Source organism: Homo sapiens, chromosome 4 (genome assembly GCF_000001405.40).
Source record: "Homo sapiens chromosome 4, GRCh38.p14 Primary Assembly".
Taxonomy (NCBI): Eukaryota; Metazoa; Chordata; class Mammalia; order Primates; family Hominidae; genus Homo; species Homo sapiens.
In genome coordinates this window covers 184575202-184990758 of record NC_000004.12, presented here as the reverse complement: position 1 = coordinate 184990758, position 415557 = coordinate 184575202, and the positions used below count along the sequence as shown (strand labels likewise).

Here is a 415557-nt window from a genome sequence, read left to right as displayed (position 1 = left end):
ACTTGTCATTTATGACATCATTATCACTTCCATATAGCCTGCCCTGACACTGCATAATCTAACCCCTAACACTTCACTGTCAAATCTGAGGCGCAGGTAGTGATTTTGAGAGGTGACAGCGTGCTGGCAGTCCTCACAGCCCTCGCTCGCTCTCGGCGCCTCCTCTGCCTGGGCTCCCACTTTGGTGGCACTTGAGGAGCCCTTCAGCCCACCACTGCACCGTGGGAGCCCCCTTCTGGGCTGGCCAAGGCGGGAGCCCGCTCCCTCAGCTTGCAGGGAGGTGTGGAGGGAGAGGCGCGAGCGGGAACCGGGGCTGCGTGCGGCGCTTGCGGGCCAGCTGGAGTTCCGGGTGGGCGTGGGCTTGGCGGGCCCCGCACTCGGAGCAGCCGGCCGGCCCTGCTGGCCCCGGGCAATAAGGGACTTAGCACCCGGGCCAAGGGCTGCGGAGGGTGTACTGGGTCCCCCAGCAGTGCCGGCCCACCGGCGCTGCGCTTGATTTCTCGCCGGGCCTTAGCTGCCTTCCCGGGGGGGCAGGGCTCAGGACCCGCAGCCCGCCATGCCTGAGCCTTCCACCCCCTCCACGGGCTCTTGTGCGGCCCGAGCCTCTCTGATGAGCGCCGCCCCCTGCTCCACGGTGCCCAGTCCCATCAACCACCCAAGGGCTGAGGAATGCGAGCGCACAGCACGGGACTGGCAGGCAGCTCCACCTGCAGCCCTGGTGCAGGATCCACTAGGTGAAGCCAGCTGGGCTCCTGAGTCTGGTGGGGCCTTGGAGAGCCTTTATGTCTAGCTCAGGGATTGTAAATACACCAATCAGCACTCTGTATCTAGCTCAAGGTTTGTAAACACACCAATCAGCACCCTGTGTTTAGCTCAAGGTTTGTGAGTGCACCAATCGACACTCTGTATCTAACTAATCTGATGGGGACTTGGAGAACCTTTGTGTCTAGCTCAGGGATTGTAAACGCACCAATCAGCGCCCTGACAAAACAGACCACTCGGCTTTACCAATCAGCAGGACGTGGGTGGGGCCAGATAAGAGAATAAAAGCAGGCTGCCCGAGCCAGCATTGGTAACCCGCTGGGGTCCCCTTCCACACTGTGGAAGCTTTGTTCTTTCCCTCTTTGCAATAAATTTTGTTACTGCTCACTCTTTGGCTCCACACTGCTTTTATGAGCTGTAACACTCACTGCGAAGGTCTGCAGCTTCACTCCTGAAGCCAGTGAGACCACGAGCCCACCGGGAGGAACGAACAACTCCAGGCGCTCTGCCTTGAGAGCTGTAACACTCACCGTGAAGGTCTGCAGCTGCATTCCTGAGCGAGTGAGACCACGAACTCAGCAGAAGGAAGAAACTCCAAACATACCTGAACATCAGAAGGAACAAACTCCAGACGCGCCACCTTAGGAGCTGTAACACTCACCGCGAGGGTCCGCGGCTTCATTCTTGAAGTCAGTGAGACCAAGAACCCACCAATTCTGGACACAATTACATGTGAAAGTGTTAAAGCACCTCTCAAGTCAGAATGAATTCCTTACAGGCCAAGGCAGCTGAAGATGATGTCTCTGGCTTCGTTGCTCTTTTGTTGGTTGAAGACAGGGTATGGGTGACATTTGATTCAGATTGGGTCAGAATTCGGCGCTGTGATGTCGTGCGCAGCTCCGGTCTCCTGTGACTTCCCAACGCAGGGGCTGGAGAGGAGGGCATAGCCTCCAAGCAGCCCTCAGCAAACCAAAGACCCAAGGCAGCCAGACAGGCAAACAATGCTAATTAAAGTGGTTTCCAAGCGTTCCAGAGTATGTGGGAGAAACTATACCCTTGGAAATGTTGAAATGTTTTCTAAGCAAGCACATCCAGTTCCCGGGCAGCTCCAACTTGCTTGGCTCTCATTTGCCCGACGGCTCAGCTGCAATGCTGCCTAGGAAAACAATCATTGAAAGTCACACAGGTAAGGCGTGGTGTCACAAATCAGTCACTCCCTGCTGCTTGCCACAGGGACAAACTGATGACGTTGCAGGAGACACAGATGTCTTTACCTCTGAGTGGGAGACTGATGTGGCCCCACTCTCTCCATAGGAAGCTGTGACCGAGGACAATGCTCGGAGCAAACCTCTGGGTGGTTCCCAGAATGTGGGGTGACCCAGCTGCATACATGAGCCTGTCACACCACCCCGGGCTCCCTGTCACCAGCACTCATCTGGGCGGCACAACCTTCTCAGAGTGGACTGGGAATGTTCTCATCATACTGCATGTATTCATTTTCTATTGCTTCTGTAGCAAATTACACAAACTTGGTAGCTTCAAATGACACAAATTTATTCAGAAGTCCAAAATCGGTTTCATGGAGCTAAAGTAGAAGTGTTGGCAGGACTGGCCTCCTCTGAAGCCTCCAGGGCAGAATCGCTTTGCCCTTTCAGCTTCTAGCAGTCACCCTGATTCCTGCACTTGTGGCCCCTTCTTCTGCCTTCAAACTGTCCCTCCAGTCTCTGCTACCATCATCACAGTCCCTACTCCTGTTCTGTGATCAGATCTCCCCCACCTCCCCACAAGGACTTTTGTGATGACACTGGGCCCACCTGGATAATCAGGAGCATCTCTGCATCTCAAAACCCTCAACTTCATCACATCTGCGAAGTCTCTTTTGCCATATAAGGTGACATGTACAGGTTCTGGGGATGAGGACATGCGTATCTTTAGGGGCTGTACTCAGCCTTCCACACTGGGCCAGGGTGTGCACTCACCATTGATGAAAGCTCAGTTTATCACCCACCATTCCCGGAAACAGGTAAAGCCAGGGGAGGGCTGGGGGAGATCCTCCTTCACCAGAGCTTGCAGGGACCATACAACCATCTTGAGTGGGAATAGGTCTTTCAGTGCTGTTGCTGCTACTCCTGCAAAACACAAACACATGCACACACGCACGCACACTCACATGCACACTCACACAGGCATGCACACACTCACGGGCACACACGTGCACACTCCACACACTCAAATGCACACACGCATACTCACACTATCACACATGCACACTCACGCTCACACACATGCACACACTCACGGGCACACTCACACACGTGCACACTCCACACATGCACACACTCACGCACACTCACACTATCACACACGCACACTCACGCTCACACACTCACATGCACACTCATGCACACTCACATCCACAATCACACACATGCACACTCACACTCACATGCACACTCACACATCCACACTCACACGCACACTCACACTCACACACACTCACATGCACACTTTCTTATCACTAGTAAGCCATCTCGCTGGTTACATTTCATGCCAGTTTATTTTCTCCAGTGAAAACCCCAGACTCTGTCACTAGAGCTGGTCTGATTTGAAGGCCTTCACCAACCTCAGTGCCATGTAGAAGGGAGAGCACTGGGAATCACACCAGGCAGTGGATTGCGGCCCTGGTTCTGCCATTCATTGTTTAACCTTGGCTAAGCCACTTCATTTCTCCAGGTTCAGCTTTTATGCCCCAATCTGAGTTTGTCTAGAGCTGGATTTCCATAGAATGTGGTGTATAGCATAACAGCTGCTCCTTGTAAAGAAAGGGTATCTTGACCGAATACACTGGGAAACTGTTTCAGCGTGCATATACCTCCATCCCTCTTGGAGAGTCATAATGTACATAAACTTGGCAAAGTCTCTGAGAAGTCCTGCATAAATGCAGTTGGGTAACTCTTTAACCTAGTATTTTGTAAACCATTTAAAAATCACAGAACACCCTCGCTTGTTTTTTTCTTTTTAAATACTGAAGAGCGGACTTTGAGAAATGCTCATCATGGTAGTCTCTAAGGAAATCAGGATTCCTGCTCCATTACCTTGAGGGTGACTTTTGAAATTGAGATGTTTTGCCAACAAGCTGCCCCCTGAGAAAGGTGGAAAATGTCTCATGTTGCCTTACCTGGCCTCTTGGAGGCCTTGTTCATCTTCATCATTAATCTTAAGGGGTGCCAGGCCTGCAAGCTAGAATCCATGAGCCAGCCCTGATAGTGAGATGCCCACCTTATAGAGGCCCTTCTTCCTGCCATCCTCCCTTTAAAACTCATTTTCATTCCCCAAGGATTTCTTCATTGTCTTCTAGGAGCTTAGGCCTGGGGATGGGGACAACAGAGAGACCTTGAGAAACTTAACATTTCTGTTGAGCAAATGACCATCTCCGCACAAGCCAGAGAAAGGAAAAGGAACAGCCAGGCACTGAGCCTTGGCCAGGAGAGGGCTGTGCTTCCTTCATTTTAATTGAGCCTTGTGAACATCTTCTGAGGTAGATGTTACTCTTCCCTTGAGAAGGCAGAAGCCCAAGGCCGAGAGAAGTTAAGTCACTTGTCCAAGGCCACATGCTTAAGTTGTGGCAGAATCAGGATTCAGCGTTGCTCAGATGAGGTGTAAGAAGGCGTGGCACATACAGGTAGACAGGGCCAGACCTGGGGGAAGAAGGAAGGTGCACACCAGGCTGGAGGAATCCGGGACTGTGGGGAGAGCCGTGGCTGGGAGGCAACATAACATCCAAGTTCAAGTCCTGGGTCTGTGCCGTTAGCCTTTTTGGTTTTCTCAAGTGAGGACACTGGAAACGATGCTCTTTTAGCTGTGAAGTTAATGAATCCACTTCTAGTTAGGGGGTGAGACTTGAGCAAGTCTGGGAAAGAGATTAGAAGGCAGAGGCAAGCAGGAACAAAAACCAGAAAGTGAAGAAAAGCTTGTGTGCACTCAGAAAAATATCCAGCGCTATCTGGCAGACACCATGCTGGGACCTGTGCGCATCACAGGGAACAAAACAGAGCCAAGCCCTGATCTTCATGAAGGTTACACACTTGAAGGGAGACACACAAAACTGAAAATATTAGAAGGTGATGAGTGTCAAGGAAAAAAAAATGCAAAGGAAAAGGAACCAGGAGTGGGGTTGTATCCTAGATAGGATGGTCAGGGAAGGCCTCCAGTGAAGATGATATTTGAGCAGAAACTTGAAGATGACCGAGAAGTGGATGGGGTAGATTCTGGAGTATCCTGAGCAGAGGAGCAGCCTGCGTGTAGGTGCTGAGGTGCGGAGACGCTGTGGTTGCCATCTTCAGGGAGGGACAAGGAGGCTACCAGCAAGTGGAAGGTGAGGGAGGAGGAGAGTGAAGAGATGAGGCTAGTAATGTTGACCTCTTTCATTATGCAAAAACTTGGGGAGAAAAGTTCAGTGGTATAGGCATTCTATTTGTTGGATACAAATATTAGAAATTTTAAAATAAAAAGTTTTGTGACTTAGTCCAAAATTCTAGAGGACACGGGCCTCGGTCCTTGGTTAGACTCTGTGTCCAAGAAACAAATAGCATCCCAAGAATTGCCTCTCCCTCTCCCTGGGGACCTAGGTACCATGTCTCTCTTCTGCTCTCTCAAGGATATCCAAGGCTCTGCGCATGACTGAAGCATGCACAGACAATGGTTGGTAACATTTGTCACATTTTTACGTTGCTTTACATGACTTTTGTCAACATTGATGTGGAAACCAGACTGTCTAGCATCACATGAGTTGGTTGTAAAAGCCATGGGTTTCTTGTTATTTAGAATGGCTTTTCCTAGCACTGGACTCCTCTGACTTTACCACTAATGGTGTGCTCTTGATCCAATCACTTAAATCACTCTGAGTGTTGCTTTATTTGTCTATTAGGTGGGTGGGTGTAGACTAGATGATTAGTAAAGTTCCTTTATTAAACAGATCTGAAAACCCCCTGTTCTACCCTTTCTAGCAAACAACATTCCTTTCACCCAGTGTCTCTCTTCTCAGAGGTCAAACTGGTAATTATCCATCCCTTTTGCCTGTGTGTACGACATGCATAATTCATAGGTAGCCTTGCAAAATGGAAACGGGTGTCCATTCCCTGGTCCCCACATGACTAGTGCTCATGCACCAGAAAGGTTACCAAGGACAAATTCTGTTTTTCTTCCACCTCCAGCCCCTCTCATTTCTACCAGCCCCCAAGACGTCTATATAATAATCAATTGCAAGACTATTTATCACCCATTTATACAATGTTAGATCCTGTAGTTCCATAGCCTCATGTGACAGCTAAGGACACTGAGGCTCAGAGAGATGGCTGACTTTCCCAAAGCCACAGAGACATGCCATGGGGCCGGAATGAAACTGCAGTTTCTGAACACGAGCTGAGATTCCTTCCCCAACTTCTTGTTGCCTCTATTTTGCCAAGTACTAACCGTGCCCTGCAAATTATAAGATGTCTAAAAATACGTTTTAAGGATGATGATGGAGAATTCTGAAAAGAAGCTTTTTTGTTTTGTTTTTAAATACGCCCTCATAGATCCAATGCAGTTGAAACGGCGATCAAAGCCAATTTCCCTAGAAACACCAGATCGAAAACACGTGGTGAGGCTCTGATCTGTAGTGCTTCATCCTAAACAATACATTTTACAAACCCTGAAAAATAAAGAAAAAGGAAAGACTCAAAAGAACATTCTGGGCCTGTCACGGTTGCTTTTCATCCCTTTTATCACTAGGTGTCCCCTTGGTTTGCAAAGCCCATCTGGAGGGCTGCGTCCCTGCACATCCTTCCCGGAGTGCAGGTGCGGGGAAGAGTCAGCCACAGTGGGAAGCTTCCTGCCCGGTGGGCCGTGGAGGGGCGGGGCTTCCTGAAGGGGCGGGGCTTGTGTGCTGGCAGAGCCACTCGTCTGACACAGAGGAAGAGCCATCCTTGAGCTAAGAGGATTGGCTGTAATTAACATGGAGAGATTAAATGGGAAAGGAACACTGTCAAAAACCAATTTCCACCACAGGAAATGAGCGTGGCCTAGAATAGATGCAGAGCGTGATTGAACTGCAGGACGGTCTCGGGAGGGTGGGTGAGCGGGCACACATCTCCCGGGAGCCGCCCCAGACCTGTGCTTGGGACCACTGCTGAGTCAGATCCATGGAGACGGTTCTTTGAGGATGATGCGGAGAAACAGGATGCTAGGCGTCTTTCGGGGTAGGCTCCTAACTGTAACGATCCAAAGCCATTTTTATTACTTAATGTCTAGTTTCTAGGGTCCCATGGGAGCCACAGCTCTGGGCACCCCCACTACTAGCCCACACTTAATCATCAGCCTGTTGTCTGGATTCCTGCCCTTTAGGAACTCAGGGTCTAGTGGGAGGCACTCACACTCGTGGAGAAATGAAAAATTGTGCAAGGGCTTTAAGAGATGTGGCTGCTGGGGGAAAGAGATGTGGCTGTGCTGGGGAAACTTTCCTGGAGGGCCTCAAAGGATGAGTGAGCTTGCCAGAAAGGGAGGCACGCTAGCATCAGGCACAGAGTGTGAAGGGTGCAGCAGGCACACCTTGGAGAGTGGCTGGAGGGCTTGCAGCTGGGAGGCTGGTGGGAGAAGAACTGCACAGTTGGCCTGCAGGTCAGACACTGAGGGCTGCAGGGTTTGAATGGATCCTTTGATGGCCTTAAACAGATTGGTCTCAGGAAGGCAACCCTGCGGCAGAGTGGAGGGCAGGAGAGGTGGAGGCTGGAGGCTGGAGGCAAGGAAGTCTGTTGGTGGAGGGCTGCAATAAGCCCAGGGAGTAGGTGGAAGCCTCAGAGACAGTCAGGCAGGATGCCCAAATCTTATTTCTGACCCAGTGTCTATGGGTTTGGGGACCAGCTGGCTGGGGATGGAGGAAGACAGGGAGGAGGGATGACTCTCAGCTTGCCAGTTTGGGAGATTGCACGGGTGCTTCTGAGGGAGCTGAGAGTTCTGTGTTGAGGCTTGTGGGCTGGAGGCACATGTGGAAAATTTAGTAGGGATGTCCAGGTTGCTGGAAATGGAGGAGTGGAGCTCAGTCCAACTTGGCGAGAGATTTGGGGATTTTTGGAGGCTGGGGAGTAGCTGAAGCTCTCGAGACAGGTGAAGGCAGGCAGATCACTCGGAGCTTTTAAAGGCTGTGTGAGCTATTTGAAGTCAGAGTTGCCACCAGATCCTCACATCTCTTTGCAAGTGTAATAAGTGACAGTGGCAAGGGTTGAGGTGCAGCTTTTTTTACCCACCATAAAGATCCTGCTTCCAATGCTGATTGAACCATCCACGCTCCCACAGAGGCAAGTCCTGGCAGCAAAGAATGTGGAAACCCATACAGGCAGGAGGCAGACAGCCCGAGAGGGCCAGAGGCGGATGCCAGGTGCATCCAGATGTTACCTGGAGCACTGGCATCAAACCTGCAAAGGGGTCTAAGGTCAGGATTCCCGTTCCGGGGAAGGGTGTAGGGAGCAGGGCAGGAGCTCTGGAGCAGGGGCAGGGAACTGAGGCAGATACTCCAGCATGAGGAGCAAAACAGGACTCTGTTTCCTGGTACTGGGGTATAAGGCAGAAGGCCCAGTGTTCACAGCAAGGTTAGAGAGAGTCAGAGTGGGCCCTATAGCTGGCTCACTGGATGCTGGCTGCCAAGCTACTTATTGGTCCTTCCATTTCTCCTGCAAGTCTAGAGTTGTAGACTTGCACTGTCCAGTATGGTAGCCACTAGCTTCATCTGGCTATTTATTTATTTATTCATTTTTTAGAGGCAGGGTCTCGCTCTGTTGCCCAGGCTGGAGTGCAGTGGTGTGGCCATAGCTCACTGCTCTCTCAACATCCCATGCTCAAGTGATCCTCCTGCCTCAGCCTCCTAAGTAGCTCGGGCTACAGGCATGCACTACCACACCCAGCTAATTTTTAAATTATTTTTTAGAAATGGGAATCTTGTTATGTTGCCCAGGTTGGTCTCACATTCTTAGCCTCAAGCAATCCTCTTGCCTTAGCCTTTTAAAGTGCTGGGATTACAGGCTATGAACCACTGTGCCCTGTCTTATGTGGCTATTTAAATTTATTTATTTATTTATTTATTTATTTATTTATTTAGCGACAGAGTCTTACTCTGTCACCCAGGCTGGAGTGCAGTGGTGCAATCTCAGCTCACTGCAAGCCTCCCAGGTTCAAGCGATTCTCCTGTCTTAACCTCCTGAGTACCTGGGATTGCAGGTGTATGCCACCACGCCTGGCTAATTTTTTGTATTTTTACTAGAGATGGGGTTTCACCATGTTGGCCAGGCTGGTCTCGAACTCCTGACCTCAAGTGATCTCCCCACCTCAGCTTCCCAAAGTGCTGGGATTACAGGCATAAGCCACTGCGCTTGGCCTTAAATTTAATTTTTAATTAACAAAACTTGAAAAAAATAAATTCAGGTTCTCATTTGTACTAACTACATTTCCAGTACTCAGTAGTGACTTGTGGCTAGTGTATGTGACAGCACAGATGCAGAACAGTTCCCGCCATGGCAGGAAGTTCAATTGTACCACGCTGGGCAGTGCTGAGCTCTGGCCTTTGGGGTGGAGTGATGGGAGTCAATGAGGCAGCTTATTCCTGACACTTCAGAGGTCAGGAAGCAGAGAGGTCCTATAGTCGCCTATGTTTTGTGGTGGGATGTAAGAGGCAGCAACAGGACTGCCCTCCCTCACTTCTGCAAAACACTCGTGGTTGCTCCCTTCCATGTGCCAGGATTCCTGAAAGCCCCGTGGACACTCCTTTAAAGCACTGCCTCCAAAGAAGGCCTTGTAAAAATACACGTGTGATTTTAAAATGTTCATGCACTTGGATCCGATGATTCTACTTCTGGAAATATATCCAAAGGATATACTCATAGATATTCAAATAGAGATCCATAAAAGGAATATTCTACATTACATTATTATTTTTCTCGGGTCAGATTTAGGTGGGGTATACTTTACATACAATAAAATTGATCCTTATAAGGTAGACAGCTGGATAAGTTTTGCCAAACGTATACAGTCATGTAACCACCCCCATAATAAAAAAGCTTCCCATCATTCCAAAAAGTTCACCCATGCTACCCTTTGTGGTCAATCCCCTGCCGCAATCCCTAGCCCCTGGCAGCGCTGATCTGCTTTGCAGCTTGTAGTTTTGCCTTTTGTGAACGTCACACAAATGGAATTACAGGTGTGGCCATCTGCACCTGGCTTCTGTCATTTAGCAAATGTTTTTCGATGCATCCATGGTATTGCATTCATGGGTTGTTTGCTCCTTTTATTGGTGAGTAGTATTCCATTGTGTTGTCCTATAGTTTGTTGACCCATTTTCCTATCGGTGGGCATTTGGGTTGTTTCTGGTGTCTGGCAATCAGGAATAAAGCAGCTAAAACATTCATGTGCAGGTCTGTGTGGACCACAGGGCGCAGACATGCAAATGAATGTTGGTCTTCACATGAATGATTCCAGAAGTTGAATCATTTATTTACAGAGCGAGCTTCCAAGAAAAACCAGAATGTCTAACATCTAACATCTGATACCCTAAAGAATGGAGCAACCAAATGTAACCACTGACATTGCATTTTGAAAGGCTACTTGTGGCGTGGAAATATTTCACTTGTTTAGTGTTAAAAAGCAGAACACAGAACAATACGCTTTCAGGAGGAAACAATGGTCATCTCTGGCTCGTGGAGGACTTTTACTTTGTTCTTTCTTGACCATTTCTCTGTTGGGGTCTCTGAGCTGTCAGGAACCAGAAAACCATCCAGGTCTCTTACATGATGAGGTTGACCGTAAGAGGCTGCGGGACAACAAGGAAGGCAGGAAGGAATCTTGTCTGCAGAGGAGGCTGGAAGGGGCCATGTGGATGATGGCAACAGCAGCCCCTCAGAGATCTGCAGGAGCAGCAGGCTGCAGGCCCGGGGGGGCTTCCAGACACCCTGCCTGCTCTGTGCTCTCTCTTCCGTCTGTCCATCAGTCCACAAACTCTGAAGGAGTGACTTCCATCTGCCAGGCACGGCTTATCTCCCGGCATGTGGACGTGAACAAGGCACACTTGGCCGCTTCCCTCATGAAGCTGGGAGTCTAGTGTTGTCTCTCTCTCTCTCTCTCTCTTTCTCTCTCCTTCTGCTCCCACCAGCTAAACCCTCCCCTTCCCTTTTTTCTCTTCTGTGGCTTCTGCTTCGTTCCTTCCCTCTGCGGGTCGTAGGCAAATGCTCTCCTGCACCCCTCAGTCCTGCGAGACGGTCCTGCGTGTCTCGTCGCTCAGCTCCCGACAAGAGGGCCTGAGTGCAGTGCAGTCAGGGCAGAGCCTTACAGGAGCCCACGCTGCAGCCACGCCAGCCGGGGTTGCTGCCTTTGAGACAGGCACTCTGCCCTGGGGCTGACAGGATGCTGGCACCCAAGCTACTTCTGGATCCTTCTATCTAACTGTGTATTAATCAACAAGAGTGTATACATTTTCTGAATTATTTTGGGGACCAATCTGTTGAGTTCCAGGGCCTGCTCCATTCACAGCCATGCGGACGGGCTTCTCACCCACAGTTTGCCATGAAACAAGAAATAGACATAGAAGAAATCTGACCCAAGAAAAGTAATAATGTCACACAGAAAGTCCCTTTTACAGGTCTCTATTTGAATATCTATGAGTATATCCTTTGGATACATTTCCAGAAGTAGAATCATGGGATCCAAGTGCATGAACATTTTAAAATCACACGTGTATTTTTAGAAGGCCTTCTTTGGAGGCAGTGCTTTAAAAGAGTGTCCATGAGGCTTTTGGGAATCCTGGCACGCAGAAGGTAGCAGCCACGAGTGTTTTGCAGAAGTGAGTGAGGGCAGTACTGTTGCTGCCTCTTGCATCCCACCACAAAGCATGAGTGACTGTGGGACCGCCCTGGTCAATCCAGCGGGCAAGGGCAGGGGCAGAGTCAACAGACACACAGCTCAGTAGACTGTGGGTAAGAAACCCCCTTGGGACAGCTGTGAATGGGGCAGGCCCCAGAACACAACAGACGGGTCCCCAATATAATACAGAAAATGTATAAACTCTCATTGATCAATGGGTACAAATATGCAGTCAGATAGAAGAAATGAGACCTAGTGTTCGATAGATCAGTAGAGTGACCATATTTGACAATAATCTACTGCACAACTCAAAATAGCTAGAAGAGAATGATTGAAATGTTCCCAGCATAAAGGAAAGATAAATATTTAAGGTGAGGGATAACCCAATTCCCCGACTTGACCTTTACACAATATAGCAATGTGTCAAAATATCACATATGCCCTGAAGATTTGTACAGCTCTTATGTAACACTAAAAAAGATTAAAATAATATTACAACATTTTTTAAACTGGAAGCTTTTTATAATGAGCACCTGCTACTTTTCAAATTGGAGATGGGGGCAGTAGAAAATAATATTGCACAAGAAAAAAACCTATTTCCTGAGAAGGATAAGAACATTCTAGTGAGTCCTGGCTAAAGATATAAGCAGACGTGACTCCATCCATGTTGGCTGTCTCCCAGGAGCAGAGGGCGAGGCTAAGAGAAGGGTTCAGGGAACTCGGTCTGTGGAAGGTTAGAGACAGAAAGAGGACGGAACACTGGGACCTCGGGGAGGGCGGAGCTGGGGGAGGGCTGAGAGCATGAACTCACTTCTTATGTTCTTTCTTGTTGTTTTTTGCACTATAAATATATTTTGTTATCCATGAATAAAGCACTTGACATTTACTAAATATTTATAATTCTTCTCATTTTTACTTTTCGAGGCAATTTTAATTGAAAAAAATGTTTCCAGCTTTACTGAGGTATGATTAACAAATACAAATCATATATATTTGGTGTATACAATGTGATCTTTTGATACATATATATATATACACTTTGTGAATATATACACGATCAAACTAATTAACATATCCATCACCTCCCATAGTTACCTTGTGTGTGTGTGTGTGTGTGTGTGTGCTGAGAACACTTCAGCTGGTGACTGTAGCTAATAATCACGGATTGTGTACTTGAAATTTGCCAAGACAGCAGATCAAAAGCGTTCCTCTGTTGCCCAGGACAGCCCTGAAGGAGGTTTGAAAGCATGGCCATGCTGTTCCTAACAGAGCCCACATCCATTAGATTTGCTATTTTGAAACTTTTTTTTCTGTAGAGATTTACACTTCACACCTTCCCTAAACACAAATAATTCTTTCAGTTGAAAACTTGAACGATTTACCTATCTCTACTGTTTTCATTCTTATCATTGTATAAACATAATTTTCCCCAGTTGTAATCAACGAATATGTGTCTTTGTTCTTTTTATTCATACATACTTTTCCACATATTGACAGAGTCCATATATGTATTATTTTATTTTATTTATTTTAATTTGTTTTGGAGACGGAGTCTTAATGTCCCCCAGCCTGGAGTGCAGTGGTGCGATCTCAGCTCACTGCAACCTCCACCTCCCAGGCTTAGGTGATCCTCCTGCCTCAGCCTCCCTCCCAAGTAACTGGGACCACAGGTATGTGCCACCATGCTTGGCTAATTTTTTGTATTTTTGGTGAGATAGGGTTTCTTCGTGTTGGCCAGGCTGGTCTCAAACTCCTGAGCTCAAGTGATCTTCCTGCCTCGGCGTCTCCCAAAATACTGGGATTACAAGAGTAAGCCACCATACCTGGCCTACATATTATTTTAATGGCTTTGAATATATTTTTTCAAATGAATATATTCTTTCAAATGAATATATTCTTTCAAATGAATGGCTGGGCATTTGAATTGCTTACAGATGTTTTTGCTATTATGAAAAGCATAACTTCAAACTATGCATCTAACAAAGGTGCATATATATATATATATATATATATATATATATATATATATATATATAAGCATCTATAAGGAACTTAAATTTACAAAAGAAAAAACAACCCCATTAAAAAGTGGGCAAAGGATATGAACAGACACTTCTCAAAAGAAGACATACATGCAGCCCACAAGCATATGAAAGAAAGGTCAACATCACTGGCCATTAGAGAAATGCAAATCAGAACCACGGTTAGATACCATCTCACACCAATCAGGATGGCTATGATTAAAAAGTCAAAAAATAACAGATGCCGACGATGTTGGGGAGAAAAGGGAACACTTACACACTGTTGGTGGGAGTGTAAATTAGTTCAATCATTGTGGAAAGCAGTATGGCGATTCCTCGAAGAGCTGAAAGCAGAACTACCATTCCACTCAGCAATCCCATTACTGGGTATACACCCAGAGGAATAGAAATCACTCTACTTGCATAAAACACATGCATGCAAATGTTCACTGCAGCACTATTCACAATAGCAAAGACATGGAATCAACCTAAATGCTCACCAATGACAGACTGGATAAAGAAAATGTGGTACATACCCACTGTGGAATATTATGCAGCCATAAAAAAGAATGAGATCATGTCTTTTGCGGGAGCATGGAAGGAGCTGGAGGCCATTATCCTTAGCAAACTAACGCAGGAACAGAATATGAAATACCACATGTTCTCACTTATGAGTGAGAGCTAAATGATGAGAACTTATGAACACACAGAAGGAAACAATAGACACTGAGGTCTACTTGAAGGGGGAGGGTAGGAAGAGGGAGAGGAGAAGAAAAGACCACTACTGGGTACTGGGCTTAATACCTGGGTGATGAAATAATCTGTACAATAAACCCCCGTGACATGTGTTTCCCTGTGTAACAAACCTTCACATGCACCCCCAAACCTAAAATAAAAATTAAAGAAAAAAGAAAAGCATAACTTGAAATAATTTAAAAATTGGGCTTGTTTTCATTTTGATCAGTAATAACTATACTCTTTTAAAAACCACTTTAATATGTTTTGTTTCCTATTACAAAATTAAAATATGTTTATTGTAGACGTTTTAGAAAATATAAGCTACTTGGCATGTTTACTTACAGTCTACTTGGGGCACAATTGCAGACTCATTTTTTATTTTTTGGTTAACAGTTTGAGACTTGGCTCATCGCAGTTGGGGTCTCCTTTCCCCTCAATTGCATGATAATCCCAGGGCTCCGGAAGGGTGGGTTCTTATTCCAAACACAAGACACAGAGGATGCTGGGGAGCCTAAGCAGCCCTCCGGGGCCTGGCTGACCTGCTATCCTGCCCTCTTATTAGCTGTAGTGTCGTTGTAGAAAATTGGTATGGATTGGCCAGGCGCAGTGGCTCACACCTGTAATCCCCGCACTTTGGGAGGCCGAGGCGGGTGGATTACGAGGTCAGGAGTTTGAGACCAGCCTGGTTAACACGGTGAAACCCCATCTCTACTAAAAATGTAAAAAATTAGCCAGGTGTGGTGGCAGGCACCTGTAGTCCCAGCTGCTTGGGAGGCTGAGGCAAGAGAATCATTTGAACCTGGGAGGAGGAGGTTGCAGTGAGCTGAGATCACGGCACTGCACTCCAGCCTGGGCAACAGAACAAGACTCCATCTCAAAAAAAAAGGAAAAAAAGAAAATTGGTGTGGATCCTAGCGCAGAAGCTTCCCACACAAGTCACGGTGATGCCTGCAATCAGGCTTCCAAAGCTACTAGTGTCTTGTTTTTAAGCCTACACTCATAACTTAGCCACTGCTTCCAAAAGAGGGTGCCAAGTCTAGCAGAGAGCCCTGGCTGAGCCATGCCCTGTGGAGCTACTGGATCCATTTGCTGAGCCCACATCACCTGTCTTGACTTCTTCCCCAACGAATAGGAACCATCCCAATTCATCTAGAATGTTTTAGTAATGTTGACCTTTGAAAGGGAGCCTCGGTGATTCCCTATACAGATTTTCCTTTTCTTCTACCCACATCCCAGGGCTTTATACACCCTACAACTCACTACTTCCCAGTTATTCAGCTACAGTTGGATAAGAGACCCAATTCTAACCCATGAGACATCAGATAAAGTTTTCTGTGATTTCTGGGGAAGTTTTTCTTTCTTGATAAAGAGACAGAAGATGCCATCATTCTTTCTTTTCCCCTTTTCCTCTTTAAAGGTAGACATGGTGTCTGGAGCTATGGTAGCCATTATGTGCTGATGAGGTGACAGGCATGAGCCAACAGGGAGAGATTTTCACAGAGCCACTGGACAAATATCAATGACCACCTACACCTGAACTATGTGTTATGTTGAAGCCACTCTGAGTTGGGGTTTCTGTTAATTGCTGCTGAACCCATTCCTAATATTTTGATTATTAGAAACTAATATGCAATAAAAAACTTGCAGTTAAATCTCTGTGCATAGTTTTATAGAATAAATTCACATAAGAAAAAGTAGGGGATGTTCTGGGCTGAACTGTGTTCCTCCCCACACACAAATTTCTATGTGGAAGTCCCAACCCCCGGTACTTCAGAATGTAGCCATATTTGGAGATAAATTCTTCAAAGAGTTCATTTAGCTAAGTTAAAATGAGGCCTTTAGGGCGGCCCTAATCTAATATGGCTGGTGTCCTTTTAAGAAGAGGAAATTTAAACACAAATGTGCACGCACACACAGAGGAAAGACTATGTAAAGACACAGGGAGAAGGTGGGCCAGGCGCAGTGGCTCACGCCTGTAATCCCAGCACTTTGGGAGGCCAAGTTGGGTGGATCATTTGAGGTCAGAAGTTCAAGACCAGCCTAGCCAACATGGTGAAACCCTGCCTCTACTAAAAATACAGAAATTAGCCAGGTGCAGTGGCACATGCCTGTAATCCCAGCTACTCGGGAGGCTGAGGCAGGAGAATCACTTGAACCCGGGAGGCGGAGGTTGTGGTGAGCCGAGATTATGCCATTGTACTCCAGCCTGGGTGACAGAGGGCGACTCTGTCTCAAAAAAAAAAAAGAAGAAGGTGGCCATCCACAAGCCAAGGAAAAGGGTCTTAGAGGAAATCAACATCACAGATGCCTTTTTTTGTTTCTTTTTTAAGAGACAGGTTCTGCCATCATACCTGGCTGCAGCCTTGAACTCCTGGGCTCAAGTGATCCTCCCACCTCAGCCTCCATACTTGGCTAATTTATTTGTTTTTATTTTCAAGATGGGGGTCTCACTATGTTGCCCAAGCTGGTCTCAAACTCCTGGCCTCAAGTGATCCTCCTGCCTCAGCCTCCCAAAATACTGGGATTACAGACGTGATCCATCATGCCTGCCTGCTGATACCTTGATCTCAGACTTCTTGCCTCCAGAACTGTGAGAAAATATCTGTTTTTTAAGCCACCCAACCTGTGGTACTGTGCATGTGTGTGTGTGTGGCAGCCCTAGCAAACTAATACAGGGGACCAAAAATATTTTTCTTATCTGTAAAATAAGAATAATCATATTATAAAGTACTTAGGTGGATTAAATGAATTAATGCATTAAAACATACAGATTGATATGTGATATGCAGTAAACATTTAGTAAATGATGGCTGTTACTACTAGGAAACCTGAAGACAAAATTTTCTGGACAGCTCTTTCCTGTCAACTTTTCCAAAAATTAACTGAGGACTTTGCTGGCCTCAAAAAGGACGACTGAGCTCAAGAGAGCGGTGATGTTATTGTAGCAGAGTCGGTGCTATGTGGTAATTAGACCATTTTCTTCTCCTGTGGAGGTGCAGGAAGGATGCCTTTCCCAGGTTCTCCCTCACGCCTCTCGATGGTACCACGCAGGTCGCTCTTGCCATGGAAGGTGAGCAGGAGTGCCATGCCATTTCCGGTTTGTGGCTGTGTAGATCAAGCGCCTTCTCTGTCTTCTCTCTCTTTTCTACTCACATGCCTAGAAGGAAGGAACTCCAAGATGGTGAAATACCAAGAAGGAAGGAGACCCTGAATGACTTTTGGAGGAGGGCCAGGCAGGAAAGCCGCCTGACCTACAAGAGCAAGACAGAATCCTAGGTTGAGTGAAGCCATTGAGATTTCAGGATTTATCCTTAGGGCAGTTGCCTTTGCTTTATCTGACTAATACAATCAATGTTCTCTTCTATGAACTCCTGACAATACAACACTACTACCAGTGAGTGAGGTGTTCAGAGTGAGGGGACTTTGCAAATTCATGGCTAGGTTTCAATCAATCTGCTATAAATTGATATGGTTTGGGGCAAATGGGAAGAAGAGGATATTCAGTTGTTGTTACTTATATTGTCGTGTGTAGGATGCTGTATTTCCTTGATCCTCTCTTCTTTGGGGCAAAGAGCAGACTCATACTCAGAGGATAAGTGAGAGTGGATAGGAAATGAATTCCACAATCATCTTTATATATGGGTCTCTTTTTGGGCCCAGCCCAGTGAGATTGGATCTGATTATTTGTTGATGTTATTTATGTCTGCAATAGATGTCTGAGAATACAGCATAAAGGTGCCCAGGTGCTCGGCCCTGAACTGAGGTGGAGAGAGGGCTGAAGGCTCACCTTTTTTGCATTGCCATGGACCACGCAGCCATGGAGCAGGGAGGGGTTGACAACGCCAGGAGTTCAGCCTGACACCTTCCACTCATGCCTCCTTGGACCCTTCCTGTGCTAATTATGGTCCTCTTTGGAAATGAAAAACCAAACATATGACAGCAGATACAGACAATGAAATCCTATCCAGCCTTAAGGAAGAGTATTCTGACACATGCTACAACGCGGATAAGCCTTGAGGACATCATGCTGAGTGAAATCAGCCAGTCACAAAGGACAAACACTGTGGGATTCCACTCATATGAGGTTCCTAGAAGAGCTGAATTCATAAGTACCAAAAACAGAAAGGTGGTTGCCAGGGGCTGGAGGGAGGGAGAGAGGAATGGGGTCAGCTTCCGTTGGGAAGATGAGAAAGCTCTGGAGATGGATGGTGCTGATGGTAGCACAACAATGTGAACATACTTAATGCCACCAAACTGCTCACTTAATAATGGTTAAAATGGTAAAATTTGTGTTAAGTATTGTTTACCATGATAAAACTTTAAAAAAAAAAACACCCTGAAACCATTTGCACAGCCTCTCTTACATGGAGGAAGGTAACCTGGAGGGGTAGAGAAACGTGGTTAGTGTCATGGGAACACAAAGGAAGGTGACAATCCTGTCCTTGAGGGGCTTGCAGGTTGGTGGGGGAGAGATGGATTTGACAACAATAACTGGGAAAATGCAGATGCAGAAGGAAGGAAAGAGGGAGGAAGAATCAGAACTCAGAGGAGGGAGCTATTGGCGCCTGAGGGCTCAGGGCAGGAATTCTGGAAGAAAAGATGCTTGCCTGGGGCTCCCATGGTGTATTAGTCTGTTTTCAAACTGCTGATAAAGACATACCTGAAGCTGGGCAATTTACAAAAGGAAGAGGTTTATTGGACATACAGTTCCATGTGGCTAGGGAGGCCTCACAATCATGGTGGAAGGTGAAAGGCACATCTCACATGGTGGCAGACAAGAGAAGGGAACTTGTGCAGGGAAACTCTCCTTTTAAAAATCATCACATCCTGTGAGACTTATTCACTATCATGAGAACAGCACAGGAAAGACCAGCCCCTATGATTCAATTACCTCCCGCTGGGTGCCTCCCACAACACATGTGAATTCACAATGAGATTTTGGTGGGGACACAGCCAAACCATATCACATGGTCTGGTGGGATCTTACATTTTTACGAGTGGGAGTGAGGCTGAGCTCAGCGAGGTGGGGACCAGAGCAAAACACCTGCTGGGAGCTGGTGCTGAGGCCCTAGAGGAGCAACCTAGGCAGAAGAGTGGGTTCCTAATGAGAGCAGAGGGAGGTGGCCGTGGCTACAGACTATGGGAGTCCTGACTTTTTTTTTTAAAGCGAACTTTCTAATTTTGGAATAAATTTAGAATTTCCAAAAAGTTGCAAAGATAATACAGAGAGGTCCCATATACCCCTCAGCCAGTTTCCCCTAGGGCTAAGATCTTACATTACTGTGGTACATTTGCACAACTAATGAGCCAATATTGATATATTCTTAACTGAAGTCCTCACGTTATGAAGATTTCATTAGTTTTCCCTACTGTCCTTTTGCAGGATTCCATCCAGAATACCCAATTTGCACCCATCCAAAGTTGCAAAGCTATTCCAGTACACTCCACAATCAGTTTCCCTTATTATTATGAATATCTCATATTAGGGTGGTACATTTGTTACAATTAATGAACCAGTATTGATACATTATCATTAACTAAAGTCCATGCTGGATTTGGATCTCATGAATTTGTACCTAATGCCCCTTTTCTGTTCCAGGACCCCACACTGGATTTAGTTGTCACGTCTCCCTCAACTCCCCTTGATGTGACAGCTTCTCAGACTTCCCTTGATTTTGATGACCCAGACAATTTGAGGAGTCCTGGTCAGGGATTTTGTAGCACAATCCTTAATTTGGGTTGATTTGATATTTTCCTTATGATATTTTCTCATTCAGCTCTCACAGGGGTTCTCAGTTTTTGGAGAAGCATGGAGGTCCAGTACCCCGCTCCTCACACCATACATCAGTTTGCCTTCTGGTTTCTATGTTATCTTCATCACCCGGCCAGAGGACTGGTTCTCCACTGTAAAGTTATTTTTTTCATTTCCTGCACTCTAGTCTTTGGAGGTAGGCATTGGACAGTTTTAAGTGAAGAACATGACTTGATGAAAGTGGCATTTTGGGATGAAAAGTCCCTCCACGTCTGATGTGCTGGGCGGGAATATCTCAACCTTCAATAGCTTTCATGCTGGACTACATGCTACATGCCACAGACTTCACACATATGGCGGCATTTGATCCTCATGTTGACGCCCAGTAGAAAGATGAGGAAACGGAGGCACTGGGAGGTTAAATAATCTGTTAAAGGTCATGCAACCAGCGAGTGATCACCCCGGGATCTGAACCTGAGGAGTGTGGCTCCAAATCCACGTTCTCACCAAATCCCCTGGTGATGGATTAGCACAATGAATTCAGACTGTGCTGAGCATTGGGATTTACACTCGAAGTCAGATTTTCCAGTCCCACCTCCAAGATTTGGTGTCAGCAGGTGTGTGGCAAGACCCAGCACTTTGTAACTTAGCCAGTTCCCAGGAGACTCAGGAGGCCCAGTCTGTACCCAGTAGATTCAAGAATGAGGCTGGAGGCTGAGAGACCTTTTGGGACCTGCTAGTGACCATTTGGGTCATCACCCAGTGAGGCCTGGCCCGAGGGACAGTGTGAAAGGTGAAGACAACTGGAGAGGTGCTGCAGAGGGAGGCTGCATGGCCTGGTCATGACTGGCTGTGGGGACGAGCGAGGGGCAGGCGACACTCAGCCTGGCCATGGAGGGATCCCAGTATCCAAAATAGAAATGCGGGATCCTGAAGGACAGCCATGGAGGACAGGTGATAAATGAGGCTTTGAACTTGATGCTGGGCAGCTGTAGGAGGCATGGGAGGAAATACTCAGCCAGATGAGGGCGGCGCCCACAGGGTCTCCAAGGACCTGGGGATGCCAACAATGTCCCAAGTATATGAGCTTTCTATGTGACAACACCACTATAAAGGGTGGAACATTGGAAAATGCCCCCTATTTAGACAAGAGGGCAAGAAAAGGGGTGTTGCAGGAATGTGGGGCTCAGTTTGCCTCTCCCTCAAAACAACAAACCCAATTGAACCCCTGACCCTTTATCTTATAGGCAGAACCCCACTGTCAGTGAAAGACGAGATGGGAGCATCAGTCTTGAACGGTGCTGACAGGAACAAGGGGAATTTCTGGAGTCCCATAAAGGATGTCCCTCCATGGGGGTGACACCTAGTGCCTTGAAGGGCCTTGAACCCAGGAGGCTCCACTGTGTCTTGAGTCACTGATGCAGAGAAGCAATGCAGGTAGTTAAGTAGAAGGCAGCCTTGACACCTGCGGTCTGAAGCCACTTCGCAGCCCTGGACTCTGGCATGGGCTTTGCAGCAACCCTGGAAGAGAAGGCCAGGCTCCCAGGTATGGAGTCAGCTCAGCCGTGGGGTCCTCATGACCCAGAGTCCAAAGTGGCTTTGCTCTAGGGATCATCTCCCTCAGCCTGCACATACCCTGCACTTGCCAGGCCAAGCCGGTGCCAGGACTGGTTTCTCAGCTGCCTCCTCACCGCCCTGGAATAACCTTTCCCCTGTTCCCAGGGCCTGCCCTGCCCAGGGGTGTGGCCACTCCTTGCTTAGGAGGGAGGCACCTCCTCCAGCCTGTGGTTCTGAAAGAAGGACTCACCTCATTTGGGTGAGTCCAGGCAGCCTTTGCTTCTGGCAAACTTTGTCATTGAAGAAGAGAAAGAAAACCCAACCCATATATTTTATCTTCTTTTGCTGTAACCGATTTAGGCCAGTTGTAGAACTACTAAGAGTTTGACAACCTAGTAAAGGGATTCTAGAAAAAGCTCGAATAGATTGTCAGTTGATTTCCTCTAATATTCAATTTCCACACTGTTAATATCAGCTGCTGTTTTTGGTGGGGAGACGGGTCATTCTTTCCTTTTACTATCAAGTATCTCAAAAATGCAGAAAATTATGGAGTAATATGGAGAACAGCACTCATGATAAGCAAGTGAGTTAAAACTGCTCATTCTGACATATTTGATTCAGATGTTTGAGAAAAGAAATATTACAGGTACCCATTTGTGCCTCTGTGTTTCTTTCATTCTTCCCCAAAGCCAACTGGTATTTGGAATTCTATTACATCATTTCTGAAGTAATTCCTGAGCTTTTAAAAAATACTATTATCTCATATTAATGTTCCACCACAACTGTTAACAAGGCCAATATAGAAAATGAATTCCTCTTTCCTTTCTTCCCTCCTTTCTTCCTTCCTTCCTTCCTTCCTTCCTCCTTCCTTCCTTCCTTCCCTTCCTTCCCTTCCTTTCTTCCTTTTTTCTTTTCCTCTTTCCTTCTTTTGTTTGTTTTAGAGTGGGAATATTTAAAATCTACTCTCTTAGCAAATTTCAGGTATACAATACAGTATCATTACCTCTAGTCACCATACCATACATTCGACTCCCAGAACTCATTCATCTTAGAACGAGTAGTATCAACACTGTGTTTCAACTTTAGTGTAAATTTGAAGCCATTAGATTCGAAGGCAGAGAGCAGCAGAAAATGGGTTCTTGTGAACAAACAAGTACGTTTGAGAATGTGCCCTGAAGCAGAAACGAGCGCCCTAGCACTCATCCCAGCACTCCATCCCGGCACTCATCCCGGCACTCATCCCGGCACTCATCCTGGCACTCATCCTCACTCATCCCGGCACTCCATCCCGGCACTCATCCCGGCACTCCATCCCGGCACTCCATCCCGGCACTCCATCCCGGCACTCATCCCGGCACTCATCCTGGCACTCATCCTCACTCATCCCGGCACTCCATCCCGGCACTCATCCCGGCACTCCATCCCGGCACTCATCCCGGCACTCCATCCCGACACTCCATCCCGGCACTCATCCCGGCACTCCATCCCGGCACTCATCCCGGCACTCCATCCCGACACTCCATCCCGGCACTCATCCCGGCACTCCATCCCGGCACTCCATCCCGGCACTCATCCCGGCACTCATCCCGGCACTCCATCCCGGCACTCCATCCCGGCACTCATCCCGGCACTCATCCTGGCACTCATCCTCACTCATCCCGGCACTCCATCCCGGCACTCATCCCGGCACTCCATCCCGGCACTCCATCCCGGCACTCATCCCGGCACTCATCCCGGCACTCATCCTCACTCATCCCGGCACTCCATCCCGGCACTCATCCCGGCACTCCATCCCGGCACTCATCCCGGCACTCCATCCCGACACTCCATCCCGGCACTCATCCCGGCACTCCATCCCGGCACTCATCCCGGCACTCCATCCCGACACTCCATCCCGGCACTCATCCCGGCACTCCATCCCGGCACTCCATCCCGGCACTCATCCCGGCACTCATCCCGGCACTCCATCCCGGCACTCCATCCCGGCACTCATCCCGGCACTCATCCTGGCACTCATCCTCACTCATCCCGGCACTCCATCCCGGCACTCATCCCGGCACTCCATCCCGGCACTCCATCCCGGCACTCATCCCGGCACTCATCCCGGCACTCATCCTCACTCATCCCGGCACTCCATCCCGGCACTCATCCCGGCACTCCATCCCGGCACTCCATCCCGGCACTCCATCCCGGCACTCATCCCGGCACTCATCCCGGCACTCATCCTCACTCATCCCGGCACTCCATCCCGACACTCCATCCCGGCACTCCATCCCGACACTCCATCCCGGCACTCATCCCGGCACTCCATCCCGGCACTCCATCCCGGCACTCATCCCGGCACTCCATCCCGGCACTCATCCCGGCACTCATCCTGGCACTCATCCTCACTCATCCCGGCACTCCATCCCGACACTCCATCCCGGCACTCATCCCGGCACTCCATCCCGGCACTCCATCCCGGCACTCATCCTGGCACTCCATCCCGGCACTCATCCCGGCACTCATCCTGGCACTCATCCTCACTCATCCCGGCACTCATCCCGGCACTCCATCCCGGCACTCATCCCGGCACTCCATCCCGGCTCTCATCCCGGCACTCCATCCCGGGACTCATCCTGCCACTCCATCCCGGCACTCATCCCGGCACTCCATCCCGACACTCCATCCCGGCACTCCATCCCGACACTCCATCCCGGCACTCCATCCCGACACTCCATCCCGGCACTCCATCCCGGCACTCCATCCCGGCACTCATCCCGGCACTCATCCCGGCACTCATCCTCACTCATCCCGGCACTCCATCCCGGCACTCATCCCGGCACTCATCCCGGCACTCATCCTGACACTCCATCCCGGCACGCATCCCGGCACTCATCCCGACACTCCATCCTGGCACTCCATCCCGGCACTCATCCCGGCACTCCATCCCGGCACTCATCCCGGCACTCATCCTGGCACTCCATCCCGGCACTCATCCCGGCACTCATCCTGGCACTCATCCTCACTCATCCCGGCACTCCATCCCGGCACTCATCCCAGCACTCATCCCGGCACTCATCCCGACACTCCATCCTGGCACTCATCCCGGCACTCATCCCGACACTCCATCCCGGGACTCATCCTGCCACTCCATCCCGGCACTCCATCCCGGCACTCATCCCGGCACTCATCCTGGCACTCATCCTCACTCATCCCGGCACTCCATCCCGGCACTCATCCCAGCACTCATCCCGGCACTCATCCCGACACTCCATCCCGGCACTCATCCCGGCACTCATCCCGACACTCCATCCAGGCACTCCATCCCGGAACTCACCCGGCACTCATCCCGGCACTCATCCCGACACTCCATCCCGGCACTCATCCCGGCACTCATCCTGGCACTCCATCCCGGCACTCATCCTGGCACTCATCCTGGCACTCATCCTCACTCATCCCGGCACTCCATCCCGGCACTCATCCCGGCACTCCATCCCGGCACCCCATCCCGGCACTCCATCCCGGCACTCATCCCGGCACTCCATCCCGGCACTCATCCCGGCACTCATCCCGGCACTCCATCCCGGCACTCATCCCGGCACTCATCCTCACTCATCCCGGCACTCCATCCCAGCACTCATCCCGGCACTCCATCCTGGCACTCCATCCCGGCACTCCATCCCGGCGCTCCATCCCGGCACTCCATCCTGGCGCTCCATCCCGGCACTCATCCTGGCACTCCATCCTGGCACTCCATCCCGGGACTCATCCTGCCACTCCATCCTGGCACTCCATCCCGGCGCTCCATCCCGGCACTCATCCCGGCGCTCCATCCCGGCACTCCATCCTGGCGCTCCATCCCGGCTCTCATCCCGGCACTCCATCCCGGCACTCCATCCCGGCACTCCGTCCCGGCACTCCCTCCTGGCCATCACACACTGGCTGCACACCTGCGGTGTGCTGGACATACAAAGTCAACAACAGAGGCCTTATCTCGGATCTCTTAGTGCTTTGTACCCAGATGATGGCTGTTACTCAAATACATACATCAATGCATGTATTTATATTCCATTACAGATTGAGACAGGGCACAGCTGTATGAAAACAAAGCCCTAGCTTAGACTAGAGGCAAAAAAAGAGTTTGGATTTCTTACCCTTTGGGTGGGACCCAGGACACATGGCAAAAACAGAAAACTCAACAGCAGGGCACTTTTAGAATTCGTGAAGCTCCATATTGTAAAGATACTTAACTTTAAAATATCAACATCAATTCAGGTTCATGCCATTTCTCTATCTCCAGATAGCATAGGACCTCACATGGGGAATGGAAACAAATCCTATTTAAGCAACTCACAAACACAGACTTTGAAATAACCCACTGTTCTCCAAGCACAGATTCATCCTCCATTTAGGGCACTGCAACATGAAGTCACCCCTTACTATTTCTGAAAAGGAAGCAGGTGACACGTGCCCTGTGGACCAAGAGTTAGTGATTGACAGTGGGAGTGCTGACCGCTATCCAGGTAAAAGGTTACAGCGACGTCCTCTCCTCAAAGTTTTCTGAAAAAATGTAGGTCGTTAGTTGCCATCACAGTTCACTGTTCACAGTGGCTGAAAGAGAGTATGCCGTTTTTCGGTGTTTTTTTGTTTGTTTGAGACGGAGTCTCGCTCCGTCGCCCAGGCTGGAGTGCAGTGGCGCGATCTCGGCTCACTGCAAGCTCCGCCTCTCGGGTTCACGCCATTCTCCTGCCTCAGCCTCCTGTATAGCTGGGACTACAGGCGCCCGCCACCACGCCCGGCTAATTTTTGTATTTTTAGTAGAGACGGGGTTTCGCCATGTTGGTCAGGCTGGTCTACAACTCCTGACCTCGTGATCCGCCAGCCTCGGCCTCCCAAAATGCTGGGATTACAGGCGTGAGCCACCACGCCCGGCCACCTTTTTTACTGTCATCCATTCATGGCACATAGCAGACAGCAATCCCTTCAGTTCCACCAGTGCTAACATGTATTTTCATTGCCTGAGTATTAGACTTAGTATTTCATGTTAAATTAAAATCTGACTCTCAACTATTTCGCTACACTCCAGGTACTTCTACTCAGCTAAATCCATAGACACAAGTAGAAGGGAATTTAGACGTTAATCTAGTAGTTACCAGAGTTTTAGATCTCACAGGCTGATAAAATTTTATAAAGACGATTTGGGGCCTGCTGTGGTGGTTGACGCCTGTAATCCCAGCATTTTGGGAGGCCAAGGTGGGAGGATCACCCGAGGTCAGGAGTTGAAGACCAGCCTGGCCAACATGGTTAAACCCTGTCTCTACAAAAATACAAAAATTAGCTGGGCATGATGGCGGATTCCTGTAATCCCAGCTATGCAGGAGGCTGAGGCAGGAGAATCACTTGAACCCAGGAAGCGGAGGTTGCAGTGAGCTGAGATTGCGCCACTGCACTCCAGCCTGGGTGACAGAGCAAGATTTTGTCTCAAAAAAAAAAAAAAAAGATTTGGAAGAACTGTATTGAGTTGCTAACTTTTTATTCACTCAGATGAAGTAATTAGAATACATATCATCCACCTCACCACTGTGATAGAATTCACATGCAAAGTGAATTGTAACAAAACAGAACTTCTCAGCATTTTAATAGAAATAAATTAGCTTCAGGACAAAATTATTACTTTTTTTGTTATTGTGGTTTTCTCTTTTCTCCATCAACCTGTGAAAATGAATACTTTTTCACAGTCTAGCACCAGTTCTTGCACTAGAATTTGAGAACCCCTGACTTAAATCAGTGATTTAAATCCCTCCTGCCCTTATTTACAAAGGAGGAGGCTGGCCCTGAGGGACCGCATGGGCTGCCCCATCAAAGTTTCCAGCTCACAGCCGGGGAATAGCCCTGGTTCAGGCCGGGGCTTCTGAACCCACGTTCAATGCACCTGCCCTCTGCCTTATTGCCACAAGTTTCTGCAGGGCCCAGCAAGGGTCCCCAACTCTCCGATTATGTGATTGGCACCATATTGTCCAGGGAAAACTGAAGGAGGATGGCTGAGGGACACAGAAGGAGAAGCAGGAGGCCTGTCCCTCTCTCTGCAGCCCTCTGCAGTCCACATGCCCTGGGCTGTATTCTGAGACCGGCTCTTCCTCCTGCCGGCAAGCCTTGATCTTCAGGTATCCTTTAGTTGGGCCCATTGATTCTTTCAGACCATTGGGAAATATTTTGCTCACTACTAATGCCTATAGTGTCCATTCCTCTGCCTCCCTCTCCTCCATAAAGACGGGGCTCCAGGAGTTGTGGACTTCACTGCCTGTGCTTTCAAAGAATTAAATATGACTTCAAAAGTATCCCAGGATGTTCAAGGTTTTATTGCCAAGTCAGGGTTTAACCTAAAACAAAATAGAGTCACTCAGGAACAGAAAATCAAATACCACATGTTCTCACTTATAAATGGGAGCTAAGCTATGGGTACGGAAAGGCATACAGAGTGGGTACGATGGACATTGGGGACTTGCAACAGGGGAGGGAGGGATGAAAAATCACATGTCGGGTACAGTGTACACTATTCCAAGGACGAGTACAATGTGCACTATTCCAGGGACCGGTACAATGTGCACTATTCCAGGGACGGGTACAGTGTGCACTCTACCAGGGACGGGTACAGTGTACACTATTCCAGGGACGGGTACAATGTACACTATTCCAGGGACGGGTACAGTGTACACTATTCCAGGGATGGGTACAATGTGCACTATCCAGGGACGGGTACAATGTACATTCCAGGGACTGGTACAATGTACACTATTCCAGGGACGGGTGCACTAAAAGCCCAGACTTCACCACTACACAATTCATCCATGTAACCAAAAACCACTGGTACCCTTAAAGCCCTTGAAAAATAAATTTTTTAAAATAAAAGAAAATGAGAGATTCTCTGGCATACAGTGCTAGTGGCATACCGCATTTGGGAATTTTAGATTTAAGCAATAGAAAAAGACTCTGGTTCATTCAAGTGGAAAGGGACTGTATTGGAAAGGGTATCGGGTGTCCTGTTGGAATCACTGGAGAATGAGGCCACTTAGGAGCACCACCCAGCCATAGCCCAGAACCTCCGTGGCTGCTGCTGGGACCAGCAGCTGTTTACAGTGCGGTCCCCAGAGCTTCCAGAACCTCTGCAGCGGCCACACCCATCCTCAGGGCGGAGCCGGCCTCACCCCTGCTACCTCCCATCAGCCACTTCCAGTCCACAGCCTGGGCTAGGGCTGGGGAGCAGGCAGAGCCTGGGCCACCGCTCACTGTGGGAGTCCGGGCAGGTGCTCTCCAGCACTTTTATCCTGTACTATACAAGGCAGGCTTTTCCTCCACAGGGCAGGGGGTTCCTGAAATGGACAAGCTGAGATGCTGAGCAGCCAAAAAGAACAGCAGATGTAGGGTTTTCTTTTAAATTAACTTCTCCGAAAGTTGGGGAGGTGGAAAATCTCTTTCAGAGTAGTCAACACAATCCGTGGACTTGGGCCCAGATTTGATCGTTGTTCGAATATTTTTTTCTTGCTTTAGAGAATCCTCTCCTAACAGAGGCTCAGTGCCTATGCATGCCCACCTTAGGGTCACCCGCAGTGACTTGCTGGACTCCCTTTTCTTGGTGACTGTGTGAACCCCAGAGCTCCACTGGGGCTGCTGAGATCTGACAGGGGGTCTGGCGTGCCCAGGAGGGTCTGTTGAGGGCTTGTGAACCATCTCAGAGAATTCTCTTGGTGGGATTTCACTGTGGCACATGAAGCTGTTCTTTTTCTTTTCTTGCATTTCAGCTCCCTTCAGGCTCATTGTAGTCAAAGTCCTTACAAGTGGAGAATGCTAAGCTGTTCAACAGGGTGGGCTACTCAGGTGTCTGGGCGGGGCCTCTAGCAAGGAAGACTTCAACCTGGGCCTTTCCCAAGGCAGGCAACTCCAGAGAGAGTTGACCCCGGCTCAGACTTCCCAAACTTTCCACTCAACTGCTCCTGAAGGCTGAAGGCGAGAGAGCAAAGAACCCCAAAGGGCAGGGATGTCTAGCCAGAAGGGAGACAACATTTCTTTGAAGGCAAGTTCCATCTTGCAAATCTGTGCAGATTTTGAGAGTGCCGCAATGTCTGTGTGTAAGCGCGGCATGCAGAGCCTGGAGATTTTCTTTGTGGCTGGAGGGCTGCCATTTCAAAGTCGCCAGCAGTTTCTGCACTGGAGGTCGAAGCTCTTAATGCCCTAGAAAGGCTTCTTTTGTTTTGAGAAAATGAACCAGGCGGGGTCTTTGGGAGCCATGAACTCGAGGCATGTTCATTATTCTCCTGGGGCCCCCTGCACGCCCTGAGTGCATTTGAGAGTGCCCGCTGAACTGCACCCTGCAGAGTTCGGAGAAATATTTTGTTCTTCTCCCCACATGCAGACTTGGCCTGAGCAGGAAACTGTTGTTGCTCTTGGGAAATGTTTGTGTGCCTTTTGGTCTAAGCTTGCTCACAGGAGGCCTGCAGCCAATGCTGGACTCTGCCCCCAGATCTGGCCTCTATCTCGCCTCACACTGGAGAGAGATGGTGACAAGAACAGTCCAGATGCAGCATGGTGCAACCTGGACTGATTTGCTAAAATTGTGATAAAATGTGCATAAGATAAAAGTCCCCATTGTATTCATTTTTAAGTGTGCAGTTCTGTGGCCTGATACACACTCACATTTTTGTACAGCCATCACCGTGCCCTAGCTCCAAAACTTTTTCATCCAACCAACTGAAGCTTCCTCTGTACCTGCTAAACCCTAATTCCCCCTCCCCTTCCCGCCAGGCCCTGACAACCACCAATCTATGTCTTGTCTCTATGAATGTGACTACTCCATGTACCTCCTAGAATTGGAGCTGACAGCGTTTGTCCTCCTGGACGGATTCCTTTTTCTTTTTGTAGAAACAGGGTCTTCCTACGTTGCCCAGGCGGGTCTCGAATTACTGGCTCCAATGATCCTCCCGCCTTGGCCTACCAAAGTGCTGGGATGACAGGCGCGAGCCACTGCACCTGGCCTGGACGGATTCTTATTGGCATCTGAGACGGAATGGACTGGGCTTTGTGAAATTCATCATCAGTTACTCTATTGACTGGCACCGGCCGGCAGAGACCAGAACCTGTGGGTCGGAGTGGCTGTTTCCTTCTGAACAAATAGATGCTTCCACTGTTAGTCATCCTGAAAAGAGTTTAATCCCAGAGTACAAAAAGAAGTGGACTGAGACTGGGGAAAGTAAGGCTTTCCTCTCTGCAGCTTGCTTGGCCTTCATTCCAAGGTGTGGAGCTACCTGGGGATTCTTCCTGGTGGGGTGTGGGTGGTGGCGCCTGTGTCCATGGAGGGAAGCCTGCTGCGGGCAGTACAGCAATTGTGAGGGCAGCCAAGCCCTTTTAGTGCAGGCATCTCTTACGCTCTGTGTGGTCCTCCAGCTAGCCCCAAGGCTCAGCACCACGTGCTTACATCAGCTCATCATCTCAGCCAAGCTGCAGGGATGGGAGAGGTGGATGTCCTGGCCACCAGGCTGCAGGTGGGAGGCAGTGGGGGGCATCAGCTGGGCCCCACCGGGCAGACCTGTCATGAAGGTACAGAGGCCGGAGACAACACAGATAAAAAAGTGAAGCCAAGCGAGATGTCCCAGAGTACCGTGGGCAGCGTGCTGGAGCATTCACGGAAGTTCCAGCAAGCAGCCTGGTGTGAGCTCACGACATCATCACTTCCATCTGAAAAGAGAAGGATAATTTACTTTTTAGACACAGGCTTGTGTCTAAAGAGGCCAGAGACACTGAGTTAAACACATCTGACTTAATATCATAATCTTTCAAATTATTTTCCATGAACTAAAGTGATGCTCAAGGAAGACCATCCCTGCAACCCGCCTCTACTCACCGCTGCCCCAGCACCCTGGCTGGAGACACAGAGCCCTGGGTTCATTCCAAAATGCAATGACAATTTGCTTTCACACTCAAAATATGGGAAAGACTTTAGAGTGTGCGGTAGTTCCCGTTTCTGTGTAGCTTACATCAGGGCGGGTATCTCCGGGGCCCTATTCAACGTCGTGCTCAAGCAACCCCAAGCAGTATTCAGGAGCCACTTGGAAGGAGCTGCAAGGTTTAAGCAGTTAATGAACATTCAAATCATATAGTAGAAAATAAAACCTCGAACACGGGGTTTTAGTATCTATGGAATCTGATGGGTTTGAAGATAAAGTGCCCACAGAGAAGCCACAGCTTCAAGATTCTTCGTGGTATAGTTATTCAGGGAGCTTGCCAATTGTGAGCTGCAAAATCATAACATTAATACTTAATAATAGGCTTATTCCTGTTACTCTTTATTATCCCAATCATGTTCCCAGCTATTATCTCCTTTCTCCCCTTATACCATCCCTGGGGAGAGGCTGACATAAATTATTATCCCTCCTTTAAGGGGGAAGGCATTAAAGCACAGAGAGATTAAATGACATGCCTGAGGCTCTAAAATTAGTGTGCAGCACAGGCGAGGTGAGAGCTTGTGTGTCTGTTTCCCCCAGTGTTCCTCTGCTTCTCTGGCTAGCTCTGGGTATCCAACCTCTCTAGGTCCAAACATCTCAGCCACCCTCATAAATAGCCATGAAGTCTTGGGAAAGCCTGCTGCTCTGCACCCGGGCCTGTTTCCACCTCACATTAACATGCCTTTAGAGCAATGTCTAGGAGCCACCTCTTCTCAGAGGCTTCCCTACCCACCTCCTGCTGAGATGGTCGCCACCTCTGGCAACCTTCAGCCACACCTGGAATTAGCCCCACACCAACAGCGCGGGGCATGTAATTACACGCTTTCTAGAATTATGTGCTCATGGCTTGCCAACTAAAGGGTGAGCTTTCTGAGGGTTGGCCTCCAGCTGCATCCCATGCGTCTTCTTTGGTGTCCTTCAAGGCCTCTGGAAGCAAGTTGGGCAGCACGGGGGCCTAATAAACTTGCTCAGTGATGTGTTGGGTGCTGTAGGACATGAGTGATGGGCAAGATGGATTCTCTGTGAAAGCTCTGCTGCTTGTTCCAGTCCCTCTCCGTCCTCCGCTCCATTTCATTCCGCACACATAGCTATCACTACCACTGTGCTATGCATCTGTCTGTCTGCACATTTACGGCTGTCTCTCCCACTGCAGTGTCAGCTCCAGGGGAGCAAGGCCCTTCTTGCTTCTCCAGATCCTCACACACATAGCAGCCGCTTGTTCCATCGGGATGTGTATCCCTCCAAGTCTCATGATGTGATCCCCAGTGTTGGAGGTGGGGCCTAGTGGGAGGTGTTTGCGTCATAGGGGCTGATCTCTCTTGAATGGCTTGGTGCTATCCTGGCAAGAGCGAGTGAATTCGTGTGAGATCTAGTTGTTTAAAGAGTGCGGCACCTCCAGCTTCTCTCTCACTCTGCTTTCACCATAGGATGCACCTGCTCCCCCTTCCCCTTCTCCCTCAATTGCTTGTAAGCTTCCTCAGGCCCTCAAGTGGCACAGATGTCGGTGCCATGCTTCCTGTATGGCCTGTAGAATCGTGAGCCAATTCAAACTTTTTTCTTTACAAATTGCCTAGCCGCAGGTGTTCCTTTATAGCAGGGGTCTCCAACACCCAGAACCAGGAGGTTAGGAACCAGGCTGCAGAGCAGGAGGTGAGCAGCAGGCAAGCGAGTGAAGCCTCCTCTGTATTCACAGCCACTCCCCATCACTCACATACCGCTTGAGCTCTGCCTTCTGTCAGATCAGCGGCAGCATTAGATTCTCAAAGAAGAGTGAACCCTTTTGTGAACTGCGCATGCAAGGGATCTAGGTTATGTGCTCCTTAAGAGAATCTAGTGCCTGATGATCTGTCACGGTCTCCCGTCACCCCCAGATGGGACCATCTAGTTGCAGGAAAGCAAGCTCAGGGTTCCCACTGATTCTATACTATCATGAGTTGTATAATTATTTAATTATATATTACAATGTAATAATTATAGAAATAAAATGCACAATAAATGAATCATCCTGAAACCACCTCCCACTTCCATGGCCTGTGGCAAATTCGCCTTCCATGAAACCAGTCCTTGGTGCCAAAGAAGTTGGGGGACTGGTGTTTTTTTTTTTTTTTTTTGAGACAGAGTTTTTGCTCTTGTTGCCCAGGCTGGAGTGCAATGGCGCAATCTCGGCTCACTGCCACCTCCACCTCCCAGGTTCAAGTGATTCTCCTGCCTCAGCCTCCCGAGTAGCTGGGATTACAGGCGTGCACCACCATGCCCAGCTGGTTTTTTGTATTTAGTAGAGACGGGGTTTCACCATGTTGGTCGGTCTGGCCTTGAACTCCTTACCTCAGGTGATCCACCTGCCTTGGGCTCCCAAAGTGCTGGGATTACAGGCATGAGCCACCATGCCTGACCAGGGACTGCTGTTTTATAGTAACAACCAGACTAACACAGTGCTCAAACACTTCTTTTTTTTTTTTTTTTTTTTTTTGAGACGGAGTCTCGCTCTGTCCCCCAGGCTGGAGTGCAGTGGCACGATCTTGGCTCACTGCAAGCTCCGCCTCCTGGGTTCACGCCATTCTCCTGCCTCAGCCTCCCAAGCAGCTGGAACTACAGGCGCCCGCCACCATGCCCGGCTAATTTTTTGTATTTTTAGTAGAGATGGGGTTTCACCGTGTTCGCCAAGATGGTCTCGATCTCCTGACCTCGTGATCTGCCCGCCTTGGCCTCCCAAAGTGTTGAGATTACAGGCGTGAGCCACCGTGCCCAGCCTCAAACACTTCTTGAATGAATGAATGAAGGTCCAGACCAGTACTCCACTTGGCATGCTCACCAGCCCATTTGCATCCAAATCACCTAAGATGCTTGTTTAAAATGCAGGTTCTTGGGCCTCATCTCACAACCTCCAAATTAGAATTTCTGGAGGTGGGACCCAGTGTGTAGCCATCATTTTGATATATGTTAAAGCTGAGACGTGGTGCCCATTTTATAGATGAGAAGGGTGAATCTCAGAAAGAGGCTTGCTCAAGGTCGCCAGACAGGTTACGGCCAAGTTGTTATCAGAACCCAGATTTCAAACTCTCCATCTGGAGCTCTATTCCTCTAGGCTGCCTCATCTTTGTGATGGTAACATTTTCAGAAGGATCGAGTCCATAGTTTGTGTGAGGTCATTTGATGTTCAGAACAACCCAGTGTGGTAGATACTATCATGACCTGAAGCGTAAAGACCAGAACTGAGAGCAGTGGCTGGCACTGAGGCGTGACCACCCAGCCTCCCGTGGGGTGGGGCGGCTGCCTGACTCTTGCAAATACAAGGCCCTTGCTTGCTCCGGACACAGCACTGCTTTCAGTGATGGCATTTTTTTTTTTTTTTTTTCAGATAAAGACAACTAAAAATCGCTTGGGTAGGTAAGCTGTAGATAATGTTCATATTCTGTATACGCAAAGGAATGGATGTCTTCAGTTGGGTGCATCCATACAAGAAAAATATATATAATTAAAAAGATTTAGACTCCGGGATATTCTTCTCCAGTTGTCTACCAGTGATTCCAGGGGAACCCCTCCCTTAAGTTGGAAAAAAAATCAGGATACAAAGGATAAGACTTCTTCTTCCTGCCAGGAAGTGTGTGTTCTTCAAGCTCAGAGGGCAGGAGGGCTCAACACATGCCCGGGGCCAAGGCTGAGTTCCCCAGAATTCCTCAGGAGGTCTGGGACCAGTGAACCTGCCCGACTGCCCTTCTCCCTGCCCTCCTCCCTCCACACACACATGTGCTCTGTCCACTTGTGCATTTGAGCATCTGTGGGAAGACTTCTGAGTACATTCAAAGAGGAAGCCAGAGGGCATGCTCCAAACCCATGCCCTGGGTTGGCCCTTCCCACTCAAGGCTCTTTCCCAGGCAGGAATTCTTCCTCGCCTGCTGGTCTGAGGGTCACGAAAAGAAGGACTCTTCCATGTACTCACCGGTCTCTGCTGACACAAGCCGCCTCTGTGCATCTGGCAACAAGAGCCGGGAGAAAGGAACCCATGGGTGTGGGTGGCTCTATTTCTGGGCACACAGGTGGCTTCTTGGCTTCCCAGGCAGGATGCAGAGCACCCTGGGGACCAGTCCCGGCTTTGAGAGGAGCGATGGTGTCCCTAAGCGCCTGCCTGCACTCCCAGGATGTAGCCTCTTCTCCAGAAGAGGAGGAGGAGCTCACCAACCTTGGATATTTCTATGGGCTGAATCGTGTCCCCCGAAATTCCTGTGTTGAAGCTCTAAACCCCAATACCCCAGATTGGGACTGCATTTGGAGACAGGCCTTTTAAGAGGTGATGGTTAGGATGATGCCGTCAGGGCAGGCCCTAATCCAGTGTGACTGGTGATCTTCTAAGAGGAAATGTGCATGCACAGAGACAGCAGAAACGTGCGCACGCAGAGGAAAGGCCCTGTGAGGACACCGGGGAGACGGCGATTCCTGGCAAGCCAAGGAGGGGCCTCTGGAGAAGGTGGCCCCACTGACACCCTGACCTGGGACTTGGAGCCTCCAGGACTCTGAGAAGTCACTTTCTGTCACGTAAGCCACCCCACCTGTGTTTTCTCGTTAAGGCCGCTCTAGCAAATGAATACAAATACAGGACAAAGAAGTCCTGATGGTTGTGAATCTGTTTTGTCTTTTCACATGTGTGGGATGTCTTACGTCTTCTCTGGGCTGAGGTCTGCTGGTGGATGGATTCACACTGCAGGCATTCCTCCTGGGAGCTTTCCTGGGTCTTCTCTCTTGAGTCCCAACCTCAACCATCCCTCCATGCTGACAATGCCCAAATTCCCAGCTCTGACTTCTCCAGCCTGTATTTCAGCTTACTCCTCCCATTGTCACACACAAGTCCGAACAGGAATTTATTATCCGAACTTCCAAACCCACTCGTCCTTCCAGTGAATGGCATCAGCATTCTGCCCTGCAGGCTTGAAAAGGCAAGTATCGTGGGGTGCCTTGAGAGTGGCGCCTGGAGCCACTGTCTTTCCGGAAGTTACTGAACTATTTTCAAACTGTGCATTGAATATCCGTTTGTAGCACAGCGATTTCTACTGTGTGACACTGAAGTTGAGTCGCTGTCCCCAGTTCAGGGGATTGCATCCAAAACATAATCATCAAGCCCTCCCATCTCAAGGGCAACTTGTCTGGAATCACAGTCCCTGTCTTGGTTTCTGGTACCTCTTCCTTGTTTCAGTTCTTCATCTCCATGTTACCAGACTGTTGAAAGGCTTTCCAAGAGGCTGGGTGTCCCTGGTTTCAACTCTAGATATTTATGCCCCTGCCAGAATAATCTTCTGGATTTACTTTGAAGGCTTTTGATTATGTGCAGGATAAAATCTAAATCCCTTTCAATGGCATTCAAGGTTCTCCAGCTCTGATCCTAACCGGCCCTCCCAAGGCTGTTTCCCATTCTTCCTCTTCTCACGCTGCATCCTCTCACTCAACAGACGCAGCCAGGCTTAAAGCCGGACAGCCTGGGTTCAAATCCTGGCTTCGCCACTTACTTGCTGTGTGACCTGGCGGCGGTTTCTTAAGCACTGGGTATTAATATCAATATCTAACTCTAACCCAGCACTTAGCTTGTATCAGGCCCCACGACAAGGATCTCATGGATTATTTTGCTTAATTCTCCTGCCAGCCTGATTCTGTAGGGAACCCTAGGTCTTACTATTATCTCCCTTCTATGTAGAAGCCATTTAGGTGACTTGCCCAAGGCTTGAAGCCTCAGTTTTTGCATCTGTAAAATGAAAATAATCATTGTTTCTCCCCGTGTTAGTCAGGACTTTACGCAGTTGCAAGTGACAGAAACCAACTCTAAGGAGCTTAAGCAAAACAAAAGAGGCGCTCCTTCCGGGGCCAAGGGATGTCCTCGGTCCGCTCCAGCTCTGCCCTCGCCTGATCCAGCCTCCCACGGATGGATGTTCTTAGGATGCAGAAATCCAGCCTCACATGATCCCTGATGCCTGTGATCTCAGAAGGCAGGATACCCTCTCTCCCAGGGCCCAGAATCACCCCTGAGAAGGACCCTGATAACCCAGGTCAAGGCGCCAGCCCTGCATGCGGGAAGGGAGCCCGTGTTTAGAGGTTCCACTGGGCAGTTCCCCAAAGGAAAAGATTCTGGGGCTGCTCAAAACTAACAAGTGTTTGCTAACTTGGTAAATTTATTCAGCTGAATAGTTTTGGAGTGCCTGCCATGTGCTGGTGTGGGGAACCAGTATGGAGCCCACGTGGAGGGAACTCCATGAAGGCACCACTCCTGGTGGCTCCTCCAGGAGACATGCCATACATTGAACAGGGGTCAGCTCAGATTTCTCCTGCCAACACCAGGAAACACCTCCATCCCTGGGCCTGTGGTTTACAATGCGGTGCCCACGTCACCCCTCCCCTCCTCCTCTGTGACAGAGGACGGGTGTGTGTGTGTCTCAGCGCACATGGCAGGACCTGTGCTCTGCATCCCTAAGCAGTCTCAGATAAGGGCTATGCTTACTAGATGCACTGATGAAAGGATGGAGAGGCGCACTGGGCTTTTTTTGCCTCAAAACTGGCATGGAAAATTCAGGTTGTATCGCAGTTCAAATGCAGAAACATGAAGCTGCTTTGTATCAATATGCTTTTCTTTGATTTTGCTTCATCCACTTTATGGAACATCAGAGTGTCTCAGTGCAGAGGTCCCTGTGGGTCAGCGTGTCCCCAGAACCTGCATCTGTACAACACTCCTCTCCCAGGTTCTACTGCATGCGTCCCCAACCCCATGCACACCAGGCGCCAACACGCACGGCCACGCGTCCCCCACCCCATACACACCAGGCGCCAACACGCATGGCCACGCGTCTCCCCACCCCATACACATCAGGCACCAACACGCATGGGCACATGTCCCCCCCATCCCCATACATACCAGGCGCCAACACGCATGGCCATGCGTCCCCCACCCCATACACACCAGGCACCAACACGCATGGGCACATGTCCCCCCCATCCCCATACATACCAGGCGCCAACACGCATGGCCACGCGTCCCCCACCCCATACACATCAGGCACCAACACGCATGGGCACATGTCCCCCCATCCCCATACATACCAGGAGCCAACACGCATGGCCATGCGTCCCCCACCCCATACACACCAGGCACGAACACGCATGGCCACGCGTCCCCCCACCCCATACACACCAGGCGCCAACATGCATGGCCACGCGTCGCCCCATCTCATACACACCAGGCACCAACACGCACGGGCACACTGCGCCCCGTTCAGTGGTGTCATTCAAGGCCCTTTGGTGGCTATTTATTTTTTAGATACAATTCACACACCATAACATGGGCCTTTGAAAGGTACAGTTCAGTGGTTTTTAATCCTCACAACATTGTGCAACCATCACAGGACCCAATTCCAGCACGTTCTCTCCATCCTGAAAGGAAACCCACATCTGCTGAGACAGCCGCACTCCACTCCCTGTCCTCCCCGTCCCCTTCACTAATCTGCTTTCTGTCTCTATGCATTTGCCCGTTCTGGACATTTCACAAAAAGGGAATGGTTCGTTCAATACACGGCATGAGTGACGGGCTTTTTCACTCGGCATCGTGTTTCAAGGCCCTTCCGTGTTTCGTGTGAGTCCGCACCTCATGCCTTTTCACGTCTGAATAATAGTTCGCTGTCTGGATAGACCACATCTTGCCTCACCATGGACGTTTGGGCTGCGTCTATGTTTTGGCTCTTGTGAATAATGCTGCCACCAACATTTGGGTACAGGTTCTTGCGTGGACATGTGCTCTGAGTTTCCTTGAGTGTATGTCTCGGAGTGGAGTGGCTGGGCCATATGGTGACTCGATGTTTGACTCCTGGAGGAAGCACATGTCACATTCCCACCAACAATGCCTGAGGCTCCTATTTTCCCACATCCCCACCAACACTTGTTAGTGCGCACTTTTGGTGGTAGCCATTCTAGCAGGTGCGCCCACGGGTCTGGCTTCCTCACACAGTGGTGAACGGCTCCTCATGCACCGTGCCAGTCCTGCCTCTCCCCAGCATTTTAGGCCGGCTTCAGCTTCGTCTCCTCCGGGAGGCTCTCCGTCACCACTCTGGCCCTCTGGATCTTGTTTGTGACTTTTTCCAAAAGGACTTGAAAGGGCACGCCACCTGTCTGTCTTGAGACTTCGATTTTATTCTGCCTGAAGTTCCTGTTCTGGCTTTTTGGAAGAATCTCTCCTCCTGCCCTGCCACTTTTCTGACCAAATATTGCTTCTCCTTTGAGATCTAGCTTCTCCTCTGCCTCAGATCCTGGAATCTTCGTCCCAGGCTGGGTGCTCACTCTTTCCTGTGAGCCACCACTCTGCTCCACAATAGTAACCAGCATTTTATTTATTTATTTTCTGAGACAGGGTGTCACTCTGTCACCCAGGCTGGAGTACAGTGGTGCAATCATGGCTCACTGTAGCCTTGACCTTCCAGGTTCAAACAATCCTCCCACCTCAGCTTCCTGAGTAGCTGGGACTACAGTCGCATGCCACCACGCCTGGCTAATTTTTGTATCTTTTATAGAGACGACATTTTGCCAAGTTGCCCAGGCTGGTCTCAAACTCCTGGGTTCAAGCAATTCACTCATCTTGGTTTCCCAAAGTGCTGGGATTACAGGCATGAGCCACTGTGCCCGGCCTGCAGGGACAAGATCCTGATCATTGTGCTATCCAGGGCCTCCATGGAGTTTGGTAAGTGCCCCGTGCTTGGAAACCCTGTCACTCACAGCAGCTGTGAACTTATCCCCCAGTTCCACAGTCCTGAAGATCTCAGCAGTGAGCCTTCACCCCCTGCAGGGGATCGTGACCTATAACCTGCCCAATCCAACGCTCTTCCCAGGAACAGCCTTGCCCATGGGTGGACCAGGCAGCTGCCCATCTGGTCTTCTCTGGGGGTCTCAGGCAAAATATTCCCCCCCCCCACTCCGCAGCCTGCCAGGAATGCCTGCTTTGCCAGCAGGATTTTGCTTCTTTGAGTTAAGGATGAAGGAGCAAGAATCACAGCACCTTGAGGTGGTCTTAATTTGCACTACAGCCTCACACTTACTACCTCTCGTGTCTACCCCTGCCTCCATGGAGAGATTTTCCCTCAATTCTCTTTCTTCTTCATTCTGTGATGCATTCCCTCACTCCTGGACTTTGAATAGAGAAAATAGATATTAGCTGCTATGTAGCATTATATGATTTGGGAATCATGATATAATCCAAAATCTCACCAAATATGTGAAAACTGCCTCCAGAAAATAGCAACGATCCTTCTGCGTCTGCTCTTACATCACAGAAGATGGAAAGGGCACCCATTTAGTGGTCTCTATTAACCGCAAGTAGCCCTGGGAGGGTAACACATTAAAATGCTGTCATTCAAGTATAAACATGTTCATGGGGACCTTTGCAGAAGACCTTTGGCCAAGAGCATGGGTTCAGAACGAGTTAGGGAAAAGAGACACAGTGGGAAAGCTAATGTTTCGGGAAAGCCTAAATTTATGCACAATTCTGCATGATTTTGACAGAGTAATTAACTCTGAGTCTGACCCTGTAGGGACTGTGGAAAACCACAGAGGAAGAATAGAAGCTTGGCAGAGGGTGGGATGGGGCAGTTGGAAGGATAGGGATGATGTGGAGATGGAGGCAAACTACTCAGTGCCAAAACCGTGGCCAGGTGCAAGGTGGGACACTGTACAGAGTGCCACCAGAGTCTGCTGCTCTCCTCTTTCTACCCATCATCCCGTCATCATTTCTGCAAGAGCAAGAATAGATGGGTAGGAAGAGAGGAAGGAAATCCTCAAGGCCAGCAACACCCACAGGAGCAAAACAAGCTTTAACTTACAAGTAACCTACATGTGGCCTGAGGGGTGTTCCCAGGCAGATGCCATTCATTGCAGAGCTGTTGACAGCCAACCATGTTCAAATACATCTGGAGCACATCTCTCTGCTGTGTACACTCTGGGCAGTATTTGGGGAAATCTTAGTGCAGCCTGTGCCTGAAGTTAAAAATCGATGCCAGTGGAATGGAATTGAACAGATGCAAGGGCTTTGCTCAAGCAGCGACTCAAACGGCCTGCCTACCTCTTTTCTTTCCTTTCTCTCTTCCTTCCTTCCCCCTTTCCTTTTCCTTCTTTTCTTACTTTCTCTCTTTTTTACTTTTCATTTTGAAATAACTTTAAACTCATCAAAAAGTTGTACAAAGAACTCCTGTATGCCCTTTATTCACTAACATTTATCATTGTGCTACATCTGTCTTACCATTTTCTCTCTTTACAGCTATTTTTTTCTGAGCCATGTAAGAGTAGTAGGCAATACATATATCATCCCTTAATTCTTCTGTGTATTTTCTAAAGGAAAAAGGACAATTTTAAACATAACCATAGTACCATTATCACATTCAGGACATTTAACATTGACATTGACACAATACATTTATCTAATCTAGAGCCCATTGTCTCCTTCATCAACTATCCCAATAATGTAATTTCTTACAATTTTTTTCTTCTGAAACAGGATCCAACACAGGGTCATATTACATTCAGCTGTTTTCTCTTTATAGTTTCCTTTAATTTGAATCAATTCCTTGGTCTAAACAAATCCTGATAATATAATGTACACGACATTAAATAACTGAAGGATACAGGCTAGTTACTTCATAGAATGGTCTTCAATTTAGGTTTGTCTGAATTTCATCATGACTAAATTCAGATTTTTCATTTTGACTTGAATACTACAGAGCATCACATCCAGACGCCCATTATGTCCATTTGTTCCTCACTGCTGTTATACCTCCCTTTCTTTTATCCTTAAATTAACTGTTTTGGAATACCTGTATGTGTGTAATAGAAGAAAATTAAAAGCTTCTTCCCATTTCAAAAATGTTACTTTTCTTTATCAAAATAATCTCTTCCTTCTGGATTCTCTATCCATAGGAGAATATTTGATTGTCTATTATCTCAGAAAAAATTGACTTATCTATACTAAAATTTATAATTATAGATGGAGTTTTCAATATCCTTCTTACTTCAATTGATAGGACTAAGGAGACAAGGAGACAATTGGTGAAGCTATACAAAATTTGGGCAACACTGTTGTATTAGCCCGTTTTCACACTGCTATAAAGATACTAGGTAATTTACAAACAAAAAAAGGTTTAATTGACTCACAGTTCCACATGGCTGAGGAGGCCTCAGGAAACTTACAATCACAGCAGAAGGCAAAGGGGAGGCAAGGCACGTCTTCACAAGGCGACAGGAGAGAGAGAGAGAGAGAGGAACAGTAACAGGGAAACCGCCCCCATGATCCAGTCACCTCCCACCAGATCTCTCCCTTGACATGTGGGGATTACAATTTGAGATGAGATTTGAGTAGGGACACAGAGCCAAACCATATCAATTATCAACCAACTTAACTTAAGTGACATTTATAGAACCTTCCACCCAACAATAGCAGAACACACTTTCTTGAGAGCACATGGAATATTTACCAAAGCAAACCATATTGTGGGCTATAAAACATATTTCACACCTCAATAAACTTAAAAGGATTAAAGTCAGACAAAGTATGTTCTCTGGTCACATAGTATTAAATAATAAATCAATTACCAAAAAACCCTCTTTAAAAATCCTCAAATATTTGGAAGCTAAATAGCACACAACTAATTAACTCTTGGATCAAAGAAGAAATCAAAAGATAAATCAGAAAGTAGTCTGAAGTGAAAGAAAATGAAAACATAACATATCAAAATTTGTGGAATGTGCCATTAAAGCAGTACCTAGAGAGAAACTTAGAGCAATAAACACATTAGAAAGGAAGAACTGTTTTCAATCAATGACCTCAGCTTCTAATTAGGAAATTAGAAAAAGGAGAGCAAATTAAACACCACATAAGTGGAAGAAAGTCCATTAAAGCTAGTACCATTAAAGATCAGAGCAGAAATCAATGAAATAAAAAAAGATATAGAAAAATCAATGAAACCAAAATTGGTTCTTTGAGATCAATACAATTTATAAATCTCTAGACAGATTGATCAAGAAAAAAAAGAGAGAAGTTACAAATGACCAATATCAGGATCGACAGATATGCCATCACTATAGATTCTGCAGAGATTAAAACAATGGCTTTCAACTGGGGGCTATTTCCCCCACAGAAGATATTTGGCAGTGTCCGGAAACTGGGAAGCTGAGGAGAGGGCATCACTATGACATCCATCCAGTGGGTGGAGATCAGAAATGTCATTAAACATCTTACAACGTGTAGGATATGCTGCCTCAGTAAAAAATTATCCAGTCCAAAATGTCAGTCATTCCCTGTTGAGAAACCCTGCTTTAAAAGGATTTAAGGGAAGCCGGGCATGGTGGCTCACGCCTGTAATCCCAGCACTTTGAGAGGCTGAGGCAGGCAGGCAGGCAGATCACATGAGGTCAGGAGTTAGAGACCAGCCTGGCCAACATGGTGAAACCCCGTTCTGAAAAAAAAAACAACCAACCACCACCACCACCACAACAACAACAAAACAAGCAAACAACAACAGAAAGATTTAAGGGAATATTATATGTAACTTTATGCTACTAAATTCAACAACTTAGTTGAAATGGACAAATTCCTTGAAAGACACAAACTATTAATCTCATACAAAAAGAAATAGATAGCCCAATATTTATGAATGAAATTGAACTTGTAGTTTAAAAGTTTCCCACAAAGAAAACTCCAAGCACAGATACCTTCATTGATGAATTCTATGAAACATTTAAGGAAGAAATAATACCAATTCTATATAAACTTTTTCAGAAGATGGAGGCTGGCATTGCCCTGATACCAAAATCAGACAAAGACAATAAAAGAAAAAGAAAACTACAGATCAGTCAAATCCAACTACAGATGTGGGTGTGTATATGATAATACATTATGTGTATGTATGTGTATACATATAGATAATATATTATGACCAAGTAGGGTTTATTCTAGGAGTTCAAGGTTAATGTTTGAAAAATTAATGAATATCATTCGTTAAGTTAGTAGAAAAAGAAAAACCATATGATCATCTCAATATATGTGAGGAAAGGATTTGACAAAAATCCATCATCCTTTCCTGATAAAATCTCTAAGCACACTAAAAGTAGATGGAAACTTTCTCAACCTGATAAACGACATCTATGAAAATCCTATAGCTAATGTCATACTTAATAATCATAAAAGACTGAATGCTTTTCTTCTGAACTCATGAACAAGTCAAGTATATCTGCTCTCACCATTTCTACTCATCATTGTACTAGAGGTTTTTAGTTCAATAGGCAAGAAAAAATAAAAGGCATCCAGATCAAAAAGGAAAGATGTCTTTATTCACAGACATGATCATCCATGTAGAAAACCTGATGGAATCTACAAAGAAGCTAGTAGAACTAATAAATGAGCTTCGCAGGACATATGATCAACATACCAAAGTTAGTTGTATTCTATATATTAGCAATAAACAATTAGAAATTTAAATAAAAGTACATTTGCAATAGCATTAAAAATATGAAATATTTAGGAATAAATCTGACAAAAGTTGTGAAAGACCTGTACACTGAAAACTAAGAATCACTGCTGAGAGAAATTAGAGAAAACCTACATAAGTAAAATGATAGGCTGTGTTCATGGGTTCAAAGATTCATATTAAAATAGCAACTCCCCAAATCTATAGATTCAACACAATTCTAATAAAAAATCTCATAGCAAACTTTTTTGTAGAAATTGAAAAATGGATTCTAAAAATCATGACAATGCAAAGGACCTGGTATGGCCACAATAATTTTGAAAAAGAACAAAGTTGGAGGACTAATACTACCTGATTTTAAGACTTATTATAAAGCTAAATTAATCAAGATGATATGGTATTGGCATAAAGATAAACAAATAGATCAATAGAACAGAACAGAAAGACCAGAAATAGACCAACACATATATGGACAACTGACTTTTTGGCAAAGGTACAAAGGAAATTCAATGAAGAAAGGATAGTTTTTTCAACAAATGGTGCTGGGATAATGATATCTACATGGGATGAGATGAATTTGAACTCCTACATTATAAATATACAACAATATATTCAAAATGGATGATAGCTGTAAATGTAAAACCTAAAACTGTAAAACTTCTAGACATGGCCAGGTGCGGTGGCTCATGCCTGTAATCCCAACACTTTGGGAGGCCAAGGCAGGTGGATCACCTGAAGCCAGGAGTTCCAGACCAAACTGGCCAACATGGCAAAACTCCATCTCTATGAAGAATACAAAAATTAGATGGGCATGGTGGCAGGTACCTGTAATCCCAGCTACTCAGGAGGCTGAGGCAGGAGAATCACTTGAACCCGGGAAGCAGAGGTTGCAATGAGCCAAAATCGGACCACTGCACTCCAGCCTGGGCGACAGAGCGAGATTGTCTTTAAAAAAAAAAAAAGAAAAAAAAACTTCTAGATGAAAATATAGGATAAAACCTTTGTGAGCTTGGTTTAAGAAAGGATTTCCTAGATTTTGTACCAAAAATACAATCCATAAAAGACAAGTTGATAAATCGGACTTCATCAAAATTAAAAATTTCTGCTCCACTAAGAGAATGAAAAGATAAGCTGTCTGAGGTTTGCCCCAGCACTTGTCTTGGCTCTGCATGGTGCTCTCTGTCTGTGCCATTCTGTGCTGAACATCGTGTCAGCACACAGAGCATTGGCAGGTCACCCCCATCTTTGGTGAAGAGGGAGGTTGGTTATTTTTGTAGGTACAAATCTTTGTTATAGTAGACTCTTGACAGTTGAGTATTTAAGGTTTGTGTTTCTCACTGCTGAAGAACAACATTCATTTTATGAATGCAGTGACTCAACTGACAAACTTGAATTGGGGGCATTATGGGATCAACGTAGGGGAGTGAGTTCCATCACCCCAGCGAGGTTAAACCGCCGCCCAGCTCCCACATCTCAACATGGCTTGGTCTGGACCTTTACGTTTCACAGGGAAAACTGTGTTCATGCTGGTGTTTGCAACTTGGGGAATACTGAAAATTCTCGGGCTCTGTTTCAAGGAAACGTGACTCCTACTGTGTGTATCATTTCTGTGGGAGGTACCCCTTTCAATATGTACGCAACATGTCCAAAGCCGGGCCTCTTGTTCTAATGTAAAAGCTCTCTCCCACGCTTGTGTTCTTTTCTCTGTGCTGGGCTGCTCGAGAAAGGGGTTGATTCACATTCCTTTTCCCTGGAAGAGCAAGAGCTCCTGGAACCTTCCTGTGTGTGCCCTTTGAGCATCTCCTGGACCTCAGCTACTGGGGGTAGGCCGTGTTCCTGAGTCATTTTCTGCCAACAGGGCTGACCCCGCAGAGTGGCCCACACAAAAGGCTTCGCTCTCTTGCTCTTGTGAACTCTGCCACCTCCTGCTTCAGCCAGATGTTGATGAGAATTTCCTTCTGTACAGGCTTCTGCTGGCCTTGAAAGCATTTAGGTGCCCTGGTCCCGTGCATGGAGGAAGCAGCGGTAACTCGAACTACAGCGTATCTTCCCTCCACCAGCAATGGCTGAGTCTGATTTCCTTCTGAATCCGTCTAAGGGGAAACACGCTTTATCCACAGATGCAAGAACTTTCTTCCAAATATCAACATTCTAGTCTTAGGCAAAGAATTCGCATTCTTTCTATTATTTTGACTCTGCTTCTTGCAAAATAAAACTCCTGGCATCATGGCGCTGACGGAGCAGTCACCTCCTTCCTGGGCTATTTTACTGCAAATGGTTCCTGCATTGGCGGAGAATGCCTCTGTGATGTGGTTTGGATATTTGTCCCCCAAAATCTCATGTTGAAATGTGACCCCCCAATGTTGGAGGTAGAGCCTAGCGGGAGGTGTTGGGTGATGGGGCCGGATCCCTCGTGAATGGCCGGGTGCCCTCTCCATGGTAATGAGTTCTTGCTCTTATTAATTCAAGCAAGATCTGGTTGTTCAAAAGAGTATGGCATCCTTCCCCACCCTTGCTCCCTCTCTCGCCATATGACATGCCGGCTCCCCTGCCCCTTCCATCATGTTTGGAAGCTTCCTGAGGCCCTCACCAGAAGCAGACCCTGGGGCCTGCTTCTTGTACAGCCTGCAGAACCATAAGCCAAATAATCCTCTTAGCCTTGGTACTCCTTTATAGCAATGCAAATAGACTAACACTCTCTGCCTGAGCTGTCCAGTTTGGGTAGGTGCTGGAGGAAACCACAGCTCATTCCAGCTATCCTGTAAGACCTGATGCTCTTTGTGTCTGAGAAATCCTTGACTGCTGAATGTAACAGGCCCTAGAGCAAAGGGAACTAAGAAGGTGGCAGGTAAGGGCTCTGGTCTAAGTTTAGGAGGCGATATCTTCAGTGCTCTGCTTCTGTGTGCCCAGCCCACATCTGGAAAAGCAGATGTGGTTTAGAAGGAGCCACCAGTGAGCGGAGGAGAGGGATGACTTAACATCGAGAAGGATTATAAGGCAGAAACTCCACATCTGGGAACTCTCTAGCAAATATGATAAGGGTCATAAACTACACACCAAGATGCTTCATACTTTATTTTTATTACTATCTTGGATTTGCTCTTCAGGTGCAAAAAAAGTTTCATTGGTTCAAGGTCAGAAAGTTTTTTTTTTTTTTAAACAGCAGTTTTTAAAGTTTTTAATAGGATTCCGCTTACATTCCAATGTAAACACAGCATTTCTTTCCTACATCAGGACTCTGTATTATTTTGTTATTTCTGTGTTAGTTTTTTTTCTTAAGCAATTCACATTAGTTGCACAGCTGCAGGCAAAGCCTGCAACCTCTCTGCATCTCGGTCATCTCCTCTGTACAGTGGAGGCAGTGGGAGCGGGTGTGATGGGAAGGACACAGATGTGACGCTGTCATCTAATTCTGTCATTAATTTTGCTGTGTGGTTTTGCGTTGTGAATACTTATAGAGCAAAATAAATTGTCTTTGGGTCCCTCCTGGGAATACACTTCCAGCATGTCATGACCCTGCTCTGGTCTTCATTTCTTAATTGTAATATCAGGGGTCACAAATAGACAGTGTTGAAGGTTTTCTCAGCTGTTTCATCATCTCATGCACGACTTTCCCTTACTTCCTTTAAGCAAGCATTGCTCGCATAAACACACATGCACAGGCAAGCACACAGAGACACACTCACACCCTCACTGCCCCCCAAGCAAGGGAAGGCAAGCAGGTACCTAGAGAAGCAGGGTCCCATGTCCCACGTGGAGAGCTTTCAGACCCTACCTGCGGGTGTCCTGGTAGTCTTCGGTGCGTTAGAGAAACAGCTCTGACCTCGATGGGTAGCACTTTCTGTGAAGGCCAGGAGGGCTTTATATAGATTCCAGGTCACACGCACCATCAAAAGTACATGGTGACTTCCAGATAAGGATAGCAGGTTGAACATACCTCTCTCCTGATATCTCTCTAAAACTATGGTAAAGGAGATTTCTAATGGCATGGGAGAATGTGAGAGGAGAAAACGACAATAAATTTTGGAATCCAGAAAGCATACACATGACTGTTAACTGACTTAGCAGACATAAAGAAGCTGAATCTTAAATCAGCAGTGAGGAAAGCTAATTTGTACCAGAGTCTCTAAACAGCTGTGAATTGGTAGCACTGAGGGTCCCGGCCTAAATGAATTGTTGAAAGTTTTTAGGAAGTAATTTGGGCCAGGCACCATGGCTCATGTCTGTAATCCCAATGTTTTGGGAGGCTGAGGCAGGAGGATCACTTGAGGCTAGGAGTTTGAGACCAGCCTGGGCAACATAGCAAGACCACCATCTCTACAAAAACATTTGTTTTTAAGTTAGTTGGGCATAGTGGCACATGCCTGTAGTCACAGCTACTCAGGAAGCTGAAGCAGGAGGATGGCTTGAGCCCTGGAGGTCGTGGCTGCAGTGAGCTGTGATCAAGCCCCTACTCCAGCCTGGGAGACAGAGAGAGACCCTGTCTCAAAAACAAGAGGCAATTTCACCTCCACATCACCTCATCCAATTTGTGCAGTCAGACAGTTGCCCCTCCCCCTACTCACAGACTATTAGATATTTATTCTCTGTAGAGAAAATACAGGTCTTCTGACTAGGGGACAGTAGGCATAGGTGGAAGTGGGTGCTATCCCAGAAATAGGGAGACTAGGTAAGTAGATTCTCACTGGATTCTGAGACCTGCAGTCCTCTCCGTCTTCCTTAGCTCAGAATGCTGTCAACCTAGCCAGGCAATTATCCTCCAGGCAAGAGACTAAAAAAAGTCCTGTGGGGATCTGACCAGCCCAAGAAGATCTTACAGATACTGATTATGAGTTTCCCGTGAAACAGTTCGGCCAGCTCAGCCCAGGGTGAAGTTCACTGTTAACGACCCACATACTCAGTTTCCTCTTGCTCTTATGAGCACGTGATCATGGATTCGAGCCACGTGAGGAAAATTCTAAGTGAAAGATCCAGACCAAGACAAACCAATGTAAAAAACAATGTGGACAAAACAGAGCAGCTCTTTTAAAAACTTACCAGTACTAGCTCAAGAGACACGAAGAGATATTTCACCCTTGGAACAGCAATAGAATGACACAAAAATGAGACTTTTGAAGAACGAGGAGCTTTAAACATTTAGAACCATTCTAGAAAATGTTTAAAGCTTACTTAATAAATTGAAAGATAAAATTGAAGAACTCTCCCAAAAAGTAGAGCAAAAAAAAAAAAAAAAAAAGAACAAATTAAAAAATTAGAAGACTAGTCCAGGAGGTCCAATATCTAAATAATAGGAGATTCAGAAAAAGAGAACAGAAAAAAATGGAAAGGAAAAAATCATTCGTTAATATTTTGGTAAGTAATTTGAACAGTTTCCCAGACAAGAATGATGTAAGCTTTTAGACTGACGCATGGTAGATAAAAACAGACATAAATCAAGGCATGTCACTGGGAAACTTTAGAACTGCTGGGATAAAGAAAGGATCTGAGAAGATTAAAGGATACAAAGGATCAAATCAGAATGTCATCAGGCTTCTCAACAGTAATGGCAGAGGCTAGAAGACAAGACAGCAAGGCCTTCAAACATTTGAAGAAAAATAACTACTATCTTAGAATTCTTTTTTTTTGTTGTTTGTTTGTTTGTTGAGACAGAGTCTCGCTCTGTTGCCCAGGCTGGAGTGCAGTGGTGAGATCTCGGCTCACTGCAAGCTCCGCCTCCTGGGTTCACGCCATTCTCTTGCCTCAGCCTCCCAAGTAGTTGGGCCACAGGCGCCTGCCACCACGCCCGGCTAATTTTTTGTATTTTTAGTAGAGACGGGGTTTCACCGAGTTAGCCAGGATGGTCTCGATCTCCTGACCTCGTGATCTGCCCACCTCGGCCTCCCAAAGTGCTGGGATTACAGGTGTGAGCCACCCCACCCAGCCAGAATTCTATACATAGTCAAAATATCAATTAAGGGCTGGGTGTGTTAGCTTACACCTGTAATCCTAGCACTTTGGGAGGCCAATGTGGGCGGATCACCTGACGTCAGGAGTTCGAGACCAGCCTGACCAACATGGTGAAACCCTGTCTCTACTAAAAATACAAACAAATTAGCCGGGCTTGGTGGCGGGCGCCTGTAGTACCAGCTACTTGGGAGGCTGAGGCACAAGAATCACTTGAACCTGGGCGGCGGAGGTTGTAGTAAGCCAAGATCACGCCATTGCACTCCAGCCTGGGCGACACGGCGAGACTCTATCTCAAAAAAAAAAAAAAAAAAAATCAATTGAGTATGAGGATTGAATAAAGACATCTTAGAAAGGCAATGTTCCAGATATTGTATTTCCTATGCACCTTTATTCCTTCATAGTAGGAAGTTGCTAAAAGATATGCTTCACCAAGATAAAGGAGTAAATCAGGAAAGAAGACGTACAGGAAACAGGAGATCCAACATGAGAGAAGTGAAGGGAATTCCCAGGAAGATGGAGAAGTCCCAGGTTGACAGTTTGGCCCCAGTTGTTGAGAACGGTCTAGACTAGGGGTCCCCAACTCCTGGGCTGTGGACTGGTACTGGTCGGTGGCCTGTTAGGAACCGGGCCACACAGCAGGAGATAGATGACAGGTGAGTGAGCATTACTGCCCGAGCTCAGCCTCCTGTCGAATCACTGGTGGCATTAGATTCTCACAGGGGCATGAACCCTACTCTGAACTGCACATGCGAGTGGTCTAGGTTGCATGCTCCTATGAGAATCTAATGCCTGATGATCTAGGGTGGACCAGTTTCATTCCAAAACCATCCCCCATTGTCTGTGGAAAAATTGTCTTCCATGAAACCGGTCCCTGGTGCCAAAAAGGTTGGGGACTGCCGATCTAGACTGAAGTATGTTGGAGAATCTGGGAGAGATTTTGTGAAGATTGGATTGATAAGATATGTGATGCTCTGACTGTCTTAAGAGGATGTTTGTATAATTAAGTGAGTTTGTGTTTGAATTAGTGATAAGCATCAATAATAATAATAAAATTTTAATCCAGGGAAGCAAAGAGTGGCTAGGATAGGAAAAGTCATTATAGTTTGATGCATGGCTTAGTTTAGTATTTTCATGGTTGTAATCATATAAATGCTCAACAAAGAGCTAACAAAAATTATGATATAACCAGATTAGAAAGATAAGCAGATGAGAAGGGTGTGTGTGTTTTTCCTGAGAATAAGAGAAGGAAGGACAGCCAAATTCTTCATTTGCAAAGGGATAAGCCAATAGATGAATGCATAAAGCTGAAAAATCAAGGAAAGCAATATAAGCATTTTATTTAGAGATGTAGAGGTTACTGACAATAGCATTAGCTAAGATAATTGAAAGTGGTGTTTCTGGAGAAGAGGCAAGGAGCAACTACTATTTGTGTTAATGAACATTGTAGAATTGTTTGGCTCTATAAAATTCATGCTTGTATTACTTTAATAAAAGTTAAAGTAAAAATATAAATAAACAGCAAAAAGCTTGCATAGCACGCCACTCTAAACTAATAAATGAAACTAAGTGATGAACATTTTATAGCATCTGATTTCAATCAGCATCATTTGAAGCGCTTTGAGTGCAGAGTCAGCTCAGCATCTATCCCGGAAGAAAAGCTCGGCCCTGGTGCTGACAGACACAGAGAGGAAATGGAAAGCAGCACCCCGCGGAGTGGCAGAGGGCATGGCTGGATAGGAGCATCTGTCTGCGTTCATCATTAGACGCCAGATGTAACCTGGAGTTTCAGCATTAAATGTTTATATGAAATGATGCCGAGGTGGAAATTTTGCCTTATAAAGTAGCTTATCTTGGGAACAGAGAGTACTATAAAAAGATGAATAAACGATTAAATCAAGGTCCAGACATGAGCTGATTTTTCTTAAAAGCAGTATCTTTACAACTTCAGAGTTTGAACTCTCTGATGTGGAACCAAGCCAAAAATAGCACAAAGAAAATATTGACCATGAGAGTGGTGACCTGGCAAGCTCAACACTGTCCACCTGTTAATCACTTGTCCCTGTTGATTTCAGCTTATGACTGCATACTTTCTAGCCTAATCCTACTGTTGGTATACTCAGGTGCAATAGAAGTTAAAGAGTGAATAAATCAACCTACTAAAAGAGATTCATGGGCACGGGGTGGGTGGAGAACAAACATATTACATTCCAAAATTCCTATGGCTCAAAGGATCAACTACTAAACAAAGCATGTACACCTGAGCCACTGTGGGAGCCAGCATGAAACACTTCCAAGGAATGAATTCAAGGAATGCAATTAATTCCCAAGCTCTTTTTCCCCAAAACTCTATTTTTGTTTCAAGCTAGCATTCCCATACTCTGTTCAGACTTTAATTCCATACTGTAATCTGTCCAGCTTTGGTAACCACCCAGCTGTAATTTGAACTGGCTGGTCAACAAACCAAACACCATCAAAGATTCTCATTTGTCTTGCTAAAGTCAAAAACACTGAAGATATTTAAATGTAAATATAATCTTTTACTGATCACACAATCTCAGGGAACTTTTCCCCCTTTGCATAGTGTCACAATTGGGGTTCAAATTGTGAAGACCAAATGTGTAACTTATACAAAAGTAATCACAATAGTTTGTTGCAATAGAAATGAGCTGTTCTGTGCATTGCTGACAAGCCACTTTTTAAAGTTTACTTTTAAATGTATGTATAGTAAAATTCACTCTTTTTGGTGCACAGTTCTTCAAGTTTTAACACATACATAGATTCAAGTAATTACCACCACAGAGAGGATACAGGACAGCTCTATCATCCTATACACCCTCGTGCTGCCCCACCTGGAATCCCTGGGAACCACTGATCCATCCTCTGTCCCTAGTCCGACCTTTTCCAGAGTGTCATATAAATGAAGTAATTTGGGATGTAGCCTCTTGTGCCTAGCTTCTTTCACTTAGCATAATATATTTGAGATTCACCCATATTATCGTATCATATTGATACAGCTCTGATGAATGGAGGAATACCAGGTTCTTCCTCTCGAGTTGAATTGGAAAAAACGACACGGACACACCTGGTGTGATTTTAAGGAGCAGAGAGTTTAATAGGCAAGAAAGATGGGAGAAGTCAGAAGGAAGAAGCTCCTCCATACAGAGACAGAGGGAGGGGGGCTCCAAAGCTGAAAGAGGAGACCCCACATGCCAGGATACCAGCCAGCTATATGAAGAGGCTGGAGGAGATGGTGTTTGATTTGCACAGGGCTCAGGGGATTGGTTTGACCAGGTAAGTCATTCATGTAGCCCTCGAAAAAAACTGACCCTCCCACCCTAGTCTTTTAATATGCAAATGCAGGGTGCCATGATGTTCTACATACTTGGGGATATGTGGGGGCAGCCATGTTGCCAGGAACGTGTGGGGCAAGGGCAAGAGGACAATGATGGGAATCGCCATGTTGGGTGGATCCAGTTTCTAATGGCTGGCGTTTGCATACTAAAGGTTGCCAGCTCAGCTCTAAGAGCCGGAGCTTTTCTGCTAGACAAGAAACGTTTTTGGAGGTGCTTTAAAAGAAATGAAAACTTCCCAAGGACCCCTTCTCCTCTCTATCTGCCTAAAATAATTTCTTAGTAACTCCTACAACAATATGTTTATGAATGCATGTGTGTATATACATGCATGTTTGTGTGTGCTTATATGTATATGTAACATATACATGATATATAACTTTATTATCATATATATAAGCTTTTAATTTTGAGGTAATTATAGAGTCAGAGGAAGCTGCAAAGACAATACCAAGTGGTCCCTTGTACCCTTCAGCCAGTTTCCTCCAATGGCTACATCTTATACAATTACAGCATGCCATCAGGAGCAGGACATTGATGCTGACATTGTAGGAGTGGAGGGAAAACTGCCGCTTTGCCCTCTGAATGTTTGCTGAAAATCAACTGACAGAAGGCAGATTAATAGGAGAAAAGGGATTATGGTGGCTCACACTTGTAATCCCAGCACTTTGGGAAGCTGAGGCGGGTGGATCGCTTGAGCCCAGGAGTTTGAGACCAGCCTGGCCAACTATGGTGGAATCCCGTCTCTACGAAAAATACAAAAATTAGCCAGGCGTGGTGGCGCGTATCTGTAATCCCAGCTACTGGAGAGGCTGAGGCAGGAGAATTGCTTGAGCCTGGGAGGCGGAGGTTGCAGTGAGCCAAGACGGGACCACTGCACTCCAGCCTGAGCAACAGAGTGGGACTCCGTCTCAAAAAAAAAAAAAAAAAGGAGGAAAGGCATGCACATTTATTTAATCAGAGTTTTATGTGACATAAGAGCTCAAAGATACAGGGGAAACCATCCATTTTTATGCTTAGGTATGGGCAGCCGTGTAGAGATACTATTGGACAAAAAGGGTAACATCTAATGCTGAGAGACTGAGTAGGGAAACCCGGCGAGGCCTGTCTGTCCGGATTCTTCTTGGCCTCTCTGGGCAGCATTCTTTCTTTCTGGGTGTGGGGCAGGGCCCTCTCTGGAATGGGGTTCTCATGACCTAAAGTCAAACAAGGTGGGTCAGATAATTTCCTTATGTCCAGTTTTTACACAGAAAGGCCACTTGGGTAGGAGGGATTCTAGTTTCCATGACTAGCTTCAGGGGAGAATCAGGGGCCAGTGACAGGAAGACCGGAGAAGGTGAGAGAGAGCTGCTTCTGAGGTCTCCCTTTGGGGTGCCGTTTTCTGAGCCCCAACAATATCATGTTTGCCATTTTATCACATGTGCACGTTCCCATAACCCCACCTCAACCAGTATCAGAACCGCCTCCACCACCACTGACATCTACCCCGTGCGTCGCCTCTGTAGTCTCTCTACTCCTTCCTTCCCCGCCACTTATAGTCCCTGGAAATCACTAATCTGTTCTCCAATTCAAAAATGTTACCTAAGTGGAATCACACAATATGCAACCTTTGAGATTTGTTGATTTCACTTAGTGTAACACCCTTGAGAAGTTGCTGTATGTATTCCTAGTTCATCCCTCTTTATTACTGGGTATATCTCATTGTATGTATTTTCCAGTTCGATTTCACATTCACCTGTTAATGGACAGTTGGATTGCTTCCAGTGTTTGGCAATTATGAATAAAGCTGCTATAAATATTTGCATACAGATTTTTATGGAAACATACATTTTCATTTCTCTTGGGTGATACCTAGGAGAGGAATGGCTGAGTCATATGAAAAGTGAATGTTTATCTTTAAAAGAAACCACTAAGCTGTTTTCCAAACTGGTTGCACTATTTGCACTCCCCAGCAATGTGTGAGGGTTTTACTTAGCTGCTTCCCATCTGTACCAGCACTTGGTAATGTCAGGGGTTTTGTTTTTGTTTTTAGACATTCCGCTAGGTGTAAAGAGGTATCTCCTTGTTTTAATTTGCATTTATCAGGATAAATTTGAAATAAGAAAAAAGAAACCTCACTTTGAAGGGATATTACCTTGATTTCCCTACTTCATGTTTGTATTATTACTTAGCAGAGAATCTAATAAAGATTCTGAGGAGTTGCCTCTCCCCGCAACCGCCCCCACCCCAGCCTCAGAAACCTGAAAATGGAAGTCATCAAGACAGTTGTCTGCTGTTTTCAACAACGGATAATCACTGCTGTCAACTAGTTTGTAGGCTGAGTGAGAAAAAAAAAAAAAAGCTGATCTAGTTCATTATAATTTACTTTAAATAAAAAAGCAATTTTTCTTCTAACTTCACACAAAATGTGTATTCTAGAGGCACTGTGTGAATATAATTTATATTCCTTGAATTTCATTCCAAGAGCACTGGAAATGCTTGATGTTTTGAGGACTTTACAGAGGAATTCATCTGTTATAAAAGGAAACTGCCAGGTGTGATGGCATGCACCTGTGTTCCCAGCTACTCAGGAGGCTGAGGTGGGAGGACTGCTTGAGCCTGGGAGATCCAGTGAGATGTGATCTCACCACTGCACTCCAGCCTGAGCAGCATAGCAAAACCCTGTCTCTAAAAAACACAAAACAGAGAATCAGCAGGGGTTCTTCTGAATCTGGGTCCAGGGGGCTGCTGGCCTTTCCCTGCCCTTATTCCCATCTGAGAACTGCTCCACGTGGTACCACTTCCAGGCTGGTCCCTGAGGAGACTGGTAGAGCTCACAGCATCACCAAGGAGAAACCTCAGTTGGGATAGAGCTAAGAGGTACCAGAACCCAGAGAGAATCTGAAGTCAGGCAGCCACACATCCTGCAGACAGGACAGATCAGGGCCTGCATCAAGAACTCAAAACTATGGCCAGGTGCCTTGGCTCACACCTGTAATCCCAGCACTTTGGGAGGCCGAGGTGGGCAGATCACAAGGTCAGGAGTTCAAGACCAGCCTGACCAATATGGTGAAACTCCGTCTCTACTAAAAATACAAAAATTAGCTGGGTGTGGTGGCCCGCACCTGTAGTCCCAGATACTCAGGAGGCTGAGGCAGGAGAATTGCTTGAACCCGGGAGGCGGAGGCTGCAGTGAGCCAAGATCATGCCACTACACTCCAACCTGGGCGACAAAGCCAGACTCTGTCGGGAGAAAAAACAAAACAAAACAAAAAAAACCCTCAAAACTAAGGGGCCTGGGGGCTGTGCTGGATACCGGACACAAACAGAAAATTCTGTGGGGTGAGATAAACAGAGACAATTTGCCCTCACTTCTCATTTCCTCATGGGGATAAATGATTTAGGGTGGGGGCTATCTCTCCATATGGCTCAGACAGAAGTATTCTCCAATAATTGGAGGGAGAGGAGTGTCTTTTGAAATAAAAATGGGCAGAGTAGGTAAAAATCACCTTTCTCATGGGACACTAAACAATTTGGTTTTTGGAAGGTAGTATTCGTGGTAATGAGGTGAGGGTAAGTTATTCTTAGGTAAATTCCAGAGGCTACCAGCAGCTGGTTGTAAGTGGGGAGATGGTGTGGAGATAAAGCCTCCACAGGCTCGCTCTCTCCCCTCTTCTCTTACAGAACCTGGGCTCCTCCCAGCCCTCTCAAAGCCAGCAGAAGCCAGACAGCCAAAGCACAGCAATAGGACGGCAAAGCCCCAGCTGCAGTCAGCAGACTCCAGGGGAAGGCATAAGAGACAGGGCATTAGAGAATTCTTTGGCATTAGAGAAGGGGCCGGATTTCCCTAGGGAAGGCTCTGCGGCTGGGCTGGATGGGCTGCAGCTGTGCGGCACGGGGCAGGGTGGCACTGCGGGTAGAGATTTCTTTAGGTGAAGCCACAGTTCCTTACAATTGCTGATATTGAACACTATGGTGGTTTCCTCTGGGGGCAAGTGACCTTTCCTGGGGGAGGGAGACCCCTTCTCCCAAGGCAGCAGAGGCTACAACAGTCCCATCCCACCCTTGTCATAGAAGGTGAAGGGGTGCACTGGAGTGATCACATGGGGACCCTCGTTTTCCTGCCCTAATTCTAGTTGACTTCATGTATCAGTATTTTTGTCTGAGGTAAAAAGCAACTAGCAATTCAACAGCTTATTTAAACATAGTTGTCTGTGTGAATAGACAACTATGGGAATAGTCCCTCATGGGTCTCTTCTACTTTCCTGCCCCACAGTGCTTGGTGTCTCATTCTGTGAAGGTGGTTAACTCTATTATTTAATACACATTAAGTCCCAGCTTATAACAAAATAACTTTCCTTGAATCGCTGAACCCGGGAGGCAGAGGTTGCAGTGAGTGGAGATCGCACCACTGCACTCTAGCCTGGGCGACAGAGCAAGACTCCATCTCAAAAGAAAAAAAAAAAAGAGATGGATTAAAGACTTAAATGTAAGACCTGAAACTATTAAAATACTAGGAGAAAACCTAGGGAAAACTCGTTTGGACATTGATCTAGGCAAAGAATTCATAACTAAGACCTCAAAAGCACAAGCAACAACAACAACAACAAAATAGACAAATGGGACTTAACTGAAAACCTTCTGCACAGCAAATAATAGTAATAATAATAATAAACAACAGACTGAACAGACAGCCTGCAGAATGGGACAAAATACCTGCAAACTATACATCCAACCAAGAACCACTATCTGGAATTTACAAGGAACTCAAAAACAAATAATCCCATTAAAAAGTGGGCAAAGGGCATAAATTAACATTTTTCAAAAGAAGACATGCAAAAATGGCCAACAAGCATATGAAAACGTGCACAAGTTCGCTAATCATCAGAGAAGTGCAAATTAAAACCATCATGAAATATCATCTTACACCAGTCAGTAGGGGTGTTAAAAAGTCAAAAAATAACAGACGTTGGTAAGGATGGGGAGAAAGGGAATGCTTATACATTTGCTGGGAATATAAATTAGTACAACTTTTATGAAAAACAGTACAGAGATATCTCAAAAGACTAAAAATAGATCTACCATTCCATCCAGCAATCTCACTACTGGGTATCAACTCAAAGACAAATAAATTATTATATAAAAAAGACACTTGTACATTTATGAATTGCAGCACTATTCACAGTAACAAAGATATGGAACCTACCTTAGTGTCCATCATTGCAAGACTGGATAAAGAAAATGTAGTCTGTATATATGCAATGGAATACCATTCAGTCATAGAAAAGAATAAAATCAGCCAGGCGCGGTGGCTCACACCTCCTGTAATCCCAGCACTTTGGGAGGCCGAGGTGGGTGGATCACCTGAGGCCAGGAGTTCGAGACCATCCTGGCCAACACGGAGAAACCCTGTTTCTACAAAAACACAAAAATCAGCTGGACAAGATGGCGCATGCCTGTAATCCCAGCTACTCAGGAGGCTGAGGCAGGAGAATCGCTTGAACCTGGGAGGCAGAGGTTGCAGTGAGCTGAGATTGCGCCATTGCACTCTAGCCTGAGTAACAGAGTGAGACTCCATCTCAAATAAATAAATAAATAAATAAATAAATAAAATAAAATTCCATCCTTTTGTAGCAACATGGATGGAACTGGAGGCCATTATCTAAAGTGAAACAACTCAGAAACAGAAAGTCAAAAACTGTATATTCTCACCTGTAAGTGGGAGCTAAATAACGTGCACACATGGAAGAGAGTGTGGAATGATAGACACTGAAGACTTGGGTAGGGGCACAAGCAGGGAGGTTGATGAGAAATTACTTAATGGGTGCAATGTACATTATTCCCATGATGGATACACTAAAAACCAAGACTTCACCACTATACAATATATACATGCAACAAAATTGCACTGTAATTCCAGTACTTTGGGAGGCCTAAGTGTGAGGATTGCTTGAGCCCAGGAGTTCAAGACCAGCCTGGGCAACATAAGTCTAGATGTTGCTTGGCTCACAGGCAGTTCCTTTATATAGAGTCCTTCCAGGTCCAAGGAGTACCCAGGGAGGCCAGCCCCAACCTGAGTCATCCTGAGAGCCACACCAACTTCCTAGGGAAGCCCTCCAACCAGGGCCTGCTTGACCACTATGGGCTTATTCAGGAGGGGGTCCCACAGCCACCCCTGCCCTAGTAATCACAGATTCTAGCATCTTGGAAAAGTGCCTGCTGAGCCCCCAGCTCATGCACTGTAAAGTGAAGCCAGTGTTCCAAGAAGCCCAGTCTGCAAGAATGATGAAAGCTGATGCTATTTTAGGGAACTGAGATGTGTCTTTCTGTCAAAAGAATACGATACAAATGACCCTTCTGTGGCAAGATCACTAAGAATAAGCAGTTACGGAGAAATTTTCAACTCTTGAAAGACTAATGGATGTAGAAGTGAAAAAATAGACTAAGGCCTCCCATCTGCCCACTGGTGATGTGTGTGGGCAGACACGGTTACTTCTCGCCACCTCTACAAAGTGCCACTGAGGTGTGAAATAGCAGCATTTCGAGATTAGCTTTTTGTCGGGCATGGTGCCGTATGCCTGTAATCCTAGCCCTTTGGGAGGCTGAGGCAGGAGGATCGCTTGAGCACAGGAGTTCAAGAGATTAACTTCTCCCCCAGAGTGAGGTTGTTGCATCTTTGTATGGTACTGAGGGTCCGGCTCCCCCACCCGGATCTAGGTGTGTTTCAGTCTTTGGATTCAGTGGCTGGATTTTTGTGTGAGCAGCAAGGGGTCACTGAATTCTCTCTTCAGCATGCCCCTCTACATCAAGAGTCAACAAATTCTGTAAAGAACCAGTTAGTAGGCCGGGCGCAGTGGCTCACACCTGTCATCTCAGCACTGTGGGAGGCCAAGGCAGGTGGATCGCCTGAGCCCAGGAGTTTGAGACCAGCCTGGGCAACATGGTGGAACCCTGTCTCTACAAAAAAAAAAAAAAAAAAAAAAAAAAAAAAAATTAACCAGGCATGCTGGCGCACACGATGTCCCAGCTACTTAGGAGGCTGAGGCGGTAGGATCACTTGAGCCCAGGAGGTCAAGGCTGCAGTGAGCCAAGATGACACCACTGCATTCCAGCTTGGGTGATAGAGTGAGACCCTGTTTCAAATTTAAAAAGAGAAAAAAAAGTTGGGGAGGAAGGGGTAGCTATCTATATTTTGGCCTGCAGGCTATAGTTTGCTCACCTCTTCTCCAGAGTCAAAGAGATGAAAAAATTTACCCCTTTTCACTATTTTTGGGTGATGTCTGGTCATTTTCATTCAACAAGTACTTATTGAGCAGTCTACTATTATGCCAGGCTCCATTATGTGAGTTTGGGATACAACAGAGAAGAAGATATACAAAGATCTCTGCCTCATGGAATTAGCAAGGCAAGACGTGTTCAAGGAACAGCAAGGAAACCAGTGTGACTAGACGGAAGGATTTGAGGGTCAGGGAAGAATTGTCAAAAATATGTCCTTTAGTAGATGAGAAAGATAGAATTTGGCACACAGAAGGAGGTTTTAGCGTTAGGTAGCTTTAGATAGTTGCTTAGAGGAGGGCCATTTCTGGACTTGCTCTCTTGCTATAAACAATTAGAAAATTAGGAAAGAATGTAATGCCTGAGAGAAGAGAAATAAATGAGTGAACCCTGCAGTCATCCAGAGATTCTGCCTGGAGGCATATTCCCTTGTGCAAGACAAGGAGGGAGAACTCAGGTAGAGCAAGGCAGACTTATTGAGTAGAGATAAACCAGAGTCAGAAGAGGCCGAGGCATCTGGAATTTGCAGGATGGAGTGCCAGCGAGGGGGATACTATAAAGATAAAGTCTTCATAAATCTGTTGGGTGGGGGTCCTCCTGAATCTGAATAGTAAACTGTGGATGCCCAGAGTCGACCTCCACAATGTTGGATGAGGAACGATCGCGAGCTATGAACTGAACAATTCTCAGGACTCACACGCGGGTGGGAGAGGTTTGAGTTATGATCAGTTAGGGTGGAAAGACTTCATTGCGCTCTCATAGCATTCAACAGAGACCTCAGAAGGGTTACACCTTAGTAGTAAAGGTTAACTATTAATCCTCAGTTATTCACTAAAGTAAAGGCTACTCTAGAATTGCCCTAGCAAATCTTTTTTTTTTTTTTTTTTTTTTTTTTTTTGAGGCAGAGTCTCCCTCTGTCGCCCAGGCTGGAGTGCAGCGGCGCGATCTCGGCTCACTGCAAGCTCCGCCTCCCGGGTTCACGCCATTCTCCTGCCTCAGCCTCCCGAGTAGCTGGGACTACAGGCGCCCGCCACCACCTCTGGCTAATTTTTTGTATTTTTAGTAGAGACGGGGTTTCACTGTGTTAGCCAGGATGGTCTCCATCTCCTGACCTTGTGATCTGCCCGCCTCGGCCTCCCAAAGTGCTGGGATTACAGGCGTGAGCCACCGTGCCCGGCCCCTGGCAAATCTTAAATGCATGATGCAAAAGGATCAAGAAAGTAACTTTACCTATCAAAATAAACTTTAACACTCTTCAAAGAAAAACAATAAAATCTAGGCTTTCAACAAAACCAACATTTAATAAAAAGCTACTAGACATGTGAGGAAGCAGGAAAACATAGCCAATACCAGGAGAAAAAATAGTCAATATAATCATACCCAGAAATGACGGAAGTGATGGTGTTTGCCAACCAAGACATTAAAAGAACTCTTATAACAGCTCAAACATCAAAGAAAAACATGACTATAATGAGGAGAGAAATAGAAGACATAAAAAAGAATCAAACATAACTTCTAGAATTAAAAAATATGATACTGTAAATAAAAAATTTACTAGATGGGCTTTATAGCAGATTAAACTGTATATTTAAAACAGATCAGTTAACATGAAGACATAGTAATGGAAGCTATCCAAACAGGAGCACAGAGAGAGAAATACATGTTGCGGGGAGAAAACTAACTTAGCTTTAGTGACCTTATGACAATATAAAACAGTCTAATGTATTTACAATTACAGTCTCAGAGAGGAAGGGAGGTAAAAAATATTTGAAGAAATGGTGGCAGAAATGTTTCCATATTTAATATAAACTCTAAACCCACATATTTAAGGAGTTCCACTAACCTCAGGCAGGATAAATTTTTAAAAATCAGGCTAAGGCACATCATAATCAAATGTTGAAAACATAAGGAGAAAAAGTATTAAAATAGCCAAATTAAAAGATGTCAGATTTCTCATCAGAAACAATGCAAGTCAGAAGACAATGGAATGGAATCCCTAAGATGCTGAAAGAAAAAATCTGTCACCTCTGAATTCTATATTCCAAGAAAATATCATTAAAAAGGAAGCAAAATACTTTCAGACAAGCAAAAGCTGAGAGAATTTGTTGACAGAAGAGTTGTAATGCAAGAAATATTAAAAGATTCTTTTTTAGGCTAAAAAAGAAAGGATGCCAGATGATAACTTGGATCCATAGGAAAGAAAAAAGAGTGCCAGAAATAGTAAACATATAGGTAATCATAAAAAGTTTTTTCTAGTTTTCAAAATTTTATTAAAATATATTTGCTTAAAAAAAATAATAACCGTGTATTGTTAGTTTTATAACATATATAGAAATAAAATGCATAACAGTAATAATCCAAAGGACAAGAAGGAGAAAATGAAAGTATATTATTGTAAGTTTCTTATCTTTTATGGGAAGTGTTATAATATTATGATAAACCCTAGAACAACCACTAAAAAACCTCAAAGAGATATAAGTAATAACCAATGGATAATGTATTAAAAATATATTAATCCAGAAGATGGAAAAAAGAAACACAAAGAATGGATAGAACAAATATTAAGATGGTGGACCTAAACTCAACCATACTGACAGTGGCATTAGGTGTAAAGGGCCTTGGCTCTCCAATAAAATGACAAAGACCAAAAAGCAATATCCAGATATATGCTGTTTATAAGAAATGGAGTTTAAAAATAAAGATATTTGAGGTGATAGATATGCTGATTAGCCTGGTCTGATTATTTCATAATGTATGCACGTATCAAAATATCACATTGTACCCCATAAATATGTACAACTATTATTTGCCAATTAAAAATTAAACTATAAAAATAAATTCATACCTATAAAGATATAGATGGGTTAAAAGTAAAAGGATGAAAAAGGACATACCAAGCAAATGCTAATCATATAAAATCTGAAGTGACCACATTAACTGATGCAAAGTAGACTTCAGGATAAGGAATCTTTCCAGGGATAAAGAGAAATATCTCATAATGATAAATAAGTCAATTCTTCAAAAAGACAATAAATAGCCCTAACTGTGCAGACATCTAATAACAGAGTTTCAAGATAGATGAGGCAAAAATGGGTGGAACTGACAGGATGAATAAGCAAGTCCTCAGTTACAGCCAGAGACTTCAACACTCCTCTTGATAACCTTAGATCAAGTAGACAGAAAATCAGTATGGCCATAGGAGACTCAAACAACTCTATCAACCAACCACCTTGTCTCATGTGTTTTTTTTTGTTTTGTTTTTGTTTTTGTTTTTGAGACAGAGTCTCGCTGTGTCACCCAGGCTGGAGTTTAGTGGCCCAAACTCGGCTCACTCCAATCTCCACCTCCCAGGTTCAAGCAATTCTTCTGCCTGAGCCTCTCGAGTAGCTGGGACTACAGGTGCGTGCCACCACACCTAGCTAATTTTTTATATTTTTAGTACAGATGGGGTTTCACCATACTGGCTAGGCTGGTCTCGAATTCCTGACCTTGTGATCCACCCACCTCAGCCTCCCAAAGTGCTGGGATTACAGGTGTGAGCCACTGCGCCCAGCCCCAGCCACCTTGTCTTAATTGACATTTATAGAACGCCCCACCTAATGACAGCAGAAAATATATTCTTTTTGAATGTACATTGAATATTCACTAAGTAGAGCACATACTGGGCCATAAAATAAGTCTCAATAAATTTAAAATAACCAAAATTATACAAAATATATTCTCTGACCAAATATCTGAATTTAAATTAGAAATTAACATTTAGGAGATATATGGGAAATCCCTCAATATTTAGAAATCAAACAACTCACTCCTAAATAACCCAAGGGCCAAAGAAGGAATCACCAGGAAAGTTTTTAAAATACTTTGAACTGAATGATCATAAAAGCATCATATATTAAAATCTGTAAGAAGCAGCTAAGTAGTGCATAGAAGAAACATATATTGCTTTAGTGCCAAAGTAGAAAAGAAGAATGATCTAAAAATTATTTAAGCTTCCACCTTAAGAAGCTGGACAAAGAAGAACAAATAAATCCAAGTTACAGATTTAAAGCAGTAATCAAAATAGAAAACTGAAAAACAATGGGGAAAAAACCCCCAGTGAAACTAGAAACTGGTTCTAGATAAACATGTCCAGATAACAGAGTATGTGGGTTCAGATGCTGGGGTGGCTGGAGTGGGTGCATCTGTGGAAGCTCTTTTCTGACTGCCTCAGTAGTCTCAGTGAAATTGGAAGCAAGGGCAGCCACAAGGTAAAGAAAGGAGAGGAGGTGCTGGAGCTTTGAGGGGAAAGGGGAAGTTGCAAAACAGGCCTCTGAAGAGTGTGGAATGGTGATCATAAAAGGTCTCTTGTATGATGGCCTGGTAGCAACTAGGCTCCCGTGACATCCAGTGCACCTTCACACCAGTATTTAATTATATTTAATAACACCTTGTAAAATACAAGTAGGGTAGGTAAGATTGCCCCATTGTATGGACGAAGAAACTGAAATACCAATAGACTGCCTGGCTGGGCCCAAGTCATGAAATCTGTTACTGGTAAATGAAGGTCTAGAATCCAGGCTCTGGGCTCAGCCCTTGGCCAGCCCCTTGCAAGCATCTCTGCAGAATGAGAAGTCAGAGAATTGGCAGAATCATCATTTGCATTTGGGCAGTTGGTAATTCATCCTCCTATATTTGATAGTTGCTTTTTTAAAGTTTGTTTTTAAATAGGCTTTTAAAATAAAACTCCAATCTCCACTTCAAATTTTTAAGACTTCCTTCTGGAGTAAACAGTGTCAGTTCTGTAGGCTTGAGAGATGGTGAGGTCAGTTGGCTAGAAACGTGATATGCAGAGACAGGTATCGTTGGGCTGTATTACTGCATAACTCACTCTGACCTTTATAATTACATTGCTGTTGACAAATGTCAAACAGCACATCTCACCTGTCTCTTGGGGAATTTTTTTTTAAACTTAAGGTCCTTGATAAAAACAGATATTAAAACACCATCTTTAAATTTCACCTTAGCTTCAGACATAATTACTTCCAAAAATTTTAGTAAGCAGTTTAAAATTTGTTTTATTATATTTCCTTAGAGTCTAATTCATATAAAAGGGAAAAAAACACTGGATCAGGTGTCACAGATGTGGGGGTTTCTAATCTCAGGCCTTCCCCTGCTGAATGCAAGACCTCAGCAGGATCTTGTCCCCTGGTGTTTGGGTTTCTTGTCTAAAGGAGGCTGGAGTCCAAGGGCTCGAAGGCCTCTTTCATCTCTTCCATCCCACCATTCTTAACAGCAGCCACACATATGAAACACAAATTCTACCCAATTTACTTGTAGAAGCAATATTTTATCAGTTGCTGAAATCTAATTCATGATGATTCATAAGAATGGATAGATACTTAAAAGTAAGAAAAGGCAATTACATTCTTTGGAAGGAAATGACAAAGTAGGAAATGAATATTACTGCTGATTAATTCAACATATATTTATTATGTGTCTCCTATGTGCTAGGTATGGCTCTGGGCACTAAAGACATAGCAGCAAATAACACAAATAGACATTCTTTCACTGATCGCCTTTTAGTGGGAGCAGGTAGTTGATAAGGGAATAAGTAAAATGTGGATGATAAGTGCTAAAAGGAAAAACAAAACGTGGAAAGGAAATAGGGAATAATTCTGGTGTAAGGCCTAAAATTAAGGCTCAATATTAAGTGCTGCCTTGACATCTGGTGGAACTGAGAGGACCTTGAATGACTGTTAGAAATGCTTGTTCCCCGGTGCCATAAAGAAATAGCACATTTAATTTCCTCAGCAAGGCCATTTTTACTTTCTGCAGAAAGGGTACACTCACCAGGAATTTTGCCACGTGAGTACACCGAACAAAGGAGATAGGGTCATTTATAATCTGACATGTCCACCCTACTGCTATGTCCGGTTTCCGTTGGCTAGAACGGGACCTCACATTCTGTATTTGTCCTGACTGGCTAGCAACTTAGAACTTTTTAAAAGAGGCAAAGGCAGAGGAGAACAAAGGAAGGAGAAAGTAACTTGTGGAATGCCGAGAAAGGTAAAAACACCTTCAAATAAGGAAGAGGAACAGGCTATGACCTAATGCTTGCTTGGACCAGTATAAATAAGCATGCTAGGGCAAATATTTAGGCTAAATTGTGGGGGCTAAGAACATGAAGTACATTTATTTCCTTATTACGCCTAGCAGATATTTAAGAACATTAGCACAAGTCTTTGAATCAATTTTGCTTCTGAGAGAAGTTACTATTTATTCCTAATTAGATGGGGAGGAAAGTCTTTGAAGAAGAACCTCTACTTTACTTTTTACGATGACCTAACTTCAAGGTCCCCTCCCCACTCTGCTTCCCTGGGTAAGGCCTCTTACCCAAAGAACCCTCCTTATCAAGGGGTCAGGTTCAGCTCCTGCTCATCCCTGAGTAGGGGGCTTCAGTTCCCCACCAGCCCATGGAATTATTCAAACAAGCCAATCACACCTTCCTTTGGGAACAGGGGTCACTCACCACCTTGATACTACAAAACCTGCCTCCCCCAGCCCCTCAATCTTCCCTCTGTTACAGAGTGCAGTCCCGTGTGTGTGTGGCATCCTTTTCCTCCAGGCTGTGACTACATGTGACTAATGAATTGCTGCTGATCTCACCTTTCCAGTGTCAAGTGTCAAGTGCTTGGCCATCCGGTAACCCCAGGGTGGGAACCCCTCCCTCACCAATAGGGTGAGTAACAGGCCGTGGACATGGCCGTGAAGTGGGGTTCCAATTTGGGATGATGAACACGTGGCCAGTTAGCTGGTCTCAGCAAACTCACCTTGAAATGGTCCTGGACATATGTTAAAGGTAGAACTGACAGAATTTGAAAGCAAATTGGATATCTTGTAGGATGGAAATGGATAGAGACGATACAATGTTTGAGTGTACTTAGTGTCAAAACTTGTGTACTTAGTGTCAAAACTTGTGCACTTAGAAATGGTTAAAATGGTCAATTCTATATTACATATATTTTTCCACAATAAAAATATTATTAAAAAGACAATGATGAAGGGAAAGAGTAACATTTTCAATAGGATGATAAGGAAAGACCTTCCAGAGGAGTTGACATTTGGACAAAGATCAGAAGAGGGAGCAAGCCATCTGCGTATCTGTGGGGCAAGTAAGAGCAGGTGCAAACCTGAAGCCAAGCGCGTAACTGGACGTTCAAGGAATAAGCAGGACCCATGAGGAGCAAGCAAGAGGAGAGGATGAAATGAGCTCAAAGATGTGCCTGGGAATGGAATGGGGTCACCACAATGCCTAGCAGGCCTTTGTAAGAACCTTGGCTTCACTTGGCTGAGGCGTAAGCACAGATGTAGCATAACCTGACTCAAATGCTACAGGATCACTCTGACTGCTCTGTTGGGTATAGACTGTAGAGGCAAGGGTAGAAGTAAGACCAGTTAGTTGCTGTTCCAAAATCCAGCTGAGAGTGGAGGCTGGCTGGGACTAGGGTGGTGGCACAGGCGATGATGATAAATGGTTCTGGATATATTTTAAAGATAGAACTGACAAGATTTGAAGGCAAATTGGATATCGTGTATGAGAGACAGCAGGAAGAGGATGAGTTGCCCTTAATAGAAATGGGGACAACAACAGGGCGAGCAATTAGCAGAGGAGGAGAACAGGACCTCTGCTGCATTCTAATAGCTAGCAATGAGTCACTAAGTCCAGCCCGCAATTGTGGGGTGGAGGGAATTAAGCTCTGCCTCTTAAAGAAAGGGTCATTAAACCACCACAACATAGGAGGTAAGATAATACAAGGCACATCAGCATGTTTTTGCAATAAACTTGAAGAATGAGCCAGGCATGGTGGCTCACACCTGTAATCCCAGCACGTTGGGAGGCTGAGATGAGAGGATCGCTTGAGCCTGGGAGGATGAAGCTGCAGTGAGCTGTGATCATGCCACTGCACTCTAGCCTTGGCAACAGAGCAAGACCCTGTCTCAAAAAAACCCAAAAAACAAAAAACAACTTGAATAATAGATACCTCGAATGAGTTTGCTGAGACCATCTGACTGACCACAGGTGGAGCAAACCATTGTCTGCATGGGACACCTCTGGGCTCATCACTGTGGACACAGTTTTTCCTCCAACAGGGAATATGGCAAGACACACATAAAAGGAGAGCCTGTAAAAACTGACCTGAAAACGTGTGAGTTCCTGGAAAACACACTTCATGGTGAGAAGCCATTTTAAAACCACACACATTCAGAGCTCGCTAGCACATTAAATAACAGAATAATCTCTGGCTCCGCAAGAGGAAAAATAAAGTACTGTGAGAGGAAGCCTACTTACTGTTTGTTAATCAAGTTCAGCATGGATTGGAAGTTGGATTTCTAGTTTTTTCTTTTCCTTTTTTTTTTTTTTTTTTTTTTTTTTGAGACAGAGTCTCATGCTGTTGCCCAGGCTAGAGTGCAGTGGTGTGATCATGGCTCACTGCAGCCTCAACCTTTCCGGGCTCAGGTGATCCTCTCAACTCAGCCCCTTGGGTACCTGGGACTACAGGTGTGCTTCACCATACCTTGCTTGGAGGGATGTCATGCTACTGTTAGATCAAACCCTGGCCTTTAATGAAAAGAATGCAGCTTTAGCTGCAGCCCGAGAGTTCGGAGATACCTGGTATCTTAGTCAAGTAAGCGATAGAAATGACAGCCAAAGAAAGGGACAAATTCCCTACTGGTCAGCAAGCTGGATGGCGCACTGCCCCAGAGTGCAATGGTTCTCTGTGCCAGAAGCCCCCGACCAGATGATCCAACAACAGGACTGAGGGTGCCCAGGGCAAGCACCAGCACATGTCATCACTCTCACGGGAGCCCCAGCTATGCATAACCATTGAGGGCCAGGAAATTGACTTCCTCCTGGACACTGGTGCCGCCTTCTCAGTGTTAATCTCCTGTCCTGGACAGCTGTCCTCAAGGTCTGTTACCATCCGAGGAATCCTGGGACAGCCTGTAACCAGATATTTCTCCCACCTCCTCAGTTGTAATTGGGAGACTTTGCTCTTTTCACATGCCTTTCTTGTTATGCCTGAAAGTCCCACACCCTTATTAGGAAGGGATATTTTGGCCAAAGCTGGAGCTATTATCTACATGAATATAGGGAACAAGTTACCCATTTGCTGTCTCCTACTTGAGGAGGGAATCAACCCTGAAGTCTGGGCATTGGAAGGAACAAACTCAAGCTCCAGCCTTAAGCCTTCCCACAGAATGAAACTTTTCTTTATACGTCACAGAGAGAGCAGGGATAGCTCTAGGAGTCCTTACTCAGACTCATGGGACAATCCCACAACCAGTGGCACACCTAAGTAAGGAAACTGATGTAGTAGCAAAAAGCTGGCCTCACTGTTTATGGGTGGTTGCAGTGGTGGCTGTCTTAGTGTCAGAGGCTATCAAAATAATACAAGGAAAGGATCTCACTGTCTGGACTACTCATGATGTAAATTCATACTAGGTGCCAAAGGAAGTTTATGGCTATCAGACAACCGCCTACTTAGATACCAGGCGCTACTCCTTGAGGGACCGGTGCTTCAAATACACAAATGCGTGGCCCTCAACCCTGCCACTTTTCTCCCAGAGGATGGGGAACCAATCGAGCATGACTGCCAACAAATTATAGTCCAGACTTATGTTGTCCAAGATGATCTTTTAGAAGTCCCCTTAGCTAGTCCTGACCTTAACCTATATGCCGATGGAAGTTCATTTGTGGAGAATGGGATATGAAGGGCAGGTTATGCCATAGTTAGTAATGTAACTGTACATTACTGTACATTGAAATTAAGCCTGTTTCCCCAGGTACCAGTGCCCAGTTAGCAGAACTAGTGGCACTAACCCAAGCCTTAGAACTGGGAAAGGGAAAAAGAATAAATGTGTATACAGATAGCAAGTATGCTTATCTAATCCTACATGCCCATGCTGCAACATGGAAAGAAAGGGAGTTCCTAATCTCTGGGGGAACCCCCATTAAATACCACAAGGAAATTATGGAGTTATTGCATGCAACGCAAAAACCCAAGGAGGTGGCAGTCTTGCACTGCCAAAGCCATCAGAAAGGTGAAGGAGAAAAGGCAGAAGGAAACTGTCAGGCAGATGCTAGGCCAAATTGCTGCCAGGCGGAACCTCCCATTAGAAATACCTACGGAAGGACCCTTGGTATGGAACAACCCCCTCCAAGAGATTAAGCCAGTATTCCCTGACTGAAACAGAATGGGGACTTTCACGGAGGCATAGTTTTCTCCCCTCGGGGTGGTTAATGACAGAAGGAGGAAAGGTACTTCTACCTGAAGACAGCCAGTGGAAAATACTTAAAATCCTCCACCAAACTTTTCATATGGGTATTGAAAACACTCATCAAATGGCCAAATCCCTATTTACAGGGCCAAATCTCCTCCAGACCATCTGACAGGTAGTCAAAGCCTGTGAGGTGTGCCAAAGGAATAATCCCTTGGTCCATCATAAGGCCCCTTTCGGGGAACAAAGAATAGGTCCCTATCCTGGAAAGGACTGGCAGTTAGACTTCACCCATATGCCTAAGTCAAAGGGATTTCAATACTTGTTGGTCTGTGTTGATACCTTTACAAATTGGATAGAAGCTTTCCCCTGCAAGACAGAGAAGGCTCAGGAAGTCATTAAAGTCCTAACACGTGAAATAATTCCTACATTTGGGCTTCCCCAAAGCTTACAGAGTGACAATGGTCCGGCTTTTAAAGCCACGATAACTCAGGGAATTTCCAGGGTACTAGGGATACAATATCACGTTCACTGCGCCTGGAGGCCACGATCCTCAGGGAAGGTCAAGAAGGCAAATGAAACACTCAAGAGGCACTTAAGGAAACTAACACAAGAAACTCACCTCCCATGGCCTACTCTTTTGCCCATGGTCTTTTTGAGAATCCAAAATTCTCCTCACAAAATGGGGCTGAGTCCATATGAAATGCTGTATGGGCGACCTTTTCTCATAAATGACCTCCTACTTGATCAGGAAATGGCCAACTTGGTCAAAGATATAACTTCTTTGGCAAAATATCAACAAAACCTTAAAAACCTACCTGAAGGATGTCTCAGAGAAAAGGGAACAGAGTTGTTTCAACCAGGGGATCTAGGGTTGGTCAAATCTCTCCCCTCTACCTCCCCATCCATGGGCTCTTTGTAGGAAGGACCATACTCGGTAATCCTCTCTACCCCCACTGCAGTTAAAGTGGCAGGAGTGGAATCTTGGATTCACCACACCCAAGTTAAACTTTGGACATCCCCTGAGGAACCTGCGGGATCATCAGCTCAGGAGTCCCAAGATCAGCCAGACCAGCCTCCATACACCTGTGAACCGTTGGAGACTTGCATCTCCTATTTTGGAAGGAAACATCCCAGACTAAAAAGGCTCCTACCACTGATCCTGAAGAAAAATCCCTTCCTCCTTAAAAAAGATAAGTGAAAATCTACATAATCTTTATCTGTAACACCTCTCTCTACCCCTTTAATGGAATCCTTTTACTATTTCATCATATTATTAAACAGCATATTAACCATACTCTTTGCGATAGGTCTATATACTGTAGCTCCTGCTGGGACAAAAATCCTAATCACATCAACCTCCTTTCTATCTTTCTTCCTTCTGACAGCAATTTACTCCTACCTTTAACTCAGCCTGGATAAAATGATCTCGTCTTCCAGAGCACCCTCTTTACCTCCCTATTTACTCTTTGCCTGTCTATCCCTCCTGCTTCCTTGGATACCTCATACAATCACCCCTCCCCTTCCACTAGCTCCTAATTACCTCTACAAGACTGTCAACTTAACCCACTGTCTGTTAAACCAGTCCAATCCTTCCCTGGCAAATGACTGTTGGCTTTGTATCTCTCTATCAACCTCTGCTTACGTTGCCACTCCCATTCCCGCAAAAAACGGTCTTTACCAACTTAACCTACCACCCTCATTATGAAGGAAAAGACCCTTTCCAACTTCTAAATATGAAATCATTAGCCAACTTCCCCATCTCTGATAGGACCAAGAATACCCTAACAGGACGTGCAATCCAACTTTTACGTTCTTATATTTCCAACCTCACCTATTACACAAGCAATGTAAAGCCCATACATGGCCCTGTTACTATGAATACCATCTTAACTTTCCAAGCCCCTTTATGTATCCAATGCAACCTGTTACCAGGCCTGCCCCTGGGGCACCTACTACCCCATCAGTGTAATTACACCCCACAACTTCAAGCCCCAACTGATCATAGTAACTTCCGAGTCACCCAGACAGCTCCATTCAGACGGCTTGTCCGCTTCTCAGGGCCCCCAAAAATCGTCAACTCCTCCCTACTTAACAAACAGCCAGGTTTTGTAATGGCAAACATACTCCCTGCATGACCATTCACCCCTGGACTCCCTGCAGCAGCGCCCCCATCACTAGTGAATGCCTTCTCATCCCCTTTCAATCACTCTCTTGAATGGTTCCTAGTAGATACGAAATGATTTTTTCTCCAAAGGGAAAATAGAACACAGGGAGCCACTCAGTTTGCTCCCAACATCCCTTTCCAGCCACTCACTGGAGCTACCTTGGCAAGTAATCTAGCAGTATGGGAAAATGAAAACAACAAACTCACACACCTTTTTAACATACACAACCAGTTCTGTCTACCCAGCCAAGGTATATTCTTCTTATGTGGAATGTCGACCTATATCTGCCTCCCCACTAACTGGACAGGCACCTGCACCTTAGTCTTTCTAAGTCCCAACATTAACATTGCCCCAGGAAATCAGACTCTATCAGTACCCCTCAAAGCTCAAGTCCATCAGCACAAAGCCATGCAACTGATACCCCTACTTATAGGGTTAGGAATGGCTACTGCTACAAGAACTGGAATAGCCAGTTTATCTACTTCATTATCCTACTACCACACACTCTCAAAGGATTTCTCAGACAGTTTGCAAGAAATGAAGACATCCATCCTTACTCTACAATCCCAAATAGACTCTTTGGCAGCAGAGACTCTCCAAAACTGCTGAGGCCTAGACCTCCTCACTGCTGAGAAAGGAGGACTCTGCACCTTCTTAGGGGAAGAGTGTTGTTTTTACACTAACCAGTCACGGATAGTATGAGATGCCACCTGGTGTTTACAGGAAAAGGCTTCTGAAATCAGACAACAACTTTCAAACTCTTATACCAACCTCTGGAGTTGGGCAATGTGGCTTCTCCCCTTTCTAGGTCCCGTGGCAGCCATCTTGCTATTACTCACCTTCGGGCTCTGTATTTTTAACCTCCTTGTCAAATTTGTTTCCTCTAGGATTGAGGCCATAAAGCTACAGATGGTCTTACAAATGGAACCCCAAATGAGCTCAACTAACAACTTCTACTGAGGACCCCTGGACCAACCCGCTGGCCCTTTCACTGGCCTAGAGAGTTCCCCTCTGGAGGACACTACAACTGCAGAGTCCCTTCTTTGCCCCTATCCAGCAGGAAGTAGCTACAGCGGTCATTGCCCAATTCCCAACAGCAGTTGGGGTGTCCTGTTTAGAGGGGAGATTGAGAGGTGAAGCCAACTGGGCTTCTGGGTCGGGTGGGGACTTGGAGAACTTTTCTGTCTAGCTAAAGGATTGTAAATGCACCAATGAGCACTCTGTGTCTAGCTAAAGGTTTGTAAACGCACCAATCAGCACTCTGTAAAAATGCACAAATCAGCACTCTGTGTCTAGCTAAAGGTTTGTAAATGCACCAATCAGCACTCTGTAAAAATGCACCAATCAGCATGCTATAAAATGGACCAATCAGCACTCTGTAAAATGGACCAATCAGCAGGATGTGAGCGGGGCCAAATAAGGGAATAAAAGCCGGCCACCAGAGCCAGCATTGGCAACCTGATTGAGTCCCCTTCCACGCTGTGGAAGCTTTGCTCTTTTGCTCTTCACAATAAATCTTGGTGCTGCTCGCTCTTTGGGTGTGCACTACCTTTATGAGCTGTAACACCCACTGCGGAGGTCTGCAGCTTCACTCATGAAGTCAGCGAGACCACAAACCCACCAGGAGGAAAAAACAACTCCAGATGTGCCACCTTTAAGAGCTGTAACACTCACTGCGAAGGTCTGTGGCTTCACTCCTGAAGTCAGCGAGACCATGAATCCACAAGGAGGAAGAAACTCCAGACACATCTGAACATCTGAAGGAACAAACTTCGGACACACCATCTTTAAGAACTGTAACACTCACTGCCAGGATCCACAGCTTCATTCTCAAGTCAGCGAGACCAAGAACCCACAAGAAGGAACCAATTCCAGACACACTAGTACCTGAATGATGAAATAATCTGTACAATAAACTCCTGTGATATTTTAAAAATATCTCTTGTAAAATTAAAATGCAGCTTTCTCTTACTGCAAACTTTCTCTGTCACTGCCTTGCTAAGCAGAAAATGAAATGCTATCCGTTTCAGACAAATTTTGATTTTAAAAGACAATAGTTTACATTGTTGAGTGCTTTACAATTTGCAAAGGACATTTCAAGCATATTATCTCTTGTAATCTTCACAAAATCCTCTGGCGGGTGGGAGACACTAAATTAACATTTCAATCTCTGTGTCTAAATGCCAGGAGAGCCCTATGATAAGAACATCCATTGCCCAGGGCTGGCTTCCTGGGCAGGGGACAATTGGGGGCCCACCTGGGAGGGGAGCTTGGTGCCTACACTCACTGGATCCTACCTCCCACCTCCCTGGGCTGGGTTCTTGGCTGTGCTCTCCTGTTCTCTGGGTATGAGGAGCATGCTGGGGTCTTCACTTGCCCACCCTATGATGAATCTATCTGTGCCTAAGGGAGTTTGTCACAAAATACCCAGACAGGTGGAGACAGTGAACATTGGAGGAGGAGAAAGCTTTTTTCCTGCTTTTTGAACAAGGGGCCCTGAATTTTTATATTGCACTGGGCTGGACAAAATATGTAGTCAGCTCTGAACTTAATAAATGCCATCTCATTTAACCACTTCACAATTAAAGCTATTTTATAGGCATCAGAGCATATAAAGCTCTAAAAAGTTAAATCATTTGCCAAAGTACACACACCTGATCACTGCTGGAACTAAAACTTGAACTCAAGTCTAAGTTCAAATGAACTTTTCACCTCACCTTACCTGCCAGGAAAAATATATGTTAAGAACATTGTGTAATAAGTGAATTTAATTTTAAACTTTTTAAAAATTTAATCTTTCATTTTATATTCAAGGAAAGAGATGATCCTTCTAACTTAAGAAAGCATTTGTATTTCTTAAGTGGATTCAAGTAGGCTGGTTTTATTTATATTATTATGCAGTTTTTTTAAATTAAAAAATAATTTGTTTAATATCTTTTAACCCATGTCAAAGATTCACCTGACTCAAAATAAACTGACTTACCAGATTGTTTGTCCAGTTTGCTTGGCACATATTCTATGTCTCTGCTTGTGCTTTCTGTCCAATTCTCAAGGCAGCTTTGTGTACTTATTGCAGGATAACATCTGAGCCAGCTCCCGGGTTGCTATACATAATACATAAATCTCAGCTACTGCTAATTCTGGCCAGGCATGGTAGCTCATCCCTATAATCCCAGCAGTTTGGGAGACTGAGGCAAGAGGATTGCTTAAGTCCAGGAGTTCAAGACCAGGCTGGGCAATACTATGAGAACTCTACAAAAAATTGAAAAATGAGCTGGGTGTAGTGACTTGTGGAGGCCGAGGTGGGAGGATCTCTTGAGCCTGGGAAGCAGAGGTTGCAGTGAGCTAGATTGTGCCACTGCACTCCAACCTGGGTGACCTAGTGAGATCTTGCCTCAAAAAAAAAAAATCCTTATGAATTGGCCTCTGTACTTAAGATTTTTAGAGAGAAACATGCTGAATCTGATATTCAGAGGTTGGTAGGTGTTGGGAAAAAGCTGAGTGTTGGGAGGGAAACTGAGGCAGGGCTTGCATAATGTCCTCCAGAGTGTGTCTAGACTAACTGGCTCCTTGCTTCTAGCCCTCCTAGGCTTCCAGATTGATTGCATTCCCATTATCTCAAGTAGCAGAACATGTTCCTTATAAATGCTAAACCATCACAGCTGTAGCTCATGTGCCTGCCCTTTTGACCTCCACATTGTCACCACCTGTTTCTTTGTTGGATTACCAATAAATAGCATGGGCTCCCAGAGTCAGGGATTTCGCAGCCTCCACACACTAGCGATGGCCCCCTGGTGCCACCTTTCTCTCTCAAACTGTCTTTTTTCTCAATCCTTTGACTCCCCCGGACTTTGTCACCCCCACGACCTGGTGTTGGGTCTGATCACCCCAACATTTCTGGCGCCCAATGTGGGGCAACAAAGATCCTGGTGAAGGAATACCAGAGCATGTGAAAGCAAAGGACGCCTCATCAAAGGACACCTGAGGATGTCGAAAAGAAGCTTGGCTGGAAAGCTGAGCACTCACAAGAACCAGGGTAACAAAGGGACAAAGTGAAAGCAGACATTCTGCTTGTTTAAATTTCCTAAGGCATTATTACAAAGAGGGGGAATGAAAGTTAGTGCTCAGAATTTATCACTCACTCTTTAGCGCAGTAAGGCAGTTTTGCTCATGGTTCCCAGAACAAGGGACTATGGAGCTGGATGAATGGGAGAGAATTGGCAGAGATTTTTAAAAAGTGTATAAAGATGGAGCAAAAATTCTAGTCTCAGTTTGGTCAATGTGGGCACTAACAGAAGCAGCTCTTGAGCCATTTCAAACGGATGATGAGGCAGATTCAGATGAAGAAGAGGAGGACGAGTGTAAAAACAAACTTCAGATTCTGAATGTGAGGAACAGGAAATGGAGGAAATTAAAGAAAACAAAGGGAATCTGAAAAAAGTATTTTTTAGTAGCCCGTGGGCTCCACCTGCTGAATTAAGTGAATGGCCACCTCCTCTCTCTCCCCTTAATGGGCAAGTAAATGAATTAGCTGCAAAACTTACCTTTCCTATAGTTGCAACATTAAAACCTGGAGCAATTGGTAGTATGAAGACCCAGTGGAATCTGAGGCTTGTTTATTTAGAGAGCATCTCAATAAACCGAGGCATATCTGGCACAGCCAGGGCCCTTACAAACGGCAACAATTGTTTCCCGCTGCAGCGGGCATTGCTGCTGTGAACCTTTGCAGCACAGTTCCCCGTTTCCCTGCTTCCTGGGGAGCCACCAGAGAGGGTCCCCACAGGAGCTGGGGAACTCTTGTCCTCAGGAAGTCGGTCTACTACTTGAAAGAGCTAGAGGTGTCACTCTGCATACGGGAATGATTGGTTCTGATTATACCAGAGAAATTCAATTAGTTATTAGTTCCTCAACTCTGTGGTCTGCTTCCCTAGGAGAAAGAATTGCTCAGTTGTTGACATAAAGCTGGGAAGCAGCTTGGTGAAAAGAACAGGAGGCTTTGGTAGTACTAATCCAACAGGAGAGGCTGTATGTTGGGTTAATCAAGTGTCTGACAAAAGACCTACATGTACAGTAGACCTGCTGTTGCATGCTTACAGATTGACACACAGGCCTGGTTGGCAGTAGTCCCGGAAAAAATAAATCACAGGCTGCTTTGCGTAGGGCAAGTAAAGTCATCTTGAAGCTTCAGTTTCATGGTTAACCTGCCTCTGCTAGAGAAAAACAGATTTAACGAGCACACAGGCATGATATGGGCTGAATGTGTTCATTGTGCTGTTTGTGGTCTTTATGATGGGAATGTTCAACCTCTTCTCCTACATTGGTGCAAGACAAAATGAAGCCTTCACAACAGAGTTTTAAGACACTGTTCTGGGCTATATGTGGACTTTCTGAAGTGAAATCAGTGGTTACAATGATAACCACAAATTCATTGAAAACATTGGTTATGTTCTTTATGGAGTCTATAATGTTACAATGGTCATTGTTTTGCTAAATATCTTAATTGCCATGATCAACAATTCATTCCAGGAAATTGAGGATGACGCTGATGTGGAGTGGAAATCTGCAAGGGCCAAACTCTGGTTTTCCTGCTTTGGGGAGGGGAGAGCACTTCCTGTTCCTTTCAATCTGGTACCAGGTCCAGGGTCCCTGTTTTGTCTCTTGCTGAAGCTTAAAGGGTAGATTTCTGAGCTCTACTCAGGGTCATAAAAAAGGTTTCCAGGAAAGATGTAGAGCTAAGTAAGTAGAACTAAGCAAGTAGAGATAAGGGAGATAAATATAGAGATAGAGATAGAGATAAATAGGTAGAGATAAGTAGAGACAGAGTTAAGTAGAGAGATGGAGATAAATAGAGAGATAGATGAAGACTAGCAATATAAGGTCAGTGCCCTAAAGAGGTACTGATCAGTGCCCTAAAGAAGTACAAAAGCAAAGACTAGCAATATAAGGTCAGTGCCCTAGAGAGGTACAAAACTAGAGACTAGCAAAGACTAGCAGAGATTTACAGGAACAGACAAGAACATTCTGAATTATGGAAATTAGCTATGGCTCAAAATCCAATCAAAATCTGAGAGGGCAAATATAAAAGGAATAGAGGGGATGGAGGTAAGGATAAAAATGCTCTTTCTTTTCTCTCCTACAGGACCTTTTGGTCCTTTAACTAAACTTAATCAAAGGGTGGATGCACTGGTGTCTGCAGTCTCTGCTGATGCACAAGCATTCCATTCTTTAACTCATCTTAATGCCGCAGGCCTTAGAAAAAGATATGGTCACAAACAAAGAGCTGGGAAAAAGGAAAGATAATTATATGGCAAAGAGGATTTGCTTGTGTATCTCCAGGTGACAATCAGGTGCCTGTGTGGGTGCCCACCAAACATCTGAAGATCTATCATGAGCCATAGCATCTAGTGGACCCACCTGTACAATGCTAATTGAAGTTTTGAAAAGCCTTGATTTGCTTTCCCTGTGCCTTCTGTTAGAAGGGGCCTATTTCTCATTATCAGTGGTCTCCCAGCTACAGCCACGAAAGTTTTTGCTTCTGTTTCAGTAGATTTACTAACGTGGGGGTGAGGTTATGCTTGTGTTTTTGCAGGAGATGAATGAACTGTGTGGATGCCCTCAAGATGTGTATGACCATGGAATGGGAGACTGGAGGGACCCATAGATCCCAACCTTGGACCGGGTCCCCCCAGTACAAGCCATGAGCCAGTTGAATCTGAATGCAAAGAAGGAATGAGGACCGACCAGAATCACGATGTTTAATAGACCAATGCTTTGTGACTCAGCTCCCCTCTACCCTGAATACAAGAGACCCTAATAGTTGGGCAGGAATATCATCACCCCTATTCAGCATGAAGAAGTTACAGAAGACGGACCTTCATCCTTCTGCAACCCCTAGGATTAAGGGTCCTCTTGTGAAAGGGAAAGGGGAGATATGTGGGAAGTATTCAAACCAGAGCGACTCCAGTTTCAATAAGAGCTAAGAAAAATAAAGCTGGATCACCAACTGGCAATTAAGGGCTGCACAGCCTGCAATCGTCTTGCTCAATTAAAAGAGGCCACCTTTTATGCTAGTAATAAGGATAGTAATAACGATACCTTCTCGTTTTCAAAAAAGAGAAATGGGGCATGTTGGGAAAAGGCTGAGTGTTGGGAAAAAGACTGAGGCAGGGCTTGCATGACTGACATAATGTCCTCTGAAATGTGTCTAGACTTGCTGGCTCCTTGCTGCTAGCCCTCCTAGGCTCGTATTCCCATTATCTCAAGTAGCAGAACATGTTCCTTATACATGCTAAACCATCACAGCTGTAGATCATGCACCTGCCCTTTTGACTTCCACGTTCTCACCACCTGTTTCTTTGTTGGATTACCAATAAATAGTATGGACTCCCACAGCTCGGGGACTTCGCAGCCTCCATACACTAGTGATGGCCCCCTGGTCCCACCTTTCTCTCTCAAACTGTCTTTTTCTCAATCCTTTGACTCTGCCGGACTTTGTCACCCCCACGACCTGGTGTTGGGTCTGATCACCCCAACAGGTAGGCCTATGAGAATCACAACTATCCTGTTCTTTGGAAGGTTTAAATTGTAAAAACAACTTTTGGGGGTTTTGTCTTGTTTTTTTCCTTAGAAAACTTTGCTAATACTTTCCTTAAGATGAACAGTCCTATAGATTTAAATAAAACTTGTAGAATGCACCAAAGATTACAAAGGACTTTAAAAGCAACCGTGTGAAGTCAGTGTTATGATTGCCATTTCACTGATGTGTGTTCACATCAATTTTCATTGTACATTCAGATGGACACACATTTCATTGATGTGTCTTCACATCAACTTTCTTTCTTTTTTTTTTGTTTGTTTTTTCTTTGAAAAAGAATTTCACTCTCGTTGCCCAGGCTGGAGTGCAATGACACGGTCTCAGCACACTGCAACCTCTGCCTCCTAGGTTCAAGCGTTTCTCCTGCCTCAGCCCCCTGAGTAGCTGGGATTACAGGCACACGCCACCACACCCGGCTAATTTTTGTATTTTTAGTAGAGATGGGGTTTCACCATGTTGGCCAGGCTGGTCTCAACCTCCTAACTTCAGGTGATCCACCCATCTCGGCTTCCCAAAGTGCTGGGATTACAGGCATGAGCCACTGCGCCCGGCCTTCCACATCAATTTTTATTGTGTGTTCAGATGAACACATATGTCATTGTGTGTTTGGATGAACTGTTGTGGAGTAAGGCCAGGCAGGACTCTATTCTTACCCCAGTGCCCTTATTACAGCAATACATCTTTTTCTAGAGGTACCACAACAGGCCAAGGGCTCAGGCTAACATGCTGGCTAGATGGCCTTCTTAGAAAAGGGCATCCCTTGACACTGCCAGTTGTTTGTTTTCTGGGACTCCTATTTCATTTAGGGATAATACCCAGAACATTGGTTGGACCACTCTATCACCTTTAAGAGACAGGAAGGGATAAGGATCCTAGTTGGTGTGGTTGAAGACATAGTCAAATTAAACAGTTCTCTTGGAGAGGTGGATCTCCAAGACTTCAGAGGACATAATGTCCTCTGAAGGTGTGAGGTAGTCTGGGCTCTCTTGAAAAGCACAGGGATGACAAGTACTTTTAGGGTGGGGCAGGAAGTGTGGGTTTACCATCCCTGTACACTCTGCCCATTGGTCTGTCTTCTGGGGTATCACTTAGTTTGGGAGGTAGAAATTAGCCTCTTCAACCTGAGCACTGCTAAAATTCTATGGGCTAATGTAAAAAGTTGGATCACACAGCACAGACAGAAATTGTGTTTCCACAGGAAAGATTAGGAACGTTTCACAGAGGACTGCTGGTTGCCTTAGTAACACGACAGCCCTCTAGGACAGAGCTCCAAATAGACAGGAAGTGAGGACACCAGGGCCAATGTCGGCAGAACAGGCATTCTTACCTAAAACACAAGAGTCCCGAGGCCGTGTTCGGGAAGTCTGTGCAACCCTTAGCATGAGAACAAATCACAGATCTGGTGTGATTTGCTTGAGTGAAAGAACACGCAGTCCATGTTTCCCATTACCCAGCTCCATTTGGATAAATCCAGAAGAAAACACACAGAATCACATCCTTCTTGTCCAGTTAACTTGCTGCCTCCCTGAAGAGTATGATTTACATAATCATGAGAGATGCTGTTTTTAACAAACACACCAGAACTTACCTATCCACAAGATGGCCACCTTTCACAGACATGGGCTGGGGTAGGGTGAAGGCACAGTTATTGCTGAAGATATAAATGTTGCTTTAAGGTAGTACTTTGGAAAATCTAGTATTTGATCACTAGACATACAAGACAATCTGATTAGTTTCTGAAATCACCCTTCAAGTTTGTTTGTTTTTAACTAAAAATTGAGCCCTAGATTGATGCACCTCTCCCTAGTGCCCAGCACATACTGGTATTCCACTAAGTGATTCATGAATGTCCAGAGATCCATCTCCCTCCATCACTCGAGTTCCCCCAAGTCAGCTCTACCTTCAAAGGTGAAGACTTACCATCAGCAGCAAGTCCAAAGGATATTCGGCAGAGTCTAGTTGGCTTTCCAAAAAGGCATCCCAACAGGGCCACTTCAAGGGGACAATATTCACTAAATGTTATGGTTTTAAATTACAGCCACAAATTCATTAATGCTTTCTTCATGAGAGGTGGGGCTTACGTTCCCTCCCTTTGAAAATGGGCAGGCATGTGTATCTTTGACTAATAGAGTGAAAATGATGTCATGTGACTGCCGAGGCTAGATCATGAAAAATCAAGCTATTTCTGCCTTGTTCACTCGAATCCTCATTTTTGGAGCCATGAGCTGCCAAGTAAGAAGTATGAGTACCCTAATTGCACTATGCTGTGTGGAAGCTCAGTATTATGTGGAAAGGTCAGTTGTGGGTTTATGATCAACAGTCCAAGCTGGGCCAGGCTTTGAGGCATGCTAACACAGGCATGAGACATATGAGTAAAGACACTTTCAGGTGGTTCCAGTACCAGCTGTTCCAGTTCCAGTTGCTTCTAGCTATTTGAGTTTCCCTAGCTGGGATTCAGGTCACTGTGGAAAAGAGATAAGGAATCCTCACTGTTTCTGGCCTAAATTTCTGATTTAAAGCATTGGTGAGCATAACAAAATAGTTGCTGTTCTATGGCAATTTTAGGGTACTTTGATATAAAACAATACGTAACTGGACCACTTGGTTTGACAAAACTGGATATCTAGTAAAAGTAAGTTATGTTATTTTAAAGACATATGATACCTATCTGCCAGAAACCGTGCTGAACATGGATTGTCGAAAATGGTGAATTCATTTTACCAAGATTCAACCAAATGGTGAACCCACATTTTAGATGCTGTGGCCTTGGTGCCTTCTTTTAGGGCTGCCACTGGCGAGAGGTTTGGTGTTTTTGGGCCATCGTTCCCTTCTCTACAACATGAGAAGCTGTGCTACGTAGCCTCTAAGGAGGTCATGATTCTAAGCTTTCAAGCAGGAACTGGGTGCAAAAAGTATTATTCCCACACCAACGTTCGTCGCAGCATTATTCACAATAGCCAAAAGGGAAGCAACACAAGTGTCCATCCACAGATGAATAGATAAGCAAAATGTGGTCTACTCATGCAATGGAACATTGTTCAGCCTTAAAAAGCAATGAAGTACAAGTACCTGCTCCAACTTGGATGAACCTTGAAAACATTATCCTAAATTAAAGAAGCCAGATGCAAAAAGACAAATATTTTATGTTTCCACTCATATGATGCACCTAGAATAGGTAAATTCACAGAGATAGAAATGGTTACCAGTGGCTAGGGCAAAGTGGACACTGGGAGTTGTTTAATGGGTACAGAGTTTCTGTTTGAGATGATGCAAAAGTTCTGGAGATGGATGGTGATGCTGGTGCAACGTTGTGAATGGACATAACACCACTGAAATGTACACTTGAAATGGGTTAAAATGGTAAATTTTTAAAATTTATATTTTTGGTACAGTAAAAATATTTTACAGTCTTCTTCCAGTAGGCTTTAACTCTGGAGTCTGTGCCTCATATCGCCATGTGGAATAAGGATGAGGATGGGTGCCCTCGCCCACCTTCATGCAATCACCCAGGCATCTGGAAATGTCTCTCAACCTTCTCAGTGGCCCCAGGACACAACCCAGATTACTCATCTCATCAGTAGGGATTTCTGGATACACTCAAAGGATAGCTGTAAAAAGCTTCCATGAATATGTGGTACAACACCATGGCTTTGCATATGAGGAAAGAGGGAATATAACTCAAAGAACCATCTTCCATGGAGAGAAAAGCAATCCAGCTAGATTTAAAGCTTAACTTAAACCAAGTCTGGCATTTTCTCTTCTAGGATAGTGGTCCACTTTTCTCTAGAAATCTCATTTTGAACTCAGTTGGCGTTTTTGTGTTCATCTCTGAGCCAAGGAGTTTATAGAACCCAGAATGAGGGTCTAGGTTCTATTAAACCTCTAATTTGATTCTTCTTCTCAACATATTAATCTAGACAGTCACTACCAATTCATTAGAGTCGGCATAAAAGATGAAATCTATTTGCTATTCCCATTACAATTTCATTCTTTTTTTTTTTTTTTTTTTTTGAGACGGAGTTTTGCTCTTTTTGCCCAGGCTGGAGTCAATGGCACTATCTCGGCTCATCGCAACCTCCGCCTCCCGGGTTCAAACAATTCTCCTGGCTCAGCCTCCCGAGTAGCTGTCATTACAGGCATGTGCCACCACACCTAGCTCATTTTGTATTTTTTGCAGAGATGGGGGTTTCTCCATGTTGGTCAGGCTGGTCTCGAACTCCCGACCTCAGGTGATCTGCCCACCTCGGCCTTCCAAAGAGCTGGGATTATAGGCGCGAGCCACCATACCTGGCCTACAATGTGTTTTATCGTAATATGGTGGAGGGGGCACTGAACTTGAAGCCCAATGGCCTGAATTTAAATCTAGACTCTGCCGTGACCTAGGGCAAGTCATTAAATTTTTCTGTTCTTCATCTTTAAATAAAGCAATTGGAGGAGATAAACCTTAAAATGCCTCCCAGCTTGTATGATTCCATTATTCTCTGATTATGCACTATTTTTGTTTGTGCTTTGAAAGTAAGGAAATGACCTTAATACTTGAAAGTTATCATGCATCAGTCGATTCTACTATTCTTCCATGCGTGTGTGAAATGGTGTGTGGACTGGTGTGTAGATTGTCTCACTGTAGTGACAGCTAGGTTGCATTGCCCAGTTTTTCATTTCTGAATGAAGGACTTATTCCCCCAGCTGCCAGGCATGATGCCTGCAAACAGCCCTCAAGTCTCAGTCCCCCTGAGGAGTTGCTCTGGGCTGGAGGAAGCCACTTTGCCTGAGACTTACTGCCTTCCCAGAGGCAGCTTGTACCCAAAGACATTGTATCCACATGGGAATTTAAAGATAGGGTCCCCTCATCCAAACTCAGGATAACTCTGAAAGGTTCTACAAGCTCAGAGCTTCTCATGGGGTTAGCTGAGGCCTTTGATGAGACTAAATTGCAACCCAGTTTCTCCCTCTGTCCAAATTTGCTTCTTTGCCTTCCCCCACAAGGAGTAGATCCCAAAAGCACCCCCCAGTAAAAATCTTGCAGACTAATTTCCATTCAGTCTGTTTCCCAGGTAACCTACTTGTACATCATATAACCTCCTAATGGTATTATAACATAGATGAATGTATTTGGAAGCCGGAGGAAAGTATGTTTCCATGGTCATCCAACTAGAAGATGATAAATCCAGGGTTTAAACCCATGCCCTGGCATCCCTACTCCAAACTACTATAATATTCTGCCTCCTTGACGTTTTATTCATTTCTCAGATTTTATACAAGTTTCCCAAGTGTACATTTAAAAATTGTTGCTTAAGTGTATGCATATTTTCCAAATATTATATATGTTTTCAAGCTAGTCTGCAAAGGTGAATGCAAGTATTGGGAATAGCCCCAATAAAGTGACTTTCAAAATAAGTCACCCCAAAGTTAGGAACCTAAGAAACAACCCAGCAGTCCTAAATCCAGCCACTTCCAAATTCTTTTTAAAATTTTTTTGTTTTGCCATTTTGTGTTTATAAGCTATAGCTCCTTCCAAATTCTGATGAAAATAGCGATGAAGACAAAAAGAGAATGCTGTCTGACAAGTTGCAGGTGAGAAAAACTGAGTGCAGCAAAGTCCCCAGCGGAGCCGCTGAGGGATTGTGCAGACAAGAGATGCTGTTCTTCACACTCCTGGATTGGTATCCACGGTCCTGCCTCTGCTGGGGCCGTGAGCAAGCGTGGGACGGTGAGCATTGCCAGGAGCATCTGCGGTGCTTTCTGCAACTTCTCTCCCACCTTGCCTCCTTGCGCTGAGGCTCTCTGGCACTTTCAGAGACCAGCAGCTGCTGAAATGTCCTGTTCTAAGAGGACCTGTTCACAAGTGGCTGTGTAGGCCGATGCCAGAGGTGGTGATAGTTGACAAAGTTCTAGACTCAGCCCTGCCACTACCACTCAGTGATTTTAGGGAACTGCAGGCCTTGCCATGCCTCCGTTTTCTCAACAGCCAAATGAGGATAACAATACCTGTTCTTCCTTCGTATGAAACAACTATGAAAGACAAATGTGACAATGGCAACGGCATCACTTGATGGTTACAAGTGTTGCCTATTTTCCAAAACCCATTATTACATCCTCTGGTAACAGAAGTGGAGAATTATGAATAGCGATTTATTCATTGTAAGTTAAAAAATGTCTCATACTCTTTTCTTTCTTCTAACAGATGATTCATACCTCACCTCTATCACTACCTATCTTCATGTTTCTCTTTCTGGTATGAGGTCTTGTGCATTAGCCTAATAGTTATCTAATTCCTGGGCCAAAGATCTAAGGTTGGAGGTCAGTGGAACAAATTCAGCTTGCCAACAAAATTGGTTTCAACTCACATGGTGTGGCTGTTATGTTTCAAAACTTGAACTAGCAGAAAACAAAAATTCAGATTTCCAGCTTCGTTCAAAATTTCAAAAATCTGGTTCCACTCCTATATGGCAAGAGTTAGCTGGTGTAGAATGGCAGCTACCCCCTTTAGGTAGGGCACATGAGCTTGAGTTTTCCGCAGTCACCATCATTCCCTATTGCAGCCCTCTCACTGATGCCAAGTGTTCATTGTAGTTTCTCATCTATACTTGCAAATCCATTCTGTTCTTTTAAATTGCCTGACCTCCCCCTGCCCCAGAGTCTTTTAAATCTGTCATCTCCTATTTTTAAAAGTGTCAGATTCATGTACTGGCCAGTGAACCCAAAAGCCTATGTTCTTAGGTGGCACTAAGAACGGGTGGTACCCCAGTGCTCTTTACTGTTTGAGTTGGCTCAGGAACTAGGATTTGTAGGCCCGAAGGACTAATCGGTCTTTAAGACTCAGCTCTGAGATCTCCTCAGATATCCTGGTTGTATAACACAATATACATGTTGGTTGTGTCTATGAGTTGACAGGGCTCTAAAGCATTCATCACACGAATGTCTTTGAGGCCAATGCTGTCCTAGGAGTTTCTCGAATCTTGCTTGGTTTCCTTGTCTGTATCACCACTGATCATAATGAATGCCCTCGTCTTACCCCTGGAAAATTGCATCAGTGGTTTTGGTCTTTTTGTCTCATCTCTTTCTTCTCCAGTCCACTACTTTACTGGAACCAAAGTTAATCTTCCTGGGTTCCAGTAAAATATAATCTGCTCTCTCCTTCATTTATAAACCCCAAATCATTCCTAAAGAATGAAGTCCAAGGTCCCTATGAAAGACCGTCCTCCATCTAACCCTAAACCACTGCTCTGTCCCATCTTCCTCATACCCTGGCTTCCTCCCAGTTCTCCACATGCACCATGGCCTGCCCAGCGGGGCAGCCTGCACCATCCAGCACCTTAGTTTAGAGTGTGCTACGGTAGCCCTCAGACCTCTGCATTTCAAAGGTCAGTACCTTTTTTAAAAAATGTGGGAAACGTGATGTTTTTATTAGGCTAAGTAAGAGAGAATGTAAATGATAACATAGATGGTATCATCTATATTCAGCTTGATTTCATAAGAGAAAGAAAAACAGCAACCCTCCAAAAGTAGAAAGTACATCATCCGAAACCTAAGTTCCTTTCAATTGGATAAATTTAGCTTTTTGAAAAGCTTCCTACCTGGTCTTTATTTTTCTCATGTCCTTTCAGACCAGTGAAAACGTAACCACTGGCATCTGTCCTGGGCTTGCTTTTGAGACACACGAACCTATCCATCTTTTTCATTCTAGAAAATTCTCACCCATCCTTCAAGATCAGTTCTTGAGTGAAGTATTTGCTGACTCCTGAGGCAGAGGTAGTCGCTATCCCTTTGTGTATCTCCTTGTTACGACAAAACATATATCGATTTTTGATGGTGATTTCTTGGTCACATGGAACATGGAATCACTAAAGCCCCTTCAAAATCCTCTTAAGCTGGCCGGGCAGAGGGGTTCACACCTGGAATCCCAGCACTTTGGGAGGCCGAGGCCATGGATCACTGGAGGTTAGGAGTTCAAGACCAGCCTGACCAACATGGTGAAACCCCCGTCTCTACTAAAAATACAAAAATTAGTTGGGCATGATGGCAGTTGCCTGTAATCCCAGCTACTTGGGAGGCTGAGGCAGGAGAATCGCTTGACCCCAGGAGGTGGAGGTTGCAGAAAGCTGAGATTGCACCACTGCACTCCAGCCTGGGTGACAGAGCCAGACTCTGTCTCAAAAAAAAAAAAAAAAAAAAAATCCTCGGGCGGTGGGCAGTGGCTCGTGCCTGTAATCCCAGCACTTTGGAAGGCCGAGGAGGGCAGATCACCTGAGGTCAGGAGTTCGAGACCAGCCTGACCAACATGGTGAAACCCCATCTCTACTAAAAATACAAAAATTAGCCAGGCATGGTGGCACGTGCCTGTAATCCCAGCCACTCAGGAGGCTGAGGCAGGAAAATGGCTTGAACCTGGGAGGCAGAGGTTGCAGTGAGCCGAGATTGCACCACTGCACTCCAGCCTGGGCGACAGAGTGAAACCCCATCTCAAAAAATAAAAAAATCCTCTTAAATAGCCTCTCTTCTCCCACATTTCCATTCCCTATGGCAGCTGCTCTTCCCTCTATTTCTCTTTAAAAAACATCTTTGGGCCAGGCACAGTGGCTCATGCCTGTAATTCCAGCACTTTGGGAGGCTGAAGTAGGTGAATCACTTGACCCCAGTAGGAGGAGTTTGTAGTGAGCCGAGATTGCACCACTACACTCTAGCCTGGGCAACAGAGCAAGATCCGTCTCAAAACAAAAACAAAAACAAAAAAAGCAAAACGTCTTCAGCCCTTCTGGGCACACTTCTACGTCCCCGCTACCCAAAACTGCACTGGTGCACTGGAAGAGAGTTCAGTGAAAGCTACATCTGTCCTCAGCCCAAACGATAAGCCACGGTGCCTGAGCCATGCCCTCATCCAGCATGACAGTGAGCTTTCTAGCCGAAGTCTGTGGTCCCAAGTCAACGATGAGGGACTCATAGCAGAAAGATCTGAGGCCTTGCACATACGCACGTTTTAAAAACAATGAAACAATGAATAAAAGTTCTGTAGTGACGGCCAGTAGTGACAGTCCATGAGGGGACATCCTGGTACTTTCCCCTGTTTCATACTTTTCCTGTTACTATAACCATAGTCTCTACCTTCTCTAGAAAGATGACTAAAACATGTTTAGGACACCTGGGCAGCTGTACTGAGATACCAGCATGTGGCAATCCAGCCATTATGGGAGCTGCACTACTAAAGCACAGGTGCGTCCTGCCCATTCTTAAGCCCAATTAGGAGGCAGGGGTCTTTGATGGTGGAACAGAGTGGACCCTGCTGTGCATGATGTACCCAGGCTGTGTCAACTGCATTTGTGGCTTGTCCCATGACCCTTTGGCCCATGCTGCTGTGAGGGTGGCTGTTGGTCAGGGTTGAGAGGCCAGAGAGGAGTGGGCAGGCAGCTTCAGGCCCCACGTTGGTGTTGGCCTGGGCACCTGTTGGATCAACACAATAACTGTACCCTGGAGTTCCTGGAAGCTGCCTTCTGCTCAGCCAGGCCTGCTTGTGGGCGGAGCCCATGCCAGCTACATGTGTCAAGGAAGCCACAGCTTGGCTAGTGAGCAATGCAATTCTGGGAATGTTCAGGCTCTCTCTGTTCTTTCCTCTCTTGCAAACCATGGGCACCCTTGGGTCCCTTGGGGTCACTATGTTACACCTGCTTTTTATCTGTCTGGGCAAGAGCTGCTCAAGCCACACCTTGTGACACTGAGGTAAGAGCAGAACGTTGCAGAGTGTGCAGGCTGGAGTGTGTGCTAAGGCTCTGTGTGCTGATTACTCCTTGTGTGTCTCATTGCTTACAGGATTTTTTTTTTTGAGACAGGGTCTCACTGTGTCACCCAGGCTGGAGTGCAGTGGTGTGAACATAGCTCACTGCAGCCTCGGACTCCTGACCTCAAGCAATCCTCCCGCCTTAGCCTTCCAGGTGCTTGAGATGAGAAACAGACTTTTTTTCCTTTGAGAATTCATTATTTCTCCCCTTGGGCTGTTTGTTCAAACCCACACAGGAGCAGGAACATTGCTTTCGATTGCCAAAGAAATGACATAATGATGCCAATGATTAAAATGTCAAGAACACAGTGTCTTGGGCTGAGATGGTAAAGGCAGCATTCAGGCAGTGATGATCTGGGGTGATAGGAGTGGCTGTGGGGAGACGGAGGCCTCCCTTCTTGTAGGATGGGACTCGGTCTTTCCTCTGCCTCATTGCTATTATTGTCTTGTTTTATTTTTGCTTTTGTTTGTTTGGGTAGGTGAAAAGGCAGGTCGGGTGAAGAAGAGCAGGATGTTTCATTTTTATCAAGCATCACCTGATTCAAAATGTAGCCACTGAAAAGAAGCCATCGTTTTTGGCCTGCGTCTCTGAGGATAAGATAGTGCGTGGGTGATGGATGCAGCCCAGGTGGGAGCTGTCTGCAAATAACCCAGCTGCTTCCTGTGGCCCTGGTCATCCTGCTGCCCTCAGCTTCTCCCACGGAGGCCACCTGCCCCCCTAACACTGAGCTGCTCACCTAGTCCAGCCACCAGCGACGGCCCCTGGCCTTTGACGTGTCTGTTCTCTCCTCTCTCACTCCACCACCACTAGCTTCCAGGGATCTCCAGCCTGTATAGAAACTTCTCACTACGCTCTGCTCTCGCCCTTTTAGCAGTCTCCTTATGCTGCTGACTCCACCTCCCAGGCAAATCATTCTAATTTAATTCTTTACAAGTATTCTCCCTCCTGGAGTGCTGGGCTCCACCACGGGGGCAATCAAGGCACATCACCCACAGCTTTCCAGACACCCACAGCCTTCCTGTCCTGCTGTGAGCGTGGCTCCTTCAGCCTTCTTCCTTCTTCGCCTGTGGGGAGTCAGACATTCGCCAACCTCGTGCTCAATCCCTGCCTCTGTCCAGGCCTGCTAAGCCCATAAGACATATCTGCATGTGTCAGAATATGTGCAAGCTTTCGACAGGATCCCCGTTTCTCCCCATGGAGCTTTTGGCAAATGAAGGGTGTGGTTCAGCAGCTGGTCTGATGTCCCTTAAGCTCCCCCACACCAGCACACCAGGACTGTCTCTGTCTCCACATTCCAGCATATCTGGGTCTCAGCTTTGACACAATCAGACACTGTTGCTGAAGTTTTTATGTTTATATGACAGAAGAAACTGTCACCCCTCCCCTGCCCCCCGCCCCCACCCACCTGTTATAAGAAAGAGCTCCAAGGTCTTGAGACCACACGCAGGGGATGGGAAAGCTGACATTAAAGGGGAATGAGGTCTTTCTGTGATTCCAGCAGCCTCAGGAGGACAACGTCAGAAACCAAAAGCTCCTCTGCCCAGGGATGGGGACCCGCCGACTTCAAGGGCAGAACAGGTGCCTGGCTAGTGGGGGAGTTCCCCAATGTGGATTTAAACTGTAGTGTCTTCAGAGAACATAACCAACATTTGTCTTTAGGAGATGTGTTTGTTTGAGTAGATCAGCTATGAAAATACCCAGCCGGCCTGCAGCCCTCCCGGCAGATGCTGAAAAGGAAACCCGACTGGGAGATGCCGCCCACCCTTATCCCCAGAGAGCTGCGTTGTTTCCTCTTGCCTTGGCCTTTGGATCCGGCCATAGCAAGCATCCCTGGGCACCTGGCTGAAGCTGGAAACTCGGGATAAGAATGGAAGCCCTGGAAGGGAAGAAGAACCGAGGAGTGAGCTTGCCCTGTGAGGAGGGGTGGAGCTCTTCAGAGGTTGGGGGTGAACTTACGAGACACCTGAGGAAATGGAGGCTGTGCTGGAATAGGGGAGCCTGGATGAAAATCAGAGAATGAGAAGGCTGGGTTCAGAAGGGTGGGAAAGTCCCCGGGCGTCCCCCTCGAGGGGGATGAGGTCATCCAAGGCCACGAGGAGGACCAAGCCTTTAGGCAGAACCTTAGTATTTACCCTCCTGTGTTGTAATTCTGCCTCATTGTGGCTTTCTAAAATTGCGGAAAGATGTACATAAGAGTTACCATTTTAGCCATTTTCAAGTATACAATTCAGTGGCAGTAAGCACATTCACGATGTTGTGCAACCATTACCCCACTGATTTCCAGAACATTTCATCATTCCAAACACAAACTCCGTACCCATTAAGCAATATTCCCCTTTCCCCCAACCCCTGCAGCCCCTGGCGACCTCTGCTCTACTTTTTCTCTTTGAATTTGACTACTCTAGGTATCTCAGATACTCAGGTAAAGGGAATCATATAATGTTTTTCCTTTTGTATTTGGCTTATTTCACTTAGCATGTTTTCAAGGTTCATTCACGGTGTAGAATATATCCAAATGGCATTCCTTTTAAAGGCTGAATAGTATTCCATTTTATGTAGATGCTACCTGACAGTCAATGAATGGGCTCGCTGCCATATGTGCATAGAAACCCATACTGTGGCTTTTTTTTTTTTTTTTTTTTGGAGTCAGTGTCTTGCTCTGTCGCTCAGGCTGGAGTGCAGTGGCATGATCTCGGCTCATTGCAACCTCCACCTCACAGGGTTTAAGCGATTCTCATGCCTCAGCCTCTCAAGTAGCTGGGACTACAGAGGCACACCATCATGCCTGGGTAATTTTTATATTTTTAGTAGAGACGGGGTTTCGCCATGTTGGCCAGGCTGGTCTCACACTCTGACCTCAGGTGATCCACCCACCTCAGCCTCCCAAAGTGCTGGGATTACAGGCCTGAGCCACCACACCTGGCCTGATTTACAGTATTTGAAATCAAATCCGTCCTCAGCGTTTCTCCAAGGGGATCAGAGCAGGGCACTCAGCAACATGCTTCCTTTAGGTGTGTTGCAGAAGCTTAGCTACTGACATGACGCTCTCTCCTGTTGCATTTAAAACTGGAAACAACTGAAATGGTCAGCAACATGAGACGGCTGGGGAAATCATGGTCCATTTCTATCAGCCTTCACCAATAATGTCCTTCAAGATTTTTCAGTGAGATGGTCAAAGATCTCATGATATAAAATTGAATACAAAAAAAGCAGATGACAAAAGACATATACAATGTTATACATTTGTAATACATCTTAATACATCTCTTTCCTACACACACACACACACACACACACACACACACACACACACATATATATATATATATATACATGCAGGAAATGATAGTGCATTGTGGTGAGATATATGTATATATATAAAAGCAGGAAAGAGATGTGTGAAGTATAGTTTGTCTCTGGAAGATGGGGTGAGGAATAGTTTTTATCTTTTCTACATTTTTCATAATTTTTTTACAGTAAGCATACATTATTTGCATAATCAGAAAAAAAGCACTATACATGTGGAAATGGCAGGTATGCATGCATACATCCAGCACTATTCCATCTGGCCAGAGAATCCTGTGTCATCTCCTCACATTCATCTCTGGGTGGTCACCCATGTCAGGACCGTGACTGGCCCATGAAAGAGCCAAAAAGAATCCTCAGAAAATATCTACTCACTAAATTCTCTGCATGACCTAGTCTCAGGAAGGAAAGGGTGGAATCTTGTTACCATATTAGCAAGAGTGGCTGTGCACATGCTTTCAGGGAAGAACTTCCCTATTATGACACTATTTTTAAAAACAGGCTTTCCCGTGCTTAATCTGTTTTGTAAATGATCCTCTCTCTGCCCCTCCCCATCCTACAAAAAAGAAGACATTCGTTTTTACGTGTGTGTTAATGGTAATTCTGTTGGTAAGGTTAGGTCCTATTGCCTGGCCTCAAAGGGGAACCCATTTAAGACCTCTGTCCCTTGTGGTTCCATGGTCTAGGAAGGCAGCCACCACACAGTCCAGGAAGAGAGCCTGACATTCCAACTCAGCTACTGGTTCACTTGGGTTAAAAAACGTCATGGGCAGACAGGCTGGCCAAGTTCTCTTTGGATTCAATAGCGATGTCGTTTATTTTTATATATTTACCTATGCATATTGTATTTCATTAGAACAGGCTTCAAGATGGTATGCTAGCATTTGTTTGCTTTTATTTATTACATTTATAAGTATTGGTTTATAAAATTTTATGCTGTAATAAGATGTTAAAAACAAATCAGAAGAAAAGTAGAAGAAAAGGAGGCCGGGGAAATTAGTGTGCAGAACACTTGCTGTAAGGCCTTGCAGAGCTACCAAGGTTGGATGGGAAACTCAGCTGAGAGCTTCCTAGTGGTTAAGGAGGATCCCAAACAGAGGGTCACCTTAGAGCTGATTCAGCGAGGAGAGGACCATGAAGCAAGCACTCTTGTTGATGGACTGTAACCTTCTTAAAACACTGTCAACCAATAATTGAAAACTCACCCAGAGTCCAACAACAGCCATGTGCAGACACAATCTCCTGGGGTAGGCAGAGAGGACGGAGACACGTTCCAGCTGCCAGATTCATTGCTGCTATCTTCTGAGAAGCTGGCAGTCAATACTACGAACTGAGCAGCGCCCAGAGAGGAGCAAACTAGGGCTGGGTCTTAAAAAGCCCTTGCCCAGCTTTATAAAGTCTAAACGAGTTTTGGTTTGATCCTAAAATGTTGGTAAAATTCCTTAGCCTGGTATTCAAGGCCACCACAAGCCAACACCAACAAATATATATATAGCCTTGGGCCTATTTCTCCACATCACCTGCCATTCCAGTTGAACACTGGCCTCAGGCTCGCCGTGCCTGCTATTTGACATCCCTTCCTCTTCTTTGCGCAACTCTTTCCTTTAACCTAGAATGATCTCCAGAACGATTTCCTTTCGCCTACAATGATCTCCAGATGGGGTCCTCTGGGGCCCAAGGGAAGCCCCACCTAGAAGAGAATGTTAGAGCATTCACAAGGATCTCTTTTACTGATAAGAACACCAAAGCCCCTTGTAGGGTAACTAATGAGTTTCTCTTCTATTTCCGTTTTCTCTTCTAGGAGGACAGCACATTGCACTCTCACCTCCTTTGCAGTTAAGTGTGAAATAGTGCCAATAGAGTGTAAAAGAAAAGAAAGAAGATGATTCACCTCCCAAAGATTCCCCACTGCTGTGTCCCTTCTATCAACTTGATACAAAAAAACACAATGGCCCCGGGAACCACGTGTTGAAGATGAGAGAGCTAAAAGATGGAAAGAGACTGGAGCCCTGAGTCACCACCTGGAGGAAAACTACCCACCCATCAGGAATTTCTACTACACATTTGGGAGTTTTTGGGGTTACAGCAGCTAATTTAACGAAAACACCCAGAGACAAGAGCTATTACTGCACAAATTGGTTAAGTTACCTTTTTGTATGTTTGGGTCCTCTCTATTCGATGAGACTGCGCGTTCCTTTGAAGCAAATCTGTTTAAAATTCTTATATCCCCAGAGGGCCTAGCAGAGAGTATGCACAGAGTGAGCCTTCAGTAAATGCTGAGTAAATAAGCTCCTAATGGATGAAACTGTGTCTTCGAAGTTTGTTCTGACCAGTACTTAGTATAGGATTTTGTGCTGTTGGTCACTTTTCATAAAGGTTCTTGCTATTAAGGAACTTGACATCCAATGTACTCATAGAAAGTAGAAATTCAGGGGAAACAAATAGAAGAGATATGTCCAAAAATCCATTTAAAATTTCATTGACAGATATTTATCTCTTTAATCCTGGAAGTTGTTTCATGTAAGGGAAGGTTCAGTAGAATGAAAACAGGACTGTAAGCTGGGAGGAGATTTGGGGTCTCTTGGCCAACTCTGCCACAAATTGTGTTACCTTCAACTTCCCTGCCTGTAAAATGAAGTCAGTGGTCCCTAAAATGAAATTGGACTAATGGCAAATTAGCTAGCATTTGATTATACATCGATAGTTTCCCCATGTGATTTTAACGCACAAATCAGATTTTGGAACCATTAGGTAGGTGATCTTATCTTATGAGTTTATCTTTTTCAACATGGAAAAATAAATTTGTTTTGCTGACCGAAGGCTGTGTAACTTAGAACTGGAAAGAGACATGTAATTGAATAACCCATCTCTATGGGGCAAAAAAATGAAACACCTTTAGTTTGTTCAAAGATGAAATGGAAAAATAAACATGTTTTAAGATGACTTGGTAGAGAAAATATTTTCTTTGCCAGGATATTAGAGAATTTGTCAAAAGTTATTACACAGGAAAGTCAAAGGTTTCATTGCAGGAACTTAATAAATATTTGTTTATTAGCTGATTAATGTGCTGATCCAAGCAGAGAAGGAATCCTGTCTTTGTTTTAAAGTCAGGATTTCTAATTTCCCTTTCAGGATAAAAATGTGCTCTGTGTTCAGCTAAGCAACCTAAACTGTCTATTCCATTATTCAAACAAACACCAAAAAGGATTGAATGTATCCTCTGGCAACCAAAGATAATACTCCCAGGTCAAGCTTCTTTCAGGCAGATATTAATGGTTACTTTTAGTTATTGAAAAATATTGCATAATTCATGCGCTGTGCTTGACGAAGCAGATCCCACTCTGGGGCCCTCAGGAATTTGAGGCAGAATTCCCTACTCTTTGAGGGTGTCTTCATTCCCCACCCTGGGTGTTTATCATGCCTCTGAGTGAAACCCATAGGATGACAATGGCATAGCTTTTCAAAAAAGAAATCATCCAAAGTCCTTTCTAAAGTGCAGAAGTCAGAACTATTGATTCTGAAATTGAGCCATTTCCAGTGGTACCAAAGAAGTGGTATATTATAGAATTAGAATATGTCTTCTATTCAGCACATTCCAAATCACTCTCTATTCAAACATACTCAAAATGTATTTTTATTCAACATATTCAAAATGTTCATCCTTCAAAAAGTGCTTCCCCCATTAGCCAGCCCCCTGCAAGTCAGTTGTTCCCACCTTTATTCCACTGATATGGAGGTCATTTGAATGCTGTTTGCTCTGTTAAGATGCTGTCATTTGAACAATACACTCACATTTCAGGCAAATTTGAATCATGCAAATTTTAAATAATGCTATGTAAAATAGCAATAAAATACTACTGGAGATTGCTCAATTTCAGAATGGGCAACATTTGAAATAGTCCAAATTCCTCCAAATTTGCATGATTTATCCAGAATGGCATAACAAATCCAGAGCACAGCCAGTGAAACTTACGCTGTGTTTGGACCCTGGTCTGGTGGCTGTGCCACAGTTGCGGTAAACAGAAACCTCCACAGGGAAACCTCCACAGGCCTTGGTCAGTGTGATGGGGAGTAGTACAATGAATCAAAGCAGATGTTTTCCTGAGTGATTTTTGTGGCTATAGTGCTGGGGTTTTTTTGTTTTTTTTTTTTTTTCATTGTGTTAATAATTTAATATCTTTTCTATCCTATGAAAGTATCATGTAAGCTTTTATAATATAGTGGCACTGAAAACGTGCTGTAAATTATGATCCATTCAGTATGACAGGGGAATGGTTCCAGGACCCCCGGCACCTTCCACCCCAGGATACCAACATCTGTGATGCTCAACTAACTGATAGAAAATGGCCTAGGATTTGCATAGAACCTACTTACGTCTTCCTGTATACATTTTTTTTTTTTTGAGACGGAGTCTAGCTCTGTCTCCCAGGCTGGAGTGCAATGGCACGATCTCAGTTCACTGCAGCCTCCACCTTCCAGGTTCAAGCAATTCTCCTGTCTCAGCCTCCCAAGTAGCTGGGATTACAGGCACATGCCACCACACCCAGCTATTTTTTTTCTATTTTTAGTAGAGACTGGTTTCACCATGTTGGCCAGACTTATCTCGAACTCCTGACCTCAAGTGACCCACCCATCTCGGCCTCCCAAAGTGCTGGAGTTACAGGCATGAGCTACCATGCCCAGCCCCTTCCCATATACTTTAAATCAACTCTAAATTACTTATAATATCTAATGCAATATAAATCCTATGTATATAGTTGTTATACTGTTTGGCGTAGGGAATAATGGCAAGAAAAAGCCTGTACATGTTCAGTACAGACACAACCATCTTTTTTTGTTTGCTTCCTGAATACTTTCCATCCATGGTTAGTTGAATCTGAGAATGTTGAACCCCTGGATTCCGAGGGCCAACTGTGGTATGAAGTGACATTAGATGTGATAGACGAAGAAGGCCTGTCACTGGCCGTGATCCATTGGGCCATTAATTTGGGAGAAAGACTCTGCAACATAAAAGAGATTCTGCTAGGAAGTGTTTTGAAGCATCTTTAAAGCAAGGATACCATGAATCTAGATGTAGGCACTCTGAGAACATACTCCCTTCCTGTCTTATGATTATCTATAGGAAAATTAGACTTAGATTAGGCACATCTTGGATGATGCCTTTCTTCCGGAACGTGGCTACCTTTAAATATTTTCATGTGAATATAGTGCACGTGCTTCCTAGATTGTAATCTCCTCGGAAGGAAGCAGAAACCATCTGTTGTTTTTATATCCCACACTCCAGCTAGCTAACGACAATAATGGTGACATTGTGACAGCAGTTTACTGTTTACAAAGTGCTTCTGTCTCAGTTCACCCTTGTGATGACACTGCAAGGTGAGTTTTCTTGGTTTCTAAGTTTGACAGGCCAGGACCCAGAAGTGTAGAGAGAGTCATTGATTTGTCTGGGTCACTCGGCAACAAGTGGTGGGTAAGAAACTGGAGAATGGGAAGCTGCAGGCATGGGATGGGAAGCTACAGGCATGGGATGGGAAGCTGCAGGCATGAGATGGGAAGCTGCAGGAATGGGATGGGAAGCTACAGGCATCCGAATGGGAAGCTGCAGGCATGGGATGGGAAGCTGCAGGCATCCGAATGGGAAGCTGCAGGCATGGAATGGAAGCTACAGGCATCTGAATGGACTTCTTGCATCTGTCTCCCTTTGAAACCCTGCATCTGATTCCGTCTTCCGGGTACAGGCATGTCTGGCAACACGGAGGATGAACACCTCTCACCCTGCCTCCCTGCTGCATGATCTTTGACTGTGGTCCCTCACTCGTTCCTCAGAGCATCAGTTCATCAGGGGGACTCATCTGGGGCTGGCTGGTGAGGAAGAAGGGTCCCTGGTGTGCACTGATGTTCACTGCGTGGAAATGTGTCCCTTGGGATGGAGAAAAGTGGAGGGGCACACTCCATATCAAAGCAGAACTGTCATAGCTGCCAGTCCCGGAGAAAGCAGCAGAAAAAGCCAGGGGACCGGCCACGTTCTATTTCCAGCCATAATGAGTCATGAGATCGTGGAAAGGCCCTTTAACCTCTCCAGCCTTAATTTCCTCATTTGTAAAATAAGAACAACACTTGTCTAAGCCACCTCACAAGACAGTTGTGAATGATGGGAATGGTTTCTTTCTAACGTATGTCACGCTTGGGCAGGGCTGCCCTGGGACCTCCGGTGAGCCTGCTGCAGGAGAGAAGCCTCCCCCCACCATGTGAACACACCCTCCCCACCCAGCCCCCACACTCCCTGGCTGGCACACACGGGACTTCATTATTATTGTTGTTTTAAAAAATGAATTTGGCATTTTGCATTTGAAGAATAAATAACAAATATTCTAGCTAGTCAAATAAACTGAAATACATATTTATAAGCCAACCTATTTTGTTAGTTTTTACAAATATAAAATTATGCCCCCTTTTGGTCTATAAACTAAAATCTATACAATTATCTGAGTGTGAGGAGTGGAATCAGTTTTAAGAAATTTACTTTGGAGGCCAGGCACAGTGGCTTACTCTTGTAATCCCAGCACTTTGGGAGGCTGAGGCAGGTGGATCATTCGAGGTCAGGAGTTCGAGACCAGCCTGGCCAACATGGCGAAACCCCGTCTCTACTAAAAATACAAAAATTAGCTGGGTGTGGTGGCGCCCACCTGTAATCCCAGCCACTTGGGAGGCTGAGTGGGGAGAATCAATTGAGCCTGGGAGGTGGAGTTTGTGGTGAGTCAAGATCATGCCACTGCACTCCAGCCTGGGCGACAGAGTGAGACTCTGTCTCAAAAAAAAAAAAAAAAAAAAAAAGGAAGAAAGAAATTTACTTTGGAAATGCCCAGAACAGGCAATTTAGATGAATTTATGAGGAATCTCTTTTCCTTGACCCAAAGGTACCTAGGGTATAGCTTTACCAAACGAAGGAGATTTGGCAGGGAATGTGTCCTTGTCCTCCAGAAAACAAGGAGTGGCTCTGAAAGCAACACAGGGGAGAAGGAGGCTCACTCCTACACACACATGTACAACCCCAGGAAGGGGGCAGGTGGGAAGCAGGAACACCCCCTTCTCCTCTTCTCAAGCCTCCACCAGTACCCCTTGTCCTTTGGTACCAGCCCTGCCCCTTCCTGGCTGCCTCTGGGGTGCATCTAATTTTGCCTGAGTTAATATCTCTGTCAATGGTTCTACGCAGTGGGCTTTGCTCTGGGGAAAGACAGCAATAAGTTTTGTGTTGTGGTCTTTTGATTCTGGTTGCTGGGAGTGCCATGTTGAAGGTGAGTCTCAGGCGAGCCATGGCTCAGGGAGAGTAGTGAGCACCCATTCCACAGAGCTGCTTTCCCTTCTCCTGGGCCTGAAGTTCCCCTGGGAGGGTCTTGGCTGACAGCCTGTGGCAACCAAGCTTCTTTGTTCACTGTTAGACACACCAGAATTTGACACAAGTCAAGAGTGTGCAAGTGTATGTTTAGAGAAAGAGGGCTTTCCCTCTTACCCGTTGCATAAATGACTTTAAAAGAATCTTCAAACTGCAGATGTTCTAGTATGTTTCTAGGTCCATCCACCACCCCCACTTACCCCCTTTGGTATAGAGACCTGTTCTGAGGTTGGGTAAGGAGGCTTCAGGAGGCCCTGTGACTTGTCCTAGGCCACTCAGACAATTGGTAGAAGAGCCAGGCCTAGAACCAGTTCTCTGTACCCTCCCATCTTGGGACATGGCTAGCATGCCCTGGTTCCCTGGTTATCCCTCGGGAGGGTCAGACTATGTAGGTCAGAACTCAGATAAGGCACCTGGGGAACACATGGAGAGGCCTTTGCCAAGAGCAGTGCAGCCTGAGAAACAGAATGAAATCTTTGAATGTTGTGGCTGCAGAAGGAGGCAATGTAATCGACTGCTGGTGAAACCCAGGAAAGGAAGCTGGGAGCAGGCGACGTCGGAGATTGAGGTGTTTAGTATCCAGGCCGCAGGCACTGGGCCCCATTTTTGGGAACAGGCCTCTTACCCCTGGGAGGGTATCCAGCACTAAAAAAGTCAGAAGCTCAGTCCCATGGGGACTGAAGTTGTTGGCAAGAGGCATAAATGGATATTCAGGTTTAAGAAATAGGGCTGGAACCTCATGATTACATCAAAGATGGGGCTTATGAAGGGAGAGGGGGCAAAGAAACACCACAGCGTCCAGAAAAAGGTGTCTGAGTGTTGGGCCAACCCCGCTAGGCCCATAGATAGGGGTGGTCCCAGAGGTGAGAAGGGGGTTGAGCCTGCAGATTTGGGATAGTTAAGGGGATTGGTGCAGGGACAAAGATGAAGGCTGCTGACCAGGCAGAACTTTGCACTGACTTTTAGCCCAGTGCTCTTTTCTATTAAATATTTATCTATTAGAAGTTCTGCAAGGCTAAGACTTTTCACCCTTGTACCCTATAAAAAAGGAAGGGTAGAGATGTGAGGTTCTGACTCGCTCCTGCCAGTTTGGGGAAAGCAGTCGTATTTACCCAGATTTGGCAATCCCATATTGGATAACTCAAGCAGAGGAAAGTCTTAGCCCATGGCCAAGCTCCCAGTTCTTCATAAATACCAGGAAAAAATGGGCTTTTAAAAGGTGTTACATAAGTCATCCTATTGAAAAGTCAGGTAGGGAGTACAATGTGCAATTCAGTCAGTAAGGCAGTTGCCACTAGACTCGTGGAGGGAAGAGGGAGATTGAGACTTGTATGGGAGGCAAGATAGAGAGGGGAGGAATACTAGTCTTGCAGTCAGAAAACCTGGTTGACTCTGCTATCCCACTGCTCTGGGCAATGTCCTCATCTATAACATGGGGAATACACATCCCAGAGAGGAATAAGAAGTAAATGAAATTGTATCTTTGCAAGTGCATTGAAAGAATTGCAGAGAATTATTCTCCTATAATTTACATCCACCACCCCTTTCCTCTTTCTTGGCTATTCAGATATTCTTGGCTGAGTCGAGGAATGAATACCCAGCTTGATTAGGCAGGTGTGGACTGAGGCTGGTGACCAACCCCACTGTCCCTCAGGAGCTTGGTGGCTGGTTCTTCTAGCAATAGCTCACCTGTGTCTAATCCCACATTTACTCTCTTAGAGCAAGAGAGAGAGGCTAGCATTCTGCTGACTGTCCAGGCACTGAAATGATCATGGTCAAGTCATATTCAACTAACTCCTTTTTTTCTGTAGAAAATACTATATTATAGAGTTGCACATGATCTTGTTGTAGGAGGGAGGTGAAAAACTAATTAAGAACATAGCTTGCTGAATGAGTATTTCCTCAGAGTTGATTAATATCAGTGTGCTAGCCAGAGCGAGATCATTAGGTCTCTGTTTTTGGCCATGGTCAAACTGACAACTTAATGAGTAATGCACAGAAAGCATGCTGATCAGATCTGCAAATGCGGGAAAAATACTTACAACCAAATAGCAAATGCTAACTAAATAGATGATAAACAAAACCAAATAAATGCCCGTAAGATTCTGTTAATGATTTTCGCCCCTGGATGTGCACTAGAATCAACAGGGAAACATATTTTAAAAATATTCATGCCTTCTAATTTAGTTTAATTTCCCCGGGAATTTAAAAAAAAATTAAAGAAAAAAGAAAAATCACATGACTAGGATCCTTTCCCAGAGATTCTGACTGAGTGTGGGGCCAATCTATGTGAAAATCATTTTAGAAGGTAGTAAAGGCAAAACAAAACCAAGATGCGAAGTGGCATACACTTTAGGATACTAAGTATATGAAAATACATACGCAGAAAAAGATGGTAGGAAAATATAAGAAACTGTTAACTGTGATTAACTCAGGATTAGCAAACAGATTGATAATAAGTGACCTTACTTTCACTGTATTTTCCACGAAGCCTTCAATAGTCACAATGTATTGCTTTTTAATCAAGGGAGAAAAGTTGATTTTTTAAAAAGATGTTGGAGTTGACTGATTACTTTTGTGTGCCAACTGTATAATGTTGGTTACTAAAAAAACTATCAGAATCATAGGCTGCCTGTCCATGAACATGGTAGCTACTTAAGATCACGAATGACACCATGGGCTTTGTGCTGGGCAGAACTCACTGGAGTTGTGTTTGCCTCTGAGGACCATATATGGATAGGGATATCATCCGCCAGGAAATGAAGGGCTGCAACACATCATGAGTCAAGAGCAAGATCCTGGTTTGGAAAAGAGGAGACGGGGCTACGGCAACTGTCTCTCTATATCTGAAGTGCTTTACTAGAGAAGAAGGAGCAGGTGTCCTCAAAAGCCATTCATCAGCAAGAACATGCTGGCCCAACCTAAGAAAGAGCCTGAAAGAATAAAAAGGTGCAGCAGCAGGGTTGGCTGCTTCCAAATGTATGAGGTACCCCATTATGCAAAGTGTCAGTGCACGCTCTGAAACTTTATGTATTTGGTAGGAAAAACTTCTGTGTCCTATTTATTCACAAATGTACTGAGATGTTCATTTATTCAATAAATATTTATTGAGAAGATTGTGTGTTGCAAGAAAGTTGGAGTAAGTACCTTTCAAAAGTTCTTTCTGATCAAATCATGCTTCTGCTTAGTTCAAAGGAAGTGTTGGGGCTCTGGTATTATGTTGACTGAAGAAAAGAAAATCGAGCTTTTAAAGAATTAAAGTTAGTTTTATTCAGAAGTCTGACTCAGGACTACGGACTGAGAACTACAGCCTGGGAGGAGTCTTTCAGAGAGGTCAGACTCCTCCAAAGCAGTGTTTTAGTTCATAGTTTATGCAAAATCACATCAAACTTGTTCAGAAGTTACAGTAAAGCAGAAATACATCAAGGTTAGGATGTAAGAGTACATCTGATTATAGGTCACAGAGGCATAATCATTAACCACACCAGATGTTGTCTTACGTCTAGGAAAGGGCAAAGACCAGGGTCACTTACCTTTTCTGGAATACAGCGACCCAGGCAAGAGATGTGGGAGCCGTGTGCTCTACCCTGCCATGTCTTCAAAGCATCCCTCCGGAGAGCTACACTTGCCACAGTGTCAGGGGCTTTGTGAAATTATGCTGGCCAGCAAATTGAGAAAATGCACCTTCTTACATTTGCTACTCTGTCTCACAACTATATTTGTTCAAGAAAGTTTTATTAGGTGCTAATTACCCAAGGAATAATTATTAGTATGTACCATGAATAGGTACAAGATTAAGGTTAAGATGCTGGATTCCAAACCTGCAAGGTTAAGGCCTTTGGTAGCAGTTACAGGAAACTCTGAGCAGTGCTGAGAATCCAGGCCCAATTCCAGATGGAGTCATTTCTGCTTGACTGATCAGGCCAGGGGGCGAGACGGACCCAAGCGGGAGGTGAGCAGCCTTGAGAGAGCCAATGAGAGGGGCTAAGGCCAGGAGACGGGGGCAAGGGCACTGAGAAAACTAACTGGACAAGGCCAGAAGAGAGCTGGACTCTTAAATTGGAGTGAGTGGAAACAGAGACAATGAAAAGGCTGGGAAAACGGTCAGATTTTCTCACAGAGCACCCCTCCCCATCCCCGCCTCCCCACCCTCCCCATATCCGGCCTGCACTGCAGCCCCAACCCCCACACCTCCATTCCTCCACTGCAAGGACCTGATCAGCAGTGAACTTTCTGGCATGTCTTGCATTGCTCAAGGGTCAGTACAGAAAAGGCATCTTTATCTTTTTCACTAACATTTCCCCAAGCTCTTATTTCTTGATTGAAACACACACACACACACACACACACACACACACACACAGCTTTTTTGAAGCTCAAGATCCAAGAAAAGAGGTTCTCACTGTTGATCAGCCCGTTAGACCAAGGCCAAGAGTCTAGAATGAGGTTCCACATGGAATTCCCATAGCTCCTTTGTGACTCCCCCATATAAACTCTCTCATCCCTAATTGGCCCTGGGACGTATCAGTTACCCCCCACTGTGGGGCAGGTATCTCAAGCTGGACATGATCCTCTGGAATTGGCCAAAGCCTGGAGCCAAGGGACTGGCCATGCTCAAATGACCATGGTCCAGCACAGGAACCAGAGAAGGTCCCAGTGGACCTTTTCCGGGAAGGTGGCATTTTTTCCCTGGCATGGTTGCTATGCCTGGCACTGTGCTATCTGTTTTATATACATATGTATTAATTCTTACAAAATCCTTGAAGAATATGCCATTCTAGAGATCAGTAAGATGAGACTGATAGAGTGAAATGAGTTACTTTATATTGCCAGGTAGTGGAGTCAGCATTCAAGCCCAAATCGGCTCGAGTGCAAAGCTCATGCTGCTTATACGATACCACACAACCTTCCTCAGAGCAATGCTATACATCAGCTGCATCTGGAGGACAGGGCCATGAGCCAGAGCAGAAGAACCAAAGGCCCACAGCCCATTAGATCAAGGCCAAGAGTCCAGTACTGACAACTTACACCCTTTCTTCCCTCCTTTCCCTCCCCTCCTCCCTCCTGTTCCTTTACCAGTGCAGGAGAGATGAGACCCCTGGGGAGGTGAGAGAAGCTTGGGCTGGGTCTGGAGGTGCACCTGGAAAGCAAGGTTCTGTAGATCAAACAAGCAAACCAGAGCTGCGTCTTCAGCCCCACAAGGAGCCACTGAACATGGACCAAGTGCTCAATGCAGACAGCTTACATCTTCATTAGACAATTGCGGAGTTGCCCCAAATTGTTAAGTAACACTCAGAGCTGTGTGCAGCCAAGTCCTGAAGGAGACTCCAACAGCCAGAATTCAGTCAGGGCCAAGGTCAGAGGAGAGCAGTGTGGCTAAAGACAGCTGAGAAAGGCGCCGAGGGGCCCACAGTCCCCCACTGGACTTCTGCCTCTGCAGTGTCTGGATCAGAGTAAGTGTTTGTCGAATGAAAAATAGAAAATCAGGGGTAGTTTGAATTCAGATAGAAAGAAACGAGTTGAGATGACATTCTTAGAAAGAGGGAAAATACCAGATAAGTCATAGGGGCACAAATAAGTGGGGAGAGGGAGGAAAACTGCCACGGTTCATAGTGGGAAGAAGTGGGGGAATCACCCTGGGTAACTGGGTGGGACTGATGAATGCAGGGCCATGAGGGCCTAACAAGCAGCTGTTTTGTCCTATAGGCACAATCTACTCACAGGCACTCTGGTATCTCCATATGGGTGTCTAATAAGCATCCTGAACTTCACTGGTTCTAAACTGAGCTCCAAATCCCAGGTTTTTACATCTTGGGATGCACTGATGGCCACTGCATCCTCCCACTCGCCAGGCCAAAAATCTTGGAGTCAGTCTTGTCCCCTCCCTTTCTTTCATAAACTGAGTTTAATCTATGACGAAAAAAGATGAGCTCTACCTTCCCAGTGTGCCTAGATTCTAGAATGCAACCGCTTTTCCCCACGCCCACTCTCCACCAAGGTCCAGTCTCCGCTCCTCCTGCCCAGCTCATCACTGCGGCTCTTGGGCTGACTGCCCGGCCTCCACCCTTGTGCCCTGGACTCTGCTCTCAGCGCAGCTGCCAAAGGCGTTATTTTAAAAATGCAAGTCAGATCATATCACTCTGTCTTAGTCCATTTTGTGTTGCTACAAAGAAATACCTGAGATTGGGTAATTTATAAAGAAAAGACGTTTATTTGGCTAACGGTTCTGCAGGCTGCACAGGAAGCAAGTCACTGACATCTGCTTCTGGGGAGGGTCTCAGGAAGCTTCCACTCATGGCGGGAGGAGAAGAGGGGCCAGCATGTCACATGGTGAGACAGCAGAAATAGAAGAGGTGCCACGCTCTTTTTAACGACCAGCTCTTGCATGAACTAACAGAGTGAGAATTCACTTACTACTTTGAGAACAGCACCAAGATATTCACGAGCGACCCACCCACCAGGAGCCAAACACCTCCCACCAGGCCGCACCTCCAACACTGGGGATCACATTTTAACATGAGACTTGGTGGGGCCAAGCAAACCATATCCAAACCATGGTATGCTCCCTCACTCAAAGCCCATCCTCACTGCCATTTCTCTCAGAGTGAAAGGCCAACATCCTTCCAATGTCCTGCAAGGCCCATGGTCTGTGCACCTACCTCCATGCTGCGCCTCCCCAGTCTTCCCTCCTGCTGCCCTTGCCCCACTTGCTCCCTCTGCTCCAGCAATACTGGCCTCCTTGCTGGTCCTCAGCTGCTCTGGGCATGCGCCAACCTTAGGGCCTTCATGATTGCTGTTCCTCTGCTGGGAATGCACTCCCCAGGTACCCCCAACGGCTTCCTCATCTGTCCTCCAGGTCTTTACTCCAATGCCATGTCTTCGGTCAGCTCTTCTCTCACCCCCTGGCCTAAAACTGAGTTACTCTCCTCCCTTGGCACTCTTCCCCTTCCTTCCTTGCTTTTTCTTCATAGTATTTATTACAATCTGACTTAAGTACATATTTAATGTACGTCAATCTTCCACAACTAGGATGTAGCTCCATGAGGATCAGATCTTTTGTCTGCTTTGCTTGCTGATGTATCTGGCTCCTAGAATAGTGCCTAACATATAGTAAACATGCAATCAATCTGCAGTGAATTAATTAGTGAACGAGAGAGAACTTGATTAAGGAGAATGTTGAAAGTAAATAACAAGAACAACAATAATAACAATCATACTACTTTTAAATATAAGTTACTGTCTGCTCAGGGTTTTGCTTGTTTGTTTGTTTGTTTGTTTGTTTGTTTTTGAGACGGAGTTTTTTGCTCTTGTTGCCCAGGCTGGAGTGCAATGGCAGGATCTCGGCTCACTGCAACTTCTGCCTCCCAGGTTCAAGCAATTCTCCTGCCTCAGCCTTTCGAGTAGCTGGAATTACAGGCATGCACCTCCACACCTGGCTAATTTTTGTATTTTTAGTAGAGATGGGGTTTCTCAATGTTAGTCAGGCTGGTCTCGAACTCCAGACCTCAGGCAATCCACCCGCCTCGGCTTCCGAAAGTGCTGGGATTACAGGCGTGAGCCACCATGCCCAGCCCCTATCTGCTCAGTTCTTTAAACTCCACCTTGCTTTAAGAAGCCTCCCCTTGGCTGCATTTCATTATCGATCTTCTCCCTGTCAGGTGGGGGTTTTGCGGATCGGTTGACAGAGAAAGGGTTTCAGATGATATTATGGGTTACATTATGTTCACCCCAAAAGATATGAAGTCCTAGCCCCCAGTACCTCAGAATGTGACCTTATTTGGAAATGGGCTCTTTACAGAGGCCATCAAGTTAAAATGAGGTCATTAGGGTGAGCCCTAATCCAATGTGACTGGTGTCCTTATGAAAAGAGGCAACATGGACACAGGCAGACATGCACAGAGGGAAGCTGAGGTGAAGACACACACAGGGATGAGGTGACTGGGGAAGATGCAGGCGGAGGCTGGAGCTCTGTGACTGCAGCCATGGAATTCCTGGGGCCACTAGAAGCTGCAAGCAGCATGGAGCAGGCTCTCCCTCATAGACCTGGGGAAGAATCAACGCATCCTGCCCACACCTGAACTATCCTGGACTTCCAGCCTCCAGGAATGAGAGACAAAAACTTCTGTTGTTCAAGCTTCCAGTTCATGGTTCTCGGTTACAGTGGCCCTAGGAAAGTAACACAGATGGGAAACTTCCTCTTCACCAGGTAGTCAGCCTGACTTGGGTAGAAAAGAGAAACCCAGACCTCACGTTGCACTGATGCCGACGGATGGGATGTGGAGGTGAACTGGGGTACATATGGCAGGACATGGGCCCGCTGGGGAAGGGTGGAGCAGCTAAGGATGGCTAGCAGGGCGGGCAAGGTTTTCTGGCTCCCACCTTGGCCATGGCCGTGCCCTGTTGTGTTGGCAAATCACTCCACCATTGGGATCTCTCTGCCATCACTTGCAAAGTGAGTTTTTGGAGTGGGTGTTTTTTCATGGTTCTATGGCATGCTAAGAGGCCTGGACATCTGCAGAAGGCAAGAGGAGACAATACCTGATGAACAGTGACCATGAAAACATTTTCCAAATTATGATTAATTTGCAGAGCCCAATTCTGCAATTTACAAATTTTTCGTATTCCCCTTGACTGGTGTTTCCTCATTTATTTCTAGCCTGGGTGGATGTCATTGATAAAGTGAGTGGAAGATGAAGTCAGTGCTTCAGGAGGGTGACAGGCCCTGAGTGGCAACGACAAAATTAAGCTAGCTGCAGCCTGTTACGTCCAATTCAAAAGCCGAAGTGGAAAAAAAAATCACAAAAAGGAAGAGGCCCAAAGAAAGACATTTTTGATCTCTTAGAGAATAGATCTATGCAGACGGGCCCCAAATCATACACAATTGGCGAGCTTCTTGTCAACTCTGCCACTTCAGTCCTGGTGGAATTATATGTCAGTTGCATAAACTGCTATAATTATTGGTTTGGCAAAAATTATATCCAGAGAGAAACTCTAGTGTCCTGTGGGAGCTACATCTCTGAAATACTCACATTTGGAAACAATTAACTGCCTCCAATATCTGTCCCCACAATCTGCAATCACCTAAGCGTTGCAGCAGCCCAAATGTGAGTGCTCCCCTCCTGGCAAAGTAGGGGTGATTGGATTCGAGGAGATGGTGCCAGCTTAATCTGGGCAAGATACAGCTATGGTTTAAGCTGGAAGCAGGGACCTTTGAGGTTATCTATGCAACCTTCCAATCCATTCAGGAAATTAGAATATGAGCAAATGGAAGGATTTTTCATTGATTCATTCAACAAATCATTATGGGAACTTACTATTTTCCAGGTGCTAGACACTGGACATTTGCTTCATTAAACTTGCTTACTAAGTTTATAATTTCAGATGAAAAGCTGGAAAATACAATAAGAACTCTGAATGAAACAGAAAATAACAAGGGCACTGAACTCTGATAGAGCGACCAGCTTTGATAGAGACTTCTGTGAAAGGCGAGGCTGAGACCTGCAAGGTGAGGAGGAGCTGGCTGCGGGAAGATGGAGAGCAAGGCCAGGCCACGTGGAGGGAATGGCACGCGCCACGGCCCTGAGATGGGAAATTAAATGTCTGCTTCCAAAGGAGAGGGAGATACTGGGAAAAAAAAATCCACAAGTAGAACAAAGAATTAGGCATCTAAGAGGAGCCACAGACAACAACTTGCCAAACACCATTAGTTTATATTTTCTAAAGTATAGGCCGGGCACGGTGGCTCACGCCTGTAATCCCAGCACTTTGGGAGGCTGAGGCAGGAGGATCACTTGAGCCCAGGAGTTCAAGACCAACCTGGGCAACATAGCAAGACCCTGTCTCTACAAAAAAATTTAAAAATTAGCCAGGAGTGGTGGTGCATGCCTGTAATCCCAGGTTCTTGGAAGACTGAGGTGGGAGGATCGCTTGAGCCTGGGAGGTCAAGGCTGCAGTAATTCATGATTGCACCACTCAACTCCAACCTGGGTGACAGAGCAAGACCCCAACTCAAAAATTAAAAAAAAAAAAGTTTAGAGAGGCTCATTTCCATCCCTAAAGTCTCACAGTAAGCCAGTGGAAGAGTGGGACTGGAACGCAGAGCTCTGGACTATTTTATATCATTACCTCCTTACCCCCTCTTTCTTCTTACTGTATTCATCATGTTGTACAATAGACCTCCTGAATTATTCTTCCTGTATAACTGAAATTTTATATCATCAAAGTATTTTCCTAAATGGTACTTCTGTTCTTAATAGGACTTCTGCTATTGGATTAATTTTTTCCCCTGCTGGCCAGGGGCGGTGGCTCACCACTGCCTGTGATCCCAGCACTTTGGGAGGCCGAGGCAGATGGATCACTTAGGATCAGGAGTTTGAGTCCAGCCTGGCCAACATGCTGAAGCTCTGTCTCTACTAAAAATGCAAAAATTAACTGGGTGTAGCGGCATGCACCTGTAGTCCTAGCTACTCGGGAGGCTGAGGCAGAAGAATCGCTTGAACCCGGCTGGCGGAGGTTGCAGTGAGCTGAGATCTCGCCACTGCACTCCAGCCCGGGCGACAGAGAGAGACTCAGTCTGAAAAAAAAAAAAAAAATCCCCCTGCCTTATAAACTGTGAAGACTTTTTCAAAAGAAATAAGCTGATTTTTTTTCTATTAGGCCCCATCTCTCTTCATGATGCCATGCCTGCCTCACACCTACACCTTCTCCTAGAGAAAATGTGCTTCACATATGCAAAATGGTGAACCAAGCCCTCTCTGCAACCAAGCAGAACAATTTGAGTTTAATCCTATTCTTGTTTCTCCAAAATATTGGAAACCCTGTATGTTACACAAGTGAATTGCAGATTTGGAAGGAATGTAAGCAGTCATTTTATTTCATTGCATTCATTCATTCATTTGCTCACTCATTCAACTGGCCAGTGATCCCCTGAGGGAAACTCAGTGCCCAGAGAACGGCTACTACTTCCCTGGTGACTTCACTTTTCCACTCTGTTCTGACATCTGTGTACTTGTCTGTACCCTCCATGAGACCAAGAGCTCCATGGGGAGGCACTGATGTATCCTGAGCACCAGAGAGTCCCCGTGCTTAGCGTAGTGCCCCATTAATATTTGCTGAAAGTCAAATGAATGGCTGAATGGATGGATGAATAAGTAAAGGTTGAATATCCTCAGCTCTTAATTAGAAAATTCACCTGTGAGAAGGTAGATGCGTAGTGATGCATGCTCCAGTTTTGTCTTCAAGCACTGTCAATAGGGAATTCAGATACCATTAAATGCTCATCCACCGTGAGGGACCATTAAAGTCCAGCAACAAATTTTACATTGACCATGGTCCTCCCAACATTTTCTAAATTTCCTATTGTTCCCAATAGGTAATACATGTGCATTATTCCAAAGTCAAAGCAATACAACAAGATGCACTTTGGGAATTCCCCAGCTACTCTAGTCCCCAAGCCCTATGCCTTACCCCCTCTACATAGAGTGACCATGGGGACTGGTTTATCTAGAACAGTTCCAAGCTACATCTATTGTCTTGGTATTAAATATTAATAATTTGGCTGGGCACGGTGGCTCACACTTGTCATCCCAGCACTTTGGGAGGCTGAGGCAGGTGGGTTACCTGAGGTCGGGAGTTCAAGACCAGCCTGGCCAACATGGTGAAATGTCGTCTCTACTAAAAATACAAAAAATTAGCCAGGCATGGTGGTGGGCACCTGTAATCCCAGCTACTTGGGAGGCTGAGACAGGAGAATCACTTGAACCCAGGAGGCAGAGGTTGCAGTGAGCCGAGACCACGCCATTGCACTCCAGCCTGGGCGACAGAGCAAGACTCTGTCTAAAAAAAAAAAAAAATTAATACTGACGCTCTCACTCTCAAAACTATTCCATTTAGGCAAAAATAATATGTTTATCCTATCTATAGTTAACCACTTTCACTAGTTCCTTCAAGCTTTTCTTGATGCAGAATTAAGCAAAGAGGAATATAGATTTTTATTTTTCCATCTTATGTATTCTTTTCAGCACCTGGCTTTTCTTCCTAACAACGGGAACCCTTTTTGTAGAGATGATCCTCATCTTTTCTTTCTTTTTTCTTTTCTTTTTCTCTTGCAGCTGCATGGCACCCATTGTGTAGATGACTATGGCTTTTTGACCAGTCTCCTATTGATAGACAATTTGGTTATTTCCAATTGTTTGTTATTACAATTACTGCATCAGTGCTGTTCCTTTACATGTGTGGAGTTGTATCTATAGAAAAATACTCAGAAGTAGGATTGCTGGGTCAAATACAAGTATGTCTGTAATTTTGAAAGATATTGCCAAATCTCTCTTCACTGAAATTGTGAGGTTCTGCAGTCCTAAAACAAGATATGAGACATCATGTTTTCCTATAACTTTGCTCTTTTTTTTTTCTTTTGAGACGAAGTCTCACTCTGTCAACCAGGCTGGAGTACAGTGGCACTATCTTCGCTCACTGCAACCTCCGCCTCCCGAGTTCAAGCGATTCTCCTGCCTCAGCCTCCCGAGTAACTGGGACTACAGGTTACTCGCCCACCACCACACCCGTCTAATTTTTGTTTTTTGTTTTAGTAGAGACGGGGTTTCACCATGTTGGCCAGGCTGGTCTTTAACTCCTGACCTCAGGTGATCCGCCTGCCTCGGCCTCCCATAACTTTGCTCTTAAATGTCTCACAGACTGCATGACTTCTTCCAAAATACGAAACTATATCCCAGAGGGGAACACCGTTGGCTTGTTCCTTTCCCTGAACTAGACTTGGCTCCCTAGACCTGGCAAAGACATGGTAGTACATTGTTTACTCCAATAGTGATATAATTTGATGATTTTTTGAACAATGTTCTTTATATCAGACATTTTCATCAACACTAAGAACGTTCAGTATTTTCCTATCTTTTTTTTTTTTTGAATGATTAACAGTTTTTCTATTCAACCACCTAACAACCTGGTTGCTAACTGGTGGTGTTTCTTTAGTCTGATGCATAAAAAGGATCATTAGGAGCTATGGAAGACTGTCTTGTCAATAGATCTGCAGTAATTCGGCAGGTAGCATTTGGTAAGTACTTACCTGTTATACTTTTCAAACTCTTCAGGCTGACGAGGTAAGTTGGGTGAATTGCCCACATACTGCTGTGCTAAAAATGAAGCTACATCATTTAACTCATTATTGAAGCATTTCTCGAACTGTGGTCCATATGCCACCTGTATCTAAGTCATCTGAAGTGCTTGTTACAAGGGTAGGTTCCTGGACTGCACTTCCTATCTACCCAGTTTCTCTCTGCCAGTGTCTTCACATGTTATTGTTCTGATCATTGCCTCTGTTAATCACAGTACCGAAAGTCATGTACAGGACACCAGACCAATGATCTGTAGGGCATTCCTAGCTCTTCTCACTGATTTTTAGAGAGCATCGTTTTCTCTTTCTCTTCCTTCCTTCCTTCTGTCCTTTCTCTTTCTTTCTTTCTTCCTTTTTTTTCTGTCTCACAGTTTGTAAAGAATGTTTTATGGGCTGGGTATAGTGGCTCACACCTGTACTACTGGTGCTTTGAGAGGCCAAGGCAGGAGGATAACTTGAGGCCAGGGGTTCAAGACCAGCCTGGTCAACATAACCAGACCCCATCTCTACAGAAAAATGTAAAAATTAGCTGGGTGTGGTGGTGCATGCCTGTAGTCCCAGCTACTTGGGAGGATTGCTTGTGCCCAAGAATTTGAGGCTGCAGTGAGCTATGATCACATTCCACTGCATTCCAGCCTGGGTGACAGAGCAAGACCCTGCTCTTAAAAAAATTTTTTTTAATGTTTTATTACAAAAATGTTCAAACATATGTGAAAGTAGAAAGAATAATATAATAACCTCCATGTATCCAATATCAACCTTTTTTTTTTTTTTCTCTGTCACCCGGGCTGGAGTGCAGTGGTGCGATCTTGGCTCACCGCAACCTCCGCCTCCTGGGTTCAAGCAATTCTTCACCTTAGCCTCTCGAGTAGCTGGGACTATGAACCTGCAACACCAAACCCAGCTAATTTTTTTTTTTTTTTGTATTTTTAATAAAGACGGGGCTTCACCATATTGGCCAGGCTGGTCTTGAACTCCTGACCTCATGATCCGCCCTCCTCGGCCTCCCAAAGTGCTGGGATTATAGGCGTGAGCCACCGCGCCTGGCTCCATTATCATCTTTAATAATTATCAACTCATGACTAATTTTGTTTCATCTATATCTCCACCAATGTCCCCCAACTGCCTGGAAATCCCAGACACCATATTTTCCATCTGGAAATATATTGTAGTCTGTATCTAGAATTCTTCCTGCTCCCAGAGAGGAGCAGCTGAGAGGGGAATGAGGCCCCCCGGGCTGGTGGAGGAAGGATGGCCCAGCTGGGTGTCGGGTGCATGTCCTGTGGGCTATGTTATTCTGCTATGAGGGGCTGTGCCAGGCATATTCTAAGGTCCTTCCTGCCTCTAAAATGCAGGTCCTGTCCTGTCCCCTGAAGGGACTGTCCCTGCTTGGTTGTTATGGCTTGAATACTTGCCAGACTTTCCCCACAATTTAATAGGTTTAGCTTCTGAATTTCACCAGCATTTCGCCCTCATTCCCTATATAAGCACTTAAATTCCAAAAAGCACCCTCAGAATGACACAGTCCTACAGTCCCCCTCAAAATCCTGTCTGAATTGGAAGTAGATATTTTCTTCCCTTTTTAAAGGAACACATGGCCATATGCAATATAATTTATGTTTTTATAGAGAAAACCCAAGCACATTATTAACTGTGATACCAAATATTATTTTTGATTTTACAGCCGTGATAAACTCCCATCTGTAATTCTCTAAAAACCTGAAAAGCTTTCTGACCTAGCTGAGCCATGGGGCAGAATACAGACTGTGGTAAAACTGAAAAGTTTGAAAGTACTGAAAGTACTTTGAAAAGATGCTCACATATTTCACATCGATAAAAGAGATAATAAGGAGATAGCAAGAATAGAGCACACCAAAACTGCAGGCACTACCAAAGAACTCTTTTAATCATTTCGGAGTTACATTTTATACCAAATTGTCAGAGGGGATGTTGGAAGATTAAGCTCTTGACTGCTCTTTGGCCCATATATCAAATGGCTTCTTGCTTTTGGAACTGCTTTTCATGAAATTGGCAACCTCACATTCTGATTTCTACAGATTCTTTTTACTCCAACAAATTTCCATTAGCCAAGATCTTTCATCACAAGGTGAACTCTGCTTAAAGGAGATCTATTTCCTCAGGCTTGAGACACCACTGATGTCTTGTGAAAGACCATGGTTTCAGAGCAAGAGGCAGAGTTGGACACAAAGCTCAGGTTTCTCAGCCTGGACAGTGCCTTGCTGTGTGACCACCCAGGCTCTTGGCTTTAAGACCACTTGGTGGAGGCCAGTTGAACACAATCAATCACTGTTATCAGGCACCCTGGAAAAAAGAGGAGGCACCGGATTCCGTTTTGTTGTTGTGTTAACTTTCTTGATCAGCCTAGAGTTCAAAACCATCTACAAAAGATGTGTATAGCATGAGAAAATTAAATGTCCAAGAATGTAGTTTGGATTGGGTTGTTTTAAAGTTATAAAATAGAAACCTCTGAAGTCATAAAAAATCACAAGTTAGAGCTACATTTATTGGCATAAAAACATTCCATAGTACATTTTATTTTCTTTTGTGTGTATTTTATTTTAGATACTAGGATTCTGAGAATGTGAGTGTTCCTGTTAACAGTTTCAGTAAAACAGTACAAGGGAAACTGATGGCTCCTTTAGTGACATCAAACTCAGAGGTCATCGTGGAGATCAAATCTCCCTTAGGGAAAAGGTAGCTGGCCTGTGCAGTTGCAAATCTGACCCTTGGATAGTCATTGTCATCTTTGGAGGAGTCCATGGAGGGGATATTTCCTTATTTTCACAAAACAGTCTTGATGGAAAAGTGAAATCAGTGCAGCTGGAAAGTTAGAAAGAAGATGATAAAATGCCAATTAAGTATTGAGGCAAGTGAAAAGGAAGGGTGTTCCTTACTGTTTAAAGGCCTTTGAATATGAGGGCATGTTTCCAGGCATTACGCACAAAGGGAGCAAAATGTAAAGCAAACATCCAAGGGAGGTCACGATGGCACATCTCTACAATTAGAAGTTTTATCTTAATTCTCCTCTGACAGTGGAAAGTTTATAAATGTATAAGTTTGTTCCTGAAATAAACATTTATCAAGCACCTATTGTACGGCAGCTTGGAGATATAAACATAAACAAATACAATCTCTCGGCTTCAACACGATTGCAGTCAATTCAGAGTCTGCAAAAGCTGTTCCGCGACATAGATGGGGTGATGTGGGAACTGAAAAGGGGAGGTGGCCTCTGGCTGCACGGACGCAATTCTGAAGGACAGTGACGAATGCCACGGTGGAGAGGGGTAAAGAGGGTGGCCTGTTTGAAAACAGCGAGCCGCTTGTCTTAGCTGGAGGCCAGGAGAAGGCCAGGGAAGGAGAGAATGGCCAAGAAGACCAGAGGGTAAGGCGATGACTGGTTTATCAGGCCTCTTATTAGACCAAGGAGTTTAGACTTTATCTTACAGGCAATAGCCATAGAGTTATTTTCAAGTAGGGTTTATTATTATTCTACATAACAATATAATTTCTGTCAGTAACATCAACCTTGGGACCAAGGCATTATCCTGCCTATACCCAGAGTTAGAAGCTTTTCAGAGGGAGTAAGACATACCTTCATTTATTTCTTTCTGTGAGTAGGGGCTGAGAACAGGATGCAGCCATCGCAAGAAGTCACCAATTTGACCAATGGCATTGGTAAGAGATCATTAGGACTATACTAAGCCTCAGTAGTATAAGACTAGATTTATGATTCATTCATTTGTTTATCCAAAATAATAACTGTTGACACTCACCATGTATTAGTAACTGTGCAAGGGCTTGGAAATACAACAGGTATGACCCCTACCCTTTCTCAGCCTACAATCTAATGGGAGAAATAGAAGAATAGAACAAACAATAGAAACATAGTGGGATAGCATTGGTCTCTAAGCAGCCCTTCTTCTCAACTCAGCATGAACCTTTCCCTGCAGCTCTGGGTTGAAACTATTCTTTAATGTAGGCCAAGGACCCTGCTATCAAAATACTAACACTGGCTCCTGCTGTCCCAGAATGGTTGTTTTCTTCTCTTGTGTTCCAAAAGGTGTTTGGTCTTTAACAGTTCCCTGATTGGTGTGATAGACACTAAATGGAAGCAAAACTCTTGGTAGGTTATAGTTATATGGCTAAATAGATAATAACTAGTCTTTTTTCCAATATAGATAAAAAATCATTATGATTAATAAAATACAAGTTCATTTGAAAATGTTACCGAATTCATTGCAACTTTTGATTGTTTTTGCTTTTTTTCCCCAATCACTAGGTACGAAAAGTGCAATTACTAACATGTGGGAGAAATCCTCAAGGTTAGTTTCATGTTAAGCAGCAAACTTCATCTAAATGCTGTGAATTACAGACATGAAGAATAAATTCTTAGCGGAGTGGAGAGGTGTATTAGTCAGTTTTCTTCTAAATGAAACATTTCATCCAGAAATGATTGGAGATGATAGATAAAGATAGATAGATAGATAGATAGATAGATAGATAGATAGATAGATAATTGATAGGTAGATAGATGATAGATAGATAGATAGATAGATAGATAGATAGATAGATAGACATAGATAGATAAAAGAGATTTAGTATAAGGGATTCGCTCCTGTGATTATGGGGGCCAAGATTATGATCTGTAGTCGGCCAAGATTACAGATTATGATCTGTAGTCTGCAAGCTCAAAGCCCAGGAAAGCCAGTGGTGTGGTTCTATTTCAGTGATAGAAGTCCCAGTCCAAGTCCACAGGCTTAAGGACAAGCAGTGCTGATGTCCAAGGATAAGAGAAGATGGATGTTCCAGCTTCAGCAGGGAGCAAATTTGCCTTTCCTCCACTTTTGCATTCGATTCGGGCCTGCAGTGGAATGGTGATGCTCACCCACATTGGTGAGGGGGATGTTCTTTACTCAGTCCACTGATTCAAATGCCGATTTCTTCCAGAAACACTGTCACAGACACTCTCAGAGAAATAAATGTTTCGCCAGCTAACTGGGCATCCCTTAGCCCAGTCAAGTGGACACCTAAAATTAACTGTCACAGGAGGAGAAAAGGGAGAGGTGGGGGTGTGTAGGAAAGCAGGATTCCTGGGAAGGAGGAACCAGGCACTGGGGAGACGCCATTCAAAGTGTGTGTATTTAATTCATTCATACCAGACTCCTGGAGTTGCTAGGTGGGCTAGCATGTGTTTTAGTTATGTTCTAGGTGGGCAAGCCCCATTCTACATAGCCTTTGATGACTCATTCAATTAATTTTTTTACTACATTGATTAAACTAATTTGGCTGATCGGCTGCTTTAGTGTCACATAGACGTAACCTGGCCATCAAATGTTAGGGTTCCCTGAGGGCGAAGATCAAGCTGGCCTACCGCCTGTTATAATTCAAGTTTCCTAAATTCAGAATTCTCCTCCAGTAATGCTATTCACTGCACATCCACTTGTCACCTGCCTCTCTTTGTGCTGCCCTATGGGTACCGGGGCTCCAGGAACTGGCGTAAAAAACGTTACTCAGCCTACTGCTTTTGCTGTGAGTAATGAAATCCCGAGTCTCTGACATCTTCACATATGACATATGTCATAGGTTCCACCAGCACCCACGAAACTGTGGCAAGGTAACTTGCAAGTAGGATAAATTCCTAGCGTCTTTACAGTTCTTGACACCATCCACTGTACTTAGCCAAAGACACAGGCCCAGGCATTTAGGTCCTTGACATGGCCCCAATATACCAACGAACCACAATACTCGAGGGAAGGCAGAAAATGTGATTTCAGCGTATGAAGTGTTCACCCATATTGAAAAGAAAGCTGCGCACACGACTGTGGAATTTACCTCTAAGAGTACATCAATTCAGGGCACTTGCTACGTAGTCCTCTTTACCATGAGCTGGAGGCTTCACTAGGATGATTCTGAGCCATCTTCTTCCAATGGCAATAAAAGAACTATTGCTAAGTCTGTGTACTGAGCTTTGCACAATGTAACGCAATCAGAACCTCCTAAAAAGCACAGCCCTTCACTTTTGTTATTAGTGGAATCTGTCTGCTACCAGTGCTCATTTGCCTCTGTTAAAAAAAAAAAAAAAAAAGCTTCATCCTGAATACAGAAATCAGAGTAAATAATACAGTTGTCCCCCTTATTCACAGTTTTGTTTTCCATGGTTTCAGTTACCTATGGTCAACTGCGGTCTAAAAATGTTACAGCATTCTGAGAGAGAGAGAGGAGAGAGAGAGAGAAACCACATTCACATAACTTTAATTACAGCATATTATTATAATTTCTCTATTTTTATTATTGTTATTATAATCTCCTACTGTGCCTAATTTATAAATTAAACTTTATTATAGGTGTGTATATATAAGAAAAAAACAATATATCTAGGACTTGGTACTATCCATGGTTTCAGGCATCCACGGGGGGACTTGGATGGTATCTCCCATGGATAAGGGGGACCTGCTGTACATCTATTCGTGCATCTGCCTTGAGAACAGAGGTCAAAATTCCTACTCTAGCAACCCTTTTGTGGACACATTTGTTCATTACTGCCTTGGAAGATGTCCTTGGACAATGAACTCTGCCTACTAAAAACCATGATGGCAGCCTTGCTTCTATTCCATTGGGGATTTCCTAAATGTTGGATTCAGCTCGACCACCTGAATCACCACACACAGTTACAACTTCATACATTCACTAAATTCCTGGACCTTGCACTAGACTCCAAATCCCAGCCTTCCTGGGCTTTCTGCCTTCATGCCCAGATAAATAACATTCACTCATTTTGTCATTAGCCAGACTCCCAGCTCCAGCTGGTCCAGGCCATCCTGCCTGGCTTCCCACACAAGGCCCATCATCAGTGCCACGGATCTGACATCAGCTCTTCCTGATCACCATGACAACTTTACAACCTGATATGTAAGTGCCCTTTGCTTTAATTTCTAATTTAGTGCATATATTTTAATTTTACATTCTACAAGGTAAAAGGACCATTTTTACAAGTAGGAAAACTACTTTTAAAAAAATTCAATGCTGATCGGGTGCAGTGGCTCATGCCTGTAATCCTAGCACTTTGGGAGGCCAAGGCAGGTGGATCACCTGAGGTCAGGAGTTTGAGACCAGCCTGGCCAACGTGGTGAAACCTCTTCTCTACTAAAAATACAAAAATTAGCCAGGCGTCGTGCTGGGTGCCCATAATCCCAGCTACTCAGGAGGCTGAGGCAGGAGAATCACTTGAACCTGGGAGGCAGAGGTTGCAGTGAGCTGAGATTGCACCGTTTCACTCCAGCCTGGGTGAAAGAGCAAAACTCCGTCTCAAACAAACAAACAAACAAAAATTCAATGCTAAGTATGTCCTTGCAAACTAATGTTAACCTTGAAAAATATAATTGAGACCTGAGAATTCAGATTAAATAAATGAGCAGTACTTGATCTTTTAATAATACAGAATTAGGCCAGGTGCAGTGGCTCATGCCTGAAATTCCAACATTTTGGGAGGCCAAGGTGGGAGGATTGCTTGAGGCCAGGAGTTCCAGATCAGCCTGGGCAATATAGTGAGACCCCATCTGTACAAAAAAAATAAAATAAAATTAGCCCTGCATCATGGCCCACACCTGTAGTCCCAGCTACTTGGGGAGGCTGATGTGGGAGGATCACTTGAGCCTAGAAATTCGAGGCTGCAGTGAGTGATGATGGTGCCACTGCACTCACTGACAGTGCAAGACTTTGTCTCTAAAAAAAATAACATAGAATCAGACATGCAGACTCTATTTGACTCAATTAGGGTCAAGTCAGGAGAAAAAACCAGAGCAGTTAATAGGGAAAATTTGATCTAAAGTATTATTAACTGGGTGAATGGTAGTTCCCTATTGCTGCTGTAACAATTACCACTAATTTAGTGACTTAAGACAACACAAATCTATTACCTTACAGTTCCAGAGGTTAGGTATCTGAAATCGTCTCACTGGGCTAAATCGAGGTGCTGGCAGAACTGTGTTCCTTCTGGAGGCCCTAGGGGACAGTCTATTTCCTTCCCTCTCCCAGCTTCTAGAGGCCACCTGCACTTCCCGTGACACGGACCCCATCGCTCCAGCTGGCTTCCCTTGCCGCGTCTCCTTCTCTGATTCTGGCCCTGTTGCCCTCCTCTCATAAGGACCCTTGTGATTACACTGAGCCCAAGCAGATAATTCTGGGTAATCTTCCCATCTCTCAGTGCTTAACTTGATCACACCTGCAGAGTCCCTCTTGCCATATAACATAACCTATTCCCAGGTTTGGGGGATTAGGATGTAGGCCTCTTTAGAGGACCGTTATTCTAAAAGAGTAACTAACAAGCGAAAACAGAACTCTAAGATATCATAATTTATGGACTGAATCAGCAACTGCAGGAAGCCACAACCTCCCCTAGGGTTGAAGTCATGAAGAGAAGAGGTTGGAATGTTTAAAACTTGGAGCCTTCAAAATGGGGCTCCACAGGGCAGAAACCCAGACTTCTGAGAATGAGATGCCAATGGCTAGTGCTGGTGTCTCTGGAGGGGCCCAGTGAGGCAGGTTCTTTTAAGGTGGGGAGAACCGCAAACTACTGCATCCACAGTAAAGTGCGGCCGTGGGGGCATGGGGTGAGGGCTGGGCAGTGGGGTGGGAAGCAATGCTGGCCAGGCAGGAAACAGACAGGAAGCTAACAAGAAGCTCCAAGAAGGGGCAGATCCCTCTCCCTTCTTCCTGCCTGCTGGTTTTCCTCTAGTGGTCCTCATTGGCAGAGTGCAAAAGGGAGCCAGCAGGCAAAGGATGTGTGCAGTCATCGCAAGCAGAACACAGAAGGGAAGCGTGAAGCTGAGAGACAGGAGCTTTACAGGCGCTATGGGACTCAACTTGATGGAAGGCAAAACGCAAGAATCAACCAATTGTTCTTGAGCAGGATTTCCGGATCAATACAGTGGATGTTGCACCAAATCATTTCACAATAATAAGTGGAAGGAAACCCATAGAGGAGATGTCCTGAGTCACAAAGTCAGATTTTGAAAAATCTATCCCATTTTGAGAGTGAAGTCTATGCGTTTTCACTCATATTTCGGTCTCGTTTTAATGACTTGTGTGTATATAGTTTTTTTAGAGCAAATTTTCCATTTTCATACACCAGAGTGTTTTTTTTTTACAACACTACATTTTTTTAATGTACCCCAAATATCAAACTATTCTTGAATTACAAGAGCAAGATGCAAAGAGCTCAACATTCTTGTGTCTATCTAGCATTTGATGCTCTGTGTTGACTTCTAGAATGCACCTAGCATAAGCACCTGCAGTGCTGTTATTTATGTTCTTTGACTCTCAAGTAGACTAATTACAATGCTCCTGCATCTTAGCCTTGGTTGGCTACTATTGCTTTCACCATCATTCACTAAAGAATGACTCAAGCTAAAATATTTATTCAACTGCTTCTAACACCCCATCCTCACTAATTCTATTTCCTTTCCTCTCTCCTATTTATAAATGCATCTTTTGATAATTTTATAGCATAGTACCAAATTGCTTCACCTCTGAAAGTTTTATTTATTTATTTATTTTTGAGACAGAGTCTTGTACTACCACCCAGTCTGGGGTACAGTGGCATGATCTTGGCTTACTACAACCTCCATCTCCCAGGTTCAAGCAATTCTCCCACCTCAGCCTCCCAAGCAGCTGGGACTACAGGTGCCCATCACCGCACCTGGCTAATGTTTGTATTTTTAGTAGAGATGGGGTTTCACCATGTTGGCCAAGCTGGTCTCAAACTCCTGACCTCAAGTGATCTGGCCTCCTTGGCCTCTCAAAATGCTGGGATTACAGGCGTGAGCTACATACCTGATCTCTAAATTTTTATTTTTATTTCAAATCATTGATTAACCACTTCATTGGAATGCTTTTGTAAGTGGATTTTTTAAATGAAAAAGAATCCAATACAAGGAAAATAAAAATTATATCAGGAATTTATTCCAAAAACATCGTTCAGGATGAATTAGGTCTCTATAAACTCATCCTGTTCCCATACACATTTTATATTTCCATCCATTCAATAAAAAAGATGGTATAAAGTGGTGATCCTAAGGAACTGATTATAAATCTCAAAGCACTCAAAACTGTTGAAATATGTGATATTCAAATGTAATTATTGAGTCAGGAAATAACAGATTACCTTATATACAAAACTGATTTTTCAACAAGAATTTATATTTAAGGGAGTTTTCTGCTTAAGGACCTTACTTTCATTAATTTCTGTTTTATGACTACTTCATCTTCCATTATTTTTGTTGATGATAATGTTTCTTCTAAGATTTCTTTCTTTGTTAAAAAAAACACTGCTGTACTTTTGTTTTGATGGTATTCCCTTACTCTTATTTTGGCTTTTTCCCCCTCTCACAGCAACCATACAGTTACCCAAATTTGCATATTTTAGGTTTTCACTGTTCTCACATCTTTCTATGGAATGATCAGTTTTTGAAGGACAATCTTTTGGTCCCCTAATAATTGACCAATTGCATCTTATTTTCTTGTTTTATTGCCTCAGTAACTGCAGTGCATATAATTTCCTTTTTCTCCTCTAAGTTTCTCACTAATACCTTAACAGTTTGGGTTTATATAACAAATGTCCTTACACTTCCCAGGTAAATGTATAAAAGTAAGGACATTGTTATAGAGGGGTGTGTGTGTGTGTGTAATCAAGGATAAACGAAATATTGTGAGACTATACCCATGTTTCACTTCTGTTCATTTTATGCTCTTTATATAAAACACAAACATGTTAAGTTCATGTACACATGATTTCTAATATTTTCTTTTGTAGGTTGCCTTTTTCTTTACTCTGATTCTTTTCATTTATACCTAATCATCTTCCTTCCTGGGGGTTCAATTTCTAGCAAGTGAAAGGAGGGCAGGAGATGGTCAGAGAAAGAGAGAGATTTTGTTTTCTGAGTCCTGCTTCTGAGGCCTGAAGTTCCACAACATTATTACACGACTACAACAAGAGCTATGGGAGTTATGAGACAGGAGCTGTGGAAAAAAACCTACACATATATGTTTTAATTATGTATGTATTGTATATATTATGTAATATCCCAGCATCTGTCTCAAAAAGTTAGAAAAATATCAAGTTAAACTCAAAGATAGTAAAAGAGAGAAAGTATGAAAAAGGAGAACTAAATGGAATAGAAAACAAATCAAATATATATATATATATAAACCTTCTCTCTTTTCCTCGATCCATCCCACCAGGGACTTATGACTTTGCTCATCTTTTCAAGGAACTAGCTGTCACGCCTGGCCCATGGGTTTTTTTTGTTGTTGTCATTCTTGCAAAACTACAACAGTAATGTCTGAAAAGGTGAATACATTGTGACCAAAGTGGCCTATTTCAAGAGTAAGAATGGTTAAATATTTGAAAACGTAAAATTCATCTCATTGACAGAGAAAAGGAGAAAACATAACACTGCCTTCTAGATAAATGCTGAAAAGGAATTTGATGAAATTCAATATACATTCATAATCATATCTTTTAGCAAATATAGATAGAACTGCTTGAATCTGATAAAATGCACCAACAAAAAACTTACATAAACATTTTGATTAAATGTTAAAAACTTTCCCTCTGAAATTGAGAATAGAGAAGAGTGTCCTGGCCAATCTGATGAGCAAGAGAAAGCAAGCATAAGAATGTGAACACAAGGACCAAACCTGTTCCTATTTACAGGCAACTTAGTGATGTACACAGAGAAATCAAGCAGAAGAATGTGAACCCAAGGACCAAACCTGTGCCTATTTACAGGCAACTTAGTGATGTACACAGAAAATCCACTGGGCATGGTGGCTCATGTCTATAATCCCAGCACTTTGGGAGGCTGAGGCAGGAGGATCTCTTGAGCTTAGGAGTTCAAGACCAGCCTGGGCAACACAGGGAGACCCCTATCTTTACAGAAAATTAGGAAAAAAAAAAACAAAAAAACAGGCTTGGTGGCATGCCTGTAGTTCAGCTACTCGAGAGGCTGAGGCAGGAGGATCACTTGAGGTTGTAGTGAGCCATGATCATGCTACTGTACTCCAGCCTGGGTGACAGAAGGAGACCCTGTCTGAAAAAAAAAAAGAAGAAGAAGAAGAAAAAAAATCCCAAAGAATCTACAGATGAACTACTAAATTTAAGTTTACCAAGGTTGCTGGATATACAGATGCAAAAACCAAGTCTATATTTTTATCCCAACAACAAGCAAAAATATAAAAAATCAATTATACCTTTTATAATAGCATTAAACTTATCATCAACAATGTAAAAATAAACCTAAATAAAGACATGTAAGACATCTTCAGTAAAACTGTAAAAATATTATTAAGAGAAATTTTAAAACATAATAAGTGAAAAGTTATATCATGTTTATGGGTTAGTAGCTTCTATATTGTAATATAGAATATGTCAGTCTCCATGAATTAATCTATAGAGTCAAAAGAAGTTCCAGGTTGGGCACAGCGGCTCACACTTGTAATCCCAGCACTTTGGGAGGCCAAGGCCGGCAGATCACTTGAGGTCAGGAGTTCGAGACCAGCCTGGCCAACATGGTGAAACCCTGTCTTTACTAAAAATACAAAAATTAGCTGAGCGTGTTGGTGGACGCCTGTAATCCCAGCTACTCTGGAGGCTGAAGCAAGAGAATCACTTGAACCCGGGAGGTGGAGGTTGCAGTGAGCCAAGATCACGCCACTGCACTCCAGCCTGGGCGACAGTGCAAGACTCCGTCTCAAAAGAAACAGAAACAAAAACAAAAGAAGTTTCAGGTTTATTTTTTGTGGCAGTTGACCAGGTGACTGTAAAGTTTATGGGAAAATTAAAAGGACCACAAACAGAAGGAGTTATCCCAGAGGAAGGTCAAGTAACCAATCTAAAGCACATTAAATCAACAGAACACCACTTTCCATCAATCAAATTAGCAAAGACATCATAAATGATAACACTCCATGCTGGCGAGAGTGTAATAAACTGATTTTTTTATGCACACCTGGAAGAGTGCACACAGGTACAACCTATCTGGAAAGCCATTTGACAAGCCAATTGGAAAGAAAACATGGAGATGTTTAGAATTTCATATCCTCCATCACGGTGTTTCACCTTCTAGGAATCTATCCTTTGAAAATAATATTGATCACACACTTGGCTAAAGTTTTATGTCTGAGGGTGCTGCAGCCTTATTTGCCGTGGCAAAAGTATGAAATCACCTAAATGTTCACACACACACACACACACACACACCAAAATGATTAGATTACCATGTCCACCTATAGTGAGACTGGCAGTCAATCAGAGGAAATGTTTCCTGAAGGCAATTTAATAAAATGAAGAAATGCTAGTAATTATAAAGTGAAAGAAGGAGATGCAAACTGGATACACTGGAAACAGCCCAAACGCTTACCAGCAGCAGATGGATGAGAAACAACACGTAGCATTGACATACATGCAATGGCATATTCTTTAGCCTTTATTTTTTATTTTATTTTTTTGAGATAGAGTGTCGCTCTTGTCGCCCAGGTTGGAGTGCAGTGGTGCAATCTTGGCTCACTGCAACCTCTGCTTCCTGGGTTCAAGAGATTCTCCCTGACTCAGCCTCCCAAGTAGCTGGGACTACAGGCATGCGCCACCATGCCTGGCTAATTTTTGTATTATTAGCATAGATGGGGTTTCGCCACGTTGGCCAGACTGGTCTCGATCTCCTGACCTCAGATGATCCACCCACCTCAGATGATCCACGCACAAACATGCGTAGAATGTTTGTGGTCCTTTTAATTTTCCCATAAACTTTAGAGTCACCTGGTCAACTCCCAAAGTGCTGGGATTACAGGCATGAGCCACCACGTCCAGCCATTTTTTAGCCTTTAAAAGGAATTAAATGGCACTATATGTGACAACATGAGTAAACCTTGGGAACATTATCTAACTGAAATAGGCCAGACACAAAACGACAAATCCTCTATGATTCCACTTATAGGAGTTACCTAGAATAGGCGAATTATTAGAGACAGCAAGTAGAATAGAGGTTATCAGGGGCTGAGGGGAAGGACCAATGGAGAATTATTCTCTGGTGGGTACAGAGTTTCGGTTTCTTTTTCCAGAAAAAGTTCTGGAACTGGATGTGGTAATGGTTGAACCACATTGTGAAGAAACACTGCCACTGAATTTACACTTGAAAGTGGCTAAAATGGTAACTTTTATGTTAGTATATTTTACCACAATAGAAAATGCGTAGAAAAAAACCGTGTGAGTGATTTTTTTAAAAACACATGCTTTGAGATATAGGACAATGTGTAATGAGATATTAAGATGTAATCTCAGAGTATTCATTGATTCATTGATTCATTGAAAAAAGATAATTCTATTGAGCCCCTACTTGTGCCAGTTACTCTTCTGGTTCTGGGGACAGAGCTTGGTCAACAAGACAAACAGCCCCTTGCTCTAGTGGAGGGTGTAACGCACACTGGGGTTATAAGAAGATTCTTTCTTTTTTGCCCCTTTATATATTTTCCAAATCTTTCCAATGGGCATTGTATTTTTATGTATGGGGAAAATATAAATGGAAGAAGGGAGGCAATTATGAAATCAATGTTGGCCTGAGATGATTGTTAATTTTCCTCTTCCTCCTGGGCTTATGCCGTGAGCACACACCTCATCAATACAGAGAGGACCAGGTCCGATGATGATGAGGGAGGGATGCAGGAGGATCGGAACTTACGGAGCAAGAGAGTGGCGCCTGCTCAGTCCGCCATCCTGCTGTCTCCCGACTATGCTTTGGGCTTTCTGGCTTCCAGAGGCATCCGGACTCTAGTGATCTGTCAGTCCCCCTCACTCCACCCAGTGGGTGTTTACATCGGTGTTCAAAAGATCCAGAGCTTCTCTTTTTTTGGTGCTAGGATTTTTATTCTTTTAACAATAGTCCTGCAATAGCTCTTGGATAATTGTCTTGACCCCTCCTCTGCTTATACCAGGCCATAACCCTCCTAGAGATTCGAAAAGCTGTCTGAAAATATCAGGCAGAGGTTAATAAATGAAAGGGCTGGGCACCTTTCCTCCAAGAAATCGTTGCTAATTTGGGGCTCCTCTTGCAACATAGCAAAACCGAGAATTTCAGGGCTTTGCAATGCAAAAAGTCCCCAGTGGCCTCATTTCTACATTTCCTCTCCATACCCAACTAATTGACCCTGAGTTTTTGTTCATTCTTGTCTGATCTTGGCTGATATTAGGAGAGGCAGTCTAACCCAGATGAATGAAACTCTGCTTCCTTGATCATGGCTGCAAAGGGACACCGCCCCACGCCCCACCTCCTCTGTGCGGAGATAGGAGGAATCCCTCAGACCCCACAGCTCTCTCTCATCTCTGGCAGCCTGCGCCCCAGGAGTATGAGATGAAAGAGATCCACACGATGGTCCCTGGCATCTTTGGCTACTGTTATTCTTCTATATCCCTTGGCCTAGGGATCTATTTTAGGCAGTAACTTCCACTCCCTCTCTGTCAGAAACCTCTCTCATCATTGAGCTAGATTTTGGAAGTGTAGGAACATCTGGTTTTTGGACTGTGAGTCCCCTCAAGGCTGATAGGATGTTTAATTTTAGCTAATGAATGGATGTTTAATTTATGAGTATATGATGAATAAATAAAACCAGCTCTGATGGTTTCATTTTAATCTCATTCCAAGACAAATCTTACTTTCTATATTTTCCCCCACAAAAACGGATTTTTCTTCTCCATTTCAATTCTTTTCATCTCCCTCTCCCCAAAATCTCCAATTATCAGCTCTTCCATGGAAAATTTCTTCTCTACTCTCTGTTCTGACTTGTTCATGATCTAGTAGTTTTCTCTAAGGAAGGCTATGTAGTTTGGAGGTTATAAAGCTCAGGCTTCCTGAGTTCAAGTCCCAATTCCACCATTTGATGGTTGTAACCTCTGTGCGTCTCAGTGTCCCCATTTGTAAACTGGTGCTAGTCATAGACACCAGGTTGTGGGGTTACCGAAGGAGGGGTAATGAAGGTAAAAAAAGAGCATCTATCATAGAACCTGGCAACTGATGAAAGATTCAATAATGTTGACTGTTAGTAACATTTCAGTAACATTTTACTTAAATAGATAGAGGTTATGATATTATCTAGGTAGGTAGCCCTTTCTTAATGGCCTCAGTCTAACCCAACACTTTATCATATGGGGAGAAAATGTATAATGGAACTGTGAGGAAAAATCTGGAAGAATGGGTTGCTGGTGCCAGAGAGGAGGTGACTGGAAAGTGTAACAGCCTCTCTTGCCCTGCCCTGAAGCCACTTCCACGTGCCTCAGAGCCTTTGAGCCTCCAGCAACTCTGCCATCTGCTCCAGGTGTGAACTTTGCACACAGTGAGCTCACTGAGGTCTGGCCTACTGATCAGCTGTCTTATTCCCCCCTTTCAAAAAAAGGAGCTGCACCGTCATGAGTACAAACAACTTGCCTGGGTCTACAACCCCAAGGTGACAATGTGGAGTTGTGATCCCAGGTCTTCAGAGGACCAGCTGGGACCTTTGGGACCCCAAGGTGACGATGTGGAGTTGTGATCCCAGGTCTTCAGAGGACCAGCTGGGACCTTTGGGACCCCGAGGTGACGATGTGGAGTTGTGATCCCAGGTCTTCAGAGGACCAGCTGGGACCTTTGGGACCCCGAGGTGACGATGTGGAGTTGTGATCCCGGGTCTTCAGAGGACCAGCTGGGACCTTTGGGACCCCGAGGTGACGATGTGGAGTTGTGATCCCGGGTCTTCAGAGGACCAGCTGGGACCTTTGGGACCCCGAGGTGACGATGTGGAGTTGTGATCCCGGGTCTTCAGAGGACCAGCTGGGACCTTTGGGACCCCGAGGTGACGATGTGGAGTTGTGATCCCGGGTCTTCAGAGGATCAGCTGGGACCTTTGGGACCCCGAGGTGACGATGTGGAGTTGTGATCCCGGGTCTTCAGAGGACCAGCTGGGACCTTTGGGACCCCGAGGTGACGATGTGGAGTTGTGATCCCGGGTCTTCAGAGGACCAGCTGGGACCTTTGGGACCCCGAGGTGACGATGTGGAGTTGTGATCCCGGGTCTTCAGAGGACCAGCTGGGACCTTTGGGACCCCGAGGTGACGATGTGGAGTTGTGATCCCGGGTCTTCAGAGGACCAGCTGGGACCTTTGGGAGATGCAGAGCTGCTGCGGCGCTCTTCACATGCACTTGATCTGCTGTGTCCACTAAATCTACCCCACTTCTAACACCCCAGTCCTGGACTCCGTGGGTGCAAAACGTGAGTCTCTGCACCCCTCTTCACATCCCTGGGGGGCTTGAGAATAAGCCAGCAGCCCTGAGCTGGGCTCCTTGGCCTGGCCATGACTGCCAATGAGGGGCCTTGAGTCTGTGTCCTCAGCCCCCAGCCTGTCCCCATTTTGGGGACTTGAACAGACCCACAGTGTCAGTTCCTCCCATAAAAAGATTTCAGGGGACAGCAGCACTTCCTCTTGGCCCCCAGGCACTTGAAGGCCGCCTGCACCCCCCATTCCTAGGCCTTGCCAGCCTGAGGGCAAGCTCCTTACATGACCTGCAGCTTCAGAAACTAGGCCCTCCTCCTTACTTCCCATCACCCATTTTGTCAAAGAACCTAGAATATTTTGTTATCCGAGAAGCCTGGCTTTCGACAAACCGTAGGATTGCTAGTATCTCTTTATGGAGTGGACTTGAACTGTTTATTGCAACTGTGACATGTGGCAAATCATTTTACTGTTCTGAGGCTTTACTTCCTTCTAGTTAGAATGAGCATTAGGCCGGGCATGGTGGCTCACGCTTGTAATCCCAGCACTTTGGGAGGCCAAGGCAGGTGAATCACGAGGTCAGGAGTTCAAGACCAGACTGGCCAAGATGGTGAAACCCCGTCTCTACTAAAAATTCAAAAATTAGCTGGATGTGGTGGCGGGCACCTGTAATCCCAGCTACTCGGGAGGCTGAGGCAGAGAATTGCTTGAACCCGGGAGGCAGAGGTTGCAGTGAGACAAGATCGTGCCACTGCACTCCAGCCTGGGTGACAGAGCAAGACTCCATCTCAAAAAAAAAAGAAAAAAAAAAGAGCATTAAATATATGACATCTTTAAAACTGTGTGGATTTAGAACTGAGGTATCTTCTTTGTTACCTGAGGAGGGAAACATGCTTATGGGGCTAATGTCATTTTAATTTTGGGGTAGGTCTGTCTGTCTTCTGTGGGGTGGGGGAGAGTGAAAATTTTCTCTGCTGTAGGTGAAGACCTCTAGGCTTTATTTTCAACTCATATGCCTCATGCTATTGTTCGAGAATCATCTTTTCTATTCATATAAGCTATATCATACTGATCTTTTTTTTAACCTTATTTATTATTTTTTATTTTTGAGATGGAGTCTCCCCCTGTCACCCAGGCTGGAGTATAGTGGTGCAATCTCAGTTCACTGCAACCTCTGCCTCCAGGGTTCAAGTGATTCCCCTGCCTCAGCCTCCAGAGTAGCTGGGATTACAGGCGCGCACCACCACACCTGGATAATTTTTGTATTTTTAGTAGAGACGGGGTTTCACCATGTTGTCCAGGCTGGTCTCGAACTCGTGACCTCGGGTGATCCGCCCGACTCAGCCTCCCAAAGTGCTGGGATTACAGACATGAGCCACTGCACTCAGCCCCCCTTTTTTTTTTTAACTTTAAAATCCACTTGTGACACTTTTGTAAAATACCATCAACCTTGTGTATTAAGCTACTGTTGTGACAGCCATGATAATTTCCCTCTGAAAATGGTTTGGAGACATGAAATAATAAAAATAACCTTTAAAATGCATTATCACTCTGATTCTATTAGGAAAAACGGAAGTCACTGGATTTAAACTATGTCAATGCCCTGTACTTTCTGTCTGTCAGTAGGTGCTGTAACTGTTGGCTAAATGATTATTTTTCATGCTTCCTTTCTCATTTCTGCTTTTTTAGATATTTAAAATGTCCTTGTTTCTTGGTGAGCAGAATTATTTCCTACCTCATGACCATGAGTCATGACCTTATACTCTTCTTTCAGTACAGGAGAAAGCTTCATTAATTTACTAATGCATTCATTCCACAAGTAAACTTCTGCAATCCTCGTTTATTCATATACTTTGACAAAAACAAAGAGACCCACAAGCTTTTTGAGTCTTCACAACCCAAAACATGTATTTGAAACTGAAAATTCAATCATTCCATGTTTATAGGCATATTGCTTGATAGAAACATATAAATCATTACCTGAATTTTTTTTTTTTTTTTTTTTTTTTGAGACGGAGTCTCACTCTGTCACCCAGGCTGGAGTGCAGTGGTGCAGTCTCAGCTCACTACAACCTCTGCCTCCCGGGTTCAAGCTATTCTCCTGCCTCAGTCTCCTGAGTAGCTGGGATTACAGGCGCCCACCACCACACCCGGCTAATTTTTTTTTTTTAATTTTTAATCGAGACGGAGTTTTACCATGTTGGCCACGCTGGTCTCGAACTCCTGACCTCTGGTGATCCACCCGCCTTGGCCTCCCAAAGTGCTGGGATTACAGGCATGAGCCACCGCGCCCAGCCTGGATTTTTTTTAATCCAACCCAGTTCCATATTTTCCTCTAGAGAGACTGACTCACCAAGCCTATCTCCTTTTCCTGGAAACACAATCAAATTAACTTTCCAGTCACCGCTGTGTCTAGGTGTGGCCATATGAGTAGTTCTCACCAGTGGAATGTAGTGAAAACGAGATGCTGTCTCTTAGGGACTAAGGAAGCTATCTTTCCTCTTCCGACATTTGCTGACTGGTCGATGCTAGATGATCTTGAGACCCTGTGCTGAGGACTGGAGAACTACAGGAAAGGAGCAGTATCTCTGAATTATCGTGTGGAAGGTCACTTGTCTAGCCCCTGATGACTGTGAGGTAAGTCGTTAGGGATCTGGGGTTGTCTGATACAGCAGTTAGCAGGTCCTGACTGACATATCCCTCTTATTCTTTAAGTTGAACAAATTAGAGACTGGAGTGTTTTGGGTAGCCTTGCTATATGGCATGGTCGAAGACGGTGCTTCGCAGGTGATTTACAACCCTCCTACCATTTACTCTGTCTTCATTTCAAGCAGTATAACCTATAATTTCCTAATCTTCAGCAGAATAGGAAAAGGGGCTCAAAGCCACAAACACACACGCTTCCTTTCAATGTACCTTTGTTGCTCAGCCACAGTGGCGAGTTCACGCGCCTGGCAAGACCTCTCCCTATTTGGGCATTTTGTGAATACAGAAGAATGGGCGCCCTGGTGTGACCCAACATCAGAATCCAAAACATGGCATCTTTACCTAGCCCTTTTCGCTTCTTTTAGATCATTCAATAAACATAATCTGTTTTCTTTCAAAATAACATGGTTATCTAATTCCCTTCATTAGCAGCTAGCAAAAGAGGCCCTGGGCTTCCCGTGAGCTAATTCACTGGGTCCCTGAGGTCGTTGCGGGCTTTCCCTCTCACTCTTGCAACAGACACAATCTCACTTCTTTAATGTAAAGTATGGTTTTTCTGTCGAAATGTGCTTCCTGTTTTCTTTATCGTAACTTACAGGCATGATTGCCTGGGTCTTCTCTCATTATTCCCAGTCCACTGCCTCTTCATATTTAGTGGTACTTCTGTCTTACTGGTCCCTGGAAATTTATCTCAGATCATTTCCTTTTGGGTCTATCTCTTCTTTAAGAGAAATAATTTTAAAGTCAAAGCTCCATAATACAGAGATCTGTTCTCTTTCCCACCATCTGTTTTCTGAACCTCCCCTCCTGGTTCAAGCCTCTGTAGGATAATTTGAACACAAACCATTGACTGCCAACTGAAATCGAACAAGATAATGTCCAATTTGCCCTTTTTTCTCTCTGATTTGTCCCAATGTTTACATTTCTCCATCAATCAATGAACAAATCACTTTGGTACAGTGTGCCAGTAGCTTTGAGAGGAGCACAGAAGCAATACAAGCAAGCTCACCAGTAACTTATGAGGCTCGCTTACCCAAAGCCATTCAAGAATAAGACAGTAGATAACACCAGCCACCTGGTGTATATAGAAAGTGCATTCAGAGGGCCGGGCACGGTGGCTCACGCCTGTAATCCCAGCACTTTGGGAGGCCGAGGCGGGCAGATCACGAGGTCAGGAGATCGAGACCATCCTGGCTAACACGGTGAAACCCCGTCTCTACTAAAAATGCAAAAAATTAGCTGGGCGTGGTGGTGGGCGCCTGTAGTCCCAGCTACTCGGGAGGCTGAGGCAGGAGAATGGCATGAACCCGGGAGGCGGAGCTTGCAGTGAGCCGAGATCGCGCCACTGCACTCCAGGCTGGGCGACAGAGCGAGACTCTGTCTCAAAAAAAAAAAAAAGAAAAAAGAAAGTGCATTCAGAATTGGGGAGGGGAGAGATCAATGTGTGTTAGAGCCAAGGAAACATTTAGTAAAGATGGAATTTAGCCCTTAAGGACTGTCAGGCCAGAGCAATAGGAAGTACAAACATTTCATATGTAGAGAATAACACGAACAAGGCACAAGAGCAGAAATATGAGTAACAGCCTCAGTGGGTCCTATTCGTTATGCACCTATCATGTCCCTTGCACTATGCCGGGCCCTTTGCACTCATTATATACGATGCTCACAGCAATCCTGAGATTGTGAGGCGGGTATTTTACAAATACAAGAAGTCAGTTTTAGAGAAGTACTAAATGGCAGACTCAGGATTCATGTCTGCACTTCATTCACTGCGTAGGAAGGTGAGGGTGGTTAAGGAGGTGCCACTCTGGGAGCAGAAGGCAGTCACTGGAGCAGATCAGTGGAGCTACGTTACGGAGATCCGGGATGGTCCGTGAGGATGCTGGGCCTCACCTGGTAAGCAACAGGGACTGCTGTAGAAGCTTTAGCACAGAAATAGGATGACAAACTTTAGTCAGACAAAATCTGAGTTCAAGGCCGTGTTCTGTGTTAGCTGTGTGACTGGGAACCACCGTTAAACCTGCTGAGATTGTTTCCTCCTCTATAAAATGTGTTCAACAGCAATATCAATGTATAACATTGAAAGGCTTAAATGAGATTTTACTAAAGCACCTGAGATATAGTTAGCATTTACTATATGATAGAGGTTGTTGCTGTTACTACTGCTACTACCACCACCACTGCTACCACAACAGCACTTAAGGAAGGATGATAATCTGGAGAAAAACAGCTAACAGATATTTCGTGAAGACATGAAATGAGATGGCATAGATAGATAGATAGATAGATAGATAGATAGATAGAGTTATATGCCATTTGGTTATATATACATAATCAAAACTTGACTCTGGGAGTATAGATGAATAAAGGTGAATTAGAATCTAGTATAAAGAGAGAAGATCGGAGAATGAGGATTGACACATCTGGGGCACCCACAGTTGGGGAGCGGGACACGGGAGAGAGTCAGTGACAGACACAAGGAAAATGCAGAGGAAGAGGTAAGATGGTCACGTAGACCACAGCAGTCAGGTAACAGAAGAGGTTCCTCAAAAGGCTAGGGAGGTCTACTGTGCCCAGGGCTGCTGTGGGGAGAAAAGATTGAGGACTAGGAAAAGGCTTGTGCAGTTGGGGCAGTGACAACATGGAACACAGACTGGGAGGAACCAGGTGGGAATAAAAGACACTGGCCACAGCCACAGGCACTGCTCATTCATCTGAGGTGTAAGTATAGAGAGAGAACTCGGCTGTGGCTTGGAAGTAACAGCAAGACAAAGAAGGAGGTTATTTTTAGTTCTTGGAGAGGCCAATACCGCTGGTAATCATGAGCGAGCTTCAGTTCATCTCTACCCCTTACTATGGTGCAACTCCTCATGGACTGGTTCCTGAGCCTGCACCCTCTTAGGGTGCAGGTTAGTCCTGCACTTAGTCTGGCTTCTGTTAACTTGTTTTCTCTTTCAGGTCTCACTGTTGCTAACCCCACTCATCAACTTGATCTGTTTGCCCCCAATCCCACCATTTTGCATGACATTATGGATCCTCTGATCTTTAACAAATCCATCCAAGATTGTCTGTTTCTTCTTCTAAGGTGTCACCAGGAATGAAGATTCTTTCACCTAATTTATTTTTTTCTGGTTTCACACGTGTCTGAAAAAATAATAGCAATTATTATTATTATCATTGTAGGATTCATTTCACTCCTCTCAAACACATTCAAAAAGTCTCTTCATCTCTTCCATCATGGTGATGCTCAACTGTTACCCAACTATCCAACTGTATCTTGGAGTTTTGTAATTCCATCATGAGTTGTACTCAACTGTTATCCAACATATCTTGGAGCATGCACCAGGATGCTCCCTGACACAGCTCACTTTGCAAGTAATTCTTAGACACACACTTTCTCCACCAGGCCTGTCTAGTTGAAGTTCTCTATATCCCTGCCCCCCTCCCCACCCTGGTTAAGCATAGGACTTCCATGGTTACATCCCATTTATTCCTTTCCCAAACATGCTTAATGCATTTCATCTCCAGTTACAAACATCGTCTGCTAATGAACAATGTAGATAGTTACCATGTTGTATAAATAGTTACTTATTTCCCTTCGTTGTTGGTTTTATCCAATAAACTAGCCCGATCAGCTTCATTTTATATCACCTTATCTCATACAGATGAGAAACTGTATGTATTTCAGCCTGTCTAAACTGGAGGTAACGCTAGACTGCAGTATCCCTGCACAGTGTCGTATTAGAAATGGCACCCTATAAATTTTTTATGAGTTAATAATGATTGTGATCCCATTCCTATTTTCTACAAGTTCTTCTGTTATGGTGGCAATTAAATAGCCTCACCTTCCTTTCACTTTCTGCAAACCTGCTGCAAGTCATCATTAACTTTCTTAATTGGTAGCGGCTCTGAATTCCAGTCTTTCAGAGTTCCCGTAAACAGCATCTTTCTTAATACTTATGTCATAATGTTTTTCTCCTTTCCTTGCATTTCATTCTGCCTTTGGGCAGGAACAGCATCATTTCCTGCTCTTCTGGGGTTTCAACACTGACTGCAAAGCACCCTTGCTCATCTCACTGGGAGATTCTGCAGCCAAGCAGAGATTTGCATAAAGCCCATCCACCCTTCACCAGCACAGGATACGCAGACTTAACTGCAGGGACTCTTGGTGACTAGTCTCTGTGGTGCACACTCTCCACCCTACCACCAAAAAGGTCCCCAGTACCCTAAAAGGAACTATGTACTCAAATATCACCTCAAATAAGATGAGGTCTTTCTGAGAGAAAAGAGATGTTGATGCACGTGACGGGGAGGGCATAGGAGAGGGTTGATATAAAATGCAATTACAGCCTCTTATGCTTTCCAAAGTGGGGGATGATTCAATGATTCCTGACTGGTCCACAGCCATATATCAATTGAGGTTATAATACTAATTTGAATTGCAAATCTCTGAAAAGAAGGGGACAAGCTAAGGAGATAAAATTTAACAGGGTGAGTCCTGAATTTAGATTTAAACAAACTCCACAAGTATAAGAAGGCAGAGGCTGGCAACAGTACTTGCTGTCATGTTTAGTCGGCCACTGGTCAGTCTGAGACAGCAGTGGGTGTGATCGTGTAGCAGCTATGGAAAGCTTATGCTGCATTTAATAATAATAGTCATACTTTAAAGCATGTTTCAGTTATGAATTCATTCTGACCAGAAAAGTAACTTGCACTAGCTTAACAGTCAAATAGCAAGAAGCATAGAGAAGTGGCCGCTTGCTGTGCTTCAGCAGCTCAACAGTGTCTCTATTCTCTTAGCCTCTTCCTCCTGCTTGCCACCTCTCAGTCACAAGACGGCTGCTGCGACTCAGGCTCATGTCCCAATTCAAGGCAGCAAGAAGGCCATGGAGCGGCACCTGCCAGGTATGTCCCTTTCCCAGGCATCCCCAGCAGATTTCTCACTGTCTGAAACTGCATCCCACGGCGTTCTTAGGTGCGAGGCTGGTCTGGAGAGTCAATGCTTGGGTTTTCCAATACCTGCATGGGACATGGGCAAGATGGAAGGGAGTTGGGTTTAGGAAACCAGTAGTGCCAGCCCTTTACTCGTATCATATCTGATCCCCACAGCAACCCTGAGGAGTAGCTATTTATCATCCTTATTGAGCAAATGAAGAAAATCAGAACCAGCAACATCAAGAAAAAATGAGGAAAGACATACATTAGTAAATAATAAAGCCAGGGTTCCAATTCAGATCAGGTTGAATCCAAAATTCCTCTCCCTGCCATTATAACGCATCACAGTGTTCAGGTCATGTGGGTCTGGGAAGGATGAATCATATTCAACTATCCCACCACGTTTTTGGCCATTTTTTAAAAACTAAAGTATAACACACATCTTGTTATGTTAACACTGACATCTTGAGAATATTAAATCTTCCAATCCATGAACATAGACTGTTTTTACATTTATTTGGTTTCTTCTTTGATTTATTTCAACAAAGCTTTGTAGTTTTCACAGTATAAGTTTTGTACATCTTTGTTAAATTTACTTCTAAGTATTTTAGAATTTTTATCTTAAGTGAAATTACTTTCTTAATTTCATTTTTGGTTTGCTCATTGCTACTGTATACAATACAATTAATATTTGTACATTGCTCTTAATCCTGTAACCTTGCCGGACCTTATTCATTTTAAGTTTGTTCTTTGAATATGTGAAACATTAAAAAGATTTTAAAAGCCAGAACTATACACAAAGGTATTGTCCTTGTAATTTTATATCTGATTGGAAGAATTCTCCACAGACTAGCTTCTGGCGATGTACTTTTCAAACCTTGTTTTTCTCCACTACCCATATATTTTCATGCGAATTCTGGGTACTAGGAGATACAGTCATACCACAGTATGACCTCTGGTCCTGGACTTTAGTGTCACAATGCTGTTTGAGTTAGTCAGTAAGCCATAGGAGTATTCCTGGAAGTCATTTCTACACTGGGGTGCCCAGTAATAACTTAACCATGTGTTGAAGTTACTGAAAACCACATCATTATAACCTACTCCACCAAAACTAAATATAGCTATAACTCAATTTCCCCTTAGCTGGGTCTCCAAAATGCCCAGTAACACCTGACGCAAGGGGATGTGATGGAAGGGAGGCTGAAGTGAAGGTACAGCAGACTTAACTAGTTGTAGTAAAGATACTTTACCTCTGAACATTTACGAAACATATGACCATGTGAACACAATTCTGGGTCCCCTCTGGGGCCTCGGAAGAAGGTGTCAGTGCTAGTGAGGGGCTCTAAAAGTGAAAACTTCATTAAATTCATTGCAAATCCACCTTTCTACTCCAATTCTCAGTTGTGTTCCTTTATTTGCAAAATACAAATAATATTTGCTTTGCCTATTTGAAAGGTTATTGTGATATATAATGAAATTTGTGTTTTTTTTAAATTTATATTATTATTTAATGCCTGATTAGAGTTTTTGTGTATTTCATGCGTTAAGAGTTTTACATGTATTTTCCAAAATTGGCTACAATAATACCTCCCTTCCCACATTCTCTTCTTATGGTGACTCTGACACTCCTCCACTGAGAGGACACTTTGCTCCCTCTCTTTGAATTTGGATGTCGTCTTGTGACCGCAGCAGAAGTGATACTATGACTCCAAGAGCTACGTCATAAGTGGCAATACAGCTTTCACTTGGCTCTCTTGAAATCAAACTGCTGTGAGGAAATTCAAGCCATAGAGAAGCCCACAAAAGGAACAGACAGCTCCCTCCAACTTCCCAGCCATGTGAGGGAGCCACTTTGAAAGTGGTCTCTCCAGGTCCCATTAAGCTGACAGGGTGGAACACAGACAAGCTGTAGATCCATGAGCAAAAGAAATGACTATTGTTGTTTTAAGCCTTTAGATTTTGGACTGGTGTATTATGCAGCAACTGATAACTGATACACCATCCCAGCTTTCCAGTGAAATCCCTCTCCACTCACGCCAAAATGAGCTTCCCCCTGTTCTGCAGTACACTTTGCAATTCCCCACCACTATGGCTTTCTCATGCCATCTCTTCCAGAATGTTTTCTGCCTACTGAAATACGACTTATCCTTAAAGTCCTCTCTCAAATGCTGCTTCCTCTCTAAAGCTTCTCTCACTGCCCCCGCCGGCTTTCCTATCTCCCTCTTCTGAAATCCTGGAGACCTTTGATTCTATCTTTTATACAGTACTTATTGCCAGGATTGAGATTTAGGATATTTATCAACTGACCCCTTCCTGGATTATCAGCCCTGGGAGCACTCTCTGCCTTGTGGCAAAGTTGGTTCCACACCTTTTCAGCTCCTCTTCTAGCCTAGAAGCACCTTAAGGGCAGGGTGCCTCATATATTTTTCCTCCATGCAAAACATAGGTTTTTGCACATAGTAAACTTCACACATCATCATCATTATTACTATTACTATTTTTGAGTCAAAGTCTCACTCTTGTCCCCCAGGCTGGAGTGCAATGACGCAATCTCTGCTCACTGCAACCTCCGCCTCCTGGGTTCAAGTGATTCTCCTGCCTCAGCCTCCCGAGTAGCTGGGACTACAGGCACATGCCACCACACCCAGCTAATTTTTGTATTTTTAGTAGAGACGGAGTTTCTTCATGTTGGCCAGGCTGGTCTCGAACTCCTGACCTCAGGTGATCCACCCATCTCGGCCTCCCAAAGTGCTGGGATTACAGGTGTGAGCTACCGCGCCCAGCCCATACATTATTTTATAAATAATTTGTTGGGACTTAAAGACGGAGAGATAATACTTAGGGGAGAAAGAAGATTAAACCTTTAAAATTATAAATTACTGAGAAATAAGATCATTTTTCTTAAACTGGGATTCTGAAGTCACAGTGTTTTTGATCTGGCAGCTTAGAGATCATTTAATTGGGTCTCACAATTTTTTTTTTTTTTTTGAGACGGAGTTTTGCTCTTGTTGCCCAGGCTGGAATGCAGTAGCGGGATCTCAGCTCACTGCAACCTCTGCCTCCCAGGTTCAAGCCATTTTTCTGCCTCAGCCTCCCGAGTAGCTAGGATTATGGGCATGGGCCACCATGCCCAGCTGATTTTTATATTTTTAGTAGAGACAGGGTTTCATCATGTTGGCCAGGCTGGTCTCAAACTCCTGACCTCGTGATCCTCTCTCCTCGGACTCCCAAAGTGCTGGGATTACAGGTGCGAGCCACCACGCCCGGTGATTCTTACATGTTTGTGTGCAAAACAATGCCTTGAGGAAGATGCGGGAGGGGCACACAGGTTCTGGAGTCCCCTTCCAGACATTCTGAACAGGCAGATCTGGGTGGGCTCATGCAGTCGCCTCCTTAACAAGCTGCCCACGTGGTGCTGATGTGGGTAGTCTGAGGCCCACGGTGTCAGAAGCCCTGGTTATTCAGGCTCCTGAATGGTGACTGGTTTGTCCCCTCCTGCTGGAGTCATGTGTCCTCTGAACTGGCCATGGAGCAGAAGAGGTTGCATGGCCAGAAGGAAAGGAAAACTGGTGAGGAGAGCCACAGCTTTGGGGCTGGATTTGAAGGAGAAATCACTGCTTTCATCCTTGGGTGGTGGTAAAAGCACCTCTTCCTTCGGGGCTGTCCTCAGGTGGGGTGATCTGCTTCTTCACAGCTGGTCATTGTTAATGGTGTGAATCACTCAATTCTGGTTAGGCCTCCACCCTTGGCTACCTGGTTCCCACTAATCCCACGTCTAATTTCATTTGCTCCCAGCCCCAGGGCCATGCTGAGATTCTAACACTAGATCATCTACTGCCACCCGTTTTTCCTGCATAAAATTTACCTTGCTCTGTAACCTTCATCTATTTAGAAATAAACCCATGAAGTCTTTCTGGTTTATTTTTCCAGCTCCTGTCTCCCCATCCCCTAGAATCGTTGACAAAATGAGTGACACTGCCCTGGGATCTGGGTCTCTGGTTGAGGCCTTGGAGCTACTGCCTCTGCCTGTGAACTCACCCATCATCGCTAACAGGTTGCTCCACAGCCTACAGATCTCAATATTTCGCTAGCACAAAACCCAAGCGGCCAGGCACGGTGGCTCACGCCTGTAATCCCAGCACTTTGGGAGGCCGAGGCGGGTGGATCACTTGAGGTCAGGAGTTCGAGACCAGCCTGACCAACATGGAGAAACCCCGTCTCTACTAAAAATACAAAATTAGCCGGGCGTGGTGACACGTGCCCGTAATCCCAGCTACTTGGGAGGCTGAGGCAGGAGAATTGCTTGAACACCGGGGGTGGAGGTTGTGGTGAGCCGAGATTGCACCACTGCACTCCAGTCTGGGAGACAGAGAGAGACCCCATCTCAAAAGAAAAAAAAAAAAAAAGACCAAGGGACTTCCGGGAACTAAAACATCTCAGCCCTTTCATCGCCAGTGTCTTCATCTTACAAGCAGAAAAGGAAAAAAAGCAGTGGGAAGCAGTAAGAAGCTACCGCTGACTCACTATGAATTACTGCTGACTTTGAATTATTTAGCAGCTGTGGAAAAGCCATCTTTTGTTTAAAAAAAAAATAGGGTTTTCTGAAATGCTTTTTATTTTTTTATTTGTATAAATACCTGCCCAGAACAGTCAAGTCAACTGACATCTGCTAAATGACTGAGACACTGTGGAATTTGTATACTGGCATGGTGTGCAGTTTCGTGCAAGTATAACCACAGAGACAGACAAATCTCTATCATTGCCACAGACTGCTTATAGCAAAATTCCAGAGCTCCTGTCATTGGTCTTTAATAGTTGTGCTTTGTTGCTTTTGTTACCACGTGTGCATTTGTGTCAACATTATACAAAGCACTCTTTCTCACAAGAGCTAGTTTCACTCTACAACCATACTGTAAGACAGGTATTGTTTTAAGATCAAGAAACCAAGGCTCTGAGAGGTTTAGTGACTCACCTAAGATCATGAACTAATAATAAGTGACGGATCAGGGACTTGACCTGGGACATTGATGCCAATTCCAGGGCACCTTCCACCGTGTCATATGGCACTTGCTCTACATATGTGCCAGGCAGCACCCGCATGGCTTTTCCTCATGAAACAACGTGGACCCAGGCCTACACAGCAGTTGTGAGAAAGTGCCTCCAGCTGGGAGCGCATCTGGCCCAGGGCACCAGCTGCCACTCCATGCTCTGAATCCATCCTGGCCTGTGCTGAGACCCCCCCTTTCCATGGGCTGCTCCCCACCCGTGATGGGGCATGGCAGGGGCACTAGGCAGCCCCCTTCCTGAGAGACATGGGGCTCCTCTGCCTAGAATGTTGTCTCAGCACTTCTCTTCTGCCTTGCTGAACTTTCCCTAGAGCCAAGGAGGCCTCCATACAACCTTTCCTCTCCTTCATTTGGAGTCAGACTTGCACTGCAGTCTAATGGTCATCCCACTTTTTTCCAGCTCCCTGATAAAATCTATGGCTTCTGCTTCTTGGAGGACCCAGATTATCACAGCTTATCTCATTCCTTTGCAGCAGATGCCCCTGCAGGCCATCTCTCCAGGCTCAGGAACCTAAAGAAGAATCTACCCAGATGTGGTGGCTCACACCTGTGATCCCACCACTTTGGGAGGCTGAGGCAAGAGGATCACTTGAGCCCAGGAGTTGGAGACCAACGTAGGCAATACAGCAAGACTCCCATCTCTACAAAAAAAAAAAAGAAAGAAAGAAAGAAAGAAAAGAAATTAGCTGGCTGTGGTGCTGCACATTTGTAATACCAGCTACTCTAGAGGCTGAGGCTGGAGGATCACTTGAGCCGAGGAGTGAGCTATGACCACACCATTGCATTTCAGCCTCAGTGACAGAGCAAGGCCCTGCCTCAAAAAAAAAAAAAAAAAAAGAAAAGAATAAGATAAAATAAATAATACAGGAGAACCTAGTGCTCAGGTTCTCTAGTGAAGAGGAAGGCAAAAGATAGAAAGGTCAGACAAACTTAAACATGCATTCCAAGATCGGCCTGGGTCCGCCCGTAGACATGAAGGAATCTTCTGGTGGAAAGTTAGGCAGGGAAACGGACACTGCTATGAGCATGTCTTCCTGGGCAGCTTGCGATGGTCAGGAGGAGGTGGTTGTTCCTCAGCAGCGGTGCTTCCGATGAAGCCCCATGTTGTAGTGGAAGACAAGCCATTCCTGTCTGACCTTCTGTGCCGCGCCTAGGCTTCCAAAAGCTGCTATCGCCAAGATCCATTTCCGTTCACCTTTAAACTGCTTGTTATGGGGAGGAGTCAGCCAGCCATGATGCATACTTGTTACAGAAAGAAACGCCCACGTTGAGCTCTCCTGATAAGAAGAGAGAGCATTCGTCATTGTCTGTATCTGTCATCTGAAGAAGGAACCAATGTCAAAAATCCCACACATTCTCCTCCCGCAAGTCACAGAGTAAGCCTCCCATTCTTGAGCTCGTTCATTCACCAAACACATTCTGATCTCTCCTGTGCCCAGGCGGTGGGATTCAGAGAAGAAGTGCTGCCTAGTAGTCAGCACCCAGTGCCAGGAAAACAGGACAAGGGGAGTTGTCGGGGGAGACACCAGGATTGAAGTTGCTTTTACTAAAAAACATTTTTTTTATCTTGTTAACAAATATATTTACCATGGTACATGGTGGCAATGCTCTCAGTTTTAAAACACAGCAATTATCTTCCAGTGGTCACTAATTAATCCAGGTGTGGCTAGGAACAGCTGGATACTGATCTGTGTGATGATGGCACCTCTATCATCAGGCTGCCATTGCTGGCACTTTGGGCAAGGTGGACTGGGGTTCTGCTCTGGGGCTGTGTGCCCAAGGTTTACACCTCACTATTTTACAGCACACTGGAGCTCCCAACAGTCCCCGAAGGTCTGGAGATCACCAATGGGCAGGAGAGAAGGGAGGGGTTTAGACATCAGGGAGCCAAGTTCTACAGCATCTTCTAGATCCAGGCTATCGAGCACTTGAAATGCGGCTAAGTCTGAATTGAGATGTGCTGTGTGTAAGAGACACAACAGATTTTGAAGACAGTATGAGAAAAAGAACATAAAATATCTCAGTAATTTTATATTGATTACATGTTGAAATGATACTAATTTTTGATATACTGGGTTAAATAAAATAGATTATTAAAATTAACTTCATCTCTTTCTTTTGACCTTTTCAACATGGCCATTAGAAAATTCAGCTTACGTAGTAGGCTCACTTTCTACTGCACAGCCCTGGATGTCAAACTCAATGAGAGCGGTGTCTGTACCTGTATCTGCTCATCCAGTCCATAAAAGTCAGCACAGTACCTAGCACTGAAAGTACTCCATAAATATTTGAGGGATGGACAAAAGTACAAGTGAACAAATAGCATCTGCTCCTCATTTCTGGTAAGTCAAGGAGCAGTTCTACCCTCTCCTTATCTTAAACTAATGCCTGAGAAGGAGGTGGGAGATTTACAAAAATCCATCTCCCAAATTTGAATCTTCAGCCCTGAACTCCCCTGAGATGTATATCTGACTGCCTACTTGCAAACTCCACTTAGATGAGTAATAGACATCTCAAACTTCACATCTCCAAAGCAGAATTTTTTATTTTCCCCGCAAACTGGCTCCTACCTAAGTCTTTTTCATCTTAATAGATGGCGCCATGATCCATCTGTTTTTTTTCAGGGCAAATACCTAGAAGTCATTCTTGAGTCCTCTAGTTTCCTACTCTTCTTCCCCCATGATCACCACCACCCAATCCCATCCATTCAAGAAACAGTCCTATTGCTCATGCCTGTAATCCCAGCACTTTGGGAGGCCGAGGCAGGTGGATCGCTTGAGATCAGGAGTTCGAGACCAGCCTGGTCAACATGGTGAAACCCTGTCTCTACTAAAATACAAAAAAATGAGCTGGGCATGGTGGCATGTGCCTGAAATCCCAGCTACTCGGGAGGCTGAGGCACGAGAATCACTTGAACCCAGGAGGCGGAGGTTGCAGTGAGCCGAGATCATGCTACTGCACTCCAGCCTGGGTGACAGAGTGAGACTCTGTCTTAAAAAAGAAGAAGAAGAAGAAGAAAGAAAAGAAAAGAAAAGAGAAAAGAAAAGAAAAGAAACAGTCCCATTGCAACATCCATTGCTACTACATCCACTTTTTCCACTGTCACTGTTATCACCTAGGGATAAGCCCCCTTCATCTCTCACGTGCATTATTTCTGACTGTCCAGGTGATGCTGCCACCACTATCAGAATTCTGTAAGCCGTTATTACCTTTCTGATAAAGACAAAAGCATGGATGCTATGAACTGCATGGCAAGATGACTTTGATCCGCATGTAACAGATGCACTTCCACAGAGACACCACTGTGGGAGGGAAACAGCTGGAGGCAGTCCTCTAAATATACACCTGCCTTCGGGCAAGTCTTCACTTGGCTGGTCCAGACAGAAATTTACCCTCTTTATAAAGCCCTCCACAGATGTGGGGTCCAGAGACAGGCATGCCCAGGCTTTGACTAGACCATTCATTGGCTGCATAGCCTTCCCCACAGGGTGGGTACAATAGCGGGTACAATAACGACAGCAAGCATCACTTTCCACCCCAGGGCTTTTCCTGCTGCCTTTGGGGACCTCCCCAACAGCATTCTCCAGTTCAGAAGCAAGCAAAGCAGAACCCTCATCCCTACTTAGAACATACAAAACAAAAAATAGCCTTCTGCAGGATCACAGAAAAACGAAGGAGAAATCAAAGATGATGGAACTACCTCACAGACACACTTTCCTGATTTGGTTATTTAATGAGTTTGTATTGCTACAGAATTGCAGAGGAAATTAACTTAGCTTACAAGAAGACGGAGGACTAGGAGCCTGAATGTTTCACGTGAGGCCTTTGCCCACAAGAGCAGACGACTCTGATGCTCCTCTCTGCAATTAGACTAAGGACTCCACACCTTCATGCCCTCCCTCTTCCTGCCCCTAAATGTCACCTTCTCCTATGGCAATCCTCCTGAAACACCCTCCTCTCTTACAACTCAATAGACCCCATAAACACACCGCCATTCTTCCAGTCATCTTTGACTCCTCCTTCTGCCTGACCACTCATCTCCATTGGTGACTCTTATGTGTTCCTTCAACTGTTTCTTAAACCTGAAGGCACCATCTGGAGCAGATCCATATATCCATACTTCATGTGACCTCCCAGGAGGTGGTCCTTTCTTCACTGTCTTCTCTATTCAGTCCAGCTCATCATGATCACTGCTGCCAGGTTAATCTCCCATAAGCACCATTTTCTTTAAGTCATTGTAAATAAGAATCTGCAGTAGCTCCCTATGGCTTATTCATTCATTTTTTAAAAATCCATTCATCCAACACATAGCTATGCCAAGCTATATGCTAGGTGCTGGGGATAATGGTAAACAAGACAACTTAGCACCAACTTCATAAATTCCAACGAACTCCACACTCTTCTGTATGATTTTCAGCCCTTCACCAGCTCTCAATCAGGCCTTTGCTTTCATTATTTCCCCAATGTGAAGTTTTTCCTCCACTTACTTTATCCTCTGAATTTTGCTCATCACGAAAGGACCAATTCAAAGCCTCCCTCCTCAATACTTCTGTGAGTTCATATCACTGACTTCCTATATACCATTCATTTGGTTCTTATCCTCTACTGCCTTTTTAAAAATGCATTTCACAAATGAAATTACTTTTTCATTTCTGAGTCTTATCCCCACAATTATATAATATAAATGCCTTGAGGAGGGTTCTCCTACAGATTTTTAGTTGGTAGAGTGTTTCATACCAATTTTTGATTAATTACTTTATCTACATAGAAATTTACTATTTGGGCTGGGCATGATGGCTCACGCCTGTAATCCTAGCACTTTGTGAGGCCGAGGTGGGTGGATCACTTGAGGTCAGGAGTTCGAGACCAGCCTGGCCAACATGGCCAAATCCCGTCTCCACTAAAAACACAAAAGTTAGCCGGCGTGGTGGCACGTGCCTATGATCCCAGCTGCTCGGGAGGCTGAGGCACGAAAATCACTTGAACCTGGGAGGCAGAGGTTGCAGTGAGCTGAGATCGTGCCACTGCACTCTAGCCTGGGTGACAGAGTAGAACTCTGTCTCAAAAAAAAAAGAAAAAGAAAAAGAAATTTACTGTTGGAGGAATTGACTACATTATGTCAGTGAAAGCCATAAAGGAGAAGATGAGACAATTATTTTACTGTTGTCATCATAGCAAATTGTCCAGTTGAATTTCTACCATTTAGACTGTATATTAAATCTTTGATAAGCCAATATTTAATATCTATCCTATACATTGAAAAATTATTTACAAACTCCATTTGTAAAACAGGAGCCATGCTTAAAGTCAGGATTTGATATTTCACTTTTCGTTATTATTTATTGTGCTCCATATGACATTGAACAAACAGCAGTGCCCGTTAAACAATAATTCACTGTAATATTTCCCTATATTTCAAGTTCATTTTCTTGTCTGACTTTGCCATTGCTTTCTGACTTACTCAAAGGCAAGATTGTATTTTGTCCACTGTGGCATCAGTGGTACCCAGGACAGGCCTGTTACTGACTGGAGGGGAAAAGATCAATGAAGGTGATGGATGGATGGAAGGATGGCTGAATAGACAGATGGACAGATAAATGGGTGAGTGACATAGAGCAGTAGAGACTTCTCGCAGTCTGGGGTATTAGAAACTTCCTCAAGGAACTGGCATTTGAGCTGAATCTTACAGGCTAAGGAAGATTTAGCTGTATGAGGTGATAACAAGGGCAAACCCAGGCAAAGCCAACATCCTTAGCAAAAGCTCAATGGGCCAGAAAAGTGTGACTGCAGGAGAGTTGGCAAGCTATGGAGACATGGAAAGAAAGATTGACGAGAGAAGATACGTTTGACGTCTTTTGGCCAGGCGTGGTGTCTCACACCTGTAATCTCAGCACTTTGGGAGGCCGAGGCGGGCAGATCACAAGGTCAGGAGTTCAAGACCAGGCTGGCCAACATAGTGAAACCCCATCTCTATTAAAAATACAAAAATTAGCCAGGTGTGCTGGTACGTGCCTGTAATCCCAGCTACTTGGGGGGCTGAGGCAGGAGAATTGCTTAAACCCGAGAGGCGGAGGTTGCAGTGAGCTGAGACCACGCCATTGCACCCTAGCCTGGGTAACAGAGCGAGATTCTGTCTTAAAAAAAAAAAAAAAAAAAAAAAAAAAAGACACGTTTGATGTCTTCTGAGCCCCTTGGAAGGGGTTTCAGCTCCTTGAAGGCATGGCCAGTTCATGGTTGCATTCCCAGATCCTAGCACAGTGCCTCTTGCACTGAAAGAATGAAACAATCAACAATCCATGAATGAAGGTTGGTCCCTGGCCACTTCTCTGAAGTCATCTCTCGTCACCCTTTTCTGGCCCCTCCATGACGTCATGTAGATATTCTTGTCTTCTCTTCAACATGACTCGGAGCCTTTGTATTTGCTTTTCCCTCTTCTGTGCTCCGCCCTCACTGACCTGCCTGCTCTTCCCCTCACATGCCTGGAGACCTTCCCACTTGCCATTTCTTTGATCTTTCTGCTTGGAAAATTCTTCCTGCCTATCTTCATTTGATTCCTCCCTTCATTTGAATCTCTGTTTAAAATCTCTTTCACTTCTTTGAGAGGCCGCCCTGCCAGCCTATGAAGAGTTGCCTCTCTCCAGTCACTTCCAAATCCCCCCAACCTGCTTTGTTCTTTATAGCACATACCACCACCTTATATCATTAGACAGTCGTTTCTTTATTGTTGACTGCCCCCCACTCCTCTTGCTAGAATCTAGTTCTCATTCAAAAGACCTCACATAGTGGTAAGGACTTTTCTTATTTACTGCTAATCCTCTGAAGCCTAGAACAGTGTTTGAGACATAAATAATAGTCAGTAAATATTTGTTGAGGCCAGCGCAGTGGCTCATGCCTGTAATCCTAGTGTTTTGAGACATAAATAATAGTCAGTAAATATTTGTTGAGGCCAGCGCAGTGGCTCATGCCTGTAATCCTAGTGCTTTGAGACACCTAAGCGGGAGGATCACTTGAGGCCAGGAGTTGGAGGCCAGCCTGAACAAGAAAGCAAGACCCTTGTCTCTACCCACCCCTACCAAAAAAAATTAACTTGGCAGGATGTGGTGGCATGCGCCTGTCATCCCAACTGCTTGGGAGGTCGAAGTGGGAGGATTGCTCGAACCCAGGAGTTAAATGCGGTAGTGAGTTATGATCACGACACTGTACTCCAGCCTGTGACAGAGTGAGACCCTGTTTCTAAAAATAAAATAAAATAAAAATAAAAATATTTGTTGAATAAGTAAACAAGTAGTTCAAATAATTTATCCTGCAACTTAAGTTTTTTTAATAATCATACTCCAATTTGCCTTTACAGTAACAAAGTCTAAACTTTGAGGGTAGAATGGACCACATTAGAATTGTCTTTTCCAATCAAAGCACTTTAGAAGATGAAAATAATGAGACAGGTTAAGATCAAGTTGGAGACCAGATCACATAGCTAATTGGAGAAAAAGCCAGAATGAGAAAACCTGGTCTCCCCGAGCCTGGCTTACCGCAACCCACACCAGTTCTTGCCATCCACTCTCCGTACAGGGACCAAGGTGAGCTTTCTAAAAGGTAAATGTGACCTGCCTCTGTCTAAAACTGCTCAGTGTGTCTCCGTACCACTGTCCAATGGTCTAAGCTGGCTGAGAAGGGCAGCCAATTCTGCCCTGTCTCCTTTCTTTACTCCTCCAACCTCACCCTCTATGCTGTCTCATATATCTGGGCCTCTGTATACATCCACATTTATGCCTGGGCTTATCATTATCTGCATGGTAATTCTTACCCATTCCTCCTTCAAAATTTTATTTTGAAGGCCTACCATTATTTCTCCAGTAAATAATTAATTCCCACTGGGCGTAGTGGCTCACGCCTGTAATCCCAACACTTTGGGAGGCCGAGGTGGGCAGACCACTTGAGGTCGGGCGTTTGAGACCAACCAGCCTGGCCAACATGGTGAAACCCTGTCTCTACTAAAAATACAAAAATTAGATGGGTATTGTGGCATGCGTCTGTCATCCCAGCTACTCGGGAGGCTGAGGCAGGAGAATCGCTTGAACTGGGGAGGCAGAGGTTGCAGTGAGCTGAGATCGCACCACTGCACTCCAGCCTGGGTAACAGAGCGAGACTCAAAAAAAAAAATTTAATTCCCTTTGTCTAAACTAATTCTAATGCTAGTACTTGTCTTATCATTGAACAAAGAATGTGGTGGAGCTTTGTCATATTTTACTATCCAGTATTTAATAACCTCTTCCTACTTGGAGGGGTCATGTCACCCTCTCTGCAACTACAGACAACAAAGCAAAGGCATCCTTTTCCTCACTCCACACCCAGCAGCCAGGGCACAGGCGCAGGACCAAAGACTGGCAACCAGGAGCTCTTGCCTAGAATTCTGACTCCCGGGTGCGTGCGGCAAAGATAAAAGGAGGGCTGGAACCTCCTTGTGCAGCAGCTGTGGCCTGCAGTGGACCCAGCCTGGTAGCAGTTACTGTGGCTGTGTTGGCCGGCAGGCTTCTGAGCAGCCTGTTCTTGTTAAGAGATGGCTGTGGTTCTTCTTCCTGCTTCTTGGACCACACACCAGCTCAGGTCTTTCAGTCTCTGAAAGTCTCCAATTTCCTTTCAGTGAATTCTATATCTACTCATATTGCTCATGGTGGATTTCTGTTGCTTACAATCGAGAAGGCAGGTGTCTCATACTCACAGCAGTTCCTGGCCCAGAACTGTACAAAATAGTAGGTGCTCAGTAAGTAGGAGTTCATAGTAAAGGTGAAAATACTTGAAAATGAGATACATTGAAGTAGGCCAATTAACCTAAATTGTAAACTAGACCACTGTGCTTCATTTTTTTTTCATTTAACATCCAAATTATGGAACCTGAATGACATGAGCAGCCTCAGTAGGAATGACACCAGAGAGACAGAGCTTTCAAAAAATTACACTTATCAAAGTCTTTAGGAATCTCTCCAGATTATTCTCAAACAGCCAGCTTCTTGGCAAAATGGGAGCTTAGTGCATTCTGGTAGACTGTTTGACTTGAAGAAAAGACTGTGAGAGCAGAGGTATTCAAATGTGTTCAGCAGTGAGCACAAATGCCCACAATGCCATGAGCTGTCTACATTTTCAATTGAGAACTATGCTGAAAAGAACAGCCTGACAAGCATCTTAAAAATGGATTTTTAGCCATGATAAAAAATCATTTCCCCAAAAGTTAATAATCTTTAGCTGTGTAGAGTGCAATATTATAATCAATTTTATTCAGTCAGTGAAAACATTGATATTTACCATAGTGAACTAATTTCAAAAGCTGTACATTCAATATATTCATGCCAAAGACATCTCACTCAATTTTGACTACACAAGAATATCCCTAATGGAGGCTCTTGGCATTGAATTTAATAGACTCGAGGAAGACAATGTATTTTCACAGAGATATACGGGTGTCAAACATAGGCCAGACTTTGATCCCATAGCCGAAACGCTGGAGGTATCAATAATAAGATGTCTTTGTAGTGGGTTAATCAGGTAAAACATTTTGTGCTAAACGTTTTAGGCAAATTGCATTCTGTGGATAGATGGGCACTAGGTCATCATACTACCAGCTCCCTGAGGTCTCATATTATGTTCACCTCTGTATACCTTTCACAGCCAGGTATAAACACACACTTGCATACTCCAGCACCTACCACTGTGGCTAGCACATAATAAATGCTCAGTAAATGGTTTCACGTGATTGCATGAAGACCTGAACTTGGAATGAAACTTCCACCTGTTAGCTCCAGGCTCTTGCAAATGGTAACCAGGTACCTAGGAGGCTTAGACGGGGAAGGCAAAACTGAGGACCTATCACGTAGCAGGCCCCTTACAACCTGCAGTGCTGGCTATACCTCATTTTCAGATGTAGAAATTGAGGCTCAGAGAGATCAGCCACAGAATTAGTGAGAGGTAGAATCAGACCTTGAACTTAGATCTCTGCAAGTACAAATCCAGTGCCCTTTCTATTCCACCAGGGCTCTTAACTGGGGACCCCAGGGAACCCATAGAAAGCATGTGGGAAACGTTTATGAGGAGGGTCTGAATCTTCCATTGCATTCCCAAGGTGGTGCATGGCCTCCAAAAGGCTGAGAAGTGAGCTTGTGGCTGTATGCAGGCTCTGGGCCGGCGTCAGCCTGCTGCAGGAGAGAAGTAGAGGGTGCAAATGGAAGTGGAGGATGGTGGTATGTTGTTCCACTCACAGTTTCAACATCCCTCCGAGCCAATATACCAACTCTATGGGGTCCTGGGGTCCTGCCCCCATAGGGTATCATAGGGTGACAAAAGACCTGATCCAAGTCCCATCCACTGTCCATGGTATTTATAGACACACTCTACTCACATAAAATACTGACGTTTGTGAGCGCGCGTGGTGTGTGTGTTGGGGTGGGGGTGGGGGATCAGAGAGACCACGGAGACATGGATAGGGCCTGCAATGATTCTCTGTGTAGTGGTGATGTCACTGGGTTGTGATCTAAAGAGGAGAGAAAAGTCAGCAGAGTTCATACCCTAGGGATGCAGTAAGAACGAGCTATTGATGGATTAAATACTGAATCTAATTTTACTCCGGATCTCTGGGCCACAGGCCTTCTTGGGTGTAAGACAGAGATTGAAAACTCTGTTTTCTAAATTTAACAGGTGTTGGCCAGGCGCAGTGGCTCATGCCTATAATCCCAGCACTTTGGGAGGCCAAGGTGAGCAGACCACCTGAGGTCAGGAGTTTGAGACCAGCCCAGTCAACGTGGTGAAACACTGTCTCCATTAAAAATACAAAAATTAGCTGGTCCTGGTGGCAGGTGCCTGTAATCCTAACTACTCGGGAGGCTGAGGCACGAGAATCACTTGAACCGGGAGGTGGAGGTTGCAGTGAGCTGAGATTGCACCACTTCACTCCAGCCTGGGTGACAGAGTGAGACTCGGTCTCAAAAATAAATAAATAAATAAATAAATAAATAAATAAATGTAACAGGTATTTATAGAGTATTTGCTGCTACCGCTAGTCATGGTACTGGGGAGCTCTGTGTAATATAAAGAAATAAGGAAAATTCTTTATGTGTGCATGTTACGCAAACAAGTCATCACAGCTCAGTGTCACAAGTCCTACACTAGAAAGATGGTAGGGTGCTGTGGGAGCATCCCCAGAGGAAAGGAAGATGATACCCAGGGGAATGAGAAGAAGTTCTATTGGAAGTAACATGTCACTTCAATTAAATAAACACATATCAAGTGCCAGGCACTGTATTGGGGATGGAAGGTGTCTAGACACAGAATATCTGCTACCAAAAAGCCCAAAGCCAGGCCCACAGAAGCACAAGAATGACAACCTGCTGCAACAAAGGCAATGTGTGTAAAGTACAGGGTGGCACAGCTCTGGGAGCAACAAATTGTGTGTGTGTCCTAGGGAAAGTGATGTCTGAGTTAGGATTGGGAGGATAAACATGAATTTACCAGCTTTCTGGTAGAAAGAAGCACGGACACAAATGTGATAGTAATAGTACGTACAGAACATTGACCAGGGGCCACGCACTGTACTAAGTGATATTACTGACATTATCTCACAGAGCCCTACTACTCAACTCTTTGAGGCAAGCACTACTACTCTTAGTACTTGTGCACTCTTAGTACAAATTTCTTCAGACTTTTTTATGTACACAGTCAGGATGTGGGTAGATTGCAAAATAACCAGCAAAATTCTCCTCCTCGTACCCATGTGCTTCAGTAGCTCTTTCCCATACTGAGTCTTGACTTGGTCATGTGGCTTGCTTTAGCCAACGGGACCCATCCCTGCTCTCATTCCCCTCTCCAGTAAGACGGAACTCTCTGCAGGTTAAGAGTCGAGGGTCTGGAACCAGACTGCCTGGATTCAAGCACGCAAACATGATGCAAGGGGTTTGAAAAGCATTTATGCCCTGAGGCTTGTCCCCTTTGCTGTGCTTGTAGCCGTGACACTACTATTTGAACACGCTTGAGCTAGTTTGCTAGGGTGGCCATGTGAAGAACTGAGGAGCCTCAGCAAATTGTCAGCCAACCATCAGACATGTAAATGAGGCTATCCCAGAGCATCTGGCCCCAGCTGATCCACCAGCTATTGGTGGCTGCAGGACTGAGCCTAAGAGAGACCAGCAGGGGAACCACCCAGCTGAACCTAGCCCAAGTGCCGACCCACAGAATGATGAGCTAATGAATGATTGTGGTGTTAAGCCATTAAGTTTTGGTGTGATTTGTCATACAGCAAAAGCGAATTGATAGAGGGTGCATCTTCCAAAGGACAATGTTTTGCAATTAAAATCAGCAGAAATTCTTTTCTTTATCAGGGCTACATAAATTAATAGTGCATCTTACAATTGATGATTTAGATTTGATGCAATACAGTATTATATTCACTCAGCAGATAAGAAAGACAGGGATTTGACAGTTACTTGCCTTGGGTCTGAACTAGTGAGTAGTGGAATTGGTTCCAACCTGTGTGACTCCAGACTTTTTACTCTTGACTACAGATAGCTGGAGAGGAAAATGATATGAACTTGTTGGCGGGGAAAGCAGGGTCAGGTTATGAAGGGTGCCTTAGAAACCCTTGCAGAGGTTGAATTTTACTAGTTGGGAATAAGTGGCCAGTTGAGTGGGAAAAATGAAGTAATTATCATTTCTTTTTGACATTGACTACATAAGATCTTCATATCACTTCCAAGAACAAAAAAATAGAGTGCTGTGGGGACGCAGGGTGGGGTCTAGACGCCCTGGTTTGTCAGCTCTGTGTTGGGGCAGAACTGCAATGCCAGGAGAAGGCCTGAGCAGTGAGTCTGGGAGAGCTGGAGTCCTCCAACCCAGAAAAGAGAGGGGAAACCCTGGGCAGCTGCGGCCTAAGCAGCTGTGGATTGTTCTCCCACATGGAGTGGATGAAGCCAGTGGATCAAGTGCATGTTAAAACTAAAAGGGGTGTGGAGAAAGGGACTATGACTTCATTAGGGCCACTGAAGACCACAGGATAATTATCAGTAGTGTTAGAACAGTGTCGGCCTGGTGGAAATGCTTCTTCTTCACTACCGCTGAAGCCCAGGAGAGTTGAACTAGCAAGTCCAAGCAGTGGCATCATAACGGTGCAAAAAGCATTGCCAACGGGAGTAGATTCATTGCGAGGCTCACATAGCTTGATTTTTAGGGCTTCTCATTTATAGAAGCCCCTTGTGAGACCTCGGGAGGGGCTCTGGCAACCTAGTCACATGGTTAAATGTTTCCACAAAATTTGCAAAAGTAAGACCACGTAGCTGCAATCAGTTGATACAGCACATAGCACAGTTGGTGCACTCTATGCAAAGTCTCTTCTGTCACCACCTCATCCCATTATGGTGCTGAAGTGACCAAGGTCATCTTTGGAACCCAGCTAACAAGAGCTGGAGCTGAACATACATTTCTTTGGGTCTGGGGAGATGTAGTTACGGAATTCACAGGGACTTGCATGTATAGCTCTAGCTTTCTCCGCACAGGAATGCCTTCAGGTATATTTCTCCACCCTCTCTGTCAACTTATCTAGCATCCTGGCAGGAGGTTCAAGGCCAGAGATCATATTTCCCCTCTCCTAAGGCATCTTAGGAGATGGGCAGGGGAAGAGAAACACGGAGTGAAATGGACATAGCCGGTAGGTTTACCACTGAAAATTTTTCCAATCAGCATTCATTTAAAATGAAAAGCAATGAATTTGGTACCCATCCACATAGTTTTGATTTTGAATCAAAACTAACAATGTAAGAAAAGCCCATCAATCATGGTAGAGAAAAGTCCGAATTTTCTTCCTGTAGAAAATTATATTATAAAAATGTCACATGTGGCCTTCCTCCTAAAAACCTATAACCCCAGTCTAATCGTAAGAAAAACATCAGACAACTCCCAATAGAAGTATGTTTTACAAAACACTCACCAGTATGCCTCAAAACTGTCAAGGTCCTAAAAAACAAGGATAGTCTGAGAAACCGTCACAGCCAAGAGGAACCTAAGGAGGCGTGATGAGTAAATGCAATGTCATATCCTGGTTGGGATCCAATGCAATGCCATAACCTGGTTGGGATCCAATGTAATGCCATAACCTGGTTGGGATCCAACGCAATGCCATATCCTGGTTGGGATCCAGTGCAATGCCATATCCTGGTTGGGATCCAGTGCAATGCCATATCCTGGTTGGGATCCAATGTAACGTCATATCCTGGTTGGGATCCAATGCAATGCCATATCCTGGTTGATATCCTGGGACAGAAAAAGGACGCTGGGTAAAAACGGATGAAATCTGAACAATGGATGGGCTTTGGTTATAATAATGTGTCAATATTGGCTCAGTCATCATCACAAATGTTAATCTAAGATGTTAATCAGTGGAAATTGGGTGGGGGGTTTATGGAACTTGGCAATTTTTCTATACATCAAAAACTGTTTTATAAAGTTTATTTAAAATGTCGCATGAAGAAAACATTCATTAGTACACAGCCCAAAACACAGGAAAAAAACTTATTAGAGTGGTAGGAAAAAAGAATTAATAAAATTTTTAGGTGATTTTTTTCTGGATTTTGTGAAATTTATGATTGCAATTATGTGGGCAACATTTTTTCCCTTCCCTACTGCCGGAGGCCCTAGAAAGCCCAAACTTTTAAAATTTGTAGTTTACTGTGATTTCTGTTCTAATTCTAAAGGAAACATTCACTTTTGTATCCAACTTTGTATTTGTAATTTTCTTATAGAGGTTCCCTAAACTGTGTAAGTTTAAGGCTCCAAACGTGGATCTACCCTTGGTTGACATCGAGTAGTTAGAAAAATGTGTCCAACTCAACAATTGAATACCTACTCTGTGTAAATGAAGAGGACGTGCAGGGGAGTAAGAAAGACTGGGATGGTTCATGAGGATTCACGGGACACACTGCCTCCTTCCAGTCCCTTACAGTTTCATGGGGGCATGGATGTATGCCTAATATAGTTGCAGTCCCAAAATGGATTGAACAAAAAGAACTCAGTTACTGATGCCAATCTTCCTTTAACCAGCCAATTACCGAGGTCTGTAATTAAAAGCTCATCGGCCATTATTAATTGATGTGGCTATACTTCAGATAGCCATGCTCAAAAGCAATAGGTGCAGAAGATTAATAATAATCACAGCTTTGTAGTTCCTAATCACAAGTGGGAACTTTTGAGACAAGGCCACTGTAAACCTGCTAATCAGCTTGACCCAGAAAGACTTCGATTCTTTTTTTCTTTTCTTTCTTTCTTTTTTTTTTTTGATGTGGTCTTGCTCTGTTGCCCATGCCAAAGTGCAATGGTGCAATCACGGTTCACTGCAGTCTCGACCTCCTGGGTTCAAGAGATCCTCCCACCTCAGCCTCCCATGTAGCTGGGACTATAGGCTACAGGTGCACACCACCATGCTGGGCTAAGTTTTGTATTTTTTGTAGAGACAGGATCTCGCCATGTTGCTCACACTGGTCTCAAACTCCTGGGCTGAAGTGATCCGCCGACCTTGGCCTCCCAACATGCTGGGATTACAGGCATGTGCCACTGCACCCGGCCCAGTTCTCTTTAGCTTCTCCAGGAGATTGATCAATCGGTGTTAGGCAGATGTCAATGTGGATTTAGCCAGAATTAGCCACAACATTTTAATCAGGCCAAAATGTAACAAGGGCAGGAGTGACCGAAAAAAGACTCAAATTTCCGCTAGGAAATTTGCACCACTACAATATCCAATTGGCTCTTATTCCCTTGGCTAGAGAGATGCTTGAAAAAAAAGACAGTAGAAAGGAGGGTTAAGACTGGTTTCTTAAAGAAGTAAGTACAAGGAAGTATAAGTTCATGCTGCCTGCTTCTAAAAGAATTCTATTCCTCATAACTACATAACATTATAATGCTACTGATTCATAAGGAGTTTAGATTAATTCTATTGGAGAGGACACCAGGATTATTAGTGTTTATTTTCATCTAGGATCTTTATTCTTTAATGCTGTTGGTCCCACAGACACATTTCAGTATACAAAAACACTGCAGTGTTAATAGCCAAAAGAAAAGCCATTATGATGTGAATAGTGGTCATTGTGATCACTGTGACACAATTTTTAAAAACTTTTTCTTAGAGACGGAGGGTCTCACTATGTTGCTCAGGCTGGTCTTGAATTCCCGGACTCAAGCAATCCTCCTGCATTTGCCTCCCAAAGTGCTGGGATTACAGGTGTGAGCCACCGCACCTGGCCCAATTTTTAAAAACAATCATGTCCTTCATTTAAAAAAAAAAAAAAAAAAAAGGCCGGGCGCGGTGGCTCACGCCTGTAATCCCAGCACTTTGGGAGGCCAAGGCGGGTGGATCACGAAGTCAGGAGATCGAGACCATCCTGGCTAACACAATGAAACCCCATCTCTACTAAAAATACAAAAAACTAGCCGGGTGTGGTGGTGGGTGCCTGTGGTCCCAGCTACTTGGGAGGCTGAGGCAGGAAAATGGCATGAACCCAGGAGGTAGAGATTGCAGTGAGCCGAGATCGCACCACTGCACCCCAGCCTGGGCAACAGAGTGAGACTCCGTCTCAAAAAAAGAGACTGGTTTCTTACCTAAGTCACAAACTCCCAACTATAGAGTCTGGAATCTTCATTTAATGAGAACGCCAAGGGCGTGGCTGTCAATCCTATGACACCTGTCTGAGGTAGGTATTATTCCTGATTTAAGGAGGATGCAATGAGGCTTGATGTGGATTCACCCACCCCAAAGCCTGTGTTCTTAACCACTATGCAATACTGCCTCCCATCAAAGTCTCTATCTCAAGTCCACAAGACAACCCCATACATTGTAAAACTTTTTGGAGTGATTAGATAAAAACTTTTTTGTTTTTTTTTAAGTGTGTGTGCTGAAAGAGACCTAAGAGATTATTTAGCCAAGCCCCCTTATAGCCTGAGGAGAAATCTAGGTTCTAAGGAATGAAGTTGCTTCCCAATGTCACCTAGAAGTTCCTGCCAGAAGGAGTGTGAACTCAGGTCTGATACTGGGTTGTGTGCCTTTCCCAGCCTTGAGTTGGAAATCACCTCATTAAGGGCTAGAGCCCAGGGAGAGGCACCCAGTTTAAAAGAAAAGTGTCTTGAGGAGAAGACGTAAGGTGAGACAGCCAGTGACGACCATCCACATGTTACGGGTTGAATTGTCACCCCCACATTCCCCAAGTTCATATGTTCAGGGGTTTGTTGTTGTTGTTGTTGTTGTTTTGAGACAGAGTCTTGCTCTGTCTCCCAGGCTGGAATGCAGTGGCGTGATCTTGGCTCATTGCAACCTCCACCTCCCTGGGTTCAAACAATTCTTCTGCCTCAGCCTCCCGAGTAGCTGGGACTACAGGTACGCACCACCATGCCCCGCTAATTTTTTTATTTTTAGTAGAGACAGGGTTTCACCATGTTGGCCAGGCTGGTCTTGAACTCCTGACCTCAGTTGATCTGCCTGCCTCGGCCTCCCAAAGTGCTGGGATTACAGGCATGAACCACCGTGCCTGGGCATTCAGGTATCTTAGAATGGGACCTTACTTGGACATTACCTCATGATTACAGAGGTCATCAAGTTAAAATGAGGCAATTCGGGTGGGCCCTAGTCCAGTATGACTGGTGTCCTTATAGAAAGAAGGGATTTGCACACACACACCACAGGGAAGATGGTGTGAGGAGACATAGGGAGAAGATGGGCATCTGCAAGTCAGAGTGGCCGGGCACACATGCTCTTTCATGGGCCTCGGAAGCAGCCAGCCCTCCCACGCCGTGATTTTGTACTTCTAGTCTCCAGAACCAGGACAGACCATACATTTCGGTTGTTGAAGCCACTTAGTGTGTGGTACTTCGTTCCAGCAGCCCTTGAAAACAATAGACCACAGAACTTGGGAGGTGCCTGCAGAGGTTCTGGGGCTGAGGGACCGGTTGGAGAAGAGGAAAAAGGAGAGGCAAAGATGACAAAATCACGGATGGGGAGGCGAGATCTGGACAGAAAAACCAGGGATTAGCCAAGCGGGAACCAGTGAAAACGAACGTGGAGTCCATTTTTTCTAGATCTGGAAGATGGAGATCTAAAAGGACTGAGCTGCTAGAGAGGTTGCTGGTGTGTGCGTTGTCCTCACCCCACTGCACCACTGCGCCCAGCACACTGTGGGAGACACCCAGGGAAAGTCCTTCAGTTATTTGTGGGAGTGAACTGCAGTGTGGCTGAGGCCTGGAGCGAACCACGGTCAGTTTCCCCTGCCTGCAGCCCAGGCATAGCCCTGCGTTGGTTGTGCCCACACTCTGGGGGCAGCCTGAGTGCCAAGTGTGGTACTGCTCTCACTAGCATTTAACCTCTGTGCCCCAGCTTCCTCTTCTGTGAAAGGACAGTAATGACAGTACCTACCTCACTGGGTTATGAAGATTAAATAGAATAATGTGTACGCAGTGTTTGTAGCAATGCCTGGCATCAAGCACTGGGTAAACAGTATCTATTATTATCAAAGGCCTTTACGACAACAATCATTCTTCAAACGGCCCTCCAGCGAACGCTGGGCGCAAACTCCACGGTAACGGGGACCAATGTTGTTAGAGGTTGAGGTTCCTGGTAGGTCCCAGGTGCTAAAAGGAAGAGCAGCCTTTGGGATGTGAGCCCGAAAACCATCGTGTTGGCTTCTGAAGCCCCAAGATGGGCATGGCAGGGACGCGGAAGCCCTCAGAACCGCGGAAGCCCTCAGAACCGCACAGCAGGTGGCCGCCGTGGTGCAGCGCGCAGTCGGCCCTCAGCTCCCCTGCACCGGCGCGAGCTGCGGGCGCTGCCCACGTCAGGCTCTGCAGACACCAGACAGAAAAGGTCTTCCGGCCAGGGAGCGTGGGGGAAACCCTGTGGGGCCGCGCCCGTCAGTGTCAAGGAAAAACGGAGAGGAAGGCCCTTGCCTCCAGGGCCCTCGCAGCAGAATTCTGCCCGGCCTGCCAGGAGGCCAGCGGGGCACGGGCTGAGGGTGCAGGATCCGGAGGGCGCCGCCCGCCCCTCGGGCATCGCGGGGCCCAGGGTCCGCGGGGCCTCTGAGCTGAGGCGGTCCAATGTACCCTTTGTCCTTCCTCAGATTCATTATGAAATCCGAGGCAGTCTGGGCGACTCCAGCGGCGTTCGCCCGCCGCAGCCTCTCGACCGCCGGCCACCCGCCAGCCACGCGCGCCCAGACAGGAGGGCGGCCGGGCGCTCGGCGGGGCGGGGCCTGCCGGGGGCGGGGCCTGCGGGCGGGGCGGGGCCGCGGGAGGGCGGGGCCGGCGCGGCGAGCGCACCAGCAGCATCCTGGCTCAGCCGCGGCGGTGGCGGGGGCGCAACCAGCGGGCCGAGGCGGCGGCGCCAGCGGCGCCTTAAATAGCATCCAGAGCCGGCGCGGGGCAGGGAGTGGGCTGCAGTGACAGCCGGCGGCGGAGCGGCCGGTCCACGGAGGAGGTGAGTGCGCCCGCCGTGCGGAGCCGCGCCTGCTCCCGCGGCGGTGCCCGGGCCCCGGCCGAGGCGCCGGCTGACGTTGCCCTTCAGGGCCGAGCCCGGAGCAGCGGCCGCCGCGGAGGCGCGTGAGCCACCCCAGGCTCGTGGGGCCGCGCCGCCTTTCCGGCCTCCTGCCCGCGGCCCCGCTTCCCTCGGCAGCCGGAGGCCTCCGGGGTGCCCGTGCTGCCGCAGCTTCCTGTGTCTGAGTCGCGGGCGGCGCGGGCGCGGGGCTGGTGCGCGGCCGGGGATGCGCGCGGGACCGACCCTTGTGTGTGCGGCGGCGGGGACCGGCCCGGCGAAGCAGCCGGAGGCCGCGCTTCGGCTGGGAGGAGGTGGCCCAGCTGGGCCGCTGACGTTGCCCTCGTCCGCGGCCCCCGCCTGCCCAGAGGCCGGGCTCGCGGGCGTTCGGACCGCGCGTGGGGCGAGACTGCACTCGCGCCCGCTGAGATGCCGGCCCCACGCAGCGCGGCGGCACGAGGCCCACAGGCAGCTCAGAGGCCGCTGCCAGAGGCAGACATTCTCTCGGTGACTCCAGAGGAGTGCCCGTGGCCCTTGCACTTGGCCGTGGAGTCATTGATCTAAGGAGTGCTGGCATTTTTTGAAATTGAGAAGCAAAGATGATGTCTGTCACCTGGCAGCGTAGACGGAGAGTGGCGGTAGATGACTTGAATGGACACGTGGATTCGAGTCTGGGGACAGGCGTTCCCCCAGTCGGTGCGTTGTGAGAGTGTGGAAACCCCTTCCCCACTCAGTCCAATTTCAAGGTTATGGAGCATAATTAAGAGTGACCATTCTAAAAGCGTTCTCTAGTGCCCTGGCTAAGACTTTTAAGCTTCTTGGTGCAGGAGTGTCTAAAGTCCCGCGACTCTCACTGCCCTGTCTTTTATTTTCTTGACCTTTGATTAGCGTTGAGAGAAACTGGTTAAATCTTGCAGTTTCTGCCACCCATTTCACAACTTAACCTGTGATTGTCCCAAAGAAAACAATTATTGGCTTCTTGCTAGCAAAAAAATCAAAGGCTTCCGGTTGATTGTTTCTTTCTTTTTTTTCTTTTTTCAAGTGGACGTGGAAGGTTAGGCTGGCTAAAACTTAAAGTTTGAGTTGTAGGTCTGTGCTGGGTAGGCTTGAGAAGATGGAGCTTTTTAAGGAACCATTGCTCGCCATCAGATTGGAGCCAGACAGTGCAGTGTGATATAGTGGAAAAGGACCAGGTCTTGGGAGACTTACTTTCTTGTTCTGACTCAACTCGGAAAACACCTCCCTAGTCTGAGGCCCCCCTCCTTATATTTGTGAACAAACTGCATTAGACTAAAATCTTTCACGAGTCCAAATTCTGCGACTAGAAAAATAAACTTGTTAGCCGCACACCTTATACCTCTCCCCTTTAAAACAGACATATTAAAGACTTCTGTTTTCTGAATTTACTGTAAACAGAATACTTAAAAAAAAATTACCCAGACAGGCGTGGTGGCTCACTGTAATCCCAGCACTTTGGGAGACCGAGGCGGGCAGATCATTTGAGGTCAGGAGTTCGAGACCAGCCTGACCAACATGGAGAAACCCTATCTCTACTAAAAATACAAATAATTAGCCAGGCGTGGTGGCATGCATCTCTAGTCCCAGCTACTCGAGAGGCTGAGCCAGGAGAATCGCTTGAACTCAGGAGGCAGAAGTTGTGATGAGCTGAGATCCCGCCACTGCACTCCAGACTGGGCAACAGAGCAGGACTCTGTAAAAAACAAAACAAAACAAAAAATTACCCTTCCCCACAATTATAAGCATTTTGGCATATTTCCTTCCTGTCTCTGTTGTTCCTATTTTGGCAGTATTTTTATTGTTATCGCAGGCAGCCTGACTGAAAAGAAATCTGGGCTTCTAAGTTTTTGGTATTTAGGAGGTAGATACAAGTGACCCATGCATGTAGGGTTAGGTATCTATTTATACCATGCAGGTAGAGTTTTCATAGCCACCTCTACTTTTGGGTGAAGTTTAGGCTAACTGAAAGTGTACCAGCATGCATGGTGTATGCAGAAAAATGAACGTAATTCAGATTATGTGATAGTTTTCTCTTGTTGCCATTATATATAACCCAGGGCTTACCACAAACTGAAATTTCTTATGCATTGACATTTAGCATTTGATGTAAAATGACTATCTCAGAGTTGCTGCCACAAACACTGGTAAAACTGTCCCTACTTTCTAGCATGCTTAATGTCTAGGTCTTGCTACATCTTTTTTGATGTAACTGTTTTGTGGAAAATGGTTGTGTGTTTGGGGAGGCTTTTGAGAAAAGATAAGGTTGTCTTGTCATTATAACTGGGTATTTCTCCTCTCTCCCTTCCAGTTTCACTTGTCTGGAAATAGCAAGACTATAGGAGTAGTAATTTCTAGATATTTATAGTCAGTAACCTTAGAGGAATGTTTAGTTTTTAAGATCAATTGAATTTATTGTGTAAGTTTGCCATTTAAAACAGGTGCCCATTTGTGTTTACTGTCTCTTGTAACCAAACTCTGTTCAATTAGAATCCATTAGTAATGTTTTGTGGAGAGTCTTGTTTGGATGATGCAGTGCATGAGGCTCCTGTACTACAAAATAGAAAAGAAGTTCCTCTAAGGCAGCTCAAAGCTGTTGATATCCTGAAGCCTTTTTAGGCCTCCCTCTCTGACAGGCGGTGATCTGACAGGAGGTAGATAAAGGTGCCGGAGTTTTTAGTGAAGGTTGGCAGTCCAACTTGGTAGTCAGACAAACACATGATGGTCAAAAGTGCCTTTGACACTGGGGCCTGGAGAAGAATTCTCAGTGGCCAGAGCTGATCTGAAGCTGCAGGCAGTTGAGTTTGAGTTTCAACATGTTGGTACTTCAAGGGGCTTCTGAAAAGTTTTAAAGGAGCACAAGCCCTGAAGGAGTAGCTGAACTTAGTGAACTGGAGAAGGCAGGGGCAGTTTTACCAGGGTTTGTGGCAGCGACTCTAAGATTGTCATTTTACATCAAATGCTGAATGTCAATGCATAAGAAATTTCAGTTTGTGGCAAGCCTTGGGTTGTATATAATGGCAAGAAGAGAAAACTATCACATAATCTGAGTTATGTTCATTTTCTACATCATGACATTTTCACTTTCTTTTTTTTTTCTTTTTTCCCAGATAAGGTCTCACTCTGTCGCCCAGGTTGGAGTACAGGCATGATCATGGCTCGTTGCAGCCTCTCCACCTCCCTGGGCTCAGTTGATCCTCCCACTTCAGCCTCTCCAGTAGCTTAGACTACAGGCGCACATCACTATGCCCAGCTAATTTTTGTATTTTTTTCGTAGTGAAGCGGTTTTGCCATATTGCCCAGTTGTCTCGAACTCCTGGGCTCAAGCGATTTGCCCTCCTTGGCCTCCCCAAAGTGCTAGGATTACAGGCGTGAGCCACTGCACCCAGCCCACTTTCATGTTCTTGACTGTGTTAGAAACAACACAGTATTGATTCACTTATGACCTTTGAGGAATCAAGAGGGGCGGGTGAAATATTGGAGACTCCTTGAAGTGTGGCTGGCTTGGAGGGTGTCACCCTTGGACAAAAACTTAAGTGGAGGTGAGTAAGGGCCCTGCTCCCCTGTGCTGCCTGCCTTAGAAGGATGTGATCATCTGGAGGCAAATAGCTTGTTGCTTGAGGCCAGGAGTTCAAGACCAGCCTGGGCAACAGAGCAAGACCCCATCTCTAGAAAAAAAAAAGTAAAAACAATAAAATAAAATCTCAAAACTGGTGGTTCCATATAGGTGCCTGGGCTGATTCTCTTTATGAATTATTTGCTGGTCTTCAAGTTTAAATAAAATTCTGAAAGCTGTCTAATATCTAAAAACCACTTGCCACAGAAAAGCTGTATTTGTTTTTCATATTTTAAGAGTCATACATACTTACTGGAGAAAATTTGGGAAATAGGAAAAATGAAGCTCTTCCAGAGATTAAATACTATTAACATTTTGTTATATTTCCTTCCAGTCTTTTTTCCCTATACAATAAACAAATTTTAAGCATACATTGTTAATTAAAGATTACAATTTTGACAATTTAACTTTATCACCTAAGTTATATTGTGGGCTTTTTTACACGTTGTTACATATTCTTCAAAAAATAAGTTCTGAAGATGACTGCATTATTTGCTGTATGGGCCATAATTTAGTTACTTCTCCCCATTTGTTGGATATTTTTCAGAACAGTTTACCAACCTTTGTTATATGTTTAAATACGTCTTTAAAAAATAAAAAATGTTCTGCTTTAAAACTCTTGAAATTAACAATAATTTGAAAAGTGTTTTTACTAATGAATAGGTTTAATGGACTTTTGGGTTCATGTATTCTAGTCAAAAGCAGTTGAAATAGGGATTTCATGGTTTGGAAAGAGAAATGGAAAGAAGTTAGGGCATCAGAGGAGGAAACGGGGCCTGCCTGTAGACCATTTCCTCATTCTGGAGGGGACTTCTGATAAATGTAGGCTCTATCCATTAGCACAGCTTTGGCTGCTATAGAAATGGGCACTTTCCCCTTAGGTTTGTTGTGGGAGAAATGTCCATATAAGAAGGACTGAAACACTCTGAATACTATTTATTCCTTTATTAAGCAGAGTCATGAGAAAGTGCTTCCGGAGCTAGTTTCTCCTTCAGGGTCCAGGTGTCTGCCACAAAGCAGGGCTGTGGTAGCTGACCGAGGTGGTAGCCACAGCCTGGACACGGCCAGGCTTAGGAACAGAGCAGTGATGAGAGCAGCAGACAGAGCCAGGTGCTGCTAAGCTTCTGATGGGTTAACTCATTAGTACCTTCAGCAACCCTGTAAGGTAGGTCCTGCTGCTATCCTTACTGTACACAAGATAAAGGAACAGGTGCAAAGATTAAGTTCCCCATACCAGAATTTGAACCTAGGCAGTCTGGCTTCAGGGTCTGTGCTCCTAATTGCTGGGCTCTACTGCCCCTCCAGAGCTAGAAGTTCTCACTCCAGGAGGGCCTAGAAAGTTCCAGGTTAGGCCAGGTGCGGTGGCTCACGCCTGTAATCCCAGCATTTTGGGAGGCCGAGGCGGGTGGATCACCCTGACCAATATGGTGAAACCCCGTCTCTACTAAAAATACAAAAATTAACTGGGCGTGGTGGTACGTGCCTGTAGTCTCAGCTGCTCGGGAGGTTGAGGCAGGAGAATCGCATGAACCCAGGAGGCGGAGGCTGCAGTGAGCCAAGATTGCGCCACAGCACTCCAGCCTGGGTGACAGAGTGAGACTCTGTCTCCAAAAGAAAAAAAAAGAAAGTTCCAGGTTATACAGCTGGCAGTAAGACAGGAAGGACAGAGCTGGGTCTCCTTCGGTGTCACTGCTCCTTGATTTTACCCCCATCTCATTTACACTCTGCCTTGAATTATCTCTTTATACCACTAGAGTGCTGAAAGAGACCACAAATTTTGATTCAGCGTGGCTCAGGGAGTGATAAGATCACTTGCTATGTAGCTGTGACTTTCTAGAGAATTAAAAAATAAAAGGCTTTGCCTGCCCTGGACATTGGTCTTGTAAGGCTGGAGAACAATTGAGACGCATGACTGGCCGGGTGCAGTGGCTCACGCCTGTAATCCCAGCACTTTGGGAGGCCGAGGTGGGCGGATCATGAGGTCAGGAGATCAAGACCATCCTGGCTAACACGGTGCAACCCTGTCTCTACTAAAAATACAAAAAATTAGCCAGGCATGGTGGTGGGCACCTGTAGTCCCAGCTACTTGGGAGTCTGCAGGGATCGGAGGGGGGTGACTTGGCCAAGGTAACACAACCTGCCTGACCCTCTGGCCATGCACACGTGTGGAGTTTGTTCCCGGGCCCTGTGCCTGTTCAAAGAATGGCTGGACGTCGGTATTGCCCTTGGTTTCTGCCCTGAAGTCCAGTCAGTCAGCAGTTCTGCTTATTCTGACCCTCTCTGTGCAGTATTACCCAACACACATGCATTTCCTCCTTGCCTTCTCAGTATTGCCATCGTGAACCAGAATTGTCACCTCCAATTTAAACAGTGAAGGCCTTTGTTAGGAAGAGGGGCAGGGTGCAGAGGGGGATGGTTGCTTTTTCTAAATCACAGCTCTGATCAAATCCCTCCTAAGCAGAAGCCTTCCAGGCTCCCCTCCATAAGGCTCCAGGTGTTTACTTACCTTGCCTGTCAGGGGCTTCTGCAGCTTGCTTCCTACCTGCTATCTCCACTCCTCTCCAAACCACCATATCCTGAGGCTTCTAGAAAGCAAACTCTGGCGGCATGGGGTTAATGGGTCTGTGTACCCAAGACACTGTACCTGGGTGCTGTCATCTGCCTGACTGACCTTCCTGTGTCCTGGTCCGATGGTGTCTTTGATCCTATAGCTAAGATCAAGACACTGAAAATCTCTAGACTCAAGTCTGTGCTTTTGCTGGGATAAAGTTTGTGTTGAGTACATCTAGGCTGGGTGTGGTAGCTCACGCCTGTAATCTCAGCACTTTGGGAGGCCAAGGCAGGTGGATCATCTGAGGTCAGGAGTTCGAGACCAGCCTGGACAACATGGTGAAACCCTGTCTCTGCTAAAAATACAAAAATTAGCCAGGTGTGGTGGCAGGCGCCTGTAATCCCAGCTACTCAGGAGGCTGAGGCAGGAGAATCCCTTGAGCCTGGGAGGCAGAGGTTGCAGTGAGCCAAGATCGTGCCATTGCACTCCAGCCTGGGGTATAGAGTGAGGCTCTGTCTCCAAAAAAAAAAAAAAAAAAAGTACATCTAAATGGTACGATGCCCATGTTGGCCTATTTGGAATGCCATTCCTTGTCCCACAGAGCCCTGCTCCTCAGAGGCACTTTTCCTGGAGTGACTCTCCCCTTCCTCACCTACACTCACTGTCATTCAGCTGTAGATGCACCAGCGATCATGCTAGTGGTTAAAATATCGAAATACTCCCATCCTGGCTAGAGAATAGCTGCTACCCAAGTGCCCCCGCCCTTCATATGGAAACTAAAGGGTTAATACATGGGGCAGTAGAGGAACTTTGGAGCCCTGTTTTGGTGCACTGGCCTGTGTCTTTTCTGGCTGGTTGGTGTCTGGCCGTACTGGCTATTAAATATTTTGATGAGCATCCCAGCCTCTGTCCCACGTGCATCTTTTCATGAGTGCATATCTGGCTTCCACAGATTGGCACCCCAGCCACACTCTAAGCTCTGGGCACATGGGAGACCTAGTCATTGTCATCTCTGTGTTTTCAGCAGCGTTTAATACAGGGCCTTACCGCTAGTAAGCATGTAAGATTATCTAATGATGGATTGAGGGTAGGGCAGGTTCCGATGGTCAGATGTCCCATAGAAGGTGGTCCCTAACAAGAATATACATTGTAATGTTCCAGGTTTGTCTATTCTGATACTGTGCAAAACGTAGATCTTATAGCCAAGATCAAGGCATCGAAAGTCTGTGGACCTAAGCCTGTGCTTTCACTGAGTGAAGTTTGTGTTTCGGAGTACATCTGAGGTGTTTCTTTCCGTGTAGTTTCACTTGTGTTGGAGAAGCAGGTGGCTGTGGTCTTTGCAGGGTGTGAGAGGGGAGGAGATTAGTGTTGAGCTCCAGCTAATGTTACATAACTCTACTGTAGTCTTCCTTTACCTGGTATTCTTGTGTTCAAATTGCCCCTTGTTTCTGTGCCACTAGTGAAATGGTCAAATGGCTCATTGTTCCTTCTGTAGGACAGTTACCTACATTGCGCCTCAGGCAAGCTTCTGAGGCATCCCAGGATGGGGAGCTGGCGGGGGACCTTATCTGTCAAGCAGCCCAGCCAGGCACCTCACAGTGGACGGAACTGAGTTCTTGAGGGGGTGGCTGAGCAGCCCAGACTCCCAGGTTAGACTCTGAAGACAGCCAGTCTGTGCTTTTCTCTCCTGATGTGAGTCAGAGGCAAACTCTGCCGATGCCAAGACCTCCCTAGAGTTCAGGCAGGGTGAAGATCCTTGTCCTTGGGGTCAGGGCTGAAGCTTCAGGGTGTCCAGGACAGACCTTCAGAGGAGGCCAGCCCTGGAGCCTGGCGTGGGTCTCGGCCTCAAGCCTCTCTGTCCTGCAGAGAGGCCGGCTCAGTCTCTTCACCCTCTCAGGCAGGCCAGGCGACGGTCACCAGTAGCGTCCTGCTCTCTCTGGCATGCTTCCCTTCATCACTGGGTGATGCTGAGTGTCTTTTCCTCCCTCTTTGATGTGACAGTCCCTTTTTGCAGGCTTTTGCAGGCACTGTCCCTCTGCCTCCCAGGTGTGGCACGCATTTCAGGGTGCCTCCATTAGCAGTTTCATGCATTGTTGCCCATGGTGGGGAACAGATGGAGACACAAGGCAGGCAAGCCACCAAAGAGGCTGCAGGGCTGCTCAGGAGATGGAAGGACTGTCTCCAGAGTGGGGTGTATGCCCCATAGTGGCTGCCTAGACCATCCATTAGATTGTAGAATAGAATAGAAACATTAGAACTTCTATGGATAGTTATTTTTTGGCCATCTTTTAAATTCATATTTGTGTGTTTTCTAATGGTCAGAAAATACTTGTATATGGTTTATAGATAAAAGCATTTAATGTGAGGGGTGCATTTATTTATTGGGGTACATCATCAGAAGTCTAGAGAACCAGAAAGTTAACTCCTTCTCTAGCACCAGTATCATGAGAGACCTCTGAATGCCATTTTTTAAAAAGGAAAGAATTTGTCAATTAAAGGGGAATAGAAACTGCTCTCTGGCTAGGTTGTGATTCATGTCAAATAGGCCTGTGACTTAAGGAGAGTCAGGTTAACTCCAGAGTATGTTTTGTCTCTGGTCCCAAAACTTAGCAGTGTGGAAGCCTCATTGGGATCAGGGTTTTATTTTTTTCTCTTTTGTTTACTATCATATCCCCTGAGGCTGGAGCTGACTTGCATATCCTCAATATTTGCAAATTGAATATATGGGCGTTTTTCTTGCATGATAATTAAGTATTATGCTGAGTTGGATGCTTCAAGTCAATATTCAGGTTGCCTCCTTTTGTTTAAACCTTTGGGCAGTTGGCAAGATGCAGCCTACATGCCAGTCAGTTTTACTGTCCTGCACATGATACCCCCACGCGGTAGAACCATAGAGCCGTGGAGGCCTCAGAAATGTCACCTGAGAGACAGGGTGTTGGGATGTAACTTAAAGTAATTTTTTAAGAAGTGGGTATAATGAAACAGCAAAACGTTGATCATTACTGAAGCTGAAGTTGGAGTCACGGGTACATAAAATATAGTTTTATTATACTTCTGTGTCTACTTTTGAATAGATTTGAATTTTCATAATAAATTTTAAGTGAAACATAAAGGGAATATAGAGACCCCAAACTAGTATCACCCATTCCGAGCAGGTAATGGCCGAACTGCATAGTCTCTTTTTCTTTCTGTCTTTTAAACACTGGTCATTATTCTATAATCTTCTGCAACTTGTTAGGTTTGTTTTGATTTTGGCTTCCCCAGAGCCAGTCACCTCTTTTTATAGTTACCTGAGCTCTTTGTGTAATTTTAGCTCATGTCTCGTGGTTGTCACCAGTACCTCTCTTCTCCTTCCCAATACGATGAGCTAAATCCTGGTTAACCTTTTCCCTATTTCACTTGTTGCTTCCTCCAACACCACTGAGGTCTTCCACATGACAGGCACAATTCAGAGGCCAGAACAGGGTCCCATGTTTTTTGCAGGCTGCGTCCAGTCCTGGGGAACCTCATAGCCTGTGATTATCTTCTAGATTCCATTCATGTCTGCTTTTTTTTTTTTCTTTTGGATGGCGTCTCTGTTGTCCAGGCTGGAGCGCAGTGGTGCCATCTTGGCTCACTGCCGCTGCGCCCCCCACAGGTTCAATCGACTCTCCTGCCTCAGCCTCCGAGTAGCCGGGACTACAGGTGTGTGCCATCACGCCTGGCTAATTTTTGTATTTTTAGTAGAGATGGAGTTTCGCCATGTTGGCCAGGCTGGGCTTGAACTCCTGGCCTCAGATGATCCACCCACCTCTGCCTCCCAAAGTGCTGGGTTTACAGGCATGAACCTGTAAACCTGGCCTCATCTCTGCTTTTTAAAGTAACAGCAGGTACCTGTTGAAATCTGTAAAAACTCAACTCAGAAGTGGATTTCTCCAAACTCGTGAGAGGCTGATCTTCTTCTCCCTGGGCAGAGAGGTCTTTGTGTCCTGTCTTCTCACCCGTGTCCTGCTAAGCCATTTCTGTGGTTATCAGTCTCTGAAACCTTGGTCTATTTTAAGAGGTGTGAGTAACTCTACCCAACCTTTGCCCTTTTTAACCTTCTTATCCAGGTCACTGATATGTGATAGCTGTGACCTCTGCGAGCTGTGGGGTGCTGTGGACTCCTTGAAGACAAGGACTGGGTCTTACTCTTCCCAGTTTCCCCCCCCAGGCCTGGGTCCTGGAGGGGACAGGAGGGCTCTGTGAACTAAACACCCACTGGGTGAGGGCGAGCCTCCTTTAGCCAGCTGTTTCTTACTCAGCCAAGACATTGACAAGAATGCTGTCATGGGAGAGAGAGAGGCAGAGGCTCCTGACGGTTGCCTTACAATGCGGCTGCGAGTCCCCAGCCCACCTGCCGCTCCTTCAGGGCCTCCTCCCTGCCTCTTTGCTCACAGCACTGTCTGGCTGTTGCTGGTGTTTCTCCACCCACTCCTGTCTCTGCCTGTTCAGACTTGGCCTGGTTCCACCCTCAGCTCTCTGGACAGCCCTCCCTCGGATGCCTGGTGCATGCGTACTGTTTTCTCCCTCCCCTAGATTCCTGGAGCACCAGGGCCCTACCTGCCGTGGTTATCAGATCTGTCTTCTGTAGCTCTGTTAACTCTTGCAGGTGTGTTTGTCTTCATTGATATCCTAAACTTGCTGAAGGCAAAGAAAACCTTGTAAGTATTTTATCCTCAGGCTTTCTGATTGTCAGGAACTAAGGAGAGTTGGTTATCCCCCTGGAATGTTCAGAGTGTTGCTTCTTTTTTTGTGGTGTGACTCCTTTTTCAAAGAGGCACGAAAGTGGAAGTGGCTCACATAGCAGGTCAGTGGCTGAGCCGGGTCCAGCGTGGGCAGACGGGGCAAAGCATAGCTACATATTTTCCAGGAGGGGTTTATATCCTATCTGTCATTCTGTTCTGAGGACAGGTCACTACCTAAATCCTTCGTGGAGCAGGTGGGAAATACATAAATACAGGAGGACATTAACTGACCTGACTCACTTATAGCTTCTTTATCTGGAGAAACTTTTAAAAATACAGCTAATAGTTAGGATGGCAAGTTTTATATTAATTTTTCCATAGTAAAAAATTGGGAAAAATACAGCAACATACAAAGAACAACAACATAGTAGTAAAAACACCCATAGACTCGCCACATAGAATTGAAGGTTTTAACATTGACTCTTTTCTTCATATATCACTGTTCCCTGGGGGTTTTGGGTATTAGGTGGAAACTTGATTGTTTAGTCCTGGACGCCAGGATTGTGTGGCCATCTTTTCCCTTCTCTTACATAGTCTTGGAGAAGCTACCATGATGTTCATGATGGAAAGAGGCGTAGCTCTCCTCTGTTCCCACTCTCCTTTTTTTTTTTTTTTTTTTTTTTGAGGCGGAGTCTCGCTCTGTCGCCCAGGCTGGAGAGCAGTGGCACGATCTTGGCTCACTGCAAGCTCCGCCTCCCGGGTTCATGCCATTCTCCTGCCTCAGCCTCCCGAGTAGCTGGGACTACAGGAGCCCACCACCATGCATGGCTAATTTTTTTGTATTTTTAGTAGAGACGGGGTTTCACCGTGTGAGCCAGGATGGTCTTGATCTCCTGACCTCGTGATCCACCCGCCTCGGCCTCTCTAAGTGCTGGGATTACAGGCGTGAGCCACTGTGCCCAGCCTTACATGTTCATATTCTGTTTATTTCCATAGTCACCACGGGAAGATGGGAAGATCCTGACTTTGGGCAGAGCACCTGAGAGGACCCCAGGATCTAGGTACCTTCTCTGCGTGCAGTTTCTCAAACAAGTGGAGCTTCCTCTCCATCCATGGCCCTCGGAGGAGGAAAGTGCCTGCATAGCTTGGGGCCAGCTCTGGCTACTGTGAAAGGACATTTGATCCTCTCTGCTGTTCAGTTGTGCTCTCTTCTCCTGGTGTGGTCTCTTGCTTCAGGGCTTACTTTGTGGTTAGCTGAGTCCAGTAAGGTGAAGAGTCTTCTGGATTATTTCAGTGGCAAAAAGCCTTTTATTTCCTTCTTTAGCTTTCGTAATAACAGGCCGTGCTTGTCTTGCCTAATACCCTTAGAACATGCTGTCATGTTCTTCAACTTGCGGTCATAGAGACACAATTCCGACTCTTCCTGTGCTGAACATCAGCTGAAATAACATGCCGTATTGATCCAGTTCATGAGTGAGAAGTTTAGTCTACACAAGCCTTTTCTGTCTTGCTCTTTGCAGAAGGATTGCGTCAGCCTAAAAAGCGGATCTTTTTGTCTCCATCCGCTGCCACAAAGCTGTTGACGGAGGCTATCTGCCCAAGTTGGCTGCCTTCTCTAGCTCTTATCAGTAAACTTATCTGCCTCATTGTGACATATCTACAACAGTTGCTTAGCCTTATTCAATCAGTATTGGAAGACAAGTGGAATCATCTTTCTTCTCATAGGAAATTTTTTGAATGGAAACTTGCCCTCTTAAATATGTACCGCCAAAATTTAGCCCTGCTGTCCCACGCAAAGGCTGTACATGACCTGGATATCGTCATGGGGCATGTCCTAACTATAATCATCATTTTCTCAAGTGGATGTACATGACAGATCTTTGCAGCTGTGTGTGAAGAGAGAAGGGAGGAGAGCTATATGTTTTGTTTTGTTTTGTTTTGTTTGCTCTGGAGAATGTTGGGCATATCCTGTTGTCAGCATTCCGTACATCTCAGGTGGCCGCCCACTAGCTCTGTGTTTCTGGGAGCATTCTCCTCACTAGAGCCCTCGCGTGGGACTCTGGATCTTGTGCTTGAGTCTTGTCTGTTTCCCTGGTTTGGAAGATTCTCTTTTCTGTCATAGAAAACTCACAGAAGTTGGAGTCCAGCCCTGGTATGGGGCTCTGGGCTCAAGCCTTTCTGATATTTGCTGTTTTACTTAAGAAAAGTACTTATTTGATCTCTTCCCTTCCCCCGGGGCAGCCTTGATTTGTTTTAAATGAATCATCAGTCGTCTGTCCAAATCTCACTGTATCTCAGCGTCTTCTAAAGACAGTAGCCCTTAGAGTTGATGGCAGTCTTGGGCTGACATTCTACATAAGTGAAACAATTTGAGAAATATAAAACATGATCAAAATAAGAGCAAGAGAATATTTTTATGTCCCCTTTACATCAGTGGCTCGCACCCTTTTCTTTTTCCCCCAGTCAGCCAGGAGATGTTCTCTACTCCTTTCTGGTGTGCGGTGTAGGAGTCTGGTGGCGGGTAGAAGGAGACTACTGAAGTTGGAAAATGCTTAATACCCCCTTTCTTTTTGGAGAATCACTGTTCTATGAATATATCCTCAAGGGACTTGCTGCAGAGACACAGTCAGAATCACAGAGGGTCTGACACGGTCAGAATCACAGAGGGTCATTCATGACTCAGTAGATGTTTGTTAAGCACCTGTCCTTGGCTCGGGACTGTGTTAAGAACCAAGGGCATATAAAGACAGATGGGAGGAGACCCTGGCCGGGGAGAGGAAGAAGCATCTACATAGGTACTAAGTACCATTCGCTGTAAGTGTAAGACAGGAGGTGCTAAGTACCACACAGGGGTTACAAATAAAGAAGTCCTGGAGTTCAGAGGAAGGACTGATTGCTTCTCATAGAGGGGATTGTGTAGGATTTCTGGGTAGTTGTGGAACCGCCGCCTCCTCCCACATGAAGGAGGGCCCTGAGGACCCTGGAAGGTTGGGCCGGTTGCTCACAAATCACCCTCCTGTCTCCTCCTCCCAGTGTCTCTTCAGTGTTTTGCCATTCATTCTCAGGCTCAAAATTACTTCTCTTTTGTCCATTTGTATCCACTTAAGCAATTTTTAAAAATAATTAAACTTTTTTTATTGTGGTAAAATATATATAACATAAAATTTGTCATGCTAATCATTTTTAAGTATACAGTTACACAGTGGTTTGAAGTACATTCATAGGGTTGTATAACCATTACCACCATCTAGTTCCAGAATGTTTCGTCATCCCGAATTGAAACTCTGTGCCCGTTCAGCAATAACGCTCATTCCTCCTCCCCCTGCCCAGCCCCCAGTAACCTCTCTGCTGCTTTCTGTCTCTGTGAATTTGCTGATTCTAGGTACCTCCTAGAAGTGAGATCATGTAGTATTTGTCCTTTGCTTCATCCATGTCATGGCATGTATCCAAATTTCCTTCTTTTTAAAGGTTGGATAATGTTCCATTGTATAGACTACATTTTGATCCGTTCATCTGTTGTTGGAAATCTGGGTTTGAATCCTGGGCTCTTAAAGCATTGTGCAGCTGGGCGCGGTGGCTCACACCTGTAATCCCAGCACTTTGGGAGGCCAAGGCGGGCAGATCACAAAGTCGGGAGATCGAGACCATCCTGGCCAACACGGTGAAACCCCGTCTCTACTAAAAATACAAAAAAAAAATTAGCCAGGCGTGGTGGCGGGTGCCTGAAGTTCCAGCTACTCCGGAGGCTGAGGTGGGAGAATGGCGTGAACCCAGAAGGCGGAGCTTGCAGTGAGCCGAGATCACACCACTGCACTCCAGCCTGGGCGACAAAGTGAGACTCTGTCTCAAAAAACAAAACAAAAAAAAAGCATTGTGCATCGTGGCTTGTCATTGTCAGTGTCACCTATGCCCTCTGTTTAGACTTGAACACCCACGCACGACTGGGCTGATGTGCTCAGCTCTTGAGGTCTGTGGGCTTTGGCTTCAGACCCAGGCACTCATCCTGTTCTCATGTGGAACTAGGGCAGGACATTTGACTCCTGTACAGTTTCCTGATCTTTGAGCTGAAGGCAGTAACAACCCCGTGCAGTAAGGACTGTGACGAGGACGCATTTAGCCCTGTGCGCAGTCCCGTAGCACAGCACCTGACACACGGCAAGTGCTTAAGCACAGTGGCTCCTAACAAACTCATAACTAAGCCCATTTCCCCAAACATCTTCCTTCCCCTTTCCTATCCTATCCTATCCTATCCGCTTGAGCCCTATCGTTTGTTCCAGATTAATGTGCGAAAGTGCGAGCCCTGAGGTCAGGAGGCACTTCTAGTAGCCTTGTCTCTGTCCCTGGGGCATGAAGGATAGCTCATTTTCCCAGATGATTCTCATTTGTCAAGGACCAGCTCAGCTGTGCCTTCTCCATGCAACCCTCCCTAAGAGCAAATGCTCCCTGTCAGAATTCATTTTGCACTTACTGCTACTCTGTTATCCACTATTTTGTGTATACATTTATGTTATGTCTTTTAATTCCAAGCCCAATATAAGATTCCTGTCCCAATATAAGATGAAAGTGTCCCAAAATTCTCCTTCAGCCTTCCTAGTTAAGTCTTACCAAGGCTGTCATAGTATGAGGTGCTCTCAGCCCCTGTATTTGGAACAGCCTCGGGGAGAGAGGGCACCTTGTCCTGAAACCGTCTCTACCAGTCCTAGTCATGGGTCCTTGTACAGGTCAACTAGCTGAATTAGACTTTTTCTACAGCAAATGTAATGCTAGCTGGGTAATTATTTCTTAGGGTTTCAGCTTACAAAGGCAAATGTTGGTTGTTACTGTAAAAAGTGCATTTAAAAATCAGTTTAAAAAGCTATAAATAGAGTATGAGGTTTAGTTAGATAAATGTGGACCCATAGGACAAAATTTCTCCTGTTCTAATATCATTCAAATGTGTTCTTGTGACTTGGGAGAATTTTTTCACTAGTAGCACATACATGACTTCAAAAACTGCTTCAATTTCAACAACTTCAGTGGAAGAGGAAAATGTGAATGTATGCCACAGAAAACCATTCGATGCCTCAAAAAGTGGCTGTAGAGATGCCCCAAACCCTGTTTGAAGATGCATATTCAAAGAACTCAAATAACATATTAATGAAATGTGGTTTATTTGTTTATTTTATTTTTATTTTTTTTGAGACAGAGTCTCGCTCTGTCGCCCAGGCTGGAGTGCAGTGGCGCGATCTCAGCTTACTGCAAGCTCCGCTTCCCAGGTTCACACCATTCTCCTGCCTCAGCCTCCCAAGTAGCTGGGACTACAGGCGCCTGCCACCACGCCTGGCTAATTTTTTTTTTGTATTTTTAGTAGAGATGGAGTTTCACCGTGTTAGCCAGGATGGTCTTGATCTCCTGACCTCGTGATCTGCCCGCCTCGGCCTCCCAAAGTGCTGGGATTACAGGTGTGAGCCACCGCGCCCGGCCTAATGAAATGTGAATTTAAAACAGTATTTCTAAAGTAATTTAGTTCTTCATGTGATTTAACTGGAGATGTAGTTTAATGAATACAGAAACTGCTATAAGATATTTGACCCTGCATCCTAAAAATTTATCTGTTCAAATTCGACATATTGTGTTTGAGATCTCTTTATTTTGGGGGGCATATATGATATTTGTGACCAATGTGAATGGTTGAGGTATGGTCCTCATTTTACTGGTTAACAGTTCAAAGCTTTGTGTCTCACTCTTTCTCTGATAACTTTATAAGGGGATGGGCAGGGAGTGGTTTAAGTGTAGAAGTATTCAGCTGGACTTGAATATTTCAATAAGTCAGATTAATAAAATCAGGGCATCTGCTTTGTTTCTTCTTTTTACATCCTTAGGAAATTCAATTGGTGATCTATAAGATCACTTTAATGAAAATTAAGTGGGTTTAAGATTTATTATACTTAATTGGGAAGAAAAAGCCACAAGGCAGTGGGTGGGAATAACTGACTCCCTGTGGAACCACTTGCATGTTTGTTATGGGATCCCAAAGTTACCCCAAATCTTTCTCCTGATGCTCAGAGTGAGGAGATGGGCCCAGAGCAGTGACCACAGTCAGGGAGATCAGTGGGATAGGGTTTGGACAGCAACCTCTGCTTTCCTCTCCAGCTGGGAGACTGGCATCTCTTTTGAGCTGCCGTACCTCCCTCTCTCTAGGGAGAGCCTGACTGCTCTTTTGGTTCAAAAGGGAATGGCTTAAGCAAATCTAACTTTAGGGAATTTGCCAAGCCAGGGTTAAGGAGCACGAATCCAACAGGTTTGGAGTGGTGCTTTGAAAGAGCAGCAAATGGCCTGGCTGCTGCTCTCTTGTTCCTCCCTGAAGCCTGAGCTCTGCCCAGCTAGTGAATGACAAAGGGGGCGCTTTCAGCCTCTGTAAATAGCCTATTGTACAAGGGGAGGAGGCGGGGCACGGAATGGCAGCATCTTGCCAGCTTGGGTTGCTGCGTTAAGGAAAGATGTCAGGCTTTCTTAATTTGCCACTGCAGGGGCAAGGGTGTCATTTATGTGGGTTTGTTTGAGGGCTGCATTCCTAGTGAAGTATTCCATCAAACTGCCATTATTCATCTTGATGAAAGCTTGAGGAACTTTAGAAGGAGAGAAACATCCAGACCACCCGGTTTTTGGTTTCTAAATGACATGAAGAGAATACAATGTTAATGTAAGTAAAAGTTTGCAGAGTTGCAGGGGCAGTGTGTGTGTGTGTGTGTGTATGTTTGTGTATGTGTATCTTCAAGAGAATGATGTCCTTGTGAGTCACCTCTGGCCCTGAGCCACTATTTTCATGGTACAAATAAAATGGTGAAGAGGTGAACCTTTGTGTATAGTGGGCCTTGAACTCACCACGTGTTCAGAGGCCAGGGTGATACAATAAATGCTAACGTTTTTGTAAGACATTGAGCATTTAGGTGGACCTCAGGAGGGAGCTGTCATAATACCTGGGAGTGTGAGTACTGGAAGGACTTTAGAAACCTGACCTCATGGTTCCTAACCTGGGTTGGGCTAAAGGAGACTTGTGATAGTTATGTGTGTTCTCAGGGGAGAGGGTCAGTGGCTTAGCATAGTTAAGAATTATTAGCATAGGTTGGATTTAGAGTCACATTGGTTGGTGTCCCGTTCTTGACTAACATCCTGGGGAAGGCTTATAAGTCTCTGGCCTTGGTTTCTTCCTCATCAGTTTGCTTTTGTGATGTTCAGATAAGACACTGGATATGAAAGCCTTTCCAAAACACTAAGTAAATGCTAATTGCATTTTTAGTTCTATCCAAAGTTTGGGTAGACGGGTACCAGGATTTTGGTTTCTGACAGTCCGTGCAGTTCAGTTTCCATCACCCTGCCTCGCTATGCCTGTCTCTGCCCAGGTCTATTTAAAGGAATCTCCTGTGCTGGATCTTTACACTGGGCTTGTGCCCAGATTTCCTTGGCCATTGTTACCTTCCCCATCCTTCTGTGGTTTTAGACTCCAGGTTTACAGAAAACCCAGCTGAGCAAACCCACTTTCTGTAAGAGTGGGGAGGAGGGTGCACAGGAGTGGCTGTAGAGGAAGGAGAAGCTGGCTGTCAGTAGCCTTATGTGTTCCCAGCTGGGAAATACTGGCTCCTTAAGCCTTTAAGCCAATTGAATTATATTTTTGGCAAACAGCGGCATGATTTACATGCCCAGGCTATAAATTTCCTTAGATGTTTATATGGAAATTTGATTTTGAAAGAATAAAGAAATATTCAAACCAGAACACTACTGGAATAAGAATACAATCTGTCTGAGTTTTACCATTTGTTAGCAAGTGTATGAGTCTTAGTCCTTCTTAGAGACCCCTTAGTCTAATGCTTATGTTCACATACAGCGTTGAAAGACTATTTCTTGTGCCTGATTTTCTTTGGATGTAGGTGTACCTCCATTTTTAAATACCCCAAGTGCCTTTTCCTTAATAGCAGTTAATAGAAGGGAAAAGATTTATAATGCTATCAGTGTCTGTTTAAGAGTTGTTCTTCACACATATCTAAATGAGCTATTGTCTTAGTTCTTTATGCATAGACTATAGTTTTCCTATGTATAGCATTAATCAGTTTGTTCAGTGAAGTTGGCTTGCAGCTTGTTACCTGGCTGCCATTTAAGAGGCATGAATTAAACTGCTATAGTTTGTCATTATCACCCACTAAATATAGGAATTTGGCTGGATTCAAACCCTTAGTATTATAGATTAGTATCTAATGAAATGTTCTTGTACACATGCTACTAAATATATAATTTTCTGAAGTTTTTTTTTTAAAGTGTTCTTTCTTAGATTTAATAAACTTTCTTGGTGTAAAGCAGTCTATAGCATGGCTACTGCTGATGCTTAAAATAGACAAATTAATCCCCTGTGTCTGACTGTATTTGTTTACAGAGGAATTATTTAAGATTCTCACTCAGGGATGTGATCCTGTTGAACAGCACCTGCAAATTCACACAATCTAGGTTTTATGGGAGTTACTCTAGGAGCTTTGGGGAGAGAAGAGAGAAAGGCATGGCAGTGTGTGTCGGGGTGAGTACTTCCTATTCAGGCCTGGAGTGCTGCAGGGTGATGAAGACAACTAGAGGTGGAAGGATTTGAGGGCAAGGCAAGTTTGCACATTATATTCCCAAGGCTGCTTTGAGGTTGTGGAGTTGCAATACTGTTTCTGAAATCTGAACACTCAGTGTCAATAGGACATGGACTTGATTTGTCTGCTTATCCCGCCTGGTGTACATCCCTTCCTCAGAAAGGCCTTCCCCCGTGCCTTGCAGACCTTGCTTGTTTGATTTTTATCTTCCCTGCTAGAAGGTTAGCCCACTGAAAGCCTAGACCAGGTCATCAACACTGTCTTCCCAGCGCCTGGCCAAAGCCTGGCTCACACTAGGTGCTCAGATATGCAGTGACGGGAGTAGCTCAATTCCTATGTATTCGTCTAGAATAAATCTGCTGTCAGCATGCTCTGGGCAATCTGTTTCTTTCTTGGTATGCCTTACCTTGGTTAGACATACCACCCGGCATCCTATCCTTCATTTCAGTGGTTTAAAAAATATATGCCCGTTGTCTCTTATTGGGAAGCTGAGCAGAAAGAAAACAGTGTCTGTTTTCAGAACCGGTCCTGGCAGCAACACTCACTGATGCCTGTCCCTGCCCATGGGTGGAGCAGTGGGGTGACTTTGCTGCTGGCTGCCCATTGGCCTATCCTCCACCCTCTGCTCTCCTGAGAAGTCAAGTGTGGATTTTGTCTGCTAGTTACCTTTAGCCCAGTGGGCAGCAGCGTGGGGCTCGGCATGTGACTTGTGCCCTGAGAGACCTTGGTAGGCTGGGGGAGCGCAGCTGAGCCCTGCTAACCCCCGCCCACTTCCAGGCTCATTGCCCTCTTCTGTGTCTGCAGTGGGGTGTCACCTAGTAGTCAGCTGTTGGTGGCACAGATGGTGAGTGGTTTTGTTAAGTGCTGGTGCCTTCTTTCCAGAACCATGGCCTGAAGAAATCTGCTTATCTGTTCTTTCTTTGCTGTCATGGTAAACCTTGAAATTTCGTGTGTGTGTTTGTGTGTGTGTGTGTGAGTGAGTACACTTACATGGATTCATTGTAGCAGAGATTGAATGAGCAGAGCAAATACATTATGTTGGTTCTGGTAGTATTAATGGCCTGTAAAACAGAGACCATTAAATTTAAAATTAATTTCATTTAAATTTAAATTTTAGCAGAAAATTTCTGTATTTTAACAAAGAAAAAGAGATGCAAATCAAAACCACAATGCATTTCTCTGATGACCAGTGATGATGAGCATTTTTTCACGTGTCTGTTGGTGGCATAAATGTCTTCTTTTGAGAAGTGTCTGTTCATATCCTTTGCCCACTTGTTTGTTGTTTTTCTTGTAAATTTTTGTTTTTTTTCTTGTAAATTTGTTTGGGTTCTTTGTAGATTCTGGATATTAGCCCTTTGTCAGATGGACAGATTGCAAAAATTTTCTCCCATTCTGTAGGTTGCCTGTTCACTCTGATGGTAGTTTCTTTTGCTGTGCAGAAGCTTCTTAATTTTGTCTGAACACTCCTTGTAGGCAGTGTTTTTACCTGCGTGCTTTACTTGTTCTGCACTCAGGATGAATCACAGAGCGTTGGTAGAGGAAATAATCATAAAATCTAATATTTTTGAGCACTTTCTAACGTGTGTGAGATCATTCTTACCTCTTTATGTGAGTCATTTAGCAGTCAGAAAAGCCCTGCGAGATAAGGTGCTATTTCCGTCTCCATTTACAGATGAGGAAACTGAGGCACAGGGAAGGGAGGTCATATGTCCCAAATCATACAGCTCATATGCCAGGGAGGCAGAATTTGGCTCTAGCATCTAGGGTCTTTTTTTTTTTTTTTCTTTTTTGAGACGGGGTCTCACTTTGTTGCCCAGATTGGAGTGCAGTGGCACGATCCCGGCTCACTGCAACCCTCTGCCTCCTGGATTCAGGCGATTCTCCTGCCTCACCCTCCTGAGTAGCTGGGATTACAGGTGTCCACCACCACACCTGGCTAATTTTTGTATTTTTTGAAGAGATGGAGTTTCACCGTGTTAGCCAGGCTGATCTCAAACTCTTGACCTCAGGTGATCCACCCGCCTCGGCTTCCCAAAGTGCTGGGATTACAGGCATGAGCCACCGCGTCCGGCTGCATCTAGGATCTCAAATACTATTCTGTACTTTCTTTCCAACACTGTGCTGTATTCCCTCTTTAGATATCTGGTGGTTGGTTTAAAGTTTATGCACACCAATTTATCTGTTTGTTTCTTTTGGCTATAATGTCTTGGGGAGTGTAAAAGAAACTCATCTTACCAGATAGCCAACTATGGGTTTCCCAGCATTTATATTGCCACTGTTGTCGTGTGAGGAGTACAGAAGGTGAAATTTACATTGGTGTGTTTAACCAGTTTGGGAACTTGTTCTGAGATCTGTTGGAAGAAATAGAAACTGATGGCCCTTAGGTGGTTTGGGCTTGTACTTCCCCTTCACTCATATTCCCATTAGCCTTGACAATGAGAGTCGAGTGTTTTTGATTAGGTGGATGGACGAGAGCAGAGACGTAGTAGCAAAGAAGAAAATAGAAACTTAAATCTACTTATTTGAGTTTTTATGGGAAGAATTCTTCTTGAGTAAAATCTTTTTAATATGGTTAATGAAAGGAAGAGAATGGGGTTTTTTCAATACAAGGTAATGGAGAAATAGAATGAAAATGAAATCCTAAAGTGTTTTTAGAAAAATGACACTTGACAGCCAGGAAAAGCCCCGGATCATTAGATTGTGGGTTTAATGCCTGGACTGGCCGAGCAGCTACCCAATTAGATGGCTGGCCGGTGGAATTTTGGAGTTCTGGAGAGGGGTCCTGCTTCCCTGGAACGAACGTGACATTTTTCTCTCCCAACAGAATTCAGCTTAGAGAACTATCAACACAGGACAATGCAAGCCCATGAGCTGTTCCGGTATTTTCGAATGCCAGAGCTGGTTGACTTCCGACAGTACGTGCGTACTCTTCCGACCAACACGCTTATGGGCTTCGGAGCTTTTGCAGCACTCACCACCTTCTGGTACGCCACGAGACCCAAACCCCTGAAGCCGCCATGCGACCTCTCCATGCAGTCAGTGGAAGTGGCGGTGAGTGGAGGGCCCAGCCTGCCTCGTGCGTTTTCTCCGCATTTCCCCAGATGAGCTGAGCCCTGTTGAATGTGATAGCCATCAAGATCAAATATTTGTTTATAACTGCACTTTGTAAATGGAAATGTGCCAAATTACTGATGGTGGTAAATAGAGGTACAGGGCAAAATATAGGCACAGGGACAGATGAGAGGGTGTCGGTTGGGTGTCTACCTCTCGTCACATGGAAGATCATTCTAGAAATGACATTGAGTTTCTACGCTGTGGTAGGCACTGTGGTCAGCCTGGAGGATTCCATAAGGAAAAATATAGCACAGAACCCCTGTTCTCACAGGGATTAGATTCTGGCAGGAATGAGAGTTTTCAAACAAATGTTACCAAAAGAATGCACTCGTGGTACATCTGACGCTTAGAACATATCCCTAGCCTGTTGGAAGGGACTTTGGGATTTCAAATAGAATAGGGCTGGAGTAAGAACTTGACGGAAGAACACGGCTGCAGAATTCGGGGCAGGACATGAAGAAACAACCCTCAAGAGGCGCGTCTGGCTGGGCTGCTGAGCGCCGTGGTTGTGTGTGACTTGGGCAAACTGGAGGCTGTGCTCTCATGTTAGGAAAATGAAACTGGAATGCGGGCAATTAGGGCTTAATAGGAGGGATGGCGTAAGGAAACCTTAGGATCCTTTCAGGAAGATTCTTAGTGCTCCTGCTCTCCCTGCCTTCCCTAGTGAGAAAGGCAGGGTGTGGAGAAGATGAAGAGGCCGCATGCTCACTGGTGCTTCCACTCCTCACCTGTTCTTTGGTTTTCTCTGTGGTCGCTTGCTTTCCCCTACCCAAGTCAGTCACCCTTCAGTGTTTCCCGCATTCAGCAGATATGCAGAAGAACATTGTGAAACACAAGATCCCCCCATTTACTGCTTCCAGATGTAAGAGATGGAAGGCCTCCCCCACCCCCCCGGGCTGACTGCCGCAGAGGGAGTGTGTGCCCTTCCACATAAAGCCCTGGCTGGAGTCAGCATTTTTGTTATTTATGGGATTCTAGGTCTTTGTTTTATTTTAGACAAGTTCTTGGATTCATTAATGTGAAACTCTTAAAATATATAAAAGATTCTTCAGTCTAATTCATGCCAAAATATAAATATAGAATGACTGAACTACAGCTGAGAAAAGTTAACTTTCTACTTGATTTCTATTTAGAAGGTCAGGGTACCTTAATATTTCACCTCAGCTAATCACATAGGCTGGGGAATGAGTGGAATCTCCCTTTTCCTAAGGGATTCCTGTGAGGTTCTGGCATTCCTTCTCTACTGGCAGAGCACCTGATGTGTCACGGCAGCGCTGCCATCTCCATGAAGAGTTGTTGGCAAGTGCAGTGTTAAGACATGTATAACTTAGCAGTAACTGTAAGAAATGAGTAATTCCTATTATATGAGAAATTGTGGGGGCACTTACGTGTGGTTTTAAAGCTTTAGCTTAGCATAAAGGCATTGTGCCTTGTTAAAATAATTACATATGTTCTCTCTAGAACAGTTTAAAACTTGAGATATGCAGCAAGAAATGAAAATCTATAATTTTACTGCCCAGTATAGAGGCTTCCTGATTTTTCTCTGTTTATAGACATTGATTTAGCTCTGATTTTCAGAATTTGTGGGGCTTAGAAATAGATACTGAGCTTGCTTTGCCTTTTTAAAAAAGAAGTTAAAAGTTTAAATTTAAAAGTAGCTCTGGAATTCTGGTGCTTAATAATTACAGATGCTTTGATATAGCTAGCATCATCCTGTGGACACCTAGGGCAGGGAAAGAGGAACTTGATTCACTTCATAAGGTACCGGTGAAGAGCCTGTGCATCTGGCACTGCTGCGGGGGGCTGGTGGCCGGAGTGGAATATTGTTGCTGTGTTCCTACTTTGAAAACAAGTAAGCAGGGTTTGCCAGTTCCCACCCTCATTCTGCACCCCCATCTCACATGCACAGTTTTTATCACCCTCCTTGTCCAATAAAGTTTACACGGATACTAAAATGAGAAGAATCCGCACTTTTTGGTTTGGCCACTTCTCATCACAACCCACGCTGGCTGTTTCCCAGCTACTGATTTTTAAGGCAGTAGCACAGAGGTTCTTTGTAAATTATACCTTCTGAAATTTCCTTTTAAAAATCAGGATTGTAGAGCTGGGTGCAGTGGCACATGCTGTAATCCCTGCACTTTGGGAGGCCGAGGTGAGAGGATTGCTTGAGGCCAGGAGTTTGAGACCAGCATGGGCAACATAGCAAGGCCTCATCTCTATAAATTTTTTTATTTTAATTAGTTGGGTGTGGTGGCTCATGGCTGTAGTCCCAGCTACTCGGGAGACTGAAGTGGACGAATCATTTGAACCCAGGAGTTGGACACTGCAGTGAGCTATGACTGTGCCACTGCACTCCAGCCTGGGCAACAGAGCGAGACCTTGTCCCTAAGAAAAATAAAAATCAGGGTTGTAAAGAGGAGGTTAACACTCATGCTGGTCACCTCTAATGAAGACCTAAATTAGAGAACAGGACAGACAAGCTGGGTTAGGAACAGAATCCAAAAAGTGTTTCTTAAGTGTTGGAGCCCGGACTGATCAGGGCCCTGTCTGGAGAACCACGTCCTTGTGTCTGTAGTGGCAGCTCACAGTCATAACTGTGATGCCCTGCGTGCCAAGGAAGAGCTTCTATCTTCTGAAGGATTTTGCTGCTGCTGCTCTGTGACTTTGAGCAATGGATAGAAGCAGATTTTGTGGGTTTGCTTTCTTTTTACATCACTGTCACAGATAATGCAAGATTTCTGGTGTTAGCCAGTGTTCCGGTTTAGCCTGGCTACATGTTTTAGCCTCTTCTCTGAGATTGAAGCCCCATGGCCCCCTAGTGAAAACGATCTTCACTGGAGTGACTGGAAACCTTTTCGGATTGGTCGGAGCCCAGACACACGTGGTTGCAGTTAAGCAAAGTACAGGAGCATGTTGGAGCGGAAAGGGACCAGGGAAAAGAGGGATGGGGCAGATGTGGGACTGGACTCCAACTTAGACCAGGCAACCTTGGGCAAGTTCACCAGGATTTTCTGACCTTCAGATTCCTCATATGGAAAACCGAAGTGACAGTACCTTTCCTCCTTCAGTGTTGCTAAGAGGACTGAAGAGTTATGCAATGTCTGCTTGGCCCACAATAAGTATGCAGCAATGTTACTTTTTTCCCTTTGTCTTTTAATCTTCATATTTTATACACAAGAAAACTGAGTCCAAAGAGGTAAAATTATATCATACAGTTAGTAGAAGGTCCAGAACTCTGTTATGCTGCCTTCATTATAGTAGTAGAAAGTTGTATATTATAACTAGGGCTTTGGGGAAGGGGGCAGTAAACCAGGATAGAAAGTTTGGATCTGTCCAGATCAATATGAAGAGTCAGTGGCTTGAGCCTCTAAACCCAGGAGCAGGCTTGTTTGTTTGTTTATTTATTTAGAGACAGGGTCTCGCTCTGTTGCCCAGGCTGGAGTGCAGTGGTGTGGTCATAGCTCACTACAGCCTCAAACTCCTGGGCTCAAGCTGTTCTCTCACCTCTAACTCCAGAGTAGCTAAGACTATAGGCATGCACCACCATGCCTGGCTAATTAAAAAAAATTTTTTTAGAGATGAGGTCTTGCTGTGTTGCCCAGGCTGGTCTCAAACTCCTGGGCTCAAACAATCCTCCCACCTTGGCCTCCCAAAGTGCTGGGATTACAGGTGTGAGCCACAGCACCTGGCCTAGAGCAGGATCTTTTGAAAATGGATATGCAGGCAAATGAGTCTAAAGGTAGTGATGGAAATGGAAGGAGCAAAAGGGACAGGTAAAATAAAAACAGAGTCTAAGTTCTGTTGGGTATAGGATCAGAAATTGTCAAGAATCGGGTAGTGGGCTGGGCACAGTGGCTGACGCCTGTAATCCTAGCACTTTGGGAGGCCAAGGTGGATGGATCACCTGAGGTTAGGAGTTCAAGACCTGCCTGACCAATATAGTGAAACCCCGTCTCTACTAGAAATACAAAAATTAGCCAGGCGTGGTGGCGTGTGCCTGTAATCCCAGCTACTCGGGAGGCTGAGACGGGAATTGCTTGAACCTGGGAGGCGGAGGTTGCAGTGACCCGAGATTGCACCACCGCACTCCAGCGGGGGCAACAGAGCGAGACTCCATCTCAAAAAAAAAAAAAAAAAAAAGAATCAGGTAATGGAGAGGACTGGCATGAAGGGGGCACAGGACTGTGAAAACCTGAGTGACTCTGTCCTTCCCTCATCCTCTATCCCTGAACCAGGTCAGACATAGATGGAATCAGAGCAGGAGTTGGTGTTGATGTGGTTTCAGGTCCACCTATCAGAGTTTGAGAGATTTAGGCCATGAACCATTATGAATATAGATGAGAACCTTTGTAATTGCTGAAGGAGGTAGTAGTGCAGGCAAGTCCTGTGTGCAAGACCTGCTGCTCCCAGTTAGTACGGACCCCTGTGACATTCACAGAAGTTCAGAATGTCTGAGATGCTCTGCAGGCTACCTTATCTCCGTCTGCAGCTACACCTCCAGTGATCACAATCAGTGCTACGCTGGCACAGCCAGCCTGGCCCTGCTCTGGATTGGAGGCATCCTCAAGGGCTGCTTGCTGTGGAAGCAGTTTCGCTGGACCGAGAGGAGCCACTGGAATTTTGGGTACTGGGCCTTAGGGTCACCCGGGAATGGGAATGGCTGCTGTGTGGCCCTGTTTGCCAGAGGGGGCCATTGGTGATGAGCCCCATGCAAGTGGCATCTGCCCTTCACCTGCTCCTTCTAAGCCAGCGGGATGGAGACCCTCCAGAGAGAATATGTGAGTTCCTCTCCTTATGAGAGCCGTGGTATGGGCATTGAGATGACTGACTTGTCAAATTAGTTCGGAAAGATTTTTGACAACTACTACAAGATCATAATGTACTTGAACAAAAACCTGTGATATGTGTTATTTGTTTGTTTTTAGATATTGGAGAAGGGAATAAATTTTAGCAAGTAAAAACTTTTTTATGCCTTCACGTCTTTTCTAAGACTTAATTTTAAGAATATCAGAACCTGGATTAAGGTTTACTTCTGGTGACTAACCCAGTTAGTCTATCACAGATTCACTGTTTAGATTGTTATCAGACCTTGGTTCCAGCATGGGTTCATATCTTACAATACACAGAACCAGTTCCTTGGGTATAACTGATCTCGTTTCCTAGTTGGATGACTAAATTCCACACCAAACGATCTCTTGACCTCCAGGTCACATGCTGGCCGGTGGCCCTTTTGCATGAGAGATTGAAATTTGTACATCCATATGTTAGCATATATATGGTTAGCGACTTGCTTTAGCATTTTAATCCTATGCTTCATAAAGCCTGCCACAGAGGATGTGGCGCTTTGGGTTTCATTCTCCACAAGTCACAGAGAATAGTTATCAGATCTATATTCACTCAGCAAGGACTTGAGTTTTTCTGGCATGATGTGCACAGTACCAGGGCAGAGAAGGCTGCTGCCCTCAGGGAGCTCCAGGCCAGCAGGAAGTACCGCTCGGACCCCTTGTCCTTGGCAGAGGGTGAGAGCCATCTTGAGACTAGAGCAGTCAATGCAAGTGACTTGTTTTCATGCCATAGAACTACAGCTGTGGGTTCATTCTCAGGTAAGGATTTGGAAGAAGCAAACTAAAGGCAACATATCCAGGCTGTGGGAGCCACGCTCAATCAACAGCATGGTTTACAACTCAAAAGTCACACTCCACCAGAGGCCTTCTCAGTGTCATGGCCTGCATGAACAAACCACAGACCTCCAGCTCACATGCACACTGCAACAAGGACTGGCATCCTTCATCCATGTTTAGAGGGTGTATATGGAGCATATTACCAAGTAGGATTTCCCCGTGTGGCTGGTGGAATCCCTCATTTCCACGTAACCATACTTCACACATGTACGCATGTAAAGGCCCACTTGCAAACTAGGAGAAATAATTTTTGCAGGAGAAGAGAGCAGCTCGTTGATTCATAAGTTTTTATGAAGACTCACACCAGACTTGTGGAGGTAAAGCAAGTGTGGGCCTATAGGGATCATGCCAGTGGAAACGCTAAGGGCGGCGAGACACCCTTCTGGACTTGAGTGGCTGGGGCCCGCTGTGAGCGGGAGCTGTTGTTGATCTGGGCAGGATTACACGTGTCTGTGAGGCAGACATTTAGAGACAAGCCTTAGTGGAAACTGCCAGGAGTGGGCAGGAAGGGAGCTGTCCAGGAAGGGCAGCTGGGGTTGAGTTGGATGGTGGTGTCACTCGCCCTCACTGACACCAGCCTGATGGGTCTGAAGAAGGTCTGTCACAGTCAGTTGCAAGGCAGGGCAATAGATGAATGATTTTGAACCAGGTGGGAGGTATCAGGTGAACGCTGAGAGGCAGGGACAAGTATTAGGAACAGTAGTAGCATCTGGTTGTTTCTGCAGTCATTTGTAAATATGACCTAATAAATACTGTTTCTACAGTCATTTGTAAATGTAAACCTAATTCTCATCTCTGGGAAGCTTTGGAACAGAAATCAGTTATCCGATGTGTATTTAACTAGAAGCCTGTGTGAGACTTCAGAAGAATCTCCTGATCCAATGCTCTGGTTACATCCCTATCCTTCATCCTTATGGAAATCTGGGATGTTTTTAGGCATTAACTTCCATTTATTACCATATGTGATTGCAGATTCCGGGTCAGTGTTCCCCATGGCCTGTTATTCCATGGTCTTGATAGCAACATAATTGTGCAAATGGTCAAATGAAGATGGGAGCAAAGATTTCCCCTTTTAATTCTACCCCTAGCAACTTTGCTGACGTTGTGCTCAGAGAATTCCTGAAAAGTATTCCAGCATTTGAGGACATTTGCGGCAAGCGATCCTGGCAGTTGGGGCAGTGGGGTGGTGTATTAGTCAGGGTTCTCTAGAGGGACAGAGCTAATAGGATGGATATATAGGAGTTTATTAAGGAGCATTAACTCACACCATCAAAAGGACCCAAAGTAGGCCATCTGCAAACTGAGGAGCAAGAAAGCCAGTCCGAGTCCCAACGCTGAAGGACTTGGAGTCTGATGTTCGAGGGCAGGAAGCATCCAGCACGGGAGAAAGATGTAGGCTGGGAGGCTAAGCCAGTCTAGTCTTTTCAAATTCCTCTGCCTGCTTTTAATTTTGGCCATGCTGGCAGCTGATTAGATTGTGCCCACCCAGATTAAGGGTGGGTCTGCCTTTCCCAGCCCACTGACTCAAATGTTAATCTCCTTTGGCAACACCCTCAACAGACACATCCAGGATCAATACTTCATATCCTTCGATCTAATCAAGTTGACACTCAGTATTAACCAGCATAGCTGGGATGGAGAGACTATGCTTAGAGGGGGTGTTTTTATTTAGAAATGTTATTCTGGCAGGGTGCAAACATCAGCATTTTCATGCCTTGAGGTAACTTCAGCACCTTTTCTAAAACTTAATGAGCTTCTTAATAACAAGTTATGAAAAACCTTGCTAAATTACATTTTCTTACAAATCTACATTACAGGAAACAATTGAGTTGCTTTCTAAGAGACTGTAAGACCTGTCTGCTGACTTAGGGACGCTTTTAGGTGGCTGAATTAGGTGGGAAAAGTGTTAGAGCTGGTAATGAGCAGTGGTGGTTGGGTGGGGTGGCCTGCAGGGTGAGAACTGAAGGCAGAGTTTCTGATCTTTATGCCAAGACCAGGCCACAGGAGTATTAAGTGCCTGGCTTAGGAATTTAAAGAAAGAAAGAGGTTGATTGTTATATTTAAAAAACTATTTCCGGGCTCTCTTTACCCAGGAAGAAAAAGCTAAAGGTCACTACAGATACGTAGGGAATATGATAAAGCAGGTCTGAAAACACAATTTGATTTTGTACAAATGATGTCGCTTCTCACAGGCTTCATTAAACAGAGAACGTGTTTGATGACAGAAACGCATAAAGGACGGAAATGCGTGCTGTAATATTTACTTATGTTTAAAAATAGCCAGATGGAACCAACTGGTGCCAAATGAAAAATGACCAGCGTAGGCTGTGTTTCTTGACAAAACACCTTCAGCACCCATTGTCCAAAAGCTGACCAAAGGTAGTAGATGGGAATGTGGCTCCCTTTGAACTAGGCAGAAGTGAAGCAGATGCCTTGTATATTCAAATGGTTGGCATGTAAATTTCTACGGGCAGTCCTATTTTCTGGAACAATGTGTATTTGTAGGAATTTGGACATTGTGACTTCAAATTTTCTTCCCTTTCATTGAGGCGGGTTTGTGGTCAGCTGATTTTTTTTCTGGTGATGAGATGTTTTGCGAAGTACCGTGTCAGCCTCCTACCCCTACCCCCGTCCCTCTTCAGCAAATCCTCTGGGATAGTGGGGAGCCGGGAAGTTGGAAACTGGAGATGGACTAGGAATGAAAAGAAAAAAGGTTCTGAGGGTTAGGAGCAAGTGTTGAAAAATCAGAAAACCCAGCCAGGCACAGGTGACCTGGACCCCGCCTCCTCAAGGATGAAGGATGTCTCCACACACAGACGAAGGAGGTGTGGGCATGTTTGGGACCTGCCTGTGAACCGCCAAGCAAACCTTGACGTACCTGGATGTCTCATTGAGCTAGGTTCGAAGCTCTGCTCCACTATGTGGTGGACATGGGACTGAGAAGGGAAGCAGCCCCCCCAAGTCTGAGCTTCCTCATCTGGAGAGGGGCTGGCCTTTAGCAGGCTCCATACACATTCACTCACCTCCCATCTTTCCTGCATGCCAGTGTCAGGATAGTTCTGCCCTTCTGTGCTCAGCTGGGAGGAAAGGATCTTGGGAAGTCAGCTAGTTCAGTAGTGAGTACGAATAGTGAGCGTGAGGCCTCATTGTTACCTTGTGACATTTACAGTTCACTGTATTGGGGGGAATCTGGGAATTTTAAAAATATCTGTCCATTGTCATTTAGAAATTATTGTGGAGGGGGAGTTGCCCAGGGGCTGGCCTTTAAAAGACCTAGTGTAATATATCAAAGATGTAGTCTGCTAGATATGAGAATTGATGGCCAGAGTTCCTCTCTGAAAGGTCACTGGATGGAAAAGTAGTTTTGTGTCTTTACAAAAAGAAGCACATGATGGAGTTCTGAGCAGGCTAAGATGCGTGTAAAATGTAAATGCTGAGAAGGACGCGGTTGGCGCTCTGTATCCGTGGATTAAAAATATTCCATGGAAATAAATGGATGGTATTGTCTATTGAACATTGCCAGACATTTTTTCCTTGTCATTATTCCCTGAACAATACGGTATAACAGCTACTTATTTACATCATATTAGGTATTGTGAGTAATATAGAGACCATTTAGAGTATACAGAAAGATGTGCATAGGTTATATGCAAATACTATGCCATTTTATATCAGGGACTTGAGCATCTGGATTTGGGTATCCTGAAGGGGAACAGCTGTATAGACCACATGTTAGGTATTAGAAGGAACAAAAAGGAATCATTTTTACCCCCGGACTGTGGTTCTACATGCTCCTTTGCACCCTAGAGATGGATCCCGCATTAGAACCCAGCCACGTCTTTGGCAGTCTCTTTAGAAGTTACTTGGCTCTGCCTCTCCCCCTTCTACTCCTTGCCCTCCTCTCTCTCACTCTCCCTTCTCACTTTCGCCCTGCGTCCACCTCCCTATCCCTCTCCTGCATAAACAGTAGCAACACAAGGGGCATTTAACTGCTATGGCTGGCAGATGCCCATTTGGAGATGGAGATGAATGAGTCTATGAGTGGTAAAGCTTGGGCTTCTCTACCCCTAAGAAATCCTCAACGGCATCATTTGCTTTTGCACTTAAATAGGAGAGTGGCACAAAATAACTGGCCATCGCGTTCCTGTTAGTCAAATATTGGTGAGAGTTCTGGCCTCGGAAACCTTTGATATGCAGATGTTCACGGTTTTCCTGCCCTTCCTGCCCCCAAGGGGGACTTGAACTTGTTTCCTAATTCAGCCCTTGTGGGGAGACTGACCTCAGGAGGAACCTGAGCTTGTAGAGATGTTGCGGAATATACTCATGACCACCGATTTCACTGTAGTGGGTTTGACTCACTATCTTTTTTTTTTTTTTTTTTAACTGGGAACACTATGTAACCACATTAAAGAGGTCTATAGCAGGAGGAATAAAAGACTCCTAAAGCCTGCTGACTCACTGGCTCATGACTGATTTCCTACACATTCAGCTGGGGTTGTCTGCTTTGCTTGCCCTGTTTCTTGAGCCCAAGCGACCCACACACACTGCCTGCTGATCAGTAGGTTATGTCAGAAGGCCGTAAGGGCCAAATTTAAGCTATTTTTCATTTAAATAGGCGTCCCTAGAAATAGCTACGTGGACTTACCTAATATAGTATTTAAGTCCCCAGCTTTTGAAGTGATTCTGTCTTGTAAAACCTACAAGCATTTCAGACTCCAATTGTTACAGCTTTGCTTCCCAGCACTCAGCTTGCAACCCCTTGCTTGTGTAGATATAACTAAGGTTGCTAACACCCTTTTTTAAATATAGCATTTCTGTTCAAAAAATAGCAACACTGGGCCAGGCGCAGTGGCTCACACCTGTCATCCCAATACTTTGGGAGGCCTAGGCGGAAGGATCCCTTGAGCCCAGGAGTTTGAGACCAGCCTGGGCAACATAGTGAGACCTTGCCTCTACAAATAATAAACAGATTAGCCAAGCAAGGTGGCACGTGTCTGTGGTTTCAGCTACTCAGGAGGCTAAGTGCGAGGATTGCTTGAGCTCAGTCAGACGGTTGAGACGGCAGTGAGCTCTGATAATGCCACTGAACTCTAGCCTGGGCGACAGAGCCTGCCCCTGTTTCGGGAAAAAAAAATAATTCATTATTAGAATGTGTGGTCTTTTCATAGAGCCACAGATTTTGAAGCACAGATCCTAATGTTTTGTGCCCTTCCCCTTCTTATTCAACCCCCTTTCTTGAAATTACAGTTATGTCTGACAACTGAGTGACAGTGTGACCTTTTATCCCGTATCATCGAGCCTTCAATTAGTGTCTCCTTTTGACAGATGTCTCATTTACTGCTTCATTTTCAAGCTTTTCTCATTATTCTAATTGCTAATTAGGGTAATAATAAATATCTTGCCCCAGGTTACATGTCAAGATGTTGCTTTATTGGGGATATCATTCACTTCTTTAACTTTGATTTAGCTTGTTTGCCTCCATGTTTCTCGGATTCCAGAAGATTATACACCACCAAAAACTTAAACCTAACTAAAAAATTATTTAGCTAAAAGTTTGTTATAAAATGGTCCTCCAGAGCAGTGGTTCTCAAAATAAAATTTGGGACATTGACCAAGGTGGTTGACCTGTCTTGAAGGGATATGGTCTCTGTATGTCCAAAGCTAAACTTCATCTCTTTTCTGAAGCCTACCCCCAGTACCCAGTCTTCTATTTGATTAAAGGGGACAGTTTTTCTTCTCAGCCCTCCTTCTTTCTGCTTACACCCCATTACCTGTTAAATCCTGTTCCTGAGTGCTGCAGCACGCCCAGTGCCTTGGTCCTTCCCGGCTCCCAACTCCCACTGCCCTATCCAGGTCTGTAGGAGTTGGTTTCTCCCCAGTCTCTTCCCTCCCTCCTGTTCCACACACTGCTTACGCTTCTTGTAGATTTCTTTCTAACCCATTAGCCCATCCTCACCACTTCCCTGCTGAAAACTTCCCTGCTGGAAACCTGCTGTCCCTAGGAAGGTGCTTCTCAAACTTTAGCATCCCCTGGAGGGCTTCTTAAAGCACAGATTGCTGGATCGCATCCCCAGAGTTTCGGATTCAGCAGGTCTGGTGTGATTTGCTTTCCTAACCAGTGCCAGGTGTTCCGCAGAGCACACTTTGAGAAGCTTGGCTCTAGAATGAGCCTGTGCACCTGAGATTTCAGGCTTGCTTCTGTCTGTTCATCCTGACTCTCCCTGCACTCTTCTGCTCAGCCAGGGTTCCCTGGAGTCCCTGTGGTCACTTAGAGACAAGACGTGGGCTCCTTCAGAACAAGCTTGTGTCTTGTTCACCTTATCCCCATCTGCCCATTCACAGCTAGGGGAACTCCTCTGCAGAGTGCAGAAAGTGGTGTTGCTTTTGAAGAGAGAGCACTGAAAAAGACCATGAATGCATTTCTGTTGTGTCAAGAGGTATAGAAGGCACCTTTGTAAGCAGAGCATCGTGAGGACCTCCCTGTGGGCGGCCAGGCCACCTGCATGTCTAGGCCATGCTGAGACAACCACACTTCACCATCATACTTGGTACTTTTCTTATCTCTTTTCACACCCACTCATTCTTCCTGTTTTCTCTCATTTTGTCCTTTCCCCCTTTCTCTTCCTACCTTAGCCTTGGTGCCTTCGGTGTGTTTGGTGGCTTCATGGGTTGAAAAGGCTTCTGATATTCACTACAAAGCCACAAAATTGCTTCTGAATTTCAGGCTATTTGTTGGAGTCAAGACTGAGGTGATGGAGGACTTGTACTGTAGTTAGAGCATGTTATCGGGTGCACAAGTAATATTCTACACAATCATATTTTACAGGAAAGTTCCTCTTTAACAAAAAATAACCCTGGAAGTGGACTCATGATGTCTCCATTTTACAGAAAAGAAAACAGACTCAGCGATTAAGTAACAATAATGCGTGACACTAAGCAAAGATATTCTCCCATTCTTATGCACACAGAGAATAACGTTTTTGCTTCATAAAGTAGTGTGCTGTAGTTAGTAAGCATGTTTGGAATCACAGCCATAGGTGTTAGAAAGTTTCTGCCGAGAGAGAAGACATTGTGATGATTAAAAGATATGGTTAGGTCATATTTACTCCAGAAAACTATTAGCAGTTTGGGATCAAGAGTGAAATACACACATGTAGCACACAGTAGATATTGACAGAATGTCTATAAATGTATAAGCATAAAAAAAAGACTGGGAGGAATTTACCAAACTACTAATAGTCATCATTTTTCCTTGATATACTTCTGTATCACTTAAATGTTTTTAAACAGTATATACATTATAACTTAAGGGTGGACAAAAAGCAAAAGAGCTTGTAGGAAGAGAAATGGATAATCCTAATAAAAATAGAAGAGTCCATGGAAACAGATCAGGCAGTCATCCCCTTCTAAAGGGTCTCCCTGTGAGTTCATCCCCTGGCACCCATCCACTTCCTCCTCAGCGCGGCCCTCCTCAGCCTGCCGCCCTACTCTGAGACCTAGCTTTTCCACACTTCTTTTTGGTGTCTCCTGTTTTGTTTCATCACACCTTAAGCCAGAAACGATCTCTTCCACTTTTGGACAGCTCTCTCCTCTTGGTACCAGAGGTTATCATATCACAGTCTAATTTCTCCAAGGGTTTCCAGACTGTTGTAAAAGTGAAGGCCCCTCTCTGAAATTAAAAAAAAAAAAAAAGGTAGGCTCTAACGTCATAGTCACTGAGCTTTTATTTATCAGTCTCTAAAGACTGCTTTTTGGCTTTCTGTGGATGTCTGGATGCCTTACAGTGTCCTTTGGCCCCAGAGGACTCAGCAGCTCACATTGGAGACCTGCTACCTGTAAAGACTACTGCTGCTACTGTGGGAGGCTAGGCCCTGCCGCCTTATCCATCATTAGGAGTTCTTGCACATAGCAAATATACTCAGGAAGCTAACAGATGAAGACGACTTAGAGAAAGGTGCACAGCGATGTCAAATCTGCACACCTATAAATGTTGCACCTAAAACTAATAAAGACCTGTGTCTGCACATGCATATGTTTTGTAGCTGATGATTTTAACTGTTAGAGATGCTATGCAAGAAAGTGAAGTTTCTAACAGATGATATTGCGCTTGGTGAGGAGATAAAATAGTGGAAATAGTCTCAAAAAGAATATAGGTAACATTTTAGAAGTATAACCAAATGGGGTTTCATTTCCACCAGAGCTGAACAGGATCAGTCCTCTGTGCTGTGGATGGCAGTGGCTTGAGAACTGTCAATGTGTGTAGTGGTGGCAGTTTGTGGCTCTTCTCTTGCTCTCTTTGGCCTTATCCGGCAGGACCAGCACTTGTAGGTCTGTAAACCTGTTTTCTCTCTTCAGGCATCTTTCTGACTTAGCCGTGGTTCCCCGAAGCCTGTGTTTACCTCCAGGCGAATGATTGGTTTACATCAGCACATCTTGCACTGCAGTCTTTCAGCACTCACTCACTGGGCAGCTGTTCCGCAGGTGGCCGCCTAGAGGGGTGCGGATACCACAGGGGCATATTAGACTTTATATTTAATTTTTAAGCATTTTATTTTTTAATGGACAAATACAAATTATGTGTATTTATGGTGTATAATAGGAACGAGTTCAGGACATCTATTTTTAATAAAAATGGTGACCATGTTCACTATTAGTTGGTGACTGTAGTTAATAACAATGTACCATATACCTGAAATTACTAAGAGAATAGATTTTAAGTGTTCTCACTACAGATAAGTGACAAGAATGTAAAGGAATGGATATGTTAATTAGCTTGATTTAGCCATTCCACAGTGCATAGATGTTTCACTGCCTTCTAACCTGCCCCCCTTTCTTTTTTGATAGGGTAGTGGTGGTGCACGAAGATCCGCACTACTTGACAGCGACGAGCCCTTGGTGTATTTCTATGATGATGTCACAACATTATACGAAGGTTTCCAGAGGGGAATACAGGTGTCAAGTAAGCATTTTCCTGCATTTGCGTGGCTCCCGCTCGCCGTGTTTCATGAAGAACGAGTGGCCTTTCAGAAATGCACATTTGCTCCTATCTTTCGCCTCCTTAGGATCGCTCAGGCCCCTCTGTGTCCACTGTAACTTTCCCAGAGTCGGTCCCAAAGCTCACTGGACCCTCTAGATGTTCCCTGTGGCCCTGGGGGCTCCATGGTCAAATATGTGAGTGTCACATCCTGTATTTTATGGTGAGTCACATGTTACACCAGTGCACAATAGGCTCTGACGTTTCCTGCAATAAAGAGGTCTGTTGAACTGGGCCCAATCCGGCATTTTTCATGCTTACTTGACCATGAGACCCATATTTTGAGAAAGAAATACTGACATCCCAGGATGGCAGTGTTCTGTTAAAGATACTTGGGAAATGTTGGCTCATGGGATTACCCTTAATTATTAACTGTAGTGTAAGAAACCCTGTGATATCCAGCATACCTCCTTTCCAGCCTCTGTCCCTCCCAGGCCTCCTGTATAGGGCCCTCAGGTCATACTGAACTTCCTGCAGAGCCACGACTACCTCTGCTCTCTCCCAGCCCTGAGGCTTTGTGCAGTTCTATTTTGCTTTTTAGAAATGGGGTCTTGCTATGTTGCCCAGGCTGGACTCAAACTTCTGACCTCAAGTGAGTCTCCTGCCTCAGCCTCCCAAAGCACTGGGACTACAGGTGTGAGCCACCATGCCCAGACTTGTGCACTTTTTTTTTTCTTTGGACGGAGTTTTGCTCTTGTTGCCCAGGCTGGAGTGCAATGGCATGATCTTGGCTCACCGCAGCCTACACCTCCTGGGTTCAAGTGATTCTCCTGCCTCAGCCTCCTGAGTAGCTGGGATTACAGGCATGCACCACCACGCCCAGCTAATTTTGTATTTTTTAATAGAGATGGGGTTTCTCCATGTTGGTCAGGCTGGTCTCAAACTCCTAATCTCAGGTGATCCACCCACCTCGGCCTCCCAAAGTGCTGGAATTACAGGCGCGAGTCACCATGCCCGGCCATGCACTTTTTTTTCTTGATCATAAAGCCTCTTTCTACCCCCAGCCTGGGTGCTTGATGTATTCTTTAATCTTACAAAACTCACTGCATTTCACCTTTTCTCTAAAACCTTCCTAGTCTATCATTTTCATCCCCTACCTCTGAGTGAAGCATTTCTTCCCTTTTCCCTCCCAGCATGTTATATTCCTTCTGCATAACTCCTGATGGCACAGAGGTGTTCACCTGGCATTCTGCCCCCCTAGCCCGAGCTCCTTGAGAACAGGGTGGTTATCAGTCATCTCTTTTCACAGCACTGACAGTGCCTGGCACACAGTGAGCGCCCCACTAATGCATCCTCAGTGAAGGAGGGAGTACCTCTGGTTTCTCCACCCCTCTTTCTATTTTAGCCACTTCATTTTTGCTTATACCAGGTACTTGTCTAAAAATGGTCTTGGAATCTGTGCTTTGTTATTTAAATCCTCTGATGCTTAGCTTTTATTTGGGCCACTGCTAGCTACATTGTAATCTTTTTACGGTCAGGAACCATGTGGTATTGCTGGCTCTATCCCTCATGATAGGTTGCATGTAATATGCACTCAAGAAGTGCCTATTGGCCGGGCATGGTGGCTCACACCTGTAATCCCAGCACTTTGGGAGGCCAAGGCGGGCAGGTCACGAGGTCAGGAGTTCGAGACCAGCCTGACCAACATGGTGAAACTCCGTCTCTACTAAAAATACAAAAGTTAGCTGGGCATGGTGGTGCATGTCTGTAACCCCCGCTACTCAGGAGGCTGAGGCAGGAGAATCGCTTGAACCGGAGAGGTGGAGGTTGCAGTGAGCCAGGATTGCACCATTGTACTCCAGCCTGGGTGACACAGCGAGACTCCGTCTCAAAAAAAAAAAAAAAAAAAGAAAGTGCCTATTGTTTTTTACTTGACACTGGTAACATTGGATGTCTCAGCTTGGCGAGTTTGTCCCAGTGTTCCCATAGCACGTGCATTAAGCCCTATTACAAAGGAAAAGCAAGCTTACTTGTGTATTATTTAATTTATGAACATTCTCAAAGTTGGTGTCAAGGTCAGGGTTTGTCTGTGATAGTAAATATCCATCAGGTGGATCAGCCTAACATATGGCACATGAAACAGTGTGTGTGTGTGTGTGTGTGTGTGTGTGTGTGTGTGTGTGCTTTGCCACCACCACAGAGCACATATACGGTAAGTCCTCAGTTAATGTCTTTGATGGGTTCTTGGAAACTGTAACTTGAAAACCACTATAATGAAACCAGTTTTTCCCATAGGCTAATTGATACGAACAGGAGTTACATTCCCACAGCGTATTTCTAGTCACAAAAACATCACCAAACTTCTAAATAAAGACCACGCTTCTTATGTTAAACATGAAATAAATGTGAGCGATACAGACATTTAGGAACAATTGATAAAAATAAGATATTTACCTGTTTATTCCAGTTAAGGGTCGTGGGCGGCTGGAGCCCATCTGGGCAGCTCAGGATGTCAGGTGGGAACTGCCCTGGCCAGGACACCCTCCCATCGTAGGGAGACTCATACTCACACCCACTCACACTCACACACTCACTCCGCTCACCCACACTCACTAGGACCGTAGAGATGCACCAGTTCACCTCACAGGCACAGCTTTGGGATGTGGGAGGAACCCAGAGTTCCCAGGAAAAACCACATAGATGTGAGGAGAACGTGCAAATGAAATGCCGTTATTTGAGGACCTGCTGTATACATGTAAATGTATATACATTCATCGAGGAGCATGGTGACTTACTTTATGCTTTTGACTCTCCTCTGATCTGAAGACAAGTCACATAACTTTTCTTTGGTCGCTTGCTCCCCCTGGAAAATGAAAGTCCTTTTATGGATGTGTCAGAGAAGGTGAAGGAAAGTATGTCCAGTCTTCTTGATCTGTACTCATTGAAGGGAGCTGCTTTGCAGGTCTCGATTTGCTTCCTTCCCCCCCCCCCCCCCGCCCCCGCCCAGGAGGATCTTTTTATTCTAAGCTTTGATTTTCTTAGGCTACTGTAGAATTAAACTGAAACAAAAGAGCAAGACCCAGCACTTGGATAAGGGGTCAGAAGTTTGTTGAATGATAGAAGCAGCCCGCCTAGAGTTTTTAAACCTAGTACTTTAAAACTGCACCAAGGAAGCCATTTATAAAGATTGAGCTCCCTGCTTCTCAGTGGCTCTCATCTCTAGCTGCACTTTTGTGCCATCGGGGAGCTTCTAAAAAATACTGAGGCCCAGGCCCCATCCCTATTCAACTGAATAAAAAATTCTAGAGCCTGGGTATAGTAGAACCTGGTATAGTATCAAGTTCCCCTGGTGAGCCTGCAGCTTAACGGCTAGTTCTGGAGCTGGAGCTGGCATATGTTTTCTGTAAAAAGCCTGGTAGTAAATATTTTTGGCTTTGGTGCCATATGGTCTTGGTTGCAACTACTCAACTGCAGCCTCACACAGAACAAAAATGAATGAGTGTGGCTGTGTGCCACTATCACTGTGTCTACAAAAACAGCCAGTGGGCCTGATTTGGCCCTTGGCTGCAGTGCGCCCGTCTCTGTTTTTGAGGAATAAAATCGCATCATTTCATATGGCTAATGCAATTTTTTTCCCATCTGGAAGCAACATCTGATTGGACTCATCTTGTATGGTGCTTGTTACAGTCTCTGTAAATGGGAGAGGGTCCGAGAATAGCTCTTCCTGTTTTCATCAGGACTGTTTTTAGGGATGGCAAAGAAGTCAGTGTGTCCAGCCTGTGTCCTCCTCAGCCACGTGGCTGATTCCTGAATCTGCATGTGCAGCACACTGCCGTTGTCTGGGGCATGATCTGTGTGATGGGGCCAGCCCTGCCTTCCATCCTACTTCCTTAGGTCCTCATGTCAAATCAGAGCCTCCTCACGAACACTCAGACCTAATATGCTAAAGCCAGATGCACTATGGTCCCCTTTTGCTTCTTTGAAACCTGAATAGGAATCGGGAAACATCTCGGTATTTCCTAACTTTTGCTTCCCAGATACCGCTTCACGTCACCTCATTTTGCATCTTTTCTTTGTTTTTGTTTTTCTGCAATCATGACTTCACCCATGTAACTAGGATTCCAGGTAATTCTTGATACCTTTGGTCATCAAAATTTGGACACATAAAGAATTATATTTTCCTTTCCGTATTCTGAATTAGAATGCTTTAGACTTCTTGAAAAGTTTTGATGAATACCTCTTCTGAAAAGGTATCTGTTTACCACTACAGCAGGTTCTCTTTACCACTCATCTGCTGACTCCTGGTCTAAACCAGTAGGGTGTTAAAGAGGAATCACAAATTAAGTGCCCTTAAGAGTTGGATATTGCCTTTTCTCCCCTCTGTCCCCCTCTCCTGCCCCACTTAAACAAAACAGAAATAAACAAGCAAAGAAAAAATCAGACCAAAACTGAGGGAGAAAACATTTCCAATCTGAAGCCACCATTTCTTATCTGAGGACTAAAGTAGAGTCTAGCTGATGTTTAGTATTAGAGTGCGGTTGGGATACAAATTAAAATCTAGGAATATTTATGTACGTTCAGCCCATCTGTTGTTTTTTCTCTTTTTTTAGATAATGGCCCTTGTTTAGGCTCTCGGAAACCAGACCAACCCTATGAATGGCTTTCATATAAACAGGTGAGTTTGTATGAGACAGGCTCTGTGGACTCCTCTTGCAAGCAGGGGTGCTTCTGTATGTGCATTCTTGGAGCCGGAAGGTTTCTCCAGAGTGTATGTGCTGGACCAGCTCAGAGCCTTGCCGTAAGCATGGGGCATCCAAGGAGAAACTTGACACAAAGGTTTGGGGAGAACAAGTTAAGGAATTTAACAGGTGGTTCAAAGCATTGTATTTCAAAGCTGATGTGGATACATTGTGAAGTCAAGTATAATTTTTAAGATAAAATTCTAGAAACTCTCCCGGTCCCCCTGGCGGCATAGCATTATTTCTCTCCACTTGAGGGGTACTAGAAAAACTCAGAAGCTGGAACGTGGGAATACATCTTCATTTCACAGATGAGGAGGACCTGTCTCAGGAAAAGAGGTGACTCACCCAAGGTTATAGCTGGTTAGTGGCAGAACCAGGACCAGAAGCAAGGCCTGCAGCCTCTTGTGTAGGCTTTCCTAGTGCATGCTGCTGACCCTCAAAGCTGTCCTTGGCCAACTCACCACCTGTGTGACACTTACCCCCAGGCAGCTGTAGGGAGGAACACAGATGTTCGGGGAAGGCACTTGTGTTACTGTATAAGCACAAAGGAAGCTGGGATCTGAGTATGGTGGCCCTTGTCGGTCTCTAGTCCCCACCCATCAACGGCTACAGCTGTTGAAACAGCGGCTCATGAGTGGCAGTAGCAGTGCAGGAAGACGTTGCTGTTTATTTTTATTTTTATCATGATTACAATGAATGTGGGTGCCACAGCTCTTCCCCAGTCCACACGGCACCCCGGAACAGGCACGTGCTCCAGACAGGCCAGCTCTGCTGCCTGCTGCTTCCACACAGCTGTCCAGGAAAGGCTCCCGTCCCTGGCCCCCCTTCTCCTGCTCTCGGGGCAGGTAATCATGCGGATTCATGAATACAAATGCACTTCCTCCTTCTGGGTTTTGTGTGAAGGGCAGCTTAGGAGCTGGTGTATTTGGGGTGCGTCTGTGGAAGGGATCGTTCTCTGCAGCCTCGGAGCCACACTCCTGCAGTAGTGCTTGTTGGTTCTTCTCAGACTGAAGTGCATGATTTCTCCCCGTCCGTCCTCTGGGGTCGACAGGATGCAGAAGGCTTTGCTTGAGAGGTGTTCATCTGTCTCTCAAGAGAAGGGGAAGCAACTTCTCACACCTCCCCTGTAGAAGGAGCTAGGGGCAGTATCTCACATGATTGGAAGGATTTCCCATTTTTATTCTGTCCTGTCAGAGCCAAATAGTAGTTTCTTGCACAAATAGTAGTTTCCAGGATCCCTCATTTTCACAAGTGTAAGAACAGCCTGTGTGTGTTGAACATGTGTGTGTTGTGTGTGATGGTCCTGAGGCATCATGGAATCCTCTGTGCCTCCTGGGTTACTTCTGTTGTTTAGTGGCTGGAAGAGAGAAGACACGTCCATTGCAGATAGGCGTTTTCAAGGCAGATTGAAAATCACTGGGGTTTCTGAAGGTGTGAATCTATGACTTGCACACTTCATTTGGAAGCAGGTGAAGATACAAAACTGAAGCCAACTTTGGATTTGTACATTCAAATCTTTTTTTTTTTTTCAGTCATCCAATGAATATGACCTTTTGGTGGCTAGGAATGCCTTAAAGGGTTGTTTTTTTTTTTTTAAGAATGTATGACCGATCTAGAAATATAAATGTGCGTGTATTATTCAATCATATTTACCAGCTGTATAGCATCCAATTGCAGGCTTTTCTCAGGCTCTGATTCCTTAAATGCAACCAAGACTTTTGAACTCGTCTGTGAAGGAGAGAGTAGTAATGAGCCTGTTTGTGTCATCCTATTGTCACCTTACCACGATCAGTCTGTTCCCCATAGGCAGGGCCAGGATGGTGCCAAGGCCCAGAACCAGTAGGGTTCCAGGCCAGGAGTAGGTATGGTCTTATTTCCTATGGGTATGGGTGTGCTTTAAGAGTACTCTTGAGAATTTGCGAACTGAGAATAAAGAAAATAACTCCAGGCCAGGCACGGTATGGCTCACGCCTATAATCCCAGCACTTTGGGAGGCCGACGGGGGCAGATCACCTGAGGTCAGGAGTTCAAGACCAGCCTGGCCAACATGGCAAAACCCTGTCTTTACTGAAAAATACAAAAATCAGCTGAGTGTGGTGGCAGGTGCCTGTAATCCCAGCTATTCTGGAGGCTGAGGCAGGGAGAATTTCTTGAACCCGTGAGGAGGAAGTTGCAGTGAGCCAAGACCATGCCCTTGTACTCCAGCTTGGGCAACAGAGTGAGACTATGTCTCAAAAAGAAAAAAAAAGAAAGAAACAAAGAAAAGAAAAAGGAAAAGAAAATAACTGCAAAGTTTAAGATTTTTTAAAAATTTTAGTTTATTTGGGGTAGGAACAGGGAGAGGATAGGATAACCCTGCTGAATTTTGCAAACCTATCAATTTTTACTTAGTTATTATAATATGCATTTTTATATTTACATGTGTTGCTTATCATTGTAATATTGTCCTAAGTTTGATAGTTTTCATAATTATAATATTTACTATGTAGCATTTTCTTAGTGATTTACCATCATTTACTTAATCATCCAGCCATGATTAGGTTTTTTACCCTAGAGATTTTTGATGCAATAATTTTGAAATATTTGCATATTGTTTATATGTAGGCTTTTTTTTTTTTTTTTTTTTTTTTGAGATGGAGTCTCGCCTGTCACCCAGGCTGGAGTGCGGTGGGGTGATCTCAGTGCACTGCAGACTCCGCCTCCTGGGTTCAAGCAATTCTGCCTCAGCCTCCTGAGTAGCTGGGATTACAGTTTCACGCCACCATGCCTGGCTAATTTTTTATTTTCAGTAGAGACGGGGTTTTACCATGTTGGCCAGGCTGGCCTCGAACTCCCTCAAGTGATCTGCCTGCCTCGGCCTCCCAAAGTGCTGGGATTATAGGCGTGAACCACCGTGCCTGGCCTGTATGTAGGCTTTTAAAAACCTCCTCCTGAGTTTGAATTGTTTCCTAAGAATACGTTCTCAAGAATGGAACTGTAGAACTTAAGGATAAGAGCTTGCTCTTATTTTTTATAGGTCTCTCAAAAGTTGCTGTTTCTGTGTTTATACCAAATAAACAAGTTTTGGCTGCTTTATAAATAAAACAAATCCATCTCTCTATCATTTTTAAAATTGTATAAAACTAAAATAGAAAAAAATGTATAAATAGCCCTGCCATATAATTGTCTGTGACCTGCAGCCATTGGGATAAGATTAATTTTCTTTGCAGAAGGAACCCTGCGGTCAGTTCTCTTAATTCTGATTTCTTGTGAATAAAACCTTGTGTTTTACCAAAAAATCTATCAATAAAGGAATACCTGCATGTTCCCTCTCCGTTTCTGTGTGCAGCATTGCTTGCTGGCTGAGATACAAGCCTGCCGTCTGGTCAGCTTTGTTTCTGGAGTTGGGGCCCAATGCTGCTTCTGACTTTTTCCTCTCCATTTTAGGTTGCAGAATTGTCGGAGTGCATAGGCTCAGCACTGATCCAGAAGGGCTTCAAGACTGCCCCAGATCAGTTCATTGGCATCTTTGCTCAAAATAGACCTGAGGTATGAACCAGTAGGTACTTGCTATGCATGATTTTGAGAATTCTCAGATATAAGAGCCTAACTTCTGCTAGAGACCAGATTTTGTAGTCTGATTTCTACTAAAAGTATAGCTTTACGTTACACCTTAGAAAGTTACACATATGAAAACCTCAACCAGGGCCGCTGGGCACAGTGGCTCACGCCTGTAATCCCAGCACTTTGTGAGGCCAAGGCGGGTGGGTCACCAGAGGTCGGGAGTTCCAGACCAGCCTGACCAACATGGAGAAACCCCATCTCTACTAAAAATACAAAATTAGCCAGGCCTGGTGGCACACATCTGTAATCCCAGCTACTCGGGAGGCTGAGGCAGGAGAATCGCTTGAATCCGGGAGGCAGAGGTTGCGGTGAGCCAAGATTGTGCCATTGCACTCCAGCCTGGGCAACAAGAGCGAAACTCCGTCTCAAAAAAAAAAAAAAAGAAAGGAAAACCTGAACCAGGGCCTTTTAATCGCCTTTAAGAGAAAAAAGAAATCACTTTTTTGGGGGGATTATTTTAGTTTTTTTAAACCAGGTTCCCAAATAAAATCCTTAGAACAGATAACTAACAAAGGAGTCTTTTTACTTTAAGAGTCACCTCTGTGGTTAGAAAAATGGCATTAATAAGTTATAGAGAGACTCAGATACATTTTTGTCAATAGCAGGTTCCTTTTTTTCCTTTCTGAAAGGTATGAGGCTTTCCCTCTGGTTGGTTTCTAGAGTTTAAAATACCATGGGTGATGGGGACAGTACTCACTGCTAGCCAGCCTTCCTTTGGGCAGTCTGTCATTGGTGGTCTAAGCCCAGCACGGTTTCTGTAAACCAGTGTGTAAAAGTGTGTTAGTCCATTTTCATGCTGCTGATAAAGACATACCTGAGACTGGGAACAAAAAGAGGTTTAATTGGACTTGCAGTTTCACATGGCTGGGGGGGCCTCAGAATCATGGCAGGAGGTGAAAGGCACTTCTTACATGGTGGCGGCAAGAGAAAATGCGGAAGAAGCAAAAGCAGAAACCCCTGATAAACCCATCAGATCTCATGAAACTTACTATCACAAAAATAGCATGGGAAAGACCAGCCCCCATGATTCAATTACCTCCCCCAGGGTCCCTCCCACAACACGTGGGAATTCTGGGAGATACAATTCAAGTTGAGATTTGGGTGGGGACACAGCCAAAACATATCAGAAACTGAGTTTAAATGAGCAGCTCTTTTGGAAGTATTGCTTATGGTATGACTCAATAGATTAGTAGATCTAGCTGGCTTAGAAAAATGGAAGCATCTGGCTTGAAGAAATCGAATTTATTCTTATACCTGCTTGTGTCCAGAAGACATGCTGACTCAATCCCTGTGCTACTGACTTTTTTTTTTTTATATAAATAAAGATGGCTTCTTAGAGTTTTGTGGTCTTTCAAGGGGAAAACAGCATTCTCCACAGCTGGACTGTGACTGGGCTTGTAGAATTTAGTTTTTTTCATCCCAAATGAACACATCAAAATGTTTGTTTTGATGGAATTTTATCATGAATCTAGAACTGCAAAACAAATAAGAAATAGGTTCCTTCCTGTATTTATGAGTTCATTCAACAAATGTTTGCTGAGCACCCACTATATGTCAGACACTGTGTTGGGGTGCCAAAGCACAGTGACTCGGCCTCTCTTCCTGAGGTACCACGTAAGGCAAGACAGACCTAAACACCGGTGCTTTCTCTGTCAAGTGGTAAGTGTGGGCGCAGGGCAGAAGGATTATGGGAGCTCAGTCAAGGAGGGCTCCCTGGAGGTGGCACCTGAGTAGAATCTTGAAGGAAATAGGGGCGGGGAGGCCAAGGGAATGCCCACGTTCACACCTGTGTCTGGGAGTGGAGCATTTTCATGTGGTGGAGTGGCAGGAAAGACAGCCTTCCTCATGCGTCACATGTGCCTAAGGAGCTGGGACCTGATTTCTATGTTGTTGGCTGAAAATTCCTTCTGGGAAAAAACCGAAACTCAGAAGCCTAGTTCCAGGCCAAGTGGATGTGAGTGGGTTGTGCCCCCTTCCCCCGGCTGTGCCTTTTTCTGTCCTGTGTGTCAGAGTTCTGCAGATGATTTCATTAGAAAGGTGCAGCCGGAGGCAGTGGGGTACCCCTGGGTATGGTAGTGAAAGAGTGATCTTTCACCTTTGTCCAGTAGGTAGGGCAGTGGCTATGTGGCCAGTGCCTTCAGACACATCTTACTGCATCTTGCATGTGGCAGTGTGGCCAGTTATTGTCTCACTTCTTTCCTGCACTTTTCTAGAGGGATTTTATCAAAACAGTTTTGCTGCTAGACAAGGTACTTCTTCCCCTATTCCAGGGCATACAGTGCCCTGCTGCCAGAGGGGTCTTCCTTGAGCCCCACAGCCGCTGTTTTGCTGAGAAACTCTCAGTGGCTGCTCCGTGCTCTCCAGCCAGAACCATCTGTGCCAGTCAGATCGCTCTCACTACCCCTGCTTTTGATCCTGCCATCCCCTCTGTTAGCATCTCCCTGCCTCCCTCTGTCTCTGTCTCTCTCTCTCTCTTTCTTTCTCTTTCCAAAGGCAATCTCAGTTACACCCTCCCAGTAGCATCTGTAGCTACCTTGGCCGATGGTGGGCTTTCTTATCTCTGGGTCAGTCCCTGTCTGATAATTATTGCTAATTATCTTTTAACATATTTGCCTCAATTCTTCAGGCGGATTTTAATTTATCTTTCTTTCTCTCTTTCTCTCCTTTCCTTTCCTTCCTTTTTTCTTTTCTTTCTCAATCTCTCCTCTTTCTCTCTCTGTCCTCTCATCTTTCTTTCTCTCTCTCTCTTTCCTTCCTTCCCTCCCTCCCTCCCTCTCTTTGTACATGCATACATACATACATACAGGATCTCACTCTGTCACCCAGGCTGGAGTGCACTGGTGTGATCACAGCTCACTGCAGCCTCAACCTCCTGGGTTCAAGCAATCCTCCCGCCTCAGCCTCTCAAGTAGCTGCGACATGGTGTGTGCCACCATGTCCAGATAACTTTTGTAGAGGCAGGGTTTTGCCATGTTTCCCAGGCTGGTCTTGAACTCCTGGGCTCAACTGATTCCCCCAACCTTGGCCTCCCAAAGTGCTGGGATCACTGGTGTGAGTCAGTGTGCCTGGCCTTAATTTCTTTTTAAGAAGGGGGCATGTGTTTTGTTCTCATTCTGAATCCCTTATAGCACCTGGCACAGAGTAGTAGCTAACACAGATGTTAATTTTGCTGCGTCAAATGTTTTCACTTTGAATCTCTCTTGAGTATTGTTCTCCTTATTGATTACATGATGACATCCTGTTTTCTCTCCCTGACCTTTACTGTTTGTTTAGTGGGTGATTATTGAACAAGGATGCTTTGCTTATTCGATGGTGATCGTTCCACTTTATGATACCCTTGGAAATGAAGCCATCACGTACATAGTCAACAAAGGTACGTCTGTGATCTTTGCCTGGATTATTGGCATAGTTATTGGTTAGGTTCAGTGACTTTACATTTGCTTACATTTGATTTGACAAAGATTTTACATGTAAATATATATCTACCTTTTTATTCAAAGAATGTAGTACTTCAAGTATCCTTGTGCTGGATATGACAGAGTGAATCTTTTAACATCCCAGAGCTTATTCTTCATTGTATCTCTTCATTTACAGCTGAACTCTCTCTGGTTTTTGTTGACAAGCCAGAGAAGGCCAAACTCTTATTAGAGGGTGTAGAAAATAAGTTAATACCAGGCCTTAAAATCATAGTTGTCATGGATGCCTACGGCAGTGAACTGGTGGAACGAGGCCAGAGGTGTGGGGTGGAAGTCACCAGCATGAAGGCGATGGAGGTGAGTGCCCTGCCTCCTTCCCTTCTCTGAAGGCTTTCCCTGGGGCCGTGTTGGCTCACACGTGCTATCCAGTGCTATCTAGTGCTATGGTGCAGTCCCAGCGCTGGCCGGTTGCCTCCGCAACCCATGAAAGAGAGCAGAAACTTCTGTCTCATTGCTGGAAAAAGGATTCTACATGTGTGCCCAGTGTTAACACCTCACACCTTACCCAAGTGCTTTCAGCACTCCAATATTTATTCCAGAGCACTGACAAGCTGTGCCCGGAAATGCCAGAAATGGGAATTACAGCTTCAGGCAGGTGGAACTTTCAGTTTCTGTGTCTCCTTTGGGCTTTAATGCCTTTTACTTACTAATTTGTCTCTAATGCCAAGCCAAGTATAGAAATCAGCCTCATCGTTCTTTTCCCTGGATGGCTCGTGGAGAGTCTTGGTGAATTTCCAACATGCATGTTTGATTTGGTTTGTTTTCATATTGACTCTTAAGAGTCATACCAATCACAAGTTTAAAGGCAGCCATTCCAGGAGAATGAGCGTGGTGGTCCATGCTCAGCTTGGGTGCTTGATGTCAGATGATATAAGAAGTTGATCCCCGTCAGTTGGACTTGGATTAGAGTTCCATCCAAGGAACATGGCCGGAGGAAGATCTTTTCATATACATATCATAACAAGTCATAGGAAAACAGAGTCAGTCCTTCTCTTTCTGAAGGTGTTAGAAATATTTTTCTGAAACTGTTATAGATAGGATTTTAAATTTTTATGTGTAGTTTTCCTCCTCCTACAAAGAATTTGAGGCTATAAGTAAGGATCTGTAGAACCTTTCCTGAGGAACCCAGTAGGCACAGGGAAGCGCGGGTGTTCTAACAGAACCTTCTCTCTTGTGCATGTGTGCGCCCCTGCCCAACTCTCTCTCTCAGTAGCATCGAACGTGATTCCGCAAGTGCTGACCCGGGTGCTTCCTTGTTGAATTGGGGTTTTATAGCTTCTTACCTAGTGTTTCCCCACTTCTGTTTTTTTACTTTTAACCCTCTTTTACTATAATGTAATCTCTTTTTCCCTTACCTTCCCACAGATGCAAGAATTTTTCTGGTGTTTTTTGACTGCTGTATGATAAAGAAGTAATGTTGAAATTTAAAAATTATTTAGTTGATTGAAGATTATAATATAAAGTTTATATTAAAATATTAATTTATAGAAGACATTGTTTTACACTTACCTGTTTAATATGATCTGTACTTAGTTTTTAAAAATATTCTGAGCAAAAGGTGAAGAGATCGCCCCACTGCACTGCAGCCTGGGTGACAGAGCGAGACTCCATCTCAAAAAATAATAATAATTGCAGTATTTTTCCTAAGTGATACTGTAAGAGAGATGTAAGGCTGTGAAACTTTTGCGGCAACAGTGCACTAATTTGGATAATGTTTGTTCCCAATAAATTAAGAGCCAAATTGTATGTAACTGGTGCTTTATTTTATTTAACATCAGTTTTTGAAGAATTGGGCATCTCCAGAAGTTATGTAAGAATTTTTAATAGACAAATAGAAATCTGGAGCTAATAAAGGTTATTTTGAAAAAAATGTACAGAATTATTGCTTTAGCTTTTGGCTGACCTCTAATTGGATATATTAGTTCCTGTTCTTAATCGGTGGTCTGTCACTACATCATTTAAAATGTAATTAAGATTGAAAACTTAATGTATGCTGGGCAGAAACTCACTAAGCCCTGAGCACACCCATCTAATTTCCACGTGAATTGAACATGTTCAATGGCGTGTTCAATGGCATGTTCATTCCATATCCTCATTCAAGCTGTTCCATTTGAATAGGAAAAGAATATAAATAGTTCATTTGTTAAAATTAATAGATATTAAAGTGGCCACCAAGACTGCCCTAATGCAGTAAACCGAACCCCATCAGTGGTAGTGACTGGAAGCCTGCCGCTGGGAAATGCTGTCCCCGCGCAATGCTTCTGTCATTCTTAACCTTCAAGTCCATTCAGGAAGGAGTCTTAGAGGGTCTGCTGTGGCCTGTTTTATAATTGGGGGCTCCCAAATCCTATCTCCACTCTACGAGGGGAGATATTTGAGCAGATATTTGAGCCTCTCCAAAATGCCTAGCATTTCAATCGAGCAGAGATTGATTTTTCTTCTTCCCAGATTGCAGATGTCAGTTGTGCAGAATGTGGGGGTGAGGTAGTGCTGTGCTCTGATTTGAGGAACCTACGAAGTATCTGCAGTATCTCGTTATGGTTAAGAACAGGGCTTTATTAAAGGCCCTAATAAGAAGTGGAAGTGGGGACCAGAAATGCATGGTAAAGACTTTGGCTGCTGTTTTTTTAATACATCCTATTTCAAAGACCAGTCCTAATACCGTTTATGTAGTTTTATGTAAGAGAAGAGGTAACTGGAAAATGGCTTCTCAGAACAATGAATAAATATTTTGGTTCTGGTTAATTAAAACTGCCATAGTTTCTTTAATTAGAAAATTATGCTGTTTTCGAGCCAGGTGTGAATGAACCCCACAGTAAAGCCAGCTTTAAGTGACTCGATGTGACCTTATCCTTTACAGTTAGAAAACGTTTCCATTTAAGACTTTTTTTCTCTTCTAATTAAGGACCTGGGAAGAGCCAACAGACGGAAGCCCAAGGTAAGCACACCGTGTCAGACCCTGCTCTGTCCTCTTTGTAGTTTTCAATATCTAGCCTGGTACCTTGTGGCTTATAGTTCTCTTTTCTGTTCTGATTTATACCAGCTTTTTTTTTTTTTAATCTTTAGCCTCCAGCACCTGAAGATCTTGCAGTAATTTGTTTCACAAGTGGAACTACAGGTGAGTTTTGAGATAGAATTGCTTCTACATATGGCAGCCATTGGTCTGGACTCTCCCCTACCTCTTTTGGATGACTTATCAGCTAACAGTAGACGGACCAAAAGCAGAAGAGAAGGAAGCGGTTCAAGTGCTGTCTTCTTGTTGCTCTGTAAGATCTTCTCAGAGTCCAAGAGTGCCGGATAATTCCTCAAACATTTATTGAGGGTGATATTAGATTCACCTGTCTTCCTAGGACAGACTATATCGGTGGCTCCCAGGAAGAAAATTTCTGGTTTTTCTTCTCTTATGACTACGTATATACCCTTTAAAATGTGCCCATATTAATAAAGGTTTTTAAAGATAAGTCAGTGTAAGGATTGCAGGTTGCTTAGGAATTTAGTGTTCAACATTTGGTTTTCACGATATATCTAACAGTAGAGGTGTCTGAAGCCCTAATTATGTGAGGTTTCTGGGCCTCCTTCATTTCTGTCATTCTTTAACTTTGTTCTGCTTCATATGTGCTCCACAGGCAACCCCAAAGGAGCAATGGTCACTCACCGAAACATAGTGAGCGATTGTTCAGCTTTTGTGAAAGCAACAGAGGTAACTTTTTGGGATGTCGTCATCTTTCCTCATTGATTGACATTAGTCCTTGAGAATGAAAGTGCTGAAGGTGGGCACCAGTGTGTTAGGTCCATGTGGCATTTAGAAACGATGTGACATATGGGTAAGGTCAGAACTTTAGGCCCAAGTCCACCTTCTCTCTTTTTTCACTTTGAACCTAATCGCCAACCCTTGCCTTATGATAATTAAGGTGAATTGACAGATGAAGTTCACTGCAACATTTATATAGAGAAACTCTATTTGGATATTGCCCTAGAAACATGTCCAAGAAAGGACAGAGAAGAGATGGACTCTCTTGTGTTTTTATCCAGCGTCCCTGTATTTGGGAAATAATTTATTTTAAATTGGCAATGATATGTTAAAAGTTTTTGAATGATTATTATCTGTTGTGGTCAGTGTGACTTCCATTGCACTAGAAGTAGTAAAGCCTTGCACTTCAGCTAATTTCCCATGCTTTTAAAGTTTACTATCCAGTGTCTTAGTCTATCCAGTCACAGCAGGGCCCCATCTACATTGGGAGTTAGGATGTTGACATACGAATTTAGAAGGGGGTGATGTGATTCAGTCCATAACACCAACAGCCTATTCCAAACTTGCCTTTTAAAAAGGTGCTTATTGAACCATATGCCTTTTCCTTATACTCTTTTTTACATTTAACATAATTGGCTTTTGCAGTCTCTTTGGAAGTATTCTGTAGCTCTGATTTTTGTAGCAGGAGCCTGAGCTTAATGGCTTTGGGGAATGGACATGTTTGGTGGCTGCAGAAAACTGATCTTTGAGGGATCTTGCCACTTACTTTACTTGGCTCACACTTTCCAAATGCCCTTTTTAAAGATGTATACTTTCTAAACAGAGTTCAACATTTAGTACCTTACCAAAGTGAAATTTTAATTTCCTAATTGGCCTTCAAACAAAACTTAAAATGCATTGGTGGCTCATTGAGGCAAATGATTACAGAACTTTGTTTAAAGTCAGTTACAATATCAAATCAATTACAATATCAGTATCTTCTCAGCTTTGTAAGATGTCTAATCATGATAATGGACAATATTTTTGTTCTGAGTCAGAAAGTTGAAAAGTATAGATAGAATGGAGTCCGATTTCTCATTATATTAATATAACAATTTCATCCTGAGAAGTACTACTTGGGATGCCTGTCAGACTTGAATAAAATCCAGCTGAGATTATAGCATGCTCAGCCCACATCCAGTGCTTCTGGGGCTGCTGTGTTTGCTCAGGATTGATGCTTTCATCCATTGTCACATTATTATTAAGGGTGACCCAGCTTTAGGAAAGGAAGGGGCATGGCTCAGAACTTGGTATATCATCCCCTAGGTAACGACAATGCCCTCATTTCTTAGTTGGTATGACAGCAGCTGCTCTTGCACACCCCCTGTTTTGGCCAGAATTCTTTATGTTAATAACATGAATATTCTATACAAACCCTCACTGTGCCTGCCCTAAGTAAGGCCCATTCTGAGGGAAACCAGATGTCCAAACTTAATCTGTCTGTGGACCCATCATGATCAGCATTTTATAGGAGAGCAAATTCCTGGGTGCCAGATCTGAGGTTGCATTAAACAAATTGTGATATGTAAAGTAGGGCTTTAAGGTATTAAAAATATTGATCAAACTCAAAATACTCTAAGGACCTTGGAAATCCACCTTCTTTTATCTTCTTTCCTCCTTTCCCTTAACAACATAAAATGCAATTTTATGTTGAAATGGGTCCTGTATTTCTTAAGGTAAAATTGAACTTGCTGGGTACTAGGATACTGTAGTGATGAAATACTAACTGATTAGAGCATATAATCCCTTAACCTTCCAATTTGAGCAAAATTTTCCTTGTTTTGATTAAAGCCCTGAAGTGGATTTACTTTGTCATGGGGAGTGACTTCCACTTTGTTTGAATAATTAAAGTATTGCTTTTTTTTTTGATTCAGAGTCTCACTCTGTTGCCCAGGCTGGAGTGCAGTGGTGCAATCTCGGCTTACTGCAGCCTCCGCCTCCCTGATTCAAGCAATTCTGCTGCCTCAGCCTCCTGAGTAGCTGGAATTACAGGCATGTGCCACCATGTCTGGCTAATTTTTGTATTTTTAGTAGGGATGGGGTTTTACCATGTTGGCCAGGCTGGTCTTGAACTCCTGACCTCAAGTGATCTGCCTGCCTTGGCCTCCCAAAGTGCTGGGATTACAGGCGTGAGCCACCATGCCCCTTGTTTTTCATTTTATTCTTTGGTGAGAAGAAATTGCAGACCATAAGCAAAAGCCGTTTCTCCTCAGTGTTGAGGTACTATGTGCTCAGAAATAAAATGGAAGTTTACTCGGAGTCTTTTTTTTTTAATTTTATTATTATTATACTTTAAGTTTTAGGGTGCATGTGCACAACGTGCAGGTGTGTTACATATGTGTACATGTGCCATGCTGGTGTGCTGCACCCATAAACTTGTCATTTAGCATTAGGTATATCTCCTAATGCTATCCCTCCCCCCTCCCCCTACCCCACAACCGTCCCTGGTGTGCGATGTTCCCCTTCACTGGGAGTCTTAATGCTTTTCTGCCTTGCTGGTGTCTTTGCTTACAGAATACAGTCAATCCTTGCCCAGATGATACTTTGATATCTTTCTTGCCTCTCGCCCATATGTTTGAGAGAGTTGTAGAGGTAGGCATTTAATTTTGTTTTCCTTGCTTGTTTGTGTATGTTCTGCTAAGTTGTTGTGTTTTACAGAAAGCACTTCCCTTGAGTGCCAGTGACACACACATTTCATATTTACCACTTGCTCACATTTATGAACAGTTATTGAAGGTAAGTGTGGCGTGCGGACTGTCATCCCTATAGAGAATTCTCTGCTCAGCCCCGTTTTAGAAATGGTGCAGATTATTTGAAAGAATATAAATTCTTTTTCTGAGTATGAACAGGATACTGGAATTTAATCACTCATTTTAAAATTAGGAGTTCAGACTTTTGAAGGATACTAATGTGGACATGAGTCCAGAAAAACCAACTATAAAGGTAAAGTCATTATTAATTCAGTTCTACAAAGCCCAGCGAGGCTTCCGTTCTGTGAGAAGTCTCTATTTTTGATTGTGCTTGTTCCTAATGCACAAGTTGGCTTGCGACTAATTTTTTCAGCAATATTCTAAGTGCCCTTGGAGAAAGAGGATGATCCTTGAGTTGACCTTTGCCTAGGCTCCCTGTAATCAACTGTGTGACTAATTTTAAAACTGACCAAGAACCACCTTTTTTCCTTCTTTGACAATTTTGGATTTTATGCTGTAGGAAAAAACAATGAGCACCATTCATTCATTTAGTGAGTAGTTACTGAGCTCTAGCTGTGTGCCCTCTGCTGTGTTGGAGACAGAGGTGACTATCAGCCGATGCTTTGGATGACAGCTGCCCTGTCGGATTTGCTCATCCCAAAGGATCGAAGGCGATTAGATCCCATCTGCCATCTGTTCCTTCTACTTCCTGCACACCTCAGAGTCTTCTGGGTTTATAAAGCAATCTCACATGAGTTGCTGTACCTAACGAGTTTTAGAGGTGTGCCTAGAAGGCAGGCCACGCTGAACAAAAGCTTTCTGAGCTGTAATTGTTAAACAGTGAACCATGGTGTACCTTTCTCGTGGTTTCTGCTTCTAAGACAGAGAACATTTGTACTTCCCTTGTGTCATCTTTTGAATCTTTTCTTTTTAAATTTTAAAATAGGCAAACTGTCAGGTCCATATGGCTTGCCAGCATGGTTTGTACTAGACAGGAAAAAAATCATGCAGTGTATTCTAGCTGAATGGCAAGCCACTCTGGTATTAGATACCCTGGTGTCACAAATTCATCATACTTGGTGGCCTTTCAGAAACTTCTAGTTAGATTCAAACAAAAGAAAGTGAGACTTTAACAAACTTGGACTCTAGGCAAGAAGTTAAGTTTTTATTTTGAGAATAAATTAAATGTAAAGTTTCTGGAAGGCTATATATATATATATATATATATATTTGAGACAGAGTCTCCCTCCGTGGCCCAGGCTGGAGAGCAGTGGCACAATCTCAGCCCACTGCAATCTCCGCCTCCTGGGTTCAAGCGATTCTCCAGCCTCAGCCTCCTGAGTCGCTGGGACTATGGGCACCCGCCACCAAGCCCGGCTAATTTTTGTTTTAGTAGAGATGGGGTTTCACCGTAACGTGGCCAGGCTCGACTGGAACTCCTGACCTCAAGTGATCCACCTGCCTCGGCCTCCCAAAGTGCTGGGATTATAGGTGTAAGCCACCGCGCCCAGCCACTAAAAATATTTAGAATATGTAATACCATGTCATTCATTGAACAGATACTTACCACCGCACTAAAAGAGTAGAACCTCTGTGGTCATCACTAAAAACAACATAGCCTGGTTTTTTACTGAGTCCCATATCTTCAGGATAACCAAGAGAAATACCACATTTCCATGTTGTACAATGACTAGTAAATGCACATTTTTTTTAAGTTACCTATATTTAGGAAATTTAAGATTTCTGGAAACTGGCCTGAAATGCTAAAACTGAAATGTTGGATGTTGTCCATATGTTGTGTAACCCCTGCTGTGGTGATAAAATGTTTGTTTTTTCCATTACCCCTATAGTGTGTAATGCTGTGTCATGGAGCTAAAATCGGATTTTTCCAAGGAGATATCAGGCTGCTCATGGATGACCTCAAGGTGCTTCAACCCACTGTCTTCCCCGTGGTTCCAAGACTGCTGAACCGGATGTTTGACCGAGTAAGTTCCAAGCAGCGAAGTCCCAGGACTGAGCACTGACTTGGACGCAGGGGCTTGGGCTTGAATTGGGCTGTGCCATGTGCCATCTGTATGACCCTGGACAATCCTCCCAATCTTACAGAACTTCAGTTTACTCATCTGTAAAGTTAGAATGCGTTTACCTCTCAGAGTGGCTGATAAGGATTATAAGAGAAAATGCATGAACACACTTTGTAAACCATGGTCACAACACAAGCATAATGTGGGAGGTCATTTTATTTTTACAATAAACACTTTGAGCCTCTGCTTCCTCATGTGTAACACGGACTGTTTACCTCTTCTCTCCTACTGTTTGTCTCCAAAAGTTGCTAATGGGATCACGTAAGAATAGTAACTATGAAATGGTTTTCTTCATTGTAAAGCTCCTTGCATGGACATGTAAAACATTACTTAATTGGCCACACTGAAAGAAGTGACTAAGCCACAGCAGAGCCCAAGAGAACACCAGCCCCTCTGCGGTGGGTATCATTGCGTGGACCGCACAGCCAGGGCCAGGCGCGAGGGGCATGAGCAATCTCCAGAAAGAGTGTTCACTTACTCTTTATTTTGAGGCAGGACTTTTGTTATCTCTCAGAACGTTCTTATGTTTTTAATGGTTCTTTTTAAAAGGACAACTTTATCAACATATAATACTCTGTATAATTTGCTGATTTAAAGTGTGTAATTCAAAGGTTTTGAGTACTTTCACAGTTCTCCAGCCATCACTACAATCAATTTTAGAACATTTTCATGACCTCCAAGAGAAACCCTTACCTATTCTTTATCAGCTCCCCGACCCCCTCCACCCTTCAGCATCCGCTCATCTGTGTATTTCTCTATTCTGGACTTTTCTGTGGATGGAATCATGCCATATGTGCTCCTTTGTGACTGGCGTCTTTCACAAGCATCCATGTAGCACGTATTAGCACTTCATTCCTTTTAACGGCCAAATAGTATTCCACTGTATGGGTATAACGCATTTTATTTATCCATTCCTTTTTTTTTTTTTTTTTTGAGACAGGGTCTCTCTCTCTGTCATCCAGGCTAGAGTGCAGTGGTGTTATCATGGCTCACTGCAGCCTCCACCTCCAGGGCTCAAGCAGTCCTCCCACCTTAGCCTCCTGAGTAGCTGGGACCGCAGGCATGTGCCACCATGCCCGGCTAATTTCTGTATTTTTTGTAGAGATGGGGTCTTACCATGTTGGCCACACTGGACTCAAACTCCTGAGCTCAGGAGATCTGCCCACCTCAGCCTCCCAAAGTGCTGGGAATACAAGCGTGGGCCACCGCACCTGGCCTACACATTCCTACTCGATGGGCATTTGGGGATGTATGTGTCCATTGCTCCTGGGTGTATACCGAGGTGTGGAATTGCTGTCCTGTGCTGACCATGTGGGGCCGTTAGAGGACCGGCCAGGCTGTCAGAGCAGCTGTGCCATTTTGTGTTCCCCAGCTGTGTGTGAGGGTTCTGATTTCTCCACACTCTTTGACTCTGGCCATCCTAGTAGGTGTGAAAACTTTCTCATGTCTTGCCTCATTAGATTTTCGGACAAGCAAACACCACGCTGAAGCGATGGCTCTTGGACTTTGCCTCCAAGAGGAAAGAAGCAGAGCTTCGCAGCGGCATCATCAGAAACAACAGCCTGTGGGACCGGCTGATCTTCCACAAAGTACAGGTAACACGTGACTCACAGCCACTGCTCCCATGGAAACCGACTTCGCTTTTCAGAGTTCTGGGAGGGCCTTTTTTGTGAGAGGGAGAGATGAAGGTAAGGGAGAGAATAACATGTTTTTGTTAATTCTGGCACACATTTAAAAACTAAGGCAAAGCCATTAAGGAGGCCTCAGTTTCTAAGATCAATAGTATTGCAGCCATCTAGGGGGAAAAGGAGTCAGGGTAGTGGAGCCTTTCTCATTCTCCATTTTGTTGCGTTTTTCCGGAACAAGCGTGTCACTCTTGAGGTAATTTTTCAAGCATGAGTGATAACGTGTAACAATATCATGCCCCCCAGAAGGCCAGAATTGTGGTAGTTGCCACAGATCTGCCCAGTTGTGTTCTAATTCCCTGAAATAGCTTCTGCAGAGGTGGGGCTGACTTCCATCCCCATTGGGAGGGAACAGGGCAGTCACGGGTGGAAACAAACCGTAGCCCTGTGCTGCCATCATGAGGGCTGTGAGTTCTCCGTGTGGCCTCCGTGTGGTCTGCAGCTATGGGTTAGGGAACGGGGTCCCAAGCAGGCCCCCTTGGCGGAGAGGCCGCCGACTTCCAGGTGTGTAACCCTCACCTTCTCCCACTCTCCCTCCCTGAAAGTCGAGCCTGGGCGGAAGAGTCCGGCTGATGGTGACAGGAGCCGCCCCGGTGTCTGCCACTGTGCTGACGTTCCTCAGAGCAGCCCTGGGCTGTCAGGTGAGGTGGATGTCACGGCGCCTGATTCTCCCACACTAGGATGCCCAGTCCTCTTCTGCACCAAAAGTCATCTGTACTGTGTGTGTGTGTGTGTGTTCTTTCTTAATTGACAAGCGTATCTATATTTATGGCGTAACAACATGATGTTTTGATGTATGTAATATGTAAACATTGTGGAATGGCTAAATGAAGCTAATTAACATGTGTCTTACCACCCATACTTTTTTTTCCCACGTGGTGAGAACACTTGGAATCTACCCTCTGGGCAGTTTTCAAGTATATGATACATTGTTGTTAGCTCTAGTCACCACGTGGTGCTATGGAGCTCTTGAACCAGTTCCTCCTGATGGAGACTTTGTGTCCTTTCACCAACATCACCCCTATCCTTCCCACCCCCTACTTTGTGTGTGTGTGTTATGTTTGTTTGGAAGATATGTTATTATTAGGTTGCTTGGAGAAGCAACCATATGTATATTTTTTACCCTAGGCAGGGGAATGTGTGTGTCTGCCATTTGTTGAATTTTCTCTAGGATCAGGTGCAAGACAACCTTTAGAAGCAGGTATGCAGCTGTGGAATGGGTCACAGGTGATGAGCCTACCCGCACACCATGCTGACAACCTGTAGTAAAGGGAGAAAGGAGGATTTGGTGGCAGACGGGGCATGTGTGGGGTACATGTCCTGTGAATTGGCCAAGGGAGTTCACTGCTGCTGGGTGGTGACCAGTCACATAGGGGTTCTCCCTCGCTTGGCCACTGGAAGTTAAATAGAAGGTGTACCTGGGTGACGGCTGGTGTTGGCGTAAAGCACACTGGACCATTGAATGAACTTACTGAACAGACCATTTGAAATGAGATTTCACCAGTCAGCCATGACTTGGGAGTTAGTGAGACTTCATTGCTTGTGCACTTCCAGTAAAGGTGTGATTGTGCTCTCCTTAATAATGTTGCATCTCTTGGTGCCCCAGTTTTATGAAGGATACGGACAGACAGAGTGCACTGCCGGGTGCTGCCTGACCATGCCTGGAGACTGGACCGCAGGTATGGCTGTAGGAGGCTCCTTTTTGGAATTTTGTTATTCATACTGGGTTATTGGTATGTCTGGAATTGGGTTAATCACTGACTGGTTCATTAACCATCTTAAACAAAAGTGCTATGTTTCTGATCATTAGGCTCTGGGGGCAAACACTCTTGTAAGTCAGGGCACTGTGGGGAGAACACCTCCTGCAACTGAGGGGTGGCGCTGGGGATCTGACTGTAAAGCTGGTGGCAGCAGAGACTTGCCTAGACTCTACTAGTGACATCTGAGAGGGGCCCTGTGTTCCAGATTGAGAGTGTCTGGCCCAACAGAGCTTCCTAGTAATTGAGTAGGGTCTCGTTATTTGCTGGTCATTTTAAACAACAAATAGTTATTGAATTTGTACTGTGTGCTGTGCTAGGTGTTGGGACTACCAATAGGAATAAATACAAGTCCTTTTTCTCAAAAAGTCATTTCTCAAAAGGAAAAAGGAGGAGGACAAACAAAAATAATTGAGCATCTGTCATGGGTAAGCCTCTGTGATGGGTGCTTAGGATGTACCTAATGTCAGTGTAACCCCAACAGTGTCCCTGTGAGATAAGTTCTGGTACTTCTCAGAGGAAATTATAGATTGTTGCTTAAGTAACACATAAATGATGTATGAGAATTTACGCGGCATTATGCTTTGGAGCCAGGATTTCAACCCCGGCCTGACTGCAGAGCTTCTGTGCTTCCTCTGTGTCACCTGAGTAGTAAATTCTACACTGTGATAAATAAACTTCCCAGCTTATTTGGAGTATTATAAGTATTAGCACCATTTAGTAACATATATTCTAGAACCTAGCACTGTCCACTAACATCATTGTCCTGGAATTAACGCAGACAGTCTGTGAATCTTCTTTATGGTATTTGTTTAATTTTTAACCTCAGTTTCCTTAACAGAGAATTTGGAATACTGATCTCTAGAAGCTCAAATTATTAAAACATAGGAAGAATTATTTGTGATATCTAATGTGATATCTAACATATCTAATGTCTGTTGTTGCTGCTTTTGGAAAAGACAGCCCAGTCTTAACAGCCTTTGGCAAGAGAGTTAAGTTAGCTGTAGAAATAAGCACTGTCCCGTCTTAGTAAAAACTGTAAGACATGCTTCTTCATACGCAAGGAAATAAAGGCCGTGTTGATCAGAACCAGGTGGTGCGTGAGGTTTGCCAAAGCTGCATATGTTCTCTCTTCTTACAGAGAACAGGATGCTAAGAATTCTGTGTAAGATGAGTGCAAGTAATGGGTGGGGGCGATCGGAGGGTGGAAGCCGAGTGAAGGTTTGAGAGAGGCTGCTTCCAGGTGTTTGTAGGAACCTTCACATAGAGGCCAAATTACTCATAAATAACTCAGAGCATCACACTTGGAAAAGGTCCTGAAGACACTAAATATGTTCTTCCCTAGTCTAAGAATAGACTCTCTTAAATTATACTAGGAAGAGAATGGCTGTAATTGCAGAAATCAGAAGTTTATCCCAGCCGTTTTTCTTATGTGGAATCCTGTTTGCTATCAAAATAATTTGACCTGAGGTTATGAGTAGTTCCCTTAGGAATGACCATTTGCTTATTTAATATACAGGCCATGTTGGGGCCCCGATGCCGTGCAATTTGATAAAACTTGTTGATGTGGAAGAAATGAATTACATGGCTGCCGAGGGCGAGGGCGAGGTGAGTGAAAACCGTCAGTCATTTTCCCTCGCTGCCATTTCCTGTGATCGCTGGCCTTTGCGAATGCTGTGGTATTTCCCAACAGCTCAATAAAGCCATTGAACTTGACTTCATTGGTGATCCTGGAGTCTGCCAGGCTTCTTTCTGAGGGTACATTTATGTTCAGCTCTCGGGGAGTGGGCAGGAGGGACACTGATGCCTGTCTTCCTCTGCCAGGCCTCATAGGGATTTGGGCTGGAGAGCCTGCAAAGAAAGGCCCGGTGGCCTCAGTTCCTGGGACGAAGGTCCTGCCTGTTGATTGCCCTGGGTACCTATTAGTGAGCTGCTGGCTGCTGGATGGGAAGCCTAATTACTTAAAAGTGATTTCATCCCCTGCGGGGCTTTCCAACAGCTTTGAGCCAGAACCTAGGGCAAGCATTTGCCCTACAAATCGGCCAGAGCTGAGGTAATTCAGGAAGGGAAGTAGGGGCACTGGAGATCTCTCGCAGACCCTGGTGGGGCTCTGGTAACTCCCTCTGCATCCTGGAGTTTAGGGCTTCCAGCTAAAGGTTGGGGCAGACACACACGTACACACATGCACACACCAGTTTTCTCTGGAAAAACCCCAGTAAATGCTGTTCACTGATGATCTTCTTTTCTTTAGGTGTGTGTGAAAGGGCCAAATGTATTTCAGGGCTACTTGAAGGACCCAGCGAAAACAGCAGAAGCTTTGGACAAAGACGGCTGGTTACACACAGGGGACATTGGAAAATGGTTACCAGTAAGTTGCCGCCTCCTCAGGTCACAAACAGTTCAGTTCCACTGTGGGGAAGAAAATGTCTTATCTACTGTGCAGCTGCCATGTGGCAGTGGCACCCTGAATTTTCTCTTTCCCTTCCTCCTTGGTGAGTGGTATGATGTAGACTGTTCCATTTCCTGCAGGGGACAGGGTTACACTTAGCATCCTTGGTTGGATTTTCACTTTCACTTCAGCGAATATGTTTTGTTCTGATGCTTTTTTGTTTCTTTGTTGTGTTTTTGGGGTTTTTTTTTTTTGAGACGGAATCATGTTCTTGTCACCCAGGCTGGCTGGAGTGCAATGGCGTGATCTCGGCTCACTGCAACCTCCACCTCTCGGGTTCAAGTGATTCTCCTGCCTCAGCCTCCCAAGTATCTAGGATTACAGGTGCCCACCACCACACCTGGCTGATTTTTATATTTTTAGTAGAGACGGGGTTTCACCATGTTGGCCAGGCTGGTCTCAAACTCCTGACCTCAGGTGATCCACCCGCCTCAGCCTCCCAAAGTGCTGGGATTACAGGCGTGAGCCACCACCGCGCCTGGCCCGTTTTGATGCTTAACATCAATTCTGGTTGTTGCTTCTCAACCGGAATACAAAGAGACAGTGGCTTTTTTACAATATCCGTACTGAGCCGTGATGTTGAGGCCTCAGTTAAATAAGATCTGGGGGAAGTTGTGGTAGACTTCCAGCAATGTAGGATGGGTAAGGATTTGGGAATAAATGTGTTTCTTAGGTTTGTCATCTCATTAAAAATAGGGTGTTTCACAGATTAGGCGAACTCCTTGAATTTAGTTGAATGTAGTCTCAGAACCATTTACTGTAGAGAAATTCTGAAGAGTCTATCTTAAGAGTGAGAAGCTTGTGCAAGAAGCCTGACCTGTCCTACCTGTTGGTTTGACCAGTAATCTGCTGTTTCGAAGTTATTATGATGCTGATTGCAAGCCCTAAAATTACAAATATAATTTTTATTACTGTGTATTGGCAGATTCTTGTAGATTTTAGGTGCTTATTTCTTTGGAATTTGTATTGATTAGAAAAATACCTCCCAAAATTACTTCAGATTTTGCAATACCCAAACTATTTAGAGCTAAATTAAGTCCCCCTCTTCCGGTTCAAGAGAGATTAAATGTCAGTTCCAATTCTACTGTGGCACTCACGAACACATCCCATAGTCTCTCTGGACCTTGGTTTGCTCCTTTTGAAAATGGAGAACTGGTGTGGAACAAAAGAACCCTAGACACTTTCTACAGATGACTTTTGGAGGCATGAGAGTGGCCCCGGGGTGGGGATGGGGTAAAAGTGGGACTAGGGTTTTGCTTACGGCACTACTGGGATGTGGCTGGTCTGGTCCAGAGATGCTAGAGCACTTCCACAGTTGACTCACTCTTCCCAAAGGGCCAAGAGCACCCCTCCAGACATCGAGGAAGAAAACAGGAATTTGGCCTTTGTGTAGGAAACATTTCTTGAACTCTTACTCTGTGCAGAGCACTTTGGAAGGAAAAGTTGTGTTCCTGCTATTAAGGAACTTGAGTCACTTGGTGAGCCAGATGTGTATGCGCCTAATTCAGACAGGAGGCTAAATGAGCCAGCAAAGCCTTGCTAGTGTTGACCAGTCAGTGGTGCCAAGTGGTGACGCTGAATAAGCACGGGCTCTAGGACCCCTTCTCTGTCTCTGCACTTGGCCAAATAGCCTTGGACAAGTTCCTCAGTCTCTCTAAGCCTTTGTTTTCCTCTCTGTAAAATGGGATCATAACTGACCTCTGTGGGATGTTATTAGAATTAATCAATAGTGTGTATTAAATACCTTTCAGTGTTGTACTGGGATCCATCCTGGTTGGAAACCAGCCATCAGCCCATTCATAACCCCCTCCCCTCTGATCAACAGAATGGCACCTTGAAAATTATCGACCGGAAAAAGCACATATTTAAGCTGGCACAAGGAGAATACATAGCCCCTGAAAAGATTGAAAATATCTACATGCGAAGTGAGCCTGTTGCTCAGGTGTTTGTCCACGGAGAAAGCCTGCAGGTATGTGCTTTCTGGGTCTTGAATCTTGCTGCATACACATTGCCATTGCCTGGTACTCCAGGGGCTTTAAATGTGATTGGAAGTTTGAGACGCCTATCACTTGGCTTTCATGTCTAATCTGCTAGAATATCATTGACCTGTTACTGATTTTTGTTGCTTGGCATTTCCTGCTCAGGAAAATTTGTTCTCTTTAATTTCCACATTTTTATTTTACTTAGAGAGGTCTGATGTACCAAGGGGAGGTTGGATAAACATACTGGGGGACAGGGGCATGGGTAATATATGTTTCCAATTATGAAAGAAAATATTGACATGGGTTATAAGAAAGTTTACAATTTTCAAACATATTAAACCCAGCCTATTGATGATATGCTTCCTAATCATTTTTGAGCAAACGGTGGTTGTGAACCAAGAATACTCAAAGTTGAAAATCAAAATCAGTATTGCAGTGAAACATGTATGGTATTTGCCAAAATGTTGGACAGATGATGCCAAGGAAGAGAGGATCTGGTTTCCTGAAAATTAACCTTTTGGAAAGTTGGGTCAAATGGTATTTCTAGTTCTAGATCCCTGAGGAATCGCCACACTGACTTCCACAATGGTTGAACTAGTTTACAGTCCCACCAACAGTGTAAAAGCGTTCCTATTTCTCCACATCCTCTCCAGCACCTGTTGTTTCCTGACTTTTTAATGATTGCCATTCTAACTGGTGTGAGATGGTATCTCATTGTGGTTTTGATTTGCATTTCTCTGATGGCCAGTGATGATGAGCATTTTTTCATGTGTCTTTTGGCTGCATAAATGTCTTCTTTTGAGAAGTGTCTGTTCATATCCTCTACCCACTTTTTGATGGGGTTGTTTTTTTCTTGTAAATTTGTTTCAGTTCATTGTAGATTCTGGATATTAGCCCTTTGTCAGATGAGTAGGTTGCAAAAATTTTCTCCCGTTCTGTAGGTTGCCTGTTCGCTCTGATGGTAGTTTCTTTTGCTGTGCAGAAGCTGTTTAGTTTAATTAGATCCCATTTGTCAATTTTGGCTTTTGTTGCCACTGCTTTTGATGTTTTAGACATTTGACCCAGCAATCCCATTACTGGGTATATACCCAAGAGATTTATAAATCATGCTGCTATTAAAGACACATGCACACGTATGTTTATTGCAGCACTATTCACAATAGCAAAGACTTGGAACCAACCCAAATATACAACAATGATAGACTGGATTAAGAAAATGTGTCACATATACACCATGGAATACTATGCAGCCATAAAAAATGATGAGTTCATGTCCTTTGCAGGGACATGGATGAAGCTGGAAACCATCATTCTCAGCAAACTATCACAAGGACAAAAAACAAACACTGCATGTTGTCACTCATAGGTGGGAACTGAACAATGAGAACACATGGACACAGGAAGGGGAACATCACACACGAGGGCCTGTTGTGGGGTGGGGGGAGGGAGGGAGGGATAGCATTAGGAGATATACCTAATGTTAAATGACGAGTTAACAGGTGCAGCACACCAACATGGCACTAACCTGCACGTTGTGCACATGTACCCTAAAACTTAAAGTATAATTTAAAAAAAAAAGAAAAAGTTGTTAGATTTTAAAATTATTTTAGGATATTTTCTTATAAGAGAATGCACTTATTTTTCTTTGAGATTGCAGCTATTTTCGTTTGATCTAGAATCTTCTCATTCTTTTGATTTTTAATTTTATTGTTAGTAGATTATAAAGAATGGGATATTAGAGATTTTTCTTTAAAAATGAACCTATATACATTTTATTTATTTATTTTCTTAAAGATAGGGTCTCACTCTGTTGTCCAGCTGGAGTGTAATGGCAGTCATAGCTCATTACAGCTTCAAATTGCTGGGTTCCAGGGGATCCTCCTACCTCAGCCTCCTGAGTAGCTGGGATTACAGGTGCAAGCCACCACACCCAGCTGATTTTCAATTTTTTGGTAGAGATGGAGTCTCACTATATTGCCCAGACTGGTCTCGAACTCCTGGCCTCAAGTGATCCCCATTGGCTTCCCAACGTGCTAGGATTACAAGCATGAGACAGGCTTCCTTTTTTTCCTTTTTTTTTTAAAAGCAGTTATCTGATATCCATCACCTTGTTTACTTGACCCTGCTTTTAAAAAAATAAGTATATAAAAGTAAATACGAATTAGAGATTTGTTAGATTGGTATTCCCAGTGGTTTTTTAAAAACATTAATTGCAAAATTCCTGATGCTTACCACATTTTAGAGCCAGGAGTTCTTAATCTGGGCTGAGTGAACTCCTGGGGGAGGGGGGTAGTATGTTCTGAATAGATGAGCCATAACTTTCATCATATTCTCCCAGGGGGCCACAAGATGGAAAAATAAAGAACCACTATTTTAGAGCATTTGGATCAAGCTATGTAATAACTCATTTGTCTGTGTTAAAGGCATTTCTCATTGCAATTGTGGTACCAGATGTTGAGACATTATGTTCCTGGGCCCAAAAGAGAGGATTTGAAGGGTCGTTTGAGGAACTGTGCAGAAATAAGGTAAGGTTCTGAAGGGTCCAGTCTGTCCTCATCATAACTTGGCATTAAATGTACCTGTAGATATTCAGGGACCTCTAACAGAGGAAGTAATTTATTTTTCTTACCCTTTTAGGATGTCAAAAAAGCTATCCTCGAAGATATGGTGAGACTTGGGAAGGATTCTGGTCTGAAACCATTTGAACAGGTATGACCTTCATCTGAGTGGGTGAATTCCTGTAAAACAAATTTTCCATTAAGATTTTTTTACAGGTAGATTATATAAACATATGGGGTGACCTAAAGACATACATGAGGAATAAATAATGGAGTAGTTTGACAGGGGAAAGGTTTTTAAATCAAAAGCATTTATTCTCTTTTCCTGGATATCAGAATATGATCCCGAATCCTATCCTAAGAATAGGATGCCTGTCCTTTGTTGAGAAGGTGCAGCTTGGCTGAAATGAGAGGATGGATTGGATGGCTGGAGAGTGTTGATCCCCTCCAAGGCTTACGTGCTTTTGAGACTGGTGGCCCGTGTCCTTTTTCCTCTTTTAACTGCCTTGTTTATTGGCAGGTCAAAGGCATCACATTGCACCCTGAATTATTTTCTATCGACAATGGCCTTCTGACTCCAACAATGAAGGCGAAAAGGCCAGAGCTGCGGAACTATTTCAGGTCGCAGATAGATGACCTCTATTCCACTATCAAGGTTTAGTGTGAAGAAGAAAGCTCAGAGGAAATGGCACAGTTCCACAATCTCTTCTCCTGCTGATGGCCTTCATGTTGTTAATTTTGAATACAGCAAGTGTAGGGAAGGAAGCGTTCGTGTTTGACTTGTCCATTCGGGGTTCTTCTCATAGGAATGCTAGAGGAAAGAGAACACTGCCTTACAGTCACCTCATGTTGCAGACCATGTTTATGGTAATACACACTTTCCAAAATGAGCCTTAAAAATTGTAAAGGGGATACTATAAATGTGCTAAGTTATTTGAGACTTCCTCAGTTTAAAAAGTGGGTTTTAAATCTTCTGTCTCCCTGTTTCTCTAATCAAGGGGTTAGGACTTTGCTATCTCTGAGATGTCTGCTACTTGCTGCAAATTCTGCAGCTGTCTGCTGCTCTAAAGAGTACAGTGCACTAGAGGGAAGTGTTCCCTTTAAAAATAAGAACAACTGTCCTGGCTGGAGAATCTCACAAGCGGACCAGAGATCTTTTTAAATCCCTGCTACTGTCCCTTCTCACAGGCATTCACAGAACCCTTCTGATTCGTAAGGGTTACGAAACTCATGTTCTTCTCCAGTCCCCTGTGGTTTCTGTTGGAGCATAAGGTTTCCAGTAAGCGGGAGGGCAGATCCAACTCAGAACCATGCAGATAAGGAGCCTCTGGCAAATGGGTGCTCATCAGAACGCGTGGATTCTCTTTCATGGCAGAATGCTCTTGGACTCGGTTCTCCAGGCCTGATTCCCCGACTCCATCCTTTTTCAGGGGTTATTTAAAAATCTGCCTTAGATTCTATAGTGAAGACAAGCATTTCAAGAAAGAGTTACCTGGATCAGCCATGCTCAGCTGTGACGCCTGAATAACTGTCTACTTTATCTTCACTGAACCACTCACTCTGTGTAAAGGCCAACAGATTTTTAATGTGGTTTTCATATCAAAAGATCATGTTGGGATTAACTTGCCTTTTTCCCCAAAAAATAAACTCTCAGGCAAGCATTTCTTTAAAGCTATTAAGGGAGTATATACTTGAGTACTTATTGAAATGGACAGTAATAAGCAAATGTTCTTATAATGCTACCTGATTTCTATGAAATGTGTTTGACAAGCCAAAATTCTAGGATGTAGAAATCTGGAAAGTTCATTTCCTGGGATTCACTTCTCCAGGGATTTTTTAAAGTTAATTTGGGAAATTAACAGCAGTTCACTTTATTGTGAGTCTTTGCCACATTTGACTGAATTGAGCTGTCATTTGTACATTTAAAGCAGCTGTTTTGGGGTCTGTGAGAGTACATGTATTATATACAAGCACAACAGGGCTTGCACTAAAGAATTGTCATTGTAATAACACTACTTGGTAGCCTAACTTCATATATGTATTCTTAATTGCACAAAAAGTCAATAATTTGTCACCTTGGGGTTTTGAATGTTTGCTTTAAGTGTTGGCTATTTCTATGTTTTATAAACCAAAACAAAATTTCCAAAAACAATGAAGGAAACCAAAATAAATATTTCTGCATTTCAGGTGAGTGAGGCATCTTTTTTAATGTCATGTTTAATATTCGGAACAGCCTGTAATGTGCACAAGCGAAGAGCAAGAATGGCCCTGGGCCTGGAATCCTTCCCAGTTGTCTTCTTTTCTTCTTAGTCACCCTCCTCTAACTCAGCTGGCCTCAGGCACTGACAGACACTGACCCGAGCCTCCCACCAGGTTGTCTGTGGCAAAAGTCCTAACTGGTTGTGGAAAAGAAAGTCATGGTGTGAATAACAGAGAAGGTCCTGAAAATGCAGCTTCCTTGCTGGAAAATGTATTTCAGGCGACGCTGGCTGTAACTGGTGATTCCGTGGTGAATGTAATCCCACTATTGTATTTTAGCACTGTTTAGTCATTCTCTTACTGTAGAATTATTTCAGATGTCTCTTTATAGCAGCCAACTTTTTCTTGTTTCTTTTCTTCTATCTCCACCCTATTCCTTCTGTTACCATTTTAAAGATTTTCTTTTCCACAGGTATTAATGAATCAACCCCCTAATTTCTTCCAAGCCTGTTGTGTTTAAATCTAGTTTCCTGTCTTAAATTCTGTTTGGTGTGATGATGTGTACATCAAGCCATGTGCAGATGCTATCTTGTCCATTCTTCCACTTTTATTTATTAAGATCCTTATCTTAGCAGGGGGCAGTGGCGTGCACCTGTAGTCCCAGCTACATGGGAGGCTGAGGCAGGAGGATCCCTTGAGCCCAGGAGTTCGAGTCCAGCCTGCCCCTTAAAAGAATTTTTTTTGAGACAGAGTTTCACTCTTATTGCCCAGGCTGGAGTGCAATGGCACGATCTCGGCTCCCCGCAACCTCTGCCTCCCAAGTTCAAGCTCTTCTCCTGCCTCAGCCTCCCAAGTAATTGCGATTACAGGCGCACGCCACCATGCCCAGCTAATTTTTGTATTTTTAGTAGAGACAGGGTTTCATCATATTGGTCAGGCTAGTCTCGAACTCCTGACCTCAGGTGATCCGCCCGCCTCAGCCTCCCAAAGTGCTGGGATTACAGGCGTGAGCCACTGCACCCGGCAGGAATTTTTTTTAATGAAGATCCTTCTCATGTCTTCAGGGCTTACCTTCCTCCCCTTCTCTCCTGATGAAGTGTGAGGTTCTTAAGGCCTTTCCTTTCTCCCCTCTCCCTTAGCACTGAACACAGGGCTTAGAAACTAATAGATATTCATTAAATAAACCTTTTGAACAAATACTTGAAATTTTGAACAAAGCTCCTCTTGCAATGAGGTTGATAATAAACACTGGGCTCTTTTAAAATCATGGTGAAATTCACATAAAGTTAGCACCGTCACCATTTTTCAGTGTACAGTTCCGTGGCATTCAGGACATCCACACTGCTGTGCTGTCATCACTACCATCCAGCTGCATAAGCTCTTCATCTTGCCAGGCAAACTCTGTACCCATTAAACAACAACCCCCCGTTCTCCCCTCCCGTTAAACTCCTGGCAGCCACCACTTATTCTCTGTTTCTATTAAATTGACTAGGTACCTCATATAAGTGGAATCATACAGTGTTTGTCCTTTTGTGACTGGCTTATTTCACTCAGCATAATGTCCCCAAGGTTCATCCATGTTGTAGCATGTGTCAGAAATTTCCTTCCTTTGCAAGGCTGAATAATATTCCATTGTATGTATCAGCCACGTTTTGTTTATCCACTCATCCATCGATAGGCACTCACTCACACTCTTCTTACCCTCTGGCTGTTGTGAATAATGCTGCAGTGAACACTGGTGTACAATTCTATTGGAGTCCCTGCTTTCAATTCTTTTGTGTATATGCCCTGAAGTAGAATTGCTGCATCATATGGTAATTCTATGTTTCATTTTTGTTTGAGGAAATGCCATATTGTTCGCCATATCAACTATATCATTTTACATTTCCACCAAAAACGCACAAGGGTTCCAATTTCTCCACATCATCACTAACACTTGTTTTCTGTTATGTTCAGAAGTAGCCATCCTAATGAGTGTGAAGTGTTGTTTCACTGTGGTTTTGATTTGCCTTTCCCTGATGATCAGTCATGTCGAGCGTCTTTTCACATGCTTGATTACCATTGGTATCTCTTCTTTGGAGAAACGTCTATTCAAATCCTCTGCCCATTTTTAAAAAGTGAGTTGCTTGGGGTTTTTATGTTATTGAGCTGTGGGAGTTCTCTATATATTCTAGATATTAATCCCTAAACACTGTTTTTAATTCTTAATTTTCACTCCCCTGCTTGGGTTCAGTGCCTCCTCGACAGCACTAGAGATGTGATGGTGCTTCTTCCCTCAAATCAAAACCACCTCAAAAGCCCAGTGGTCTCTCTCCAGCCAGAACAGAAAAGAAAAAATATGATTGATTCCAAGATGGTTGTTTGCCTGGCTGTGTGGCAGTCCTTTCTTCCGTCCAGGCCCCCGGCATGCTAATACCACTTATTTCCGCAACTTCCCTGAGAGCTGAAGTCCCCAGCAGGGCCTGAGTCAGGAGGCCCAAGTGGGGAAGTGAGGGTCTGGCAAGAGCCACCCTGCTGCCCTCAGAGCTCCCCAGGGACCCCTCCCAGGCCCCAGCTCTGCCATACCCTCATTTTACATCTAAACTCAGAAAGCAATCTATTTTTAAGTCTCTTTGGCATGTGGTCATTAAATAGTTTTGTCCCACTCCCTATTTGTAGATTATTGGAATAATTAAAATGTGTTGCTGCACGCCAGGAATATTTTACATAGATTATCCATTTTATACTTACAAACTTTTGAGCCACATGCCGCCATTATTCCAGTTTACAGTTGACGAAATGGAAGTACAGCAATAATTTCATCAGCGTCATGCCCCCAGACAGAATTAGAGCTAGCCATCTGCCTCCAGAGACTGCACTCGAAACCTCATGCTGTGGATTGCTGTTCCTTCATGTGTGTTTTTGGCACTGAACTTCCTGACAAGACCTGGACTGCCTGGTGCCAACAATTCTGCCTCCAAGCTTCAGTACAAATGGTTTCGATTCCAGTCTAATGACTTTGCCTTGCCCCAGTAGAGGCTAATGCCACTTCCCAGAGTTTTATTCTGGTTTTATGACTTAGCAAAAATGAAACCCCAAATCCATCAAGAACAAAAGCTTGACAGAAACACCATTCACCAGGTGTGGTGGCACACACCTGTAATCCCAGCACTTTGGGAGGCCGAGGCAGGAGGATTGCTTGAGCTCAGGAATTTGAGACCAGGCTGGGCAATACAGTGAGACCTCATCTCTACAGAAAATAAAACAATTAGCCAGGCATGGTGGCATTCACCTGTAGTCCCAGCTACTTGGGAGGCTGAGGTGGGTGGATTCCTTGAGTCCAGGTGGTCAAGGGTACGGTGAGCTATGATCTGCCACTGCACTCCAGCCTGGGTGACGGAACAACAACATGTCTCAAAAAAACAAAACAGATACTCTGTATTAGGAGGAACATATGCATGAGTCACAGATACGCAGGTTCATGTGATTCCCCAGAACATCCACGAATCACCAAGCATGGCGATAGTAATAGCTATAGGTATTGTGGATTTGCTAACGGGCAGTATGCTATGCTGTGCTCTTTATGCTCTCATTTAATTCTCACAAAACCCCTGTTAGACGAGTGGCCGGTCCATAATGATGTATTTACCGTCAACTAAGTGCCAGGTGCTACTGTATGCTGTGGAGGTGCAGCAGTGAGTGTGGCAGACGAGATCCTTGCCCTTGGGAGGCTTACTTCCTAATAGAGAGAAGGAGGCAATTGACAAGAAAACAAACGAATACTGCAGATTGTGATGGATGCTTTGAAGAAAGCAGTTGTATTGACAGTGCCCATTTTTAAGTGTTGTGGTCAGAAAAAGGTCTCTTTGAGGAAGTGATATTTGGGGTGATAAGCCGAAGAATGAACAGAAAGCCTTGCAAAGCTCTGGAGGAAACGTTTTCCAACAAAAGAAGTAGTGGGTGCAAGGCCCTGGGGTGGGAAAGAGCTCGATCTATTCAAGGAACTGAAAGGAAGCCGATGTGTCTAAAGCATCATGAACAAGGGAAAGAGTGGACTGGAAAGAAGTTGGTGATGCGGGGGCAGGTTACCAGGCCCTGCCGCCCTAGACGGAATCTCAGTTTTCCACTGGGGTCAGGAGGAAAGGGTTTGGGGCAAGGAGTGACATTCCTTGAATTCCCCTTTTGGGAACAGCTGCTGAGGGATAAGAGGAGAGGCACAGAGACAGGTGGAGATAGTATAGTGTGCGAGGGCAGCTTGAGCCAAGTAAGTGGCAGTGGCTGGAGAAGGAATTTATTTGAAAGCAGTTTGGAGGTAGAACCACTGCATGGGAGGAACCAGGAGCAGAGAGGGCTTGGGGTATGAGCATACTGGGGTAGATGGTGGGGCTGTGCTTACTGAGGCGGGGAAGATGCCGAGGCATGTGTTTAGGAGGAGGGAATCAAGAGCTTGGACTGGAAGTTTTCCCTTGACGTTCCTGTCAGACCACCACTTGAAGATAACACACCAGTCTGCGGCTCTGACTCAGGAGACAGCTCCAGCTGGAGAGAACAGTTCAGAAAGCCATCAGCTAGAGAAGGGATTTAGAGCTGTGGGACCTTATCAGGTAACCTGGGGAAGCTGTGTAGAAAGGAAATGCAGTAGAGGAGGACCCAAGACAGAGTCCTGGGGCCCTCTGACAAGTGGGTTAAAGAAGGAGCCTGCAAGGGTGATTGAGAATTACCTGCCTTGCAGGAACGAGCAAAAACCAAGAGTGCAGTGTCCCTGCAGCCAAGGCAGAAAGGCACTGCAGGAAGGGCTTACGGGGCACAGGTTAAGGCATATGCTGTTAAAAGCATATGCTGTTAAAAGTTGCCAGGCACGGTGGCTCATGCCTATAATCCCAACACTTTGAGAGGCCGAGGCGGGAGGATTGCTTGAGGCCGGGAGTTTGAGGCCAGCCTGGGCAACCATAGCAAGACCTCTGTCTGGAGAATTTTTTTTTTAAGGTAGAATAATGTGGGGATAGTCCACTGCATTCAGCAGTGGTGGTGACCCTGCCAGTAACTGCTCCAGCAGAATAGGGAGGACAGAGCCTGCTGGAGCACATTGAGGAATGAACTCCCAGGAGGTCAGGACAAAGGGTAAATAGCTCTATTTTGCTGTGAAGAAAGTGGACATGAATGGATAACTGCAGAGAGATGTGGGGTTGAGAGGTTCGCTTTTGCTTGCAGGTAGTGGTGGTTTCTAAGATGGGAGATACTGGAGTAGAATGACATGCTGGTGGGAGTGATCCAGCAAAGAAAGAGAATGATTTAGGCAAGGGCTAGCTCGAGAGGTGGGGAGGGTTAGAACTGAACGATAGTGGCGAGACTGGCCATTGATAGGGACTCTTCCATTACAACAAGAGAAGACTTGGCAATGTGGGTTAGATGTCAGGTAGACCCATGGTGATTGGGGTGGAAAGATTAGGGAGCTATCTGAATATTTCTGTGTCTTTTTTTGTTTGTTTGTTTGTTTTCTTTGAGACAGAGTCTCGCTCTGCCGCCCAGGCTGGGGTGCAGTGGCCCGATCTCGGCTCACTGCACCCTCCACCTCCCAGGTTCAAGCGATTCTCCTTCCTCAGCCTCCTGAATAGCTGGGACTACAGGCTTCCACCACCACGCCCGGCTAATTTTTGTATTTTTAGTAGAGATGGGGTTTCACCATATTGGCCAGGCTGGTCTCGTACTCCTGACCTTGTGATCTGCCCGCCTCAGCCTCCCAAAGTGCTGGGATTACAGGCATGAGCCACCGCGCCTGGCCGGTACTTCTGTTTTTTGTTTTTGTTTGTTTGTTTAAGTATTACCTCCTTGTTACGGATGAGAAACGACTTGGAGGGATCAGCTATTTTGTCCAAGTTCAGATGGCTAGTAAGTGGCTGAGCTGGATTTTCTGACTCCAAGGCCTCTGAGCGCCTGGATCACCTTTTTGCTGTTGCTTCCCCTCTGATGCAAAGCCCAATGCCTTGAGCACCCTGAGTGCCCAATCATTGTTGAGTAAGTTCTCTTAAGCAGCCAATCAGGTGCAGGTAACTTTCCACTTTAATTATACCTGTTTGCAGTTCTATGTTAGTCATGCCATAAGGTGAAGGAAGATAAATGCCAGGGACTCTGGAAGTTCCTTTTTATGTTTTCATATTTCCAGTTGCTGTTTCATTTCACAGCAGCTTAGGCAGAAGAGAAACCTGCCACTGACCCCCATCGGTGCACAACAGGTCGATAAAGAGCAGAAGGTCCCAGTAGGGCCAGAACAGGCAAGGGCCATGGGTCAGTTCGACTGGTCAGGCCCACAGCATCCCTCCCCTTCCTCAGCCTCCAGCCCCCTCTTCTTTTATTATGAAAATGGTTTTGCAGCCCAGAATCTGACTGGAGGGAACTCTCCTTAGGCTCCCAGCATAGAGACAATCCTTCCAACTCTTGTCAGCAGAGCGGTGTTGGTGCCCAGTGCTGAGAAACCTCCACTCCAGCTTAGTCTGGAGCCTGCCAAAGGGACCCCCGACCCAGTGCCCTGCCCTGGCTGACTCTTCACCACTGTACCCTGCAGTAGATGCCTCGCTATGTGTTGGTTCAGATTAAACTCACTTCTTTACTCAGCAAGAGTAATTAGGGAAATTTTCCCATCTTATTATTCATGTATTTGGCATAAACAGCGATCTAGAGTTTTCCTTTGGACTCAGTGAACTCCTTTGCTTGGTTGACTTGCTTCAAAGGTAGAAGTCTTGCTAAAGGAATTTTGCTTCTAAGCAGTGTTCTTCAGGTGCAGAGGGATTCTGTTCTTGGCCTACAACAGGATTTCTTTTTCATAAACATATTTTGCATATAAGTTCTTAGTCACTTTTTTATTGAGACTTTTATCGGCTAAGGGGAGTGGGTTTGACTGTCAGATTTCTCTGGCCGAAATTGTCCTTGCTGGATACTAACTAACGCTGCAGTGTTTCTCCCCAAGAACTCCAGGCAGGCCTCCTGCTTTGCATGTGGCTTGTTCCAATTGGAGAGTGAGCAACAGAAGTACCAACCCCAGAGCCCAGCTGCAGGGACAGCGAAGCACCGTGCAGTGAATGGGACACACACTGAGCATACGTGAAAACCAGTTTGCTCACATTCTGCACCAGGCGACGTGTGCAGACACAGAAGGACTCTGGTTTTGGAGTCCCACACCCACTGATATTGCATTCCCCACCCTGCTGTGCTGCTGCCAGCGCCTGGGCCTCACCCGGGCCCAGCTGTCAGTGGGCCACACATTTGGGAGAAGTTCCAGGGCTGCTCCAGGCAGCCTCAGCCACCAGTTCCTGTTGCTGCTGTCTCCTATTGGCTACCGAATCTGGCCACCTCTCACCATGCTCCATTCCCACTCCTTAGGGCGGAGGCCACGTCTTGCCAGGACCATTGCACCAGCCTCTTAGTTGGCCCCCTTGCTGCCTATATTGGTCCCTGCTACTTTACCCATTCTGCAGCAAGCAAGATTTTTCTAAATCACAAGTCTTACCATGTGATTCTCCTGCTTCATTGTCCAGAGGCTTCCTATTGTTCCCTAGTCTGAACTGCTTAATGGAGTGAGAGGGGGGGGCTTCTCGAAATTGATTGTGCATCTAGTCACCTCAGAATTTTTTTGTTTTTTTTTTTCAGACAGGGTCTTGCTCTGTTGCCTAGGCTGGAGTATGTGGTATGATCACAGTTCACTGCAGCCTTGACCTCCCAGGCTTAAGGATTCTCCTGCCTCAGCCTCCCAAGTAGCTGGGTCCACAGGCGTGCACCACCAAACCTGGCTAATTTGTTGGTTTTTTTGTTTCTCACCACGTTGCCCAGGCTGGTCTCAAACTCCTGAGCTCAAGTGAGTCTCCAGCCTCAGCCCCCTAAAGTGCTAGGGTTACAGGCATGAGCCACCTTGCCCAGCCACCTGGGGATCTTAACATGAAGATTCTGATTCACTAAATCTGCAATTCTGCATTTCTAACAAGCTTCCTGGGAACACCAGTGCTGCCGGTCTTTGTGCTACACTTTGAGGAGTAGGGAACTGAAGGGCCCCTGCTTGCCTCCCTGGCCTCATTTCTTGACACTTCCCCAACTCTGTTCCAGCCATGCCTCAGTTATTCCAGCTCCCAAAGTGCATCCTGCTTTTGCTCACTGCAAAGCCTTTGGACAGGCTGGCCTCCCTCCCCAGAGCACTCTCACCCTGGCCTGGCTGCTCCTACAGGATTGGAGATGGCACTTTGCTTAGAAGCCTTCCCTGATTCTCTAAGCCCTGGAAACAAAGAGCATGTTTGTGGCCTGGGTGAGAATGATCTTTATGCTCAGTGATAAGGGGTGAGAGAGCTGGCCTATAAGGTGCAGGGCAGCAGCCAGAGGTTTCGTTCTACAGCAGGTTCTATGAAGAAAGTTGCTGCGTCACCTGGGAGGTGCCTCTGCCAGGTGCCATCTGCTGAGTCCATTCCTGCCTGAGCAGTAAGGGCTCCTGAGGTCAGGACACTGGCCAAACAAGGTCAGCCTCACAGCTGTGTGTATTCTCAGGTCAACCAAAAGTGCTGTCAGAGTGAGCAAGTTCATTACAGAGCTGTGAAAACCTTTTTAAGAAAGTTCTTTTCCAACCACAGCTTGAGGGAGAGTTACAGACACAAGACTCTGCTGTAGACATTTTACTTCTTATTTTTCTGTCCTTATTTCCTTAAAAAAAAAAACACCTTTTCTCTGGGATGTCCTTCCATTTTCTCTTTCTCAGGTTATGCACTCGGTTTTTTACATCTGTTTCAGTTATAAAATTACTGCTTATGCAGGTTGGAAGTCTGCCATTCCTTGGCTAAAGAAATCCTGAATTTTGCTAGCATGCTCCTGCCAGGATCCCAGCACCAGACTCTCCTGACCCTTTGGGGAGCTGAGAATGGAATCTGAAGCATGAGACATTGCATGGTCATGATGTACTGACCAGACCTGTTTAGCCATGTGATTGCAGCTTGGGTAGGAGCAGTGCCAGTTAGGTCTGGAAAAACTAAAACAACATTAGTTACACAGCAAATAAGTTTAGCAGCCGGGTAACAGCACCCAGGAAATGTTGAAAAGCATGTGACATAAGAAGAGATCTAATGTCGTTGTTTGCTACAAAAAATCTTTCTGCCCTCTAACTGTAAAAGGCGAGGAGTACTTCCTTTCTGGATTTTATTTCCTCTTTTTCTTAAAGGGAACATCCAAAAGAAATGATCCTCCTCTGCTCCCCCATGCCTGCCCTCCTGGGATGTGTTAAGTCTGTTTTGTAGTGTTATAGTTACAGAGGTTGAACAACGGGTCTGCTTAAAACAGATAACTTCATTAAACTGCCAAGTTGAGTGAGATATTCCTGTGTACTCAGTAATTAGTAACTGCTGTAGGAAGTTATATAAGAAAGTGGGAAAATTTGAGACATCAGTTCTTTTCCTCTCCGTCATAGAGAATCATACTCTGCCTTATGGGAAATTGACAGGAATGGACTGGATAAATTGTGGAAGAATATCATTTATGTGAAAGAGGAAAAGGGTTAAGCAAGGGCAACTAAAATGTCTAGCCTTATTCATCTTCTTGAACTGACTTTGAAGCAGTATTTACAACGTCTGAAAGTGAGGCGCTCTGTGCTCCAATGACATCGTCGAATCTCCAGGCCCTTTCTTCATCTGCCCCCTGGTGGACCCAGTGCTGAAAAGAAAATTCAACAGAAAAGCTCCCTGGAGAAAAGCTTGAGTCCAATAAGAAATGGCACCCCTTCTGTGTATCGAGGGGCCTCTACATTCTTCTCTTATCTTCATGAGAATCCTGTAAGATACCAAATAATATTCTCACTTAAAATCAAGCTAATGAGGCCAGGCGCGGTGGCGGACACCTGTCATCCCAGCACTTTGGGAGGCCAGGGTGGGTGGTTCTCGAGCCCAGGAGTTTGAGACCAGCCTGGACAACACGGCAAAACCCTCTCTGTGAAAAATACAAAAATTAGCCAGGCCTGGTGGCATGTGCCTGTAATCCCAGCTACTCGGGAGACTGAGGCAGGAGGATCGCTTGAGCCCAGGAATTTGAGACTGTAGTGAGCTATGAAGTCATCACAGCACTCCAGCCTGAACAACAGAGACCTTGTCTCAGTCCAATCAATCAATCAAAATCAAACTAACAATTCCAAAACATGGAATTCATATATACATCAACCTCCATCACAGGGAAGATATAGTTCCACATGGAAGTGTCCAGGCCCAAGCACTCAGTTTATCCCAAGCCTCCCTAAAGTTTTGTCATTATTTTCTATAGTTGGTATAATCAAAGCAATAGTTTTTTTTTTCCATTTCCCAAATATGAAAGCATATAACTTAAGGACCCACCACCTAGGTGTCCTCCAGTGTCCTGAAGCCTCTGGTCCTCTGGTGTCCCTGACGTTCCTTGCAGTTGCTCACATTGCTCCAGGTCACCTTTAGGACTCCTGACCCCGCTGCCTCCACTCCTGCGTTTTCAGCCCATCCCTTCCAACAAGCATGCTTCACCCCACCCTGAACACTATCTCGTTAATGGCAGCGAATCCACACAGGTCTGCAGCAACCTCAGTTCTTGCTTCCTCAGAGGAAAGAATTTGACCAAGGGGCATAAGGCAGAGCGAGAGACAGAGGCAACTTTTAGAGCCGAGTGAAAGTTTATTTAAAAGTTTTAGGCCGGGCGCGGTGGCTCACGCCTGTAATCCCAGCACTTTGGGAGGCAGAGGCGGGCGGATCACGAGGTCAGGAGATCGAGACCATCCTGGCTAACACGGTGAAACCCCGTCTCTACTAAAAATACAAAAAATTAGCCGGGCGTGGTAGCGGGCGCCTGTAGTCCCAGCTACTCGGGAGGCTGAGGCAGGAGAATGGCGTGAACCCGGGAGGCGGAGCTTGCAGTGAGCCGAGATCGCGCCACTGCACTCCAGCCTGGGCGACAGAGCGAGACTCCGTCTCAAAAAAAAAAAAAAAAAAAAAAAAAAAAAAAGTTTTAGAGCAGGAACAAAAGGAAGTAAAGTACACTTGGAAGAGGGCCAAGCGGGGACATGAGAGATTCAAGTGCTGTGTGGCCTTTGACTTGGGGTCTTATACGTTAGCATGCTTTGAGGGAGGGAGCGGTGTTACCTCTCCCTGGATTGTTCCCTTGGGGTGGGCTGTCCTGATGCGCAGTGGCCTGCCAGCACGTGGGAGGAGCCATAAACGCAACGTGTTTACTGAAGTTGTGCACATGCGCAGTTGAGGCGTTCTCCCATCTACCAATTAAACACCATCATTTTGCCTCTTACTGTGTATGCTTGAGCTCACTCACCCAAATCCTGAGATCTTATCCGGAAGCTGCTAATCACCAGCTTCAGATATTTTCTATTGGGAAATTGCCTTTCCCTCGTGCTGGCTGTGACCGATTATTATTGGTCTAAAATAAACAGTTTAACAGCCGCCTGACCATCCCCTGATGGCTGCCTGACTTTCCTGGTTGTAGGGGCCCTCTCCTGCCCTGCTCACGTCTGCCTGACTACCTACTGTAAGGATCCTTCCTTCCTCACCGCCCCTTAGACACACAAGGCTGTGGAGTTTAGCAAACTTTACTAACGGTTAACTGGTGGAAAGAGACCAGCACAACACAGGCACCATCTTAAAATGGAAAACACTGGCCATGGCTTCCCTAAAAAGTAACCTATTGTTCTCCTTGCGGGGAGTTTCTTTTCTGATTGGTTGGAATCTGCTGGGCATGGGGAGTTTCTTTTCTGATTGGTTGGAATCTGCTGGGCACCTCCTCTCCCCTCTACAGACCCTTCTCCCCTATGGCCAGCCTCCAGCCCCCACATTTTTATCAAGGGCTTATAATGAGCCTTTGTGTTCTCTTCCTGCCACCCAAACCAGGCTCCCCACCTGGCTTTCCATATCTACAAGCGCGCAGAGATGCTGTGGTTTCCATCCTCAACAACACAAATCACTACAGAAACTCTGAGATGGCCCTTCTGGGTCAGAATCATAGGTAGGGCTCTCACACAACCTCTGCCCAGAGCACCCCGGGAGTCTCCTTCCTGTGATAGCATCCACTGGCTTTATCAGGTTACCCCGCCCCAGGCATCCTGGTAGACCCCTTTCCCTCTTCCCTCTGCCCTCCCCTCACCCAAGCTGAGAATCATTGCTCTAAGCTGACAGTCTAACTGCGGAAGCAGCATGGAACAAAGGCAGGAGTGGGTTGGAATCTAGCTTCCCTATGAATAGCTCTACAACCCTGGGTGAGTTTCTGTCACGGATTTATCTGTTTCCCCAGCATGCATTTCCCCCTTTCCCAATTTATAGCCCCCTACTCGCCACTCCAGTTCCAGCGGGAATCAAGTGGTCCTAGGAAGCTAATGAGTGTATTCCATTTCCCTGGCCACAGGGATTGGTTCAGGGACAGTGTGATGGTAAATGTTAGGTGTCAACTTGGCTATGCCATGATGCCCAGTTGTTTGGTCAAACACCAGTCTAGGTATTGCCAGGAAGGCATTTTTTAGGTGTGATTACTATTTAAATCAGTAGGCTTTCACTGAAGCACATTACCCTCCATAATGTAGGTGGGCCTCACGCAATCTGTTGAAGGCCTTAAGACTGAGGTTTCCTGAAGAAGGAATTCTCCTCAATCCTGCAACACAGACACTCTGCCTGAGTTTCCAGGCTGTTGGGCCTGCTTTGTGGATTTTGGACTCCTGATGGCAACGTCAACTCTTACCTGAATTTCCAGCCTGTGGGCCTGTTCCTAGAGATTGCAGACTTGCCAGCCTCCACATTTGCATGAGCCAGTTCTTAAAATCTCTGCCCGCTGTCCCCATATGTACATTGGTTCTGCTTTTCTGGAGAGCCCAAATACAGGTAGGTGTGGCAGCCCTTTTTCTGGGAAGGCTGGGAGATACGGAGTCTCTTTCCCTGAATGGTAGAATTCAGACAGACATGGAATGGCTGCCGGGTTTCAAGCTCTGGACCAGGCTCCCAGTGTGTCTGGAATTGGTGGGTTCTTGGTCTCACTGACTTCAAGGATGAAGCCACTGTAACTGTAACTGAGTGTTACAGTTCTTAAAGGAGGCATGTCTGGAGTTTGTTCCTTCTGATGTTTGGATGTGTTTGGAGTTTCTTCCTTCTGGTGGGCTCGTGGTCTCGCTGGCTCAGAAGTGAAGCTGCAGACATTCGTGGTGAGTGTTACAGCTCATAAAGGCAGTGTGGACCCAAAGAGTGAGCAGCAGCAAGATTTATTGAAAAGAGCGAAAGAACAAAGCTTCCACAGTGTTGAAAGGGACCCAAGCATGTTGCCACTGCTGTTCTGGCAGCCTGCTTTTAATCCTTTATCTGGCCCCACCCACATCCTACTGATTGGTGCATTTTACAGAGCGCTGATTGGTCCATTTTGACAGCGTGCTGATTAGTGCGTTTACAATCCCTGAGCTAGACACAAAAGTTCTCCAAGTCCCCACTAGATTAGTTAGACACAGAGCACTGATAGGTGCATTTATAAACCTTGAGCTAGACACAGGGTGCTGATTGGTGTATTTACAAACCTTGAGCTAGACACAGAGTGCTGACTGGTGTATTTACAATCCCTTAGCTAGACGTAAAGATTCTCCAAGTCCCCACTAGATTAGCTAGACACAGAGCACTAATTGGTGCATTTACAAACCTTGAGCTGGACACAGGGTGCTGATTGGTGTATTTACAAACCTTGAGCTAGACATAGAGTGTTGATTGGTGTATCTACAATCCCTTAGCTAGACATAAAGGTTCTGCAAGTCCCCACCAGATGAGCCAGATACAGAGTGCTGATTGGTGCATTCACAAACCTGAGCTAGACACAGAGTGCTGATGGGTGCATTTACAAACCTTGAGCTAGACACAGAGTGCTGATTGGTGTATCTACAATCCCTTAGCTAGACATAAAGGTTCTCCAAGTCCCCACTAGACTCAGGAGCCCAGCTGGCTTCACCTAGTGGATCCCACACCAGGGCTGCAGGCGGAGCTGCCTGCCAGTCCCGCGCCATGTGCCCGCACTCCTCAGCCCTTGGGTGGTCGATGGGACTGGGCGCCACAGAGCAGGGGGTGATGCTTGTCGGGGAGGCTTAGCCGCACAGGAGCCCACGGTCGGGGGGAGGCTTGGGCATGGCGGGCTGCAGGTCCCGAGCCCTGCCCTGCGGGGAGGCAGCTGAGGCCCGATGAGAATTCAAGGGCAGTGCTGGCAGGCCGGCACTGCTGGGGGGCCCGGTGCACCCTCCACAGCTGCTGGCCCGGGTGCTAAGCCCCTCACTGCCCGGGGCTGGTGTCACCAGCCGGCCACTCCTGAGTGTGGAGCCCACCGAGCCTACGCCCACCCGGAACACACACTGGCCCGCGAGCGCCGCACAGCCCCAGTTCCTGCCTGCGCCTCTCCCTCCACATCTCCCTGCCAGCAGAGGGAGCCGGCTTCGACTTTGGCCAGCCCAGAGAGGGGCTCCCATAGTGCAGCGGCGGGCTGAAGGGCTCCTCAAGCATGGCCAGAGTGGGCGCTGAGGCTGAGGAGGCACTGAGAGTGAGCAAGGGCTGCCGGCACGCTGTCACCTCTCAATCCCCACTCTAAACAGGACACCCCAACTGATGTTGGGAATTTGGCCGATGACCACTCTAGCTACTTCCTGCTGGATAGGGGTGATGAAGGGGCCCTGCAGTTGTAGTGTCCTCCAGAGGGGAGCTCTCTAGGCCAGTAAAAGTGCCAGTGGACTGGTCCAGGGGTCCTCGGTAGAAGTTGTTAGTTGAACTCATTTGGGGTTCCATTTGTAAGACCATCTGTAGCTTGACGGCCTCAATTCTAGAGGAAACAAATTTGACAAGGAGGTTAAAAATACAGAGCCCGAACGTGAGTAACAGCAAGATGGCTGCCACGGGACCTTGAAAGGGGAGAAGCCACATTGCCCAACTCCAGAGGTTGGTATAAGAATTTGAAAAGCATTGCCTGATTTCAGAAGCCTTTTCCTGTAAACGCCGGGCGGCATCTCGTACTATCCCTGACTGGTTAGTGTAAAAACAACACTCTTCCCCTAAGAAGATGCAGAGTCCTCCTTTCTCAGCAGTGAGGAGGTCTAGGCCTCAGCGGTTTTGGAGAGTCTGTGCTGCCAAAGAGTCTATTTGGGATTGTAGAGTAAGAACAGATCCGTTATTTCTTGCAAACTGTCTGAGAAATCCTTTGAGAGTGTGTGGTAGTAGGACACTGAAGTAGATAAACCAGCTATTCCAGTTCCTGTAGCAGTAGCCATTCCTAACCCTATAAGTAGGGGTATTAGTTGTATGGCTCTGCACTGATGGACTTGAACTTTGAGGGGTATTGATAGAATCTGATTTCCTGGGCAATGTTAATGTTGGGACTTAGAAAGACTAAGATGCAGGTGCTGGTCCAGTTAGTGGGGAAGCAGATGTAGGTCGATGTTCCACATAGGAAGAATATGCCTTGGCTGGGTAGACAGAACTTTACCCTGACTTTTAAAGGAATAGGGTACTATGTTTTTTCTTTACTATTTCTATCTCTCTCTTTCTCTGACTTCTTCTTTGTCTCTCTCTTTCTCTCTGACTCCCCCTTTGTCTCTTCCTCTCTTTCCTGTTTTGTCTCTGTTTCTTCCTCTCTCTCTCTCTGACTTCCTGTCTCTTTCTCTCTTTCCTTTGACTCCTTCTCTTTGTCTCTCTTTTTCTTCCTCTCTCTCTGACTTTCTGTCTCTTTCCTTTCTACTGGTCTTTCCCTGCCTCTGCCAGCTGCTTATGCTGCTGTTCTCCCCTCTTCTTCCCCTTTTTGATGGCTTTGGCAGTGTAAGACTGCCACCTCCTTGGGTTCCTGCACTGCATGCAATAACTCTATAATTTCCTTGTGGTATTTAGTGGGGGTTCCCCAGAGGTTAGGAACTCCCTTTCTTTCCATATTGCAGCATGGGCATGTAGGATTAGATAAGCATACTTGCTATCTGTATACACATTTATTCTTTTTTCTTTTCCCAGTTCTAAGGCTCGGGTAAGGGCCACTAGTTCTACTAACTGGGAACTCGTCCCTGGGGGAAGAGGCTTACTTTCAAGTATGGTTACATCACTATGGTGTAACCTGCCTTTCGTATCCCATTCTCCACAAATGAACTTCCATCGGTATGTAGGTTAAGGTCAGGATTAGCTAAGGGGACTTCTAAGAGAGCATCTCAGGTGGCATAAGTCTGGACTATAATTTGTTGGCAGTCATGCTCGATTGGTTCCCCATCCTCTGGGAGAAAAGTAGCAGGGTTGAGGGCCACGCACGTGCGTATTTGAAGCACCGGTCCCTCAAGGAGTAGCGCCTGGTATCTAAGTAGGCGGTTGTCTGATAGCCATAAACTTCCTTTGGCACCTAGTATGCCATTTACATCATGAGTAGTCCAGACAGCGAGATCCTTTCCTGGTGTTATTTTGATAGCCTCTGACACTAAGATGGCCACTGCTGTAACTACCCTTAAACAGTGAGGCCAGCCTTTTGCTACTACATCAATTCCTTACTTAGGTATGCCACTGGTTGTGGGGTTGTCCCACGAGTCTGAGTATGGACTCCAAGAGCTATCCCAGCTATCTCTGTGACATATAAAGAGAAGTTTTGTCCTGTGGGAAGGCTTAAAGCTGGAGCTTGTACTAGGGCCTGCTTTAGGGTTTTGAAGGCTGTTTCTGCCTCTGGTTCCCATTCTACTAGATGAGTATTTGCCCTCTGGGTCTCCTTAATTAGAGTATAGAGGGGCCTGGCTATCTCACTGTATCCGGGGATCCATAGTCAGCAAAAGCCGGTGATTCCAAGGAACCCCTGCAACTGTTTTAATGTCTTAAGGTGAGGATAAGCCAGTATAGGCTGTATTCGTTCCTTGCTGAGGGCCCTGGTCCCTCTGGCTAAGATTAGGCCTAGATACTTGACCTGTTGTAGGCAAGGCTGGGCCTTTGACCTAGACACCTTGTACCCTTGATTAGCTAGAAATTTCAAGAGCTCTAGAGTAGCCTGCTGGCATGAGGCTTCCGAACTGGTAGCCAAAAGTAAATCATCCACATACTGAAGGACCAGAGTGCCTGGACTTGAGAAGTGGCATAGATCTTGGGCCAGTGCCTGACCAAACAGATGAGGTCTATCCCCAAACCCTTGGGGCAAGACTGTCCATGTAAGTCGGGACGTGTGGTCTGTGGGATCCTCAAAGGCAAAGAGAAACTGGGAGTCAGAGTGCAGGGGAATACAGAAGCAGGCATCCTTGAGCTCCAGAACCGTGAACCATTCTGCTTCCTCTGGTATTTGAGAGAGCACAGTATAGGGGTTGGGTACAACTGGATATAGAGGAATTACTGCCTCATTGATGAGTCTAAGATCTTGCACTAGTCTCCACTGACCATTCAGTTTTTATACTCCTAGAATTGGGGTGTTGCAGGGACTGCTGCATTTCCTTACTAAACCTTGAGCTTTTAAATATTTAACAATATTCTGTAATCTTTTATTAGCTTCAGGCCTTAAGGGATATTGCCTTTGTTAAGGAAAAGTGGTGGGATCTTTTAACCTGATTTGGGCTAGGCGGGCATTTTTTTGCCCTTCCAAATTGTCCTTCCAATGCCCAGACTTCAGGGTTGATTCTCTCCTCAAGTAGGGGACAACAAATGGGTAACTTTTTCCCCATATTCATGTAGATAATAGCTCCAGCCTTGGCTAATATATCCCTCCCTAATAAGGGTGTGGGACTTTCAGGCATAACAAGAAAGGCATGTGAAAAGAGCAAAGTCTCCCAATTACAACTGAAGAGGTGGGAGAAATACCTGGTTACAGGCTGTCCCAGGATTCCTTGGATGGTAACAGACCTTGAGGACAGTCGTCCAGGACAGGAGATTAACACTGAGAAGGCGGCGCCAGTGTCCAGGAGGAAGTCAATTTCCTGGCCCTCAATAGTTAAACGTACCCATGGCTCAGTGAGGGTGATGACATGTGCTGGTGCTTGCCCTGGGCACCCTTAGTCCTGTTGTTGGATCATCTGGTTAGGGGCTTCTGACCCAGGGAACCTTCGTCCTCTGGGGCAGTGCACCTTCCAGTGATTGCCTCGGCATAGCAGACATGGACGAGGGGGCAGCTTATTTCTCATTGGACAATCTTTTTTAAAGTGTCCTAGTAAACCACACTGATAACAAGCCCTACCAGGTGATTGGCCTGCTCCATTTTCTGTCCTCTCTGAACCACCAAGGTTTGTTTGTCTGAGGGCCATGACTAAGGCTGCAGCCTTTCTCTGATCTCGCTTTTCCTTTTGGGCCTGTTCCTCTTGGTCCCTATTATAGAACACCGAGGTTTCCAGGTTTAATAATGCCTCTAGATTTTGTTCAGGGCCCAGGGCTTGCTTTTGGAGCTTTCTCCTGATATCTGCAACTGATTGGGTAATAAACTTATCTTTTAGAATCAATTGACCCTCGAGTGATTCGGGTGACATGGGAGTGTATTTTCATAAGGCCTCCCATAGCCACTCAAGGAAGGCGGAAGGATTTTCTTCCTTTCCCTGAGTTATGGTGGACATCATTGAATAATTCATGGGCATTTTTCTAATTCTCCTTAGTCCTTCTAAAACACAGGTCAACAGATGTTTACAACTCCAGTCCCCATGATCTGAGTCAAGGTCCCAGTGGGGATCCATACTGGGGATGGCTTGCTGACTGGTAGGGAATTTGTCCCTTTCTTCGGCTGTCATTCTATCATTTACTTGACTAAGATACCAGGTATCTCCAAACTCTCAGGCTGCAGCTAAAGCCGCATTCTTTTCATTAAAGGCCAGGGTTTGATCTAACAGTAGCATGACATCTCTCCAAGCGAGGTCGAAGGTTTGCCCTAGACCCTGTAGGACATCTGTGTACCTATCAGGATCATCTGAAAACTTCCCCAGGTCTGCCTTGATCTGCTTTAAGTCAGAGAAGGAGAAGGGGACATGTACCCGGGTTGGGCCAAATTCCCCTCCCCCTACAGCTTGAAGGGGACATAGCCGATAACCTGGGGGTTTTTGTGGTCCTTTGGAGATTTCTTTGCTTATTTCCTTCTGGATAGGGGAGATTAGAGAGGATTATCATTAATAGGAAGGGGAGCTATAGGGAGGCTAGGATATGGGAGTAAGCTGAGAGGTCCTCTTGTGGGATGTAAATTGTAAGCTTTGCATAGTTGTGTATTTTCCCTCAATGAAAAGAAAGCTCGGACATAAGGTATTTCACTCCATTTGCCTTCCCTCTTACAGAAAAGGTCAAGCTGCAGGATACTATTATAATTTGTACTTCCCTCAGGTGGCCATTTTTCCCCATCAGAGAGAGAATATTGGTGCCAAGCTGCAGGGCAGACCACCTCTTTTACAGGGTTTATGGGTCAAATTGGTGCCAACGGCTTAGGATGCATTTCAAGGGTGAGCCTGTTGATGCCTGAGTGTTTCCCATCTGAAAGACAAAACCACCCGCGGTTTTGGTTTGTTTTGCTTGTCCCCCTGCCCAAGAACCCACAATGGTCCCTGGACCCTGCTGATCGGAATAGTTGCACTCACCGACGCAGCAGCAGAAACACTAGTTTTCCTCCCAGACCACATGGAGGACCAAGGAAGGTCGGATTTAGTGGCCCTTACCAACACATTCTCGAAAAACTGTTAAGGGTCCTAAGCATTCTCCTGTTAGTATTGGGACTTTATCCCTGTCCTATAAAGATGTTATGCCCCAAAAATGAAGTGGAGGGCCATACCCTGAGGGAGGGAAGGGATGTCCAAGGCTGGAAGAGTGACACCTTTTATCTTCACTTACATGAATAGGAAGGATACAATTTCTGAGGCTCCTCATAGCATACCTTCAGGAATAGCTTTTGTTAGGCCTGCTTGTCTGAGGAGGGATCCTAAAATTCCAGAAAAGATAGTCCCCCCCACCAAGATTGTGCCATTGCACTCCAGCCTGGGTGACAGAGCAAGACTCCATCTTGAAAAAAAAAAAAGAAATTAAAATAAAAAATATAAATAGGCCGGGCGCCGTGGCTCACGCCTGTCATCCCAGCACTTTGGGAGGCTGAGGTGGGCAGATCACGAGGTCAGGAGATCGAGACCTTCCTGACTAACACGGTGAAACCCCGTCTCTACTAAAAATACAAAAAAATTAGCCGGGCGTGGTGGCGGGCCCCTGTAGTCCCAGCTACTTCGGAGGTTGAGGCAGGAGAATGGCATGAACCCGGGAGGCAGAGCTTGCAGTGAGCCAAAATCAGGCCACTGCACTCCAGCCTGGTCGACAGAGCAAAACTCCAACTCAAAAAAAAAAAAAAAAAAAAAAAAAGAACTTACTCATGTAACCAAATAGCACCTGCACCCCAATAATTTATGGAAAAATAAAATAAATAAAAAATAAAAGCAATAGCTTTAGTAAGAAAGGGCACTTGCAGCATACCTACCAAATATCATATAAAGTTTAGAAACATACAATAATCAATACATTATTTGGGGCTATATCAAGGTAGAAAACCACAGGAATGATACACATAAAATCAGAAGAGTGGTTATTCTTTGGAGGAGGAGGATACCATTCAGAGGGGTACCCAAGAGTTATATATAAAAATGATCCATATCCCCATGTAGTGCTGGTTACACGGATGTTTGTTTTTATCTTTACATTACACGTTATATTCTTTCATATGCATGAAACGTAATATTTTTGTCGTAGTAAAATATACATAACAAAATTTAGCATTTTAACCGTTTTTAACTTTACAGTATTGTGGCATTAAGTACCTTCACCTTGTGCATCCATCCACCACTATTTCCAGAACGTTTTCATCATCCCAAACTGCTTTTGGTATCATATCCAAGAAATCATACCAAGTCCAATGTTATGAAGTTTTTGCTCTGTTTTCTTCTAAGAGTTTTAATTTTAGCCTTTATAGTTAGGTCTTTGATTCATTTTGCGTTAATTTTTATACGCGGTGTAAGGTAAGGGTTCAATTACATTCTTCTGCATTACACATTTTTAAACACAAACAAAATAAAAGAACAAAAGGAACCCTGTCCATTTACAAATGAAGGTATTGGGATAGCGGTAAAGTAACATGCTAAGCTCAGACAGCTGATAAAGGCAGCAGGGGCTGGAAGCCAAATCCTGTAGGCCTGGAAAGACGACTGCGGCCTCAGCGACAACAGCTGCGAACACGGGTCTCCACCCACCCTCTTACCTGCCCACGACTCAGGGACACTAGCTCCTCCCCTTTCCCCACCCCACAAGGGGCCGTCCCACGTGGCTCCCGGGCTTTCTGGCGCCGGAAAACTGGCGATGCGGGTGGGCGCGAAAGCCCGGAAAACTTTGGCATGTTTTGGACCGTAGGTAACTGGTTGTGCGGCATGGACTCCAGCTCCGTTGCGCTGTAATAACCAGACCCAGTTTTCCCTCACGCTCCAGGCCAGGGAGGAGCCCGGGGGCCGCTCAGGAAGTCCTGCGCACGCGCGCGTGCTCGGCCCGGATTGGCTGTTCGGAGCGGCGAGGGGCTTGGCGGGAGCTTCCAGTCGCTCGAGAGCGGAGAGCGGCACCATGGCCCCGCGGGGGCGGCGGCGGCCGCGGCCTCACAGGTCTGAGGGGTAAGTACTGCCGACCCTCGGGAGCGCGGGGCCGGAGACCAGCTTGAACTGCTTCCTCGCCTGCCGTGGTTTGCGCCTCCCGGCGCTGTTGGTGCTCCACTGTGGAGGTCGCCCGAGTGGCCAATCGCCCGGGTCCCCGGCTTCCTCCTCAGTCTAGTGGGGATAACAGTGATCCCACCTGCACGGGCCTGTCGGGGCCTAACACTGCCTGGCGGGTGGGAGAGACGTCAGCCAGTGTCGTGTCGTTTTGTGGGGAGGGGGAGTGCCGTCCAAAGTAGTGAGTCTCAAAGTGCTAGCTTGAAAGCAAAATATTCAGCAAATACGTATTGCCTGCGGTTTGCCAGACTTTGTTAGTGGAGTTTTATTCTCTGACTGGGAATCAGTTTTCTTATTTTGAAGACCCTGGTGTTTTCTTACTGCAAACCACAGACCGTAAACTGGAGCATAAATCCGGCTGGGGGACCGAGCTGCCGCTTGCGGTTCTCCAGGATGGCTCGAGCGGTTTTTGTTTACCAAAGAAAGCGAGCGTTTGGTCGGTTGCAAAACGCGCTCTAGAATGCTGGTCGCTGATTCGTTGGCGAATGGCCATCCAAGGCCCGGCCTGGATCTGGCGGGAAGGGTCTCGGCTTGCTGCAGACGGTGCACAAAGCCATACGCCAAGACGATCTGAAGAGAACAGGAGTTCCCCCGGGCCTGGGAAGGCTGCCTGGAGGAGGAGGTGCTGGTAGATGCGGGGTTAGGGTGGAAAAGCTGGAGCAGGACACCGCAGGTGGGTGGGGAAACCGAGACCAGACTTCTGTGGCCAGTGGAGGAGAATGAAGACTCCCCCAGTGCAAAAAAGGATTAGAAGAGAATGTCAGCCTTCAATGTCAGCTGAAAAGAGTTTATCTGAAAGGCTAGTGGTTTTTGTTGTCTTTTTTTATTTTTATCTTTTAACATTTTTGGGTTTGAGACTCATGAAATCTGTTCATGCCTCCTCCCAAAACACACTTACGCACATACAACAGAATTTTTTTTTTTTTTTTTTTTTGAGACGGAGTCTCACTCTGTGGCCCAGGCTGGAGTGCAGTGGCGCAATCTCCGCCTCCCAGGTTCAAGCGATTTTCCTGCCTCAGACTCCAGAGGAGCTGGGATTACAGGCGCTCGCCCCCACGTCCAGCTAATTTTTGTATTTTTAGTAAAGACGGGGTTTCACCATGTTGGCCAGGATGGTCTTGATTTCCTCACCTCGTGATCCGCCCTCCTGGGGTTCCCAAAGCGCTGAGATTACAGGCATGAGCCACCGCGCCTGGCCCAGAAATTTTACCTGTGGGTTGTCACAGAGGTTTCTGTCTCTCAGAAGCCCCACCTTGACTCCAGCGTAAGGCAAGGAGGAACCTTGACTTTTTTTCCCCCCCAAGAAAGGACAAGACAGCTCAAAGAGTTTAGGTTAAGAAGTTTATGTGGTCTAGTGTGTAGCTGGGTTTCTGTTACCTGGCTATGTGACCCTTGATAAGTCACTTAAATTTTCTGAATCCCGGAATCATCATCTATAAAATTGCCATAAAACCAATACTTGTCTTACCTGCTTCCTTAGGTTTCATGAATTAAATAAATAAATCGTGAACTTGTTAGAAATGCAGAATCCCAGACCTCACCCCAGAGGGACTGAATCAGACACTCCTGGGGTGGTGCCAAGCAACCTGTTCAACAAGCCCTCTTGAGAATTTTGATGACACTCAAGTCTGGGAACCACCGCTCTGAACAGTTTTCTAACTTTTTTTTTTTAACTGTGATTCACAGTAATGATGTTTTACATCACACTTAGTACACGTGTGCACACATCCACACATAAAACAAAAGGCTTGTGAACATAGTATATCCAGTGCAATGCTTCATTTTATATTTTCCTTTTTTATTGTTTGTTTTTTTAAAAATGCTGGCCTGGCAATCTTAAAAGACATTATAGGACAATTGATGTGATTTGGGTATGGACTGTAGATTAGATTATGGTATCAGTGTTAAATTTCTTGATTTTAGAAATTGTACCATGAATATGCAGTATAATGCCCTCTTAGGAAAGACATATTGTAGTATTTAGGGGTGGAAGTGCACAGTATCTCCAGACACACACACACACACACACACACACAGAGCACATGAGTAAAGGGCATACAGAAGGTCCTTGTGCTATGTTTGCAACTTTTCTGTGAGCTTGAAATTATATCAGATAAAAGGATACTAAAACATTGGTTTAGACTAAGCTGATTTTGCTGTCTACAAATGAGAAAAATATGGCTGCAATCTGCATGGCATATTTTAAAGTCTAATTATGTACTGTATTCTCCTGGAGTATCCCCCCCGTACCCTTGTACGATGCCTGGTTGGTGGAGGATAGTCTGTACATATTCACTGACTGCTGGCACTATTATTAGTAATAATGATATATAATCCTGCCACTGTTATTTCCCGTTTTTATTCTTGTCACCATTGTTACATTTGTTTTCTTGAAGCTTGTTGAAGATATATATACAACTTTATCATTTGAAGCTGTGGTCCAACTGAGAGAGTGTCAAGGGAGGTCGAGGGCAGGCCCTGGATTTGAACTGATGTAAATTTTAATGCAGGCTTGTCTCCCTCCTGGCTCCGTGTTGCTGTGGGCAAGCACACATCTGTAACATGGGATTCACTTCTACCTTATAGGACTGTTAGAATTAAATGAGAAAAGGACGTAGGAGAGCCAGGCACCGGATGGAGCAGGTGTCGGGGCTTAGCGTTAGCCTACCTCCCCTTTGTTCAGCTGTGCAGAGAAAGTCAATCACTGCTGATTGATTAAGGCCTCAGGGAAAAAGTTAACAGCAGGATTCCAACTTTTCCATGTCCCTGAGGGGGAGAGGTATGTTATTTTATACATTGGTGATAGGATTTGACCTATAAAAAATAAATTTGTGGAATATGGGTTCTTGTTTTTTTTTTTGGTAAAAATGCGCGGAAAGGGTCATAACTATGGTGTTTCCTCAGTTATTTTAACTATTTCCTAACTCTTGTGTTTTTTTGCTGTTTAATAGCGCAAGACGTTCAAAGAACACTTTAGAAAGAACACATTCCATGAAAGATGTAAGTTACCTTTTTGTGTTGTGGTTTTCTCAAAATTGACAGTACAAAATAACATTTTTTGGGTACCTCAGTTTTGTAGACTTCACTTGGCAAGTTCAATGTTTATTGTAGTGAAAAAGTGTGTTCATTTTCCTCACACTTTTTCCGGTATAGTGGATAAAATGACTTTTGTTAATGTTTTAGAATTTCCTTTATTTCTGAGCCGAGTTTGGTTTTATTTTCGTTTAGATAATTGACTTCATGTAAAAATTGTACAGTGCTGTAAGCTTTTTTCACTTAAAGCCATTTCTCCTCATTGTACTTTTCAAGAATTGTTTTATGATTTCATGATACTCCACTTAGTTCACATTACAGGTTTACTTTTCTTTAGAGTCTTAGAATAAATGTATGTTAAAGGCATGTGCATTTCTTTAACGTTCTTGATAGCTAATTCCAGTTTTTTTTTCCAGTGGCTTGTGTGATTGACATTGTAATCTCACATTAACAGTGTATGACAGTGCCAGGCACCCCGGAAGGAGTTCCTTCTGCTTGTTCTGCCCTGGGCTTTCTCTGTCCTGCATAGTCCTTAACCCCAGCCTGCAGACGATAGCTCTCTTCCCCTCTGGGAAACCCTGGGATCCCCCTGCAGGGTTTTGCTCAGCGCTCTGCTCCCACCCCGGCATTACTTCACGGGTTCTTTGGGTGGATTTCTCTCAGCTGTCCTGCCTTGCCCCTGCCATTGGTAGCCAAAGTACAGTGTGCCTCGGAGGGATTTCTCTAAGCTCCAGCCTTAGCTGGAAGCCCAGAGTGCCTGGAATGGATTCAGCTTTCCTGTCCTTCCCTCTGCAAGGCAGTCCCTGGTGGAGGCCCCCTATGCCTTGGGAGGGGCTGGAAGACCTGCCAGCTCTCTCCACATTCCACCCCCAAGCACTCCAGGAATGATTCTTTCACTGGGGGCATCTGAATGGTCAAGTTTTTATATGGTTTGCCAATTTTATTTGACCTCCTTTATACCTTCCAGAATTTTCTTATTTTTGTATCTGTTAATAGTACCCTTCCACATTTTCTGGAACTACCATGAAAGTTTTTCTCATTTTATGTATGTTTTCATGTTTCATTAGATTTGGGGTAGCAGACTTCATGGGTGTATCAGTATATTGAACTCTAAACCCTGGTGTCCTTTAGTCAGGAGTTTTTACACATGTGTACCCTTAAAACTGTTTATGAACTTTTGGGTATATGGGCATATTTCCGGAGACAGGACCCATCACTTTCCCTAGGTCAGAGGTTTAGGCAAACTGGCCCATGGGCCAAATCTAGCCTGCCACCTGTTTTTGTATATCCCTGCAAGCTAAGAATGGTTTTTACCTTTTTTAATGGTTGAAATAAAATAAAAAGACTATGTCATAATATGTGAACATGATATGAAATTCAAATTGCAGTGTTCAAAAGTCAAATTGTATTGGAACACAGCCATGCTCATTCTTTTCTGTGTGGTTACTGTCTGCATTCATGTGACAGTGGCTGAGTTAGTAGTCAAAACAGAAACCTTACGGCCTGCAAAGCCTAAAAGAATTTACTTTCTTGTCCTTTATAGAAAAAGTTTGCCAATCCATGCCTTAGGTTATCAAAAAATTCTATGTCCCCAAAAAGTGTTAGCTTGCTTCTTTCTTTTTATTTTAACTGAAACATTGTAATTGTACACATTTGTGGGGTCTGATTTGATCTTGCCATACATGTCTATGTTGTATAATGACCCAATCAGGGTAGGTAGTGAATCCATCACCCCATGCATAAGGATTGCTTCCTTAGGCAGCAGTGATTACAAGAATATTCTTGCTGTATAAATCAACCTATTGTTCTTTGTGAGAGCCAACTCAATGACTCAACTTTATTCACTTTTAGAAAGCTGGTCAAAAGTGCAAGCCTATTGACGTGTTCGACTTTCCTGATAATTCTGATGTCTCAAGCATTGGCAGGCTGGGTGAAAATGAGAAAGATGAAGAAACTTATGAGACCTTTGGTTAGTACTTTAAATCTTTATCCTAACATAACTCTAAAGCAACAACATTTAGGCCAGATATAATAAAAAATAGAAGTATCTTCAAATATAAAAATTAGTTGCCTGCATGTAAATATAATGTTCTCTGGGGAGTACTTGATAATTTGAATTAATTTTCCTCACTTACGGGTACATTGAAACTAAGAACATTATCAAAGCGGCACTCGTCTAGTAGTATTCATTAACAATCTGGTCACATGAGGACGCTTACTATAGTACTCTGTAATAAGGGGAACATAGCATACATTTCTCACTTCACTCTACCATTTGATAGAGCCATTAATTTAGGGAGGAGAAGAGTATGGGTAATTTTCCTTTGTCCTAAACTCATGGAGGCAGGGGATGCTTCGGGAGAGCCAGTGGGAGAGCTTCACCTGTGTTCCTTGGAGTGTGAGGTAAAAGGCCAGTACCAGGCTGGCCAGGAGTGTGTGAGTTGTCAGGGTGGGCTGCTTGTGTCACTGGGCACTCCAGAAGCCAGAAATGACAGAGAAAATGCCATGTGTCCCCACATCTAGAACTGCAGTAGTCAGGCATTTTTGCTGGAATAAGTTTTAAGAGAATTTTGAAGGCTTTTGGTTTAATTTTTTGTTTAAAGAAAATATTATACATTTTATAAGGTGAAATGTATTCACCAGAATAATGTCTTTTATTATGACTTGATAAAAATGTCCTATTTGTCTAAAATCTAAATCTAAAAGATCTGAACCTAAAACCCCATAATTTTAAAAATGGAAATGAATTCACATACCATAAAATTCACCCTTTTAAGGTGTACATGTCATTGGTTTTTAATTTATTCACAAGGTTGTACAACCGTCTGCATTATCTAATTCCAGAAAATTGTTATCCTGTAGAGAACCCTGTACCCATGAGTGGTCACTCCCTCTTCCCCCTTCCTTCAAGCCCCTGGCAGCCATGAATCTCCTTCCTGTCTCTACAGATTTGCCATTTCTGGACATATCAGTGGAATCCTAGACTCTGGTCCTTTGTGACTGGCTTCTTTTACTTAGTTTTCAGGGTTTGTCCATGTTGTAACGTGTATCTACCTCATTCCTGTAAGTTTTTATAGCTCAGTGATACTCCATTGTTTGGATATACCGCAGCTTGTTACCCATTTATCAGTTACATTTGGGTGGTTTCTATTTTTTGGCCACTGTGAATAATACTGCTGTGAACATTTGTGTAAGAGTTTTTGTGTGGACTTTTTTCACTTCTCTTGGGCATATAGTGGGAGCAGAATTGCTGAGTCCTATGGTAATTCTATTTTTAACTTTTTGAGGAACTGTTTTACAAAGCGGCTGCACCACTTTACAATTCCATGGCAGTATATGAGAGTTCCCGTTTCTGCACACCTTCACCAAAACTTACTGAGTTTTTTATTCTAGCCATCCCAGCACCTCATTGTGGGTGTGAGTGTGTGTATGGGGTATGGGTGGTAAAATATAGTTTACCATATTAACCTTTTTTAAGTGTATTAACTCTGTAGCAGATAAATACATTCACGTTGTTGTGCAACCATCATCACCATCCATCTCCAGAACTTTTTCATCTTTCCTAACTGAAATGCTCCACCTATTAAACAACTTCCCATTCTTCCCTCCCCTCAACTCCTGGCAACCATCATTCTGTTTTCTAGGAATCTGATGTAAAAGGAAACATAGAATAGTTGGTTCTTTGGTAACTGGCTTATTTCATTTAGCATAATGTCTTCAAGGTTTATCTGTGTTGTAGCCTGAGTCAGAAATTTTTTTTTTTTTTTTTTGGAGACGAAGTCTTCCTCTGTCACCTAGGCTGAAGTGCAGTGGCGCGATCTCGGCTCACTGCAACCTCCACCTCCTGGGTTCAAGCAATTCTCCCTGCCTCAGCTTCCCGAGTGGCTGGGATTCCAGGCGCCCCCCCCCCCCACCCCCCAGGACCACCACCACCACGCCTGGCTAATTTTTGTATTTTTCAGTAGCGATGGGGCTTTGCCATATTGGCCAGGCTGGTGTTGAACCCTTGACCTCAGGTGGTCCACCTGCCTCGGCCTCCCAAAGTGCTGGGATTACAGACGTGAGCCACTGCGCCCAGCCAGAATTTCCTTTTTAAGCTGAAGAACAGTCTGTATGTACCACATTTTATTTTTATCTACTCATCTGTTAATGGACCCTTGGGTTACTTCTGCTTTTTGACTGTGAATAATTCTGCTATTAATACTAACATGAGTGTATCAATATCTGTTTGAGTCCCTGCTTTCTCCTCTTTTGGACATTTACCCAGAAATGGAATTGCTGGATCATATATATTTTATATTTTCAGGAATCACCATTTCCACAGTGCCTGTGTTCCCACCAGCAGGGCCCAAGGGTTTCAGTTTCTCCACATCCTTGCCTACACTTGCTATTTTCTGGGTGTTTGTTTGGGTGTGAAGTACTATCTCACTGTGGTTTTGATTTGTATTTCCCTAATTACTAATGGTGTTCAGCACCTTTTCCGTGTACTTATGGCTGACCATTTGCTTTTTTTTTCCCTTTGACCTTCTTATGTATGATTATTGGCCATTTGTATATTCTTTGAAGAAGTTTCTGTTCACCCTTTGCCCGTTTTTAAATTGGATTATTTGTCTTTTTATTATGAAGTTGTAAGAATCCAGTTTATGTGAGTGGTTATCTGTGGACGTTTGGGATTGTTCTATTTCTTTTTTCCCCCCTTGTTATTCACAGCAATAGAGTAAATAAATCCCTTTGCCTCGTGGAGGGCAATACAAAGTATACTACTAACTTAAAAATTGTGCAGTTGATATGTTCATTATTTAAGCAGCTGTTTAGTTGAAAAAATGTTGAAGTTTGCACTGTCATGCTAAACTTTGAGCATGAAGAAATGGTTGCTTGGCTCTTACCAGGCCCCCTTACAGCAGTTCAGCTCTGTCACCACTGGCCACCTCTTCTTCTCCAAGCTCTCTACCCCTGCGTTAAGTCCTGGGTCTCTCCTGTTACTCCTCTTTCCTGAGCACCCGCTAGGAGCATCTTTCTCCTCTTAGCATCTCCTTTCTGTGCCTTTCCACCAAGTTCATTTGCTCTCCTTCTCTTTTATCTTCTTCCTCATTCAAGGTATCTTTTTATGTTATCTAAAGGCTCTGGCATCCCAGAGTAAAGCAGAGAGGAAGTAAGGGAGGCCTGGAATCTCCCCAAAGGGCTTTTCATTCAAAAATACTGAGGGCCCACTATATGCAGGGTACTTTGTGAGGTGACCTCTCTAGGCCTGTTGAGTTTATAGTTTAATGCAGTGGTCTCTCATGCAGAGTGTATGACGCCTGACAGGGATGAGGAAAGAAAATGTTGGACTTCCGATTTATATTTTTATTTCATTAAAATTTCCCCAACCTGGGCAACATAGTGAGACCCTGTCTCTACAGATAATTAAAAAATTAGCTGGGCATGGTGGCATGTGCCTGTAGTCCCAGCTATTTGGGAGGCTGAGGCAGGAAGATCGCTTGAGCCCAGGTGCTTCAGGCTGCAGTGAGCTGAGATCGCACTACTGCACTCCAGGCTGGGCGGCAGAGTGAGGCCCTGTTTCAGAAACCAAAAATAATTCCATGTAAGTGCAGTAATAAAGGTTTATTATTCATAAATATTCATGTATTTATTGGTGATAGGGTTTACAATTTTTATTGTTGAGGTGTGAGATCAAAAACATTTGGGAAGTGGCCTGTGTAATTGATTTTGATTTTGTTAGTTGAACAAAGATTGTTTTGTACTCCATTGTAAGGGAATAAACTACAGTACTGCCCAAATAGCCAGACTTTTAAAGTTGTGCTTCTTTTTTGTCTTTTGAAAGATCCTCCTTTACATAGCACAGCTATATATGCTGATGAAGAAGAATTCTCCAAACATTGTGGACTGTCTCTCTCTTCAACTCCTCCAGGAAAAGAAGCAAAAAGAAGGTACTGGTGTATTTCAAGCAATTGTTTATTCATGGTTAATGGGATTTCTGAGAAACTCTTTAAGATAGAAGCTAATAAAACAAAAGCATTTCAAGATCCTTTGAGCCAACTTGTTATGCTTTTTCTCAAGAGAACTGAGGCATAAAAACTTTATTAATAATTGACACGATAATTATAATAGCTGTGATAACTGACAGAATTCACACCTGATTATCCTAGAAATCATGCCTGGGAAGATAGTTTAGCTTTGAGTCAAATAAGAAAGGAGGGAAAGATTTTACAAGCATAGAATGTTAGGTGATTTTTGGGAGGTCTCTTTCATTTACAAATTCTCTATAATTATCACAAATGAGATGTTTCCTTGTATATGGTAGGTGATAATTACAAAGCAATAAAAAGGCTGTTTCAGATGCACTGTCCCTGAAGTGCATTGGTTTGAGTCTTTGAGATTTATGTGAAGCTATAGGTCCAGAAAATCTCTATAAAAATGATTTCATAGAGAAAACTTGGGAGCAAGTTATATAATGCAGAACTCTTCGATAACTGTAGTACTCATTTAAAATTATCTAGAGCAGCTCTTTGACTTAGGGACCTCTGTTGGGTAACAGGTCAGTTCTAGTTACTAAATGTATTTAGCAAGTATCAAAAGTGCAGTGTATTTTTGTTTGGTTGTTTGTTTGTTTGTTTTTTTGAGATGGAGTCTTGCTCTGTTGCCCACGCTGGAGTGCAGTGGCTCAATCTGGGCTCACTGCAAGCTCCACCTCCCGGGTTCACGCCATTCTCCTGCCTCAGCCTCCCGAGTGGCTGGGACTACAGGCGCCCGCCACCATGCCCAGCTGATTTTTTTTGTATTTTTAGTAGAGACGGGGTTTCACCATGTTACCCAGGCTGGTCTCGATCTCCTGATCTCGTGATCTGCCCACCTCGGCCTCCCAAAGTGCTGGGATTACAGGCGTCAGCCACTGCACCCGGCCAAAACTGCAGTTTTAAAACAAATATCCCAGCTGGGCAGAAATCTGAGAAGTCATTTTGAGATTGTCTACACTAGGGAAGTTTTATAGTACTTGGTTATTTTGGAGACTCCAGCTTATTTTTTTTTTTTTTTTTTTTTTTTTGAGATGGAGTCTCGCTCTGTCACCAGGCTGGAGTGCAGTGGCGCAATCTTGGCTCACTGTAACCTCCGCCTCCCAGGTTCAAGCAATTCTCCTGCCTCACCCTCCCGAGTAGCTTGGACTACAGGCACGTGCCACCATGTCCAGCTAATTTTTGTATTTTTTAGTAGAGATGGAGTTTCACCATGTTGGCCAGGATGGTCTTGATCTCTTGAGCTCGTGATCCGCCCGCCTTGGCCTCCCAAAGTGCTAGGATTACAGGCGTTAGCCACCGTGCCTGGCTGACTCCAGTTTTATATGTTACTGAAAATCAGTAAAAGTCATACATTTGGAAAACGTGCTCTACTTTAAACAGTGGTGAATGTAATTTTTAAACAGGAATATTTTGAGTAGGTAACACCTTCACATGGTTTAAAAATATAAAAAGGTGTATAGTAAGTCTTCATATCATGTCTACTATCCATCTAGCTCCTAGAACCCGATTCTTCCCTCTCCCTTATTATTAATTTCTCATATGTCCTTCCAGAATTTCTTGGTGCATATAAAAGTAAATATGAATACACATTTTAACCCTTTTTTGTCTACAAAAGGCAGCATAGGTTGCTACCTAGGTTTTTTCACTTACTACATCTTAGAGATCTTTACATATCAATACACATGGAGCTTTCTCATTCTTCTACCCTTTCCACAGCATGGGTGTTCCTTAGTGTGATTATCCAGTTCTGTATAGATGGGCAGTCAGGCTGTTTCCAGTCTGTGCTGTCACTCCCAGTGCCACTGGGAGTGCCATTTCACACTTGTGCCTGTGTATCTATAGGATATAGTCATAAAAGTTAAATTCTGAGTCAAATGAAACGTGTTTGTCCTTTTTATAGTTATTGCCACATTGCCACCTAAGTGAGATCAAACTTGGATTTTTGCCAATGTGATAGGTCAAAAATGCTATCCCAGCCTAGTTCTAATTTGTATTCTTAGGAATGATTGAGCAGCAATCATTTAAAAGCTCTTGAATTTCTCTTTCTGCAAACTGTTTATATCCTTTTTCCTATTTTCTAGTTGATGTTGGTCATTTTCTTCATGACTTCATTTAAACATTAGTGAGATTAGCCCTATGTTACAGTTTTTTTTTGTTTTGTTTTGTTTTGTTTTGTTTTTACTGGTTCATCTCTCTTTTGACAAAACACCTAATGGTGGTGGTTTTTTTTTTCAACATAGAAAATGTTCAGTTTTATTTAGATGCAGCGATATATTTATCACTTTTAGCATTTAGGGATTTTGAGTCATAGGAAGACATCTCCCTTCGTGTTTTCTTTTAGAACTTCTATGATTTATATTAAAATCCTTGATCTTTTCTATATATAAATGCAGCTTTTCTCATTATTTTTAATAATGACTTTTAAGAGCTACTTGTTAAAAGCAAAGTTGCTATCTTTATTGGGTTGAGGTAAATTTATACATTTATTTATAAAAGCTGATCTTTATTAGTTTTGGATTTGGTTTGTTCTTGCTTTTCTACTTCTTCAAGATGCATCATTAGGTTATTTATTTAAAGTTTTTCTTTTTTTGATGTAGGCGCTTATAGCTGTAAACTTCCCTCTTAGTACTGCTTTTGTGGTATCCCATAGGTTTTGGTATGTTGTGTTTCCATTATCATTTGTCTCAGGAAAATTTTCAGCTTCCTTCTTAATCTCTTAATTGACCCACTGGTCCTTCATTAACGTGTTGTTTTATCTCTCTGTGTTTGTATAACTTCCAAAATTCCTCCTGTTATTGATATCTAGTTTTATTCCACAGAGAAGATACTTGATATTTCGGTTTTTAAAAAATGTTTTAAGACTTGTTTTGTGACCTATCACGTGGTCTGTACTTGAGAGTGATCCATGTGCTGAGGAGAAGAATGCGTATTCTGCCGCTGTTGGATGAAATGTTCTGTAAATATCTGTTAGGTCCATTTGGTCTACAGTGCAGATTAAGTCTGCTGTTTCTTTATTGATTGTCTGTCTGGAAGATCTCTCCAGTGCTGAAAGTGGGGTGTTGAAGTCTCCAGCTAATGTATTGGGGTCTGTCTCTCCCTTTAGCTCTAATATTAGCTTCATCTATCTGGGTGTTCCAGTGTTGGGTGCATGTATGTTTCAAATTGTTATATCCTCTTGCTGAATTGACCCCTTTGTCATTATGTAGTGACCTTCTTTGTCTCTTCTTACAGTTTCTGTCTTAAAATCTAGTTTGTCTGAAATAAGTATAGCTACTCTGCTCTTTTTGGTTTCCATTGACAATGGAATATCTTTTTCCATACTTTTATTTTCAGTCTGTGTGTATCTTTATAGGTGAAATGTGTTTCTTGTAGGCAACAAATCATTGGGTCCTTTTTTTTTTTTTTTTTTTTTACAATCAGCCACTCTATGTCTTTTGATTGGAGAAGTTAGTCCATTTACATTCAGTGTTATTGCTAAGCAGGGACTTACTCATGCCATTTTACTATTTGTTTTCTGATTGTTTTGTGGCCCTCTCTTCCTTTTCTTCCTTCCTGTCTTCCTTTTAGTAAAGGTGATTTTCTCTGGCAGTGTGATTTCTTGCTCTTTTTATGTATTTGTTGTATTTATTATTTGAGGTTACCATGAGGCTAGCAGGTACTGCCATATAACCCATTATTTTATGCCATTAACAACTTAACCCTGCTCGCATAAACAAGCAAAAAGAAAACTAATAAAAACTACACCTTTACTTTGCTCCCCCACTTTTTAACTTTTTGTTTTTATTTTTATTGTACTGTTTATGTTTTGAAAAGTTATTATTTTTGATTGGTTCATCTTTTAGTCTTTCTACTTACAATGAGAGTAGTTTACATGCATCAGCTACAGTGTTATCTTTTTCCGTGTACTTCATATTACCAGTGAGTTTTATACCTTCAGATGATTTATACTGCTCATTAATGTCCTTTTCTTTCTGCTTGAATTACTCCCTTTAGCATTTCTTTTGGGACAGGTCTGGAGTTGATAAAATTTCTCAGCTTTTGTTTGGGAAAGTCTTTATTTCTTTTTCATGTTTGAAGGGTATTTTCACCAGATATATTATTCTAGGGTAAAAGTTTTTTTCCTTCAACACTTTAAATATGTCATGCCACTCTCTCCTGGCCTGTAAGGTGTCCACTGAAAAGTCTGCTGCCAGACATATTGGAGCTCCATTGTAAGTTATTTATTTCTTTTCTCTTGCTGCTTTTAGATTCTTTGTCTTTGACCTTTGGGTGTTTGATTATTAAATGCCTTGAGGGAGTCTTCCTTTGGGTTAAAGCTGCTTGGTGTTGGTTGTATAACCTTCTTGTACTTGGATATTGATACCTTTCTCTGGTTTAGGAAGTTCTCTGTTACTACGTTTTTGAATAAACTTTCTACCCCCTTTTCTCTACCTTTCTTTAAGGCCAATAACTCTTCGATTTGCCCTTTTGAAGCTTTTTTCTAGACCCTGTAGGCATGCTTCACGATTGTTTTTTCTTTTTTCTTTCCTTTCCTCTGACTGTATTTTCAAATAGCCTGTCTTCAAGCTCACTAATTCTTTCTTCTGCTTGATAGATTCTGCTATTAAGAGACTCTGATGTATTCTTTAGTATGTCCGTTACATTTTTCAACTACTGAATTGCTGCTTGATTTATAAAATTATTTCAATTCTTTGTTAAAGTTATTTGATAGAATTCTGAATTCCTTCTCTGTGTTATCTTGAATTTCTTTGAGTTTCCTCAGAACAGCTATTTTGAATTCTCTGTCTAGAAGGTCATGTATCTCCTGTTTCTCCAGGATTGGTCCCTGGTGCCTTATTTAGTTCATTTGATGAGGTCATGTTTCACTGGATGGTCTTGATGCTTATGGATGTTTATCAGTGTCTAGACATTGAAGAGTCAGGTATTTATTGTAGTCATTGGAGTCTGGGCTTGTTTGGATCCATCATTTGTGGGAAGGCTTTCCAGATATTTGAAAGGACTTAGGTGTTGTGATCTGCATTAGGGGGTCTCATGACCCTGACTGGTGCCCTATGCTACTGTGGCTGAGCTCGTATCCAAGATGGAAAACAAAGTCCTCTCCACTCTTCCCTCTCCTCTCCTCTCACAGAAGAAAGGGGTCTCTTTTGGAGCCATGGGCTGTGCTGCCTGGGCCTGGGGGAGGGGTGATGCCAGTACACCCTTAGCCACACCAGTTGGTGTCTCAGTAGGTCACATGCCCCTACAGTCCACTGGCTCCAAGCCCAGCTCAGCACTAGGAGTTGCCATCCTTGTGGCCTAGACTGCCCGTCAGGCTCACCTAGGGCCCCAGAGCACTTTAGCCCATAGTGGCAAGGCTTGTCAGAGCTCAAGCTCCTGCTGCTAAGATGGGCGATTCCCCTCACACCAGGACTAGTCCAAATGCTCCCTCTGTGTGTGGGCATCAGTTTAGTTCAGCCTGGTTCTGCTTTCCACTGTTACAGGACAGCACTGAATTCAAAGCAAAGCTTCAAAATCACTGTGCTCTCCTCCCAAGAGCACAGATTCTCTGTGCCACGCAGCCACTGCTGGGAGATGGGGAAGGGGTGGTATCAGCGATTGTAGACTCTTTCCTACCCTCTTCAGTGCCTCTTTCAGCAGTGGGAAGTCAAAACCAGGCACTGTGAGTACTCAGCTGACTTTTGTTTCCTGTGAAGGTGTTCCCTTTGTGTAGATAGTTGTTAAACTTGGTGTTCCTGCAGGGGACAATCAGTGGAGCCCTCTGTTCAGCCATCTTGCTCCTGGCTGTTTCCTCTCCTGTTTTTTTCTTTATGTGTAGGTGATTCTGCTGTCAGCCCCCTCTTCTCCGGCCCTCTCTTCTCCATCCAACCCCAGTTCACGCTCATGGTTTTAACTACCTGTGTGCCACCGTTTCTCAAGTTTCTTGTCCAGCCCTTCTCCTGAGTTCCCGGATGTTTTGCACATTGGCCGTATTTCTCTAAATGCCCACAGGCACCTCACTCAACAAAGGCAAAACTGAGCTTCATCCTTTTCCTTCTCATCTAGTGTCAGTGAACTTCTTTGGTGTTCTCTAGGTTAATAGTCTTGCCATTCACCCACTCCCCTCCGATCCAGCAATCTGGGCAATCAGTCTTGGTTTGTTCTGTCTGGCCAGTCCTATTTTTCTGGCCCGTGACTGCCTTGAAAATCCGTTTCTCCTCTCCACACCCCTGCCACCTCCCTGTGGCTGCCATGGTTTGGGGACCTCACTCTCACCAGCGTTCCTGCGGTAGTTTCCTGTCTGGCCTCCTTGTCCCTTATGCCAGCTCTCTCTGGCCTACCCGCCCATACACCTTCCAGAGTGATCTTTTGAAACCCCAGTCTCATCTCACTCCTACGTCCACCTCCTGGTAGGGCTCCCCTTTGCCTGTATGCATGGCATAGAGGGCCCCTGTGCCAGTTTGGATCCTGGGGTGAGTAGACACTGAGGCAGTTAGGAATGGAAGGGGTTTATTAGTGTTACCTGTGAAGGGTAAAGTTGGAAGAAGCAGGATTGGGCAGAGGTGGCCTCAGACTGCACTGCAGTGCCTACGGTTCTGAACAACCCACTGCGGAGCTCTGGAGGAATGAGGGCTGTTAAAAGGAGGCCTGGCCTGTATTGGGCAGAAACGTCGAGGCCCCAGACCCTTGCTGTGCTTACTTGTTGGCTAGAGACTGCCCACAGCTGTGGCCTCTGCCCAGCTGCTGCAGTGGATCCAGAAGGCGCTGCAGTGGGTGCAGAAGGTGCTGCAGCTGGAGGCTGGCACTGACCATAGGAGATCCATGCAGCATGCCTATGTGGGTGCCCTGCAGCCCGTCAGTCATAGCCTTTGACTCTTCCCTAGCGTTCGTTATTTTCTCTTAGAAAATACATTCTATCTGTGCTCTGTTGCATGTTTCTTGAACATGCTGGGCTGTTTTACACCACCAGGCTTTTACATTAACTTTTCCATCTGCTTTAAATGTCCTTCTTCACACTTGTTTTCCTGAAAAAGGTTTTTTTACCTGTCAGCGCCAAGTGTCATAACTGTGATGCTTTTCCTAATACCCCAGCTGTGTCTCCACATCATCTTCTCTGTCAGATGCTTGCCAGGTCATCACTCTGCACCATCTTTGGCCTTCCCACTAGACAGTGAACCCTTTGAAGGAAAGCCTCTCAATTTTAAAGTAATTTTATTCACTGTGCTTTGCATTTTGAGGTTGGTGTTAAATAAATTTGTTGTATTGAACAGAATGAAAAGATGAGTTTTCATCTCCCATCAGAAGTTAGGGCTATTTTTTTCCTCTTTAAAGGATAAAAGAAGGTGTTCCCTTTTCTGTCACCTAAGGATGGGCCTAGTGGATTAGCTTTTAGTACAAATGATGGCCCGTATTCCTGGGACTGGTAACTTGGAGAAAAGTGCAGTTCTCAGACATCACCACAGGTGCTGCAGTAATGGAACAGGTTACTTGCTTGCCTGGGATAAACTCATGTGGCCTGGGTATGGGAAGATGTGGGAGGCAGCAGTAAACCCAGGAAGGTGGCAGACTTGTATGTGACAAATAGGATATTTCCTCATTAAATTGAGTCTGTTTTCATGTTGAATGAGCAAGTTAGAGAAGACATGTGAATATAAATGGAATGTGTACAAGATATTGATGGCTTGTACTTTTTACAGTTCAGACACTTCTGGAAATGAAGCAAGTGAAATCGAATCTGTAAAAATTAGTGCAAAAAAGGTATGTAGGAGTATTCACTCTTCTACTTTAATTTGTAATATAGTTTGATTGGATGCAAGTACAGAAAATGTTCTGTAAAATATTTCATTTCCTCTTTAGATTGGATGCAAATAGAGAAAACATTCCGTAGCACCATTTTTCATAAAGTTCTATTTTTAGGATATACTTTTATAGTAAAAACCAAAATATTTTTGTAACTGAAGTGTTTTTCATTAAAGAGGTCTCACATCTCTATGTACTTTGTCAATTTTCATAGCATTCTTGTACTGTGGTTAGGTTGTGATTTTAAAAGGCAGAGTGAATTGCTGGGAGTGATTATTGTAACCTTTGATTTAGGTTTCCTGTCCTATCCACTAATTAAGTTGCCGTCTTCCTATTATGTTCAATTTTGAAGTGTAGAAGTGAGAAATGTGGACTATATATATGGTTTTCTACTATTACAGTAAGAATTATAAGCATTTCTATTTTCTACATAAGTACTGCTGTTTTTTCTTTCACACAGCCAGGAAGAAAGCTCAGGCCCATTAGTGATGACTCTGAAAGCATTGAAGAAAGTGATACAAGGAGAAAAGTTAAATCAGCAGAGAAAATAAGTACACAACGTCATGAGGTTATTCGAACCACAGCGTCTTCAGAACTTTCAGAGAAACCAGCTGAGTCTGTCACTTCTAAAAAGACAGGACCCCTTAGTGCCCAGCCCTCTGTTGAAAAAGAGAACTTGGCAATAGAAAGTCAATCGGTAAGAACGTCTGCCATCCCCTAGGAGGGCAAAAAAAGTTTATTGAAAAATTTTGGGGAAGAAAATGAAGCATTTTCTCTTTCCTTCAGATCTTTTCAAAGATAAATTTTATATTTTCCTTAATGTAATAAAGATGTTTGTTTTAGAAAATCTAGATGGTATGGCCGGGCGAGGTGGCTCATGCCTGTAATCCCAGCACTTTGGGAGACCGAGGCAGGGGGATCACCTGAGGTCAGAAGTTCAAGACCAGCCTGGGCAATATGGCGAAAACCCATTTCTACTAATAAAGTACAAAAATTAGCTGGATGGAGTGGTGCATGCCTTTAATCCCAGCTACTCAGGAGGCTGAGGCAGGAGAATTGCTTGAGCCCAGGAGGTAGAGGTTGCAGTGAGCTGAGATTGCGCCATTGCACTCCAGCCTGGGTGACAGAGCAAGACTCCGTCTTAAAAAAAAAAAAACAAAAAAAAAGCTAGAAGGTATGGAAAAGAAGATAAAATCATCTGTAATTCCATAACCCAAAATAACCACCATGTTTTTTGGTCTATGCTGTTCAGTCCTTTCAGTGAGCTTTAATTACCCTAAGTGAGATCATATACTTATTATTAAGTATTCAACAATGCATAACATTCCATTCATGGATATGCCATAGTTAATCTCTTACTAATCAAGAATTGCTATTTAAAAAATTATAAGTGCTTTGATGAATTTTGTTGTAGCTAAATATTTGTGCATTCCTTAGATCATTTCCTTAGAAAAAAACTGCTGATAAGAATTCTGGGTCTTAGGCGGGCACGGTGGCTCATGCCTGTAATCCTACCACTTTGGGAGGCCAAGGCAGGCAGATCACGTGAGGTCAGGAGTTCGAGACCAGCCTGGCCAACATGGCAAAACCCCATCTCTACTGAAAATACAAAAATTAGCTGGATGTGGTGGCGCGTGCCTGTAATCGCAGCTACTCAGAAGGTTGTAGCAGGAGAATCACCTTGAACCCGGGAGGTGGAGGTTGGAGTCAGCTGAGACCGTGCCACTGTACTGGGCAACAGAGTGAGACTCTGTCTCAAAAAACAAAGAATTCTGGGTCTTATTGGTGCTAAAATTCTTGACATATAATATCTTTTGGTCAAGTTCTTAATATGTGATTAATTCATTTGGGCTTAATTGAATAAATAATTTATGCTAATGTTTGAAAACTTTTTGAAGTATAATAAGTTGTCCCTGCCACCCTGTCTTCTTCACCTTTCCACCTGCTAAACATACACACAGGTAACCGTATAGTTTCTTATATATCCTTCAAATTTCCTTTTGTACATGTAAACAAATATGAATTTTTTTAATTTTTATTTCCTGTCTTTACACAAATTGAAGCAAACTATGATCTCTGTTGTTGATCTGTCTTGGTGAACATCCCATGTGCACTTGTGTTCTGTAAATGTCAGTTGAGGTCAAGTTGATTCAGAGTGTAGTTCAGAGATTTGGTCTCCTTACTTACTGTTTTGTTTTTGGTGATGGGGCATGGTCTGCTTGATCTATCAGTTACATAGAGGAGGTATTTTTTTAACTTCTGCTAAAAGTCCATTGACTTTTGATGTAATTTTAAATATGGTGAGGTTTACATCTACCATACTGTGTTTTCCATTTGCTCCTATTTTCTCTTTCTCTTAGAACTCATTTTGCATTAGTTGAATGTTGTTTTTGTATTCCATTTTATTTTCTCTATTGGCTTCTTAGCTATACCTTTTAAAATTTTTTTCAGTGGTTGCTCCTGGGTTAAAAATATACATCCATAAATTAGCAAAGTCTCTTTAGAATCAGTGTGTTATCACTTCATACATTCTACTTAACAATTAACTACCTTCCACTACATACATGTAATTACATAACAATATTATGTATAATTCTATTTATCCATCCCCATCCTCTGTGCTGTTTTGTCATATGTTTTACTTCTGTGTTACAAGTCTAACCTTACGGTATTGTCATTTCTGCTTGAAAGAGTTGTTTTTTTAAGAAAAGTATGAGAAGCAGCAGCTCTATAGTCTTTTACCTGTCCCTCTCTCCAGTTCACTGATTGCCTGCCTGTAGATACTAGTTTCCATTTGTTATCTTTTTCCATCAGCCTACAGAATATCTTCTAGCATTTCTTTCATGGCAGGTCTGCTGGTGACAAATTCTCTCAGATTTTGTTTCTCTGGAAGTGTTTTTATTTCAACTCTGTTTTTGAAGGATATTTCACTGGCCGTGGAATTCTGAGTTGACAGATTTATTTCCCAGCTCTTTATACCATTCTGTTGTCTTCTGGTTGCCATGGTTTCTGATGAGCCGTGAGTTGTCTCTTTCCCATGTACCTTTACCTTGTCCTGTGCCCCCATTGCTGCTTGTCCTTTGTTATCAGTTATGTTGTTATCCCCATGATAGTGCTTCTGGTAGGCTTTATGTGGTCTCAACCTGGCACATGGGCAGTACTCAGACAAGGACTCTTAGGACACCCCCCACAGGCACCTGTGCTCTCCTGAGCAGCTTATTCCAGGTGCCTCTCAGCTGGGTAGGATTGTCATGCCCTGCTTAGACTTCAGCTCACTATACCCCATCTAGAAATTGTATGTGTGTGGAGTGGGGGTGGTAGTCATGGGGTTCACCTTCCAAGTTTCCCCTTTCTCCAGGAACTCAGTCTTGTGTTGCCTACTGTCCAGTGCCTGAATAAAATTGCCACCCATATTCCCCCATTTTATGGTTGTTTATGGCAAGAGAGCTAGTTTGGAAGCTGTTACTTCACCATAGCTGGAACAGAAATTTGAGCTGATTCCACATGTTGTTATCTTAAGTAATAAAAGTTCAGCTTTTCCATCAAGGCAACAATTGTTAAAAGTCAACTGAAAGTTTTATTTTCTCTTATTTTGTGATAGTTTTGTTTGCAATGCTTCCTTGTATTACTGTAGATAATTTATGTAACTAATCTGTTTTAGAACTAAATGAGAATTGTAGCTAAAGTTTTTTTTCTTCTTGAGACGGAGTCTTGCTCTGTTGCCCAGGCTGGAGTGCAGTGGCGCAATCTCAGCTCACTGCAACCTCCGATTCCCGCCAGGTTCAAGCAATTCTCCTGCCTCAGCCTCCCCAGTAGCTGGGACTATAGGCACGCACCACCACACCCTGCCAATTTTTGTATTTTTAGTAGAGATGGGGTTTCACCATGTTGGCCAGGCTGGTCTGGAACTCCTGACCTCAAGTGATCTGCCCGCCTCAGCCTCCCAAAGTGCTGGGATTACAGGCATGTGCCACTGTGCGCAGCTAAAATATTGAATGACAGTTTGGTGACAGTCTTAATCCTAATGTTTTAAGAGAAAGAAAACTTTTCTTAAAAACTTAATGCTTTTTTTTTTTGTAGAAAACTCAGAAAAAAGGGAAGATATCTCATGACAAAAGGAAGAAATCAAGAAGTAAAGCCATAGGCTCAGGTAGAGAATGATGTTTTATACTTTGTCACTCATTCAGGAATTTCATAAGAGAAATAAGACCCTATTCTTAATTTGTTATAGTAGTAAATTGTAAGTACATAAAATTGCCACTTTTAAAAATTAGGAATATGTGACTTTGGAGTAACATTTTTTTCTAACGTTTTGTCATGAAAATTTTCAACATGCAACTAAGGTGAAAAAAATTTATAGTATATATTCATATACCCACTACCTAGATTTTACAGTTAACATTTTATTATTTACTTTATTAGATAGGTAGTAAAGCAAGTATTAATCCATTAATCCAGTTTTTAAGGCATTTTAAAATAATGTAGACATGAGTACTTCCTCTGGAATACATAAGTATGCACATGATTAACTGGAGTTCAGTGTGTGTTTACAGTTTTTTCTTTGAATGTAAAATGTACATACAGTACAATGTGTAACTCAAGTCACTGTCAACATGTAAAGTCTTTACTCCAGAAAGTTCCCCCATGCCTCTTTCATGTCAGTCCCCACCCCATTATCTCCAGAGGCAGTGGCTTCAGGGATGCTTTTTCTGCCCATGGATTAGTTTTGCCTGTTCTGGGATTTTGTATAAATGGAATCACATAGTGTGTACTCTTTTGTGTAAGGCTTCTTTCACTCAGCATAGTTTTTTTGCAATCCATCTATGTTGTTTGGTGTCATTTTTATTACTGAGCTTATTCCATTGTGTGATTACACTACAGTTGATCCAGTCTCTTATTGATGGACAACTGAGTTGTTTTCAGGTTTTGGCTATTTGAATAAAGCTGCTGTGAACTTTTTTTTTTTTTTTTTTTGAGACTGAGTCTTGCTCTGTTGCCAGGCTGGAGTGCAGTGGCTTGATCTCCGCTCACTGCAACTTCTGCCTCCCAGGTTCAAGCGAATCGCCTGCCTCAGCCTCCTGAGTAGCTGAGACTATAGGCCCACGCCACCATGCCCGGCTAATTTTTTGTATTTTAGTAGAGACGGGGTTTTACCATATTGGCCAGGATGATCTCAATCTCCTGACCTCATGATCCGCCTGCCTTGGCCTCCCAAAGTGCTGGGATTACAGGTGTGAGCCACCGCACCCAGCCAGTGAACATTTTTATACACATTTTTTTGCGAACGTATGTTTTCATTTCTCTTGGGTAAATGAAAAGGAGTGAAATTGCTGAGTCATAGGGTAGGCATATGTTAAATTTTACAAGAAACTGCCAAACTTTGCAAACTGCATTCCCAAAGTGGTTGTATAATATAGTTTTATACTCCTACCAGAAGTTTAAATGTTTAAGTGCACAGTTTAAATGTTGCTAAGAATATAATGAATAACTTCATGTGAATAAATTTAAAATAGTTAGGGGAGGCTAGTGGGGAGCAGGGGAGAGGGGGAGGCTGGTCAGCAGGTACAAAGTTAGATAGGAGGTATAAGTTCAGGTGTTCTGTTGCACAGTAGGGTGATTATGGTTAATATTACACATTTCAAAACAGCTAAAAGAGGATTTTTAGTCTTCTTACCACAAACAAATGATAAATGTATGAGGTGATGGATATGCTGAATACCCTAATTTGATTTTTTTACACAATACATACATGTATTGAAACATCACACCATACCCATAAATATGTACAATTACTATGTGTCAATTAAAAATAAAATTTTAAAAGTGAATCCACCCACCCCCCTAAAATAGAGGAAAAGGAGATATTAAAGAAGGAATTAATTACGGAAGAAGAGTAGACTATCCTGCCAATGGCTTATGTTAACATACAGAAAATTGGGGGCCGGGCATGGTGGGTGCACCCGTAATCCCAGCACTTTGGGAGGCTGAGGTGAGAGATTGCTTGAGCCCAGGAGTTCAAGACCAGCCTGGGCAACATAGTGGGACCCCACCTTTACAAAAAATTTTCAAAACTAGCCAGGCATAGTGGCGTACACTTGTAGTCCCAGCTGCTTGGGAGGCTGAGGTGGGAGGATCACTTGAGCCTAGGACTTCGAGGCTGTAATGAGTGGTGAGCGTGCTACTGCACTGCAGCTTGGGCAACAGAGTGAGACCCTGTCTCAAAAAAAAATTTTTCTAAGAAAAAAAATTAGGGTATGCTTTGCAAATTGATAACACCTTACAGATGTATAGTAATTTATAGTTTTTGTAAATGCATTCACAGATATTTTCTTGCTTGAGTCTCAATAAAAGGGAGAGCATTGTTTTATTCCATTTATCATTGAGGAAACAGCCTCTGGAAGGTTAAATGGCTTGCCTGAGATCTTAGACTAGTAAGAAAGAAGCTCAAACTAGAACCAAGGTCTTCAGATTCCTGTCTGGTATATTACTGTATATTACTACAATTATTTAAATTAATACACTGAGTAATCTTGCTGTATCCTACAAGTGGCCTATCAGATAGATTAAAATTCAGAAAATACAGCTAACAATGAAGAGCTTATCCCCAGTAATGTTAAATAACAGCACAATACTAAATAAAGATGCAGTAAGGTGATTAAAAGGCAGCAATGCTTTTGGTTGCTTTAGCAGAAATAGGAGAACCAGCGAGACAGCAGTTAGAGTGAAAGTGTATGTAGGGGTTTGCGAGACTGTGCACAGGGATAAGAAGTGAGTACGGCACCTCCTCTCTGATTGTTCAGCTGTAGCTATCTTTTACAATTTGGTGAGACTATTTTTGTGTCAGGCTTTCAGAACCCTGGACCTACAGCCAAAATATGAATAACCAGCATGTTAACTTATCTTAATATTTTAGATACTTCTGACATTGTGCACATTTGGTGTCCAGAAGGAATGAAAACCAGTGACATCAAGGAGTTGAATATTGTTTTGCCTGAATTTGAGAAAACCCACCTAGAGCATCAGTAAGTCTTTTGATGATGTGCTATATTTACCTAATAAATTTCCCCTGAAGCACCATTTTTGCTCATCCTACAGTTTTTGTTATGTACTATTTTCATTGTCATTGTTTTAGATATTTTTACATTTTATTATAATTTTTTCTTTAATTCTTTGAAGAATTCATATGTTTTTATTTGTCCCAAATATGTAGACTTTTAAATTTATATTTTTGTATTAACCTTCTATCTTAAATATGTTGTGGTCAAAGATCATGGTCCAGTGATACCTTTTTTTTTTTTTAAATTTTGAGGCTTTCTTCATGACCTGGTACATGATCTGTGTGGAATTTCTAATCATTAGATCTAGATAGAATCTCTAATTATTGGATCTATGTTCAGTTTTTCTTGGTACTTCTATTCATTTGTGCTGTATATATTTAGAGACTATTAGGAAAATCATGTTTAAAATTGCTCTGTCTTGCAAATTGAACATTTTAGTTGGTCACCCACTCTATTCCTAAACATACTTTGTCTTAAAATTTATTTTACCTGATACTAATATGCATCATAGTTTTCTTTTGCTAGCATTTGGCAGATTTTTTTTTTTTTTGAGATGGAGTCTCTCTCTGTCTCCAGGCTGGAGTAGAGTGGAGAGATCTCGGCTCACTGAAACCTCCACCTCCCGGGTTCAAGCAATTCTCCTGCCTCAGCCTCCCAAGTAGCTGGGACTACAGGCATGTGCCACCCCGCCCAGCTAATTTTTGCATTTTTAGTAGAGACAGGGTTTCACCATGTTGGCCAGGATGGTCTCGATCTCCTGATCTCGTGATCTGCCCACCTCAGCCTCCCAAAGTGCTGGGATTATAGACGTGAGCCACTGCACCCGGCCAGATTTTACATTCTTTTTAATTTCTTTTACTTCCAACCTTTTTGCGACCTTAAATTTTAATTTCCTTATTAGTCTTTTTAAATACAGTGTATCAGTCTTTGAATTTCAACTGTTTAGTCCATTAACATTTATTGTAATATCGATATATCTTGAACAATATGTTGATATATTGTTACTTCTTTAACTTTTTTATTCTACTTTTTGATGTTCTGAATTTTTTTTAACTTAAAAAAGTTGTATTTATAACTCCCCACCTTTAATTCTAAATTAAGGTAGATAGAATTTCCCCTTCTGTTGTGTGTGTCTGTCTCTGTTTTTAAGACAACAACAAAATTCACTTAGGTATTTGATCACTTTTATCTCATATATTTTCTTGCAATATCCTGTAGATAAGTATTTTCTCATATTTAAGCATTTCATCCAACACCTCAGTGTGACTCTTTATGTTGCAAAACTTCTAAACCTTCTGATTATTTTGATTATACCCTTGAATTTGAATGACAGCTTAGCTGGATATAATACTTTAGGTTCTAAATTATTTTCTTAAATACTTTGGAAACTTTGTATTCTTTTACATCAAGTGTTGCTTTTGGAAAATTTGATGTCTATCTAATTCTTATTTCTTTGAATGTGATCTGTTCTTTAGCTCTCTAAACTGTTATTTTTTTTCTTTGATATTCTTAAATTTCACTATATTGAGTCTGACCTTTTCATTCCAAGGTTTTTTAATTTTTTATTTTTTTATTCTATTGCTGCTGAACAAATTTTTTTAATTCTAAGAATTTAAAATATTTTTATCCTGATTTTCTTTTTTGTTCTCTTATCCTTTGCTTCATTCACTGGGAGATTTCCTCAATCTAAGAAATTAGATTTGCTAATTTATTCTTAGAAATATCCATTCTGCCATTTGTCCCATCTGTTGAGTTCTTTATTTAACTTAGCTTTTATATTAATATTTCTGCTTTTTTTTTTTTTTTTTTTTTTGAGATGGAGTCTCACTCTATCACCCAGGCTAGAGTGCCGTAGCGCGATCTCAGTCCCTGCAACTTCCACCTCCCAGGTTCAAGCGATTCACCTGCCTCAGCCTCCCAAATAGCTGGGATTACAAGCATGCGCCACCACGCCCAGCTAATTTTTTGTATTTTTAGTAGAGATGGGGTTTCACTATGTCGGCCAGTCTGCTCTCAAACTCCTGATCTCAAGTGATCCACCCACTTTGGCCTCCCAAAGTGCTGGGATTTCAGGTGTGAGCCACCGCGCCCAGCTATTTCTGCTGCTTGCTTTGTGTCTTGTATTCATGTTTTATGCTGCTAATATCTTCCTTAGAATATCTGTTGGGCTAATTTCAAATTACTGGATCAGCTATTCTAAAATACCTGCTTCTGGTAAGGTTTCGGATATAATATGTGTTTTCCGTTTGAAATAGTTGGGTTCCTCCAGCATCCTGTTATTCCAGCCTCTGAGCTTATTTTCCCCTGGGCCTGTCAGCTTCTGTCAGACAGTATGTATAGAAGAAGGCCAAACCCCAGTCCCTGTTAGTGCCCGTCAGTGCAGGGGGTGGGGTAAGCCCTAGGATGGGCAGCCTCAGCGACTCATCTCACAAAACAGCCTGTCAGGTCAGCACTTCACTCCTCGCCCTCCAGAGAGGAGCAGCAGGAAGAAAAGATGGACTCTGGGTCATCATTCTCCAGCATGGGGGTTTGGCTGGGGAAGGGTGAGGAAACAGCTGCCCAAAGTCAGTCAGCCTCCCATGTTTTTCTCTAGGCCCCACAAGTCCAACCCCAGTTTCAGTCTTGAGGACACAGGGACAGAGGTCTCAGTTGCTGCAGGGGGCAGGGGAGCGGGGGTGAGCAGGCACACTATTGATGAGATCGGTGATGGGAAGAGGCAGGAGTCAGTTTCCTGCAGCTCTCTATTCCTGCCCTGGCCACAGCGCCACTCCTTACAGCAGTTATTCTCTCTACATGACCTTCCCCTCAGGGTTTTCACAGCTTTCTCCATTTTCTTGGTATTCCCTCTGTAGTTCTGGGTGAGCTTGGGGAAAGGAGCCAGCCTGTCATGCCAACTCATCATTATCATTGTGAGAAGTGCCTGTTTTACTCTTCTTTATATTCCAGAGCCAGTTTCCTGTTAAAACTAGGACAGTTCTGTTAACACACCCAAGACCATCTTGCTTGTGTTATCCTTTACCTATTCACAAATCTCTTATAGGAAGCTTATTATAGACTTCTGATGTTTTAGGGAAAATGGCATTGTCCCCTTCTAAATCATTTCTTATATCAAGAACTTACCACCCAGTGGGTAGTAAGGACACAGGGACAGAGGTCTGAGTTGCTGCAGTGGGTAGTAAGTTCTTGATATAAGAAATGATTTAGAAGAGGCATAGTATTTTTTCTTAGACTTATTGCAGTACAACCTTGTGTTTTTGTCATACCAAATAAGAATTCTGGTGAATCACTGATCTCATTTTGTTTCCTTGACAATATGGTGTTCTCAGCCACGTGAAACACTTCACTCTTTCAAAATTAAGTCAACAACTGTTTAAGGGTCTGTTTGTAATATCCTGTACCTAGCACTCACACCTGAATAGCTTCACTGTCATATCAGTATGAACTGATGATAAGCAGTTTATGTATAAGTAGGGAAGTATGCCATGAAATGCAACATTACAAACTCTTAGAATATTCTATAGCTGATTCAATTAATTGAATTTTGCCAGATGTTTTAAGTTGCTAGAATTTGGAAGAGCTGTCTTGTGTAGACCATCACCTTTGTGATTGAAAGAATCCATTGATTTATCATTACAAGCCATATGCAGAGAGGCCTGACCAGTTTTTCTTATTTAAAAAACAAAACAAAACTTTCTTTAGATGGGGGGTGTCACTGTGTTGCCCAGGCTGGTCTCCAACTCCTGGGTTTAGGGGACCCTCCCATCTCAGCCTCCAGAGTAGTTGAGATTACAGGCATGTGCCACCATGACTGGCTATATTTTAAAAATATTTTAACATCTGAAAATAATGATTTGATATTATATTACATTAGAAATTCTTTTTTTTAAAGTGGGGCTTATGTAAATTTTTAATTGTGCTAAAATACACATAACATAAAATTTGCCATTATGCGTTTTTAAGAACACAGGTCAATAGTGTTAAGTATATTCACGTTGTTGTGCTATCAGTCTCCAGAACTTCTTTATCTTGCCCAACTGACATTCTGTACCCGTTAAATCACAATTTTCTATTCTCCACCCCATCTCCAGTGCTTGGCAACCACCCTTCTACTTTCTGTTTCTATGAAGTTGACTACTTCGAATACTTCACGGAAATGAAACCATCCAGTATTTGTCTTTTTGTGACTGGCTTATTTCACTTAGCATGTCCTCAAGGCTCATCTGTGTGATAGCTTGCATCAGAATTTCCTTCTTTGTTAAGGCTGTGTATTGTGTATATACAGATAACCATTCCTCCATTCATTGTTTATCCATTCATTCATCAGTTGACACTTGGGTTGCTTCCACCTGTTGGCTGTTGTGAATAATGTTGCTATGAACATGGATGTATAGAAATACCTCATTATTCATGAATTTTTTTGTTCAATGTGTAATAACAAGTTACAACTTTTTTTTTTAATTAAATGTCTTCTTTTGAGATAATTGTAGAATCACGTGCAGTTGTAAGGAATAATATAGGGATTTTATCATATGCATAGGTTTGTGTATTGCATCACCTCCAGGATCCTTGTGTTCTCGTGCCCCCGCTGTCTTCATGTTGCCCTTTTATAACTACACCCACAGCCCCAAGCCCTGGAAACCACTAACCCGTTCTCCATTTCTATCATTTCATCATTTCAGGAATGTTATATAAATGAAACTGTATCGTGTGCAACCTTTTGGGATTAGCTTTTTTCCACTCAGCATAATGCCTTGGAGATTCATCCAAGCTGTTGTATGATTCCATTCCACTTCATTGCTAGGTAACATTCTATGGTATGGATATACCATGGTTTGTTTGACATTCACCCATTGAAGGAATTTGGGTTGTTTCCAGTTTGGGGCTGTTAACACACACAGTGCTGTAAACATTTGGATACATTTTTTTTTGTTTGAACCTGAGCTTCCATTTCTCTGGGATAAATGCCCAAGAGTGCAGTTGTTGGGTTATATGGTAATTGCATGTTTAGTTTTGTAAGGGACTGAGACTGTTTTCCACGGTGTATGATCTTATTTATGATCCAGATTCTCTACATCCTTGCCAGCATTTGGTGTTCTCACTAATTTTTATTTTAGCCATTGTGATAGGTGTGAAGTGTAGAAATATTTTCTTTTTATTGTGTGTTAACTGTGTGCAACTTGTTAAGCAGCCCATCTCTAGAACTAAAGCCTTAGGAAACGGTAGCTTTGTACCCATTCGAGCAATGACTCCTCATTCCTCCCTCCCCCAGCAATCACCATTCTACTTTGTCTCTATAAATCTAACTGTTCTGGGTACCTCATATGAGTGGAATCATACAATATTTGTCCTTTTGTGACTGTCTTATTTCACTCAGCATAATGTCCTCAAGGCTCACCCATGTCATAGCATGTGTCAGAATTTACTTATTAAGGTGGAATCATATTCAGTCATGTATACACATTCATGTCACTTAACAACGGGGATGTGTTCTGAGAACTGCATCCTTAGGCAGTTTTGTCATTGTGTTAACAGTGTACTTAAACCAACTTAGATGGCATGTACTAGGCTTAGGTGTAAGCCTAGTACATGCCGCGGCTATATGATGTGTTGCCTATTCCTCCCAGGATACACACTTGGACAGCATGTTACTGTATTGAGTACTGTAGATAATTGTAGCATGATGGTAAGTTGTGTATCTAAACATAGAAAAGGTACAGTAAAAATACAGTATAAAAGATAAAAAATGAGCCTGGGCAACATAATGAGACCTGTTTTCTACAAAAAAGTTAAAAATTAGGCGTGGTGGCATATGCCTGTAGTCCCAGCTACACGGGAGGCTGAGGCAGGAGGATCACTGGAGTCAAGGAGTTTGAGGCTGCAGTGAGCCATGATCACACTACTCAGTCCAGCGGGGGTGACAGAGTGAGACCTTATCTCAAAAAAAAAAAAGATGAAGTATGTTACACCTGTTTGGGGCACTTAGTAATTTATTACCTAGTATTATGTAGTATACCTAAGTATGTGTGCTATACTTTTACACAGCTAGGCAACACTATAGGTTTGTTTACACCAGCATCACCACAAGTATGTGCATAATGCATTGTGCTATGACATTATGATGGCAACAGTGTCACTAGGTGATTAGAAATTTTTAGCTCCATTATTGTCTTATGGGTCTACCACTGTATGTGCCATCCATCGTTGACTGAGACATTGTTATGTGGTCATGATTTTAACACATTTCCTTTATCCATTCATCTATCAATGGACACTTGAGTTGTTCCCACCTTTTGGCTATTGTGAATAATGCTGCTACAAACATTGGTGTACAATTGATATTCAAGTCCGTGCTTTCAATTCTTTTGTGTATGTACCTAGAAGAGGAATTGCTGGATCATGTGGTAATTCTGTGTTTAATTAATTTAATTTATTTATTTTTTTGGAACTGCCAATACTGTTTTCCACAGTGACTATATCATTTTACATTTCCACCAGCAACACAAGGGTTCCTATTTCTGTACTTTCTCACCAACACTTGTTGTTTTGTTTTTTTTTAATAATAGCCATCTTAATGGGTGAGTGAGCCAAGCCAGGAGAATCAGAGCCTGGCCACCAGATCTCTTCTCCCCAGTGACAGAGACCTGAGGCAGTTTCTTTGAGTCAGCTTTATAGTTTCTGAAGAACTAACACCTGATTTATGGCTACTTTTTGGCTAGTCCAGATGTGTTACACAGTTGCTCCTCCTTTTGCTAACAGGCAAAGAGGGAGGGAATAAAGTCTGCTGGGTCTATCAGTTAGCAGAAAAAGATTGGGAGTATCCATAAGCATTTCTACCTTACTTGGTATCACCTGTGAGGTTGGTCAGTATCAGGGAATTAAGATGACCCCGTACCAGAGGGCTTAGGGAATAATATGTTTGTTCTTTTTCTTTTGCTGATACATGTTTCCGGTGTTTTTTTCAGGCTGAACATTGCCATCTTAGTTATTTAAAATGGTGCTCTCATATGTTCATTGCAGCATTATCCATGATAGTAAAGACGGAATCAACCTAAGTGCCCATCAACTGTGGGTTGGATAAAGAAAATATGGTACATATAGACCATGGAATACTACACAGCTATAAAAAAGAACAAAATCATGTCCTTTGCAGCAATATGGATGCAGCTGGAGGTCATTATCCCAAGTGAATTATTGCAGGAACAGAAAGCCAAATACCGCGTGTTCTTACTTATAAGTGGGAGCTAAACACTGGGTGCACATGGACATAAAGATGGCAACAATAGACACTGGGGACTCCTAGAGGGAAGAGAGACAGAGGGATTCAAGGACTGAAAACAACCTGTTTGCTACTATGCTCGCTACCTGAGTGGTGGGGTCAGTTGTACCCCAAACGTCAGTGTCATGCAGTATGCCCATATAACAAACCCCTTAATCTAAAACATTGAGATTATTAAAAATAAGAGATTAAAGATATTTTTAAAATAAAAAAAGGTATATGCCAAATTGTATGTGTATGTTTGTTTGTATGCTAAGCAAATGAAACACCTTTCAAAATCCATCATGGTACTTAGACTTTTTTTTAATTCCTCTACAGACAAAGAATAGAATCTAAAGTTTGTAAGGCAGCCATCGCCACATTTTATGTTAATGTTAAAGAACAATTCATCAAAATGGTAAGCTCACGGACATGCATTTGTTGGTCTAAGGTTTTTTTCACTAATCCTGTAGCAGCATATTGTTGTCTTAGAAAAGCTTGCATTTGCTGGCAGTATGGTAATAAACTCATTAGAACTATTCATATTCCACATAACTGTTTTTAAACTAAATGTGACACATGTGAAACTAATTAACATTTACTTTTGGAAACTGATGTACATGTGTATTTTTTGTTTTGTGTAGCTTAAAGAAAGCCAGATGTTGACAAATCTGAAAAGGAAGAATGCTAAGGTAAATTATTTATGTGATTAGAGTCATAGAGTCAAACACAATACTAATGTAGAGTTATGCGAAGACTTGACTCTGGGTTTACAGCCTTTAGAGTGTGAGTAGATTTCATAATCTTGTCAGGCTTTTATTTGGTTGATCTTGTGGTTGATACGGTTGGTATTATTAATGCAAGGTAAGGAATGGGGATCCTAGTCACTTTTGTTTCCTAAGGCTGCACGAGTGTCAAAATAATTGTTTTTATAATTAAAGACAGAAATTTAAGCCTTTTATTAATGTCACAAAGGTAGCTTTAAAAAAACTACCCAGTCCAAAATGACCACTTACATGGATAAATATTAATATATATTTATTGCTTTTGTGGATGTCGAAAAGCACAACCTTTTAGAATAAAGAACTGTCCCAGGTAGGACAGCCTGGGAAGAATACTGGGTTAAGGGTCAGGAGACCTCATGTCTAGTCCTGGTTCTGCTGCTTCATTGCTATACCACCTATAAGCTGTATACCACTGGGTCTGCAGTGGGTGACAAGCCAGCCAGCATGAGAGTCTCCTTTGCTTACCTGGAAATGGTTGGACCAAATGACCTCTGAGCATCAGAGGTGAATCCAGGAGTGGAAGTCCACCTCTACATTTAAAGTAGAAGTGGACTTGAAATACATACGTTTTCCTTCCAGTGATTGCAAGCTCTGGGATGTTTTTGTTTTTCAGTTTTAATCTCTTATTGGTCATTTCTGCATTGCTTATTACGGAGTGGGAACATTATGAATGTCTAACAATGGAGAATTAGGTAGTCACTAAAAGTGACTGAATGTCCGAGATAATAAAATATGAAATATTTCTTTTAAAATACAGAGTGGATCACAACACTCCCCTGCTTTGATAGTTTCCTAGTATGCCTAGATAAAATCTCCTCACTTTACAGGTCACAGGGTCCAGTAAAGACCTGGCCCCTGCTTTCCTTCCTCTGGTCATTCTGAAGTAGATACCCCTGCTTTTCTTTTCCAGAGTTCTCTCTTCTTTTCCTACATATCACAAGCTGTAAATACATACTGTTTCTATGTAATGTCTGTCTTCCCCATTAGACCAAAGTCTGTGATGGTAAGAACTGGGTCTGTCTTGTTTTCCACTGCACTTCATTACCTGGCAGCTTATGTGGCAGTGCTCAAACAGTTACAAATTAATTTTAACACAAATGATTGTGTTACTTAGATGATTTCAGATATCGAAAAGAAAAGGCAGCGTATGATTGAAGTCCAGGATGAACTGCTTCGGTAAGATACTGTCAAATCCTGTTTGAGCACTTACCTAAAAGGATGTAATGATGGTGTGTCATTTAGGGGAGTGACACTTGCTGCTGTGATGTATTAAAGCCCCAGGTTATCTTCAAGCTCCGATACTCAGTGAAGGCAGGGTATGCTGCTTAGTTGCCCCACCTTTTGACAAAGGAGAATTCCACACTGATCTATCTCCACAGATTTCTCAGCTCTGGCCTTAAGAGATATAATGCCTAGATTCTAGAATTCAGCTGCCTGGGTTGAATTCTAGAATCTACACATTAAACTGCTTGAACTGCTTGGGTTGAACCCAAGCTCTGCCACTTACTGGCTGCGCAACATTGACCAAGTTATTTAATGTCCCAGTGTCTCAGTTCCCTCTTTTGTATATAGGCATAATAATAATCATACCTATACTTCACAGAGTGTTGTGGAAATTAAATAAGTACATATATAGAAAGTGCTTCACAGGGACAGGCGCACACAGTAAGTGCTGTGTAAGTGTTGACAATTGTTTATGTTATTGTCGAAGGGTATGCCTTGGAGTGACATGCATGTGAATCCACTCCCAAGTGTGGGCCAGGTGAACTTACCAGGCCCTGCAGGCCAGGGCTGCCCCCAGTTTCTGGTTAGGAAGACTGGAGTGCACATCAGCTGTCAGCCCCCAAGTGTGTTTTGAGGCCAGGGCTGTTGTGAGAGCTAGAGGCTTGGTAGTAAAACAGTGCTAGATGTGGTGTCTGCTCCTGAGCTTAAAAATAGCTTGAGAAAGACAGTGATATTATCAGAAAAGAATGTGCATAATGAAAAGTTGAAACTTTTAAAAACTCACTCAAAACTAAGTTTTAAAAAAGAGGCTGCTAGGCCGGGCACGGTGGCTCACGCCTGTAATCCCAGCACTTTGGGAGGCCGAGGTGGGCAGATCACTTGAGGTCAGGAGTTCAAGACCAGCTTGGCCAACATAGTGAAACCCCATCTCAAAAATACAAAAATTAGCCGGGTGTGGTGGTGCATACCTGTAATCCAAGCTACTCGGGAGGTTGAGGCACGAGAATCGCTTGAACCTGGGAGGCGGAGGTTGCAGGGAGCCGAGATTGTGCCAGTGCACTCCAGCCTGGGTGACAGAGTGAAACTGTGTCTCAAAAAAAAAAGAGAGACTGCCACAGGAGTTTAAGTGGGAGAAAGCAGTTGTCTAATCTGTTGGTTTCTAAATTGAGTCTCTGGACAGGTGCTGGCCTATGGTAAGGTTTTCACTGACCCAGGCCAAAATAAGAAAACTAAAGGTAAATATAATAGGGAAAGCTAACATTTACAAGCTTCCTGTGTGGCAGGGCACTTTCCTAAACGCTTCCTATGCTAACTCATCATCATCACAGTCCTATGAGATAAGTGGTTATAGCTACAGTCAGGCCGTGCCTGGTTACACTTGTCTTCGGTGTGAGACTACTGAGACAAGTTTATTTTATTTATTTATTTATTTATTTATTTTTGAGACGGAGTCTGGCTCTGTCGCCCAGGCTGGAGTGCGGTGGCGCTATCTTGGCTCACTGCAAGCTCCGCCTCCCGGGTTCGCGCTATTCTCCTGCCTCATCCTCCCGAATAGTTGGGACTACAGGCGCCTGCCACTGTGCCCGGCTAATTTTTTTTTGTATTTTTAGTAGAGACAGGGTTTCACCATGTTAGTCAGGATGCTCTGGATCTCCTGACCTCGTGATTCGCCTGCCTTGGCCTCCCAAAGTGCTGGGATTACAGGTGTGAGCCACCGCGCCCAGCCTGAGACGTGTTTTAAAGACTGACTTTTGTTTCTTTTCTAGATATAAATTTAGAAATTGAGAAGTGTATTTTGAAAAGGCATAATAAAAAAACCTATGGTATATAATTATTTTAACTTGCCATATGAAAACCTAAGGCACAGGGAGGTAACTTGCCTACGGTGCAGCCCTAGGAAGTCAGGGAGCCAGGATTCACTGTCAGCTGACTGACTCCAAATCCAGCACTCCTGACCATGGCTGCCAGTTCAGTAGTGAGTTTTCCCCAGCGCTGCATTTGTTCAGTGTAAAGAATCGTTAAAGAAGACTTTTCCTGGCTCACGCCTGTAGTCCCAGCACTTTGGGAGGCTGGGGCGGGTGGATCACTGAGGTCAGGAGTTCGAGACCAGCCTGGCCAACATGGTGAAACCCCGTCTCTACTAAAAATACAAAACTTAGCCGGGCGTGGTGTGGGCACCTGTAATCCCAGCTACTCGAGAGGCTGAGGCAGGAGAATCACTTGAACCTGGGAGGCGGAGGTTGCAGTGAGCTGAGATCACGCCACTGCACTCCCAGCCTGGGTGACAGAGCAAGACTCTGTCTCAAAAAAACAAACAAAAAAGACGTTTTTATGAAATTATATTAGAGAATTGTGTTTTATATCTTTATTTGGCAAAATACAAAATTTGCCGCCTTTGCCCCTCATTTTTTTGTTGGTCCATAAAACCCAAGTTATCCCTTTTTATTTTATAGATGAAGAAACTCAGCCACTGAGAGATGAAACAGTTTGCCCCAAGTCACACATTTTCATCCAGGCACTGACAGTCTTCCACTGGTTTTATTAGACTTTGGAAAGTGGACAAGATTTGATAAGAGGAAGGAGCACTGGGAAGGCTTTTTCTCCATGGTTTCTGTGTTAGACTGTAGTGCCTGGCTCCGCTGGTGCGAGCCTCTGAATGTCAACCAGGCATACATTTGATCCAGTAGTTCCCAAGACTTGAACGGCTTGATGAATTTCAGCATTTATAAGGAATATTCTTCTGTGGATATCACTGCTAATTATTCATTGTGCATTGTATTTCAGAGATTTTTTTTCCTACATTTTAAACTGAAACCCAGAATCTTTTACACATTCGTAGTTTCAGAGCCAAAGCAAGTCATCTAGTTGGCCAGCCCCGGTTCTTCACACTCGCTCAGCGTACTTACAACCTCAGTTTCACCACGATAGGCTGGTACATTTTATTATTTGTCACTTATTTTTGTTTTAGGTTAGAGCCACAGCTGAAACAACTACAAACAAAATATGATGAACTTAAAGAGAGAAAGTCTTCCCTTAGGAATGCAGCATATTTCTTATCTAATTTAAAACAGCTTTATCAAGATTATTCAGATGTTCAAGCTCAAGAACCAAACGTAAAGGAAACGGTAACTCCAATTTTACTTTTTACCATGCTTCAGAAGATGATTGTGGGAGGGCATTTTCATGCTAGAGTATCAGAAGCTTTGGGGAAAGACAAATGCAGATACAGAATTACAGAGTCCACCTAAAATAGTATCACTATAAGCCAGTGAAACTTCATTATATCAGCACTTTTCTTAGCTACTTAATGAAGGCTGGAGGAGTAATGTCTAGAATTGCTGATTGTGTAAGGTATTTTCACTCGGACAGCTGAATTTCATCAAGGGAAGTTTTTATTCTGTGTATAAATCTCAATTGAAAAATCACACTCTGCTGTATTACAGTTTTCATTCATGTAAGACCACTCAGCCATGTTCGAAAGACCAGCCTCTTCTGTTTGGTCTAGCCCATGTTCACGGCATCTTTTGCATATGAAAAACAAGCTATTTTCCCGTATAAGTGGTAGGTAGGATTTTAGAAGTTAAGAAACAGGCCGGGTGTGATAGCTCTCACCTGTAATCATAGCACTTCGGGAGGCTGAGGCAAGTAGATCCCTTGAGCCCAGGAGTTCAAGACCAGCCTTGGGCGATATGGTGAAACCCCATCTCTACTAAAAATACAAAAACTAGCCAGGTGTGGTGGTGTATGCCTGTAGTCCCAGCTACTCAGGAGGCTGAGGTGGCAAGATCGCTTGAGCCCTGGAGGTCCAGGCTGCACTGAGCTGTGATCGCACTACTGCACTCCAGCCTGGGTGACAGAGCAAGACTTTGCCTCAAAAAAAAAAAAAAAGTTAAGGAACATTAAAAAGGAATATAATGGGAAAACAAGTTTATTGTTTTAATACATTTTGTAGTTGCTTCTGGATTTTTACTGCAGACTTTGCTACTGTTATGCCATCTGCCTCAGATTAATAGAAATGTTTAAGTTCTAGGAAAGAAATTTGTATTTGTATGCCCTAATATAATTTTATATAATATATATATATGTAATGTATACATATTTTATGATCAGATTTGTATTCACTTCTAAATTCAATGTTAAGGTTTTGACACTGATCTAAATTAATTTTCCTGAGCCTAAGGTTTGTGTATATATTAGAGATCCAGAAATAGAATGCTTTTAAAGGTATTTTTTTAATTACCTAAGTAGTCCAAAGCTTATGATTTGGAGTTTGTTACTAAATTTGGGCAAGTTATCTGTAGCATTGATTCAGCTTGAACATAATACTTTGGTTAAAAGCGAGGTTTAGTGTCTCTGCCTTGTTTGGAACACACCACCTGATGAGCGTCCTGTTCTTAGAGTGAGCTCAATGCCTTCTTGCACTCCTCTTGTATTAACTGTCCCTTTTGCCTTATTAAGTGTAGATATTTGGGCATATGTCTTACTCTAAACATTTAGTGACAAATGTGACTTCTTCCCCTTTATTCCTCCCTAGAGCAGGTGCCCATGGGAGCTTGAACACATTAGTTTGTCAAATATTTGTATAAAATTCCATTATCATGTGTGTGGTAGTCACAGCATGACACCTTTTCTGCTGTCATCTTGAAAACATGCTATTAAACAGCAAACTATCAAAGTATGACAAAATTCTGTAAGAGGAATTTAATCATGCACCCTTAGATACAATTTGCAACTGGAAGTTTGACTTTGTTAATTATTTCAAAATCATGAGTTGGATATTGTATTTTATGTTGGGTTTGTATTCTAATTTTAACATGAATCATTAAGAACATTTGGATTGGCAGCCTTTGAGACATTTAATTGATTCTCCCAATAAATAATTTCTTGAGATGATAGATTTGGGTTTTCTTTTTTCCTTAAGAACTTTTATGGATCTGGTGTTCTCATTCCATTAGTTATTTCAGTTAAAGTAAAACCTGTCTTACAGTTTTCTGTGTTTTAAAATAGACATGATATCAAGCAGATTCTACACAGCACGAGCAGACCTGCCCAAACCAAGCCTTGACATGTCCCAGATGTGATTTCCTGTCTCCAGTAATAGAGATGATACAATTCTTTGAATCAGCTGGTCTTCTGGGATAAGAAGATCAGTTCAAGCTTTGCAGAGCAGCTCCCTAGCAACTTTGTGATCAATTATATTCTAAGGGAAATGGATTAAAACCAATTGTCTTAATGGTCCTAGTTAAAAATGAGAGGAGGAGTAGTTAATGGAAAGCTCAATCAAAATTTGCATTAGTCATAAGATTGGGCTATCTAAGGACAAGGTTATGAGTTTTTGATATTGCTAATTATATAATTTTCTTTCAACAGTATGATTCATCCAGCCTTCCAGCTCTGTTATTTAAAGCAAGAACACTTCTGGGAGCCGAAAGCCATCTGCGAAATATCAACCATCAGTTAGAGAAGCTCCTTGACCAGGGATGAGAAGAGCAGTCTACTAAAATGTGCCTATAGGAAGACTAGTCTCATGCTGTTACCTTCTGAAACTGTACCTTTATAAATCAATTGTTTTGCAAAGAAGTTATGGCCTACTTAGAATCTAAAATTTGTTATTCAAATTAAATGGCTGTGAACAATGTTAAATAGCATCAGTTTGTCCAATAGTTTTAAAGGCCATAATCATCTTTTCTGGTTAATATCTTGAGTAATTTTAAAATGTTGACACCTTAATCGGTCCCAGGTATGAGCTATAATAAACTTGTAAAATTAAGTTGATGTGAACATAATTTTGATTAATTAATAAGGCGATTTCTCCTGAATTTACACCAAAGCTAATTTTTAATGAAATTGGTTTACAGAAGTAAAAAACAAAAATTGGAAAGCAAAGTAATAAAACTTAGTTTATATAAACAGGTTGAATGATATATTTATCAAATCTCACAGACATCAGGCAAATTATAGCCTGGTGACAAAAGTGTTCATAGTGAATTAGTTACTCTTGTAATACTTCTATAATTAGTTCATCAGGAATTTCATCCACTTCACTGTTATAACTGAGAAGACTGTTCTCTGCAGCTTCAGCTAATTCAGCATCTTCAGTAGCTTCTAAAAAATAAGCATCATCAATGCCATTATCCCAGACAGCATCAGCAGATGCACCTGTTGACAGCCTGCTAGGTGATGGTTTATGAGGATTCTGGGTTTCATTGCTCCTAGTTTCATCTGCTTCATCTGTTGTAAACTCTTCTTCCTTTATTTCAGTGGTGAAGGGATAGAGAGTGGGATAGGAAAATATTTACTCAGGATATGTGATTTAACCTTATACTCTATGTTGAAGTAAGGTATTAAGTGACAGATACTAAAGTGAATATGCAGGAGGAATGCTGTCTCCGATATCTCACCGTGGGAATGAGTGCACTGATTCAAACGTTGCTGCACTGAAGCTCAGACACACTTGAAACTCCAAATTTGAAATTACCTACAGTTCTGTGCACATACTTTTCAATACTCCCCGACGGAAGAGCAAGGGTGGATTTAATTTTTTAACAAGTGGACAGTCCAGCTGAAGACAAATCAGAAGATAAATTTGCTATCTTGACAATGGACTTAGTACCCATGCTTTAAATTTTAAAGTATTTAGCAAATCGTAAACATGGATTGAAAAAAGATTAAAAACAGTTGCCAAAATATGACTGGATTGTATATTACATAATAGTATTGTATCAATTATTTTACCATAGAATGTCTTCAGTATAGACATTTAGTTGATCCGCCCAATACATTATTTATGTAAAGAATGTCCTTATTCAGTGCAGTGGCACGTGCCTGTAATCCCAGCTACTGGGGAGGCTGAGACGGGAGGACTGCTTGAGGCCAGGAGTTTGAGACCAGCCCGGGCAACATGATACCCCCCTGTCATTAAAAAAGCTACAGAATGTCTTATTCTTTCCGCTACGTGCTTAAATATTAGATGAAGGGTTTTGATGTCTGCAGTTTAAGAGAGTCATCAAAAATAATGCGTATGTATACAGTAGAGGGAGAAAACCAATGTGGCCAAGTGTTAACAAATGGCAGATCTCAATAGAGGACAGACAGCAGAGTTCCTTATTCTTGTACATTTCTGTAGGTTAGGCCTTTATAGTAAATTTAAAATCAAGTGACCAATGAAATATCAGTGCAATAGAAAAGCAGGTATAAATAACACCAACTGGTAATTTAAAATATTTGTTTTAAAAAACAAGATGAAGCAGGAGAGGCAAAATGTTAACTGAAAACTAAGTGACAGCTACATGGGTGTTCATTATATATCTTACTTTAAAAAGTTATGTCCAAGTAGTGGTAATACTGACCAATGGTACTTTCAACTTGGCATTTTTGAGGTGTTACTAGATAAGCGGAAAAAGTAGCTTAAAAATCCACTGCAACCACGAATATCTAAATCACAATCCAGACTAACAAGGGCGATGCAATCCTCCTCCTCTTGGAGACAGTTTATTTTTTAAAATTTACTTTGTTCTTGGTTATTTCAAAACACATTTTAACCTGGTATTTTGCCAGAGAATCTGGCTATCAGTTATTTTATGTCCAGTTCTTGCAGACCAAGAATGGAATTTCCACCATTTCAAACATATGGAGTTTTTTCGAGAGACGTGTTAAGACTGAGTTTTCTAGAATATAAACCCCATCACCTGTTCTGCTTGTAGCAGGTAACTTCTTTTATTCTATTAACACTATAGAGGAGAAAGCTGACAGATGTGACAAAAAACAAAACACAAACTACAATTTAAAAGTGAAATACGTCAAAAACAGTACTTAATTACTGCAAAAAAGTTACAGAAAAATGGACAGAGGACAGGTACAGGCACTTCATTATAGAAATACTAATAGTGAATCCGAAAAAAGTTCATTACAGAGATGCAAATTAAAACAACTGAGGTACTGCATTTTGCCTACCAGATTGGTAGTGATTCGAGGTAAACAAGCACTGCTGGCAAAGTGTGAGGTAATAGGTGCTCTCATAAATTATCTGTGGAGGTCTAATATCCTATACTTTTTATGGAGAGCAATTTGATAATAGGTACTAAAAATATTTGTGATACTTTAGAAAAAAAACTGAAATAGTATGTGTGCTATCACTTCAAAAAAAAAGAAAATGAGCATACATAAATTCTCGAAGGTACGTGCCAAAACGTGTATCATTTATTTCTGGTCAAATGAGTAAGGAAGATTCTTTCCTCTTTGCTTCTTGTGTATTTCCTAATTTTATGTATTTTCTTTCTTTTTTTTTTTTTTTTTTTTTTGAGGCAGAGTCGCTCTGTCTCCCAGGCTGGAGTGTAATGGCGTGATATCAGCTCACTGCAACCTCCACCTCCCAGGTTCAAGGGATTCTCCTGCCTCAGCCTCCTGAGTAGCTGGGATTATAGGCATAGGCCACCACACCTGGCTAATTTTTGTGTTTTTAGTAGAGATGGGGTTTCTCCATGTTGGCCAGGCCGGTCTCAAACTCATGACCTCAAGTGATCTGCCTGCCTCAGCCTCTCAAAGTGCTGGGATTACAGGCCTGAGCCACTGTGCCTGACCTAATTTTATGTATTTTCAATTCATTCTACAATGCACGTTAATTATTTGGGTAAATAAAAAATCTTTAAGAGAAAAATGTTGGTTTGACAACCTGGTAATACCTACCAAAATTAAAACTGAATATGCCCTTTGACACAATTCTACTTCTAGAAATTCATCCTACAGATACAGATGTTCAAAGAAATACAAAGATGGGTATTTTGTTACTTTGAAAAGCAAAATATGGGAAACTTCTTAAATGTCTGGGACTGATTAAACTGTACACCTCAAGCAGCAGTAAAAAAAAAAAAAAAAGGTTTGTATTATCAGATATGTGCTGAAATGGGAAAATCACTACAATATATTCCTATAATACAGTCATAAGTGAAAACAAGGTAGCAAATGGGTTTCAATGCTATTTGGACACTACTCATGGCTCAGGTATACTATTGTACCAAGAACTCCCTGGTAAGGAGAAAGACACTAAAATCTGTACTTACCTCTTTGAAAAGAAACAGGAGACATACTTCAGCAGGTAATGGGAAACCTGAATCAGAAAGATAGCAAAACTATTACATATTACAGTTATCTAATTTTTACTTTGTGGTAAATGTAAAAATTAGTAACTTACAGTCAGATTTGAAGTTTTCTGCTTTACATACAGGGTCATGACATTTTTGATACCAAACTTCATTTTTCAGATCAACCAGAATCCTTTATGTTTAAAAAAAAAAAAAAAGTATTAATACCAAGACTGGGTAGAAAACAAAATCCAGCTGCATGCTGTTCCAAGAAATATGCCTAAGACTTAAAGATGGAGAAAAATTAAAAAGTAAAAGGATAAGGATAGATACATACCAATCAAAACGGTGGTTGCCAAAAATCACACAAAATGAACTGCAGGGCAAAAAGTAGATACTGATGAAAGTTCCCCCAGGAAGATGTAACAATTCTCAACCTGTACTCACCAAATAATACAGCTGCAAAATATGTGAGCAAAAATGGACAGGACCACAATGATAAACAAATCTACCATAAATCAAGGTTTTTAAAAAACATACTCTCAGTAATTTATAGATCAAAGGATAACCACAAAAAAGGTCCAATAAGGATACAGAAAAAATGAATGACAAAAAGCAATTAAGAAGTTTGATCTAATAGGTAAATATGAAGCAGTTCTTTATAAAACCAATTCCATGCTAGCTATAAAGTGAATTTTATCAAATTTAAAATCATCACTTCATACAGAACACATCTGAGCATAAAGCAAATTTTAGAAATAAAACTAATAGAAATCCATAATTTGGAAATTAAGAACAACTTGAAACAACCAATGGTTCAAGGAAAAATAGTGGAAATTAGAAAACGCTTAGACCTGAGTGGACTGGAAGTGTACATATTAAAATATGTGAAATGCAGCTAAAGTCACCTTTAGAGGGTAATTTATAGTCTTAAAATCTTGTGTTATGAAAGAAGAATAGCTAAAGATACATGGATTAAGTGACTAACGTGGAAAACAACGAACTGAATAAAGAGACCAGCCTGGCCAACATAGTGAAACCCCGTCTATACTGAAAATACAAAAATTAGCTGGGCGTGGTGGGGGGCACCTGTAATCCCAGCTACTTGGGAGGCTGAGGCAGGAGAATCACTTGAACCTGGGAGGCGGAGGTTGCAGTGAGCCAAGCTGGTGCCACTGCTCTCCAGCCCGGGTGACAGTGTGAGACTCTGTCTCTAAATAAATAAATAAGTAAATAAATAAATAAAAGGCAGGCAGTCATAAAGAGACAAAAGTAAAAAGAATCAACGAGGCCTACATTTGAAGAAAATGAAATTAGGGTAAAATTGATTTAAAAATAAGGCAAAGACACAAATGTTATTAGAAATTAAATGCATCATATGTTTTTAAGAAAACAATATTGTGAACAACTTTTGCCAGTAACTTTGAAAGTTTTTGTAAAATAAAGTACTACATAAAAATAAACTAAGCAAACTTAAAAAGCAACAGAAAACCTAAACAATCCTATAATCACTAAAATTCTTAAAGATTTGATTAAATAGTTGAAAATGTTCCCACATTTTACAGAAAAGGAAATAAGATGGTTAACACTCCCCATGGCAGTAGGTGAGGTGTGGGATGGGGAGGTGGTAAGGGACCTGCACCCAGGAGCAAAAAAAGGCAGGTGACTTAGTCTAATCTTCCCTTAAACATTCTAGTAACAGGCCTCCCAATTAATGAGCTAATAATGCTGTGGCTCCCAAACTGTACAGGAAGGTGCCCCGGGCACTGCAGGATATTGAAATACTGCTAGAAAACACAGTGATACTTGACATTTCTTGAGCAATCTGAAAACTCCTTGCCTGCAGTTCACATGTGACTTCATTCCTTTCATTCATGCTCCATCTTTGTAGAGCTGGGCTTTGGGGTGTGGTTGTAATAGAAAGCACCATTAACATCAGGCCGGGCATGGTGGCTCGCGCCTGTAATCCCAGCACTTTGGGAGGCCGAGGTGGGTGGATCACAAGGTCAGGAGTTCGAGACCAGCCTGGCCAACATGGTGAAACCGCATCTCTAATAAAAATACAACAAAAATTAGCCAGGCGTGGCGGTGGGCACCTGTAATCCCAGCTACTCGGGGGGCTGAGGCAGGAGAATTGCTTGAAGCCAGGAGGCAGAGGTTGCAGTGAGCCGAGATTGCACCACTGCACTTCAGCCTGGGTGACAGAGCAAGACTCCATCTCAAAAAAAAAAAAAAAAAAAAAAAAGCACCATTAACATCAATGGAGAACAAGGTATGAGTTGGGGAGGGTGGGGTCTAATCTGATTCCAGGGTTTAAGAGTGCATACATAGGCCTGGTGAGGTGGTTCACACCTGTAATTCCAGCATTTTGGGAGGCTGAGGTGGGAGGATAGCTTGAAGGCTGGAGTTCAAGGCCAACCTGGGCAAGAGAGGGAGATCCCACCTACAAAAAATTTAAAAATTAACCAGCCATGGTGGCACACCTGTAGTCTAAACTACGTGAGAGGCTGAAGCAGGAAGATCGCTCAAGCCCAGGAGATCAAGGCTGCAGTGAGCTCCTGCACTCTGTCCTCAAGCCTGGGCCATCACACTGCACTCAAGCCTGGGCGACAGGGCGAGACCCTGTCTCAAAAAAATGAAAAAATGGAGAGTATACATCCCATTAATAAGTAATTGTATTTAAGAATGAAAAGTGGCTTTTTTTTTTAGTTTATGGATACTATTATTCAAACTGCTACTAAACTGTTCGGACATAAACACTTACCAAGTTGTTTGAAATTCATTACCAGAGCTCGGGTATTTCTGTCAGCCTCAGAGAAAATGTGAAGAAACAAAGACACCAGGGGAACCATGAACCAAGAAAATCGGGGAACGTCTGGACCAAACGCTAGGAGTTCAGTCCTTACCTACAGAATGCTCTTCGTAGGACGTTTCTGACTTTAGAACTGCATTTGGTAAAAAGTCTAGAATCAATGCATTATGAGGCATGCTTTCCGGAAATGTCACCCAGCTGTGCAACTTGAGTGTAAAATGCAGGTGATTCACAACCTCGGTGCTTCCTGCTGTGTGCATGGATTGCTCACGCCTGCCTCGGGTTTCCTCCTGAGTCAGAAAGAGCAGGAAGGGCCAGGGGAGCCGGGCCAGATGCCCCGGGCCTCACTCTGCCCCATTTGTGCCTTTTCATTCCTTGTATTCCTACATTATTAGTAAAGCTTGACACTGGGCAAGATTTCTGATCTGTGTGGATGTAATTTGATTATCCATCCTCAACTTCATTAGTAATCAGGGAAATTCCCAAGAAAACTACAATATTGTTTTACATCTGCCAGATGAGCAAAACCAATTTTTTAATCCTAACAATACTAAAGTGTTGGTGAGAATATGGAACAGTAGAAAAATCTCAAAACACTGCTGGCAGGACTATAAACTGGCACACCCATTTGGGAAAACAATTTATGATCTAGTAAAATTAATTATGTGCATATTCCACGACACAGCAAGTCCACTTTGAGAAACTCTAGCACATGTATACTAGGTGATATGTACAACACGGTTCCCACCTTCACGGTTTATAATAGCAACCCAAATGTCCACTGTGGGAAAACAGATAAACTGTGGCCTATTTATATTTATACACATGGCATGCTGCACAATAGTGACACAAATAAGCAACAGCTACATACTGCAACGTGGGTGAAAATCACAGATATGCTACCGCAAGGCAAGGGAGAGGATGCGATTCGAAAACAAGCAAAAGAAAACACTATATTGTTTATGGCCGGGCACGGTGGCTCATGCCTGTAATCCCAGCACTTTGGGAAGCCAAGGCAGGCAGATCACCTGAGGTCGGGAGTTCGAGACCAGCCAGACCAACATGCAGAAACCCCGTCTCTACTAAAAATACAAAAAATTAGCTGGGCATGGTGGCGCATGCCTGTAATCCCAGCTACTCGGGAGGCTGAGGCCGGAGAATTGCTTGAACCCGGGAGACAGAGGTTGCAGTGAGCCGAGATCGTGCGATTGCACCCCAGCCTGGGCGACAAGAGCAAAACTCTGTCTCAAAAAACAAAAGAAAAGAAAAAGAAAACAGTATATTGTTTAGAGATATGAACGTATATGGGAGAAATCATAAAAGCGAGGAAAAGATGAACACAAAATCGGGATACTGGCTACCATCTCTGAGGGCCAGGGAGAGAAGGAAATTGGGGTTGGGCCCACAGGTGCTTCTGAGGTTTGATCAGCTTCTGGTTGTTAAGGTGGGCGGCAGATACAACAGGTGGTCACTTTAGTCTTTAAAATGTGCGTATACAAGTGTGTTATCGGCTGGGTGCGGTGGCTCACACCTGTAATCCCAGCACTTTGGGAGGCCAAGGCGGGCAGATCACTTGAGGTCAGGAGTTTGAGACCAGCCCAGCCAACATAGTGAAACTCCGTCTCTACTAAAATTACAAAAATTAACCGGGCATGGTAGTACACACTTGTAATCCCAGCTACTTGAGAGGCTAAGGCAGGAGAATCACTTGAATCAAGGAAGCGGAGGTTGCAGTGAGCTGAGATCATGCCACTGCACTCCAGCCTGGGCAACGGAGTGAGATTCCATCTCAGAAAATAAAAAAAAGTGTGTTATCTATACTTTTGTATGTATGATATATTCCACGGTTAAAAAACAGAATAGATTATGGAGACATAATACAAGGTGTTATGATCACCATGTAATAATGATTTTTTGGTAAGTTAATACGCATAGAAAAAAGAACAGAAGAAACGTCAACTGATAGCTGCAGTTATGCCCTGGCTGTGGCACTGTATCTCCTTCGTGTTTTCTACGTTATAGCTTTGTGTATTGAGCATATAGTTTTTGCAAGCTTTTTTTAAACTGAATTAATCTAAGTATATCAAGTATGGCACTGAACCATGCTACCCAATGTGTTTCCAGCTTCCCAGCAAGAGCTTCCCGATCATTCCCCATGTCCAGCACACAGGCCGCATATGCTTGAGGATACGGGAGTTGCTTTGACATGAAATAAAAAACAGCAAAATTTCTCACCTCATAACTGATAACTACTGGGTATCTATTTATCTCTATTCTAATCACATCCTTTTATATTTTAAAGTTCTATTTCTGGCTTTACTTCATCCTTTACTTTCCCTCCTCTTCCCATGGGCGTTTTAAAGAAAATCTCTAAAACAGGGCCTGGCATATATAGCAAGCATTCAATAAATACTAGTTCCCTCAGTACCATGCTGTGTCTTGAACGAGTTAACACAATCCTAGCTCCAGCTCTTAACACTAACTGAGGAGATCCCTTCTTGCCCAAACCTGCGCACTTTCGACGTAGAGTCCATAAGGTGGCAAGGGCCAATGGCAACAGGAAGGACAGGCATGCTTCCCATCCTCACTGCTCCCTGCCCACAGCCTTCTCCCAGCCCTGCTCAACCCCACCTTTGTCCTCTCCACATATACTAAGGGGTTATCTTAGCAAAGAAAGTACACATAAAGCTGACATGCTAGAAGCAACGCAATAATCACAACATTTAAATTAAATATTATGTAATGCTAACCATATACAACAAATAGAAATTTAATACAACAGCTGAGTGCAGTGGCTCACACCTGTAATCCCAGGACTTTGGGAGGCTGAGGTGGGTGGATCACAAGGTCAGGAGTTCGAGACCAGCCTGGCCAACATGGTGAAACCTTGTCTCTACTAAAAATACAAAAATTAGCTGGGTGTAGTGGCAGGCGCCTGTAATCCCAGCTACTTAGGAGGCTGAGGCAGGAGAATTGCTAGAACCCAGGAGGCGGAGGTTGCACTGAGCCGCGATCGCGCCACTGTACTCCAGCCTGGGCGACAGAGCAAGATTTCGTCTTGGAAAAAAAAAAGAAATTTAATACAACTAAATTTATTTTTAAAACAAAATAGTTTTCATATTCGCAACTTTAAAAGTTATAAATATTTAAAATATAATATTGGTTAAATACACACAAATCATTAATATTACTTACATTATATTATTACTCTTATGGGCTCTTCCAATGTTTTCACACCACCGATATTTACAAATATCATAAACCAGTAATTCTTCTGGGAAAAAGTAGTTCCAACGCCGAATTCCTAAAATGCAAATAATGTTTCTAAAGCTACTATCACTCTATCATATAACAGTTAACAAAGGATGAGATTAACTTTACCTCCTTTAATGCCATCTTTATTCACCAAAGAAAGAACAAAATGATCAACTTCAGGATAGGGAGAACACTGAAAACCTTCAATGGTTTCTACTGCAACAGAGAGAATGGTTTATAAATTACAATAGCTGAAAGTTGAGAAGTTAAATTTTGATTAAATGTTGTTGAGCACAATTACGGGTTTTGCAATCTCTCAGCCTTCCCTCACTCTTTGCAATTTCAGTCAATTCATGTTTGTGACACTACAAGGAAGCAGGTAAGATTCAAACCTCTCAATTAGGTCAAATGTTAACTAATTTCATAAAAAGCGTTTGAAATAATTTCAACTGCTGTCTTCATTTTGGCAAAGAGAAAGGCAGTCCCTCACGTCCATAACAGGCCTAGCTCCATCAGCCAGGTCTTGGTGTTGCCATGCACTAGCCTGGCACGCCTACCTCAGCCGGGCATTCTCCTGTGAACACAGGCAATCTCACAGAACTTCAACAACAGATAAGGCCCCTGTGGTCATGAGGACTCAAGGCACAAAGATAACCACTCTGTAATCATGTCCCAACACAGGCAAAACAGGAACATCTTCCAAACCACAAACATGACCAACACCCCCGATCCCAGCTAACAGAAGCAACTGCTGGTTTTTTTGTTTGTTTTTTTTAACAAAGTACAGTGTTAATTTCTATTCTGATTTCCTTTCAGTTAAGCTTTACTAAGAAAACCAGTCCTAGAATTGTCCCTAACAACACCCAACTCAGAACAAACCCCAAACTTCCTGGTATACTCCCCCAAGCCACCCATTCCAAGCCCAAATCCAATCCTCCCGGTCCTTTCCAACCTCCTCTTCCCAAGATGCCCCACTTTACTGAAGTTTCCCATGGTGTGTGCTCACCATTGCTTTCCTGGCAATACACTCAGCTGACCTGCTACAGGTGTGTGCCCTGAGACCTTTAGCTGGAAGGTACTGACAATACAATTATATTTTCTATCTAAAAAGCTACTGTAGTAATTTAGAATGACCTATTTTAAATATCATTTAATTTTTTTTTTTTCTTGAGACAGAGTCTTGCTCTGTTGCCCAGGCTGGAGTGCAGTGGCGCGATCTCGGCTCACTGCAAGCTCGGCCTTCTGGGTTCAAGCGATTCTCCTGCCTCAGCCTCCTGAGTAGCTGGGATTACAGGCGTGCAACACCACGCCTTGCTAATTTTTGTATTTTTAGTAGAGACGGGGTTTCACTGCATTGGTCAGGCTGGTCTTGAACTCCTGACCTCATGATCCGCCTGCCTTGGCCTCCCAAAGTGCTGGGATTACAGGCGTGAGCCACCGTACCCAGCCAGTATCATTTAATTTTTAAGGACAAGAATCTAGTTTGCTTTAAATGAAGTTTATGTTTCACTTACTAAAATAATATATATAATTGGAGAAATATTGAAAAATATATTAATGTGGAAATGTGAGAGGCAGACTCTAAATCAATGTCTATAAATACATATAAGACAAGAAAATAAACATAAGAAAATTTATCCATATTTTAAAGCTTGTAATCATACCATACACATAATTTTAGAGACTAGTTTTTCTTTTAACATCACAAATGGGTGTTTTCCACATTATACAGGCTTCACAAATTTAAATTTAACAGCTAGAGGATTTCATAGTATATAACCAATTCAATTTTGTTGTACATTTAGATTGCTGTCAGTTTTTTGCTATTATAAATAACAATATATGAAAATATGTGTATAAAAATGTTTACTGGAGGGCTTATGTAAGAAATCTTTGAAAAAAACACTCTATGTTCTTCAGTAGAGGAATGGGTAAGTTATGACAGAGCTATACCATGAAAAACTATACAACCATTAAAAGACTGAGGAAGATCTCTCTCTATATATAGGAAATATAGGAAACGCTCTTCTAGGTTAAATAGCAAATGATTGCAGTGGTTACCTGCCTTTGATCATGGACAGAAGAGTGAAAAAGAACTTTACATTTTCATTTTGTTAACCTACATTATTTTTGTAGTTTTTTGAAAAACACCATAAAATGAAAATTAGTGAAATTAGTGAATAATACTTTTTTTTTTTTTTTGAGATGGAGTCTCACTCTTGTTGCGCATGCTGGAGTGCAATGGCACAATCTCAGCTCACTGCAACCTCCGCCTCCCAGGTTCAAGTGATTCTCCTCCTCAGTCTCCTGAGTAGCTCGGATTACAGGCACCCGCCACCATGCCCTGCTAATTTTTATATTTTTAGTGGTTTCACCATGTTGGCCAGGCTGTTCTCAAACTCCTGAACTCAGGTTATCTGCCCGACTCAGCCTCCCAAAGTGCTGGGATTAGAGGCATGAGCCACCACGCCCAGTGAATAATACTTCTTAATAAACATCTTTCTCATACTTTTTCCATTTGAGATAGAAAACCTGAAGTAGATTACTGATTGATTAATTGATTAATTGACTGGTTGAGACAGGGTCTGATTCTGCTGTCCAGGCTGGAGTGCAATGGCACCAACAAGACTCACTGTAGCTTCAACCTCCTGGCCTCAAGAGATCCTCCTGCCTTAGCCTCCTGAGTGGCTGGGACTACAGGCATGCACCACAATTCCTGGCTAATTTTTGGATTTTTTGTAGAGATAGGGTTTTGCTAAGTTGCTCAGGATTGTCTCTAACTCCTGGGCTCAAGTGATCCTCCCGCCTCAGCCTCCCAAAGTGCTGGAATTACAGGTGTGAGCCCCTGTGCTTGGCTAGAGGTAGTTTTTGAAAGGTCAGTGATTATGAACACTTAACACTGAAGATTTTAAAGGCAAAACAGATTCTGTACCCTTACATTTTGATAGGAAATTATTTTTTAAAAATTACCTGAAGTAGCTGGGTGCAGTGGCTTGCACCTGTAACCCCAGCATTTTGGGAGGCTGAGGCAGACAGATCGTTTGAGCCCAGGAGTTTGAGACCAGCCTGGGCAACATGGTGAAATCTCATCTCTACTAAAAATGCAAAAATTATCTGGGCGTGATGGTGCACACCTGTAAACCCAACTACTCCGGAGGCTGAGGCAGGAGATGGCTTGAGCCTGGGAGGAGGAGGCTGCAGTGAGCCGAGATCGCACCACTGCACTCCAGCCTGGGTGACAATGAGAGATGCTGTCTCAAAAAGAAAAACAAACATCAAAAAATTTACCTGAAGTGCCGATACTGTTAAAATATCCAACTCCTTTTTGTTTATTCTGAGATGGCTCACATGTAAGAATTCGTAAAGTATCTGAGAACCTGAAGAAGAAATAGGTAAAAGAAACAAAGCACCATCACACTGGAACTAACAAGGCCTGGCTACAGAAAGGACACTGAATTCCTAATAGTTCCTCATTAAAATCCTTTGTTCAGCAGATAATTGTTCTAGGACATTTATGCCACATTTGCCCACAAAACCACAAACCCTACACATATAAAAAAAATATGATTTGTCAATTAAAGAAAATAATTTTTTTAAAAGAGTAGGTTGGTGATTACTTATAATACTATCCTTAATTACAGAATGGATCAGGGGACTCTAGGACTGCTGAAGCCCTGTGTCCATGGTTTCTTATCTGCAGATTCAACCAACAGCAGATCAAAAGTATGTTTTTTAAAAAACAATAAAAATAGGCCAGATGCAGTGGCTCACGCCTATAATCCCAGGACTTTGGGAGGCTGAGATGGGCCGATCACTTGAGGTCAGGAGTTTGAGACCAGCCTGGCCAACATAGTGAAACCCCTGTCTACTAAAAATACAAAAATTAGCTGGGCATGGTGGCAAACGCCTGTAATTCCAGCTACATGGGAGGCTGAGGCAGAAGAACTGCTTGAACCCAGGAGGCAGAGGTTGCAGTGAGCTGAGATTGCACCACTGCACTCCAGCCTGGGAGACAGAGTGAGATTCCATCTCAAAAAAATAAGTAAATAAGTGAAAATAAAAATAAAAAAACAATAAAAATAATAAAAATAATACAAATTAAAAACAATATAGTATAACAACTATATAGCATGTGCACTATATTAGGTATAGGTAATCTAGAAGGATTTACAGTATTATATAGGGAGGATGCGTGTGGGTTACGTGAAAATAGTACATCCTTTTATATCTGCAGATTTTTGTATCCACAGGGACCTTGGAATAATAATCACCCACAGACACCAGGAGACGACTATATAACTCTATTCACCAAACACAAAGAGCCTTTGAATTTTTTGTTACAACAATTTTAGAGGTGTGACTTATAGGAAGAAATGAAGAAAGAAGGAGGGGTGAGAGCAAAGGGGAAAAACAGATTAAAATTAACGGAAAGAAAAGGTACATTCATAACCATAAAGGATTTAGCCTTTATTTCAAGAAGTAAACTACCTGGTATTTACTTGGAATACACAAAAGACAAGGTAACTGTATTCAGTAGAAGAACCCTCCACCTCTGTAAGATTCATATTTAAACTGCGAAAGAAACGAGATTGGGTAATCGGGAGATTACCTGCACTTCGGGCTGTAGTTGCTTTTCCCATATGAGCTAGAACTAACAATGTTGCTTTTCACACTTCTCCATACGTGGCAGAAAGAATGTGACCTTATTCTGGTGCCAATAGGGTGTGGCAGGAATTACACAATTTTTACACTCCTGCTACGGCACTTTGCACTTCAGAATCCCGGATCTACTACTGCTACCAACAACATTCACTGAGCAGATGTCATGGGCTGGGCACAGCTGTAAATGTTTTATGTGCAGTTTTAACTTTTTAAATCCTCTCGACAACTCCGTAAGATAGGTGTTAGTATCACTTCCATTTAAAAGTAGGAAACTCAGACCTTACTTCTGAGACATGTTATTAAAGAACTCAAAGAGTACAAATATACTTATATATATATATGAAGAAAAACAATCCATCTTCCACCCTCCTGGGTAACGGCTGTTAACTGTACAACCTGATACCTACAGCAATGTATTTTAGACAATTACTAAAATTAATTTCTAGAGAATCTTTCCTTAAAATTATATTTAAGTGGCCGGGCACGGTGGCTCACGCCTGTAATCCCAGCACTTTGGGAGGCCAAGGTGGGCAGATCACATGAGGTCAGGAGTTTGAGACCGGCCCCCCCAACATGGGGAAACCCCATCTCTACTAAAAATACAAAAATTATCTGGGTGTGGTGGCACACACCTGTAGTCCCAGCTACTTGGGAGGCTGAGGCAGGAGAATCGCTTGAACCTGTGAGGCAGAGGTTGCAGTAAGCTGAGATCGCACCACTGCACTCCAGCCTAGGCCACAGAGCAAGACTGTCTCAAAAAAAAAATTATATTTAGAAAGGCAAAAGGAAAAGAATTATGGCAAGTTGATGGTAATTTAGTCTGAACCTTAACCATGTTTTGGGCTGAAAAAGTTGCCAGCCTAGAAAAACAGGGAATGAAGGCAAATACAGTTAAGTCCTCACTTAAGGCCATGGATAGATTCTTGGAAACTGCAACTCTAAGAGAAATGACATCTAGCAGGTCTTTGAATAATGTTGTTTTGTTCAACATCATTTCCTTATAACGGCAGTCCCCAACCTTTCTGGCACCAGGAACCGGTTTCCTGGAAGACAATCTTTCCATGGGTGGGGCAGGGGCAAGGTGGGCTGGTTTCAGGCTGAAACTGTTCCACCTCAGATCATCAGGCATTAGATTCTCATAAGGAGTGTGCAACCTAGATCCCTCCCATGTGCTGTTCACAGCAGGATTTGCACTCCTATAAGAATCTAATGCCACTGCAGATCTGGCAGGAGGCGGAGCTGAGGTGGGAAGGTGGTATTGCTCGCTCGCTCGCCTACTGCTCACCTCCTGCTGTGGGGTCCAGTTCCCACCACAGACCACTGGTCTGTGACTCAGGGACCACTACCTTCTAACATGGATGAGAAAAACAACTGGATTCATCACACATTATTTAAAGTTCAGTTTCCAATAACTTATCAACATCAAATGAAGACTTACTATAGTATTTCTGTTGAAAGATGACTTTCACAGATTTTATTTTTATTTATTTATTTATTTTAGTTTTTAGCAATGGGGTCTCACCCTGTCACCCAGGCTGGAGTGCAGTGGTGCATTCATAGCTCACTGCAGCTTTGAACTCCTGGGCTCAAGTGATCCTCCTACCTCAGCCTCCTGGGTAGCTGGGACTACAGGCACATGCTACTGTGCCTAGCCAACATTAACACTTTTAAAAAATGATCAAAACATGGGAACCTAAAGGCTCAACAATAGAACTCACAATAAATTCCAGTGTCAATATAATGGAAATTTACATAGGCATTAGAAGTTTTATTTACAATTAATTGTTGGCAAATTCTTAACAAATATTCATAAAATCAAGTAGAAAAAACAAATGACAATCATTTAAATAATAATCTCAGAATATTTTTTGATTAAAGGAGCTATACAAATTATATGTATGTGCATACATGAAAAGAAAATGAGACATTTTAATAGTAAAATATTTCCAAATGCAATACCAGTAGTATTGTTTTCTTCTTTACAGAAGTGATAATCATTTTAGAAAAATTGGAAAATACACTAAATATAATCCTAAAAAGATATATAGAGAAAATTAAGTGTTCAAATATACGTTTTACTATTATCTTTTAGCTAATGGAGAAAAGAGAAAAGTTAACTTAGAACTGTAAGAACTGGCTGGGCGCGGTGGCTCACACCTGTAATCCTAGCACTTTGGGAGGCTGAGGTCGGCAGATCACCTGAGGTCAGGAGTTCGAGACAAGCCTGGCTAACATGGTGAAACCCCATCTCTACTAAAAATACAAAAATTAGCCGGGTGTGGTGGCAGGCGCCTGTAGTCCCAGCTACTTGGGAGACTGAGGCAGGAGAATGGCATGAACCCGGGAGGCAGAGCTTGCACTGAGCCTAGATAGCGCCACTGCACTCCAGTCTGGGTGACAGAGGGAGACTCTGTATCAAAAAAAAAAAAAAAAAAAAGAGCTGTAAGAACTGACATTTTCTTAAGGTAGAATGAATTTAGATGATTTACATTTTAGTAATATACAATGCCATTCACTGTTTAATAAATATTCATGAATACAAAATGGTTTGATGCTGCTACTACATACCTGACATTGCTGACCAAAGAAGAGAGAAAATATTGATATTCGTCAGAAACATCTTTTGACTGTATAGGAAAAAATTTGTTATCTTCAGTAACCTCCAAAGCCACACGCTTTCCAATTTTTGATGATTTATATAGCCGAAAGTTTCTATTTCTTGTATAAACTCCTACATCAAAAATTGATAAAACAATATGAAAGCATGTTTTCTGTTATTAGTTTCATAGTCAGCAAATATTAAGTTTTTATATAGCATTAATAAAAAATAATTATTTTCTATATATAGCTGTAAACAAAATAAAATTAAAGCACTATATAAATTAAAACAAATTGCAGTCAGCATGGAGGAATGCCACATTCTGAAACAGCAAACTCAATTATTCTGCAGCAATTCTGCAACTGAAACAAATGGAAAAGCTGGATGCAGGTACTAGAAAGTTTGAGACAACCAGAGAGCTTCCAAGACAGTGAAGCTGTGCGGAGCTAAATTCCAGAGAAAAGGGAAGGACCAAAACCAACAAATATCTAGAATAAATCTAACAAATATGGATAAGATTTCTATTCAGTACATTATACAACATTATAGAGAAACATTAGAGAATACCTAAGTAAACAGATGGGCCTACCATGTGCATAGATTGGAAGACTCAATATTATAAAAATGTCAGTTCTCCCCTAGGTGATCTATAGATTCAAGGCAATCCAAATAAAAATTCTAGCAGGATTTGTTTGTGTAAACCGGCAAACTGACTCTAAAATTTAAATGGAAGTGCAAAAGGTCAATAACTACCAAGAAATTTCAAAGAACAAACTTAGAGGAATTGTTTTTCCTAGATATAAAGACTTATAACAAAACTATATTAGACAGTGTCGTGCCTATCTAATATATAAAACTATATTAGACAGGAATAGATCAATAGAACAATGAAGCAGAACAGGGTCTAGAAACAGATCAAAATACATATAGCCACTGATTTATGGCAAAGGTAGCACTGCTGAGCAGTAGGTTAAGGACAGTCATTTCAACAAACAGTGCTGAGCCAACCGGATATCCACATACGAAAAAGTGAATCTTGACTCCTCCTCACCCAATAAGCAAATCCTTTCCAAGTGGACTGTAGATCTAAACATAAAAGCCACGCCAGGTGCAGTGGCTTGTGCCTGTAATCCCAGCATTATGGGAGGCCACAACAGGAGGATCGCTTGAGGCCTGGGCAACATAGCAGATCCTGTCTCTACAAAAAATAAAGAAATAAGAAAATTGTGTTGCTCTATGATACTTAGAAAGAAAGAGAGAGAAAGAGACAGAGAGAGAGGTGGAAATAGAAAGGAAAGGGAAAGGGGAAGGGGAGGGGAGAAGGGAAGGGAAGGGGGAAGGGAGAAGGGAAGGGAAGGGGGAAGGGAGAAGGGAAGTGAAGGGGGAAAGAGGAAGGGAAGGGGGAAGGGGGAAGGGAGAAGGGGAAGGGGGAAGGGGGAAGGGGGAAGGGGGAAGGGGGAAGAGAGGGGAAGGGGGAGGAGAAGGGAAGGGGGAAGGGAAGGGAAGGGAAAAGAATGGGGTAGGAAAGGGGGAAGGGAAGGGAAAAGGGAAGGGAAGGGGGAAGGGAAGGGAAGGGGGAAGGGAAGGGAGAAAGAAAGGGAAGGGAAGGGGGAAGGAAAGGGAAGGGAAGGGGGAAGGAAAGGGAAGGGAAGGAGAAAGGGAAGGGGGGGGACGGGAAAGGAAAGAAAGGGGGAAGGAAGGGGAAGGGAAGGAGAAGGGAGGGGGAAGGGGAGGGGAAGGAAGGGGAGAAAGGAAGGGAAAAAGAAGGAAGGGGAAGGAAGGGAGAAGGAAGGGAGAGAAAAGGAAAGGGGAAGGGAAGGGAAAGGGAAGGGATGGGGAAGGGAGAAGGGAAGGATAAGAAAAGGAAGGGGAAGGGAAGGAGAAAGGAAGGGAAAGGAGAGAGAGGGAGGGAAGGGAAGGGAGAAGGGAAGGGGGAAGGGAGAAGGGAAGGGAGAAGGGAAGGGGGAAGGGAAGGGAAAGGAAGGGAAGGGAAGGGAAAGGAGAAGGGAAGGAAAAGGAGAAAGGAAGGGAAGGGAAGGAAAGGGAAGGGAGGGGAAGGCAGGGGAGGGGAGGGAAGAAAGATTGATTTGTATTAAAAGTGTGGTCGTATGCACTTGTAGTTCTAGCTACTGGGGAGGCTGAGGCAGGAGGATTGCTTGAGCCCAGGAGTTTAAGGCGGCAGGATTGCACCACTGCACTTCAGCCTGGGCAACAGAATGAGACCTTGTCTCTAAAAAATAATAAATTAAACATAAACATAAAAGGCAGAACAATAAGTTTTTAGAAGATAAGGAAGAAAAGCAAAAGAATGACTTTGGGATAGGCCACGTTTCTTTAACAAGATGCAAGAAACACTGACCACAGAGGAAAATACTGATAAAATCAGACTACTACTATTATTTAATGACTTATGTTCCTCAAACACACAACTAAGGGTACAAAGGCAACCACAAACACACACTACAGTTTACCCTTGAACAACAAGGGTTTGAGCTACATGGCACCACTTATATGTGAGTTTTTTTGTTTGTTTGTTTGTTTGTTTTTGATACTGAGTCTTACTCTGTTGCCCAGGCTGGAGTGCAGTGGTATGATCTCGGCTCACTGCAACCTCTGCCTCCCGGATTCAAGTGATTCTCATGTCTCAGCCTCCTGAGTAGCTGGGATTACAGGCATGCACCACCATGCCCGGCTAATTTTTGTCTTTTTAGTAGAGATGGGGTTTCATCACGTTGGTCAGGCTGGTCTTGAACTCCTGACCTCAAGCTATCCACCTGCCTTGGCCTCCTAAAGTGTTGGGATTACAGGCATGAGCCAAATTTTTTTCAATAAGGATATTGGAAAATTTTGGGGGGACTTACAACAATTTGAGAAAACTCACAGATGAACCGTATAGCCTAAAATATTGGAAAATGTTAGAAAATAATTAAAAATAATTAGAAAAAGTTAAGTGTGTCATGAATGCATAAAATATATGTAGATGGCTAGTCTAAGTTATCATTTACTGTCATAAAATGTACATAAGTCTATTATAAAAAGTTAAAATTTATCCAAACATACACACACCCTTGCTGACTGTACATGATGCCATTTGCAGTTGGGAAAAATCTAAACAAATGTTTTAAAGATGGAGTATTAAATCATAACTGCATAAGATTAACCATAGTACATACTACACTGCCATAATAAGTTCTTAGCCGCCTCCTCTTGCTATTGCGGTGAGCTCAGGTATCTGCTTACAACACAGTGTGATGCCAATCATCTCCATGTGAGCAGGTCATCGCACCAATCAATTGCGCTTCACAGTCAAAAGTGTTCCTTGCAGTTCTCACATATTTTTCATCGTGTTTAGTGCGATATTGTAAACCTCGAGTAACACCATGGGACCATATGAAGTGCCACTCGTGATGCTGGAGGTGCTCCCACACAGAGAAATGTCATGACCTTACAGGAAAAGGCTGAATTGCTTGACATGTACATAGACTGAGGTTTCAGCTGCTGTTGTCGCCGTTTCAGATGAATGATTCGTCGTGTAAACAGATGACCTAAACTTACAGTATCGACAAATACAGTACAGTACTGTAAATATGTTCCCTCTTCCTTATGATTTTCTTAACAACATTTTCTTTTCTTTAGCTTACTTCACTGTAAGAATCCAGTATATAATACGTATACAAAACATGGTTAATCAACTGTTTATGTTATCAATGAGGCTTCCGGTCAAGAGTAGGCTATCAGTAATTAAGTTTTTGGGAAGTCAAAAGTTATACACCGATTTTTATCTGCATAGAGAAGTTGGTTCCCCTAAGCCCTGCATTGTTGAAGAGTCAACTGTATATGATTCCAATTACACAGTAAAAATACAGGCAAAACTAACCCACAGTGTTAGAGGACAGAACAGTTGTTGCCCCTGGGACAGAGGGAGGGTCCGGACCGGAAGGAGGATGGAGGAAGTTGGGGGTAATGGTAATCTATTTCTTGTCTTGGGTGCTGTGGTGACAAGGGGTGTTCATTCTGTGATTAATTACATATTTTTCTGTATAAATGTCACATACTTCAACAAAAAAAGTTTCTTATTTCAGCATATATTATGAAATCTCTGAACTTTTCCAAGGATGGTTTAGGAAATGATTTCCCCATCCTCTCTGGATATGTAAATAAATCCAGGCACATGTATCAAGAGTACCAGGGAGGTTTCCTTGCTAGTCCGGTAGCCTGACTTTCAAGGTTAGGTGTGCTGTGACCTGGGGTACTGTGTTCTGCTGGGGTAGAAGTAGAGACGGGTACTGGCCACTGCCGCTCTCCCTGGATCAACTTCCTGTTACGCACTCTCCCTCACTGACTGCAGGCTAGTCCCACCCGGAGATGATATTCTGGTAATAAAGCAAAACCTGTCAGGCTTGGAAGAAGGTGCCTCTGCCCGTGTGGCTGCTCGACCTCACACTCCTCTGTCTTTCCAAGTTCTGGTGCTTGATTGCCAGAGGTGCTAGAAAAACATGCAATCCAGCAGAAACACGTCCCTCATTTCAGTACCACTGTTGGCCTGGGAATCTGACCTATAATTTAAACCTACTTTCCCTCAACCTTTACACACTGAAGCTCTCCAAGGTGTTCACAGCCAACAGCAAAAATGCTGCTGTCTGGCGGGCGCAGTGGCTCACACCTGTAATCCCAGCACTTTGGGAGGCTGAGGCGGGCGGATCACGAGGTCAGGAGTTTGAGACTAGCCTGGCCAACATGGTGAAACCCCGTCTGTACTAAAAATACAAAAATTAGCTGGGCGTGGTGGCGCATGCCTGTAATCCCAGCTACTCAGGAGGCTGAGGGAGGAGAATCGTTTGAACCCGGGAGGCGGAGGTTGCAGTGAGCCAAGATCGTGCCACCACACTCCAGCCTGGTGACAGAGCGAGACTCCATCTTAAAAAAAAAAAAAGAGGCTGGGCGCAGTGGCTCATGCCTGTAATCCCAGTACTTTGGGAGGCCGAGGCGGGCGGATGACAACGTCAGGAGATCGAGACCATCTTGGCTAACACGGTGAAACCCCGTCTCTACTAAAAATACAAAAAATTAGCCGGGAGCGGTGGCGGGCGCCTGTAGTCCCAGCTACTCCGGAGGCTGAGGCAGGAGAATGGCGTGAACCCGGGAGGCGGAGCTTGCAGTGAGCTGAGATTGTGCCACTGCAGTCCGGCCTGGGCTAAAGAGCGGGACTCCGTCTCAAAAAAAAAAAAGAAAAAGAAAAAACCTGCTGCTGTCATGGCTTTTGAAATCACAAGCTAGAGCCTCAGTATAAAAATGAGGTGCAGTTCACCAATGGGAGCTGTTGTGTTAGGGTCTCGATTGGCCTGTTGTTGAATCATGCTCAAGTCCTGTCAGCCCAGGGCTTCTGACATCCTCAGGCTCTGAGACCAGGGCCTAGCAAACCACACTGGGTTAAGAAATCACTGGTTTGAACACAGCAAGAAAGCTGATGAAATGGGCCCTGCCACTACCACTGAGATCTTCGGTGAGGAGAACACCCAGGCTCACCGCGCCACACGAGTACTGCTTTTATACCGAGTCTGTTTTTTAAATTTCTGTACTCTGACTTAACCTCTCAGCAGTCCTGGAGGAAGCTGGTCCAACTGTCCCCTGTAAAACTCCCTCAGCAGGAATCCTCTGGACATGCAGAGCAGAAGCCAGCCACAGCCATCCTCTGCTGGAGCTCAGGCCGGCCTGGACCCCTCTAAGATCTCTGGAGAAAAACCTCACAGATTCCCAGCACCTGAACTCACTGGTTGCATCGTGCTGGCGACTTGGGCAGTGGAGGAAGCAAGAATCCCGAGCACGGTGACGAGTGGGCACCAACCCGTCTCTCACGAAAGCACCAGGGCGGTCTGATGGAGAAAGCTGTCAATCTTACTTACCGAGATCTACAAAAAGATGCTTCTCTCCCATGTTATTCTTCACAACTAGAAATGAAAGGTCAGGACTGCTTTGCTCAGCTGACCCCAGCCTCTCCAGTTTCTTTGAATTCGATGTCCAGCTTTCCTCTGTAGCCTTTTCTGTGAACATTTTATTGAAAGAAAATCCTTGTCTTGCAGGTGCTTCTGAAAAATGGGGAAATCCATGGCCTGTTGTCTCTGGAGCGCTATCATCATCTTCACTGCCAAGCAAGTCAAGAGCAGGCTGCAAAATTTTTCTCAAAAAATTACCTAAGGAAAAAAGCTATTATCATTCACCTGGATCTTCTCCACACACCGCATCTTAAGGTCTAGCCAGGAATCCACATATGACAATTTTACACAGAAAACCATTTTTTGATTTCTGGTTTCAAAACTGGGTTGCTGCCGGGCACAGTGGCTCACGCCTGTAATCCCAGCACTTTGGGAGGCCGAGGCGGGCGGATCACAAGGTCGGGAGATCGAGACCATCCTGGTTAACACGGTGAAACCCCGTCTCTACTAAAAATACAAAAAATTAGCAGGGCGTGGTGGTGCGCCTGTAATCCCAGCTACTTGGGAGGCTGAGGTGGGCGAATGGCATGAACCCAGGAAGCGGAGCTTGCAGTGAGCCAAGATCGCGCCACTGCACTCCAGCCTGGGTGACAGAGTGAGACTCCATCTTACCAAAAAAAAAAAAAAAAAAACCGAGTCGCTATAAATTGTTATATGCCACTCCTGTGACTTCCTTTTGTGAAATCTTTTACCTTTTCAATTCCATTGACTTGGGAGCCTGGTGTGAGATGTAAACAAATTATCTTAGAAGGGAAAGTTCATTTGAGAAGATGCGTCAATGCTGCTGGTAGGGCCTGAGCCTAAGAGGCTGTCATCAAGAAAACACTACTTATTAATACATACTGGGAGGACTCATCTTCACATTCAATGATTACAGAATGAAGGGCTCTCGTGCCCTTAAGAGATCATAAAAATAATAATAATAATAATGAAGAATGAAGGTTTATATGAAGAAACTGCTGCTCAGCTAACAGACAGAAGCACTGAGGAAATCTCGGGGAGTTAGGGCACTGGCAAATTTCTCAAGAGCTCATTTGCTCTCCTTTACCTGCCACGACACGCCCTGCAAACCCTGGCTCTCACAGCCGTCAGCCCCTAGGCTGCTGCTCCTACCTCTGCCTCAAACTGGGCACACGATGGACTACGGCCTCGGAGCTAACATCCACAACAAAAGCAATTCGATACATTTACTGCACTTCAACATTTATTCTAAGAACTCAGAGTAACAGCAGTACTATCTGTACCATGAAAAGTTGGTAAGAAAATCCAGAACTTCTTCAAACTCAGACATATTATTTACACCATGAAATCAAATAATTTGGCTATTAAGTTGCTTCATGTGTAACAATACTCAAGAAATGCAATACTGTAAGAAAAATTTAATTTTAATCTGTAGAACTGTTATTGTTTAGATTCATTCTTCACTTTATTTACCAGAAAGCTTGGGCCCTTACATTAACAAATGCATACTCTAAATTCACATTTTTATTTCTTCACATTAGATTTAATTACTTGCCTACTCAGCCAGGTGTGGTGGCTCATGCCTGTAATCCCAAGCATTTTGGGAGGCTGAGGTGGGCAGATCACTTGAGGTAAGGAGTTTGAGACCAGCCTGGCCAACATGGTGAAACCGCGTCTCTACTAAAAATACAAAAATTAGCCAGGTGTGGTGCTGGGCACCTGTAATCCCAGCTACCTGGAGGCTGAGGCAAGAGAATTGCTTGAACCTGGGAGGTGGAGGTTGCAGTGAGCCAAGATCATGCCACTGCACTCCAGCCTAGGTGACAGAGTGAGACTCTTGTCTCACAAAAAAAAAAAAAAAAAATTACTTTCCTACTCAAAGAAACAAATCCAATTTCTTATAAAGCACTAAATGTCAAAATCAAAGCAAAAGCATTTGGTGCTTGCAATGATATGCTGGTACAGGATGGATTACTTCTGCAATGAAGGAGAGAAAGTAAACACCAAGTGAAAAGAAATCACAACATATCAAAGGACAACAAAGCCATATAAACCTAAACTGATAAAGCTAATTTTCCTGAAAACTTAACATTGCAGCTACTTGACCCCAGACAATAAGGGAAGAGAATGCATGGTTGCAGAAATGGTGGCAATGGCAGTGCTGGGGAGGCCACAGGTCTTGGAACCCTGGCATGGAGCGACCATGGCCAGGACCATGACTGATGACTGTCACTAGCATCAACGCTAACACACTGGTCCAGCAAACCACACTGCTTTCTACTTCCCTTCCAGGATCTTATTGCCCCCAACCCTCATGAGGACAGGAACTATCTAATTTGCTGGAAATAACTCAAAAGACTAGTCAGTCATAGAAATTTCAGGTATGACAGCAAACTGGCAGAAGAGTATTTTTAGGCAGATCAAGATCTATGATCTCTTACATTTAACTGAATTCTCTTTTCTGAAAGGCTGACAATAGCAACTAGAAATGTCATCAAAAGACACACTAAAGGAAGAAACAAGGAAAAATTCTGAATTACTTCATATTCTCTGCACCTCTGGCTCTGGCAGCTCCTAATTCTAGGGGAAAGGGGCTGAGCTGGCAGCCCAGGAGAAGGCCTGATCGCATCTCTCTAGCCACACTAGACCATTCACTGTCCCCAAATGAGCCACGCACTCTTATCTCTATAGTTTTGCTTATGTTGTTCTGACTGTAAAGGCTTTCTTACCTTTGACTATACAATGAAATCTTACTGAAAGCCCAGATGAATGCCATCTGCTTTCAGAAGATACCTGTAGCAGAAACTGCTGGTACCTCACAAATTTCTATTCTCTCCTTCTTCCTGAGCAAGAGATTCTCAGCTTTCGGCCTGTGGCTAGTAGCCATGGAGCAGACGATGACCAGTACACGGCAAGCAAAGAAACAGCCTGTTTGGCACTCTGCCTCCACACCCTGACGGCAGTCCCTCCTCACTATTCACGCTTCATTTGGAAGGGATTTATTCAGATACCACTGGGCATGAAGGCCACACACTGCAGAAAGGCAGCGAGCACGGGGGCTGGAGTCAGAGACAGCTCAGTGTCTGTTTTGGCTTTGCCATCTGCCAGCTCTGTGACTTTGGTCAAATCTAAACCTTAACATTCCCCAGCTGCTTAACAGGAGTAACAACAGCACCTACCTTTTGGAGTTGCTGTAAGGAGTAAACAAGAAAATGAAACTAAGGACTTAGCACAGTGCCTGGCACATGTAACTGCTTAAAAAGCCTTTGTTGTGCAGCCTTAGGACAAGTCCCTAAAGGTATTTATTAATGCCTTCTGAATGAATGCACGAATGGTAAGGAGGACCAGGTGAACAGACCACATCGTGTCAGACAGCAGCATCAGCAAGTGCAAAGGCCCAAGCGCTACAGAAAATGTGGCCCATGATAGGAGCTGAATGAAAAGGGCAGGGTGGCGGGAGATGAGGCTGCCGACTTGTATTTATAATCGCTTTTAATAATTAATAATATTAGTAATTAATAATATTATTAGTAATATTATTGATAATGATATTTTTATTATGGGCTAAGCTCTGGAAATACCAAAGTAAGAAACAGTCCCTGCCCTAGAGAAACATTAAGTAGAATAGAGGAGATGACAAAGAAAACAGGAAATGACCTCAGGAAGTGGTAAATGCTTTGACACCATAAGCCCTGGACGTTCTCTGCAACCCAGAGGAACACTAATCCAAGTAAGGCTTAGGGTTTGAGATATGACAGAAACAGCTTCTCACATAGCTTGACGTCTACAGAATCCTAACAGGCCAGGTGAATCTGGAGGCACAACGGTTTAGACAGCAGCATCAAAAGGTTCAAAGGCCCATGGACTAGAGGAAATGTGGCCCAGGACAGGAGCTGAATGCAAAGGGCAGGGTGGCAGAAGATGAGGCTGGAGCACAGCGGGCCTCGCTTTGCAAGCTACGGCATCCATGCTTTTGCCTGAAGGCAGCGAATAATCACTGGAGGGTTTGAGGCACACAGGTGGCAGAATCAGCGCACTCTAGCCAGCTGACTGGCTAAGTAGGGCGAGAGGCACAGAGAGGGCAAGGATGATACCAACGTGTCTACTTGGGTAACTGGTGACACCACTCACTGATACACACATCACGGAGAAGATGTGACTCTGGGGAAGGATGAGGAGCTCAGCACAGGACATGCCAAGTTGGAACCATCTGTGTGGGGAGTGTTTAGAGGCAGTTGGCTGGATGGGTCTGACGTCTAGAACAATCTGGGCTGAAGATAAAGATTTCAGAGTCATCAACATAGATGCATATCAAAGCCATGATGGTGGCTGATCATCAAGGGTGAGGATAGAGTGGGAAGAGGGTCAAAGATGGACTCTACCATTACTAATATCTGAAGGATTGTGAGAAAACATTTTAAATGGTTCATTTTCAAGCCATGATAAATCTAAGTACCGGCAGCCAGCCTGCAAATGTAACAAACCACACGGCTCATGCACCTAGAAAGTCTTAATAAGTGAACAGAATGTAGAGGAGGGGTCAGCCCATAAAAAGGAAGAAAGTTTGTTATTGGAAAATCAAAACTCAAGTGGGGAAGGGGATGGGGTATAACCTTATAAGGGGGATAATGAAACTTAGGTGATGTCTGGAAAGATTGTTAACCCCATAGTACTCAGCCAATGAGGAACTGGGGGAGGGACTTGCGTGCTAGGAGATAAATTACCTGCTGTAACTGCCCTGAATGTGCCTGTCTACCAGACACCCAATCTTGTAAGGCCGTTATTAAAAGTCTCACTTTCGGCCAGGCACGGTGGCTCACGCCTGTAATCCCAGCACTTTGGGAGGCCAAGGCGGGCAGATCACAAGGTCAGGGGATCAAGACCATCCTGGCTAACCTGGTGAAACTCCGCCTCTACTAAAAATACAAAAACTTAGCCGGGCATGGTGGCACACGCCTGTAGTCTCAGCTACTCGGGAGGCTGAGGCAGGAGAATCGCTTGAACCCGGGAGGCGGAGGTTGCAGTGAGCCAAGAACGTGCCACTGCACTCCAGCCTGGGCGACAGAGCGAGACTCTGTCTCAAAAAAAAAGTCTCACTTTCACTGTTCTCCATGCCTCTAAGTCCATTCTTTGGGTTTGGATGGGTGACTGTGTTTCTCACAGGATGAGGGAGAGAGACTGAGAAGGAACGTCCAGCTGAGCTACCAGGAAACAGGCAGGTGACGAGAGCCTTGTGAAAACAGCATGCTGGGTCTCTGTGGCCACCTTCCCCTAATCCAGAAATCAGGTTCCTGGCTTTCATGCCAGTGCTTTAGTGACCATGTCCACGCCTTTTACTCTAGGTGGCCGTGAAACTCTAAGACGCTAGCAGCTCTGAACTGAATTACCTGTTACCTGAGCTTCAGTCAATCATCTGCTGTTTGGACTCTTGTCCCACCCCTGCTTTGATAAGCACTCAGGATTTGGCTTTTATTCAGACCTTCATATGGTGTTCCCATTCTAACTATGTGTTTCTCCTTTGGACTGACTTTGTTTTACACCTGGGCCCAGGCCTGAGATAAATAATCTGGTTTCACTTTCAGACTCGTACATCTAGAATTATCCCAACCCTGAAGCTCTGCCTGGAACAATAAACAAGCCATCTTTGATACGACCTGGGACCGAAGCCCCAAAGCAAGGCCGAAGCAAAGGTCAGAAATCCAGAAATGAGATTGCAGATAAGGCTTGAAATGGAAAGGCCTCTCATGCACTTTCCAGGAAACTGAAATAAATCATGTTGGAGCAGAAACCACTATCTGGACATGGATGGCCATCCCAGTATCTAGGATTAGAGATGCAAATGCCAAAGATGTCCTGAATAGGTTGATGTGTCTAGAACAGAAAGACAGGTCCAAAGCTAAGGGAACATCTTGAAAACATGAAGAAACACATTGCCATTATTTTTTTTGAGACAGGGTCTCACTCTGTTGCCTAGGCTGGAGTGCAGTGGTGTGATCCTGGCTTACTGCAACCTCTGCCTCCTGGGTTCAAGCAATCCTTGTGCCTCAGCATCCCGAGTAGCTGGGACTACAGGCATGCACCACCATGCCCGGCTAATTAGTAGAGACAGGGTTTTGCCAGCTTGGCCAGGCTGGTCTCAAACTCCTAGCCTCAAGTGAGCCGCCCACCATGGCCTCCCCAAGTGCTAGAATTGCAGGTGTGAGCCACTGCACTCAGCCTACATCGCATTTTTTAGGATAAGTTAATGACCATAAAACTTGATAAGTACACACAAAATTTTAAGAGGAATAAGAACATATGAGTTTTGAATACAACTCCATGATTTTTAAAAAGCCGTGTACTTACCAACATGAATATTATCTTTAAATGCCACATCATGGAGCTGAAATATTAAATGCCGGCTGAATTTTTCATCAGTGCTAGAATCCAAGTTCAAAACATCTTCAGCTGAGCAATTAACACCGTATAACTCTTGAAGTGCTTTACACACATACTAAAAACACAAGTAAAATGCAAATAATTTATATTTTTTGTTTTAAAATTTTTCTATAAGCAATAAGCATCTCTTTATATATCATCTATGAGTTAAAAAGTCATTAATTTCTGATCAGGCGTGGTGGCTCATGCCTGTAATCCCAGCACTTTGGGAGGCCAAGGCGGGCAGATTACTTGAAGTCAGAAGTTTGAGACCAGCCTAGCCAACATGGTAAAACCCAGTCTCTACTAAAACCATAAAAATTAGCCAGGCGTGGTGGCAGGTGTCTATAAGTCCCAGCTACTCAGGAGGCCGAGGCAGGAAGATCACCTGAACCCAGGAGGCGGAGATTGCAGTCAGCCAAGATGGTGCCACTGCACTCCAGTCTGGGTGACAGTGTGAGACTCCATCTCAAAAAAAAAAAAAAAAAAAGTCATTAATTCATTTTTTTTAATGGTTTTAATTACCAGAAAGTGTCTAGTTCATATTGAGCCTGACTCCAGCTCTAAGAATACAGCCTCTGAGACTACAAGGCACTGGGCATGAAGGCCATGCACAATAGAAAGGCAGCAAGCACGGGGGCTGGAGTCAGAGACAGGTCAGTGTCAGTTTTGGCTTTGCCATCTGCCAGCTCTATGGCTTTGGTCAAATCTAAACCTTAACATTTCCCAGCTGCTAAACAGGAATAATAATAGCAGCTACCTTTTGGAGTTGCTTTAAGGAATAAAAAAGAAAATGGAAATTTTTAGCACATGTAACTGCTTAAAAAAGCCTTGGTTGTGCAGCCTTAGGACAAGTCCCTAAAGCTTCAATTTTCTCATTTGCAAAATGAAGCTACTAAGAACTACCATGCAATATTATCTTGACATGAGCAAAAATGTTTATGAACTGCCGTCAGTTTAGATACCTCAAAGTTACGCAATAAACTGTATTTTTAATGATATTTTGGGATTCTTCTAACACCACACTGTCCTCATGCCCTCTGGCTTTACTCTTCTGTAAATTCTTTCTCAGAGAGGGCTTCCTTGATTTCCCTCTCTACATCAAATTCCCCCTACATACTCTTTTTCTCTTTATAGACTTACAATTTTAGGTTGATTTATGTGATTAGTTTGACATGTTTCCTCTGTATTACAGGGGCTCTTCCTCCATATTTGTTCTCTCCCTCTGTAGAAGCAGAATCCCAATTTTTTAGCTAGATTGGAGGCCATCCAGAACAAAGACTACATTTCCCAGGCTCCTCTACAGCAGGGTGTGGCTGCTAAGTCTGGCCAATGGGACGTGAGAAGGAAAGTATGCCACTTCTAAGTGATCCTCTAACAGGCAAAGGGCGTACCGTCCCCTTCTCCATTTGTACTGACTAGAATGCAGACACAGTGGTATGAGCCATCTTGGACAATGGAAGAAGGCAACATCTTAGGGACAGCAAAGCAACAAGCCTAGTCCCTAACAGTACGGAGCCACATTAGATATTACTTGGGGGAGAAATAGGTTTCTGTCTTGTTTAAGCCAGTTTAATTTTGGGTCTTTATTATGGCAGCTAAATCTATCCTAACGTATTATCCTCCATTAGACTACAAAGTGTATGCCATCAGACATTATGTCTCTTTGACTTACCACTTGGTAATCCTAGTGCCTGGGCACAGTGCCTGACACTTAGTAGGGACTAAAAACTATTTGATGAATGAAGTCGACTTCTGTACTTTCGGAGCTACAGAGAATAAATTTAGTGATGCTTTAGGTAGGACAAGTAATCATATTCTCCTAAATTCTATTTCCCAAGATTAACTTTAATTAAAACTTTAAGTTACTTAAATAATTAAATTATAAAATCCAGAAGTTAAACTTACATGAGTGGACAATGTTGCCCTGAAATGTGGTCCTAATAAAATACATTAGCACCAGAATTCATTCTAACTGTGGAGAAGGGGCTTATTGAAATGTGTCAGTTTAGCCACTGAACCACAGGGTATTTTACATTATCACCAATTATTATTAACCATCTGCTAAATTAGCATAAGAGCTAACCTAATTATGCCTCCTCACAGTAAGACTCAAAGGAAAAAGTACTTACTGGATTATAAACTTATTGCATACAAAGTAACCAATAAATGAAATTAATTTCAATGTAATCATTATAAAAAGCATTATATTAAGTAAAGTAATCCAATGAGAACTGTTCTATCAACATGGTAAACATGTTAAATAAAAATGCTGTATAATTTTGAACTTCGATTTCTACAGTTTCTTCCAACAGTTTTGCTGATGCAGAAGATTAGCTGCTCAAGACTCATTTGGATAAAGTAGTATAAAGAATAAGGAGAAAAAAATTCTAAACACCTACATGGTCTTTGCCATACCAGTGTTTATTAATATGTGTTACAAATGAAATTTGCTCCAGTGTTCATTTCATTAGAAATATTTCTAGTTTCTAATGCAATGTGGTACTTCTTTGCTAATATGCAATGTTAAGTGGCAGTGAAAATCTCTGAATCGAGGTTCCTTGTAGCCCATGGAGAAACTACACAAGAAATCTTACTTTAGACTGTAGAAGAAAGTCAATACTTATGAATTACTAAAAACATAATTAGGCCAGGCACAATGGCTCGCGCCTATAATCCCAGCACTTTGGGAGGCGGAGATGGGTGTATCACTTGAGGCCAGGAGTTCAAGAACAGCCTGGCCAACATGGCAAAACCCTATCTCTACTAAAAATACAAAAATTAGCCAGGTATGGTGGCACACACCTGTAATCCCAGCTACTCGGGAGGCTGAGGCAGGAGAACTGCTTGAACCTGGGAGGCAGAGATTGCAGTGAGCTGAGATCACACCACTGCACTCCAGTCTGGGTGACAGAGCTAGACTCTGTCTCAGAAATAATAATAATAATAATAATAATAATAATAATAATAATAAAGGTTTAAAATTAAACAGAATTTACCAGCTGTAATGAAATAAGCATCTAAATTTATTTTTAAGGGTTCAATGGCTATTTGAAGAAAAATATAATTTGGGGTTTTTTTTGGGGGTGGTGGGGGACTTTATATATATTTCTTCTGCTTCAAAGCCAGGATAAAGCTAACATTCTATATATTTTTTAAATAGCATTCACATACATTTTCACAAAGATTTAAAATCAAGCATGTAGAGGTCCAACAGAGAATACTAGCAGATATTCTTTATCAAAAACATTTTAATCTGGATATATTTTAAAAGTTATAAAATGGGTAATCTATAACATTATTATTCAGTTAACATTTAAAAGAAAAATAGCTAGTCAGTAAGTGTCAGTACCTACACTTAGGCTGAATAATAGTCAATACAATTTTAACACAACTTCCTGTGATACAATCTGAAAATTTTTTTTGAAATAATCCTAATAGAACTTAGCTGCACAAGTCCATGCTATTCCTTTTATTAGTAACTTCCTGGTTGACACAGCTAAATCAAAAATAAAGAACTACAGTATTTTTTCTCTTAGTTAAAAATAGTAACTATATTTTTAGACAAGATTTTACCATTACTAGCTGTAGGACCTTGAATAGGAATTAGTTTCGTCTGGGCCTTAATTTCCTCATTTTGAAAGGGACAAGATAAGATGATTTCCAAAATTCCTGCAAGCTTGAAAATTCTAATACTATTTGTAGTCAGTGTTCTTGAGGTTCATCTCAGTACCCAATTTTTACAGTAAAAATTATTTTGCCTGGTTTTACCAAAGTCAGCTATTCGTAATGGAAGTCAGAGAATTAATATATAATTTTAAAATATAGAAAATTTTCAAACTGACATCTTTTTCAAAGCATTTTTTTTACCAGACAGCAAAATTGCAAACTATATGAACACAAATTGAACTTTCCTTCCTTTTCACAGTTTACTCATACAAGTAATATTAAAAAATCCTAAAGTCAAAAGGAAGAGTAGCAAGAAAAAGAAGAGATACAGAACCTACTATTATGTAGGCTGAATTCACTGAATGAATAAGCCAATGAAGAGATGGATAGAAATAAGAAAAACTTGAGTTGGCCATTTACCTCAATGAGTAATGCAACCATCTTTTTCCCATCAGCTCCTGGGTTGGCAGGTTTGTTAAATTCCAAATCAAAATAAAGCTTGCACACAGCATTTTCAGGAATAACTTCATAGCAGTGTAAGAGATTTTTTCTAAATTGAATAATTCAAGATTGTTAAATTGATATATTATACCTTTATTGATTGATTGATTGACTGACTGAGACTGAGTCAGCTCTGTTGCCCAGGCTGGACTGCAGTGGTGTGATCTCGGTTCACTGCAACCTCCTCCTCCTGGGTTCAAGCGATTCTCCTGCCTCAGCCTCCCGAGTAGCTGGGACTACAGGCACACGCCACCACGCCTGGTTAATTTTTGCATTTTTAGTAGACAGGGTTTACGCCATGTTGGCCAGGCTGATCTTGAACTCCTGGCTTCAAGTGATCCACCTGCCTCAGCCTCCCAAAGTGCTGGGATTACAGACATGAGCCACCACGCCCAGCCTCTATCTTATACCTTTTAAATCATGGCAGTCTATCTTACATTGCAAGTACTGTGTTAACTGTGCTTTCACTACATACAAGTATGAAATAAGAACATGATAAAATGAACTGTTCACCATAGGTTTATGGCTCATCTTATCAAGGGTTTCCATCAAGCAAAATGCAACAATTATATCCTGTAACATTATTTAACTAGAAAATACAGTCAATCTTACAGTGTTATTTATTCACAGATGAGTTTGATATTGTGTAATACCTCTATATTTGTTTTTAGTGTCACCATGAAACAAATTTTCTTTGAAAAAAAATGTTCTTTTCAGGATTCCATATTCTTGGGATTCCATGAATTTTCCATGAGAATTTTTAAATTCTGTATTTTCATTGGAAGATAATATTTTAAAAATTGCTTAAAAAATTCTGAATCACCTGACTTTGATAAGCTCCCAACGCTCATGTTTGCAGTTACATTCTTTCTGGCATTAAGAGGAATGACTTTGACATGGGTTAAATAGGGAGAGATGCTGACTTAATTTGCAAATGATAATTTGGGCTAAGTGATATTCAGATGGCATCCTATACAAATTAAGGACTTCTAGTAATTTGAAGAGGGAAAAGTTATGTGAAAATTGTATCATCAGGTGGTACAGGTAGTGGAGGAACTCAACACACACATACACATACATACATACACACCCTGTAGCAGTCAGTTCCATATTTACATGGGAAGATGAGACTGAGTTTCAGCAAAACATCTGTCACATTGTCTTAATGATTTTCATTCAACTCTAACTGGTGTTGCATGTATATCAACATAAATAAATCCAGTTTCATATTTGAAGCTACTTAGCAACATTTGAATAAAAGTATTCTAAATCAATATAGGGCATGCTAACAATTTACTCTCCTTTTCCACACATTACTCAAGTCTGAGAAATACTTGAATACGGCTGGGTGCGGTGGCTCATGCTGGTAATCCCAGCACTTTGGGAGGCCGAGGCAGGCAGATCATCTGAGGTCAGGAGCTCGAGAGCAGCCTGACCAATATAATGAAATCCCGTCTCTACTAAAAATACAAAAATTAGCCAGGCGTGGTGGCAGGCACCTGTAATCCCAGCTACTTGGGAGACTGAGACAGGAGAATTGCTTGAACTCAGGGAGGTTGCAGTGAGCTGAGATTGTGCCACTGTACTCCAGCCTGGGCAACAAGAGTGAAACTGTCTCAAAAAAAATTTTTTAAATTAAAAAAAAGAAAGAAAAAAAAAAAGAAATACTTGAATAGATCACTCAGTCAAAATAAAGCTAATAAGCCAGGTACAGTGGCTCACACCTGTAATCCCAACACTTTGGGAGGCCGAGGTGGGTGGATTACCTGAGGTCAGGAGTTCAAGATCAGCCTGGTCAACATGGTGAAACCCCGTCTCTACTAAAAACATAAAAATGAGCCAGGCATGGTGGTGGGCACCTGTAATCCCAGCAACTCGGGAGCCTGAGGCAGAACAACGACTTGCACTCGGGAGGCAGAGGCTGCAGTGAGCCGAGACCATGGCACTGCAGACCAGTCTGGGCAACAAGAGTAAAACTCCATCTCAAAAAAATTAAAAAATTAAAACTAAAGCTAATAACAAATAATTTAAAATAGTAATAATAAAGTCAAGATAAAGCAGATATTTCATTACTAGGTAAGTAACATAAATATTCCTTTGTGATTAATAGTATAATTTAATACCTGTTTGCAAAAGAGAAATTTCAAAACTCCCTTTGAGTACACGCATATATTCGTGTATGTGCATGATTATTTTCTCCCAGCACCTGGTGAGATACTCAAGCATTGCTATGACAAGAAAACTCCAGAATTCAATTCTAAGAGCAACTAATAGTGTGGTCACGAACTGTGGAAGCCAATTCAGCCTGAACTAATTTCACCAAAATTCCTAGGCAAAGGAAATGGAACTCTAGCTTAATGTGTGGTTCTGCTGCATGCTACCTACCTGGATTTATAGTAAAACCAAAATTCAGCATAGGTTGTCACAAGGTAAATACGTTGTCCATCTCCTACTTTGCATTCCAAAGCAAATACATGAACGTCCTGCATAAAATCAAAAAAGAATTCAGAAAAATTCACAAAATGCAAACCTAAACTCAACTGTAGCTACTGAATGTTCATAAAGAATTTTTCATTCAAGTTTTCAGAAACTGTAATTTGAACATTTGTATTATTAAAAACAAGACAAATAGTCACTAGGTTTATGCCATTCAAAATCTAATTATACCTATTTTTTAATCATTCATACAAAAGGTGAAAACAATTAGAATATGCAGACCAAAGAGAAAAAAGGAGAGAAACCACTCTTAAAAATATTACTTGTATGACTTCCTATGATAGTTTTATTTCTTAGTTTATGAAATTAAACTTATTTTTCAAAACTACTTATTATTATAAATGATTTGGGCTAAAATTGATTAGTAAATTCCCCAGTACATAAAAAAATGTATGTAGGAGCCTTTTTTTTTTTTTTTTGAAACAGAGTCTTGCTCTGTTGCCCAGGCCGGAGTGCAGTGGCGTGATCTCGACTCACTGCAACCTCTGTCTCCCAGGTTTAAGCGATTCTCCTGCCTCAGCCTCCCAAGTAGCTGGGATTACAGGTGCCCACCACCACGCCCGATTAATTTTTTGTATTTTTAGTAGAGACGAGGTTTCACCATGCTGGGCAGGCTGGTCTCGAACTCCTGACCTCAAAGTGATCTGCCTGCCTCAGCCTCCTAAAGTGCTGGGATTACAGGCATGAGCCACCGCACCCAGCCGGAACCATTTTTTTAAAGGTTAATTACTGCGGTAGTTGTTTAAATATAACTGCTCATGCCTCCTGCCATAAGGGTTCTTCTAATAGAGGAATACATCCACAAGTTCTTTTGTTTCCTCTTAGCTAAAGGTAGCTGGTGAGCATATTTTTCTTTTCATGAGTGAAAAATCACAGGACTCAGTTGCTTAACCCTAACAAAAACCTTTTTGAAATAAATTTTATAGACTGGTGATTAGCAAGTCCAACAAGCATACCCCTATCTATATCTTTTTAAAATTCAAGTTCAAATGAATCTGTCAGTATTTTAATTTCTGCTGCTTGAATTAGGTTTACCCAAAATGCCTAAGAAAGGTATTTCTTAAACCATTCTCATGAGATTTGAGTAAGCCTACCCTTACTAGAGAAAGAGAGGTCCTTCTAAAACTTCCAGCACTTGGAGATTTTATACAGCAACAGTGATCAGACTCACAGCACACTTATGCTATCATATAAGCATCTTATCGTTTCTTTCATATTTCTTTACATTCCCCACAGTGCCCCAAAAAAAAAAAAGAATGTGCAATACACATCTGTTGCTTGATTTAGTGATATTTATTTATTTATTTATTTATTTATTTATTTATTTATTTTTGAGATGGAGTTTCGCTCTTGTTGCCCAGGCTGGAGTGCAATGGCGCGATCTCGGCTCACAGCAAACTCCGCCTTCCGGGTTCAAGCCATTCTCCTGCCTCAGCCTTGGGAGTAGCTGGGATTACAGGCATACGCCACCACACCCGGCTAATTTTGTATTTATAGTAGAGACAGGGTTTCTCCATGTTGGTGAGGCTGGTCTCAAACTCCGGACCTCAGGTGATCCACCCGTCTCGGCCTCCCAAAGTGCTGGGATTACAGGCATGAGCCACCTCGCCCGGCCAGTGATTTTTATTTTTCAGCACCATGTTCTTTGAAAGGCTGACACTTCTTTCTCCTACTTGCTTACTGTGTTGAAATAAATATGGTTCCCCTCCCTCTAAGCATAAAGCTTCATTTAAATATCATCACAATTTTTAAAAACTAATTGGTACTAGATGTGTCATTCTTTTTCATTACTAATATAAATTAAATGGTTAATGATTCACAGGAATATTTTTCCTAAATCACATGCCATTAAGATTGCCATTAAATTTTCTTGGTAGAATACATGGCCTGAAATGAAGACAAATAATAGACTTTTTTTTTTAAAGAACTGAAATTATAATGAAGAAGAAGAAGAAAGAAGAGGAAGTGGAAGAGGAGGAAGAAGAAGAGGAGGAGGAGGAAATTACTTCTTTACAGCTTTTAACAAAATTAAAAGCTTGAGCTTGTCGATGAAATAGTCTCCAGATGGAGGGTGGTTCTTCTGGCTTGGACAATCTTGGTCTATACACTGAGGACAACGGTTTCCTCTCATAATGAGATGCTCGTTCTTCAATTTGCTTCAGTTTTGCTTCCCATTTTCTATTCATTGGTTCAGAAGTGTGGAGAGAATAAATCCTATCCCACGTAATATTTCTATCAATTACTACTAAAACAAACAACAAACAAAAAGGCCATTAATTTCTTTGTTTAGAATATATTTTGTTTGATAAAGTTTCAAAACTCACTTCCTGACACTTATTTTCTTGTTTATTCTTTGCATGAAGTTTTACCACAGAATGAGAGCAAGGCTGGTTATCAGAAATTCTTAGATCCTGGTTCTTCATCTAATGGTATTATGACCTTGGACAGGTTAATGAAGCGCCCTGAATCTTAGTTTAATCAACTGAAAAATGGGAATCAATATCATCTTGAGTACTTTATATACTTAGCTTGAAGATAAATGTGGTAAGACATAAGCAATCTCTAAATTACAAAGCCTCATGTAAATATATGTGCTTTTTGTATCACTGTGGTTTTTACTATAACCATTTTATTGTATCACGTGCTATGACCTTGTCCACCCATTCTTGTGCTATTATTTCTCAGTGTAGAATTCATTTCTAGATACCAATGTACAGCTCTTAGTTCCCTTTTCCTCTGTTTCTGTCCATGTCTCCTCTTCTCTCTCAACACAACTTTTAGTTGGGCTAGTTTTGGATGTCTGTAGTAATGGATGATTTTTCTTTCTATATAATACTTCCATGTCAACCACGCCAGAGTAAGGGGGCCAGGCAATAATTTTCCAATTTGGGATTATAATTCATTTACAAAAGAAAAAGAATAGGTTTTTAGAAGAGTGGGAAAACTTTCACTCTAGATTAAAAACAGCCAAATCAGCCACAAACCCCTTGCCATTTTTCCCATCAAGAGATGGCACCTAAACTCACTCTCGTACTGACTCTCAGCTTGGCCATATGACTTGTTTTGGGCCAACATCACATTGACAAAAGTGAAGCAAGCAGAGGTTTAACGAGTGCCTTTGCAGCAGACTTGGTTATCCCAGAGTCCTGCCCTGAGATTGCCATGCCATAACTCTAGCCTCATAGAGGATGAAAGCCCACATGGAAAAGAACCAAGGAATTGCAGCCAACAGCCAGCATAAGCAGTCTGATATGTGAGCTGGGCCATTCCGGACATCCAGCCGTCATCTGAATTCAACGCATTAGTAAGCCTGAGTCCCAGAGAGACCTATCAAACTGCCCAGCCAACCCACAGAGCTATAAGAAAAAAATAAATTTGGTTGTTTTGTCTTTTTTAAGCCAGTAAGTTTGGGGCTGGCTTTGACATAGAAATAGGTAATTAATAGAGTTCCTCTCTTCATTAATATCATCTCTGCCATAATTTACCTATGTGGAAAACAGATATATTGGGGCTTTTTTGAAGTGAAATAATATGTACTAAATCATTTAACAGTGAAGTCCTATTTCTTTGGTAACACATTTGTGCTTATTGAGTTGATAAACATTGTCTTGAATTTTAGCAGAAAACTTTGCAGCAACACAAACTCATTGGCAAATGAGTATTTCCTGGAAGGAAAACCAGAATCTCCCTAAAAGATTAAGAAAGGGGGCCAGGCGCGGTGGCTCCTGCCTGTATTCCCAGCACTTTGGGACGCTGAGGCGGGTGGATCATGAGGTCATGAGTTCGAGACCAGCCTGACCAAGATGGTGAAACCCCGTCTCTACTAAAAATACAAAAATTAGCTGGGCATGGTGGTGGGCACCTATAATCCCAACTACTCGGGAGGCTGAGGCAAGAGAATAGTTTGAACCAGGAGTGGAGGTGCCAGTGAGCCGAGATCGCACCACTGCACTCCAGCCTGGGTGACAGGGCAAGACTCCATCTCAAAAAAAAAAAAAAAAAGATTACGAGAGGGTAGACCAGGCGCCGTGGTTCATGCCTGTAATCCCAGCACTTTGGGAGGCAGAGGAGGGCGGATTACCTGAGGTCAGGAGTTCGAGACCAGCCTGACCAATATGGTGAAACCCCGTCTCTACTAAAAATACAAAAATTAGCCAGGCGTGGTGGCGGGCACCTGTAATCCCAAATACTTGGGAGGCTGAGACAGGAAAATTGCTTGAACCCAGGAGGCAGAGATTGCAGTGAGCTGAAATTATGACACTGCACTCTAGCCTCCTGAGTAGCTGGGACTACTCCATCTCAAAAGAAAAGAAAAAAAAAAGGGATAGTACATCATGACCTTGTTAGAAAAAAAACAAAGGCATATTATCCGCAGATTTCAAATTTGACATCAATCGTAACAGACCTAAGAAAGATATTCTCTCAGAGTTATACCTAATCCACATATAAAGTATATACTAGGAAACAGAAATATAATTCTAAAGGTACTAACATAAATTTCATAACAGGTATGCTTAGGGAAAATATCAATTCACTGGATGGAGGAGATGAAGCAATTTTTTTAAAAACTGCTTCAGCCGGGCGCGGTGGCTCACGCTTGTAATCCCAGCACTTTCGGAGGCCAAGGCAGGCGGATCACAAGGTCAGGAGATCGAGACCATCCTGGCTAACACAGTGAAACCCTGTCTCTACTAAAAATACAAAACAAATTAGCTGGGCGTGGTGGTGGGTGCCTGTAGTCCCAGCTACTCAGGAGGCTGAGGCAGGAGAATGGCGTGAACCCGGGAGGCAGAGCTTGCAGTGAGCCAAGATCGTGCCACTGCACTCTAGCCTGGGCAACGGAGCGAGACTCTGTCTCAAAAAAAAAAAAAAACTGCTTTAACTTGTCAATACAAAGTGATATGGCTCCTTATTGCTAGATTCTGAGTATTCAGTTACTTTGATCTGCTTCACGTGCAGCTAAAAATCTGCTATACTTAGATAAACCTAATTGAGAAACTGACTTTCTATCATGAAGTTTATTAACTTTTAACAAAGTCCATTGATTATTAGTGAAGAAAATAAATACAGAATGCAATCACATCTGAATCTAGCTAGTATCTACCAATAACTGACTACAAATGACTATGTGGATATTCGTACTTCGTGACACTGAAATTTTATCATGAAAAATTGTTTGATTTTGTAAAAGTCTTGGTAGGACCACGGGAGTATGTCATACAGGAACATCATGGAGTCACAATGAAAAAACAGCTTAAGACTCACTGAACTGGGGAAACCATGAGCATCAACAGAAGAAGAAAGAGAAGTTCAGTATATGTCATGCCCCCTTCATATCTGCACAGCTTGAAAATTTTAACAGCTGGGTTGAGCATCAGAAGACAACTGGGGCTTGGTGTAGTCCAGCAGGAGGGTTGAATTACAAAAAGCAAAGGAAATGGAGAACAGTAAGGCATCTGGCATTCTGGTTTGGGACTATCACATTCCTCATCCCTCCCCTCTGGGGGAATATGTCACCATATTAGAAATGCTTTTCATTCCCGGTGGTGAAAGAGTGTTGTCTTTCTTTTACATAATTGTGTATCAAAGCTCCTTTCCACTCAGGGACTGTAACTATTTTTGGTAAGTTTCCAAGTTCCGAAGGAAAACTTTTATTGTATTTTAAAAGATTGGGCTCCGCCCGGTGCAGTGGCTTGCACCTGTAATCCCAGCACTTTGGGAGGCCCAGGCGGGTGGACCACAAGGTCAGGAGTTCGAGACCAGCCTGGCCAACATGGTGAAACCCCATCTCTACTAAAAAACAAAATAAAAGATTGGGCTCAAAGAGTTTCTATTATTTAATTCTTAACATTGCACAGAATGTTTGTTTAACCATGTTTGATTATTTAAGCATGGTTGATACTGATCTTTCAACCAAAGGGGGTCAAGCTAGAAAAAAGGCTATGTTAGTTCTTTTCGAGTAACTATAGTGGGAGAAGAGGCAGCAGGGATGGAAGGGGAGAGATGACGCAGACCTAAGTAGCCCCAGCTTCCCTGCGTTTATGCCCAGCCTTGCCCAGCTGTGACACTTGATGGTCTGGATTCCAGGAGCAGCTGAAGGAGGGGGCACATGCTTCCTATTTACCAGTTTCTGGGGGGACCTGAAGCCAGCCTGGCCATGGTTCTTCCTAGCCTAGTTCTCTCAGTTTCTTTCTTTCTCACCTACCTACCTTCCTTCCTTCCTTCTTCTTTCCCTCCTTCCTTCCCTTCTTTCCTTCCTTCCTTCCCTTCTTCCTTCCTTCCTTCCTCCCTCCCTCTTCTTTCCCTTCTTTCCTTCCTTCCTTCCCTTCTTCCTTCCTTCCTTCCTCCCTCCCTCTTCTTTCCCTTCTTTCCTTCCTTCCTTCCCTTCTTCCTTCCTTCCTTTCTCCCTTCCCTCCTTCCTCCCTCCCTCCCTTCTTTCCCTTCTTTCCTTCCTTCCTCCCTCCTTTTCTTTTTTCTTTTTTTCTCATCACTGGTCAATTCCTATTCCCCAACTCCAAATTCTCCCTCTACCCTGAGATTAGATTCATCAGTATTTTGCATTTTCTGCCAATACTCTAGTTCTATGATTTGGTAATATCCTGGTATTTGACAATATTTTCTTAATATAATCCCTTTTCTAGCCTCTTGGAATGCATTCGTACTATTTCTCCCACTGCTAAAGTATTTATTATAAAGTATGTGATCAAAAAGCATTTACAAAAATATTATTATATAAGTTCACTTTCTGGATGAATAACACCTTAAGAAATTAAGTATAAGTGACTGGATTTTCCTTTTTTCTCCCACTTCAGTCACTTTGCCTTTCTATGCTTGAGCAGAAGTAACTCATATTTAAATTTCCCCAAATCCTCTTTAAGGAGTAAGAAAACACACAGCGATATATTGTGCTTTTTTTTTTTCCAGTTCCTCCTTTCTATCCTCCCCACAGGATCTCCCATCCAAACAGCATAACTCTGCCAGCCCAATCACCCTTAAAACCATTTTCATCACTTTTCACAGGGATAATGATTCATAGCAACATTCAACTCACACAGGTAAACTAACGTCACGAAGTCTAAACTCCCCTCCAGAATCTGGCCCTAAATCATTTACCTATTTCATTTCTTACTCTTCCACCATCTCACCAAATGAATTGATAATGACCTCTGCTTTCTCCTGAGCCACTCCAGAAACCTCCCCCCGCACCCAGCACACATTTCTCTTACCTGGAATGCCCCACGTTGCTTTTCCCGAATTCTTCCCCTTCCAGGCCCAGATCAAGTTCTGTCACCTCTGGGATACCTCTGTAAAGAGAAATTACTGGCTTCAGCCAGAAGACACTGCCTCCAGCCTACTGTTTGGCTATAATTAAAATGTTTGGCTGGGCACGGTGGCTCACGCCTGTAATCCCAGCACTTGGGAGGCCGAGGTGGGTGGATCACCTGAAGTCAGGAGTTCGAGACCAGCCTGGCCAACATGGTGAAACCCCATCTCTACTAAAAATACAAAAATTAGCTGGGCCTAGTGGTAGGCACCTGTAATCCCAGCCACTTGGGAGGCTGAGGCAGGAGAATCATGTGAACCCGGGAGGCGGAGGTTGCAGTGAGCCGAGATTGCACCACTGCACTCCAGCCTGGGCAACAAGGGTGAAACTCCGTCTCAAAAAAAAAAGTTCACAGACTAAGTAAATTAGTATGATTTACAGGAAACCAGAAAACTGCTGCTAATGCTTGCTAATTTGGCAAGAAAGTTTAGCACAGGAAGGGGTTTGGGCATCACAATAGGATAAGGACTAGTTCAACCACACTAGTCCCCTCTTTGCAAATTACTGCTCTGCAGAGCCACTGTTAAGGTTGGGAGTGGGTCCTATTTCTCAGTTTTATTGAGGCAGAAAAAGGACTGTCAAACATTGGTGTTCACTCAATTCAGGAGGGATAAAGAAAGGCCTAAGTCTTATTTGTGGGATCTGAGTTTAACTCCTGTGACTGTCTTTTTAGCAACAGCAAACTACTTAACCCCTTTTTTTTCTTTTTTTTGAGACAGAGTCTTGCTCTGTTGCCCAGGCTAGAGTGCAGTGGCGCAATCTCAGCTCACTGCAACCTCTGCCTCCCGGGTTCAAGCGATTCTCCTGCCTCAGCCTCTCAAGTAGCTGGGATTACAGGTGCCCACCACTGCACCCGGCTAATTTTTTTTGTATTTTTAGTAAAGACAGGGTTTCACCATCTTGACCAGGCTGGTCTCGAACTCCTGACCTCGTGATCCACCTGCCTCGGCCTCCCAAAGTCCTGGGATTACAGGCATGAGCCACCGCGCCGGGACTTAACCTCTTTAAACTCGGCCTTAACCTCTTTAAACCTTATCCTCTTTAAATTGGAATTCCTATCCCGAGGGATTGTTGAAAGGCTGAAACAAACAAATGTATTATGAAAATGTAAAAGCATGCAATAAACTCAGCAAGGGGTAACCATATATAAAACTAAGTATATTTCTGTGCAGAATATAGTCCCTATAGTCGAATAGGCGCAAGTGTTAGAAACAGGCTCTGCCATGGGGTCCCTGAATCTGACTTCTGAATGTCAAGAACTTTTTGAAATCTGATGCAGAATGTCGTGCTCACATGTGTTGGTGAATTCTTCTGCGAAAATGATTCACAGTTTGCTTCAGGGTCTGAAATGAGTTCACGACCCAAAATAGGAAGGGGATCGGTAGGGCAGTGTATATAGCACACCATTGACGTAACCATTAATAACTCCATCTTAGGAGAAGACCCCATTTTTACATTTCATAAGGCATTTGCCAACAAGCATACTATACTTTAATAAACAAATAAAAAAATAGTCCGCATCCAGCCAGGTAAGGACACAAACAAGCACTCTCTTCCATTACCAGTTCTCACCACAGGACTCTGTGACTATAAAAGATGGGGCCTTCGGCAGCTCCCAACAGCCGGCTTAATTGACGCCGTCTTTGCAGAAGGACCTCTCGGCCCAAACCAGGCTTCTTTTCCTCTTCTTCACTCCCTCTGGATTGGTTCGTTAATCTCTTTGCCCCATCTCTTTTTCCTCATGATGTTAAATGCTACTTTGTTGTGGGATGCTTAACTTGTAACATTTATATGTGGATTAAGTACACTACTATGATGCGTGAGCGGCTTGAGCCTGTGTGTCAGGCTCTGACTACCCAGTGACCAGCAAGTGCTGAGAACTGCCTCCTTGGGAACTCCACGCAGCTCGTGGCTTTTGTGATCGAAAGAGCGTCCACAGCAGCCTGACATGGTGGAAAACACAGCATGCGTGGACCTGGTTATTTCTAGCCTGGCACCCTGATGACAGGAGGTTAAGGCTTTTGATTTAGGGAGAGAGACCTGAGGGTAACCCAAAGAAAGGCCTCAGGTCATCGCAGAGGAGACAGAAATTACCGGTGGGCGTCCCGGCCTGCTCCTCTTCTTCCCAGAGCTCAAACTGGGCAGCAGGCCTGGCTTTGTCTCCCTTCTAGGTACCCGTTGGGCCTGGCGCGGTTTCCAAGTCTCCCTCAATTTCCCTCCAGAATCCCGCGCTGGGAGCGGAAGCCCGCGGACTCTCAGGAAGACCTAGATTTCAAATCCGGGGCGGGGGAGCCGGGCCGAGCCTCAGGGCGGGACCAAAGCGGGAGGACTGGCGCGGGACGCGAGGGCGGGACCAGGGCGTGAGGACGCGGGGCGCGGGGGCGGGGCGCGCTGCGGTGGGCGGGCGCCTCCTGGGGCCCAGCCTGGGGCTGGGTTCTCGGGCGGGCGGGAGCTAGGGGACGGGCCGCAGCGGAGGCGGCGCGAGGGGCCGACAGGGGCGGGCGGGAGGCGGGGCTGGCGCTGGAGCACATCTCCCGGCGGCGGGCCGCGGAAGCAGTGCAGACGCGGCTCCTAGCGGATGGGTGCTATTGTGAGGCGGTTGTAGAAGGTATGAGGAGGCTGTGCGGTGACTGCCGCCCTCGCTCCGGGCCGTCAGCCCTGCCCCCGCTCCCTGCGTTCTCCCAGGCCCTGCGCCCGCCCGGGTACCTGCCCGGTCTGGAAGGCGGAGTGTTTGTTTTGCCACCTCGCCCGGGCGGGGGCGAGCAGTGAAGCCCGCGGAGCGAGAGACTTGGCCCGGAGGCGGGAGCCTGGGCCGGGGCCGGGGAAGCCAGGCAGCGGGTTAAGGCTTTTGATTTAGGGAGAGGGACCTGGGGGTAACCTAAGGAAAGGCCTCAGGTCATCGGAGGGGAGACCTGGCCCGGGGGCGGGAGGCTGGGCTGGGACCGGGGAGGCCGGGCAGCGCGAGGCCGGGCCGGGGAGGCCAGGCAGCGGGAGGCCTGGCCAGGGGAACCGAGCCCGGGGCCGGGAGGTCGGGCACGGGGCACCGAGCTCCGAGGGCGGGAGACCTGGCGGCCGGCCGAGTGCCGGAAGGCCGGGTCAGGCGGCGGAAGGCAGCGGCAAGCTGGGAAACGGACGGCGCTACCGCCGGCGGAGGAGTGGCCCCGGGAAGCGGTGCTGCGAGGGCTGGGGCGGCCGGGTGCTGACTGTGAGATACTCGCCCTGGGGGCTGATCCTTCCAATTTTGGACGAGGCTTCCGTCTCTGCTGCCTTCCATGCCTGGGGCCTGGATTATCCCGGGTTGACAATGTGGTTTAGCTCTTCCAGAGAGATAGTTGCAGGGTTTAAACTCCAATTCCTTTTCGGCCCTGCAGAGTTTCGTGAGTGCTCGCAGCTCATACCTGTGGCTGTGTATCCGTGGCCACAGCTGGTTGGCGTCGCCTTGAAATCCCAGGCCGTGAGGAGTTAGCGAGCCCTGCTCACACTCGGCGCTCTGGTTTTCGGTGGGTGTGCCCTGCACCTGCCTCTTCCCCCATTCTCAGTAAGTGGCACCCAAGCAGGAAACCGGAAAACATCGTTCGCAGCCCCCTCTCGCCCACCCACTTCTTTTCCTGCTTAGTCGCCAAGCCTTGTCGACCTTGTAAATGTCTGCCAGATCTGTCCGCGTCTCTCTATCTCTGATTTCAGCCGTCTGACCACAGCAGCCTCTTCCCTGGTCTCTCCACTTCCAGACCCGCCTGCTCCTTTGCAGTCCACTTTTTACAGCACAGGCAGAGGGATCTTTATGAAATGAAAGTCTAGAAAGCTCGTCCTTTGCCCTTAGGTTAAACCCAGCACTTAATATGGCTAACAAACCCCTGCGTGTGTTGGGTCCTGAGTGCCCCCACCCCTCCTTATCTTTAGCACCGGTTCGATTTCTGCACGGCAATGCTGACCTTCATACCTAGTGTCTGCCTGCAACACCTCTGCACTCCCTTTCTCCCGCCATCACATTTGATTAGAAGAGCTGCTACTTAAATTTCTGTTTTCATTAAACAGTTTAAGGTTAAATCTTCCTATGCTGTGTTCTTTCTGCAGCCAGCATTCCCTAAGAGAGATGTGTCATATCCTTTGCAGTTGCTTGTTTACTATCTTCCCTGCTAGATTTGCAAGCAAACTCCAGGAGGGACGGACTTGGTTTATCTTGGTATCCTTAGTGTCTTGCCCCAAATGCGGGGCCTGGCATAACACAGTGAATGCCCATCCATTGTATTTTTACTTTTATGCCCTATCTAGAAAAAGTAGACCTGGTTTAGGATTATTCAGCAAATAATAATTAGAAAAGAAATGGTAGAGGTGACATACGGAGTCACTGAAACGATGTAAACCTGCAAGATAGCTGAAAGAGGGCCAGGCAAGGTGGTTAGACCAGACTGTATCAAAATGGGCTCAGCCACTGTGAATGTGCGTGCTGTGGTTACATAATCTCTAAAAATGAAATATAAAGCTTAAATCATCTCTATCACAGCCCGATGCTTGGACTTTGGTTTTGCTTTGCCTTTTTGCAAAAGAAGGTTTTTGAAAGTGAAAATTATTTTAGTGAATGGATGAACAGTTTATTGGAGTATGGCAATAAAACCTGTTCAAAGTAAGAGACATTAGACATTGTACCTAGTTAAATCAGATTTGCTTTTGCTATCCTGAATAAAGGCCTTGCCTCTTGCCATTTGAAGAGACTGGCATCTGATATAGGCAATTATAATGCTTCTTTACTGTTTTGTTTTCAAACCTCGTTTAACACAATCTCCTACTGCTTCATCCCCCTACAAAGCAGTCTTTATTTTGATGAATGATATATTACATTGCTTCTGGTGCCTACTATTAGATCTTTAAGCTCTGCCCCAAAGATAAGAAGCACTGGTGTTTGGGCCTAAACAAAGATGGGAGAATTCTTAGATTTATATAATATTCTTTCTCTGCATGTTTTGTTCTTACCTTCACATGTTGCCTGTAGAGCTTCTTTGCATTACAATAATGAAATCAAGCTACCTGATATGTATTGGACACGGTCTGGCATCTGCCTTGTTGAGCCACTTTTGAATACCAGTGAGCATCGGTATAAGCCCTGAATAGAGATAGGGTTTGTCTCTTCCACTGCTTGATACACTCAGGGTCTAGTATAGTACTCTGCACACAGTTGGTGTTCAGTAAATTGTTATGGTGCAAATATCAAATGAATAAATGCTACTGAATCTGAGTTTTGGCAGTTTCAGTCTTCCTGACAGCAGGATTTCTTCAAGCGGTTTTAAACTTGAATCTGATTCTGCAAAGTAGTCATCCTTGGTGGGAGTGCTGAGGCTTTAAAGTCATCTGTAATTTTTATAAAAAGGCATCCGAGATCCTCCATTTTACACTTATATCATACAAATCATTTAGATCTGTGAAGGCTTTCCCATTTTCTCCTTTTGTCCTTCCAAAAACACCATCTTAGGACTTCACCTGGCACAGGGAAGACAGATCGTTTGCACATACTAAGTGCCCTTCTTTCTAACTTGTGTCATAAACTCAGAGGCTTTGAATAGTGGAGAGTGCTCTGTACTGTCTTCCTGGTCACGTGGCCCTTGCCAGAGGAAAGGAAAGGATGGTTTGTTTGTATAGTACAATGGAACTTATTTCAATGTATTCTGTATTTGATTTTACATTCCTGTTCTCATATTTTTACCTTAATTACATAACAAATATTAAAAGATTGACTTCACCAGGCCCAGTTACAATCGCCAGTTTGATAATTCTTATACGTACTCAAATGAATTCAGAGACCAGATGGGAAAAGATTTTGATAAAACCTCTGGTACATCACAACTGAAGTCTTTTCTTGTCCAAACTATTGTGAAACAGATGTTCTTTCTGTTTCATTTGCTAAATCTGGAAACGTGACTGCTTTTGAGACTTTGTCCTCTCTGACAGGTAATAAATATAATCCTGATATTTTTCAAGTTGTTTGACAGAAGTGTAATCTCCCCAGAAGTCCTGCTGGACAGGCTTCACTTTTCCTTTGGAGGAACACAGAGATACAGGGAATATGTTTTAATGACATATACCTAACGCTGAACATGAAACCAGTTATTTTACTTTTATTATTATTATTTTTAGAAACAGCCTTGCTGTGTCACCCAAGCTCAAGTGCAGTGGTGCGATCATAGCTCACTGCAGCCTCCAATTCCTATGCTCAAGTAATCCTCTTGCCTCAGCCTCCTGAGTAGCTGGGACTACAGGTGTGTGCCACCATGCCAGGCTACTTGTTTTTACTTTGTTATAGAGATGGGGTCTCTCTGTGTTGCCCAGACTGGTCTTGAACACATGATCTCAACCATTCCTCCCACCTTGGCCTCCCAAAGTGCTGGGATTACAGGCGCGAGCCACTGTGTCTGGCCTATTTCACTTTAGAAGTAAATTGAATGCCACATGCGAAGTTTGTTAAATTTTTTTAAAAAAGGAAAGAAAACACAAAAGTAAACTACCTAGTCGCATCAGAAATGCCATAGTCATTTTTGCCATTTTTTCATTCATTAGAATTCAGTGCATTATGTTATTTTGTTATCTCTGCAGTAACTTTCTATCATGTTATTTATTTTCTTTGTCTTATTTAAAGCTTCTGAGATTATGGATTTTTGTTTCCTTCCCTGAAGTTAAGTGTTATCATTCCTATATAGTACTAAGCTGTCTACAGAATAGTGGGAGTCTGCCCTCTTGAGTTGGGAAGATCCTAGTTTGAATCTTGGCTGTGCGACTTTAAAGTTCATTAACTTCTCTTAGCCTCAGTCACCTGAACTCTGCAGTGGGGATCCTTATGCCTCAGAGTGTCATTGGGAGGACTCACGAAAATACGCTTGTACTTTGAGTTCAGTACCTAGCCTGTATGAGCCAGCATTAAGAGGGACAGTCATCACGCAGCGCTTTGCACACAGCTCTCACGCCACATCCTTTGGCTACTGTTTTGGTAAATCTTTACTAGTAAATGTTTCTTAAAAGCATTTACATTCATGGACATGATTCAGAAACTAACAGTTGTTTTTTAGGTCTCACTTTGAGATTTAAAAACCCTTAGGGCAGAGACCAGATTTTATTTCTTACCTCAGAGTTTCCCTGTAGGACAGGAACCAGCAACAGCCTAATGAGCTGATTAAGAATTTTAGAGATTTAAAATTTAAATTAGGATTGCCAGTTTTAGAGACTGGCACATAAATGTTTTCATTTAAGGCAGTGACTGTTTCCTTTAGGATATGATTTTTTATCTTTCTAAGATGAGATCACCATCCTCAGAATAATTTGTACCCCGCTGGGCACTAGCTAATGGAGGTGATGTCATGCTAAGCAGCACTTCAGTGAGTTTTGCGGGAACCAAAGCTCTGCTCCCAGGAGTGTGGATTTGGTGCTTTCATGTGGAAAAAGCGGATGATGACAAGTAGAGAGCAAATGTGCGCATGTCTGATGCTGTAAGGATTTCCTTTACCATCATATAAATTTTTAAAGTATATCAAAATAAACTGATAACTGAGAAAATATATGTTGTTCAGATACTAATAATGAAGTTAATGAAGTCCACTATAGTATTTGTCCCTGAGAAATCTTTATCAAATATTTTAAATCCTATTGTAAAATAATGTATTTTTTCTTTCAGTTTTAGAGACTGGCAATCCTAATTTAACATCTCCTTTTGAATTCCCCACCACAGGCACACTTTCACACATTCACTCTTTAATAACAGGTTGTTTCAAATTGTTAATACTTTATAGCTTAATATAGAAATTTCACTTTAGAAATTAATTTTTATTTCTCTGCCTTAATGCTATAGATGTTGTAGTCTGCTTTACTTCAGTATTGTAATGAGTAGTTGGCTAACCACCATGTAAATAGGGAGAACATTCTAGTTTTTTACTTGTGTAGGAAAACACAGCTTGAAATGTCTAAGTATCTATTTTAGAGTGAAGTAAATTTATACTGACAATATTTTTTTGTGTTTGAAGACCTGACTGTTACAGCGTTGGTGGCAAGTGTTAAGGGATCCAGGAACTAGACAAGTGATTCTGAGACCTGAGTTCCAGGTTTCTAAGTAATATCAGTTGGTCTACTGAGAACTTTGCCATAAACATATGTGTTCAGAAATTTCCTTTCTTAGCAGCAGCATCCTGAATTGAACAGAATTACACACACATCAGCCCAGTAAGAAACAATTCATGTTAAGTCCATTGCTATGCCAGGATAAATCTTTTAAATCACAATTATTTTTCCTATTTATATTTTGTCAAATAAGAATGTTCTAAAAACCAAAATTTCTGTTTTCTTTTTTTTTTTTTTTTTTTTTTGAGACGGAGTCTCACTCTGTCGCCCAGGCTGGAGTGCAGTGGCGCGATCTCGGCTCACGGCAAGCTCCACCTCCCGGGTTCACGCCATTCTCCTGCCTCAGCCTCCTGAGTAGCTGGGACTACAGGCACCCACCACCACGCCTGGCTAATTTTTTATATTTTTAGTAGAGACGGGGTTTCACCGTGTTAGCCAGGATGGTCTTGATCTCCCGAACTTGTGATCCGCCCGCCTCGGCCTCCCAAAGTGCTGGGATTACAGGCAAAATTTCTGTTTTCATTTAAGGCAGTGACTATTTCCCTTAGGATGTGATTTTTTTATCCTTCTAAGATGAGATCACCATCCTCAGAATAATTTGTACCCTGCTGGGCACTAGCTAATGGAGGTGATGTCATGCTAAGCAGCACTTCAGTGAGTTTTGCGGGAACCAAAGCTCTGCTCCCAGGAGTGTGGATTTGGTGCTTTCATGTGGAAAAAGCGGATGATGACAAGTAGAGAGCAAATGTGCGCATGTCTGATGCTGTAAGGATTTCATCTACCATCATATAAATTTTTAGAAGTATATCAAAATAAACTGATAACTGAGGCAATGTATGTTGTTCAGATACTAATAATGAAGTTAATGAAGTCCACTATAGTATTTGTATAGTATTTGTATATTACAGTACTCTGAAAAGCTGGTCACTATTTAAAGTTTCCATTACCAGTCACAAGGAGAGAATAATTTTATCCCACAATTTTATTGCTGGCAAAAGACACAAGTTTATTAAAAGTCAGTATTTCAGTGTAAGAGTTACTAGACTGTTTGCAGAAGTGTTCAAAAGAGATCTTTAGGTCCTTGGTTGTCTGTGGAAGCTGATCAGCATTTAGGGGTTCCTGAGCACAGACTGTGAACCCTGCATTTGGCACATGCATTCAGAGAGCCAATTTGAGGCAGACTGGGGGCTAGAAAGGATACTGCCAGGAGCTCCAGGTTCAGCTTCCGAAGTTATTAAGTCTTATTTCCCAGTTTTTAAATTAGACTTCATTTTTTAGAGCAGTTTTAGGTTCAAACCAAAATTGAGAAGAACGTACAGAGACATCCTGTATCCCACCTGCCCCCCAACACGTGCGTAGTCTCCCCCATTATCAACATCCTGCACCAGAGTAGTACATTCTTACAAAGGAACCTACACTGACACGTCATCATCACCCAAACGCCATCGTTCACAATCAAGTTCACTCTTGGTGCTGTTTATCCTATGGTTTTGGACAAATTTACAAGGACTTGTATCCACCATTATATTGTCACACTGAGTAGTTTCACTGCCTTAAAAAGTCTCCGTGCGGGCCGGGCACGGTGGCTCACGCCTGTAATCCCAGCACTTTGGGAGGCCAAGGCGGGCAGATCACGAGGTTAGGAGTTCGAGACCAGCCTGGCCAACATGGTGAAACCCCGTCTCTACTAAAAATACAAAAATTAGCCTGGCATGGTGGCATGCGCCTGTAATCCCAGCTACTCAGGAGGCTGAGGCAGGAGAATCGCTTGAAACCTAAAGGCGGAGGTTGCAGTGAGCCGAGACCACGCCACTGCACTCCAGCCTGAGCAAGGAGCGAAATTCCATCTCAAAACAAAAAAAAAAAAAAAAAAAAATTCTCTGTGCTGTCTCCCTCCCTCCTAGCCACTGGCAACCACTGATCTTTTTACTGTCTCCATAGTTTTGCCTTTTCCAGATTGTCAGATAGTTGGAATCATGCGGTATATATGGCCTTTTCAAACTGGCTTCTTTCACTTAGTAATAATGCATTTAAAGTGTTCATGGCTTGCTAGCTCATTTCTTTTTAGTGCTCAGTAATATTCTGTTCTCTGGATATACCACGGTTTATTTATTCATTCACCGACTGAAGGACATCTTAGTTGCTTCTAGTTTTGACAGTTATGAATAAAACTGCTATAAACATCTGTGTGCAGGCTTTTGTGTGAACATAAGTTTTCAACTCCTTTGGGTAAATACCAAAGAGTGCGTATTTACCATATGGCTGGATCATATGGTAAGAGTATGTTTAGTTTTGTAGGAAACTGCCAAACTGTCTTTCGAGTTGGCTGTACCATTTTGCATTTCCACGAGCAGTGATTGAGAATCCCTGTTGCTCCACATCCTCACCAGCATTTGGTGTTGATGGTGTTCTGGTTTTGGCCATTCTGCTAGGTATGTAATGATACCTCATTGTTGCTTTAATTAGCATTTCCCATTATTTGCAGTCTGTGTATCTTTGATGAGGCCCACTGGATTTTCACTTTAGATTTTCTATAGATTGGCCATAAAGTCTTGAAACAAAGATATTTTCTCATGGATTATAATGCAATATCAGTAAACTATTATGTGTTCACCTACGTTTCCAGACTTGTTAGCTACCCTGTACTGTTCTCTCAGTTAATCAAGTTAACCACAATTTGTTTCTCAACCACAGGTGGCTAATGATTTTGTATGTGGTCTGTCCGCTTTGAATTGATGTGCATGGGGCAAGTTGGTCTCTATGATATTCATGGTTCAAGGAAGTTCGAGATTTCCTGGTACCTAATACATGTTTATTGTACATATGAAAGAAAAAAGGGCAGATAGAGGGGAACATGGTACTGAGCATGATAGAGGCAAGGAAGGGTGGCTACTTTGATAGGAGAATACCCCTATTTTTGTCACTCTTGAAACAGGGCCAAGAGTTGAAATTGGCTAGAACAATCCTGACCTTTGTTGATATTATTTTATAGAATAATATTTGTTACTGTTTTCTCACTTTTAAAAAATGCAGATGTTATAGAAAAATTAGAAGATATAGAGGAATGTTAAGGAGTAAATAAGGTGTCAGTAATGCCATCACCCAGACAGCCACTGTTAATAAATATGTTAATATGTGAAGACATACTAATATGTAATATGTACTGAGTGACTAATGGCAGGTCACTTAGTAGCTGTCTCGATTATCAGATCAACTGTCATGGTATGGCAGTGTTTATGTTCAGGTACCCGTATTAGTTATTGTTGTTAATCCCTTTCTGCGCCCAAGTTATAAACTAAACTTTTTCATAGGTATGTACGTATAGGAAAAAATATGCTGCATATAGGCTCAGTACTGTATTTGGTTTCAAGCATCTACTGGGGGACTTGGGAGGTACCCCCTGCCCCTGCCCCACAGGTATACTACTGTATAATTATTCTTCTATCTAAAGTAAGATCTAATGGAAGATAGGAACTTTGTCTTGTCTTCCACTCTGTCCTATTTCCCAGGATGATACCTGGCACAAAGTATTTGTTTACTGACAAACTAAAAGATGATTTATCCCAATTATACTCACATCTTCCCTTGATTTTCCAGAAAGCCTACAGGAAGTAAGATGGTAGAAAAGCAAAGTCTTCGTAGAAATGCAGAGCATAGACTGGCTCTTGGAGAAGGTCAAACATCACCCTCTCCTGTGGTTAAATTGAGATGGTGGCACTGGCTGTCTTCTATATTATTGCTGCACCTTTCCTCACCAGGGGTGCACACAAAACTGGGAGAGAGGGGAGGAAGGAGCTTAGCTTTGTCTTAATAGAAGGGAAGAAATGATGTTTTCCAAGAGACCTTGAAATTGGGGACCTTGGTAAAGGTTTCAGTTTGGGAAGATAAAAAAGTCCTGGGATGGATTCCAACAGTGTAACTGTACTCAATGCCACTGAGCTGTACGCTTAAGAGTGGTAAATTTTATGTCTATTTCACCACAGTTTTAAAGATTAAAATTTTTAAAAGTGGGGGAAGTTACCTAGGACTTTCTAGAAGGACTTTTGAGGGTGAGCAAGTTCTGTTATAGGCTTGTGTATTATTTTGGTATTTCTGATTTTATCATAGGAGTGAGGTTAAAGTTGTATTTTGACTGGAATTTTTGACATTGTCAGGGTTTCTAGAGTGTGGAGAAGGTCACTCAGTATTTTTTGTTTTTGTTTTTTGTTTTGCCTTTGTTCTTGTTTTCCTCTATTTAGGGAGGTGGATTGCCATGGGAAGTACCTTTGCTTCGAAAAGCCAGAAAATGCCTGGTAGAACTCCAGAAAAGTAGTAAGGAGCTGGCTTCTTCAGAGGCAGCATAGCAGAGTGGGAAGAGGGCCCTGTCACTTAGATTGTGACTGTCGACAAAGTCACTTAACCACCAGAAGTTGGGTTTTCTGACGTTTAGAATTTTGAAAAGATTAAAACTGAGTGCCTTGCAAAGTACCTGGTATATATTAAGTGCTCAATAAGTGATAGTTGCTTTGATTCTAAGAACTGGTTCACCTTGTGAGATATAATTGTGTAATGGAAGAATGAAAGCAGAAACTTTAGTTTCTACTTTTACATTTCCTGGGCCATTTTACTACCCTAAATGAGAAGCTGGGCTTCCAAAACCCACTTTAAAAGTAAAGACTAGGCCGGGTGCGGTGGCTCTTGCCTGTAATCCCAGCACTTTAGGAGGCCTAGGTGGGCAGATCACTTGAACTCAGGAGTTTGAGACCAGCCTGGGCAATACAGCGAGACCGTATGTCTACAAAAAATACAAAAATTAGCCAGACATGGTGGTGCATGCCTGTAATCCCAGCTACTCGGGAGGCTGAGGCGGGAGAATTTGAGTCCAGGAGATCGAAGCTGCAGTGAGCCGTGATTGCGCCGCTGCCCTCCAGCCTGGGTGACAGAGTGAGACCCTGCCTCAAAAGAAAAAAAAAAAAAGAATAAAGATTAATGGAGATTTGGAACATCTTGATACTGTATCTTGGGAATCTAAGCATTGTAGAATTGTGTTATGTGAGTTATACCATTGTGGTGGGAAGTTTTTGATTTTTGTTTTAACTGTGTTGAGTTGCAGTTCTTAGAAATGACCCGAGGTGTTGTCTTACAAAAGAAATAAACTGTAATCTGTATCTTGATCTGATGAGGGTATGTAAATATAAAAAATCGAGCTGTATACTTTCTATATGCTTTATGTAGTTCACTATATATAATTCATAGCTCAATTAAAAAGAGAGAGAGAGGCTAAATTGTATGTACCATTGCAAAGAAATCATTATCCCCAGAACTGACTCACATACACCTTTAACAGTAGAGGGAGAACTGAGGTATTAATTTGGAAAAATAATCACTGGGATAATTAATATAATGCAGTGGTTTTATGACTGATTTTTTATTAACTTCTATTTTCTTTGTATTCTAGTTAATAAAGGTATCCATGGAGAACACTGAAAACTCAGTGGATTCAAAATCCATTAAAAATTTGGAACCGTGAGTATTTAAATTGAATTCTTTATAATCAGAGAAAGATGGGGATGTGTAATAAGCAAACCTCGAGCAGTGGGGCAAGAGGAAAGAGAGTGGTCTCTCTCTCAGGCCAGAGAGACCAAGTGACTTCCTACCTCAGACAGCTGTGTGGCTTTGCATAAACTGACTTTTCTTCTCTGAACCTCGTCTTTAACATGGGGCTAAAACTTTCACAGAACTGAAGGGAAGATGAAAGGAAAGGCCTAGTAGGGTGTGTGACCCATAGTTGGAAACCTAGTCCTGGAACCAAAAGGACACCACAGGAGAGGCAGGACTCCCAAGCGCCGGTGCTTTCTACCCTCCCGAATCGCTCTATAGGATTAGAGGGTTTAGGTTTGGGAGGAGTTTCTTGACCTCTTGTTTATGAGTTTTTACGACTAAAATGCAATGCCAGTTTTCAGTCCGGGGACAAACTGCCTAGTTATGGATGAATTTTACCCTTTTTTTCCCCGTGTCTTTTTGGAATATTCTGCTTATTAATGCTTCCAATAACTAGCAGATGGAAAAAGGAAAAAGATAAAACTCAAATTCACTTTTTAATTCTTGTCTGTTATTATTTATTTGGGATCTCTCGTAATACTTTAAATTCTGAAAGTTTATTTCTGAAACCCAGTATTGTTATTCTCGGCTGCCCTGAATATTACAAACTAATTTTATTACTAAACAATATGATTACAGAAATACTATTAACAAGTTACCACTAAAGATTTCACAATTTTGTTTAGCAAAGGGATTTTTCTAGAAAGTAAACTTTTAAAATGCAGTCCCATTTTAGAGAGTTGTTGCTGTCATTTAAATCATTTTAGCCAGTGCAGTGGCTTGCTCCTGTAATCCCAGCTACGTGGGAGCTGTGGCAGGAGGATCACTTGAGGTGGAGAGTTTGAAACCAGCCTGGGCAACATAACGAGACCCTGTCTCTACAAAAAAACAAAAAACAATTAGTCCACCATAGTGTGTGTGCTTGTAGTCAGTCCTAGCTACACGCCAGAGGTTACAGTGAAGTAAGACCCCATCTCTTCAAAAAAATCCTTTGAAAGTGATTTACACATTTTCCTACTATTTTTTTTTTCTTTCTTTTTTGAGACAGGCTGGAGTGCAGTGATCTGATTATGGCTCACTGCACTCCTGGGCTCCAGTAATCCTCCTGAGTAGCTAGGACTACAGACATGTGCCACCATGCCTGGTTATTTTTGTTTTTTATTTTTGTAGAGATGGGGGTCTTGCTGTGTTGCCCAGGCTGGTCTCCAATGCCTGGCCTCAAGGGATCCTCCTGCCTCGGCCTCCCAAAGTGCTGGGAGTACAGGTGTGAACCACCCTGCCTGGCCCTACCTTTTCATGTCATGCAGAACACCACTTCAATAACAAGTTGCACGGAAGCCCCAGACAGGTTTAGGGTTGTTTCGATCCTTTGGTAAGTTGCCCTCACAGTCCCGGCTTTCACAGCCTCTGCCTTTTATTAGGAGTATCCCCTCGTGGACTAGCTATCATATGCTTGTAAAGTACCTACCTCCTTAGGAGGCACCCAGAGCACGTGGGGAAGGGGTGTCGGGAGCTGGGAGTCATAAGTCCCATGATCCATCATCTGTAGGACTCAAAGGTCAAGTCACGCTTTCAGGATTTAACTTCAGTCTGTAAATGTGAGGCTGTTCACCTCTGGTTAAAAATCATAACTGTTTTCTCACGTTGACTCCTTTAATTTACTACATTTAATCTTTTTCCAACAGTATTTTTGGAATTGTGTATAATGTGAGATGCTCTTAAGGTTAAGTGCATGAGTATATGGACTGTAGGTGTTAGTGTTTGGTAGTTCCTAGACCTGTTTTTGCCTGACTCTTGGTCTAGATCAGGGATCAAGCTTAAGGCCTGTTTTTATCAACTTTCGTTGGAATATAGGCACATCCATTCGCTTACATATTGTCCTAAGCCCGTTTCACCAGTATAATTGAGCAGCTATGGCTGGGCACAGTGGCTCACAACTGTAATCCCAGCACTTTTGGAGGCCAAGGCAGGAGGATCACTTGAGGCCAGGAGTTCAAGACTAGCCTGGGCAACATAGCGAGATCCTGTCTCTAAAAAAGAAAATACAGAAATTAGCTGGGCATGGTGGGGCATGCCTGTCTGTAGTCCTAGCTACTCAGAAGGCTGAGGAAGGAGTATCACTGGAGCCCAAGAGTTCAAAGTTGCAGTGAGCTATGATGGCACCACTGCACTCCAGCTTGGGTGACAGAGCCAGACCATGTCTCAAAAAAAAAAAAAAAAGAATAGAATTGAGTAGCTGTAACAGAAACCAGATGGCCCACAAGCCTAAAACACTTAATATTTAGCCCATTAAAAAAAAAGTTTACTGACCCCAATCTAGATAGCAGAGGTTTTTTTAGATAAGTGACTTCCAGACAGATATTTTCAATTATTTACAATAATGCTTTTATATATTAATAAATTACTAATTTGTTTAGCTCATGGGGTTTAAGGAATAATTTATGAATTGTGATAAATATTGTGCTTTGAGTTATATTTGCATTTTGTTGATTTCCCATCATTTCAGGGTAATTTTTAAGATTTTTACTCTTACCTCAAAGGATAAAATATTTCACAAAGTTAATAAGTAATTTTTAAATTATAAAGGTATTTGATGAAATTTTGAAGAATTTAGAGGAAAATGTAAAACATGGAAGTTAAAAGCCTGAACTCTGAAGTCCAACAGATGCTTTCCTTCCTTCTTGGCTGTGACACAATATTTGCATAACCTTTAGCACATTACTTAGCCTCACGTCAGGTCATTTTCTCATCTGTATAACTGTTGATGTGAAATTGAAATGAAGACAGCCTGGTTTATAACATTCAACAAGTGTTAACTGTTACTGTGAGTTATAAAAATTGCACTAATATAAACAGAAGGCGTGGTCATTTCTACCTTTGTAAAGCTATTATTTGATTTCTAAACAGAAAGATCATACATGGAAGCGAATCAATGGACTCTGGAATATCCCTGGACAACAGTTATAAAATGGATTATCCTGAGATGGGTTTATGTATAATAATTAATAATAAGAATTTTCATAAAAGCACTGGTATGTGTCTTACATAATTTTTAATCCTTTTCAAATGTTTGTGCCATTTACATTTGATATAATATTAAAAGCAGTATTATTGAGGTATTAGACAGTAAACCGTGACACAGACTAGCTGTGAAGTAGAGATTGGGCAGGACCTACAGGTCCTCTGATACACTGTGAACGCGTCACTCTTCTGCCCAACTTCATAGCCTCCTCTTGCTGGCCTCCTATCTGTATGCTTGGTTGCCTCTGCCCTGACTTCTCTGTAGCCCTTGCTTCTTTTTCTTCTTTCTGCTTCCTCTTTGATCCCAATGGAAGGTTCTCAAAAAAACAGTTAAGTGGTAGTATTTATTTTTTCCCCAGAAACTGCAAGAGATATCACAAGCATTGCCTTATTTAATTTATGACAACCTGGAAAGTAACGATGAGATTCTGAAAGGTTAAAGACCTCGCGCAGTCACACAGTATGGCGGCAGAGCTAGGTCTGTGTGGCTCCAAAGCCCAAGCTCTGAATCCATCTTCTGTTCTGCTTCACTTCCTTGTATCCTCATGTGCTCTGTTGCCTGTCTTCCCTTACCCTACGAAGCTCCCCATCTTAGAGAGACCTTTCTTTTACTCTGTTCCTTTTGATTCCTTTGATATTTTGTCTCCTTCCCTTCTTCCTTAAATTTTGAATACATGTAGTTTAAGCTTGTACTCTTCATTTGTTTCCATTCCTTCTTGAGTCTTTTTCCATTTTCTGTCTCTACTACTAAAACTGCTTGCTTTAAATTTACCATGGCCTTGCCACCAGATCCCCCTCTCGATTTCTGTACTATGTACAACTTGAATGTAGTACTACATTTGAGAATGTTTTTTTAGAAATATAGATAATAAAATCCTTCACAGTGCCAAAAAAGCTAATTAATATTTGGTGTATTGTTATTTTTTCTTGGCAGTTCTTTTTAAAGCTTGATTTTATTCATAACGTATAAGCAATGTTGTCTTCTGCTTGTTTCACTTAAAGGAATAGCATTTTTCATATTGCTGCATAATTTTCATATCTGTTATAATGATTATATAATACTGCATCCCCAAAACTACCATTCACTTAATTTGAATAATTTACTGTATGAATGAACATTATGGCTGTTTCCCTTTTAAATTGATGCTATGATAATTCTTTGAATTGGCCTATTAATCATATTAGAGTTAATTTTTAATTAGAGAAGCTGTAGTAGATCTAAGGTGGGCCAGTACCTATCAGAGTGGTGGTGGAAATGGAAGGAAGCCAGATTACACTGGGAAGATAGCAGGGTTTGTGTCAGATTAATTATAAGGAGTGAGAAGAGAATAGTTGAAAATGGAGCTCTAAATGGCATCAGTTTTATTGCTTTTGGCTATAAGTTGAGATGCCACCTTCAACCATTAACTTAAAAACACAACACCTTGTTTACTTTTGCTTTACGCATATTTGAAAATTTACTTCTAGATATTCTGCCTCACATTTCTAGTTAGGATACCTCCTTCCTATAGAATTTTGCACTGTTGGCTCTATTGTTTCAAAAACCAAAAACAAGCATATTATTCCACTACCACCAGCACCTCCCCCCACATATTTAGACCAGCAGTCTGGGTTTTGCCCAGTGAGCTCCTTTCCTACTTTGCAATGTAAAGGTCAGGTTCTCATGAGATCTCTGGCAGGCTGGTGTTGGGCCAGGCGCCATGGCTCACACATGTAATCCCAACACTTTGGGAGGCCAAGGCAGGAGGATCCTTGAGCACCAAAGTTCAAGATCAGTCTGGGCAACACAGGGAAATCCCATCTCTACAAAACAGAAAAAAGGTAGCAGGGTGTGGTGGTGCGCACCTGTAGTCCCAGCTACTCGGGAGGCTGAGGTGGGAAGATAGCTTGAATCTGGGAGGTTGAGGCTGCAGTGAGCTGTGGTTGCTGTACTCTAGCCTGGGCCACAGAGCAAGATCCTGTCTAAAAAATAAAAATAAATAAAAATTAAAAGGCAGCCAACACATCAGCACCAGAAGCCAGTGACCTTGTCACACAGCTGAGATAATCAACAACATTTTGGAGATACATGTAGACTTTCTGTATTTAATCTTCATACCCATCAAATTTACTCAATTCTGAGGGATGTTTCCCACCAAGATTTAGCATTTTGAAATCTGAGTGCATCATGCAGTCAATCTGTACGTTAATGTGGAAGGTTCTCTAAAGGAGTGGTAGAAAGCCCAGGAGCCCTGGATACAGGCCCAGCATAGCTTTGTCACTTTGGACTGGTTTGTTAACTCTGCTACATGTCCCACATCTGCACAAGTGAAACTAGTAATAATATGACTCTCATGGTGATTGGAAGGATTAGAGATTAGCCATAGCAGAATACCTGATGAACAGTAATAATGTTTGGGGGTTTTCCTTGAAGGCACTATAAATGTTGTAATGCTATCTTAAAATTGTTGGGAAGTTAGAGTCAGAGAAACGCATTTCCTCTGAGTGTGACAGATGTGTGTATGTATTATAGGATCGTATTGTTTTCTAGTCTTATTTTTTTAAACTGATGATTTTCCCATGGCAACATTTTATCTGTGAAAATGACAACATAGTATATCCCATTATATAAGTTAGTATAGCTTGTCTAACCAAACCCTTATTGTTAGACATTTGTGTTTTTCACTACCTAAACCGCTGTGAAAGACATCATTTTGGCTATAACACTGATGAGCTTATATTATGAAGTATCTTATAAGCTACAAAATTGAAGAAATTTTGTTCACCATGTTCAAAATAGTTAGAATTCTCTTACCATTTAAAAGGAAGAATTTATTGTGGACTTCTGAATTGCTGAGTAGTTAATTTCATTTCAAAGTAGTTATTCTTTGTTTTCCATACAATTAAAAGTAATTCTTTCTGTTCCAAGGAATGACATCTCGGTCTGGTACAGATGTCGATGCAGCAAACCTCAGGGAAACATTCAGAAACTTGAAATATGAAGTCAGGAATAAAAATGATCTTACACGTGAAGAAATTGTGGAATTGATGCGTGATGGTAAGAAGAAACAATTAGAATGAACTTCATTGTACAATTAATTTTATACTATGGTCTAGCAATAATTATATGTATAATAAAATATGAGAATTGTGGAATTATACTGTACATAACCCTAATCTTACATACTTTAGTAAGAAGTTTAAAAAAAGTTATTTATGCCAACTTCCTAAAATGGTTTGAGATGTGTTGCCGTGCCCCAGGTTAGGTTAAGATGACCTCTTAGTTTTAGTCTCAGTTTCTTCATCATGTTCCCATACAGTATATCTGAAGTTGTTGAATAAAGTCATGGATTTTTTTTCCTTTTATTTGCAAATGTCTTTACAGTTTCTAAAGAAGATCACAGCAAAAGGAGCAGTTTTGTTTGTGTGCTTCTGAGCCATGGTGAAGAAGGAATAATTTTTGGAACAAATGGACCTGTTGACCTGAAAAAAATAACAAACTTTTTCAGAGGGGATCGTTGTAGAAGTCTAACTGGAAAACCCAAACTTTTCATTATTCAGGTAATGTCTAACTGAGTGATTTGGTTATTGACGATTAAGCAGGGGTTACTATTCTCAACTGTAAATTATCCAAAGGATAATTTTTTTCCTGAAGCTAATGAACTATTGTTACTTTTCATTTATTTACCACTTAAAAGATATAGAGTAAATTTTAATTTTATACTTATATCAAAAAGACTCAGCATAATTAACATCCTTTTTTTTTTTTTTTTTTTTTTTTTTAGACAGAGTCTTGCTCTGTCGCCCAGGCTGGAGTACAGTGGCGCGATCTCCGCTCACTGCAAGCTCTGCCTCCTGGGTTCACGCCATTCTCCTGCCTCAGCCTCCTGAGTAGCTGGGACTACAGGCGCCTGCCACCAGGCCCAGCTAATTTTTAAATTTTTTTTTAATAGAGACAGGGTTTCACCATGTTAGCCAGGATGGTCTCGATCTCCTGACCTCAAGTCATCCGCCCGCCTTGGCCTCCCAAATTGCTGGGATTAAAGGCGTGAGCCACCGCGCCCGGCCAATTAACATCCATTTTTACATAGCATTTCAATTTTTTAGAACTAAGTTATGTGTTCACACACAAATTTTTATAAATAAATATTTATTTTCTAACACCCAGGCCTGCCGTGGTACAGAACTGGACTGTGGCATTGAGACAGACAGTGGTGTTGATGATGACATGGCGTGTCATAAAATACCAGTGGAGGCCGACTTCTTGTATGCATACTCCACAGCACCTGGTGAGAACGTTACACATAATGAATGTTACATGTGGATTTTAAATGAATTAACTGTGACTGATCATAGAATTATACAATGAAAAGTGTGTTTCAGAGACTGTCAAGATTTTGATATCCCTAAAGATATCAAAACTTGTCTATATTTTAGGGAACCTTCATCAAAGAGAAGTCTCAAAAAGTTGTCTTTAGCCAAAAGTTTGGCTAGAAAATATGCATATATAGCCAGGCACAGTGACTCACGCCTGTAATCCTAGCGCTTTGGGAGGCCGAGGCAGGTGGATCACTTGAGGTCAGGAGTTCAAAACCAGCCTGGCCAACCTCATCTCTACTAAAAATACAGAAAAATTAGCTGGGCATGGTGGCACACGCCTGTAATCCCAGCTACTGGGGAGGCTGAGGCAGGAGAATCGCTTGAACCTGGGAAGCAAAGGTTGCAGTGAGCCAAGATCGCACCACTGCACTTCAGCCTGGGCGACAGAGTGAGACTCCGTCTCAAAGGAAAAAAAGAAAAGAAAATATGCATATGTAGAGTAGACTAGCACGATGTCATTCATTGGACTTTATCAGGTAGATCTCCGCTACTAATATCAGGTAGAATATTACGTGGCAACAGAGGCCAAGTCAGAGCTTCCCCTGCATCTTAGAGAAGAAGAGAGGTACGTTTCTCAGGAGTTATTTGAAAGGTAGTAAATAAAAAAGATAAACATGACTAGTATACAAGAGGATAGATGTGGAGTGGGAGAAAAGAAGGTAAAAAACGATACATGAATGTGCCGTTAACCTCCACGTTTTTACTGTTCTGCTGCACACGTCATCATCTAAATAAACATTTGTGGATTATACCACCATTTACTCACACAGCTAAGGGTGTCGGAGAGTTTGGAAACTTTAGGTAAATGTATTCTTAAGCAGTGTTGCATTTTAAAATATGCTCAATATGGTTTATCTTATCCTCTAGGCATCTTTCCAAGCAAAGTACCTCTAAGTTAAAAGCAATGGGTCTAATAGTTAACCTAGAAAAAAAAGTATGATAAATATACTATTTTCCCTTTTTGGACCAATACTTGGTAGTGTGTTTATTATACTTTATTCAGATGCTCTGTAGACAAGTAGGACACTCAAAGCAATTTGTTTCTTGGCTAAGTCAGTATTAAAATAAGGTGAAATCTGATTGGAACACTGTGCTACTTACAATGATCCTTTTTATACATCTTTACTTTTGCATCTTACCTTCTGCGTGTTTGCTCTTCTTGCCTATTGAAAGGGGAGTCCAGAAAGTAAAACTTTCAATAATTCAGTGTTCGTGAAGCTGGTCCCCGGCCAGCTTTGCTGAAAGCAGGGGGTGTACGCATAGCACACATTCGTCCTTCAGCATCATTTCTTCTGAAACCAAAGGTGTCTTTTTTTTTTTATTTGTATGACTAATAAGACTTATGTAAGTTTATGCTTATTTTTGCCTTTATGACTACATAATAATTTATAGAATCAACTAAAATCAGCTATCCATGGTATTTTGCTTGTATTTTGCCTTTTAGGTTATTATTCTTGGCGAAATTCAAAGGATGGCTCCTGGTTCATCCAGTCGCTTTGTGCCATGCTGAAACAGTATGCCGACAAGCTTGAATTTATGCACATTCTTACCCGGGTTAACCGAAAGGTGGCAACAGAATTTGAGTCCTTTTCCTTTGACGCTACTTTTCATGCAAAGAAACAGATTCCATGTATTGTTTCCATGCTCACAAAAGAACTCTATTTTTATCACTAAAGAAATGGTTGGTTGGTGGTTTTTTTTAGTTTGTATGCCAAGTGAGAAGATGGTATATTTGGTACTGTATTTCCCTCTCATTTTGACCTACTCTCATGCTGCAGAGGGTACTTTAAGACATACTCCTTCCATCAAATAGAACCACTATGAAGCTACCTCAAACTTCCAGTCAGGTAGTTGCAATTGAATTAAATTAGGAATAAATAAAAATGGATACTGGTGCAGTCATTATGAGAGGCAATGATTGTTAATTTACAGCTTTCATGATTAGCAAGTTACAGTGATGCTGTGCTATGAATTTTCAAGTAATTGTGAAAAAGTTAAACATTGAAGTAATGAATTTTTATGATATTCCCCCCACTTAAGACTGTGTATTCTAGTTTTGTCAAACTGTAGAAATGATGATGTGGAAGAACTTAGGCATCTGTGGGCATGGTCAAAGGCTCAAACCTTTATTTTAGAATTGATATACACGGATGACTTAACTGCATTTTTAGACCATTTATCTGGGATTATGGTTTTGTGATGTTTGTCCTGAACACTTTTGTTGTAAAAAAATAATAATAATGTTTAATATTGAGAAAGAAACTAATATTTTATGTGAGAGAAAGTGTGAGCAAACTAACTTGACTTTTAAGGCTAAAACTTAACATTCATAGAGGGGTGGAGTTTTAACTGTAAGGTGCTACAATGCCCCTGGATCTACCAGCATAAATATCTTCTGATTTGTCCCTATGCATATCAGTTGAGCTTCATATACCAGCAATATATCTGAAGAGCTATTATATAAAAACCCCAAACTGTTGATTATTAGCCAGGTAATGTGAATAAATTCTATAGGAACATATGAAAATACAACTTAAATAATAAACAGTGGAATATAAGGAAAGCAATAAATGAATGGGCTGAGCTGCCTGTAACTTGAGAGTAGATGGTTTGAGCCTGAGCAGAGACATGACTCAGCCTGTTCCATGAAGGCAGAGCCATGGACCACGCAGGAAGGGCCTACAGCCCATTTCTCCATACGCACTGGTATGTGTGGATGATGCTGCCAGGGCGCCATCGCCAAGTAAGAAAGTGAAGCAAATCAGAAACTTGTGAAGTGGAAATGTTCTAAAGGTGGTGAGGCAATAAAAATCATAGTACTCTTTGTAGCAAAATTCTTAAGTATGTTATTTTCTGTTGAAGTTTACAATCAAAGGAAAATAGTAATGTTTTATACTGTTTACTGAAAGAAAAAGACCTATGAGCACATAGGACTCTAGACGGCATCCAGCCGGAGGCCAGAGCTGAGCCCTCAGCCCGGGAGGCAGGCTCCAGGCCTCAGCAGGTGCGGAGCCGTCACTGCACCAAGTCTCACTGGCTGTCAGTATGACATTTCACGGGAGATTTCTTGTTGCTCAAAAAATGAGCTCGCATTTGTCAATGACAGTTTCTTTTTTCTTACTAGACCTGTAACTTTTGTAAATACACATAGCATGTAATGGTATCTTAAAGTGTGTTTCTATGTGACAATTTTGTACAAATTTGTTATTTTCCATTTTTATTTCAAAATATACATTCAAACTTAAAATTACCAATGTCTTTGAGTTTTTTGTTGCTGTTGTTTTTGATGTTGTGCCACTAATTGGAAGTTAAAATGTTTTTAATCAGAAGCTTGATTTGGAAGAGTCAAAGAGGAAGCACCAGAACCCTAGCCTAGTTTTTTGAGGTGGTGGCAGTTAGATCAGGGCAGACAGATCGCTTATGCTTCCCAAGTCCTCGCAGAAGTTCCTGACCCTGAAATGACCACAATGCCAGGAAGATACTTTGTTTGCATAGATCTCAGGCCTTAAATATGACCATATGTGTGAATTTGAAACTTTTTCCACAAGATAAGTGTCTAATGGGAAGAACAACCTAAGAGGATATACAACAAGCCGTTGATGTTTACTGATGGCCTCCTCTGGGCGCTGGGATTTTGACAGAGGAATTTGCTGTCTTTTTACTTCATATGCTTAGAAAAGGAATATAGGAAAGTGGGGTTGTGGGTGGTTTTAAATTTCTTCCAATATTTCTGTAATGAAAATATATTACTTTTAAATCAGAAACAAAATAAATTGTCCTAACTAGGAAAAGGAGACTTCTGTTTCTGAGGAGTAGAGAGTAGCATAAATGAGTTCTTTAAGGCCATATGAAAGCGGTGGTTCTATAGTGTTGAGGAAAATCTGGCTTATTCTAGTCTCCCTGTTAAGTAAAGAGGTTTCAGATACAAAGGAAAAGACCAGCAACCCAATAGGAAAATGAGCCAAGGACATGAACAAACAGTTCACAGAAAAAAGAAAACCCAAATGTCCCTTAAATTCAATAAACAGCTTGATCTGCATCATAATAAGAGAAATGCACATTAAAGTATCTGTCGTCTATCAGACCGGCAAAAACCCCAGTTTGGTGACATATTCTGTTGGCAAGATGTGGGAAATGTATACTCTCCCGTTGGTGGGAGTATGATACGGTAAAATACTCTGTGGAGGGGAATCTGACAATACCTATCAAATTATTCTTTGAAGTAGCAGTCCCATTTCTTGGAATCCAGCCTACCCATACACCTGTGTGTGTACAAAATTATATATGAGCTTTTCATCACAACGTTGTTTTGGTGTTAAAAAATGGCAGCAACTCAGCTGTGAAGTGTTCCGGGAAGTCAGGGACCCCGAACGGAGGGACCTGCTGAGGCTCTGACAGAGGAACATAAATTGTGAAGATTTCATGAACCTTTATCACTTCCCCAGTCAATACTCTTGTGGTTTCCTATGCCTGTTTTTGCTTTGATCTCTTGGTCCCGTCATCTTCGTAAGCTGAGGATGTCTGTCGCCTCAGGACCCTGTGATGATTGTGTTACCTGCACAAATTGTTCATAGGGCATGTGTGTTTGAACAGTGTGAAATCTGGGCACCTTAAGAATAGGATAATAGCGATTTTTCAGGGAACAAAGGAAATAGCCTTAAAGTCTGGCTGCCTGTGGGCCGGGCAGAACAGAGCCATATTTCTCTTATTACCAAAAATGGGTAAGAGAAATATCACTGAATTCTTTCTCCAGTAAGGAATATTAATAATTAACAGCCCTGGGAAAAGAATGCATTCTGGGGAGGGGAGGGGGCCTCTGAAATGGCCGCTCTGGGGGTGTCTGCCTTATGCAGTTGCAGATAAGGGATGAAACACACCCTGGCCTCCTGCAACGCCCCCAGGCTTGCTAGGATTAGGAAATTCCAGCCTGGCAAATTCTAGTCAGACCAGTTCTCTGCTCTTGAACCCTGTTAAGATGTTTATCAATGACAATGTGAGCACAGTGGGACATAGAAGTTCATTAGTGATTCCAGTTTTGCCCTGACCTTGTGATCTCACCCTGACCTTCTGCCTTGTGATCTTTCGTCACCCTTGAAGCATGTGATCTCTGTGACCCACACCTTATTTGTACACTCCCTCCCCTTTGAAAATTGCTAATAAAAACTTGCTGGTTTTACGGCTCAGGGGGCATCACGGAACCTGCCGACATGTGATGTCTCCCCCGGACACCCAGCTTTAAAATTTCTCTCTTGTACTCTTTCCCTTTATTTCTAGACCGGCCAACACTTAGAGAAATAGAAAAGAACCTATGTGAAATATCGGGGGCTGGTTTCCCCTGATAGTGAAGGAGACAGGTTAGATACACTGGAGCTTCCACACAGGAGAGAGGGAAGGAGCTGGAGAAGAAGGTGAGTTGGAAGATTTGGGGGTTTTGTTTTTAAGTGAGAGAGCTTTGAATAGGTTTAATGCTGATGGTGGGGATCCAGTTAAGAGAAACACTGAAAATTAACTAGAGGGAAAGGTAACTGACAGTATAGAGTTCCTAAGAACCCAAGCAGTAAATTCTAGCCTAGCTGGGGGTGGAGTGTGAAGAAGTGAAGAACCTTTTTTATTTTTTTTTTAATGGGCTGGGTGTGAAGCTACATTTGTAGTTTTGTGGCAGGAAGTTCCCTTACTGTAACTTCTATATTTTCTGTGAAGCAGAAGACAAGAACTCTGTTCAAAGTTAGGGAGATGATAGATTGAGGGCTAGAAGAGTAAGGCAGGCTTGAAACAATCATTGTCACGAATGGGAGTTGACCAGAGATTAGTAACGTTGCTGGGCCATGTGTAGGGGCCCATTTGAAACCAGCGATTACAAATGTGCAGTGGTTCCAGGCCGTGCGGCTGTGTGAATCTACCTGATGACCCTCGGCTGCTTGGGTACTGCCATGGATAGCGCATGTGTTGGCTTTGTCCAGCTTTGGGCTTTTTCCCACATTGATTTTAAAAAGACAGGAGCCACAGATTTTGGAGTACTGCAAAATGACTTTCCAAATTGATGAACCATGGACTCCAAGCTGGATAGACACAGAAATGAAAAGAAGGGACTAATAGGGAATAAGACGTGTGATCCATGGCCCGATGGCCCTGATGGACGTGAAGATCCACTGTTGTGGGAGGAGTGGAACACTAACACTGAATGATGGAGGCTGTGGTCAGAAACAGGTAAGTGATGGAGGCTGTGGTCAGAAACAGGTCAATGATGGAGGCTGTGGTCAGAAACAGGTCAATGATGGAGGCTGTGGTCAGAAACAGGTCAGTGATGGAGGCTGTGGTCAGAAACAGGTCAGTGATGGAGGCTGTGGTCAGAAACAGGTCAGTGATGGAGGCTGTGGACAGAAACAGGTCAGTGATGGAGGCTGTGGTCAGAAACAGGTCAGTGATGGAGGCTGTGGTCAGAAACAGGTCAGTGATGGAGGCCGTGGTCAGAAACAGGTTGAATTGGAGGGGCACACATTTGGTCATGAAAATGGTGGGACTAAGAAGAATGAAGTGGCATGCAAGAGACCATTATAGAAATGATGTGGAACTCAGGGTGAGGATGTTGGGTGTGTGCTCTTCTGTATGGACATTGACTTTATGCTAAAATGAGATTCACTATGTGGGAACAGTAATAAAATAATGTGGCTGGGCGTGGTGGCTCACACCTGTAATCCCAACACTTTGGGAGGCTGAGGCGGGCGGATAGCAAGGTCAGAGTTTGAGACCAGCCTGGCCAACATGGTGAAACACATCTGTACTAAAAATACAAAAATTAGCCGGGCATGGTGGTGGGCACCTGTAATCACAGCTACTGGAGAGGCTGAGGCAGGAGAATTGCTTGAATCCGGGAAGTAGAGGTTGCAGTGAGCCAAGACCATGCCTTTGCACTCCAGCCTGGGCGACAGAGCGAGACTCTGTCTCAAAAAAAAAGATAAGGTGACATAACTTAGTTGTGTTTACAAACTTTTGATTTTATGGATTTGAAAAAAATCCATCATTCATTTTTGCCAGATTTTTTAAAGCTATCACCCATTATTCATAACAAGAAAGACATTTTAACTCCCACCTCCTCATTTCCCTCTCAACCCCAAAATAAGTAGGGACATAATCCCAGATTAAAGGATAATACTTCCAAGGAAAGGCTTGTCACACATGCACACACACACATTCCTCAGGATCTAACATTTTGCAAGTTGAAACCGCATTCGGGAAGCAATACTCTAATCCACTAAAATAAAATTTCACTTAACACTTGAAATAAACTTGAACTCAAAAAATTTCTCTCCTTGGTGAGACTCAGGCAGTGAGAAGCAGCTGTGACTAGAAATGGCACTGATCTGTCCGTTAGAAACTTTTTAATAAAACATGCTTGTTGTGCCCTTTATTATGTCATCATTATCAGTAAGATGTCAGAACTTTCCATAGATTAAATAAATACTCCAATTTAAGTCATTTCTTTTCAGATTTGTCTGAATTTCAGTTGATCCAGAGCAAGAAAAAGTAAGTGTTCACATGTGAAAGTCTGTGGGTCCATTGCATAGACAATTAAGAAATAATAGATAACAGATTCAAGTCAAATGCAGTACGCATGTGGGTGTGTGGCCTAGGATATTTGGATTCCAGCCTGTTAAGCCACTGATAAAGTGATCTTGGCCAAATTACAACTTCTGTTGTCTACATTTGAAGACTCAGGCCCTTTCAGCTCTAATATTGTATATAAAAGTAAAAGGCGGCCAGGCGCGGTGGCTCACGCCTGTAATCCCAGCACTTTGGGAGGCGGAGGCAGGCAGATCATGAGGTCAGGAGTTTGAGACCAGCCTGGCCAACATGGTGAAACCCCACCTCTACTAAAATACAAAAATTAGCCGGGCATGGTGGCGGGTGCCTGTTGTCCCAGCTACTCAGGAGGCTGAGGCAGGAGAATCACTTGAACCCGGGAGGCAGAGGTTGCAGTGAGCCAAGATTGTGCCATTGCATTCCAGCCTGGGCAATAGAGTGAGACTCCATCTCAAAAAAAAAAAAAAAAAAAAAGTATAAGGCACTTTGAGTGTGTAGAGACTATTCACAACTCTACTTTTTTTTTGAGACAAAGTCTTGCTGTTGCCCAGGCTAGAATGCAGGAGCACAATCACAGCTCACTGTAGCCTCAACCTCCCAAACTCAAGTTATCCTCCCACCTTAGCCTCCCAAGTAGCTGGCATCACAGGTCTGTGCTACCACACCCTGCCAATTTTTTTAAATTTTTTGTAGAGACAGGATCTGGCTATGTTGTCCAAGCTAGTTTCAAACTCCTAGGCTCACAGTATCCTCCTGCCTCCCAAAGTGCTGGGATTACAGGTGTGAGCCACCACAAATGGCAGCAACTCTTCATTTTGACAGGCCATAGTTCTCAAACTTTAACATATATCATAGTCATCATATTAAAAATGACAATGCCAGGTCTTCATACTCTAGGATTCTGGTTCTTCATGTTGTTAAAGAGATGCACAGACTCAAGAATCTTCATGTTGTTAAAGAAAAAGATTGTTCATGACACTCGATAAAGAAGGATAAGGCAGACATTGTTCAGGGGGACTATTGCAATAGCTGTAGAGAATGCCACGATGGGGTTTTGCAGTCAGTTGGGGCAAGAAATTAGGCTCTACTCCAAATACAAGGAAAAGTGGGAATTTATAGTTGAGTTGGCGGGGGTGGCGGGAGGATCAGAGGAGACATCAGGGATATAGTCGGATTCCAGCTAAATCGACTCTAACAGGATTCTTGCTGAAGGCAGGCCAGAGTGATCAGACGTCACCTGGGGGTTGGTGGAGGGTGAGGAACCCAATCAGATATCAGGGTTGGGGCGTTCTAGGTAAACTGACTTAGCAGGCTTCTGGCTAAAATCGGACAATGCAAAGATGAACAAAGAGGTCCAGAAGTCAGAGCCTGGTGGAGAAGAGAGTTCAGAGGTGCCTGCTTAGAGAATGGCGAGGGAGAGAATCTTCGTCAGGGTCTAACAAGCACTTCAGGTGATCCCCATGCCATTGTTCCTAGGATCACGCCTGAAGAAATGCTGCTGATGTCTATGTCACAGTCCTTTCTGTCTTACCCATGAACCAAGTGAGAAGACAGCATTGGCCAGCAGTTTTTACTATTTCTCTTTAACTCACGTTTGGACTTTAAACTTCCATCTGCCTCTCTCTCCTACTTTCACGGTGTCTGGAATGTTTTCTCAATGCCAACAATCAATTCTCTGATTCTCCAGACACCAGCTGGATGTCCTACATTCAATTCTAACACTATCTACCTGGAGTTAGCACAGACCTCACAGGTTAAGGGTTCATTCCCACAAGACCCCCACAACTTCAGATGTTGGTTGCAAGGCCTGGCTGCCTGCACTTCTGACCCACTGGCTATAATTCAGGGGTTCCTGCTGGAACTGTAATAGGTCCATCACCATCACCCAATGCAGGCATTAAGTCAGTACACCGAGACACCCGGTTGCGCAGAGAAAGAGGTATTATCGTGGAGCCACCAAACAACAAGACAGGAGGAAACCTTCAAATCCATCTCCCCAAGGAGTTTGGGGCTCGGGCTTTTTTTTTTTTTTTTTGAGACGGAGTCTCGCTCTGTCGCCAGGCTGGAGTCCAGTGGTGTGATCTCAGCTCACTGCAACCTCCGCCACCCAGGTTCAAGCGATTCTCCTGCCTCAGCCTCCTGAGTAGCTGGGATTACAGGCGCCCACCACCACACCTGGCTAATATTTGTATTTTTAGTAGAGACAGGATTTCCACCATGTTGGCCAGGATGGTCTTGATCTCCTCACCTTGTAATCCACCCCGCCCGCCTTGGCCTCCCAAAGTGCTGGGATTATAGGCCTGAGTCGCCACGTCCAGCCTGGGCTTGGGCTTTTAAGGGTTTTGGAGTGGGCGGAAGTGTGGAGATGGTGGATTGGCTGAATAGTGCGGTGTGAAGTCATGGGACAGGAAGATGAAGAAGCTGTATTCTCACACTGATTTGGTTCCTCTGTGGGGGTCTTCAAAGCGGTTGGTTGCAGCTGCTTCACTGGAATTCAGGGTCTCAGAAAAACATCTTAAGCATCCTCAAACAAAAGTCTTATGATTCTAATGTCAGAGATGCTGTCTATAGGAATAATGGGAATGCAAATGGTCGGTGTCAGGTGCTACGAGACTTTAAGCAATGAGGAAGGGGCCAGAGAGCAGCCTGATAGATGCTGAATTATAACCGTGTTTCATTCTTGTCAATGCTGTGGGGATGCCTTCCTCACAACTTCCTCCTCAGGTTTCATAACATGTTAGAATCAGTCACAGAACTCAGGAACACACTTTACTTACATGTGCAAACTTAAATAATACAACTAAGGAACAGCCAGATGGAAGAGAGGCATAGGACCAGGCGTCGGGGAGGGGCACGAGCAGCCCTGCCACATTCCGGGCACCAGCCTTCCAACACCGATGTATTCACCAGCCTGGAGTTTCTATACAGCTCAATCTCCAGCTTCCCCTTTCCCTTGCATGAGGCAAAGGTCAGGGACAGAGTGAAAGTTCCAACCTTTTAAACATTAGTCTTTCTGATGACCAGCCGCATCCTGAGTATCTAGGGGCCACACGCTAGATCACCTAATTAGCATAAACACAGGTGTGATCAAAAGGAATTCATTATGAATAACAAGACTCCCATCAGGCCTGGCGTGGTGGCTCACACCTGTAATTCCAGCACTTTGGGAGGCTGAGGCGGGTGAATCACTTGAGGTCACGAGTTCCAAGACCAGCCTGGCCAACACAGTGAAACCTCATCTCTACTAAAGATACAAAAATAAATTAGCCAGGCATTGTGGCAGGCACCTGTAATCCCAGCTACTCAGGAGGCTGAGGCAGGAGAATCGCTTGAACCTGGGAGGCAGAGGTTGCAGTGAGCCGAGGTCACGCCATTGCACTCCAGCCTGGGTGACAGAGCAAGACTCTGTCTCAAAAAAAAAAAAGACTCCCATCACTCAGGCAATGCCAAGGGTTTAGGGAACTCTGTGCCAGGAACAGGGACAAAAACCAGATACATATATATATATATACTTTTTAAAAATATAATTTCAACTTTTATTTTAGATTTGGGGGCATATGTGCAGGTTTGTCTCATGGGTATATGGCATAATGCTGAGGTTTGGTGTATGACTGATTCTGTCACCCAGATAGTGAGCATAGTTCCCAACAGTTAGTTTTTCAACCCTCGCCCACTCCCTCTCTCCTCCCGCTAGGAGTCCCCCAGTGGTGTTTTTGCCATCTTTATGTCCACGAGTACCCAATGTTTAGCTCACACTTATCAGTGAGAACACGCCATATTTGATTTTTCTCTTCCTGCATTAATTTGCTTAAGATAATGACCAAATCTATTTCTTATTATACCACAGATATATATATAAATCCTGTAGCTAAGGACTCATCTTTGTACCGGTAGGCAGTATTTACAATGCACGCATCAAGTCAGTACACCAAGACAACTGGTTGCAGCAGAGAAAGAGGTTTAATCATAGGGCCACCAAACAAGAAGACAGGAGGAAACCTCAAATCCATCTCCCCAGAAAGTTTGAGATTAGGGATTTTTTTTCAGTAGCTGAATATAACTGGCCAGTGCAGAAGAGCCTATGAAGGTGGAAAATGGAGGAAGGAGGACCCCATGCTGGAGAAGTGATGGAGATTTGAAGCCTTGGAAGATGGCGGCAAGGGAGATGCCAGAGATGAGACAATGTTAAACATCTGTAATCTAACAGTCTTCTATGGGAGTTTATTACATTTCCATATCCTATGTTCACTTCTAGTGAAAAATAAAAATAAAATCTTAAGCCCCCCACAGCTGACTAAATGGATCCCATTGTGAAAGGAAAATATCTTGAGCCTCCAAAATCACTAAGGAAAATTCAAGCTGGAAACTTCTTAGGACAAACCTGCCTCCCATTCTCTTCAAAGTTATTCCTCTGCTCGAGGAGCTAGATGCATATCTGATTGCCGCCTTTGGAAAGGCTAACCAGAAACTCAAAAGAATGATACAGTTTGTTATCACCTACCTGTGACCTGGAAGCTCCCTCCCTCCCCACTTGAGTCTTCCTGCTTTTGTTTCAAGCTGTCCTGCCTTTCCAGACCAAACCAATGTACTTCTTACGTATATTGATTGATGTCTCACTCATGTCTCCCTAAATCGTATAAAACCAAGCTGTGCCCCAACTACCCTGGGCATGTGTCATCAGGATTTCATGAAGCTGTGTCACGGGCGCATTCCCCAACCTTGAAAAAATAAACTTTCTAAATTAACTGAGACCTGTCTCAGATTTTCTGGGTTCACATTGTTTTCGTCAAGGGGACTCCCCAAGTAACTTTGAAAACTGAGTTCTAGGCTGTGAGGGGATGGGAGGTCAGAGGTCAGACGCACCTTGCTGCACACCTCCACCTCGCTAACCCCCTTAGGCTTTCTTCCCTAGGGGCTAAACAGAAACCAGCTCTTTCCTTTTTTTTTTTTCTTTTTTTTTAGAGACGAGTCTTGCTCTGTCACCCAGGCTGGAGTGCAGTGGTTCGATTTTGGCTCACTGCAACCACCACCTCCCAGGTTCAAGCAATTCTCCTGCCTCAGCTTCCCAAGTAACTGCAACTACAAGCACATGCCACCATGCCCGGCTAATTTCTTTTGTATTTTTAGTAGAGATGGGGTTTCACCATGTTGCCCGGGCTGGTCTTGAACTCCTGAGCTCAGGCAATCTGTCCGCCTCAGCCTCCCAAAGTGCTAGGATTACAGGCATGAGCCACTGCACCCAGCCAAAACCAGCTCTTTCAAAAGACTCCAGTGCTGATATCAACAACTGCCTGAGGCTTCCCCACCCTTTTGCAGTTTCCACATAACAATTAACCAGCATTCCCTCCTGATAAGAGACAACACCCCGCCCGCCGACGCAGAGCGGTTCTGGCCAGTCTTCAGAGGCTGCACACAGAGAGCCTGCGTGTCCCTGCTTTGTCTTTCGATGTAAAAGGCCTAACTGTCATGCATTGAAATGTGAAGTCTCCAGCCCAAAGTGAACATGGGACACATGCTGCATGCATGTTAGCCTGCTACACATGCATGATCCTCTTCATGAATATTCATAGCTCCTCCTGTAATCTGTTGAATATGTATACTTAGCCAACCTGCTCAACATAAATTCCTGTTCCCTTTACCCCTCCTTTGAAATATGTGTTTCCAGCTTCTGGCCCAAGGCTACGCTTTCCAGCCTGTCAGAATGGCTGCCTGCAAGCAGCAACCCTTTAGGAGAAAGAAAGCTCTCCTTTCCAAATTTATAAATGTCATCATACTTCAGTTTACAATAGTATTTAATTTTTTGACCTTTAAGTTCTCCAAGGTCCTTCTCCATTTTTAAGGCTTTCGAAATTAACTGATGATTCTACTAAAAAGCTAAAAATAGGTTTTTTGTTTCCAAATAATCAGAACATAATACAGTCAAAAGCACCATATAGAAATAGTTCCCTGTTTCCAGCCAATACGGCTGTGTCTCTGTTTTGAACATTTGCCTCCAGAGTGTTGCTGATGCAGTTCAAACAGAAAGCACTGAGAAATAAAATTTGCAAGTGGTTTCTGTTGAGAGTTTCTACTGTTTATAAGTCTGCGAGAATTAGTTACGTTACAGCAGGGAGTGAGAGAGAGAAGCAGCGGGTACCAAAACCTCGCTGAGCTCCTACCTGCCCTCCCCATTTCTTGCCCGCCCCCCATGGCTACCTGCCCCCTGCGATGAACTCGAGACCTTGGAATGAGAAACAGTTCAGAGTTGTCTGGTGTGTGCATATCACCTGTGGTCTAACTCATCACCCTGAAAGAAACCAAAATATTTCACCCCAAAATACCCTTCTTTGACATATTTTGAGAGGGCTGTTCAGAGGGCCTGCGAGCATGGGCAGCCCTGCAAAGGTGTCTGGTGGGGGAGATTTGCATCTGAGGGAAAATCAGCAGTGATACAGTCAGGCTTAGAGTTCCTCCCTTGTCTGGATCTAGAAAAGATTAACTGAGAGTGACATCTTTAAAGAGCTGAAAGAAACATTTCCCATCTATTCTCTGTGACGGTTGCCACCTGCAAGGTTTCATCTACATAACAAGACCACCTTTGCAGACCAGGTCTCCTCTTCTCTCCCTCCCATAACCTGTCTTGCCATTAGAAACTGATTTACCACCATAACCTGTTTTTAGCCATGCTCTGAGGCCCCATTCTTTCTGTAACCTTGAGACGGCATAAAGAGGTCAACCATCTGGCCATTTCTTTGAGTTCTTATATTTTGTAGGACTCCCATATATATTAATAAATTTGGATGCCTTTTCTCCTATTAATATGCCTTTTGTCAGTTGATTTTTCAGTGAACCTTCAGCGGGTGAAGGAGAAGTTTTCCCTTGGTCCCTACAATCTGTTTACCCTAAACCAGGCTGATACAAAAATTAAATGATGTAAATATTTTAAAATCTGCTTTTGTTGGGCACAGTGGCTCACACCTGTAATCCCAGCACTTTGGGAGCCCAAGGCAGGAGGATTGCTTGAGCCCAGGAATTTGAGACCAGCCTGGCCAACATAGCAAGACCCTATCTCTACAAAAAAAATTTTAAAAATCAGCCAAGTGCTGCCTGCAGTCCCAGCTACTTGGGAGGCTGAGGTGGGAGGATCCCTTGAGCCCAGTAATCGAAGGCTGCAGTGAGCTATGACTGCACAACTGACTGCAATCCAGCCTGAGCTCAGAGCAAGACTCTGTCTCAAACAAAAAAGTAAGTAAATAAATAAATAAAAAGTATCCGCTTTTAATGGACAGATTTGTTCTTTCTAATTTACTTCCTGCCACTTTGTTAATCAATTTGGTAGTCTGAAAAAAATTTTTTTAATCTTGTCTTTATCAATGAGAAGAGAAAATAGCTTTTATCCAAGGAAGGTGAGTCCTTTAAAATTATCAGACCCAGAGAGACTTTTTTTGAGACACTCTTGCTCTGTCACCCAGGCTGGAGTACAGTGGTGTGATCTTGGCTCACTGCAACCTCTGCCTCCTGGATGTAAGCGATTCTCCTGTCTCAGCCTCCCGAGTAGCTGGGATTACAGGGATGCCACCATGCCTGGATAATTTTTGTATTTTTAGTAGAGATGGGGTTTTGCCATGTTGGCCAGGCTGGTCTCACACTCCTGACCTCAGGTGATCCGCCCACCTCAGCCTCCCAAAGTGCTGGGATTATAGACGTGAGCCACTGCGTGTGGCCCAGAAAGACATTAAGATGAGCCAACAATCACATTGTACTTCCCCCTTGAGTGATATATTCATCTTCTGAAACTTCTTGCTGTTGCCATAATAGCTATAAATTAACCTAATAATAATGTACTTGACACTATAACCCACACACTATAGCTTAACAATGTATAGCCAATCATTAATGTTATTTCTGTAAACCAATGAGACTTCCTGTCATACAACTTTGTATCAGCCCACTGCTTGTCCCCTTTGCCTTTAAAAAACCTGCTGGTAGCTTTCAGTGCCTGCAGATCCTAGGAGCTCCCAGCCGAGGATGTCAGATCTCATCATCCTTGCTGCTTTGCCACCCCATTCCCCTCAATAAAGTGGTTTGGTCCCCCCCCAACCAAAAACAACAAACAAACAAACAAACAAAATCGGCTTTGTAACAAAGGCTGAACAAAGTATTTTTAATACAGACAGGGTTTCACCGTGTTAGCCAGGATGGTCTCAATCTCCTGACCTTGTGATCCGCCCACCTCGGCCTCCAAAAGTGCTGGGATTACAGGCATGAGCCACTGCACCTGGCCCCTTTACTTTCTTAATAAACTTGCTTTGACTTAACTTAACAGAGTCGCCTTGAATTCTTTCTTGCGTGAGATCCAAGAACCCGCTCTTGGGGGTCTGGATTGGGACCCCTTTCTGATAATATTTTGGTTTATTCAATGAGCTCATGAAAAAGAAAGATGGGCTAGACTCAGGACCATTCTAGTACATTTGCGTCCCTAAAGTTATCCTACTAAAATATTAACATGATTTCTATGGATGCTTGCCAGGTCCAACCCACAGACGCTGGCCGAACGATGGATGAAAGAATGCACTCAAGACACCAGTATCCAGTGAAAGAGCAGGCTAGGGGACTGGGCCATGCACAGACCCTGAGGAGGGTGCTGTAAGGAGTCAGCAGCCATGGCCCTGACAAGTTGGTGCTGCAGGCATTTATTTAGTACAGATTTAATGACAAAGGCTTTGAGTCAACCCTCTTGTGGGTAATTAACATGGTTGCCCTCCCTGGAGAGAGTAGTCCCACATGGATGATTAAAGGCCAGGTTCTGAGCCTAAGTAAACTAACTTATCTAGATCAGTTTCTTTACAACCCCTTGTTATCTAACCTAAGCTCTTAAGAGAATTCAGCTGCCTTCAGCCAAACTCTCTTCTGAAGCTATGCAAACTCCCAGCCTTCCGAGAAGGTTTGCATCCTTTTCCTATAATTTTTCCTACCACCCTGACTGCTCTCCTACAATTCTCTTCATAAATTTCTCCTAAATCCCCACCACCGCCGACCAAGTCACTGATGGAAGCTTGTTGTGAATGTTTATCTATGAGCCATAGGCCCATCTACTTTATGTTCAAGCCCTGATGTAAATGTCCCTCATGTCGCGGCACTGATACCAACTATGAAACCTCCATGGAGAAAGGCATAATTGAAAATTGCATCAAGTAAATTCCAGAAAATTCAAAGTTGACATCTGAACTTTCTTTGGAGTTTGTTGAGCACCTCGTTTTTCAGCATGAGAAATTCACAGGCAAACTATGACTACGAAATATTTTTCACAGGCCGAGCATGGTGGCTCACGCTTGTAATCCCAGAATTTTGGGAGGCCGAGGCGGGTGGATCACCTGAGGTCAGGAGTTTGAGACCAGTCTGGCCAACATGGTGAAACCCCATCTCTACTAAAAAAAAACCACACACACACACAAAAATTAGCTGGGCATGGTGGCAGGCACCTATAATCCCAGCTACTCGGGAGGCTGAGGCAGGAGAATCCCTTGAACCCAGGAGGCAGAGGTTGCAGTAAGCAGAGATCGTGGAGATCACACCATTGCACTCCAGCCTGGGTGACAAGAGTGAAACTCCATCTCAAAAATAAAAAAATAAAAAAAGAAAAAATATTTTTCACAAACTGCAATCACAGTTCATTTCAACTCAGAATCCTCCCCTCCCTGCCCCAGCTCCCATATCCACCTTTTCTCCATTGTGTTTTGTGTAGTTTGGCTAGTGACAGCTCTGGGATCCTCTAGCTAGCTGCCACTTCCCCAATCTGAACTCCAGTTTCTGCTTCCCTAAAATAGAAACGATAACATTGTCAAAAGACGAAATTACAACAAATTTAGTTTAAAGATCTAATTGGCTTAATTAGCAATTCATGAATTAGACAACATCTCTGTAAAAATAGACAGGTGCTCTGATGGGCTGAGCAGAAGAGATTGGCTTTGTAAACCAAAAATAAAATTCTGAGCCTCCCACTATCTGAACAGGTCCCTCCTCTTGGCAAGGGCGTTACAAGTTAACCTGAAAAACTAATCCAGGCCATGATGGGAAGAGGGAAACAGATATGCTTCATTATACCTTCCCCCCTTTTGGAATTACAGATAGAACAGACTCTTTAAGTCTGATAAGAAACATTTACAATCTATTCTCTCTGAAGCATGTCCTCTGGAGGCTTCATCTGTCTGATAAAACCTTGGTCTCCACAACCCCTTATTGTATCCCAGACATCCTTTCTATTTAATAACTCTTTCAACCAATCCCCAATCAGAAAATCTTTAAATCTCCCTGTGACCTGAAAACCCCCACTTTGAGTTGTCACAGCTTTCTAGACCAAACCAATGTACATCTTACATGTATTGATTGATGTCTCATGTCTTCCCAAAGTATAAAACCAAGCTGTGCCCCACCCACCTTAGCACGTGTTGTCAGGACCTCCTGAGGTTGTGCCACAGACACATCCTAAACCTTGGCAAAATAAACTTTCTAAATTGATTGCGACCTGCCTCAGATACCTTTCATTTACAGCTTTATAGGCAAAAAGGGGCTGAGACAGGTAACAAAGAGTTGATCGGTCATTTCAAAGTTACTTTCCTTACAGAGTTAAAACAGAGGGAACTTTTTGTCATGCTGGCTCAGGTAAACTAGGCCCCTTGTGACTGGTTCCTGTGTCTCCTGTTTTTTGAAAACTGGCCCATTCAAAGTTCAGTTTGATTATGTGGCACCTAGCATGAGGAACTCCATTCTGGTTTGGTTTGGTCTGGTCTGGTGGGCCTAGTGCAGGAGCTCAGTCCAAAGCAGTGGCCTCCCATAAATTCATTTAATGATCTTCCTTCAAAGTAGAAGTGATATGAGAATTTTTAAAGAGATAACAGCAGGAAAGATGTCTAACAAGTTAAAGTACTATAGAACCATGTAAATTATTCTAAATATCCCCCATAGTTTGATACCATTAAAGATGTCAGTAAGGCTAAGAAAACTGTTCTATTTACTTATCAACACTTGATATAGCTCTCAGCTTCGTGCCAGCCTCTATGCTAAGCGGGTTTCTAAACATTAACTCATGTAATCCTCTCATCAACCTTAGGAGATATCCTCAGTTCACTGAGGGAAAACAAGTAATCTGACCAGGGTCACAGTATATTATGAAATGGCAGGGTTGGGATTTGAACTCAAGAGTCTTACTGTAGACTCTGTGCTCTGAGCCACCATGCTAAGCTATCTAGAGGGAGATGTCCTGTGTTACTGTGGCAGCCGTGTTAGCAGGTTTAGCCCTAAATGTACAGACAATCCCTGGGGTATCTACAGTTTCCATTCAACATTTATAGAGTGCTTACAATTTGTCTGTCAGGCATTGTGCTAGGTACTGGGACTACAGAGTGAAAAGACTCATCTGAGGCCCTGGAGGAACCTGTCAGATGGTTGGTGAGACAAACAAGGAACACCTACATGATCATGTGAAATATATATTTGGTCTTCCGTGGCCTCTTGGCATACAGCTAAAACCCTTAGAACCTCCGAAGTGCTGTCTTTTTGTATGCTAATAAGTTGACTGAAGGCTGGCAGCACGCAGGTAGCTTCAGTATAGGGGCTGGTCACAAGAAAGACCAAGGCAGGATTAGAGAGTTGGGACTTTCAGCCCCACCCCCAGCCTCCCGGGAAGAGAGAGAGGCTGAGGTTAAGTTGATTACCAATGGCTAACAGTGAATTAATTGTATCTATGTAATGAAGCTTCCATAAAAACCCAAAAGGGTTTGAGGAACTTCTGGAGAGCTGAACACATGGAGGTTCCTGTAGGGTGGTACCCAGGGAGGGCGTGGAAGCTGCCCTCCAATTTCCTCATACCTCACCCTGTGCATGTCTTCACCTGTATCCTTTGTAATATTCCTTATAATGAATCTGTTAATGTAGGTATTTCCTTGAGTCCTGTGAGCCACTCTAGCAAATTAACTGAGCCCAGCAAGGGGGTGTGCAAACCCCAGTTGGTAGGAGGTCAGTCAGAAGCATGGGCGAAACAACCTGTGGCTTCCGATTATCATCAGATTTTGCAGCGGGGGAGTCTTGGGGACTGAGTCCTTGACCTGTGGGATCTGACACTGTTTCCAGGTGGATGGCGTCAGAATTGAATTACAGGACACTCAGCTGCTATTGCCTGCTGTAGAATTGCTTGGTGCGTGGAGAAACCTCATACATCTGGGCACAGAAGTATTCTGTGTTATGGGAAAGCTGAGGAAAAATATTTTTGGGTTTTTCCATACTCAACCTGGTAAGAAGCTTTCTCTTCATTCCAAGTCAATAGGAGTAAACTGAGTCCAAGAAAATTCCAGAGCATGAGAAGTCTAGCCTCTACCTTATCCTAGATAACGAATTGGCCAGCCTCCTAAACTCTACCTACTTATCTGTCAAAAAGGAAAGCAAAAGAGAGCTGGGTAACTCACTGGGAGCTGTGGCTCACGCCTGTAATCCCAGCACTTTGGGAGTCCCAGGCGGACAGATCATGAGGTCAGGAGTTCAAGACCAGCCTGGCCAACATGGTGAAACCCCATCTGTACTATAAATACAAAAATTAGCTGGGTGTGGTGGCACATGCCTGTAATCCCAGCAACTCTGGAAGCTAAGGCAGGAGAATCGCTTGAACCTGGGAGGCAGAGGCTGCAGTGAGCCGAGATCACGCCACTGCCCTCCAGTGTGGGTGACAGAGCGAGACTTTGATTCAAAAAATAATAATAATAATACATAAATCTTGGTGACTCAAGAGCTTAAAAAAATACACATAATTCTGGTCAATCCCAAGGCAGGTCAGTGTAAGGGCTACATTCAATTCAATTAAATTGGACCCAAGCACCCTGGGGAATGGAGGTCTTAAGGAGATGGCATATCCTGCTTTGCCCAGACTACAGAGGGACAAGGCCAAGCTAAGCCAGCATAGCTCAGCTTTTTAGGGACTGATCTTAACACCCATGTAAGATGCTGGATTAGACCTTGCCCTGGGAAGGAACACTGATTTCCCCATTGGGTTTTTACAAAGTGGTAGGGTATGGAGAGGAAGAACTATCACAATGGTGGAGTAAGTGGTAGAAAGAAACAGATCTGGGGTGAAAGGTTTATGCTTGGAATTCATTCCTTAGTGTTAATGGAGTTTATTCTGAGCCATTATGAGTGACCATGGCCCAGGGAGATCTCATGAGGACCTAAGAAAGTGTGCCGGGGTGGTCAGGTTACAGTTTGGTTTTATACATTTTAGGGAGACAGGAGTTACAGGCGAAGATGTAAATCAATACATATAAAGTATACATTGGTTTTGAGACAGGCAGGCAGGTTGGTTCCCTACTTTAAGATGGTCTGGAGGAAAAGCATACGGAGGCCCCCACTCAAGCTCTAGCTTCTCTAACTCTCAGCCAGTCAGCAACAAAAGACCCAAGGAGCAGTTAACTGCAAGCTCTTATTTCAGGGGAGCTGGAGACTTCCCCAGAGCCCTACATGTAAAGTTAAACTCCAGCCTACAATTACTCCTTCCTTATTTTAATACTAAAAATCATACTCAGGGTTGGAGATTTAAAATGTGAAGGCTACATATGACATATCAAAAAGCATGTTGAACCACCGGCAAGCACAAGAAAAGCCCCTCCTATGTGTGCCCTGATGTAACCCTTTCCTTTACAAAGACCCTAAAACTAACCCACACACTGTTCTCGGGGAGCAGCCCATTCTTTGCGCTTTCTCCATGCTGGCTCCCTTGAGCACAAGCTAAAATAAACTTTGTCATTACTGCTATGTCTGGTGATCTCTCTTGACTTCTAGCCTGGGAGATTACACGAACCTGCAACTGCCCCAATGGGGTCCCCTTGCCTGCTGTCTAGACAGAGCTGATTTATCAAGGAAGGGGAATTGCAATAGAGTTTAATTCACACAGAGCCAGTTGTGGGGGAGACTGGAGTTTTATTTTTACTCAAATCAGTCTCCTTGAAAACTCATGGATCAGGGATTTTAGGGATAATTTGGTGGGTGGGGGGTCAGAAAGCGAGAGAGTGCTGCTTGGTCAGGTGAGAGATGAAATCATAGGGAGTTGAAGCTTGTCGTCTTGAGCTAAGTCAGTCCCTGAATGAGGGTCACGGTGAGCCCGTTTATTGATCTGGGTGGTGCCAGCTGATCCACTGAGTGCAGGGGCTGCAAAATATTTCAAGCACTGATCTTATGTTTTACAATAGTGATGTTATCGGCCGGGCTCGGTGGCTCACGCCTGTAATCCCAGCAGTTTGGGAGGCCGATGTGGGCGGATCACCTAAGGTCAAGAGCCTGAGACCAGCCCGACCAACACAGAGAAACCCAGTCTCTATTAAAAATACAAAATTAGCTGGGCATGGTGGCGCATGCCTGTAATCCCAGCTACTTGGGAGGCTGAGGCAGGAGAATCACTTGAACCCAGGAGGCGGAGGTTGCAGTGAGCCAAGATCGCCCAGCTAATGCTACATACAATGTATAAAGAAGCAGGTTGAACCACTGTGCAAGCGTTAGAAAAACCCCTCCTGTAGATCTCCTGATGGAACCCTGCCTTTTACAAAGGCCCTGTAAAACTAACCCACACAGTCCTCTCAGGGAACAGTCCATTCTTTGTTCTTTCCTGAGCACAAGCTAAAATAAACTTTCTTTGGGAGGCCAAGGCCAGTAGATCACCTGAGGTCAGAAGCTGGAGACCAGTCTGGACAATATGGCAAAACCCTGTCTCTACTAGAAATACAAAAAGCTAGCCAGGGGTGGTGGCAGGCGCCTGTAATCCCAGCTACTTGGGAGGGTGAGGCAGGAGAATCGCTTGAACCCAGGAGGCGGAGGTTGCAGTGAGCTGAGATCGCGCCACTGAACTCCAGCTTGGGCAACAGAGTGAGACTCCATCTCAAAATAAATAAATAAATAAATAAATAAATAAATAAATAAATAAAAAAAATAAAAAAGTTTCTCTTTGCTGCTGTATCTGGTGATCTCTCTTGATTTCTAACATGGGACATTACAGGAACCCAGGGCATTGGTAACAGTTGACCTGGAAAGGCAGGAAGGACATCTGGAAACATGGGCTTACAGGTCATAGGTCATATATATATACATATATATATTTTTGTGTGTGTGTGAGTCGGAGTCTCACTCTGTCACCTAGGCTGGAGTGCAGTGGTGTGATCTCGGCTCACTGCAACCTCCGCCTCCCAGGTTCAAGCAATCCTCCTGCCTCAGCTTCCCAAGTAGCTGGGAGTACAGGCATGTGCCACAACGCCTGGCTAATTTTTTTGGATTTTTAGTAGAGGCGGGGTTTCACCATATTGGCCAGGCTGGTCTCGAACTCTTGACCTTGTGATCCATCCACCTTAGCCTCCCAAAGTGCTGGGATTACAGGCATGAGCCACCGTGCCCAGCCTGTATTTTTTTTTCTTTATTCTGGGGTACATGTGCAGAACGTGCAGGTTTGTTACATAGGTATACACGTGCCATGGTGGTTTGCTGCACCCATCAACCTGTCATCTACATTAGGTATTTCTCCTAATGCTATCCCTTCCCTAGACTCCCCACCCGCAACAGGCCCCAGTGTGTGATATTCCCCTTCCTGTGTCCATGTGTTCTCATTGTTCAACTTCCACTTATGAGTGAGAACATGTGGTGTTTGGTTTTCTGTGCTTGTGTTAGTTTGCTGAGAATGGTGGCTTCCAGCTTCATCCATGTCCCTGCAAAGGACATGAACTCACCCTTTTTTATGGCTGCGTAGTATTCCATGGTGTATATATGCCACATTTTCTTTATCCAGTCTATCACTGATGGGCATTTGGGTTGGTTCCAAGTCTTTGCTATTGTGAACAGTGCTGCAATAGACATATGTGTGCATGTGTCTTTATAGTAGAATGATTTCTAATCCTTTGGGTATATACCTAGTAATGGGATTGCTGGGTCAAATGGTATTTCTGGTTCTAGATCCTTCAGAAATTGCCACACCGTCTTCCACAATGGTTGAACTAATTTATACCACCATCAACAGTGTAAAAGCGTTCCTATTTCTCTACATCCTCTCCAGCATCTGTCGTTTCCTGACTTTTTAATGATCGCCATTCTAACTGGTGTGAGATGGTATCTCATTGTGGTTTTGATTTGCATTTCTCTAATGACCAGCAATGATGAGCTTTTTTTCATATGATTGTTGGCTGCATAAATGTCTTCTTTTGAGAAGTGTCTGTTCATATCCTTCACCCACTTTTTGATGGGGTTGTTTTTTTCTTGTAAATTTGTTTGAGTTCATTGTAGATTCTGGATATTAGCCCTTTGTCAGATGAATAGATTGCAAAAATTTTCTCCCATTCTGTAGGTTGCCTGTTCACTCTGATGATAACTTCTTTTGCTGTGTAGAAGTTCTTTAGTTTAATTAGATCCCATTTGTCAATTTTGGCTTTTGTTGCCATTCCTTTTGATGTTTTAGTCATGAAGTCTTTGTCCATGCCTACGTCCTGAATTGCCTAGGTTTTCCTTCTAGGGTTTTTATGGTTTTAGGTCTTACATTTAAGTTTTTAATCCATCTTGAGTTAATTTTTGTATAAGGTGCAAGGAAGGAGCCCAGTTTCATTTTTCTGCATATGGCTAGCCAGTTTTCCCAACACCATTTAATAAATACAGAATCCTTTCCCCATTGCTTGTTTTTGTCAGATTTGTCAAAGATCAGATGGCTGTAGATGTGTGGCGTTATTTCTGAGATCTCTGTTCTGTTCCATTGGTCTATATATCTGTTTTGATACCAGTACCATGCTGTTTTGGTTACTGTAGCCTTGTAGTATAGTTTGAAGTCAGGTATCATGATGCATCCAGTTTTGTTCTTTTGGCTCATGATTGTCTTGGCTGTGCAGGCTCTTTTTTGGTTCCACAAGAAATTTAAAGTAGTTTTTTCCAATTATGTGAAGAAAGTCAATGGTAGCTTGATGGGGATAGCATTGAATCTATAAATTACCTTGGGTAGTATGGCCATTTTCACGATATTAATCTTTCCTATCCATGAACATGGAATGTTTTTCCCATTGTTTGTGTCCTTTTCCCATTTCCTTGAGCAGTGGTTTGAAGTTCTCCTTGAAGAGGTCCTTCACATCCCTTGTAAGTTGTATTCTTAGATATTGTATTCTCTTTGTAGTAATTGTGAATGGGAGTTCATTCATGATTTGGCTCTACTTGTCTATTATTGCTGTATAGGAATGCTTGTGATTTTTGCTTATTGATTTTGTATCCTGAGACTTTGCTGAAGTTGCTTATCAGCTTAAGGAGATTTTGGGCTGAGACAAAGGGGTTTTCTAAATACACAATCATGTCATCTGAAAACAGAGACAATTTGACTTTCTCTCTTCCTATTTGAATACCCTTTATTTCTTTCTCTTGCTGATAGTCCTGGCCAGAACTTCCAATACTATGTTTAATAGGAGTTGTGAGAGAAGGCATCCTTGTCTTGTGCCAGTTTTCAAAGGGAATGCTTCCAGTTTTTGCCCATTCAGTATGATATTGGCTGTGGGTTTGTCATAAATAGCTCTTATAATTTGAGATACATTCCATCAATACCTAGTTTATTCGGAGTTTTTAGCATGAAGGCATGTTGAATTTTGTCAAAAGCCTTTTCTGCATCTATTAAGATAGTCATATTGTTTTTGTCCTTGGTTCTGTTTATGTGATGGATTACATTTATTGATTTGCGTATGTTAAACCAGCCTTGCATCCCAGGGATGAAGCTGACTTGATCATGGTGGATAAGCTTTTTGATGTGCTGCTGGATTCAGTTTGCCAGTATTTTATTGAGAATTTTTGCATCAATATTCATCAGGGATATTGGCCTGAAATTTTCTTTTTTTGTTGTGTCTCTGCCAGGCTTTGGTATCAGGATGATGCTGGCCTCATAAAGTGAGTTAGGGAGAAGTCCCTATTTTTCTAGTGTTTGGAATAGTTTCAGAAGGAATGGTACCAGCTCCTCTTTGTACCTCTGGTAGAATTTGGCTGTGAATCTGTCTGGTCCTGGACTTTTTTTGGTTGGTAGGCTATTAATTATTGCCTCAATTTCAGAACTTGTTATTGGTCTATTCAGGGATTCAACTTCTTCCTGATTTAGACTTGGGAGGGTGTATGTGTCTGGGAATGTATCCATTTCTTCTAGATTTTCTAGTTTATTTGTATAGAGGTGTTTATAGTATTCTCTGATAGTAGTTTGTATTTCTGTGGGATCACTGGTGATATCCCCTTTATCATTTTTTATTGTGTCTATTTGATTCTTCTCTCTTTTCTTTATTAGTCTGGCTAGCGATCTAACTACTTTGTTGATCTTTTCGAAAAACCAGCTCCTGAATTCATTGACTTTTTGAAGGGTTTTTTGTGTCTCTATCTGCCGAGACTAGCTCGATCGGGGAGACCCTAACCCAGTGGCGCTAGAGGAATTAAAGACACACACACAGAAATATAGAGGTGTGAAGTGGGAAATCAGGGGTCTCACAGCCTTCGGAGCTGAGAGCCCTGAACAGAGATTTACCCATGTATTTATTAACAGCAAGCCAGTCATTAGCATTGTTTCTATAGATATTCAATTAACTAAAAGTATCCCTTATGGGAAACAAAGGGATGGGCCTAAATAAAGGAATAGGTTGGGCTAGTTAACTGCAGCAGGAGCAGGTCCTTAAGGCACAGATCGCTCATGCTATTGTTTGTGGCTTAAAAATGCCTTTAAGCAGTTTTCCGCCCTGGACGGGCCAGGTGTTCCTTGCCCTCATTCCGGTAAACCCACAACCTTCCAGCACGGGTGTTACGGCCATCATGAACATGTCACAGTGCTGCAGAGATTTTGTTTATGGCCAGTTTGGGGACCAGCTTGTGGCCAGATTTTGGGGGGGCCTGTTCCCAACATCTATCTTCTTCAGTTCAGCTCTGATCTTAGTTATTTCTTGTCTTCTGCTAGCTCTTGAATTTATTTGCTCTTGTTTCTCTAGTTCTTTTTTTTTTCTTTTTGAGATGCAGTTTTGCTCTTGTTGCCCAGGCTGGAGTGCAATGGCTCAATCTCGGCTCACTGCAACCTCTGCCTCCTGGGTTCAAGCAATTCTCCCACCTCAACCTCCCAAGTAGCTGGGATTACAGGCATGTGGCACCACACCTGGCTAATTTTTTGTATTTAGTAGAGACAGGGTTTCACCATGTTGGTGAGGTTGGTCTGGAACTCCTGACCTCAGGTGATGCACCTGCCTCAGCCTCCTGAAGTGCTGGGATTACAGGTGTGAGTCACCACGCCCAGCCGTTTCTCTAGTTCTTTTAATTGTGATGTTAGGGTGTCGATTTCAGATCTTTTCTGCTTTCTCTTGTGGGCATTTAGTGCTATATATTTCCCTCTAAACACTGCTTTAGCTGTGTCCCAGAGATTCTGGTATGTTGTGTCTTTGTTCTCATTGGTTTCAAAGAACTTATTTATTTCTGCCTTAATTTTGTTATTTACCCAGTAGTCATTCAGGAGCAGGTTGTTCAGTTTCTATGTAGTGTGGTTTTGAGTGAGTTTCTTAATCCTGAGTTCTAATTTGATTGCACTGTGGTGTGAGAGACTGTTTGTTATAATTTCCGTTCTTTTTTTTGTTTGTTTGTTTTTTTGAGACAGAGTCTCGCTCTGTTGCCCAGGCTGGAGTGCAGTGGCACAATCTTGGCTCACTGCAAGCTCCGCCTCCTGGGTTCATGCCATTCTCTTGCCTCAGCCTCCCGAGTAGCTGGGACTACAGGCGCCCACCACCTTGCCTGGCTAATTTTTTATATTTTTAGTAGAGATGAGGTTTCACCGTTATTAGCCAGGATGGTCTCGATCTCCTGACCTCGTGATCCACCCGCCTCAGCCTCCCAAAGAGCTGGGATTACAGGCGTGAGTCACCACACCCAGCCATAATTTCTGTTCTTTTGCATTTGCTGGGGAGTGTTTTACTTCCAATTATGTGGTCAATTTTAGAATAAGTGTGATGTGGCGGTGAGAAAAATGTATATTCTGTTGATTTGAGGTGGAGAGTTCTGCAGATGTCTATTAGGTCTGCTTGGTCCAGAGCTGAGTTCAAGTCCTGGATAGCCTTGTTAATTTTCTGACTCATTGATCTGTCTAATATTGACAGTGGGGTCTTAAAGTCTCCCACTATTATTGTGTGGGAGTCTAAGTCTCTTTATAGGTCTCTAAGAATTTGCTTTATGAATCTGGGTGCTCCTGTATTGGGTGCATATATATTTAGGATAGTTAGCTCTTCTTGTTGCATTGATCCCTTTACCATTATGAAATGCCCTTCTTTGTCTCTTTTGATCTTTGTTGATTTAAAGTCTGTTTTATCAGAGACTAGGATTGCAACCCCTGCTCTTTTTTGCTTTCCATTTGCTTGGTAAATATTCCTCCATCCCTTTATTTTGAGCCTATGTGTGTCTTTGCACATGAGATGGGTCTCCTGAATACAGCACACTGACGGATCTTGACTCTTTATCCAATATGCCAGTCTGTGTCCTTTAATTGGGGCATTTAGCCCACTTATATTCAAGGTTAATATTGTTACGTGTGAAGCTGATCCTGTCATTATGATGCTAGCTGGCTATTTTGCCTGTTAGTTGATGCAGTTTCTTCATAGTGTCAATGGTCTTTAAAATTTGGTATGTTTTTGCAGTCACTGGTACCAATTTTTCCTTTCTATGTTTAGTGCTTCCTTCAGGAGCTCTTGTAAGGCAGGCCTGGTGGTGACAAAATCTCTCAGCATTTGCTTGTCTGTAAAGGATTTTATTTCTCCTTCACTTATGAAGCTTAGCTTGGCTGGATATGAAACTCTGGGTTGAAAATTCTTTTCTTTAAAAATGTTAAACTTTCTGGCTTGTAGGGTTTCTGCAAGGAAATCCGCTGTTAGTCTGAGGGGCTTCCCTTTGTGGGTAACCCAACCTTTCTCTTTGGCTGCCCTCAACTTTTTTTTCTTCATTTCATCCACAGTGAATCTGACGATTGTATGTCTTGGGGTTGCCTTTCTCAAGGAGAATCTTTGTGGTGTTCTCTGTATTTCCTGAATTCCAATGTTGGCGTATCTTGCTAGGTTGGGGAAGTTCTCCTGGGTAATATCCTGAAGAATGTTTTCCAGCTTGGTTCCATTCTCTCTGTCACTTTCAGGTACACAATCAAATGTAGGTTTGGTCTTTTCACATAGTCCCGTATTTCTTGGAGGCTTTGTTCATTCCTTTTCGTTCTTTTCCTTTAATCTTGTCTTCACTCTTTATGTCATTAAGTTGATCTTCAATCTCTGATATCCTTTCTTCTGCTTGACCGATTAGGCTATTGATACTTGTGTATGCTTCATGAAGTTCTCATGCTGTGTTTTTCAGCTCCATCAGGTCATTTATGTTCTTCTCTAAACTGGTTATTCTAGTTAGCAATTCCTCTAACCTTTTTTCAAAGTTCTTAGCTTCCTTGCATTGGGTTAGAACATGCTCCTTTAGCTCAGAGGAGTTTGTTATTACCCACTTTCTGAAGCCTACTTCTATCAATTTGTCAAACTCCTTCCCTGTCCAGTTTTTTCCCTTGCTTGTGAGGAGTTGTGATCCTTTGGAGGAAAAGCGACGTTCTGGTTTTTGGAATTTTCAGCTTTTTTGTGCTGGTTTCTCCCCATCTTCGTAGATTTATCTACCTTTGGTCTTTTATATTGGTGACCTTCAGGTGGGGTTTCTGAATGGATGTCCTTTTTGTTGATGTTGATGCTTTTCCTTTTTGTTTGTTAGTTTTTCCTTCTAACAGTCAGGCCCCTCTGCTGCAGGTCTGCTGGAGTTTGCTGGAGGTCCACTCCATACCCTATTTGCCTGGCTATCACTAGTGGAGGCTGCAGAACAGCAAAGATTGCTGCCTGTTCCTTCCTCTGGAAGCTTTGTCCCAGAGGGGTGCCCGCCAGATGCCAGCCGGAGCTCTCTTGTATGAGGTGGTTGTTGACCCCTTCTGGGGGATGCCTCCCAGTCAGGAGACACAGGGATCAGGGACCTACTTGAGAAGGCAGTCTGTTCCTTAGTGGAGCTTGAACGCTGTGCTGGGAGATCCGCTGCTCTCTTCAGGGCTGTCAGGCAGGGACGTTCAAGTCTCCTGAAGCTGCGCCCACAACCACCACTTCCCCCAGGTGCTCTGTTCCGGGGAGATGGGGTTTTATCTATAAGCCCCTGACTGGGGCTGCTGCCTTTTTTTCAGAGATGCCCTGCCCAGAGAGGAAGAATCTAGAGAGGCAGTCTGGCTATAGCGGCTTTGCCAAGCTGCGGTGTGCTCCTCCCAGTTTGAACTTTCCGAGCTCTGTTTACACTGTGAGGGGAAAACCACCTACTCAAGCCTCAGTAATGGTGGATGCCCCTCTCCCCACCAAGCTCAAACGTCCCAAGTCAACTTCAGACTGCTGTGCTGGCAGCGAGAATTTCAAGCCAGTGGATCTTAGCTTGCTGGGCTCCATGGGGGTGGAACCCACTGAGCTAGACCACTTGGCTCCCTGGCTTCAGCCCCCTTTCCAGGGGAGGGAACGGCTCTGTCTCGCTGGCACTCCAGGCACCCCTGGGGTAAGAAAAAAAACTCGGTGTCTGCCCAAACGGCTGCCCAGTTTTGTGCTTGAAACGCAGGGCCCTGGTGGCATAGGCACCAGAGGGATTCTCCTGGTCCACAGGTTGTAAAGACCATGGGAAAAGCGTAGTATCTGGGACAGAGTGCACTGTCCCTCACGGCACAGTCCCTCACAGCTTCCCTTGGCTACAGGAGGGAGTTCCCCGACCCTTTGCGCTTCTGGGGTGAGGCAACGCCCCACCCTGTTTTGGCTCACCCTCCGTGGGCTGTACCCACTGTCTAACCAGTCCCAATGAGATGAGCCGGGTACCTCAGTTGGACATGCAGAAATCACCCACCTTCTGCGTTGATCTCGCTGGGAGCTGCAGACTGGTGCTGTTCCTATTCGGCCATCTTGAGAGAACTCCCAGCCTGTTTTTTAAGGAAAAATATCATATTTGTAAAAGAAATGAAGATCATATGGGAAACACTTATTTTGGAAAACACTTCTATTGTAGGAAGTATCTGTGGAAAAAATCAACAGATGAGTAAATGTGTGTCTAGGATACAGAATTGTAACCACCCAACTAGTTCTTTTTGTCCACTGCCTAGACAGAGCTGATTTATCAAGACAGGGGAATTGCAATTGAGAAAGAGTTTAATTCACCCAGTGCTAGCTCTAGGGGAGACCAGAGTTTTATTATTACTCAAATCAGTCTCCCCAAAAATTTGGAGATCAGAGTTTTTAAGGATAATTTGGTGGGTAGGGAATCAGAAATTGGGGAGTGCTGATCGGTTGGCTTGCAAATGAAATAACAGGGAGTCCAAGCTGTCCTCTTGAGTTGAGTCAGTTCCTGGAAGGTGGCCACAAGACCTGATGAGCCCATACCAGCTGGTGCACTGGAATGCAGAGTCTGCAAAATATCTTAAGCACTGACCTCGGGTTTTTCAACAATGACTCCTAAACCATCATTTCTAATCTCGTGGCTAATGTATTAGTCCTGTAAAGACAGTTTAGTCCCCAAGAGGGGGGTTTATTTTGGGAAAGGGCTGTTACCATGTTATCATCAAACCATAAACTAAACTCCTCTCAAAGTCAGTTCGGCCTATGCCCAGGGATGAACAAGGGCAGCCTGGAGGTCAGAGGCAAGATGGAGTCGGTTAGGTCAGATCTCTTTCACTGTCATAATTTTCTCAGTTATAATTTTTGCAAAGATGGTTTCAGAATGATAGTAAGACACTGTGGATCCCTTTGTACGGTGTCATAAGTCTGTTTCCACATCCAGTTACGTCTTGGGTTCTACAAACCAAGAGAGTCAAGCTGAGGAGTAAGGCATCTGGCCAAAAGGCCAGGAAGCCAAAATCTTATATGTGATCTTTCAGGCCCAACCCTAGGCAATTCCAAAGGCATTTCCTGGTAGGCCTGGGCGGGGAGAGCTGCCCTCCTCACCCCAGACTTGGCCCACAGTCTGGGTGCCCCTGGCCAGCCGTGACGCTGCACATATCTGCATTCCTAGCTCAGACACACCACCCAGAGACGTCCTTATCTGCAGACCGTGAGCTGAGGTCTCTCTTGGGGTCTCTCCTGAGACCACGCTGCTGGGGGCCATGAAGACATTTTTCATCACCCTGACTCAGCATTCAGTATTTTAACACCTCCAGCCCTCACCCTTCTCTTCCTCCCCAACAAACCTGCAAGAGCCTTTTGCTGGGGTTCCCTCAGTGGTGAGATGACCCCTATTGATCCATCTGACCTGCTCCTGGTGCTCTTCTGGGGGGAAAAATAAAATGTGGAGGAGGCAACACTCTTGCCACTTGCCTCTTGCTTATGTCACTGCAGGAGGTGATGAAAGCCTCACTTTCGTCTTGGTGTGCTGTTTTAATCCACCGCTTGGACACCGAGCCGCTCAGCTCTCTCCAGCTCAGCTGTTGACGGAGAGGAGGTTAATGCAATGTTATTTTCTAGTTGTAACTAAAAGGTCAGTATTAGAACTATTCCAGGAAAAGTAACCAAAGATACAACCTGCAAGGAAAAGCCTGAGGCAGCCGCCACTGTCCTCTGCAGTGTTCCAGTGCCACTGCCTCCCTGATAAATGTGTCAGTCACATCACCTTCAGCTCAAGCACATCCTTGTTTGTCAACAAGCAGCATTTGTCTAAAGTTTCAGCAAGGACACAGCTTTAGTTTCCAAATAGTCAATATGAATAATTTTTTCAAAAAATCACACCTGAAGTCTTCAAAATGAGCTTTTTCTCTAGCTAAAGTTAGCAATTTATCAGTGCTAACTTATGCTAGATAATTTCTTGGGCAATGATACGTTCCAGAAAGAGGCAAATATCACAGATGAGAGAGAAAGCAATGCTTTCTATTTCTTAGATTGCTTTGAAATAGGATTGTGTATATAAAGAGACTAAGCTGCCATTTGACCATGAGTTTGCTGTAGACCTCCTTGAACCCAAGTGTAAGAACCATGTCCTGTGAGGAAGGAGAGGGCTGATGGGGCTGCACAGAGGGGTGTGCCGGCAAAGGCTGGCAGGGCCAGGAGGGGCAGTGGGCTGACTCGGCGTGTGTATGCTTATGTATGTGCACGTGTGCATGCGTTTGCACATGCCTGGGTGTACACTCACTCAAAGGTTCCGTTCAGCCCACCTATTTTCAGGATTCTAGTCCATCAGGGGTAAAAAAGTAAGGCAATCAGAGGTTTTTATCCCCTTAAATTTATGTCATTAGTGGAAGAAAGAATGGATATTTGTTTACTCATTAAAAAGTGTAGACAGGGCCAGGTGCGGTGGCTCACGCCTGTAATCCCAGCACTTTGGGAGGCCGAGGCAGGTGGATTACCTGAGGTCAGGAGTTCGAGACCAGCCTGGCCAACATGGTGAAACCCCGTCTCTACTAAAAAGATACAAAAATGAGCCAGCCACGGTGGTGGGCTCCTGTAATCTCAGCTACTCAGGAGGCTGAGGCAGGAAAATTGCTTGAACCTGGGAGGCAGAGCTTGCAGTGAGCCAAGATCACACCATTGCACTCTAGCCTGGGCAACAAGAGTGAAACTCCGTCTCAAGAAAAAAAAAAAAGTGTAGACAGTGGCTGGGCGCAGTGGCTCATGCCTGTAATCCCAGCATTTTGGGAAGCCAAGGCGGGCAGATTGCCTGAGGTCAGGAGTTTGAGACTAGCCTGGCCAACATGGTAAAACCCTGTCCCTAATAAAAATACAAAAAAATAGCAAGGCATGGTGGCGGGCACCTGTAATCCCAGCTACTTGGGAGGCTAAGGCAGAAGAATCGCTTGAACCCAGTAGGCGGAAGTTGCAGTGAGCCAAGATCGCATCACTATACTCCAGCCTGGGCAACAAGAGCGAAACTCTGTCTCAAAAAAAAAAAAAAAAAAAGTGTAGACTTATAAGTGCTTAATAAATGAAAGCTATTATTATTATTATTGCTACTATTCTCCAAAGTATAATGGGATATTTACCCCTATCTTACACAGATCAAATGAGAGGAGCATCTTGCCTTGGACTTGGCAACTCATATTTTCTTCCTTCACCTATCAAGGTAGACTCAGTCTCATAATATGATGGGATAGTTTTGAAAAGATTATCAAAGGCAAGGAGCTCCCAGCCAGTCCCCAGCATTATTCCTGAAGGGAAGCAGCACGGTTTCCTGCATTACCAAACTTGTCCATTCTTGGCAGCAAATGGCCCAAAAAGCAGCGTCTAAGATCTTTATAGGTTATCTCTGCTCTTCAGGGGGTGATACATTCCTTGCATGGTAAGCATACATTTCTCAATCCACCAACTCCAGCATCCCAGAAATTTAATTTTCTCTGTTTAAGTCAAGTTACCTGAGCCTTATTAGCGGAAAACTTGTCAGTCAGGTCAAGCTCAGTCCATTCAGAGTGGACTCAGCTCTGAGGCCCACACCAGTGACTCACTCCAGTGCTCCTGTCACCAGGTCCTCTCCCTCTCCTGCTTGGAGCATATTTACCGAGGCAGGCTGGGCAGGGGTGGGTAGAATTGGGTCTGTGTTATCTTTCTGTGTCACACCTGGTTGTTAAACATGAAACCCAATAACTGAATGCCCTTGTCCTCTAGTTCTGCTGAGATAGTTCTCCTGGGGGCCAAGAAGGTCTCGTGCCTAAAAGCCAAATTGGCAGTGTGGGAGTAGGAAGTAGAGTAGAAGGAAGAGGGCATGCAGATGATGAGGGCATGTCAGCTAACATCTCCTAATATCGTTTTGCTACACATGCTTATCATAGTACTTACTCTTCTCCATGCAAAGCACTTTATAAACATCATCTCCCTTAATTCTCACATGATTCTTATGAACTATTATTAGCCCAATTTTATAACTGAGGAAATGAATGCTCAGAGGTTAAAGAGCATGCCTAAGGTCACCCAGCAGGAAGAGGTGGAGCTGGAACATGAATCCAGATGTTTCTGGTTCCCATTGCTTTCCTCTTTTCACTAGTCCCCCACTACACGATTCCCCAAAAGGACACTAAATTAAAAACAAGCCAAAGCGTGTGCTAGGGTCTAGCAGACAGCAGACGCCTGTAAAACAGCCTGAGAGTACAACTCACACCCAGTCCTTAGAGTTCCCGCCTTGTGAGCAGCCCGTGTAGGGAGCATCAGCCAAGCAGATAGAAGGTCAGAAAGGATTGGGCCCCAGAATGGCCCTTCCTTTAGAGTAGCTGGACAAAAGAGCAGAAGAGCAGATGATCTCTGGTCCTTACGAAGCATCTGAATCAATGTCAGGGACCTCGTCTTTTCCCTTCCCTCCCCTCCCCTTTTCTTTTGAGACAGGGTCTCGCTCTTTTGCCCAGGCTGGAGTGCAGTGGTGCTATCTCGGCTCACTGCAACCTCCGCCTCCCGGGTTCAAGCAGTTCTCCCACCTCAGCCTCCCAAGGAGCTGGGGTTATAGGTGCACGCCACCACACCCCACTAATTTTTTGTATTTTTAGTAGAGACAGGGTCTCACCATGTTGGCCAGACTGGTCTCAAACTCCTGACCTCAAGTGATCCGCCCACCTTGGCCTCCCAAAGTGCTGGGATTACAGGAGTGAGCCACCATGCCCAGCCGAGACCCTGTTTTCCAATGGCTGCCTTCAAGATGGCCAGAGAACTACATGTCAATACACCTTTTAAATAAACCAACTTGAAGGAGAGCCAAAGAGGAGTAAGTTCAAGAGATTTATTGTGCAATATCGTAACTATAGTTAATAATAATGTATTGTGTTCTTAAAAATTGCTATGACAGTATATTTTAAGTGTTCCTACCACAAAAAATTTTACATATGTGAAGTAATACATATGTTAATTAGCTCAATCGAACCATTCCATGACGTATATATATTTCAAAACCATATGTTTGAAAACATATTGTGTGCATGATAAATAGGTAAAGTTTTTATTACTAAATTTTACTAGAACTTAAAAATAAATGAATTAAAAGGAAGTTAACCTAGTCCCAGGACAGAGTGGGAAAGCTATTGTCTTAATTTGCTTTGTGTTGCTGTAACAGAATACTTAACACTGGGTAATTTAAAAAGAAAAGAAATTGGCCGGATATGGTGGCTCATGCCTGTAATCCCAGCACTTTGGGAGGCTGAGGCAGGTGGATCATCTGAGGTCAGGAGTTCAAGACCAGCCTGGCCAACATGGTGAAACCCCATCTCTACTAAAAATACAAAAATTAGCCAGGCATGGTGGTGGGCACCTGTAATCTCAGCTACTCGGGAGGCTGACACAGGAGAATTGCTGGAACCCAGGAAGCAGAGGTTGCAGTGAGCTGAGATTGCGCCATTGCACTCCAGCTTGGGCAACAACAGCGAGACTCCATCTCAAAAAAAAGAAAAGAATTTGGCTCACAATTCTGGAGGCTAGGAAGTCCAAGGCTGAGCAGCACATCTAGTGAGGGCCTCATGCCGTTCAACTCATGGAGTGGGAAAAGAGACAGGCATGAGAGGTGGAGCTCACTTTATAACAATCTGCCTCTCAGAAACAAATTCAGTCCCGCAAGAGTGAAAACTCACTTATTCCCAAGAGAGGGCGTTATCTATTCATGAGGGATCTACCCCCTAACCCAAACACCTCCCCACTTCCCAACACCACCACCTTGGGAATCAACTTTCAATATGAGCTTCAGCTGGGACATACTCGAACCATGGCACTAAATAACAACCTTAAACCACATGGGTTTGAACTGCACGGGTCCACTTATACATGGATTTTCTTCTCCCTCTGCCACCCCCGAGACAGCAAGACCATTCCCTCATCTTCCTTCTCCTCCTCACCCTACTCAATATGAAGATGACAAGGATGAAGACATTTCAGATGATCGACTTCCACTTAATGAAGAGTAAACATATTTTCTCTTTCTTATGATTTTCTTAATAGTTTCTTTTCTCTAGCTTACATTATTGTAAGAATATAGCATATAATATGTATAACAAAAAATATGGGTTAATCAATGGTTTATGTTCTCAGTAAGGCTTCTAGTCAACAGTAGGCTATTAAAGTTTGGGGAGTCAAAAAGTTATATGTGGATTTTGGCTGGGCACGATGGCTCACACCTGTAATCCATGCACTTTGGGAGGCCGAGGCAGGCGGATCACCGAAGGTTGGGAGTTCGAGACCAGCCTGACCAACCTGGAGAAACCCTGTCTCTACTAAAAATACCAAATTACCCGGGTGTGGTGGCGCATGCCTGTAATCCCAGCTACTTGGGAGGCTGAGGCAGGAGAATCACTTGAAACTGGGAGACAGAGGTTGCAGTGAGCCGAGATCGTGGCATTGCACTCCAGCCTAGGCAACAAGAGCAAAACTCCGTCTAAAAAAAAAAAAAAGTTATATGTGGATTTTTGACTGTGTGGGAGTCAGTGCCCCTAATCTCTGTGTTGTTCAAGGGTCAACTATAGGTTGGAGAGTCAACTATAGGTTGAAAATTGGCAGGTCCCTATTCTTTGATGCATATGCTGATTTGTTAATTAAATCTCCGAATTTCTTGGCAATAAATTTAAAACATCGTATTTTTGTACTTTTCTTCTTGATTTTCTATTCAATTCCATTCTTTACTTACTTATCTGTCACCTCAGGATTCAGAAAGTAAGGAAGCAACAGCTGCTGCAGCTGAGGGAGCTGAGCTGGGATCACCACATGGTGCTGGGCGTGGGTATCAGCAAAGGAACAGGAGCCAGAGTTCTAGCAAGGATAGTTTTGGCCACAAACATAGCTCTAGGCAAGGAGAAACTACACAGACACACAGCAGAGTTGGGTACGGGGATGCCGGGGTAGAGTATGGTGTGGCCTGGGACTCCGAAACAAAGTGGAGAGAAATAGGAAGCAGCATTGAAACCTGGAAAATTCATGGGCTTTGGAGTCAGCAAGGTCAGGCTGTGAATCCTGACTTCCTCCACTCATTCGCTACATGACCTTGGGCCTTTTAGTTAACCTCAGTTTTCTTCTAAAATGATTATCATGACTAACCTCATTTCCATCCTTGCAGAACAGTTGTGAAGATTAAATATGTGTATGAAGCACACAGTTTAGCACTTAACAGGCAATCAGTTCTGTCCTGCTTTAAGGCTCATTTACTTCTCGCGGGATCCTCCACGGTTTCCATCAGATCCTTAGAGCTCATGAGGGTTGGATTCCCTGCCCTCCTATGTGCTAGTGCTGTGAGATTAAGGTGCAAACAGGTGCTGCAGAGAGCTGGGGGAACGCCCGCACTGAAAAATCCTTGCTGTGTTTCATTTGCTAGTGATGGGTGATGATTTACCCCACACACTTAAAACAAATTTAGCCTCTGACAGCTTTTGGGGCCTGAAGCCCAGGCCTGGTTTAGCTGGATCCTCTGTTCAGAGTCTCACTGTGTCCAGAATTGGTGGGTTCTTGGTCTCACTGACTTCAAGAATGAAGCCGCAGACCCTCGCGGTGAGTGTTACAGCTCTCAGGGTGGCGCGTCTGGAGTTGTTCATTCCTTCTGATGTTCGGATGTGTTCGTGGTCTCACTGGCTCAGGAGTGAAGCTGCAGACCTTCGCGGTGAGTGTTACAGCTCATAAAAGCAGTGTGGAGCCAAAGAGTGCGCAGTAGCAAGATTTATTGCAAAAAGCGAAAGAACAAAGCTTCCACAGTGGGGAAGGAGACCCCAGCGAGTTGCCACTGCTGGCTCGGGCAGCCTGCGTTTATTCTCTTACCTGGCCCCACCCACATCCTGCTGATTGGTAGAGCCCAGTGGTCTGTTTTGATAGGGCGCTGATTGGTGCGTTTACAATCCCTGAGCTAGACACAAAGGTTCTCCACGTCCTCATCAGATTAGTTAGATACAGAGTGTGGACACAAAGGTTCTCCAAGGCCCCACCAGAGCAGCTAGATACAGAGTGTCGATTGGTGCATTCACAAACCCTGAGCTAGACACAGGGTGCTGATTGGTGTATTTACAATCCCTGAGCTAGACATAAAGGTTCTCCACGTCCCCACCAGACTCAGGAGCCCAGCTGGCTTCACCCAGTGGATCCCGCACCAGGGCCGCAGGTGGAGCTGCCTGCCAGTCCCGGTGCCCTGCTCCCGCACTCCTCAGCCCTTGGGTGGTCGATGGGACTGGGCGCTGTGGAGCAGGGGGCGGCTCTCGTCGGGGAGGCTCGGGCAGCACAGGAGCCCACGGAGTCGGGGGGAGGCTCAGGCATGGCGGGCTGCGGGTCCCGAGCCCTGCCCGGCGGGAAGGCAGCTAAGGCCCGGCGAGAAATTGAGCACGGCAGCTGCTGGCCCAGGTGCTAAGCCCCTCACTGCCCGGGGCCGGTGGGGCCGGCCGGCCGCTCCGAGTGTGGGGTCGGCCGAGTTCACGCCCACCTGGAACTCCAGCTGGCCCGCAAGCACTGCGCACAGCCCGGGTTCCCGCCCGCGCCTCTCCCTCCACACCTCCCCGCAAGCTGAGGGAGCCGGCTCCAGCCTTGGCCAGCCCAGAAACGGGCTCCCACAGTGCAGCGGTGGGCTGAAGGGCTCCTCAAGTGCCATCCAAGTGGGATCCCAGGCAGAGGAGGTGCCGAGAGCGAGAGAGGGCTGTGAGGACTGCCAGCACGCTGTCACCTCTCATCACCACCTAAAATCAAGGTACTGGCTGGGCTCTGTGTGTGTGTGTGTTGTAGAGAAGGAGTCTCACTATGTTGTCCAGGCTGGTCTTGAACTCCTGGCCTCAAGCAATCCTCTCACCTCTGCCTCCCAAACGCCTGTGAAATCAGCTCTTGATTCACTTGGAAATTCACCAGATGAATTTTCTTCTTGCCAGACTTAAATATTCTACAGGGGTGAGCCACTGTGCCTGGCCCTACAGGGGTGAGCCAATGTACCTGTGCCCTACAGGGGTGAGCCACTGTGCCTGGCCTTGGGACTGTGTTCTCATCTGGAGGTTTGACTCCAAAATAAACTGTTTCCAAGTTCATAAAGGTTATTGGCAGGATTCATTTCCTTGTAGCGTGGGACTGAAGTCCCTCTGTTCTTTTCTGGCTGTTGGACAGGACCCATCGTAGCATCTGCAGGTCACCCTCACCCTTGCCACCTGGCCCCACACAGGCAGTTCAAAATGAGGCAATTTGCTTCTCAAAGCTCAGCAGGAGGATCTTGCTCACGTCAAACACCTGCTTCCTTCCAGGAAGGCCTGGACTCTTTTAAAAAGCTCACCTGATCAGGTCAAGCTCACTTAGGATCGTTTCCTTTTTAAAAAATTAACTCAAAGTAAATTGATTAGAGACCTTAGTTACATCTGCAAAACCTCTTCATTTCTGCCATACAGCCTCTGCCCCAATCCTGGGAGTGAGATCCCATCATACTGACACGTCCTGCCCACTTGCAGGGGGATGCAAGCACACCAGGAATGCCCACCAGGGTGCAGGGATTTGGGGGCTACCTCCAAATTCCACCTCCCAGACCTGCTTAGCCATGCCCAGGTCCAAGAAGACTGGGGGCCACGCCTTAACAACGCGTGAGGAACGCTGGGAAGATGCCTGGGAATCGGCTCCTGATTCACTTGGAAATTCACCAGGTGAATTTTCTTCTTGCCAGATTTACATTTTCTACAAAATCCCGGCAGAAATAATAGATGTCACACGCTGTAAGAATATCGTCTTTCTGGGAAACATTATGCCCCGAGAAAGCATCTCACCCTCCCAGACCCCTGCCCTTCCGTTTTCCCGACAGAACATCTTAAGTGGTCGTGTGCAGCCAGAGGAACACGGGGCACAGGGCCTGAGATCTAATTTTGGAAATCCCCTCCATCTAAATATGGGGAAACTGAGGCCCAGAACGGACCAAGCTCATGCAGCCCCTGCTCTGGGTCTCTTGTAGTGCTGCCTTGACTGAGATTTCCGTGGGCTGGTTGGGCCTGGCTGTCAGAGGAGAGAAGTATCAACTCATTAGGATTCCTAGCAACTGGGCAGCAGCTAGAAAATGGGAAACAGACTAGCCAGTGTGGATGGCTGGGACATTTTCCATGTAACATTAAAATTCCTGAATGACTACAGCTGTGAAGAGACATTGGTGAGAATTGTTTTCAAATTACTTGAAGTTGAATTAATTGAGAATTTCTTTAGTATAAAATCTTTATTTTTTTTTTTTGAGACAGGGTGTCCCTCTGTCACCCAGGCTGGGGTCCAGTGATGCAATCACAGCTTACTGCAGCCTCAACCTCCCAGACTCAGGCGATCTTCCTGCCTCAGCCTCCTGAATAGCTGGAACTACAGGTGCATGCCACCACCCTTGGCTATTTTTTTTTTTTGAAACGGAATCTTGCTCTGTTGCCCAGGCTAGAGGGTAGTGGCATGATCTCAGTTCACTGCAACTTCTGCCTCCTGGGTTCAAGCAATTCTCCTGCCTCAGCTTCCTGAGTAGCTGGGGTTACAGGCACGCACCACCACGCCCAGCTAATTTTTGTATTTTTAGTAGAGACGGGGTTTCACCATGTTGGCCAGGCTGGTCTTGAACTCCTGACTTCAGGTGATCTGCCCACCTTGGCCTCCCAGAGTGCTGGGACCACAGGCATGAGCCACTGCACCCAGCCGCCTAGCTATTTTTTAAAAAGATTACTTGTAGAGATGGGGTCTCACTATGTTGCCCCGGCTGGTCTTGATCTCCCATGCTCAAGCGATCCTTCTGCCTCAGCCTTCCAAAATGCTAGGATTACAGGTATGAGCCACTGCACCTAGCTCCCTTTTTTCTCATTTGTAATAGAAAAATAAATTTTGTATTTGTATTAATAATGTCCATGAGGCGTGCCACATTTTGAAGGTAAGTAGCTTACAAAGCCTCTCAAGGTCTATTTGAATTAAAACGGCTACAAAATTATCTTGCTTGTTATTCTCTGTGCAGATGGCTGACATCAGATAGCTCTGCTTGTCTTCACTGCCCTCACCCCTCCAAATGATGTCTACATCTCTTTTAGGCTAAGCTTTTTAGTGAAACTTGATAGCATGAGTTTTCTCTTAGGGAAGACGCCCCCGTGATGACTGAGTAGGGTTAGACTTGAGAAAGAATTGTGGGATTCGAAACTGAGATTTTAAAAGTCAGATGGGAAGAGCGGCTCTTGGCGTGTGCAGGGTAGATCCCATAACCCGTCCTAGCCCAGGTCTCCAGTGCGTGGGAATAGAAAGAGTGAAACGGTGTTACTGTGCACTCATTTTAGTAAGTGGTGCCTTTGGCTGAGCTGAGCACTGGAACCATGCTGGCTTCAGAGGGATTCTCAGTGGTGCTGGGACCAGAGCCAGACCCCAAGGATATGAAGGCATCAGAATTCTCATGCGCTGTTGTTGGGAATGCAAAATTGGGCAGCCACTTGGGAATTCAGTTTGGTGGTTAAGTTAAACATGCACTTACTGAATGAGCCAGCCATTCTACTCCTAGCTATTCAAGAGAAATAAAAGTATATATCTACGAGACTTGAACATGAATGTTTAAAGCACCATATTCATAATAGCACAAAAAGAAAACAACACAAATGTCCACTCAGGGGAAAATGGACAAACGAATTGAGGTATAGTCATACAATGGAATAGCATTCACCAATCAAAAAGGACGAACTACTAATACACAGAATGTGGATGGATATCCGAACTATGCTGCTGAATGAAAGAGACCCAAGAGTACATACTCTATTATTTCATTTATTTAGAAGTTCATTTATATGAAGGCAAAAACCAAGCCAAAGCAAGAGAAATCAGATGAATGCTTGCCTGGGGCAGGGATTAGGAGTGTCTCAGCTATAACGAGGCACAGGGAGATTGGAGGGGTCAGGAAAGTGTCCTATATCTTGGTGGTGGTAATAGCTACACAGGTGTATACATTTGTTAAGACTCATGAAACTAATCTTAAATGAGTGCATTTTATTATATGTAAAGTATCCATTATTGTATGAATATCAAACCCCAATAACGTTGATTTTTAAAAATGAACCAGATACGGAGTTTCCACTGGAGAAAACCCTGACGTAGATCACTCTGTGTGTCTCTAGAGACAACTGAAACTGATGCCGTGTTTCTCACCTCCAGTGAAATTCCTATTTAATTGATACAAAAATACTACAAGGACCAAAATGGAGCATGTGCTTTTCTATTCTTCCTGCTGAGTGTAGCTAGAAAGCCTAGACATTGTTTATAAGACAAATATCAGAAGACTCTGAAAGTGGATGCAGCAAGGAAGGCTATGTAGGGACCTGGGAACCCAGGGCATGACACGGCAGTGAGTGAGCCACTGAGTTTTCTTTTTGTCTCACGTATCTTGGGTTGGACACTGGAGAAGCTGGCAACCCAGAAACACCAATGGGCATGGATTAAAAAAAGAAAAAAGCCAAAGAAAGCCTGCTATGTCTAGCTAAGGACCAGGAAACAGGCAGCCTGGCAAGATGGAAAACTTTTAGACAATAACCACGCTACTCCAGCCAAACACCACAAAAAAAACAAAAAACAAAAACAAAAAAACCCTTGGCTCCACTTCTGCCCTGTCAGCAAAGACACCCCCAAGCAACAGAGCTTGTTCTCCCTGAAGTGGGTACTGTTTTTTCTAAGAAAAATTAACATTTTTCAATTACACTGGCTATGCTTTGAGGTAATTCATGGCTAATGACAATAATAAAATAGTAACGGTGCCTTCTTCTGGGGGAGCTAATATATCCAAATTGTCCTTATAAGACTCCTTCTGTAACGACTATATTGCTAGCTCTCCAATCCAAGTCTTTGCTATTCCACATTCTCAGATTGGACCCTAGATTTAAAGAAAAAAATAACCAGTCTTCTCTGACAACCCCAAGTTCGGGGGGGGGATGGGAAATACTTAGTAAACTGTCAGGCTAACTTAGTATCCAAATTCTGTTTGGCACTACTTAGATGGTCATTTGGCAATGCCAAAGGGTTTACTTGCCCTTCTCACTAATTTAAGTTGTGGCCTGGCACACATGAACGAAGATGGGATTCTGAGAATAATTACGTGTGATTAAGAAGCTCCATCGTTTTTCTGGTGTGGCCCAACAGGACTGGGCCAGCTGCCCTATTTTTCAGATCCACAGAGCGAGAAAAATTTAAAGACAAAGAAGGCAGCTCATCCTTCTCCTTAAAGGAAATTTCTAGTTATTCAGATTTAACCTACTCAAATAAAAATGTTATTCTTACAAATGTATGCTTTAGTAATTGTATCTTTTCAGGATGAATAGAAGCAACTCATACACAAATATCTGTCAGTTAATGCTGTCAAAGACTATTCTGGGTTGGAAATACCTTGTCATTAAAAGTGAATAGGCCAGGAAAAAGAAAAGAAGGTAGAAAAAAAAAAAAAAAAGTGAATAGGCTGGGCGTGGTGGTGTAGGCCTGGAGGATCGCTGGAGACTCCAGAGACCCTGTGTCAGGAAGAAAAAAAAAAAAAAAAAAAAATGGTGTGGGGGAGTGCTCCTTGTAGGACAGTGTGAACAGGGTTATTTATTTATTTATTTATTTATTTATTTATTTATTTATTTTTGAGTCTGAGTTTCACTCTTGTCACCCAGGCTGGAGTGCAGTGGCGTGATCTTGGCTCACTGCAACCTCTGCCTCCCGGTCTCAAGTGATTCTCCTGCCTCAAGTGATTCTCCTGCCTCAGCCTGCCGAGTAGCTGTGATTACAAGTGTGTGCCTCCATGCCCGGCTAGTTTTTGTATTTTTAGTAGAGATGGGCTTTCACCACACTGGCCAGGCTGGTCACGAACTCCTGACCTCAGGTGATCCACCAGCCTCAGCCTCCCAAAGTGCTGGGATTACAGACGTGAGCCACCGTGCCTGGCCGTGAACAGGGTTTTTAAAGCCCTATAGCATCAACAATGCTTCCACTATCCACATCATCCAGGAAAATATCCAAATGGCATTTTGAGAAATAAACTTGCCACGATATGTCTTCAGATGAACCCTGCCCATAGCTCTCATGAATATGAAATTTACAGCTTTAAAGGTTAGCACTCTCGGCCAGGCGCAGTGGCTCACACTTGCAATTCCAGCACTGTGGGAGGCTGAGGTGGGCGGATCACGAGGTCAGGAGTTGGAGACCAGCCTGACCAACATGGTGAAACCCCATCTCTGCTAAAGATACAAAAAATTAGCTGGGCGTGGTGGTGCGCACCTGTAATCCCAGCTACTCAGGAGGCTGAGGCAGGAGAATTGCTTGAACCCAGGAGATGGAGGTTGCAGTGAGCCAAGATCGCACCACTGGACCCCAGCCTGGACAACAGAGCCAGACTCCATCTCAAAAAAAAAAAAAAAAAAAAAAGATTAACACTCTCCCTGCATTGCATGAAATATTCATTTGTAGGACTTTGGGTCTTCTAGATATTTTGGCAGAATATACAGGAGCTAAATGGTATTGTGTTGGATCATAATGGCATATTATGGATTATAACAGTGGTCCCCAAGCTTTTTGACACCAGGGACCGGTTTTGTGAAAGACAAGTTTTCCACAGGGGGTGGAGGGGTGGGGGATGGATTTGGGATGAAACTGTTCCACTTCAGATCATCAGGCATTAGATTCTCATAAGGAGTGTGCAACCTACATCCCTGCCATGCACAGTTCACAATAGGGCTCGAGTTCCTATGAGAATCTAATGCTGCTGTTGATCTGACAGGAGGTGGAGCTCAGGTAATGATGTGAGCGATGGAGAGCAGCTATAAATACAGAAGAAGCTTTGCTCCCTTGCCAACCACTCACCTCCAGCTGTGCAGCTGTGCAGCCCAGTTCCTAATAGGCCATGGACCAGTATCAGTTTGTGGCCTGGGGGTTGGAGACCCCTGGATTAAAATATATATGAGATGTGACATATCATTCACAAGTGAGAGAAGATCTACCAAGTTATTTGCATACTCATGAAGTGACATGGTTTCACACTGGGGTCCATCAGTGGAAAACATTGTTTAAACCTCACTGCTGGCTGGGTACAGTGGCTCACGCCTGTATCCCAGCACTTTGGGAGGCTGAGGCGGGCAGATCACAAGGTCAGGAGTTCAAGACCAGCCTGGCCAATATGGTGAAACCCCATCTCTACTAAAAATACAAAAATTAGCCAGGCGTGGTGGCGGGTGCCTGTAATCCCAGCTACTCAGGAAGCTGAGGCAGAAGAATTGCTTGAACCCAGGAGGTGGAGGTTGCAGTGAGCTGTGATTGCACCACTGCACTCCAGCCTGGGTGACAGAGCGAGACTCTGTCTCAAAACAAAACAAAACAAAAACTCACTGCTAAGATGGCTTAGTAAGACTCTGTCTCAAAAAAACAAAAGCAAAAAAAACCTCACTGCTAAGATGGCTTAGTACCTGGTGTCAAGTCTGACTTGTTTTTTTTTTTTTTTTGTCACCCAGGCTGGAGTGTAGTGGTGTGATCACAGCTCATTGCAGCCTCAATCTCCCAGGCTCAAGTGATCCTCTTGCCTCAGCCTCCCAAGTAGCTGGGACTACAGGCATGTGCCAGCACACTCAATTACTTTTCTTTAAAAACATTTTTGTACGGATGGGGACTCACTATGTTGCCTGGCTCATATCAAACTCCTGGGCTCAAGCGATCCTCCTGCCTTGTCCTCCCCAAGTGCTGAAGTTACAGGTGTGAGCTACCACATGCAGCTGAATTCTTATATCTTAAATCCCTACCTCCCACGATAAGCAGATGTTACTCCCACTTATTTTATAACTTTTTGCTCTTTATGTCTCTTTTTGTCCCTGGACACAGGGATTAGCAACCCACTCTCCACCAAATTTCAAGTCACTAGGGGCATTATGCTATGTCCCAGGAGTGGCCAAGGCTTCAAGGACCAATGATAGACCTGCTGCTCTAACCTAGGCCTGCTGAGGAGTACAATTCAACCTGTGTTTCTGTGTGGTTCAGCAATCTTGCTGAGCTCCTCTAAGTCAGTCCATCCTGCCACAGCTGGGAAGAATCAAGAAACTCTCCAAGAAGACGTTTATTGGTTGATAAAAATCTGTTTATCTGCCTGTTGCCAATGAGAAGACAGGTCTGCTGACCATGGCAGGCATGGCAGCACGTGACACCGTGTTTGCTGCTCACTGCATGTTCCACCTGAACTTTCCCGTCCGGTCAATGAGTCTTGACAGTGGGGTGAAGGGGACTCACTCTCAAAGACCAAGGCTGACCCGCTTTGAGTACAATGCCTTGACCTAGTTACTGTCACTGTGGTTTTGTCTTCAGGAACTAAAAGGTACAATAAAAACTTGTTCATTTAATTGTCCTGTTGATGTACAAAATACTTAAATGCTTCTACATAGGTCTGCTCTTCTGCGCCACAGAGCACTAAGGGAAAGTCCCCACAATACACATGCCTTTCACCTGAGCTGCTACGTGTGACAGTTGAGCAACTAAAGGTTAAAAAAAAAAAAAAAGCTCCCCAAATGCTGTGGGTGTGACAGCTGGTCCAGCTTCACAGTCTGTACTTTCCCTCTCTAACAGCATGGAAAAATACAGAGATAGCTAGCAACTGATGCCCTAGTGTGCCTAGCCATCGATGAATCTGTGTGATTAGAAACCAGCATTTAACCATACCCCAGATACATTAAAAATCAACCCCACACTGGTAGACTGTAATGCCACTTTGCTTCCAGATGGCAGTTACAATTGGCAAGGAAATACCTAGTTTACAGGAGGCATTGCTACTTATGTTGTTGCAGAAATTGAACCCTTAGAAGAATGTATTCTGGACTTTCTGACCTGGTTACTAACAAACAGTGAACAATATCTAAGAATACACTTGGAACAGAAATGTGAGAAACCAAAAGTAAGAGATATTATGAAGAATCAAATTTAAAATGACACACTGCTAAAGAGGCAACAAAGAAAATTGTAGAATAAGAAAATGACAAGAAGCACTATGTCTTAGTGCATTTGTGCTACTGTATAGCGAAATACACTAGACTGGGTAATTTCTAAAGAACAGAAATGTATTTCCCACAGTTCCATAGGCTGGAAGTCCAAGATCAAGATGCCAGCAGGAGTGGTGTCTGGTGACGGCCTGGTCTCTGCATCCAAGATGGCGCCTTGAGCACTGTGTCTTCAGGAGGGGATGCACTGTGTCCTCACATGGCAGAAGGCAGAAGGGCAAAACAGGGGAAGCCCACTCCCTCTAGCCCTTGTGTAAGGACCCTAAATCCACTCATGAAGACTCTCCCTTCATGACTGAATCACTTCCTAACAGCCCTACTTCCTAATACTATGACATTGGTGATGAATTGTAGAAGGACACATTCAGACCATAGCACCCTATATTCAATTTCTTAAAAATTATTTTGGGCCGGCACGGTGGCTCATGCCTGTAATCCCAGCACTTTGGGAGGCTGAGGTGGGCAGATCATGAGGTCAGGAGATCGAGACCATCCTGGCTAACATGGTGAAACCTTATCTCGACTAAAAATATAAAAAATTAGCCAGGCGTGGTGGTGCACACCTGTAGTCCCAGCTACTCAGGAGGCTGAGGCAGGAGAATCACTTGAGCCTGAGAGGCGGAGGTTGCAGTGGGCCGAGATTGTGCCACTGCACTCCAGCCTGGCCGACAGCGAGACTCTGTCTCAAAAATTAAAAAAAAAAAAAATAAATAAAATTATTTTGTTGTTTTGCTTTTCTGTTTTTCAAATGACTTAAAGTGCAAAAACTGGATTAATCATAATCCTTGGCTCATAGCTTACCTTGGCTTCTATTTCATCCTGTCTGTGCCTAAGCCTCTATGTAAATGTATTTGAATGTATTTGAATAAAATGTAATCACTTGTGAACCCACCACACAACCCAAGAACTAGGATCTGATCCTAACATCTGCTCCTCTTCTGTCCTTTTTCCTGATTCACACCCTTCAGCCCCAGGGGGAACTACTACCCTGAATTTATGTTTAGGATTCCCTTCCTTAAAAAAAAAAAATTGTTTTATTGCGTATATATGATTGCCCGAGAAAATATATTATTCAGTTTTTTAAGTGTATAATTTATTTACTCATTCTCCTATTAATTTACCCATTCTCCTATTAATGAACATTTGGCTTATATCCAGAATTTTGCTATTATGAATGGCATTACATGAGCATTTCTTTTCTTTTTTTACTACTTCTGGCACACATGGGCAAGAGTTTCTCCAGGGCTTATGGTACATGAATTACTGTGACATAACATATGAGAATGCTCAACTTTATAAGATAATCCAAATTGTTTTCCAAAGTGGTTGTTCTAATTTAAACTCTCACCTCTTGTATTAGTTCGAGACAATCTTGTTGATCCGCAGTCTCTCCATATTTGGTGATATGGTTTGGCTATGTCCCCACCCAAATATCAGCTTGAATTGTGTCTCCCAGAATTCCCACGTGTTGTGGGAGGGACCCAGGGTGAGGTAATTGAATCATGGGGATCGGTCTTTCCTGTGCTATTCTCGTGATAGTGAATAAGTCTCATGAGATCTGATGGGTTTATCAGGGGTTTCTGCTTTGACTTCCTCCTCACTTTCTCTTGCTGCCACCATGTAAGAAGCGCCTTTTGCCTCCTGCCATGACTTTGAGGCCTCCCCAGCCATGTGAAATTGTAAATCCAATTAAACCTCTTTTTCTTCCCAGTATCGTGTATGTCTTTATCAGCAGTGTCAAAACAGACTAATACAGTAAATTGATACCAGTGGAGTGGGGTGTTGCTGATGAGATACCCAAAAATGTGGAAGCAACTTTGAAACTGGGTAACAGGCAGAGGTTGGAACAGTTTGGAGGGCTCAGAAGAAGACAGGAAAATGTGGGGAAGTTTGGAACTTCCTAGAGACTTGTTGAATGGCTTTGACAAAAATGCTGATAGTGATATGGACAATAAGGTCCAGGCTGAGGTGGTCTCAGATGGAGATGGGGAATTTGTTGGGAACTGGCGCAAAGGTGACTCTTGTTATGTTTTAGCAAAGAGACTGACAGCATTTTGCCCCTGCCCTAGAGATTTGTGGAAGTTTGAACTTGAGAGAGATGATTTATTATATCTGGTGGAAGAAATTTCTAAGCAGTAAAGCATTCAAGAGGTGACTTGGGTGATGTTAAAGGCATTCAGTTTTATAAAGGAAGCAGAGCATAAAAGTTTGGAAAATTTGCAGCCTGACAGTGTGATAGAAAAGAAAATCCCATTTTCTGAGGATATACTCAAGCTGGCTGCATAAGTAACAAGAAGCTGAATGTTAATCCCCAAGACAATGGGGAAAATGTCTCCAGGGCATGTTGGAGGTCATCACAGCAACCCCTCCCATCACAGGCCCGGAGGCCTAGGAGGAAAAAAATGGTTTTGTGGGCCGGGCCCAGGATCGCTGTGCTGTGTGCAGCCTAGGGCCTCCGTGCTCTGCATTTCAGCCGTTCCAGCCACGGCTGAAAGGGGCCAACATAGAACTCAGGCCATGGTTTTGACAGTACAAGCACCAAGCCTTGGCAGCTTCCATGTTGTGTTGAGCCTGCACATGCAAAGAAGTCAAGAATTGAGCTTTGGGAACCTCCACCTAGATTTCAGAGGATGTATGGAAACGCCTGGATGTCCAAGCAGAAGTTTGCTGCAGGGGTGGGGCACTCAGGGAGAACCTCTGCTAGGGCAGTGCAGAAGGGAAACGTGGGGTTGGAACCCCTACACAGAGTCCCTACTGGGGCACTGCTTAGTGGAGCTGTGAGAAGAGGGCCACCATCCTCCAGACCCTAGAATGGTAGATTCACTGACAGCTTGCACTGTGAGTCTGGAAAAGCTGCAGACACTCAATGTCAGCCCGTGAAAGCAGCTGGGGAGGGGGGCTGTACCCTGCAAAGCCGCAGGGGCAGAACTACCCAAGGCCGTGGGAGCCTACCTCTTGCATCAGCATGACCTGGATGTGAATCATGGAGTCAAAGGAGATCATTTTGGAACTTTAAAATTTGACTGCCCTGCTGGATTTTGGACTTGCAAGGGCCCTGTAACCCCTTTGTTGTGCCGAATTTCTCCCATTTGGAACATCTGTATTTACCCAATTACCTGTACCCCCATTGTATCTAGGAAGTAACTAGCTTGCATTTGAGTTTACAGGCTCATAGGCCGAAGGGACTTGCCTTGTCTCAGATGAGACTTTGGACAGTTGACATTTGGGTTAATGCTGAAATGAGTTAAGACTATGGGGGACTGTTGGGAAGGCATGATTGGTTTTGAAATGTGAGGACATGAGATTTGGAGGGGCCAGGGGTGGAATAATATGGTTTGGCTGTGTCCCCACCCAAATCTCAACTTGAATTATATCTACCAGAATTCCCACATGTTGTGGGAGGGACCCAGGGGGAGGTAATTGAATCATGGGGGCCAATCTTTCCTGTGCTATTCTTGTGATAGTGAATAAGTCTCATGAGATCTGATGGGTTATCAGGGTTTCTGCTTTTGCTTCCTTCTCGTTTTCTCTTGCCGCCACCATGTGAGTTGTGCCTTTCATTCTCTGCCATGACTCTGAGGCCTCCCCAGCCCTGTGGAACCATAAGACCAATTAAGCCTCTTTTTCTTCCCAGTCTCAGGTATGTCTTTATCAGCAGTGTGAAAATGGACTAATACATTTGGTATTGTTAGACTTCTTAATATTTGTGGAGAGAATAGATATGTAGTATCTTATGCATTTTCCTGATTACTAATGAGGGTGAGAAAATTTTTATGTTTTGGGGGCTGTTTTCTCTTTTGTGAAATCCCTATTAATGTCTTTTCCCAATTTTCTGTTGGGTTGCTACTTTAAAAATGAATTCATGGGAGCTCCTTATGCTTTGTTGATATGATATTAATCTTGTGTAGGTTTTAGGTACTGCAAATATCTTCTTCCAGTTTATAGTTTATCTTTTCACTCTTTTTATTTTTTTAACTTTTAATTTTTTTTTTTTGAGACGGAGTCTCGCTCTGTCACCCAGGCTGGAGTGCAGTGGCTCACTGCAACCTCCGTCTCCCTGGTTTAGATGATTCTTGTGCCTCAACCTCCCAAGTAGCTGGGATTACAGGTGTCTTCCACCAATGTCTTGCTAATTTCTTGTATTTTTAGTAGAGACGGGGTTTCACTATGTTGGCCAGGCTGGTCTCAAACTCCTGACCTCAGGTGATCCGCCTGCCTCAGCATCCCGAAGTTTTGGGATTACAGGCGTGAGCCACCGCGCCCGGCTTATCTTTTCACTTTTTGATGTAAGAAGGTCTTAATTTTGTGATAGTCAAAATTTCTAATCTTTTTTGATGGTTAAATGCCTTTTTGTGTCTCATTCACTTACATTTTGTAATAAAAGTTTTAAAGTTTTGTTTCTGACATGTAAGTCTTGGTCCATCTGGAATTTAATGTTTGTATATAGAGTGAAGTAGGAATATAATTTCATTTTGTTTCCTATATCAATAACCATTATTTTTCTATTCTATTTATTGAAAAGTCCTTCCTTTCCTTGCTGATCTGCCATGTGATCTACATCACATATCAAAGATTAAATTTATGGAGATTTGTTTGGGAGCTCTCTATCTGTTTCATTGGTCAGTTTATCAGTTAAGACCACACTGTCTTAATTGCCACAGCTTTATAAAAGTTCTGATATTTGGCAGGATAAATCTTTCCTCTTCTTCAATAATGTCTTTGATATTCTTGGCCCTTTCCCTTTTCCATATATATATATATATATATATATATATATATAAAATTATATAATAGAGAGAGAGACAGGGTCTCACTCTGTTGCCCAGGCTGGAGTACAGTGGTGCAATCGTAGCTCACTGCAGACTTGAACTCCTGGGCTCAAGAGCTCCTCCTACCTCAGCCTCCCAGGTAACTAGGACTCTAGGCATGCACCACCACATACAGCTATTTTTTTAAAACATGACTATTTCTTTTTGTAAAGATAGGGATCTTGCTATGCTACCCAGGCTGGTCTCAAACTTTTGGCCTCAACCAATCCTCCTCCCTCAGATTCCCAAAGTGCTGGGATTACAAGTGTGAGCTACCACACCTGGCTCTATTTTCCATATTTTAAGACCATATTTTAAAAGCTGCTCAACCCTGCTTTTTTCTCTTGGTGCTACTTGTAACTCCCTTACTTAGCCTTGGAAATACTGTTAGTGAAGAAAATCTAAAGAATAGAAAAATAAAATATTTTTTTTCTTCCAATTGCAAAAGAACAGATGCCCTCCTGAATCATAAAGCTAGTTGTGATAAATTGGTGAACTGAGAGCCTACACAGTAGTATTAATTCTGTTCTAATTTCTGCCTAACTGTGGAGTCTCATCACATAGTCTTAAAAGATTATTGCTATGAAATATTCTTATACATGTAACCCATAACCCCTGCAGTTGCCATTGGTTGTCTTACCTAATAATCAATTGCTCCGCTTCATAATATTTAAATTGGCATCTCCATTTTCCAAAAGGCATAAATACTAGTATAGTTTTTTAGTTAAGCCAGAAGAAAGTCCACTTCATTTTTTATTTTATTTTATTTATATATTTTTTTGAGACAGAGTCTCACTCTGTCGCCCAGGCTAGAGTGCAGTGGCGTGATCTCGGCTCACTGCAACCTCTGCCTCCCAAGTTTAAGCAATTCTCCTGTCTTAGTCTCCCGAGTAGCTGGGACTACATGCACCCGCTACCACGCCTGGCTAATTTTTTTTGTATTTTTAGTAGGGACAGGGTTTCACAGTGTTAGCCAGGATGGTCTTGATCTCCTGACCTCATGATCCACCCACCTCAGCCTCCCAAAGTGCTGGGATTACAGGCGTGAGCCACCTCGTCTGGCCAGAAAGTCCACTTTATTTACTAACGTAACTTATACGTAAAGGCTTAATAAATCTCCCTGCTTCTTTTCTTTCGCATCTTAACAACCACTGAAAATAATATTTCTATAGCAGTTGAGGGTAAATGGACAATGGCTTTTGTGGCCAGAGGTGAATGGCCCAGGGGCTCCAGCACTCCAGGTCCCACTGAGCCTGCCCCACGGCTGAGGGCATCGGTATTTCCACACACCTATAATGCTCGGTGCCCCAGAACAGAGATCGGATGCTCTCCTTTATTCAAATGGCGAGTTGAGGGTATTGTAACTGTAATTTAATTAATAAATATGTACACACTGTTAAAATCTGGTTGGATTTGTGTCCCTTCGCAAAACAAATTGCTGAAATGAAACCACAGAGTTAACATAATTGAGTACGTCTGCTTCTATGAGAGGCTGTTCTAAAATCTAATTAGAATCTAATTTGAAATGTCAATAAAAAGTTTAAATATTCAACTCAATTATTTTTAGATTATTTTAGTTATTTTTATTACTTTATTGTTATAAAATGCTTGTTTTTAAAAAATGAATCAATATAAAAAAGAAGAAGATGACCAATAAGCATTCCCACCTCCATGATCTAGAAATAGCTGTCATCAATCCAGGAAAACACCATGCCATTCTCTCTCCTCTTGGCACATGCACAGACAGATAGAAGGATGGGAAAATAGACAGGTGGGCCGGGCATGGTGGCTCAGGCCTGTAATACCGGCACTTTGGGAGGCCGAGGCGGGTGGATCACCTGAGGTCAGGAGTTTGAGACCAGCCTAGCCAACATGGTGAAACCCCATCTCTACTTAAAATAAACACACACACACACACACACACACACACACACACACACACACACACACAATATTAGCCAGGCGTGGTGGTGGGCGCCTGTAATCCCAGCTACTCAGGAGGCTGAGGCAGGAGAATCGCTTGAACCCGGGAGGTGGAGGTTGCAGTGAGCCAAGATCGCGCCATTGCACTCCAGCCTGGACAACAGAGTGAGACTCCATCTCAAAAAAAAAAAAAAGAAAAGAAAAATAGACGAGGAAAGATGGATAGACAAAAATAATTCTGCATAAATGAGACTGCTACAGTGCTCATTTGTATAAAAAGCATTAATTTGCATTTGTTTGCATTTTGAAGCTCTGTTGTTGGATGCATACATTCAGGATCTCTGTCTTTTTGATGATTTTTAAATCATTATGTAATGTGTCTCTTTACATAAAGATTTTTAAATTATAATGTAATGTTTCTTATTACATTATGTAATGTCCTTATTAACTTTTTTTGGAAATCTATTTTATCTGTTATCAATACAACCACTTTTGGGTTTTTTTTTTTTTTTTTTTTTTTTTGAGACGGAGTTTCACTCTTGTTGCCCAGGCTGGAGTGCAGTGGTGCAATCTCGGCTCACTGCAACCTCTGCCTCCTGGGTTCAAGTGATTCTCCTGCCTCAGCCTCCTGAGTAGCTGGGATTAGAGGCATGTGCCACCACGCCCGGCTAATTTTTGTATTTTTAGTAGAGACGGGGTTTCTCCATGTTGGTCAGGCTGGTCTCGAACTCCCAACCTCAGGTGATCCTCCTGCCTTGGCCTCCCAAAGTGCTGGGATTACAGGCATGAGCCACCACGCCTGGCCAACTCTTGCTTATTACTGATGTTAGCATAACATATCTTTTTTCTTTTCTTTTCTTCTCTTTTCTTTTCTTTCTTTTCTTTTCTTTTCTTTTTTTTTTTAGTGTCAACTTATTTATGCTGTATTTGAAGTGAGGTTCTTGTAGATGGCATGTAGTTGGGTTATGTTTTATTTTCTTTAAACTGCCATCTCTATTCTTTACATCAAAGGTAAATTGATAGACCATGTACTTTTAAAGTAATTCTTGATGTGTTAGAGCTTAATTCTGCCATTTTATTATTTGTTTTCTGTTTGTTTCCTGTTTCCCTGTTCTAGTCTTCCCATGGGATACTTGATCACTTTTAAAATTCCATCTTGTTTAATTTATACTGTATTTGAGTATATCACTTTACATAGCTCTCTCGGTGGTTGCTGTAGGTATTACAGTATATATCTATAACTTAGCCTATTGCTATCAACATTTAACTCCTTGCAGTGGAGCATTGAAAACTTACTTTCATTTAGGTCTTTATCCTCTCTACTTTTTAGGTATAATTCTTTCAAATATTTATTTTTTTATATTGAGCATTCCAACATATGCTATTACAATTTTTGCTTTAATCATCAAATATGATTTCAGAAATTCATAAGAAGAAGGCAAGTCTATTATATTTATCTTTAGTTTTACTCATTCCATGGTTCTTACTTTCCTCTCAAGTTCTTGGC

The 415557-nt window shown here is 43.9% G+C and overlaps 4 protein-coding genes, 5 long non-coding RNA genes, 2 other non-coding genes and 2 pseudogenes across 87 annotated transcripts in view, besides 49 other annotated features; 10 read left to right on the top strand and 3 right to left on the bottom strand.

The window, feature by feature from the left end:
- LINC02437 (long intergenic non-protein coding RNA 2437) overlaps nt 1-1412 on the bottom strand; it is a 16433-nt gene extending 15021 nt beyond the window's left edge. Inside the window, exon 1 of the long non-coding RNA XR_001741949.1 lies at nt 1293-1412. This is a non-coding gene — a long non-coding RNA (long intergenic non-protein coding RNA 2437). The remainder of the gene's footprint in view (nt 1-1292) is intronic.
- Nucleotides 6470-6764: an enhancer, noted in NCBI's record as "tiled region #11336; HepG2 Activating DNase matched - State 12:CtcfO, and K562 Activating DNase unmatched - State 12:CtcfO". NCBI's record gives its function as "activates a minimal TATA promoter and a strong SV40 promoter by Sharpr-MPRA in HepG2 and K562 cells {active_cell/tissue: HepG2 | K562}" and the evidence as "EXISTENCE:reporter gene assay evidence [ECO:0000049][PMID:27701403]".
- Nucleotides 24760-25260: an enhancer, noted in NCBI's record as "H3K4me1 hESC enhancer chr4:185886653-185887153 (GRCh37/hg19 assembly coordinates)". NCBI's record gives its function as "activates a minimal SCP1, AML or CMV promoter by ChIP-STARR-seq in naive H9 embryonic stem cells {active_cell/tissue: H9 hESC(naive)}" and the evidence as "EXISTENCE:reporter gene assay evidence [ECO:0000049][PMID:30033119]".
- Nucleotides 28450-28950: an enhancer, noted in NCBI's record as "H3K4me1 hESC enhancer chr4:185882963-185883463 (GRCh37/hg19 assembly coordinates)". NCBI's record gives its function as "activates a minimal SCP1, AML or CMV promoter by ChIP-STARR-seq in naive H9 embryonic stem cells {active_cell/tissue: H9 hESC(naive)}" and the evidence as "EXISTENCE:reporter gene assay evidence [ECO:0000049][PMID:30033119]".
- Nucleotides 28951-29451: an enhancer, noted in NCBI's record as "H3K4me1 hESC enhancer chr4:185882462-185882962 (GRCh37/hg19 assembly coordinates)". NCBI's record gives its function as "activates a minimal SCP1, AML or CMV promoter by ChIP-STARR-seq in naive H9 embryonic stem cells {active_cell/tissue: H9 hESC(naive)}" and the evidence as "EXISTENCE:reporter gene assay evidence [ECO:0000049][PMID:30033119]".
- Nucleotides 33066-33229: a silencer, noted in NCBI's record as "fragment chr4:185878684-185878847 (GRCh37/hg19 assembly coordinates)". NCBI's record gives its function as "represses an EF-1alpha promoter that drives an FKBP-Casp9 reporter gene in an ReSE screen in phorbol 12-myristate 13-acetate-treated (for megakaryocytic differentiation) K562 erythroleukemia cells {active_cell/tissue: K562(+PMA)}" and the evidence as "EXISTENCE:reporter gene assay evidence [ECO:0000049][PMID:32094911]".
- Nucleotides 49830-50124: a silencer, noted in NCBI's record as "tiled region #4878; HepG2 Repressive non-DNase unmatched - State 24:Quies, and K562 Repressive DNase matched - State 7:EnhWF". NCBI's record gives its function as "represses a minimal TATA promoter and a strong SV40 promoter by Sharpr-MPRA in HepG2 and K562 cells {active_cell/tissue: HepG2 | K562}" and the evidence as "EXISTENCE:reporter gene assay evidence [ECO:0000049][PMID:27701403]".
- On the top strand, nt 52319-52376 carry MIR4455 (microRNA 4455). Its single transcript, NR_039660.1, has one exon. It is a non-coding gene; the product is annotated as a microRNA 4455 (primary transcript).
- TRPC6P7 (TRPC6 pseudogene 7) lies at nt 79407-79870 on the top strand (annotated as a pseudogene).
- On the top strand, nt 91298-97759 carry LINC01093 (long intergenic non-protein coding RNA 1093). 3 transcript variants are annotated; one of them, NR_039976.1, is made up of 3 exons: nt 91298-91452; nt 93192-93411; nt 96619-97759. It is a non-coding gene; the product is annotated as a long intergenic non-protein coding RNA 1093 (long non-coding RNA). The 3 variants fall into 3 exon arrangements; NR_039975.1 differs by having other exon boundaries at nt 93192-93424; NR_039977.1 differs by lacking the exon at nt 93192-93411.
- Nucleotides 93351-93640: an enhancer, noted in NCBI's record as "active region_22244". NCBI's record gives its function as "activates an Ori minimal core promoter by ATAC-STARR-seq in GM12878 lymphoblastoid cells {active_cell/tissue: GM12878}" and the evidence as "EXISTENCE:reporter gene assay evidence [ECO:0000049][PMID:35858748]".
- Nucleotides 95970-97169: an enhancer, noted in NCBI's record as "CDK7 strongly-dependent group 2 enhancer chr4:185814744-185815943 (GRCh37/hg19 assembly coordinates)". NCBI's record gives its function as "activates an origin of replication core promoter dependent on BRD2, BRD4, P300/CBP, MED14 and CDK7 cofactors, with strong dependence on CDK7, by STARR-seq in HCT116 cells {active_cell/tissue: HCT116}" and the evidence as "EXISTENCE:reporter gene assay evidence [ECO:0000049][PMID:35650434]".
- Nucleotides 111279-113165: a meiotic recombination region, noted in NCBI's record as "meiotic double-strand break mapped by DNA meiotic recombinase 1 chromatin immunoprecipitation followed by single-stranded DNA enrichment and sequencing in the germ cells of some male individuals with the PRDM9 A/A, PRDM9 A/B and PRDM9 A/C genotypes". NCBI's record gives the evidence for it as "EXISTENCE:chromatin immunoprecipitation-seq evidence [ECO:0000229][PMID:25395542]".
- Nucleotides 111279-114876: a biological region, named in NCBI's record as "PATRR4 recombination region". NCBI's record gives its function as "recombination_partner: LOC108449888".
- Nucleotides 112335-112347: a nucleotide motif, noted in NCBI's record as "nucleotide motif; similarity to the predicted 13-mer PRDM9 A binding motif (LD hotspot motif), CCNCCNTNNCCNC".
- Nucleotides 113766-114062: a mobile genetic element, noted in NCBI's record as "direction; reverse".
- Nucleotides 113766-114876: a sequence secondary structure, noted in NCBI's record as "PATRR4 cruciform or double hairpin/stem-loop structure formed between Alu elements". NCBI's record gives the evidence for it as "EXISTENCE:manual assertion [ECO:0000218][PMID:20673865]".
- Nucleotides 114210-114607: a mobile genetic element, noted in NCBI's record as "direction; forward".
- Nucleotides 114355-114356: a recombination feature, noted in NCBI's record as "recombination_hotspot; PATRR4 breakpoint sub-region, recombines with from PATRR22 breakpoint sub-region, resulting in a translocation". NCBI's record gives the evidence for it as "EXISTENCE:nucleotide sequencing assay evidence [ECO:0000219][PMID:20673865]".
- Nucleotides 114610-114876: a mobile genetic element, noted in NCBI's record as "direction; forward".
- On the top strand, nt 135107-147463 carry MIR3945HG (MIR3945 host gene). Its single transcript, NR_132989.1, has 3 exons — nt 135107-135290; nt 140160-140264; nt 145834-147463. It is a non-coding gene; the product is annotated as an MIR3945 host gene (long non-coding RNA).
- Nucleotides 139649-139746, top strand: MIR3945 (microRNA 3945). The gene has a single exon (NR_037510.1). It is a non-coding gene; the product is annotated as a microRNA 3945 (primary transcript).
- Nucleotides 140130-140199: an enhancer, noted in NCBI's record as "active region_22243". NCBI's record gives its function as "activates an Ori minimal core promoter by ATAC-STARR-seq in GM12878 lymphoblastoid cells {active_cell/tissue: GM12878}" and the evidence as "EXISTENCE:reporter gene assay evidence [ECO:0000049][PMID:35858748]".
- Nucleotides 141268-141337: a silencer, noted in NCBI's record as "silent region_15845". NCBI's record gives its function as "represses an Ori minimal core promoter by ATAC-STARR-seq in GM12878 lymphoblastoid cells {active_cell/tissue: GM12878}" and the evidence as "EXISTENCE:reporter gene assay evidence [ECO:0000049][PMID:35858748]".
- On the bottom strand, nt 146553-164588 carry LOC105377587 (uncharacterized). Of its 2 annotated transcripts, none has more exons than XR_939564.4 (3): nt 163788-164588; nt 159324-159646; nt 146553-146637 (listed from the first exon to the last, which is right to left on the bottom strand). It is a non-coding gene; the product is annotated as an uncharacterized LOC105377587 (long non-coding RNA). The 2 variants fall into 2 exon arrangements; XR_001741947.1 differs by lacking the exon at nt 163788-164588 and adding an exon at nt 160239-160668.
- Nucleotides 163613-163892: an enhancer, noted in NCBI's record as "active region_22242". NCBI's record gives its function as "activates an Ori minimal core promoter by ATAC-STARR-seq in GM12878 lymphoblastoid cells {active_cell/tissue: GM12878}" and the evidence as "EXISTENCE:reporter gene assay evidence [ECO:0000049][PMID:35858748]".
- Nucleotides 163613-164222: a biological region, named in NCBI's record as "H3K4me1 hESC enhancer GRCh37_chr4:185747691-185748194".
- Nucleotides 163719-164222: an enhancer, noted in NCBI's record as "H3K4me1 hESC enhancer chr4:185747691-185748194 (GRCh37/hg19 assembly coordinates)". NCBI's record gives its function as "activates a minimal SCP1, AML or CMV promoter by ChIP-STARR-seq in naive H9 embryonic stem cells {active_cell/tissue: H9 hESC(naive)}" and the evidence as "EXISTENCE:reporter gene assay evidence [ECO:0000049][PMID:30033119]".
- Nucleotides 164063-164112: an enhancer, noted in NCBI's record as "active region_22241". NCBI's record gives its function as "activates an Ori minimal core promoter by ATAC-STARR-seq in GM12878 lymphoblastoid cells {active_cell/tissue: GM12878}" and the evidence as "EXISTENCE:reporter gene assay evidence [ECO:0000049][PMID:35858748]".
- Nucleotides 164165-235164, top strand: ACSL1 (acyl-CoA synthetase long chain family member 1). 28 transcript variants are annotated; one of them, NR_167706.1, is made up of 22 exons: nt 164791-164843; nt 187213-187439; nt 202028-202142; nt 206768-206832; nt 210326-210427; nt 213776-213875; nt 214097-214275; nt 215344-215389; nt 216884-216916; nt 217045-217096; nt 217605-217678; nt 220283-220360; nt 222309-222443; nt 224003-224137; nt 224773-224868; nt 225834-225906; nt 227504-227592; nt 228236-228352; nt 230259-230402; nt 232839-232940; nt 233053-233124; nt 233494-235164. NR_167706.1 is itself a non-coding variant. In NM_001381885.1 (22 exons), exons 3-22 carry the CDS (start codon nt 187245-187247, stop codon nt 233632-233634), a joined length of 2097 nt encoding a protein of 698 aa, NP_001368814.1. In that variant the 5' UTR covers nt 164791-164843; nt 176782-176846; nt 187213-187244; the 3' UTR covers nt 233635-235164. The 28 variants fall into 28 exon arrangements, 20 of the variants coding, with proteins under 20 accessions (XP_016863376.1, NP_001368814.1, NP_001368806.1 ...); NM_001381885.1 differs by lacking the exons at nt 215344-215389; nt 220283-220360 and adding exons at nt 176782-176846; nt 220427-220504; NM_001381877.1 differs by lacking the exon at nt 215344-215389 and adding an exon at nt 176782-176846.
- Nucleotides 164343-165302: a silencer, noted in NCBI's record as "silent region_15844". NCBI's record gives its function as "represses an Ori minimal core promoter by ATAC-STARR-seq in GM12878 lymphoblastoid cells {active_cell/tissue: GM12878}" and the evidence as "EXISTENCE:reporter gene assay evidence [ECO:0000049][PMID:35858748]".
- Nucleotides 165473-165542: an enhancer, noted in NCBI's record as "active region_22240". NCBI's record gives its function as "activates an Ori minimal core promoter by ATAC-STARR-seq in GM12878 lymphoblastoid cells {active_cell/tissue: GM12878}" and the evidence as "EXISTENCE:reporter gene assay evidence [ECO:0000049][PMID:35858748]".
- Nucleotides 172246-172335: an enhancer, noted in NCBI's record as "active region_22239". NCBI's record gives its function as "activates an Ori minimal core promoter by ATAC-STARR-seq in GM12878 lymphoblastoid cells {active_cell/tissue: GM12878}" and the evidence as "EXISTENCE:reporter gene assay evidence [ECO:0000049][PMID:35858748]".
- Nucleotides 172976-173055: an enhancer, noted in NCBI's record as "active region_22238". NCBI's record gives its function as "activates an Ori minimal core promoter by ATAC-STARR-seq in GM12878 lymphoblastoid cells {active_cell/tissue: GM12878}" and the evidence as "EXISTENCE:reporter gene assay evidence [ECO:0000049][PMID:35858748]".
- Nucleotides 174620-174699: an enhancer, noted in NCBI's record as "active region_22237". NCBI's record gives its function as "activates an Ori minimal core promoter by ATAC-STARR-seq in GM12878 lymphoblastoid cells {active_cell/tissue: GM12878}" and the evidence as "EXISTENCE:reporter gene assay evidence [ECO:0000049][PMID:35858748]".
- Nucleotides 174970-175289: an enhancer, noted in NCBI's record as "active region_22236". NCBI's record gives its function as "activates an Ori minimal core promoter by ATAC-STARR-seq in GM12878 lymphoblastoid cells {active_cell/tissue: GM12878}" and the evidence as "EXISTENCE:reporter gene assay evidence [ECO:0000049][PMID:35858748]".
- Nucleotides 175470-175529: an enhancer, noted in NCBI's record as "active region_22235". NCBI's record gives its function as "activates an Ori minimal core promoter by ATAC-STARR-seq in GM12878 lymphoblastoid cells {active_cell/tissue: GM12878}" and the evidence as "EXISTENCE:reporter gene assay evidence [ECO:0000049][PMID:35858748]".
- Nucleotides 175670-175849: an enhancer, noted in NCBI's record as "active region_22234". NCBI's record gives its function as "activates an Ori minimal core promoter by ATAC-STARR-seq in GM12878 lymphoblastoid cells {active_cell/tissue: GM12878}" and the evidence as "EXISTENCE:reporter gene assay evidence [ECO:0000049][PMID:35858748]".
- Nucleotides 181843-182388: an enhancer, noted in NCBI's record as "NANOG hESC enhancer chr4:185729525-185730070 (GRCh37/hg19 assembly coordinates)". NCBI's record gives its function as "activates a minimal SCP1, AML or CMV promoter by ChIP-STARR-seq in naive H9 embryonic stem cells {active_cell/tissue: H9 hESC(naive)}" and the evidence as "EXISTENCE:reporter gene assay evidence [ECO:0000049][PMID:30033119]".
- SLED1 (proteoglycan 3, pro eosinophil major basic protein 2 pseudogene) lies at nt 191713-192463 on the top strand (annotated as a pseudogene). Its single transcript, NR_003542.1, has one exon. The product of NR_003542.1 is annotated as a proteoglycan 3, pro eosinophil major basic protein 2 pseudogene (transcript).
- Nucleotides 207603-207822: an enhancer, noted in NCBI's record as "active region_22233". NCBI's record gives its function as "activates an Ori minimal core promoter by ATAC-STARR-seq in GM12878 lymphoblastoid cells {active_cell/tissue: GM12878}" and the evidence as "EXISTENCE:reporter gene assay evidence [ECO:0000049][PMID:35858748]".
- Nucleotides 242915-243416: an enhancer, noted in NCBI's record as "H3K4me1 hESC enhancer chr4:185668497-185668998 (GRCh37/hg19 assembly coordinates)". NCBI's record gives its function as "activates a minimal SCP1, AML or CMV promoter by ChIP-STARR-seq in naive H9 embryonic stem cells {active_cell/tissue: H9 hESC(naive)}" and the evidence as "EXISTENCE:reporter gene assay evidence [ECO:0000049][PMID:30033119]".
- Nucleotides 254330-254849: an enhancer, noted in NCBI's record as "NANOG hESC enhancer chr4:185657064-185657583 (GRCh37/hg19 assembly coordinates)". NCBI's record gives its function as "activates a minimal SCP1, AML or CMV promoter by ChIP-STARR-seq in naive H9 embryonic stem cells {active_cell/tissue: H9 hESC(naive)}" and the evidence as "EXISTENCE:reporter gene assay evidence [ECO:0000049][PMID:30033119]".
- Nucleotides 256357-257223: an enhancer, noted in NCBI's record as "H3K27ac hESC enhancer chr4:185654690-185655556 (GRCh37/hg19 assembly coordinates)". NCBI's record gives its function as "activates a minimal SCP1, AML or CMV promoter by ChIP-STARR-seq in primed H9 embryonic stem cells {active_cell/tissue: H9 hESC(primed)}" and the evidence as "EXISTENCE:reporter gene assay evidence [ECO:0000049][PMID:30033119]".
- Nucleotides 256657-256716: a silencer, noted in NCBI's record as "silent region_15843". NCBI's record gives its function as "represses an Ori minimal core promoter by ATAC-STARR-seq in GM12878 lymphoblastoid cells {active_cell/tissue: GM12878}" and the evidence as "EXISTENCE:reporter gene assay evidence [ECO:0000049][PMID:35858748]".
- CENPU (centromere protein U) lies at nt 256663-296674 on the top strand. 6 transcript variants are annotated; one of them, NM_024629.4, is made up of 13 exons: nt 256663-256743; nt 259791-259839; nt 261724-261841; nt 265697-265802; nt 273563-273623; nt 274126-274362; nt 277746-277815; nt 280579-280687; nt 288318-288396; nt 288623-288670; nt 289878-289939; nt 292956-293112; nt 295358-296674. In NM_024629.4, exons 1-13 carry the CDS (start codon nt 256697-256699, stop codon nt 295469-295471), a joined length of 1257 nt encoding a protein of 418 aa, NP_078905.2. In that variant the 5' UTR covers nt 256663-256696; the 3' UTR covers nt 295472-296674. The 6 variants fall into 6 exon arrangements, 4 of the variants coding, with proteins under 4 accessions (NP_078905.2, XP_005263275.2, XP_047272119.1 ...); XM_005263218.5 differs by having other exon boundaries at nt 256663-257461; XM_047416162.1 differs by lacking the exon at nt 256663-256743 and adding an exon at nt 257395-257512.
- Nucleotides 257087-257206: an enhancer, noted in NCBI's record as "active region_22232". NCBI's record gives its function as "activates an Ori minimal core promoter by ATAC-STARR-seq in GM12878 lymphoblastoid cells {active_cell/tissue: GM12878}" and the evidence as "EXISTENCE:reporter gene assay evidence [ECO:0000049][PMID:35858748]".
- Nucleotides 267655-267734: a silencer, noted in NCBI's record as "silent region_15842". NCBI's record gives its function as "represses an Ori minimal core promoter by ATAC-STARR-seq in GM12878 lymphoblastoid cells {active_cell/tissue: GM12878}" and the evidence as "EXISTENCE:reporter gene assay evidence [ECO:0000049][PMID:35858748]".
- PRIMPOL (primase and DNA directed polymerase) lies at nt 295807-341021 on the bottom strand. Of its 26 annotated transcripts, XR_938701.4 has the most exons (16): nt 340851-341021; nt 338659-338736; nt 333439-333677; nt 331322-331419; nt 328856-328985; nt 324695-324842; nt 318299-318586; nt 312365-312527; nt 308423-308511; nt 305261-305350; nt 305075-305183; nt 299405-299443; nt 299178-299260; nt 299047-299093; nt 296389-296549; nt 295807-296237 (listed from the first exon to the last, which is right to left on the bottom strand). XR_938701.4 is itself a non-coding variant. In XM_017007867.3 (15 exons), the coding sequence occupies exons 3-15, from the start codon at nt 333616-333618 to the stop codon at nt 296466-296468; spliced, it is 1548 nt and encodes a 515-aa protein (XP_016863356.1). In that variant the 5' UTR covers nt 333619-333677; nt 338659-338736; nt 340851-341021; the 3' UTR covers nt 295807-296465. The 26 variants fall into 26 exon arrangements, 22 of the variants coding, with proteins under 22 accessions (XP_016863356.1, NP_001332820.1, NP_001332822.1 ...); NR_144312.2 differs by lacking the exon at nt 299405-299443 and having other exon boundaries at nt 333439-333674; XM_017007867.3 differs by having other exon boundaries at nt 295807-296549.
- Nucleotides 301386-302585: an enhancer, noted in NCBI's record as "P300/CBP strongly-dependent group 1 enhancer chr4:185609328-185610527 (GRCh37/hg19 assembly coordinates)". NCBI's record gives its function as "activates an origin of replication core promoter dependent on BRD2, BRD4, P300/CBP, MED14 and CDK7 cofactors, with strong dependence on P300/CBP, by STARR-seq in HCT116 cells {active_cell/tissue: HCT116}" and the evidence as "EXISTENCE:reporter gene assay evidence [ECO:0000049][PMID:35650434]".
- Nucleotides 341005-341584: a silencer, noted in NCBI's record as "silent region_15841". NCBI's record gives its function as "represses an Ori minimal core promoter by ATAC-STARR-seq in GM12878 lymphoblastoid cells {active_cell/tissue: GM12878}" and the evidence as "EXISTENCE:reporter gene assay evidence [ECO:0000049][PMID:35858748]".
- Nucleotides 341312-363063, top strand: CASP3 (caspase 3). Of its 14 annotated transcripts, none has more exons than NM_001354777.2 (8): nt 341312-341364; nt 342128-342256; nt 352291-352358; nt 355341-355465; nt 358363-358491; nt 358819-358994; nt 359602-359722; nt 361258-363063. In NM_001354777.2, the coding sequence occupies exons 3-8, from the start codon at nt 352306-352308 to the stop codon at nt 361485-361487; spliced, it is 834 nt and encodes a 277-aa protein (NP_001341706.1). In that variant the 5' UTR covers nt 341312-341364; nt 342128-342256; nt 352291-352305; the 3' UTR covers nt 361488-363063. The 14 variants fall into 14 exon arrangements, with proteins under 14 accessions (NP_001341706.1, NP_001341709.1, NP_004337.2 ...); NM_001354780.2 differs by having other exon boundaries at nt 342128-342294; nt 355345-355465; NM_004346.4 differs by having other exon boundaries at nt 342128-342294.
- Nucleotides 341595-341804: a silencer, noted in NCBI's record as "silent region_15840". NCBI's record gives its function as "represses an Ori minimal core promoter by ATAC-STARR-seq in GM12878 lymphoblastoid cells {active_cell/tissue: GM12878}" and the evidence as "EXISTENCE:reporter gene assay evidence [ECO:0000049][PMID:35858748]".
- Nucleotides 345763-346394: an enhancer, noted in NCBI's record as "OCT4-NANOG-H3K27ac hESC enhancer chr4:185565519-185566150 (GRCh37/hg19 assembly coordinates)". NCBI's record gives its function as "activates a minimal SCP1, AML or CMV promoter by ChIP-STARR-seq in naive and primed H9 embryonic stem cells {active_cell/tissue: H9 hESC(naive and primed)}" and the evidence as "EXISTENCE:reporter gene assay evidence [ECO:0000049][PMID:30033119]".
- Nucleotides 346696-347273: an enhancer, noted in NCBI's record as "OCT4-NANOG-H3K27ac-H3K4me1 hESC enhancer chr4:185564640-185565217 (GRCh37/hg19 assembly coordinates)". NCBI's record gives its function as "activates a minimal SCP1, AML or CMV promoter by ChIP-STARR-seq in primed H9 embryonic stem cells {active_cell/tissue: H9 hESC(primed)}" and the evidence as "EXISTENCE:reporter gene assay evidence [ECO:0000049][PMID:30033119]".
- Nucleotides 347274-347852: an enhancer, noted in NCBI's record as "OCT4-NANOG-H3K27ac-H3K4me1 hESC enhancer chr4:185564061-185564639 (GRCh37/hg19 assembly coordinates)". NCBI's record gives its function as "activates a minimal SCP1, AML or CMV promoter by ChIP-STARR-seq in primed H9 embryonic stem cells {active_cell/tissue: H9 hESC(primed)}" and the evidence as "EXISTENCE:reporter gene assay evidence [ECO:0000049][PMID:30033119]".
- Nucleotides 364533-365114: an enhancer, noted in NCBI's record as "OCT4-NANOG hESC enhancer chr4:185546799-185547380 (GRCh37/hg19 assembly coordinates)". NCBI's record gives its function as "activates a minimal SCP1, AML or CMV promoter by ChIP-STARR-seq in primed H9 embryonic stem cells {active_cell/tissue: H9 hESC(primed)}" and the evidence as "EXISTENCE:reporter gene assay evidence [ECO:0000049][PMID:30033119]".
- Nucleotides 365887-406666, top strand: LINC02365 (long intergenic non-protein coding RNA 2365). 3 transcript variants are annotated; one of them, NR_131965.1, is made up of 3 exons: nt 365887-366020; nt 367301-367337; nt 371442-372143. It is a non-coding gene; the product is annotated as a long intergenic non-protein coding RNA 2365 (long non-coding RNA). The 3 variants fall into 3 exon arrangements; NR_131967.1 differs by lacking the exons at nt 367301-367337; nt 371442-372143 and adding an exon at nt 406157-406666; NR_131966.1 differs by lacking the exon at nt 367301-367337 and having other exon boundaries at nt 371445-372143.
- Nucleotides 372239-372738: an enhancer, noted in NCBI's record as "NANOG-H3K27ac hESC enhancer chr4:185539175-185539674 (GRCh37/hg19 assembly coordinates)". NCBI's record gives its function as "activates a minimal SCP1, AML or CMV promoter by ChIP-STARR-seq in primed H9 embryonic stem cells {active_cell/tissue: H9 hESC(primed)}" and the evidence as "EXISTENCE:reporter gene assay evidence [ECO:0000049][PMID:30033119]".
- Nucleotides 373624-374181: an enhancer, noted in NCBI's record as "OCT4-NANOG hESC enhancer chr4:185537732-185538289 (GRCh37/hg19 assembly coordinates)". NCBI's record gives its function as "activates a minimal SCP1, AML or CMV promoter by ChIP-STARR-seq in naive H9 embryonic stem cells {active_cell/tissue: H9 hESC(naive)}" and the evidence as "EXISTENCE:reporter gene assay evidence [ECO:0000049][PMID:30033119]".
- Nucleotides 401210-401504: a silencer, noted in NCBI's record as "tiled region #13226; K562 Repressive DNase matched - State 9:DNaseU". NCBI's record gives its function as "represses a minimal TATA promoter and a strong SV40 promoter by Sharpr-MPRA in K562 cells {active_cell/tissue: K562}" and the evidence as "EXISTENCE:reporter gene assay evidence [ECO:0000049][PMID:27701403]".
- Nucleotides 406227-406276: an enhancer, noted in NCBI's record as "active region_22231". NCBI's record gives its function as "activates an Ori minimal core promoter by ATAC-STARR-seq in GM12878 lymphoblastoid cells {active_cell/tissue: GM12878}" and the evidence as "EXISTENCE:reporter gene assay evidence [ECO:0000049][PMID:35858748]".
- Nucleotides 406667-415557: the final 8891 nt, after the last annotated feature.

Bases quoted from the DNA above. Each gene is read 5' to 3' on its own strand.
- ACSL1 (XM_017007887.2), top strand. From the start codon at position 187,245: ATGCAAGCCCATGAGCTGTTCCGGTATTTTCGAATGCCAGAGCTGGTT. The intron at 213,876-214,096 runs GTACGTCTGTGA...CTTCATTTACAG, and splicing joins CACGTACATAGTCAACAAAG to CTGAACTCTCTCTGGTTTTT. The intron at 217,679-220,282 runs GTAACTTTTTGG...CTTTGCTTACAG, and splicing joins CTTTTGTGAAAGCAACAGAG to AATACAGTCAATCCTTGCCC.
- CENPU (XM_005263218.5), top strand. From the start codon at position 257,325: ATGGCCATCCAAGGCCCGGCCTGGATCTGGCGGGAAGGGTCTCGGCTT. The intron at 259,840-261,723 runs GTAAGTTACCTT...ATTCACTTTTAG, and splicing joins GAACACATTCCATGAAAGAT to AAAGCTGGTCAAAAGTGCAA. The intron at 265,803-273,562 runs GTACTGGTGTAT...TACTTTTTACAG, and splicing joins GGAAAAGAAGCAAAAAGAAG to TTCAGACACTTCTGGAAATG.
- PRIMPOL (NM_001345891.2), bottom strand. From the start codon at position 333,618: ATGAATAGAAAATGGGAAGCAAAACTGAAGCAAATTGAAGAACGAGCA. The intron at 331,420-333,438 runs GTAATTTCCTCC...GATTTTATGCAG, and splicing joins TTGTTAAAAGCTGTAAAGAA to GACGTTCATGTATTTGCTTT. The intron at 299,261-299,404 runs GTATGTATCTAT...TTAAACATAAAG, and splicing joins GGCAACCACCGTTTTGATTG to GATTCTGGTTGATCTGAAAA.
- CASP3 (NM_032991.3), top strand. From the start codon at position 352,306: ATGGAGAACACTGAAAACTCAGTGGATTCAAAATCCATTAAAAATTTG. The intron at 355,466-358,362 runs GTATGTGTCTTA...TTCTGTTCCAAG, and splicing joins GAATTTTCATAAAAGCACTG to GAATGACATCTCGGTCTGGT. The intron at 358,492-358,818 runs GTAAGAAGAAAC...ATGTCTTTACAG, and splicing joins TGTGGAATTGATGCGTGATG to TTTCTAAAGAAGATCACAGC.